The sequence below is a fragment of the Takifugu flavidus genome, chromosome 17 (genome assembly GCF_003711565.1).
Source record: "Takifugu flavidus isolate HTHZ2018 chromosome 17, ASM371156v2, whole genome shotgun sequence".
Taxonomy (NCBI): domain Eukaryota; kingdom Metazoa; phylum Chordata; class Actinopteri; order Tetraodontiformes; family Tetraodontidae; genus Takifugu; species Takifugu flavidus.
In genome coordinates this window covers 2,421,433-2,971,297 of record NC_079536.1, presented here as the reverse complement: position 1 = coordinate 2,971,297, position 549,865 = coordinate 2,421,433, and the positions used below count along the sequence as shown (strand labels likewise).

General features: G+C 48.6%; 38 protein-coding genes and 3 long non-coding RNA genes across 113 annotated transcripts in view; 21 read left to right on the top strand and 20 right to left on the bottom strand.

Moving 5' to 3' along the window:
- acbd5a (acyl-CoA binding domain containing 5a) overlaps positions 1-2,801 on the bottom strand; it is a 4,739-nt gene extending 1,938 nt beyond the window's left edge. The window contains exons 1-9 of one of the 3 annotated variants that reach the window (XM_057013599.1): positions 2,644-2,801; positions 2,254-2,359; positions 1,692-1,812; positions 1,205-1,277; positions 1,011-1,128; positions 891-923; positions 588-743; positions 342-512; positions 4-98 (exon numbers count right to left, since the gene is read on the bottom strand). In XM_057013599.1, the coding sequence (XP_056869579.1) occupies positions 4-98; positions 342-512; positions 588-743; positions 891-923; positions 1,011-1,128; positions 1,205-1,277; positions 1,692-1,812; positions 2,254-2,350 (864 nt within the window). In that variant the 5' untranslated portion in view covers positions 2,351-2,359; positions 2,644-2,801. The remainder of the gene's footprint in view (positions 1-3; positions 99-341; positions 513-587; positions 744-890; positions 924-1,010; positions 1,129-1,204; positions 1,278-1,691; positions 1,813-2,253; positions 2,360-2,643) is intronic. The other 2 variants (XM_057013600.1, XM_057013601.1) reach the window with 2 other exon arrangements.
- Positions 2,802-3,571: 770 nt separating this feature from the next.
- Positions 3,572-24,300, top strand: abi1a (abl-interactor 1a). Of its 16 annotated transcripts, none has more exons than XM_057013583.1 (12): positions 3,572-3,814; positions 9,090-9,257; positions 14,594-14,770; positions 17,129-17,143; positions 17,536-17,636; positions 17,928-18,080; positions 19,547-19,647; positions 20,186-20,299; positions 21,416-21,667; positions 22,170-22,259; positions 23,043-23,228; positions 23,304-24,300. In XM_057013583.1, exons 1-12 carry the CDS (start codon positions 3,698-3,700, stop codon positions 23,477-23,479), a joined length of 1,650 nt encoding a protein of 549 aa, XP_056869563.1. In that variant the 5' UTR covers positions 3,572-3,697; the 3' UTR covers positions 23,480-24,300. The 16 variants fall into 16 exon arrangements, with proteins under 16 accessions (XP_056869563.1, XP_056869562.1, XP_056869565.1 ...); XM_057013582.1 differs by having other exon boundaries at positions 17,533-17,636; XM_057013585.1 differs by lacking the exon at positions 17,129-17,143.
- Positions 24,301-24,336: 36 nt separating this feature from the next.
- On the bottom strand, positions 24,337-27,326 carry pdss1 (prenyl (decaprenyl) diphosphate synthase, subunit 1). The gene is made up of 11 exons (XM_057013602.1): positions 27,144-27,326; positions 26,521-26,588; positions 26,329-26,452; positions 26,129-26,259; positions 25,901-26,042; positions 25,729-25,840; positions 25,528-25,637; positions 25,359-25,439; positions 25,177-25,290; positions 25,035-25,115; positions 24,337-24,962 (listed from the first exon to the last, which is right to left on the bottom strand). Exons 1-11 carry the CDS (start codon positions 27,294-27,296, stop codon positions 24,822-24,824), a joined length of 1,257 nt encoding a protein of 418 aa, XP_056869582.1. The 5' UTR covers positions 27,297-27,326; the 3' UTR covers positions 24,337-24,821.
- A 169-nt stretch (positions 27,327-27,495) lies between these two features.
- Positions 27,496-31,284, top strand: LOC130514167 (protein adenylyltransferase SelO-like). 3 transcript variants are annotated; one of them, XM_057013580.1, is made up of 19 exons: positions 27,496-28,063; positions 28,155-28,273; positions 28,342-28,470; positions 28,552-28,616; positions 28,679-28,735; positions 28,818-28,916; positions 28,993-29,060; positions 29,126-29,213; positions 29,277-29,346; positions 29,425-29,497; positions 29,570-29,653; positions 29,717-29,846; positions 29,929-29,973; positions 30,048-30,129; positions 30,187-30,279; positions 30,345-30,421; positions 30,488-30,531; positions 30,612-30,691; positions 30,772-31,284. In XM_057013580.1, the coding sequence occupies exons 1-19, from the start codon at positions 27,856-27,858 to the stop codon at positions 30,892-30,894; spliced, it is 1,734 nt and encodes a 577-aa protein (XP_056869560.1). In that variant the 5' UTR covers positions 27,496-27,855; the 3' UTR covers positions 30,895-31,284. The 3 variants fall into 3 exon arrangements, 2 of the variants coding, with proteins under 2 accessions (XP_056869560.1, XP_056869559.1); XR_008946942.1 differs by having other exon boundaries at positions 30,048-30,279; positions 30,492-30,531; positions 30,772-30,833; XM_057013579.1 differs by having other exon boundaries at positions 30,048-30,279.
- apbb1ip (amyloid beta (A4) precursor protein-binding, family B, member 1 interacting protein) lies at positions 31,243-40,702 on the bottom strand. Of its 3 annotated transcripts, XM_057013578.1 has the most exons (15): positions 40,558-40,702; positions 40,186-40,355; positions 37,894-37,953; positions 37,518-37,605; positions 36,906-37,168; positions 36,316-36,393; positions 35,654-35,813; positions 34,926-35,047; positions 34,321-34,395; positions 34,108-34,251; positions 33,887-33,997; positions 33,027-33,125; positions 32,826-32,949; positions 32,701-32,753; positions 31,243-32,636 (listed from the first exon to the last, which is right to left on the bottom strand). In XM_057013578.1, exons 3-15 carry the CDS (start codon positions 37,951-37,953, stop codon positions 32,016-32,018), a joined length of 1,998 nt encoding a protein of 665 aa, XP_056869558.1. In that variant the 5' UTR covers positions 40,186-40,355; positions 40,558-40,702; the 3' UTR covers positions 31,243-32,015. The 3 variants fall into 3 exon arrangements, with proteins under 3 accessions (XP_056869558.1, XP_056869557.1, XP_056869556.1); XM_057013577.1 differs by having other exon boundaries at positions 40,186-40,648; XM_057013576.1 differs by lacking the exons at positions 40,186-40,355; positions 40,558-40,702 and adding an exon at positions 40,019-40,097.
- Positions 37,079-39,347, top strand: LOC130514172 (uncharacterized). Its single transcript, XR_008946943.1, has 2 exons — positions 37,079-37,784; positions 38,921-39,347. It is a non-coding gene; the product is annotated as an uncharacterized LOC130514172 (long non-coding RNA).
- A 12-nt stretch (positions 40,703-40,714) lies between the features above and the next one.
- nell3 (NELL (neural EGFL like) family member 3) lies at positions 40,715-45,289 on the top strand. Of its 2 annotated transcripts, XM_057013568.1 has the most exons (5): positions 40,715-41,369; positions 41,453-42,007; positions 42,148-42,707; positions 42,809-42,875; positions 42,961-45,289. In XM_057013568.1, exons 2-5 carry the CDS (start codon positions 41,482-41,484, stop codon positions 44,490-44,492), a joined length of 2,685 nt encoding a protein of 894 aa, XP_056869548.1. In that variant the 5' UTR covers positions 40,715-41,369; positions 41,453-41,481; the 3' UTR covers positions 44,493-45,289. The 2 variants fall into 2 exon arrangements, with proteins under 2 accessions (XP_056869548.1, XP_056869549.1); XM_057013569.1 differs by lacking the exon at positions 40,715-41,369 and having other exon boundaries at positions 41,431-42,007.
- Positions 45,290-49,305: 4,016 nt separating this feature from the next.
- On the bottom strand, positions 49,306-60,219 carry gad2 (glutamate decarboxylase 2). The gene is given in 17 exon segments (XM_057013244.1): positions 49,306-52,404; positions 53,236-53,325; positions 53,983-54,090; positions 54,532-54,681; positions 54,772-54,850; positions 54,935-54,999; positions 55,628-55,744; positions 55,825-55,879; positions 56,328-56,407; positions 56,567-56,682; positions 57,170-57,282; positions 57,724-57,814; positions 58,427-58,660; positions 59,190-59,264; positions 59,267-59,335; positions 59,426-59,488; positions 59,646-60,219. Coding segments are annotated over 17 exon segments (1,755 nt in total). The 5' UTR covers positions 59,722-60,219; the 3' UTR covers positions 49,306-52,230.
- Positions 60,220-60,838: 619 nt separating this feature from the next.
- myo3a (myosin IIIA) lies at positions 60,839-84,454 on the bottom strand. Of its 11 annotated transcripts, XM_057012873.1 has the most exons (37): positions 79,186-80,363; positions 78,903-79,086; positions 78,378-78,512; positions 74,995-75,099; positions 74,810-74,909; positions 73,400-73,476; positions 72,340-72,485; positions 71,393-71,458; positions 71,164-71,319; positions 70,869-70,910; positions 70,502-70,598; positions 70,238-70,354; positions 69,980-70,168; positions 69,710-69,912; positions 69,524-69,622; positions 69,336-69,450; positions 69,006-69,132; positions 68,721-68,931; positions 68,503-68,650; positions 67,832-67,985; positions 67,664-67,752; positions 67,458-67,587; positions 67,306-67,382; positions 67,143-67,184; positions 66,401-66,481; positions 66,099-66,304; positions 65,912-66,023; positions 65,673-65,835; positions 65,521-65,607; positions 65,337-65,460; positions 64,243-65,275; positions 64,010-64,163; positions 63,067-63,158; positions 62,678-62,718; positions 61,444-61,665; positions 61,194-61,330; positions 60,839-61,124 (listed from the first exon to the last, which is right to left on the bottom strand). In XM_057012873.1, coding segments are annotated over exons 1-36 (5,241 nt in total). In that variant the 5' UTR covers positions 79,188-80,363; the 3' UTR covers positions 60,839-61,124; positions 61,194-61,215. The 11 variants fall into 11 exon arrangements, with proteins under 11 accessions (XP_056868853.1, XP_056868847.1, XP_056868852.1 ...); XM_057012867.1 differs by lacking the exon at positions 79,186-80,363 and adding exons at positions 84,010-84,226; positions 84,315-84,447 and having other exon boundaries at positions 60,839-61,665; XM_057012872.1 differs by having other exon boundaries at positions 60,839-61,330; positions 79,186-80,362.
- Positions 84,455-86,696: 2,242 nt separating this feature from the next.
- On the bottom strand, positions 86,697-89,553 carry LOC130513805 (coiled-coil domain-containing protein 106-like). Its single transcript, XM_057012877.1, has 5 exons — positions 89,369-89,553; positions 88,445-88,658; positions 88,166-88,369; positions 87,508-87,714; positions 86,697-87,298 (listed from the first exon to the last, which is right to left on the bottom strand). The coding sequence occupies exons 2-5, from the start codon at positions 88,650-88,652 to the stop codon at positions 86,919-86,921; spliced, it is 999 nt and encodes a 332-aa protein (XP_056868857.1). The 5' UTR covers positions 88,653-88,658; positions 89,369-89,553; the 3' UTR covers positions 86,697-86,918.
- A 440-nt stretch (positions 89,554-89,993) lies between these two features.
- On the bottom strand, positions 89,994-94,136 carry anxa13 (annexin A13). Of its 2 annotated transcripts, none has more exons than XM_057012880.1 (11): positions 93,851-94,136; positions 93,089-93,164; positions 92,913-93,007; positions 92,673-92,840; positions 92,560-92,593; positions 91,835-91,914; positions 91,689-91,757; positions 91,524-91,625; positions 91,300-91,375; positions 91,112-91,224; positions 89,994-90,916 (listed from the first exon to the last, which is right to left on the bottom strand). In XM_057012880.1, exons 1-11 carry the CDS (start codon positions 93,863-93,865, stop codon positions 90,797-90,799), a joined length of 948 nt encoding a protein of 315 aa, XP_056868860.1. In that variant the 5' UTR covers positions 93,866-94,136; the 3' UTR covers positions 89,994-90,796. The 2 variants fall into 2 exon arrangements, with proteins under 2 accessions (XP_056868860.1, XP_056868859.1); XM_057012879.1 differs by having other exon boundaries at positions 92,673-92,843; positions 93,851-94,128.
- Positions 94,137-98,547: 4,411 nt separating this feature from the next.
- Positions 98,548-127,565, bottom strand: gpr158a (G protein-coupled receptor 158a). Of its 2 annotated transcripts, XM_057013847.1 has the most exons (12): positions 126,420-127,565; positions 122,445-122,550; positions 116,516-116,618; positions 114,573-114,784; positions 113,611-113,679; positions 107,418-107,527; positions 106,580-106,818; positions 105,462-105,600; positions 103,824-103,929; positions 103,491-103,637; positions 103,329-103,412; positions 98,548-102,967 (listed from the first exon to the last, which is right to left on the bottom strand). In XM_057013847.1, the coding sequence occupies exons 1-12, from the start codon at positions 127,274-127,276 to the stop codon at positions 101,141-101,143; spliced, it is 3,999 nt and encodes a 1,332-aa protein (XP_056869827.1). In that variant the 5' UTR covers positions 127,277-127,565; the 3' UTR covers positions 98,548-101,140. The 2 variants fall into 2 exon arrangements, with proteins under 2 accessions (XP_056869827.1, XP_056869828.1); XM_057013848.1 differs by lacking the exon at positions 103,329-103,412.
- Positions 127,294-131,357, top strand: LOC130514315 (uncharacterized). The gene is made up of 2 exons (XR_008946976.1): positions 127,294-127,430; positions 127,620-131,357. It is a non-coding gene; the product is annotated as an uncharacterized LOC130514315 (long non-coding RNA).
- Positions 131,353-134,421, bottom strand: LOC130514313 (threonine synthase-like 1). Its single transcript, XM_057013849.1, has 3 exons — positions 134,295-134,421; positions 132,440-133,824; positions 131,353-132,343 (listed from the first exon to the last, which is right to left on the bottom strand). The coding sequence occupies exons 2-3, from the start codon at positions 133,811-133,813 to the stop codon at positions 131,549-131,551; spliced, it is 2,169 nt and encodes a 722-aa protein (XP_056869829.1). The 5' UTR covers positions 133,814-133,824; positions 134,295-134,421; the 3' UTR covers positions 131,353-131,548.
- Positions 134,422-134,590: 169 nt separating this feature from the next.
- enkur (enkurin, TRPC channel interacting protein) lies at positions 134,591-136,192 on the top strand. The gene is made up of 5 exons (XM_057013850.1): positions 134,591-134,801; positions 135,058-135,203; positions 135,278-135,501; positions 135,587-135,733; positions 135,837-136,192. The coding sequence occupies exons 1-5, from the start codon at positions 134,722-134,724 to the stop codon at positions 136,005-136,007; spliced, it is 768 nt and encodes a 255-aa protein (XP_056869830.1). The 5' UTR covers positions 134,591-134,721; the 3' UTR covers positions 136,008-136,192.
- Positions 136,193-136,673: 481 nt separating this feature from the next.
- On the top strand, positions 136,674-137,681 carry LOC130514244 (enkurin-like). The gene is made up of 5 exons (XM_057013732.1): positions 136,674-136,690; positions 136,751-136,893; positions 136,958-137,187; positions 137,283-137,423; positions 137,517-137,681. Exons 1-5 carry the CDS (start codon positions 136,674-136,676, stop codon positions 137,679-137,681), a joined length of 696 nt encoding a protein of 231 aa, XP_056869712.1.
- Positions 137,682-138,212: 531 nt separating this feature from the next.
- On the top strand, positions 138,213-142,184 carry LOC130514310 (phosphoribosyltransferase domain-containing protein 1-like). The gene is made up of 10 exons (XM_057013845.1): positions 138,213-138,359; positions 138,495-138,567; positions 138,686-138,792; positions 138,858-139,038; positions 139,795-139,860; positions 139,942-139,959; positions 140,129-140,211; positions 140,348-140,394; positions 140,518-140,594; positions 141,868-142,184. The coding sequence occupies exons 2-10, from the start codon at positions 138,535-138,537 to the stop codon at positions 141,913-141,915; spliced, it is 660 nt and encodes a 219-aa protein (XP_056869825.1). The 5' UTR covers positions 138,213-138,359; positions 138,495-138,534; the 3' UTR covers positions 141,916-142,184.
- A 2,606-nt stretch (positions 142,185-144,790) lies between these two features.
- Positions 144,791-183,194, top strand: LOC130514308 (rho GTPase-activating protein 21-like). Of its 5 annotated transcripts, XM_057013843.1 has the most exons (26): positions 144,791-145,196; positions 145,705-145,940; positions 164,646-164,834; positions 165,779-165,800; positions 169,815-169,907; positions 170,563-170,641; positions 170,891-170,945; positions 171,841-171,864; positions 172,714-174,664; positions 175,282-175,428; positions 175,509-175,611; positions 175,705-175,741; positions 176,024-176,140; positions 176,256-176,555; positions 176,722-176,786; positions 176,863-177,008; positions 177,084-177,226; positions 177,314-177,472; positions 177,593-177,671; positions 177,783-177,856; positions 178,102-178,191; positions 178,281-178,406; positions 178,491-178,532; positions 178,617-178,722; positions 180,490-180,521; positions 180,605-183,194. In XM_057013843.1, the coding sequence occupies exons 2-26, from the start codon at positions 145,863-145,865 to the stop codon at positions 182,234-182,236; spliced, it is 5,889 nt and encodes a 1,962-aa protein (XP_056869823.1). In that variant the 5' UTR covers positions 144,791-145,196; positions 145,705-145,862; the 3' UTR covers positions 182,237-183,194. The 5 variants fall into 5 exon arrangements, with proteins under 5 accessions (XP_056869823.1, XP_056869824.1, XP_056869822.1 ...); XM_057013844.1 differs by lacking the exons at positions 144,791-145,196; positions 145,705-145,940 and adding an exon at positions 149,669-150,096; XM_057013842.1 differs by lacking the exons at positions 144,791-145,196; positions 145,705-145,940 and adding an exon at positions 161,913-162,474 and having other exon boundaries at positions 175,539-175,611.
- LOC130514311 (uncharacterized) lies at positions 150,344-168,380 on the bottom strand. Its single transcript, XR_008946975.1, has 4 exons — positions 167,948-168,380; positions 164,387-164,501; positions 151,303-151,455; positions 150,344-151,212 (listed from the first exon to the last, which is right to left on the bottom strand). It is a non-coding gene; the product is annotated as an uncharacterized LOC130514311 (long non-coding RNA).
- Positions 183,195-184,079: 885 nt separating the features above from the next.
- apodb (apolipoprotein Db) lies at positions 184,080-185,996 on the top strand. 2 transcript variants are annotated; one of them, XM_057013338.1, is made up of 5 exons: positions 184,080-184,237; positions 184,843-185,010; positions 185,072-185,193; positions 185,452-185,537; positions 185,609-185,996. In XM_057013338.1, exons 2-5 carry the CDS (start codon positions 184,903-184,905, stop codon positions 185,839-185,841), a joined length of 549 nt encoding a protein of 182 aa, XP_056869318.1. In that variant the 5' UTR covers positions 184,080-184,237; positions 184,843-184,902; the 3' UTR covers positions 185,842-185,996. The 2 variants fall into 2 exon arrangements, with proteins under 2 accessions (XP_056869318.1, XP_056869319.1); XM_057013339.1 differs by having other exon boundaries at positions 184,173-184,194.
- Positions 185,997-186,172: 176 nt separating this feature from the next.
- otos (otospiralin) lies at positions 186,173-187,285 on the top strand. Its single transcript, XM_057013340.1, has 4 exons — positions 186,173-186,250; positions 186,345-186,403; positions 186,706-186,729; positions 186,884-187,285. Exons 2-4 carry the CDS (start codon positions 186,349-186,351, stop codon positions 187,069-187,071), a joined length of 267 nt encoding a protein of 88 aa, XP_056869320.1. The 5' UTR covers positions 186,173-186,250; positions 186,345-186,348; the 3' UTR covers positions 187,072-187,285.
- A 186-nt stretch (positions 187,286-187,471) lies between these two features.
- Positions 187,472-189,374, top strand: cops9 (COP9 signalosome subunit 9). Its single transcript, XM_057013341.1, has 3 exons — positions 187,472-187,653; positions 188,027-188,099; positions 189,254-189,374. The coding sequence occupies exons 1-3, from the start codon at positions 187,591-187,593 to the stop codon at positions 189,289-189,291; spliced, it is 174 nt and encodes a 57-aa protein (XP_056869321.1). The 5' UTR covers positions 187,472-187,590; the 3' UTR covers positions 189,292-189,374.
- Positions 189,375-190,880: 1,506 nt separating this feature from the next.
- Positions 190,881-195,816, top strand: and1 (actinodin1). Its single transcript, XM_057013336.1, has 7 exons — positions 190,881-191,020; positions 191,245-191,333; positions 192,861-192,905; positions 193,072-193,217; positions 193,339-193,725; positions 193,816-194,070; positions 194,172-195,816. Exons 2-7 carry the CDS (start codon positions 191,261-191,263, stop codon positions 195,432-195,434), a joined length of 2,169 nt encoding a protein of 722 aa, XP_056869316.1. The 5' UTR covers positions 190,881-191,020; positions 191,245-191,260; the 3' UTR covers positions 195,435-195,816.
- A 7,683-nt stretch (positions 195,817-203,499) lies between these two features.
- On the bottom strand, positions 203,500-215,268 carry tmtopsb (teleost multiple tissue opsin b). 2 transcript variants are annotated; one of them, XM_057012934.1, is made up of 4 exons: positions 214,507-215,268; positions 211,242-211,570; positions 207,240-207,617; positions 203,500-204,595 (listed from the first exon to the last, which is right to left on the bottom strand). In XM_057012934.1, exons 1-4 carry the CDS (start codon positions 214,877-214,879, stop codon positions 204,311-204,313), a joined length of 1,365 nt encoding a protein of 454 aa, XP_056868914.1. In that variant the 5' UTR covers positions 214,880-215,268; the 3' UTR covers positions 203,500-204,310. The 2 variants fall into 2 exon arrangements, with proteins under 2 accessions (XP_056868914.1, XP_056868915.1); XM_057012935.1 differs by having other exon boundaries at positions 207,384-207,617; positions 214,507-215,251.
- A 9,739-nt stretch (positions 215,269-225,007) lies between these two features.
- Positions 225,008-234,348, bottom strand: tnk2a (tyrosine kinase, non-receptor, 2a). The gene is made up of 22 exons (XM_057012933.1): positions 234,128-234,348; positions 233,485-233,640; positions 232,344-232,502; positions 231,878-232,040; positions 231,719-231,789; positions 231,421-231,627; positions 230,642-230,791; positions 230,456-230,551; positions 230,194-230,375; positions 229,994-230,120; positions 229,768-229,914; positions 229,449-229,543; positions 228,995-229,189; positions 228,583-228,674; positions 228,450-228,494; positions 228,136-228,371; positions 227,855-228,064; positions 227,072-227,712; positions 226,864-226,999; positions 226,613-226,708; positions 226,267-226,412; positions 225,008-225,959 (listed from the first exon to the last, which is right to left on the bottom strand). The coding sequence occupies exons 2-22, from the start codon at positions 233,515-233,517 to the stop codon at positions 225,953-225,955; spliced, it is 3,234 nt and encodes a 1,077-aa protein (XP_056868913.1). The 5' UTR covers positions 233,518-233,640; positions 234,128-234,348; the 3' UTR covers positions 225,008-225,952.
- A 476-nt stretch (positions 234,349-234,824) lies between these two features.
- tfr1b (transferrin receptor 1b) lies at positions 234,825-241,257 on the bottom strand. Its single transcript, XM_057013273.1, has 19 exons — positions 241,177-241,257; positions 240,060-240,138; positions 239,778-239,979; positions 239,465-239,687; positions 238,978-239,115; positions 238,813-238,897; positions 238,621-238,743; positions 238,448-238,543; positions 238,228-238,367; positions 237,959-238,128; positions 237,766-237,885; positions 237,584-237,669; positions 237,442-237,505; positions 237,301-237,368; positions 237,154-237,221; positions 236,924-237,014; positions 236,591-236,818; positions 236,360-236,509; positions 234,825-236,163 (listed from the first exon to the last, which is right to left on the bottom strand). The coding sequence occupies exons 2-19, from the start codon at positions 240,090-240,092 to the stop codon at positions 235,960-235,962; spliced, it is 2,289 nt and encodes a 762-aa protein (XP_056869253.1). The 5' UTR covers positions 240,093-240,138; positions 241,177-241,257; the 3' UTR covers positions 234,825-235,959.
- A 1,830-nt stretch (positions 241,258-243,087) lies between these two features.
- sh3kbp1 (SH3-domain kinase binding protein 1) lies at positions 243,088-259,256 on the top strand. Of its 2 annotated transcripts, XM_057013510.1 has the most exons (19): positions 243,089-243,323; positions 246,336-246,493; positions 249,203-249,317; positions 250,040-250,146; positions 250,378-250,519; positions 250,591-250,670; positions 251,788-251,877; positions 254,663-254,732; positions 254,844-254,938; positions 255,012-255,107; positions 255,184-255,235; positions 255,333-255,404; positions 256,148-256,283; positions 256,366-256,436; positions 256,534-256,640; positions 256,748-256,879; positions 257,125-257,333; positions 257,416-257,479; positions 257,569-259,256. In XM_057013510.1, the coding sequence occupies exons 1-19, from the start codon at positions 243,320-243,322 to the stop codon at positions 257,605-257,607; spliced, it is 1,839 nt and encodes a 612-aa protein (XP_056869490.1). In that variant the 5' UTR covers positions 243,089-243,319; the 3' UTR covers positions 257,608-259,256. The 2 variants fall into 2 exon arrangements, with proteins under 2 accessions (XP_056869491.1, XP_056869490.1); XM_057013511.1 differs by lacking the exon at positions 255,333-255,404 and having other exon boundaries at positions 243,088-243,323.
- Positions 259,257-259,609: 353 nt separating this feature from the next.
- map3k15 (mitogen-activated protein kinase kinase kinase 15) lies at positions 259,610-272,233 on the top strand. The gene is made up of 29 exons (XM_057013504.1): positions 259,610-260,961; positions 261,618-261,757; positions 261,949-261,972; positions 263,143-263,336; positions 263,487-263,655; positions 263,730-263,836; positions 263,907-264,077; positions 264,199-264,311; positions 264,532-264,691; positions 264,869-265,019; positions 265,101-265,208; positions 265,332-265,381; positions 265,461-265,556; positions 265,681-265,768; positions 265,857-265,990; positions 266,072-266,199; positions 266,387-266,517; positions 267,073-267,178; positions 267,971-268,128; positions 268,196-268,379; positions 268,594-268,765; positions 269,467-269,641; positions 269,906-270,091; positions 270,203-270,308; positions 270,427-270,664; positions 270,761-270,873; positions 270,946-271,052; positions 271,124-271,200; positions 271,280-272,233. Exons 1-29 carry the CDS (start codon positions 260,529-260,531, stop codon positions 271,365-271,367), a joined length of 4,107 nt encoding a protein of 1,368 aa, XP_056869484.1. The 5' UTR covers positions 259,610-260,528; the 3' UTR covers positions 271,368-272,233.
- Positions 272,234-272,317: 84 nt separating this feature from the next.
- LOC130514135 (toll-like receptor 13) lies at positions 272,318-277,794 on the bottom strand. Its single transcript, XM_057013508.1, has 4 exons — positions 276,342-277,794; positions 273,685-276,236; positions 273,400-273,517; positions 272,318-273,311 (listed from the first exon to the last, which is right to left on the bottom strand). The coding sequence occupies exons 2-4, from the start codon at positions 276,176-276,178 to the stop codon at positions 273,071-273,073; spliced, it is 2,853 nt and encodes a 950-aa protein (XP_056869488.1). The 5' UTR covers positions 276,179-276,236; positions 276,342-277,794; the 3' UTR covers positions 272,318-273,070.
- Positions 277,795-278,100: 306 nt separating this feature from the next.
- cnksr2a (connector enhancer of kinase suppressor of Ras 2a) lies at positions 278,101-309,576 on the top strand. Of its 3 annotated transcripts, none has more exons than XM_057013506.1 (24): positions 278,101-278,531; positions 284,420-284,583; positions 284,982-285,184; positions 287,458-287,545; positions 287,917-287,958; positions 289,272-289,391; positions 290,315-290,374; positions 290,601-290,669; positions 291,406-291,552; positions 292,129-292,241; positions 292,339-292,493; positions 292,823-292,912; positions 293,727-293,941; positions 295,566-295,617; positions 296,421-296,596; positions 296,807-296,880; positions 296,992-297,063; positions 297,490-297,557; positions 297,704-297,801; positions 297,957-298,103; positions 298,177-298,318; positions 298,474-298,698; positions 299,628-299,815; positions 300,947-302,434. In XM_057013506.1, the coding sequence occupies exons 1-24, from the start codon at positions 278,468-278,470 to the stop codon at positions 301,142-301,144; spliced, it is 2,970 nt and encodes a 989-aa protein (XP_056869486.1). In that variant the 5' UTR covers positions 278,101-278,467; the 3' UTR covers positions 301,145-302,434. The 3 variants fall into 3 exon arrangements, with proteins under 3 accessions (XP_056869486.1, XP_056869487.1, XP_056869485.1); XM_057013507.1 differs by lacking the exon at positions 300,947-302,434 and adding an exon at positions 309,430-309,576 and having other exon boundaries at positions 278,102-278,531; positions 297,885-298,103; XM_057013505.1 differs by having other exon boundaries at positions 278,103-278,531; positions 297,885-298,103.
- LOC130514137 (kelch-like protein 34) lies at positions 302,692-305,814 on the bottom strand. The gene is given in 2 exon segments (XM_057013512.1): positions 302,692-303,758; positions 303,761-305,814. Coding segments are annotated over 2 exon segments (1,791 nt in total). The 5' UTR covers positions 305,370-305,814; the 3' UTR covers positions 302,692-303,576.
- smpx (small muscle protein X-linked) lies at positions 307,431-313,607 on the bottom strand. 2 transcript variants are annotated; one of them, XM_057013515.1, is made up of 5 exons: positions 313,493-313,607; positions 311,398-311,458; positions 309,392-309,478; positions 309,140-309,296; positions 307,431-307,842 (listed from the first exon to the last, which is right to left on the bottom strand). In XM_057013515.1, the coding sequence occupies exons 1-4, from the start codon at positions 313,597-313,599 to the stop codon at positions 309,147-309,149; spliced, it is 405 nt and encodes a 134-aa protein (XP_056869495.1). In that variant the 5' UTR covers positions 313,600-313,607; the 3' UTR covers positions 307,431-307,842; positions 309,140-309,146. The 2 variants fall into 2 exon arrangements, with proteins under 2 accessions (XP_056869495.1, XP_056869496.1); XM_057013516.1 differs by lacking the exon at positions 313,493-313,607 and adding an exon at positions 312,878-313,067.
- A 713-nt stretch (positions 313,608-314,320) lies between these two features.
- mbtps2 (membrane-bound transcription factor peptidase, site 2) lies at positions 314,321-320,313 on the top strand. 2 transcript variants are annotated; one of them, XM_057013513.1, is made up of 11 exons: positions 314,321-314,626; positions 315,016-315,164; positions 315,292-315,430; positions 315,657-315,760; positions 315,995-316,122; positions 317,413-317,531; positions 317,836-318,016; positions 318,673-318,779; positions 318,969-319,233; positions 319,324-319,399; positions 319,492-320,313. In XM_057013513.1, the coding sequence occupies exons 1-11, from the start codon at positions 314,552-314,554 to the stop codon at positions 319,712-319,714; spliced, it is 1,566 nt and encodes a 521-aa protein (XP_056869493.1). In that variant the 5' UTR covers positions 314,321-314,551; the 3' UTR covers positions 319,715-320,313. The 2 variants fall into 2 exon arrangements, with proteins under 2 accessions (XP_056869493.1, XP_056869494.1); XM_057013514.1 differs by having other exon boundaries at positions 314,322-314,626; positions 319,035-319,233.
- Positions 320,314-322,006: 1,693 nt separating this feature from the next.
- Positions 322,007-330,983, top strand: phex (phosphate regulating endopeptidase homolog, X-linked). Its single transcript, XM_057013220.1, has 22 exons — positions 322,007-322,369; positions 324,056-324,112; positions 324,188-324,349; positions 324,824-324,907; positions 325,041-325,267; positions 325,379-325,447; positions 325,879-325,995; positions 326,106-326,189; positions 326,574-326,716; positions 327,023-327,116; positions 327,460-327,588; positions 327,668-327,769; positions 327,953-328,030; positions 328,156-328,259; positions 328,336-328,394; positions 328,474-328,528; positions 328,746-328,813; positions 328,889-329,019; positions 329,166-329,231; positions 329,470-329,574; positions 329,672-329,748; positions 329,997-330,983. The coding sequence occupies exons 1-22, from the start codon at positions 322,246-322,248 to the stop codon at positions 330,097-330,099; spliced, it is 2,238 nt and encodes a 745-aa protein (XP_056869200.1). The 5' UTR covers positions 322,007-322,245; the 3' UTR covers positions 330,100-330,983.
- An 82-nt stretch (positions 330,984-331,065) lies between these two features.
- Positions 331,066-341,839, top strand: ptchd1 (patched domain containing 1). Its single transcript, XM_057013219.1, has 5 exons — positions 331,066-334,619; positions 334,755-335,310; positions 336,738-337,443; positions 339,607-340,292; positions 340,565-341,839. Exons 2-5 carry the CDS (start codon positions 334,897-334,899, stop codon positions 341,621-341,623), a joined length of 2,865 nt encoding a protein of 954 aa, XP_056869199.1. The 5' UTR covers positions 331,066-334,619; positions 334,755-334,896; the 3' UTR covers positions 341,624-341,839.
- Positions 341,840-343,815: 1,976 nt separating this feature from the next.
- On the top strand, positions 343,816-353,633 carry adgrg2a (adhesion G protein-coupled receptor G2a). 2 transcript variants are annotated; one of them, XM_057013409.1, is made up of 34 exons: positions 343,816-343,951; positions 344,652-344,743; positions 345,212-345,531; positions 345,612-345,870; positions 345,944-346,054; positions 346,156-346,203; positions 346,295-346,368; positions 346,581-346,655; positions 346,741-346,778; positions 346,848-346,987; positions 347,240-347,351; positions 347,429-347,487; positions 347,560-347,604; positions 347,717-347,784; positions 347,855-347,892; positions 347,969-348,002; positions 348,080-348,114; positions 348,209-348,336; positions 348,420-348,534; positions 348,623-350,205; positions 350,279-350,391; positions 350,487-350,623; positions 350,698-350,854; positions 350,922-351,077; positions 351,160-351,282; positions 351,350-351,395; positions 351,468-351,571; positions 351,649-351,773; positions 351,840-352,108; positions 352,181-352,280; positions 352,353-352,639; positions 352,743-352,844; positions 353,093-353,206; positions 353,268-353,633. In XM_057013409.1, exons 1-34 carry the CDS (start codon positions 343,908-343,910, stop codon positions 353,363-353,365), a joined length of 5,349 nt encoding a protein of 1,782 aa, XP_056869389.1. In that variant the 5' UTR covers positions 343,816-343,907; the 3' UTR covers positions 353,366-353,633. The 2 variants fall into 2 exon arrangements, with proteins under 2 accessions (XP_056869389.1, XP_056869388.1); XM_057013408.1 differs by having other exon boundaries at positions 347,557-347,604.
- A 21,182-nt stretch (positions 353,634-374,815) lies between these two features.
- LOC130513765 (dipeptidyl aminopeptidase-like protein 6) lies at positions 374,816-478,070 on the top strand. Of its 5 annotated transcripts, XM_057012780.1 has the most exons (27): positions 374,816-375,008; positions 375,085-375,154; positions 455,101-455,215; positions 459,705-459,803; positions 465,215-465,309; positions 465,691-465,765; positions 466,664-466,716; positions 467,346-467,427; positions 469,297-469,417; positions 472,325-472,479; positions 472,556-472,653; positions 472,749-472,872; positions 472,945-472,983; positions 473,054-473,161; positions 473,241-473,332; positions 473,411-473,458; positions 473,532-473,650; positions 473,722-473,793; positions 474,060-474,167; positions 474,246-474,315; positions 474,390-474,584; positions 474,680-474,734; positions 474,933-475,032; positions 475,407-475,465; positions 475,546-475,618; positions 475,714-475,787; positions 476,218-478,070. In XM_057012780.1, the coding sequence occupies exons 2-27, from the start codon at positions 375,098-375,100 to the stop codon at positions 476,365-476,367; spliced, it is 2,436 nt and encodes an 811-aa protein (XP_056868760.1). In that variant the 5' UTR covers positions 374,816-375,008; positions 375,085-375,097; the 3' UTR covers positions 476,368-478,070. The 5 variants fall into 5 exon arrangements, with proteins under 5 accessions (XP_056868760.1, XP_056868761.1, XP_056868762.1 ...); XM_057012781.1 differs by lacking the exons at positions 374,816-375,008; positions 375,085-375,154 and adding an exon at positions 387,733-387,995; XM_057012782.1 differs by lacking the exons at positions 374,816-375,008; positions 375,085-375,154 and adding an exon at positions 402,304-402,640.
- A 73-nt stretch (positions 478,071-478,143) lies between these two features.
- ggh (gamma-glutamyl hydrolase (conjugase, folylpolygammaglutamyl hydrolase)) lies at positions 478,144-480,823 on the bottom strand. The gene is made up of 9 exons (XM_057012783.1): positions 480,659-480,823; positions 480,412-480,517; positions 480,293-480,343; positions 479,612-479,696; positions 479,405-479,543; positions 479,030-479,136; positions 478,749-478,839; positions 478,551-478,685; positions 478,144-478,466 (listed from the first exon to the last, which is right to left on the bottom strand). The coding sequence occupies exons 1-9, from the start codon at positions 480,750-480,752 to the stop codon at positions 478,348-478,350; spliced, it is 927 nt and encodes a 308-aa protein (XP_056868763.1). The 5' UTR covers positions 480,753-480,823; the 3' UTR covers positions 478,144-478,347.
- Positions 480,824-481,492: 669 nt separating this feature from the next.
- LOC130513767 (apolipoprotein D-like) lies at positions 481,493-482,959 on the bottom strand. Its single transcript, XM_057012784.1, has 5 exons — positions 482,807-482,959; positions 482,634-482,738; positions 482,437-482,558; positions 481,902-481,990; positions 481,493-481,823 (listed from the first exon to the last, which is right to left on the bottom strand). Exons 1-5 carry the CDS (start codon positions 482,819-482,821, stop codon positions 481,588-481,590), a joined length of 567 nt encoding a protein of 188 aa, XP_056868764.1. The 5' UTR covers positions 482,822-482,959; the 3' UTR covers positions 481,493-481,587.
- Positions 482,960-483,121: 162 nt separating this feature from the next.
- Positions 483,122-534,358, bottom strand: LOC130513651 (collagen alpha-1(XVIII) chain-like). Of its 20 annotated transcripts, none has more exons than XM_057012520.1 (47): positions 534,222-534,358; positions 519,389-519,503; positions 517,471-518,998; positions 515,371-515,507; positions 495,397-495,644; positions 495,147-495,317; positions 494,905-495,036; positions 492,790-492,864; positions 492,203-492,295; positions 491,628-491,766; positions 491,444-491,493; positions 491,070-491,204; positions 490,948-490,974; positions 490,779-490,841; positions 490,615-490,692; positions 490,435-490,482; positions 490,227-490,352; positions 490,024-490,074; positions 489,537-489,590; positions 489,169-489,204; positions 488,965-489,090; positions 488,778-488,828; positions 488,660-488,695; positions 488,463-488,498; positions 488,192-488,254; positions 488,023-488,058; positions 487,865-487,948; positions 487,659-487,769; positions 487,503-487,583; positions 487,394-487,429; positions 487,252-487,305; positions 487,100-487,156; positions 486,961-487,011; positions 486,817-486,858; positions 486,363-486,446; positions 486,234-486,261; positions 486,089-486,157; positions 485,971-486,002; positions 485,795-485,893; positions 485,571-485,715; positions 485,438-485,511; positions 485,232-485,360; positions 485,106-485,153; positions 484,945-485,007; positions 484,631-484,828; positions 484,443-484,558; positions 483,122-484,369 (listed from the first exon to the last, which is right to left on the bottom strand). In XM_057012520.1, the coding sequence occupies exons 4-47, from the start codon at positions 515,483-515,485 to the stop codon at positions 484,168-484,170; spliced, it is 3,792 nt and encodes a 1,263-aa protein (XP_056868500.1). In that variant the 5' UTR covers positions 515,486-515,507; positions 517,471-518,998; positions 519,389-519,503; positions 534,222-534,358; the 3' UTR covers positions 483,122-484,167. The 20 variants fall into 20 exon arrangements, with proteins under 20 accessions (XP_056868500.1, XP_056868502.1, XP_056868503.1 ...); XM_057012522.1 differs by having other exon boundaries at positions 517,471-517,712; XM_057012523.1 differs by having other exon boundaries at positions 517,471-517,695.
- Positions 534,359-534,588: 230 nt separating this feature from the next.
- LOC130513652 (enhancer of polycomb homolog 1-like) lies at positions 534,589-548,431 on the bottom strand. 4 transcript variants are annotated; one of them, XM_057012532.1, is made up of 15 exons: positions 548,161-548,431; positions 547,369-547,475; positions 542,501-542,660; positions 542,074-542,219; positions 541,763-541,969; positions 541,531-541,679; positions 540,906-541,059; positions 539,935-540,093; positions 539,666-539,755; positions 539,372-539,520; positions 538,882-539,300; positions 536,972-537,123; positions 536,740-536,881; positions 536,213-536,624; positions 534,589-536,103 (listed from the first exon to the last, which is right to left on the bottom strand). In XM_057012532.1, the coding sequence occupies exons 3-15, from the start codon at positions 542,598-542,600 to the stop codon at positions 536,031-536,033; spliced, it is 2,352 nt and encodes a 783-aa protein (XP_056868512.1). In that variant the 5' UTR covers positions 542,601-542,660; positions 547,369-547,475; positions 548,161-548,431; the 3' UTR covers positions 534,589-536,030. The 4 variants fall into 4 exon arrangements, with proteins under 4 accessions (XP_056868512.1, XP_056868513.1, XP_056868510.1 ...); XM_057012533.1 differs by lacking the exon at positions 547,369-547,475 and having other exon boundaries at positions 548,161-548,427; XM_057012530.1 differs by lacking the exons at positions 547,369-547,475; positions 548,161-548,431 and adding an exon at positions 546,186-546,792.
- Positions 548,432-549,865: the final 1,434 nt, after the last annotated feature.

Here is a 549,865-nt window from a genome sequence, read left to right as displayed (position 1 = left end):
CACCTCCTCTTGGCCGAACTGGTCCACAGAATCACAGTAGACTTCACTATCGGAGTCACTGGCGAGCTGACTGGGACTGGACACGTTGGCACTGGGATCTGGTATCAGCAGGAGGGAAGGAGGGAACTAAACTGAGTGTCCAGATGTGACCCAAACACCTGACATGGGCCCATAATCTGCTGTAACTACGCTGTAATTAACAGAACCGGCCTAAACTTGGTTTATGTTCCTGCAGAGTCTCCACTTCCATTAAAAGTGTCCCACCGGGAGCTGAGTTGAGGTCGGAGTCGGAATCTGCCGCAGCTTATGGGATTAGCGGGTCACATGGCGCGCTGGCTCACCTGCGTGGTGCCCGTTGGACAGAGGCTTCCCGTCCTGGGAGTCCTCGCTGTTCAGGCTGGACCTGGAATGACCCCCGTTGCTCAGGTGGGGGTCGCCGTTGGCCACTTTTCCGTTCGACAGGGGCGTCCTGTGCTTCCTGGTCGGATCCTTCTTCTTTGGCTGAGAAGACGCTGCAACAGAAACCAACCAGAGGTCAAAGCCGGGACCGGTGATCAGAGATCCTCACAAGCCGTCCGTCTCCTCACCTTTCCTGGTCGTTTCCTCCTCCTCTTCATCGTCCTCCTCACTTTCCCTCCCTTCCTTTGACTTGAGCGCGGCGGGGCCACTCTCCAGGCTCCCGTTCATCTCCATGCTTCTGATGATGCTCTTTGTCACTGCTGAGTTCACCGTTGTGCTGAATCCTGCAAGAAAAACAAGTTCATCAAACACTAAAAACATATTGTTAAAAAAAAATTAAAAAGACTACGGGAACTGACGACCTGCTACAAGGAGCTAACTGCGTCTAAACTACGTCACCAGATAAACTGGGAGCGCGCTGGGGTACTTGCCTTCCAGTTGCCTAGCAAACTTTGTCAAACGGGCTGAGCGTTGGACAGGAAGCAGATCGTGAAAGGTTAAGTTCCGCGTTCACCGTCTGGCAGCACAAGCCAAAAAGGGCAAAGACGTACCTGCGCTCAGGTCCGACACCTGCGAGATCTTCTTCTTCTCGTCCACCAGCTCGTAGAAGGGGCCGATGGCGCGCAGGAACTTCTCCACCTCGATGGTCATCGGCATGCCCTCCAGGATCTGTGCAGCAAAAACACACACACGTGACGGCCTAATCCAAAATCCAAACAGGCTGGTTAAATAACCAACAACACACCAGTTTAATTTCATTAACGTAGGAGACCATGGCTTCTTCCTTAGACATATTTCCCAAAGAATTCCAGGCACCCCTGACAAAAGAAATAACAGGATTTTAGCATGAAACAGCGTTCCAGTTCCAGACTCGGTTCATTTGGGGTCGACATGTTCTTTGTCACTCGTCTTAATTCTCCTTTTCACTCCTGCAGTTACTACTAAGAAATTTGCTCTAAGTGCATCAGAACAAGAGAGGGAAAGCAGGGCAGCGCTGCAGGTGGGGGGGGGGGGGGTCACATTCCAAATCCACAGATTGTCTTACATAACCTGAGACCGCTCCAAAGCACCGTGTTGAGCAACACATGCAAATATTGTTTCAGTGTTTGTGATTCAAACGACCTTAAAAGTGGCATGATTGGTCAACCCCCCCCCCCCCCCCCAGAGTTCTCTGTGTGATGATATAAACTTAGAAACATAGCGTTTGATTGTGTTTCTAAGCTTCTTTTTACCATTTTGCTCTGCCAACTGCGTCCCAGAAGCCAGGTCTGGGGATGTTGCAGGCTCCAATCGTGGCTTGTTTGTAGTAACTGTAGAACTTGAGCATCATGTCATTGGATGGCTGAAACGAACCTGGAGAAAATACATATTTAACGATGACGTCTGCACTTTTTAAGCACACGAGTAAGACCATTTATAAAGGATACGGCTGTTTTACTACGGAGAGGCTAAAGGATGAGTTTTATTGAGAGACAGACGCTAAAATGTCATGTTTTAGTGAGTTAGTTAGTTGTAGTGGGTTAATAGTGGCGTTGTAAAGGCTCACAATCATGGTTTGATGATTTTATTTAACTGTGAGGATTTTTTACCCCGTTATAATAGCGCGGTCCGGTGTAATTAATAGTTTATTAAGGTTTCCTTGAGGCGCAGCCTGCTAACAGGAAGACACAGCGCAGGTACGCTGCACGCTAAGTGGATTACTTTAAATCTCCCCAGATCCAGACCGTACCGGGCCGGGCCGGGGGGCTAAACTGGTGCCGAAGCTGGTGGCAGCAGCCGGCGGGGGCCACTCACCGTTTGGGGGCAAACTCTTGATGACTTTGACGGCGGCGTCAAACCTCAGCTCGGCCAGGCGGCTCTCATCCTCCACCGGGACACACTCCACCTCCATTGCGCCGAGCTGCAGCCGGACCCACAGACAGCACACACATGAGACACGGGGGCAAAAGCCTCGCCCGAGGCCGCGGCGATAAACAGCATCGGAGCTAATGTTCCACCACAACAACACTCCTGCGTGACTTGTCAGCCGCTGTAGCTACACTTCAGGTTGGCCACCAGTAGGAGGTTGACACGGGGGGTTTATTTGGGGACACTTGTCTATTGCGCGACAGTAAAGCTAGGCTAGGATGGGGTATATAGTGGTGCAAATCCTAAACGGATCAGCTAAAAGGCGACGACACTCACCGTCAAAATCGGGGACCGATCTGTTTGTCAGCGGACGACCTGTGTGGTATTTCGCCCAGTCGCCATGAACGAAATAAAGCGAAGCAGAGGTGCACCCTGGGAGATGTGGTTTACCGACTGGGTCTGCCTTTCCTACAAACGGCTCAATCCTCTGCAGTTGTGACTGAATGTTAGTTCAAAAGCGAGCAAAAAAGTTATCTTGACTTTCCATTAAATGTTGCCAGCTAAAATGGAATAAAGTTACGTTGATATATACCAAGATTACTGTCAATGGTAGGGTCAGATGTCGACACTATTGACAAAGTAGGGTAACACTACAAGTACCATCATGCTCAGAGTCTTAAATTGAAAAGGAGATATGTCTTCAAGAAAATGTATTAAGAGATCCCACTTAGTCTTATATTTCAGGAACCCAACTTCTTCATTAAATAACCTTTCTTTCTTTCTTAAAGACATATGTTAAAAAAGATCAAGTTCTAAATTTTAGGTGTCTGCAGTTTATCTCTCTTTCTTTCGATCTATGTATATATAGGAAGCAATAAAACAACTGTTATAGATGCAGCTATTCATATTGCATTTATTTGCGCAAAGCAAGCAATATTTAAAAGTGTACATGTGAATGCATCATATGAAAGAGAATACATATGAAGATAAACAGATTTTTAAATAAAGATAATGGAAAATCTCTCTTATTTATCTCTGAAAATGTCATAGTTTGTACATCTTCCTATCTTGAACCTGTAACTAAATATATAATGTATATTTGAGCAAAATCGGGATTGTCTGAAGTTGCAAACACGCAATTTTTTGTTCGACAAAATTATTATTGTTCTCATGAATGCGGCTGCTTATGAGCTTTTTGGGCTGCGCTTAAAACCATTTTTGGTTGCGAGTGAGCGCTCTGCGAACACATACACGATCTTTGGGCGAACGTGACGTCGCGCGACGGCAGGCAGGAATCCCACGGTTTTTTTTTTTCTCTCGATCTGGGCTGGTGGATGTTTGAGCCAAAGAGAAGGCAGAGAGAAGGGTCGCTCTGCGGGGAGATGTAAAGATGGCAGAGCTACAAATGTTGTTAGAGGAAGAGATTCCGGCCGGCAAGAGAGCGCTTGTGGAGAGTTACCAAAACCTGACCAGGGTAGCGGACTACTGCGAGAACAATTATGTCCAGGTAAGAAGGGTTAGCCGCCCCGCCGCGCTGCGTTCAGGCTCCTTTTTTGTGCCGGATTGAATGGATGTTGGGACAGGAAATGTGGATAAAGGAACCGAGCGCGGCTGTGGAATAAACATCTCCGCCCTAAACTCGGTGTGCAGCAACACTGTGAACAGGGCTTCTACCACCGCGGGACATTTAGGCAGCTTTTCACCTTTATTCCGCTTCCACGGAGGGTGTGTCTACTTTTTAATATTACGCTGGGTCGGTTCGAAACTGCTGCTGCTCGCTCCGGGTGTCGTTGCAGCCTCCCCCTCAACAACTTTTTCGCCGCTGAGAATGCTTTAGCTCGATCAGAAATTCTATTTAACACACCCGAAAGGAAACTTTTGGGAGCTTTAGTTGAAACGCACCGCGCTGAAGATATAAGTCAATTATGTTCCAAGTCATTAAACGCACCATTTATTAGCAGAAAAGCAGTTTAGGTCCCCGCTGGGACGTTCTGGGTCATTACTGGGGATGTAAAGTGTCTGCATTATAGATCTGCTGATAAAGCAGATGTTGTAATGCCGGTGGATGCTCACACATTCCCCCCCAATCATTTAACCTCACATTCATTTGCTGTATGTGCGTGGAAGATGTGAAATCATTCAGCCAAAGAAGCAGATGGAAGAGCGTAAAGTCATGTGTAGTTGCTCCATAAAGTCCTGAGTGGACGTCTTCTTGTTGACTGAGCTTGTTTTCACCTTTACGAGGCTTAACTTCTGTTTTCCATTGAGGTTTCCAGGTGGTAAAGTGGCTGGTTTGGCAGTAAGTCTGCAAACCTTGCGTTATCTCTAAGATGGTGACCCAGCTCCTGCAGGGTGGGAAACAGCCGGAGCCTCCGAGAAACAGACTGACAGATAGAAAAACCCTGAGAAAAGAGGCATTTTTCCCCAGCCAGAAGACAGCCCACCATATCTGCCGCGGAGGGTGTGTCTTCTCCAGCTGGACTCCCACAGGACTTCCTGTAATTTTGCCTTTCACGTCCTCGGGTGTTCTGGAATTCTGAGGTTCTGGAGCGGCCGGGCCATCGATGGCATGGTGGTTCAGATCAGGTGGAATTTATGGGGTTTTCCCCTGTTGTGGACGCTGTTTACGCCGGCCGTCCAGCATCAGACAGACTGATTTCCCTCGATGAGATAATGCTAAGATGTAACGTCTGCTAAATTGGGATTTTCAGGGTTTTCCTGGCTCGGAATGAGTCTTCGAAAGGATTACTCACAAAGTTTTCTTAGTCCTTCCCTTGGATTTTTTTTTTTGTCCTTGATGATTTAACTTGTCCTGCTGATGTCCAGTTCCTCATTTAACTTCTCCCTTTACTATTTTAACCCTCAAATTTGGTCCGACTTCTCGGATCCGGTTTTTTTTTCCTAGTTTCATTTAACTTTTCTGTCATTTTGCCCTTTTTTGCCCTTTTCAAAGTATTGCAAAACTCGCCACGGTTCGTTTCGCTAACGCGGTCCAGTGCGAACCGTCGTTCGTCGTTCACACATCGAGGCGTATCTCCACATCAGAAACGACCACAAATGTTGGCGCTGAGGGCGTAGGTGGAGGGACCACGCTGCGCTAAAACTCCCAAATTACTAGCTGCCGCATTCCCACGTGCTTTTCCTGATCCCCAAAAGCATAAATCTCAAGTGCGTGTGGAAAAGGAGCGAGTCCTCTCCAGCGAATCCCCTCAATGTTGTCGGTGACAGACGAGTCAAGCAGCTATTTTCATCAATTTGCCCAAAACGGGATGTAAAATGTACAAAAAAAAAAGAGTCCCCAGCAGATTAGCCTTTGATGCCTTCTCGTGTCCATAATGACGGAAATGTGGCGTGTTTGGCTCCAGGAATAGCATCATTAGGGACTCGGAGCCTCTGCGGAGACTCGGGCTTAATGAGATCTAAAGTGTGAGACGCTCCAGTTGTCGTTTTCACACAGGGAAGGGTGACGTTCACGCACCGCCCTGCACAACTGAAGGGTCTCGAACCCTCTGGAAGGTTTGCTTCTGGATTTGCATCACTCTGGAAGCGTCAGGCTGCCGGTGCACATTCCCACAAAAGTGCACGCCGCCGAGCTCGTGCCGACGTGCCTCGGCTTGACTCTCCGCTCCGCCCTCGCGTCAGCATTCCCATCTTAAAGGATTCGGCGGATGGTTGGGGAGCCGACGGGGCTGGAGCAGATGGTGAAACCGGACAGATCACCGCTTCCTCCTGGCTGGATGGTGTCGCTCACCCAGGGTGTGTTTAACCACGTGTGCGCACGTTTCCTCTCTGTTCCACTGAAACCGAAGGCTTCGGAGGCTGGGAATGCCTTCTCTCCCTGACAGGAAGTGGTCAGAAAAGTCAGGTGAAGGTCACATAAGGCGTGTGACCTCATGCATATGTAAAATGGGGTGTGTGTTTTTAAAGCAAGGACAAATGCAAAGCAGCCACCTGGAAATGTTAGCCGGACCTGCTGAAGGACGCCAGGGGCATTAATAATGAGGCAACACTGTAATTAACAAAGTTAATTGAACAAAAAGTTAACACTGTGATAGGCAGGTCTGACCCTGCCATGTTGATCATTAATCCGCTGGTCAAAAAAACCTAACACTCTAATTATTTCATCTGAAGTGGTGCAGAGTAAGTTTAGCTGGAGGTTCTTACTCACAGGAAGCTAACGCAGGTATTCTGACAGCATTGAAAGAGGAAGTCGCAGGAAGGAGCTCGGAGGGGGTCCAGTTTGAGGTGTTAAAGCCAACCCCCAAAACGAAACCGTTAGTGCGAATCGATCTAAAAAGCTGGTTGGTATGAAAAGGAAACAGCCCTGTTGTCACAAAGGTTGTTAATGCTGGCAGCGGGTTAGCCGTGTTAGCGTTAGCTGTCCCAGGAGGACCAGAGGTTCTCTTCTGGACAGCAGCAGGAAGCAGTATTGTTCTTTGGTCTAACGAAGTTCTTACGTGTGCTTGTATTTCCTGTCTTCCTCCACTGGTACTGGTAGGTCACTCTGGAATGGTACTGAAGTATAGAACCAGACTTTCTCCCTGTTGCCGAGTCACTGCGAAAAGGTCATTTAGTTCCCTTTGTTGTTCTTCACTGACGGGCTGAAGGAATTTTTAATTGTGTTGGAAAGTCCTTCAAGGTCAGACAGACCTTCTGGCCCCCAGTCAGCCTCCATCTGCCCCGAGGAGACCTGGATTCACACATGAAGGGTTCAGACTTTGCTTTTGGAGAGATTAAAGGTGATTCGGCAGCTTTGCCTCGTTCATTCTTTGTTTTTTAAATCGTTTCATTTACAGGCGCTCTGTTTTTGTTAGCAGAATGACAATAAAACAACCGACTATGTAGAAATTTGATGATTTATAGGGTTGTGAGGAATCTTCAGACCTTCCACTTGGCTTTTTAAATAGTTACTCTGCTTTAATGATCAAAGAACTCCATCATTAGTGCACATAAAAGCACACTACTGTAAGTTCTTGGCTAGATCCTGTTAGAGAAGAGGCTCAGCAGTCCCGTTAGCCTTCAAACATGAGGCGGATTACGCCGGACTGTCCAGGTGGGTTTCCGTTCGGGCCGCTGCTCCCTGACACTCCAGAGTTCACCAGCAGCCCTCCAAGGTTCGTGGACGTGTGACATGTTGGAATTCCAAACATTCCAGCAGGTTGTGTTTATTTTCTTTGCCGCCGGAGCTTTTCCCCCCCTCCCAGAGCGTAAATGTGCTCCTCGGCCCTCTGGATCCCCGGAGACGCTGCGTTGTTGTCGGGTTACGACAAACGGGAGGGAAGTTCACGATGACGAAGGGTCGATCTTCCTGTGAATCCTCTCGGGGAGTCGGGAGGATCCTCTTTTTGTCTCTTTCCAGGCTTCTGGGTGGAGGGGGGGGCATGAGCTGGAGCTTTCCTCCTGACCACAGCGTGAGGGTTGCCTCCGCTCTTCCTCTGAGCCTCCAACATCGCCAGACTCCCGCTGTCATCGAGCGTTTGATTCTGGGGGCTCGCGGACCCTCCCAGCTACACACACTCTTCTGAACGTGCTGACAGCCTGTATGTGGCTGCCTGGATCCTTTACGGCTTCCTTCAGTCATTACTCATCCCAGAAATATGAGCTGAAGTGGCCCCAGGAGCTCCAAAGCTCCCTGTTTGTCCCCCCTCCTCCTCTTCGGTGCTGTTATTTACCTTCTGGGGCTTCGTGCAGCTCACATCTGTCACAAAACCATCCCATAAGGTGCTATTTTGCGTCCACGTGCTCACTTTTTGTTGCGTTTGTCGCAGTTTTGACCTTCTGCGACTGTATCAGTTCCCGCGCACAGTTTGGCCTCACTATCGAGCTCTTGTCCCAGCAAGAACCTTGAACATTTGGCTGCTTATCTCTCGCTCCTTTTAACGGCCTTACAGCTGTTGCTTCATCCCCCCCCACGCCGCACACTGACGACCTTCTGGTCGGAGCCCTCTGGAGGAATCTCTCCTCCTTCCCCGGGCTCTTCTCTCCGACCGCAGCTGCTGCTCTGATCCTCCGAAAGAAACGGCGCTAACGCTCTCGCCTCCTGGCCCGGGTGGAGCTAACGGAGGGAGGCGGCCCCCCAGGTCAGCAGCCTCTAGCCCTGGGACTGCTGCTGGATGACTGAAGTGCTGCTGCGGGGGATCCGTCGCCCAACAGGCGTCGGCAATGTGTCGGCCCATAATCACTAGTCGTCGTCACCCCCCCATCCCCAAACACACAGTGGCAAACCTGTTATCAGCGCCCAGGGTTCCCCCCCCCCAGGCTGGCGGATTCGGGACTGCTTGGGAGGACTGGCAGACATCAAACGGGCCGGGTCGGTCTGCAGCCTGTTGGGTGTGTGAGCTCGTCATTACTGCCGTTTGTCTGGTTTTGCCACTTTTAATCTCGTCCTAACTGTCGGGTTGTTTTTCCTTGGAAAGGCGGGGGAGGAATGCATCATGGGTAATGTAGGGAAGGAGCTTCCTAGGAACAACTTGTGAGGGGCAGAAGAGCTTTTATAACGTTATAACGTGTAACGCTCTGTAAACAAAAGCTCTTTACTGCAGCGGTGACCCGAAACAAACTTTATCTTTTATTTTATTTGTTTATAACTACAAGGCGGACGGATTCTCTAAGTCATGTTTTAAGTTTATAAAAAGTATTGTTATGAGCCAGCAGTGTTTTGAGCTGACATTCACAAAATCCAGTACAAATATCCACTGAGGACCCGGTTCCAAGCCCTGGTCTGTTGACGGGAGTGCAGTGGGACACTGACAGTAACCGGGCCTCCGTCTTTCCCCCCCCAGGCTCAGGACAAGAGGGCGGCACTGGAGGAGACCAAGGCCTACACCACCCAGTCCCTGGCCAGTGTGGCCTACCAGATCAACGCCTTAGCCAACAACGTGCTGCAGCTGCTGGACATCCAGGCCTCGCAGCTGCGGCGCATGGAGTCCTCCATCAACCACATCTCCCAGGTTAGACACACACACACACACGCACACTGTACAGCTGCTACCCCACATTTACCACTTCTCTTTTCACGTTCACACAGATTTTCTCATTTGTAAATGGATCAGGGCCCAGTAGTTCCCTTTTGGTTTAACTGCTCGACCACATCATGGAAATGAATCTTTTTTTTTTTGTTTTAAATGTTGCAACCTTGTAAATGAAGGTTTTCACCCTCCTGGAATGTTTCCAAGGCCACCTAACACACCTCTGGTGACGAGGGATGCTGGGTTCATCTTTGTGTTTTGTCAGGTTTTTTCTTTTTTGCTGCGTTCTCTTCTGACGGAGGTTGATGGAAAATTCCTCTCGGGTAAACCGAAGGTCAGATTGTTCAGTCTGGCGACGCGAGGCTGGTGGCGTTGGGATGGAGGGACGGCGGGAGGAGACGGTACACTGATTACGGCAAAAAAGAAGAATCAAACTCCTCCAGGTCTTAGATTCAACATCCTGACAGACGGCATTTAGCCAAGGCCGCGGTCACGAAGACATCGCAGTCGGCTGCGGTCACCATGACAACCCAGAGTCTGAAAACCTATAGAAGATGAGGAGAATTTAATACTCTTCTCAAATTGTCATATTTAATACTTGTTTTCGAGTCCCTTTTGAGTGCTCCTGCCTCTGGGAAACAGGTCATGGACAGGTTGGTCCTCTGATTGTGTTTCATATGAAGCATCTGTGATATTAAAACCTCACCATCTTCCAGGTGAATCCAGTCAAACCTTGAGCAGGTGGAACCCTAACAACAGGCTGGAGAACCTGGACTGTTCACTTTTTGCCCGTTTTTACAGTGTTATTGAGAGGAGAGGACTTTGCCTCAGTGTAAACACGTTCTATCCCCCCGTTCGCGGCTGCTCTTTGCTCTCTCTTGTCTTCTTCATGGGAAATTCCGCCGTCTCTATTTATCCCCCCTCCTGAGTCCTTTGCGTTGCCACGGTGAAGATAAACTTAAGGTCAGCTGATGGTTGGTGAAGTTCCCCATCACTTTCAGACTTCTCTTTACCAGCTACAGGGAAACCGAACCCAGATTTGCAGCAGTTTGTGTGGATTTTTCCTTCTTTTATTAACTGTGCAGAAGTTGCCCTTTAAAGACGCCGCCACACACGCCATCTCTGGGCGTGAGATAACCAGGGCTTCCTGCAGCTGGACGCTGATAAAAGAAGGTCGTACTGCAACAAATGTGACCCATTTAGTGCCGGAAACATCCATGAAATCATCCCAGCAGTTTCTGTTTCTGTCCCCAGCTTTCCTCCCCATCCATAAGCAGCTCTGGGACGCGTCGCTCCTCCATTTAAACATCAGCCAGTTCGGTCAGACGCTGCCTGGCGTCAGCGCTCCTCTCCCGCTGGTTTTCCACACAATCTGGGGGTTCGGGCTGTGGTCAGGGTGTGTCGCCTTGAGGCTGCCGGGGATCTGGCGCATCCTTAAATAGCAGACTTTTGTATGACGGAGCAATCTCATATTTACACACGCTCGCCGTCGGGACTGGGGTTACGCAACTGTTGCACACAGATCCAACAAAATGCTGCACTTTTTTATTAAACAGCGGTGATGTTCTGAAATGTGCAGGGCGTCATGTGGTGCACGTAAAGCGCTGCAACGCAGCCGCGAGGAAGCGTTATGCAACACCAGAGCAAATCTCCAGACGGACGCGTTCCGCTTTTGTTTGGCCGCCGTAGCTTCTGAGCGTTTGCACAAAGGACGCGCGCAGCGTTAAACCATATTGAAACCAGCGCAGTTGAAAGCTAGCGCCAAAGAAAATGCAAGGACGGGTGGATACTAAGGTTCAGGCGAGCACGTTTGTGTCGCCAGATCTGACCCCGATAGCGGCTGCTGCGTCGCCGGGCTTCTGAATTGTGGAAGAGAGTCGCTCGCTGGGCTTCCACCTTGTGTGGGGTGTGAAGTGGGTGCTAAGAGGCTGCAGACAGGAGGCTCTTTGTCTGTCTGGCTGAACAACATGTCTCACACACCCCAGCAGAGAGGGAGGAAGTGAGTGTGGCTCTCACTTTTCATCTGCCAAAAAAGTGTGTGAAAGTCTTTTCTAAATCAGGACATAATAGAGATAAGAATCTGATTGGCTGGCGAGTCCAGGCCTCGTTTCATGTGCTGCCGGATCTACTTTTTCTCACCCCGGCAGAAACGGGCGTCCGCGCCTCCTCCAAAAAGCTTCTTCGTCTTCCACAAATCAGCAGATCTGAAATGAGACGGAACCATGACTGAGGATGAACACGCTGGCGTTGGCCGTGCACGTGGTCCCTTTCCCCGGCCGTCACAGCAGCAACGTGCAACAGTTGGTTCAAGCGCGTGGTTTCGACAGGAGCTGCTGTTATTCCCACACCTGGTCACATGACTCGGCGCCGCTCCTGTCCAGAGCGCCATTAGGTGTCTTCTCGGCGCGACGCCCGTTGATTCATCCGGTTCATTTTCATTCCTGACATCATTCCTCGGCTGTGTGGTTGCACGAGCGTGTTTGCAGTGCTGTGATGAGCACACACACACACACACACACACACACACACACACACACTCAGAGTAGGGTCATGCCTGCTGCAGCAGTGGCTTTTTGACCTCCCCTCGAGGAAGAATGGCGTCCATCCAAACAGGAAATGGCGGCTTGTCGTCCTCTCTGTGTGTCTGTGGGAGATCCTTGTGTTTCCTGCTTCTCTACTTCTGTCTTATTTGTTCAGTATCGTTCCATTTTCCCTCTGTCTTTGCTTAATTTCATGCGTTTCACTCTGGAATTGAAATGAGGCAGATATCAGAAGTTCTGACCCTCGCTGGTCTTTATTATATACGACAGATGTGGCTGCAGATGTGGATTTTATTCAGCGAGTCTGATGAAGCCGCTGGTTTTCTCACTGGAATCATCTCCTTCAGTCGTCCTGAACCTGAGGAGTGTGGATATTATGGGATTGTTTTTAATCCCACAGAAGGTTTTCCAGTGTCTGGAGTGCAGCAAAGATGAGATGATCTCAGCTCAGATCCAAGAGCGCCACACATGATGACACATATGATGACATAGTTCAGCAGTGTCGCGCTCGTCTGGTCCGGTTAGCCACACGTGCACGCTGGTATGTTGGGCGTGTTCGTCCGCTGGCAGGACTTACTCCGGGTTTTTGCTCGCCGGAGTAAAGGCACTGCGGATTATTTTGTTTGTGCTTATCGAGCGTTTTTAACCTTCCCCAGTTGCTCCGCGGGAGTGACGCCAGCTTCATCAGGCACGTTTCAGTTCTCATTTTACCCTCTTCAGTCTCGGAAAATCCTGTTTAGCTTCAAAAACCCCACAGCGACGCGTTTATGCTGATGTTTGTGAATGTTGCAATCAGCGATAAGCCCCGCCTCCTCCCATTATGGCCTCCCTCCGGCCAAAATAAAACCCAGAAAGTGCTCCATAAATACTTCTGCCATAGCAGCCGATGGACCGAAAAGGTTTATTTTTAGATCGGTTAAGTCATAATCTGTGAACCAATGCTGTAAAAACAGAAACATCATGTCAAGAGTGTTTGGACTTCATGGCAACCAGTCCGCTGACTCACTGGTGTCCCAGTATGAGACGAACTCAGACATTCCAAAGTGAGTGAGATGTGATTCTTACCCGCCCCCCACCGTCTTAATGCAGCCTGCTGGCAGAAGTCAAGATTTAGATTCTCAAACTAATCTCAGAGATGGGTTTGGTGCTGTGGAGTTGGATTGATGGTCCAGTTTAAGATAATGGGACCAATGAGGAGGACGGCAGCAAGATGCAAAATCCCTAAAGCCTGTAACCGGTGGATTAGCCAGAAAGGCCGGAACCAAACCCTCTGTTGCTGCAGTCACATAAAAAAAAGGGGCTTTAGAAGTTACAGACGCCTCAGTGGTGACGGAACAATACAGATGAGATGAGCTAGCAAGAGCCTGGCTGAGCAGCACCGCCTCTGTCTCCAAATGTTGGGAAGGAACGGAGCGGGTCAGACTCTAAACACCAGAATCTTCCTCTCTGCTCAGATCTGTGTGTGTGTGTGTGTGTGTGTGTGTGTGTGTCAGGACTGTTTAATGATCTTAGAGCGCCGGCCATCGGATTAGAGGAACGCTCTCAGCGGGGGTGTAGCTGCCTGAAGGTTTTGGGCTCCAGTGTTCTGCCCGTTGGTCAGCACCTCCGTAACCTGCGCGAGCTATTAGTTCTTCTCTTGAGGAGGAGATGAGGTCCTGCTCCTCACTTCGCCTCCCATCACGCCGCCGCTGACCGACGTCGTTCGAACACCCCATCACTGCTTTTGTTGGACCGTTTTACCGCCTGTCTGGGATGGCGGCGGAGTCCTCCCTCAGTCAGGCTGAGAGGGCAAATGGACGCTGAAAGGGGCCGATTGGACCGTGGCCCACTTGTTTCTAGGCCACCGTAATCTATGACATCATCGCCACTTATGAAATTAAGACCTTATCTCGGAGCTGCACAGGGGAGCTCGTATTTGGTGCCGCGGAATACGGCAGGTTCTTTTAAACATTAACAGTCTGTCCTGTTCTGGCGGCTCAGATCGACGGCTTAATGCGAACAGACGCAACACGGAACAGAAGGGATTGGTTCTCTTCGTGGGGGAGAATTTATGTCCAAGAAACTTTGAAATATTGATTCTGTTTTTGGTGTTGCGAACGTTCCCCCTGTTACGCGTCACAAGCTAATTCCGTAGCGCTCGTTATCATCCAGAACTGTCCGATGGGGTTGGTCCCCTTCTGTGTTTTCCATCCATCAAGTCTTGCCGTGCCACACAAAGAGACCGAACTTGGTCCGGTTGCACATCACAGTGGAATAAAGGGGGTTCTTTGTTAGCGCTGGTCACTGATTTGTGAGGACCCTTGTTTTGACTGGACCACCCTCAGCAGCGTTTGATCGCTGCAGCAGCTGTTGGAGTGGCGACATCCTGGTGATAGCCGGCCAGCTAATATGCTAGTAGCAGTGTCCACTATGCTGATGTATAAAAGGTTAATAGGAGTAGTTGATGCTAGCCTAGTAGCGGTCGCTTCTGTGCTTATTTTAGAAAGCTTTTTTTTAAAGCTTCCTGTTTCTTTTTTCATTTCCAGTCTGAAACCCTCACGCTTCCAGTTCACCTAATGTTTATAGTCCCACCACGATCGATTTTATTAGTGCGGATCGGCTGTAAAATGATTATGATGTCTGATGAAAAGCGCAGCCGCATGATTTAATCAAACCCTGTTAAGCTGCTTTATGACGCGTTCATCCCCTCCCGGCGGTCCCGGCGGTCCCGAGCCTCCGCCGCGCGTTTCCACCGGATCGATGGCTCACGACGCCTCACGACGCCTCCTTCTCTTCCAGACCGTGGACATCCATAAAGAGAAGGTGGCCAGGAGGGAGATCGGGATCCTGACCACCAACAAGAGCACGCTGAGGACCCATAAGATCATCGCTCCGCCCAACATGGAGCGTCCCGTCAGGTACATCAGGAAGCCCATCGACTACAACGTGCTGGACGACGTCGGCCACGGAGTCAAGGTGATCATTTTGGGTGTTTCTCTGCGTTCCACAGAAACGGGCGGCGCCGTCCTCTCCCCACGCTCGGCGAGGTCTAGTTCGCCTCCCTTCCCCCTCCTCTCTTTCTTGCCAGAGGTTTTCCCGTCTCCCTCTTCTTTTCTCCCTCCAAGACTTTTGTGCTGATTCCCTTTCATCTTCAGAACCCCCCCCCCCCCCCCCCCCCCGGACCCTACAGGAATATGTCTGTGTGGGTCGGTGGCAACGGGTTGGGGGTGGAGCTGAACAAAAAAAAAAAAGTGGTTACATCACGCAGCTTCCGGAAAGCCGCCCCAGTCTTGGAGTGGGAATGAGGAGTTTTTTAAATGTATCTTTTTACAGGCACTCGGGCCCGTTCGGCTGCTTAATCTCGTTTGCTGGTTATTCTGATCTTTTGCAGAGGGACGCGGGGGTGGGGGGGGGGGGGCGTCAAATTAGATTCAGAGTTCATTTTCCCATCAAGGAGGGGCGGATTTCCTCTTGATGAACTCCCCCAAGTAAAAACATGGCGGATCCAAGCGCGGCGCGCTCCATTAGGGCTCGCTTTAGAGGTCACTGGGTCGCCCTGATAGTGGCGGTAATGACATCATTTCCTGCTGGCCACAGGCCCCATCGAGCGCTCGCTGCCGCACCAATCAGCCAATCAATTTCAGCTCTCAGACAGATTGGATTAGACACCCGGCGTTATCAGCCTGGATCGTCACTCTCCGTTTACAGTGAGAATTACGCCGGAGACATGGATACAGGATGCTGCTAGCTTCGCCTTTGGCGTCTCAACCCCCCCCCCCCCCCCCCCCCCCCACACACACACACACACACACACACACACACACACACTTTTCTCTGTGACATAATTGATCTGCCCTGAGCAGCATAGACGGCCGTTTAAATGAATTTTATGGCAAATTTGTGAGGAAACTCGCATTTTCAACTCTTCCTCGTCTGTGAATTAGCGGCTAACTGCAGCTAGCTGCTTTAAATTGCTGGGATTTCATGACATCATCAGTAAAGAAACCTTTACAGAAACTTTAATGTTTGCAGAGCTTCAGACATTTATTTTAAGAACACTGCTTTCTGCTCTTTTCTCCCTGTTTGAATCAATACTGCATTTGGGAATTCACTGATGGGAAGACACACACACACATATACACACATTCTTCTGATCTACTACAGCAGATCACAGCCCAGTCAGTGGATCAATGCTCGACATCGAAGCCTCATATTCATGGATTATTATTATTTATGGATGATTTAGAGAGGGGAATCGATAGATTACGGGTATTAGATTCCTCCTGTCGACCCGGCCTCGTTGTTGCTTTCACACAATGTTCCCTTCAGACACCAAGTGGAGACGTTTTTAAATCGATTCTGGATTCAACACATCCGAGGCGAGGTTAAATTTTAAAAAGAGAGAGATTACGAAGTTCATCCAGGGAGTAATCTCATATAAGTAATTTAATTCTCATAACGGTCTGATCGGGATGTTCCCGCTCTGATGTGTTTTAGCTTTAACGAGATTTATCTTTTTGTGTCTAATCCAGTCAGCGGGGAGTCAGAATCTCGTTCGGAGTTCGATCTTCGTCGGTGACGGTGGCGCAGCGCTATTAGCGTTAGCTTTAGTGACGCTAAAAGAGTGTCCACTGAAGCACTGCCGTGGACGGCACGTCTTCTTCCGCCGCCAGACGTGTTCCCCGGCGACGCTGGACTAATCTTTGAGCTGACAGGCGCGTCTAAGACTGATGGATCGCGCTGCCCCACATTTTCACCCCACCGCTCGACGTGCTAAGCCATTTTTTTGGACCTGATGACACCCTTAAGCTGAACCTGTCTGCCCGTAATTTAATTTGGACCTTGCCCAAGCTGCGACGGTGCGGTTTATGGTGGATAGAGGAATGTAGCCTAGATTGTGGAGTGAATTCCCACCATTTCCAGCAGCGCTGAAGGTCAGAACTGACCCCTGTTGTGTTTTTGTCCTGCTAAGGCCACTGGGGAAGCTGCATTATAGATGAGCCACTTGACTCTGCAGATGTCAGACCTCGCCGCTCCGGAGCTCCCCGGATACCAGCGAACACGCTATTATTTTTTTAAAACACTGGCAGTAATGTGATCACCTGGAACTGTTTCCTCTCCTATGTGCAGCCAACACACTGAACAAGTCTCCGGGCTGCCGCCGTGCAAAGGTCTTTAGATTACGCAATAGCCGCGTGTTTCTGGGCGCGGTTCCGGGTGTCGCTTGAATATCGACCCGCTGTAAATGACATGATTTCGTCTTTGCCGCGCGAGCCTGTACTTTGCCTTTTACTGACTCTCCTGTGTTGTTTTTCTCCCCTTTGCCCACATAAGTGGCTAAAAGCCAAGGTAAGCCTGCCGCATCACATGACCCCTCTCAACGTAATCAATTATTGACAGATGTGTCCAACTTTCACTCACCCCCCCATACGTGTAGTGTGTCATTTTCCATATCTTCCCTGTTAGCAGACTTGTCCGCATAGCCTCGAACACTTAGACAACTGTGTCACATCTGTTGTGTCATTTCACTTCCTGTCATGTCGTCCATAAATGTCCTGTACGTCATTAGAAACCGCTATAGGCTTCCCAGACCAATATTTCATACAATTAAGCAATTTTGTTGGCCCAGTCTGGTGGTCAGGGCAGAAAGGTGGATTCTGGGCGGCCTATAGCGTCTGTTTGTGTAGCGTTTTGTCGTTCTTCTGCAGGGATCTGATGGTTCTTTTTCCCAACCACAGCAGCACGGGAACAATCAGGCGATCCGAGCCGGAACGCTGTCCAGGACCAACCCGCCGACGCAGAAGCCACCGAGTCCTCCCATGTCAGGACGCGGCACGCTGGGGTGAGACGAAGGGGCGCGTCGCATTCGCGTAGCTTTACCGTGCAGCGCGACATAAAACAACACCGCTAACACGCCCCAGGACGCCGTCTCCAGCGAGGCCAGCAAAAAGCAACGATGGTGAAAATGGAACTGACGTCTGGGAGCGTTTATCTGCTCATGCGGGGCAGATCTGGCGTCTAACGAGCCCGCATTAATTCCACGTGTGAATCCAGCTGAGTAAACTGAAACTGTGATTTACGCCGCTCCGCTGAACGCAGCCCGGTCTTGTCTCTCCAACCTCTGCCGCTGCAGACGCAACACGCACTTCAAGACCCTGGAGCCGGTGAAGCCGCCCACGGTGCCCAACGACTACATGACGAGCCCCGCCCGGCTGGGCAGCCAGCACGGGCAGCAGCACAGCCCCGGGCGCACGGCGTCGCTCAACCAGAGGCAGCGAACACACAGGTACACCTGCTGGTGCTCACACCTCCAGGCTGCTCAAACGCTACCGTAACGTTTCCAGGCAACCTGTTTTACCCACCCCACCCCCCCTTCTTTGTTCCATCTTGTTTGACTCGGCATTTATTCTACAGCTTGAGGGTCAATATATGTGTAATAACTAGTGAAACTAAACCTAACTTTAATATTCAAGCACACTTTGTGGATTGGAAATAAAAAAAGGAAATCTGAAAAAGGCTGAAACATGTTAAATATTTAATACTTAATTAATTCTACCCTCTCCCGCCCGCCTGGAACGCAGCACCCAGTTTTAATCACGTCAGCTTCACGTCTGTTTGTAACAGAACTGCTCATCTCCAGTCTGTGTTGGGTGTTGAAGGTCTGTCCCAGGATGTGCCTGGCTCTATATACGGTAGAGAATAAACAAGCCCAAGCAGCTTCATAAGCTAAAAAAGCTTCTTCTAATAACTGCAAAGCCTGTAAATATTTAATTCCTGCCTGTTCCTTCAGGCTCTCTGTCTTTTGTCGACCGTGTCGCCACATCCGAACAGATCCGTGCTTTAACTTGGACCCGCTAACACGCTCACACCGTCTTCAGCTTTAGCTGCTGTTGCTTTAGCATCAATATGGGATCGTTCGTATCTAAAGCCAGCTCAGTTAGAGAGGTGAGGGACAGATTCTCAGTTTGGGTTACAAAATCAGACAGATTTTAATTTTCATGAAACAAAGTGGGTCAGAATTAAGTTAACTTTTCCTATTTCCATGAACGTAGCTCGGGGCTACTTTTTGAGCTTCTGTTTTTTTTTTAACTTTTTGTCCTTTTATAAGCTTAGCTGTTTTCCAAAGTGCTGACTGAGGCTGAATAAATGAGCTTTTTCATTCCGCACCGAGCAGGTTGAAACAGAGAGGGATGGAGAAGAGATAAATGGGGTTAGCGAAGGAACAGGCAAGTTTTATCGGGATTAGAATGGATAAATCGAGGCGCACACGGACGGGGGAGGGAGGCTCGGGGTCGACTTCAAACAAAACAGGGATGACATGATGTTGTTTGGCCTCTGAGGCCAGCGACAGCCCCCAGCGGGTCGACCCCTGCTGTGCCTGGCGTGGCCCAGGGGCTCCGCTGACACCAATCTGAGAGGTGAAGAACTGGGGAATCACTTTCCCGGCGAAGGGGAGGAGGCCGAGGGAGAGGATCAGTTGGAAAGCAGGCATGAAAGGGAGAAAGGAGGAGGGTGAGCGACGGGACTGGCAGAGGATCAAGGCCAACCAGGGAGGGAGAGCGAGGGAGGGGGGTCAGACGAGGGTTGAGACAGCTCTCGGTAGTTTCATTACTGCCTTTAACCTGACAAAAGTACGACTTTTAAACCCGGGAACCCCGGAACATGAATATCAGCGTGACATAATCACATGGTGTCTCCTGCCGTTCGGGTCTGAACAGTTTAAAGTGACGCCCGTCTCTCTCTCTCTCTCAGTGGCAGCAGCGGGGGGAGCAGCAGCAGGGAGAACAGCGGCAGCAGCGGGATTGGCATTCCCATCGCCGTGCCGACACCATCCATCCCCAACGCTGGCGCAGGTGAGCACCAGGCCATATTTCCACACGTCTGCCTTTAAAACAGGACATTCTAACGTACGACGCGTCCACGCCGGCGTTCAGCCTCGCCGGAGGTGTAAATATCTGATGGAAAGACGTCGCTACACGAGCTTATGTTTACCAGACGGGGATTATGGAGCCCATTGTGTCCTAAGCACAGCTGATTCTCTGTCCTCCTGTGTAAATAGGCCAGGCTGGAGCAGCAAAGCATGTATCTCTGCACACAGTAGTAGGACACAACACACACACACACACACACACACACACACACACACACCACTCAGACGGCTCTATTTAAGTTCTGGAGCTAAAGAAACATTCAGGTTTTGTCGCACCTCGGTGTCAGCAGCTCAGTGCTGCGACTACTGTACCGTACTGTGCTTGTCACTATGGAAACGCCCAGTTTATGCTCCCACCACGCAGCATCGCTCCTCACACACCCTCTAAAAGGGGTCTTGAGTGGAGTGGTGATGTAATGGGGAGGTTGTTCAGCAGTCACTAATGTAGACGCTCCTTTCAGTCCCATTCATGCCCGCTCCTCCGGGGGCTCCCCCACCTCCTCCTCCTCCTCCTCCTCCTCCTCCTCCTATGGATGGGTTTGTTCCACCTCCTCCTCCACTACCATCGTCTCTAGGTGAGCCCGTACAGCCGCTGCGGCCGCTCCGACGCTTCGTGGTGGAAATTCACCAATGGGAACGTGGGTCAGAGTCTGTTGGCACGGAAGGCAAGAGGGTTGTTCCTGTCGCCATGACGGCATCACAGCCAAAAAGTTGTGCATATTTGCTTTAAGTTTAATCCAAAGAGAAGCACAAATGTGGAAAAACCTAATGTGACGTCGATCCTTTTGCTGGAAGTGCGAACAGGCCTAATCTGTCCTGGAGCTTTGACAGGTCCTATACTGGAAGGTTGGTGGTGGGACTCGCGTCTCTTCTCTTTCAGAATGATCTGATCTGTGGATAAAGACATTATCATTTACAGCCTGATTCGCATGTGTTACTTCCTGTGAATTATTCTCTTAATATTGCACAACTTGAAGCTTCTACAGTTGCTGAGAAATGGAAAATTTCAGCCATTTTGTAAGAATCAAAATGTTGATTTAAGACTTTTTTTTACCCAAAATTTTTAAATAACTCAAGGATTTACATGCAGTCCCCACAAAGATAGAAAGGCCAGCCCAGTTTATCCCGACAGACCACAGGAAGATACGGTCACATGTTCCAAGGCTCCGCCCACCCTGGCCTGTGACAGGAAATAGTTTTCCTCTTATCTTCCTCGGCGTTTACTCATCCACACATAGCATCTGTGAACAAATAGTCGCGTGTGCTTTAATTTTCCTGTTTTTCACAGGCTTGTTTGGGTTTTTTTTTTTTTTTTTTTTTTTAGCCTTTTTGTTCCAAAATAACAGAAAAAGAGCCGTTTTCCCCCATTTGTTCTGCTGAAACAGGAAGGGCGACTGTGTTCCCTGGCTCTCCTCCCTCTGCTAAATAAATCAGTTCTAATTCGTCCTCACATGCAGGATTTATTGAGATGACCTTTCTGGGAGTGGTTCAACTCTCCGTCGTGAATCTACAGCCTGTTTGACTTCCTCAGCTCGCCCGCTTCCTATTTTAATTTACTGTCTGTGCACACGTGGCGCTAATCACTTTTTAAGAGCTTGCTGCATCTGTTACGACCTCGCTCATTCATGTTCCGGGCGCTTTCCTCCCTTCTCTCTCCTTCCTTCCTCCCTCTCTTCTCCGGGTGCTTCTAGTGGTGGCCCCCGGGCCCGGTCCAGGCCCCGCCCCAATGTCCCAGTTTGGAACCATCTCGCGGCAGATTTCGCGGCACAACCCCTCCAACTCCTCGGTGTCTATGGTCTCGGCCACAGGCACCTACCGCCGGGCGCCGTCGGTCACCTCGCAGTCGTCCATCCATCAGCAGCATCAGCAGCAGCAGCAGCAGCAGCAGCAGCAGCAGCAGCCTCATGTTAACGGCGGCGCCCCCGTGTATGGTCAGAACTCAAGTAAGGTCCTCCTGCCTCCATTCAACCATCCTCAGACTAGATCAGACTCACCTTTGGAGACGTTCTGCTCTGAAGGTTGAGATTAACGCACCTTTGGGCGAAACAGCGCCTCCCCGTGGCCGTTATCAGCCCCGTCAGAGCCGTGATTGACGGAAACCACGCATAATCCGGGGTTTATCCTCTGGCCTCTAGTGATCCTCGGAATACCACGTGAACTCTGATCACACTCCCGGATGTCAGCGGACGTCTGTGCAGCTGCAGACAGCTGAATGAATTAATCTGCTGGTTTTTGCTGCAGTCCGACCATTTTATTCCTCTTTCAAAGATTCAAATCTGTGGAATCTAAACGGGCTTCTGCTGACCAGCAGATTAATTAGCGAACATCCAGCTGCGCAACACTTGTAACTGCTCTGTTGGGGTTCTGTGACTCCGTCTCTATGTTACCGGCCACTGACGGGCTTTGTTTCTCTGCTGCTCTCTCTCTCCGCCCGCCGGCTCTCAGTGTCCGCCGCTCCTCCTCCTCCTCCCCCAATGCCCCAGCTGACTCCACAGATACCTCTGACTGGCTTTGTGGCCAGAATGCAGGAGAGCAGTAAGTGAAGAAGCAGAACCAGCATGCATTGTTCTCCTTCATTCCCTTCTCTAATGTTGAGACAGTAGCTTCCTGTTCCGTCCTGGAGAGATTAAACCCGTTTAGTGCAGAGATTGGGTTTTTGCATCATCTCGGGGGGGGGGGGGGGTTTGGGAGGTGACTGTCGTCGCAGCACTGCAGAGTTAAGGTGAAAAATGATGTTTAAAGGTGAATCAAGGTCTGTCTGCTGCCCCCTGCTGGTTCGAAACTTAAGGTAAGTGTTTGAGGCCTCGCATGAATGCAACTTTATGTTCTGTGGCCATTGTGCTTGTATTTATGGGAAAGGACCAGTTCGATGAACGCCCCCCAGTTTATGATGCTGTCAAAGTCAAATAATTGGATTAGCATAAATCACCACTTTAAAGTTTTAGCTTGTTTCTGCATAACTTCTGAGCTTTGGTAGTGAAACAAGTTCCACACACTCTCCTGCATGTCTTTTATCCATTTGAGGGGGTTAATAATACACACGATCAATGATTTCAGTCTTTACAGACGACCATTGGTTATCAGCCATGGTCATGTGATCATTACTTGGCACATTTGCATTTTTCTGCATATAAATTTACCAGTTTTAGTCTATAATTGTTTAATGTCTGTTGACTCATTCACAATGGTGATGAAATAATTGATCATTTGATGCATTGTTACGCCCCCCGATCAATAATCACCCTGCATGACTCCTCCGCCCGCCTTTGATCTCTCCTTTGATGTTTCCAGGTTTCTCACTCCCTGCCTGTTCTATAGTTGCAGACAGCCCAGCTCCTCCCCCTCCTCCACCGCCAGAAGAAATCCCCATGTTCGACGAGTCTCCTCCCCCGCCGCCGCCGCCTCCCGTCGATTACGAGGAAGAGGACGGCGCCGTGGTGCAGTACAACGACCCTTACGCGGACGGAGACCCGCAGTGGGCGCCGACCAACTACATCGAGAAAGGTTTGTTTGACGTCCCTCCGGAGGGAAAAAACCGACCATTAGTTGGCCGCCGCCCTCAAACGTCTCCGTGTTTAGTGGTGGCCATCTACGACTACGCCAAGGACAAGGACGACGAGCTGAGCTTCATGGAGGGGGCCATCATCTACGTGGTCAAGAAGAACGACGACGGCTGGTTCGAGGGCGTCTGCAACGGCGTCACCGGGCTGTTCCCCGGCAACTACGTGGAGAGCATCATGCACTACGCCGACTGAGGGGAGCTCGCAGTGACAGTACGGTCTATTTATTCGGTCATGTCGTAACGCCTCCCCGGGAGCGTTGGCCGCGGCGTACCGTTGCCATGACGACCTTCTCAAAGTTTAAAAAAAAAAAAGTCTTTAGTTTATTCTGGTGTCGTTGGGGTGGATGGGAACAGTTGCGGAACGCGTGTGTGTGTTGCTGAGAAGGATACGACATTAGCGACACACACACAAAAACATTACTAGATAAAAATGTTAATATCATGTTTAAAAATCAATCATTTGATGTGTTTGTCCTTTCCAGCCAGGTTTCTTTTCCTCCCTCCTTGATTCAATAAGGAAAAACTCTGGTCGGCCTGTTCGTTTTTACATTTTTATATCACGCCGACTGAAGCATGCAAAATTAGTAATGGCTGTGGAACTTTATCGCCTTCCATGTTTGTAAATGCCTGAAGTTTCAATTCCAATCTGCAAGTTTGGCTTTTTTAAAATGTTCTTCCCACTCTAAAAATCAAGTCACGTCACTGTTGCGTTAAGGGAATGCTAACCCATAATTAACTAACTGCAGTACCTCCAGTGGCCGCCAGGCTGCAACTTTAGGTCTCGCTCAGGACTTGTTTTGTTTCGTTGGCCCTCAAACACATCAAACAAGCTAGTTTTTAAACTTTTTGGACCATTTGCGGCTAATTCCTTTGATATTATGCTTCAGTATTTTATAGTAAAAATTGTTCCGGCTCGATTTCACGTCTTCCTGTCCGCCCTTCATTTGTACATATGTGTTGATTGAAAAAAAAAATATGTACAGTCTTTTATAATAAACAATTCTATGTACAACAGGCAGGTGTGGTTGCTTCAGAGAAAGGAGACGTGCATTAAATTAGAAAAACAAATAGCAGGTTTATTAAACATGATGTTAAGGCTTTGGTTGGTACAAAGCACAGATCCTGCAACTGTCAAATCAAAGACGAGTCTGACGCGTGGACGGATCACGAAGCAGCAAACACACACACACACACACACACAGACGACGGTCTCTGTTCTGCTGGAGTCGCAGGTCGTTGCGACGCCGCCGCGGCTCGGAGCTAGCGCATGATGGCTCTGGAGTCTGCGGAGGCGGTCGCGGTTACAGTACGATTTTGTTGAGTCAGCCATGTGAATAATCCCCCCCCCCCCAAAATGATGAGTTGCCCTGAAACCTGCCCGAGTTTCTTCCACCTCATGTTATTTACATCTCAGTGTCGAGAGCCGTGAACCTTCGGAGGGGGGAGACCCCGAGTGTTTGATCGCGCGATCTTCCCGTCCTCGGAGGCCTCTCCCTGTCCGACCTGCGCGGTTGCCGCGGCGCCCAGCCGGAGCCTCACTTGTCTCTGGCGAGCACCATCTCGGTGAGCCTGATGAGGGCGTCCCTCTCCGCCGACGGCCTCAGCAGGCTGATGTGCCGGATGGCTTCTTGGCAGTAGCGTTGGGCCAGGTAGTTGGTCTGTTCCACGCCGTCGCTCTGCAACAGGAAGTGGAATGTAACCCGGAGGGTCCGGCTGCAAACGGCCCGCCGCGTTCCCATTGGTCGTACCTGGAGGACGTACTCCCAGGCCCGGTCGACGTCTCCTTTGGAGCTGAACCGCCTCATGATCATGGCGTGGAGCTCGGGAAACTGCAAAGGCAGAGAGCTTCAGGAACAGAGCTCGTCTGACGGATGGAGATTGGAGTCTCACCTGTTGGCAGGCAAAAAGGACCGGCCCGGTGGCCAAGCCCAGCCTGAGGTCGGCGGCCGAGGGCTTCCCCAGCTGACTGGCTCCTGAGGTGAAGTCCAGGACGTCGTCCACCAACTGCAGGAAGATGAACGCTGGATCACTGCAGCACCTGCAGCACAGGTGCGATGTGACGAGTGCACTACCTGAAAGGCGATGCCCACGTTCTTTCCATACTGGAAGGCTATTTCCTGGACTTCCGGGTCAGAGTTCACCAGAATGGAGACCTTGGATGGAAGAAGAGGTCAGCACAAACACCAGCGCAGACCGTCCTCCTCCAGCGGGCTCAATGGTCTGGAGAAGGAACGTACATACTGCTTTGCAACTGTTGGCGATGAGGCTCGCCGTCTTCTTGAAGGTTTTCTCCAGGTAGTGTTTGAAGCGCTCGTTCTCGTTCTCCTTGGATCCCAGCTGCATGAATTCCCCTGAAAGCACAACACAGACGGCTGGAAGCACAAGTCCCGGCGGTCCCCCCCCCCCCCCCCCCGACCGTGGTGGCGGCTGAGAGCACGGTACCTCGCACCAGGTCCTCGATCACCTGCGACAGCACCTTCACCACCGTGATGTTGCCGATCCGAGCCAAGGCCATGGAGGCGGCGGACAGGATGAAGTCTCCAGCCAGGATGGCCTGAAAGACGGAAGATTATCCCGCGGGTCCTTCTCAGGGGAACAGGAAGTGTTCACGCACCTTCTTTTCACCCCAAATTTCGTTGATGGTCGTCTTTCCCCTGCGCCTGTCCGACCCGTCTATGACGTCATCGTGCACCAGGCTGGCGGTGTGGATCATCTCTGAGATCATGGCGATGGCGCGCTGCCCGGGCAGCAAGTCGCTGCGGAGGTCAAAGGTCATTTGCTTGGGGATCATCAAAAGGTGTGCCGGTTTTTTCATAAAAGGTCATTTTGGGGCCAGATTTACCCAGATCTGTTGCTGTGGATGTTGAGCGCCCGGGCCATCAGGACCACTATCATGGGTCGGATGGCTTTGCCCTTCCCATCAAAGTAGTAGTCACACAGGAACTTTAACTCCTCCTTGGAGACGAACAGCTCCTGTCAGAGACACAGGGAATAAACTACCAAACTACCATGTAAGGGGGTGACAGGGGCCTGAAGACGCACCTTTCTGATGTCATCATAAAGGCTTTTTAAGTCCTTCTGGGCCAATGTGAAGGGGTCCTTCAGCTTTGCATCGCTGTGCAGGTTCCTGCAGCTGTAGCACCGAGGTGAGGAGCCCAAAAACTGCCTGCTTAGAAAACACAAACACTGCTCAGCAAGCTAATTATGCAGACATTTAGAGCATTTCTGTCTCACCTGAAGAATAACGTAGTCGGGATTGAACCTTTTGGCTTTATCGGCGTCGACAGCTTGGCTTGCCGACCCTGAAAACACGTTTATCTCTTTAGAAAGTGTAGAAAGAGACAATTTTATTCTACCATTTACACTGGTCAGCTTGAATACTGCTTTACACCTTTCTTATTTAATGTTTGAGTACAAGTCAGCACCTCAATTTCATTTTAAAACAAAAGGTAAGGAAACAGCACAATGTGTTACTGATTAAACGGTTATTAAATTGTGGTGACACTCAGCACAGAACGACTCAATAAAAAATGAATGGGTTTTAAAGGTCAACTGGAGTAGTTAGATTTAAAATGGACAGCGAATAAACTGTGGGCAGATCTTGTTTTATTTCCCCAGTAATCTGACCCGGTCTTGACCTTAAAGCCTGCTGAGCTCTCCACAGGCAACCGCGCCTGAAATAACTCCCGAGCAATTATTATGAATTAAAAAACAGAAACCTGGAAGGCAAGTGTGAGCAGTACACGCGTAAAGCAGAGGAGGTAATAAACCAGCGTGCAGCAGCAGGCTCGCCGGTGCTGTTTGACCTTCCAGAGTTTGACAGGACTTCCTGTCCCGTCTACACCCGGAAAACTCACCTCACTGTGCGACCAAGATCTCCGAGACGTCCGCCCCAAGCAGGACGCCGAGGCGGACGAAGGTCTGCTAAAGCACCACGCCGTTTCAAATAAACTCGTACAGGTAAAGCTCGTACCCGAACGCCGGCACTGCCCCCACCACGGAACCGCCATATTCCCCCGGAACGTGCATCAAGTCAGGTTATATATTAGAACGGAACCGGAAATGAAGAAAGCCGTCGCCTGATGATGACGTGGAGCGAGAAAGCTGAGAGCGTTATAAATTTAATCTAAACTATATATTTTTATTTATAGCATTTCCTGTTACTATAAGACCCGCTGTTACCCGACGTTTAAATTTATAAAATTTAATACAGTTTATCGGACCAGTGTATACGATATTAAACGGCAATATTGGTGCTAACAGCTGGGTGCTAACAGGGAGCTCCTGTTTAGCCTGGAGATGCTAACAAATAAAGCCAGCTGGAGCCAAAGTGTCGTTTTCAATTTGTCACTTGTGTTTAAATATTCATTTAAATATTCATTTTATTAGTTAATTAACGCTTGTTACAAGTTGCCAAAAAGGTTTTTCGACCAATGAATTAAAGGCAAATTTATGTTTGTAAAGACGAATCCTTTATTAAACCTGCAGACTGGAAATTAAAGTTACTGCTCTACACACACAATATACATGCAAAACACATGAGCATGTGTTGTTGCAGCTGTCGCCTGTATGGAAATGTGCAGTTTGCAGACAGTTGCACTGATCGCTGCAGTGGCAGCGGCCAGTTTCGCACCAGTATGTCCACAGTTCTGTCCCAGTGTTGACCAGAACTGTCAGGGAACAACGTCAGACTATGTAAGATCGAGGTCGGAAACAAGTGTTTCACCCCTCATTCAGGACCTGGACCAATTTCAAGTGTCCTCCAAGAAGCTCATGGGTACAAGTGATTGTCTTGTTTACATATAATCTGTATATTTACAGAATATATTGTCCATAAGCAACACTAAGTCTACTTTCTCCTCATGCAGAAGCGTTTCCCATTGACCCGGTTGACGGCAACTTTGTTCGCACGGTTAAAAACTGCGTTTTCTCCAGATCCTTGCCGACCCCCCTCAAAGGTCCACTGAGACTGGCGGCAGTTTCCACGGTGATGTGATGTCATAAACCTCCCGCCTTTATTTTCAACAGCGGGCCTCATGTCAGTTGTTTCATCAGGATGTCATCGAAGGCATCCTGAACTTGGACGTGGCGGCGGCTCGCTCAGAGGAGTTCCTGCGTTACGCTAGCGGCGGCGCTCTGATGGTGGGATCTGAGCCGCTCGCCCACAGATACGGAGGTCATCAGGTCAGCTCAGGGGTCAATTAGAGGTCATTTGGTGCAGGTTTTGTGCACCAGAGTAGTTAATGTGCGGTCTTCCTGTCTCAGTTTGGGTATTGGGCGGGGCAGCTGGGTGATGGACGAGCACACACTCTGGGCCAGTTCACTAACCGGTGAGGAGGCTGATCTGTGTTTTTAAGCCACATCAACATCTAAAACTCTGAATCCATCAAAGGAACGGTGAAGTTTGGGAACTACAGCTGAAAGGATCCGGGAAAACTCCATATTCAAGGTTTGACTCGTGTTCCTTTGTCCGGGAACATCCTCCCCCCCCCCCCTTCTCACTCGCTCTTTTCTGAAAACGCCGCGCGCAGGTCCGGAGACGGTCGCGCCGTCGTCCGCTCGTCCGTGAGGGAGTTCCTGTGCAGCGAGGCCATGCACTTCCTGGGCGTTCCCACCAGCAGGGCGGCGAGGTCGGACCCTGGAAGGACTTGATTGGTGGCTGGGATGATGCGCCTGTCTCACCTCTTTTCCTGCCGACTGTTTCAGTCTGATCGTGAGCGACGAGCCGGTGTTGAGGGACCAGTTCTACGATGGAAACGTGAAGGCGGAGAGAGGCGAGCCCATTTCCTCCTTCATCGGGGCGACGCTTCATTTTTAACGTTTATTGGTCTGTTTCCAGGAGCTGTTGTGCTCCGGGTCGCCCGCTCCTGGTTTCGAATCGGATCCCTGGAAATTCTGTCTGAAAGTGGCGAGTTTGGCCTCCTGAGGTGAGTCCGATCGCGCCGCGTTCCATCGCTTGGCTTCCTGTCGCTGATGGTTTCTGATTGCAGAGAGCTGATGGACTTTGTGATCGATGAGCATTTTCCTTCCATCAGCTCGGACGACCCAGATAAGTATTTGGTAGTCGAAGTTATTTCGGGATATTTCAGCGTTGTCTGATTAAAGGCTGTTCACTGAGACCCGTTTGGGTTGTTTTAGGTGTTTTACTCCACGGTGGTGAATGAAACGGCTCATCTGATCGCCCGCTGGACGTCGGTCGGCTTCGCTCACGGTGCCCTTTCACCCCTCCGACTGTCTGATTTTTCCTTTCCCGACATCTTCTGACGTTTCCTCCTCACGCCAGGCGTCTGCAACACGGACAACTTCAGCCTCCTCTCCGTCACCATCGACTACGGGCCGTTCGGCTTCGTGGAGTCCTACGATCCCAGTGCGTGTTTGACTAAACTTCCTGCCGCCCGCCCGATGTCACGCTGACGCCCGCACGTTGCAGGTTTCGTCCCCAACGCCTCCGACGACGAGGGCCGATACAGCATCGGCGCCCAGGCCGGCGTCGGACACTTCAACCTGGGGAAGCTGCTGGCGGCGCTCCGGCCCGTCTTGACGGGAGAGCAGCAGGAAGAGTGAGCGGAGCAGCAGCCTCCATCAGAGCGGAGGTCCACGGTACCTGTCAGGGTCTCTGAACCTGATGCTCCTCTTCCTCAGGGCCCAGAGCGTCTTGAACGGCTACGCCGACGTTTACCAGCGGAGGTAAACGTGAACGTTCGCACGGAAAAGGTGAGGAACGATGTCTGAGCACGAGCGGTTTGATTCTTGGTCTTCAGGATCCTCCAGCTGTTCAGAGCCAAACTGGGCCTTCTGGGCGAAGAAGAGGACGACGGCTTCCTCATCGCCCTCCTGCTGAAGGTAAGACCGGCGTCTCGGCCTCCTCTTGTTCGGTCTGATCGGCGCTGGTGTCTGCAGCTGATGGAGGACACGCGCTCCGACTTCACCTTGACCTTCAGGCAGCTGAGCGAAGCTTCGGCCGAGCAGCTTCACGGCCAAAACTTCACGCAGGTGAGGCCAGATGTGACCTCTGGCGGCGGTCTCGGCTGCTGACTCTGATTCTGGTTCTCTAACAGATGTGGGCTCTTGAAGGCCTGTCGTCCCACCAGCTCTTCCCTGATTGGCTGGGCCTGTACCTGCCGCGGCTCCGCAGGTAAAACGTCCGTAAAACCTTTGATAATCTGCGGGATTACAGGCGTGAACGTGTGTCTGTGCTCAGGCAGCAGCGCGATGACGATTCAGGTCGCCGGAACAGGATGAAACGTGAGCAGCTGAATCAATAATCCAACACTTCCTGGTTGGTGTCGTTGGCTATTTATATTTTTTATATTTATATTATTCAGGTGTGAACCCGCGATACGTGCTGAGGAACTGGATGGCTGAGTCCGCTGTGCGGAAGGCCGAGAGGAATGATTTCTCTGAGGTGTGTGCGCGTGTTCGTGTGCGTGTTCCCGTTCTTCGGCCGCAGCAGACCCAACTGTCTTACCTCTTTCCCCCCACCAGGTGGCGCTCTTGCACCGCACGCTCTCCTCGCCGTTCGTTACACAAGAGGCCGCAGAGGAGGCGGGTTATGCAGCAAAACCTCCAGCCTGGGCTCGGGGGTTAAAGGTCAGCTGCTCCTCCTGAGCGGCCCACGGAGACCAAAGAGATCAAAGCATGAATAGAATTTATTCCGCGTTTGTGATCTGTGGCTTAATTGTGGACAATTATATCAAGATAATCTGATGATTGTTCATCATTTTAATAATAAAACTGCTTTAAAAAAGTCGTGTCTTCCTCTGAGCTGAATCCAGTGTTTTTATACGTGTGAGTGTTTTAGGATAATATGAGGGGCGGATTCAAGAAGAAACCAGGAAAACTGCGTGTCAAAAATGAGGATCAGACTGCGGCGATCGGCGCTCGACTCGATGTCATCGATGAATCTGCGTTCCCGGCTTTTCTGCAGCCGTTTTGCTCAAAAATGACACAAAAACATGTTTGTTTGTTTTTTTATTTAAAATAAACATTTAAATGACACATTTAAATTGATCTCAATCAAAGTAAGTTTATTTACCGTTAGCATTTTTTTACATTTAATTTCTTGTATGTTTTTTAAAGAAATTAAAATAATTATAATAATAAAATAAGTTCCATTCTTCAAATGCGGATGTGAGTCCAGATACTTTAAAAAGCAGGAAATTATTCCGTAGTGGAGTAAATTTACTACTTTTGGGATTAATAATCAGATACCTCAGTGGTTTTACACACGGGAGGCGTTTTCATAATGTCCTCACTGACATTTAACCTTTGAATTCATTCAATCAATCAAATCAATCTTTATTTATGTAGCAACTTTTACAATTAAAATTGTTTCTAGGCACTTTCCAGAATCCCAGGGCCTGACCCCAGACAAGCAACAGTGGCAGGAAAAACTCCCCTTTAACAGGAAGAAACCTGGAGCAGGACCAGGCTCATGTAGGGGGACCCTCCTGCTGATGGGGGGGGGGGAAGACTAGGTAGAACATAGAAATACGGGTGGGTCAGTGGGGTCGGAGGTCAGTGTTCAGCTTGTGGGGGCGGCGATGCCTGTAGATGAATACAGAAGGAGGGGGGCAGAAAAACTACACAAGAAATAACATCACGAGAACATTCAAGAAAAGAAAGTGGAGCATCCCTGCAGAGGATCCCCGGTCCAGTTTTATTATCGCCTCATTTAGAAGGTTGAAGCTGAACAAAGTCTCAAATCTCCGGATTGGATCCGAGTCCCTTCACGAATGATCTGCTCGCTTTTTGTTCATGGCCATCATGAGTTCTGACATGAAGTCTCCTCCTCCCGCTCCTCCTCCCGCTCCTCCTCCACTCCCGTGCAGCGCTGGTGTAGTCCTCTTTGGGGGAGCGGGAGGCCTCTTCCTCACGGAGCCGGACGCCGTTGGAGCCGGTCTGGGGGACGCCGCCGCCGCAGCAGGTGGCGGCGGAGGAGGTGGAGGAGGAGGAGGAGGAGCCCCGGCCCCTGTCGAGATCATGGACGCAGGTGGAGGCGGGAGCAGCAGCTCCGGGTCGGGTGGAGGCGGCGGCAGAGGCTGGCTGGTGTCCGAGAAACCCAGCAGAGGAGGCGGCGGAGGGAAGGCGCTCATGCCTGGAGGGGGGGGGGGCAGGGAGTCGAAGCTGGGAGGTGGAGGCGGGAGGAAGTCCGGCGGGTCCTCTGAGGCGTCGTCGTGGGGCGGGGCCAGAGGTGGCGGCGGCAGGTGGTCCCCGGGAGCCTGGCGGTGCCCAGCGGAGGGTTTCGGGGAACGTTTGGCCATCAGGGGGGGAGGTGGAGGAGGGAACGCCGGGTCAGGAGGTGGAGGGGGAAGGACGTCCATCGGAGGAGGAGGAGGAGGAAGAACATCCTAGAAGGAACGATCAGGCATCAGCAGCGGGATTATGGGAAATGTAGGACGCGATGATATTTACCTGTGGAGCGGCTCCTGGTGGAGGTTTGGGAACGTGACCGTTGGCCGGACTCGCTGTGAAAAGAAAAAGGGCGTGAGGAGCCGGTGCCGGCGCGTCTGGGACGCCTCGCGGCGGCGAACCTTTACCTTTGATGGTCGTTGGCGGCGTGGGCGGGTCGTCGCTGGACGGCTTGCTGCAGTTGGTCCACGCCGAGGTGACGGCCGCCTTCCTCAGGGATGTCTGGTAGTTTTGATGCAGCGCGGTGCCGTACTGGAAGAGAGGCCACTGGGCCTGTGACTCTCGCTTCCTCCGTTAAAGGCGTTAAAAGAGCGGCGGCGTTTAATCACCTTAGCGATCCGTATCCCGGCAACCCAGAGGTTCATGGTCCAGGCGTCGTCGCAGCACAGGTATTTGATGTACTGAGACTCCTTTTGGATCTGAGGATGCTGAAGAAACAGATAAGGTGGAGTCAGAAACAGGCCACGCCCACAGCCGCAGGACTCCTCCCCTCTGGCGGGGCTGCAGTCCCACTGTTCGCCGCTAGGGTGCAGCAGCGAGGCAGCGTCCAAACACATAATGCGTTTGTTTAAATGCGCAGCTGCTGGTTTATTGATGTTTTTAAAAATATAACCGACTATGATCACAGAAGGTTGATATTTGTTTCTCTAACTCTAATCTGCTGATTCGACGGCTTCTCGGGTGAGACAGGGAGAAACAAAAAAACCCTCGAACTGATCGCAACCACCCAAGTCTTCATTTCCACATCGTCAGCGTCTCTCCACAGGCCTTAAATTTAACAACTGATTTGGGGAACTGTTTCGTCTCCTTTTTCCACTTTCGATTGAAAAAATGAGTTTTTTCACTTCCTCATCACAAATGAAAGGTGCTGCCAGATGGACAAAATCGGATTTTCACGTATAAACACAACATATTCCCCATATTTTTACACATCTAATGTCACAAACAGGTAAATGTTGAGGCGGGGCCCCCTCCGTGAGGGCACCAACATGCTTGTATGGAAGCCCAGGAGGGACAAACAGGTTTGAATATGAACTTCAACACCTCGGAACCGTGAGAACAAACCAATAAAACCTTATTTAACTCCCGCAGTTCGTTTTCCCACCACTAGATGTCAACCCGCTTGGCTAGCGATTTAAATTCCAGGTTCCAACGGTGGAAAAAAGAACCAGCGATGACGTGAACTCACCTTCAGGACGAAGCAGAAGTCCGTGGGGGCCTTGTATTTGCTCCTGAAGTCTTTGCCGTAGTAAACGTTTAAGTTGTCGAACTGTACGAAGCAGATGAGGTCACGGGACGACTGCGGGGACAGGGAAGGGGACATTAAAGCTAACGGTAGCGCGCAGCTAGCAGGGCGGGCTCCCAAAGCCCCTGAGTGATGTTGCTGCTGGTGGAAGACGTTTAGTGGACCTTGGTCTTCCCTTTGGGGACGTAATAAAGGCCGGAGGCCCTCAGCTGGAAGAGACGCTGCTTCCAGGACTTCTTCCCGTCCTCCCTGAGGTGGAGCACCGCCTCCAGGTCGGGGACGATGATGGACGTCCCGCAGAAGTTCTCCTGAGTGGGGACGGAGGAGTGAGGAAGCGCGACGTTAGCGAGAAGTTCAACGGTTTCCGCTTCTCTTACCTTTATCAGTATTTCTTTGTCTTTGTCCTTGATGGCTTGGAGAGTTTTCTGGTCCTTCTTCCACAGATAAAAGTTCTGCAGAGGATAAAATAAAGGATCTAGATTCATGTGTGACTGGTTGTTATATGACACATGTTATCATCTAGCTGCCTGTAGCACAGATGCTAATTTGTTTTGACGCCATCGATAATGTCCTGCTATGATTGTTAACACTAACAGTTTAGCAAATTTTGGCTAACGCAGGCTCCGTCCTGTTATCGAGTCTTTTTTTATTTGCATTAGCCAAAAGCGCTAATTAGCCTCAGAAATGATGACAAACTGCTAGCCGGGATGTAGCTGAGCCATCGGGGACGGCAGCTGTGGATTAGCTCGAAGCTAACTGTGCTGCAGTGCGTCAAATGGCAAAATTTATGTTAAATATTGCTTGTTTTCTTAGCTAGTTGCCATTTTAGCGCTAACGGCTAACGCAGGCCATCAGGATCTCTTCACACGGACGTTAACTTTCGTCCCGTCTCATCGCTCAGCTGTGAAACGATCCAGATGTTGCCGGGGGGGGGGGCTGATGGTGGGGGGGGGGCTATGTGAGCATGTCAGAGGGGGCAAACCTGGGGGTTTTTGAAGACCTCGTTTTTCTCTGGACGCTCCTGAAAGAAAACCTTGTTCTGGCTGTCTCTGGTCCAGGCTAACAGCGGCTCCACCAGGTTCTCGTGGTCCTCAAACGTGCGTTCTGGGCGGGAGAACCGCAGCAAGTTTTAATTAATAATTATTTAATTGTGTTATGTATTGTCAGTGTGACGGTCGCTGCTAAACGTGTGTGTGTGTGTGTGTGTGTGAGAGGGGGATTGTTGACAGGGATGGAAAATCTGACCTCTGTGGTGCGTTTGGGTGACAAAAATACCTCATTTAATCTGTCAAACCACCCACACACACACACACACACGCGCTCACCAGTCAGATATGAGCTTTTAATAGCCTCAATGTGTCAGACGCACCACCGCGTTAACGATAAAAATAAAGTATTTAATGGATCACGATTCATGACGGAGCCTTGGAGCGAGAACTGTCCGACACAGCAGCTTAAGCCCGCGCGTGTGTGTGTGTGTGTGTGTGTGTGTGTGTGTGTGTGTGTGTGTGTGTGTGTGTGTGTGTGTGTGTGTGTTCTTCCTGTCTCAGGCTGCTAAGGAAAACAGCTGCTCCTCACAGGCTGAACCGCCATGCTACCGCTACGTTAGCATTAGCCCACAGTGAAGGAGAACCAGCGGGTTCCTTCTTCTCCTGCGGTTTTTCCCGTCCTCATCCCGGTCCGGAGCGGCTCGGTTCTGCCGGGACTCACCGAGCTGCAGCTCGGCGTTGGTCTCGCACAGGCTCCAGTCCACGTTGCAGTCGCAGTGGGTCTTCTCGAACAGGTTGTCCAGGACGTCCCGGACGCTCTGCCTCTCGTCCACCATCAGCGTCTTGGAGCTGCCGTCGTTCAGCAGCACCTTCACCACCAGCTGTGGGGGAGATTAGCATGGAAGCGCTAACAACGTGACGCTAACGTGGACTTCTGTCTGCGTCTGGAGGTTCTGGACCGACGCTTGTGGGTCCGGAGGCACCCGAGGGCCCCGTTTCCTCCGGAAGTGAGACGTTTAGCGATGTTCGGATTGTTCGGCTAACACTAGGAGGTGACACGTCGGCGGTTCTTTGCCAGCCCGACTGTTTCCACATGCGCCTGTGAATGTGTGAAATTTTAAGGCCTTTAGCGGTTTTAAGCGGAAAAACCACCAACTGCAGCCTCCCCCGCCCCCCCCACATGCCCAGCTGTTGTGGGTATGTGGGGGGGGCGGGTTCCTGAGCCTTCCGGTTCCCCTCAGATGACATAAAACTGAGATAATTTAAAGAAACGAGGAAGGTTTTTAATTTTAACGCATGCTAGCTGCTAGCTTCCGGTTTCTGTTGTCACCTCCAGCGCTGAGAAAGTGTCCACGCCCAACGCACGCCGTCGGCTTAGCTCACCTTCTTCACCTTAGCTTCTTTTAGCTTCTCGAGCGCTAGCTTGATTTTGTCGGCTTTCATCTGCGCTTCGATTTCCTCCTTGAAGGATAGAAAAAGAAAAAGGATTTTATTAGTTCTCCGATGTCGCTGGACTGACGCCTCGCGCCAGATCGCTAACGTAGCGTTAGCAATTTCCTCTGTTAAAGGTCGATCACAGGTCAAACTGCACCGAGTTTCGCTAATGACGTGTTTTCATAGCTGGATTGTCGATGGTCACACTTTCATATGAGAACTTTGCACGTTTTTTCGAGCGTTTTTAATAAAGTCGTGCAGCTCGGCGTACGAGAGCTGCTAAAGCAATAAGTTAGCGCCCTCTTAGCTTCCCCTCCTGAACCCGTTTCTCTGCACAGGTTTGATCTGTTCCAGAACCCTCCGAGGTGTTATCGGAGAACCTTTACCCGTTTCCACGGAGACAGACCAGACTGGGAACCGGCGATGCTTTGATGTTCTTTTAGCGTAAAACTGCCTTTGAAGGATCAAAGCAGAGAACTTTTAACCCTCGAACTCTCACTTCAGTTCTAAAAGTGGCTACGGTCGCTAATTCTGCTCACCATCGAGGGTTTAGCCGACTGAGGGGGCGGAGGCGGGAGCGGCGAGGTGGCAGAGGACGCCGGACTGCTAGCGCCGCTAATGGTGCTGGAGGAGGATGTGGAAACGGCGCCGCGGCTCTTGGGCGGCAGGTGCGGCTGTGGCGGCGGCGGCACCTTCAGGTCCTCGATCTCAGCCGCCAGTTTCTGCTCTGTGGCGTTGAGGTCGGCCACCAGGTCGGCCATGAGGGCGTCCAGGTCGTTGTCCTCCAGCTCCTGCAGAGACTCTGAAAGAGGCGTTAAACACAGCACGTCGGCGTCACTTTAATCTTTAACGGTCACACAAATCCACCGATGCTAACAAGCTAAACACATACAACAAATGCCTTTGTCAGCACACGGTTAGCATTGGCGTGGTCATCCAAAATCTAACCGCCAATGGTGCTACGATTAGCCACATCAGCTATTTGTTTAGTGGTTGTTGTTTTTTTTAGCTAATATTAGCTTGAACCAACAGACTGGACCCTTTTGAGGCAGTGTAACGTGAGTGTTGCGAAACTGTAGCACTTTAGCAACATGCATCGCGCAAGGAGTCAACGCCCAGCGCCACATGACGTTTCCACACAAGCTAGTCACCATTCAGGTCGGGGAAGCCGATGGAGAAGCTGACTTCTTCGCTGGTGCTGGGGGGGGCGTCGGGAGGGGCCATTTCCTGATCCAGACTCTGCAGGGAGAAACGAGCGTGTTGGTGAGATTAGCCGCGGCGGCGCTGGAGACTAATCTGCAACACATTCTGCAACAAAGCTCGACCTTCAACAGCACCGGCTAAATACCCACAATGCCCCATCTGTGTGGTTAGCACCCCCCCACCGGGACGCCTGCGTGCCGTCCAAAACCACCGTTGTCAGTATTACAGGTTCATTCTAACTCCAATTCTGGTTAAATGTGTGGAATTCAATGTTTTTATGCTAGGTGTGTTAGCTAGGTGTGTTAGCTAGGTGTGTTAGCTAACCTTGGTCAGAAGGTCCATCTCCCCCAGCATCTCGCTGAACATGGCGTCGATGTCGTCCATCTGCGTGACGCAACATCAGAACAATCAGATTCAATGACTTCATCACATGACAAAAACAAGATATACACACACACACACAAAGCTAACATGCTAGCATGTACAGAAGTTAGCTGACGGCCTTCGGTTCAAAAACAAATCTGTTTAATTTCCTTTGAGTACCGTTTCCTGATTTATTTCAGCTTGCGGCTTTAGCTAACGGTGTGGTGAGAAAAGCATTAGCGTTAGCGCTTAGCCCTAGTTTCTTTGCCTTCCAGGCATGAATACTTTCCCAGAACTTGTTGTCTCTTGTTGAACTCACATGTCAAACCGGTAGTTTGACATTTCTGCATGCTCTTTCAGCCTTAGGCGTAAAAACATGCATCTGGACGGTAAAATGCTACAGCTGCTAAATATTCCAAAGCTAAAGAAGCCGATTGGAATATATTTCCGCTATTTATGGACACATGCCGTCGCTCTGCTCAATAATGCTCCTCACTTCAGTTCTGTTTATCTCGGCGTTCATGAGACGTTGGCTGGGGGCGTCACTGACTAACGGATGCTAACGCTGAGGCCGTCACCTCTGAGTAATGGAACACATGTGACAGATGTGTCACGGCTGTGGAACACTACGCTAACACATCTGTAGACCACAAAAAGATCATTTTAGGCTAAACGTCTCAAACAAAGGCTTTATCTACTAGCTCTCCACTAGTTGCTTGTTAGCCTGCTAATGCTAATTGTGCCAGTTTGGTGCAGCTAGTTTTAAAATTTGGATTTGCTGAGCAGACATGAGCTACGGCTAACATTAGAAGTTAGCGTACTCAGGGCCGTTAACCTGATGGCTGCACACTTTCGCCTGAGTTTTTATTCAACTTTCTTCACGTCACGTCGCTCTGGACAACAGGGACTGTTATTATGGGATGGATTGGGATCGGACAAATCTCTCTGGCTTTGATCTGATGAACAGCCCTTGATGTTCTTTTTTCAGCTTTGCAGAAGTTCATCTGGTTCTCCTCCACAGGAAGTGCTGCACTTCCTGCCTCTCGGTGTTTCGAAATCTTGAAGGAAATGATGCTAACCCGCTAACGTACCGTCGCTCCTCCTGACTGACGTGATGAAATTGTGCCTCAGAGGAGTCACCGAAGAAAAAACCTTAATAACATGACATGCTAACACTGTGGGGACGGCATGCTAACACTACTTGAACAAATATATAGTTATATTTATGTTTATTTAGTAGTCCAGCACTTGTATGTTAGCATTAGCACTATAAAAATTGAAATGAACAGGTCCAGAAGGGTCTTGAAGACTAGAAACACTTTCTTCTTTACAACAACCAATTAGCCTTTTGTTGTTCATGCTTGGTCAGCACTTCCCTTTAAGATTAAATTGGTTTTGCCTTTAATATTACAAAATACTCGTTCTTGTTGGTTTAAATGTGCAAATCTGGATATGCTGGAAGGTTCCTAGTGTATTTGCTAAGCTAACTGTCTCCAGGCTAACGATCGCGCTGTATTTTGTGTACTGATCTTTGAAAACATCGCAGCTTTAGCGTTAGCTGCCTGTTTTTTGGTCTGGGCTGTTGCCAAATCGTTGATGTGGAAACTTTGGAAATAGTTACACTTGAAAAACTGTTAGCATTGAAACGAACCCTGCAAACAAATCGTCTTTTCCCCGGAACCTCCTGTTAAAAATTCTGTTATGATCCATAAATTTTATCTCCTCATAAAGGCGCCGCAGTATCGGCGGGGATAGAAAAAAGAAGCAAAAGTCCAACATTCGCTCGCCCGAGCTAATCCAGAAGCTTCTCTGGAGAAAACGAAACCCAGATTTGATCAGAAAAACCTCAAATCAGTTCTGGACTCAATCCTAAATCGGAAACCGGAATCGACCCGACAGAACCGCTAGTTTTCCACAATCAGCGCCCAGAAAAAAACAATAATCAACAATAATCGTCAAATTTCCTTTGATTTCTTTGACGTCACATCAAAGCCCAATCAAAGCCCGCCTGAGCTGAGACTGTTGTGCAACTGTCAAAGTCAGAAAAGGAACTAGAAATAGTTCCACCGGGTCGTAAACCACCAACCTTCATCAACCTTTGGCTAACGGCCGCTCTGTTAGCATAAATTAGCTTCGTTGAAGCAAATCTGATTAAGAAAAACCCCTCGCGGAGACTTCTGTGGACAGTTTTCTGTCCCAGCCAGGGACCGTCGAGGACCACGGGTGTTGCTCAAAGCTCAAGATCCGACTCACCTTGTGGGAAGTTCTGTTTGGGCTCCCTCAGCTGGACATGGGTTCCACCCCAGAAGGTTCTCCAGAGGTTCTCCAGGCAGAGAACGTGTGAGCATCTGCTGACGCTGCCCTGCTCAACGCGGAAGTTCAGGTCCAGACCTGTCGCTGAATTCCTGCGAAACACTTCGACACTTTCACAACCCCACACACACACACACACACACACACACACACACACACACGCCTCCTTATCTGCAACAGGGAACTGGTGGACCTGCTCTTTAGAAACATTTGAAGGACTCAAAGATCCTGAAAGTGTCCGAGTCAGCAGAAGAAATGTTGGTGTGTGTGCGTGTGTGTGTGTGTGTGTGTGTGTGTGTGTTAATAATTCACCTGATTTACTGCAGGAGCGGCCAAAAGGAAATAAAGATAAAGAACCTCTGGGGGACAAAACTGTCCACTTCTCTCACAGGAACTAAATTAGCATCAATTGAGGAAGTCCCGCACCCCCCCACACACACACACACACACAGCCCCCCCCCATAACATCAGGTCAGGTGTTCCAGGTGAGCAGCGAGGGAAACGTTCGCCCCTGTGGGCGGAGTCAGCTGGAGGACGTGGAAGCAGTGAGCGTTCCTGGATGCTAACCATGCTAAAGACCTAGCAGAGAGCTGGAGGCCTGAAGGCCGGTGCTGTAGCGCCCTCTGCTGAGCTGCACCTGCAGAACACCTGAGCCTGGTGGGCGGAGCCACACCTGTTCAAAAGGAGATCCAAGAATCCGAGACTCGAGTCTGATAAAAAAAAAACCAGGAATAAAGACCCGGATCCCACTTCTGCCACCTGCCTGCCCTCTCGCGGATGGATCGATAAAAAAATAGACCTCAGCCGAGCTGCAGACGGGAGAAAACCGGGAAAACCAGCTCGGCATTCCTGACCTCCCGCCACCAGCCTTCCACAAAGGTTTGACCTTTGAACCCGGGCGCAACGTGTTGACAAGGACCCGGACCAGCAGCTGTCTCAACATTCCGGGTGGCAGGAAGCAAGAGAAGCGTTTGTGGGGGGGGGGGGGCGGTGAAGGGTTAAGCTGAAACCCGACGCTAATGAAGTCTCAGGAATTCCTCATCCCGACGCGGTGCGGGGCTCAGAGAGCAGCAGCGTCTCGCGCTCTGGAGCCTCACTGACGGTCGGGAAGCCCAGAGCTGAAGGTGGGCAAGTTCTCCCGGGGGGGTGGGGGGGGGGGGGGTTCATCCAGGGAACAGTTCTAACGCGCCTCTCTCTTCTTTTGTAGCGACACAGCGAGGGAAGTCTGACCGCACCATGGTTCCACCCGCCGCGGCCCTGTTGCTGCTGCTGTCCTGGGGGGTCCAGACGAGCGGGGGCCCCGGGGCGGCCCGACCGCCGCGGCGCTCCGGCGCCGCCGCGCACGTCGTTGCCAGCCAGCATCCAGCAGAGACGCACGCGTCTCTCCAGCTGTTCCGCGGGCGGCACGGCGACGCGGAGGGCGGCGGCGGCGCGCGGCTGAGAGCGCACGAGGCGCCACCTGCGGCGTGCGCGGATGTGGACTGCGGCGCGTCTCCGAAGCCCGGCAACGGCACGCGGGAGTGCAGAGGGATCGAGTGCAGGCTCCCCGCGAGGATGAGAGCCAAGCACCGCGGCAGGGCGTGTGCGGGAGAGGAGTGCGTGGCCGAAGCGGAGCTCCGCGTCGCCTCCTCCCCGCGTCCTCCCGCACATCTGGCCGACAGAGCCGCGCAGTTTCTGGGAGATTTCCCGGATCTGGAATATCCGCCGCCGGAACTGGGAGCAGCGCCCCTGGGGGTCCAGCTGACGTGTGACATCAAACCAGGTGAATTCCGCTTTGATCTTTGGGCATCCGTGGTTCCGGGCGTGGACACGATGGTCCAGAACCAGAGGAACCGGGCTCAAACCCTTTGATGCTTTGATGTTCCCTCTTTGGTCTTCAACTCTCTGCGATTTCCCTCCCAGGAGAGAACGAAGTGCCCTCAGAAGACGCCCTCATCCTGCACCTGCAGCTGGCGAAGGGTCAGGAGACGCTGGTGGAGGCCCTGCGGGCCCAGCAGGTGGTCCTCCGGGACCTGCAGCAGAAGCTGGCGGAGCAGCAGGGGGCGCTGCTGTCCCAGCAGAGCGCCATCCTGGAGCAGCAGCGCGGCATGTACGAGCAGATGGAGGTGGTCCAGGCCCAGTGCGGCCTCCTCTCCGACGCCTTCAAACAGGTGTCCTTCCGGGACCTGCAGGGGGAGCTGCAGAGCTACTTCCAGAGCCACCTGGCGGGTCAGCAGAACCAGGCCCGCGGCCACCCGCAGAGGCCCGACACCTCCCACAGAGCCGGCGCGGCTCCCGAAGCCACGGATGCCATCGGAGAGGCTCACTTCCCCCAGCCTCTGCTTGGCTGCGCCGCCCCCTGTGGCCAGGAGGAGTACTGCAACGCCGCGAGGGCGCCGCCGCGGTGCGACAGGTGCACCGCGTGTCCGCCGGGCTTCTTCCTGATCTCACAGTGCTCCGCCACGGCAGACAGGATGTGCCAGGTATCACTCGGCTCGCCGCGTCCCTCCAGCGCGCTCGCGTCATGCTAATCTCGCGTCATGCTAATCTCGCGTCATGCTAATCGCGTCTCCCCGTCTCCCAGGACAGGGACGAGTGTCTCGAGCTCCCGAGGATTTGCGGAGAGCGGGTGAAATGCCTCAACACTCCGGGTACGTCCGACACATTCCCGCCCGCCTCGGAGAGGGCGGCCGGAAGTTCGCCGCCATCTTTGGTGTCTCTGTTGTCTCGTCTCAGGGGGCTTCAGGTGTCTCGGGGTGTCGGAGAGGGAGGCGCCGACGGGCTTCTGTGGCCGCGACTACTTCTACAACCGGGAGCTCCAGGAGTGCCAGGCCTGTTCGGACTGTGACGGCGAGCCCGTGTCCGCTCCCTGCACGCCGACCGGCGACGCCGTTTGCGCGGCGCCCTCAGAGACCCGCCTCTCTCGGGCCTGGGCCGCCCACGTCGCGGTTCCCCCCGCCAGGACCTCCGGCGCGCACATCTTCCCGGGGCTCCAGATGGACATTCAGGGGGCGGGGCCCCGCGACCTGCTGTCCGTCGAGGCGGGTCGCCTGGCGTTCCGGCAGCACGGCCTCGTGTGGCTGGATCAGAACTTCGCGGTCCGGCACAGCTGCAGGAACTTCCTCCAGGTGGGTTTGAGGCTCGACGGGAGCCAGGAGGACGAGGGCCGGGACCTCAGCGGCGTCCGCATCGAGCAGCCGGACGGGAAGTTCTTCCAGGGCGCCAGCGTCAGCGCCTGCGTGGAGGTGGAGCCAGACCAGGCCGTGGCGCTGGTGCTGAGGAGTCCGAACCAACACTGCAACCAAAGCACGGACCTTCAGGTCCCCGACGTGGCCGCGCCGAGCTTCAGCCTCCTCTGGCTGTCGCACGACACCGGCGCCGTCGCCATGACGGCGCAGATGACCCTGCTGACGCACTACCAGACCAGCTACCGCCCGACGTTCCGCACCACCGCCGTGTCGGACCCGTACATGGTCGCGCTCACCCACGACAACCGCGGCGTGCGCTTCACCGAGAGCGGCGTGGTCCGGTTCGTGCTCCAACAGGCGCTGTTCGCCATGGGCCACGCCTGCGTGCGCGAGGGCTTCTCCCTCAGCGCCTACGCCGCCCACAACGGTACCGGCCGGGAGGTGGCCCAGGCCTTCAAGGCGGGCGTCCACTACAGGGACACGTCCATCACCCTCTCCGGAACCGCCGGCGTGTCGGGAGGGGACGCGCTCAGCTTCGAAATCACGTCGCCGGCCCAGTGCAACGTCCGGTACTTCGGGGACAGCACCGGTATCAGCACGCTGAGCCTGATCTGGATCCCCGCGGCTCTGTCCTCCTCCCTGACCGCTACCGTGTCCAAGACCGGACTGCCGTTCGGAGCGGTCCGGAATAAACCGCTGCTGTTCCAGCAGGCGGGCCCGGACGCCCCGCAGGTCCACCTGGCCCGGCCCGGGGAGTCAAACGGCCAGAAGGATTTTGTATTCCGGGAAAAGGGGACAACGAACGTGGCCCTGAACCTGAAGCTGATCCACTCCTGCAGCGTGCTGAAGCTAACGCTGCAGCGGGTCGGGGGTCAGGGCCAGCACGCCGGACCCCTGGCCCAGCAGGTGTCCGGCTCCATGCCCGAGGGCGGCCTGTGGGCCAGTATCGGACTGAGGGCCTCGTTCGAGGTCCAGAACGGCACCACCGTGTTTGTGACTCTGGACTGCCTCCGTGGACGCGTCAACCAGATCACCCAGGAGGGCGGCACCAACATCTCCATCCTCTGGGTCGCGGCATGATCAAAGGAAAATTTTTTTTTTTTAAACGTCCATATTTGGGCGGCAGGAAGACGCGACCAAATCAGAGAGTAATCTATTACAGTTCCACATGTACAAATACTCCAAGTACTGCAGCGTTTGAAGTACTTCGGCTGGTTGAGCAGCGACCAATTCTTGATGTGTGTGTGCGTGTGTGTGTGTGTGTGTGTGGTGTGTGTGTGTGTGTGTGTGTGCATGGTGCTTTTATGTGTGTGTACACAGACATTAGCATATCCACTTTAGCATATGTGTATAATTCATATATGTATATGTATATTTCCTTTTCCTGGATGTATGTTTACTGTAATAAACCTTATTTTATTATTATTTTCAGGTGTGTTAAAGCAGCAGTTTGACGTTTTGGGATGAATGTTTATTATGGGATAGCTGACACCACCCTCGGCTAGTTAGCTTAGCTGAAACAGCTAGCTGAGCCTTGAAATCCGTCTCTCCAGTCACATGACTGAGTTCCCAGCATGGCACTTCATACTGCAGCGATGCTAAGCTAACAGCTAACTGTGAGGGAAACGTGCATCTTCCAAAGTGTCGGTTTCCAAGAATCGGGAACCACCTGCACAATTTTGTGGTTGTGTGAGATATTTATTTGCCTTTTTTTAACACAAGTACGTTGCATTAATATTATGGGATGCGTCCGTCCCTCAGACTGTTGTTACGTTAGCCTGAACCGTGACTGTTGAAGAGCTGCTCATCCGCCCTAATTTCCTCAATTAGGGTCAATTAAAGGTTTTTGGGATCTGGCAGCAGAAGCACAACAGAAATTCGCTGCTTTTCTTCTCACCTCGTTACGTTTTGGGCTCGAAGCGTTAGCATGGAGCTAACGACAAGTAAAATTCATATCGATTTCCGGCCGTTTGTGACATTTATTGCCTCGTCGGATGAGCTCGTCCTTATCTGGAACAGATGCTTCCAGTGTTGCAGGGATTTCCCCAGCAGGAGCCTTTAATCCGGAGAGTTTAATCTGCTACGACGTCATTTTTGAGGTTGTTTTGCTTTGATTCAGGGTTGGAAAGCAAAATGCTAATTTCGTCTCGGCACGATGAGAAAGAGCAGCAAAGGCGCCAAAACTGAAGTCATAATTCCAGGAAAACTGGAAAACCTGAACCGTACGTCCATCTGAACCCTTCTGGTAAACGTCGTAAACATTCTTTAACCTGTTTTAGCGTAGCGTAGCATAACAATCAGCAAGGGAGTGAGGACGCAGAGGAAAAATGTGTGGTTGTGAGAGTCAATCAAACTGGCGGGATTAGAACCAGCTGTTCCAGTAGAAGCTCCAGATGCCTGAAGCTCCTCGAACGCAGCGGCTCTTATTTGATCTCCACTGTCAGACACATCAAAACCAAACATCAAAGCGGGAAAGACGGGAAAGCGCGATCCATTTTTCTTTTTTGCCGAGGATCGGATGACGGCGCGAGGAACCGCAGAAACATTTCCATTTGTGGTAAATTACCGATGCCGGTGGGACTCCTGGCTCTGCCGCGTGTGCACGTGGAAACGCATCAATCAGGAAGGACGCAAGAGTGCTCTTGCACGCTAGCTAATGCTAACTCTGCTAGCTGGATCATGAGCTAAACTGGACTTCGGGGAAATGTTTGAGGGCTTTTTCTGGGATTTTGCTTTGAATTAGCAATAAACATGCTAAAATCCAGGAGCTGCCAGGCCCACACCAACAGTTCGTGTGTGTGTGTGTGTGGGGGGGGGTAAATGTGTCATGTGTATTCACATTAGCCCTCCTACCTTCTAATTTTATTCTGGGGGTTGAAGGTGAAACCAAACGGAGGGATCCACTTCTTCTTCTTCTGGAGGAGGAGAAACAAACTCGAGGTTTTTAGCGTCAGCAGGAAGTCAGACTGTGGTTGAGCTGCTGAGGTTCTTTCGGTGGGAACCTCATTTAGCTCCCACTTCTGCTTCTGCCCCCTGAAAAGGACCTTTCAGCGGCCACAGGCCCGTGTTTGTTCCTCCTCCGTCCATCTGCGAGCGTGTTTTTCTCGTCATTAGAGCGTTCGCTGATGCATGAGCGAGCGCACACAAACACGGGCTGTCTGAAAGGCACGGTTCTGGTACCGGGCTTCTACGGGTTAGGACTATAGCTGACCTCAGCAGGCCCGTCCAGAACCTCCCAAAAATCACACACACACACACACACACATGGAGTGGGGGGGGGGGGGGATCAGTCTATCTGGGTATGGACAGGACGGGAAGCCGTGTCTCCATAAAGATGCCATTTAAAGGGCTAATGGTTTCATCTGTGTGTGTGTGTGTGTGTGTGTGTGTGTGTGTGTGTGTGTGTGTGTGTGTGTGTGTTGGAGGATCCTCTGGTGTATATTTAAATGCTCTTTCACTCATATCAACTCCCTGCTGCTTGGGGGGTTAATTGGTTTCTCCCTGAATACATCCATACAAATGAGTCTGTGTGTGTGTGTGTGTGTGTGTGTGTGTGTGTGTGTGTGTGTGTGTGTGTGTGTGTTTATGTAGTAGAACACATGCTGATGTGGTGTTCCAGGTGCACCGGAAGGTCAGCGAAGCTAATGAGAAACGAGCCTCGGTGGTGCGACTGCGTCTTCACCTCAGGTTGTTTTTGGGGAACAACAGGAACCAAAACTGTCGCCGCCTCAGGGGGGTCCAGAGGAGCCCTCGCTGGTCTGGGGTCCAGAGGAGCCCTCGCTGGTCTGGGAGTCCAGAGGAGCCCTCGCTGGTCTGGGGTCCAGAGGAGCCCTCGTTGGTCTGGGGTCCAGAGGAGCCCCGAGGAGCCCTCGCTGGTCTGGGGTCCAGAGGAGCCCTCGCTGATCTGGGGTCCAGAGGAGCCCTCGCTGGTCTGGGGTCCAGAGGAGCCCTCGTTGGTCTGGGGTCCAGAGGAGCCCCGAGGAGCCCTCGCTGGTCTGGGGTCCAGAGGAGCCCTCGCTGGTCTGGGGTCCAGAGGAGCCCTCGCTGGTCTGGACGCCATTATTGGATCCTGAAGTCAGAGGGGAAACTTCCCCACCTGCAAGGCCTGTTGAAATGATGCTCGTCTCCGTCGACCTTTCTTGACCTTTGTTGACCTCTTGTTGACCTCTTGTTGACCTCTTGTTGACCTCTGCCTGTTTCTCCAGCGTGAACTCAAAGAAGCCTCCCAACTGTGGGCAGAATCGAAGACATTTAACATGTTTTACCATCATTTCTCGCTGCTGTCGGGGTCGTTCTAACGGTTTAAAGTATTTTGGGACAAATGAGGCCAATTTAAACGAGTTCTGCCAACGGTAATAAAACCAGTTTAAGTAGATTTGGAAGGGAAACCAGTTGTTTGCCAGCTGCCAGCAATCTTCAAAAGAGGAAACAAAATCAGCCGATTTGGCTCCGTATGAAAGACGAATCCAGACATTTTTATCTTTTCATGGCAAATTTAAAAAAATGTCTTTACGTCCAAAGAGCGAAACATGAAACCTTTTTAAATCCACCACATGGTGAAAACTTTACGGGATAATTACAGAAAAGACTCAAAAAACAATGGTAAGAGTTACATTTACAGGTTCACGTTGTTTTCCCCCTCAAATTTAACAAATTTAGAGGTTTTTTCTTGCTAATCCAACATTGTTGCATCGACAAACAAACCTAAACTACAAATTTTACATTTAAACAGTCAATTTAAATCCAATAATTCTAAAGTTCAGGATGGAATCAGTCTCGTAAACGGCAAATGTTCGTTGCTGCTACTCACATCTGCTAAACCTTAGCTAAAAAATGTAATGGCCGACTAACATGTGTAACTACTTGCTAACATCTGCCATAATAATGCTTCTTCAGATGTGTTGACAGATGTTTTTTGGACTCTTTAGTCAGTTAAAAGTAGAGTTTAAGGTTTGTTTACAGCTTGTCACTATTGGCTGTTTTAATCTGTTTAGCTAATTGGACGGCTAAAGATTGACGGCTGGAACTTCTGGTGTCACCCAAGCATTCGCTAATGCAACGCTAGTCGACAGCCGCCAACATCTGGCTCAGGTTAGCAAGCACACGCCCCCGTGGTGGAGGACGGACTTCAGCGGTTCTCCTGCCTCCGAGTCGGAGCGTCTCTCTTTGATTTCATCTATTGTTCTGCTCATAAATCACGGCTAAAGTCGCTTCTCGATACTTTCAAATTTACAGCACTTTTTTTCTGCCAACCAATCGCGTGCAGCCCTTCGTGTCCTCCACGAGGTCGGGTCATCCGGAGGTGACATTTGACGTAGCAACGTGGCGGCGCATCATCAAGGTTGAGGTTGAACCTGAACTAGCGGGTCAGAACACCCACCTTCCTGCTATCCTGGTCGGGGATGATTGTTGGGCAGCAGTGCCACCTAGAGACGCTGTTAGCAACCTGTTGGTGATGCTGACATTAAAGACATTAAATAACTAACGTTTGTTTACAGGGAAGATTCGAGTGGGGAAAACCTCTTTATTCCTCCCCAAACGTTACAGTGCAGATCCGTACATGTGGTTCCAGTGAGCTACAGGTGAAAATAATTGTGTGATTTCATGCACGCCAATAAACAAGCTTTGAAAAATCATGTGGAAATACAGAAGAGAAAAGATAAGTCATATTAGCCGCCAGCGCTAACGGAACATGCGGCCAAAGTTGCAAAGTTGCTTGTTTCCACCTTTTATCCGATTCCTGACTTTCGGCCCAAACAAGGATCTTTCCGTGAAAAGGGACGATGCTCGACCCCTGAAAGCACCACTCGTTCCTCTTCACGAGTGCTCGCTTTACGTAACATTTGTTGTTCACCTGCAGCGTTTTGAGGAAAAGAAGAGGCCCAGAAAGCTCTGTCCTTTATCATGTTTATTTCTATTTTTCCCAACATTAACATATAGTTCAGGACAAACGAATGTCGGAGAGAAGCAAACACAGCATCTTGCAGAATATATGATTTAAAAGTGACATATTGAGCTAAAATTACCGGCACTCTGAGCACCTTGAATATTCCCCTTTTTAATCAATCCATTAATTTTTTATTATTATTATTATTATTATTCGGAGTAAATCCCGTTTACGAACAATCGGACAACCAGGTTGCACGTCTACAGCTGACAAGGGACTTCAGGGCAAAGCAACATTTTGGCAGAACAACAGCGGGTAGCCGAGGAACCCAGAGGAGGAGAAGCACGTGGACGAACCGTCACTGCTACCAGAGGACACCAAGCGAAAGAGAAAGGGAGGAAAACGGTCGGAATACGAGCACGGAGCAGCGAAGAGCGTTCAGAGACATGCTGAGGGACTATACGCAGATATAAGAGGCTACAGTCAGAGCGGCGACAGTCTTCGAGCAGAAGAGAAAGACAGGATAGAGATCGATCAAGCGGTGGGAGGAATACGATGCTAGGCGGGGGTTAGCATGCTTGCGGCACAGAGAAACCTTACAGGAAGCCCAAGACACAGCGATTACACGTAAAGGCCGGAGCGACAGTGCACTATTCTACAGGCTAAGCGGTATAATCAGACACTAAGGCTAATTACAGGAGCTACACAGACCGTATATACTATATAGAGAGATAAATAGGTTTATAGGAGACAGTTAACGAGCTGGAAAGGCAAGGCAACGCATGCACGTGCAAAGAAGCAAATCTAGCAGCAGCAGCAGCAACAGCGAGAGACAACAGAACTTCTGGGTTTCCACGGCTACCCAAGTTGCTGTGATCAGTCCGAGCAAGAGGGAGCAACTTGGTGTGGGCGGGGCTACATATATACATACATATATATATGTACAAACATGGATACACGTGCGCTACGAACCCGGAAAGACCCCTGATTCACGAACATTTGAAGACATCAACCTAAAGAAGCATCGACGTCGTGGGTTCACGCTAAAGTGCACGGCCTCCGCGCCGGGAGGGAAGCTAGACGACAGCAGGAAAAACAACACGCCACGAACACGCTAAAGTACGCACGCCGTCGAGTCACACCTGCGCACGAGGAAAGTGCTTCGGAGGAGGGACGGCTTTGCATAAATCGTCGGTCCGTCTCTTTAAAGCCAGCGTCTGGAACAGCAACGTCACGCGTCTCACAAGCGCACGAAAAAAACGAAACAACAAATCTCATATTGACAGGAGGAAAATACATATAATCTACATTAAAGATAGAGAAAATATGATTAAGTTTACCTCACAAATAGTCTCTGGTTATACGTCTTATATACATTTATGTATTCACAACGATATGTACTCGGGACATCTCGAAGAACTATTTACACTACGGTCAAAAGTGATTGTACGCTAACAAACTACGAGGAGCTAATTGTGCTTTTCTAAGTCATTCTAATAAGAATGCTACAGGACCTCCATATGTTGAACCAGGGTTAGCGTTAGCACGTCTTATATTTACTTACTCTTTACTGCGTAACAGGAAAATTTGATTATCCTTCACTATCGTACACTCGTGGTTTAATGGTAGTTAGGACCCACGCTAAAATATTGCTTGTGAATGAATAGCAAAATCTCAGGTATGACGCTAGGGACGGGGGTCACCCCACCCTAGCACGAGTTGATCTTAGTGCAACGATGTCAAGTATAACAGTTAATCTGGTGACCTTGAACATGAACAATTGCCCCGTTCCCGTAAATAAATGCTTCTTTCCCGGAACTGTGGTGTTTTCCCAGAATTCTATCTCCCCCCTCCCCTCAGATCAAGGGATAAAATCCAGTTTATTCTAATTTGGTCCAGGGCGTCGCTCCGTAGCAGCCCCAATCTGCCGAATGACCGCCGAAGGCGGAGCCTCCCTCGTCTCCGGCGAGTTCCGGAGAGAAAACGCACGAAGCAGAAGTTGTTAAAACGGCAAAAAAAACGTTAGCGCCCGTTGATTGTTCGTCGCTGGAGTACAAACAAATGCTCGCTACGCGCAGTCGTGTAGGGCAACCGTAACTGAGGCTTTGATCTTCAAAATAACAAGGCTCTGCTTTGATCTCCTGTTTCAGAAAAAATAGAATTCTGGATAAAAACGACAGGTTTTCCTGCTTTTTCCCCCCAACAAAATCGGACACCTGGACGCTCGCTATGTTTCCGGATTAAATAATTTGCGTTAACGAAACAGAGTAGCACGGTGAGCTGCTGACCAGGCTAACGCAGCCTGAGGTGACACACGATGGACCAAGACGCCGCCATAAATGCTAATCGATGTTGCTGAAGTGTTAATTGTAGGGAAATCGTTACTCTGCCCCACTTCCGCCCGTATTGCGATTTTCGTCGCGGCCGGGGTCCCTGTACCCGACCTGAAGGCAGTTGTTTAAGCTGAGGTAAAGTGAAGTGCTTTTTCATTACGTTCCAAAAATGTAAAGCGACAACGGAACACGACCACGTTTGGCACTTAACGACACAGTCTGCGAACAAAAGTCACTGAAAAAAAGAAAAAAAAAAACAAAAAGAAGAAGAAGGTTATCCTTGTCGACCTATTGCACAAGCATTTCAGTTCACGAAAAAGTACGAGTAAAGATACGTCACTTAAACTACTCTGGGGTCGACGACACCATAGGAGAGGCAGACAAAAGCACTTTTACAGACCAGGTCGGCCCACGGCAAAGCTACAACACGCTAAATATGGATATATCGCTAGTTTTTTTCCTCAAATATACTCTTAAGTAGATGAGTTTTCAGGAAGGAACGAGAAAACAAAGCGGGAATTGTGTTACCGGTACATTCACCACAAACAATTCATCCGTCAAGGAAGGGAAGTAATGGCGGATCAGAGGGGATCCGGCCTTATAGGTCTTGGCCCAGTCGCTCGATCTCCTCGATTAGAAAGTCGATGTCCTCGAAGGTGGCGGCTGGGTTGGAGATCACCATGCGGAAAAAGTTGACCTTGTCCCCCTGGGGTTGATAGCTGACCATGGTCGTCCCGTACTCCATCATCCTGGCTTTGATCACCGGCGCCACCTGGAAGCAGAACACTTACGTAACCCGGGATACAACAAACGCGAACGCAGAGGAAAACTAGCCTGGCGAATCGTTTAGCCTTCCTACGACAGAAGCAAAAATATCTCAGGCCGAACAGTTGGTGAGGCAACAGTGTGGGAGAAGTGCTTCTCTTACTCTTTTAAAATGGTTGTTTTATGCAAATATCGTAATATTTTTGTTTTTATGAATAACGCAATATATAACCTCGCCACTAAGTGGCGCACTTACTGGTTTTTTATTCTATTTCCGGTAGATTCTGAGGTGAACGTGTCAGAACTTCCCGAGTGATTGGTCATTTTAGAAGAAAGAAGCATGCTAATTTATGCTAGCACTAACCTTTTCATAGAATATATAGTTGTATTATAGCCAACCAGAAGTGGGGAAGAAGAAAAGTCCTCTTTCCCTCCCAGTAAATCTCTTACAGGTGTCCAGTTTATCACAACCTTGGTATCCGTACTGGGACTAATTGCCAGGTTTCCAACACACCAGTCCAACAATTTTCCAGTCATTGGGAGGAAATTGAGGGAAGTTCCGTTGGCAGTTTTTCCCTCCATGTGCTAACGGCACATGACCTCACCGAGCCGAACTATTGTTGGATGTTTATTTAAAACTTTGATACAAAAGGAGCATTTCTGTTTCAACGGATTTTCCCCAGGACACGCGGCTAACTGTTAGCCGTGACTGTCGATGGGCAGGCTCCAACGCCAGAGCCGTGACGCTGGCTAACTTGTGGCCTTGACCGTTGTTTCATCTTATTCGTGCTTTTTATCGTGAGCCTGAAAGGCGTCATGGTAGACGGATAAAGCTCACCTTGTGCAGCCGTTTCTTCCTCTCCTCTTTGTCCTCCATGTAACGGATCCCAGGAGGGAGGTACCAGAAGCACACGTTGGTGTGTTGAGGCTACGCGAAAATGGGCCGACAGCGAGAAAGAAAAACAGGTTAAAACTCTAAATGTAAAAGGTAACATTTGCTATGACTCTGGCAGCCAATCACAGGAAGCACGCTAATATTTCTTCATCCTGTTAGCCACATGCTATGCAGCCGGTAGCTGTAGTGTATTCGCTCTGGGGTAGTTGTAAATGGCTTCCAGTGAAGTGGCCACCTGGGATGATGCCCCCCCCCCCGCTTTGTCCTCCCTGTCACCCTCAGGTTATGGTGCTCTTAGCTTTTATGCGCCTCAGTAGGGAAACAAAACGTCCTGAAGCATTAGCCAGCTTTCAGTCGGAGCGACTCCGGGTGTCCGAGCACTCCTTTTGAAGGAGCGTTTTTAGCTTAATAACCCCTCCGCGCCTGAGTGTGTTTGGGCCGCTTCCGCTCCGCTCGGTTGGGGATATTGCAGACGCTGTTCTATTCATATGCATATGAGCAATTACAGGCCGTTACGCCATTTATTAAAGATAATAGCGGCACATTATACTGGCAGCTAGAGGTAAAAATGGCATTCATGGCACACAAAGCGGAGTCACGCCGCGCGCCAATCAAATCTCTGTAATCACAAAGAAGCAGAAGGCAAAGGAAGTGGAGTGGCCCAATGCGGCCACAGAAATTAGCACTTACCTTCCCATTAAAGACCATTTCGTAGCCTTCCCGGTCTTTGATCTTGTTGTAGAGGTACTCTGACAGCTCCAGGCATTTATCGATCTGAGCCTCGAACCCGATAGTGCCCTGCGAAAAACAAAATAAAACAAGCTAATCAGCATCACGAGCCGTGGGAACAAAGCCAAACGGCTGCATCTATTGGATAAACCTTGATAAAGTGCCCACGTGGGAACAAAGAAAACAGTAGGCTGTCTCCCATAGGGGGGCAATCTTCTTCAGTCAAAATCATGATAAAGGGCACTTTAGTCTGCTAGGGTCGATGGGTTGATATCTATCGTTATACCCTGATTTCACCACAATAAAGCGCCTTTCCAGAGGATCATCCCCGATAAAGTGCCCACGTAGCAACATTGTGCCTCCCCACTGTGCAGAATGGAATAAAGTGCCCCGACAGGACAAAGAGTGCCATAGATTGACGTGTGTGGACTTGCTGTGCCCTGATTTCCCCTCGATAAAGGGCCGTTCCTCGATAAAGTGCCCCCCTGTGGTCCTCCTAAGGGCCCTCACCTTTGCTCGCCACATGAGCCACAGCTTGAAGATGTCCACGTGGCGTCCGCACTGCAGCGCCTTGTCCCCGGTGTCGTAGGACAGGTCGTAGTGCTTGTCCTGCTGGAAGAGGTAGCAGGCGTGCATCTGGTTGCAGTTCTGCATCAGGCCCTGCAGGGAGAGACCCAGACCGGTTCAGACCGGTTCAGGAGGGACACGAGGAAACGGCAACGCCGTCGGCGTGCGGCGAGGCTGCAGTACCTCCTCTCTGACCAGCAGGGCGGAGCACTGCAGGGGTACCGACATCATCTTGTGCGGGTTCCAGGTGACCGAGTTTGCCCTGAAGGCGACACAAAACACGCCTGATTGATTTAAAAGCTTCCATTTCAGACATCCGCCTCTTTTTTGGGACACCAAATCTTGCCTTTCAACTCCGTCCAGCTTCCACCTATGTTTCCTGGACATGAGGAGGCTGCCCCCCCAGGCGCCCTATGGGGACACACACGAGAACCACATGCTCAACCGTTCAGGGGATTAAAAAGAGCACTTTGTTTTCATAAAAACAGGTTTTCCTTCACAGGAAATGGGGGCTGTTAGACCTTTCCCAGATTCCATGAATCACATGGAACAAACACACGGATTCACGATCCTGGTGACCTTTCCGGGTTGGTTCGAGGCGATGTTCCCATTCCGAATATATCAGCATCGTGTGTATGCGCGGAAGGATCCGGAATACTGTTGGTAAGCACTGATAAAATTCCGCCTCTTCCCGCCTCTCGGCAGCTGAGGGATGATGGATGAGGCCGTTTATGCCTCTAAGTTGAGGTTTTCCCCTGATGGGACTAAATCACCTTGGTTAATAGAGTTCCTTCAGCAGGAGCGGCCGTGATGGCCAAGTCGGGGCGGCGGGATGATTTACGGCCTCTGCTCCAGTTTTTCTAACGCCGCTGTTAGACGGCGAATGGTCGCCTCCTATCTGGGTCAGCTGGGCGCCGTCAGAGGCGAGACGCACCTAATAGATCCGTCAAACTCAGCGGCGAGCTCGGCGTTCCCAACAATCCCTCCGCGACAAAGCCTTCACGTACTGACGGGTTTAACGGCGGCAGCTCGCACTCACGTCCACGTGCATCCAGACGCCGTACTTCCTGCAGATGTCAGAAATGGCGATGAGGGGGTCGAAGGCTCCGTACACCGTCGTCCCGGCGGTGGCGCTCACGAAGAACGGAACAAACCCCTTAAAAGTGTGGAGAGCAAACATCAACCATAGGTGAAGGTGCTTAAGCCCCGCCCCCTGGCCCGTTTAGGCCACCGCACCTTCTGCTTGGCCTCCAGGATCCTCCTCTCGAGGTCGGCGGGGATCAACTTCCCGCTGCAGAGACACAGAGAATTTTCCTTTGTACAATTATTCACGAAGAGAGACGTCACATTTAAAAAATATAAAAAAAAATCACCGAGATCAAAACATCTCGTTGGTTTAAAATGAGTGAAAAAAGATGAAAAAGAAAGAAATCTGCATTTTTAATCCAAAAACAACAAAAACATCTTAGATTAACGTGAACAAAGAGCATGTGTGTGCACTTTAAATTCATTAAATATACATATATGTGTGTGTGTGTGTGTGTGTGTGTGTCATAACATTTTATTTTGAAAAGCTCACATCCCCGCAGGTACCAAATTGATTCTTTTCATTTGGACTCTTTAATATTTTCTTTTAACCAGCTTTTACCAATAATTTACACACTATTGACAAATAAAATGACTGATATTTTACATTCATTTCTATTTCTATAATATATTTGTGAATATAAATATGACACCTTTCGTCTGCTTTGATGCAGATGACGCTCTCAGTCCCGATGCCCAGAGCTGCGGCGCCTTTTTTAATCGAAAAATGACTCTGAAATACAAAAAAACCCACAAACAACATTGAATTGTGTCGCATATTCGACCACGGACGGGAAAAAAAATCAGCTTCACAACGTCGGCTTCTCAAATATCACAAAAAATGTGTCAAACAAACTAAAATCTGAGAATTCTTTATGCGGACGACGCTCACGTGTTCAGACGTGAAGGCCGCCAGCCGGGGCACGGATGACATTCCCTTCTCCTTCACTTCAGGGAACATCTTGAAGCGGGCCAGCAGCATGGCGTACATGTTGGAAATAGCACCGCCTGGAGGAGAGACGGGGTAGTGCAGCATCACCGCGCAACAGAACCAGCTCGTCACCATTCAAGACTTCAACTAAAAGTCCCATTTAAGTCTAATTTAATCAGATCAGCAACATTAAACTAACGACATGATTGGAAACCAAACATGACTGTTAGCATCAAAGCTAACTTCCAAAAAAAATGACTGAAGGAGATGGAACGTGCACACTGAGTCTGTTGTTATTACTGCCAGTTATTAACGCTTTACTAAAATCAAACATTTTTATTTTTCTGTTGAATCAGTTCATTCTGCTCCCTGACAGCCAATCGGGGGAGAGAAAATCATTAGGAATGACTGATTTTATGCTAATTAAAGAGAATTCCATTTATTTCATCAAAATGCAAATCGATACATGAGAGATAAACACACACACACACTCGCACACACACACACACACACACACACAGGCAGCTCCATCTGCAGTGGTTTAGGATGGGGGGGGCAACATACCAGGAGAGAAAATTCCATCTCCACGTCCGTCCTGCCAGCCAATAATGTCCCTCATCTTCTTCAGCGTGACGTACTCCAGCAGCACAAAGACGGGCGCCACCTCATACGTGAACCTGCGTCACACAGGAAAAGGTGTGTGTGTGTGGGGGGGGTGGGGGGGGGGGGGGATCACAAGGTCACATCAGACAAACTGTGAGTAAATCCATCATTTGACAAAACCTGAGGTCAAAAAACAGAATCTTTTATTCTGAAAGGATTTTTTTCCGACGTCATCGATAATCAATAAAATCCATTTCTCCTCCGGCAGCTCGTCCAATCAGCTTGCGGAGGTTTATCAGCGCAAACACACGACCAAAATTAGCATCAGATTAGCGGGGACCTAATGTTAGGTCTACCCCCCTCCCCCACTGGGATCAGGGGTGGGAGGGGGGGGGGGCAGAGATGGGGGGTAATTTGTGTTGATAGAGAGGAAAAGCTGCTATCAGCACGAGCAGGCGCCAGAGGTGGGACGAGCCGCCATCGTCGTGGCGACGGCGGCGAGGCCTCATACTCACATGTTGGTGTTGGCGGTGGAGGTCAGCCAATCAGCTGCCAGCCCGACCATGTCTAATCCTGTGGAGAGCTGATTGAAGTACCTGGGGTGGGCTGGGGGGGGTACAAACCAGAGACTTCAGCAAAAATAAGAGTGTGTGTGTGCGTGTGTGTGTGTGTGTGTGTGTATGTGTGTGAGGGAGGGAGGTGGGGGGGTGCATTTATCTGGAATGAGAAAGTAAATAAGAAATCGTGCCGTTTCCAGGATTAAAAGAACCGATTTTACGTTTTATTCCCGAATTTTGAGGGGGAAAAATAGAATTTTTAACTGTAAATTTTAACGTTTTTGCAATAAATGTTCTTTATTCATTCTGTAAATGTGTATATTTTTTCCCCGCGTGTCCTCGGTCGCCCTGGATGATGGATGTGGGCTCTAAATCCAGATTATTAGCCTATTATCTCCTCCAGATTTACCGCGTCACTGCATTTATCGCTCCGATGAACAAGAGGAGGAACTATTTTTTATCCAACCGTCATTTGTTTGGTCCGGGGGGGTGTAAGGTGGGGGGGGTCCTTTGTTTGGTTCTTTATTTCCAGTGATCGATATAAGACAAAAAAGTATTTATTTAATGTAACAATAAAATGTGTTTCTGACAAAGCGACGCAGTCAGTTTTTAAACGGATTAGCGATCGATCGAAATCGGACTACATCAATCCGGTTCCTACCTGTCTTGATGGCGTATTTGAGGGTGGCGCGGCAGCTGATCAGGATGTCGTCCAAGGTTGCGGGTTCGTCCTGCAGCTCCCAGTTGTTCATCTGCAGCAGCTGGTTCGGGTAATGGAAATCGATCACCTTCGTTTCCCGATCGAAAGATTCGACGATGTAGGCCAGTAAAATATCCACCACCTCCTGCAGGAAGGTCATGGTTTTGGTGTCGCCGTCGCTGGCAGGTAACAGATCTACAAAAAGGGAGAAATTTTAGAAATATCCTCCCTCTTTTCCAGCTTTCGGGAGAACGAGGACGCAGCGTTGGGCCTTTAAAACTCGCTTAAATGCGAATTTAGGGTTTTATTCCTGAGATTCAGGCCTGGAGATTTAAAAAATGATATAAAATACAATTTAAAAAAAGGGCCTCCATTTTTATTTGGGGGGTTTCTGATTTTCTGCGACGCCTCCGCCACAGATTGTGCTGAAGGTGACCTCGACTCAAAGAGAACGGGGCAGGAAAATCCTCCCAAAATCGAATTCACACCGATTTCTATCAAACGGCCTGCGTTTGCAATGGCCTTTAATAAAAAGAAACGTGTTAAAATATCAATTAAGGAGGTAAATATCCCTCCTGAAATACATCTAATTATCGTTCTTATATTTTTATTAGATTTCCCGGAGCCTCTTTGCTGAATTCCGTCGTGCGTAAAAGCGCGATAATCTGCGGGATTCGAGGCCGTTCGTTAATCTGCGCGTGAAAAGCCGCCACGGTGCCGGTACCTGTTGAGTAGAGGTCAGAGAAGCCCACGGCCGCTTTGGTGCAGTTGCAGGATTTGTTGCAGCCGCAGGTGCCGCGGCTTCTCCCGGGGGCGGCAGTTTGGCGGCCGGATCGGCCGATTTCTCCGCATCGCCGACGTTGAGCAGCGCTGCGGGGGTCAGATAAGCGGCACCTGTCACGCACGTGAGTGTGACAACGACCGACATGATTTTGCCTGACAAACCGCGAAGCGACGTACCACATAATTTCGACCCGAGTCCTCCGGGGAATTTCTGGGCCGCTGCCTGGCACCAAGCCCGTGCTGGGGGGTAAAAAAAAAAGCAAATCAGGCTTCAGGTTCAAGTTTGAGACACATAAAACAAAGATTTGGATAAAATTCCTGAATCCGAGAGCCGCAGCGGGCCGGTTCTGCTCCGAGACAATGCTGGAATGAACGCAGACAGAGAAGAGCCACTCACGGGTGCTGGGGCTCTGACTCCCGGCGTTGGCCCCCGCGTTATCTCCCCCAAGAGACCAAAAACCGTGAGATGCCATTATTGTCGGAGGTTAGGAGCTGAGGCGGACGCGCAGACCGACGGAGCCCATCCACAGGCGGCGACCCCGCGGCTGGAGAGGCGCTGGATCCGGGCAGACGCGTCCGGCTGCCGCGCGTCCGTCAGAGGGAACGAATCCTAAAAAATAACGGGCATGGAGGGGGACTGGAAGCGCAAAGAGCGTCCACGCTGCGCCCGCTCAGGTGCACAAGACATACGCGCAGCGCGTGCTCACCCCGCAGAAACCCGCATGCACTCCGCCGATTCCGCTCAGGCGCAAAGACGCGCAAGTTCAGGTGCGCAGAAGCGCAACATGAAAAGAAAAAAAAAAAAAGAGAAATGTGCAGCCAAATTTACGTCACTGCGCGCGTTCCATCACGAATCACTTCAGGTCATCACGAGCCGCCTCGTGCGTCGTGACTCCATACATCCACGGCACTTTGGTCCCCCCCCTCCTCCCGCGCGCTCAGCTCCACATGTCCCGCATGCAAACATGTGACTGCGGGATCCGTTTTCCTCCAGATCCCGCGCGCCTCCCCCGGCGGGGGCGGAGGGGGGAAGGGGGGTGCGCGTGCGCCTCCCCCTCTGCGCATCACCTCCGGGGTTTGTCACCTCGAGTACTTGATTACTCGTTACTCGTCACTGGTGTAAAACACTGGGCCCGTTTGATGCAGGGCCGCAGTTGGGCCCCTGAAGGATGGGGGGGTGAGTGTGTGTGTGAGTGTGTGTGTGTGTGTGTGTGTGGGGGGGCTACATCAGCAAAATCTAGAGGTTCATTCCAACGGACAAAGACATATAAACATTTATTAAAAGCAGTAAAAAAAAAACCGAATTGATGTTTAATTTAGGTAACATAATTGGTTGTTGATAATCCGACCCGCTGTTGGGCCCTGAAGGCACCAGAACCGAGTCCGAGAGCATCTGTCACGATTCTCCAACTGGGCGGCTGAAAATGAGTGATTGGAAGAGATGGAGCCCTCTGGCTAAGCATGCTAACAACAGCCATGTGCAGCCTCGGGGGACTTTTTGCTCTTTTTGCCCGCGTCGTCTGTTTCAATATGTTTAATTTAGTTTGGATCATGAACGCAGCACCAGAGAACGAGTACGGGGACGATAAGTAAAACGTCACATTTAGGCTTTAATGATGTTGGAACAGGGATGCAAACAGGCTAAACAGGCTACAGCAAAACACAATCAAGACAAAAGAGTCAAAAAAGATACGTTTTAAAAAAAAAAAAAAGGTGAATCCAAGTTCCTTTAATTCAAACTCTCCCCGTTAATCCCTAAAATGAGGCAGAAAAGTCGGTAAAAACGGCAACGTCTACTTTACAAAGATAAATAAAGCTTCAGTTTACAGGGACTTTGCTGGGGAGTCCGATTTCTTCTGGGTCCAGGTGGGTCCAGGTGGGTCCAGGCGGTCCAGGTGGGTCCAGGTGGGTCCAGGTGGGTCCAGGTGGGTCCAGGCGGGTCCAGGTGGGTCCAGGCGGGTCCCGGCTCAGTACCGTTTGATGAGCTTCGTCCTCTGGGAGGTCTTCCTCAGCAGGTGCCTGAAGTCGTACGGGTTCTCCTTCGTCTGGCTGTCGGCGGACAGCGTCCTGGGGAGGGGCCGCCTGTCGGATCAGGAAGAGGGACAAACGTGAACCCGCCGCTGTCTCGTCCTCCAGGTGAAACAGGAAGTGACCTCAGCAGACGTGGACTGGCTGACTGGTCGTGTTGGACCTGCCTGTTGTCGCCGTCGGTTCTGCGGGACTCTGGTTCGGAGGCGGCCCCCTCTCTGACCTGCCCCCCCGCCGACCTCTGGCCCACCGACTGCTTCCTGTCGGGGGCGCGGCCCTCCCTGGACGTGCCGTCCGGCGTCGGCGCCTTTGTGGCGATGCAGGGTTCCGAGCGGCTGCTGGTCACTTGCTGGTAGTACTGGTCGTCCACGTCCAGCAGCTTCCCTGGGCTGACGGTGACAAACAGACAGGACCCGCTCAGATAGGTGTCCAAATACCGCCTGAAGTGACCATTTTAGAGAATATGAAAAGCTAAACGTGCGAATTAAAAAGAAAAGACTCCCCTTTTGGCTCCGCCCACCCACCACCTGACCTCCATACAGTGGGAGATTCACACTTTCCACACGTTGATCGATACGTCGCACATTATTAACACAACACAGATGACCTCTATTGGAAATCGCTGGCTGCAGGCAGCTCTCTGGGGCTCCATCCCCGACCAGTAAACATTTCCAGTTTACAGAATTTGACCTTCTGGGACCGGTTAGCCTGACCACGGAGCTCTCTCCCGCTTTATTTTAATAACTTTAGAACTTAGCTGAGCTAATGTGAAGCTCATTTATGAGCTACATTGTTCCTCTTTGCTAAAATCATGCGACTTATCGAGCTTCCATCCACAGGAGCGTGCACTACTGTACCCGTCCACCAGGGGGCGACCAAGAGCACTTAGCGTTATCTCTCACGCGCGTCCTCAGAGTTTCTACCCTCCTTTGAGGCCGCCGTTAGCTGGAGATGCCATCTTTCCCTCTGACCTTCTCATCCTTAATGGCGCATGTAAGCTGCGCCCGACTGTCGGCGGCTTTATTTATCACCGTACCCCCCCCCCCCCCATGTTCAGCGCCGTTTGCGTCTCTTCACCGTCACGATAAAGAACCTCGCCGCCGTCCGCTCTATCTTCACCTCTGCGTGCTGGGCGGTAGCGCTACATTTAAAACACATACTTGTGTGTGTGATCTCAAGGTCCGTTTGCCCAGCGCAAGACTTTTAGCATCTTAGCATTTAGCGACCATGACCGGAATGACAGATGAGGCTAATGGGAAGTCAGTTCACCGACTCCCGGCCCAGTCCCCCCTCCCTTGGGTACGTGTCATTACTCTGGAGCCGCTGCGCTGAGCGAGCAGCCAGCGAGCCCTCGCGGCATTAGCGTTAGCTAGTTAAAATGAGGCGGGAATAAGAGCTTACCCTGCTTTCCTGGGCTTGCGTTTATCATCTTGGACAGATCTCTGGGGGGAGAGACGAGGACTGATTACACATCGGTGTCTAACCTGAAGGAAAAACAGTTCCAGAAAAGTATCTTCCACCACCAGGTGTGTCAGCGTCTGCACAAAGCTAAAAGTAGCATGGCTGTAGCATTCCTACAGCTGTGTTACAAATGCTAAACATGTACAGGCAGGTGGATCCTGTTAGCCTTTAGCTTGAAGCATTGCTACAGACTTCCAAGCTGGAAACAAAGTGCTGCAAAAGGAGCTATTTTCCAGCGTGCTACATATAATCGCGCAGACGCGCCACAGAAACGGCTAAAAACGGCGCGGGAGGAGCTGCAGAGCTCTGCGTGGTGAAGCAGGACTCACGTGAATCAGGTTGTAGTAGGTGGACTCCTCGGGGGTGTCGAGGGTCTTTGGCTGCTGGCTCCTGCGGGGGGTCCTCGCCTGCCTCTGCTCCGCTGTGGAGCCACAAAAAACATTTTACTTCCCACATTTGAAGCTAACGTGCGCTAAAACACCGCCACTCTGGCCGGAGGGGCTGCCGCCCTTTGACCTCTGACCTCACGGAGCCGCCCTCTCTGCTGATGCCAGTTTAACCCTGAGGCCTCTGGCAGCTTTGAATCTCCCGAAGGTGATTACGAGCAACATTAGCGCGAGACCCGCTAACTTTCATTTGTCCCTTCAATATCACGTTACAGGTGTGTCACATTACGACGACCTTTGCTGATTAATCGCTGCTCGTGTGCGGAGGAAACATCCATCACGTGCAGAAGCGCCGCAGCTAAAGAGGGAGGAAGTGTGTGATATTATTGAGCAACCAGCTAAAGGTCGCTCGGAAAACCTTTTATTAGCACCTGCTGTAATTGTCGGCAACGCTAGCTCATAAAATGCGATTAACATTCGGCGACCTTTCGAGGGAACGCCGGCGCCACTGACGCTGATCCGCTTTTATCGTGTTTGTCACAAACGATTTCGGGGATCGCGCGGAGGAAATTTTACGAGCCCAAGGTGGGACGGTTTCCAGGGAACTGTAATTTCAGCGCCGCGCTAGCTGCTCGAGGTCGCGCGGATGCTCGCCCGCGCCGCCTCAGGCGGCGAAGAACACGCTGGAAAGGGCAAACATGGCCGCTCTGCTCCGCAGGCTAATGCAAACGCTTCTGCTCTGCATCTGAAACACAGATTTTTAGCTTTAGCGTTAGCATCCGTGGCTAAGGGTTGGATGAAGACTTGTGAGGAAGACACAAATTAGTTTGCTTTGATCTTTAGGGAAAGTGGGCGGTGGCCTGACCGAGCGGCTCTGTGATCTGACCTGCTTTGCTTTGATCTTTGACCTGGGGGGCGAAGCCGTTGACGCTCTTCCCCCTCACAAACATGCCGCGGTCCTCTGGGTTGGACCGATGCGCCTGGATGATGTCGTTGAGTTTCTGCTGCAGGGCCACAAAGTCCTCAGAAGATCTGGAGACCTGCAGAGGACAGAAGAGGAGCTGCAGCCCAGGACGGGGGGGGGTTCCTCGGAGCCGGACTGTGGTGGGGAGGACCAACCTGTTTGGAGAAGTTCTCCAGCTGCTCCGCCTGCATCTGTGCTGCTTCCTTGCTGGCCTTCAGGTTCTTCCTGTCCTTGTAGCCCCTGAAGTTACTCTGGATCTTCACCGCCGCCTGTTCCTCCTCCAGCTTCTCAGCATCTGCATCGTCTCTGCGTTCCAGAACCACATCCTCCAGCTCCACGGGGTGCTCCTCCGGCTCCTCCAGCTCCTCCGGCTCCTCCTGCTCCTCCGGCTCCTCTCTTGCCTTCTCCTTCGTCGCTCTCTCCTCCTTCAGCTTGCGTCTCTCTCGATGTCCTCTGAAGTTGCTCTGGAGGACAGTGGCAGCCTTCTCTTCATCCGGCCCTGCCGGAGCGTCCTCCCGCTGTAGCTCGGCCTCCTTCTCCTGCGTCTCCATCTTCCTCTTGGGGATCTTTCCTTCCTCCTCCAGCCGTTTGCGCTCCTTGTGTCCTCTGAAGTTGCTCTGGAGCACCACAGCTGCCTTGGCCTCCTCCAGGTTCTCCAGCGTGATCTCCTCCACAGCAACGCCGCCTCCCTCCTCTGGGGGGCGCTGTGCTCTCCGGGCTGGGATCTTGCCCTCCTCTTGCAGCCTCCTCCTCTCTTTGTGACCTCTGAAGTTGCTCTGGAGGACGGTGGCAGCTTTGGTTTCTTCCTCCACGCCGACGAACCCCCCATCGGCTGCTTCTTCCACCATTTCCACCGGCTCTTCGTCCTCCGGCACCTGCGTGTGATCGCTGTCCTCGTCCTCGTCGGCCTCGTACGTGCTCTCCTCCTCCTCCTCGTTCTCCGCCGTCTTCCGCCGTCCGTCCTGGCCGCCGGTCGTCTCCTCGCCCCCCGGCGGCAGCTGGAACTGGCTCTTCTTCCTCTCCTGGAACTTCTTCCTCTCTTTGAAGCCTCTGTAGTTGCTCTGAAGAACCACGGCGGCCTTGGTTTCCTCATCCTCCTCAGCAGCTTTGGCACCTTCTTCTTCTCTGGTGATCTCCTTCTCTCTCAGAGCTTCTTCTTCTTCTTCTTCCCGTCTTTGTTTTGCTTCCCTGGAACAAACAGACACGTTTTCTCCTGGAAACACTGAATGCACCGCTCGGGTTCTTCTACCTCCTCCTCTTGAAGCTCCTGCGCTCCCTGTGACCTCTGTAGCGGGCCTGGATTTTGGTTGCAGCTCGGTTCTTCTCCTCCATCAGTTCCTTGTACTTCCTTCTTGCCAGGTAGCTCCTGCAAACTGAAGAGGATCAGAGGTCAGAGGAGGTGTGACGGGCCCGGCCAGGATCTCTGCTCTCACCGGCCTGAAGCTGGACCACGGAGGCCTCCAACTTGGCTTTGATCTTGTCGTCGGCCACCTTCTTCCGGGCTCTGTGGCCTCTGTAAACTGCAACATAAAGCTTGGAGTCAAAAGTTCTGGCTCCAACGTGGACCGAGCTTCAGTTCACACACCCGACTGCAGCACCAGAGCGCTGTGTTCCCGCTCCGATAGCGTCCGGCGGTACCGCCGGGCCCCCAGCCAGCCTCTGATGTACGCCTGGAGCAGCACCACCCTCTGGGTGGCCTGCTGCACCATCAGGTTCAGCTGCTCCACGTGGTAGTACTTGAGGAACACCTGAACCAAAGGAAAGTCGGCGGTAAGATCGATGCTGGAAGGCCACCAGGGCGATGCTCCACGCGGTTCCGCTCACTTTGGTCTTCCCCATGGCCCAGTTCTCCAGCTTCGCCTTCTCCAGTATGGCCGTGCAGGTTTGCCGAGTCCCCGCTGGCTCCTTGTGAGCCGGAAAGGCCAGGATGTAGTACCTGCAACAGCCGTGCAACTCAGTGATGGATCACGCCAAGCGAGCTCCTGCGGGCGCGTGGCGCCGGAGCGCTGACCTCTTGATGAAGTTGGCGTAGAGGATGCGGTGGGAGTAGCCCTGCCTCCTGATCTTGGCCGTCTCCAGGACGCCGGTGTAGCGCAGCTGGACCAGAACCTTCTCCCGGTCGAACTTGTTGGCCTGGCGGTCGTTGTTGGGTTTGATGCAGCGGACGAAGTGCGGCTGCCCGGCGACCATCTTGGACAGCAGGTCCATGAGCGAGAACTGAAACGAGTGCGTGTGAAGGTCGGCGGGCGGAACAACGGGAGCATCAAAGCAACTCGGCCGCCGCTTTGATGACGGACACATGAAAGAACTCACCCGGAAGTACGAGGCCACCGTCTGCGTCCGCATGTTGGTGGTCTCCCGAGGGTGGGAAGGGGTTTCTCCGGGCTCGCCGGGCTGAAATAAACCAAACGCCACTGGTGGAAATAACCACTACGAAAGGTGCGTTTCTATGGCAACGTGTCGATACGACGTTAGCAGGGTTAGCGGAACGAGAGAGGCAGGAGCTGCAGCAACACGTGTTCGCCACGTCAATCCGACCTTGTTTCTGCGTGTTTAATCGCCGTTTGCATTTGTACCGTGTCGCACGTGGAGCGTGCACGTGTGTATGGGCGCGAGCTTTACCTCCAGAGAAGAAGACGCATGACACGGATGAACGGGAGAAAAAAAAGAGAAGGAGGCACACGGCGCTAACGCAGCTTAGCAGCTTACAGCGCCGTCAGCCTGTTAGCGGCGTTTCAAACGCGCCGAGTCCTTTGATCGGCGACATCAGCGGATGAAAGGAAACGTCAAACGCGGCTCAATTTAGCGCTGCTAGCGCTGATCTCGCTCCGCTGAGCGGCGCCGCCCGGAGCAACCTTTGAAACGACTTTACCGGCGTCTTCTTTGCCTTTCCTGACGCCAACTTGGGACAGAGTTGGGACTTGGGAACGGTTTTCGATGCTAAAGAAATTAGCAGGAGGCAACGTTGCTGTCTGGGTTTGGCTGCATGTGGAGCTAAGCTAGGCTAGGCCAGGCTAGGCTAGGCTAGCAGACGGGAGGGAAATGTGGTGATTACCTCACTGAAAGCATAAGAACTGTACAAGTTTTGGACTCCCATCTTTAACCCCGAGGAAAGCAGAGAAGAAGAAAGCAGATGTGAAAAAACAGGTCGGCTGTGACTGGGATCAGGATAAAACCGTAGTGGGCGGAGCCGTGGGCGGAGCTGTGGGCGGAGCTACCTTGGCGAAGGTGATGGTGCGTGTCGGTGTCCGTGGAATGCTGTTCATGCCTTTACCCCTGGTGTGGGCGAGGTTGCCTGTGGCACAAAGCGTAGCCTCAGTTAGCGCTAAGAGCGGATGCTAACTAGCGTGGCTAGCTGGCGGCTGCTCACCTGTCTTGGTGAGCGGGTGAGTGACCAGTTTGTGGATCAGCTCGTTTTCTGACGAGCGCAGCAGCAGGATGATGTCAGCCGGCAGCGTGTCCCTGTTCTTGGACAGGAAGCCGGCGGCATTATAGAGGACCTGCGGGTTCAGGACAGTCTGGGGTCAACGAGGGGGGGGCAGAGGTCACGACCTGCACGCCGCTGCCAGCAGATACCTTCCCGGCGTAGTGGTGAATCCCAAAGCCCAGGTCGACTCTCTTCGGCCTCCAGAAGGATTTGGTCTTGAGATTGTCTTCGAATTTCTCTACAACAGAAGAAGACGGACGCCTGAACGCTAACGGATCCTTTCGAGGCCGCCGCGGCGGCGAGCCAGCGACACCCACCTACGAGGGTCTGGTCGGTGGCCTGGGGGAAGCGGCTCTCCTCGTCCAGCAGAGACAGCATCCCCATGGGCTTCTGCAGGAACAGGTCCAGCAGGGGCCGGTTGTCCTCGTACTCGATCATCCGGGCGTCCACGTCCTCGTTCAGGTACTCATCCTGCACAGGAGGTCCGAGATGCTGAAAGGTCTGGGAGAGGTGTTACCCCTCCGCACCAGTAGGGGGCGGATATCACGTAAAGGCTCCACAGCGCCCCCCAGAGGGCAGATGGAGCCACAGAGTTCTATTCTGGGAGGACGGAGGGACAAAACCGGCAGTAGCATCGAGTGGACGAGCTGGATAACAGCACCAGCTAACGTGCTAACCACCCCCCCCCCTCCCCCCGAGAGTGAGATTAAGTAAAAACATCTACCGCTCATAATGGGCCCCGTTTTAGATGATTTACAGCGTCTCTTTACGACTGGGAGCAAATCGTTTAACATTAGCAACCAATTCTCCGCTGCCCTTGGAGGGGGGGGGGGGGGGGGGTCACAACCCCCCATAAATAAAGACAGCAGCATATTTTAGCCTCGCCGTCCTGCTGCAGGCGCGCTGACAAACGAGGGTGCGTTATCGCTGTTGGGATGGAAATGAGGGCGGAGCAAGGCGAGCTAACGCGCTAACGTGCTAGCGTCACCTGCTCCCAGGCGAAAATGTGCTGGTTGAAGTAAAACTGGATCTGCTCGTTGGCGATGTTGATGCACAGCTGCTCGAAGGAGTTCCTCTTGAAGTTCTCGAAGCCGAAAATATCCAGGATGCCGATGTTGGAGCCCTTGTCGTCCTCTCTGGGGGAGGGAGGAGAGGAAAGAGGTTCAGCTTCCTGCCCCATGACATCACTTCCTGTCTGGGTCTCACCCGAGGTGCCCGTCCGGTCGCAGCAGCGCGTTGATGCGGTTGACGATCCAGCTGAAGAGGCGTCCGTACAGCGCCTTGCTCATGGCGTCCCTCACCTCCGCCGCCTTCTCCACCGTGTTGGACCTGACGATGGTCTCCCCCCTCGCCACCACGCAGTGGGAGGTCAAGGCCTCCTGGAGCTCATCCGAGCGGATGCACAGCAGCGACGCCACTGGCGGAGCGCAGAAGGCAGCGGAGTTAGCGTCGCGCGTTGGTGGCGCGCGACCTGGCGTGCGCCGGCCTCACCGTTTTCCAGGACGGACACGTTGACGATGTTGCTCTTGTCCGTCTGGTGCTCCGAGGCCACCGGAGAGAACTCCACGTCGCCGGCGTTGAGGATGGCCGCCAGCGTGCTGTAAACGCTGCCCAGCTCCTGCGGCGACAGGTGACAGCGTCGCTAGCTGGTCATGCTAACTAGCATAAGCCGTGTTTATCCAGCAGCATTTGAATTCGGCGACACCGAGACCCCTAATAGAGTCTTCCGGCGCGGCGAGCACGCTAACAGTCGATAACGGAGACGGTGCGCTAATGTCGATGCGGCGCCGTGATCCCGCCCCCCCCCCGATGAGCTCGTACCTCCAGGGAGAATCCGATAACCTTGAAGCACTGCTCCACCGCGTTGAAGTGCTCCCTGTAGGACGCGTTGTTCACCATGTCGGGCCCCGGTTTGACGTGCTCGTTACACAGATACCTGAATCGGAAAAAGACGGGAATCAGGAGCGGGAGCGGGAACGCCGCTGTGGGCGGAGCGGGGGCGGACCTACTTGGGCGCTCTGCTGTCGGAGAGCTTGTAGTGGGCGAGCTTCTTCCTGTCGGCCAGGCCGGCGTAAACGTAGTAGAAGATGTGGAAGTTCCTCTCGCCTCTGTGGGAAGCATCGACCTGATCACGGGATGGATCGGAGCAGCAAACACGTAAAATGAGCGACGGGAAGGGGGGGGGGGGCGTTTACGCTGCCTGGTGGATGACTCGGGACTTCTCCAGCAGGTACTCGGAGATCTTGGCTCCGACCACGGTTCCCCCGCAGGTGAACTTCATCTCCAGGTATTTTCCGAAGCGGCTGGAGTTGTCGTTGATGACGGTGCACGCGTTCCCGAAGGCCTCCACCAGGTTGTTGACCAGCAGGATCTTCTCCTGGAGGCTCCGGTTGTTGGCCTGAAGGACGGAATTCCGTGGGAAATCGGATTGACGGGAGTCCCGGTGCGGTTTATCCGTGACTCACCTTCCCTAGGAGGGTCAGCTGCTGCACCAACAGGTGAGCGCTCTCCGTTTTTCCCGCTCCGCTTTCGCCGCTGATCACGACGCACTGGTCGGCGTTGTACGACACCATGGACTGGTACGCCACGTCGGCCACGGCAAAGATGTGCGGCGGGTTAGCCGTCCGCTTGGCGCCGATGTACAGCTTGGAATGCTGGGAAAAGATGGCGTGTGAGTCAGGCGGGACGCACCGACGGGCCCGGGAATGTGCACGACCACGGACCTGGGGGGCGTAGATCTCCATGGCGTGGAACGGGTTGACCGCGATGAGAATGTCGCCCACGTACGTGTAGATTTGGTCCCTGCTGTAGCGACTCTGGAGCTGCTCCGTCACCTTGTTCTGGAATAACGGCCGGGAAGAGTGGCGCTAAATTAGCAGCTGACGTGCGCGTTAGCCTCCGTCGTTGGGACGAGCTCACGGACGTTAGCATGGACTCAGCTAATGCTAAAGCTAGTTCACGTGTCTTGTGGCCCCCCCCACCCGTACCTCGTCTAGCACCTCGAGGGCGGCGAGGTCGTCCGCGTCTTCCTCCTCCGGCTGCATCATCACGCAGCTTCCTCTCTTGGTGTGGATGCGCTCATGCCTGACGTTAGCAAGACACAGACCCAAGTTCTGATTCCCAACCACGACCTGTTGCCTGTTACAAGCTGCTTCTTCTTCCAGACTAAGTGGCGGTTTCTGGGAGCGTGGGAGAACCAGGCGGGAGCAAAACTCCGGTCGTCCACATCTAAAAACAGCCCATGTATCCAGCTGGAAATACATGTGTGAACGTAGCTACGCCAGACGCTCCGCGCCGGCTAAAAACAGGAGCTAATTATGGTCTACGGGCTCTGAGGCCGGGGTCAGTCGTTACCTTCCGTCACTGTCTGTGCTCCTGTCTGTCTTTCCGTGGTGGCTTGAATGACAGAAACAGGATTAACACTTCCAACACGTGGGAGGGACGCTAGCGTGGCGTTAGCTGATGTTTATGTGGCGTGTAAAACAACCAACAGGAAGAACAGCTGGAAACAAGAAGGTGCTAGCATAGCATTTACAGGAGGATGGTTCGGTGTGGGCGGGGCTTGGCTGGAGCCGCCGCCCCAGGCTGGACGACCCAGCAATGGTTGTTCCTGTCACCGTAGCTCATGTAGCACACGCTAACGTGGTACCTGGTCTTCTCAATGGCTCCCATCTGCTGGTTGAGGTCAATGAGCTCGATCAGCTGCTTCTGCAGGATTTTCTCCCTGCCGACGGAGCGTCTGATGAAGTGGTGCAGCAGCAGGTCCAGAACGTTGGGCCGCAGCTCGAAGTCCTTGATCAGACACCTGCGGGGAGCCGCTGCTGAGCGCCGCGCTGAAAACAGCCGTGAAGGTTTCGGGCCCAGCGGCACCGACTCACCTGCAGATGAAGTCGTTGAAGGCGTCCGACCAGAGCTCGGGCTGGTGGAGGGTGGGCGGGGGGTTCCTGTCGGGGGGAGAAATGGGACCGATAAGCAGGGAGATAAGAGGAGACTCGGGGAGGAGGGAAATCCAGACCATTAATCACTGCAGACGTCCAGAGGTGTTTCTGGGGGGGGGGGTCAGAAATGTGGAACCTGAGCTTCAGAAAAACGCCGTCAAAGCTTCAACAGCTGAGTTGATTTCTTGTAATTCCTCTTTCGGCATCGTGGTCGTTCCTGGCAGCTGCTAATGCCGTTTACAAGCTAGCTGACAGTGATAAACTCAGCTAATTGGTGGGGGGGGGGGGGGATGCGTCTTGTTTTTATCTCAACACACAACCTGCATCTAATGCTAATGCGCCGATGGATGGAGTGTTTGGGCTCCTTTTTTCCATCAAGGAGACGTCTGGGAACACAACAAACAAACAAAGCCCTTCGCTAATAGCAAAGTAACACAATCCAAGCTAGTTCCAAGCTAATGCTACAAAGCTCAACATTTTGAAGTCGATTGAAGGAACAAATTAGCTTGTTTCCTGAATCACATGAGCTGTAAATGCCCCCCCCCCCCCCCCGTCATATTCTGGCTGCTTTAAATGGCTAAAATGCTTTAGGAGGCTAAAAGAAAAAGGTTTGAGTGGATCCGTTAGCTGAGGAAGAACCTGCAGTGGTGGAGGGACACAAGTGTGAAGACAGCCTGAAGCTCTGGCTGCAGCAGTCAGACAGATTCTGAGGGAGCTGCGTGATGAGCACGACCCCCCCACGCAGAGACAACACACACACACACACACACACACACACACACACACACACACTTTTACAAACAATTACTTTCACCTTCAGCTGACAGTCCTGAGGAAGGGCTGCTGAAGAGGAAAGAATGTCGCGGGTACGAGGGAGGGGGGCTCACCGAGGTATTTTGAAAAGGGCTCTCATGGGATGGAGGTCGGACAGGGGGGGGTCTCCGTCGCCCAGCTCGATGGCGGTGATGCCCAACGACCAGACGTCGCAGCGCGCGTCATAGGTGGAGTCCAGCTGCTGCTCGCACGCGATGACCTGGCGGAGAGGGGGGGGGGAGGGGGGGGGTGTGTGTTTGGGGGGCTAACTTTAGCAATTAGCAAGAAACCGCACAGTATTTACAGATGAAAGGAGAAAAGTGACACATCAAAGGTTCGAATGTCAGACGTCAGCGTGACTCTTTTAACGTTAAACCTGAAGCCAGCAGAAACGGCTAAAAAGATCCAGCAGAAGCGGCTAAAAAGATCCAGTAGAAGCAGCTAAAAAGATCCAGTAGAAACGGCTAAAAGATCCAGTAGAAACGGCTAAAAGATCCAGTAGAAACGGCTAAAAAGATCCAGTAGAAACGGCTAAAAGATCCAGTAGAAACGGCTAAAAGATCCAGTAGAAACGGCTAAGAGATCCAGTAGAAACGGCTAAAAAGATCCAGCAGAAACGGCTAAAAAGATCCAGCAGAAACGGCTAAAAAGATCCAGTAGAAACGGCTAAAAAGATCCAGCAGAAACGGCTAAAAGATCCAGCAGAAACGGCTAAAAAGATCCAGTAGAAACGGCTAAAAAGATCCAGCAGAAACGGCTAAAAAGATCCAGCAGAAACAGCTAAAAAGACGAGCTAATCGAGAAAACAAGAGAATAAAAAACTCACCTGAGCGCTAAAACAGCAGAAAACAGCTAAAAGGCTTGAAAATGTCAACAACTGAATAAATCAAATCTGAAGTGAATCTTGTCCGTCCGCAGATCTCCTGATCTGATCTGAGACGTCCGGACCGGATCTCCTGATGACCTCATGCAAATGGGATTAAATGTTGGTCCAGATATTCTAATCCGGTCGGCCAACATGCAAACCTCATGTAAAAAGAGAGAAATCTGCAGGTGCTACAGCTAGCTAGCTTAGCCTAGCAGGGATTCATCCCTGGGTTGTTGCTAGTGGGGGGGTCACAGGGGTGCCGGTACCTCGGGGGCCATCCAGAAGGGGGTTCCTACAGAGGTGTTCCTCCTCAGGCGGGTGTTGGTCAGCTGGGCAGAGACTCCTGGGGGGGGGGGGAGAACGTTAGCACGTTAGCTTCCATCTCCAACAACTTTTACTGTCAGCGGGTGAAACTGGAAACCGGAGCGATGAAGGTTTAGAGCGGAGCACATCGTGCATCCTCCTGATAAGGCTGTCGCTATGGCAACGGGGGGGGGGGGGGGGGGGGGGGGCAAGACTCACAGTTGTTTTTACACCTCGTGTTCTGGGTTCAGGACCCGCAGATGTTTGGGGGGTAAAAACACTGACGTGGGCCAGGCTGTGGCTCCGCTCTGGTCTGGACAGATCAGCGGTAGAGCCCCCCCCAGTCTGGGCCAGAGCCGCAGAGCCCGAACCATCACATATGCTCACATTAGCCGCTAGCTTAGCGCTATGAGCTCCAGCGGCTCTGTGTTCACGCGAGCTTCCTCAGAGCTCCATTAAAGCTCTCAGGCCCATTTCGGCCCGGATGAGCTGGAGCCTGGTGGTCCTCGCATGAGAACCGCTAATGCTGCTAATGCTGCTAATGCTAATTACAATATTCATGAAAGAGGCGACATATTTGGTGATGAGTCACCGCGGGGGCTTTATCTCAGCCTAGCGTAGCGTGCACGGTGGGCCACTAGAGCCAGTGTGACGGAGGGTCCACGTCACAGCGCCGCCGTGGCGGGAGAGCGAGACTCTTTGTTTCTGGATGTGACCCAGATACCGAAGTGGCTGTTCCAGCCGTCCGTGATGGTTCTGGGGGAGGTTTTGTCCCACCTGCTGCGACATTTAACTGCATTTTTGGGATATTTTGCCCAAAAAATGGCAGAAAAACGCCCTGAATCCACCTTTGGAGTGGCTGAAAGGTTCTTTTAGAACCCCTTCAGCTCCAACATGAACAATCGGGTCAAACCTGCCGTGTTCCATCCGACAGCCAATAATTATTAAATCCACTAAAATGCTGCCCAGCGGCTGAACCAGTGAACCCAGTGAGAGGAAAAGCTTTTAACAGACACCCACAATTAGCAAACGAATGCAAATTAGCACACTCCAAGTGAGTGTGTGTGTGTGTGTGAGTGTGTGTGTGTGAGTGTGTGTGTGTCCTCCTACACACGTCGCTCCCTCATTTGTTTAAGGAAAACGCCGAAGCAAATCAGAGACGAGGCGATTGTCCTCCGCTGCCCTGAGCAACAGAGACGCCGCCGCCGCCGCCGCTAACAAGCTCGCTCCAGAGGGGGACTCGCCCCGCCCATTTATCAACGGAGCGTCGGATGTCCCACAATGCATTTCTCAGCCAGCGCCAGGGAGGGCGGGAGGCGTGCACTTCAGCGTCCTCACGTCTGTAGCGTAATTAGCATGTTAGCTTGTCGTACCGAAGTCCACCAGTTTGACGCCTCCCTGCGTGGTCAGCAGGATGTTGTTGCCCTTCACGTCGCGGTGGATGGTCTTGTTGGCGTGCAGGTGCTGGAGGCCCTGACGGGACACAGATCGAAACCACGGTTACCGGGCAGGAGGAGGCCCCCCCTCGCCCCCCCACGCGGCTCCTCGCCGGGCTCACCATGAGGGCCTCGTGGAGGATGTAGGCGACGATGGCCTCGTCCATCCTGTCGCCCCGCCTCAGCAGGCCTTTGGCCAGATCCGTCACCGAGCCGCCGTTGCACAGCTGAGGAGACAGGAAGGAAGGAAAGGATGAGAGGGAGGAAGGACAGAAAGATGCTCCCTTGTTCCCTTAATTCTGCCCTTCTTATCTTTCTGGGGCAGCTTGGGGGGGCGGAATCCACGGGTGGGTTCTATTTAATCTACGCCGCGATGACTCAGCAGGATTAATATGAAGTGCACGGCGTTTGTTTGGGCGTGCACGGCGTTTGTTTGGGCGTGCACGGCGTTTGTTTGGGCGTGCACGGCCGAGAATTGAGTGAACAAAGATGAGAATCAGCGTCCCGCCCCCACAGGAGAATGTTTACGTGCCTTTTTCTGCTCGTGCGCTGCGTCGCTGCCGATATGGAAGCCGTCAATAGCAACTGCCCCCCCCCGAAAATGACAGAAAATCACCCGGTAGGTTGCCGTGGCAACAGTAATAACCCTCAATTTGGGCTTTTCTTTGGGAGATGCCAGAGGTCTGCAGCAAAGATAAAAGCGCCCATTATGCTAGCGCAGGCAGATAGCGAAGCTAAATTGTAGATTTGACGTGCAAACACGTAAACACGGACTTTCACATCAAACCAGCGAAATGCTGCGCGCTAACGCTCCCCGCTAGCTTGTTTTTATTGGGCTCTTTGAAATTGAAAAGATCTTTTCTTCAAGAGTATTTTGGTAAGACGGGAAAACCGTTTTCCCTCCTCATCAGTCTCCCGTATAATCAGCCTGATTGAGCGCGCTCATTAGCATACGCTAGCTAATAAGGCTGTTTCATTCGTCCGACGGTGTCTCCTCTCTTCGCGTCTCACTTTGAAGCGTTTCTCGTCTCCTTGTTTCCGTCTCTGTCTCGGCGTGCGTCCACATGGACGTCTGGTCCGACGTTGTAGCTTTGTAGCTAAGCATTAGCGCTCGCACTTTAGCCGCCACGGCGGTCAGCTCAGTCTGGTGGCGTTTCGACTGTAAAACGGCTTAAATTTAGAACATGTGCCATCAAAGGTTCTGCTCAGGTTGTGGCTGTTTGTCCAAAGAGGATAAAAGCCTGAATATTGAGCAGCATGTTCTCCATTACAAAGGTCATGTGATCGTTCAGTCATGCTAATGAAGGCGTCGGATCAAAGAAGGATGAAAGAGTTGTGAAGATGAAACAAGCTGCCGTTTCCCCCCGAAGCTCAAACACAAAGATGGCGTCCTCGGCCGCGCCCCCGGAGCTGGATTCAACCGGCGGTTTGTGTGACCAGTTGGACGGTCGCCACGGGCCTCAGCGCTGGCGGTGTCTGCTTACCGGCGCCGTTTATCCTCACAGCTCGCCACCAAACGCCATTTTACACCTCATTGTTATTAATGAAGGATCAGGACGACCAGTCAGGGAGAAAGTGTCTTTGATGCGTCGCGTCTTTGAACTGGCGTCACGTTAGCCTCATAAAAATAAGAGATCGAAATCAGAGGACGTCCTCAGGTGACCTGCGCACCCCACGGAAAAGGATTCTTTGACTAGAATTTGCAGCGTCACGCTGCTTTGATGTCACACTGCCTTGATGTCACATTGCTTTGATGTCACACTGCCTTGATGTCACACTGTTTTGATGCCACGCTGCTTTGATGTCACGCTGCTTTTATGTCACACTGCTTTTATGTCACACTCCTTTGACGTCTGCTGATGCAGCTATCGCCGCGGTGCCGACGTGCACCGATCAGAGAGCGGGTTAGGGTTAATGAGCGGCGTGCACGGCGCCCGAGGGTGAGGGAAGGTCACGTGACCGCTCGCTCCTGTGACCTCACAGTTAAATGTTTATTATGAATTCGGCCTAAATGTTTCCTCCCGTGTGGCGTTTTAGCATCAATCCACCTGAACCCCTGCGACACGTGAACTCTGACATCGTACGTGCTCGTGCTCGTGCGCTACACGTGCACGCTGGCTGCGAGGGGGAAGCTGTCACAGCGTAAACGGACTTCCTGTTTGAGAGCTTTTAAGGGCCGCAGATGAAAATGCTCCTGAATCAGGTTTTGATTCCCAATTATGAATGAAAGCGGCTCCGCCGGGTCCATCTTTGGTCTGTCTTTGTGTTCTGAGAGCGGAATCAGACCGAGGGACATAAAAGCTCCCTCATCTCTGCCCACAACCGCCGGCCTGAAGCAGAGCGCTGCGGAGGCGGAGCTAAAAGCTGCGAGGGGCCGACAAAAGTGAGGGGAAGCAATTTGGAGAAATTCTGCTGGTAATGAGCGACAGCTGCTGATGGTGGAGGGGAAAAAGGAGGAGGGGCGGTAACCATGGTAACCAGCGACATCAGCACACACACACACACACGCCGCCAGGCTGTGATTTCAGCCTCAGGATCACGCGGCAGGTTTGGCCTGCTGGCAAACAGGAAGTGGACAGGAAGTTGTTCACCTGTTCTCTGGGCTGCAGGTGACCCTGAGGGGTCGCGCAGGGCTCCTGAGGAGGAGCGGCGGCCATGAGGAACACAGGTTAACGAGGCTGATGTTGAGCGTCCATCAAAGAACCGTCGAAAAACATCAACGCTTCTGGCAATTTGGACTCATTTTCATCAATTATATGTCCGAAGTTTGACACAGGTTACGGTTTCCTTTGATCTTTGACAGTTGTTGCCAAGCGATAGAGATGACAGCCAAGGGGTGCAATGCATCCTGGGTAACCCAGGTGCCTCCCCTTTGTAAGGAGAGCAAAGCATTAATGGGCTCTTTGATCTACAAAGCGTTTCACATGAGAACACCGTTAACTTTAGCAAAACACAAAGGAAAGGAATGAAATCAAACACAAGTGAAAGAAGAGTATCACTGAAAACTACTGCGGTCCCTGAAGGCAACACGAAGCCCCTCAGATAAACATTCGCGCCGCTTTTCTTTCTTATCGCCGTTTCAGAGACGATCGAAGGATGAAGCGGAACCCCTCAAACGCTCGCCGTTGGCTCGGAGGTTGACCTCTATTACACGTCTGTCTGTGGCCTGACATTTCCCTTGATGACACGTGAGAGGAGGCGGAGCCGAGCGGCCGCCGCCGCAGGAAGTCTTTACCTTTACTAAGAAACCAGGAGAAAACCCTCCGCCCAGCCGGGTGTCATGTGACCGCCCTTTTACCGCCATGGTACTGACCCAGACTCCCTGCGGTGGCTTAAGCAGTTACGTAATCTCGGGCCAGATTTGGCGCCCGCGGCACCCTGGCGAGACGCGGCGCGTAAATCAGACGTTAATCCGCAGCTCTGCTCCATCTGGACTACATGTGAGGCGGCGGGCCGCGAACACAAAACCGCAGAGGTCCCGTTGGGCCACGGCGGGCTCGCTCACCTCCAGCGCCAGCCACAACTGGTCCCCGCACTTCACGTCCTTCTTGTAGAACATCCCGTAGAACTTGACCACGTTGGCGTGGTCGGAGAGAGCTTTCAGGATGTTGTACTCCGCCTCGATCTCCTCATCGATGTCCTGGAAAACGGCACCAGAGGGTCAGGGTCGCAGCGCTGCTGCCTTCGCTAAGCTATGCTAACTGCATTTTAACGTTAAACACTGTCGTAACGTGAAGATCTGCCTCGTTCCCACGCTAACAGATGCAACATCGTGCAGCTCTGCCAGATCAGCGATTAGCGTCCTGCCTGCTCTCCAGGAAATAGAGGAACTCCTCCAAATGTCCCCAGCTCTTCTAGCATCTATCAGCTAGCATGTAGGCTACAGTTAAGGCTACAGGATTCCTGGGTTTCCAGTTGGATCTTGGTCGGTTGATTGAGTCCAGCAAAAGCTAACGTTACAACCCTGCTAACGCTACACTACGATACATAGAGGGCCTGATTAGCTGCTAATGCTAACGGCTGGACTCACGTGGATGGGATCCAGTATCTTCACGGCAGCTTTGCTTCCGTCGCTTTTGTTCAGCACCTTGTAGACTTTTCCGTAGGTCCCTTTCCCGATGGTCTCGATGATTTCCCAGGTGTCAGTGGGATCCGGAAAGTTGTCAAAGACAATCGATTTCCCCGATTGTGGAAACATCTTCAGGAGAGTTCTCCTGGGAGAGGGAATGAAAGGCTCATTTCAACCAAAGATTTCAACAGTTTGTCGCCTCGGATTCACAAAAAATGCAGAATTCCAATTATTCGGTACTCACATCGTCCCCCAAATAAAAGCCGAGACATGTTTGAAAGAGTTAATCACCCATTTCTGTGCAAAAAGGTTAGCATGTAGGCAGAGGTAGGCTGGGCTGGCCTGGCTCGACTGCGGGTGTTAACCCCAGAGGAGGAGCTAGCGTTGGCTAATCTCACCAGCTAGTCCCTCTGCACCGGGCCTTCCATTGGAGCACGCTAAGTGCTAAGTAGTGGAAGGCGCTGTGGGATTAGCGGGAATTAGCCGCCGCTGCGGCGTGAGCCTTTCCACATATAGACGCCCATTCATGCTCAAAGGAAAGCTGGTTAGAGGGCCAGAGCGGTTAGCGACCGCAGCATTAGCTGTGATTTTGGGGATCGGGTGACGTCCGTCATTGTTGATGTGGGACAACTAGACACCCGCGCGTGTTTCCACACGGCGCTCGTGTTGGTCAGGCGTGCGGCGGCAAAGACGCCCTCAATAATGCATCGCTGACCCTCCGCGAGCTGCGACACTGGAGACGGCGAGGACGGGACCACACACAAACTTTATCATTGAATTTCAGGGTGAAGGTTGGAGTCGGTCCCCACAAAGATAGCAGCACCAAGCTGGGTGTGTTTTCTGACCATGTGCGCTCCAGATTTGCGGCTAATTGTCAGCTAGCTGTCTGTTGTGATTAGGAAGTAAAGATTAACGAAGTATGAGATTAATGATTTCAAAATAAAAGGTGACACCTGCAGGGAATAATCCGAGGTCGAGTGGGCGGATGATCCCGGATGATCCGATTCACCGCTAACGAGCGTCAATAAAAAGGTGATATTCCGTTCCTTTGATTCCGCTCAGCTCTGCGTAACGATCCCAGGCTCACTCACCTGTTCAGTAATGGCCGACCACAGCGTTGCCACGCAACAGCCGCGCCATCGCCCCCTTGTGGTGCCCTCTGCCTGCGTTTGGAGCTTTACCTCCTTCAGCAGGGTTTAGTTAGCCAACCAATCATCATTAACCCAGAGAACCACATCAGAAACACCCAGAAAGCGTCAACGATCCTCTTCCAAATGTCAACAAAACAGCAAATAAACCATTTCTGTTCAAATCAAGCGATCGTTAGGATAGTTACGGACCTTGGATGGACGAAGAGGAGGCAGAAACCACAGACCTGAACACAACCAGAGGAGAGACGGACTCCCGGACACTCCCCGAGTTTGCAAATGAGGAATCCAAATGAAGCTAAATCAAGCGGAAACACAGAGGATGACCCTTTAAAGGATACGTACAGTCGCCTGGTGCTAGCATCAGCTGCCGGGTCCTAGCTTGTCCGTCCACCTGCCTGAAACATGAAGGATCCACCGTGCGCACCAGCGTTATCAGGACTCTTGTAATTAGTTTAAGCAATTACACATAGCATAAAGACGTGCAGCAGCCTGCACCTGATAACTCTGCTAGTGCCATAAATTAGCCCAGAGAAGACGAGCTAACAACAGGTGAGCGCACGAGGAGTCAGGTGTAACTGGCCGTGACTGTACTGGAGCCCTTCCAGCATCATTTAGCGGTGTCCCATTACGCCAGAGAGAGTAGACGGTAATGTAGCTTAGCTGAACATCCACTCTCATGTCTTGTTTGTCTTACAAGTACAAACCATCACGACCAGCACAATTTAACCCACAAAAACACTATTTTCACTAATTGGATAGAAACACAAAACTGTTCCTGAGCTAAAGTTTTAATAGGACAAGCTAAAACCAGTTATAGTGGCTCTTTTTTCCACTAGCATAATATGCTAATGCCAAGTAAAGCGCATACAACCACGCGGCTACAGTGGTTAGCAGTGCTAACGACGCGTCATGTAGGCTAACTTCTCTCTAAACGACCTTGCTGAGAGGAAGTGAGCTTTGGAAATGACTGATTGTCAGAAGCTAATTGTTTAGCTGCACTCGACAGGTCTGGAATTTGGTTATTTTGTATTGAAGAGGGGAGAAAAATCATTTATTATGTGTTCATTCAGCAGCGGAGACACGCAATCATTGATCCATCCAGTGAATCAACACTTTAATAAAACCTGAATTGAGCCTAGCAGCCATCACAGATCAAGGTGGACTCGAGCCGCTGCCCCCCCAGGAAGATTTATGAGACAGATTTACAGGTGAGTCCACCTGGCCTTTAGATCAACCCTCCCCAACGAGCCGGGTCCAGATCAGCTCCTCATTTTTGGAGGAACTGGGAACAACATTGTCTCTGTCAATCACAGAGGCGACCTCTGTCCCTCCCCCACCTCCCCTCCCCTCCCTCCGTCTGGGACGGGGGATCCCCCCCCCGGTGATCATCGTGCATCCTCCAGACTTGGGGTTACCGAGACAAACGACCTCATTTCCTGCTCCGCTGCTTTAGAAATGGCTCCTGAAAGCGGAGCCAAGACGTGCTGATGCACCATAACGGGGGCGAGATTACCAGAGGTCCAGACGCCCCCCCAAACAATGACAACAGCAAAATAATGGAAGATGAATTAATTAACGATGCATTTCGGGGGTAACCACAGCGACAGCGTCAAAGACAGCCCTGAGGCTAAAGAACAAAGAAGCGGCTAGCACATGCTAACGTGGCAGAGAGATGTTAAATTCAAATCCTTTTGGGTCTTGTGAGAACTTCTGGCTAAATAATCCATCTTTACAGGATTCAAACACTCTATGAAATGTTGGATAAGACCCCCCCCCCCCCCCCCCCCCACACACACACACACACGCACACACAGGCACCCAAATGTGTCGTGTGTTATATAAGCAGTTAATAGGCTTGATTTTCTGACAGGTAACCTACATTCAACTCGGCAGCATTTTCACACGCTTTAGCGGCTTTAGCATCAAATCGTCCTCTGACTGACGCGCCACGTGTCCCGTGTTATAAAACACGCTAAAGAGCCTTCGGGAAGGAGCCAGTAGGCACCGTTAAAGCATATTTTTAATGGAAAAAAACAACCCAAACAGGTTTATATTCCACAGAGAAAATCAAAAATTAGCTGCCTTGATGCTAACAGTGTGTAAAATATTAATATACTCACCCAAATTGACCATTTAAACTTGTGAAACCAGCAGATTTACAGAAGAACACGTCCTGTCTGTGGTCGGACGTGACTTCGGACGGATTCACGTGTGTAACGTGTTCGCAGGTTCACTGCAGGAGCGGCGGGAAGGTCACACGGCCCAACCGCAGCATTTCTGACTCAAACAGGAAATATTCAGGACAAAGTAGAGCTCAGACTCTAAATTTTATGCCGAGTTCATCAAAAAAACCAACACCAACATCACGGAGGGGGACCCGCATCACTATTATTAAGCAAAATCTATTCATCACGATCAAAACCAGGAGTTTGTATGAGATTTTTAACAAAGATGGAACTTAAAGGCCTTTATGGGAGAAAAGTTCTACTCGTGACACTAATCGTCTTTCAGAAATTAACGACTTTCCGATTGATTCTGTTCGTATCGTTATTTGGACTCTGGAATCCACGTTAAAACACATCAAAACCCTTTTCCAGGGTCTAAACGTGAGTTTTGCTACTGTGGGTTTGAAGCACAGGCGGCAGTTCATGAGTGCTGATCGACTGATTGATAATAGCATTGATTAGCTCGGCCGCTCTCTCTTTACATGGAGGATCAATATCTATACAGTGGCGCCATCGACCACGGGCCGACGCGTCCGTCGCTGGGTTAAACCCGGCCTGCGTGACTTCAACCAGGATAAATCGGTGTTTTGATTCCCTTCCTGAGGCCCTGAGTCACACCTAATCAAGCTAGCTGGGCAGCGCCGCCATTTTAGCCATGCTCAATCTGTATGAAACACTATCGGACACAATCGGGGGGGAACCGGAGCTGCTCTCACAGCCTGTCATGCAGATCCGTCGGCCATTGTGGACCCGGGCCGACGGGCTGATCCAGGATTGGCCGCCATTGTGGCGGATCGGTGAGCCGTGACCTGAGCAGCTGTGGTTTATGGCCAATCATGAGCCACTTAATGGAGCGTTGGGACGGTGCGGTTGATAGAAAGATCATTAATGGGGCAACCTTTGTTGCCGTCAACCTGATAATGTGGCTCTTTCCAAATGTTTCCTACCGTTTATGACGGGTTTTTTACTGAAAGTAGAAACCGTTTCATTGATTTAAGCAGCTGAGAACCTCAAAAAAAGATGCTAAAACCAATAAGGAACTTGTTTAGCAATAATTAGCATCCGCTAAAACACTGACTCATCCTCCTCCTCCGCAGGCAGGTTGTGCAACGTCCACCCTTCATCTATTATTGTGCATATTTTAGCACAACACACTTGAGCTAATGAGACAGGAAGCGGTTTATTTACTGGAGGAAGTGGCCATCTGGGTTGTTAAAGGCTTCCGTTCCAGGAACTCAAAACTCGGCTGTCAGAAACACGTTGCTTTCCGCTGACGCTAACACTAACACCGTTTTTCCAACGGAAATATTCTTTTAAGCTCGTCTTTGGGGGGGAAATAGGCAAAAAAACATGAGTATCCAATAATTAATGATAAAGCTCAAGCTATTGCAATATTAGCTCATTTGGATGATGTGTAAGAGGAAAATAGCTCACTACCGCCCCTAAAGGGAATAACTGGTACTACACACAGATGGTTGGTTAATTCCAGTGAAGATTGGACTAACAGACACAATCAAACGAACGTTTAGTCCCCGGAGGGACTCAAGATTCACCACCAGGGGCAAACCCGCCACCTCTGGGTCACCAGAACATGTGTGGGGGTTAAAAGGAACCGGGGAAGTGTGTAATAAAGCTGTTATTAACATGAGAGGAGCCGGAGACGCATGAGGGGGCTCCTTCATCTCCCCTCACCTTCAAATCCTTTTCTTCTTCTGTCCTGAAGATGTCCGGCCTGTCCGACGTCACTGGGAAACTAACCAATGGGATTGGAGGATGAGCCGGGATGAAAGTGTCCTTCCACGTCACACGGAAGATCTCAGTGTCTGGATGATGATGATGATGATGACGATGATGATGATGACGATGATGATGACGACGATGATGATGATGATGATGCGTTCCTGGACGACTGCCACCCACAAAAACACGCCAGACAAGGATAAAGTCAAGATTTATAGAAACACAAGTGTTTGATGTGTTCTCCTCCCATGATGCACCTCTCCACGACACCTGGGGGGCACAGATCAAAGTGACCCTGACCCCGTACATGGAGGTCGCGCCAGCTTCCTGTCTGGTGGTCTCAGCATCTCTGCAGCCATCCCGTCAGTTCTGCCGCACTCAGCCGCCTCCTGGGCGCGTGGCGGCTGAGTGCGGCCATCTTGTTTCTGAGGAATCAACCCCCCCCCCACCCCACCCGCCCCTCTGGGCTGAACCGTGAGCGCCGTGGTGCGACGCCCCCTCCAGACGCCTCAGCCGAAAACACGCCAATGGGCGAGTCTTTGTCTGGACGTGCTCAGAGGTGGGGACTAGGTCTGTCGTAGAGGACGTTTGCTGGATTCCCCCAGAATAAATTAGCCCCCCACCCCTCTAGTAAGTTCTTATCAGCGGTGGCCAGATGGGGGGGGGCGCCAGCGATACCTTGGGACGTGTTGTGTGGAACAGAAAGGCTGTCAGTGTTAAGAGGGTCCTCAGATTAGCACGGTCGCTTAAATGCTAGCAGAAGCTACGCTAATGACAGTTTATTAGGTGAGAAAACCCCTTTTTCTACATTAAATGTATCGTTTGGCCGTATTTATTCGGGTGTCTTGTACTGAAAACACCAGCCTGTCACAGACTCCGCCCCTTTAGCCCCCCCACCTCGACATGACCACAGGGGTATATACCCACAATGCACCACCTAATACCTCTCCGTCGCCGCTTTGACCCAATTTTTTGACTGCGAGCTCGGTTATTTTAAGGTTTCATTAGCAAGTACGAACATGTGACTGTAGCTCGGGGAAAGCCGCCGCTAACATTAAATGACCCTGTGAGGCCACCGTACATGGACAGGAAGGTGAAAATATCACATTTTCAGATTCAGGTTTAGCTTCATCAAAGCTAAAGCAGCCCTTAGCATCTGCACAAAAAGCTACAGCTGTGCTAATAAAAGCCAACATCCTGTAATAATCTAAAAAAAGCTCCCTTGACTCTGTCCGAGCTCCACTCTGAGGCCGACGTCCTTTAACGAGCTCTTTAACGAGCATTATTAGCACAGGTCTTTCACAGGCTGCTGGTGGAACAACAAAACGTTACTCAAACCCACTTAAACTCACCAGCCAAACACATTTTACTCGCACCATTAACGGCCTGATTGGTGGTTATTACCAGTCAGCCTGCGTGAGAACGTCCAGATGCTCTTTTTGTCAAGGTCAGGATCAAATCTGGATGGGGGGGGGGGGGGTGACGCGGCACCTGCAAGCAGACACAAAATGGAGTCTCAGCTGGATGCACACAGCAGTGAGTGAAGAGGCCGGGGGAGGAGAGGACGCTCCAGGCTCCATTAGGCCCACGTCCCAGCTCCATCTTCAGCTTTGAGCACCATCACCCGCAGCCATTAGCCCTTCAATCACCGGTTCCGCTCTGGAGTGTTAGCACATTCAGGCTAAATTTGGTCGCCTTCAGGAACAAGTGGAGGAACGGCGTCCAGATGCCAGGAAAGGTCCGAGGTTCAAAATCACGAAGCCTCACGAAGTGTTAGCCAGCAGTGCTAACAGCAGCAGCCCTTTTCAGACGCTCATCGTTCGTTTCTCACTTTGTAACACAGTTAAAATGTGATCTCATCAGAATTCAATTAAATGTATAAGGTGCTACTTAAGCCCCGCCCACCACTGGAGCTTTCCCCCTCTGTCAGGTGGAGTTGGTGTTTGAAGTGGGTGTAAATTCCCTGGATGAAAGAGACAAATTGCAGGAGAAGCTGCTAATGAATGAAAACATCATTTAGAGACGCAGCCGCTGAAGGGGAATGGCGTGACTGTAGCCCCCCCTGGTGGCCAAAGATCTCGCTGAAAAGGAATAAAGCATATCCTCCGTATTTTAATGTTGCTTTGATGCGTCACCTTTGATTTCAGGGATTACAGAGAACGTGACCTCTAAACGTGTGAAGGTGCCGAGCGGAAGCGGCCTTTGTTGATGAGAATCGCCCCCCCTCACCCCCCCACCTCACCCCCCCAACCTCACGGACCAGCGTGCATTTGTCCCCTCTGGCTGCTCAGAAGAACACGGGGGAAAAAAAGCACCTGCATTCAGTTCAGATGAGATGGAGGATGAAGACGAGACGGAGGAAGATAATGAGGACCGACTGAATGAGTTCAGGGGGGGCTGAGAGTGGGGGAGGGGCTGGGAAGAATGGGAAGTGAAAGTGAAAGATAAGCAGGAAGTCTAGGGGGGAATAACCAGCATGGGGGGGGGGCAGCCCCTGATCTGGTTCTGCACCAGTTGTTTGGCTGGGAAGGAGAGGACGGGAAGGGATTCCCAACGATCCCAACACTGGTCTGGAGAAGAGGAGCCCCGTTCGGCTCAGGTGGGGGCTTCAGGCCTGATTAACTGGAACATGCTAACAGTTAGCTTCAATCCAGTCGGATTTAATTTTCAATGACAAGCAAATGCTGAAGAAATAAATTACAAGTGAACGAGTCCATGATGACAAAGTCACATGTGGATGGAGACGTGCCGCCCCCTCACGCTACCAGGTGTGTGCTGCCCTCTGGTGGACATACAGAGGTACTGCTCTTCCGTGACAGCTGCACCTTTTTTCCCCACATCTCCATGCAAATGTATCATCATCAACCTATCAATATGCTCTCTGTGGCGCCCCCTATCTGGTGCATCTGAGAGTGCACCCCCCTGGGCCTTTTCCCCGAGATTGGCAGCAGCTCGCCGTTCGCCTTCATCTGGTCGATTTTCTGGGACAAGTCAGAGTCACTGTCGATGACCATGGTGCAGCGCTGGGCGTAGTTGACCAGCGTCTCCTCCCCCTGGCGAAACCTCCCCACCAGGTGGACAAAGTCCACGCCGGCCAGGTGCAGCTCGGCGATGGAGGCCGTGTTGGCGATGGTGTTCCGGTCGATCCCGAGGTGGCGAAAGGCTTCGCTCATGTTCTTCTTCTTGACGAAAGCCGTGAGGACTTGTTTGTAGCGGTGGATGACGTACTGGACGCCGGTAGCTGGAAGGATCGATAACCAGATAGAGAGGTAATCAACGACTGCTAATCATGCTAGCAGGGGGGGCGGCCATTTTGGCTCGCCTGTGACCAGAAACATCATTCGGCGCCGCGGGAATCAGACGGTTGGTGAGCCACGCGCCCATTCGGCCTCCGACCGAAGGCGTTCCTGTGGAGGAGGAGCGGTAAAGCGACCAAAGAGCGACGGCTACCTCTCTTCCTGCTGTAGTCCTTCGTCTTCTTCGATCGCTTCTTCTCTTTGTGGTGCTTCTTCCTCCGGTGTTCGCTGGAGGCGGCCGAAGCCTCCGACGAGTCCGAGGCCTCGGAGCCGCTCGGGCTGCCGTCGGATGAGCTGCAGGACGCTCGCTCTCTTTTCCGTGATTTGCCGTCGGAGTGCTGCCCCTTGCTGGGCTTCGGAGCTGCGGCGAAGCAAAGGTCAAAGGTTATGGTTGGTGGGGAATCAAGCGTGCACTCAGGAAGCTGAAGGAGGATCCAGAGACCAGAACAGGCATGGGCAAACTACGGCCCGGGGGCCACACGCGGCCCGTTAAACGTTTTAATCCGGCCCGCCAAACTTGAAAAATTAAATGAATAAACCTTGTTAATGTTATATTTTCACTGCAATTCTGGTGTTTTCCCACTAGAAAAAAGACAGTCAGGAGGAGAGTGATGGTGATATCCTGAAGGATAACAGAACTTTCAGTGCTTTAAAAGAAATGGTTATTAATTTTTTTTAAAAAGGCACATTTTATTCATTTGATTTTAAGTGTTCTAAGACTCATTCCAAAGTCAGATATTTTGTTGTAATGCTTGTGGCCCACGAATCAAAATGTTTGCCCACCCCTGGACCAGAACCTTTCAGACACAGACCTTCAGCGGGTGGTGCGAAAGCCTGCATGGACCGGCTGCTGGTCAGGTTCTCGACCTGCGTCCTGAGGAACTTGCGGTCCTGCATCAGGTCCTCCACCTGCTTCTCCAGCGCAGCGATGCGCTCCTGCTTGCTCTCCAGCATGCACTGCAGCTTGGTGATGGTCAGCAGCACCCTCGGCGGGAGGCCGTCCACGTGCGAGGCAGCTGCGGGGGGGGGGGGAGAAGAGCCAGACTGCCGTCACAGCTCGGAGCCCGTCTGAAAACGGCCTCCGCTCTTACCAGACATGGCGCTGCTGGGGGTGTTGTCCTGGACGGCGTCGGCCGAGGTGCCCGTCTGACAGCTCTCCCACTTGATGATGCGGAGGTCGTCCTGCTCCTGCTTCAGCCAGGACGGGGAGGCGAGCCGCTCTTTGCACCTGACCGAGCTGGAGTCGATCTCCATGCAGGGGGAGAAGCCCGACGGGTCCGGATGCCACACGGACGACATCGCCGTCTGAAACATGAGTTTTGGAATACCAACGGGTCGTTTCTGCAGCTCTGCAGACGGTTGCAGCCGTTTATGGGACCATGAATGAACTCGTCTGTGTGGCGTTCGCTACTTTTGCCTTCGCAGACAATAGACAATAAATCGTGTTCTGAACACTGATGAAACCTTCATTTTACTTCTACACAGGATTCAGTTTTGTTGGTGTTAATACAGGGATTTTATCCTAAACTTTCTGTAATACTCGTTTCTAACAGGCCAGTTCTGGAGAAAGAGATTTCTGCAGGTGGAAAACCAGTAATTCATCACAGTTCTGACTCCACGTTGCCATGGTGATGGAGATTAACATGTGTCAGCAGCAGCATCCCAACACCGGTGCTGCAGTGTCTAACCTGCCTGCAAGACTTTACACAAGATGTTTACATGTACATTTGCGCTCTATACAGTAAAACTACGGTGGCCCGCGAGCTAATATGACCGCGTTCATGTGCCACAAAACCCTCCCGTAAAGTATTAAATTGAATTTAAAAAGAGGGGGAACAAACGCTTTATCACATAACGCAGATTTTAAAGAATACATAAAACCCAAAGGTGGCATGTGTAGATGCACAATAGTCCGGCAGTTTCTCCCTGCAGCAGTTTTAATTAGCTACCAAGATGGATGCTAATGACTATAATTAACAGTAAAGAGGGAGACAAAAACACGCAGGAAAACGTACCTTTAGAAGAGTTCAGTAGGCGGAAACGGTGTCGAAAACGTCTCGGTGTTGCTGTAGGTAGTCGTTGAAATGTCACCTCGTTTGAAATTCACAATTTTATTGAAAATATAAAGAGAAAAGAGAAGAGAAAAGAGACGCTGCGACGATCATGTCTGAGAGGGGCGGGGCCACGGCAGATAGCGCGGCCTTCAGGTACCTGATGGAAAATCAGCTCTATTTTGGAGCATCATACTCAATTGATTATCTAGTTCTTTTCTTGATCCTTGATATTTATAATTGATACACTTAATACAACTTTAGGTGATATTTTAATGTCATATTTTAGATTTGATATCATTCAGTTTTGTACCGTGAAATTTTAATGGGATTTATGTCCGACAGATCGTAAACGCATCAAAACAAATAGCAAGGGGGCGTGTCCCCGATGGCAAGGCGCTAAAAATTCAGTTTGCGACCATCGTAGCTGCTAATTAATTTAAAAAACAGTAATCAAAGTTAATCGTATTAAGTTTGCGTTTTACAGCAAAGTATGTTTTGCTCAGTCTGTATGTTGTGACATAACTTGCAAATCAAAACAAATTTCTGTGAAATACAGTTTTACAACCAATAAGTAAAACTGCCAAAATGGTGTTAAAAGAAGTTTTATTTGGAGGTTGCTAACAGTCTTTGGCTAATGAAGCCAACACTGACATCCAGGGTGACATAACTACATCCCAAACACTGTAATGGCTGATTAAGTTAGTGGTCATTTTAAAGTGTATCAGCTGCCTTGTGGAGACGTTAAAACAGTTTTCCCACATGACATTTGACCTACAGCAGCTAAAACTGAAAATGAAACAATGCTATATGGAAACAATCTATCCTGCTAATCATAAATAAAAATACGTTGGGTAAGCTGAGGTGGGATTCATCAAGGTTTGTCAGTGTCAAAAATATAGCACAGTGAGGTTTCAAGCTTACTTTAGATTAAATAAACTTCCTATTTATGTCACATTGTATAGCCTTCATAATTCATGCTAACATTCCTTCATTTCCCACTTTAATTTCTTCATGAAACCATCCCGCTGTACGGAATGGTGATGTCTGTGTAAGGCGTGAAACACAAATCTGTATTGTAGCAGCAGAAAATCAAACACAGGCGGACTTTTTTTAGCGCGCGACAGTGTTGCATGTGGGTCACCAGATTGGTAGAGTTAACAAATCTGGGCTAAATCTGGACCAAAAGTGATTCAGTGCTAATAAATTTGACAGAAGTGAGGACTCAGAGGCACAAGGATGTCAGGATTTGGTTGTTATAGTTTAGAGAAAGTTTAAAAAGATCCAGATTGGCAGGCTCGGACGCGAGGCCTGAATCCTAGCATACTGACCAGTGTTAGTTTGTTATTAAAGAACAATAAAAGGATCGGATAAAAGATTTTCCGTCCACTTTTAGTGGCAGATGGCTAAAAGGAGGCGTTTAAAGTCGCCGCTGCACTCGTCCTTCAGCGCGTCCTTCAGAGACACGTCGTACTTCTCCAGATACATCTCCTTAATGGTCTCCAGGTCATACTGTTGGCAGAAAAATGCATTTCTGAGAGGTTAAAGTGGCCGCTGCAGCTTATCTCTGGTCTATGTTACCAAAGGCTAGCCGCTTCCTACTGCCCACATGTACAATTAGCAGCAGATATCAAGACTAACAAATGCCATTAACGTCTGTCATGAGTCAGCACGATGATTTAACTATATATTTCTCTCTTCCGTTACCTCAGAGCGACAAACAATGATGCGAATTAGGGTGTCCTCATCGGTGCCTGCGCCTTTCATCGCGTCGTGCAGACGCCTGGCGAAGTAGAGCTGAGGGTTCTTAGCGACTCTCACTGCGGGACAGACGGACTTTCAGTCTTTTCTCACGAATTTGGGTTTTTTTGAAGAACAGGGGCGTTTTAACTGACCCAGAGCGATGTAGCATTTTTTCAGCGTCCCGGAGGTTTCGTTCTCGATGGCGTCCAGGATTTCCGTTCCAGAGAGCTTAAGAGGGAAAAGGGACGAATCAGGATTTCCAGAGCCATAAATAATCTTTAAATTCTTCATTGGGTATATGATAAAAATACATAATTTCCCCTTTTTTGCACAGGATAAAATCTGGTTATATAGCTAGCTAGAATCTAAAACTGACCTGCTCGTAGATTTTGAAAGTGGCCTGAAGTTGGAGGTAATTCCTGGATGCCAAGATGTAGCTGAACGTAGACTCGTCCGTCCCAAACCTGTCCTCGCCAGCCTGCCAGGAATGGTCAGGTGATTAACGGCCAACTAGCTGCTTTTTTAAGCAAGCAAACATTACCTCAAACAAGCTAGTTGCGTCCTGTTCGGCCAGACCCTCGTCCACCTCATAGCTCTCGTCCCTGTTTCCCTGGTGGAAGAAGACTTTTCTATGTTAACGAGTTGAATGGCAGCCGTGTTAGCTCATCGTTCAGAGTGAAAACGAACCTGCAACAGAGCCATTAGCAGGTTTCTCACATCCCCGCTTGTGTCTCCTTCAATATCAGCGTCAAGGTCACGTTCGTGTACTGAGAAAGAAACGCAAAAGAAACACAAATCCTAAAAATTAGGCCTCGTTCAACGTTAATAATTTGTACCGTTCAACCAAATTAGCGTGTTAGATTTGCTAAACTTGCTAAAACAGCCTGACATTAAAAGATTCAGGTCTCAAAGTTATTTAATTCAAGTCAGAGTCAAGCTACACAGTATTCAAGCCGAATGTTACATTAGCAACAGGTTAGCATGCTCCAGGAAGATTAGCTAGCCTTATAATAATGGAATAAAGCAACAATAATGCACCAACTGAGTCAATTTAGCTAGCTACAGGCTGCTAATTTGGGCTGTCTAATTTAATCAGCAGTCATGGAATGTGCTGTTAGCAACACAACGAAACCCAGCTGACACAGCTAAGCAGGCAAACAACTGACAACAGACCGTTTTAATCTAAATCCCATCACTCACAAATGTAATCGTTAACATGTTGGGGGGAGAAAAACCTACCCGGGCTAAAAATAAACATGTTGGCAAAGATAATAGGAGGCCAACGTCAAAATAAAGTGTGACTAATTAGCCAGCTGAGGAAGAAGGAAGAGCATTGTTAGCTGTTCTGAATGAGTCACTCTTTTCCATTTCCTTTACTGATTCACACAAAAATGACATATTTAGCATCTTACCTTGGAAATAGCATTCTTTGAACAGAGCGATATCCTGTCGGGGAAAGCGGTTCCAACATTAGCCTGTTTACGTCAAACAGAAAACTGGTAAACGTGACAAAGGCGCCACTGACGTTATTGGTTGCAGTACAGAGGATCTCCACCAGGACGTCCTCGTCGGTGCCCGCCCCCTTCATGGCCTTCCTCAGCTCCTTCACGGCGTAGATGACGGGCGGGTCCAGCATGGCGAGGATCGCCTTCTCGAAGTTCCCCGACAGTTCCTTCTTTAACACGTCCACCAGCTCCTGTCACAAAAATACGATTGAAACCCGCGGAAACCTTCCGATTTTAATGCTAGCGCGAAAGGCTCTTACATCGTCGTACTTGTCGTAGTAGGCCTGCTTGATCTCCTGCCGCTGAAATGAGCTGCGGTCCGCCAGGATGTCGATGATGGCCTGCTCGTCGGTCCCTGAATTAAAAACAAGTTACATGTATCCGAGTAAATTTACGAAAACTCAAAATGGCGATTTTTTTTGAGGAGGAAACTCACCTAATCCTTTGCAGGCTTTGCGAATCGCCTTGATGTCAGCCATGACATCAAAGCCTTCATAAGGGACGATTGTTGGCTGAAAACATAAAAAGAAACAATTTTTGGGGGGGATATTTGCTGCAGGAAGCAGCACAGCCGACCCAAACCCAACATCTTTGACATGAGAAATTCGAATAATCAAGCAAAATCGATTCAAATACCGAACCGATTCAAATACCGTTGAGGGGAGAAAACCTGGCAGTTTTTGAGGAATTCTGGAAACTTGCGTGCGTGCGTGTGTGTGTGTGTGTGTGTGGGGGGGGGAGCTCACGGTGGAAAAACGGATCTGAGCCCCAATAAATCAACTTTGCTGGGAAATAAATTTGTCTTTGATGAAGTTTCCGACAAAGCACTGGACCAACAAATTTACGTGAGCAAATCTAGTCACATACGGGGGGGGGGGGGGGGGTAACGGCCGCCTCCCCCCATTTCAACGGAGCCGCATGAATTCCCGTAAAGAGGGGAGGGAGGGGGGGGGGTGTCCCACTGCGGCGCTTCTTTTACCGAAAAATATCAAAATCACGCAACTGATGTGCGCAGATTTGGTGATTACAAGTCCAGAAACGCACCGATGGAGCAGAAATCTGAGGTTTCATCAGGTCGATCCACCGTCCGACACGCAACAGTGATGGGGGGGCGGGGGGGCGGCGCACGATGGTTCCGATGTGCGTCAATTTCGAGACCAAAACGCCGCAAACCACGCCGGGGCGTGACGTCACTCACCTGGCAGTTGCCCATGTTCGGCTCCGAGGTTCTGCTGCTGAGGCGGGAGGAGGATTTTCCACAGATCCGAGTTCCGAGGAGCAAACTGCGGCCCTGGTTGACAGAGAGAGGCGGGTGACGTCACGACTGGCCCGTTAACCGTTTACGCGATGGTCGCGTGAGACTGGGGCGCACGCGCCGAATCAGTGCAGCTGCTCGGACTTTGATCCACGACGGAGCCCAAATGAGTCGGTTAAACAGGCCAAATGACACGTTTAACAGGCGTGAAATCTGTGAAGGGACGCAAGCCACGCATATCTGATGCGATGTGCGTGTTCACCGCATATTTATGAGGCAAAATAACACGTTTAATATCTGCGAGTGACCAAACAATCGGCAGGGGGCGCCACTGACTCGCCAACGTAACTGCGGTGCTTTTATTTTGAAATCGAGAAGCCACTAGTACAAAATAATTTAATATGCATCTTGCATCAGAGAGGAAAATGAGTTAAGATTTTAAAATTGCTGCAGGCTGAGCTCAATATTGTTGGGTTTGTCTCCCCCCCAATTGCACTGCGCTTTAAACACGGAGATTAGCGCTTCGAAATAGCATGTTTAGATGCTCAGAGACGTGCAATTAAACTGCTGTCGTGTGTAATTACCCCGAGAGTCACAAACATTTCGGACAAAGCGAGTTAATCACACACTGATGCTGTTTTTAGCATGAAATGTTATAGTTGGTGTCAGTTAATGTTGAGATGTATCGTAAAGCTTCCGATAACTACCGTGAACGTGAAGCCGTTAGCTCAGTCTAGCCTAGCATGTTGTTTATTGGAACACTGGATCACTTTACAGATGTCTTAAACAATTGCCAAAAACATTTTAAAGGAAAATGAACATTTTCACATTTTAAAAAAAAAAAAAATCACAGACAGTATATCAGACTCTATCTCCCCTCCCCTGGTGGTAGGTTCCAGTATGCACCACAATCCCTCCCAATCGTTAGCAGGCCATAGCAAGCCTAAGACTGCTTGAGTTATTTTTATTTTGGTAGACTTATGAGGGGGTTCCTGTTGAGGCCCGGGAACAAAAGAGAGCATTCAGAGACTCCAGCCAGTGAGTCGACCAACTGGTCCCAGTCGTTGATGTGGTGTTGAAACATTTACCAACAGCTCCATCTAGTGGCCAAAGGTGCTCACTACAATGCATCCCTGCGCGTGAACCGGGAGGTTTTTATTTTCACTTTCGGAACAAGCAAATCAATCGTGGACGATCTGATGGGCGAGTGGAGGTCAAAGGTTACAATTACCTCACATCACGTTCTTTTTTTAAACATGATGGGAACAAATTTGGTACTCAAAGCGGGAGCTCAAAGGTCAAAGTCAAGGTCAGTTTTGCTTCCAAGGGAAAGAAGCCGCATTGTGCCGCATGCTGTGGAAACATTTCTGTGATCCAGACGATCTGGTCCTGTCAGACAGACCAGCAGTCGCTCATTTAGCCCACTCACATCAAGTCGTAGTACGAGGCTGACTCACGCTCACGGCTTCCTGAGTGGTGGAGTGTGTGTTACTGTCCTGATGACACATTTCCCCAGCAAAGTGAGGACATTATGAGTGGGTCCCGTCCACAGGAGCTAAGACTGGGGTTAGAGGTCATGGTAAAGAGCTGGGGGGGTGTATTACATTACTGGGACCTCGCAAAGATTGAGGCGGTGACCTTTGACCTAATACAATCTCATCGTTCTAGCATGAACATCGTGGAGGCACATCCTGATTCTCCCTTTTCCAGGAGCGATGAGTGAACGAGTTACTATCCAGCACCGACACCTGGATCCCTGAGTAGCGGCGGCGGCGGCGGCGGCAGCGGAGCCCATTCACCTTCGGCAAATGGCCGTAATTGGATGATTATGAGCGATACATAAAGGAGAAGTCGGAGTGAGCACTCGCACGGGCTCCATTCAGACGTGCACGGCAGTGACTCACTCACCTGGACGTCAAAACGGAGAGAGGGCGCAGAAGAAGAGCTGAACGGGGATAATAGGACTGGGTCTGCCTGGGAGCCGTTCTGCTCCCGCTAATGTCGTCACGTTCAACCCGCCACAAGGAGACCTTCAGAAAGCTCCCACAGAACACGCCGTCGCTACAGACGCCACGTTAAACGTGCGAACGCTGCGCTATCGGGATGGAATCAAGCTGTCTCCACCCGCCAGAGGACCCTCCACCGTCTCAGGAGGGAGCGAAACACGAGATTTTAGCCAATACACGACTCAGGAAGTCCGATCAATCTGACCTTCCCCTGATGTCACGGGATACTTCCTTTAGGGTACGCCTCACTCACACATGCCACCACAGACGCAGCTGACACACACACACACACACACACACACACACACACACACACACACACACACACACACACAGGGATTGTTGACAGGAACACACAGGAAAGCCGTGACTGTTCGTGTCACCCTGAGGTGGCAGCAGGGTTCCCTGACTGGAGGAGGTGCCACCATCTGGGGGGGGTGGTCCAGTTTTTTTTTGTCCACAGACGCCACACAGATCCAATCTGACGTTGAGAGTTCAAATAATTGTAATCAAACGGCTGTAAAATGAGGTAAAACGGCGCCCTTACGGGGGTTATACGACCTGGCCCGGCAGCTCGGGTGTAATTTGGCTCGTAAATATGTGATGAGCTCCGGTTGTGGCGGAGGATCCCACTGATTAATGAAGTCTCGGGTTTCAGGAAGACTGATAACGACATCGATTACCGATGTCTTCGAGGGTTGTTCATCTCCTAAAACACTATAAATCTGGACGGGACCGGGCCAGAGTCGTCCTTCACAGCCTCAGAGAGCGGGCGCACATCTGCACCTCTCATCCGTGCACCTGAGCTCCAGCACGAGAGCAGCTCGTGTGTGGATCATCTGGCTGTGGAGGAGGAGGAGGAGGAGGAGGTGGGGGAGGAGGAGGAGGTGGGGGAGGAGTGAGTCATCGATTCACATCACCGGGGGCTCCGCTAATGATGCAGCCATGGACGAGGCTGTGAGAGCTGCATGTGGGAGTCTGGGCCCGAGAGCCGGCCCTGGAGGATGGGGAGCACCGCCCCGTGGGAGAGCGGCTGCCTCCAGGGGCGGCCGGCTGGGTCTCATCCACTCCGGCCCCCCAGCCCCAGTCTCAGGGTCCAGTTTAACCCACTATGAGAGAAACCACCAGTGATGTGAAATGAAGAACCAACCGAAATGCTGAACGTTCACAGACTCCAGGAGCTCCAGGAGGGGAAGGTCCAGGTGAGTGTTCGTGGCTCTCGGAGGAGGTTTACCACCTTCTTTCACTGACAAAAGAAGATATTCTGTGAGATTTCTCAGGCGCTTTGATTCCAAAAGTCTTCAATTCAATAAAACCCTTTTAATACAGCATCTGTTAATATCAAGAAAGTCGGAGCCCCGAACAAGCGAGAGCAGCAGGAGAAACTCTGACCTGGGAGAAACCCTGAGCAGGACCAGGCGTTAGTTGGTGGCATTGGTCTCCATTATTTCCTCCTCCATCTGCTGAGAAAACCAGCCGTGATCATGTGCAACAAACCATGAGGTACACCTGTACACCCCCCACTGACAACAGTTCACCGTGACCCTGAAGGCGTCTTCAGGCCCCTCCCACCTCTCTGTCCCTGCACCGGAGACAAAAATGACTCAGCGGCAGTGCCTCTCATCTCCTCCTCCTCCTCTTCCTCCCGCTTCACATCATGTTCGCCGTCCCAGGTTTGAAATGATCCTGCGCTGCTCCGTAGGAAGCGTCCAAAATCAGGCGCACGGCGACAGCCGCGACCGTCCACCAGAAGCTCGGGCGGGGGATGGACAAGTTTGGCAACCGCCTTGTTGTGGTATTACAGATGTGACAAGAGGGCCGATTTTGCTGGAGGAACCACAACCAGACACCAAATATGAGCTTTTTTTTTAAACAGCTAACATGCAACGTTCACGTCCGCAACAGTTTGCAACTTAAGATGAGGTCAGGAAGGAGACCACCCAAGGACTGCTGGTCCTAGAGACACGGACGTGTTCGCTCTAAAATCCCCAAATCGCTATAAAACAGCCTTTTTCCCAGGATTCCCTGGTCTTCTCCGTCCTCCTGTACCTAGCTGCTAGCACAGATCGCTCCTCAGGTACAGTAGCCGTTGCTCCTCTGCTGCCGGTCTATTTTAGCTCCTCGCCGGCACCGTATTGATCTCCAATTTATCGAAAAAGGCTCAGAGTGCTCTTGTAACCAAGAATCGTTGCTAACGCGTTTGCCTCAGACGCCGCTCCTCCGCCGGCCTCGCTGCCACGCTCGAAAGAGAGCGAATCTGTATTGACTCAGCTCCGACAACCAACAATTCCACGTTTAGCCTTTTGTTTTTCAGGAGTCTGGAGGCAACATCTGTCTTGATTTTTGTCCAGCAGCGTTAAAAGCAAGAGTCGCTAGGCCGTGCTCGGGGCAGAGCAGCCGCGGGGCTTTTAGCGGCGCCTCCCACAGCGTGTCCACGTGTAATATAAGCATACAAACCTGATTACTAAGCACCAATGCATCATGGGACTGCCTCACGCCGAATTCCCGGAATGATCAGGGATGCAGAAGCGGAAAACGGAGGGAAAATGGTCGCCGCTTCAAGGTCGCGGGCGAGCGCGCCGACGGTCTGAGAAGCGTTTTGGAAGCAGGTGGAAGAAAAGAGCGAGCGCCAGCTTTGTTTTCATATAAATATTTATTGCAGAGGAGGTATCTTTTATATACATGCTATCACAATATTACACAATATAAATCTACCAAATATTCCAATATATGCCGATGCTATAAGCTTGTCAGAGAGCAATAGTCATAACAAGCACATAATACAGTGGATTAGGGACGGGATCACTCACTATACAACTTGTAACAGTCCATAAAAGATCAATATTTTTATCTTTTTTTCTTCTATCAAGGGCAGTGAAACATTGGTCCTACTTTTTTTTTTTTTTCTTGAATTCATGCAGAAGCCACGAGATTTACGACGTTACAGCATCGAGTAGGAGTAAAAGCAACAGCAGTGGTTGTATTTGCCATTGGATGAAAGAGAGAGAGAGAGAGAGAGAGGGAGGGAGGGAGAGAGACCCCGGGTTTGAATGGAAGCCGAGAGAACAAAGACCTGACCCTTGGATGAAGAGCTACGGGACACCGTCTAGATGGGACAACAACAATGGTTTTGACACCTCGTGAGGCCCAGACTGTCACTGATGGTACAGCTGAAATACCATGGAAACACACACACACACACACACACGTTAACACACGGAGGGACGCTACAGCTGGCGAACAGCAGCCGGATGGGGGATGTGATATATTCTGCCGTATATTGGTGAGATATTGCGTTCAGCTATAAGTGTATAAGTGTAATCTTCTGTGATCTTTACTTTGTGCTCCGACTACTGGACCTCAAACACACACAGTCGACATTAGCGGCAAAAAAAAAAGAATGAATAATCGAATCTAAAAAAAAAACAGGGGCTTGCGTTAAACTGCACGGGTCGTCATCCAGGGTAGTAAAATCGAGCGTGGCAGTGATTCACAGGAGGCAGGAGAGGGACAACGTGCAGCTGTTGGCGGAGGAGGAAACATCCCACAAACGTGTCATAAACACCGGCGCCGTCGTGAAGAGTCAGTGATGTCGCACATGGTTGGTGGAGACTGGGCGGCTGGGGTCGGACAGGAAGTAAGAGGATCTCTTTGATTAGCTTACTAATCAGGATAGCTAAAAATACGCGCGGAAATACGCAAATTATGTCTTGTTTTTGGATCTGTGCTGTTGCCCAATGAGCAGCCGACCTGAAGACACATGCAAAGCTTTATTAGCATGTCAGTAGCGTTCCCCTGGTAAGTTTCTGCATTAGCAGAGCGCGTGACGGACGCTCGCTAATTTAAAGTTAGCGGATGCTTTTCTGATGATTGAGCTCAAAGTCGAGGACTCAGACGCATATTCAGACATTTTGATACAAAACACTTAACAAATGAAAACCTTCAAAGGGTTTAATAGGTTATGGATTGGTAACCACGTCGCTAAGGCTAATTCTAAAACGATCAGCTTGAGTAACCCACAGGACATTTGCCTATATTAGCATCGGGAGGAGGGACGTGGGGCAAACATGCGTTATTACTGATGGATTCTCAGCACAGGAACAACCACACTCATCTGAAACAACGGTTAGCCTGATGTAAGGGCCGTGTCCGCCAAGAGAAGCTAAGATGTCTGGGGATTATAGTTAGCTAACGCAAGCCCAAAAGAATACATGCGGAAATTTTAAAAAAAACCAAAGCTGGTGCAAAGTTCTTCAAATATTTTCTACTTTTTACAGTGTATAGGAGCTTTTTTTTGGACATCCCCGTTAATGCTGCTCTCACATGTTTACGACCCCAAATGAGTGCTTGAACATATTAAATCAGGAAAAGAAGAGCCTCTAGTATATATTAAAGTAAACAAACGGGAAAGGCCCGCCTCCTCCGACCTCTGACCTCGCATGCTATATAGTCACGGTTCTGAAGACGAAGCCACGCGCTTCACTCCACAACGATAAAGACAATTCTAGGTATTAGGCACATATAGTACATCTCGGCGTTCCGCTCTGCCGAGAACTACAATTAAACAGATCTGGACCAAAAAGGGTGCATCAAGTTTGGTCGGGGAGATACCTCCTGTGACATCATGCTGTAAGGTTGGAAAGAGGATTAAATGGATGGGAAGGAGGGCATTTTCTTCATTTATGGAGCTGACTAAAGTGCTAGAAACAGACTTCCTGGTTTAGTCCTTCCCTGCGTGTCAAGAGTCGGCCTAAAGGAATATAGTGCCGCCTCAAGGCTACCAGATCTTTTTTCCTGTTCTTTGGCTTCTCCTCGCGCTTTTCCTCCTTCCCTTATCGGAATTTCACAAGCTCCTCCGTTGAGGGTGACGTTAACTAAGGAAAAGGAACAAGAACGGGAATACAGGATGGGATGTCTGCAGGTTTTCAGCAAAGGCTGAAGCAAAAAGTTGCATAATTGGTCAGATCTCAGGATTTTCCTGCTATAATCCGGAATGCTCGTCACCACCTTGTTTGTGGGGTTTTTTTTTTTTTTGTACATTTTGATTTTTCTGTATTTTCAAAAGAGTAAAAGAGGGAACAGAACCTCAGAAAGGAAGGCAACTTGTGGAACTGGATCAGCTTTTTCTTCCGGGTCACCGCACTGATATTCAAAGGTAATCTCTAAGATTTCCGACTGAAACGCGACACGTCGATGTCTCTGCCGACGGCTCCGTTTCAGCTCAGCGTCATGCCTTCTTGCTCGATGTGCTGTCCTCAAAGTCCCAAGGACAAACGTCTGCCTTTTTGGCGGCGCCGGGGACCCCGCTGGCAGGGTTTGGATCGCTCTGCTTCCCCACTTTGTCCTTTTTATCTGGCGTCTCCTGGAAGTCCCAGGGGCACACGTCCACCGGCTTTGCTTTGGCTGCTCCCACGTTGGCGCTTCTTCTTTTTTCCACCACGAGCATTTCCTGATCGCTCTCCACATCCCACGGGCACACCTCCGCCAGTTTCTGTTGGCACTTCTCCTTAGGTTTACTCTTGTCCTTTGCCTTTGTTCTACTCTTCTCCTCCTCTGCCTCTTTCGGTTTCTCTTTCTCAGCTGTTCTTGAAGGGGACTCCTTCTTTTTTGAGGGAGCTTCCTTAGCTTTGGAGGCCTGAGAGGGACTTGGTGTCCTCTGTCCAGAGTTTGGAGACACGGTGGTGTTGTCATATTCCCAGGGACACACATCAGCTCTTGCAGGTTGGAGCTGCAGGGACCCTCCTGGTCTGGACGGGTCCGTAAGGACGCTCCGAGCTTTTGCCTCCACAGGAGAGGTACCTTTTCTCTGCTCTACCGTCTTCTGAGGTTCTTGAAAGTCCCACGGACACACCTCTACGCGGCTGGTTTTAAAGGTGTCTGTGGCAGGTTGAGGTTGCTGGGTCGTGGTGGGTCTGCTCGCCTGGATGAGGGTCTGTTGCTTTGAGGGATCCGCTTGACTGCCTTGACTTTTGTTCTCGTCTTCCCACGGACACACTTCAGCTCGCGCAGCGGCCGTCTTCTGGGCTTCGGCTGAATGGCGCCCGATAGATGGAGACTGATCGGAACCTTTCTGTTTGTGCTGCTGAGCTTTGCTTCCTTTGGTGCTACCTCCATGGACTGTGGTGGTTTCTTTTGGTGCTATGGACACGTGCTTTTGGACCTTGTTTTCAGATGGAGTTGGGAGATCCTCCACTTCCCAAGGACAAACCTCTGAGAGATCGTAAAGGTCCTTTCCCTTGACCAGATCGGAGCAGGTTGGCTGGTTGCCAGTCGCCAGCTGTTTCACCATCCTGCCCTTCGTCATGTTCTGTTTACCCTCAACCACCTGGCTAACAAGCGTCTTGGGCGGGGCTTCATAATCAGGTTCTACGCTGGCTCTGGGGTCTTTGCTCTTTGGCTGGCTCTTCTTGTTACTATCTTCTGAGCTTTGGGCTTTTGCTGTCAAACCTAAAGTCTTCTCTTTGGCACTAGCAATGACGCTGAGGGACTTCTGCAGCATGGACGCTCTGCCATGGATCGGTTTCTTGTCCGCAGAGAGGTTATGTGCGCTGGCCGACTTGCAGACCAAAGGAACCGACTCTGTGGACTCGCTCGGAGCACTTATGTTCTCGCTGGATTTCTTCACCACTTTCTTGCCCATGAGTGTGTCTAAGAGGGAGCCCTCGGCAGTGGCCACCTCCATCTTGTCCGTCGCTGAGCTGTCGGAGTCTTCGCGCTGGTCCCGGACGTGATCGTAGCTGCTGTGGGACTTCTTGAGCGAGAACACCTTGCTCTTCAGCGTCTCCTCCTTTGCGGGTTTGCCTGCGTGCGTTGGATCGAATGGGTTCTTCTTCAGGGCGCAGATGCTGTTACGGTTGCTGGCGTGTTCCCCGGCCTCCTTGTCCTCGCGGCTACATTGCCGATGCACCGACTCTGGGATCTCAGTAATGCGCCTCATCAGCGAGCGACCCAAACCCTTTTTGGAGCTGCGTTTCTTGGGGAGATGAGGGTTGTTTGCCAGCATCTTCTTCCTCTTGTAAACCTCCAGCTGGGAGTAGAGCTTCTTCAGCTCCTCCTGTACACAACAGTTGCAGAGTGATCAGTTCGGGAATACAGATAACCTCAACTCGAACCAAGAAACGACAACAAAAGAAGCCGACAGTCTACTGCACAGAGAACATGCAGTACCAATCCATCACACGCCACTACAGATGCCTGCACTAATGATAGATCATGCTTGCTGAAAATAAAAGACAGGACAGTCTCTTGAGCGTAAATGTTAGGTCTGAAACAGCCTCTAAGCTCTGGAGTCCAATTTGTTCCTGCGATTACAGTCGTAAAGCTTCCACTCGTGGTTCACCCCTCCAAAAAAGACCCAAATCTTTCAGTAGAGAGACTTCTTCAGCTCTAACAGACAAACAGAAATCTCTGCTCACGTTGGTACGTTTTTCCCAAAGGCTGTTGCAAGACCTTACGCCACAGCCATTACTAGAACTGAGGTGGCCCATTTCGTCAGGGGTCTGCAATAAAAAACTGCCACGGCTCAGTATCGTCGGAGGATTTGAAAGGATTTCAAGGAGAGTTAAAACGCCACGCACCCGGATGTCCTCGGGGTCCAGGCTGTGCTCGCTCCACGCCGACGTGATGCTGCTGTTGAGGTAGGACCCGGAGCGTCCCATGTCCAGCTCGTCCTCATAGGCCTCGGAGGCAATATCGTCTCGCATTTGGGTGCCGGCAAAGAGGAACTGGTGAAGATCCACAAACAAGGTTCGTCACGTCTTCAGCGTGAAGTATCTGACCTCGTGTGTAGCTTTGTTGGCTTTGTGCGCATAAAACCATGGGTGGACTCCAGACTAAGGCTAAAATCTTCCAGCTTAGGCTAAAATCAGATTAATCCTGATGGCAGAGGCACGTGAAGCTGTGACGTTTACCTTCGGGATGAGCAGCAGCCCCAACGTGACTGTAACTGTCAAGTGTGTGTGGGTGAAGAACAGCAGCAGCATCCAGTCAGGATGGAGCTCCTGGACCAAAGTGAACCTGTCAGAAGGGAGCACAGAGGTGAGAAATCAGGTTTTTCTAGGTTCCTTAGCGCTCTGAGAAGGCTTTGAGCAGAAGTTTCTGACTTATTTCTTGACTTTAGGACCTTTCTAGGAAGCTGAATTGCTAATTTCCTTAAATGCAAACATCTTGAACGTCTTCACAAGGGCAGTGCAGAAAACCCCCGGATGCTCCCTCCGTAAACCTTTTGGATTCACGTGGGGAGCCGCGTATGTGATGCTGAGCGGCCACGCCGCCTGTCCTGGCGTCGGCTCCACACCATCCCATTAATGTTCCACTTGGCTGATCTTTCATACCAGCAAGGAAGCAAGATATTACTCATTACTGCAAATGGACTCACAATGAAGCGGTTGACCTTGATCTGGTCACCAGATTTGTCCTATTTATACAACAGGCGGTAACACACTGGGCCGACTGCGGAGCCGCAGTTAGCAAGAAATGAGATCATTACTGGCAGAAACAATAGGATGGCCAGAAGCGGCTCCGGGCTTTTATGTGAAACGAGCTAACGGGCTTTTCAGCGGAGTGAGACCTTGTGTGAGTGAAGTAAATGAAGGTATTTTCTGTCGGATGCTAATTTCATCCGCTAGAACGTCGCTATTCAGGAAAAAAGCCATCTAACGGGATCATTACACGGCTGAAGTTGGTAGACAGCTAATTACGGAACAGTTACTGCGGTAATCGCTAACAGGCACGAACAAAGGTCCACCATATAAAAGGTCCCGGAGCTTTGAAGTCCACCCTCGTTCACGTCTTCTACGCAGACGAGGATTTAATAATGGCGCCGTTCTCAACCTTCTGTCTTCGCTCACGCCTCCACCTCCAGCTATCGCTTCGCTCCTTTTTCTTCTCGGCTTCCAGCTCACACCTGGATAAAATCCGAGAGGCGGCTTTAACTGGCCGCCGTGGGATCAGGCTCGGAGGGCAAAACCAATGGACGTCAGATGTCGCTAACAAGCCCCGGCGCACTCTGCCGTCTCCAGTGGCAGCTGGTCAGAGACGACACCCGGGACTCCACTAAATTATGACAGATGTTTCTCTCAAAAATGGTCATTTTCTACGAATGTTGCCTGGAATTGGTGAAGATTTTTGCAACGGTGAATCTTAAACGATGGCCAGAATATTGCCGCAGATGCCTCGGACTGTTGGCTCCGTCTAGACGGAACAATAAATCACAATGACGCGCTTCATTAGTGAATAATGTGATGGAGCGGAGCTCTCAATTACACAGATCCCGGGCCACGAACCGCGGCGGCGGCTGAAACATCTCATTTATAAAAAGCTGGGAGCAGAGCGAGAGAGACAATTCCTCCACAACATTACAAACAGCTTGTTTTAGTTTTAAAGTCTGTTTTCAAGCACAAATCCACAAAGTAACGTTTAAATTCTGACACATCCAGGGGGCGCCATGATCACATTCCTGAACCGCCTCCTCTCACCAATGTGAATGTCAGTAGCGTGAACACTGATGTTGAGGGAGGGGCTTCTACGTGAAGGGGCGGGGCTTTTACCTGATGATGTAGAAGATGGCCGACAGGACCAGTTCGTTGTGAACGGCGATGGCCATGTATCGAGGTTCGTGGAACGCCGACGGCACCGTGCGCACGGCGTAACACAGGTACACGGACCACAGCAGGAAGAGGAACTCGGCTGTGGAGAGACGAGGATGAACTGTTAGAACTTGGAGCTAGCAGCTGTTGCTAGCAGCTGTTGCTAGCAGCTGCTAGCGGCTGATGAAGTCTCTAGACATGGGCCAAATCCCTGAACAGCACCATGGCAGCCACATGTAGCGTCTCCAAGGCAGCGAACGCCAGAGTGACAAACACGCCGGGAGGCCGCAGGCGAGTCACATTAACACCAAGGAATCAACCAGCCACTCGGGGCAAAGCTGCACCTTTAGGAGCTTTTGTATCAGGATGTTCAGCAGGTGGAAAACAAAGATTCTTCCCTCTCCTGGTTCTGGAAGTGGTTCACGTGAAATATTGGTCCATGCAGATTGACAGAAACGTCATTTGGATGCTGGAGCTGCAGATTTGTTCTGCCAAACATCTCCTGGTTTGTCTCCAACACTTCCCCCAGAAAGAGTCCTAATGAGCCCCCCCCCCCCCCCCCGGCTGAGTGTTTCCAGGTACATTTCTCCAAATTAATGAGATTTACAGCATCTGGGTGTGCTCCTCATCCATCAGCAGGATGTGACATCACGGCTGCGGCTATATTTACCCGGGGAAGAAGCCTGCCGTCAGCCTACGGTAGCGGTGCGTAAGCGCCCAGCAGGGGGGCCATCTGTTTTCTGAGAAGGGACCGTGTTTTTGCCTCTCATGGAGCCTGAGTCAGCAGATGTAAAACAGCATTTGGCGTCCTGAACGCGTGATGCCGAACCCCTCCCAGCGGCTTTCATTTCTCCTCCGTGCAACGCCGCCGAGCATCAGAGAGCCAAGCGGAGATTAACGCCGACGTTCAGGAGGGTTGCCAAATGCAGATGGAGGCAGAGAGCCTCCCCCATCCTTCACCTTCCTCACTCCCTCTGAACTCCACCGCGCCTGACAAATTACTTCTTGATTTCACGCCAGGGGTACCTCGCACAACTCACTTCCCAGGCTGGCGCGGGGGCCGCAGAGGCGGTTCTTACCGACGGCCATCATGTAGTCCCAGCGGTCCAGCAGGCACATGCTGAACTGCAGCCCGTCCGGCGTGTAGCCCACGTCGATGAGAGCCGACTTCCTGTCGGGGTGCTCGCAGACGGCCGACGTCCAGGCCACCAGGAACCAGCAGACAATCAGCAGGATGATGCCCAGGAGACGCAGGACTCGCCAGCTGGTCATGTAGGGGATCCTCTGGGCCGTGCGGGACAGGAAGACCTTCAGGACCCTGTGGGGGCAGCGGGGAATGGATCACTCTTAAACATCCATCTCCTCTGTGATCTGAGGCTAACGCCACTCTGTTGGCCCCGCCCCCAAAACCCTTTCATCGTTGTTGTAAGTCCACAGACATGAACGACGGCTGTGAGGGATCCACCTCCGCTATTCTTAGGCTCTGCCCTTCACGCGCATTGATGAAGTGTCCGCCGCGTCGCACTCTAATGAGCCCCCCTCCCCCCCCCCCATCAAAAATTGATCAGCGCTCCACGCCGACTGGACTCCGGACACATCCGCCGCGCCAGCTTCTTCATTAGGCCTTTTTGACAGCCTTGGTGGAGAAAAAAGACCCTCCGATGAGCGGCTTCTTTAAACACCCCTGTCTCATTAGACGACCCCCCCCCGATCTCATTTGTCTTCATGTCTTCAGGTTTAAATTCATGACTGAGTTACAGATGGAGAAAATCCCCCCATCACACACACACACACACACACACACACACACACACATACAGGCCTTTGACTTTTACAGGGGTATAGATGTAATCGGTGCATTCCCGGCGTTCCGGGGGACAGATGACGGATGTTTATGGGGTCCGTTTTGTGTCGCACCTGTAGAGTTTCAGCGTCAGCGTCCCGTAGACGGTTGCGAAGCCCAGCAGTCTCACCCATCGCAGCAGGATGCAGCGGAAAACGCTCGGCTGGAAGTATAAAATTCCCACCTGCAAGAGAGAAATACGAGAGATCACTAAAACAGTCCGCGCAACAAGCCACACGAGCGAAGACTCGGCTTCCTGGTCAAAGTCCAGGAGGGCTTCTTGGTCCAATTCCGAATCGCCTATACATCGAAAAGTAGCTCCACCCCTACCCCCTACCCCCCCCCCCCCCATGGAAACTACTGCAGGAGCCCCGCCCATAAAAAAATAATTCCAGCCTAGACGCACATCAGCAAAACTTTGGGGTTAAACCAGCGAGGGACGTGGTGGGACGTAGCCCCTGACACAAGATGGTGGCCGTCCAAACAACATAGCAAACCTCTCTGATGGTTCTCCAAAAACAAAACAAGTGCCAAACGCACGGAAAGGGAACAAACATGTGAGCCTGCGTAATTATCTGTCAGCTGCAGATGTGCAGAGATTTCCCCTGTGGGATTGTTAATGTTAATCGGATTAGCACAGGCGTTATTACGTTCCCTCAGGCGGCGCGGGAGACGCAGGCATGTGGAGGTTTCTGCTCGCTAGGTTCGAGTCAGTCGAGGGACACCCAGGACCCCCGTGGGGGGTCATCAGGAGGCGCACGGGTCACTGGCAGCATCAGACTCAGCCATCAGTGAGGTAACAGAGAACACCGATAAAACACGGCGATGTCGTTTTAGACGGAGCGGACGCAGAGGAGCAGACTGACGTACGCTCGGTCCGCCGGGACGGAAAAGGGCAGCAGGAAAACGAGACAAAACGCAGCGCGGCACAACGTGACTGCCCTCCCAACACACAAGCTAGCAGCCGGATCTCGGACACGTGCCGGTCGGAGGCTACGTCTGTAATGAGGCAAGAAGGTGTTGCGTTGCCCCCCCAGGGAGGAGGAGGTGGGGGGGAGGGGGGTAACCACTACCTCCAGTTGAATCAAGGTTTAAAAAAAACACGCAAGCTCAAATACAGCAAAGATAGTTAGCAATGAGAAGACCATTGCTAACAAAATTCTGTAAAGGTACGTTGGTTTTTTCTTTGTTTGAAATGTGTCTTTGTTCTGCATGAGAACAAAGCTGACACAGAAAAAGAAGATCCAGACCAAAGCACAAAGCTTGGTCATTTATTTAGTTTTAGGTTTAAGAGTAAATTTGAGCTTTTCCAAGAGTCAGATGACAAAAATGTGTGTGAATATTCTGCAAACTGTAAAATGAACCGCCTGTCTGCTCCAGGTCATCTGATAAGACCCACCTGAAAGGTTAAATCCAACCAGCACTCTCATTTTCTGGCAAGAATAAGCATTCCTATTCTATTGCCGTCACCCTCTGATGACAGGGCACAAAGCATAGATGAACAACAAAAGCATTTCCCATTAGTGTTCTTACTGGGAGGAGACTGGCCTTGAACCTCTGGCAGGTTTCTCTTAAAACCAGTAAGATCAGATTCTGCCCTCCTTTTGAAACCTGCAATAAATAATCAATGCTAAGTGCTGGGAAGCTAAGATTCAGCGTCGTGGGAGAGGAAGGAGATCAGATGTTATTCCCGAATGTGTGTGTGTGTGTGTGTGTGTGTGTGTGTGTGTCCAGTGTACGTATCTAATGGACATCAATATAGAGGAGACAGTTATTAACGCACTTACTACTCTTTAGCGTCTCTCCCTGTTAGCCTCAGTTCTTCAGGCTTCTTGAAATGCTGAGTAAGCGCCGCTAACATCCCACAGCACTTTTTAAAAAAATTTGTTTTGCATTCTTTAACGATCTCTGCTTAAGTTTCTACGACGTGTGTGTGGAGCAAATTAGCTGAGAAGCAAACCTGAGCTGTCAAAGACACAAAAAAAAGTTTCTGGAAGTAACTAGAAAGCTCGTTATCTAACAAATACCCCTGAAGCGAACTGACTTTCGGTTAGATTTCAAGAAAGTGGAACTTTTCTTAGCTTGGGGGGGGGGGGGGACTTGTTATATTGGGTCTGTGATTGTGCTGGGATTTTTCTGGTCCTGACCTTTGCCTGCACTTTTCTGACTTTTCTACGATAAATCACCGAGCTGCTACAGTTCTGCCTCTGGTGTCTCTGTTTCCGTCCAACCCGTTGCCCTTGTGACATTAAAGGCGCAATTTGAAAACTATGACCAGAAGGTCAAAAATAAAAGGGGGGCAGCTGCTCACAAAGGGACCACCAGCTGATGCGCCCTGTTGTTCTCTACTGGATTCACACCACATTTATGCAAAGGCAGTTTATGAATGCAACCAGAATCGGCAAGAAATTCATTTTCACCGCTACTTGTTAGCATATGAAGTAAAGACAAATTATATAAATCCCCGCTGTTACCTAGGCTACCAAAGCGCAACTTGGCCTTTAGCTTAGCTAGCCTTCCAGAGATCAAACTGTGCCCCTCACAAGAATTCGAACTTTTTAAAACATTTCTGGTGCGGTTTCAAATCTCACGTTGCCGTTGACACATTTGCATTATTCCACCGCATCAGCAAGGCACCATCGGTGGGAACCCTCGAGGATCCACACAAATGGATTTTACTAAGCAACTCTGAGGTTAAACAGAACTTTTCTTGAAAGCAGTGTTCTTGAGTGAGAAAATAAATTCGCATCTCAGTCGTACATATACTTGGCGAGTCGGTCGATGAGACCGGGTATTTGTTTAAGCTTACCGAGACCTCAGAATAACCCTTTAACTGGGATATGCTGTGGGTTAGTCCATGAAACAGACTCCTCTAGTGTTAACTAGCATCTAAATTCCTAAACAATGGCACTCTAAGGTCCCCTAAGACTCCACGTGTGCCCACAACCACAATATGACTCCCGACTGGATGCATCAAACAATTTTGTGCTAGACCGCTTCGGATAATTAGCTCCTCCATCCAACGAGGAAAACAGAGCAAAATACCACTTTAAAAACAAAGTGGGAGGATTCTTTAATTAGACTAATACGGTCGGCGACAAAAGCAGCACTGTGTAATTAACTCACGATGTCTAAACAATAAAAATGCAAATGGTGGCGAGCACGCTGAGGCGGAAGCTCCGGGGATTGATCAGCGTTCCCGTGAAGGTCAGAGTCCTGTAGGGTATCGATCAGAGAGGACGTCAGACTTTCCTTCAACGAAGACAAATCAGCTGACAGGCAGCAAAAATACCGTCTGGCAACATTTTCCATCAGTAGATGTTCCCAATATTAAAGGATGAAACCTAAAAAAGATCATCTTCAAGATCTGAAGTGACGATTTTGGCCACTTGGTGGCAGTAAAACGAGTTTTAAACGAAACAATTTTGTGCTCTTTTTCATTTATTTTTTATCAAAATTATACAAGCATTGCTCAGTAACATTGTTTCAACCTTATTTTAGCTACCTCTGTTTGCTCTTCTGTTGGCTAATTTAGCGCTATTGTCAAAATGTCGAATTTATGCTAAAGAAAACACCTTCTCGCTTGAGTTTTGCATTTCCGTTGAATCACCTAGCTTAGAATTCTGCAAACATTTGCTAATAAATCCAGTTTTAGAATTGAAAAAAGACCCCGTCAGCACATCAGACCGTTTTATTGTGATGCTTGTAATTTTAAAATGCTCTGAACGCTGAATTATCGCCACAGTTGGCGGCGACGGTTTTAAGAGCGACTCCATGCTAATGAGCACTAAGTTAAATTAAAAAGACCAAATCATATTTCAGCGATGTGACATCAACACATCCCATAAACAGTCGTGGCAGCTGTAGCTAAAATATTAGCCTCTTGCTATCCCGCCTTTCTTCAGCTTCCTGCTAACAGAGATTGAATTCTGTGTATCCACATCAGCAGAGAACGGGATGGATCTTTTTTCTTCTCATCAACAGAACTCAGTGACAGAGCGGGGGGAGGAGTGGGGGAGGCGTGATGGTGTTGTAATATCAATGGATCCGTTTTTATATGAAAACTGACACTTCCCGCAAGGCGGGTAGGCTAGCTTTCTGGAGGGACGTAATGGTTCTCTCCCCTGCTGCCACTCCCAGAGGTGAGCCGGGTGTAAATTACATCCAGCCTGGCCTCTGCACCATCAAGACCAGACTAGCTGCTTCTTGTCTCCCACAATTCCCTTTGCTCCTCATCACCACTTTAGATCCTGGGACATGTTCCAAGAAGAAGAACCCAAAAAAACTGGCAGAAGAGTGAAATATCACGTCGTAGAGGACAGACAGACGACCAGCATGGACGCTGAGGCTCTTTTCAGCAGTGCAACTGGGTGAAATGGGAGGTCTGGAAATGCAAACAGCCGCCCTCTTGATTCGCTTAAGTCCGATTTGAAGTGTCGGAGAAGCTCGGATGGAAGGCAGAGCAGAGTAAGAGAGAGACGCCGAGGCTCCGGTAATTAGCCTCGTGTTGCTCCGCCCACAAACTGCAGAGCAACTAATGGCAGCTAATGATGACCGGATTGAAGACAAGGAGCTCCTGGTTGCCGATACGAGCGGCAAAAAGCGAATTCTCAAAGTGTTGGCGGCATTATAAACAGGAAGTGAGGCGATTCTAAGTTCTCCTGGACACATTCCTACATCTCCGTCGGAATCGTGCCGACCTCAAAGTGTTGGCAGGAAGGAGAAGAAGAGGAAGTCAAGACAGAGAGACAGAAGGAGATCATCAAACAACACATTTTCTCCAAGAGTCTCCCGACCCTCCAGAAGATTCCTTCATTTGGTTTTTCTGGTTGCTACGGCAACGCGCATGTTGGTGTCTGCCGCATACGAAATTAGCTCTGGTGTTGTCCTACATCCGTAAGGCTTCAACAACTGGGACAATAGCAGGCGACTGGGACCCAGTTACATATTTCAATGACACCGACAACCAGAGGGGGCAGCAGCGCCACGACCCAACGCTCCTTACAGGAGGAGACGAGCGGGGGTGGGGTCAGTGCCTTAATCTGAGACCCCCCAGCAGAGAGTCCGACACCCAGCGAGCTAATCCGGGATCATATCGTGAATCACACAGGCGTGTCCTCTCATCTCAGGAGCCAGACAGAAATAGATCCCCTTAATTTCGCATCTTCACACCCCCCCACCCACCCCCTTTCATTTCAACCGGGGGAACGGAGGAGTTATTCTACGTGTTCCTCGGGGAGCCACAAAGGAGGAGGAGATGTTTAACAGGAGCAGAAATACTGAAAACAGAGGAGGCGGATGAATATTTGCATTCTATATTTAGACGGAGGTGATGCGTCTCACCCTTCTGGGACGGTGGGTGGGGTTGGGGGGGGGCGTCAACAGGGAGATCAATGGAGCAGAACCGTGCAGAGAGATGATGTTTTAATATGATCAGGACAAGACAATCAGAGTCCAACTTTAGAAACACTCATCTCTGCAGCCGACAAGTTAACTTCCCTCTTCGACACGGGTCTATTTTTAGCTGCTTCCAGGACGATCATCTCCAGTTCATCCAGACTCCCCGTGCGCTCTCACTGTGCACGTTTCAAACGTTATTACTTTCCCGGACCTCAGCGCGGCAAATTGGATTGATTAGCCGGCTCTAAATCAGTCGCCTTTAATTACATTTGCTCCGTGTTGCTCGGCTAAGCATATAGCTGCATGCGATTGTGAGTAAATTGCAATTAGCCGATGCCCCACATGGTCGAGTGGAGGATATAAAGGCAGACTTGTGTGAATTGATGATGCGTTGGTGTGAGTCTGGTCATCCCGAAGCAATAATGAGCTATCCCAGGAGCCCAAACCAAGGACGTTATACAACTGATGCCAGATGAGACTGGTTTATGACTGAGTTACACGGCTCAACGTTGTTGTTCATGCTAGCTTACAGAGGATTGCAAAAAATAAAAAATAAAAAGGTAAAAGCGTTTTGATTCAAATGCCCAACTTTTAGCAATGTTGGGATGTTTGTCCTTGCAAACAGTGTGGGTCCGCAACGAGGGGGTCGGTGGGCCGGAAGCGGCCCGCGGGCCGGCAGTTTGAGACCAGCAGCTCAGATGACGGAGTGAAGGTCAGGCTGAATGTCGACCTTCTGGAAAGGAGGAAACTGCTGTTTTCAGCTCAGAGGTGCAAAGTAGAAGAATTAAGGGCAAACACCTCCAGGAGTTCGAAAATGTGCACACACACACACACACACACACACACACACGGTTGTTTTCCACTTACCGGGAAGTAGAGAAGCAGAGCTCCACACAGAATTGCCTCCAGCAAGACCAGCCCAGATGCTCTGATACTCTGTCAGGAAGAAACCCCAAAGAAAAATGTTGTTCTTTTACACCATTTCTACACACGTTTGTATAATTGTGACACTTTTCTGTCCCTCTAACGTCTAGTTTCCAGCATGAAAAAGGTCTCCTTATGCCCCCCCAGTTTGACTTCTGTCCCTGAAATATCAGGATCAAAACTGTTGCAGTGATGTTTTTCATCTAGAAGATGGACACAAGGCCATTTTTAAATGACGCTAATGTTTCTGGAGGCTAAAAAAGCCACAATAGATGGTCTGAAAGGGGAAGAGGAGCTTTCTTATTTGAAACATGAAAGCAGCGGCGCCCCAGGGACCTTTTAGAGCATCTCGGGAGCTTCGCAAGCACCTCTTGTGTCGGACATTTCAACACTTTTCTCACTGATGCTGGGGGGGAGGGGGGTGCGTTATAAGAGGAGAAAGCATGTTTGATGCTGTGAAAACACAACATTTTTAATGACCATAAAGTCCGTGCAGAGCTGTGAAAGTAGCGAAAGACCTTAAAGTCGTTCTGGTGAGATTAACGGGGATTACATAAATGAGGATTACATCATTACGACAAAGCCCCCGAGGATCCACAAGTTTCATCTTCATCCAGAGGAGTGAGCTGGGCTCAGCTCAGAAGAGATGTAAGAAGAAGAGTAGCAAGAACAAGAACACACTGCAGGTCCGCGATGCTGAATCAGATGACGTGTCTGACCTCTTTGATGCCACTTCAAACACGCCGCCTTTCCAGCTTTGATGGCCACTGCCGGTCAGGAAGCACCCAGATGGTCGCGCGAGGCGAAACACCTTAAAATCTTTGACCTTCTGGCAGATTTGGACTCTTGACCTGAGCGATCGGCGCGTTTTCTTATTGCTAACTGACGTCGGCGGCTGCTCGTACCTTGTTCCTGCGAAAGTGGTAGACGAGGACCATGCTGAGGAGGATGGCGAGCAGGCAGAGGCACTGGAAGGACAGAACAGCCAGGCGGAGAGCGCCATCCTCCTGCGCCACGCAGGGGGTGTCGTCCTTGCAGTAGGCACAGCCCTGCTGACAGGGCAGGCAGTCGCTGGAAGACCCCTCGTCAGCGTTTGGGCCACTTTCTGCAGCTGTTCCTTATTTTCAGGAGGAAAAAACAACAGGAGAAAGAACAAAGTCCTCATTTCTGTGTGTTTTCGTTTGGAAAGAGGTTGGCGAATGCTAAATTGGAACTAGCTTACTCTCACTATTATGAACCAAATGGATAAATTCGTCTAGCTGCTGGACTCTTATTCAACCAATAACAGCAAGGCTAGAAGGTTGAACTTGTTAGCTTAGCCTAATGCATAAAGTAGTCAAAAAAAACCTCAGCATGTTTCCAAAATTCAGGCAATAAATGTGAGAACGTGTCAGCTCAGAATGGTCAGTAACTGTCAGTAATGTAATGCTAATGTGCTACATTTCTAACCAAAAAACCAAACAAACAACTGGATCGCTCTCGCTAGTTCAGCTGTAAAATAATAATCGTTAACGTCTTCTAGAAGGTCTTTTTGGAACGATCGCAGTTTTCTCCCTCGGCTGAATCGGGAATCAAAGCATCTGGAAACTGAACTTGTGTGACAGAAGGACGTGTGTCTGCGTGCGTCCTTCCTCGACCTCACGAGGATTCATCGACGCCTCGCTCTGTCCGTCATTCAGGAAAAGAGGCTTCACGCAAATAAAGGACAACGTCAGAGTTTCGGCGTTGGCCTGAGGAGTTTGGTCGCAGACGGAAACTCTCTGCGCGTTAAAATCCCTGCATGGTAAAATCAGGTAAAACCCAAGAAGCTAGCAGCTGGTGCAAAAGCCCCGGGAATACGAGCGTATGGGCGGACAGATAAAGAACGGCGAGCTGGAGCGGCGGTTGGTGAAAACAGCCATTGTCTCAGAGATTTGCAGGGATTTTCCCTTTAAAAAGAAGCTGGCTATGACTCCGCACATCAGTGATCCCTTCAAAAGAAGCACTTATCTCTGCACCAGTGAGTCACCTCCTCCAGCTCCGGATGGTCCGATCCCCGCCCGCCGCCTGGCGCCGGGGGTCATGGTGAATTTGTGAAGAGGATGGAGGCTTACTGGGAGACAAAGGGGAACGAGCCGTGCTCTCTTTCTGTGTCGGAGACGTCCCCTCGTGGATTAACGGGCTTGTTATCGGCGTACGCGTAAACATGCTAACGAGGAGAAACAGTTAAACCGAGAGCAGTAATGGGGGCGGCAGGTGGACTGGGAGGAAACAGAAGTGAAAGAGAAGCAAAATGAAGGTATTAGAGTGATGGAGGCCCGGTGAGGTCCGCTGGGGTTCTGGGGCAGCAGAAGCCATTTTTAATTAACACCGTCGACAGAAATAAAGCAGGAAAAGTCGCCACCGTCAGGAAGATATTTCCTTCCAACCTGATTAGCCTCCCCAGGTGCTGCAGCTCCTCGACAGGGCGCTAACATGTTTGCTTTTTCATTACCAGAAAGTGACGATGTAATTTAGCGTGATGGAGAACGCCGACCGGCCTAAATCCTGGAGATCGGCTGCTAAAGCTATTCCGAGTTTCAGCAACAACCTTCCATCTCCCCTTCAGAATGATTTACACTGTGCTAAATGAGGTTAGCATTAGCCTGAGATACATGATAATGAAGGTGTAGGTGTGGTTGTAGCTACCGTTAAAGGAAGTGACTTTACTTCCTTCCTATGAGTGGGAGGAGTTTCAGCAAAGATAGGGGCAGAAGAAAACCTCCTGCCAGATCCTGTCTTGAGTCGATGAGCGCTAACTGCTGTGATTATAGCTACCTTTAAGGGACAAGTGTGAGCTTTTCTAAGCTAAACACACGGCGACACTTACTCGCGAAGCTGTTGACGGCGAGTCTGCTGGGGTGGTAGAACCCTGTCTTGCAGTGGCAGCTGTACTTGTCCAGAACGAACCCGTGACCGTGGATGGGCAGACACTGAGGACAGAGCAGAGGAGAACGTGGGCACGGATGAAACAGTTGGAACCAGAGCGGCAGCTGGAGCGGAGGGTGAGCCGGGGTCCGCGGGTGAGCCGCGCTCGCACGAGCCTCACCAGGCAATTATTAGCGATGAACTCTCGAGTGCTGTCGAGTTCCTCAAACAAATTGCTGTGAAGAGACGGGCGAGCATTCAAAGTGGCGCTAAATTACCGCTGTAGAGGAAGAACCTTTATTTACGCTTCACATTACCAAAACAGCACTTTTAAAGTGCACGTATACCCCGTTCTATACTCGCCTTCCGCACCATGTGGAGGGGTTTCTGTCAGCTTCCCTTCATCAATCACCAGGCGAGCAGTTTCCTGCTAGCTTTACCGCCAGACAAGTTGTTTATTGATTGTTTGGTTTGTGTCATCAAAGGTCAACCGGACAACGTCCAATACTAATTAGCCAGGAGGGTTATCTTCGTCTAGCCGGGCCGGACACAGAGATCGACCAGCTTCACTCACAGAGTCCGACAGAATCATTTATTTGGGCCGCAGTTCGGCTAGCTGGAGTCTGAAACACTGCAGCTTTAATACTGAGGGGCAGAGTCAGGGACCTGAGCTCCTGTGTTTGTCGTCCTCAGGACAGGTGGAGCATGCTGCAGATACTGCCTGTCACTGCTCATCTGTCCACACACACACACACACACACACACACGACCTGAGACAGGTGCATGTGCATCAGGAAGAGCCAGAAATAGCTCCGCTGGTGCGTCCCACTCCTGCCAGCTCTGCAGACTGGGCACAGATGTGGAGGGTGTTGGGCGGTGGAGCAGCCACACACACACACACACACACACACACACACTAGCTGCTGTGGTCCTTTGTTCTGAGTTATTCCTATATTCAGTGGATAAACCAGCATTATACCGCATCAAGCAGCAGCAACGTTCACATTTTCTGACACTATTTCACATTTCCAAGCAGCAAATTAAGGTCGTTAACTCATTTTAGCTGCCAAATCTGGATATTAACGCTTTTTCTCCGACATTTGAATCGTCGTCACGTAATTTTGTCGGTAAGTTCTGAGGGTCATCAACAAAAAAAATGGCCAAATCGTCGCGCTCCCATCAAGCTAACCCCATGCCAGGCTCTCTTATCGCCTCACACTGACCATATTCAGAGGCTTCATCAATAAAACAACAAACGGCGGCTCCAGCGGCGACCTGCTTTATGACACAAGCTATTAATTCTATGTGATGATGATATGTTGATAGCGGATATCTCATCCTGCCAGCAATCACATTAACGTGAACTGATCGTTAATTAGGCCCGTGTGATTGAGCCTAATGTGTTTCAGACGAGCTCTGACATCCCCAGAAATAGACGTTCGCCCGGCGAGACCTTGAGAAGCGAACCGACGCTGCGTTTCCCGCGCAGATATGCGTTAGCAACACCTACAGCTCGGTGTGCGTGCGTGCGTGTGTGTGTGTGTGCGGGATCTGCTGACGATCCCACGCCAGCTGCTTAAGATGCCGATCACTCAAACTCCGCCGTGCTAATTGTGCGAGCTGCTTTTATTTATTTATTTTATTTTATTTCAGTGCGTCACGCTGACAGCTCCCGCGTATTTACCCAAAAAAAAGAAAGAAGCGGAGCTGCAGGAGTCAAAAATAGACCGAACGCAGACTCTGTCGCTGCCTTCGTGTCCGCTGCGACGCTGCTCGTGTCGTCGTGACAGCGGTCCAAGCTGCCTCGGCGCCATCTGAGGTGAAACGTGGAGCAGTTCTGACCCGGTCGGCGTCAGAAGGCCCACGTCAGGCCCAAATGGGAGGATTCTAAGCTCCGGTTCCTCCCTCAGTCCGGGCAGAGGTGGACCGGAGCAGGAGCTCTGTCCACGGGGAGGATCTTCGTCAGTAAGAGCCCACATCGGGTCCTGACCACGGCCGAAGGCGCATCTGGCGCCAAAGACCACGTTCTAAACCGAGCCGTCGGTCAGTGACATTTGCTCAAGTGCTTCAGTCACCCGTAACCATGCCAACGAGTGACACAAGCACCAGCCAAGTTGCTGCGACCGTCCAAACCCGCTCCGTGGGTTCCGTCACTTCGTTTTTCCTCCGTCACCTTTTTATGACATCATCGAACTGGGAATTAGAGCAGGAAAAAAAACAAAAGCTCCGGGATGCACTAATTGATGTCGAGGCCAGGCGTGCTCCACCTGAGCAGGAAACCAGGAAGTGGCGATTCTGCGGGCTAATTAGGACCACTTCCTGCCTTTGAAAGGAGCCCACGCTCGTCTGGTGCGGCGCTGCGTCCAGCCAGGGACTAATAGGCCTCTGTAGGTCGTAATGATCACACGGAGTTCAACACACACCTCGAGGAAAGCTCATCATCCAGTAATTACAGAGCGGAGCCACAGAACGGAGCCGAGCAGGAGATTTACTCGGAACTTCACATTGGACGGATTTGTTGATCTGCAGAATTTTGCCGTCGCTGCAGACAAAAGAGCATCTGCAGTCGCCGGGAGGCTGCGTGTGCACGGAGGGACGCGCAGGACGAGCGCAGCCAGGCCTTTAAATGAGGTCAACTAGCCCGAGTTAGCTGCAGCGGCGCTGCCGGGACACCTGGGGCTCCGATCTGGGCGCAGTCCAAAGACCAAAGCCCGGAAAGCGGCGAGATAAACACGGCGGCCTTCAGGGAGCTAAACGCTGCCACGAGGCCGAGGCGTGTTCAGACACGACCGCTGCTCTCGTAATCACAGTCGCGGCCGACATTTATACTCTGTGTTCTTGTTCACAAGACGGAACCCGCAGACGGGCGCCGAGACGCCGTCGGGCTTGATGTGCTTTGTTCTTTCTTGCTTAGAAGTGAAGACTAAAGAGTCCGAAGCGTCTTTGATTCCTGCCTTTTGAACGTTTCTCTCCATTACAACGGCCGGCCGTGCGTATACGCTAACGGTGTCTCAGGCCCCGCTCGCCCTCGGGTCACATGACCACGCAAAACCAGCCTTTTTGATCCCAAAATGGAGAGGATGCGGAGAAGGTCCGAGCTTGACCGGGTCTATTCGGAGGCGCTCCGAGGCTCGGGGCAGGCTGGGATTACGTAAGCGTCTTCATCAGACCTAAGCTGAAGTGACGGAGGGTTATTTTAAAACCCAGCTACTGTCACTTTATCTTTTTGTCAGCGCCTCCCTCCTCCTCCGCCTATTCCCGTCCTCTGTGAGCATAAGGCTGCGCTCGCTTCACATCTGATCTCAGGCGTCCCCAGACAACTCCTCCGCCGTCCTCCCTGGACCCAGTGTTTGCTTTAGCGGGCTGAGCAGAACTGATGTAAGACGGAGCCTGGAGACCAGCGACGCTCAAAGTTTGGGAATTCGGCAGCGTTAGCCAAAATGAAACGGGACAGTCATCAAACATCGTCACTAGCAACGAGCTAGCTTGAACGCTGGTTGAGACGCACTCTTGGCTCTTAAATCCGTCCAGTTTCATTTACTGGCGGCAACAAAATGTCCTGGAAGTCGCAACTGCTCAAAAATATTCCAATATTTTGGATTCTGGCTCCGACCGCGACAGAACTGAACGTTCCATTTTCGTATCTTGAAAAGTTTTCTCTCTCTTGTAAACTGCGTCTGGCGTGTAAAGACTCCGTCCGGTCCCATCAGAACCACTTGACCAGTGTCCAGGTGATGAAAGGCTGAATTTGAATCTGCACTTTTGATGACCGAGCACAACTTTTGCTGAGGTCATTGTAAGTTGGCTATTAGCTTCATGAAAAAGGGAGGAATTAAGCTAACTGGGACGCTCAGACCCACTCCTCTCAGCCTGGGTGGACGGGCCAAGACCTCCACATGGGTCCTACCACGAAGCTGAAAAACAATGTCCGTAAAAACAGCTGCAGAATGTTGCCGTTAGCTTGCTAACGTCGCGCCAACGGGCCGTCAAAAGAACTGCTACAAACCAAAAGACAAAAAGAGAGCCTCACAAAAACGTCCTCCTTTAGGAATTTCTTTGTTTTTAACGGCTCAACAGTGAAACAGGCTGGAGGACGTGATTGTGGCGTCCTGTCGCGACGGCATCGGCCCCTAAAACGGGCCGTAAACAAGCTACAAGACCTCGTCGCCGAGACAGTGGAACAAGCTAACGGGCAGCTGTGAGGACAGATTACTGCTGGAGACACAATAAGACGTAAATCACGCAGAAACTTGTTTTATTTCCCTGACCAGCCTCATCTGACCAGCTTATTTTAGCATCCTCACCTCCCAGGACGTGTTTATAACAGCTCCGCTGCAAAAAAACGAGAAAAAAAGGCAGAGCGGCGAGAAAAGCAGAGCGAGGCAGAAGGTGAGAAATGGAGGGCGGCGGCAGTTGTTCGACACGGACGCGTTTATTTATTCAGTGGCGGATGAATCGGCGTGCGATGGAGACGATAGCTGACGGTGGCAGGACGACCAAGGTCGGAATCATCTGCGGAATCATCCACGTTCCAAAGGAGGCAGAATTAAAGCGCACGGGGGGCCGAGGACATCAAAGCATCAAAAGGCTTTTAGTGTTTGGACGTTGTTTTATTCATCGGTCTCCTCCGTCCAGGCTGGAGACGTCCTTCCGGTTGCGTCCCGCTGCGTCCTCCTCCGGTTGATTACAACATTCCTGGTCCCGATTCCGGTGCCCCGGAGCAGCAGCGTCCGGCTTTGTTTATGACCGTTGTGACCTTTCGCGCCGCAGGACCTCCATCACCACCTGGTTGTGTTTAGGGTTGGAGGAGCCCAGAATGTCCTTCCACCTGCTTCCGCGGGACAGCGAGGCGCTCCGGAGGTTGAGGTGAGGTGTCCTGGATCCACCTCGGGGGCACAGCAGACAACAGACGCCTGGACGTGGAGGAGCAGGAGGTTCCACTCTGAGCACGGCAGCTATCGCTATGCTAGCTGAGGCTGGGCAAGAGGCACCTCGGTGCCTTGAAATCTCGAATCCTCTCCCAGAACAGCCGGTCCACCCGTTCCTTCAGAACCCTTTGGGGAACTAAAGGTCCTCTGACAAATATCCTCAGCGATGTGAGCAGAACAACAGCTACAAACTGCATCGAATGTTTACAAAAATAAACCGTTAAGCCTTTTTTCAACAATGAGGCAAAGAAAAGGCTCTTCACCGCGTCTGAGAACTAAAATTACTGAGTTTTTTTTCCCTCCGAATGGCCCCAAAGAAACCAATTAAGCCACAAACTGCTGAGTAAAACCAACACAATAAAAAAAAAAAGAAACAGCAACGGACCAAAATGAATCCCTGGCTGTAAATATGGGGCATCCCTATCAATTTGGCTTTATCACATTAGCGCCCGCGTGGACTCGGCGCCACAGTCGGGCTTCCTGTTGTAGCGGCAGAGCTGTGGGGCTGCTGCTTCAGCTGTCGTTTACCTGCTTTGTTAGCAGTAACAGATACCAGCGTAGCGCCTCTGGTTCTGGCCGAAATCCCCGTCATCCACTGGCTAACGGGCACGCGTGAAGCTAACGAGCTCTGGCGTCGGCTCCGTGCCGTGTGACAGCCGAAAAATCTATAGAACAATGTTTTCCTCACTCCGGGGTCGACGGTCCCAGAAGGTGGAAATGCAAAGACAAAGGCGTTAATTATTCATGGCGGCGCACTGCCATCCATCACATCACGAACCTCCACAGTCACTCAGGACCCAGGCTAGCTGCTAGCTAGACAGCAGCGACTTGTGAAGGAACAAAACGATGGGATGAAAGAATAATGAGGGCAGAGCAGCGCTGTTCCGAACAGTCCAAACAAAACGATCAGCATCAGCTAAGCGTTTTAGCATCTCAGGTCGCGGCTTAGATGTTGCTACTCACCTCCATCGTGGTCGTGTTGCACCGGTGAGTTCCTCCGAACCAGCCGTCAGAGGAGCACTGGTCGATGTCCACATCCTGGAGGCTAATGTCCACACGCACCACGCCGCTGCAGGACAGGAGGACAGTGTCACCGAGAGGGAAACCGCACCACGACACAGTTTGGGGTCAATTCATTGTGAAACCGAACACGGCTGATCCATAATCAGGCAGCGCTGTGGTAGAACTGGTGGACAAAGTGGTCCCAAATGACTGGTTGGACCAACTATTAGCATCGTTAGCGATGAATCGTCTTTTTTTTTTGTTTTAACAGTTGAAAACGGGGGATCATGTAGAGTGCAGTGACCCAAGCCAGAGGGAGTTTCTGGCCAGGGCGCCTCCCGAGACGCCCCCTGGAGAATCGTGCCAGGCTGACCCAGCACCCCGGGGGAAGGGGCAGAAGATTCATCTGCTGCCCGGAGCTCAGTCTGACGTATCGATCGCAGCAAAATGCTCAGCAAAGGCGAGGATCCGTGTTTGCTGGGAGGGTCCGGGCAGGAGGATTTACACTTATTTAGCTCCCCGAAGCTCCGCGACCTGGAAGACTCTGAAGGTCACTCCTGCTCATCTCTCAGAACCGCCAACTGGCTCCTCCGTAATCTGCTAAATAAAGTCGGGCAGAACGGCCCCGACCGACGCAGACTCCCACCGTTTGATGGGAGCTAATAATAAACTCGTGAATCATCTGTTTAATCAGGCGGAGCTGAAATTCAGGTGATTTTATTCTGTTGGAGGAGCGAAAAACAGTCTCAGATACAAGCAAACGTTAGCTGCGAGTTCACCTCTTAACCCCTGACCCCCCGACCCCCCTCCCCCCTGAGGGTGTGCATTTGCCTCGTCAGCACAACTATTGAAGTCGCTCAGCTTTGATGATGCTGCGTGTATAAGAATAAAAAGCCACCGCTGCGCCTGGCGTCCTGGTGGCCACCGCCGCGCCTCTGGCGGGATTATCTCGGAGGGCAGGAGATAGCTGTTCTTAGCGGGCCGAAAGGCCGGACAGGAGAGTCCCGCCAGGCTACGGCCTTTCTAGCTAATGTTAGCCTCAGCATTTTAAAGTTAGCTGGGGAGAGAGTTGCTTTTAGGCCGCCATAATCGTGATATGGTTTGTTAGCAGGTTTCGATAATATTTTGAATAGTTTGAAAGGTTTATATTAACAGTAGGATTGCTAATGGGAGTTACACTTTAAGCTAACACACTGTAGAGCTAAAGGTTAGCTGAATCAGCTAGCCACCACCAAGCAACTTCTTCCAAGTTTCTGATTAGCTGTTAGGGCAAAGCATAGGCAAACGCTATTTGTCATTTAACAAAGATTTAGAAGCTTGTTAGCTACAACTGTTAGCTACAGGGTCTAAAACCTTATAACAAACTAATTTATTGGCACTACTACAAATTTAGCAGCACACCGATTATTCGGGTGCAGCTAGCACAAATAGCTCAGCGTTCTTTATTGTCTATTTCATATAAATAGCTTGTAATCCCATGACCTCGCGGGCAAATTCAGCCTCATCTGTGGGACAGGAACACATCTGTGTCCCTTCAGTGGTCAGAGTTCAGGAACGATGGCGCGGAACAATGAGGAAGAGCGGCGGCCGTCCTGGGGAAGGCGCCTCCTCCGTGATGGAAAGGCATTAAGCTGCCAGGACGAGCAGAAGCTAAAGTGAGCGCGGCTCGCGGGCATCGACGATGCTTTGTCTTCAGCTGGGGTCGGTTTTATTGAGTTCTGTCACAAGTCCTCAGAAAGAGCGCCGGCGGCCGAGCGGCTGTTGCCGAAAACAAATAAAGAAATCTGTTTTTATGAGAGCTTCTGCCCTCCTTGACACCCCTGTCATGAAACGCACCCCCCGAAGACCAAACGCCCTCTCGCAAAAGCCCGATAAATGTGAGCTGCTGACAGTTGAGAGGATATTAGCTGAATTCATTTGAGACGTTGAGCCAGTTCTCGGCTAATTTCATCCGGGAATGCTGGCAGCCGGAGCTTCTGTTGACATTTAAGGGCTGCAGAGCTAGCCTTCCTAGCCCCAGGAATGGTGGGGATTCCTTCCCAGCTCTTCCTGGACAGCATCCATATAAGCAGATGTTGCCCCTCCCCCCAAGTACGGGGCCTCTCAGACGCTAGCTGCTTGTGGGAAAAACGAGGCGTTTAGCCAAGTGTAAACGAGGATGTTTTTGCTCAAATTAGGACCAGTTTAGCCTTCGGAGAAGCATGTCGTCATAGATGGTTTGAACTGGTCTCCCTTGAACGTTGTGTGTGTTAACATACGGTAGCAATGCAGCATCGGTGGATATCACGGTGACACTTCTGGGAACGGAAGTCTGTATGCTAAAAAACTAGCACAGAGACGTAGCATTAGATTCCGAATGAGAGGCGGGTTAGCCGTCACCGCCTGGGGTGTTCTCCAAACATTCGTGGGAGGTTGGTGGCTAGGTCCTGTTGCCTGGAGACGTAGGGAACGACTACGCAGGTCGCGTACACTCTGTAACTAACGATCGTTAACTAGCAACGCGTAGCCATTTTCAACAGGACGCCAGAGTTCTTCCCCGCGGTAGGAAGCGAGTGCACCTTTAAAAGGCAACGAAGACGGCCCGTGCAGGGTTGTTGTTCTACAACTTTCATTATTAATTCATCGTAGTATCGATTGTGTGTTCGTCTGGAGGGGAAACGGAGGAGAGCTGATGTCTGAGGCGGCCAGATCATCTCCTGCTCTCCTGTTTCTTATCTGGCCGGCTGCTGAGGACCAGGCAGGGAGAGGGCGGAGCTCCCGCTACTGCCAGGACTGTTGCGCCGCCTCAAAATGTAGCTATTCAGAAGCTAGCTTAAGCATTCCACGAATCGAATAAAGAAGAAAAGGCGAAACGGTGCTCAGATTCGTCAAATCGTCACACAAGCTGCAGCTAGCATGCAGCTTTTGAAGCTAACTTCCAATCTAAAATAGTTCATTATCCCGAAGTGAGAGCGGAATATAAACCTACTAAAGTACCGAAAGATTCCGCACGAAAAATCAACTGGATGCAAAGCTAATACCCACCCAGGTATAAGCATACCTCCAAGGCTATACTGAGGATAATATGATACTTTACGATGTTGTAACGATGCATTTTAGGGCACAAATGAAAAGTTGTGTTTTATCTGCCACCGCATTGACCCGATGTCTTTGCTTCAATTGTGGGATTGTGGTAAAAGTTCAGCATTTTGCGGATTATGTCGAGTTTCCGTCAAGGCCAAAGTCAGCCGATTCTGGAATTCAGATGTTTCTTCCCAGAATTCCAAAAATTCGACACAAATGCGACTGAGAAGCTACTTCGGTCTGTGGGGACACGAAACAATAGCAAACAGCCATGCTGGTCACACCTTGGGATGGGGTAAAAATAGCCGAGCCCCCCCCCAACCCCCCCCCCCCCCCCCCCCCCCATCTGGGAGGAACAACGTGCGTGTGAAATCACTGGTTTCTCACTCTTCCTCCGTCTGTCCCAACTCCAGCGAATCGATTAAAGATTAATCGGAACACACATGAAACCCCCGTTTGGGATTCAATATTTATTTGGGGGGGGGGGTGTTGCTGGTGGGGTTCAGTAGGAGGGGGGCAAATATTCAGACATTTGTGGGTGAGAACAGTTTGGAAAATAAGCGCGGCGCTGCAGTCAGAGGTTTCCACCAGTTTCATCCAGAGTTATTTTTAGCATCCCACCTCCTTTTCGTACTGGAGACGAGGCCTCTGCTGGGGGAGCTGTGGTTTGTCGGGGGGGTTGGGGGATGGGGGGGGTTGCACACGATTAGTTCAGGTGGTACCTGAACACACGCAACATCTGGAGCTTCAGGAAGGAAGTGAGGGTCCCAGAATTCCTACAGATCCATTACATCTGGTGGAATTCTGGGATGTTCTGGGATGGAGGGGAGGGGGGGGCACCAAGATAAGATAGTTTGACGTGAGCCTGCCTACCTGAATACGGGAGCCAGGTCTTTCTTCAGGCCATAGAAAGCAGCCGATAAGGTCAAAAGCCATCGCGGGACGAAATTCCCGTTGTGACACTCCAGGTAGGGAGCAGACCACCTCACGTGTGACCTGTCTGGGATGAAGCTCTCCCCCCTTTTCACAGAATTCTCAGCTGATCTCAGATCCTGGCTTAGCACCCTTTTACGGAAGCCGGGCATCTTCTTCGCGTCCTTGACGTCGTGGTACCAGCCGGTGTCGGCGGTGCGGTTGTGGAGTCGGTGGGCCACGCTGGAGAGGTCCTGCAGGACGATCTCCCCTCCGGCCCTGGTCGCCTGGAGCAGCACCGCGGGCCCCTCCGCGGACGCATCCGCCCCAAAAGTGACGACAGCCCGGTGGATCTTTGAATCTCCCTCCAAGATGCTCCGGACCAGAGCGTGGTACCACTCGATGTCGCGCCTCAGACTCTGCTCTCTGGACCTGTTGGCTTGCAGGATCATGTTGAGGAAGTTGGTGGCGTGCAGCAGCGCGTCCAGCGCGCCGCTCATGGAGCGGTGCGGGACGGCGTGTGACCTTCCCCGCAGAGAGGTGAGCTCGTACCTTCCCGAGCAGTTGGCGTGCTGTAAGGTGGTCGAGTCCCCGCTGTGGAGGAAAGCCGCGACCACTTTGGGGAGACGCTCCTCCAGTTTCTGCGGCAGCTCCGCCGTCACCGCGGGCGGATGGTGAAGCCGCCGCCGCTGCGCCTGAGCGCGATCCGCCGCCTCGCGCGTCCCCTCTCCCCGATGCGCCGAGCGTTCCGGGTATCTGAGGTTGGATCCGATCACCAGCCCCACTTGCAGCAGGAGCGACAGCCGGAAAACAGCCATACTCCCCCCCCGGAAAGCGTCCACGGATGTGCGGGGGGGATCGAACTGCGGTGTCGATGGGCGGAAAACGGAGCGGAAAGGCGCCGCTAAAGCATCGCTGCACCTCCGGCTGGAGGTTGCGGTGAGATTCACGCCTCTGATGCAGAAGAATGAGGTGAGGTGGGGAGGGGGGGACACGGAAGGAACCCCCCTGCTACCCGCGCTAAATCTATCTTACAGATGCTTCATGCAGCTTGTTGATACTGAGCGTTCGCCCGCATCCTCTCCTCTCATCCCTCTCTCCCTCCCTCTCTCTCATCCCTCTCTCCCTCTCCCCCCCTCCCTCTCTCTCTTCTCCGTAAAGGAAGAGGCTAATTTATTCCAATTTTAAGATGTCGGGGGAGCTTCTCACAAACGCATATCGCCCTCAAACGCAGCGTGCAGGAGTGTCGAGCCCACCTTCAGCGCGTCATCCAGGTCTCCAGGACCCCCCCTCAACCCCCCCATCCCAGGGTTGCTGTTTCTATCAGTCACCTCGCAGAGACACACCGAGAGGTTGGACATCCTGAAGCTCCTGGAGACCCGAGGTCCGGAGAGAAGATGCTCTCCGCCGTCACGCTGCGGTGAGCCTGAGGCTTCTCCTCGGGTGAGGAAGACAGGCGTGTCGGAGGGTGACACATCTGGGAGCCAGACTGGTTCTCCACAGACTTTCAGGAGGCTCTGGACACACATCTGAATATGCCGGAAAGTCCTGGTTAGAACTTTGGTCCGAAGACTCCTGTGTTTGGGTTCTGCTGTCAGTGGATCCCAAAAACGGTTAAAATTCCGGGATTCTCAAGGAACTGCTGCTCCAGTCAGGCAGAAGCACCTGTTTTCTGCTGTGGAAGATCTCCGTCTCATCAGAACGTGGACCCATCATGTGACGGGAGCGGCTCAGAACGCGCTAGCTTTGGAGCTAAAACGAAAACAGACGATTAACACGAAACGAACCGTTCAACCTTCCGCAGATGTGCCGCGGGGCACCTTCAGAGCTGGAACGCTGCTTCCAGACGACCCATGAACACTGAAGCTAAATACAAAGAAAGATTAAAAGTGCCTGGGCTTTGATGATAAACAGGCTGCGGTCCTGGACATCACTCAGAGGGTCCTCCTCTCTGGTTCTGGTGAAGACCCGGGTCACACAGCTAATTCCAGCCTCGGGTAAGCTAGGGAGACCGAAGGAAGGTCACACAACCCCCCTGAGGAACCTCGGGAGCGCCACATTCAGATCATTTCTTTATTGTTCACCATTCTGACGCCGCAGAAGCTAACAGCCGTCCCGGTGATGGTCGGCTGCTGCTCTCCTCTCCTCTCCTGTCCGATCTGTCACTTTGATAAACAAGCTCTCGCTGTCCCGGACTCGGCCCGCAGTCAGGAAATCACTCACTGTGCGACAGTCGCTGATCACTCCTCACCTCGGGCGGGAAATCACTGGGAAGGTGGCGGCACGGGCGGGAGGCACGAGGGATGAAGGGGAAGCCATCTGTGGCGCCGCTGTCGTTCGGAGGAGCTGTGAGGACTGGGAGAAGAGGCTGTGACGGCGAGTGATGGGCGTAAATAAAAACGCTCCGTTGTTGTTGTGGTCGAGCAACTGGCCTCACCCCTCACATAAACAGCCTCAAAGGCAACCACGTTTAGGTGTTTTAACTACTCCTTTTCGACAGCAAACTGTAAAAACTGAAGCCGGTTACCGTGGCGACATGTATACGTTTCTATGGGGTGCAAGAACTCGGCTGTGTCGAAACATTAAGTTGTTCCGTGGCGACAAACGCGGTCAATCACGATCCTTGAATCTGTATCACCTGCATTAGCATCTCTCTGCTACCAGTTAGCATCTGTTGAGGCAACAAGCTCACAGCTAGCATATAGGGACAACTGACATTTCGACATAATGCTCTTCGATTTTAACTCTTTTTTAAAAAAAATTGTTTATTCTCAAACGGTATCTAAATGTTCAGATTAGCATACCAAGGCCTCTCCGCTAATTATGTCAGCATTCGCTCCCAGAATGCAGAGCTAATGATAGCATCAACAGGTGCTTGCCACCAAAAGATGCTGCTGGATGGAGCTCATTAGCATTTTGATGCAAACCCAGGGTCGGCTAATGAACAGGTATGCCAATCTAGCTTTTTTGCTCCCGCTGAAGGTGAAGCAGCCGCGTGAAGGTTCCTGAGAGACACAGAGATTCCATTTAACTGACGCTTCCATCAGGCTTCTGGTGACGCTGCCAAATTCTTCCCCTCTGCGGGATGAAGGCAGGAGAATCCATTTCTCACTCGTGGAATGAGAAATCAATGACCCCGGGATGGGCCCGCGTGAAACAAGATATGAGCTTTGTCTCGGAGGACCTGGCTGGGCTCGTGCTGACAGCTAACTGCTAGGGGTCAGCTTCTGCCGGGGGGCCGGCCGGTCTGGGAGGTATGAAACTGACCCTCCTCAAGTATATGCTAGAAGATGAGCTTCAAACATATTCTGGACGCCTGTGGGCTCATTTTAGGCCTAACGTTAGCCTGCTACAAGTAAGCTAGCAGTGTTGGTTTAGCAATGGCAGCGTTGAAATGACTGGAGGTTTCAGTTGCGTAACTCAGCGTCCAATTAGAATAAGATCCTGGTGCACGTGCTCGCCCGTTCTGGAAGAAGAGCCGGAGGCCGTTTTCCAAATTAGGTTCAATTTTTATGTCAGAAACTTTGATCAGTATTTTATTGTTCATAGCTTTTGTCAAAACAGCCAGCATGTTCTGCCTCATAACCTGATTTGCTAATCAAACTCTAGCCAACAACTCAGTGTTCAGCTCCCCCCCCCCCGGGCCTTAAATTCTCAAACGGGCTTTTGTGGACTCACATTAGCCGAGCCGGAGATGCCGCTGCCAAGAGTTTAACCCGGGGCTTTGCAGCGGCGGGCCAGTGTCGTACCTCCACTTCAGAAACACTTGCTCGGCGCCAGCACTTTCAATTCTACGTCCGGGATTGACAAGAAGGGTTTGGTCCTAGGGGGGGGTGGGGGGGTTTCTTTAAATAAAAGCAGATCCACTTCAGAATCCTTTGATTTCCTGCACAGTCAAAGAGAGAAAGGCTTCCATTATACCGTAGGTGCACATTAAGGGGATGGAAACCGCTACCTGCAATTATCCCGGCGCACTGAGCCGTGGACCGCTATAGGAGGCAGCAACAGCTGGCTCTCTCTCCCTCCACCACACACACACACACACCACACACACACACACACACACCTGCACATTACCCATCACCCCCCTTTATACGCTCACACGCCCGTTCCTCACATTCACCTGCCAAGCAGCTTGATTAATAAGGCCAATGCTTGCAGCAAACTGCAGGCACAGCAGGGAGGAAGAGGAAAAATAACAAGCAGAGCGGCGCTACAAAGGAGGCTACAGTAACATGACCATTTGTTATGTAACATCCACGCACGGCAGCGGCGTTCTGTCGTCCTTTACTGTGAATGTTGTCAGAGGAGCGAGCGTAGCAGCATCGTCAACGTCAACAGCAAAGAGAGACAGGCTGTGGTTCACCTCCTCCCCTCGTTATCCTGATACCACCAGAGAGCAGCAATTAATTCTGCCCGGAGCATCCTCCTAGCTGGAACTATTTTATATTTTATAAATGCAGTTCTGGTGCTTTGAGTGATCCGGATCAGAGAGAATCATGACAAAGTGGAGCCGAATCCAAGTCTTCTCACCAAACTTGCTGCCATGTGCAGATCTGGAACTTGTCTCCTCAGATACCGGGATTATGTCTCCCCCTACAGGCCAAGAGCGTAATTACATCGCTGCTGATAGGCGTGACAGAAATGCAGATTAAATGCAATTGCTCACGCGCGCACGCAATTAATCATGCTTAATTAGCAGCACAGTGTGTGAAGTTACACGTAACCTCCCACAGCTGATGCTTCCATGGAGCTCATAATAGAAATCTTTTTCATTGAAGGAAAATGATTTTAAAACCAATAAGGCTCAGATTTAGATTGTTTTCCAGAGGCTAAATTGTCCTTTTAAGGCTGAATAACTGTGACTGTCATACAACATAATAAAATCATATGATCACATGTTTCTTTGTGTTTATTATTCGGATGCCAAATGTCTTGGTGTCCAAAGGGAAACACGAGAAGCAAAATCATGATTGGAATTCAAATTCAAGGGATCAATGGACCACGTCGTCAGGAAATTTGTCTTCTAGTCATGACGAACAGCTAACAAAGGCTGCTGGAAGCCGAGCAGGTCCCGAAAGACTCCAGAACTACAGAACCTTCATGAAGGAGTCCAGGATCATGCTGTCCACCTCCTCCACCAGCGCTCTGTAGTCGGGCGGACACACAGCGTGTCCCGTCCTGCTGTCCAGACCCGTCAGCTCTCTGTGCATCTGCGGTCCCGACGCCACCGAGCCCAGAGTCCTCAGCTGTTCCACGGGATCTTCCGGAACACTTCCGATCCCTAAAGCTTCACACACCGCGGGGGCAAACTTCCCGTAGTGAGCCGTGGAGCAGAGCACCACCAGGCACGAGCCGTCCTGCAACCGGTCGGCCACGACGTTGGCCACCGCCGTGTGGGTGTCCAGGACGTAGCCCGTCTGCGCGTGGACCTTCTGGAGGGCGGCCAAGCAGTCTTCCTCAGAGCACCAGCCAGCAAGCACTTCCTGCTGGATGGAGCGGAGGAGGGGCTGAGGGACACTGAAGTGCCGCTGAGCGTCCAGCCGTGCGAACAGCCGCTCCACGAGGCGCCCGTCCCGCTCAGACGCGTGGTAGAGAAACCTCTCAAGGTTGGAGGACTTCAGGATGTCGATAGCCGGGGAGCGGGAGGGCAGCAGGGGGCGCCCGCGGAGGTCGTACTCACCTGTGTTGATAAAATCCGCAACCACGCGGTTGTGGTTGGAGGCGCAGATGACTTTTCGTATGGGAACGCCCATTTTTTTGGCGTACACGGCGGACAGAGCGTTACCAAAGTTCCCAGTGGGGACGCAAACATCTACGGGCTCCCCGAAGCCGATGACGCCGTCTCTGGCGAGGTCCAGGTAGGAGGAGGAGTGGAACACCACCTGGCGGAGAGCAAACAAAGCTCCTTCAGCGTTTCAAGAACAATCATTGAGCTTCTTTTTTATCCCGATCGCGACTTTTAGGCGGAGTCAGATCACCTGTGGCAGCAGCCGGGCCCAGTTGATGGAGTTGGCAGTGCTGAGGACGGTGCCGTACTCCACGGCCAGGTGTCCGGTCAGGCCGCACTCGCCAAACATCCTCTTGATGCTCCTCTGACAGAAGTCGAAGTCTGAGCGGACGCCGACGGCCCTGGCGTTGCCCCCCCTGTAGCTCGTCATCTGAAGCTTCTGGACCTCGCTCACCCCTCCTTCGGGGAAAAACACCAGCACGCCGATCCGGCTTCCATCGGCGTCGCCCAGCTTTCCGAAGCCACTCAGAACGGCGCTCCCGGTGTCGCCAGAGGTGGCTACTAGGATGAGGTAGTTGCACATTGGTGGGAGGCAGTAGGCGAAGAGCTGGGGCATCAGCTGCAGGGCGAAGTCTTTGAAGGAGGCGGTGGGACCATGAAAGAGTTCCTGGACATACTGGTTGTGAAGGAGGTGTTTCACAGGCGCCACAGCTGCACTGGAGAAGTTTGACCCGTACGCTTTGAATACCATTGTTCTGAGATCCCCGGCCGGGACATCCAGGGGGTGGATGCACCTTTCCAGTAGAACTAAGGCTCGTTCAGGGTACGACATCTCAGCCAGTCTCTGCCATTCCTGAGCAGAAAGAGCCGGCAACCCATTTTGGGGAACGTAGAGGCCTCCATCTGTGGCCAAACCCTCCACCACCACATCGCTGAAGAACGTCTTCTTACTAGCTGATTCCATTTCTCCACGTCTGGTTGACACAAAGGTCTCCGTGTCGTGTTTCTGATATCTCTCCAGAGCTTTTAGCACCTTCTCGGCCACTTCTTCTATGGTTTCCCCTCTTCCACACAGCACGCGAACATCCAGCCATTTCTCATAAAACTGTTTTCTGTATCCCAGAATGTCCCTCATTGACACTCCGGCCTCCTGGCCAACGATCCGGTTCACCTTCATCCTCTCAAGTCGCGCCAGGATGTCTTCGCTGTCCACGTCCAGGTAGACGACCACTCCGGACTCTTTGACGTGTTGCATGGCCGCAGTGTGAAGAGGGTTGGAGCCAGTCAGGGAAACAACACAACCAGAGGCGGAGAAGCTGCACAAAGCCTGCCCTTCTTCCTCCAGGAAACGCTGTCCACCAACTGCTGCCAGCTTTGCAGCCACGGGCATCTTCCATGTCGGCTCCAAGACGTCGTCATCAACATCAACGACAGTCAGACCCAGTCGGTGGGCCACTATCTTTCCCACTGTGGTCTTCCCCGCTCCAGGAGGACCCATGAGCAGGATGTTCTTGTCTCCTAGCAGAGAGGTTTGGGTGGAAATCCATAATTTTGATGTTGAAAAGGGACTCCGGAAGCATCTGAGGGAATGAACTGCCCACCGAAATGACCTCAGTGAAGCCATTGACCCACAGCCTGAGAAAATACACAAAGTAATTCAGAAAATTATTGCAAATACATCCGATACTGATGACGTCACGATGCAAAATGACGCACAATCACATAACATTGAATATAAGGTGGAAAAATCATTGTCTCTAGTTTATATGCTCTTTTTATAACATGATATATACGTGAAAGCTATACGTAACAGCATTTTAATAAAACTACAGGGTATTTTTGGTGCGCATTAAGGTATCTTAGACCTTTTGTGTGCATAGTTTAGTCATTTTATCAAATACCTCCGTACAAGTCCAGTATGTATATCACCTTATGCGTTATATCAAAAGCACTTTGTTAAATTTGACTCTGAAAACTGCTGAAAAAAGTCACCGTAAATTAGCCATTTCCTCACCTCGCACAAATGTAAAACCACAGTCAACAATACTTTACAGACACGTTATTAACTAAAGAGATGTATTATAATATAGTCTAATAACACGCACCTGGAAGAGTTAATCCATGTATAAAGTTGTGTTTGGTTTGTTTAACGGTGCAAAGTCCGGTTGCTTTTCTCTCACACGCGACTCAGCTTCCGGCAACAAAAGCGCCTCCTACGGCGAGCTCGGAGGTACAAACTTTATTCTTCTTTCGTGTTTTGCGTATTTATAAAGTACAAAATTTATCAAATTTGGTCCGAGCTTTCACTCACCCAATTACGTTGTAAGACAAACGATTTAAAAAGCGCACAAATCATACAGAATTTCAAAGATAAGATGTGATTTTTCAGGTACCGAATTCCACGTTGCCTAGCAACCAGTCGAACTTGCGTTTTCCAAACAAAACTGTCCAACAGTTTTTCCAAAGTGGCGCATTGACCAGCTCGTATCCGCTATTTTTTTCGGTGAACCAATTGAGACTTTAGTCTCTTAAATGTCCGGAATTATTCATCCACCAGAAAGCGTCTACAATCTTCTTCCAAGGGAGGAAGATGATCCTCACAAACCACCACGGTAATGTTTTTAAGGAGGCTGAAATTCACTTAAAACCCTCCAAGAAACATTTTCTGTTCTAGCTAAGCTATATTTAAGCTAAAGCAAAATTCAGACTGCCTATAATCAAAGAAAAAAACACCTTTCTTTGCACCTATGAAGATGACTTGGGCATTGAAATAAAAACCGAGGAGTTACATGTGGATGTTAGGTTCAGGCTTATATAAAGGCATAGAAAAAGTAGGATTTTCTTTTTTCTGATGTGCCACACCTGCAGATATGTCTCCAAGTTCAGACCAGCTGTTCTTATTGAGACAAAGACGAAGAAACATTCCATGAGGACCATGGGCCCAGCAGCGGTGGAGGCGCCGTCCCCTCACAACTACCTCAAGAGTCACTCAAAAGAGTCTAAATCAGCTGAAAGTGAGTCTATCCGAGCACTCAAAGATGTTTCAGCCTCCGTTTCTGTTATTTAGCCGTTACTATCCTTCTTTTAGAGGCAGAATATTCAAAGGAGGCCCGTCACAGCTGCACTCAGAAGAAGCCCCCCGTCCCTGCCAGGACAGACGTCCCACCTGTGGTCTTTCACACGGGGAAAAACTTTATTAAGACAGTTAAAATTGTACCAATGAAGCCAAAGCCTGCAGCCTGTATAGATATCAAGGGCTACAAGCAGGTCCTTGAGGATTCAGGACTTGTTCCCAAGTACACAAAGAAAAAGGTTTTTCTTTTTCAAATGAAGTACAGTATGTCTTTTTTTTTAAAAATTCTGTGGTGCTTAATAAATGGATGGTTTCTGTCTGCAGGATTATGGAGAGGTGCCTAAATACCTTCAGCAGCGCAGCCAGGAGCAGCAGAGAGCTCAGGAGGACTTTGAGAACTTTGTGAAAGACCATAGAGAGCAGGCAGCCCTGACCAACCTGTCGGAGGAAAGGCGGCAGGCTGTCCTGGAGGTATCCCACGACCGCGAAATGAGTGATACAGCCTGATTTCTCAGTTTTAAAAACCTAAATATCAGATGTCAGTCCAACAAGGATGTCCTGTGTTTGTGTCCAGGGTCTGAAGAAGACCTGGGATCAGCTGCACCATGAGTACCAGTGCCTCCCGCTGGTCACAGAGACCATGTCTCAGAAATCCCACAGACAGCAGCTGGAAACCAAGATGACGCAGGTGGAAAATGACATTAAACTCATCCAGAGGTTCAAAACCATCTACGTGCCCAAGTAGTCGGACCGTCATGAACTGTGGCCCACTGTTCCTGTTCTCCCCACTTTTTTGTGATGTAATATCTCCATTTAAAATATGAAAATGTAATCAGTTTACTCTGTAATGTCTCACAGAATCAGGTGCAACACGTTACTGAGTTTAGCTTGTTTTTGCCTCACTTCCACCATTAAATCGTTATTTGTTGATGTCGGTGTGTTTTTCCTCAACAGTAACAACATGACAGCTACACAAAAGGCCATTTTATGCTACACGTGTTGGTGTATCACGCAAATCTAAACAGTTCATGAATTTAAGAGGTCAAAGGCATAAAAAAAGGAATAATCTGCTAAACAACTGAGCTCTATATCTTCTTATTGTTGTTCAAGTTTCCAGCTTTGTGCAATCAAAGCCTGAATCGGACATCAAAGCCAGAAGTCAGATTAAAGTGAGCACTAATATCTGTTGTAAGGTTACCTCGGCGAATAGCTTTATTTAGCGAGGAAAATCTTTTAGAAAATGTCGAGAGAAATGTTGTGTCACCTTGGACAAGTGGAAGGTGTCCTTCTGTACCAGAAAGACCCCCGGAGCTCAAAACTGTAATGTCAGAAACACTTGTGGCACATACAAACTGATGCTTTGATGTTTTGGGGGTAAATCTGGGCGGGTTCGGGTTCGGGTGGAACAACAATGATAATCGAACAAGCGTAATTTACAAAACTGACTCCACACTGATGTTCTGACGTCTCCCATTCTGTCTCCTGAAGATACACTCCCAAGTACAGAGAGGACTACGTTCGAGAGACAACGTCCCAAAAAGAGCCCATGAGGTCCATCGGACCGTTAAAAGTACCCAGATCGTCCCCAAAAAACTACCTGAAAAAGCAAAGGAAACAGCCAAAAGCTCCACGTAAACAGACTAACTGGAGCAAGGTGCTGCTGTGTTTGATCTGTTCTGGCTTGTTTACCTCCAGTTCTTCTTCCAGAGGGGGAACGTCACGTCTGCGATGAGAGGAAGCCCCTTATTCCCGACAGCAAAAACAAACTGCAACTCCTTCGCAAAAAAATCGACTACGTGACGACGGCTATAGCCGAGCAGCGCTGCACCGACAGGTCGAGACCTCAAGCCATTGCCGATTCCCACAAGGGACACAAGTATTTTCCCGAGAATTCCGGACTTTTCCCACAACACGTGCATAAAAAGGTTGTTATTCTCTATTTATGGTGTTTGACCCCCGAATATCTTGTCACGCTTTCCCAGGAAACGCTGCAGGTGAACATATAGTGTGATGTTTGCAGGACTATGGAAAAGTGCCCGCGTACCTACGACAGCGTGCAAGCGAAGAGCGAAACAAACTGGAGGGCGACTGCATCCAGCTGCACGAACAGAAGGAACACGCGATTAGGAAGAGGCTGCAGAACCAGAGCGACGCCCTGCTGGTAGGGGAAAAAGGAGCGCTGCTGCTAGCACACAGGAGGCACCTCATCGGGTTCATTTGGACACTGACCAGTTTCCCGATGTGTCTCCCACAGGGGTTGAGAAGAGTTTGGTATCAGATCGCCAGTGAGACCAGCCGCATCCCGCTGAGCATGGAGAGCAGTTTGATTAGGTCCTACAAGCAACGCCTGGAAGACAAGCTTCTTTGGGTGGAAAACAGCTTTAAGTGTGCTCAGAAATGTCTGGAGAAAATGAGCTAACGGTTCTGGCACACTTGGCCATGATGGTACGAGACTACGTCAACAGCTGGCACCCAAGGTCGCGACCCCGAGCGGTCACGTATCCATCCACCACCAGCTGCCTGTGAATGAATGCATTTATTTTTGTGTCTTGGTGTCACAACGATGGTGAAATACCCACCAGTTCGTTATTGAGCGTCCACCATGTTTTAAGTTCCTCTTCATGTGCTCACTGTGCAGTGTTGTTACGCAATAAAGACGTTCCGTTCATGGTCGCCACTGTCAACATCATTCCTGCCTTTTGTCTTGATCTGCTGTCTCTTTTATTGAAACGTTATTTTAAATAATATGATGGAAAAGAGCAGCAGAAGTCTCATTAATGCTGCTAAATCCAGGGATGTGTGTTCTCTTGTTTTTATCTCCTCTTTAAATAAATTTGGTGCGTTTCAAAATCGATTCCCGTCCAATTGAAAGTGTGCCGTCGCTCAGCATCTTGTGACGCAGCCACGGGCCAGCAGAGCATCACATGCCGCTGATTATCTGTGTAATTCTCTTAAACAGTGCTGCATTCTCCCCGAACGAGCCAGGCGTGATCGCATGTGGCTGGCTGGGACTACTCTGCGTTTTCCTTTGGTTTTCCTTTGGGATTCTCCCTTTTTTGTGGAATATTCACGGAGAGGAAGGCGCCCCAACGGGAGGTAAACATGAGATCAAGCGGGTTTGTTGGACATGATGCTGGAAATCCTCCACTTCCTGTCCATTTTTTGTATTCCCTCTCTTCAGTAATCAGATGTAATCCTGCCTGTTAACTAGGATAATGTGTTTCCATTGAAGGTACTAGTCTGTCCTACTGGATCTGGTGATAGGAGCACCAATGGAGAACAGGGGCATGAAAAGAGGAATTGTGGTATGTACAACAAAGGTCAGCTGTTCAATGAATGATGTTAAACGAGGCAGGCAAGTGTCCCAGTTCATGGTCCAGAACCTTTTGTTGAACCATTCTCTAACCAGCAGCGTGTCTGTAGATCGAAGACGACTGGCCGGGACACAGTCCGGACCTGTTCACCTACCCTGAGCACTACCAAGAGGACATAGAGTGTGTCTACATCCCAAACGGAGTCATCATGAACAGGTACCGTTGGTCACCCATGGCCAACATCAGCTTGAAACGGATCAGTCAAGATGAGATCTCTCCAGGATTGAGCGCCTGGCCCGTTACGTCCTGGACGACTTCACTGAGAACATCATGGTCCTGTGCGTTCTGAAAGGGGGCTACAAATTCTGCGCCGACTTGGTGGAGTTCATCAAAATCCTCGGCCGCAACTCCAACACGTACCTGGAGACCCGGGTGGAGTTCATCCGCCTGAAGAGCTACGTGGTAGGTGGACAGAAGACTTCTGACTTCCAAATCAAAACTCTATTCTTGTTTTAGATGGAAAAACCTTCAGATAAATTCGAGACGCAACATTAGTGCCGCTGCAGTAGCTGCTTTGACCGCTAGGTGTCACCGTTCTTCATGTTTAGTGAACCCAGGGTTCAGATGACGGAAACTCGAGGCTGCTGCCGCCAACTGCAACATCTTATGACACCGTCTAACACCTGGAACATATAAGCTCGGGAATTAACGGTAGAGATGACGCAGTAATGACGTCACTCTGCTTTTGTCACCTCATTCACTTATTGTTTTTTTTTAAGTGGCTTTGGAGGGTTGAAAATTGTGCCTAGATCAACACACATGGACACATTTGTCCCCTGAGCTCCTCTGAGAGAGGACTTACAATTTTTATGTATTCATTTACCCCAGAAGAGGTCACGTTAGGACGGAGGTGACGATATTTTACAGACCTGTGGCCAGTGAATAAAACTAACAAACAGGCTTGTAGCTTTTCTGTGGCTGCAGCTGAGGACAGTTTGACTGCGTGAGAGACAAGTCAATCTCACAGGTCATGATGGCGTCATGTGACCTGCCCCCAGGGTGAGGGTTTAGTCCATGTCGTTGCTCATCCAGGGAGGCATCTGTAGCGGCATGAGTGGAGCTTCAACGCCGCTGCCTGTCCACCGGTTGTGGACAATATTTCACATTTACAATATGGTCACAGGTTTGTGGTCATGGTTTCTATTTGTGTCCCCCCAGAACGACCAGTCGACAGAGGAGCTGCACTTCATAGGAAGCCGAGATCTGTCTTTCCTGCGTGGAAAGGTGTGTTTAAACGCAGTTCCTGCTTTGTTCTTAGTAAAAGTGATGTTTAACTGGTGTCTTCTTTCCTCCCTCACGTTACAGAGCGTGCTCATCGTGGAGGTGAGTCTTCGAGAGCTTCCACATTGATTCTTTTATGATTCAGACATGTCCTTTGAAATCATCAGGCCCTTTGATGCTTTGATGTGCCGTGGTTGTTGATCACCTTGTAAGATTTATCAGTCAGGCGGCATCAGAATGACGTGTTGGCGCGCTCTTCTCTTCCCATCAGGCCATGGTAGACACAGGAAAGACCATGAAGGCCCTCCTGAAGCACGTGGAGACCTTTGAACCCAAGATGGTCAAGGTTGCTGGGTGAGCTGACCTTGCGGTTTTCAGTTTTCCGCAGCAGGAACATCGAGCTGAGTCTGTTGCTGGTGGTCTGAAGCTGCTTCTGTTCACACCTTTTATCCAACAATCAAGTTCAATCTTTTCCCGTTTCTGGTTGCAGTCTGTTGGTGAAAAGGGTCCCCACTATGACTGAAGGCCTCACGGACTGTAAGTAGGAAAAGGAGCTTCCATGTCCTCTTTCCTGCAGTGTGAAGGGCACGTTTCAACCTTCAGAATCGGTTGTTCTTGAAGTGTTCGAGAAATTTTGTGTTTCTGTGCTTCTTCCTGCAGACGTTGGATTTGAAATCCCCAACCGCTTTGTGGTGGGCTACGCTCTGGACTACAACGAGTACTTCCGTGACCTGAACGTGAGTACTGATGCGTGACCTTCAGAAGAGATGGGAGGGAGATGGGGGGGGGGGGGGTTAACCTGAACTCCCTCCAGGTCTCCTCCCAACATGGGCTTTTTAATGAAAGTGTGGATCCAGTCAGCTGTAAAAGTCTGAGGGATAAGAATCTCTTCCTGATCTGTGAATTCCTCTCGTGCCATAGACTTTTACGGATTATTTCCAGTATTAAGATAAATACTGTAGATGGACCCGACGGGAACGTAAACTTTACATCCCCTCGCGGTGACTTTTTCTGGAATTTGTAGGCGCACTCTAGTTAACCCAGGAGTTGGAATTTGGAGCTGGAAATGATGGCAAACCTGAGCTGATTGATTGTGTCACAGGTCCGAAAAGTTCTCAAGAGCCTTTTAAATCATAGTTAATGATAAAATGTGCTCGTTTCTGTTAGCATGTTAACATAGAGGGCATGTTCCAGCTGCAGAGACGGGGCAGAGGACAGACGAGGTGGAGTAATAACAGAGCTGTTCTATACTGGACAGTTGTGAACGTATGGGGGTAAAAAACTGGAATTACTCATTTCTGAGTAAACACTGAAACCAAAAAGCGTATCAACAAAATTGACGACACTTGCAAATTTACAGTAAATCAGTTCTTGGCATGTTTAGCTAAGAATTTATAATGGATGCTCCTCTTCCCTTGTATTTTTTTAAGCATGCTAAATTAAAAAAAAAAAAAAAAAGTAAATCAGAAAAGAATCTCTGGCATGTTTCATCTGAGGCTATTTTTTAAATTTACTCGTGAGTCCGGGCTGACTGGAGCAGATCTGTTGTCTTAATTTGTTTGAAGCAGCAGGACAACATCACACAAATGTTCTCTGGCCTCAAACTTACCTCTGACTCACGGACACGCTAAGCTTTGGCTAACTCCCCTTTCTCAGCTCCGTGTAGCGTATAGCGTGTTTGAGGGGGGTGGTATCCATTAGGAAAGAGGGGACCGATGGAATGTGGAGGTTAGGAACTCATTATCAGGCAGAGTTAAAGCTTCCCGTCTTATCTGCTCTTATCCCGCTGAAGAAATATGAATGGAACCTCAAACGTCCGAAACCTAGATTAATGTCATATCTGCAGATTACCTTCCTGCCTTTCACATGAATGCAGGCTGGACTTTTTCATGCTGCACGTGATGGTCTGAGAGCTGCGACCTGCCTGAGGAGAAGCTTTGGCCACCGCTGAATCGTAGCTACGCTAACATAGCGGCTACTCATTTTCCTGTCTCCCACTTTGTCTCCCAGCACATCTGCGTCATCAGCGGGACGGGAAAGATGAAGTACAAGATTTGAGAAGAATGGAGGGGATGGAGGGAGAGAAACAGAGTTGTGAAGATGCTGGTGACAGATGGAGGGAACATACGCTAGCGTGGAATCCGGCGCTGACTCCTGGAGAACACACAGAGGGTACAGAAGGCCCAGGCTCGGTTTGGTTCCTGGGCCTGAATCAGAACTTCATGGAGATGATACGACAAATCTGGACTTTAATCAACAACACATGGACATTCAAATGCATCTCGCCCTTGTTTGTGGAGGAAATACGCTCATCTTTTTTCTTTAAACACTGTTGTCGTGTCAGTGCTTTGAACTGCACACATGCTCACAATACACGCACACTTCTTGGATGCACTTTTAGCGATGCGGGGGTGACCGAGGCAATTACGCGTGTCGACAAACAGACCAGAACACGCTTCACTTGCACCTAGAGGTGGGGGAAGGGGTGTTATTGAGAGGCTACGCGCTTTTGGTTCTCAACCACCTGAAACTCCAAACAGCCATCACACATGATTGGAATGCAGATGATTTTATGACTGTGTGTGACTGTTTAAGCATGTTGAGCATCAAAAAGGGGGCCTGTGTTTTATAGATTATGTATAAAAACTATACTGTGTGGCGTTCTGAACTTGTTTCTAAGGTAAGGTCCCCCTCCTGCTGTGAAGTTACGCAACCTGATAAATGAGTTTCTCTTTGGATAATACGAGTGACTGCCAACAAAAGAGGGAGGTTTGACCACTTCGTTCCCATGTTGGGCTTTCAAAAACCTCCTCAGGTTTCACGGTCAGCGGCAGTAAACAACACCACGGATTGTCAGGTCGTGGCGGGCGAAATTTCGGGTTTTATTGGTCGTCCTTGACCCCCGTTGCATAGGGGAGGGAAAATGAGGGAGGGAAAAGAAACTCAGCAAATTTCACAGCCTTTTTTGTGGAGGCGGTTGGTGCAACTTCACAAAGAACCCCTTTGTACCTCTGTCTCCTTATCATAAAGCATCAGCGCCTAGCCGTGGTGGTTTACTTACCCCGGTGCTAATACCCCCCGCACTTCCCTGAGAACCTGGGGGCCATTGTCCTTCACCTCGATGCCAGGTTTGGTCAAAGTGAAATGGGACAAAAAGCCTCACTGGTTTCACATTCTGGAGCTTTTGTAGAGTTCAGTCGGGGAAACAGAGGACGGAGCCGAGCACAGAATGAGACTACAGGTAAACGGCGCCCGGGACAAAAGGAACAAAACGGGAATTGTCCGTTTGAATGACCACACATGCATTAGACATATGACGCCGGTGGGTAGGGACAGATTTCATTTCACGTTACAGGAACAAACAGATGGGTTAGCGCTGAAAGCTGCTTCGCTGAGCTGATTTTTAAAAGGAGAACATTTCTTTTTCTTATTGCACAAAAGGCCACAGCTAAAAATGCCAAGCTAGCCTTGCGGAATAAGATGTTTTACACCAGCCTTTATGTAACTATCGACGTAATTTAAGTAAGCGATGCCATTTTTAGCTAAGTCACGCATCAGTATTGGCCCACAAGTAGCAGCGCGACCTTCTCTTGAATGTCGACACAAATTTAGCAGTTAAAATTCCCTCCTTGTGTCCAGTCAAGAACTAAACATTTGTAGATTTACTGATGCATCTTAGCGCACAAATAGAAAGAACATCCTCCCCAGCGTCCCTTGTGTTCCAGTTTGGGCTTGCCAGAGGCCTCGGTGCATTGACTGCTGCTGGCGTGCATCCACATCATCAAACTTGCTGCCAAGGGTGTGACTGTCATCCTTTAGAACTCCCAACCCAGCTACAAATCATGCTGTATTAAAAGCACACTGCAGACCTATTTCCACCTGTCCTGTAATCTCAGCCTTGCTGTGCTCTGAACTAGTGCTTCACGTGATGTTCTAATCCAGCCAAACATTTTGCCGCCACCGGGAGAGAGCCCTTAATCTCTTTTCTGAAGAACGCCGGAGTCACTTTGCAGCTGCACACATTTTTAGATGATTCCGCACACCCCCGAGAATCCAACGTTGTGGTCGGATGGGAATGCAGAACACTCCCACAATGTCAGCGAAAGCAAGGGAATTTGCATTAATATCTTTTGACTAACACAAACCTGGTGTTTTTACAGAATGCTGAGTGCTTCTTAACACTTTAGGTTTTCCATTGTGTGCACACGGGTGCACCGGCTCTTCAGACAATAGCTGCCCTCCGCAGCCAGGGAAACCCTCGCCACAGTTTGGGTCAAAAGAGTTCTATTGTCCTGTTTTCTATTGTGCTGCCAGAGTGGCCTGCAAACAGAACACTATCTGCCTTTGTCTTTGTGAGGATCAGCTGGGCAGACTTTATTTTCATGGTTCAAGAAATGCCCAAATTGTCACCATAGCAAAGTTAGGGCGGCTGCAGCTACAGCAGGAACATTTGCGCCTACATTTTTAACTTTTAAACATGGGATATGCGGGCATAGGTCCATCAACTCACAGATGAATGAAATAAACCACCTATCAGTGTGAGCTTTACTGACACAGACAGGAAAAAACGTTCTGAATGCTGGTTATCGCAGTTATCTTTAATTACACTTTGCTGTCAGGCTTTCGTATTAAAGTCCAATTGCTGTAAGAGCAGAACAGATGTTTAAATGAGAATAAAATGTAGTTTAATCAGAGGATGATGTCGAATTGAACAGACTGTAAACATGGGGGACCGTTACCGTTCGGAGGCTGTTTTCAGCCAGCGACCAGAATGGACCAGCTTGGAGTCTTTATTGGAATCGTTATGTAACAGCGGCTCCAATTGGCCCGCTTCGAAATTCCAAATTTAAACTGGACATTTGATTGGGCGACGCCCACTGAGGGAGGCGGTCGGGTGGGCGGGGCTTCGGCTGAGTGGCGAGAGCAGTCAATCTACATACAGATTGTCGCGCGGCCAACCGGGATCACGTAGGAGTGCGTCTGACTTTTTTTTGTCTCTGTTTTGGCCGCTTTCACGTCGAAATAAGTCCCGCAAATGACAGGAAATGAATGAACACCAGCGGCTGATTTTTCCTGGCGCCTTCCCGACGGAGAGATGCTCGCTGAAGGGCGTTTACCGGGTTTTTTCCGCCGTGTTTTCCCTAACAGGTAGTGAGCCTCGGCGGTCAGCGGACGGAGCCCCGAAAGCAGACTGAAAATCCCGCTTTTTAATCTCCTGACAGCCGCTTTTAACCCATCTTTGGATCGACGGAGGCTTTTAATTACCACCGAAGCCCCTCGGAAGCATGGGCAATCTGTTTACTCGGTCATTTTGGAGGATTTTTCGCGTTTTGTGACAGGTGGGCTGTTCACGTTTATAACCCAGCAACAACCTGTCGTTAGCTAACGTGGTATTACAGCAGCGAGGGGGGGGTTTCTTCTCCAAAAGATCAGGAATGTCCAACAAATATAGCCTTTTTAATGTCAGCAATGATAGCATTTTATCCAGGGTGTTGATTTAGCTTCATGCTGCAGAGCATGATGATTATGATTGTGCAGCATCCCTGTTTGCATCTTAGATTTTTATTTATTCCTGCATATATTCATATGATCATATTAGCATTGATCACCCTTCTGTCCACCTGCTATTACTCCTTATTAGCCAGTTTCTATGAATAGAAACCCATGATTGGATTTTAACAAACATTTTAGTGCGAGAATCGTCACTTAATTGTGTCCCTTTACACGTTCTGGAGGTATTTCAGAGATGTTTTGGTGCTTCCAACCAGGTGAGGGCAGTTGTGGATGTCCTCCACCAATCAGGACATGTTGATGGAACCTGACTAACATGTGCACGTTTCTGTTTAGATTTCAACCCTGTTGAACATGAAGAAGGAGGACGGCGTGGATTAGGATCTTTTTTTCTACCCCCCCCCCCCCTTTTTTTTTTGATTGTTATCAATTGGTCCCGCTCCCCTCGATGCGGTCTCTGAAAGGCTCCTTCCTCCTCCGCGGACTGAAATGAAATGATGGCAGGACGTTGTAGCGAGTCGCCGCTGGCCAACGAGGAGAGTAAACACAGAGGCGTAGCTCCATCTCCAGAGGTAGGACCGCCAGGCCACGCGGTTTTATTACTCACGTATCGCATGCAAACCTCATCAAGGTCTTCCCACCTTTGGGGAGCTGCAGCTGTCAGAGGTTAGCGAAGCTTCACATGGCACATCTGCCAGAGTTCAGGGTGACCAAGTTCATGTTTTCCTCCGCTGACAACTCTTTAAGCGCACAGAGACAGTTTTATTCCGCTAATCTTACTGGCTCTTTGTGGCTCTGCATGCCAGACTCATAGATGGCACATTGTGGAGGTCATCCTTTTCCTCTTACGGTAGCTTCTGCTGTTACATCACCGTAATCACGACCATCGGCGCCGGCCAATGCTCGCCGTGCGTCCTAATGGCATCGCAGTGGTTGCATGTTTTGAATTAATCCGCCATCAGAAAATGGCAACGCACAAATCGGGAGTGTTTACGTGCGCGCGGCTTTAATCCTCTTAGGGCGGCGTGTCGGAAGTAGCCGCGGATGGACGACACAAATCAGGAATGAGGAGCAGCGGCAAACTAACGCAGCCGGGGGGAGAAAGACGGAGCTCGAACACGTAATCTAGCTTCCGAATCTTGGAGCGTTTTGTGTGGAGTAGCCTTGTAAACTGTATAATCTCACAGGAGCGGTAGTTTTCCAACTCCTCTGTTCCCTTTGAAGTGTCATTACAGTGTGGTTTTGCTCACGTCCGTTTCTACTTAACGCTTCCCGTTAACATCGCTCACATCTCCGTCTTAAATACGAGGCTGGTTACAACCCCGCAGCTGCCGAGCAGAAGCCTCAGAAATCCGGTAGCGTTTATTCTTTTATTTCAGCTGTTTTAGCAGCTTGAGAAGGGACCCGCAGCTTCTCAGATATGGATTTGCATCATCCGAGGGGCTCCGTCAGAGGGTTAACAAGCACGCCGCCCTCCGAGTTGACCTTTGATCCTAGGGTTTGTTCAGATCCTGCTGCAGTGATGCAACTGTCAATCACCGAGAGGAGGGATGATCGCGACTGGACCTTGTTTGTAGGTGCATCGGGTCATCGACTTGCTCCAGAGGTGCCTTTTCACCCGAGGAACAGACAAGTTTAGCAGCCTCGTCCTCAGGTGTGACTCACCTGTGAGTCAGTGTCACTGTTCACCAGTGGCTCCTTTCCTCCTCCAATAAACACTGAGCTGTCCCCCCTCTGCTTCCGATGAGTTGGACTTCCCCCCCTCTCCTCTGCTAATGAGGGAGAGCCCACCCACCTACCCTAGAGCACCGCGGCCATGGCAGCAGAGCGGGGGTACCAGCTGCCTCGGTCATTACGGGGGAAACACCCCACGTGTGCAGCGTCTGCTGCTCTCTCTCTCTTGGCCTCATTCACAGTTTCTCCCTCACTTGACCTGCTGTCGCTCTCCTCCTGAAGGCTGCGTTCTGGAGCAGCTGAGGCCGGGCAGGTCCGGTCCATCACGCAGCACACCCACATCATAAAGAAGCCCAGTAGCGAAGCTTATATTGATTCTAACCTTTGCTGGTGCTGGTTTGAGTGAGGCGTCGCTCTAAATATAGCTCCTCCCACCTCCACAGACCCCTGCTCCCCCCCCCCAGCCCCTCCTGTCCGCATGCTTGTCTTTCACTCGCCCTTTATTCCCGCGTGTTTTTCAGCGATGCTATATTTAACTCATGGAAAGATGAATGTCGTGTGCACTGGTGGTGGTGGAATCACGCACCCCCCCAATGGCGGGACCATCAGTGAATAGATGTATGGTTTGGGGAGTTAAAATTCTTCAAGTTCAGCGTGTAAAGGGAGGCATCCGCGCGTTTATCAGGGTTAAACCCCGAGCCAGGACAGCAGCAACGTGATTTTAATTTGCATACATTTGCAAACCAAATGGGATTCGTGCGTGCGGACGGTCTCCAAATACGACACTGACCTGGACGTGACCTAGCTTCAGGCGGAGCACACCCAACAACGCAGAAGGTTTGTGAGGAATCAGCGGGAGCGCCGTCGCCCAAGGCTTCCGCCCTCAGTACGGGAGGAGGGAGGACGGGAGACGGTGGTGAGGAGGAGGCGTTTGGGGGTTGGGTTTGGGCTGCAGACAGCCAGGAGAAAACTAGCTTAATGCTCAATGAAGCCGAGATGAGATCCATTACACATGCCCAAGGCATCTCCGTCAAAACACTCGCAGCCTATCTCGTGCTATCTTTGGCTCTGAGACATGACACACAGCTAATGCTAGTCAGGTCTTTATCTGCATAGCCAATTTCTCAAGGCAGGTTTCATCGTCTTTAGCAAATTGTCTCGTGTACAAGGAGATAATGGATGTCTGATTGGGATGTCTGGCCTGCAGCCACTATCTACACTATTATTATTATTATTACCTGTGATCGATACTCATCCCGCTGCTTTAATTTAGTTACCAGAATAAATGATCTGTTTTTGTGATGAGTACATATCTGTGAAATGATACTTAAAATCCGAACACTGCTCCACTGGCTGGTTGTGCCCACAGAGCACCAGCAGATCCATAAAGGAGGATTGATTGGGTTAGTTTGGCTTCGGTGTGCCCGTGGGACACGTGCTTTTATCTTATGTTGGGAGATGTTCTCATTTCCTAAAAGTGTATCATCCGGACTGTTGTTTAATGTGAATTTATGGCTAATCCTCACATAAAGACCCATTATTTGACAGGTTTAACTGTTTTTAGGCTGTTATGATAAGGTTTTTTTTATTGTTTGGGACCGTCGTCCTGCTTTTGGGTAATTTGTTCCCGTCGCCTGGTCCAGATATTATGGTCATTACGGATCTTAGAAGGCTCCCTTGCATTAATCGCATTAACTCCTTAAGCATTTGTTCTCTGGACTGTTTGATGGCAGAATCGGCCCTTAATGTGTTCCATTTAATCTAGAGGCTTCTTGGAACTCACCTTGTTTTTAAAACATTGTTTTGGGGGTTAGACTGTTTAAGTAGTTATGGGGGACGAACAAATGAGAGAAGTGAGTTCTCACCTCTCCAGCAGGTTTATTTGGAGCGTTGTGGACCTCAGGGTCAGTGAGTGTGGTCTCTGGGACTTGACTGACCTTTCTGACCAGACTGTGTGCCTAACCTCCTGACCCCCACATCATTAAGTCTGGGAATCATTTAAAGAAAGCTTTTTCAGGTAAAAGAACAAAATCAGACCTGCTGCAGATTGCCTAAGCCGACATCTTTACACTGATACACTGTTTTAGAGTGTCTAATTGGATACACACAGTCATTACGTAATACTGACAGCGGCTGGTGCGCGGGATGGCGTGACGCCCGTGTGTATTGAGCTTTAGCTTAGCCTTCATCACCTGGCTCTAAATGTATGCAGGCAGGTCATGTGATCCCCTCAGCCAGTGTGTAGCTCACACAAACAACATCTACCTGTGTAATCACCAGGTTTGTCACAGGGGTGTGCTGTTTCCAGATGGCTACATCCTCTAGAGGTTCCCTTGTCTGGGAAAAAAAGGGAGAAAGGCTGGAGTTAAGGAGCAAAGCTTATTAAAAATGAATGCTTTTAACCCCACTTTAGGCTGCAGTTTACCCCCGAGTGAGCTCAGAACATTGTGGTGATGAGGCTGCAGAGGACGTAAGGAACAGTTTCTGGACTGCAGCTCTCTCTTTTGTTTCGCTCTGTCACCCTAACGCCTCCTGAGGTTTATGAGTCCCAACATTTGAGCGGGGACGGACACGTCTGTCCCTCACTGCAGCCCGATGGCGCAATAACTCGGTGTCAGACTGCCTCAGCCTGGAGCTGCTGCACAGGCAGGCGCAGCCTCGCCGCCACACATCCCGCAGACGCCGGCTGCCTCCGCCGCCCCTTATCCGTCCGCTCTGCTCCACTTTTGCTGCGTCATCCTCCAACGACTGCTGACTGCTGCGTCCTGGGTTCGTGAAGAGCTTTTGAGCGTTACTGCTGCCTCTGGTGCGATGGTCGCAGTACGTAGGACGCCTGCCAGGTATGCAGATGGGGATGCAGACTTTCCCTGCTGCTGACGTTCCCCCGCACCCTCCTCTCTGCCTTGGGGCAGCGTCGCAGCACGCCGCTGCCCGCCCTGGACGCACGGGTCTGAGGTTTTACCAGTGCAGGGAGCCATGGCTCATCTTCTTGACTGCATGGTTAGCAACAACTGGAGTCTGCTGTGTGAGCTGTACTGTGCGTGGGACAATCAGGTCAGTTTGTGCACGCCTTGTTTTACTGACCCCCCTCTCAACCGTTTCAGCTTCCTGTCTGACCCCCAGCACCGGCATCCCTGACATGTCACGTATTAATAGCTTGCTGTGGTTCAGTGCCGCAGCGGGGGAACTGGAGATTCTGGAGTGCACGGCACGCTGACCTCTGGATGTCCCGAACAGAATCTCCGGGTGACTAAATGTGCTTTCCTAAAAAGTATTTCTGACAAGTGAAATCAGCCCCAGTTCCAGTTAGCTTTCTCTGAGATTTGTTGCCAAGGCAAAGCGGCTTAAATTAGACACAAGAGGAGCAGCTTTTCGGGAGGCGGATCAAAGTTCCCTGTCAGATCAAGGTCTGGCACTGGAAGATGATCAGTTTTTAATGGAATGTTTTAAACACATTTTCCATTCACGCCATGGGTGGAAGCCCCTGCTGTCATACAACGCTCTTTGTGGTGCTAATTTTGAATGTGTCCATTTGTCTCCGTACGCGCAGGGGTCAGCGTGAAACCCTCCACATCTCCTCTCTTTGGAGATGGACACAGAAAATCCATTGTTTGCTGTATTTTACCCCCTCTCTTTTCTTCATTTTGCCAGTGGAATGCTTGTTGTGAGGAATAAAGAAGCCCGGCCGTGTTAAGCTACTCTCTGGTATGCCCCTTCGCCTAATTCAATTTTAGCAGCGCTGAAAATGGTTTGCCTCTCCAGCTGAACTGATGGGTCTCTGTTTCCAGAGAGCCTCGACTGTCCGGGCTGCTGAAAACGGCCTTTGTGCTCCAGTAGCTCAGCACAGAGGTCTCATGAAATATTTACAGGCCAACACCTGGCGTGAGCCTCGGAGGGGAGAAGCAGGGAGCCGACAACACGCATGAGCTCAGTCTTCCACACTGGAGTTCCTTTTTTTCCTCCTTGTACCTCGGGTGATGTCTCCACATGTCTCTCATGACTAATTACTGTAGTAGGATTCTAGGTTCATCACCTACAGGGGGACAAAGCTGAGCCTGGTGTTGAATCTGTCCGAGTGTCTCCAGACTGTCTCACGTTTGTCCAACGCGTCACTTTAACGCGGGTTTAAAGTAAACTGTGTGTGTCCGCCTGCACCCTGTCACCAGTAACCTGGATTAATAATTCATAGATTAGGAAAGCAATTATGTAAGGCTTTGCAGGCCTCTCAGTGGGGGACCCTGGGGATTTTAATTGGCCCACCTGCTCTCTGTCTCCAGAGGCTTGAGTGTACGTCCTCTCTCCGTCTCTCCTCCGTCTGGGGAGATCTCCCCATCGCGACACTTTGGTTGACATCTCCGTCCTGGTGGACCTCACCTGGGATGCACAGCAGACCTCGACGCCATCTTCAGTGTTCTGGGAGACCAAGACGAGAGTGCAAATAAGAAATTTACCCTAAAATCCCTGGAATTTTGAAGCTCTGAGCATCCGCCCATTCTTGTCTGGGCTCTCTTTCTCCGTCTGTCTGTTCTTTCTTTTTTCTTACTCTTCTTCCTTCTCCATTTCTCCATTGTGGTGAGGAATTCCAGGCTTTCTTGCCCACACAATCACCCCCATTAGCATATGAAAGCTGCCCAAAGGCACGAAAAAGGGAGGGAAGCAGACTCATTGAGCGGACTCTGGAGCTTTTCCCCAAAAATCCTTTGACCTCCCACCTAATTCACTTTCTCGAGCTTTTATTTTGAAATCACCCTCTTCCTTCCTATGCTGCTGAAGTGTTATTACCACTGCAGAGCTCATCATTTCTGAACATGTTTCTGGATCTGGTAATGTTTTATCAGGAAGTTTGGAACAGCACGGAATACCCCCTGCAGTGCACGTTGATTTTTACACACCGTGACATCGGCACCACTGGGCATGTGTGGAGAGTAAAAGTGCTGTACTCAGCATTTTGGCCCAGTTTTTGGTGAACAGAATGCTGATTCACCTCCTACCGCCACACAGCCGCGATAATGCAAAAGCGGCTTGGAAGAAAATGCAGCTCTCTTTGGTGCATTGCAGACAGGAGTGGGCGGAGCCTGTGCACGTGTGTGTGTGTGTGTGTGTGTGTGTGTGTGTGTGGAGTGTATCCTGCCACCGCAGCGGTGTATTTTCTGCTGTTAGGGTTTCAGGTTGAATATAAGCCCGCAGTGGGAGGAATTGCGGCGCTACGGCGACGGTTTCTCCCGCTGGTGTGTGTGTTACCTCGCGGTTTAGAAGCCAGCGCCGTCACACGCTGCATCTGAACTCGGTCAACCTAGTGGGAGCAGTTACGTCATGCTGACAGCGAGAGGGTGGAGCAGGAGGGGAATAAATAATCCCTCTGCAGAGCCTTGACAGAGAATCTATAGAGCACTGATGTGTGTCGGTCACCCTCCCTATGCTGCCTTTCCTCTGCCGGGCTGATCAATCAATGCTCTAATGTCATTCTTCTGTCCTTCAGGCTCTCTCGCTGCATTATTTTTCGGTCTTCGAGGGTTTCAGGGCTGCGGTAATGATGCCTCCTGCACTGTCCCGTGTCCATCAGGGTGCAGATGCTGCTTTTGTTCCGACAGAACTGCACCGAATTAGTATTCCGCGCACCTCCCGCACCTGAGGTCTTCTGACCGAGCTGCTATTTCTCTAATCAGCGGTGATGAATTGAAGACAGAAGCGGTCTGACAGCGTCGCGGGGCAGGTCACTGGGGGGGTGGCATCAAATTTGCCCGTTTGGCAGAACTGCGCAGCTCACGCCTGCCATGGGAATTCGATTGAGTCCTTATTGTCCGTCTTTATAACACAAATGACATCCATCTGTTTCTGCCTGACTTTTTTTAAGGAGCCTGTGCGTGCATGCCAGAGAGAACGGCTCACTAGCAGGCTGTTTACTGTGGGGATGAAGAATGTAGTGGACACTCCCTCTCTATTGTCAGGCCCGGCGTGATTAGAAAGCCGGCTGATAAATGAGGAAAATAGTAAAATGACTGCTGTGAAAGCACACAAAACAAAGCTTGACACCCTGAAGTTGGGGCTTTTCTTTTTTCTTTTTTAAGGCTCAGAGAAGACGCAGTTAGAGTGGAGAATGACAGGAGATGGAGGGGAAGAAGAGGAGATGGGGAGAATGAGGGTTTTATCATTTCCAGCTGGTCCCGGGTGCGGTCTTAATGGCCTGGAGACCTGCTGTGTTCAGCTCTGCTCAGTCTCTGACCCTTCTGCCAAATGCTGCTCTGTGTTTTTCTGTCTGTAGATGGTCAGTGATATAGTTGTGCTATTGTGTAATACAGCTATTGCACATTAAAATATTTAGATTTGAGGCGATTCTGTGCAGTCGCGGGGCTGCGGGACGCACGTCAGCTGCTGTGGGAGCGGAGCTGGCGTGGTTACAGCTCAGTGTTGGTGCAGGGCTTCTCTTCAAGTCATAAATCCGATCGGACTCGTTTTCTTGGCTCTCAGTTGACTTGTTTTGTTCTCTCAGGGTCCAGCCGGGCAACTGTCACCACCGTCTATTTCTGGAGACACGCTGCCGATAATTCTGCGCGATGAGGAAAAGGAAATGACTTTGCTTAATGTCAATGTTCCCGACGGCCTTCAGTGCAGGTTTTGGTACTTTTCAGACGTGTGGTTTTTCCCTCTTCTCTTCTGTTCATTATTCAATTAAGCTGTAAAACACATGTTAAGCTCAACATTAACCGCACTGAGGATTCCCCGTTGGGACGAGCACTCAGATCAGCCCTGGGCTCTTGTAACACGCTCCATGAGTAGCGACTAGACTGCGGACCTGGTTTCCATTTGGACCGCCAGTGGATGGGGATGATGCCGCACAACTGGGGCAAGGATGGATGGATATTAGCGTGAGTGATTTCAGCGTAAGTCGGGCCGTTTTTGCACGTTAGCACGGGTGCTGTGGTGGAAATGTGCGGGGGTAAAGAGATTCAGCTGCAGAGATGCTTCCATCCAGTCATCCCAGCGGTCCCAGAGGGAGCATCCATCAGTCCAGTCCAGAGCTTTTTCCCTGTCACATTTGATTGATTGCACCAGTGGACATGTGGCTACATGCACACAGGCCGTGCAATACCCACACATGTCAGCATGTGGAGTGTATATATCAGTATGTAGAGCTTCACACACCTCCCAGACACGCTTATTCTGGGCCGTCCCGCGGTCTCGACATTCCTCTGGCCGCGTCTCACCGACGGGCCCAACTGCTTTTAATCAGCTGGGTCACGAGGCGCACCAGATGGGCCTCAGCGCTGGGTGGGACCGCCGCGGACGTGTTTGGAGGAGGAGGGGCGGGTGGCCATCTCGTAATAGTCAACATATTTGCCCCCCCCCTCCCACGCCGTATTGCGTCACCCTCCTGGGAGACCGTTGCTGGACGGCTGGAGCTGCACTGGCCCTGCCGTGGCCGGGCGCATGCATTTTCCAGTGTTTCACTAGCTAACATTTTCCATCATCGCTCCGCACACGCTGGGTGTTTTGAAAAGAGCACTGTGTGATTTTGGACGGCGTCCGTGCTGGGTGTGCTTTTCCAGTTGGAGCAACGATGGTCCACATTTCACTTCTGTATTTTCCTACACTCACTCGGAGCGGGAGTGTGACCAGGACAACAATAATCTGAACAAAGATGTCAGAAACTCTGTTGGCAGGTGTAATATTGGGTTGTAGTAGCTGGTATTCCCATAAAAACACACAGTAACTCAACCCCCCCCCCCCCCCGCTGTTGTTTAACGACCACAATAGCTGCTCTTTGTCAGCTTGTCACTGAACAGTCGTTTGCCTTGAGTTCCATCTGCTTTAACAGTGTTTACGACTGTTACCTGGATACTGTACTACTAATCTCTCCTTTCCTCTCTCACTGTCTCCTCACGTTACACGGGCCGATGTGGTTCTCAGCGCCGGCCTGGGGGCTCCTCACACCCGGGTCAAGGTCACAGCACACGCTCGCTGCAGGAAATGGCTGGGATAGTTTACCTTCTGGATTCTCTTCCCACTATAGATGGAGGACTGTTGCAGCCGGCGCTCCTAAATGAAACACCGTGAGCTGGCGAGAGTTTTGTGAAGGAAATGTGATGAAATCTGGTTCGGGATGATGCCCGAGTGGATTTACGGGCCGACAAATGACCTGACTTCATCAAAACAGGCGTTTAATTGCTCCCTGGGCCTCACCATTGTCATAGCGACCATAATTCTCCGTCAGTCGTCGTTGTAGTCCAGTGTCATTAACACATCTGACACTTTCAACACCTCGGGACGACGGACCGGTGATGTCATTCCGTCGGCTCAATCCTCTTAGACACACAGCATATTTAATAGTTTGAGTCAAAGAATTAACGTCAGTGAGTTTCGGGCGAACAGCTGGCGTCACTGGAGACTCCATTCAGCAATCCGAGGATACGGTGACACTATTCCTGCCAGGCCGCCTCTCAGTGGGATTGGCTAAATAATGTTTGCTCAGTTTAGCAGCTGATCTCAGCTCTCCTAAACGGATTAAAGCATTTGCACCTGTAAGGTAGAGGTTGGATGTCCATTGACTGTTGCGCTCCAAAATAGATCCCTTTGATCCTCACCCAGTTGTCGCTGACGTGTGCAGAATCGGCTGAGGTGCGTTTGTGAGCTTTGTTTGTCACCGTGGACGCAGCTTCAGACCGTTAAGGATGCATTATTTTAGTGAATAAGCGGCTGCATATATTGAGGCAAATTAAGGTCACCCTTTTCCAGTTGACCTGTTACATCGCAGAGCGAGAAAGTGATGAACAAGCTACGTATTAGCAGTCAGAGAGCTGAAGGTGAGCCAGCACAGAGCCACCTTTGTCTGGTCCACACAGGTGTCCACTGTCCTCTTTGTCTCCTGTTGAAATCATCCACTCTTCTGCCAAGAGATCAAAACAGATCTTATGCGTAATCAGTTGCTCCAGCTCAGCCCTGCCACCATGGCTAACAACTCCTGCACACACACACACACACACACACACACACTGACACACACTCCTGTCTCCCCACCCACCACGAGCAGGCGACAGTTAGTTGGGTTTGCTGGTGAAGCCATCTGGCCCTCAATCTGGGCTCCCAGCTCCACCAGCAGCCCTTGGTGGAACACTTAAGCTTCTACTTGCGCCACCTCTCAGCGTCGAGTCCCAGTTTTGCTTTTATTGCGAGATAAAGACCTTTTACAGTCCCCACAGGTAATTGTCCAGGCTCTGTCCTCTGCCTCTGGGTCTTCAGTTTGTTTGTCGTTGGTTGTAATCGTGTCTTTGGGACTCATATTGTGTTTATTCTGCATTACCTTTAAAGACTGCACACAGTTTTATTTTTAATGGCTGTAGTAAAGTAAAGACAAATTAAATATCCTTCTCTGATCCTCGCAGAGAATCAAAATATTTAGCTTGCTGATTTAAGAAATCTTGTCTCCGGGACCGCTGAGGTAATTATTCCTAATGTGAGATGTCTGCATCTGGAGATGGATGTCTTGTGTTGAGTGTAATGAGCTTTAGCTGGTGCGCTTGAAGACAAATGATCAACATGGAGATTTGAAACATGTGCTCGCAGACAGAGGAAATCAGAGGATATCGCCTGCCTGCTTTGGCTTTTCTGTCCCTGACATGTAAGGAATTGTCTATCCTTGAAAACATTTGTGGCTCGTCAGCTTCGCCGCTCCTTCTTGAATAGAAAACTGTAAATTCTTCTCAATAAAACTCATTATGCCAGCATAAATACTCTCCATCCCTCCTCTTCCTGCAAATAACGGCTGCAGAGTGGCTCTTTCCTCGACTCATCTGGACAAGGTTGACATTACATAATTGGTTTTGTTGGGCAGGCACACAGGAAACATTCTCAGGACAAGCAGGTACTGTTGTAGCTGCGACCGGCCGTTATAGGTGCAGCAGTGGAAGAATGCTTTAAACCGGTTGGATGTTGGTTTAACGGGCTCTCCAGAACAAAAAATCCAATTTTTGGAGTTTTCCATCACGGCTTCTTGTTTCAAGGCATCAGGATTTGTGCGGCTGTGGCGCTTTTCCCCACCAAGTGACGCTCGCGCTCAGCTAAAAGACGGCATTCTTCTCCTCCCAGCTAATACCAGACGTTACTCTTTGGTCACACCTTCCCCACCAGGCACAGATCCCATGTCTGTGTGTGAGTCTGCAGAAGGTTGCACGAACCCTCTCACCCCATCGCCGTCCTGGACGCCCTTCACAGCAGCTCCTACCCGGAGCAGTGAAGTTGGGACTATTTAAAACCTTTTCTCAGCGGAAGACGACCTTCCTGGTCCGTGTTTCTGCCTCTTTCTTCCCTGATTCCCACCTGGGAAGCACCAGCTGACATAAAAACTTGACCGAGTTGATGAGGTTTTGCTCAGCTGAGGTCACAAACGTGGACTGAACCCCCGCTGATGTGAGAGCAGAGAGGAAGAATGCGGAGGCTAAAACCGCAGCACTGCGCGCACACGGAGGAAAGCACCTTCGTTTCCCCGTCGGATGCCGGGGGCCGTGCTCTCACATTCTCTCCGTTGTGATTTACAGCCCCGGAGTGTTTCATCCGTGTGTGTTTCAGTGAGAGGGAGCACCTCTCTTCACCACTGATATCAGATATTATCCCACTGTACCATCAGCAGCAGCCTGGTCCTGCTCAAGGTTTCTCCCTGATAAAGGGAGGCTCTTGTTTCCTGCTTGTTTGGGGGTCAGGCGAAGAGTAGAAATATAAATAAAGTCATACTGAATTGAGATTATTCCCGCTTTATCGTACAGGAGGAGCTTCTGATAGTGGCAGAAGACGTTTTTGGCCGCGCACGTGCGTAACGGGCGGCACACGTGACGAAGGTAAACACGGGATCACCGCGCATACCGGACCAGTTCACAGGGAGATGAATATTTCATCCTCCATTTCGCGGGTCGGGATATTTTTAGAACCAAGAAGCATCTCTCCAGTCGGGGCTGAATTTCAAATGTCGCTCGTGAATATTTCACCTGTGCACCAGAATAACTGGGACTGATGTGGACGTGGTTGCTGCTCTCCCTTGATTTGTCTTGGAAACACACATGCTAACACCTTTTACTGGTCAGTACACGTTTCTCCAGGGTCTCTTTACAGTTTAACGCATCTCCTGTTGAGCTCCGGTGTTAAGGAGCATCTGTATCCGTACTCTTCAGGAATGCTTCTGGAATGACGAGCGTTCGGCGGTCCAAACTGGAACCTCAGCTAAGGAAACACTGAGATCAGCTTACGCCAGAGCTATACGGGCTCCTTCTGGAAACACGGGTTTGTTATACAGTCTCAAAGGGAGCCTTTCAGATAGCTGGAAAACCTGAGCTGGTTTGGATTCAGGGCGGACCCAGTAGCCGAGATGTCCTCCTCCTGCTTTTTAATAGCCGAGTTTCTTGAATCAGGTGTTTGTCTCCCCACCTGATTGATGAGATGTTCTGGATAGTTTCCACACAGGGGCGGTTTATGGTGTTGGGTGGGTCATGGAGGGAATCTCAGGATGAATCCTGTTACACTTGGCTCTTTTTCCAGCCTCTCGGTCCACTCGATGTTCTTGCGTTAGATCTGACCCACTAATAAACGGTGTCACAGGTTGGCCCCCGTAATAGCTGTCAGCCGGTATCATTTTATCATCCGGTGAGGCTGCACCCGGGGACAGCGGGCTGGGCCTGGATCCGGAGGTGCACCTCCTCCGGAATGTAAATCCATTTTTCAGGAAAGCAGACCGCCACCGTCCGCATTCCCAGTTCACTTCCTGCTGCTGGAGGAGCAGTTATAGATTTTGATGTGATTAGTCTGCGTAAATGTTTGGAAGCGGCTGCATTTAAGAATCCAATTTATGCCACAAATTAGGGAATAGAAGTTCTGACACAAACACGGCGGCGTGTGCGCCAGTGCGAGGCTTTAACTGGTTTAAATGGGCCCTCCAGTGCAGGGCCGGGGAGCGCGGCTCTGTACATGCAGCTTGAGCTCATCAGAAACATATTTGCTCCTTTTTTCTCTGTCTGACAGCAGCTGCTGGAGTGAATGAGCTGGCTCCTGAATGCTTGAATGGCAGAGGCGTTTGTCTGGAAGCATCAAGGGACTTCTGGAGACAATCGTCCAGATCGAGCAGCACTCCTTCACAGGAGCTCCCATGCAACCCCCCCCCCCCACCCGGGCTCCAAGGCTTTTGTGGTCCCGCTTCTTACTTGGACGACTCTCCACTTCACCGCTTCTCTCTGCTGTAGTGGCCAGATCCATCGTGAAGGAAATCCCCCCCGTTTTTTTTCTCTCTGGAACCTCTGCGTCCTGCGTTTCTTCCTCCGCTCCGGACACATGGTCTCCATAGCAAATGCTGGATCTTGTTGTAGCGATACTCCGGCTCATGACACCATCACGGGCATGAATCACAGCTGGTAGCCGGAGGTAGTTTCATCAAATGCGAGCTTTTAATTTGGCGGGGTGCCGAGTTCCTCCTCACAACAAAGGCATGCATGAGAAAAAGCCCGTTGCCCTTACTGCCTCCTCCATTCTTCATTTGAAAGCTGAGCTACAGTCTGATGTACCTGACGGTCGGCGACTTCAAGCTCCTCAGCTTCAGTATCTGCCAGGTCCTGGCCGTAGTCGGCCGTGACTGTGGGATTCGGTACCGCCCCCAGGATGAAGAAGTCCTTTATGGGTGTGCGGTGATGTGGGTGCTCAGAGGGCCGGTCTGTCCCGGGCCCTCATTAGCCGGGCCTTTGTTACAGTAAGCCATACCTCGCGGAGCCCAGATGCAGCAGGTCCAGATTAGATCTCTCAACCACCGGGAGTCCTGAAAAGCCAGCCCTAATCCCCTCCAAGACGTTCTCTTTTCTCCTGCCACACACAGACGCAGATACGTAAACTTGGTCACACATGAGCGTCGGGCGTGGACTTCAACCTTACTCATTGTAGTTGTCAGAGCCCCGTTGGTGCCCCGTGTCTTTAATCCCCCTCCAGAGGTCCCGTCAGCTGCTCACAGACCACGGGCCCTTTATTTCCTTTGTTACTCAAATCAGATCCGCAGATAATCATCTCAGAAATGTCCGACTGGCAGGTCGGAGGGGATTAAAATGAAGACGGCGTCATGAAATAACCTGGTTTTCATTGCGTTCTGCTCTCCGGCGATGTAAACATCTGAAATGAGTTTCCCAACTCGCCGAGGAGAACTCTGGCTGTCAGCGCTGGGATTTCATGGATGTTTGTAAGGTGATAAAACAGCAGCTTTTTACCTTTTAAACACTGTTTATGTTCCCTCGACCTGGACGCGGTGACCCACCACATTTAATTTCAGCTCAAAACAAGCTTTTGTCTATAAAAGAAATTCTTCATTTCTTCATACTGGTCTTGATTTCACCACAGCTGCAGCCTGGTTGTTGTGTTTGGCTCCCAGGATAATGTTGCGTTAAACCACATGGACGTTTGCAGGATTATCAACGGGGAAGGATGACGTTCCCGGACCTCAGCGAAATGCTTTATTCCTCGTTCACGGAGCAGCGGCAGAATTTCACAAGCCTATATTAAGATGTGGGAGAGCGCCTCGTCAATTAGTCTTCTGTTGGTGATAATTGAGCTTCCTGTTTTTCCCGGTGGGTCAACGTTGCTCCTAATCTGAGCCTGCCACACTTATCGAAATCTTCCTCTGCTGGAAGAAGGTCGGCAGCGTTTATCGTGAGCCAGTGGCGGGATGTCAGGAATATTTCAATCTCTTTGGGTGTACCAGGCATGAAAACTGAGGATCCCAATTGGAATTCTGTGGATTTTGGTTGGATATGGAGCGTTAGGGTTAGAATTGAAATCCAATGAAGTGCTGGCTGCGTCTCCTGGTTAAGTTGGAGCGAATCCACCTCCTCTGTGGTTTTTCCGATGCCCTCCGCACAGACAAGACACAAGCCTTGAAACGGGGGAACACCCTGGACCAACAGCAGGCATTGTTTTCTGCTGCGTTGCCACAACAACGGCATAATATTTTCAAGGCCATACATCTCTCTCCCCCCCCCCCCCCCCCCCTTTTCCCTTGAAACAAATCCACTTTTCAACAAAAAGGAATTCCATTCAGGCATCTTTTTTCCTATAATCATGTGTTTTAGATTTAGAAGGAATTAAGAAACAATATACGAGGCGGTCTGGGAGCCGCTGTCTGTAAATGAGAGTCAAGGTGATACATGTTGCTGGGAACAATGGAAACCCCGTCATATATACTGTATATTTCTGCGATCCATAATGTGGGGTTTTGACATTCTTTTGTGACTTGATCCTTGTTTTGGCTCCCACAAGTCAAATGTCTCAGCTGGATGTTTGGCCACGTCTATTTCTGCCGCGTGTTCCGTACAGAAATGCCACAATGGCTATATTGAGCCCAGCGAATGTGGTAACGAGGCGCCCGGAACAAAATGCTGAAGGGGAACATTCCGCAGCGAAGTTCCTGATGTTGTTTTCACGGTCACTGCTGCCCTGCTTGGCAAACACTTCCCAGAATCAAAATGGACTCATAGCGTTACCGACGCTCCAGGGGGGCCTGGAATTACCTGGAACTCGGCTTGAGTTTAAATGCTGGATGCAGGATGCACCCCCAGGCTCGTTTAGGCCGGATACCGGATCAAGACCGGCGTGTCACAAAACTGACAAAAATGACTGATGTCGTCTCTGGAGTTCAAGGATGAGGAAAAGTCCGATTATTCCCAATCACATACATGGAATAGAAGAAGAAAACGCATCCCCTCTCCTCCGTTGTCATCATTTATTAATCAGCCTTCACACGTGGGTCGGCCAGCGTGCACGTGTTGCGGAGCTTTGAAACATTTAAGAGAGGCGAGCGGGGAGCCGGAGAGCGCTGTGGACTGTGTGTGTGCTCTCTTCAGAGGGACGTGTGTGTGTTGAGTGGGTGGGTGCCTCAGTCAGAGCTCTGGCTCTGCACTGCTCTCTTCTTGGCTGAGTGGAAACATCATGTGTCTGTGGGACGCCCAGAGGAACAGCCCTGTTTCTCCACACTGAGGCCAAATTAGACGGTTAGACACAGCGAGGGAGGAGGAACGTGCAACATGAGCTCCGGCTGAAGCTTTAACTTTTGCAGTTTGTGGATATTTTTCTGCCGTTTGGTTCCACCACCTGGGATCTGGCTATGCCATGCTAGCCCAGAGGAACGGGCTCCCTCCAGGCTGTAAGCCAGTTCCTCTGCAGGATCGCCCAGATCTTCCTGATGTGGATAAGACCACCCCAGGTTGCTGCTCCTTCTCTCCGTCCCCGTCCTCTGGAGGCTGTCCCTGGGCTCGGCTGGCCGGGGTGGACGGGTGCCTGTCGGAGCCGTACTGTCTTTGGTTCCAGTTTTTGGCCAGAGCTTACTGGGGAGAGGTAGAGCTGGGGCTCGCCAGTCCCAATCACAGCGTGTCCTGGGCTCGGTTCAAGGACGCCTCCAGGAAGAACTGCGTCAGATTCCGGGTAAGATGGTGGACATAATGGAGAAAGCATTTTAGAGAGGATGAGGGGTTGAAGCTGCACCACTTTGTGTTACTGTCTGGGGAATTTTTGTGTGCGTCATCCTGCAGGTAATCCTGCATCTTTGGGCTTTGGCTCTTTCTTTTGCCACACTGAAGTATCCCTGTTCTGTTTTCATGAACTTCTCCAGCAGAGTCAGAATCCAAAACTGGGCCTTGAACTCCCATTTTTCCAACTGTATAGTGACTAATGTTGACATGTGGCGTGAGAGGGAGCGGAGCCTCGAAAGCAAAACCGAGAACAAGGTGGATTCATGTGGTCACACAATTTGGGAATGACTCACAAACCTAAAAAACCAGAACCGAGCCTGTGAATAATGCCTCATCTCATATCCATAAAGGAGCAGACATGCAAATGCAGCATCCTGCAGGCCAGTGGCACCATATGGCAGCACCCAAATCAAACCCAGTGTACTCATAATAGAGGCTGTTTTGATGAACAGACTGCATGCATAATGGAGCAGCCTTTATCAAGAGATTGGAGGTATTGTTTTGCATTTCTTTATGAGCAGTTAAAACAAACAGCTGAGTGTTTGCGCACCAGTTCCCAACTCTGTGGCTTCCTTCCAGCGCCACGTCACGTGTGTGTTGGTGGTGGATTTGACCGGTTGGGTCACGATGCCCACGCCCGATGGCCGAGACCTCTACATCTGCTCCCAGAGAGGTGGAGCAGGGGAGTGTGGCTGGAGATGTCAGGGAGGACGGTCTTTTGTTGTGGATCCTTCGCATGTTTTCGCTGGGGGAGAGAGCCGGGCTGAGGCTTGACAGGCTCTCGCCGCCTTGAATCGCTCCGTGGGTGTCAGCAATAACCACGAAATCACAGTCTGCGGCACAGCGGTTCATCTCCGTCGCCGATGATTGACGGGACAGAAACCTCGCAGTGTTGCTGTGCGATCGTGGAATACGTCGCGGAGTCGTTTTGATTGAGACTTGTTTACGTATTTTCTAAATAGGCTTCTCAGGAAGAATATTTTCATGAGAATCCAGCAGAACCAGGGGCGTTTAATATTCTGCAGGACATGCCACACGGTAAAAACCTGTTTATGGTTGTTTCTATCCAGCGCCAGTCCCAGCAGATGAGCCTGTCATTATACAACCACGCCAGATTCCCTCAGAAATCCTTAAATGTGCAACAACAAAAGCCATATGGTGGCTGCGTGGAGCCCTGGGCGGCGTAAACACAGCCGACATGACAACCGCGATTGTGTCGACAGATATGATCGCTGGCATGGGCAATGTGGGAGTTTTACTGTTTCTTATTACAACAAAATGATTCCGCATCGTAATTGATAGGATCTGGTGTTTGCATCGGGTGCTACTTGATGCTACTCGTAGCCGTCATCTGCTGTCTGAACCAGAGCTGCAGATTTAGTCCACGAAGACCGAGAAGGCATCGTGTTTTTGGAATTTTCACCATCACGATTCACGATGAGAGACGTCCTAGATGCGCCACCAGGGGGCGACACTGAGGCGTACATGTTTGCTGTTATAGAATATGTAAATATCGGGTGTTTATCTGAACTTGTCAGTGTCAGGTCTGTTTTTACAGGTTACATTATGTATTTATCTAGCAGGTTCTAATTTCTACCACTTCTGGAGACCAGAGCCTTTATTTTAGCTTCCCCCAATCGTGTCTTATAATTCGCCACCTATGTGACCTATAACAACCAGGACAAAGCCCCATCTGGGGATTTCCCCTGTATTTTTAGATCCAGATGATTTATACGGTCTTTCCCGGGCCTTGGACCACATTTCAGTTTGTTCCAGCTAAACCTCCTGTATTTACACAATTACAGGGGTGGAGGGACGGTCTCGTGCGGTTCTCAGCAGTGAACACATGGAAAGTTCAGCTTTACCTTTTGCTGCGTGGTAATTGTTTTCACGACCACATTCGGTGTCTTTGTCGGGGTGGTGGTGAATCATCGAGTTTCTCCAGGACCGCCCAAAGGCTTTTTAGGAGGTGATGATGATCTAAGGGCAAAGAAAGTGAAAAATCAGGTGTTTTCACTGCTTAGGCCTCATGTAGCGCGTCGTTTTAACCAGAAGAAAGATGAAGATGGCTGGAACAAGCATCTGTGTATCACCAGTAACGTCCTGTTTGTCCACCTCTTTCAGGCGAAGCAGAAGGATGGACGCGACCAGAGCGAGACGGCGGCCACGGCCTCCCCCGGCCCAGAGGAGGAGCCCTTTTCCTGGCCGGGACCCAAGACGCTGCGCCTGCGCCGAACCTCGCAGGGCTTCGGCTTCACGCTGCGGCACTTTATCGTCTACCCTCCGGAGTCTGCCGTGCACAACTCCCTGAAGGTGAGGGGACGCCGTCCTTTATGCGGTCGACTGAAACTTTAAACGGGCCGTTTTGGGTGGATGAGGGAAAGCCTCTCTGGCCTCCATCATCCCACTTGGGGCGCCTGCCAGCCGTCCTCTGGATAACACCAGCACCGATCTGCCCTTTGGTCCTAATCCCCATGTTACAGAACATCCGGCTCCGATAGGACACATGCTAACAGACCGAGGGGCTTTGGGCAAATGCGACGCCTTTAGCGGGGCAACCTGCCGGCGTTTCCCGTCGCCTCTCTGAGCTTATCGTAATCTCCAGACTATAAGTTTTTCTAAGCGATAATTCAGGATAAGTTGCGTTTACTTTCCTCTGAAGTGTATTTTGACAACCTCCTCATTGTGCACAGAAGGATTTCCTCCAAAGTCAGCGCGATGTTTAATGTTTATAGCCTTTGGCTTGTGTTACGTGTGTTTAAAGAGGAGCTGTGGCACGAACGTTAGGGTCTGTGGACCGTCCCAGAGGCCCTCCTGGGTATCACATCACTGCTCCAGCGCAGCCGGCTCGACTGAATTTAAAGCCGTGAAGGTTTTTGCTAACATGATATTGACATACATGTGGCCGTTCAGCCATTCTCTTCGACCAGTCCTCCCATGATATAACCCAAACCAGCAAGGGCGCGCATCCACCAGAAAAATCCCCCTTCATCACATTTTATTGTAATTACTCTGAGAGTCTTAGGTTGGACGCATTGATTAATTGCAGTTTGAGGATGATGGGTTTAGCGTGAAGATCGTCTTAAAGAAAGCCGTGCGAGGGCAGCGGGTCTTAGAGGAGACCCGCAGGACGCGTGGGTGGCTGATTAAAGTGGCAGAGAGTGGAATTTATCTCCGCTCAGAGCAAAATCAAAGTGGATCTGTGTGTGATTTCTGTGCAAGCGGCGTCAACATTTGCTTCTCTTTTCTCTCCATAGGATGAAGAGAACGGCAGCCGAGGTGAGTCTCGCCACGGAAAACTGGCTGTTTTACTAAGGTGGCTTTAATGCAGGACCTCAGGTGTTCATATAGGAATTCCCAGAAAGCCATTAACCCTCAGCTCCTCTTCACTAGCTCCTGTTAATATGCAGCAGATTAGGATTGGCAGGTGCTTTATTGAGACGTATTCAGAGACCACACCCACATTGTGTCAGTTCATTAGTCTGAATTTGGTTGCTAAGGTCAGTGTAACTCAACCTTTTGTAGCATGAAGGCCGTTTATACCGTTTAATCTTCCATAAATAAATGCCAACGAACATCAGACAGTTGTGTACTTGAACTGTCTGCTCAGATATGGAACAACAGTGCAGCTGTCCAGAAATAATCCAGCACGTTTTGTTTCAACAAATACCCCCATTGCGTGTTTTCCTGCGTCGTAACCAAAGAGATTCAGCTTTTATCTGAGTTTATGTGTTTGGTTGAGTCTCATAACATTGCTGGGATGAACACCAAGGTTCTTCTGCCATGTAATAAAATGGGTGGTGGGGGAGACGATGATTCCTCCCACGTTTGTTTGCCTTGTAATGATCCCGAAACTCTGAGCAGGTGTGATTCACCGAATGATTATGCAGTTTGTGGACGTTGAAATTGAAGAATCTGGGGTCAGAGCAGCTTTCTGGTAATTCAGGATCCCGTAACTCTTGATGGGAAATTGAGGGATTCTTGTACGCGTCCGCCGTTTAACCCCTCCACATCCTGTCATTCAAAACACCCGGCACATGCGGGGCCCTGCTGCGGCGGGGGGAAACCCCGCGGGGGCTGCATGTGGGCCCACATTCTTCCACATTACATGAATTTGACGGGCGCCTAAAGGAGGAATTAACTTCCGACCGACCTGTGAGCATCAGAGCCGAAGCGTCGCGTGAAATCCATCCCAAAACTCAGTAAATAAGGTCGGTGAGCGGAACGCTGTCGCAGATGTTGCCTCCCAGCAGCTCAGCAGTAGTGATGACACCGACCTTCAGCTGGTGGAGGGAATACTGGAATTTAAGGAATTTCAGTGCAGAGCCACAGCTGGAGAGGGAAAAGCCACATATACCAGTAAAGTAGCGATTCGAATGGCAGTTTCACAGCTAAATGAACCATTACGACGGGATTTTGCTCATCATATCGCATGTTGGCAACATGAGCAAGCGTCTACGTGTTGGTATCGATCCATACATTCAGCCTCCCGGCGTGCGGAGCCGCTTCTTGGCAGTGGGAAGTGACCCCGACCACGCCGCTAGGCCTTCATGTCTTAATTCTGCGACTGAAAGTCTCACATCTTCGTCAGCCTCCTGTCAGCTGGAGGACCACATGGCTGGTTCCTCTTCCAGATGTTTCTTACAGCTGATTATTGCTTCTATCTGACGCTGTTGGAGACGCCGAGACTCGGACTGATAACGCCTCCCGTCGCCGCTATGTTCCCAAAGATCCGCGCTGCCTTTCCAGCCGAGCCCGCCGCGTTATTTGCTTGACCGCGGCCCAGGGTGCGACGAGACGTCGGTGTTTGGAGGGAAAACGGGGAACCGCATGTTGACGATGTGGGCGGCGACACACTCGGCGCTGCAGATAAACGCTGATATACTGCCTGTTTGTGCAGAGTGGAAACTGAGGAATGGCGTGTGTGTCGGCTTCGGATCTGTTTATTTCCTTTCACAGCGGTTGTCTACATACCAAGCGGCTGTTATCCCAAATCTTCCTCTCTATCTCACATCCTCTCCTCTTCCCTCCCTCCTCGTCCCTTCCTGTATGTCCCCGTCTCTTCGGCTGTGTGTTTTAGCCAGTTTTTGAAGGGTGAAATCTAAATGTTTTGTTCTGTGTTTATGCAGAGAGGGGGAAAAAAGACTAAAAAAACTCCACCTGTTCCAATATTTGTGTTTCCTTCATTCTGAAAAACGTTTCCCAGCAGATATCGGCCCGATCCCCCCACTTTTTCTCAGGTTTTGGTTTGTTCCCACAAAGACTGGGAATGTAAAGCAGCACACGTAATTCCCCAGTATTCTCCAGTGGGTCTTTAAATGCCCCACCTTCTTCAACAAAGCTCAATCCAAACTGCAGCTTTCGGTCCTCTTTCGTCTTTCTTTTCCTAATACTGTAACAGAACTATTAGAGTGTCTGTTGTGTACCTTAAACTCAGTCGGTTTTAGGATCACGTTGATCCATAACGACCCGGAAAAGATGCAGATAAATCCTCCCATCAGCAGACGACTGCCGTTGGTTCCACAGGTTCGGGCCTCTTGACGGGTTGTTTGGCTTGTTTTACAGCACAGAAAAGAAAACAGTGGCCACAGAGGGGAAAAAGTTGATTCAGAGTACTGTCAGCGCGTATCATCTTTCCCCTGGGTGGGTTTTGGAATTTGGAATTCGTAGAAGAAAAAAAAGAAAAATGGAAAACATACCGCGACCTTCCTCTAAATGGAAAAACTGCAGCTGTTGGTGTGTGACTGCGTCGTGATGGGATCCGTGTCGGCTCACCTGCCTTTAGCAAAACCAGCTCGTCGGCGCAGAGAACGCATCTTTGCATCTTTGCATCTTTGCTTCATCCCGGGTGTCGTTGCACCACCTGCTGCGTTGGGAAAATTAAAAAAAACATTGTTATCTCTTGTTTTGGGTGGCTCAAGTCTTATTAATGGTAAATAAAGATGTCTAAAATACTTGTCCCTAATCTGCAGCATTCCTTTAATAAAATAAATAAACCAGCTTTGTAACAGGCTGAACTTCACACACATGGTGGAATATTCATGAGGCTTCACCGTGCACGTGTGTGTGAAGCAATCTGTTTCTCCTGGAGGGGAGAACCAAAGATAGAATGGCAGCATTTAGGGTCAGAACTTCTTGATCTTCAGTCAAGGAATCGAGTCAGAATGAAGCACACAGTCTGAATATTGTGTAAACGCATAAACGTATCGTGACCTGAGATTTCCCACAGCACATCCTCCTTCCTGCCTGTTAGCACAACTCGTACAACACATCTGGCTGCATGTTGAAGTCTTCCTTCTTGTGTGTGAGAGTGTAGACACACGATAAAGCACAGTGCTGCTGGGGCCGTGCCAGGGAGTGGGCAATGGGCCCGGCCCTCTGAAGAATAACATTATCTAACCCCAAACAGCAGGGGAAAAGAGGACTGGCTAACATAACCAGGCCCAGCTGTGCAGCCGGGGACCACTGCCAGGACCAGGGCCTGGTAGACTGGATCAAACAGAGCTGAATAAAACTGTAGTGGAATTTAAAGCGAAAAAAATCACACCTCCAGTTTCTGAAATATCTGTAATATTTGAGCAGAACCCGCACTATGGGTCTGTTTCAGAGATAACTGGCACATTAGCCGTGTATTTAAAGCCTCCGTGCGGCTGCCATGGTGATGAATGTCACCGTTCTACTGCCCACAACCGTAGGGGGTCCAACTGAGTGATTTTGAGTGTGTATTCCATTAATCCGCGCCGTAGTTTATGTTGCGGTTCATCTGATGGGAGCATTTAAAAATATCCAAAGCTTTCAGATTTCCGCAACTAATCCCGCTGATCCAGCTGCAGTGCGCGGAAACTTCCAGAATCCAATTTGTGACAGGGCTGGCGCTCAGATATTGGCGCGGGATTGGGAATGTGCCCAGCAGAGAGTGGATGACGGTGCACGTAAACGCATCGTGCTGTTGGGACTGTTCCTGATGGGGAGGCGCTTTGTGTGCTGCGCTGCCCCCTGCTGGAGCAAAGGCGAGCCTACAACTGCTGTCCACGTCCCAGTTCTCAAACTGGAATGGTTTCGATGGCGACATGTGGGACAGACGCTCCAGAGAAATGTATGGATGAAGTGAAGGGTGCCTCATGGGAACAGCGTGCAGCGCTCTGGTGCACACGACGCCACGTGACATCCCAAACCCCCCCACGACGGCCAATAAGGCTCACCAGTTTAATTACAGCTTAATTATTGAGGAATAACTGCGTTCCTCTCACTGTATGACCGATGGCCTTGCTGTGCTCGCCTCATCTCTACCAGGGCGACCGAGGAACCGCCTGGAGCCAATGGACACCATTTTTGTCAAGCAAGTGAAGGAGGGGGGCCCTGCCCACAGAGCTGGACTCTGCACAGGTACACACACACACACACACACACACATCTGACTCATATCTGACCTCAAAGCACTGTGTGATGCCGAGATTTCTTCATTCTTCACGTCCGTACTGTAGCGTAATCCCTCCTCTTGTAACCTGCCAGGCAAAACAGATCCCAGTTTCAAAATAACAGATGCTCTTTGTGGGAGGCTGATCAAAGTGTCGTACGCACACTGTTATTCCAAACGTTCTCTCTTTTTATCTTAAGAAAAGTGAAACTGCTTTTTTTTTTTTTTTTAATGTAATTTTGGGAGGCGTTGACGGCCGTTAAACTGGTCGGATTTATCTCATCACCCTCCTCTCCGGAGGTAAGGAAGTGCCCCATTTTCCCACAATTATCCCGTTTCTCCCTTTCCTGTGAGATGTCCATCTCCTCGGAGCTTGAATGGAGACGGACCCTCGGGGTTGAGTAAACACACATCGGCCTTCTCCGTTTGATCTGTGCGCCTGTTTATGCAGGATGGAGCTGCTTGATCCGAAGCGTGCGTAGGCACGTTTGGGAAATGAAGAGTTGCGGATTGCAAAAGTGGCGTGTTTGATCTGGTGCTCGTTAGACCAGCACTTTCACTTTCATGAATGCGGCCTGCGGGACTGTGAATGAGTGGTCTTATTTGTGCCCTTTGACCCCCCAGGGGATCGGATAGTGAAGGTGAATGGAGAGAGCATCATTGGGAAGACTTACTCCCAAGTGATCGCTTTGATCCAGAACAGGTAAATCTGTGGGAAATCCTTTCGTTCTGTTTTATGTTCGTCTTTGTTCATATAAAAAACATCTCCAACGAGCCCCAACAACTTCATGACATCATCAAGCCCTTCTGCTCTGGTTTTCACATTGTTTTGTCACGTCAAAGTGTGTATTGTGCGTTTAATTGTCGTGTTAGATACCTGAGAGATACGATGGCGCTGTTTTCTCTCTCCCTTTCTCACATTCACTCTGATGCTCTCTCGTCCCTCTGCCAGCGACGCCTCGCTGGAACTCTGCGTGATGCCAAAGGATGAGGACATTTTGCAGCTGGTAAGCATTTAATAATCAGCCAAACGGAGTTTATGTTGGGTCAAAGAGGAAATCAGCAGAAATCATTTGAATTTGTAAACATAAATAACTTCAAATTACTTTGTTTTGTGCCTTATATAATACTTGTTCTTGGTCAACAATGCCAGCATTCTTTACATTTATAAAACCCGTAACGAAGCGCGTCTGTATCTTGAAGAAAGAGACGGGATAATCATTGAGTAAATAGTCCATTTATTTTCTCTGGGAATGTGTGTGTTGGTCCGAATTTTCAGATTGTTTTCTGTGGACTTGGGTTGGGTAACCACAATAATCTCATGCGTGAGAAGACTCAGATTAGACTTTCCCATCACCTGCTTATCCCACCAGTGTATTTCTTAATCATTAGCAGCGATATACGTCTCATGGACCCTCTGCCAACATCTGCTCATCACACGGATGCGCTCAGTGATGCAAGTGGGTTATAGCAAACATTCAAACCACGTCATCAGGCCAGTCAACACAAGTTTCCTGACTCTGCCAGCAGGAATCCTGTGTAGAACTGAGTCAGCTAAACGCATCAATGAGGTCATTGAGATAAGGTTAAATTTAGATTTTAGATGAAACTACTTTACCTGTTCCAGTATGACAGCGAAGGCTGGGTGGGGGGTGGGGGGTGGGGGGTGGGGGGGTTGGGGGTACGGCAGCGAGCAGGTAACAGTGTCAGAGGAAAGTTATGCCAAAAACAATTCATTGTTAAGATGGAAAAACAGCTGAGTCAGCTCCATTCTCAACCCTCTCCTGTGCTCAGTGAGTCAGTCGCGTCACCTGTCTGAAGCTTTCAGCTCTTATTTCTCACGTTTTACTCTTTCTCCTCCCTTTGTCCTCTGCTTGCCCTTCTCTAACCCGTGGACTGCAGTTTTCCAGGGATATCACTGCTCTGGTAAGAAGGGAAACTGAGCTAACTAACCTCTTTCTTCCCCTCATCCACAACTTTTTTCTCCTATTTTTACAATAGTGGAATGTCTCATCCTGTGGGGAATATTATTCATTTTAGGAGCCTTCTCATTGAGGTTTGGGGCAGATATTTACTGTACAGAGGTGTAAAACTCCAGATAAACCTGGAGCACTGACCTGGAAAATCCAGCCCTCTGACTTCTTATGTGGGCAGTTCGCTGTTCGGGAAATGAGTTTGGCAAATCCAGAGGGAGGAACCAGGCAGCAGCGTCGCTGCAGCCGAAACCCGACACCTCAGGTAGAGCCATCGATTGAAGCCCGATACACTCTCTCTTTCTCAAGAGCTCGCAGTGTGGGGGGGCAGATAGGGCACTTTTTAGGAGAGAGCTCCTTCACTGGGGGGAGAACGGACTGATACCGATGGAGACAGTTGTTTCTCCTGGCAAGAGTAGGAGCGTAGAACCATGGTTGCCGAAGTAGGGATCGGCGCCAACACCAGGCCCCTCTTCACCTTCTGTTATCCCAGGAGACACGCCACAGTAGCAAAGATGGGTGACCCGGCTTTACGTCTCCGGGCTGGGCTGGTTTCGGACCAGAAGAGCCTCTGTCATCCTGGCACTGCGGAATGTTGTAACCTTGTAAGAGCGATAGTGGACAACTGAAATGGTGTTGTCACGCTTGTTGGTCCTGCGTGGTCAGAGAGGCCATCGGTTAATTCATCATCTCGTTATATCGGGGGGAGGGGGGGGTTGTAATTTTCTCTTTTTTTATTCCGAGCTCTTTCGGTCCAAACCTCCCAGCCACCAAAGTGAAGTAACGCTCTAATTTCTTGCAGGCGTATTCCCAGGATGCATACCTCAAAGGAAATGAGGCGTACAGCGGAAATGCCCAGAACATCCCGGAACCCCCTCCCATCTGCTACCCTCGGATAGAAGTTAAGGCCGCTGGAATGGCGCAGATGTCGGAGTCTGGGGCAGTCGGCGAGATGCTTCCGGCATCAGCTCAGGGACCAGGAAGGCAAGGTGGAGCCGCGGAAAAGAGTTACCGGGTGGAAATCCCGGTTCCTCCGTCTCCGACAGCCTCTCAGCAGACCCTCAAGTCTCAGGGTGCTGTGTGTGTCTGCAGTGAGAATTCCAGGACAGCACCCGTGTCTATGGATCCCGTTGAGAGGGGGCCCCGTGTGGCCCGGGCTGGACCCAGCCACAGAACAGAGGAAAACCGGTACAGCCCTCCAGCAGCCTCGGTTAAATCCAAACCATTTATTCCCTCGGTACCCGGTGGCGCCCAGTTGCAGCACCCGTCCTCTCATCCCACAGAAAGCCCTGTCTTCTACCCATCCTCCAGCCTACGGACTGGGTCCATCTTCTCTGACAGGTTATCCTCACCTGTACGATCCAGTATCAACCCCGCCTCTCCAGACGCCTTCTCCAATGATTTGAACCACTACTCACCCTCTCCCCCCTCCACCTCTCAACACCAGAACATCGACTGGAAAAACTACACCACCTATAAAGACTACATAGACGCTAAGAGGCTGCACACGTACGGCTGCCGCACCATCCAGGAGCGCCTGGACAGCTTACGTGCCGCCAGCAGCTCCAGCTCTGCGTATTCCCAGCAACGCACGCCCCCCCCTCCCAGCAGCAGCCCGAGAGGAGCGCCGGAATCTCAGGTCAAACGGAGAAGCACCTCCACGGATCGCGGGGTGGAAACAAGCGGCCGCAGCACTGCGAGGGCACCTTTACGTAGCGCCTCCCAGGAGAGGCTCTGGGGCGGGACCGAGAGGACGGTACCGGTTAGGAACTGGCCTCGCAGTGCGTCTGAGGACGCGCTGCCTTTTTCCAGCCCCGTTGGATTCGCCAAACCAAGAGCACGGTCCTGTGACTACCTGGGGAAGCAGCCTGGGGAAGCAGGCGTAGCGTCTGGGGGAGATAGGGCAGGATTTGAGGACAGACTGCGGCTCTTCCGGGGGGAGGAAGCCAGAGTTCCCAGGCAGGGGGCGACTGTGACAGCTTTACCGTACCTTAACAGGAATCTCCCTGGGAAAGAGGAAGAAGGCCAGGGAAGTGTTTTACCTTACTCGCCCGTAGCTGCTCCTGTGTTTACTAAAGGTAAAACTGATTCCAGGACGGACTGTGTCATTTTGAGACCATCGCGTCTCCCCGTCAAAAACTCCATCTCAGACCCTTCGACCATCTTATCTACCGTTAAAACCACAGAACCTCTTAAAGACCAAAGAGCAAATATCATCGGCAACCACATCAGCTACCCTTCCCCTCTGCACCTGCAGCTCCGAGGCAGGGCAGACAGTTTGAAGATGGAGAGTCGGGCCGAGGTCGGTTTGACAGCCAGGTCGTCCTCCTGCTCCGGTCCGTCCTCTAAACTGCCCATGCAGAGACACTCGGAAGGCGTGGCTGCTCTTTCTTCTTTTGGGTCCACCGCCATTAATGGAGACGTCAACCAAAAGCCAACGCCCGGCGCCCCTGCGCGGGCCAACGGTGGGCGTTTTCAGGGTGTCGAAGGACCAGACGCCACCATTGTCGTCCTAAGACGGGATAAAAACTATGGACCTCCCCTCGTGCGCCCTCCGCCCTACGCTCTGGCTCTTGACGTCGGCCAGAAGGACACGACTCCCAAATCGCCCCCTCTGGTGAAGGCTGGCTCTCTAGATGGAGCCATGTGCTGGATGTCAGACAGCTGTAGGGAGAGGCACCACAGAAGGCTCGGGGACACGCGCCACAAGTCCAAACATCTGGACGACTCCCTGGATTCAATCCCCTTCATCGGTAAGCCTTTTGTCATTTAATATTTAAATACATGACCTAAATCAACCCTCAGCATCTGAGTAGCGCTGCCTCAGGTAGAACAACCCCCCCCCACTCTGCTCCAGGACTTGTTTCACATGTCCTCCAGTGTTGTCCAGCCAGAACCTCGTCCTATTGGACTGTGACATAACCAGGCAGATGAGAAGATTCCTGCAGAGTTGAGCTCCTTTTGGATCCTCAGCACATTTCCAGTAAACAGTAAATGGAGCAACTGTTGCAGATCAGGCGTCACGGCTGCAACGATTGGTAGAAGAATGTTGTTAATAACGCACATGATGTCACGTTCCGCTTGCTTTGCATCATCGAGGGGGGAAAAAAGATGATGTTTTTTGGGCTCGTCACCCTGCTGAAAATTCCCGTCAGGTGTAGTCACGCCTTCCTGTCTGTCATGATGCAACGTTTACCACAATGAGCCGCCCCGTCGGCACCTTTATAAAAGGCACAGCAACATTTCCTGATCAACAGAAGCAGCTTCGTCCTCAGATCTCCAGGATTTATAACAATGGGAAGATACAACTGCTTCGTTTTTCCATTGCAACTTCCAAAAATCCATGAAGATATTTCTGTTTTCACCGCAGACGAACCCTCCAGCCCCAGCGTGGACCTGGACAGCAGTCCCATCCCAGCCTCTGCAGTCATATCTGGAGCTCCCACCGTCACCACCATCCCTCCCAGCCCCACGTCTCCATCCTCCCTCATTCGACGCCAGCTGTCGCACGACCACGGTATTTGCATCGAATCTTGGACTGCACGGCTCAGTGTGCTTTATAACAGCTCCAAATAATATGCAACCCTCTCTTAATAGACTCTCTCCGTCTCACAATTATTGAGTCAGATTCTGGTACCAAAACAGAGAGGTCCAAGTCGTACGATGAAGGCCTAGATAACTACCGGGAGGAGGGCAGAGGGTAAGTTCAAAAAGCAAAAATTAACAGCTTTTCTTGTTTTGAAGGATCTTTATCAGAGCGACTTTTGCCGATTCACCTTTCTCCTCTATTTAGGAGGTCTTTAATACCAGGGCTGAAGAGTCTCCGGAAGGTGAGGCCACGTTTACACAACGGTCACGCTCAGCTCAGCTCAGTCAGGGTACATTTTAACGACAGTTCCGATGCTCGTCATCTTCATTCGTCACCACATTTATCCTCTGGATTTGAACTCTGTCACAAAGCCTTTGCTGTCTTGTTTCACCTGTGCCTCATTATCAGCTCATTTGACACCCACGAGATAAAACCCGCAGATCCATTATGTAAAGCGGGGACGGCCGTAAATGTTCATTCAAATGGTGTACGACTACCTGGTGTTAACGGCCTTGTCCTTCAGGTCGACAGGTCATCAGAGGACTCGGGCTCCAGGGGCGACTCGTCCTCCGACGTCTTCTGCGACGCCACGAAAGAGGGGCCGTTGCAGTTTAAGCAGCTGAGCGCAGACAAGAACAAGGTGAGGAAGGGCGACAGCAGGCGGCACAGAACCCGCCCAGAAGGTCCCATGAGGTGCACAGGTGACTTCAACTCCCTGTGTTTCGCCTTTGTCTTCTCACGGATGACGTCTGCAGCGGGTCGGCGGGGGAATGCGCCCCTGGAAACAGATGTACGCCGTGCTGCGAGGTCACTACCTCTGCCTGTACAAAGACAGGAGGGAGGGGCACGCGCACGCCAACTGCCAGACGGTGGAGGAGCCGCTGCCCATCAGCATCAGGTCCTGTCTGATCGACATCTCGTACAGCGACACCAAACGCAAGAACGTGCTGCGGCTGACCACCTCGGACTGCGAGTACCTGTTCCAGGCTGAGGACCGCGAGGACATGCTGGCCTGGATCAGGGTCATCCAGGAGAACGGCAACCTGGACGAGGAGGTGATTATTAGCCCGCCGTCGTTTAAGCCAGAAATTTAAGCCCACCTCCGTCTTCTGTGGACCCGACCGTGCACATCATCCATAGCCTTGCATGTGTCCGCTGCTCCAGGAGGTGTGAGGCGTTAACCATCATCTTTCCTCTTCTTTTCCTTTCTGCTTTCTTTAGAATGCGGCCTTCACCAGCCATGACCTCATCAGCAGGAAGATCAGAGAGTACAAAACCTTGACCAGGTTAGCCGAGGACGCGCCCCGACGGGAAGGATGCGCAAGGCTTTGTTTTAATTGTCCCATTTGTGGTGTCATCCAGCCCGACAAGCAGCAAGACGGAACCGTCGCCCAAATCTTCCCGTCAGTCGCTGAGCATCAAACACACACTGCTGGGGGGCAAAGGAGAGCCCAAAGCCCCAAGTCCACACTCCAAACCTGAGCAGGACAGGAAGAGCTTGCACAAAGGTAGGAGAATGGACTGCTCCTAATCGCCAGGAGAATGGTGATGTTGCTAATATCCGCTAATGTGCCGCCTTCTAGATGACACCAGCCCCCCCAAAGACAAAGGAACGTGGAGGAAAGGCATCCCGGGACTGATGAGGAAGCCGTTCGAGAAGAAGCCGTCGCCTGGAGTCACGTTCGGAGTGAGGCTGGACGACTGTCCTCCGGCACAGAACAACAAGGTCTGAAGCCAACCTTCCTCATTTCTGTTAAATCATTCAATGGGATTTTGGAGATTATCTATTTTTTTTTTTTAAATTTGATTTCAGTTTGTGCCTCTGATCGTGGAAGTCTGCTGTAACCTGGTGGAGGAGCGGGGGCTGGAGTACACGGGCATCTACAGAGTCCCTGGAAACAACGCTGCCATCTCCAACATGCAGGAGGAGCTCAACAACAAGGGCATGAACGATATCGACCCCCGCGATGACGTGAGTCCCCGTATTGATCCTGCTGCCTCATTTCAACTCTCCTTGGCGCCTCCGGTGGCTGTCAGGGCTGCAGCAACTTGATAGGAGGGTTATTTACACTTTTCTCTGGCATCCTTACAGAAATGGAGAGACCTCAATGTCATCAGCAGCTTACTGAAGTCTTTCTTCAGGAAACTTCCAGAGCCGTTGTTCACCAACGGTCGGTGCCTTTTTTTTGTTTCACTCTACACGCCATCTAGTGGTTGGAGCTGAGATCTACAGCCTGTGATTACAGAAGCACTTTCCCTCATATTTAACTGTTATCCTGCAGATAAGTATGCAGATTTTATAGAAGCCAACAGAACCGAGGACCCGGTGGAGAGACTCAAAGTGCTGAAGAGGCTGGTGAGTGGCTTCCAAAACATAAACATAAACACAAAACACACCCAGCTGTTGTGTGGCAACCAAAGATGCCGGGGGATGACCTCACCAGCTAACAAGCTGCGTGGTAAACTTTCACATCTGCGGCACAAAGTAAAAATGGTGCTGAGTGGGGAACGCAGCCCACATGTTGTCTTTGCTGTTGTTGAGGAAACGTGTTTTGGTTTAGTTGTGTGTTGGCTGATGGACTTATCCAAACATCCTTTCAGCTCCACGAGCTGCCAGCGCATCATTACGAGACTCTCAAGTTCCTCTCAGCTCATCTGAAAACTGTGGCTGAAAACTCGGAGAAGAACAAGGTCTGGAACTCACAACCTCCGCAGGAGTCACTGGAAGGCTTTAAGCTCTTTTAAAAATATAGATGCAAAAACCTTTTTTTTCCTCTCAGATGGAGCCGAGAAACCTGGCGATCGTGTTCGGTCCCACGCTGGTGCGCACCACAGACGACAACATGACCCACATGGTGACACACATGCCGGACCAGTACAGGATAGTGGAGACGCTGATCCAGAATGTAAGCAGCAGGTCTTCAGTTGCTGCCGAGTCAGCGTCCTGACGACCACAGCCACTGAATTTTGTCTTTTTTTCCCCCCTCCAGTACGACTGGTTTTTCACAGAAGAGGGGAACGGAGAACCTGTGGTGGGTCCGGCTCCGGATCATTTGCTTGAGTTAACTGACTAAAACCGTCTCTGACTGTTTGTGTCGACCCTCTGGTCCCACCAGACCGTGTCCCGGGAAGAGAGCGCCGTGGAGTCCCAGCCCGTGCCCAACATCGATCACCTGTTGACCAACATCGGCCGTACGGGGACGTCGCAGGGTGAAGTGTCAGGTAACGCCGGGTGCTGCAGCGCTTTGAGCCCCCTTCGCTGTGATTGGTTGGCCAACTCCCGACTAGTGTTGCTGCTTTTCCTTTCGTTTTTGGTGGCTCTTGGCAGCAGATTTTTAAAAAATCTAACAAATCTACAACGGCATAGCAGAGCTCGTCTAGTGTGCATGAGGTTCTCTAAGGGGAAAATATAAAATTCGTAAAGTGAGCAAACATCATCTAATAGAACGACCTTGAAGGAGTTAAATGTGTAAATCTGATTATTGTTAGACTGCGATTAAATCCCAGTTTAGCTTTAATTTCCTGTTTAAATGCCGATGTGGGTTTCAGGGAACAATTTTATTGCATCCCTGGGCTTAGAAATGATGCAATAAATTGTAGCTGCTTCTACATTTGCTTTAAGAGTCCCCCCCCCCCTCAGGATTAACAGACGTAAATGTCCTTTTCTTTCTTTTACAACCCTTTTCTGTTTTTCCCTTCGCTGCCCCCCCCCTGTAATCTGCCTGCTGTTGCACTAATACGTTCTTTCCACGACAGTAGATGTTTTTTTACAGCGCCGGGCGACCTCTGATTCCTCTGTCTCTAGTGAGGCTCTGTCGGGTGTCCTAAAGGCTTTCCCAGCATTCACACATACTGATCTTGACACAGGCCAAGTGGGAGGAGTCTATCGGACCGTGCTGGCACTGATGGACTCTATAATGTCTGTGATGGACAGCTGGAACTGTAGGAAGAAGGAGGATTGTTGCCCGCAGTGTAGCTGCCTAGTCTGCAGGAACCCACAGTTGTTTTAAAGCCAAAGAGAAGCGCGTGAAAAGCAAACGAGAGAACGCGCGTGGGGGAAATGGGAGGCGGAGCGGCTGCACGGTACTGTACGACGCCCGCTTGGAGGTTTGTCAGAGCATACCTGTCAGAGGCTGGCGCTGCTTATTGAAAGGCTCTCCGCTGTCTCTCCTCACTGTCTCACAAGCTTCCTCTGCAGGAGAGACGGCATGGTATGGTTTCTATGTCACCAGTCAGTGTGCACCTGCGTATTGTGCCATCACCTGTGCCGTAGGGGGTGTATAGGGGGGCTCGGCTATGCCACACACACAAATTTTAGCCCGGAACACCGGAGGGTAGTTGTGATTACAGAGCAGGTGAGGACCGACTCCAGGTTTTCCTTGCCGACGCTCTTTTTCTCACGCAGTGTCGTCTCGTTCCATATAGCTAGCCCCTCTGTGACCCCCGTCACTTCTCTCTTTTGATTTTTTTTTTGTTATTTTTCCTCTCCATACTTGCGTCTTCATCGTTCCACTGTTGCACCTCATGTCGCTTCGTCGTGTCACATCCAAAACATGTCATGTTTTATTCCAGAGTGAGGTTGGGCCTGATTTTCTAAAAATTCAGTAAAAAAATGAAGCACCTCAATTGATCGGCACAGCCGAAAGTGCCCAACCTTCTGATTCATGGATGACCGCATCTCCATCCCTTCTGGTCCGACCACATCGACTCACCATCTGTTGCATGGTCCACTCTCCTGTTCCTGTCTTGTTGCCGTGGTTGCACTCCGAACGGGTCGCACGGACGCGTTGTTCGGCTGTGGAGGTTGGAGAAAGAACGTCGGAGCTGAGTGTAAAGTAGAGCTCGTCCGTCTGTGAAGCATGGCCTGTTGTCTGCTCGCTGTTCCTCACCCTTCACTTCATGGTCCTCCTCTCCTGGTTCTCTTCTCACCTCATTGTCCCACCGTGTGGTAAAGCTACCCTCTAATGTCCTCCTCTCTTTTCCCCACAGATTCACCCACTAGCGACTCTGCTAAATCAAAGGCGAGTGTTTGATTGTGTCGTCCCTTTTGCCACCTGTCGGCTCTGTTGATGCTTATTTTTGGAACCTCTGGTCTCGTCTGCAGGGTTCCTGGGGTTCGGCGAAGGATCCGTGCACCCGAGACCTCCTGGTCTCCTCCATATTTGCGGCAGCCAGCCGCAAGAGAAGGAAGTCGAAGGAGAAACCGCAGCCCAGCAGCTCGGACGACGATCTGGACTCTGTGTTCCTCAAGAAGGAGATCCCAGGTCAGAAGGCCAACGCCCACCACCTCCTCCAGACAGAAGCTCAGAGTCGGCTCGGTCCCAAAACGACACTGCCGGCACGAGCTGAAGAGAGGAAGGAGAATGGAAAAACCGTGGAACTCGCTCCTAAAGCCAAGAGAGAACATCGAAAGTCCATTTTCCTGAAGGGCACGACACCGCCCAGACACCCTTCGCCTTGCCCCTCCCCAAATATCTACCAGTCGGTCCCTCAGGGGAAGTCCTCCTCCTCAGATCCACCGTCTCAGTTTGACGAGAACACGTCCGATCTGGGGACCATGAGCTCTGGAGCGTCGGTGCCGCGCTCAAGACCCAAAAAGTGGAGCGCAGGAATGTCCGCTGACCTCCCTGCTGGAGCGGTCCCGGGCTCAGGGGGATCTGCCGGGGCAGAAGTGAGCTCCATCACCTCCGACTACTCCACCACCTCCTCCATCACATTCTTGACGGGGGCGGAGTCCGGCGCGCTCAGCCCAGAGCTGCACGGCGGGGAGGAGGCGGACGACGAACGCAGCGAGCTCATTAGCGAGGGACGGCCCATGGAGACGGACAGCGAAAGCGACTTCCCGGTTTTCGCCCCCGACGGCGGAAACAGCCATTCCACCCCTCGTTCGGGGCAGAGCCTGGAGAAGAGCGAACTACGAGGAGAAGCGCAGGGGGGCACCGCCGGGAAGCTGGAAGCCCGGCGCCTTTTCCCGACGCAGAGGATGATCGAGTGCGACACCCTCTCCAGACGGTGGTCCCTGAGACAGAAAACAGACAGCGAATCCTCGGTGGAGGGTCTGACCGGGGGCAGAGAGGGCAACGAGGCCAAGGAGTCCTCCACGCGGCTGTCCCGGGTCCTGGGGGTTATCAAGAAGGGGCGGCCCGCGAGCAGCGTGAGCTCGTCCCCGCGCAGCGAGCCCGAGCGTCACGACGCAGCCTGGCACCTTAAGATCACCGAGCGGCTCAAATTCAGGCTCCGCACGTCCGCCGATGACATGTTCACCCAGAAGAATCGGACTCCGGACGCTCGCGGGAAGAAGAAAAGCATCCGGCGGAGGCACACGATGGGGGGCCAGCGGGACTTTGCGGAGTTGGCGATCATCAACGACTGGCGGGAGCAGGGCGGCGTGGACCAGGCAGCCGAGCTGTCGGCGCTGGACCGCCTCAAGCCCCGGTGTTCCTCCCAGGACTTCTCCATCCGGGACTGGATCTCCAGGGACCGCTGCAGGGACTCGGTCTCCAGCGTAGAGGTGGCGCCCAGAGCCGTTCCCGAGGACGACCATCAAGAGAACCAGGACGCCACAGCGGAGGGACCACGGAGTCCTGCGCCCCCCAACACGCAGCCGCTACCGGGGGAACACGTCAATGGCGGCGGACTGCAGAGTAAAAACAAAGGCAACCTCGGGGTCGACCCTCATCCGCACAAACTGTCCGGGGCACAAGTGGTCCGCTCCAGGTTTTACCAGTATCTGTGAAACGTCTCCTCCTGCACGTCTGGCGGACGAATGAAAGCATAAAACGTACGAATGGTTACTGCACAATATTTTTTCTACAAATATAATAAATGTATCTACTGTAAATACTGTGTATAGACCCCCTTTTCTTCCAAAATAAGACCGACGAGACGTTCGTGTGTGAAGGGAAGCGGAACAGACGGAGGAGTGAGCGGTCGGTGATGAAAGCAGGAGGAACCTGAGCGCGTCCGCTCTTCCTCTGATGAAGAATGTATCGCTCTTTCTTGGACTTTAAAAACACGTGTGAGTTTGTGTCGCCTGTACTTGAAGTCTGCGGATGTATGGGATGGCTGCTTTCTGCGCTGGGTGCTGTGGGAATGTTTGTTTTCATGGTACTGTACATCGACAACAGCCAGATATTAGCTTGACTGACTGGAGGATCAATAAAGTTTTATCCAAAAAAAAAAAGGACTGAAAACTAATGAAATGCTGATGCGATGTTTGCGACGATTGGTACAGTAGGTTTTATTTCCCAGATTTCTCCTGTTTTATTCCAAAAAGTGAGTTTATATGTTTTTATCTGAAGAACTGAAAAGTGCCTCTGTATTTTTTTTGTTTTTCTACAGTTGTCAAAGGAGAAATTTTATAACCGTTTTTAGGAGATGACCTCATATCCATTCCAGGAGTTGCGTTTTTGTGGGGGGGGGGGGGGTTCCGTTTCAAGTCCAATATTGGAACAGTTTCACAGAATTCGTTGTTTATGTTCGTCACTTTTACTCCCACTTTCTTTTCCTCCCTCTGTGATTTTTCAAGTGCAGTAAAATGGTCACGGCTCCTTTAACTGGGAGAAAATACACAACAAAGTTCTCTGAACCTGCACAAGACGATGTTGACAGTGACAGTGAACGTCTGACCTGTGTAAAAACACGGGTGAAAAGCCCTCAAACACTGGAAATAAAGCATCTTTATTAGAACCTCCTGCCTTTGTCTTTCCCTCATTGTTTTTTTCCCGCACAATTCACTCTAGTATTTAAGATTAAAATGTCTAAATACATCATTTTGATGAAGTCAGGGTCTTGTTTAATGTCATGTCTCGATGGAACAGGCCACGATTCATTTGACTCATAGATTTGTAAGTGCTGTGTATTAATATAAAGAAATACAATATTAGACAATGAGTACGTTAACTTGCTCAACATCAGACGGTCAACAAAGTGAAATTAATTAGCGAATATCTAAAATTAACTGAGCAAAGACACAAAAAAATAAAAATGACCTAATCATAAGATTTTTTAAAAACTGATAAATCTTTACTGTCCTTTGCAAAGCCATGCTTCCAAGATGTGGGCGGGGCCTGCACGTAGGCTCCTCCCTATTATTATATCCTGTTTTGTCGCCATCTAGCGTTCATATTATGAAACTGACAGTATAATGGCTCGGACTGCGCCACATCTGGCGATTAAAGAATAAAGATTATGCTTCAAAAATAAACACTGATCACAGCGATTTGAGTCCCACAGTGTAGAAATTTAACGCAATTTTTTTTTTTACATGAATGATTTGTTGCGCAACAACTCTCAAACTGAGCACCTTTGGCTATGGCGCCATCCAGTGGTCAAATATCGACACTGACTTTTTTCAATTAATCACAAAACCAATTATTTTTAGGTGGAGTTCTAACCCGTGTTCTACGACACGCAAAATAAAGTTATCGTCGACGGTTTAAGATGTAAGAGAAACACTTAAAACAGAACGGAATGGCCTTAAAGGTAAAAACACGACTACAAATGTGGTGGAACAATGATGAATGCGTGAGTTTTCTCGATGAACTGACCTGACAGCGCCCGCATTGTCACGACCTGGGAATGTGCGCGTGATTGCAATTCGGATAACGAGCCTTCTCGTGCCGCGGTTGTGACGTAACCGCCCGTGGCAGTCAGTCTGAGGAGCGCGAGACGGAGGACCAGCAGCTGCGGCAGGTGAGCGCGCGACGTACCGGGGCCTGGCGTCTTAACACCTGAGGTAAGAGAAATGGATTATGGGAAAATGAACCAAAGAGGCAAACTTTTATGGCACTTTTACGGCGATTATAAAGGAAGAACTGATTTTATTTGGAAACAGGTGTATCTCAGGGTCACCTGCATGTACTAAATTCCACTACAAACAAACAAACAGACGCATCGGCCAGACAGCACAAACAATCGCAATTTAATCAACGTCGCGGGAAAAGAGTAAAAACTAGAAACGAATGTAGTTAGGCAACACTGAGTGGTTACGTATATTGTGTTACAAAACCAGAACAACAGGTGTGGCAACACGTGAAGGGACACAAAACAGGTGAGGTTCTCAGCTCCCCATAACAGCAACAGGAGCGCGTTCCCGTCTGGGGACGGTGGTGAGAGCTGCGTGTTCATGGTTACCATCCGGGATAAACACGTAGGCTAATTCAGGAGGAGCAGCCGGGCAACCACTGACTGGCAACAGACATCCCATAAAGGGGATCATTGTGAGACATTCTTTTAGGGATGCTCGGGATGATCGCACCAGTTTTCATACGGAAGTTGTCATCACGTACAGACGCTACGGCCTTTTGCTAACGCTAACGTGCTGCCGCCGCTGTCCTGCAGGCATTTGACTTTCGAAGGGATCTTTTGTCGTCTCCACTGGTTCCTCCTCCCGAAGGAGCAATGGCCGCCCTCTACCTTCTCCTGGTTCTCCCCCTGGTGTCGGCTCAGACCTACCACTGGGGTCCCTGTCCAACCCCGAAGATCCAGCCCGGCTTCAACCTCGAGAAGGTAGATTCCGATGAAGCCTGAGCGGGTCTTCGTGATACTGACGATGCCGTCTCGTGAACAGTACCTGGGCAGGTGGTACGAGATCGCCAAGCTCCCCACCTCGTTTGCGCGAGGAAAGTGCATCGAGGCTAACTACTCCCTAAGGAAGGACGGAACCATCCGAGTGCTGAACTCTCAGTTCTAGTGAGTAAACAATGATCTCTTCTATTGTCACGTCACTAAAATGTCACAGCAAAGATAATTCGTGGCTAGCTAACGTCGTACTGAAGATAACGATGGAAGATCGCAAGATAGGATTCATCGTGGCAGGCGTTAAGCAGCGTGGGCCTTTGTGAATCTGCCATCCGACACTTTTGTGTAGCCAAAGGTGTCGTCGGGAACGTACAGCGACCGGAATATCGACTTTTGGCCGTTCTTATAAAGCTGCGCTGTCTCTCTCAGTAAAGACAAGATCAGATACGCCGAAGGGACGGCGGTGGTTCCGGACGCCAGAGAATCTGCCAAGCTCGGCGTCAGCTTCTCCTACTGTAAGTAGGACGTCTCCTTCTATGTGTTCTGTGCATCTACTGCTCCTATATTGGGTCTCCCCCGCCCCCAGTTACCCCCTACAGCCCCTACTGGGTTCTGACCACTGACTACACCAACGTGGCCGTCGTCTACTCCTGCACCGACATCATCCGCCTCTTCCACGTGGAGTTCGCCTGGATCCTCGGGCGGTCGCGGTTCCTGCCGGCGGAGACCGTGTATTACGCCAAAGAGCTGCTGACAGGAGAGGGAATCGACCTGTACAGGATGAAGGCCACGGACCAGACGGGCTGCAAGGATGACTAGGGCCTCACGGAGAAGACGGCAGAGTCCATCTTTTTATAGTTCCTCACATATAAACCCCCTTTTGTTGCGAAGAGGTGTGCGTATATTGAAGCTGTACTCGCCGGGTCGTTCTTTTGTCATGTATTTATCGGGTTAATAAAGTTTTGACTTTGAAATAGTGGTCAGTATTTTCTGTCCATAGCCTGGAGGTGCGCCCCCTAGTGGCGATGCCATGTAGCGCACATGTGGTTCGACAAAGCGTGCACGGGTTAAGTTTAGTCACCACTCCTGCAAACTCAGCCTAAAGGAGGTGTGTGTGTGTGTGGGGGGGGGGGGGGGGAAGTGTGTGCTGGGGTCCGTCCTCCTCCGAGTCCCTCAGACTTCAGTCGACCAACAGAACAGAAGCGACGCTGTGCGGAAACGTTCGCAGGTGAACCGTCGGCGGGTTTTTATTGTTATTTATTCGCTCACGAACTGATTCTTTTCTTCGCTTGTTGATGTGCGGTGGTGTTTTTGCCCCTCAGGAAGATGAAGCTGTTGCTGGTGCTCGGTGCCGTCCTCTGTCTCTGCGCCTGTCTGAGCGGTGAGTGACTCTTCTCCCGACGTCGGTCAAAACTTCAGGATTTGACACGATGAAGCTGAATAAAACCATGATTCTGAGGTGGCTGTGCTGCGTCTGTTGACTGCACGAGCACAAAGATGACAGTGTGTGTGTGAGTGTGTGTGTGTGTGTGTGTGTGTGTGTGTGAATATTTAAGGAAGGAGCAGGTATTCTGCACTCCTCTGAGAAAACGCTCAGCTCCCCACATGTGAATCCCGCCTTTGTACTGTAGAAATCTGGGAATGCTCTGGAATGTGAATTTCTCTCTCTCTCTCTCCTCACAGAGGCCAGAGTCATTCCAGAAGGAGGTACTGCTCACATTTACCACCAAACACTCATATCTGACCAACTCACAACCCAGCATATTACATGTTAATAGCATGTTTAATGAATGGGTTTGTTCCTTTTTCTTATTGTAATAGTAACAAAAGCAGAAACGGTCTGTCTCTACTTGTCTTGTAGTACCTTATGATGAGCCTCCAGCAGTTCCCTACTGGCCCTACTCCACCTCTGACTTCTGGAACTACATTGAATACTTCAGGTCCATCGGCGCCTACAACCACATCAATGAGCTGGCCCGAGCCTTCTACGCCCACCAGCACCTCGGAGACACGCTGGGATACGAGACCAACGAGGGGCACGAACACTGAGCCTCGGGGAACATGAAGAAGAACGCTGGAATAGAAGGAAGACGCGGAGATCAAGGAGGGAGCATTTGTTATTATGACTAAAAAATATATTACATTACAATAATTAGAGTGAATGTAGACCAGCTTATAGTGCAGAAAAGTAGCATGCCAGCTTAAATGTTGTAACCCTTTTTAATATCTTTGGTCACATAAATAAGTTTTAAAAAAGGTCAAATGTGTAATGATTTAAGGTCTCATTTAAGTTATCAAGAGTTGATTTTCAATTAAAATAACAAAACATGTCTGACGTCAACCAAAAGGTAGACATTAAAATGATCGTAGTAACACAATTTCACGTTCGAAAGTGTAAAGTCACGTTTTTAAAAGCGGACCAAATGTCTCCAGCTTGTCGGAGTAGCCGAGCCCATTTCAGTGTTGCACGCTGGCACTCTAAATATATCCGGCGTGAAAAGAAACTGACAGGGCTGAGAACAACAATAGAAACATCCTCTGTTAAAGTCAAGCGATTTAAAGTTAATAATGAAACCAGCGGTGGATGAGATGTTCCCCGAAGGCGCCGGACCGTATGTGGATCTGGATGAGGTGGGTTCGGAGCGAAATACTAACTTTAATCATTCAGAACAAACGCTAATGCTAGCTAAATAAGTTTCGTCCAGGGTCAACTTGGTCAAGTTGCTAAATCAACGTTCAACCTCTGTCGGGTTTAAGATGATGTATTTTTAAGAACCATTCGTAACTACAGCTCTCTTCTTTAATCACGCATCCTGCCAGATGAATAACCTCTTTGTGGTATTTCGCTAAATCTTAAAATGCGAACATGATTTTAAGGTGGGTGCATTTATTCGAAGCTAAATTTGAGTTGCCCTTCAACCTCCTATTGCTGTTTAATCGAATTGTTTTGAAACGCCAGTGAAGGGTAATCCCACTAAAGTGTCTGCACCACCGTGTGTCGCAGGCAGGGGGCAGCAGCGGGCTGCTGATGGACCTGGCAGCCAATGAAAAAGCGGTCCACTCTGACTTCTTCAACGGTAAACAACAGCCTGATCCACTCTACACCCTCCAACAACTGCAGCCAGTTCATGTTACAGTCAAACTATAATCATATACACCGATGCAAAGTAACAATATCCCCTCATCGGCCTTTATCATTCAAAATGAAACCATTCACAATAGATTCTATGCACCTTTGGACTTAACTGTGTATTAAATCAATTAGTTTATTCAGATAACCAGTGAGATTTAATGACAGATACATGGGGCTAAAACTCTTGGCTGTACCAACACCCAAAGTGTGAATGAAATCACCCTTAACAGCCGAGATGTGTGGAGAAATAATGCACACGTTCTCTCTCCCTTACAAACGAGCTAATCTGTTTTCTGTCTGGCAGCATCAACTGTGGGCAAAAACAGTTTTTTGCAGTGGCACATGACCTAGAAAGAAAAGAGCTGATTGTTAAAAGGGGGGGGAGAAGAGTGGAGAGGAGGATGGTAAAGTAGGTTTATAGCTGCTGTCAGACTGAAACCCAGCGGGGAACCTCGCCAGTTAGCTGCTTTAAACACACACACACGCCCACACACACACACACACGCACAGGCCCTCTTGGCTGGCGTACAGCACCTCATACCTTTGGCTGCTCCCCGAGAGCCCTTCACGTTAATGAACATACCGCTCTACTTTAAGGTCACTGTTATTCTCACATACAGCACAACTGACCCGAATGGGTTTCGCTGTCGCCATGTTCCCGTGTACGACGCTAATGGGACTCCGTGACAACCTGCCGTCGCTTGTACTGAAATCCAGACGGGTGCGATCGGCTCTTTGATTCCTTTGACCTCTAATATGTCTCAGATGGTTCCTTCACCCTTCGGTTGTTTGGTGTTGCGGTGTTATGGGTAACCAGGGGAGATAAACTGTCTCCTGTTAGCGATTCATTAGCATGTTTGGGCAGATTATTACTAATTGTTTTTGATTGGACCATTCATCCACAGTGGGAGTTTCTGGGAGCCAAAACAAGTGCAAATGTGCTTAAATGATCATTTAAAAGTGCGAAAACAGTTTTCGATGGTGGTTAACTCTTTTAGTGGGGTCTCTGGATGTTTTTTATGGTAGAATATGCAAATAAAGTACTCTGAAATCCACATTATAACCCTTCTGCCTTGGTTTTTTGCTCTCTACCTGCAGATTTCGAGGATTTGTTCGATGACGACGACCTGCAGTGACGACAGTCTGTTTATAAGAGAAATGAAAATTGTGTTTTAATGTTATATTGTACTGAAATAAAGGTTTGTTTTTACAAAGAAAATGACCGTCAGGATGAACCAGGTGTCTGCAGATTCTGAGAATCCCTCACATTCCAGCTGTGGAGAAAATTAGGACTGAGGTTTTGCCGCTGTCGTGTTCGAATCTGCTCCTGTCCCGGATTGCAGGTTTGCGAGCTCCGCGAAACACCTGTTGGCAAATGTTAATTACATACGAGATACATCACTAACACGAGCCCAGTGAGGACGCGATGGGACCTGACCACAGCTGAAAAATGTGGAAATGGTAAAAAAAATAATAATTACAGAGCAAATGAAGCATTTTATTCAGGCGGCAGCTGTAAAAAGGAGGAGGAGGCATCAGGGAAAATGAGCACTTTCAGGCTCTTTGGTGACACAGAGTCAAAAAAGTACTTTTAACACCCTTAAAGCTGAAGTGCAACTTTTTCCAACTGTCACTTGTTTGTGTCAGTTTAATTTCTTCGCACCCCGACAGCGAACAGCGAGCATCGCCCCTCCAACGCTGGCCCAGGTGATCCGTTGCAAACGGAACCGTAAAGTCCCGGGAAAGCAAAACGCATCAAGACAAACAGAAGAATATTCAGCACTTGGATTCACTTGTGGCCCGAACGATGAAACATTTATACTAAAAACGCCAATTAAGTCCTCCCCTGCGGAGGAATTTCATAAGACCGCTGTGTCATAAAGGAAAATCACAGGTCAGATGTGCTGATGCGGCATCTCCCACTCACACACACACACACACACACACACACACTGAGCATGTGCGTCCTGCAACATGCCCAAGCACAGTTAAAGTGAGGAGGAAACTGTAGATTAACAAATTCTTCATGTGCAGAGCAGCTGTTTGAGCGTGTGGTGGGTGGGGGTGTCTGAGGGTGGGTGGGGGTGTCTGAGGGTGGGTGGTTTAGCCCTGTGAAAGTTGCCTATGTGGCACCTCTTCATTGTTTCCTGATGTTTTCTTGGTTGCTGTTTGAATCCGCTACTGCAGAGGCTCATGTCAAGTTAATGTATTTGTAAATGGACCTGATTTTTAATCTCCACAGGAAGATCAAGCGTTTTAATAAACGTCCCCGTGCTGCTCCGTCTTCAGAAAACGCTGCTTTTGTGTGTCGGTGGAGTAAAAAGACGAAGGAGGAGAAAAGTGTCGACAGTTTCAATTAGCGAGTTCGTCGACAGTTTTACGTGACCGACGAGCAGAGTTTGAAATGTTTATTCTGACGGTGGCGATTGGACGCTTGTTGGCGCGGCACTTTAGGGCGGGGCAAGGGATCAAAGGGATCAAAGGAACGGTGGGGCGAAAAGAGGCAAAGGCAAATAAGTCTAAAACCCAAAACTAAAGAAAGTCCCAGTTGAGTTTGTCTGGGGGGGGGCACGAGGTAAACTGATGATTACTGGTAGGACACCCCCATCCAACCAGCCCCGCTGACTCCAGCCCTTAATTACAGCTCTTCTGATTGGCTCAGACTCTGGGGACTCGACCACTCAGGTGTCTTGTTAGGGGCGGACCCCCCCCCCCCCTCAGACAGGCCCTGTTTGTGTTTCTGCAGGGCTGTTAATGAACGCCTGTCGCACGTTTAAAACCCACACCCGATCCCCCCGGCAGGAACAGTCAGTCAGAACGGCAGCAGGGACTGGGCTCTCATCTGGATCTGCACACGGAGAACAGGTAAGAGGAGGGCCTGCATCCGCACTCCAGGGGCTTCCCGGGCTTCCAGGTTCAGGAACACCTGGTCGTGTCGGAGGGTCGGCGTCGGCTCGGCCGGGGTCCTCGCAGGGACGTGTTCGAGGCCTCCGGATCAGAGTTCAACCCACGGGGTTCATTTCAGCAGCTTCTCGTGTGTGACTGGAAAACTAACGTGACTTTCTGACGTTTTTATTTTTTCGGAACAGAAAAGGAGCTGAAACCATGGCTGCGAGGAGGAGGACGAGTTTCGCCGGTGTGGTCGTGACGGCGGTAGTGGTAATGATGCTATTGCCTGGTGAGTCCAGTAATGAGCGTCTCAGCCTTGAAATTATGAAACATTCACTGGTTAATCCCCAGTTAAACATCGCGCCCAGCAGCTGTTTAAACGTACGAGCTGGAATATAAATGCAGCAGAAGTAAAAAAGAAAAATACCTGCCCCAAAAAACCAGCCTAAACTCCTGCAGCATCACCAACAATACGCGGGAGTGTTTGTGCGTGCGCCTCAGGTTGATGTAAAGGGATTTAACGATATTTCGAAGTCTATATTATTTCTCCGGTAATTCCAAAATGAACCGATCGCGGAGAAAAAGAATCAGCATCCAAACCCTCAAAAATCTCCGAGTCCACCTCCGAACTTGAGTTACGAGGTTTCTTAATGTGGAATTAGAATTCCAGTACGAAGTTTCTGTCCCTTGTAATGCCTGGGCCTCGTTGCCGTGACAACACACGGTTGTACATTCCGTTTTCTTTCGAAATATTTAAGAAATCTTAAAAACAAATAAATAAATCACTGCTACGGTGACCAGGAGAACAACTACAGTCAAACGTCTCTAAGCATTGCGTGATGGGTAAAATCGTTAAAAAAGTGGGCGTGGCCTAACGTCCTTCGATCATTTCTGCTTCTGTAAGAAATTAGTACCTGTCAGCATCTCCCCCTCCTCCTGTACAGCGGGATGTTTCCAGATGTGCCCGCCAGCTTCTTTTAGAGGCTCATAAAAACAGCAGAGCGGATACAGAGACGGTATCATTTAGCCCACCCTCCTCCTCCTCCTCCTCCTCCTCCTCATCACTCCATCACCTCAGGTTACCTTCATTTCTGTCTGATTTATCTGCTCGTTCGTGCCTGTGACCACACGTCACGTCAGTCTCCTGTCCTGATAAGCTTTGATGGCTTAATAAGGACGGCGCAGTGTTGTTTTTCCTTCTCCTGGTCACACTCCTGCCGACCCTTGAGAATCCCCTCTGGATTCCTCCCTTTTAAACCCGTCATCTGTTTCTCCTCTTCTCATCTCCTGTAAGGCTTTAACACCCTTTCCCCGCAGAGATGAAAGGCGGCGGGAGTCGGGGTCACGCAGCGCCCAAATATGTGTACGTATTAGTGTTCACGGCGCTCTGAGGGCGCAGCGTGAGGCTTGGCGTTATGGGCTGGCCAATAAAATCTACAAAGCACTTCAAACGGGTAACTAGCCCCAGTTTGACTAAATGAGCCATACGTTCCTATAAGGAAGCTTCAAGGTCATGGTTTCAAACATTGTACTGATGCGTTCTGATATGGTAAATTAAAGATTACATGAATGTCTTTAATGACGGGCAGGTGATGCTAAACAACTAGCAACGTGGCCAATATCAACGGAAAACAAAACGGGGTTTTCCAGGAATGTCAAGGTCTTTATTGTTGTAGCCCGATGATAGACGCCCATATTTAGGCATCCTTTTGCAAGAATGCACCAGGAGCTACCGGGAACAGGCTAAAATGTGTTTGAAAAGGTCAAAAATCAGGCGGCTGATTATGATGGCATTTTTCCTTTTCTTCATTCTCAGCATTCTTGTCCGCTGGACCAATTAGCCAGAAGAAAAAAAGAGACGGTAAGTGTGATTTCCATCCAAGCACCGCATTAGTGTAGCAATTAGCAAAACTACAGCCTATCTTGCAAGCAGGGAATGACTTTTTCCTTTATCAATGGGAAAAGGTCGTTGTGACATCACCAAGTTTACCTTTGTTAGTAGTGACATTTCTGTTTTTGGCCTGAAGCTGGTGAAAGCATCCGTGAGAGGTCAGCGGTGGCAGAGTCCCACAGAAGGCTGATCCGGAACCGCAGGAATATCAGCTGGTACAAGCAGCACTCTGACTTCTGGGCATGGTACAAGTACTTTACCGACAATGGCAACCAGGAGGCGGTAAGTAGGAACAAGGAACAAACCTCAAACTAGCTGTGCAGTAGAAACCCAGGAGGTGGAGCTATGGAACTAAGATCCCGCCCACAGTAATTTTATCTGGTTAAACCAACTTAACTTCCAGGTTGAAGAGATGGACCGCATCTACCTGGCCTACCTCCAGAACAAGAACCGCGTCGAAGCACGTCGCTCCTACAAGGCGTACTTGCGCCACCTGGGGGACATCTACAAGTCTTGTGCCGATTCAGAAGACCCCAATTGTGTTGCTTCCCAAACCAACAGGCCCAAAAACAAGCCAGAGCCCCCTAAGCCTGCGCCAGTAAAAACCTGTGACCCCACTAAAGATGCCTACTGTCTGTATGCTGCTTTGGTCCAAGGCAAGAGCCCATACTTGCCCTTAGTTCTCCCAGCTGCCGCAACTGCCCCTGCTCCAGCACCAGTAAAAAAGGCCCCTGCCCCTCAATCTGGGTACTACTACTATTCTCCATCCTTGGTGCCTTTCCTGTCAAAGGTATGCTTTAACCCTAACCTGTAACCTTATCCTTGACTTGTACGCAACTAACTCTGAAAGTGACCAAGAACTGTGTTTTATGTTCTCCAGGAGCAGAAGGCTGAGCTGCTGCGCATCTGTGCTTCTGATGACGTGGAGTGCCTGCAGTATCATCTGAGAGCTGCTTATGGGTATAAATCATCTGCCGGATCACTGCCTTCCTACGCCCACCTCGGATGTGACCCAAAGAAAGACCCTGACTGTAAACCCCAATTGGTCCAGAAAGCCCCCTCTGGTTTGTACCTGCAGTATCCCAACTGTGATCCAATCCGGGACCCAATGTGTGCCTACGCTGCCTCCCTCGTGGTATGCTTTATCAAAAATCACTTTTGCCGCTATTTAACAGAATTAGTTTTAATGCAAATGTGCGTTATTCATGATTTTATGTTTCTTATGTGTTCCTTCAGGCACAGCGTGCCCCCAACCCCCCTGCCCAAGCTGGCCCCGGATCCTGCAACCCTCTTTTTGAGGATGGCTGTAACCCCCTCACTGCTACCAAATTTGCCACTCCCCCAGAAGCTTACAAAAACAAGGAAAGTGATGAGGCTGCCGCCCTTCGCGTTGCCCCTCCAGCAGGGGAGCAGCACAATGACCCCTATGCCATGTTTAGAGATGCTTATGCTAATGCAAACAGGATAGCTGATCCCTACGCTATGTACCGCCAGACTAGCGTTCCAGATTCTCCAACTAATGACCCGTACGCTATGTACCGCCAGGCTAGTGCACAAGATTCTCCAGCTAATGACCCCTATGCCATGTACCGCCAGGCTAGTACTCCAGATTCTGCTTCAGCTAATGACCCCTACGCCATGTATCGCCAGGTCATTTCCGCAGCTTCTCCTAATGTCAATGATCCCTACGCCATGTACCGTCAGGCTAGTGTTCCAGATTCTTCTTCAACTAATGACCCCTATTCCATGTACCGCCAGGCTAGTGCCCCGGCTTCTCCCCCAGCAAATGACCCATATGCCATCTTGCGTCGATTCATGGCTCATGCTCAGGTGAATGACCCTTATGCTCCACGTATGGAGGGAACTCCAGAGTCCAACCCCAACGATCCTTTCTCTGCAATCCGCGAAGCAGCAGGTACCTTGCATCGCCAGCGTCCTTCCACCCCGTGGCAGCAAAACCCCTTCTCCAGTTATGAAGAACCCGCACAGGAGGCGCGCCATCCTCTGGGTCCTCCAGGTAAAACCAAGGAAGGCTATGACTGCTTCATTGGTTATGATCGCGAGTGCTTCCCTGTGAAGCCCACTGAGCCACGTTCTGGAGCTCATCGCCGCATTCCCTACCCTGCTGAAGCCTATGAGCCACACCTGAATGCTGATGGCACCCGCAATGGAGTCCGGGAGCCTAACAACCCCCACTGCGACCCCGAGTATGACCCAGATTGCCGCCTGCGCCGCTATGAGCCTGAACAGGCCAAAGCCAACCTTAAGCCTGAGCATCACACTGAAGAGGACCATCGCCAGGGAGCAGCTGAAAGGCCAGAACAACAAGAGCAGGACCAGTATGAGGCGGAACCCTACCAGAGTGGCCAGGAAGAACCTCACATGTCCTACCAGCCACAAGGTATGCCAACCCTTCAGGACATCCTAAGGCGTTATGGTGACCAATTCCCCGAGCAAGAGGAGCACAGATCTTATGCAGATGACTATCGCAAGAAATAAAACACAAATCCATGGAGATGGACAATAATACAGTCACATGCGTTTCTCTATCTTCCCCTGGTTGCCTTGAGCAGCACACTGTCCATCCTTTCTGGACCAGATGTGGGACATAAGTCTATGGACCCAATAAGCAAATATATGCACAAACATCTGCACACTACTTGAGGCTGCAGCAGCCGCGCGTGTCCCAGCCGTGTTTTCACCTTTTGCTTTTGCCTTGTTGCTTTGGCTTACCGCTCTCCCCCGAAGCCACTCAAATGTTTGCCGACTCTCAGCTTTGCTTCCACACGTCTCAAGATTTGTTTAAAGATTTGTTGCTTTTTGTCAGTGATGGATTATGCCATGTTATTTTTTATGTGCTAATAAAACGCTCTCAAAGGCCGCTTTTGAATTTCATTGACTTATAGGAATCGATAAGGAAAACGTGCTAAAATCAAAGGCAAGGAAAAGGTTTGGGATTGTGCCTAGTTGTTGAGTCTTGCCAACCCTCTTGTACATGCTATCGTTACTATAAAAGTGTGCAAACATACATAATTCCAAAGATTCATCCATCTCCCCTAGACACACATTTGCCTCAGGAGGGTAGACAGGACCATTAATGGAACTGTGTTGCACAAAAAACAAGTTTAACTGAAGAAGTGTTTTTTTGACCCTCTCCTTTAACCTCTCCTGACCCCTTTGCTGTGCTGGTTCTCTTTGCCAAAAACACACAGCGCGAGTGATGGTCAGGGTGAGTGGAGGCTGAACATTATCGATCGACAGGAGAAACCCTTCAGATGTCCTGAGGGGAGCTCGCAATTCAGACGGTTAGAGGAAAACCTCAACCGACAGTTTAAGCACCTCAACTGTAAATCGGTCTGTTCATGCGATTACAGAAAAAGAAGTTAAATTCACGTCTGCATTAATTAAATCCATCAGACTTGGTACCGAAATGCCAGAGAGTTTAGAGATAACAGAAATTAAAAATGTCAAATCTGACAAATGATGACCTTATAAATGAAAAGACTTTGAAACAAACGGATTTCTTGGAACATTAATTGCCTATTCTGTAAACCATGACGACTTTTATCATTTCTTGTCAGTAAATAACCAAACAGTCTTAAAAGTGAATGAGTGCTACCTGGAAGTCGCCTCAGTAACGCGGAATGAATGTGGGATTTTAACGAGTGGGGGCACAAACTAACACCCCAGCATTGTGTTTTTAGGAATGAAAGTGCCTCGGAATGATTAAAGTAAATTAGGTCACTGTGCGTTCTTCAGCTTTGCTTCCCATCAGTGTCTCTTTAATCTGATATTCGTTCTGTAACGGCCTTTATCGCATCAGCTTGCTGATAACATCATAAAAGGCATGAATATCTGAGGTCACCGCCGGCAAATAAAAGCTCCCAACGGCCGATGCTGAAGTGCAACTTCCACTTTATGGTAATGTACTGAATGTTGGCCAAGTTTAGTATCACAGTTTTAGTTACAAAATATTGATTATTAGTATCTAACCTGAAGCAACATACTTTCCAAGTTATCTTTAATTGTGCATATAATATCAACAGTACAATTACACTGTAAAAATACAGAATCTCTCTCTCTCGCTCTCCCATAATCTGACACTAAACCGCAATTTATAATTAAAGAAAGTAAACATATCAAGTCAAATCTCTGGAATTCTACTAACAATCTGAGGCTTAAGGAGCTGAAAATACAGATTTTAATGTGTTGATTCAACAGTGCGCCTCCCTTTTAATGGTTTAACTCCATTTGCTGTAAACCAACATGTTCTAGTTCATCAAGTCAATAAGCCACAATTTCAGGGGGAATTGGTTAGACAAACATGCTCATTACACTCGTTCTAAATGTTAAAATGTTTTAGCCAAATTAATTCAGCAAGAGACTCGCAGCATGTGAGGAAAACCCACCAACAGGCGGGAAAAAAATCAACAAAAAGCTTATATAGCCCCATATTTTGCATCACACATCTAAGTGCCGTTAATCTCAGCTGTCAGTTTTACCCCCAGGCACCACACACACACACACACACACACACACACACACACACACACACACACACACACACACACACACACACACACAGCTGTTTTCTGCTGATAAATGATTCACATGTACCCCTATGTATATTTGTAAAGAATGCACATAAATGAATTCAAAGGCAGAAACAGGGTTTATCAAAAATCCCCTAATAAAAGTCAGTTTTAAGACATTCTTATGGATACTAAACACAACAATGAGCCTGACTCTGCAGTTAAACATCACTGCTCTCCCTCATGACTGAAACATGCTGTACTGAACTAGATAAAAGGCCCAAACTGGAACCAAAACACCAACCATGCAGCGTTGCCTCAAAACAAAAGCTGGATCTTATCCATGTTAAGTGCCAGCAATTTAGGTTAAAAGGTGGTTGCGTAAAAATGGAGTGAAAAGTAACAATTATGCTAGTTTAAGAACAAGTGCTTGCAGAATTCACCAGAGGTTTCAGTCACCTTGTGCTCAGACCTGTAAAACAGGTAGATGGTGACACGGTACCATATTTGTGCTGCCAAATAAAAGAACGGGCTGTGCGGCTTGATTTACAGATATACCGCAGCGCAGGCCAAAACTAACCTATGAGTGAACTTTTACTCCCACCTCTCTGGAATGTTGATCCATTTGTATATTCCCGGACTTGTTTTACAACACTGTCGGTGCTACGTTTGTGGGCATGAGAGGCAGCCGCGGATGTTATCCCTACAGAGAGAGGTTGAAGGAAGCCTGTGTCAGCATTTTTCTCAGGCAGATTTACAGACTCCAGACCTGCACGATTAGACAGCAGAGGAGTCCACATATGAAGGGATACAAGTTACCTCCATGATTCACTAGTCACCTTTTTTGAGCCAGATATCTTTGTTCTTGGTCAATGACACTGAAGATTTGTACAGTCCAACTGGCCTTCCTGTTTATTTTTGTCATTAATATCAGTAGTATCTCACAGGGTGAAAAACACTGCAATTCCATGAAACTATGAAACTTAAGATGTGTAAAAAGTTATATTTTACCGAGTTTCATTTCCTGGAGTTAATTATTACAAAAAATTGGCCGCATTGGAAACCTCAAATGAATTAATTATCAACCAAACAATTGGAAAGCCATCTAAAACCTCTCCAGGAAACTGAGATTAGCGAATGCTAAATGAAGCACAAATTCATAACACAAACGACCTGACCGCAGTTTTTTCGTCACTGCAGACAAATGTAGGAATCCATCTGGGGAAGCGGTGGCAAACAGACGGCCACGTTCTTGGAGAAAAGTTCTTTTGCTAGACAAAACGGCTCTCGGGACTTTCAGGATTCAAAGATTTAAAGTCAGGATAAGGAAGGTAACAACAGACAACTGAACAGATTACCAAGATAATTCCCCGCAAAAGGTCACGGATGACATTTCCAGCCCCGATATCTCTGTCTCCACCTCCTATTCAAAATAAGGAACACTGAGAACACATGAACTGAAGTTCTCCTCAGCATATTTTTGAGAAAACAGATGAGAAAACAAGTGAGCCCCTGCGGAGGTGGACGCCAGATTGAGACACGCCAGCAGGCTTTACTGTACCAAATCGCCTCTTCCAGCACGACTACTCCGATCACTCCTCACACTGGGATCAGCTGGCGACACCCAACAAGGGGGGGGGGGGGGGGGGGGGAAGGACCTTTCACCATCTTAAAAAATAAAGTAGCTACATTACTCTGCTGAAGCAACGCTCCGGATTGATGTTGTTTGAAATGTGGCACGTACGGGATCTAAACTGAAGAGATATTAAGGGTCATCAAGAGTACCATTAATATTACTTAAGTGTTCCAGGTTCCCTTATCCAGTAAACAGCAAATATCCTATCTGTAAAGAATGTGAACAAGGCTCATGACGTGCTGCATTGGAGAACGACAAGCTCTTTGTGGCTCTGGATGACGCATATAGCTGTCCAGATCTTGCTGTGGAGGCAATGACATATTCCAGAGTTGGATCGTTGAAGAGGTTCCATGTACGGGTGACGAAGACTGGAGAGCGAAGGCCGAATAAAAAGTTCTGCACAAACCAGACAAGTAATGCCACTTGTGAAACCCCAGAAAAAAAACTGTTAATCCCTCTCTTAATCCAGTCCCGTTCCATGTTTCTGGAGGGCCCACGGAGGGAAGCATGGCGCGGTTGCCATGCTTACGCTGGGTTCGTGGCAACCTTGGCGTGATCGATGCCCCTTGTCTTCCACTGTCGTCTTGGCAATGCTGTGGTGTTTATCTTGCCACCCTTTTAGGGAGCACCTAATACATCATCCAGCCACTCTAAATGTGCTCGTCCCTCGCTAAGAGCACGTCTGTTTAAAAGGAAAAAAACAGTTAATATTTAAACACTGTCTGGCATGTGTTCGCCTTCCCCGGTTTTTAATCCAGTTTGGAGGCAATTGTTTTCCAAGGTTCAAAGAAGTCGTGATTGGCAATTCAACACCTTTTGCAAGGTCTGGTAGACAAGCCCTCGCTACTGAATATTTGGCTGGACTGGGAGCCTATTAGTCTATCTCTAAACATAAAAACAACAATGAAACACAAATAATTCAGTTTTACCTTGAAGAACCACATTCCGGAACTGCCCACGAAGGAAACAAAAATGAATCAAAACTTCAAGATTTAGATTCATTTCACATTAGAGCATTCCGACCTTGATTTTACATATCTTGTTGGCAGGAAGCCAGTCACTGCCACTCAGCAGCTGTGACAGGGAGACTGGTCAGGGAGACTGGTCAGAGTTGATGAGGGCGTTTGATCCAGAGTGCTCCTGTCCTCACACTGGGCTGACGGTTCTCCTTCCAACAATATAATCGCCTCTAACTCACAACCAAGACAACACAGGAGTGTTTGAGAGACAACTAGGTGACCGGAACCCCATTAACATCGCTGGAGAGACATTAAAATGTGTCTCATGGGGAAAGTGGAGTACTTTCGACAAATCCAGATGCATGAAGCTTGTGGCACCACAACAGTTGCTGAATGTGCTTCAGTAAAGGTCTGAATACTAAAATCAATGAAATATTTTATTTTCTCGTTCGAAATTATTTTAAAAAGATTTTGAATTACTGTTCTAACCTCATCATTCGAGGGAATTTAGAGGACACTGATGATGATTAGAACTTGATAAATGTAGGAAAAAGTAAAAACCTTCTGACTTTAGTGAATCTACAAAAGAGCAAAGACAGGCAGAGACAAAAGATTGCTGCAAAGACTAATACCCCACTTTCCATGGCCACTTCAGTCACAATCAGCCCCTCACAGGAGTTGCAATGAAACATCTGAAAAGATTAAACCAAATCTAAAGCAATCTTGAATTTCTGCTCAGACATCTCAGTCAAACGTGCAACTGATGAACTTCATCAAAGTGATGGAACCGAAAAACTTATTGGAAAAGGCTGATGTGATGACATTGGAGTAAAAGCATCGCACAACAAGCGTGCAATGTGTTAGTATCCCCACCTGTGGAAGGTCAACTCAAGCATAGGTTACATGAGGTAATGAGAGAGAGGGGAAAAAGGAAAGCCTTCCATGATTCACTGCCCTTTCTACTGTTGCATGCAGGGAGGACATGCATTAGCTAGGTGTTAGGGTGTTTGGCATTTTGAGAGACTCACAAAGGAGGGAATGCGAACACTGTTGGGTCTAATGAGGCATCCAGTGGATGAACCTTTGAGCCCAGATGCTGCCAACCATGGTATCTTTTTAAAATCCAAAACCTACATTTGATGTGCATGGATGCAGGTGGGAAAATAAATCACTGGCAAAATATTTACTGTACAAAGGTAAATGAATAGGTTGTGTTGCTTATCTAGTAATAATTGACTGACAGTTCAGTGGACTGAAAGCCTGCAAAGCCTGTGTGTGTTGCATGGTTACACTGGCAGCAATGTTTGTCATCTACTTAAATAAACGCCCTCATTGAAGTGTCAAAGGTCATCTTGTATTCAATGGGTGCATAGTCGCTAACGTGATCTATACTTTCTTTGCAATACACCACATTCATCACTTTCTTTACACACTTTTATTCTTCATAATCGTTGCTACCTGTGAGAGTTTGTACAGATCAATTTTCTGTCCTTCAAAACACAAACCATAATTTAATTGTAGGTTCTTCTCAGTCCACGGAGCAGCTTATGGATTTTCAATTGGCAGCGAACAATTGTGATCCCAGGCGGTGGTAACGATTTTACGTGACTAATGTTACCTTGTCAAAAATGACGCTACTAGCTGCAATCATGCCTTTGCATGCTAGGTACCCACTTTATGGTGTTGAGGCATTGTTTAACATGTGCGATAGCAAAACTAGCAAACAGATTTGTTTGTTTTCAAAAATGCAGTGATTTAGTGGTGACTCACTTTTTTCCAATATTGCTCCCATTAAGAGTAACTTAACTGGATAGATGACAGGAGGATTAGTCTGGCGAGGATAGGGACCCTGCAAATTAGCTCATTCATCTTTTCTGAATAACCTACACATGTTGTGTAATTGCCATGATAAACCTAATACCTCAACAAGGGCTTTATCTCCTTTAGTAACAATAAATACCAACTGAGCGGCTGTGTCCTTGTTTAATGTGCAGCTGAATCTAAAATGTGTTAAAAATTGGTCAATTCTGTATTTATAAACATAAACACTCATAAAATATTCCAAAAAATAGAGCTCTTGTTAACAAGGAGCAATGTTCTTCGCAATCAGTCCGAGCCACCTTCCATGGTGCATTAGGCCTTTCCAGTAAATGGATCTACTGCTGGATGTGTTGAGGTGGTGGTAAATCCATCTTTACTGCCCTTGATTACATGATCATTGTCTGTGTAAAATAACACCATTGCCAGTTCACTGCTCACTGTTTATAGCTGCATCCTTGAAGGAGGGACTCATGCACACATTTAAACACACACACACAACTTCAAGGACATTAATTTAGTGAAAGACTGTTGAGAAAAGAAGATCTGGCCTACTTGCCTATCCATCCATTACACAATTCATGTTTATGCTAATGTTTTGAGGAACACTCCGTATTGTTTTGTCTGGTTTACTATGACAAATGTTGCACAAGTTCGGTTCCCTGGCTGGTTAAAAATAGAAAGAAGCTTAGCAGGCAAAGAACATGTAGATCTCCACTCATAACTGTAAGTACAGAGACATAAATGGAATGAAGGTTTTCCTGAACCTGTCATGCAACAATACTCATTATATTGTAATGCAAGCTTAACAGCTTAATACTTTAAATGATAACATGCCTTATTTGTTAGCTGCAGAGTATGTGACTGACATGCAATGTTGACATTTGTTGTACTGCTGTGTTGGTCTTTAAATAGAGAAATTATCTGGAAATGACAGAAAGTAAAGTACATGAGGTCCCATTACGATTTCGGACTTTGCTGGAGTTACAGCATTTGACGAAAATGCATCAGCAGTGTTTGCTTAAGTTTTTCATTTGCCTTTCCAACATCTGCCTTAGGCTATTATCAAATTATGAAACTTGTTAACATCTGCCACAGCTGTAGTGTCTAACAGCTAACGGACTCTGCTGCATCGTGTTCAGTCTTAGGGCAACTAACATCTGTTGTAATTTGCAAGCAACCGTTTGGGTTTTTTTGCTGTTTTGTAGGCCACCAATTGGAGAGGATCCCATTCACGATTTAAAAAATCACGCTGCTTCTACAGCGGGAAGAAAACCTATATGTAAAATCCTTCAGTGGCCATATTGACATTCGCATCCATATGTAGGTGTACATACCTGTTTCAGGTCCCCGTTCATTAATAATTCATAGTTGTCAGTTGTCATTTTCCGACATGCCAATTGCAGTTTGTTTCTCATTGGGATGAATACTGTAATTTAGAAACCTAATCTGCTTCCCTGCCTTTTAATAATGCCTGCTTTAATAATTCATGCTTTAATCAACGCATTTGAATATTGCTAAGAGGGAAAGGAGTGGGGTGGGGGGGTGCTCCAATTTCTGCCAGATGACACAGACGCATATTTTAAGTTAATTACATACAAAGGATTGAGACTGACAAATCAGTTTGCGACATGATTTAATTTGTTTTACGTAAGAAATGGAAATACAATTAGGAGACAACACAAAATCACTCACCAAAGTAAAAGCTGCGTCTTGAGAAACATCACGTCCACACAGCGGAATCTCTAAATGACACTTAAACTGTGACAATGCCCCTTTACTGGTTTCCATTACAGCCAAGTCTGTACCACAAAGTCTTAATAAAGACATGACAAAATCCTCCTCCGTTCTAAATTGCATAAAGCTGTTCAATGAATCTTTAATACTCTGTATCAACTCCTGAAATATCAGGCATGGAAATGAGGTCAGGAAAAAAAAGGCTTATTCCCCTTTTTCAGATGAATAATCATCACAAAATAGAGTAATCCTGCTAACAGTAGCTACACACTTGAACTTACAAAATACTGCATTGCCCTGCATACACCTCTGATTAAAATAATAAAAAAGGATCTTTACCAAATACCCACAAAAAATTCTTTACGGAAAAAGAGAAGCCAGACTCAATTCTCTGATTAAAGACTGCTGTTGCATAAGTCGCATAACGAGGCATTCACATCCTATTTATGCGTTTGCAAAGGTTAACCACGAAGCTCTGCGTTGAGCTTAACTGTGAAGGCTGAGTTTCCGGTGGGTCGGATGGTGGTGCCTTCTCCCAATCCCAGTTTGCCGGCTTCCCGGAGCAACGATGATTAAAACTTCCCAGCTTGTGTTTCAGCCTCCCACCGAGAGCTTGTTCCTAAAACCACGAGGAGGATTTGTTTCCTAATTTGAGACCCACGCCACGCTCCTTCTCTATCCTGTAAACATTTCTTACTCCCTGTAGTGCGCCACCAGGATCAGTTTGGGTTTGGAGCGGTTGGCGGCGGGGCTCTTGGCAGCAGCAGCCCCGCCGTTGGATGGCGTGCTGTGGCTGCCTTTGAGCGAGGACTCATGGATGGAGTTTGGTGTGGGGCGGGCGGAGGACGGCGCCAGGGCTGACCCCTTCTGCTGCTGGTCTTGGCGGAGGGCACGGAGCGAAATCCGGGTAAATGTCCTAACGGTGGAGTCTCTCTTGGGGGTGGAGCAGTTTAGGAATGCCCTGAAACACCTGTAGAACTACACACAAAGGTTTAGGTCGTAACAGTGCACTCGGTCAAAAACCTTTTAATATATTAATTCCTGTGAACTAGTAAGATATTTGTATAAACACTGGCATAGACCCCCCCCCCAGGAGTGCTAGAATAGTGCACAGGGAGTACTAGAAGATGGCAGTATTAACGGGGGAAGTAGCAGAAGTGTGGCATGACAGACAAACGTATCTTTTACAGTAGCAGCAGCGCTCATATCCGTCTTCCCTCCTGTGTTGGGACTCCAGCTGGCAGCGTGCCCCCCCTGGATAAACGTAGTGTACTTAGTATACTCTTTGATCACACACGTATACTTTAAGTCTACTACATTTCTCCAGGGTGCGACAGATCAGGCAGGAATGCTGCGTGACACCGTTTGCGGCGCTTTCTTCCAGAGATACCGCAGCGCCCGGTTGACAATTCATCATAATAACAGCCAATTAATTTTTCTGCTACCCCCGAGGAAATGACGCAGCTTTGAAATCCAGCACGCCGTTTTAAATCTTCTGGTGCCCGAAATCCACCCCCACCCCCTGTTAATCTAGTGTGGGGCTGTGCTGCATTAGCAAATCCACAGCGAAACCAAAGAGGATCGACGTGTGAAGGAGAAGGAAAGAGGAAAGGAGGTAGAGGAGGTCGAGTTGACCTCACCAGGGATTATGAGTAAAAAGATTCATATCTTCAGGCTCCGGAGTGGCCCGATCCTCACCTGTCTTTGTGGCTTTAAGGAAAACAGACACTGATAATGTGATGAAGAGGGGGCTGTACCTCCGGGAGATTACATAATAAAGGCCAGATAGATAGATTAGGAGCTACAGTTAGCACTTTCACATGACCTTTCCTGCAAGCGAACCATAAGAGGAGCGTCTGGGTGGAGGTAATTGTCAGTTTCTGTTAACAAATGAAGTCACATTGTGCAATAAAGGATTATTAGAGATGGAATTAAAGCAGAGAGAGTAAATAAAAACTAGAATTCAATAAAAAAGTTCCCATTAGAGTTTAGGCGGATTGGAGAAAGGTCAAAAACGGATTACTAAAGGTCCTTCCCAGCTTTGGGGGTCCCACAGTGTGATCTTAGGGGGATTACGAGGCGATTAAGAGGAGAGAAGGTGCAGCACAACATGCTCTGGTTGTTTTTCCTGTGGATTACCGCGTGGCTCTGCAGCTCCAGACCTTTGAACGTAAAAGAGAGGAAGGCATCAATTCGCTCGGCTTCACTGAGGTCGCGGGACTGCAGCGTTTCTGCCGACCTCCATTCTGACGACAACTTCGGTTCCTTGATTCAACTGCAAACTTCAGGACTCCGTGATCCTACCAGAACTATACATTTCTACTATACATTTGGACCAGGCAGAAATGCGGGATAGGCACAAGGCTGAAGTTTTAGCACCTGTTGCAGAGCGTAAGCCCACCTGGAATCTCCTCTCTCAGACGTGAAGAGCCACAATGGAGACAATTTCCCCCAAGCCTCTTTCAGAACCTTCATTTTCTCCCAGTGCAGGAGGGAGGCGTTCCTGTCTGACCTCTGATGTCAAACACAGCTTTCTTTTCTTTCCCTTTCTTGTCCTCATTTCGCGTCTGCGGCACGAATCTGAGCAGCGCTTTAAGTCTTCAACTCGCCTCAACACAGTGCTGACATCATTATGGGCTGGGAGGAACTGAAGACTGAAAGCGCCACGCAGCTGGACCTCCTCCACAATCATCTGCGACCCCCCCAGAGTTCAATTACGGCCCAATCACGGCGGGCGCGCGAGGAGTCAGCCGTCTAATGCGGGAGATGTGACAACGGGTTGGAGATAAAACGAGGCGGAGGCAGATAAAAGAGCACAGGTGCGTGATGGGAAAAGGTCACGGCCGCGCTGACACCAACATCACATGCAAATCGAAAATCAAAGCTTCCCTTAAACCTGTCAGATTAAAAAGAACCTTCTTCCTAAACTCTCCCATCGTCGCCTTTCGCTTCTTTCACCTTTACGCCGCTTTCATCTCCATATGATCCCATTAATCTAACTTTATCATTCATACTCACTTTCGCCCTTTTCTTCCGCTGCTTCTTCCCACCTAAATGATCTGCGTTCTTTTCTATCCACCTTTCTGTTCCCCCTTTTCTTTCTCTGTGCCACCCTCTTCCAGCATTCCATCGCTGGCTTCATTCTGTCGCGCGCAAACATGCAGAGAAGAGCTTTCACTGTTTAATCCCAAATTTGTTCTATTTCAGGGGAAATTAAGCAAATCGTTGGTTGTGAAACGCTCAGGATGAGACATCTGGCGTCTTTGCTCCTTTTCAAACTCGCTCTTCCAAATCTGCTGATAGAAAACTTTATTGACAGAATGTTTCCTAGCGTTAAAGTTTGGATGACGGTAGCTGGATTATTAATAGCTGCGTCGGGGGGAGTGTCTGTTCCACGTGAGAGTGCAAATGAGAACCAGGCTCTGGGTGAGAAGCTCAGCCCTGAGCGTCCAATTAACAGCCCAGGGCGTTTGATGAGGAGGAGCTGAGGGAAAGAAAGTTAAAACCACATCTCAAATATTGTGTGATTATTTGGTGTTCTGGTAGTGGCAGAGATGCCGGAACACCTTCAGAGCACTGCCAACGTACCGTTGAGCAAGGCACCAACCCCACAAATACTCACATAGGGCCCTGCGAAGAGCTGCCGAGTCATCCAGGGGTGGACGAGGCCTTCGCCCACATGTGCACCCTCCCATAAAGCGGTGCAGAAAACGTAAAAAAAGACTTCACAGACAAACAAACGTAAATGACGCAACACCTGTCTCACCTGTTTGTTCATGAATATGTAAATAAAAGGGTTGATAACGGTGGAGAACTTGGCCAGAAGAGACGGTGTGATGGTCGCCTCTGGGGTCAGAAGGTTAGGGGGGCCGAAGGTGGCCAGCAGGGCCGTCACGCCGTACGGCAGCCAGCAGATGAGGTAGCACACCACCATCGCAACCACCATCACCAGCACGCGGTGCTCTCTGCGGCGGGTCACCGTTGAGCTCACCCTGCGGACCTGGAGAAGAAGGAGCAAGTCTTATATTTAACTTCTACACTTATCAATGATTTCTTTAGGTTCCACAAAAGAAGCATGCTAGCACTCACCGAGGGGACCCGCATCATTGTTTACCGTTTTTGAACACCGTTTTGATGGCTGTAAGCCTCAAAAAAGTTTATTAAAAAGGTCCTCAAGGTGGCATGGACTGTCGTCATGTGACCGTTTCCATGACAGCTGTTTCTAAAATAGGCCACAATCCTTAAATGCATCCTTTAAAGACCGATGGAAATCAAAACCACAACTTTGAGCAAATCTATAGCGAGGACACCTCCGCTTCTCCTCGCTCCAGACGTCAGCAGAATTCCATTCATGGAAAACTGTCTAATAGTCCCTAAATTCTGTCACTTTCCTGTCTTCCCCCAGCACCCGCCCCCTTCTTCCATGCTTTTCCTTGCGAAAGAGGAGTTTTCCTCTTTCACTCAGGGCATCTCAGGCATCAAAACAGACTGTGTTGTGGAGCGAAGAGAAAAATGGATTACACACATCTGGGGACCAGAGTGCCGACTCTGAAGTCTGCAACAGCAAAAACAGTCAGCCAGGCCAGGCATAATCCATCCATCACAGACAAACAAGCGACAAAACCTGATTAATTTAGCTTCATTTAGATCTGAAGTTTTCATACTGCATCTGCAACTCTGCAAAATGAAGCTTATGGGAGAAAGTCTGCAAAAACGTCCAGGTGATTGAGCGGCACACCTGAGAAGAGATGTGCTGTCAGAACATCCCGACAATTAGGAGAAGCCAAACACGGAATGTGTCATTTATCAATTTAATTGCTTCTCTTCCTGCAGGGAAACACGTTTTATTTAATTTCACCCATTAAGATAGGTAGATAACCCTCGTGACCTGACTACCAATCACATTTCTCTTTACTTTTGCCTCATTTTTTCTCCTGAAAATTCAGGTCCATAAACGCGTGAAAATGTAAAGATAAAATAGGCGTCCTGCTGCTCTACACTGTTAACCCGAGCCAGTGTTGCCAGTGTAGACACACAAAAGAGATTTCATCGTTTTCTGGGAATGAGCGCGTGTGTGTATGTGTGTGTGGGGTTGTGTGCGCCCTGCGGGGGATTATGTTCCTTTAACACAACCTTACAGTCATCTCAAAGACAACAGATGCACAGATAAAACCCTGAAACACACAACGCAACTCTCCAGACCACAGAGGAAACGTCACCCTCCCCAATGCTGATCTCATCTGCTGTGACCACTAATTCACGCAAAACTAACTGAAACTAATTAGGATTCTTATCACCTTATTGACTTCACTTATCTGTGCAACTGTTATTTTCACTCTACGCAAAGAGGAAGGTTGGGTTGCGCAGGTGCTCTCAATTTGGCACCTGTAGCCGCGAGCTAGCCAAACGCTTCGCTAAACTAAAACTAATATGTGAGACGAAGACAGACACATGTCTGCCTCAAGGCTCCAAAACAACTCTGGAAATAATCACAAACAGCTTCCCTAAACGTCCTTCGTTCTCGTTAGAGAGGCAGAGCCTCTGGTAACTCGGCGCTCCTTCTCTCGTTGCCGTTGCCAGGGGTAAACTCTGCGCGTTGCTGGTTGTTTTTAATGTTCTCATCAGGCCGGGCTGCAGCTCTCCCCCATGCTGAACAGAAAACAACCTTCCAGACCAATCAGGCCTGCCTGGTGTTATCTCAGCCTGACAGTCTTGGAATGTTCTACCCTTTTTAAGCGCTTCACCATTCTGACGGACCAACTCCTGATGGCAAGCTTCGAGTTTGGCTGCTGTGCAGCTCTGTTTATCAGCTGTGAAATGTACGCCGCCATGCTAAATGAGGTGCACGGCACCTGAAGGCTGAGGTCTTCTTCAGCCTCTCTGTGATGGAACCACGACAATCATCTCTTTTGCAGATAGAATTAATATCTACAGAACATCTTATATCAGCTCTTAGCTTAACAATCAGGACGCTTTATACACATGTCAGTTATTATTTAATCTTATCTTTGTTGTCCAAAAACACAATTATGGTCTGGTTTATTTGTAGCCTGTAAATCACACAGGAGGTAGCCTGATAACGTCGCAACAAAGGTGACATGTGCTGCAACATGAGGGCCCTCTGAGGATTTCCCTGAAGTACGAAATGCACCCACCTGAACGAACGCCGCACTTGTCCTTGCAACCTCGAGAACGCGCGCATGCCTTCCCACCTACACATTTCCATTCCATTTCATTTCATGAAACCCGTGGCTACACATCAAGCTAAATGCATGCGATGCTACTTGTAAAAAATCTTTCACTTTTCGGAGCACGTGTGTGTCGTTGTTGTGACAAATTTAGCTCTGAAAAGCACAACCAGGTCTTACAGGTGAACCAAAAAATAAATATTTGGCCGATCCCTTTATTTAGTCCTGCTTCTCCTCCTTCACCCAGACGGATCTATACTGTTGAACATCATCGTTATCAGCTTTTCGATCTTGCACTGGTGGAAAACAGGATGCTGAGACCTCTCACTCCATCTAGACCGCTTTAGTTTAATTATTTATAATTAAGTGTCATCCAAAGAGAGACACAGTTTCTCTCTGTTGGGGAACAAGAAATCATCGTGTTGGTGAGTTATTTCTTTGTCACTGTGGGACATTTCAGCTCTGCAGTGATGGAAGTCATTCCAAATTAGCACTCCTCACCGAGTCCGACATGAATTTTGAGCTTCATAATTGATTTTCTTCTCGTGAGACGTCTCACAGCAGGTGAACGCAACACACATTTTCTCCCTTAATGCAGGAAAAAAAAAACCTGCTAAATGTTGGCATCTCTGAGGGTTTCAGCCTCGTGCTAGCATAGCTCAAATCTGCAGGTCCAGCTGTTGCAGCACCGCTAAAGATCTCAGGGACAGTGTTGAACGCTGTGGCAAAGAGGGCGAAATGGTCGATAACTGTTACATAAGAGTGTTTATGATGCCTCATCATCCCGTTAAGAGAAGAAAACAACTACAAAAGAACAGCGAAGAGCGGCAGCACCAGCTCAGAGCACGTGTACCTCATTTCAACCGTTTACAGGCTGAAGACACCCACCGAAGCAATTACAATCTGTCCGGAGAATTGGATTTTTTTCCCCCCTTTCTACCCGACTTTCATGGCAGTCCATTTAGTTTAGTTGGGAAACCAACAAGAACAAGAGGTCAGCACCCACCAGAAGGCTTCGTAAACAACGCTGGGTTCCTGCTTCCATCACGATCCTGGACACGCCATTTAAAGTCCAGTTTCATCAGTGTTTTGAGTCTGACTCACTGGCACAAACCAGTCGCTTCCAAGAATTCCCTGCACAGTGCTGGGATGTTTTCCAGACATCGTACTGTATTCCCGCCTGTACTTAGAGTGAATCTGAAAGACTCAAACCCGGCGTCATTCGGACCCTGAAGCGACCACGAATGGGACCATCCCACTTGTTAAGGTCTTACCAGCAACTGCGTGTTTTCCGAAGAGATGCCCCCATTCTCCATTTCGTTATGTCCAGCATTTTTTTCCCTCACTATGCAGCCGTGGCAACGGGTTCAAAAGGAAAGGCCAGCATCCCGGGCCCGGCGTTCAGGCCCGGCTGAGCCGCTGGTGGCACAACTCACCTGTCTGATGGTGTGCAGCAGTTTGCCGTAGGAGTAGAGGATGACGAAGAACGGCAGCAGCAGGCAGAACGTGAACAGGCAGACGATGTAGGAGATGTTGTTGGGCGTCTGGGTCCTCCAGTCCACCGAGCAGGTGGTGCCGGGGCCCTCTGGGCCATACCTGCTCCAGCCCAGTAGCGGCGGCACGGTCCAGGCCAGCGAGTAGAACCAGGAGAAGCAGATCCCTCCCAGCACTGGCCGGTAGTCTCTGTTGCTGGCTATGGTGGACGACACCATGGTGCAGTAACGCTCGTAGGACAGGACGGCGAGGGAAATCAGGGAGACGATGCCTGCGGTTGCCAAGGGAGCCACAGTAAGACATTGGTGATTTACATCACAGTCAATAATAACAAGCTAAGCTAATTATTGGACAGGGACGCCATGTTGTCGGGGACAAACATGCACAGAAGTATTCAGGTTGTTAAATCAGAGCGAATCCCCTCTGGTCCAGTGGCACTTCACCTTTATCAAACAAGCTTTGATGAGAGACAATCACGGCCACTCGGGGGAGCTAACAGAGGCCTCCCATTAGCCAAGGCAGCAGACCCGCGGCTGGAAGACTCTTAAGATTGACAAAAGCGTTGAAAACATGGATTTAGATCACCAGAGTGTGAGGAGATCACGCCACGTGACATCCTGGCGGCGGAGGATCTTTCACCTCTAAAAGTGTGATGCCAGACACAAACGGGTGGTATCCTCAGGATGGCCTGGTTTTTGGCTGCTAGTCCATCTACCAGGTTTTGGGCTGTGACCTGTCAAGGTCTCACATCCCTGAAGGTTCCACGTGTTCAGTAATGACGGTCGACCCCACATTTGAACCTCTACGGCTCAAAATTCAATACCTTCGACAGGTCTTCCGTCGCTGGAAAACCTGATTGATTCAATTCATTGTTGGGGTTTAGCTGTCGAGCAGGTTTAATGGTTTTCTCATTTTTCTTCACCAAGTTCCAAAGAGACCAGATTTATGGAGACTTGAACGAGTCAATAGCCGAGGCTGAAATCAGCGCCGGAGTTCATTCAATAGCTGCTCCTCTGGCGACCTTTCGGCCCTCCTTCCTGTCACATTATTTTCCTCCGTGTTCCCGTTTGTCCTCCTTTCAATCTGTATTTACTTTCCTCCTTCATCTTTTTCCTCTTTCTTTCCACAACCTTCTGCAAAGGACAATTAATGTCTCTCGCACAAATCTCGACATCTGAAAATCGGGTTAACGCGCGCTAGCTGTGCGTAATCAGGTTAACGTGATTCCGCTGTGGTGCAATGATGGATGCCCGGGGATTAGCCAAACCAGATTCTCACTGCCAGATTTGTCCTTTATCCTGGCAGCAATAATCACATCAGAGAATGCCGGTAATGTTCTGAAGCTCGTCAAATGATGCTCCCGCTGGGCTTAAGTTGTCTGGGCACAATTAGCGCTTCTATGTGATGGCAGGAAGGCACAACAAAAAACACGCAAACGCTCACGTGCTGCGAAGACAGACAGGAGGTGTTAGATGTCCTCCAACCTCGATACCCTCGAAATAAAGGCAAGAACCCGCAATTTCACCTAAGCTAGCATCTCGTCCCCGGGCAGAACCGGTTTCTCGTTCGGTTTAATAACTTGTTTTTCTTCCCTTGAATTATCCAACCTGTTGTTTTACTCACAGATCAGCAGCTTATCAATCATGGAGGAGTTACGTGCACGATTGATGCTGCAATTTTGGGCCCTAAGAACGCCAGAAAGTGACCCCGGAGGCTCGACATGCAGGGTTGGAGGAGTTAGCGGTTGTTGCTTATTTACTTTGACTTCTGACGGGCGCAGCTGAAAAACACGCTGAAAGATTCATCACAGAGTTCTAGGTTACAGACAAATTCCGAGCAACAAATAAATTCTGCATGTCTCATTGCAAGAGGAGACTTTTTGAAACGCGCACCATCAGATCAGTCATGGTTGTCCAGCAATTTTGGCACATTTAAGAGGGGCTTCCACTCCATCTTTGGTCTATCGAACATCCTCAGACTGGATGTCTCAAGGCTCAAAAACTTAACGTCCTCCAGCCGCTGTTAGCGCTCCGTTTCTAGGATTTTTGTTTGGGCTTTTGACCTTTAAAGGACCATAGACAGTCAAACTGCGCACAATTCTGAGGTTACAGCAACGTTATCTGAGGAAGATGCCAGTGAAGGAGGTTTTCATGAGTTTCGCCCTCGGGTATTTAACAATGCTGCTGCATCAAAACCTGCAGACTGGAACATTCCAGGAAAAATGCTAGAAAAAGGGCTTTGAAGAGAAACCTGCTCATTTAGAGAACCACATTTACGAGGAGCTTGGTGCGATAAATGAGGCAAATGTTCGACTGCAACTTCAAACCTGCACTGAGAAAAGCGGGAGCAGAGAGGAGAGATTTAAAAGGAGCAACACTCGAGGCAGAGGGAACAAAGCAGGGATTCCTCCTCCAGATGGTGCGAGACAAATGACAAAGAAGCGTCCATTCACCTCAGCCTTCTTCGCTCCACTGGCCAGAAAATTATTATCCTGGTTTTGGAGCAGAGAGGAGACTTTAATTAAACGGTCAAGGTGATTACAGCGAATCTGACAGCTCACATGCTCAAAACTGCTGTTTGTTAGGACCTCGTGTCATGTGCGCGAGTTCATGTTCCAAACAGGACCTCTGGGAACCCTCAGAGGATCAGCTTCATTACGCAACGCCCTCAGATCTCGCGCTTCCTTCGGGAAGCGAAACCTGACCTTTGACACTTAATGACACCATCGATTTGGAGCTCTTGCTGCTGATTACGCAACTTCGGATGTAAGAAAAGGTTTCTTGGCATCGCACCTGAAGGCAGCTCAACAGCCCAGAAAGTCCCGGAAGGTCTCTCGTCGTGTCTGAGGTGATGACTTATCTCGTTAGATAGAGAAAACTTCCCTGAAGAGATAATTCAGGCTAATTAGGAGAGGATGGGCTTTGTTTTCTTAATACAATAATACATACATAATCAGATGAGCAATTTGTGATCTGAGGGCAAAAAAGGGGGTATAAACGATAAACTGGAATATAATAAGGTTTTCCGTCACTTTTAACCTGATAAAATATCAGTTTTTATGAACGGGAGTGACATCGCGTCATATTTCCGAATTTTAAATCAGCCTCTGGGATCACTAGATCTGACCTTCAAAGCAAAGGAAACCCACTCCAGCCCTCCCAGTAACTTCTATCAAACTCCGTGGAAGTGAAAAAAGCAGCCGCTCACCTAAACAGGCGTTGACGAAGCCGTACCAAACGCACCCGGCGCGTCCGATCAGCCACCGCCCCTGCGTGCTGGCCGCGAAGCTGAACGGGGTTCCCAGCACGCTGACCAGCAGGTCACTGGCCGAGATGCTGACCAGCATGAGGTTCATGGGCGTGCGCAGCGCCCGGTACCGACAAAACAGCGCCAGCACCAGGAAGTTGCTGAGGAACCCAACGGTGCCGATGAAGCCCAGACACACCGCCACCACCAGGTGTCCCCTCTGGCTCAGGGTCGGCGTGGCGAGCGAGCCGGACGCCTGCGCGTACGCGTCGTTCGCGGCTGTGCCTTCGCCGGGACAGTGCGCGCAACTCAGGCTCACGTTGCAAACGATCATAACGGGCTGGATGGAGAGGAGGAGGGCTGCGCTGGCCGTCGGGTCTCGGTCCTGCACATTCTACCCATCTGGAGAGGTGAGGGGCGGCGTGGAAGCGCACGCACTGTTGCTCCGTGCGTGTAGAGGCTGCTGGCGGAGAGCTGAGAATGTGGTCAGTCAGAGAGAGTTGGCCTGACACCGGGTGCGGGGGGGCTCCTGTGATGGAGAACCTCTCCTCGGCTGTGCGCTCCGCGCCCGGAGAGGTGCGCTCCTTTTGTCGCCGTCTGCGCCTTTTAATAACGCGCTGCATGGGGGAGAGGAACGCTCCACGGGCGGTGCTGGGCACGCGTGCGCGCACAAGGGCGCGTGTGTGCGCTTAATCTAAAACTTCTCTGCGGGAGTGAATACACCTGGACTTAAAAATAAGCCTTCACTAATGCGCGCCAGTCATTAAGATCTGTGACCAACGCAATCACCACTTTGGGTGTTTCAGACGCGCCAGCATCGGAAATGGGTTCAATAAAGCAGCTAAAATGTTTCCTGCAGTAAAGTTCACAGCGCAGCCTGTAAAGAGAAGCCCTGTCAGGAGTTTCATCATCATAGTCCGATTCTTGATCAAGCTATAATCGATTAATAGTAAAGTTCACAGCGCAGCCTGTAAAGAGAAGCCCTGTCAGGAGTTTCATCATCATAGTCCGATTCTTGATCAAGCTATAATCGATTAATAGTAAAGTTCACAGCGCAGCCTGTAAAGAGAAGCCCTGTCAGGAGTTTTATCATCATAGTCCGATTCTTGATCAAGCTATAATCGATTAATAGTAAAGTTCACAGCGCAGCCTGTAAAGAGAAGCCCTGTCAGGAGTTTCATCATCATAGTCCGATTCTTGATCAACCTATAATCGATTAATAGTAAAGTTCACAGCGCAGCCTGTAAAGAGAAACCCTGTCAGGAGTTTTATCATCATAGTCCGATTCTTGATCCAGCTTTAATCGATTATTTCAAGCAATTTAATTACTGATTACCATGAATATGTCACGCTGTTTAAGTCAAAGTGAGAGTTCTTGGAAACACACGCACAACTTGCCTTATTTCATCATTTTTTTTCCTTTCACTGCTGTGATTTGAAGACAATACCAGCTGATGGGAAGTAAAGCATCGGATGACTTCAGCTGGCGTCCTCAGCATGGAGCCTGGGAGGTTTTTGTCAGAATTAATGAAAGAATGAAGGACGAGACAGAAGGACAGACTCCACACGCCAAACACTGTCGCGTGAAAGTGATGACTGGGCTGAATTCCCTGAATAAGCGAGGCCGCGGCTGCAACAAAAAGCTGGAGTCATTATGAGCAAACACGCAGCTGCTGTTTTTCTAAAATATGCAGCTTTTGTTCCAGAAGGGAAAAAAGAATTTCGTTGAAATGCAGTGAAGTGTAGGTGAACGTAAAGCCGATAACTCCTACATCTCATTCTTTCTGTGCTTTCAGGACGTAGAGAAACTTCCTGTCTGATGTGGAAGACTTGGTAACGCGTCGCCTCGGCCTCCGTGTCAAGAACCAGGCAGCGGCGGGATGAAGTCGGCACTGCTTAGACCAGGGGTGGGCAAACATTTTGATTCGTGGGCCACAATGGGTTCTAACATTTGACAAAGGGGCCGGACCAGGAGCAGATGGATGGATGGAGTGCTTTGGTAACCTCACCTCATTGGAGAAAAAATACACATCTTGGGATATGGAGAAAACATGTGCTTTAATTTCAAATGAAAATGAAGAGAAGCATTACAACAAAATATATGACTTTGGAATGAGTCTTAAAACACTTAAAATCAAATGAATAAAATGTGCCTTTTAAAAAAAAATTAATAACCATTTCTATTTTAAAGCACTGAAAGTTCTGTTATCCTTCAAGATATCACCATCACTCTCCTCCTGACTGTCTTTTTTCTAGTGGGAAAACACCAGAATTGCAGTGAAAATATAACATTAACAAGGTTTATTCATTTAATTTTTCAAGTTTGGCGGGCCGGATTAAAACGTTTAACGGGCCGCGTGTGGCCCCCGGGCCGTAGTTTGCCCATGCCTGGCTTAGACTCTGCCACAAGTGTCCTCGGCAGGAGGCCAGTGATGCTTCTCGCCGTCGCTCTCATCAGACTTTACATTGAAAGTGCAGCTGGTCGTTATACTGGGATCTTTGTGCACCAGTCACCTGTTAAATGGGTGAGGTTTCCGGCTGGTTTTGCCATTTCTGCTTCTGGATGCGCGAAGTAAAGGCCAAACTGCGACGCCGTTGTCTCACCTGTAGCATCGGTCAGTCAGTGTAAAGCGCCAGCAACAGCTAGCCAATCAAAGCGTTAGCTCACTTACAGCCAGAGTATTTATCTAATCTTATTTACTGATACGTGCTAGCTCCCACCAGCCTAGCAACCAACAACCAGCTAGCTTAGAAACACCACCTACTGGCCGCCAGCAGGAATTTCCGTGACGAGATACAGTGGGGAAAAGATGTACTTGATCCACCGCTGTTTTAGCAGCAGAAAATCTCATTGTATGAATTTTGAATGCTTGATTTGTATTTTACTTCACAAAATAGGTATTTGATCACCGACCAACCAGCAAGACCCCTGTGTCTGTCTGTCAGTCCAACCTCTCCAGCACAGGCAAGACCAAAAAAACATCCAAGGACACCAGGGACAAGATTTTCAACCTGGACAGTGCTGGGATGGACTACGGGACAATAGGCAAGCCTGTCGGTGCAGTCAATGACCTGAAGGGAGCTGGTCTCAAAGGCAGCACCAAAATAAGGCTTTTTTGGGTGTAGCAGTGTGTGGAAACTGTCTCTCTCTCACACAAGTGCACCTACGAAGGAAATTACGGACCGTTGATCCTTTGTAAGTGGGAAAACCTGCAAAATCACTTATTTTATCCACTGAATAAAAATCCTCCCCCAGATATTATTAAATGTGTTCTTATGCCGTCAAAGGGAGGCGTCCAGGGAGTCGCGAGCTAAAGTCAAAGAGAAGCAATGACTTTGTTTTTGATCTGAACGAGATAAAAGTGCTTGTGAAGTCAAAATGGCACAACAGCAAGTTTTTAATGATGGGGGGGGGGGGTCTGTCAAGGAGTTGCTTTAGCGAAAACTCATCCATCGCTCCTCTGGTGGAATTCCGAGCCTGTCGTAGACCTCACAGGCTTGAATTTCACAGAAAACGCTCCCCCAGTCGACTGGCATGATGACATTCTGCACATTCCAAAAAGGAAAACTGCTCCTGACGCTTTTGCTGCAGCAAACGTAATCAGCAGAAATCAACATCAAAGGATGCAACTGTTGCCCGTGGACGCAATAAAAGCAGCTGCAACTGGACAATAGACCAGGAAATTGTGATCATTCACGTTTGAGCTGTTCTAGATACTTTCACGGTCATCAGAGCTTCCCACATATTCACTATTTGACACTGAAGGCTCCTCAGAGAAAGTTCAAAGGTTCCTTTAACTGTGCTTTCATCTCTCCAGGCACCAAAGACCCTTAAGAACAGTTGTGGAACATCCTTGAAAAACTTCACAAATGTTTCCTGGCTGCTTAAAAAATAACTTAGTCTTCTTTGTAGAGCAGTTTTTTTTATTCTCTGTCATCACCTGACAGAGAAATCGTCGCTAATTCGCTAACAGAATTGCTGCGCAGCCATTTATTTTTCCCAATTGATTTGCTCTACCACAACGACAGCGTGTCTGGGTGAGAGATGATGAACCTGACGGACTGATGTTGTCGTGTGTCCATTTAATTTGAAGCCTCCCGCCGCCGCGTCGATACCACGTTGTCCACGGCCGCTGAAAAATCTATGGACGACGATGCGGCGGCGCCAGCGTGCTCCGTGGGAGAAAATCCACATCCACTGTGATCTGATTATTTACAGAGCCGAAAGCAGCATCAACTGCGCCGTCCGTGGCACCGCAACGTCCCTGTGAAGCCGCGTTTGTGTTTCAATGACGGCGGATTAGCATCGTCGTGTTAGCTCGTTGGCGGTGAGAAGACCCCGCCCCTTCAGGAAGCGCGTGCATATCCCGGTGCACATGAACCTGATGTTCTTCTGCCAGAAAATCTGAATTAAAATCGTTCTTGCTGGTGGTGGCAGCGTAGGGAAGGACGTGCGTCAGCCCCCCCCTCAGTGCTGTACATCCTGGTCATTAATGGGCTGCTAGAGGGGTTCGCCATGTTTTCTTTCCTCCGTTTGTGAGTTCCTTTGTGTGGCCGTTCCTTCCGGGACATTTTATTCTGTCCATCCTGTAACTCCTGATCCATGCTAAAGTGAGTGGGAATGAACGTTAGCGCCGGTGCTTCGGATGTACGTCGCTTGTCTTGTTAGGTTACTGAGATGATGCACTTTTTGACAGCTCGAACAGAAACAGGGCCACATGTGGTTCATTACCACGGTAACCGGACTTGCCATCTATGGCCGTGAAAACTAATCTGCAGAAAACTCGTCAATAAGTTCAAGGAAGCAAAAGAGGGAAGAAAAACAACTTTAGATAGGAACGCGAGGTGGTGCCACACAGATTCCCGCCCTTTCACACGTGCACAGTAACCCTGCTGGAGTCCGAGGTGCTAACTCCACATTAGCCTCATGTGTGAATGCGGCAGGAAACCTTCAGAAAGACGTTATGACTAATAAACCCGAGCAAAAGTAATGTGGTTTCTGTGATGTAATGAGAGAAATCAGGCTTTAAATGCAGATTATGCCCAGATTCACTGAGCCGCTTTATTCCACTTTGATTTTACCTTTCAAAGTCCGCGCCTCCCCTGACAAATGAAAGATTTATCAAAAGAAATGAGTTCATTTACTGAGGTGTGGGGTTTAAAAGTGTTCTTAAAGCCTTTGCATGTCTATATGATTGAAATAAGTCATTCTTAATTTACATTTTCGAAGGTCATGTCAAACTTTACGCCCATTAAAATTGCACCTTTTCATATAAATGTATCATTTAAATAGCTGCAATCGTTGCTGCAGGAATAAAGTCAACGTTGCTTGCTTTACTGTTAGCTTCCTCAACTCAATTCAACCCTTTTCTCTCTGAAACTGATTTAAATAAAGTCACATTGTCACCGTGACGCCCTGCAGACGCCACTTTTCCCACCTGATTAGACGACGTGGCCATCGATCAGATTTGTGGCTCTTTGATTGACAGAGAATCGATCGCATTTTCCGCGCTTGAACTTGTGTGAATACAGCAGAGTTTTTAGGATTTGAGACGTCAGCTTGGCCTCGACTGAGCCGGCGTTTATCTCCCAAAGTTGCCCTAAAATCGCAGAAACGGGACGACGCATGGAGATGAGGCTGGAAGGCGGCGGGCGCGGACAGATCGCGGCTGGCATCTCGAGGTCAAGCGCGGACGTGGAAATTCATTTAACCGGATCTCCTGAATCACTTATCAAACATTAACTCAATGTCAAACCTTCGGGAGATGAGGGTTCTGGTTCTGACTTGGAAGTCAAGGTCTCAGGAGGGGGAGGCGGCGGCAGCGGGTCTTCAGCGGAGGCGGCATCTTGCTTTTCCTCACAGGGTCATCCGGGTTTGATTGGCATCTCCGGGACTCGCCGAGGCTTCACCTCCCTTCAAATCAAGCTGGACCGAACGTGCGTGCGGACGAGACCCGGATGGGATCGACGCTCTGCCGCAGATGTTCCCTCCATCTGCTCATCGCGATGCGGTGGCTTCGGGCGAGGCGTCCTCTTAAAAAATGTCAGCCCAGTGACACGAGTTGAAGTGCGGGGGAATTAAAAATACTTCCTGCCTCCAGGTGTTGAAGTGTGTTTGAGCTGGGAGGGGAAGGCCATGACGTCACCACCGAGGCCACAACAGAGAGCGGATTCATTAGCATTTCCAGTGCTAACAATGCTAAATCCCATGGGGGTCAGGTGACCACAAGTAGGCTCAGCAGTGAATGAAACCCTGAGTGATGAGTGTTTTCTCAAAAATGGAGCGAAATCAGCTTCTGGCCGTTGGAAAGTGTTTCCACGAGCCTCATGGCTGGATTTTGTTCGTCAAAAACCTTCATGGTGCAATTAGCCATCATTTGATCCGATACGCTGCGGGCCGACGCTAAAGATCTCATGTTTATTTTCACATGAAAGAGACATGACATTTAGCTCTCTAATGGGAAAAAGAACCACGGCGTTCAGTAGGCGCCCGCTTACGGTGCCGATCCTGCGGAACCTTATCAAGCCAACCCAGAATCAAGCCGAGGACGACCAAAGACACCTTTCATCAAAGCCATCAAAGGGGGAATGCTTTTGATTTTCCATGTGGATGAAGTTCTTGCTGGCAGGCCAATAAAATGATAAGAGCAAAGTAAACAGGACCAGGGAGAGCAGGAAATGAACCCCTGTCTTCCATCACACGGCTATTTTCTTTGACTGGGTAAGTTTTCCTTAAAAGAGACGAGCGAAATGGAGATGAAGCGCAGATGAAGGGCGGACGCGTCTGCAGTCCTTTCTCGCTGTCCCTCTGTCCTCTGGCCGAGACGGGAACGGCATCAGTATCTATTTGTCCACATCATTACCCACGTCCAGCACCGACGCTTCCAGCTGACCTTTGACCTCTCCCCTCCATCTACACGAACTTGCTGGGCACGCTGACGTCTTTTCAAAGACGGAACGACGCGTCCAGCACGCTAAACTGTGGAAAAGTCACGCGAACATGAGAGTTTCAACCTCACAGAGTTGCCAACACCATCAGCACCACCGAAACAGGCAATTAAATTTAATTAGGGGTGAAAAGCTGCGTCAGAGTTCCTCGCGTTGAGCTCCAAACGTCAACATGAGTTTGACTTCCTGCCTCCTCATCGTGAGCGTTGCTGATATGGAGATCTTGTCCAAACACCTTGACAAAAACTTTGTGAGCACATGCTGATGGAAGTGCTCCGTCTTCAGCTGCTCTGGCTGAGCCTCATTCAGGCTGCTGTGAATCCTCGGCTGAATGGGTTTTCTGAAACACTTTGGCGAGCGGACGCGTCGCCTTTTCTATCACTTTCGCGCGTCACGTGTTCATGGCATTTCACCTTTGAACGCCTTGGCATGCTTTGATGAAGAGGAGGACGAGGAGGAGGACGAGGAGGAGGAGGAGATGTTCACAGTCAGAGTCTTCGTGTGGTCCAACAAAAAGCCATCGTGGCCTTGAAAAGCTCCTCAATGCTCCGCGCGGCGTGTTGACGTCAATCGCTGTAATTGTGGTTCTGCCGTCTCCGTCGTGTATCGACAGAGTCTTTGACTAAAACACCTGCGTCTCAACAAAAGCACCATCTACGATAAAATGTTATTTGTGTTTCGCTGGCCCATTCCGCTACGCAGGGCCGTGAAAAGTGCTGTAAGTGTGAGAGCGTCTGCAGAACAGGCTCCAATCATCATTTCTTTTCATGGATTTTCTAATTTGCACTCTCCGCACGCATCATTATACCTCTGTCATCCAGAGATCAATCCGCTGAAACCTGATTTAGAAGCTCTCCGATTAGAGGAACTCGGAGTTCCCGCCCAGGAAAGATGATAACCTTGGGATTCGTTGTTTGGTCTGAGTGGAGCAAAATTTCCTTTCGATTCTTTTTGTATTTCAAGAACCAGTGTCAAAGATTTTCGTAATACATACAGCTTAATCGCTGTAGGGAAGCAACGGAAGCCACAAAAATGTGACGGGAAATAACCCGAATTTGAGAGAAGCATGAAGAAATGACTGAGGATCTTTCACCTGTGTCCAGGCTTCATGGTTAACCTTCAGAGTCAGCTGTGTCGGACCCGGTTGGTGTCTTCTGGTGCCTTTTCTTAAAGAAATAGAGCAAATTATTAGACAATCGAGTGATCCCAAATTAACCGATTCCAGGTAACGTTGATGTTTACAGGGAAAGGACACAATCAATGACCATCGCTGTGTTAGTGTTGAATAAATTCTCAAACCATCCCAGATATGTGCGCAAGCTCCGGATAAATATCGAGCCAGTTGTCCCGTTCACTGGTCCATAAATTATTCACCTAGCATATTCAACGCCCGGAATTCGTGCCACCCGAGACCGGAGCCGCAGAAGCCTCCGTCTCTTCCATCATTCACTGGCGACCCTCTGAGGCCTCGGTGACTCGGCACCTCGTTGTCTTTCAGACGTCGGCCCCTCAAGTCCACTCATTAGAGAGCCAAGTCAGGCGTGGCTGCCAGTTGGCGTTTGCTTGGTTTTGGCGGGAGCACAAAAACACCCCCGGCGCTCTCGGCCCCAGCCGTCGGACCTCTGAGCAACGGCCCAAACCTGGAATCTCACGGTCATAGGCCCTGTTTTGTGCCCCCGAACCATGAGATTCGAGCGTAATGGTGGACCAACTGGAATCAATGCGATGGACACAACATTTCGCTGATAGAAGCCAGATGGGTGGAAAGAATCAAAACATTCAAGAGTCCAAAGGAAGTGATGCGTAAAGCTCTGAGACTTGACAAATTTACTGTCTGGGGTGCAAACAGTTGGTGTTTTGAGACGGATCTATCACACAGGTGTAGGAGGGTCTTTGGACAGACCACACCCACCACCAGGCCCCGCCCACTTGAGTTGTCAGACTCCGCCCATGACAGCCTGAAGAGCAGTTTATTTATTCTCATTGATCATTTCCTTCATTTAAATACTTGGAAATGTTAAATTCCAACCCTAAACCATCACATGAGGAAATGTTCTTAAGTTTGAGACTCGGTGCTGATGGGTCATGTGGTTACCTGACAGACGCATCGCCGATCTGTGCGTCTCACTGTGATAGAATAATCTGCACTCTGTTTCTTATCTCTACTCCATGTGTCCCAGAATATTTTCTATTAAAAATCTATTATTATTATTCCAGCCCCTCCCAATTTAGTCTCCTGGGATCCAGTTAATGGGCAACTGTTGGGGAACAATCATGGACCCTGGAATCCTGATAAGGAGCCAACATTTCAATATGTCGTCCATCAAATCCCACACAGCGATCTCATCAGCGGAGAAGATGGGCTTTCCTTTGACACGAGGAGGAAATTACGCACCCCGCATCCCCACAGGTGCACCGTCAACGTTCGGAATAACGGTGGACTTCCTTTGTACCGCTCAAGGTCTGGCAGGAGATTGAGAATCAAACACGAAAGGACTCGTTTCTGGAAATGACTCCTCTTGCAAACAGAGAGAGCTTTTAGTCAATTTTCCAATTAATGCAGCTCTAAAACTGACAAACATGACTCGGCGGCCGTGTGACGGCTCTTCCATGCGGAACAGCAGCAGCTGCTCCCGATAACTGCATCGTATATGAGTACAGGGAGCTAAGGAACCTGAGTATTATGGAGCTAAGGAACCTGAGTATTATGGAGCAAAGGATCCTGAGTATTATGGAGCAAAGGAACCTGAGTATTATGGAGCTAAGGAACCTGAGTATTATGGAGCTGATATATTTTAGGTATGATACGACCTATAGCAGGAAAATCAGCCAAAGGCCTTTCACAGCAAAGTGTGTGTGTGTGCGTGCGTGTGTGTGTGCGTGTGTTTGTGTGTGTGTTGCGTCATCGGTGAAGGTGACAGAGTGCTTAATGCTGTAACGGATAAGTGCACAGTGAGAGTCCGGGGAGGACCGCTGCCGAACCGCACTGTCCGGGGATCACACTGAGCAAGAGGACCACAATGCACCGCGCTGGCGATCAATCTTTCAGCGTGTGTGTGTGTGTGTGTGTGTGTGTGTGTGTGTGTGTGTGTGTGTGTGTGCGTGTGTGCGTGCAAGGTAAAGATGGGGGAGGGGGCACGTGGTCATGGCAGGTCAATACAGGTTTCCCATTGAGACGTGGTCAGATAAGTAGGGGAAGGCTGGGTTTAAGTTTAGTGCTATCGATCTGCAGAATCGCGGGGGGGGGGGGGGGGGGGGGGGGGACGTGATCAGAGGACGTGAGACACAAGCCTTCCATTAGAGGCAGCGTTTGCGGACGTGCACGAGTCTGTGGCTCGGGTGGACGTTTGGCGACTGGAAGCACAGTTCAACTGGACACGACGGAGGGACTCTTTCCATGGAGCCCATCGGATTAAGTTGTTAGTTACCGTGGCAACGGTAAAAATGAAATGAGAGGCTGCTATAATCTGGCGAGACTTGTTGGTTATTTGCGGTTATGAAAGAAAACCAGCAGTCAAATGGGTTTAAATTTATTATAAAACCATTAATAGGATGTTCTTGAATTACAGAATTATGTCTCTCACACACACACACACACACACACACACACACACACACACACACACACACACACACACTTCTTTAGTTTCCGTACCACAAGTGCAGGATTCAGTCTCTCTCTGCCTTTAATCTGACTTATTCCGGAGATTTTCCCCCACATTTGGGACCTAAACTCCGAATTTTCGCCCCCCCCACCCACAATCTCCCTCTGATCTCCTCACATGTTTCAAACACACCCGTCCAGGTTTAGAACTGACCTGCAGAGGTGCTGCATGATCGAGCAAATCCCAGCTTCACAACCTGCCACCACACTTCTGATCGATACACGCGCGCGCACATGCACACTCACGCTGAGCTCCAACAGCTGTTTGATTATCATGCAGCAGTTAATTCCACAGAACATTCATGATTAGTTGATAACGACAGCAACACCCTGTATAGATCCCGTGGTTGATTCTCACTCCTATTGCTTTGACAGTAAGAAGATGCCGGGGAAAAAAAATAAAAACAAAACACAGACAATGCATAAAAACGTACATATTTTATCCTCTGACCAGCAGTTAATGACGACACGCTAAAGTGCGGAATGATGATACATCATTTTCATTTGAACGACGACATCGGCGTCCCTGATTCTGACGAAAGCGAGCGTAAAACGTCCGACACCTCGAAAAAGAAGCCCGCCAGCTGACACGTGGACATGCTTTTAAAAATAAATACAGCGGCCATTCAAGTAAATGTTGTGACTTATTCAGTGGTAACGAGCATCTGCCTGGACGACACATGTAGCAGCACAAGTTCATCACAGCGCCTCGTTGTGTCTGGAGCCCCAGAACGATGAGTCACGTCTGATCAGGGTTCAGTGTCTTGCTGCTGTCACTTCCTGTGAGGGACTCCTTCACTTCCTGTGAGGGCACATTAAAGAGCTGTTGTCACTTGTCAAAGGTTGTTTTGTTATCACTGTAAATATGTCGAGAGGGCTGAATCGGAACTGTCGATTTTAAAACAAGGTTCTGTCGGGCGCCCCGGCCAAATTTAATTCAAAACCACTAAAACTATCAGGCCCTCTGATGGACACCTACTGCACTGAGAGGCCGAGGCTGCAGATGCTCAAAATGATCCTCTCCTCGCATCTCCTGTCATTTTTTCCCTCTGCTCTCTATTCCTCTCTCCTTTTCCTCTCACATTTCCTCCCCTCTCCTCAAACTTCACCTGTTTAATTGTGCTGCCACGGTGCCGTGGGATCCCGCACTGTCCAGTACGACCGTACTGGACTCCTCCAGGTTCCAGTTGCAGCGCTGCAGCAGTTCCTCACACTCGCTTCGTGACCTCAGACCCAAACTAAACAGCTGTTCCACCTGAGAGAAAGGAAGCCGAATCACTTTCACGCGTTTAAAACCACCAATTTCTTAATGAATCTGCGATTCCTGCAGGACAAAAGCAGAAACGTCCGCTGCACTTGGAAGATCAAAGCGACAGTCTTGACCTTGTGCACGTGTTGGCGTGCACCGAGGCTCGCTGCGCTCTTCAAGGTTAATGCATGCAGCGGTGCAGATACCTTCAAATGATTTACAGCCTGAGGAACGCTCCAGCTGTGGGTCTGCAGAGCCGCCCGACACTCCTCCAGCGTGACCCCGTGCACTGCTCTTTGGACCTGTCAATCAAACGTGAACATGATGAATGGAGGACCTAAAAGAGCCGATCTGTTTTTATGCAAAGTCGACTTTTCTGCCGTTGCCTTCAGAATCTGTCGGCGGGCACGAAATGAGCTGAATAAAATCAGGATGGGACACAAACCGCCTGCTGTACCTGTGCGATATTCAGCTCCTGTTGCATGCTGGGAGCGGCGGAGCACCCGTTGTTGTTGTTGTAGGAGGAGTTTGGTTTGGCTCCGCTAGGCTGCTGCATTATGGGTTTAACCGCTGCCATATTAGCTGCTCCATACCTGATGGAAAAAACCCAGGCGACAGTGACTGGTCGGCATGAGAACGTGAGAACTTAGGCGTCAGTAGCTCACCTTTCCAGCAATGGCGGGCGATCAGGCAGAGGTTGGGGAGTGGAGTTCTGAGGGCTGTCGATCAGAGAGAAGCGGCCACGCCCCTCGCGGTAGGGGAGGGGCTCTAATAACGAGCTGGACGAGTAGGAGGAGGTGTGAGCTGTGACTTGTAGGGACTGCGATGAGACCCGAGGAGGGCAGGATGAGGCTGGACACACCAGAGGACCGAGGAGTCCATACACGCGCCGTGGGGAGACGGTGGCCGGAGGCGGGGGCAGGGCTATGGGGGAGGAGGAGGGCTGGGGCACCAGAGGCAGTGGGGAAGAGGAGCGGGAGCCGGGCTGAGAGAAGGTGTGGTCCCTGGGTGGGATCTGAGGAGGCGTGTCTTCCTGCTCACCCAGGAGGCCTGAGCTGGAGCGAGCCTGGAAGCTGGTGCTCCGGCTGGAGAGGCTGTTTTTGGAGGGGCGCAGCGGGGGGGCGGGGCTACGAGGGGGCAGCACCGGCCTCTCCTCAAAGCAGGCGTTGACAGAGGAGGTGGAGGAAGGTGACGGTGGAGGCAGGTAGATCTGTCGATGGGGTTCCAGAGGAATCAGAGTCATGGGGAGAGGAGAGGAAGGGAGGGAGCGGCCTGTTGCCATGGGAACCTGCAGCTTCACCATCACCTAAACCAAATATTGGACAGTGGAGGCAATATTTAATTTGCTTGGATGCATTTATATTCAACACTACAACAGTTTAAAGGTGGTTTCCAACCAGGCCACTTTAGAGACACTGAAGATGGAAGCCGCGGGCATAATTCCCCACCTCACGCTGGAGTTCCTGGAAGAGGTCGGCTGATTGCGATTCGTTTCGACACGCTGTGATGGCGCCAGCTGTGGACACGCTTTCCTCTGCCTCTGTCAGAGCCCTGTAAATAGAGCGCACCTCCAGGTCCTCCGACTGGTCCTCGAGCTCTGCGCTGACTTCATCGTACGCTGGCTGTGGGAGGGGCCAGTCCAGGATTGATGGCATATCCTGACAGGACCGTCCAGATGGCAAATTTAGATGACTGGGTGGAAATATTGGACTATGCGTTTGCACTGTACCTTCAGGGTGTCCTGGTCTGCCTGCTGGGACTCGCTGAGCGGCGACGGCGTGTTTGAACTAAAGCTGTCGTCGGTGAAGTCGATAAGCGACACCTCGCTCTTTGCCGAGCGCACGCCGAAGCCCTCCCACGGCCTGAGCTTCAGCCCCAGGGACACTCCCAGCCGCTTCATCCCCGAAGATGTGCCCGCGTCATCGTCATCGTCGTAGTCGTCCATCACAGAGTCGTAGAAGGGCTCTGACGCGCCAGGAAAGACACACAGATGTGGGCAAAGCTCCATGTTTTTAGACACCACAGAAGAAGAGGAAGACTCACTCTTCAGCAGGACGGCAGGGAGCGGAGGGCGAGGCGGCGCTTGTTCTGATAACGAGAGGTTTACATTTAGGATTTACGGACCATTTACGTTTTAGCGAGATACAGAAGAAAAATAAAGAAATTCCAACTTTACTCTTGGCTCGGTTGGGGAGTTTGGTCGGCCTGGCGATGCCTGAATCCATTCCAAGCACATCGGGGGGGTCCATGGGATTCCCTAAATACAGACTGAACGGAGCAAGTTGGAAGTTTGGGAAAAGTCATGTCACCTGGGGCTCAATAAGAGAAGATAAAGTGAAAATAGGGAGAAATGTAATTTCATTGCATGATTATACATTTGAAGCGTTCAGGAATGGGGCTGAATCCGAGCTGAACACTGAACTTATTCACCAGCATTCTTCATTTAACTTGATTATTCAATTATCCAGATGGCAGCAGCTATAAATGATGCTGTGCTGCCCCCCAGCGGCCACGGGTGGAACAATTGCTGAGGTGAGCTACAGCGACAGAAGAAACTTGAAATAAATCCGGCCATTTCCCAAATTAACCTGTCGATGTGATCTGCGTGTCCCCAGCTCCGGTGAGGGTCTGTGTCTCCGTGTCCAGTGTGGATGAAGGAGTGTTTGAGCGGTCTGCTGATGTCCTGCGCGGACAGACCGGCCACGGACGTCACCACGTGACGAGGAAACTGCCCGACTCGCAGCGTCCCCCTGTTCTGACCCCGCCACCAGTAATGTTCCGCCCTGAAAGAACACGTTCGAATCACTTAAATAACACGTTTTCCTGAAGTCTTCTGGCACACTCGGGATTCAACAGCCTGTGAATCGCGTCACATTATCTTACGTGGCTCATTAAGCCAATCACAGGTCGCCTTTATACGACTGTAATAAGCTGCAACAGGACAGTAATTACAGTAATTACCCAGAATCCCAGAATCACGGGTGATGCAGCCGCTCACCAGCAACAGAAACAGAGCGGAATTATTTAGCGTCCCCCACTGACCTGCCCTCGATGATGGTGATGACATCGTTCATCTTAATCTGCAGCTTGTCTTCCTCCTCGAAGTCCTGCAGGGCTCTCATGTCTGTGGGCATCGTCTGCAGGACACACACACACACACAGACACACACACACAGGTAGTGAGTTATTACTGTCATTAGCTGGGTTATAAAGACAAACAGGAGAAAACTGCTAATGCTGATAAATTTGTTTTTACTTATTTCCTCTGCTAGAATCCAATTAATCTGTCTGATGAACCCAATTTGGCCCCTTTAGATTTGAACGAAATATGAGTGTGATCGCCGTGGCTCCCCCGTGCTACCTCCAGCAGGAAGTCCTTGAGGGCGATGAACGTCGGCCGGTCTTCGGGTTTGGGACTCCAGCACTGCAGCATGACGTTGTAGATGTCCTGAGGACAGTCCTCCGGTTTGCACAGCCGCTCGGCCTCCACGTCCACCTTGTGGAGGATCTGCAAAGACACAAAGTTGAGGAACATTCCGAAGAACCCGGTGATTTAGATCCTGCTAGAGGAATTGTTCGTGCCGGACCTGGCTCCCATTAAGGCCCAGCCAAGGGTCCTGCCCGTGGGTGAACATCTCCCACAGAGTGACCCCGAACATCCAGGTATCGGAGGCGTGAGAGAAGGTACGAGACTTCAGAGACTCTGGCGCACACCTGGAGGACAAGTTGTTAGTAAAGAAACACCACGACTGTTTGAGGTGCCGATTAAAAGCGACAGCCATCTCACCAGGGGAAAGGGATTTTGTGTCCCTCCTCCATGATGTACTGGTCCGTGTGTGTCGGTAGCGCCCTCATCAGGCCGAAGTCCCCGATCTTCACCGTCTCGTTGGTGGACAGCAAAACATTGCGTGCAGCCAGGTCCCTGTGAAGGAAGCGCTTCTGCTCCAGGTAGGCCATCCCACACGCCACCTGTACGAGCGCTAAGCCTCAGAAATCTGCTTTTTTACCTCCTGTTTGATTAAAAAGAAAACACACACAGAAAAACAGACCTGCACAGCGTAGTTACACAACGAGGAGATGAGGATGTGACCCTGACGCTTCCTCAGACGGTCCAACAGGGAACCCAGAGGGGCCAGCTCAACCACCTGCATCCAGTAAGGACAAGTTTAGATGGGACTATGGGAGAAGGACAACACGCGCGTGTGTGTTTGTGTGTGTGTGTGTTGGTGTTTTACCATCTTCATCGGCTGTGTGAGGACGATGCCGTGCAGACGGATCAGGTTCTGGTGGTTCAGCGAATGCATAGCGTTCACCTCTCGGATGAAATCATCCAGACCGTCCGAGTCCAACACGTTAGCCTTTAGACACTTCACCGCCACAGTTAGCTAGACGGAGAGGAGGTGAGACAAACAGGGAGAAAACGTGATCTGCAACGATAAAGCAGCTTCTATTTCAAATCAAACTGACACACTTACGACAATACAGAATTGTCTTAGCCAGTAATTACAGCCATGGCCCACAAGTTAGCAAATGTTGATTGGCTGAAGTACAGGTTAGCTACCTCTGATGGCCATACAAGGTTTCCACGAGCAGTGGTAGATGTTAGCTAGTAGCAGCAGACGTCAGTAAACTGCTGCATGTACAGTATTTAGCTCCTCTGGATGATAGCTGGTGACAGAAACACTGTGGCAAACATTAGCTTGTATTGTCGGAACGTAAATGTAAATTCAGCACTATAGAGCGCATCTGACTATAAGCTGCGGATTTAATGTTTAAATTAAATGTTTAATTACTACACAAGGCAGTAGCAAGAAGATAAAATGAGTAAAATGAGATAACCATACCACGAGTGCCATAACACAGCAGTTACAGTAACGCGGTGTCTTGCTCTTGCGCTGCTTGAGCGCCCTCTAGTGGCCGATTGGTCTTAACTATCCATTCAAACTGAGGAAGTCTCAAAAATCTATAAATAAGCCGCATCGCTCTACAAGCTCAGCGTTATTCCCAGACTCACCACGCTACCACTCGGTGACGTCCACTCTCCTCTCCGGACGACCCCAAACGTTCCATCTCCCAAACGCTCGAACAGCTGCAGCTCAGACTCTTTAATCAGGCAGGTTAGCGAGGCGCCCGACTCGCTGCTGGCTGCCACCGCGCTCGCCGTCGCCCCCTGTGGGAGGGCTTGCTGCGGGTCGGCGTCAGACCGTTTCACGGGAAACACCTACGGGACGGAGAAGATGACGGCCAGTTAAATCAAATGTGGAAAACAGGACTTGTGCTGCTGCCATTGGCTGATTTGGTAAAAGCTGCACCTTGCTCATCCAGGATTTCCGTTTATAGAGCGCTCTTCTCCTCTTGATGGCCTCCCACAGTCTCCTCTGACCTGAGCCGACACAATCACACCTGTCAGAGAAGCTACGCCCACCGTCAGGAAGCAAAGCCCGTGAGGAACTCGAGCGCGGCGCTGTCACCTGGGCGGCCCATGCCGATCTTCTCCAGGTCTTCGTTCTTGACGTAGTCGAAGTGGGAGAGCCGCGTGACGTTGAGCTCGTCGCGTATCCGCAGGAAGTAGTGCTGCAGCTGCACGTCTGTGAGCAGCTCCAGCAGCCACTCGGTGCCCTCTTCACACTGCATCTGCACACACACACACACACACACACACACACACACACACACACACGCACACACGCACATTATCTCCTGCTCGTTTTTTCTTAAAATCACTTTCTTATTAAAACACCGCCACCTAGTGGACAGCCAATGTAAAAGCACAAGCTGCAGGTATAGTTGTGTGTGCAAACAGGAAAAAACATATATAATTTCACGAAAGATGCCAATAAATCATCCATCAACTCGCAAACACACGCACACACGCGCTTCCACGCCTGTACTGACACACAGGAAAAGGTTACGTTGGACCACAAATTCACATTTTACCATTCCTCCTCTGACATCTCCTCTCCTCCTGTCTCTCGCCTCCTCCTCCTCCTCCTCCTCCCCCACCTCCTCTCCTCTGCTGTAGGCGAGGCGTTGGTACACGTAGCTCTCCCCCATAACTACAGCGGCTCGTCGCGTCCTCTTTTTCTCGCCCTCTCTCTGCGGAGAAGGTGTGAGCTATGAGTCCCGTTTGCTGTCCCCCCTCTGTGACCTTCACTCCCCCCCCAATCCTTAAACGCACGTTGGGAGGTATCTGCTCGGCTATCCTAAATCTAGCGAGTCACTCCCTCCATCTGTCCTCCCTGCTGACTCACAGCATCACACAGCGTCCGACACCTCCGTCCTCCCTTCTCTCTCTCCCCCCATCCTCTCTCGCTCTCTCTCTTTTTTTTCTGATGTTAAATAATTCAGCAGCACAAAGCAGAGAGGGGAGGAGGGAGGAGAATGTGGACACAGAGAGGGACGCTAATGCAAAAGCAGATGGATGAACGAACGGACGAGAAGAGCAGAGGACACTTTTTAAACATCCTCTAATATCAGGACTGACCACTAGGTGGCACTTCACGATATTTTCAGCATATTTTCGATCCGAAAAAGGGGAATTTTGCAGATCTTTTGGGACACAATGCTGCGCGGAGCCTCTACTGGGCACCGATGGCGAAACGTAACAGAAAAATTGATCTGGTTTTGTCTCGAGTCATGTGAATGCCAATAATAACACACGTCTGTGCCTTCCATATTTAGAAATATTTGCACGATGTTGCTCTTTATGCACATGGCTGCTAAACATGTCTGCACCACAGGAAGGAGTTGTGAGAGAAGACTGTGCAGTGTATTTATTCGCACACTTTGTGTGCGTGGTGTCTGCAGAGCCTTCATCTCTGTGGTTTTCTTCAAGGGCAACGCTCGATGCTAAATATAGCGTCGGCACAGACATCGGGACTGGCAGCTTTGTTCACAGATGATGAAGATGAGGGTTGGACGGCAGCGCTACTGATTTAACAGCCGAGCAATTACAGACATCTCACAGCAAAAGTGCGCTGGGACACTGTCCGTTATTCTGTGGACTCTGAAGAGGAGGCGGTGGCTTTTGCATTAGCATCCTGGAAACCACACTGATTAGTAACGTGATGTCTTTTACTTCAGTCATTGTCGCGGGCGCCTCCTCCAACATGCGCACAAGGCAGCTCGCCTCCTCTCACCCTGGGGAGCTCTTCTGCTGGATTCAGGCCTCGAAAGCTGTGGCCAGGAGGGACTGGAGACCCTGGAGGTCACCATGAGCGAAGAGACCCTGCATCTAGATTATAAAAAAGAGAAAAGCTAAGCTAAGTCTCCAACTATACATTGCAAAAGTCATGACGGTCCTTTGAGAATCATATTAAAGTGTATGAGACGTCATATTGGATCTTATGACTGATTGATTAGATACCATTATTAATACATTTCCTGCAAACAATATAACCATATCTCGCAAATATATCTGTTTTTTAACGATCAGGAGCCAATTTGGGGGGAAACAATCCGAAGTCCGTGAACGCAGCAGCAGATGGAGCGGTCTGCGGGGATCACGTGGTTTGTGATGAGCACAGAATCGATTTTAATTGATCAAGCTGCCGCTTCGGTCAAAGCTGATTAGCTCCCGTCGTCTCCCTGGATGCGTGTCAGTAAACATCTTACCGTCGGCTTCACGCGTGGTGGCAAAAACCGAGGTTTATTTAGGTTGAATAATTCCATTTAACGTTAGCGCAAAACGCCAAGATACGGAGCTTCGAGAAAGCACCGACCTGTGAAGATGGGTGATTAGCGGGAGACCGCTGCCTTCCTCCGGGCGGTCTAACTGCTGCTGACGGCCGTGGAATCGAAGTGCCTTTTACCCTCTGCCGGTTAAATCCGTACCTTATTGTTTTATCCTTGTACCGTTAATTCCGGGAGTCTCTTCACTGCGCCCGCCGCGATTTATGAGCGTCACTGTGCCTCACCTCACGCGCAGCAAACTGTGACATCCACTTCCGGTTGGGAGCTGAGCCTTCAGAGTAAAAGCACAGACAATCGTGTGAACCGGCCAGGCTTCCGGTTCCAAAAGAAAATCAAAAAATGTAAGAATTCTTTAATTTTTTTTTGTTGCTTCGTGTGTTTGTCATTGTTTTGCTTTCGTAGTGAATATTATGAATATTTTCTGCCTTCTTTTCTTCATTTATAACTTTTTAATTTTCATTTTGAAAAGTGATTGGCGTCGTGTATGTCTTCAGAAATAAAATATTCCAGTTATCAAAGCAGCAACTGAATGCATATATTTTACACATTAAATGATCCACAGTGAAAGTTTGTGTTGTAAATTACCCGTGTGAACAGATTATACTTAGACTGACGTCTAAAATATTTCTGTTGAATAAGATTAGCATTTAATGAGAAGTCTAGAAGTTGGCAAGAGTACTTGATTTTTATCTTAATCCAACAAAAAAAAAAAAGAGATTGTCCAAATGCAACAAGCCAAACCTGTTTATTAAAGTTTCCACATACATCTCAATTAACAGGTTCTAACAAGGAAATTGGTTCCACACAGCTAGTAGAATAATCAAACCACCCAACCCAGACAAAGAAACCTCATATAATGGCTGAAAGTGAGCACATACTGAAAACATGAGAGGACTGTATTTTGAGGGGAGATAAGGGGACATTTAAGTATACTATTGTGATAAATATACATTTGTTTTAGCGTGCCCGACTTGAATTCAATGGAAAAAAGGTAAATTGTATCTGCAACGTCTTTAAACTTGAATCAAAACGGTAGCAAATCACGACTAAAAGGTGCTAAAGAGTAACATGCGAGAGATCTGTATGCAAATAAAAGCAGACACACCCATAAAACAACAGTACAAGACCAAACAAAGAAATAAGTATAAAACTGTGGGAAACACTGTCCCCGATAGGTTGCTCCACCCTTAAAGTGAAATATGAGAGTCACTGCTCTCGATAAATACACGTAAACATATACCGGTAGGCAAAAACTACCATCACTGTTCTTCATTATGGAAGGCACTGCTCCCGATAATGGGTTTTAATTATGGAAGACACTGCTCCCGATAATATATCATCAAAATAAGCTGCTCTGACAGAGATTGTGCAACATAAAAATCACAATTTATGGACTTAGTTGCTGCTGAGGTGCAGAGAAATTGTCCAAATTTTTGTCAGCAAGATTTGAGGAGTCATTTATGTAGCAGATGCTGCCGCGAGATCCGACAGTATAACCGTCATAATTATGGAAGGCACTGCTCCCGATAACATCACATAAAAAATACTTTATAGTGGGCACTGCCACCGATAAATAAGTATAAATAAGGACTAATGCTTCATTGGCTTTCAGGTTACAGCAAAACTACAGTGAGGCAGAAGTATCACTTGATTTCAAGCATTTTGGATTTTTTTTTTTTTTTACTTTGGATCTTTGTGGGATTAACCCCCCCCCCCCCCCCCCCCCAAAAAAAACAAGTCTGTGTTTAAAGGGTAAAAGCTAGAGCTCAAGCGCTTATATTGAAGTCTTCCTCCGCTATTTAGCAATTGTTATATTAATGAGAAACAGAGGAACGAACATACATCTACTTCCCTTTGTTCCCTAATTGATATCCCAGATGTTTCCCATCATGGCGTTGGCACAACCCTGCAGGTTCCAGGTAGCCAGGGCAAGCTGGACACGGAGATCCTCCATGTCAGTGGACTTGGCGATGGACGCCAGAGTGTGGGGGCCTCGGCCGAACAGGAGGTGACGGAAGGGCGTCTCATTGGGCGACACGTAGGGAGAGAGGAGGGTGGACTCAACCTAGGAAGAAAAAAGAGTGTCTTAAATCCAAAAAGGACAAGATGCGGTTAAAGTATTAGGTGGAGTCCCACAGGGGTCAATTCTGGGTCCTAAGTTTCTCTCACTTACTCTTGCCTCAGAGTCATTAAAAAGGCAAATCATGTGACTGACTGCCTTTGTTTCACAACAATGCCAAAAGTCCCAGTGTTCTCCTTACGCTCATGATCCTGTCGTTGAGGATGCGGCACGCCTCCTGGTCAGTTAGATCAGTGTTGCCGATGGCCGTCTTGATGCCTGACGTGGCTCTCTGGAAACTGCCTCTCGCTTGGTTCAGCCAGTTAGGACTCACATCCTTCAACTGACCAGACTGCAGAAGACGAAATACAATTGTTTACACGTCTGCCAACTCTCATTCTAGTGACAGACACACTCACACACACACACACACCATGGAGAGTTGCATGAGGCGTTTGTAGACTTGGGCCACAGCGTTGGTGAGAACTGAGCCATACCGAGTCGTGTCCAGTCTCAGCAGGTGGTCGTGAACTAACCGGAGAGCCATCTGCCCGGCGACTTGAGCTGCCGCCACAGTCATTTCACTGGTTTTTTGGGTGGTTTGGTAATTCAGGTGATCCTTGTTGTCAAGGTCGGTGCCGTAGTACAAATAAGAATCAGTCTGTAGAGGAAAACCCGTTTAGTGTGACCATCACTTAATCAAAAATCCAGCAGAATCTTAAACTGTGATCATTTAATTCCTATTTTTTTTGCCATTGCTGCGCACATTTCGGGAGATGAAGTGGAAAGAGATGGAAGGAATGCCAGCGAACGCCAGGAATGGGTAGGCGGAGTCATCCACCGTCATTGGCTTCATTCTGTAAACATATAAAAGGTTTATTCTCCAGGATGAAGGTAAACAAATACCCCATCAAAATATTAGAAATCTGGAAAAGGAAGATTCTAATAAACTAAAAAGGAAATTAGCACAACAGTACAGTAAATTTATTGGCTTACACAGCAGCCTCCCAGTTATTTTTCCCCATCATACTGTGCAAGGATCCAGAGCCAAAAGGGTCCTGCACCTGTGGAAGTAGGACCAACACTTAAATAACGTCGATGTTTGCAGCAGAACTAATCCAGCTATGAGAAGGCTGCCTTTACCTCTTTCATAGTGCCCTCAAGGAGACTGTAGAGCAGTGGACTCGCCGAGGCCACGAAGCTCCCACGACCTTGTGAAGAAGGGGGGGATTGATTCAAAATGCTCCAGTACAGAGATAATTTGCAGCTATGAGTGATACTGACCAAGGACGACTCCGTCCAAGCTGATGTAGGTGAAGACGCTCTTATCGATGGAGGACATGTAACCCTAAAAAACAAGGAGAGCATTTGCAGAGCAGCACGGGTCGATGTGAGCATCCGCTGAAAACAAACATGCAAAACTGACCTCCAACCACTCGGTGGCGCCAACGCTTCCATACTCTCCGGCACTCCAGCTTGCAAAGACTATACTCCTCCTGGGCTTGAACCCATCTGATAATAGTGTGTGAAATGGCAAAAACCTCATCATCATCTATTAGTTACTCAGGTAAAATTACAGTCTGAACTCTGACATGACGCATTTGTTACCTTCATCCACCATTTTCCGAACGGCCTTGGCCAGTTCCACCAGTACTGTGGTGCCAACTGTGGCTTTGGTGTAGCCTTCACCCCAGGCATCCCTCTGGGCTCCCAGAACCACATAACGATCTGCAGATCGAAAATCGCCCATTTAGACAAAGTAATCAATGTTACGACTTTGGATCACAAAGATGAACTGTACCAGGATCAGTAAATCCTTTGATGACGCCAAAGACATTGTGGATCTTCTTGTTGACCAGGATGTTGTTTACCTCCACAGTAATGTTCTCCTGACCTCCCAGCCTGTAAGTTATGGCGGGCAAGCCCCCTTTAAAATTACTGCTGGCAGCTGGTTCAGGACCACTAATATTCCTAAAAAAGAAGGGAAGAGGATTCATGGAAAATCTGGGAGTGTTTTTGTTTTCAACAGTTCACATAATTCCTTCAGGAGGTTAAATAACGTGGTCTTACTGTAGAAGGGTTATGGCATCTTTGGCGGTGATGGTCTGTGCTGGGATCTTTGGGAGGCCAGATGACTTAGTTGGGGGGAACTGGGTATGGTTGAAAGAGGGGAATCCAGGTGTGTAAGGGTCCCCTGAACCCAGATGCACCTGAATTAATACGTGGACAGAGTCAACGCATATTAAGAGTGTTATAGAAACAGATCGAACACTGTCTTGCATACACCTACATGTCCATAGAGAGGAGTGTCATGGCGATAACTGTGCTGTTCAGGGTCGGGGTAGATCAGGACAGCAGAGGCTCCCTTAGCGGCAGCATTATCAACCTGGAATCATTCATTTACAGAAACGTGACATCATTTCTATTCCTTAATGTGAGAAATTAAATTCAATTAACACCAACCTGCTCTGCAAAAGAGATCTTCCCTGCTCGCAGCAGCACCACGCTGCCTTCCACTCCAATGTTGTTCTTCTGAAGAACTTCTAGATCCTCCTTACGACCGTAGTTGCCATAAACCAGCTTCCCCTGTGAACGGCAGCGGGAGTCAGACAGGCTCAACCATCCAAAGAAAGAGAAGAGTAACTGTTATATTACTTGGGCAGTTCCTGGAAAGCTGTAGGCCAGGTAACCTTCAGGTTTGAAGACAGATGAACCAAAATAGACACTGTTGGGAAGTTCGCTGCAAATGAAGGACAAATGCGAGCTTTAAAAAAAATGTTTTGCCAGCAGTAGCGTCGGGAGGTTAGCGTGACATCAAACCTGTTTGGCATTTGTAGCTGAACATAGTGGACGTCAGTCCAAGGATCCATTCTCTGCATCTTGAACTCATTAACAATGCGCTCCCCTAGATTCTCATCCTCCTCACTTCCTGCTGCATGTCTGGGCAGGTTGAAGTCACTGCAGACAAGTGATTTTAAGTGATTTCATCCGAGATCAATGACAATCCACATCTGTCCACAAGTGAATCACAAGCTCTCAGAAACGACACAAGAGTTACAATAACGTCACGACAAACACGAGGGGTGATGAGTTCTGAAGACAGGAGTTTTCAATTTACTCGAATTCACAATCTAAAAAAGGTACTGATGACTTTAGAACTCTGTACTGTAATACCACATCAGTCCAGTAGGTGGCGGCTGGGTGCTGACTATGCCAGATTATAGTCTTCAAAAAGGTTGAAAATATAGAGATGTGGGGAAAAAATACAACAACTTCCCGATAGACAGGCTGGTGTTGTTGAAAGTACCTTAGTGTGGTTTTGAAGGATTGACTGGTGAGTTTCTGCTTCAGTAGTTGGGTGATGTCCTTCCACTGCAGCTCGGTTTCTTCTGGAGCAGCAGGAGCAGCAGCAGCTGTAACAGGAGCTGAAGTCACCTGTGTCTGACTTCCTGTCACCACCTTAGCTTGAGGTTCACATCTCACTGGCTCTCCCTGATGTTTATTTTGGCTGGCGTACGCAATCATGTAGCCTGGACACAACAGTCAGGTGTGTATGTACAGTATGCAGGTAGTAAATTGCAGGTTTACACATACAACAATCGTTACATTGATAATCCTACCGATGCCAAATATCAGCAGCATTCCCAGGACATAGAAACACAAATTACGCCAGTGTTGCCGGGGCGCGGCGGGCCGAAAGCTCGGAGACCCGTCCACCTGATCGTCAGGCTCGCCGGAATCGTCAGACAGTTTGATTTCCGCGTGTCCTTCTCCATCTTCTGTGGAATGCAAGGTAAACCTGCTGTACTGCTTGTTCTTAATCTGCAGGAAGAGAGATAAAGTGTTGAAACTATGAGCGCAACATGTTTCCGTTCAAACAGCTTAACAGTTTCAACACTCACCACGCGGTTGAAGGCAGACCTGAGGCGATCCATGGAGGACAGGTTAATGATGATGGCCTTGAAAGCAGAATATGAGGCTCTGTATGATGAAATAAGTCAAAAAATAAAGAAAAAGAACTGAAAATGTGTCGGGCTATAAGTAAGTTCATGCAAGTTTCTCTGTGAACAGACTGAAAATTCCACAAATGTTCCAACTCCAGTAAAAAAAGTGCCAGCAGAAGCTTGGATATAATCTGTCACACAAAGCACACTGCCTGGAAAAAGCATCACAGTTCAAAGAATTTCAAATAGCATGTGATGGGTGAATCACTACTCCCTCCTGCATACCGGATGTTAAATACCGCTAAAAATAAGGGCACCATGATGACTGCAATTCTGTGGAAGTGTTTTTGTGCCATAAAAGAGGCAGATGTGCCCTTATGGTTTATGCACAGCTAAATAAGGCCAAAAACACCAAAGAAAAACCCCATACAAATTCAGAATCTGTACTGTGACCTTCATCTTGCTCTACGGTTTTAGTAACACGTGCGATAGACTGCTCTGCCATGCCAATGTGCTAAATACGGACCCAGCTGCACTTTCAGGAAGGCTTTTGTTTGAGCTTTAAGCAACAAAATCTTCACTTCCTGCACCGATGGCACAATCTTAACGAAACAAGAGGGCATTCATTTCAGGTGAAGGTGACGCAACACTTCCCACACAAAGGAGAAGATATTCATACTAAAGATTTCATATATATAAGCAGGCCAAGATCCTGTGGGACTTCCAGACTGATGAGGAGGTGAGAGAATGTGGGGTGTGAAGGCCACAGTGGTCCCAGTAGTGATGGGGACACGGTGGGCAGTAACCCCCAAGCTGAGTAGATGCTCCAACAGATACCAGGAACAACATCAGAGATCTAAAACCCATGAACTACATTCTGTTGAGTTTTTAAAATGTACATTTGATGATTATTCGAACTATATTCTCATTAAAAGGAATATTAAGGAGACAATGATTTTTTTCCTTCGCCTTCGTCTCCAAACATAGAAAAACATAAACAACCCAAAGAAGCGGGAAATAAACATGGAATAAATGAATGAATGTAATAAACGCCTTTTGATATCAGCCGACTCACCTTTCGGGCGCCCTGATAACGTGTTCTATGATCTTCCGTGTCCTTACCAGTTTTATTTCCGCCTACGTCATCACGCAGGCCCACACGTTCTCCATTTGGCGCGCGTGAACGCCCTGTGGGCGGAGACTAACCAGCCATGGGTAAAACACATATTTGCACTTTCCTGAAATAATTTGTCTCTTTGGAGAGTGACATACTGTTAAACATCATATATAGTGCATATATTCAATACATTTTTACGTGCACATTTGTACAATACGTGCATATTATAATAGGCAAAGTATATACGAGTATAACGTATTCCGGCAGTCGTGCAATATTGGAACTGTACCACATGGCGTCGCTGTAACGCCGTGTGTTTCAAACCCAGTTTATTCAGCAGCACTATATTGCTCATATGGGAGAACATTACTTTCATTACCTGCCAGAAGACGTTGTTCTCTACAGTTTCTTGACACTTGAAAGTGACGTGTATTTGAGTTTGACACCCATGAACCTGGGAGTTTGTTGTGGCATCAAGGCTGCAGGCAACAACTTGGCATCAGGATCTTTCCGCCAACCTTGAGATCACCTCTGATAAATCTGAACTGTGACGAGCCAGAAGCAAATGGCGGTTCGAGCTGAACTATGGGCTGATTGTGTTTAATTATTCAGGCGAACTTTATTGGAGGTGTCAACCTGTTGCTCAGCAGAGCATGTTTCTGTAGGAGTTGCACCATAAAAACCACACTTGAAACTCTAATTCACGAAGTAAATGTGTATTTTTTGCTGCAGTCATTTGAAAAAACAAGTTTGTTCTCTGCCATTCAGTGACTCCAGGACAGGTGTTTCATTCTTGCAGTTTAGATTCTAAAAACACTGGTAGCCAAAGCACAACTTTACTATAAATTCCCATGGTTGGTGTTTTATTAAGGAATGGAACTAAACGTTTTAATCCCTGAACATCCATCATTCCCTTTCCTGGATATAATTCCTAAACTGTGCAGATTATCATCACCCTCACATCAGCAGCTCTTCGCTGAGTGACAAATCTGCATTCCTCACTTCCTTCCCTCTGCTATCACTCCATCATTATTCTGCTGCTGCCAGCAAATTCATTCTTCCGTGCACATAATGCGATCCGCAGGGGATAACGGTACTGCAGGGCTCACCCGGGAGCGGGTGGCGGATGGGCGTTTGAAGCCGCCTCTGTAAAGTGAAATGTTAATATTTTGCTCCAGGCAGGAATCAATTAGAGTGATTATGCAGCTGACGGTTAAATACCAGCCGATTTGAATCCAACACAGATGAGAGGCTGCAAGATTGTGGCTGCACAGGTGCTGGGATTGGCCCTGCAACGATGCTACATTCACTGACAATCGGGAATAATAAGATTCTGGGCAATAAACAACCAAACAAACAAACAAAACTCCAAAACAGAAGAGCTAATCAACAACATTATGGAAAGGATATCTTGATAAGGAACAATTATGTGAAATATTCACCGTGGGCTTCAGCATTTTTGCTAAATAAATAGCCTAAATAAAGCTGGATGTGATGGCAATAAATTATTATAAATACTTCGTAAAATACATCTTGTGTTCGGAGCTGTAGTACATTTATTTTACTCACAGCTTCTGTTTGAATTACTTTTTTATTTGATTACAGTGTGGCACAGATGATAATTTTATCATCAGTATTTATCTAATTCACAGTTGCTTTTCCTGTTTGAACTCTTGTCACAGTTGCAAAAAATCCAAATCGGATGATAAGGTAATTATTTGAGATTTCAAACTTGAGATTTTAGGTCTGCTGGCCTCCCATCACGCACGGGTGTCGCGAAACGCGTCAATCGCTGACGAGAACGCAAAGCCAGGTTTTCCAGAATGCAAGCGAACGCATCACGAGAGAGAGAGCGACAGAGGGAGGGAGAGAGAGAGGAGAGGGAGAATTGTTCCTCCTCTGTCGTGTCATCGAGAGAAAAAAGAGGAAGGAATATGGTTTCAGCTGACGCTCCTCCTGTTTCTGTAGCGGATCTGTGAGAGCGAGCAGGAGGCTGGAGCTCGGTACCGTAGTACCCCCGTCTATCTACCTGAACCGACGACCACCTTCCTCCGCCACCGACCAGCCTGCAGGAGCGCCACCAGCACACCGGGACACATAAATGGGTGAGAGGCGACGCTTTAGTTTGGTTTTATTCTTCTGATTTTGGACAATGACCTGAAATATCCCCAGGGGCGCCTCTGCGCATCTGGATGGGCCGGAATAAACGCCCGTTCCAGATGCGCGCTGGGGCTCATGCGCTTTCTTTCGCCCTCCTCCCCGCCTCATCTCCTCTGACACAGCCGAGCTGTTTTGGCAGGAACCCCCCTTTTGCGTTTCACGGCGCTTCCTCTTCAGCTGTGCGTGGGTATGCGGTGCGGCCGTGCGCGGATGCGAGTTCAGAAACAGGCAGCGCGTCACATTGATGAGTTGCAGATGTTGACACGTTTACAGTCACTCCGGATATCTTTGCGTTGCACCGTGAATCATCTGTTCCAGCACAAATCTGTGATTTGATTCACATTTACTCCCCGAGATGCCTTCAGCTGCTCCTCCCTATATTTTCTCCCTGTTATAATGTGGATCGTGTCCCAGAACTCCGTCCCACTGGACCGAGCAGCATCTGCTGGACCCAAACAGACTAATTATTAATTCATAGATGGAGTCCTGGTGAAGTTCCTGAAGTTCCAGTGAATTTTCTGGCGACCTAGTGAAGTTTCTGGAGTTCCAGTCAAGTTTCCTGGGGGCCCAGTGAAGGTTGTGGGCTCCCAGTAAAGTGTCTTAAACTTTTGCGTGCCCCCAAGCTATTGTGACCCCAGTGACCTCCGAGGGAAACACACGTTTCCCATTTTCGGTGTATTTGGAGCCAGACCGACCCTGTTCTGGAGCTCCGCGCTGACTCCTGTACCATTTCATGGCAGCTGCAACCATATTGTGTTGGACAAACGCGACGTTTCCCTGCGGTTTTCAGGAAGGACCAGGCGTCACATGTGACCCCCCAGTCTGCCCAAAAGGAAACCACATGTTTAATTTCGATCTGTCCAGACAAAGACTCAACTTTTTTTTTTAGAAAGCAGCCACCAGGAACCGAAAGACTTTCTCCGTCTGCTCTGCTGCGAGCCTTCACCACTGGGAAACCAGAAATGAGACGCCTGCTTTTGTCTCCTCCCTGGGAGAATCATCAGGATTTTCCCAAAGTCTGCGAGAGAGTTGCGATCCACTCGGAGTGGATGTTTTGGGCCGGCAGCTGTTTCTGACATCATCGGCGGCGGCACCGAAACCTCTCTGCAGCGAAAAACGCAGTTCTGCCGTGGTTTTTAGCAGCCTCTCCTTATCTAAACTGAGCACAGCTGTTCACAGGATGCTCGGTTCCTGTGTGTGTGTGTGTGTGTGTGTGTGATCATTTCATTGCAAACTACTGGGCTAATATTTGACACAACAAACATTTGTTTAGTTCCTGATATTGACATGTTATGTCAATGCATCAGAACGACCTTTTCAGTGACAGAATGCTCGTGTCCTCTGGGCTTTAGGTCGTGTTTACATGCAGAGGGATGTGACACGAGCGCGTCGTCCCTCGCTGAAGCATCCTGGAGCTGTTGAGCAACGTTAGCACAGAAGGTCGCTGAGATGCTAATCGACGCGATGAAATGTTGCTTGTGTGCCCTTGCAGACACAATCGGGTGGATTCGAGTGATTTATATCCTGTAATTTGGGGACTTTGATGCTTATCGATACATTTCTGCCTGTTTAAGATCAACAACTTGTTCCTCAAGTTGCGATAATCGCCTTATCGACAAAGATGAGACGGATGTTTTCTTTTAGCACTTCTCGATCTGTTCCACGGCCCAGTTTCCTCTCTTCCCCCGCATCTTCACACCAGAGTTCCCCTCGGGTGACGCGCCTTGGTCCCGTCCTCCTCCTCCTCCTCCTCCTCCTCCTCCTCCTCCTCCTCCTCCTCCTCCTCACCAGTGCATGTGCTGCTGGTCAGGATGGGAGGATGTGTTCAAGCCTTTTTACACACTTTATGGTCTGCTTCTTGCCCAGAAACTTCACCACCAGCACCAGCCTGTGTTTCTGCCACTGTCTCATCTTCACCCCCCCCACTACCACCCAACCCCTCCTACTGCACCAGTCTGGGTCTTGGGTCAATGTCGACCGCTCTCGCTGCTGACTGAATGTGTGCTGATCCGTTAGCATGTTTGGTGTCTGTGTGCACGGATGGTTTTGGGGAGGAAGCCACTGTGTCTGAGTCATAACTACCCCTGGTGTTTCCATGGTTACCCCACCCACCAGTTATGCCCCCCCGCCCCCTTCCCACGTCCCTTTTCAGCTTCACGCACAGTTTAGACAAGGATCAGGCCTCAACTAACGTGTGTGTTTAGGATTAGTGCAACCTGGTATGTGACAGTTTTACATATATGATTAGGCGCTCGGGCCGTCAGGAGGTCTGCGTGTGCACCAAAGTTCAATGAAGCTGCCAGTGGTGGAAATATGGTTTGGTGCTGTTGCCAAACATTGATTGCTGTTAAAAAAACGTCTCCTCTTCCCTCATGTTTGCTCCACTTCTTCTTCTGTGGTTGTTCTCTCCTGCCGCCGCTCAGTCAGCCGTCAGGTTGCAGTTTGCTAATACGCACAGCTAGCTAAAACACTTGACGGTCTATGGTCAAAGTGAACCAGCGTCGACTCTCCTGGTAAATCCACAAACCCCTTAACGAATCATGACCTCTTCTCCGCTTCACGAGCCGCACGCTGCCGTTGCTCTTTCTTCATGTGTTTTTGTGAAACAGGAAGTGCATTGGTAAATTGGTATGGTGCAGCCTTGACCCTAACCCTAGAGTGATGCGTCTGAAAATGGCTTCCTGTTCAAGAGTAAGGCTCCAGGCAGCCTGTCAGTGATTGTGAGCTGCCTGTAATTAGCTTTCCTAGCGCAGCTGCAACAAGCAGTCATTTACATTGTGCCAGTTTTAGCAATAAGAACAAATTAAATTGAGGAACCAAAACACAACAAAGACAAATGATGCATTGGCTGCTCTGTGTGTGTTTGTGTGTTTAACATATAGCAGTGGTGCACAACCGGGGCCAGTAAACTGTCTGGATCTAAAATGACGTGTTTTCTGCTTACTCCCCCCCCACAGTGGAGGCCGTGGTGGAGTTCGACTATGAGGCTCAACAGGACGACGAGCTGAGCCTGACGGTGGGGGACATCATCGTGAACATACGGCGGGATGACGGAGGATGGTGGGAGGGTGAACTGGGCGGGCGCAGGGGGTTCTTCCCCGACAACTTTGTCAGGGTGAGTAATCAAAACCTGTCAGCAGCCCTCCTACAGGACAGCAAACTTTGGGAATTTTTAAAGCGGTCTGCATGCTCTGGCCGAAGTGGGCGGGGCCACGCCGAATGTAAATGCTTGTCTGTGTTATGTTCGCGCGTACAGGTGAGATGTCACCTGTTGCCGCCCAATTCTAAGTGCGCAGACTCCCAAGTCTGCCACCTGTTTTATCAAGTATGCATCAGAGGGGACTGAGGTCAGCGACCTTTCCCACAATGCATTTCACCTCTGACGGCAGCAACATTGGAGGAAAGTACAGAGCCCAGAATTTCACAAGTGTACTGAGTATTGAGAATTTTCTTCGGATATTCTGGTTTCCTCCCGCAACCATAAAAACGGGTCGATTGGCGCGAGCGTCCGAGTTAAAAGGGCGGTCCAAAACCACGATGGATGTCCTGAAACCACTTCAGTAGCTGCTTGTTCCGTCATTAAAGCTTGTGTTTGTAGCTGGGACAAGAGGAACTGTTTTATTCACTGGATTATGAGGAGGAAGTTAAACTGAGGCACAGATCAAGGACCGCAGAGGACGGCGTGCACGTTGTGACACCGCTGAATGCGTCCGTCTGTTGGTTGGATGCGTATCCCGGCTTTATTTGTGCTGACTGAATATCAGAGCTCTCATTCACCGTCAGCCAGCCGAACAATGGGGATGTGAAGCCTTACTGACACTGTGTGTGCGTGTGTGTGAGTGTGTGTGAGTGTGTGTGAGTGTGAGTGTGAGTGTGTGTGTGTGTGTGTGTGTGTGTGTGTGTGTCACAAAGAGAGAAGCCTGTGAGTAATTCAGTAATACCAGGCTGGTCTGTCACAAGACTGAAGTTATGGGAATCAGCAATGCTAAGCTTAACAATGCTGGTGTGTGTGTGTGTGTGTGTGTGTGTGTGTGGTGTGTGTGTGTGTGTGTGTGTGTGTGTGTGTGTGTGTGTGTGTGTGTGTGTGTGTGTGTGTGTGTGTTGCGGCTGCCATGAATTGAAAGTCATGGTTTTTTCCCGGGTGTTTTTGGTGTTGAACGACGGGGGATGACAACATTCCAATTCTAGGATTTGCTTGACTTCTCAGACATCATGAGACTGCTGAGTGTTGCTCCGAGGGCCAAACGTCATTCCTCTCAAAGCCTTGTTGCTTTGAACTAGGAAATTGGTTAGCTCAGCTTATTTTTTTCTTACATATTCAATATAAAGATGCTGACACCTTTGCTAGATAAGTGTTTAAGAAGCTAACACTTAGCGTTTGTGATGCTTTCCGTTGATGGTGACAAGCTCGAAATAACTGAGTCGCATATTTTTTAATTTCCTCTTTCTGGTTTGTTTCTGTGTTTACACCAACACTAGCTCCTTCTGCCCTGATGAAAATAACATTTTCCTTCTGTTTCTGCTTGTTCGGGGGTCAGGGTTATGGTTTTGGTCTGACCAGCGGCTGTGCAATAATAGCAAGGTTCCTTTAAAGCTTTTCTTGTCTTCCTTTTCAATATTTTTAGGCTAATCTGCTAACGTACCCTTCATGTTAGCATTTAGGCTAGGTTAGCACCGCGAGGAAAGGTCAGAGGTCTGCAGAGATGCAACAAAAACAACATTTAGCACGGAAGCAGGGCAGCGTGTCGGCCGTCCTGGCCGTCACGCCGCGAGCACGTTGCAGATGCTTCCTGTACGAATGTGATGAATCATGTCGTCTTCCTCTCTTTTCAACTGTGTTTCCTCTAAATCCTGGGTTACCTCCGCATCCTTGATGGGATGGGCGTGCAAAAAAAAGGCCTCCAAGAACCAGGGGGGGCTCTCTCCCGGTGATCTGTTTTGCACAAACTTGCAGTCGTTACACACGGATATGTTAATTATTTAAAACGGAGCGGCCTTGAGCGATAACAGCTGGAATGTACCACAAGCTTCCCCTCAAGCATAAAGCTATTAAACATCAACTCTGCTTCACCACTCATGAAAAAAACAAGCCGCCGTGGGTGTTGCTGCTGTTTCAACGATGGGCCTTTTTTTTGTTGTTTCCAGTCAGAGGGTCTGTGTGAATGTGTGAATGCACCAGCGTGCATTTGCACACACGGTTGCAGCATCTGCACTCAGAATCAATTTTTACCGGCTCTGCAGCGTTAGCCCGGCAGCACACTCCAGTCCGCCCATCGGATTTCACCGAACGAAACACATTCGTCAGTCTCGCTCGTGTTTCCGTCCCATGATGTTTGTTTTCTCCGGCCTGGACACCTCAGTGAGCGGCGGTCGCCACAGGCCACGGAACCGCTCCACCGTGGACGGAGAGGAAAGCTGCTCACCGCCGTCCGCTCCTCCCATTGAAAGCGTCCGGCCGTCTCTCTGGATTTCCGCCCGTCCGTCTTGTTTTTTTTTTCTTAAATTCTTGCGTGTGAATTTAACTGAGAGTTGGAGAAACGTTGCGGGGGAAGAGTCTCGGTGAAGGTCACCTTGGAGACTGCAGCATCTCCACGGATACAAAGATAAAAACAACCTGACAGAACATGTCAGCATCATGTGTGCTGGTTCTTTCTTATTAATAAGCGGTTTGATCCACTTTGGTCCTCTTCTGTTCCCCTCAAAGATGCTTCCAACCGCATAAAACGGACTAAAACAGTGCTAAAGTTTCCTCTGATGACCCTCCCCTGACTCCTCCCTCGGACGTCTTGTCTAACTCTCCTCATTTTCTCCTCTGCCTCTGTAGGAGATAAAGAAAGACGCAAAGAGGGATGGCGGCCAGGCTGGCGTGATCAAGTTGGACCTCGCCAACGGGAGGGCCAGCCCCGTCTCTGAATCCAGCGTCCGACCCGGCAAGAAAGGTGCCGCGCTCGCCCTCGTGCTCGCTTAGCTTCATATACACTGGTTTAGGAAGTGTTCCGCATCAATCCTATTAGAGGGACCAGGGATTTGGGTTAAGCATTCCTCGCCGTTGTGGCATGTAAACAACCCAGCGTACGCACGGGGAGCGGCGGTGGAGCGCCGAGGTTGGTCGTTGAAAACCAGCCTGGAGAACGTGTGACTCCAAACTCAGATATCGACAAATGCCCTCTGGAAAAGAAAGGTTAATCCCAAAATAAGCAAGCGAAACAAACAAACAACGTCCTTCCCTTTGTTGATGTTTTGAAGAAAATAAAATACTCGCGTGGATTTCCTGTTCTGCTTCAGTAAATTCGACGTCTTCCACATTTTCTGAAGGACTCCAGGACTTTTTCACCCCTCTGAGGTCGACGCTTGTAGAACTTAATGTGACGAGTTGCGCCATCTTTTGAGCAAAAGGAGGAAGTGCGGTGTCACGCCACAGCTGGCGAGGAATGAGTCATGAGGAAGCTAATGAGGGGAACCGCAAAGCTGAAGCTTTTGTTGGGAGTCGGCGCTATTGTCCTCTGTCGGGAAATGTCAAAGGTCAAACGCTGTTGGCTGGGAGGGGTTTAATAACGGCCGAACACCTGCTCGCCCGCTGTTAACGCTGGATTATTGTCACGTGTGTGTGAGCCAATAGCTCAGATGAAAATGTGTGTGTGTGTGTGTGTGTGTGTTGCAGGGGAGCAGATCCGTAAGCGGAGGTGCAAAGCGGCCTTCAGCTACCTGCCTCAGCACGAGGACGAGCTGGAGTTGAAAGCGGGCGATGTCATCGAGATTCTGGCAGAGGTGAGACCCAGCACACAAAAACGGTCCTCACCAGATGTTTGGGAAAAAAGAGCTTCTTAGTGGGAATATCTGGAGGAGGAAAAGGGAAAAGGGGTCCCAGGATTAATGATACGCAACAGATAATATGAGTTGATTATAAATCGGGAGTTGCAACGTTGAAAATGAGGATTTTCGGTCTCTGTGTAGAATTTGTTCGGTAAAAATGCCTGATGGTTTCTGTTCCTGTGTCAGGTGGAGGAGGGCTGGTGGGAAGGACTCCTCAATGGGAAAACGGGCATGTTTCCCTCCAATTTCACCAAAGAGATCGTGACAGAGTCGGATACGCCCGCCGACACGCCTGGCTCGCAAGAGGAGCTGCGCAGCGGCCGCACGAGTGAGCCGATGGGATGATGGGATGGGCGCCGCTGTGCTAAAGGAAGGATGTTTAAACGTTTGTGTTCGCAGGTAAGGACAGTCCAGGGAGTGAAAGCGACGGAGGGGACAGTCGATCGGACACGGGCTCAGTAGAGATCCAGCCCAAGAAGGTAATAAGATCTCTCTGGGGAGAGGTCCTCTCTACATGGTTCAAAAGCCAAAAAAAGGGAACCGAGTCTTGAAAAACAGGAAGTGAGTCAGGATGCCTGATTCCACAACTTTGGTTAAACAGCTGAGAGAGCCCCTCAGATCTGCTCACAACCAGAGTAGAGCCTGGCTGAGGCCACCTTGGAGTAATGGGGCGAAATCTCAGCTCACTGGGGGAGAAGCTGGACTTGACCACGGAGCCAATCTGAGTCGATCCGGTCCGCCTAAAGTTCGGTCAGACAACCGCAGGTTATTGTTCCCCCGGTGCTGGCAGATGTCAGGGATGAGGAAACCGCTCCCCTCAGGAGTCAAATCGAATCTTACGCGTTCCAAGAGATGAAGCAACGATGTACCTTTCCGAGGAAACTGGTCTGTCAGCGCCAAGCAGACCTTCAGCTTCAGCAGATGCTACGTTTCCGCTAAGGGTCGGCAGGCCTCTACGTGGACACAGGCACAGGCTCCAGTAGAGGAACGTCGGGATACTAGAGAGTAGTGGGGAGTAGAGCCATTTCTGACCTCTATACCAAGACTGAGGTCGAAGATTAAAGCAGTGTTTGGCGATTGGCGATATTTGTCGCAACAACTTGCAAAAACAATCCAAATATCGACAGGGTTTGCACTGACCAACACGCACTGGCGCCATCTTGTAACGCTGCTAATTGGTTTGGGTTCAGGTGCTTTGACTCTTTAACTTGGGGGCCCAGAAAGGGCAAGTCAGCCTATTTCAAGCGAGAGCTTTGAGCTATACCGAGGAGAATGGGCACAAACCTAGACAGCCTTTCATTTCCATATTGTCATTATGGAGGGGAGTGTGCATCAATATGACCGAGCTAATGTGCCAACTCTTGGAAGAATGCTAATAGCTTAGATGAATGCTAATGGCTTAGATTAATGCTATTAGCTTATATGAATGTGTCAACTGTATACGACAGCCCAAGATGCAAGAGGAGGATGTCAGACTGGTGCATTATATGGCGTTTGCTATCTATTCTGTAGTCCACCAACAGAGGGCGACACGTTGGTCCAATTATATTTACGTTTTCTTTTATTTTACCTTCTGTGTCGTCACGTGTCCTGTAGATCCGAGGATTTGGGTTTGGTGACATCTTTAAAGATCAGCCCATCAAGCTCAGACCACGCTCAATGGACGTGGAACCGGACGGAGACAAGGTGTGTCTCTCTCACACACACACACACACACACACACACATACAGTACACATCACATTGTTAGGGTGAGAGAAGGAAGTCGCCATCTTGGCCCCTCCCCTTCCTGGGTTTCAAGTTTGCAACACAGGAAGCGGCATTAATGATACGCACACCCACCCACCCACACATGCAGACACTGCAGGGATTTGACAAGCTAAGCAGAAGTGAGAGCTCTGCAGGGCGGGCAGCGGGGAGACGGGAGGTCGTCCAGTTTTCACAGACGTTCACTTATTCAAACACGACGCCTCTGCAGCAGCCGCCGCGCCGTCTGTCTGTGATTAAGCGCCACGGTGGGTCAATTTCTCCCTTTTCCTCTCCTTTCTCACCTTTTTGATTGTGAAATTCTCAGCTTCTGCCACATTTGGACCAAAAGCTCTCCCTCAACTCGAACTTGTTTTTTTTAGACTTTTTCTCAAGAGTTTCTGTATTTTTGTGTCTCACCTGGCTGAAACAGATTAATGATACATTTGTCCGCTTTACTAAAGATTACTAGTTGGTTTATGATACAGGTCGATCATTTAAACTGACTTTATTCCCAGACTAAGAGCTCAGAGTTGACAGTAATAACAGCTTTTATCTTAATTACTGTGATTTAACGGTCCTATATGTGAAGCGAGGTGATGTAAAGGATTTCAAAGGCCTGGGGTGTGTGTGTGTGTGTGTGTGTGTGTGTGTGTGCGTGCGTGTGTGAGCGCAGCCTGAGGAGTGTGTGGGGTTGTTCTGGAGGATGTTTGTCAGCCTGTCCCGCTGAGTGCCAGGCTGTGATGTTGTTTTAAACGCCAAGAAGAGTCACTAATGAGGCTCCGGAGGAGACGACAACGCGGAGTCTCCGTCCGGGGGAAACAGGAGGACGCTGACTCATGCGTGGCTCCGTCCACGTCATATCTGAACGGGACAATCCGCCGCCTGTCGCTTTTGTGGCGCAGATGAAAAGGCAGCGCTGGAAAGGTTGTTGCGACAGTATAGAGGCGAAGTTGATCCCTGGTGGAGGACCTGCATAGCGACGGCTGAATTTAGCCAGTTCACATTGAGAAAATGGGTGAAAATGGGTTGTTTTTTTTTACTTAACTGGTGAATTTTCCAATTTGCCAGTACGATCCCATTTATTTTATTTACCCCAAAAGGTTTTCAGCCCTTTAACAGCAACAGCGTCCTGTTAAAGCCCTCTGGTTTGAGTTAAATGGCCATTTAAACCCTTCAGCTGCAACGGACTGAAAAATCCGCCTCGGATTCAGTTAAACTGGGCAAAGATTTTAATTTCCTCACGGAGGGCTGCGCTCAATAAACGAAGGAAAGAGCTGAGTAGATGTTTGTTGGTCATATGAACGTTGAAGAGGAACGCGTTGAGGATAAACGATATTATGATGAAACTCTGATTTGGGGGCTCGGGGGGAGTCTGGGAAGGTCCACATTCTCTGACACGGATCCTAAGGTTCACATGGATTCAGGCAGATGGTGGACGGCAGATGGAGAACCGGTCCAATAGACCGATGATACACACTTGACGGAGTTACTATGGCAACGTGGCCTTAACTGCGCAGATACACTTGGCAGTGAGTGATCTTATGCTGCCATGTATTTGAACAGAACTTCTTGGTGATGATTCATCTCCAGGTTCATTAACTTTGACCTTGTTTTGGAGGTTGTTGATATATTTGGTCCCTGGATGCTGTAGAGAATAAGTAAAATGGATTTACTCTTGTCTCTACCTCCCGATGGGTGGATCTGCTTTTCCTGGAAATGCAGGTTCTTCCAAGAGAGTATCGATAAAATGTTGCAGGAATTTTTCCGTATTGTTTCCCAGCGATTGTTGGACAGTTTAACACCTCAGAGACGTTGTCATGAAGTCGCCACATGGGTCTCATTAGAGAGGGCAGGAGAAACGGGGGAGGGTGTGGGGAGATGAGTGAAGACGGGCGGGGGTTCACGTGTCGGAGCGAACAGTGGCGTGTGTGTGTTTGGGACAAGCCGGTTCTTGTACATGTGAGGGTTTTCCTGCGGAAGACTCACTCTGGTTCCACAAACACCATCAGGAGATCTATTCCAGCCAGAAAACAAGGCTCCTTTAACGGCCTGCGCAGAACACACACCTTCATGCTGACACACATGTGCGCACACACACACTTACACACACACACACAACCTCATATTACTGGTTTTGTGGGGACTCTCACAAATATAATACATAACCCAGCTCCTTAACCTAGCACTAACATCCCAAAATAACCCCCAACCCAAACTTACACCCAGTTGCAACTTCTACATTAAAACTATGATTCAACCCTCAACCGGTCTTTAAATTTGGAGACAATGGGTCCCACTTTGCTAGTAGAATGAGCATTGTGGTTGTCAATATGTAGCAAATACAAGGACACACACGTGCGACTTTGTGGGTTTAGTGCAAAATCCAATTTCGTCCTCGCTAATTATCGAGATGGAGGCGCTGTGGGACTGTTCAGTACACTGGAGAGAAGTGATTATTTCTATCCTTTTGTTTTTTTCTTCCCGGCCATGTGTCCTCGTTTTTATCCATTTCATTTGGGAAAATATTATAATTACCCTCGACCTTTCCTGTTCTAGCCATGATAGCCTTAGCAAGACTTTGCGTGTCTCTTCATTTCCAAATTATAGCAAAATGACCAAACACTGATATTGTTACCAAAGTCATCTTAATAAGGAGATTGATTAAGTAATTATGCTAATGATGTTAGCCGATTCGACATCAATGTGCCTCCTTCTCCCTACAGGCCAGTGAAGGGAAAACATCAAGTGTTGCCCCAGAAACAATGAAGACTGATCCTGACAGCAAAGCTAAAGGTGAGCTTTTTAAAATTAAGTTGTCAAATTTTTAATATGTTATTTATAGGTTAGGATTTAAGATCCGCGACCGTGTTGAGGTTAAGTCTCTTTGTTGATGTTAATTAACAGGACGGGAACAGTGTAAAGTCCTGTTTCCATACGAAGCACAAAACGAAGACGAGCTGTCCATTAAAGAGGGCGAAATCATCAACATCATCACCAAGGTCAGCGCGCCCTAACCCTATTTAGCATTTCTGGGTTGGTTAGCGGTTTAACGGGGGTGACCTGTTGCTGCAGGAATGCGCTGACGCGGGCTGGTGGATGGGTGAGATCGGGGGAAGGCAAGGCGTCTTTCCAGACAATTTTGTGAAGCTGCTAGAAGTGGAGAAAGAGGTGAAAATTAAAAAAAAAAAAGGCCAACAAAAAAACCAAAATATGTTCCCCATTTCAATGGGTTTTGTGTTTCCAGAGACCAAAGAAACCTCCTCCCCCCAGTGCACCTTCAACCAAACCAACCCCAGGTACTGTAACACCTCGCCGCTTCGGTTTGGTTTGTTTTTTTGTTTTTCACCAGCAGTAGGGAGGAAAAAAGCAGAACTTTTAAATTCTGACCTGTAGAGAAAAAGCTGGAGGCCAAGAAGGTTCCTCCAGAGAGACCTGAACATCTGCCACAAAGAGAGCAGGACCGAGGTAGAGTCTGGAAACCTCCGACCTACTTAGCAGCTACGCTAACACTGCTTTGTCTGATGAACAGACCAGCTAACCAGCATGATGAACGCCGTCTTCTCTTCGCTTGTTTTCAAAACCACACAATATTCAGAGCACACCCCTCAGAAATGGTACTTCAGCATAGATTGAGAAGGAAAATATTGACTGAAGTAAACGTTTCATAATATAGATACATGGCGGAGGGTTTTTGGTTCAAGTCCCAGTGTGGCTAAAACATGAGAGGTGTTTTGGTAGCAGGGGGAGGTGCCAGGACACCCTCGGGGCACTGCTGAGGTACCATTGAGCAAGGCAATGAACCCCCAAATGCTCACATAGGGCCCTGCCATGAGCTGGCAACTCATCCAGGGTGTGTGTCCTGCCTTCGCCCATATGTAGCTGGGATAGGCTCCAACACCCTCCCTGTGAGGAATATAGCGGTTAAGAAAAAAAGGCTATTATAGATTATTGCATCACATTCTCACGACATTAAAACCTGAGGTTAATGTTAAAATGAGACAAAACACACACATGCTGATCTGCTTCACTGTCTGTGGCATTTCTAACCCTCCATTTCCTTCATTACTTCCTGTTTTGCTTCTACTGGCAGCCCTGAGCGACACGCTGGCCTTTGCCTCAGCTTGGTTCCCCTCTGTACCCTCTCGTTCATCCGGATCCCACGTGTGTAATCTTTCTTTTTATTCCCCTCGTTGTCTGTTTGAATGTAGGTGACGAAGTGAAGGTTGGAGACATCCCCAAGCCTTCCCTTCCATCTATCCTTCCCAAGAAACCCCTCCCCCCAAAGTCAAGCTCTTCCACTTCCTCCCATCCCCCGCGGCGTCCTGAGAGACCGCCCTCACTAGCGTCAGTACACAGACAAACGCACAGAAAACTCCAAAAGGTTGTGTCCACAAGGCTAATGTTGTTGTGTGGTTTACCTGCTCAGCTGTGAGAGTCCCAAGTCTGAGGGCAGGGCCTCCACACCAGACCCTGCCCCTGACAGGTCGCAGGACACTGGTGAGTTTGACCCCTGAGACTGGGACGCGGCGACACGGAGAACACGCCGTGTCTGTAAATGTGTGGCGCTCCTGATCGTATTTTTGCATTCCTTCAGACGTGGACCTGGACGCAGTGGTATCGTCGACAGAGAGGCTGAGTCATCCAACGGCGTCACGGCCACGGGTCACAGACCGCCGTCCGCGCTCGCAGATCATCACACCAGTGAGTTCATCTCACCCATTTTCTGCCATAATTCATGAAATAATAGCAATAGGCTCCTGTGAAAGGTCTCGGGTCAGACCTAAGCACCTGTTCTGTGTCTCTCGCAGTCCTCTCTGTCTAGTATCGATCTGGACTCCTCAGTGGAGGAGAGGAGGGAGAAGGACAGAGCCAAGGAGGTCCCCGAGTCCAGTTCTAGATCTATTGACACCTCCCTGAGAAAAGGAGTTCCCACTATCTCTGTACGACCATCGCTGCACTTTTTGTAACGTCCAGAAGAGGGCGCCAGACACCATATTTTCCACATTTCTGAACGCTGATTAATTCTGCTCCTCGCTCCTGCTCAACACTTGAGAAAAGAAAATGATTCTAAATCAGACTCTTAAGAAGTATATGACCAAGAGAACTTTCAAGAAACAGGAAAACATGTGGATCTGATCTGTCTTCAGTTTGAGTAAACGTCATATAAGTAGTTTTCTGCCCTCAGGTACCCAACAAAGCACAGCTGCCCGCCAAACCTTCTGTCCTGTCCCCGCCAAACACCGGCCACCGCCCGGCCTCCCCGTCTTCCTCCTCAGGTCTGACGCCATCCCCTGAGATGCGGCACTCACCTCTGACTCCCACAATGCTTGAAGAACTCAAGAACCAGCTGAGAGACCTGAGAGCCTCGGTGGAGCTGCTGAAGAGCCAGCACAGGTGCGTCACGAAGAACAAACCAACCCGACGGCGGGCCGAGCGAGAACGGCGCCGCTGACGTGGTCGTGTTTGTGTATTTTAGGCAAGAAGTCAGGCAGTTGTCCAACGCGCTGGATGAAGAGAAGAAGATACGCATTAGTTTACAGGTGAGTGCCGTAGGTTTGTTCACCACGCTCATTTCACCTTTGTGGAACCGGGGAAACTTAAAATCTCAATATTAATGTGTCTCTGACAGATGGAAGTAGAGCACATAAAGAAAAGCCTGATGAAATGATCAAGTCGTCTTTAACGCCGCCTCAGAAGCCAACATTTGAATACATACACTGTTGGCCCGAGAACACTTTGAGCCAAAACAAACTTTGTGCCAAATGATCGTCACGATGGACATCAGCACCGTGGAATCTCTCTCCTCTCCCTCACGCCGCCTTATCCTGTGTTCACTTCTTTTCAACAACGCGTCTCTGTTCAGTTCACTGCTGTCTGTGTCGAAATCTGGCCGTGCCACTGGTACTGAATGGAGCCCTGGCCGCTGCAGGAACCTCACCGGTACTTTCAGAGTGTGCAGGGAAGGAGAACTTTGTATGGCAGTTGTCTCCGGCGAGCGCTGCACTGTTCTGTGTCCTCTCCGTGGCCTTTGCTTCTTTCTTGTGTGTGAATGCGTTCTCGTTTTGCTATCCTTATAGGGACTCTTCCGTTGAACCATCAAATTAGGGACTTTTTGGAAACATGACTTTCTTGTTCTGATATCATCAGCCGAAAAGCTTACGGTTAGAATAAGTCACAGTATTGGTGAGCTTGATGTTTCTATTGTATTCTGCAGGCAGGTTATCATGAAGCATCGGCCATTAGCAGCTCTGGGATTTGGCAGAAATCCCTTATTCTTTTCAATTTTCTATAATTAATTTGTTGTCAAATATTCCCCAGAGGGTGGTCAGAATTAAAGTAATGGCCAATATATCACGTACGCTGGTGATACTTTAGGTGCTTTTAGGTGCTGTTTTTATTGGCGGTAATTCAACAGTTCAAGAAATGATTTGCCTTATTGGTGACACATAATGTAAAAGTGCTAATAGCAGCTAATGAGTTTGGAATTATGGAATGATCAGACACAGCTAGCGTGTGACCTTCCCAAGGCTAACAAGTTTGGAATTTTAAGACTTGCATCCACCAACCAAAAAAGTTTATCGTACAACCAAAAAACACATTTTTGAGTGTTGGTGAAACAGTTTTGTTTTATTTATCAAGTAGTGGGATTTCACTTGGTCATCTTTAAGAGATTAAATGAGTACAGCACAGGCAGGAGACCAGGGAAGATCTATTTCTGATGACATCTTGACAAAATTCTGATAATATTTGATTGAAAATTTTAAAAAAGTTTGCAGGAACAATAGATGTCGCTGCATGCTCGTATATATCTATGATATTTTCCAAGTGGAGTGATTGTCTGTGGACATAATCTTTGTTTTTAGCCTTTCTTTGCACTTTTAGCTCCACAACAACACCTTCAAGAAACATCTGTGCTGGTTACGAAGCAGGCCATGAAAATGGAAAAGCCAGAACTCCACGTCCAGCTGATGATTCTGGTGCTCTTTTCACAGAGGGTCAAAGGGTAACGCTGAGAGCAGGGTTTGAGGAATGTAGGTGAGATGATGGACCTGTGTGCGCTTGTGTGTGGATGCAGATGTGTGTGAATTCAAGTGCGACTGTTTGCCTCCCTTCCTCATATGTGCACAAATCTATGGCAACCCGTCACTGTGGCCTTCCTGTTCTTGAGTCGAGATCTTTTCTTTTTCTTCTGATGGTGAAAAAACTGCTACAACTGAGGCCACAAGTTCTTTTCTTGACTTGGTCCTTTCTCTCCAGGATAGTGATAAATATATATACTTTTATATTTCAGTGGAATAAAGATGCTGTTATATACCACGTGTGCATTTTCTTCTTCTTAAAGAAAATCCTTTTACAACTTGCTTTTGTTGAACAATAAAAGGGACAAAATGCTTGCTTAAAATTGATAATAGCATTCTTAAAAACATGGTTCGAGGGATAAACACATTCTGTGAAACCACCTTTTTTCATGAAGTACCAGTGTAGGCTTTGCAATATTGTAATTCTTTTTAGTTAAAAATTAACCACGGCTACTTAAGTCAATGAATGAGTTATTATTTTATGACATAATAGCAGCACAAACTAACCCCCACCCCCTTCACTGTCCTTCCTCACCCTCCCTATTTGCAAAATGACACAACAATGAGCATCATAATGTGTGAGGCAAAGATATCAGCGACAACAAACATACACACAATGATTGTTCTTCATAAAAGTTTTGATATTACAGTGTAAATCTTTATGGCCACAATTTATTTAGTGGGAGATAGCTACCTAAACTTTTCTGGGGACCACCAGAGGGCGCTATAGGGTTCGTAAAATTGGAGGGAAGATGAGGGCATAGTAGCATATGATTGTAGATGATTATAGCAAGAAATAGTGAACAAAAATGTAAAGACAAGTTAGCGCTTCTTTACAAATTTTATTTTCCTATCTTTGGATTTGCAATGGACGTCCTGGCTAGAAGCAAGTGCTGTTTGAAGGCCTTGGTAATTGAGTAGAGCATGATGTTTTTAGGAGCATTAGTTTTATATTAGTATTATAGTGTTTAGATTTGGACAAATCTGACATGTTGACAGAGAACATAGACAACAGTCGCACCCGTGGTGGGTTTTACTACATGCTGAGATCGTGGGTAAAATCTGCTCTGGTTTTATTTACAGATGAGTGTAACTGAGAATAACTTGGCTGCTGTGGAGAGAAGAGCAGGATGATAAATTTAGATGGAGATACCATTTCAGATGGGACAAAATCCAGATTGTATATTAAACAGGAAGCAGTGACTGAATGAAGGACACAACAGAAAAGCTTCAATTATTGAAAAAGAGTCCAAATAATGCTTGATAAATGTCATATTTCTAAATAGGTTTCAGGTCGCCGCTAATTACTTGGTGACAAACTCGGAAAACTGACGATGTTTCTCACTGTTTTGAAGATAAAGACGTTAACCACAGATGAATATAGAGCTTCCGGAGAACTCTGGGACAGTTCCCTCTCTCTCGGCCCGTGCGCCTCCGGTGGATCTGGTCCGATCCAGTCTAGCTGAATCGGGCTTCTTGGTGCGCGATAATGCGCAGGTGATGAGAGTTAATGAGGCGGAGATGGGGGGACAAATCCAGCGACGACAGATGGGCAACAAGTGAGCGTGAGGAGGCCGCGGCGGAGGAACAGCGAAGGGAGTCGGCCGAACCCGGAGATAAGCAGAGAGACTTCCGCGGAATGGACGCGGGACAGAGCGCGCAGGTCGCCGACATGGGAGCAGAGCACTCCGCCGGGCCATGCGCGGTGGAGCGGGAGAGGTGCGAGGTGTCCAGCCCCAGCCCTCCGACCAAGCAGCGGTCCCTGCGGGTGGTGTACGTCCTGAACGACGGGCTGAAGTCGGTGATGGCCAGCAGCCCGGAGTCGGGAGCTCTGCAGTGCCTGCAGCGAGCTTGCGACGCGGAGAGCGCGCTGTTGACCACGGTCACCTTCGGACGGCTGGACTTCGGAGAAACATCGGTGCTGGACAGTTTCTACGATGCAGGTGTGTGTCAGCGTAATAATCCGGTGGTTTTACTCACTTTACGGTCTAAATTGTAATACTAAATCAGTCAGGGACTCATTAATTCTTTTAAAGGGGTTTCAACATATGGGAAGTGCGGGCGAGGCACTTTTACGCAACCCGAGTTGAATGTGAAACCCAAGAATAATAACATTGACACTGACGGTGTGCTGTCGTGTTAAACTGGCATGAAGTACGTTTGACGCCCACCTGTGTTGTATTATTGACCGTTTCTAGCGGGATCTGTCTGATATGACTGAATAAATCGCAGCAGCAGGGCTGGAATTTACACCCCACAGGTGAATGTCGAGAGGAGGAAGTGATTGTTCAACTTGCCTTCAAGACAAAGACTTTGGAAATCTACCTGTCCCTAATCTGAACTGGAGGAAACAATGATTTAGAACATCTGCAGCTGAGGAGAACATTAAAATCCTCTTGTTTCTTTTTGCCACAGTGCTGCAGGTCTCAGGTATTTGGCCTGTTGTTGCATGTTGCTGCTGTAACATGTTTAGATATGTCAGCCTGTTTTCCTCCTCCACACAGCCTGGTACCTCCCACAGGGTTCTGCTGCAGGTCTGGCCGGTCATAGATTCGTTTGTGGTGTTTTGTTGTCATCGGGCCCCATGTTTTCCTTTCAGACATCGCCGTTGTCGACATGAGCGACGTGTTCCGGCAGCCGTCCCTGTTTTACCACCTGGGGGTGAGGGAGAGCTTTGACATGGCCAACAACGTCATTCTGTACCATGACACTGACCCTGACACTGCTCAGTCACTGAAGGTATGCACACGTGCTTATTCTTTCACACCTCCTCCTTTAGAGGCCAGTGTGTGTGTGTGTGTGTGTGTGTGTGTGTGTGTGTGTGTTATACGGCCTCCTCTGCCGAGACTATCAGCAAATAGTAATGCAGTAGACAACATGCAAATGAATTTTCTTTGTTTTCAAAATACTTTTTTTCTCCATTCTTGCAGGATATGGTGGCACAGAAAAACACAGTAAGTTCTGTGTGTGTGTGTGTGTGTGTGTGTGTGTGTGTTTTACAGTGATGTTGGTCCACACCGGTCTATTTTTAGGATAATGTTATTGACAGCTTTGTTTTGTCCTTTCACACACGTGTACCCTCCCCCCCCACACACACACACGCGCGCGCGCGTGCACCTATGTTTTTAAAGGACTAATAGGGGACTCTCAGCTCAACAATAAACTGTTATACAATAACTCAACAATAACTGTTAATTCTCAACAATAACTGTTAAATTTGATTACTTTTTATATTTTGAGGGATCAAATGCACTAATAAATAAATAAACCGACTGGCGGCTAGTGTCTTTTCCTCACATTTCTATGTGGTTTTATATCCTAATTCCCATAAAGTAACACCTTACAAGTGGGATGTAGCTTTTTTGGGAATGATGTGAGTGTCACATAATGAACCCAGAGATGCGACAGAAAGTTTGTCCCTGGTTAAACTGCCCAAATCATGGATGGACGTTTCCTGAACCAGTCCTCTGAAGTCATTTTAAGTGACTGATTTCTATGATCTGACCATCATGGTGTGTTTCTGGAGAAGGCTGCTCGCTCTACAGCTGTAGGGTTTCCATGGATGCATTTGCCCCCCGAGTACAGAGGATCTGGACTGCGCAACAAAGTAGGTATCAGGCAGCACTCTGGCTTTTTGCAAGAGTTTCTAACATACTCCTAGCAAAGGAGGAGAAGCTAATGGTCACCAACCTCATGGTTTGCGTCGTTGATCATGGCGTTTACCCTAACAGCATGTCTCTAAACTAAACACTGGACCTGCATTAACCAGGCTGTGAAGGATGGGTCTACAGAACAATACGCCCTCACAATTCTGATTGACAGAACTGCCACTGAGAAACCTCCCTTTCCAGCAGCATCAAACAACACTGAGGACTATTAAAATGAAGATGCATGACCAGGAGCATTTTGATGGCTTGTTTATGGTGTCATAAATAGAAGCAGCAGTGTGTGTGTTAACTCTCCGGGGGTAAAGACCAGCCACAGGAGCCTTATAAGCTGTGCTTTCCGCGCATGACGTCCCGATCTATAATCCTGCTCTCACCGCCCATGTTCCTCATGATGTTTCCCCCATGATGGCCTTCATTTGCTGTTTGTCTGAGATAAGCACATCTGTTCCCCCCCAGGCCTCCAGTGGTAACTACTACTTCATCCCCTACATCGTCACCCCAAACCACGAGTACACGTGCTGCGAGAGTGATGCCCAGCGCAGGGCCAGTGAATACATGCAGCCAAACTGGGACAACCTGCTGGCACCGCTCTGCGTCCCGCTGACAGATCGTTTCACCAGCCTGCTGAAGGACATCCATGTCACTTCCTGGTGGGGCACACAGATACATCAGTGATCTAAGAACCTCTAATTGTCCCCCAAAGGGGGAATCTACGGGGGGGAAAAGATGTTCATTTTTGTTGTCAGATCCACAAGTATTTCCAGCCTAGAGTCTTGTTGTGTGTGAAACATATTTTGCAGTGCTTCCTATAAAGACACATTGCTAAATGACATCAGAAAGGCCAGAGAGAAATATCAGGGGGAGGAGCTCGCGAAGGAGCTTTCCCGAATCAAACTACGCATCGACAACACGGAGGTTCTGACCCAGGATATTGTCATGAACCTGCTGTTCTCATACAGAGACATACAGGTACATGAAGGCAACATGTGTGTGAATACTGTTGAAAGTGGAAGAGAAAACCATCTACCTCCTGTGACAATCAGGACTACGACGCAATGGTGAAACTGGTCCAGACTCTGGAGATGCTCCCGACTTGTGATCTGGCCACTCAGCCCATGATCCAGTTCCACTTCGCCTTTGCCCTCAACAGGTAGAATCTTTTTCAGTATTTCTATGAGCGTCGTTGGCGAAGTTTCCTTTAAATCCCCATGTTTGTGCAGGAGGAACAGTCCCGGAGACAGGGAGCAGGCCCTCGGAGTGATGCTGCAGGTGTTGCAGTCGTGTGAACATCCAGCCCCGGACATGTTCTGCCTCTGCGGGCGCATTTACAAAGACATCTTCCTGGACTCAGACTGCAAAGACACCAAAAACAGGGACAATGCCATTCACTGGTGAGAGCACACGCACAGCTTTAATGGATTTCCCTGTTTTCTTTTTCTTTTTGCACTTTGCACTAGATGTTGTGAAGGAAACATAATTGCTCAATTTAGTCCGGCATTTATCATCCTGCAGGTACAGAAAGGGATTCGAGCTGCAGCCAACTCTTTACTCTGGCATCAACCTCACTGTCCTCCTCATAGTTGCTGGTCAACAGTTTGAGAACTCCATGGAATTGAGGAAAATTGGTACGAATCTAATCCTTGTACTGGTATTTACTTACTTTTGTTGATTGCCGAGATGTCCACAGTGCTGAAAAACCTTGAAACAGTCCCCAATGATGTCACAGAATCATGTTCATGTTTCCTTTCTCTCAGATTTATAATAGGTTTGTTACAAAATGGTGGGAAAAAATGAAATTTAGTCTAACCACCCAAACATTCTCCTCATTTATATCTGATGTTTCAGGTGTGAGACTGAATAGTCTTCTGGGCCGTAAAGGGTCCCTGGAGAAAATGAATAATTACTGGGACGTGGGCCAGTTCTTCACTGTTAGCATGCTAGCCAATGATGTCCCCAAAGCTACCCAAGCTGCCGAGAAACTCTTTAAACTCAAACCCCCCCTCTGGTAAGCATGTATACTATGAACAGCTTTTAATCAACAACTGCCATTGTTTCATTCCCTGTTGGACAAACGAGCGTCTTTATGGGTTTGGTGGTATTTGCTACTTCTCGTGGTTGAAACAGCTAAAATCTCTTTGCAACATTGGAGTTAGTTCCTAATGTGTGTGTGTATTTCCTTCAGGTACCTTCGGTCTGTTGTGCAGAATCTGCAGTTGATTCAGAGGTTTAAAAAACAGATAGTGGACCATTCCCCCCAGCGGGAGAGGCTTAACTTCTGGATGGACATTATCGTAGAGGCCACGCAGGGGACCACCAACCGCCTGCGTTTTCCAGTACAAACAGCCCCAAACACTTGAGAAACCTAATCTGGTTTTCTGAAGCGCTCCAGACTGGTCTCTCTTTTACTCTTCCAGGTGTTGATACTTGAGCCAACGAAGGTTTACCAGCCTTCCTATGTGTCCATCAACAATGAGGCTGAAGAGAAGAACGTCTCCATCTGGCATGTTTCTCCAGCTGAGACAGTGAGAATCACACATTTTTTTCCCCCATTAAACCTCTTAAATACGGCGGATAACTTTGAATTTGACTTTTGGCCTGAGTCCTGATCATGTGTGAAGAGATCTTATGTCTGATTTTAACTGTAGAAAGGGATCCACGAGTGGAACTTCACTGCGATGTCGATAAAAGGCATCAGGTATGAGTTTAAATGTGTTTTCCTGTGTGCTGGTTGGAAAATTTATTTATTCCATCTTCTTTGCCGTTTCTGTCTGTAGTATCAGTAAGTTCGACGAGCGCTGCTGCTTCCTCTACGTCCACGACAATTCGGACGACTTCCAGATCTACTTCTCCACGGAGGAACAGTGCGGTCGGTGAGGACACACCTCTAGATGTGTCCGTGTTGGTTTGTGCTCGTGTTATTGTGCGTGCCTCGTGTTTGACCACGAGCGAGTCGACGCAATAACTGGAGCGATAACGGCGAAACATTTCTGCTAGTTTCTGCTCCACAGTGAAAGAGATGATATCTGATGGTACAGGCAATTCTGTGGAGCTGGAGGGCGAAGGAGATGCAGATACGCTGGAGGTCAGGAGGCACAAATATAGTTGCAGGAATGATTTCATAACATTTATCGATTGCCTTATTTTTAGAAAGTGTGTGTTTTTCCTTGCAGTATGAGTATGATACCAATGAGACGGGCGATAGGGTGGTATTAGGGCGGGGTACTTATGGAGTAGTGTATGCAGGGAGAGACCTTAGCAACCAGGTCCGGATCGCCATCAAGGAGATCCCCGAGAGAGACAGCAGGTAAGTCAACCAGGACTCTTTTCTTTATGGACCTGGAATGAGGAATAAACCAGTTTGTCGCTTGCTTTTCCCGGGATTTAGGTACTCGCAACCCCTCCATGAAGAAATCGCTCTCCACAAGTACCTGAAGCACAGGAACATTGTTCAGTATCTGGGATCGGTTTCAGAGAATGGCTACATTAAGATCTTCATGGAGCAAGTGCCAGGAGGTGCGTTTATGTGTCAAAGAATGTGAGATGTTGCAGAAAGCTCCAGTGGAACCTGCGGCTCCGGCAGAGCTCAGACCAGATGGTGGGAGACAGATCAGGGACCGTCGTGACCTCTCAGTCGTCCTTCTAACTGCTTAGGCATCTTCCCATTTCAAGATTTTGGGCACTCCTTCTTTCTTTCCTCCAGGAAGTCTTTCTGCGTTGCTGCGTTCTAAGTGGGGCCCCCTGAAGGAGGCAACCATAATCTTCTACACCAGACAGATCCTGGAGGGACTCCGGTACCTACACGACAACCAGATCGTCCATCGGGACATCAAGGTATTTAGGATGTGGAATTCAGTTTTTCTTTTCCTCAGAAGGTTGAGTATTCAAAAAGGCAATATTGAATTTAACTTGATTTATATGGTGCGTAGGAAGTAGGAAGAGCTCATTTTAACCTTGAGCAGGACCAAGCTCATACTGGAGGATCGTTCTGCTGGCCAGCAGGGTAGGGGAGCTAGAGAGGGGAAGAGGGAAGGAAGGAGAGAAAGCAGAAGAACAAATACCTCATACATGAAAAGATTTGGTTTGTTATCTGGGAGAGGAGGGTCTCAAGCTGAGGGACTCAAAATATGAACATTTTCACCTTAACTGTCAAACTAGAGAGGGCTGGTTCCACATCAGGGGGGCCTGATAACGTAAAGATTCAGGGAACCACAAGCAAAACAGTAATTTGGGTGCAGATATGGTGCCTTCATGCTTCTCCAGATAACAGAAGACAGAAATTTCAGCCCACAAACATATTAACACCAAATGTTCACATAATTTAAAATGGGGTAAAATTCAAACATGTATCTTACATACATATTTTTTCACTTTCTTTGTATCCTTTAGGGTGACAACGTGTTGGTAAATACCTACAGTGGCGTGCTGAAGATCTCAGATTTTGGTACCTCGAAGCGGCTGGCCGGAGTCAACCCCTGCACAGAGACTTTCACCGGTAACTTGTTTTTACCAGATTATAAATTTATCTTCTCTCCAGCTGATTTCCAGTGCACAAAAACATTTTATCTTTATACAGCGCCCCCGACATTTACAATGCTCAATGTATTTTTAGCATGCTAGCAATATAACTGTGAAATAAAAGTTTGCACTGGTAATTATTCCGGCTATACTGCGGCGATAAAAGAATTTTTGTCTAAACAAACGCATCTGCAATGTCACCAGAGGTTGTTCAGGACAAGTGAAGCCATAGAAACGCTGCAAAACTTGGAGTGTAAATGTCAAATGACCCTCAAAATGTCAAGAGCCACAGGCAGCCTCTATGGAAACACTCGCACACACGAGCACGTCTAAATTTCATGCTTATTCATCATCCATCTGGTGTCCTCCAGAAGCCTGTGAGGTGTGTAATTAAATTAGCTAATCAGGCAGGGGCAGAGTGGTGTTTAACTTTCATTAGCAGGTGTGTGTCTGAGCCCTCTCCTGCCTTCTTTTTATTGCACTCTTCTTTGGTCTCAATATTTAAACCACAAGTTAGAGAGCAGATGCCAAATCTGAGCAGACTGGCTGACTGGAGACGACCACAAACCAAAAAAGCTGCACAATATCTGCTGTATCTATGGTTTTCTCTTTGTCCAAATATACAAACACATCCACAAATTATCCAAACAAGTGTCACCAAGGGGCAGGTAACTCAGTCTGCAGGTGGTCGGTTTTGCCTCTGAGCAGTTACTTGTTGATGAAGATTTTCTTGGCACTGATATGACATTTTTATTAATTTTGTCTGCAGGGACTCTGCAGTACATGGCTCCAGAAATCATCGACAAAGGCCCTCGTGGGTACGGGGCCCCGGCAGACATTTGGTCCTTGGGATGCACCATCATAGAAATGGCTACCGGGAAGCCTCCTTTTCATGAGTTGGGAGAACCGCAGGCAGCCATGTTTAAGGTGTGCACCAGTGAGTTGGTATGATTATTTTAAATTGGACGTGGGAGTTGACGCTCTTTTGTTACAGGTGGGGATGTTTAAAATCCACCCAGAAATCCCAGAGTCTTTGTCTCTGGAGGCCAAGTCCTTCATTTTGCGCTGCTTTGAGCCGGACCCTCTGAAAAGAGCCATCGCCACCGACCTCCTCAGAGACACCTTCGTTAGACACAACACTAAAGGCAAGAAGAGCAAGATCGCCTTCAAACCTCCAGGTCAGCACCAACAAACACACGCATAGACGACTCTTGCCTGCCACCTGGTGGTGGGATTATGTACTGGTAAAAAAAATCCTTCCCCGAATTTGTAATGCTTGAATAATACTCCAAATTCAACTTTCTGGATTTTATGAGGAATGGGTCACTGAGGCTGTTGTGTGTTGACCAACGGGATCATTTGTTTTGGCATCTCCGGCCGATATTTCTGTAGACAGCATCATCTCCTTACCGGTGCAGCTGCAGTGCGAGGCCATCGGGAGCAGCAGCAGCGAGCACGGCTCCGTCAGCCCAGACTGCGACTCCAAACAGGACATTTTTTTCCAGAAGAAGAAGAACTCAGGCTCAGAAAACCTGCTTAAGCCCCCCAACTCGAACTACCTGAGGTGAGTGAGGACATCTCAGAGGTTTTTCCACGAGTTCTGGTTGAGCTGTGAACCTCCGCCCATCAGCTACCCCATTCAGTGTCTATGGGTTCCTCCAATATCCTGTCAGAACACCTCAGTAGTTCATCTCAGTCCTTAGAACTCCATTAAGTTCCACCTCAGAACCACAGCAATGGTCAATTACTGATCCCATATGAAATGCCATCCGCCTATACAGTATTTGACCCATTTTTGAGCGTTCCGCGTCTGTTTGCTTTGATGCTAACCATCGTTGCTGGAACGACACGTGGCTTAAGAGAGAACTTTTATCGTGCATCATTACAGCCCTATTATGGATGCTGCTGCGGTATTAAAGTATGTAACCCTGCAGGCGGGTCCTCCTGAGTCAGGACTGATCATGTGAAAAGATCTTCAGGCTGGTGGTTTTATTGTCTTCACAACATGCTCTGCTGCATTTTACAACACCACTGTAATGAGCCTGGTTCATTTTATGAGCCTCAGTTGAGCACACGCACTCACACTCACGCATCTGCATATGTTTGTGCTGAAACGTGCACGCACCTGCACCGCTAACTCATGCCGTCTCCACCCACGGTAGCCAGGAGAGGCTTATATCTGTAAATAAAGGCTGTGGTATGTTACCCAGTGATAAACCAGCCCGACGTTGCTGTGATATCATCCTTGGTGCTTGTTTGTCGCAGTGTTCCAGATGAGGGCTCGGTGTCTGAGGACCGCATTGCCCCCCCTTCTCCTGAGGACAGGGACAGCGGTCTATTTATGCTGAAGAAGGACAGCGAGAGACGGGCCATCCTGTTTAAGGTTCTCAATGAAGACCAGGCTAAGGTCATTTCCAACCTGAGAGAGAACTACATCCAGGTGTGTGTGGTGAAGGTCTTTACCATATATTCACCAAAAAAAACCATGAAATGACTCCCACCCCCACCCGTAAAATACAATCCAAAAAACCCTCCAAAAACGAAATTATTGTTATATTTAACAACCATAAACACATTTCTTAAAATAGAATAACAAATTAAAAAATCAGCAATCCTTTTTCAACCACCAGAGGGTCGAAGTGACCGTATAATCAGTAAGTGTGTGTGTGTGTGTGTGTGTGTGTGTGTGTGTGTGTGTGTGCAGGGCAGCGAGGCTCTTCAGCTCTCAATCGAGCACATCAAGCAGATCATCTGCATCCTGCGAGACTTCATCCATTCCCCGGAGAGGCGTGTCATGGCGGCCACCATCTCCAAGCTGAAGCTGGACCTGGACTTTGACTCCACCTCCATCAACCAGATTCAGCTGGTGCTATTCGGGTTCCAGGACTCGGTCAGAAAACACGCACATGCATGGAAACATTTGCCACGAATGAACTCATACTTCGCTGGTCTTTCAGCTTATTTTTCACATTTGTTTGGTTGGTGTGTGACCTATTTTCAGGTAAACAAAGTCCTGAGAAACCATCACATCAAACCGCACTGGATGTTTGCCATGGATAACATTATTCGGAGAGCTGTTCAGGCCGCTGTCACCATCTTAATACCAGGTGGGCGGGTTCAACTGCTGCATCCTTGTGAACCACTTTAGTCCCATCTAGTGGACAAAAGCAGAAATGCTGTTTATACGCTGTTATTCGCACTTGAGTCAGTCGTTTCTTTCCGCAGAACTACAGACCCACTTCGGTCCATCATCCGAGTGTGAGGGAGCAGAGAAGGAAGACGAGGTGGATGAAGAGGAGGCGGAGTTTGTTCCCGTTTTAGTCCCTCACGCTGACGATTCAGGGACGACGACCGACCACAGCAACACCGCCAGCGTGCTGCAGTGCGCCCACCCTCAGGAGCATCAGCGCTCACATCATCAACTGAACGCACAGCTGGGGAGGCTGAAACAGGAAACCAGCCGGTGCAGATCTCCAAAAACACATCAATATTGAACAAATGAATGAATATATGAATATCTCTATTCTCATCCAGTTTATGCTTGTGCTGCCCCCTGTAGGTTGTTGGAGGAGCTGCTGCAGAAGGAGAAGGAGTACCAACAGGTCCTGAAAACCACGCTGCAGCAGAGAACAAACGACCTGGAGCTGGTCAAAGTCAGACACAGACCTCTGGGTAATAGCTAAAAACATGGAAAAGAGAGATTTCTTTTCATGAGATCACAAATGAATAGAATTTATTTTCCAGACATATCGCCTCCCTCCATCTTCCACATCCCTGCAGACCACGAGCCGGACAAGCAGCTCACCGATTGGCTGAAAGAGCAGGGAGCAGATGCTGACACCATCGATAAGGTTAGCGCCATCAGTGGCTCGTTGAGCTGCCCGTCGTTTTGACTGGATTTAAAGCGGATGCTGTGTTCTAGTTTGTGCTGGAAGACTACAAGCTGTCTGACATCCTGGATGACATCAGCAAAGAGGACCTCCGCTGCCTCCGTCTACGGTACCGACTCCCTCACGAAGGGCCGCTTTAAAAGCAGTGAGAAGTGGACTGAATCCAACTTCTCTTCCTTCCCTTTCAGGGGTGGAGTCCTCTGCCGTATCTGGCGGGCCATTCAGCGGCACCGGGAGAGGGAGCGGACCACTGAATGTGCAGAGGACAGAAATTGACTGGAGTCTGGAGCCGGGTTTGCTGACAGAATCCTAAAACAAGCTAGCAGCTTACAGCTAAATTATAAGTTAAAAATACCATAAGGTCTACAGCAATTAATAGTGCATTTTTATCACCTATCAACCCAAGTGCTTTTGTTCATTTCCCGATCCATCGTGATCAAAATGAACCCACAGTGCATTTTTAACATTACATTTTTACGTGTGAACTGACTGACTCGCCGTAAAAACTTGAGACCAACGCGCGTTTAGTGCAGGCACTACTGTGTGTACTTGTTTGTGTATTTTAATGTGTAGTGCTTGTAAGGATGATATGATGACAGATTATCACTTTCCTCTGTTATTATTTTGTATGATCGCATATCAGGCTCACAATGATTTGAACATTCTGCAAGTGGCATTACTCTAAAACAAGTGTACCTTACTGTAGCAAGTATAATATTGATTTCAAGATTGACCCAAGTCATCCTCTCCTGGGATGTTGCTCCTCTGTGTTTTTTACTGTAGTTTGGCCATGAAAGACTCCAATTCCAACCATCATTGCTCAATGATTTTAGCAGGTGAAAAATAAAAAATATTTTATGTCTACAGACTGGATAATTATTTAAGATTATCCACTATGTCTCCACGAGATGTCACTGATTCTCACATTGGGTCTTCAAACGCCGACTGCCTTAAATTTTGTATTGGAAGCTGCGATGCATTACTTCATGCATGTATAATTTATTTTTAAAAAAATCCTTTGTACTGTTAATTATGTGCCTTTTATGCTGTATCTGTATTTAAATGTGTTTTTACCTCCTGTGGTGCTTCTCTGCGAATCTATATTTCATGTTCCATAATAAACTTCAACATTTTGTTCCACATTTCGCTATTAGTTGTGTGTGTGTGTGGTGTGTGTGTGTGTGTGTGTGGGGGGGGGGGGGTAATCACACAGCCAGGAGACTGACCCCGGTTGCTTCTCTGATTAAGCCCATTTGAAGTTTATTCCAAATATTTCAACCTTTCAGCATCGATCTGCTTGAAAGCCGCTGATGTCATGATCCTGAAGCTGAGAGACTCACCTGAGGAGTCATGGAACAGACATAAACTTTATGGTTAACCAGCAACGATCCACTCCCGTCAGTATCCGCAACATTTGAGGATGTTAATTTCCCTTTATGATGGGTCTTTGGGGAAGTTCAACAAAACAAAAAAAAAGCATCGAGCGTGAAACTCGGAAAAAAAACCCCGAAGCTGAAGCTTGTTCACAGTTTAAAGGTGAACGTGTGTCGTTTCCTCAAACAACTTCAGATTTCGTTGCTCTGGTCTAAACCGATGTTTAGAGTTCATTCGAAAGAGCGAAGGCTGAACCATAAACTCCGTCGTGTTTCCCGCTCAGTTCTGTGATTGTCGCGTCGAAGCCGACTCAAATCTTGAGTCGTGTTAGAGAAACAAGAGTTGCCTCAACTGACTTTATGACGCAGCTGTTTGCATACTAAAAAGCAGAAACTAAATACACCCATTTCCTTCGACGCCTCCACATTGTTAAGTCACAACGAAACCATTCACAATTAATCAACAGTGTGTTACAGTGTGTGTGTGTGTGTGTGTGTGTGTGTGTGGGCATGGATAAAATGAAAATAGAACTGAAATGAAAATATGACCAATGAAAAATCAAAATATATATCATAAAAATACCGTTAACTAGCACGTAAAGGTAGTCACACCTTGTGGCTAATCCCTCTTGCCAGAGGTTTGAGATCGAGCATCTCTTTAGTCAGCAGAGCCTGGCGGAGTTTCTCCCAGAACACCTCGGGGTGCCCTTCAGCTCGAGGCCAGCTCAGGTAGGTCTTGCTCTTCAGCATCTTCTTCATGCGGTAAAATGGAGAGAGCTGCCTGGTGGGAATGTCCTCCAGAAAGATCAGGATCAGCACGTCCTTCTGCTCGTCAAAGAGGCGAAAGCTGGAAAGGAGGTCGTGATTGCTTTTTCATCTGTTTTCAGTCGATGTTCGTGTCAACATCAACTATTGAGACATAAATCTTGCCTCACCTGGCCACCTGAATCTCTCTGGAACACCACTCGCTCTCCAAGTATCTGCGACTGATCACGCAGATGGTCTTCCTGCTACCGTAGATGGCGTCGGTGATGTTTTCTATGATTGGTTTACCTGGAAAAGTGACAAGTCAACACAGAAGGAACCACAATGCTACTGTGGACTGAGGTAAAAGTAAAGCTCATGGATAATTCATGTTCTTCTGCTGCTACAAAGAGGTCTATAAGGATCAAATCTAAAACCTCCTGTAACTTTTATGGCAATGAAAGTCAAATTTGTACCTGGCTCAAAGTCTCGGTGGTGCAGGCACAGGGCCCAGCCCTGCTCCTCCTCCAGTTTGGGCAACAGATTTCTCAAAACCCAGTGCTCGTCGTGGGTGTTGTAGGAAACAAAGGCGTCATACTGATGAGGAGTCTGCTGGTTTTTGCGCTTTTTGTCGGCTAGCAAGGCCAAGAAGAAATAATAGGCGTAGGTCAGCTGCCACCTCAGGAAATGATAGGTGAAGGACATCGCCATGAACAGGAGGATTGTACAAGTGGTAGAGATGAAACAGATGAAGTCCGTGTTCACAGTGCAGGACTGAGTGTCCAGGTCGAGCAGTTTTTTACTTTTGAGCTGTAGTGGGTAGTTGCATTCAAAGCTATACGCGTCAAAAACTTGAGTTTTGTTGTTTTCTTTGACCCACTGCAGGAACCCGGCATTGTCACAGTCACAGGTGAAATTATTGCCCTGAAAGTCCACGTAGACGAGCTCTGGCAGGGACTCCAACACATCTTCACTGATAACTGAAAATACATTCCTTTTTGACTGCAGGAAATTCAGTTTGCCGAGTCTGGCATCTTTTAGGAATTCCAGAGAGCCAAGTCGTGTTCGAGATATGTAGAGACTTCTGACATCTTTAATTGGATGGAATAAAGCTGGAGAGAGATCCTGGAACTCATTAGAACTGATGTCCAGTCTCTGCAAGCGAGGCGTGTATGAGAACGTGTCTACAGGCAGCCATACCAGTTGAGAGTTCCTGCAAGTGAAGTCCAAAAGGTTTGACAAGCCTTTCAAGATGTTGGAAGGCAGCTGAGACCTTCCTCTGCGGCGCTGGGAGGGAATGTACAGAGTTTCCAGAAGGGAGAGGTGGAGAAAGGGCGGATTACGCAATGGTCGACTGTTGTAGTATCTGATGTGGTTGTTGCTCAAATCCAGCCGTCTTAAGTTGATCAGATCATTGAAAACGCCACCAGCTATTTGTTCAGTGTCGATCATGTTTAACTGCAGGTGAATATCGGTGAGATTTTTCAGCCCAAGGAACGAGCCCATTCCAAGCTTTTTGATTTGATTAGAGTGTAGAGACAGGTTCTGGAGGGACCGCAAGCCCCCAAATTCCCCGTGATTAATCGCCACCAATTTATTTGAGTTCAAATGTAGCTGTTTGAGATTTGGTAAGTACATTTTGAAGGCTGTGTTTAACTGAGAGATGCTGTTATTCTGCAATTTTAAAACTTCCAGCTTGGTTACATCCTTGAAAACGCAGCTGGGGAGAGCCGAGATCAAGTTTGCGTTGAGCTTGAGGTGCCGCAGCTTTGTGATATTAGCAAAATCGTCACAGTGGAGGGCGTTGATTTTGTTTTTGCTGAGATCCAGCTTCATGAGGTTCGGCAGGTTCCTCGTAGCCACTGGAACAGATTGAAGTCTGTTGTCACTCAGAGTCAGAACCTTCAATTCTTTCATCGATCTAAAGGCGCCCTCGTCTGTGCTGTTGATTTGATTTCGCTGTAAATCTAAATCTTTCACGTTGGCGCACAAATGAAACACGCTTGAGTTGATGGATCCAAGTTTGTTGTTTTGGAGCTGGAGCGCGGACATTGTTGGGATGGAGCAGGAGATGTTTATCAGCTCTGCGAGGCTGCAGCTCATCTTGTCCATCCTGAGAACCGTCAGAGAGGAGTTGACGCTCGCTAGCAGCGACGTCATGTAACGAAGGCTGAGCCTAAGCTCACTGATGTCAAGGAGAGACACGTTACCAAGGAAAGTCCGCACGTCCCAGGTGACCTGGCGCTTTTTGAAAGTGCCTCTGAGGTTCAGCCAGGTGAGGTTTGGCAGAATGTCCGCGGTTATCCGAAACACTGTGATGGGATTTCTAGACAGGTCCAGAGATTTGAGTTTAAGCGAGGTGTTAGTCAGATGCCCCGACTCAAAAAACCTCATATTGTTTCCCGCCATCGATAGCACACTCAGATTCGGAAGCTGGAAAAGGGGACGAATGTTTTCACACAGCTTGTTATTAGAAATATCCAAAAAGGTCAAGCTTACCAAGGACTTCAGTGCACTCGGTTCGACCATTTTGAGGCGATTTCCAGTAACTCGCAGCTCAGTCAGGTTTTGCAAACCATCAAAAAGACCAGCATCGAGTTTGCCGAGCTTGTTTCGGTTTAGGTTTAACTTTTTGAGGGAACGCAGATTAATAAAGGCTCCTTCATCCACCTGTGAGATGTTGTTGTTTTTTAAGTCTAACACCTCCAAAAGTCGGAATTCTTTGAAATCGGTGGTGCGTATTCTGGAGATCTTGTTTGTAGACAGGTCAAACCCTTTGACTGTTGGGGGAATATCCTGAGGAACATCTTGCAGCTTGACGAAGTTCCCGCTGCATATGGCCACATTGAAGCTGATCTTGCAGGCGTTTTTCAGAGCAAATCCTTTGAGCGGGATGACAAATTGACTGAAGCTCAGAAGAAAAAACGCAGGCGAGAAAAAAAACGTGGATCTTTTTATCCTAGAGCCCATTTTGTGAAAAACTTCATCCAGTCAGCAAAGAACTAAAAAGACGGCAGAACCTGGAAAACTAATAAAAGAATAAAATCAAACACAAAGCTTTTTGTCGTTCAAACTCAGCTTGTTGTTCAAACTCAGCTAAGTTCCCAACTATGAAAATGTGAGAGATACTTACTGGTAGTGAAAAAGTGTCCAGTGAAGGACGCCCTTCCTCTGTCCTCATTGTCCATTGTGAGGAAGTGAGAGTTGTGTGCACATTAGAAAAGCATTTTAAATCAGACACCACAAAGCTCTGAGGTTGAAGAAGACTGGTTTCAAATGTGAGAACTTCTGCTCACTCAACAGCCTTCAGTTTTCTTTCTTTTTAAATCACGGGATTTATGTACACCGTAACCCACGGATACGGTATATAATGGTTGAGTGGTTGCCATCCGCTCAAATAAAACTTTAGGGAACTGAAACCAGAGGTGGCACTTAAACTGTCCGCCTCACTTTCATTGCCTGGTCTCACTTTCATCATTAGCAGTTTTTAACATCGTGGGTCCTTATTTGGTTTCTCTGTTTTTGCCCACAATTTTCAAATAAAGCCCTTTCTCACATCCAAAACCTGTACAATGTATATGGTTACACACACTTACCCACACACACACACACACACACACACACACACACACACACACACATTCATTTGATTTAATGAAATATATTGTATAGTAATGAAGTATCCTGTATTTCTCCAAGAACTGCATTGTATTTAACTAGTTTTGTTTCCAGCTAAAAACACTGCTGTAACCATGATTGATGTAAAGCTACTCTGCACGTAAAAAAATAACCATTTTCAGCTAAATGTAACTTCGATTTTCCTTTTTTAGTGTATTGTGACACACATGACCACTAGGGGGAGACGGTAGCGAAGGTCTTTCAATGTAGAAATAAAAAGAGTCAAAATAGTTCGAAAGACCTATATTGTGTTGTTTACATTAAAAAAGACCCACGGGAATCAAAAACAAAGAAAATGTTGCTCTCAACCTCTTTGCTCACGTGGGGCAGCGTACCTGCACCATTTGCCACCGCAGCAACAACGTTCATGGCCTGCAGGGGTCGCTGTTTGTAGCGTAACAAGAGGAGGCGAAGCTTCATTGGCCCCTGAAAGTGATCATCAGGTCAGACTGCAGGTGCAAATCTGTCCCAACATAACGGATCTAACACTGTAACGGTTCTTAACACAACAGCACAGCGCGACGGATGAATATTTAATAGTTTTGTTGAAATTAATAATGTTCAAAAGAGGCTTTTAGCAGTGCATTAGCTTCATGTCCTTTTGTTCCACTCAAGTGTATATATGATCCATTAGTGTGACAAGAATGATTTTTACAGGAGCTATCACAGGAAGGAACCCATAAACCCGTGCAATGTCCTCCTGAATTCAGCGTTGAGCCAATTTCGTACGAATCTGGCATTTATTTCCAGAAATAACTTAAGTTTTTTAATCTATGGACTTTAAATCCCCTTGCTGCCTCTAATGTACTGAAAACAAGACAGTGAACGCAGCCAAACACTTAAATAACTTTTCCCCCCCCTTTTATCTTCTCAACTGCCGCAGAATTAAGCTGTCTGCAAACGGAAGCGCGCATGGAAGGGTTTGCAAATCGCTTCCAGCATCTTAAGTTTTTTAAGGTTGTTTTTTTGTTTTGTTTTTGCTGATGACAGGAAGTGTGAAGGCAGGTTTGAGCTCATTTCACAGCCTCCTGACGGCATCTTCTCACCATCACCGTCGTGATTCTGTCGCTCCTGAGGGAAACACCGAAATGTGCGCTTGGAACCACCCACGGGCGCGTGCACGTCAGAAAGAGAGAGAGGGAGAGACCGGCTGCGCACACACCTACATTTGACACACGCATCTCTCTGGCACAGTCACGCACACAAGCGCGCGTCCTGGGAGAAGAGCGAGGGAGGGAGGAAAAGGAGACACATGTCAGATCGGATCCAGCAGGGGAATGTACTGGATTCCGCTGCGCACGCACCGGCTGTCCCGCACTGACGGCTGCGCTGCGTTAACGGGACTCGACACCGGGCTGAGGCCGGACCGGGACAGTTGAGAGAGAAAAAAAAAAAACAGAACCCAAAAAACAACAACAACCCAACAAGTCCATACAGGAGTCACCTGGCTGCTGCGCTGAGGAGGGGAAGGGGAGGCCGGAGGGTCGTGGAGCTGTGGCCGACCCGGGGAGCCTCAGTGCGGGCTGCCGGGTTTACCACCACCGCTTACGCACAACGGAGAGTCGGTGCAAAGTTCGCTCGATGGCGCTGGTGATGGAGCCGGTGAGCAAATGGACCACGGGCCAAGTGGTGGACTGGATGAAAGGTAGAAAACACGCGCGCGTGCACGCACGCGTACACACCGTCTCCCCCACGCACACGCTGAATGATTCCGATCGATTCAATTAGGATGTCAGAGGCCGGGAAAACCGATGGAGGCGTGTGTGTGTGTGTGGTGTGTGTGTGTGTGTGTGTGTTTGCGTGCGTGCCCGTGTTTGCGCACGCGCGTATCTGGCACCTGATGATCAGTGGTAGATGATGTCATGTGTGAGTGACAGCAGCCACAAAAGGACAGAAATCAGGAAACTTTTGAGGGGGGGCATCATTAACTTTTTAATTTTGTTTGGGGGGGTTATAACATTTCTTCACTGTCATGAACAACTAATAGGAATCCATCAGAAGAGAGAAATGATTGTTCTATACAGTCATTAAGCTGCATTCAGGGACATGTTTGTAGGTGTGCTGTTGCCAGGGAAACCGTGTGTGATGTGATGGAGTACAGATTTAAGGGTACAGATTTAAGGGTTCGGAGACTATTTTTCCCAATGTATTACTGTGCGATAATTAGCATGTTATAATAGCTCCTTGGAGCGCTGAGTGTGTGGATCCACTCGATGTTTTTAGCTTCCACTTGGAGACAGATGTGCTTGATGCTGCGAAATCCAGAGAAAGGAACATCTTGAAAGTTCTATAGATCTCACAAAAGGAGACGTTATTTTGAAAATAATTGGTTTGGAAGGGAAATGGTGTAACGAGGATTGGCGACAGCGCACAATGAATAAATAGGCAGTACATTCACTTTTGGTGGCGAAGCTTAGCTGAGTTTGGCCATATTTCGCCACTTCGCCACACAGTCAATATGAAGCTATGTCTTGTCATTCCCCACAATCTGGATTCAAAACGTCAATTTTTGATTATTATCAAGTAAGATTTGAGTCATTTTAACTTTTTGTGTCCATAGGGACTCAGTGGTGCCTCATCAGGCGACACGTGGTATTACACATGACAACTGCTTGATTCCGTTAGTTTCTTCACGTGAAACATGTTGATTTCCTCAACGGTCATGAATCTGTGCAGGCTTTGGAAATGTCTCCGTTCCTCTTTGAAAATAATAGGAATTTTGTTGTCATTGGGCCATTTTATCATGATACTCTCATCTGTTGATTTGAGGACAAGGCTTTAAGAAATTTAAAAGAATTGTCTGTAGGAGCCAGAAGAGTGTCAGCAAAACGATTTTTGTTTTCTGGCTGTGGGTTAAATGCTGCAGCCATCAGACAAGAGGTTATCTTCATGCATAATTCAGGAGGCGGTATTGTTATTTCTGCTGCCAGGGGCCTGAATGAACGGTACAAAACAGTTTTCCACGTTAAAAAATGGTTTGTTATCAATGCTGTGATGTGTTTTCCGGCTTCATTGCTGCTGTTTCTGAAACATCTGCATAATTTTAGCCCCTCGGTGCTGCTCGCATCCAACCCGCTGCAGATAATTACAAATATCAAGCCCAGTCGTGCTCACTGCAAAGCCTGATCCATTAGTGTGATTTCTTATCATTTAATTTGGTTTGAATCACCAGCCACATTTCAAATGTGATGCCGATACTGTTGGTGCAGATAAATCTTCCCTTTTGGTCGAGAAATGATGACATTAAACTGATTCAGGCCTAATTTACGGATAGACGGGCTGACGTTTATGAATGGGGTTGTTGGTGTTCTCCACAAAATAAGAAACTATACTGTTTCCAAAAAAGATTCATCATGCTTTAAAATGGCAACGTTTTTTCTGCGAATAAGGCTGTTTTCTTTTAAAATTACCCCTTTAAATAATTCAGCGGCCGAATTTAAATAACGCTCCTCCACTCGAAGCAGCTTCTTCAGCAAAATATATGCATCCCGGGCAGCGTCCATCACCCTTTAAACCTCTCGAACTTTGTCCGTTCTTTCATTTAATAACGAATAGTGATCATTTTCATTTGTTTTATTCATTTTCCCTGAAGATGCATCATCACCGTCGATCCAAAGCTCCAACATCCAGACAAACAGAAAAATGTGCAACGGCTGCTAAAATTAGCAGCAACTGTTGTTCACACGCGTGATTAATGATGAGAGGCAGGTCAGAGGACCTGCTGACGGAGGCAAAGGCTTATTTACATGATGCCCCACGATGCCTCCATCATAGGATGGGTTGGTCACATACATATGGCGTGTGTGTGTGTGTGCGTGTGTGTGTGTGTACATGTGTATGTGTGTATGTGTGGGGGCGGATGGATGGTGAGTTGTTCGTCTCAGACCTTCTGTGCAAAACAGCTGACAGCGACACACACAGAAACACACACACACACACACACACACACACACACATGCTCCAAGACAGAATGCTGCACCCAGGTCCTTTGGACATTTGTGCTTTCAAACGCACAAACAAACACACACACACACGCACACACACACACACACAAACACACACACACACACACACGTGCCATGCCTTAGTGTGGTATTCAGTCCATGCTGGGTCTCTTGGGTGTGTCTGTAGCAACAGGGAAACTTGATATACTTTTTGTACATTTCTCTCCCTCTGTCTGTCTCTGGTGTGTGTGTGTGTGTGTGTGTGTGTGTGTGTGTGTGTGTGTGTGTGTGATCACGCATGTTGCAGGTGTTTGGGGCCAAAAGGTCTGGCCTTTGTTGACTTGGCAACATTGCTGCGCTGCCACGTCTGAGGCTAAAATGAGGCAACATCTTGCCGTGCGCTGCAGGGGATGCTGGGAAGTTCTGTCCCTCATCATATTCTCAAGCAGAAAGTGTGAGATGATTACACCTCATTTGTCTTGCGTGAATTTGATTGCTAGACTAGAAGAGGAAGTGCGACGTTGATGAGTGAGTTGTTCTGAGCGGAATCAGCCACAATGAGAGCCGCAGACTTATGGGTATCATTTCAGAACATTTCTCCCTTCAAGCAGGATCTAGATCGATCAGTAAATCTGTTTGGAATCAGAGGGATCGAATTTAAGTGTTTACATTATAAATGAGCCTAAATATTGAGCATTTAAGTGTGAGAGATTTGGTGAAATCTAGTGGTGAGAATACAGACTGAACAACCCAAATATCTGCCCCTCGACCTCCTCCAGAGAACCTACAGAAGCTGTGTGGAACCAGACTGTATCACCAGTCCACCAGCAGCCTCGGTGTTTCGACCTTTCCCGCATGTGGCCTGTGTTTTTGCTTCTCTTTTAGCTCATCTGCAGCTGACGGCAACAAAACTTTGATTATTACAGAAGCTTCGGAGCGGAACAGATGACTTATCGCCCGGCTGGGAGCGATAGATCTTTTATAAGACTCTTAAACGTCCCAGAAAATGGCTGCAGAATAGTTTCATTACGTGTGTGTGTGTGTGTGTGTGTGTGTGTGTGAGAGAGAGAGAGAGAGAGAGAAAGAGGGTGTTTGTGGGAGTTTGGCCTGCCTGCTGTTGTGAAAAGTGTGCCTCTGTGGGAGTTAAGAGTGTGAGTCACATATGAATCATATTCTTTTTTTCTTCTTCAAACACTGTTTCTGAAACAAATGCATCCATATTACTACGCACAGAATAATAATACACATCAGAATTAGAGATCAAACCCCCGCTGACAGGACAGGTTCTGATTGGTTCAGACTCATGAGCTTTGCAGGGGGGGGGGGGGGCACCCTCTTCACTTGCTCATGCACCTGTTGCGTCACCTGTCGACATGTTGACATTCCTGTCCTACTGAATTATTAAAGAGGCCAGTGTTCCCAGTGACCCTCCAGAATGGACAGATGTTCATGTTTTCAGCAGTCCTAAAATTCGTTGAGCAGTGATCAAAAGATTAAAGGACTTTGTGGTTGCCACGGAGATTTGGCCAAGAAGCTTTTTTTGGGCCGTTTCACCACAAAGTGTTCAATCAAATTGGCACAATTGTCAACTTTTGTATCTGAATCAAGAATGAATCCAAACGTAAAGTCGTGGAAATATTCTTTAGATACAACAGGAAGTCCACAAATTAGCAGGGAAGTACTCCAGAATTTCTTGGTTAGTCCCTTTATTATAACTCCCCTTCTGTCCCCCTTGAGCCTGGTCCTGCTCAAGGTTTCATCCTGTTAAAAGTGTTTCCTGCCACTGTTGCGTGTTGACGCCCCAGGTTTACGTGGAGACATTTGTGATTGCAACAGATTCGGTATAAATAAGTTTGAATGAAGTTAAAAGTTGGTGGATCGGTGCAGAACAGGGAAAAACCTGGAGCGTCCCAGTTTGGTCCTGGTTCTGGCTTTTCTTTCTGCGTGCTTGTTCTCCTCGTGTCTGCGTGGATTTCCACCAGGTACTCGCAATTTCTCTCCACAGGCCAAAAAAGTGTCCATGACGCTGACTGGAGACTTATTATTGGCTGGTCTGTGTCCCATGATGGACTGGGGACCCACCTACGGACCCCTGGACTCCACTGTGGATCAGAAATCCAGACCGTAAACAGGATTAGTGACTCATGATGCTAACATGTTGTTAGCAGGTAAATGTGGTGAGGAACCACCGCGCGCCAGCCGCTAACTCCGATTGTTTAAAAGTCTTTCTGAGTCTGCGTGGGTGCACGTTTTCTCACCGATGTCACCATTTGACTCATCATTTGGGGCTTTCACGCTCTCCTTCAGTGCCAACGATAAGAGGAGCTGATTATCGCTGAACTTTAGCTCCTCGCTGGATTAGCTCCGCTTCTGCCTCACCGGCTCATAGTAACACTCGTGCTTCGCATCTATTAGAAATTAGCTGCTTTTAGCGCTCATTAAGAGACTCGTGTGGAAGAACGGCGCAACAGTCGCATCAGCAAACAGCTGTTTGAGCTCGTTTGAGCAACGAGACAACAGGAGCAGACGTCAAAGCAGTTTCTAAAGCTACTGGAGGGTTTTCCAGTCCAGATTTAGGCTAAATGCTCGGTGGGTAGTTGATGCTAATTGGAATTACCATTTGTCGGGTACACTGAGCAAAGATATTCGACGTCCCTGAACTTTAAAGAGTTTGTGACCTGCGGCTAATGTCAAAGCTACGCGGAGGCCGCACAAAGCCCACCCGAGCATCGTGATGGCTTTATCAAGTTTAGTCTCGCAGCGAGCTCAGATATCGACCCGAGGCGTGCGGAAGATGGCGGAATCTATTTGACCAATTTGCCTCGTAAATAAGATAAAGGTGGCAAAAACGACGCCGCGTCATCGGAATTGATCGCTCGGAAAAGCCCGGCGGAAACGAGGGTCCAGGTTCGATTCCAACGTTGGGTTCTTCAAAGGTGAAAAGAGGAAAATAATGCAGAACTCACAAATGGGATTTGCGTGTGCGTGTGTTTGGGTGTGTTATTAAAGAATTTACACGTAATTAAGCCACCGTGTCGTTGTCGTTTTATTTCCCCCTCTCCTCCTCTGCACCATTCCCCCGTTCTTCTTTCACACCCTTAGTAGCGTGCTTATGATCGATGAGTCCGTTACGAAACAGTGACTTGAAGCTGGGGAAATCAGTCCTCTTTTTTCAGTGTGTGTGTGTGTGTGTGTGCGCGTGCTTGAGCGTGTCCACAGTTAGTTCGTTAAGACGTTGGAAGCTGGATGTGTTCATTGTTTTGGGAGCTGGGACCTGCTTTCCTTTGACTCAGCAAAAGCAAACTCTCTCTCTCTCACTCACTCACCCACTCACCACACACACACACACACACACACACACAGGTCTGTCCCACACACAAAACAAATGCTAAACAATTCAATAGAGTAGAATTCCCTCTGGGGGGGGGGTCCTCTCCTCCGTTAGCCTCTCTGTTTTTATCCCTGTTGGCTTCAGGTATTTTAAGGCCTTTTTATAGAGGAAATAATGTGTCTTAAATAAGTGAAATTTGACTGTAATTGTGGCCCAAACCTTCATGCTAACCGTCCAGCCTGATGTGTGTGTTTCCAGGTCTGGATGACTGTTTGCAGCAGTATGTGTGTGTGTTCGAGCGCGGCGGCGTGTGTGGCGAGAGGCTGCTGAGGATCAGCCACGCAGAGCTGGAGGAGCTGGGGGTCTCTCGGATCGGACACCAGGAGCTCATCCTGGAGGCCGTGGACTTACTCTGCGCTCTGGTGAGTCGAATTTAACTCTTCTCTTTAGTGTCAGGTGAATCCCCCCCCCGGTGTTAGTTGAGATTTATGCTTTTGTTTACTTCGACATGATTTAAGCAGCTATAAATTTAGGAGTTACGCCATTTGACAATAACATCAGAGTTTTGACCTTGTTCTGTAACTCATTATGGAAGACAAACATGTTTACAAGCCAGACACTATTTTGTATTCAGGCTGGAGGCTGGAGACACAATAGAGTGTGTGTGTGTGTGTGTGTGTGTGTGTGCGTTCTACATGCTACACAGTGTGGACCAAAATAAGCATTTCACTCTCAAAATGAGGATTCTTTTTGCTGATTCCTACAACTTAAGCAGGTAGAATGTAGAAATACAAATACATGTGTGTGTGTGTTTTCATAGAATTCCGGTCTCGAAACGGAGAGCGTCAGAACTCTGGCCCACAAACTCGGCGCCTCTGCCAAGAACCTACAGAACTTCATTTCAGGCCGCCGTCGCAGCAGCCAATCAGAGAGCAGGTCCTCTCGGCGGCTCCCCAATGATTTGCTGACTTCTGTGGTTGACCTCATCACGGCCGCCAAGAGCCTGCTCGCCTGGCTGGACAGGTAATGTTTTTGTGATGTTCGAACTTCATCAGAGGCACCACTGAGCCTTTAATGAGTCGTGAATTAGCAATCAAACCAACAAATTAGCTTCATTGTGTCTGGTACAGAGAAGAAGTACTGCAATTTCCCCCAATTAAATGAAACGAACAATGGAAATTTAGCATTTTCTAAGAATAATACATAATTAAAACAGCAACATGTAATTTTGGAAGCACAATATTGATATATTCGTCGTTTATTTACCGCTAAAGCTAGTGCACGCCCTTTTTCTTCATCAAGTTCCCCTCTGTCTTCCCGCCACCGCTGCTTCATGTTTCCACCGCTGACAGCTGACGTGCACGCCACCAAAATCAAAGGTCTCCAAATGCCGGACAGGCGCCCACGTCTGTCCTTGGTCCCTCTTAGATGCTTAAAAGCCACACCCACCGGCTCCCAAACGCCCACAGAAGAAGCCCACGCGCTCGCAGACAAACACGCACCCTTGCAGCAAAACACGCTCTGTGAGCTTGAGCGTCCGCCCACGCACGGCGATGCGACTGTTAACTGGCAAGGCGACATCGAGAAAGAGACGCAGCAGAGCTCCTTTATACTGTGACACCAAACTTGAGGGGAAGAGCTCTTTGGTCGCTCAAAACCCCGGCGAGGCCTTTATTTCACGGAAATTTCCAAAGGGGTGACTAAAATCGAGCCCCTAACATCGTGTAGAGGTTCTGGATTTTCACGCCGGCGCCTCAAAGCCGAGCGATGACTCTTCGCTGAAAGGCTCACGACAGCATCAGATTAGCATAAATCGTGCTAGAGCCGACCCTTCTTCTCTGCCTGATTGCTGGTTATTAGTTCTCTCAGGAATGGAGGAGGACAGTCAGTTCAGCGCCCAGGCAACTGATGTAAGACACTTTCCAGTTTCTCTCTGAAAGGCGAGAAGGGACTCTGTGGAAGAGTCTGCGGACCGCTCAGATTAGCATTTTCATGCCTCCGATAGCCTGATGTCTCCTCAGATACGTATTTCTTTTCAGGTCTGCAAACACTGACACGGGAAGAGAAGCGAAATATCAGCATTTGTGTCATTCAACTCTTTCATGACACCACTGAGAGCGTCCACGATAGTGTCAGTTTCCTGTTAGCTTATAAAAAGAGACATTATTTCTTCACAACCTCAAATATTGCAGGATAAAAGTTGATGCAACGGCTAAAATGAAACCACAGTGTAATGAGTATATACGTCTGTGAAAAACATTCGTTAGCGTGCTAATTACATTTTATGCTCGCTACAAGCTAACAGTTAAGTCACCCTTAGAGATCATTTAAAATGAAGAAAAAGTTTAGAGAACAGAAACTTTTGAATTATTAGAGCAATTGGAAAATCTATTGATAAAATATTATTTTAGACAACATTATTCTCGCTACAGTGTCATTTAACAATGTAAAAAGTAACTGAAAGTAACTTTTGCGACTGAGCAAAATTTCTAAAAATCGGTATCTGGGCACGGTTCCTGCTGGAGTCCTACTGCAGACAGTCTGTGTTGCCTCGGGTCCTGCGTATATTTAGCACCAAGCCTCAGAACTGATGACCTGAATCTCGCTGAGATGCATCGAGCTCCAGAGACTGAGGCCGGATTTTGATCTGGGTCTTCAGCACAACAGAATCAAGTCCTGTCGTGTGGCACCTTAATGTTTATTAGAGCCCCTCTAGTAAGTGCTCTGAGTCCGTTATCACACAGGTGCCCTCAGAACAGGGTGGCCCAGTTACCTGGTTCTCCATTCATCCCTCCACTGGAGCTGTGTCCTCCTTCCTCCTTCAAAATTAATCAAAACTTTGAGTGTCCAGACGTCAGCAGCACTTTTCTCCAGTGATTTGTGCTCCGCTTTCTAAGCTGGTCGTGAAAACACCGTCGACCCCACGACTTTGTTTATCGGGCACCAAATGTGCGTGTTTTGATACCAAAAGTAACATTTGACCATAAATTCCACAGTGGCTGCTGCTGCTGTACCTGTATGGGAGCTTAGAACAGCTAGAACGGTGGCTCATTATGCTCTTGTTCCTAAATCTTGACGTTACTTGTTTCATATTCGACAATAACGCGAAATTGTCCCCCGAAATTCTTCTGCCGCTTCAGTTTTGACGCGCAAATGCGATGAATCCAAAGGCTCTTTCCGATTCAAGTACAGTCTGCGAGCCTGCGATGCTAACAATGCTACTGTCTGTCTCTGCACATTATCTAACGCAGCAGAAGCATTTGAAGATGCTCTGGTGTGTTATCTGTCCCTCCCAGGTCTCCCTTTGCAGCAGTGGCAGACTACTCAGTAACGAGAAATAATGTCATTCAGCTCTGCCTGGAGCTCACCACCATTGTACAGCAGGTGTGTGGAACAGTGTGCGTTGTGTGTGTGTGTGTGTTTTGAAGGCCGATAGCTCATATTCTGCCATAGCTGTCACCTCCCTCCACGAGTAGAGTGTGTGTGGGAGTCACGCAGCAGCCTCAGACTTCTGCGTCTTGGAACAAGACTCCATTTCTGGATATTCATGTCCTCACAGTCTGTCTTTTTTAAGCGTGATGTGTGTATAAATAAATGATAAATGCGGCGTGTTTGCGTGGGCGTGCGGTATCTGCGAGGGTATAGACGATGCAGGTGCTGGGTTCCGTAAAGCGAGGCCCAGACCGTGAGGTGGTTGTGATTTTCTGAGGCAGGATGTTCTGCCCGCGCTACATTAAACTCTGCTTTCCCCACAGGACTGTACGGTGTTTGAGACTGAGAACAAAATCCTCCATGTGGTGAGTCCTGCTTTCTCATCCAGCTGTCGTATATTTGTTCCATGTTCACGGGCGCAGTTTTCTAATTCACGCATTGTGAAACACGTTAAGTAAACAGAGGCTCCAGTTGGTGCTTGAAAAAGAGCCGAGGAGGTTTATTTGATTTACTTGGTTCCATGAGAAGTTCCTGCCAATATGTAATTAGCGTAGCTTAGCACAGAGTTGGAAAGAGGATAGAAACGATCCCGGTTTTGTCCAAACACTCAGAAGCATCCAAGGCCCCTTTCTCAGATGCAATAACTGAGAACAGAGAATATATCTTCTGATATGACATTGAAAACTAGGTTCGTGTGGGATTTTGTCTTTTAGATGTAGAGCTAGCTTTATTGCCCCTTTATTACAGCAGTGGCTTTGACCAAAGGAACCAGTCAATCAGAGACACACTTTAAACTGTCTTCCCAGGCAGCTAATGCTAATGATATAACATTGCTGACTCAATAACAACAATTAAACATGTTTAAAGTTGCTAATGGTGTAAAGTTATGTCATTATATTATCCCTGATTGGCCTCTACTTAGCCTCCTATAGCTTGCTAATAACTAGCTTTATGTTAAGCTAATTTTTCTTTTTCTCAGTACGTGCTGGGGTTGTCCTTGATTTGGTCCAGTTCTGATCCATTTTTCATTTTCTTTTCAAGCTGACGTATTATTTTTTTCCTTTCCTCCACCTTTAATGACACCCCCCCTACCCCCACCCCCACCCCCACCCCCCCCACCCCCTGCGAGTGCATTCCCTCCCATAAAATCTGATGAAGCACTGCAGCTCTATCGTCCAGAAAATGCGCTGTCAGAACCACTCTGGAGCTGGCAAATGATCCCCAAACTGTCGCCACATCCTCTGTTGTTCCTGCAAAGGCTGTTTTATTTGTTGCCGCCGGCAACAGGGCTTAAATTCACCTCCCACCATCTTGATGTGGATGCAGGATAAACAACAGTAAAGAAAGACAGAAAGCGGCTGATTTAAAGACGGGGGAATGTTTGTTTCCCTCCGAGCGCCCCAAAGGTTTGACAAGAGCCATGATGTTATAAGATTGCTTTGTTTTCATTGCCGGCCTCCAACATAATCGATTCTGGTCTCCTGTAATAACATTTAAAGAACAAATTGGTTTGAATTCACAGAACAAAAGATGAAATTCAAGCGTGAATTAGGGAGCACAGAAGGTTTACTCCAGCATGCTGGTGTTTTCCTCCTGCTCCCATCCCCGCGCTCCCACCGGGGCCTGTGTTTCGTAAATGTTCCCTGCGTTATTACTCCCGTATTTCTTCTCTCTGTAGTGCAAAACTCTGTCGGAGGTGTGTGAGCACATCGTTTGTGTGTCATCGGACCCGCTGGTATCTCAGTCGGCCCACCTCGAGCTGGTTCACCTCACTAACATCAAGCCCTCTGAAGGCCTGGTAATGTGTGTGTGTGTGTGTGTGTGTGTGTGTGTGTGTGGGTGTGTTTACTCAGCTTTCATAACTCCTTTGGTTTAGTGTATTTTGTGTATTTATCTGTTTGGTCGGTGCTCTCGCCCTGTTTATCCAAGTTCTGCACTCTCAGGTCCTTCCTCTGCACCATTTGGTGCTACTGTGAGGACCATTTAGACTAAATGACAACATCCCAACAAACAATGGCTGTGTTTGTTCTGGTTGCGTGTTGTCTGTGTCACTGGTAGTTCTGCTGCGGCTTCTTTGCCAGAGCTTGATGACTTAAATACTCCGACTCCCCTCTGACAACCAGGTGATGCAGGATTGTGTCACTGATTCATGTCTCGGCCGGCTGATTTCTCATCATCTCTGTTCCTCCTGACTGACAGACTGATGTTCAGCTTAGGTCCAGATTTTTGGTTTGTCTGGACCTGGATCCAGATGGCTGCTTTCACATTGTAGGTCTTTGTGCAGAATTTAGAAATTTGACCCGTATAAACATGGACGCTATTAAGTCAGTGTTCATGGCCTCATTGTCAAGTTGGTCAGTAGGCACTTATAAAAAGAAATGTGGTTAATAATGGAAGAATGACTGAGGAGAAAGAACCGGCTTAATGGAGAAAAGACTGCTAGTACCTTACAGTGGTGTGTGTGGACCTGGAGGCGGGGCTAGGAGAGGTGGGCGGTCCCACAAGACCCACATTTCAGGAAGTCAGAGCAAACCAAAGCATTACAAGGGAATCTGATTTAGCATTCTGTTATAACCATACAAACTTGTTGAATGTTGTGTTTCTATTGGTTGTCGGTCTCCATAACGATAACGACAGAACTCACCTGTGTGAATACCGTCTGCATGTGCGAATGGACTGAGCGTGTTGTGAACTTCCTCTTTCCATCCATCCATCCATCAGGGGATGTACATCAAGTCAACATATGATGGCCTACACGTCATCACGGGAACGACTGAAGGGGTAAGCCATGCGAGTTATTTCTCCTCGTAGCCACAACGTTCTTGTCTCTAAACTCAGATCTTCAAATTGGATTTCACTGGGATGATCCAGAATTATCTCCCCTTCAACGTTTTTTGGCTGCTGAATTGTTGCTTGCCGGACTAGTTGTTGACACCGACACCAAGAGATCAATAACTGCGGATCAATTCACAGCGCTTCTGCTTCTGTCTGTCTTCTGTGTCTGAAGTCTCCAGCTGACCGCTGTAAGAAGATCCACGCAGGAGATGAAGTCATTCAAGTCAATCACCAGACTGTGGTAGGTCTCATGTTCTGCACGTCAGCGCGTGTGAACACTGGTGCAAAGGAAAGGGAGAAAAAAAGCAGGTAGTGGTCAAAATAGCTTTGATATTTTGTAAAGAGCGTCGTGTCTGCTTTGATCTCATATGGAGTCAAATGAATATGAAGCCTGGAGGGAAGACCAGACCAGAAGAGCCCTCACACAGGCCTGGTAGTTTACCTAAACTCTACCTGACCTGGCTTTAAATTATGTGACTTGAATTTTCCTGGTGACCTTCTGCTTTCTGATGTTTGGTACCTCAACAAGGTAGCCGGAATAATAATTAGCATGATGGGATCCTCCAGTCCTTTCTGCCCCTTGTCTGACATTACGATCAGTCAAGAAGACAAAATAACTCCTCCCAAAGACAAAAGGGCACCAAACAACGGAAGAGTAAAGTTCTGGGGAGTTTATATTAGCTAACCTCGTGCGGCGCAGGCTGTTGTCCTCACGACCTTCCCGTTTCATGGTTTCGGAGCTAAAAACAGAGGAAGACAAGTGACAAGATGCGATTGTTTTCAAATTGAGGGCAGGTTACATCACATGAAAGCTCTATAGATAGATTCACCACCTCCACACCTCACTCAGGAGGCTGAACAAGCCCGATCTAATCACGACGTGGACCGAACTCCGGCTGTGTGAACAGAAACGCAACGCTGAGATTGTGCTGCTCCGCGTCCAGATGATGATGATGATGACATTTTTCCTCTGGCAGGTGGGCTGGCAGTTACGCAACCTGGTGGGCTCGCTGCGGGCCGATAAAGGAGTTGTGTCGCTGACCCTGAAGAAGCGTCCCCAGAGCACGCTCAGCTCTGCCCCGGCGCTGCTGAAGAACATGCGCTGGAAGCCCCTCGCTCTGCAGGTGGGGCCGCCTCTACCTTTTATAGACTTTATTAAAACACGTTGCTGGCCCACATAACTCCCCATGGCATTCCCGCCCTCCCTCTTCCCCCACATAACCACGATGCTAAGGAAGGATGCTAATTAGGTCAGTATCCTGCAGCCCAGCAAGGGTTTGTTTTCCACTTCAAAACAAACTGGGGTTACTGGTAAAAAATCCATTGGAAGCGGCTGAAATCTTATGGTTGATATCAAAAAAGATCCTCTAATGAGGAGTAATTATCCCTACAGTTCTTCAGAAATTAACCTGTAATAATAATTTTAGCCGTATGTGATTCTTTTGTAGAAAATACAACTTTAATTAAAGAAGTGGATAGGAATGATCTTTAAAGGTGTTTTTAGAGTTATCTTTACTTAATCACATGCTACTATTGTAACTATCACCCCCTAGTGGCCTGGAGTGCAACTGTCCTGGCATGAGCTTAAAAAAATCCTTCCAATGTGCGGCAAAAACTACATAAATTGTAGTTAAAACTTGACCTTCAAGTAACTCATGATAACACATTCCTCCATCCATTCCCTATTTTCATGCCTGAAGCCAACCCGAAGCCCAGGTAGCGGTTCAGCCACACCTTCAGGAACCCCCACCAAGAGCTCAGCCCTCCAGGACCTTCACATCCCCCCTCCACCCTCTGTGCCATACACACCCAGGTAAACAAGCGCTTCATTGATGGAAGGATGAAAATGAGTTGAAGAATCACCTTTGACTTTGATGTGCCCATCCTCATCGCCTCTGCTGTTTCCATAGAGATGAGTCTGGAGCCTTGTCTGGAGATGAGGCCTCTCGTAACCATGGCGGCGTCAGCGTCAGTAAGCGTTCTGACTCACCGAACTCCTTCCTGGATCAGGAAACTCGTCGACGAGAAGAGGAGGAGCCTGTATACTGCACCACACCCACATATGGTAACCCGTAACAATCAGTATGTGTGTATGTGTTCTCGTTTATGTCACACATTGAGAACCAGAGTGTTTTATCTTACGTGAGAAGTGAGGACAGGCCTCAATTTAGGGTCATGGTTTTGAAGTTGCAGCTAAAGTTACTGTAAAAATGGAAGTTGTTCCCCAATCTTCTGTATTGGCTGGCTTTTTTTAGATATTGAGGGCTCTATATTGGTGCTCTACGTCACCCCAGCTATGACGCTCCATCCAAGTTGTTGAAGGCTGTTGAGGGCCCAACCTAAGCAGACGCCATGAGGGATCTTCAAAGTTTTTGTATTTGTGTGTATACACAGGCAGGCTGAGGCCCATCTCCATGCCTGTGGAGTGTAACTGGACGGGTGACTATGAAGACCCAGCAAAGCTCAACAGAGATACCCGCAGAGGTGTGTGTGTGTGTGTGTGTGTGTGTGTGTGTGTGTGGTGTGTGTGTGTGTGTGTGCCTCCTGAGATCCTTAGATCGGGTTTTATGTTCCCATCGCTCTTTATTACCAGTAGATCATTACACGATTGTGTGGGATCAATGCGCCTCCATCCTTTTTTCTAATTCTGTAGTTCCAACTCTCATCTGATTACCATCACAGAGACATTCAATAAAGGTGTGTGTGTGTGTGTGTGTATGTGTGTTTGTGTGTTTGGGGGGGGATGGGGAGAACAGGTATACCGAACAGAGAGTGAAAAAATGTAAGACTGGTAGAAAATAGGGGTAAATGAGAGGAGAGGAAGAGGGAGAAACTGAACAAAAATAAATAAATTCCCCCTGACCTCCACCTGAATCCTCTTGCACAGTTGCCATGGCGACAGAAGCTCTTTCTCTGAGTCTCACTTTCCCCTGGCCGCTGCCTAGCAACCAGGAGAGGACATGGGTGGAGAAGACATTGTGAGTCCTGAGTTTCCCTTCCTTGCGCAACAGCGATGAGGAAGTTGGTTCACAACAATGCAAGACGCAACCCCCCCCCCCCCCCCCCAAAAAAAAATATGTGGAAATGAAAAAAAAACCTCCTTGCCAGCAGCTCGCTCCAGTTTGAGCAAGTTTAAGTTTGATTGCTCACAAAAATGTAACGGGATTTATTACAAAGGGTAAATCAGTTAGATGAACATTTAAAACTCAGGCAAAGATTAGAGAAGAGCTCTAAGATGAGAAAAGAATTCTAAAAAGTGTGATTTTTGACATATTGATTTCGGTTGCCAACTCCTCAGAAGCATCTCTGATGCGCTATGCTGCCCTCTCCACCATGGATGACAGGACCACCTCTGATGACTACTCATCCCACACAGCTCGTCCCGGCAAACGGTCCAATAACACGGCCAAACGTGCCAAGAGGCGGAGCCACCACAGTCAAAGTCCCTCCCATTATGTCCTCCAGGCCAATCAGAGAGATTCCCCACCGAGAGACCCCACCCCCATTTATCATGTAAGTCGTTTGCTATCTGAGACACTGCTGGGCTGTTTGAGCGTCTTATTAAATTAGCTGGGGGATAAAATAGCAGGAATGACTTAACATGGGTGTAAAATACAACATTTTCTATTTTTGGTGCGGGTTAAATGAATTCAGTGAATAGCACACTTGATAGTATTTTGATTGTGATTGGCCACGATTGTACATGTAATTCCTTTATCATTTTTATTCGCACATCATTTCAAATTTTGTTCAGCTGCTTCAATCATACAGCTGAGTTAACAGGTTCAAGGTTGATCTCACTGAATACATGTAAAGTTAGTCTATATGCAACTAAAATGCCAGCATATTACTTTTAGTTAAAAAAAATAGTTAGCATGAAGGATTGATCTGAGATTAGATCTGAAGTTGCACAAAGGTTTGAAATAATTGTTTTGATTTGAGAACAAACAGAAACTGGAGCTTTCCCCACTGGTAGAGCTGCAGGAAATGTGACATGATGAACAACTGCTGACTCATGACATCCTGACATCTGTCCGCCTGTGCGCCCGCCTGTGTTTGGCTGCTCTGAGGTCCTGACACGTTTGTCCAGGGGTGACCTTATCCGTAATGACAGCATCTCTTTGTAACTTGAACGTGTTTGCGCCTGAGTTCCACTGTGGCCATCGGTGCTGAGATGGCAGATGGTGCATCAGTGGGTGTGGGCGGGATCATGTCATCTGGCTAGCCGAGCGTACGGCCATGTTTGGCGCCGCTCCAGGCACGCATTTAATATTGTGACGCTGACGCTGCCGTTGTCCGGACTGGCCAGAGGAGGGAGGTCACAGCTTAAACATGCTAGTCAGAACTTCATCATGACAAGCTAGCTTGTGACTTTTGGATAAAAGTGGATAATAAATGCTAATAAGGCTAGCCAAAACAAACATGGGTTGGGACTAGAGCACCAATTGTTTATTAGCCATTAACATTCTTTAAGATCTACCCCAATAAGAGCGGATTTCACTTATTTTTTAATTTGGATACATTTTTAAAAAGTTGCATTTACTTTTATAAACCTTGAAACATGACAAAGATTTTACAAAGCATTCAAAAACGACAGAATTGTACCACAGTCCGGCGACGCTGTGGAGGACAGTGCTAACATGTACAAAAGAAGCTACAACTTTATGAAAATGGTGTCTGTACAACAATGTTTACCCCTCAACCACCACCTGTTGGCAGATCATTCATCTTCACATTAATGGCGGATCACCCACAGATTTACACTACAAAGACTGTCGTCTGCAGCTTCAAAGTAACCTTGAAAACACCTCTGCACACTTGGCCTTTGTGTTTTGCTTGTGGAAACTTTCTGCCAAATCCCCCCGAGATCCGTTCCCCCCCTCACCTGTGTCCCTCCACCCCGGCTGCCACCTTCCTGTTCTATCTTTAGGGGTGTGAGAGCCGCGGAGGTCCTCCACAAGCTCTACTTTTCCACCCTCACGTGTGTGAGAAACAGATAATGAATGTTTCCCTTTGTGCCTGCTGCTCCTGTCATCTTTCATATCCCAGGATTCAGCAGCACACAAAAGGCCGCTGATTCATCCCGACAACCAGCTCACCCCCCCCCCCTTCTTCTTCTTTGTTTTTATCTTTGCAGACGTACCAGCAGTCGTCATCTCTGCAGTCAAAGAGCAGGAAGAAGAATAAAGGTAAGCTGATTGGTTCAGACCGAGCTTCCTTCACGCTCTGTTACCTGAGCGCAGGTGTGCTCAGTGATGCACGGCCATGTTCCGGCAGTCGGACGGAATGTTGCTCTTATTCGTCTCCATGGAAACGAATAATGACTTTTTAAAAACCTTTGTCATAGTTTGAGATCACCTTCATATCCTAAAGCCACAAATGTCCCATAGAGCCGTTTTTCTTCCTCTTGCCGCGATGTTTTTTCTCCATCGTTGTCGCTCTTCTAGCTACCCGATGTCACTTTCTGTCCCTCTGTGACCGAAGCTTTCTTCTCTTCTCGCTGCTCTGATGAGGATCAACATGCTGGAAACTGTCCTTTTCACTCTTTTCACCATCTGCCACTGCGAGAAAAGCTCAGAGAAGCTCAGAAAATCCTCGGCTCCATCTGCACGTTTGTCAGCCGGCGGATCAGCTGGTTTGCAGGACAACAATCAGAGTTTGCAAGATAAAGTGAAAATAACAATCATCTACCAAGCTTAAAATACCAAGATTAAAATTATTTACAGACGTGCGTGAACATTGTCCAGTACAATTTAGATTCGTACAACTTAGCTAGCTTGTCAGCCAACTTCTTTCACTGCTGAATTAGCATTCCAGTATAACTTCAGTGCGCAAGCCAGATGCTAAATATACCAAAACCGCACACTGCGACCCACCGCTCCGACCTGGAACAAACCGAATTCTTAAACGTGAAAGATGCTAGAAATACAGCTAAAAACGTCTTTTTTCCCCCTATCTTCACTGCCTTCGCATTTCTTTCGTGTCGTTGCAGGCCGAGCGTTGGCCTCCCTCAGTCGGAGGCGTGTTTCCTGCAAGGCTCTCGGCAGAGGAGACTGTGAAGGCTGGCTGTGGAGAAAGAGGGATGCCAAGGGTTACTTTTCGCAAAAGTGGAAGAAGTACTGGTTTGTTCTGAAGGATAATTGCCTCTACTGGTACATCAATGAAGAGGCGAGTCGGCCATTTCTGTTATTTAAAATGTCGGTAAATATGGAGCTAGCGTAATAGCATTCCCATCTAAGGGCAATGGTCGTGATGATGCTTTATACATTAATTAGCATGGTAGCTTTACCTTCTTAGCACTGACATTTAGTCACATGATATGCAGTTAATTTTATTTTAATTTTGATCCAAACTCTTCTTTTTCCTCTTCCTGTTCAGGATGAAAAGGCCGAAGGTTTCGTCAGTCTTCCAGAGTTTAAGATCGACCGCGCCAGCGAATGTCGCAAGAAGTAGTAAGTGCACGAGCCTTTTCATATTTGTAGGAGTACTTGTTCGTGCTGGGTTTACGTGCTCTTATGAATAAGTGTTAGCCTGCCATAATAACTCTCTCTGCTTCCCTCTAGCGCCTTTAAAGCATGTCACCCCAAGGTCAAGAGTTTCTATTTTGCAGCAGATGGGGTGGACGACATGAACAGGTAAAAGAGCCTGATGAAAGCTGGTTAGCTGATTTGGTTGATAATTCTTTGATGTGCGTTACAATTAAGTGCAAACCCATCAACAACCACACAGTTCTTATGGTTAGCTTAGCATACATAGTGCAATCAAAGGGCACCAGCTAGCCTGTCCAGTCTTTTTTGTACAGATCAGAGTGTGTTTGGGAACTTGGTGTCAGTTTTCTGATTCCAAGCACACCCATGTAGAATTCAGCTGACTTTTGAGAGGTATTCTAGGAGATGCTGCTGCTGCTGTTTTGACTAGCGGGTTTTGTTGCCTAACAACGCCGCAGCCCTCATTGAGTTTGCATGTTCTTTTTTTTAATATCAGAGGATGTTTTTAATTCCTCTGTTCCCTTTAGCTCTTCCTCATCTTTCTTTGTAACCAACAAGTTTTCTGTCTCTCAGATGGCTGAGTCGTCTCAACATGGCCGCTGTGGGCTACGCCGAGCGGGAGAGGATTCGCCAGGAGCAAGGTCAGGGTTCAGAGTCCAATAGATGCTGCTGGGCACCAAACATTCTAATTAGTGTCTTTCAGTTCCCGAGTAATAAACCCCCCTGTTGCTTAAGCCCAGACAGCTGTTAGACATAGTGTTTAACTGTTGGTTTGTGTTTCCTGCAGATTACTGGAGCGAGAGTGAACATGAGGAGGACACTACCTCCAGCCCCAAACAGGACAGTCCCCCACCTCCATATGACACCTACCCGCGGCCTCCATCTGTGGGTCACACACGCAACCAGTAGCGAAATCACCACTGTCATAAAATAGGTCGAAAACAACCTTCTCCACCCTTTTTTGTTAGATGAGCGCCTACGTGGAAGGTAGAACCACCCGTCTGTCTTCCACAGAGACGTCTCGCTCTCGTTCTTCTCAGGAGGACTTCCTCTGCAGCGACCCCCCAGCTGTGGCCGCTGAGCCGCAGTACCACCCTGGACCAATGATGGGAGGCACCACACACAGCGGGAGGAAACCAGGAGGAAGCAGCAGCAGCGATGTCCAGTACAGATGTGATCCTGTGGAGGTGAGACCTGATTTATGTTTAAAACACTCTTTTTGTTAGCGTAGTTCCAAACATTTGCCTTCTATTGCTTCAGTTCCGCTCCAGTCCTGCGGGGGGCAGCAGCGAGACTGGTTCGCCAGGCCGTTCGTCGTCGTCTCAGAGACGGTCCTGGCAGGACTTGATTGAGACGCCGCTAACTGAGGCCGGGCTTCATTACCTCCAAACTGGACCCTTAGGTGAGGCACAAACGTGAAATAATTCTGTGCAACACTGACGGGGAAAAAGATGCCGCAATGTTTCTTGTTTTCATGGAACCAAATAAGTTTGTTTCGAATGTTCCAGGCGATGATTGACAGAAGTTGCTGTTTTTCTTCTCTCCTCTGACTGACAGAGGACGCCGTCTTTGCTGATCCAAGTACCGGCGGGGGGTCGATGATGGCCGGAGCCGTTTACACCCTCCCCGCGCAGCGCAATGTCCCGTTGCCTGTGGCAATGCAGAGGCTGATCCCTATGGCAACCCAGGGAGGGAAACCCCGCAGTTTCACGCTGCCTCGAGACAGCAACCTACACTCTCTCCTAGCACCTCCCACCAAAGAGGAACAGCAACCACGTAACGGTGAGTTCACCACTGTGGGTGTCGGCAAAGTACAGAGCGCACGACGAAGGGTGTTACACTGATGACGGCCACCTGAGACCAAAAACAAGGTTTGAGAATTTGTCGCTGTCATACTGCAGCAGAAATTTAAAAAAAAAAAAAAGAAAGAGAAAAACGCTCTGAGGCAGATGGATTTCTATTTAAATCATCTGTTTAAATCTCAGAGGGTGACCCATCATGCAATGCTCCGGTGAGGCAAATGAGATAATGGGGCATCAGTAGCCTGTGGAAACAGAACAAACGCTGAAGGGAAACACTGACATGAGAACTCCAAAGACAAGACTGATGAGGAACCTCTGAAGGGGAACGAAGATGCTCTTCACCATCGTTAATAACCTCTCTGGGTTAAGAGACATTGTTAATATATCTAAAATTCATCTGACTGAAGGTTAAAAAACAGGAGTATCTGAATAACCAACCATGGCTCAAACGGACAGTGAAACGTGGAGGGGGCGGAGCTAAACAGTGTGAACGACACAAGGAAGCTGCTCGCCACCTGTTAACTATTAATAAGCTCCTACATTTGGGCAGGAAGGAATTTAAGTATCACTGAAGCACCACAAGCTTGAAGAACCATCTCAGCTTGTGCTGGACGGGGGCTCTGACATCCCTCTCTCCACTCCCACAACAATAAACGATGCAATTTAGAATTTACTGGGCTTCTGCGTTGTGATTAATCATGATTAATCCGCTTCCACGCTATGATTCATCTGAATTTTAATTATTTGACAGCCCTGATTAAAACTCTCGCTGGTTACGTTGGGGAAAATCTGCAGAGAAAGTAGAACCTGGTGTCATTAGAAGTATTGGAAGTATCTGAAACTGTGAGCATGTACCTCCAGATCACCTCCGCTGCCCTCCTTTACTGGTCCCTGTCTTTGTCTGTGAAGGCGGCAGTGAGGGTGCGTCCTTGGGTGACCTGTTCCGGGCGTGCGAGCAGGGCGGGGTGTGTCCCCTCGGCCGTGGCTTGGAGGGCAGAGGTCAGTCGGAATTCCGGCAGTCCTTCCTGCGGCGGGCCGACGACCCTCAGCTCAACGAGCGTCTGCACCGCCTGCGCATCCTGACGTCCACCCTGAAGGTCGGTCCTGAGCTTCGCTGAACCACCTTCTTCATTCACACAAACTCACGTGAAATCCATCAAAATATCTCCTCGTCCCTCCATGTGACTTCCTGTTGCACACGTTGCAGGTTCCTGTTCCACAATAAAAAGCTAAAAAAAAAAAAAAAAACCCACTTTTTTTGACCACAATATGCAGGAAACTGTGGTTTGAACTTGTGATGCTCATTATCACATTCAGAGAACATAAACAAGCTGCCCTGAACACATTAGCCACACAAAATGAATCCCAACCTTTGTAAAGCTGAATAACCACCTCTGTATTTGCTAATGGTTAACGCTAATTATGTGGCTAAATGCTATTTGTATGGTAAAATGAGCATCAGCCTCTCTAAATGCCCAACTGGAGCATTTTAATCACCCTCTGGTGGTAAGCTGCATACTCCTCACTCCAAATGTTATTTTTTGTTGTTTTGATATCACATTAATATGCCAAAACTATCATAGCTAATGGCTAACTTATGGCTTAGCATACTCTTGTCAGTGGTGTGGGATGGTAGCAGTTATATTCCCACACAGCTGACGGTAAATGTTACACATTTGTGCAACTACAGACTCCGTCTTTAAGAATGTTCTGTGACCTTTGAGTTCTGTCCGAGTCTCTGATGGACTCAAACCCAGACATGCTGCTAATGTCCTCTAACGTGCCGGCGTCTGTCCATCTGTCTTGTCCGGTCTGTTCTTGGGTCGTGGGTCTGTTTTCATTTGTCCGTTAACCAAGCGGCCATCTTGTCTTTGACCGGGCGTCTCTGTTTGTTGGGTTTGCATCGTGGTTGCTTCTTCACGTCGAGCGTTAGCCGCTTCGCTACGTATGGCGTGTTTTGCTTTGGCTGCTGCTGGGGCATATGCATGTTTGTCGTTTGGCTCAGGTCAGCTTGGGATGGGAAGGCTGACCCTCACCACTGCTTCGGTTGCCTTGGAAACAACGAAACTCCTTGAACATTTGCAGAAAGGCTGGTCAGAGTTTCACTCGTGTTTGTGTTTCCTCCTAACTGTGTGATCTGCCTCTTGTGTGTTTCAATGTTCAACCAAAGACAAAACAGACATATTTAAAGTGATGGAGCCCCTCCTGTGTTTCTACATCCTCTGTAGGACAGGGAGGGGGAGCTTGCGTTGATTGACAGGCTGCTGGCCAAACCAGAGCTGTCGTCAGCAGAGTTCCAGGAGTGGAAACGAGCCTATCAGGAGCTGTTCTGTCAGGAGCCCGAGCCGACCGCCGAGTCAGACCCCGGCCCGCCCCTCACGCCGTCGCTCTCGCACACGCACTCCTACATCGAGACCCACGTGTGACGGGTGAACATGCCTCCGCGCTCTGACAAAGTTGTTCTCCTGCTCCAGAAAACGGTCAGGAGGGTCACAAGAACACGGCGTCTCGCTTTCAGAGCAAGTGCTGCTGCTCTCAGAGGAGACGCTCGAGTCGATCCGCGAGCTGATTGGCTGTGCCGCTCCGGTTGGCTCAGGGGCAGATGATCAAACTGATTCCTAAGTATTACGTGTTAGCTTTTGTGCTATTTAAACAGCTTGGACTCCAGTTTATTCCGGCTGACGTGGACTCAGATTTCAAAATCACGTTTCATCCTGCTTGTTGTTGCATGTTGACGCCGACTGCAGCGTCTCACTGGGCCCCATCAGGCTTCCTACTGGACACCCACCCCAGTTGTACAGTTACTGTAACAGAGCATTTATCACAGGTCTTTTTGAACAAACCAGTCTTCAGCTAGTTTCGTTGTGCTGGTTTTGGTCAAACTGTGCTGGGCTGGACCTCAAGCATGCTCTCACGGAATTAAACTAAAGGAAGAATCCACCCTGAACAAAGGAAATGCCCTCATGCAACAGGAACCATCCCAAGGTGTGATTACAAAGGATTGCAGTCATAGCAGTACCCCCAAATGACAAATCTCCCCCCTTCGGTGGGTTTTAAAATGTTAAAACTGTAATAATTGAGAAATCCCAGTTTCACCACGTGGAGCTCTTGAAATAGAAATGATAATCATTTTTTTTCCGGGAACAATGAGATTGGGAATAATCTGTTTGAAAAAACTCATAATCAGCCCCTGAAGTCTGACAGAAGATGCTGGATGTTTCACTCCATCTTGGTAAAAGGCGGAAAGGGTGGATTTTTCCTCCAAGTTCTTCACATCCTGCATGCCACAGAGACGATTGGAGGACTTGTTTGCATAAAATCCAGATATACTACGATTCTTATTTATATGATCTGCTTCCAAATGACCTGATCCTCAGAGACGCACAAGAAGAAATGCACAAAACCCTCATTCATGCTGTTCCTCTGCTGCTGCCCGTGGTTGGTTGTGGTAGCATGTCTCTGCTGTAGATAGATACATTATTCTTTTCTTTTTTGTGTGTTTGAGAATCTCTAGATGAGTAGATCTCTCTTTATAGAGTGTAAACTAAGTGTCTCGGATAATCTAACTTCATTTTCTCAAATTATTTTGGACCGGCTGAGTGAAGATTGGTTAAAGGTTAATCTATTAATAAACGATATTTAACGATATTTATTTACGTGATCATTTTGCGTATTCTGTGGAGGGTGGGCCAATAAAGTGTGACTCTTTGGACAAACGTGCCTTTGTGTTTGTTTTTTTACGGATTCCCACATTAAAACAGGGTTTTTACAAGTAATACTGCAACCAGCTACCAGAGGAGTGTTTAAGATGTTGTTGGTTTCCCACACCACCCAGCTTTATTTAGTTCAAAACTAGTTAATTAGCTCCGAGCTAACTCTGCACTCATATTCTCTAAATCAAAGAACTAATTTGTGTCAATGACTTTTGATCTCATGCAAATTATTATCCAATTAAAGACAACATCAAAGATAATTGCTGTGTTCACTTTTAATAATTGCTCAGAATAACTGAAAGGGTCTCGGATTTTCTGTTTTAGCTTCATGGTTCAATTGGAATGTTAAATTCTAAAATGTGGCTAAAGTTAACATTGAGTTTTAACATTTTGTTTTTACATATTTCCACATGCGGTACAAGAAGAAGAATAGTTGAGGATGGCTCAGATGCAGAGATGTATTTGATGTCCTGCATATTCATTCCTGTATGTGTCCGTTTCATCGTCAGTCTAGAGAACAGAGGTCACTGAACAACCTTGTTTCAACATCTGTCTTATTGAAAATATGAATTATTAATCAATAGACAGAACAGTTCGTGTTTCAGCTTCCATCAACCATTCGGCCGCTTTTCTCTTGTTTATATTCCCGATGTCCTCCTCCACCTTCATCCACCTTTTCTCTCTGTTCGTCCTGATAACCTCCCACGCAGCCGTCCTCCCGCTCTTCTTGTTAAATCAGTTTAGCTAGCGTCAGTTTTTCCTCTTGCTGCACAAAATACAGACAATTCTGGCTCTTTTTTTAGTTTGTTTTGTACCTTGAGTTCGCTGCTAACTATATTTTCTGAAGTAGTACAGTATCAGAAGTTGGAAAGGGTATTTTGTAAGAGTTTAGCTTAGCATTTTGACTGGTAAGATCATACACAAGCGTCTTGACTGGAGCTACCCGTGGATGTTGGCTCTAAACGTAAGCGTCAGAGTTGCGTACAGGCTCTGTAAATACTCTTAAATGGGGCTAGCATGACTTAGCCATAGCTTACAAACGCACTGTTGACCCACAACAATACCATGGTTTCACGTGTGCGCTGCTATTTTGACACTACGCGCGGCTATGCCTGACTTTATCTCTCATTAGGAGTATTTGTGTTTTAGTCTGGCAGGGGCAGCAGGGTGCATTCAGTCCCGGTCAGAGGTCTCGGGATCTGACAGATCTCTCTCCAGCAGTCTATTTTTGGGTCGTACTCCAAAACGCTCTTTACTATCACCTCCTGTCCGTCGCTCCATCGTCTCCCTCCGAACACCAGCAGATTCCCCGATGGCATCGACGCCATCCGTAGTTGAAGGAGCCGACGAGGAGGGGTCGTAGCTGGGTCCAGTGGTCCGCCCGCGCGTCGTACCGCTCGATGTTACAAAAAGGTTCGTACATCCCCAGGAGTGCATAGATGTGACCGTTGGCGGCGGCGAGGCGGTGGTGGAACCGGGCGATGGACATGGGTGCCCGCCTCTCCCAGAGTCTCCCTCTGGGGTCCCAGGAGTGGACTTCTTTGCTGCTCTCTCGTTGGTCGTACAGGTTGACGCTGTAGTTCTGTTGGATCCTGTTTCCTGTCAGCCCGCCCGCCACGTAGATGTCGTCGTCCAGGACAGCGGAAGCATGACCGTAAAGCGGACGAGGCATGGCGGCGCCTTTTCTCCACGATGCGGTACGCATGTCGTAGAACTCCACAGAAGCCACAGACGTGTGCGTGTTGGTGTTGGGTCTCGTGCTCTGACCCCCGATGGCGTAGATGACGTCCGCCACCACGCAGCAGGTGAACTGGGCCCGCCGCTCCAGCATGGACTCCAGCTGTTCCCAGCAGTCGAAACGAGGATCGTAGCGCCACACCTGATTGGACGCCGCCGCGGACTTTTTCCCGTCCTCGTCACCATCTTTAAACTCCTCCCCTCCGATCACGAACAGGAACCCCCCCACTGAACACACACAGTGATTTCTCAGTCGCAGCGGAAGACTGGAACTCAAAGTTGAGAACTTCCTGCTTCCTGGGTCGAAAGCCATCATCGTTTGTTCCGGCCAATCAGGACTCGCTCCTCCCCCTACGAGCAAGACGCGCGCAGGTGATACTCTCAGTGTGGTCTGTCTGCTCTGACTGATCGCCTGAGACGGACCCAGCCTGTGGTACTCCAGGGCACGAGTCAGCTGACCCCGAATCAGCGGCGTGGTCATGGCCTTGTGGGCGTGGCCAAGAATGGCAATGTCAGAGGGGGAAATCAGTCCGAACCGCAAGCGACTCAGCAGACTGTTGGATTTCAGCAGTGGGAGGGGCCCGTTCTCATTCAGCCAATCTATAACCACCATGATGAGCTCCGCCTCCTTTACCCCAGGTATCTCATCGGCATCCAGCAACGCCATCAGTGATTGGATATTTAGCCTTAAAAGGTCATCCCGACTTTCCCGGAGCAGCGTCGCCATTTCTAAAGCGATGGTTTGATTGGCAGCGGCAAATGCGTCCGATAGCGCGTGATGCTCTGCCAGGTTAGCATAAGAGCAGCAGTTCTCAGCACATAAACCGTCAGAAATGAAGCGCTCGCATATCGAAACAGCCGGCTCCACCTGCAAGTATCTGGCCGCCTGCAGGACGCTGTGAAGCGTAGGTGGAGATACGCTGAGCCAGCCGGAATACAAGAAGTCCAGGATGGCGTCTAAACCTTCAGGCGTCAGCGCCGGGAGGCTAATGCAGCCTGCAAATCTTTCGGCGGTCGTCTCTCCGAACAGGGCCCAAAAATACTCGCTGGAGCTGGCCAGAAGGGCGCGATGACAGGGGAAGGATATGCCGCCGGCCTCCAGGACGACATCGCACATCAGCCTGAGGGAGCGGAGACGCTGGAAGCCGGAGAGAAGTCCGGTTCGCTGAGAAGAACTGTAGAGGAGAGAGTAGCTATCCATTCAGGAGAAGGTGACAGAGCGGAGATGATTAACAGCAAAAACAAGCTAGGCTGGGAGGGGGGAGGGGGGGGGCAAGAACAAGATAATAAGTTGTTGAAAGACTCCTAAGTCCTCGGAGGTCTCTGAGTCTTGTTTATGTCCTGCTCCGTGTCCAGTGGCTGACATCTGACACCATAATAGGAAGTTATCAACTGACCCCGACCGGCACAATCCCCTGTCCCACCCCCTCCGCCCTGTTGGCCCCTCAAGGTCCATCCCAGACGCTCCCGTCTCTTCCTGCGAGGGTCTGTCTCCGTCTGCTAGCGTCTCCTCTGGACTATCACACACATACATGCATCCAACATGCGCATCATGCCATCCGGAGGAATGCCCCCTCCCTCCCCACACACACACACACACACACACACACACACACACACACACTGATCCTGTCAGGGTTTATGGACCCTATCCCTGAAGATGAACTCATTGGTGAATACAAACCTCCCTGTCTGCGACCCGACATTCCCGGCTGCCACAGCCACCTATCTGCAGCCAGGAATAGCAACACGGCTCCGAATCGAAGCAGAAGGCCCACATCAAACCTCGTTTCCCTGCCAAGTGCTGAGCGATGCTACAAAAGAGGCATTTGACCTTAACCTGACCCTTCAGGTCACCTCAGGTTGATGTCATGTTATTATTTTTACGCGCTGACAGGGTGGAAATAATAGGCGCAGGGTTCGTTTTCAGTATCAGGCTCCGAGTTTGTTTACAGGCAACTGATTAAAGTTCAGCTACTAGCTAAGTGTAGCGCCGCCAGCTGTTTGACGCGCGCGTTTAGCAAAAGCACACACATTATACAAACAGCGCTTTAATGCTGTTACAGGCTCCTGCGGCGGTTTTTCTCTTCTTCTTGGTGGAGAGCTCTCGGTGGAGATGCTGGCTCTCATTCAGGGACGCGTGGGCGTGTGTTTATGGAAAAGTTACTCTCAAAAATAAAGAAGAAGTCGCGCCTTTTTGAAGCGGCTTTAATCCCTCCCACACGGTGTCAAATCCTCCCGTATGTTTGTTAAAACACTCGCACTGTTTTTGGAATAATCCGCCGCGACCCGACAGAGGCTAAACTTAGCGACAGCTGCTCTTCTGCGTTTGTCTGCGCGTGATGGCAACATGTGCCGCGATGATGGATGTGCGATGGCGGGGCTCCGGCCCGGGGCGTCTTCGTCGTGATCAAGTGGTCGGATTTGGAGGTCGACTCCTTCAATTGACCTTTTGATTGGGTATTCACTGGAATGTTAGCATCTCAGATGTCCAAGCCGAGTCACAGAAAAGCCTCCTCGGGCTACATTTTCTGTCTCAGCAAACATTAATTTGCTCTCGTCGGGCTGTTTAATTTTGCCTGAATGGAGAGTTTTTTAATGAGCTCGTGAATGTTGTAACGTTGCGCTCAGTGTTGCGGTCCTGGAGGGAAGTTTCCAATAAATAATTCCTTAAAATTCATTAAAGTACTGAACTTAAAGGATTTGTTTTACTTTCAACCTCTCAATATGCTAAATTTTGGATGCAAATGCACTTTTCCCTCACTGTTGCTGTTTAATATCTTAGTCTGCGGATTACAGAGCCATCAGAGCAAAAGTGCTGAATTTTATATTCTAAATTAAATTTTATTGCCACTAAGATTAAAGATTAAAGTTTTTATAGTACACTAGTTCCGCATTTATTTTTGAAAACCTTTCAAAACTTAAAAATATCAGAATTACATTATCTCAACACTTTAATAAGGGAAGTTGCTAAATTTTGACATAAATGCTAAGATGCTACAAGCTAAATATTCATGGAGTGGGAATTTCCAAGTCATTGACATGTCAAATATGTATTCCATTAAAAAAGTGATGTTTTGATGGAATAATTTAGACATTGGCTGATTAGTTTGGCCAAGTGACATTAACTATGATGCTAATATACTATGAGCTAACGTGCAGATACAGAAAACAGGAACACATATTTAAAATAGCAAATTTGTGGTTCTTTTGAAACAAAACTGAAAACTAATGGAGCATTTCACAGTAAAAACAGGCCACGTTTATCTCAGCAGGTTTTTTTTATTGCAATATAATCCAGAAGAAACCAGTTACCAGTATTAAACCAGTATTAAAACAGCTAAAATGTACACGCCTAAGGAAAATAGGATGGATTTCACTTAAACCTCACAGCCGTCACATCTGTGAGCATCACTGTCCTGTAAATATGTGAGATTTGCTCGTTTTCCATGGAAAATCTCAAAAACACAGTAATAATTGTACCAAATAAATCAGCCGTCATTGAATTTCAGTTCTGAACGTCTTTGTTGTTTTCCAACCAAACGAAATGAAGGCGTTGGTAGTCGTCTGCCGGTGGCCAGGTGTTGTTGCCCAAACCAGGTCGGGATGTGACTGTCGGAGAACAAGTCTGTGTCTTCAGAGATGATCCTTGTCCCTCCTCCGGGTTGGAGATCCTGCAGGAGAAACAACAAAGTGACGGTCAGAGATCGGGTTTTCGCACCGTTGGAGCTACTGACGGGCAGCGGTCGGACAAAAAGATGAGAAAAACAAGCAAAAAGGACCCCACAGATCCATCACGGGCTTCCTCTCCACATTTCTCCCCTCTTGACGCGATCTATTCTTCTCTTTTGAGCTCTGTGATGTTTCTTTTCTCTTTATTTCCATCTGAAATGCTCTGGTTTTAGTCATAGTTCTTCTGGGAGTGGGTGAAGAGGTTAAACGTTGGTGGTCGGGGCCGCAGGGCTGCAGAGCCGTGATGATGCGCTGAAGGGCAGCAGGAAATCGGGGAAAGGTTGGAGGAGAGGGCGCCCCCGGTGGTTGGACCAGAGAATGACACCCAAGATGTCTCAGAAATTCTGTGATCACTGTGTCATGGAAGACTGAGCCATTGAGAGTTAGATCCAGAATGATCCAGAAAAATGCATCTTGAATACTTTGGATTTAGTTCCAGATTTAATGAGGATCATCAGTTAATGCCTGTTATTGAATACCGTGGCACGAGTGGACCGGACGGATGTAATTTTAGCTGCGTTTTGATCACTTTCGCAATGTAAACACACGCCAAACCTACAGAAATAGCTAAAGTGGCATCGTTTTTCCTTCCTCAAAGAAACTTGAGCCATTTTCGCTTCGTCCTCTCTCATTTATCTCCTCCTCAACTCACCCACGTGGCTCAGAAACACACGCTGTTTGGAAATTGTGGTTTCTGGGTCCCGCTGTGAAACTCTGTCCCTCAGTGCAACACACACACACACACACACACTCGTATAGAGTATAAATATAGAACCTGACTCAACCTCTCCATCCCACACTGAGGCTCCAACACGCTGCTTGACCCGCTCGGGGCTCTGCGGGACACAGTGACACCTAGTGGTGAGTTGTGTCAACTGCACACAGCTGCAGGACCCCCCCTTCCGCGCTGTCGCGCGCTTTGTGCAGGTATTTTGGAAGAGACGCGTGTCTTTTCAGAATGATTGCAACATTTTAAGGGAGTTTTATTTTGAAAGATTTCCTCCTGTCTTCCTTCCTCCAGTTTTTCCAGTTTCCTGAGATTTCACTTTGCACTTTGATTTGTTCGCACGATTGTGTTGACTCTGACCTGATCCTCCATCCATCACGTGTTCTGTCCTTGGCTTGAAGTAATGCTTTTTAACAAATTCTCAGATTTGTAGTCATTTTAAATCTTAGGTTCTTATCAACTGAAGTAGCGTAAATGCAGAAATCCAGCGGTGTTAGCACGACTGCCATCACCTTCCCGTTAATCCTTGGTCACCCATCGTAATTCGCTCTTGACGTTCTGTAGCTCTGTGAGGTTGACGGCAGGTCCGGGCAGCTTCACCGCCCCTGGAAGTGCCTTCTTCTCCTCCGGAGTGTGCGCTGCAGCGTCACTCTGGTCCGGCGACTGGGCCTAAAAAGTCCCGATTTTAGAGAAAAACAGAGAAAAACACAATGAAATGCATTTTAGTAAACACGTCCAACGTTGTCGATGAACGAGCTCTTCACCTCCTCTGTGTTTACTGTCTCCTCCCTCCTCTTCGCAGGATGACCCGCTCCTGGACGCAGAGCTCCCATCGGGATGTTCAAATTAGCCTGATGGACAGCGAAGAACGGCCGATGACGTGTTTTCAAATCTTGTGTGTGTGTGTGTGTGTGTGTGTGCGCGCGCGGTGTGTGTGTGTGAATTCTCATTGTTTATTTAAGAAAATCTTGATTCCCAGGTCAAAATCAGAAAAAGGTTTTGAGGGAATCTCTCCATCTCTCTCTCTCTCTCTCTCTCTCTCACACACACACACACACACCACACACACACACACACACACACACTTCTATATGACCCTAACCTGAACCTTATAACCAAGTTTTCACCCTCAGCTATTTAAAGTTGTAAGGACCAGAAAATGTCCTCATATTGCTTATGAAAGTCCTGACAATGCACCCTGTGCTAGAACACACACACACACACACACACACACACCTCTCTCTCTCCACACACACACCACACACACACACACACTTCTATATGACCCTAACCTGAACCTTATAACCAAGTTTTCACCCTCAGCCATTTAAAGTTGTAAGGACCAGAAAAAATGTCCTCATATTGCTTATGAAAGGTCCTTACAATGCACCCTGTGCTAGAACACACACTACACACACACACACACACACACTCTCTCTCACACACAAACACACACACACACACTCAGAGATCAGATGGGTTCCTGCTAACTTGATGTTGTTCTGCCTGCTCAAACCTCTCACATGGATGTACTGTGTTTGCCATTGTACCGTACTGTATTATATATATATGATCATGTACAGATACGTATAGAGGTGTGAGTGTGTGGTGTGTGTGTGTGTGTGTGTGTGGTGTGTGTGGGTGGGTGTGTGTTTGATAGATGCTGGTTTGAAGACCCTAAAATTGGATCAGGTGTAACTGATGTGTGATTGTTTGTGCCGCTTTTTTAAAATCAGTGCAACCAGCATTAGCATTAGCACTTAGCTTCCATTCTTTCAATCATCAGTTCCTCCACTTCCTTCAAGAGATTAAGATAAAGTGTCCTGGATTAAGCTACCATGTTGTCTCAGGGTCAGAGTCGAGTGATTGAGCTATACGACAGCTCAATTAAAACGCCGTCAATCAATGTTTTGCAGCGGCCTCATGGAAGCCCCTCCAGTCGTATAAAGTATTCAATAAAATGTGGATGTAACACATCTCTCATCAGCAGGTTAGCTTAGAACCATTTGTTGCGTCAGATATTGAATCTTGCTGCCTCTTCTAGTTATGCTAAGCTATGCTTGTGATGCGCTGGCAGTGCCTCCACAGGGGAGCGTTCACCTTTAGCTCTCGACATTGATCATGTGACTGTGGTGTTGGAATTTATGTTTTCCCGTATCTCCTCTGACCAGCCTGAACAAAACACTCACGAAACACTTGTTGGGTGAAGGAACACCGCACAAGGACGAGTGTACTCGAACGTTCCTCGCACACAATTCAATTCTGCCGATAGCAGTTTGAGGATAATTGGAAAATTAGCACATCAGCCACAAAGAGCGCTAAAACGAGAGCCTGAAATGGGCCTTTAAGCAGGAACTATGAACTTTTATCCTAAAAAAGTGGGGTTTTACTCACTCATCTGTGCTGCTTGCTAGCATTAATGTTTTCCTTCCAGCCAAATGCAAAGAAAGGAATGAAAAACAGGTTATAAACTGATTTTTAGTCTTTAAAGAGAAGTTTTGATGTCTGAAATTTTTAAGTGAGATCATATTTATATAGAAGAAACTGTTGTTAATGAATGATGCTTTCATGACCCAAGAGGACGTGGGAGAAGCTGCCCAGCATGAGCTCAAAAAGCTGCTCCAGGAGTGGTTCTGGTTCGCTTCCTGAAGCTGCAATCTTGCTAATAAATATTCAGCCTGTGTGTGAATATGCCTGATGTCCAGAGGTTTTTGTGTCACACAGAGGAAACACACACGCCACGCTGCACACAACAGGGACGACCTTTTACCTGAAGGGCCTTTACGTTGGATGAAGGTTTGGACATAATTCCCACCGGTAAGTCCACTGACCTGCAGGAAGACCAGAAGCATTCAGCTCACTGTGTGTGTGTGTGTGTGTGTGTGTGTGTGTGTGTGTGTGTGTGTGTGTGTGTGTGTGTGTGTGTTGTGTGTGTGTGTGTGGTGTGTGTGTGTGTGTGTGTGTGTTGGGGGGACATCGGGGATCGCGAGGTCTTGGATAGCGTTTCAGTTGCTAAGCGACTCGCGCAGACAGAGGAACTGTTCCCTAAATGATTCATGATGGCGGATGAGTGAGTGTGTGAAGCGTCACTTTTGATGCAAGTTTAGCCTGAAACCTTCGTTTAGATGGAACACACACACACACACACACACAAAGGACGTCTAAAATTCCACGGACGGTCACTTTTATGACCTTTTACTGTGTAAATGTTTGCTCGTCAAATGGTGCAGTACCACCAATAACCGGTAGGGGCAAAGTTAAGCAATGTGGCGCAACGCCGAGGAGCATTGGGGTCGTTTCAGGTCAGGTGGTTTAACCTTGTCACAGTGATGATGTTTTGGTAGTCTAAACTCAAAGTTTCGTCATAAACGGCGTCCTCCGGTGTAATCTGGCCTCCAGCTACAGTCGGAGTCTGAAACCAGATCTAGGCAAATCATCTTAAGGTTGCCTGCCAAATCCCATCCAAATTCACATCTGTCGTCTTGAAGTTAGTAAGTAAGATGTGAACATGAGAAATGGAACGTGAAACCAATAAAAGCCGGCGAGGAGAAGCTCTGATGTGCAGCCGTTTATTTTTGATTTTTGTTGAAAGCTGATCCCAGAAGGGCTGCTGCGGCCCACAGGGGCTCAGCAGAATCCGTTTCCAGGGTGCTGTTTGAGCAACAACATTCGACTACAGCGACGGCCTGGACGTGCACGTGCTGTTCCCCGCGCAAGCAGATGATGTTTACGCCACAGACTTTGCATAATTCAAATCCAGAAACATTGAAACCTTTTACATCCCTGGGCGGCTTGAAGAACGTCGACGAATGCTTTCATGTAAATTTGAGAACGTACATCCGCGTGGCGGCAGAATAACCAACTGCACCAGTGCCCCCGTTTACGAAGAACAAGGGGCAGATTCAATTCCGGTAGACAACAACAACAGACGTTAGCGACCTGGCTAACTAACAATCCGCTTCCGACCACCAGGGGCACAACTCATGCTGTGAATTAGTCGTGTGGAGGCTCAGACGTTCCTCGCTCTCGTGGTGCCAGTGGGCCGAGGAGAACCTACTCCTGATAAACAGCATTACGAACCGTGCAGTAGTTCCTCAGGTGTCAGAGGTGAGCGACCTCACCTGTTCTCACCGGTTTAGCTGCTGTTTCACTAGCGCCACGCTAACCTTTTGCTAGCATCTATAAAATCTGCGCAGATATACAGCTATTCCAATACACAATTCCACACAACTAAATGGGACTTGTCCTACCTGTTGACTGAAGCCAGAAATGCACTTTTTGCTGGTTCACTTTCTTTCCATCCCTCACACACTCCTTTCACACACTCATTCCTCTACTCTTCATCCCTTCTTCTGCCTCTCTTCCCCTCTCCCTCTCTCATATCATAAGTGGTAGAAGGATTCCTCTCATATCTGGGATTTGTTCTCACTATAAATAGAAGAGTGATACACTGAAGGGACCTGCTTTCTATCCACACACACACACACACACACACACACACACACACACACACACACAGAGCGACAGAATGAAACAGTTACAAACAGGCGACCTTGTTCATATTTTGTTCGCGAGCTAATTGAGTGACGCCAAACTTCACTGTGTGTGTGTGTGTGTGTGTGTGTGTGTGTGTGACTCTCAGTGTGTGATATTCATGATATTCATTCATATTCACACATGATTTTAGATGCATGAGGTTCCTGCTCTTCAGCAGAACAAAAGAGGAACATCTTCACTAAAAACTGTCCTACAGCACTGCCCTAATTACTTACACACACACACACACACACACACACACACACACACACACACACACACACAGAGCGCTGTAAATGTAGACGTATCCCGTGTGTGTACTGTCTTACCTCCTGCTGTGCGTGGCTGCTCTGTTCTCTCGGAGGTCCTCTCTGGCTACCTGACCTGTTTCCTCCTCCTCTGATTGGTTGGAGGTGAAGGGAAACTCCTCCCCCATCAGACTGCAGCCCATTGCGATTAAAAAGGAATAGCTACATATTTTATTTTATGCAAATACGACACTGCCTCACCTGGCTTTTAAGAGCAGCCAAACCTTCTACACATTGAAATTTACTCAATTGTCAAAGCCTGAAGGTGAATTTATTATGGTAAAAATTACAGTAAGTTTCAATGGTAACCATTCATTTATACATAATTTCCTGGAGAAAATGGCATCAAACAAAATTTCTATATTTCAATGTTTCCCTATTAGATTCAACCTTTTAATGTCTGCTTTACAACCACTAGCCAGTAGATAGACATACTGAGCTGTCTCTGCTTTTTATAGCATACATGCAAGGCTAGCTGTTTCGCTGTTTTCGCTGTTTCGCTTACTTCATTCAATGTTAATTTTTTTAAAATTGCGTCCACTTTATTTAAGCATACAAATATGTGAGTTTAATATGGAAAATGAAAAAGAGAAAAAACTTTCGACTCCAAATCCATTTCTGTCTAACTGAGCTGTGCTAAGATAAAACAGTTGTTTCTGTTGTTTGGCACATTTGAAATGATTGTTAATCTTTGAAAAGAAACTGTTAGATTTATGTGGTTGTCGAGCAACAGTCAGTCTTTTGAGGCAACTTCTTGTCAACATTTCTGAATTCACTTCTGACGCCACCTACCCCTGGACAGCAGGCGGCGCTGTGGCCAACCATCGTTTATTTGTAGACTGTCAGGAAAAACGACGAAGAAGAGAACCCGGATGTTGGTCGATCTGTCTCATTCTGTTATTACCTGTCCCCTGCTTTTAGAACAATTCTGTGTTAAAATCCTTCTTATTCCATATGCTTATTTAAAATGTGAACGTTTAGCGTTTATGCGGTTAGCTGCGTGAGAGTCTGCGGGCGGAAGGGGTGATGGAGACAGTGCTGTTTGTTTCCTTCTGTCTTCCGAGACGCCTCTGATGCGCTATGATCCCTGTACCGCTGCTGGTGTGTGTGATGGCAGCCTGGTGTGCTGTCTACCTGGCCGATACGCTGCTGAGGGTAATAATGTCGCCAAAATATTTATTTATCGACAGTATAAATGTTAGAACAATGATACAGGGGTGCACTTTTTCTCTTGTCCAGTCTAACACACCTTTAGACGCACCGGTGTGGTGCGTTTAATGACACCTCAAAGGGAGCTCCTTTGGAAGTGGGTTTCCTTAAAATGTGATGATTTGAAGATTCATTGGAAATAAACGTGTTTTTTTATATTGTATGAGCACACCATTTAAATGATTACGCAGAATTAAGATATGGATATAGAAAAAAAGCGGTTTTTCAGTAGCCTGGAATTGACCATGGTTGCACTTCCCATCATCCAGTCTAGGTTTTCCGGTGCCTCCATCGCTGGCGCAGCCTTTGACTTGTCTTGTTTTCTTTGTCTGCAGTCGTCACCCACGTATCGGTTCAGTTACGAGTCCTGGTTGGCCAGCCGAGGGCTGATGTTGTCTCCGTTCCACGTGAGATGGCAGACAACAATGTTCAACCGGCTGTTCGCCTACTGCGCTCGCATCAACCCCCGAGCCCTCTACCTGTGGTGAGGCCTTGTTCCATCCACTGGAAACAAGAAATGCTGGCGTTGGAGTTGCATGTCGACGTGTCTGTAAAATGTCAGCTCTGATTTGATTTTAATTCCTGAGGAGATTTCCTCTGACCCGCCGCAGGTTCAACGGCGGTCTGGTGTTCGGCATTGTCGCCATGTTGGGCTCGGTGGTGTTGCTGATCCAGACGCTGCAGCAGACGCTGGCTCAGATGACCACAAACAACCCCAGAATGGGAGCACAGCAGGCGCTGCAGGTGGTGGTACGTACACACGCACTTCACATATGCACAGGAAATTTGTGCAAATTATTGTGGCTCTCTCTTTGCTGAACCAGGTCAAAGGTCAACGGGTGCTAGATAAATGAGAGCATATCTGAATAAAAAGGGATTCAATCCGCGCATGAATCAGACGAGCAGGGCTGACTTTTCACCCTGAGGCGCCCTGTCGCTGTTTTCCTCTCAGCCGCTGTTTGTGTGTCGTCTTCAGGTTCCTGGTGTCAACATCCCCACCAGTCAGCTGGCCTACTTCTTCATCGCCCTGCTGCTCAGTGGAGTCATACATGAACTGGGCCATGCTGTGGCAGCACTAAGGTGAGGCCAGATCACAGCTCCGTCATGCTGTCTGTTACCACGGCGACCAGGCAGCGTGAAGAGCCGCAGCAAGCTGGGCGTAGGAAAGAGCTAAAGCAGCTCGTTAGCGATGGTTTTTGTTGGTTGTTTCACCCTCATCAGCTGTTTTGTATATGATGGCGGCAAAGGCACTTTTGTCAAACTTCTGGTTGAATTTCATCCCATTTTAATCACAGTATTTTCTCCTCCTCACAGGGAGCAAGTTCGGGTGAATGGCTTTGGTATGTTTGTGTTCGTGGTGTATCCCGGTGCGTTCGTGGACCTCTTCACCACGCATCTCAACCTCATATCCCCCACTCAGCAGCTCCGCATCTTCTGTGCCGGTAAGATGCGGATCCATAGTTTTGCCAGCAAATGTAATTACAATCAGATTTTTGAGTGCTTTATTGTCGAGGTCGATTGGAGTTTCAGTTTTAATCAGAAGAGCCGACGGCCGCTTCGCATCAAATTATTCCGCTCTGCAATTAAAAAATTAGATTGTTGGATTGATTCGGCTGAAAGATCAGACATAAACAGAAACGAGGTCTCATCGGGCGCCCGTCGGGAGGCTGTTTAGCGTGGATTATTGTCAAGACAAGGGGCATGGCGCTGTAATTTCACTACAGTGATATCAGTCACGCCACAGATAATTAAGCCCCACTTCACTTGTGATTCTGCTCCTCACTTTTCCTCCAAACAAAAGCTGAACTGTTGATGCAGTCTGCACTTTCTTTTAACCTTGACATGTTTTCCTTTATCCTGCAAAAGAAACTGGAAGTGGATGTTGAAACGCTTAAGTGGTTGAAGTATTGGCCAGCTGTCAGAGTGCGCGAGAGCGCCCAACAGTAACGTGGAACCTGCAAAAAGTCATGTGCTGTGGTGCTCGCGGCCAGTAGGGGGCAGTGTTGAGGCACCGTGAATCGAGCCGTCTGTTGCGTTTCTGTTCTTTAGCTTACAGTGTCAAGAAAATAACCAGAGTGGGACTAAGAGGGAGGGGGAGACACTGTTCTCACCGGGGGGGTGTCATAATGCCATGCTGTGTTTATTTATCTGTGTCTCGCCACACTGGAGCTCGTCCTACACATCATGGTGCTCTCACATAACGTGTCATTTATTCTGAAAGAAAGTCCGGCTGTAAGAAATCATGGAACGTCGGTATCATGTCCTCCAATCGCGTTAAACTGCATTCATAAGGTATATGTCTTTTTTCATGCAGCTGCCGTTGTCGTCTTTTTTCTTTTGTTTGCTGTTTTTGAATCTTTGCTGCGCCTCCGCTTGGAAACATTCCGTGTGTGTGGTTTTGGGAGGCCGTCTGTCGTCTTGCGTAATTGACATGAAGATGGTATAGAAAGTTATTTTTAGCGCAGGGTGGTTACCGCCTCGCCACAACGTCACGCAGCCCAAACATGTGGAAAACATGGAAAACGGTTTTTAATGGAGTCCAGTCCCGGTGGCCTCTCAGGAGCTTCAGATCTGGAGCCTCCTTCATCTCCACCCAGCTCACGTTCCACTCCCGTCACGCCTGATTAACCTTTGATTTTCATAAACAATCGTTAATGTGGATTTATTGACAGAAACAAGTGAAGATGACAAAAAAGAAATCACTCTAACTTTGCTTTTTGTGTTTCTCGTAGGAGTGTGGCACAACTTTGTTCTGTGTGTAGCTGCGTTAGCGTTCCTCTTCCTACTGCCGCTCTTCCTGTTTCCTGTTTACTCCACTGGCTCCGGTGCACTGGTGACAGAGATTGTCCAGGTCGGTGCAGCGTGTTTTTAATCAGTATTTTCCATCTTTCCGGCCTAGAATTCTGAGAAATCTGAGAATTTAATGGCCCGAAACAACTCCTACATGAGTTACTTGTGGTAGAAAACAGCATATTTCCGCAGCTCCGCCTTGTTTACACGCTCATGTTTGTCACACACCGCAAGCAAAATCAACAACAGCATCACATTTGAGATAATTAGCATTCTGTCAGGTGCAGTTAGCTCGCCGCTAGCAGCTAGCAGCTAAGCTCCAGCTGCAAGATGAGAGTAAGAACCTGCCGCTGTGCTCCGAGCAGGGCTCCCCAGCTGATGGCCCCCGGGGCCTCTCTGTAGGAGACATCGTGACGGGGTTGGAGGACTGTCCGGTCAGAGGGGTGGAGGACTGGAGCAGCTGCCTCTTCCACCTCTCCCACACCCCGCAGACTGGATACTGCGTCCCCGTCGCGAGCCTGCAGCCCAGCTGGGCCCACGGACGAGGTGAGCCCCCCCCCCACCGCTCATTTATTTCAGTTCGTGCTTGTCATATTGTGACGTGTATAAAAGAAACCAGGTCAGACCCACAGAGCAACAGCAGGGACTGTGTGAGGTCACAGCTGGCCAATCAGAGATCACGCTGCTTTTCACACTTCAGACTTCACAAGTTAGCTGGTAATAAGACCGTTAGCATGTCTCAGGGCGAAGTAATCAGGATTAATCACAGCTACAGAGGAAAAATTCATTAATTATTCAGTTTAACTTGGCCCAACATGCGCTGGCTGAGTTCTTTAAGGGGGATAGCATTAAAAACATTTTATTGTAAAGTATCGCTGCGCTGCTCTCAACCATGCGTCATAAATAATCGTAAAAAAATCCCAGAAATCAATGAGCTGCCGTCTGTGCAGCCGCGAGAGTTCATCAGTTCAGCCTCCTCCGCTCGCAGTGATGAAGTTATGGCCCCAAATCTTCATTTTATTAGTGGCAGTAAAAGTGCTGAATCAATATTTGAGCCTAAGGAGGAAATGTTACTCCGGGTGACCGATGACCGAGAGGTCCCGCAGCAGCCGGCAGCAATTAAAAGACGACAAACAACCAGTGGATGACATCATCAACACCCCCCCCTCCAATCAGCCAATCACGTCTCTCCTTTCTGGCAGCGTTCAAGCGTCTGGACGGAACGATGGACTGCTGCAGCAACAACAGCCTGACGGATCTCTGCTTCTCCTACATCAAACCACAGAGCAGGAATGACCGGGAGCGAGAGGTGGCACGCTCACACACACACTCACACACACACACGCTCACACACACACGCTCACACACACACACACACGCAGGCTGAACTGCATCGTCATGTGAGAGGTGTTCCAGCCACTTCCTCCGTTCATTCCTCATTTTGTCCTGAGCTATAAATACGACCCGGAACCGTTTTGGCAACTATATTTAATCGCAGCACTCGGGGGAAACACGACCAGAACTAAACGAGAACCTCTCCCTGCTCCTCCCGGCGCCGCCGCAGTACGCCTGCATGCCGGTGCGTAAGATGGTGACGGGGACGCGCGCGTGTCGGACCGACAGCGACTGCACCGTCCACTCCAGCGCGGCGAGCGTTTGCGTCACGCCCTCGCTGGAGAACCAGACGCGCTTCATCCGGGTCACTCACCCGCCCAACACTCACATGCTGTTCGTGGGGTATCCGCCACACCTTCAGTACGCCGGTACGTACCTCCAGGGCGCCGTCCGTCCTCACCTGTGACGTATGTGTTGGGACGCCGAGTTAAGCCCCTCCCTCTTCTGTCTGTCCTCAGTAAGTCTCACCAACTTTGTGCCCCGATTTGGCTTCCTGCACCTGGACCTGCCCATATTTTTGGAGACCTTCTTCAAGTATCCTTCAGACCGTACGTTATGGACGCAGATGAGGTTCTGCAGCGACACTCCATGGCGTGTTTTCTTTAACTGCCCCCCCCTTCTCTCAGATACGTGGTCTCCCTCTCAGGTGCGTTAGCGGTGGTGAACTCGGTGCCGTGTTTCGCCCTCGACGGTCAGTGGATGCTGAACGCCTTATTGGAGGCCACGCTGGCTCACGTGGTGACGGACCGCCAGAAGCGCGAGCTGGTGGGCTTCTTCCTGCTGTTAGGGGGCAGCGCCCTGCTGGCCGCCAACGTGGCTCTGGGCCTGTGGATGGTCACGGCTCGGTAGCCACATCTGGTACCAACCCCCCCCCCCACGAGGACTAAGAACTGTTCTCTCAGGCTGCGTTTGACCATGAAACTGTGAGCAGGCCGCGATGCCAAGCTGTCTGGACGAATTCCCGGAGAACGCGGGATGCTTATTCGGCCTTTCCCGACCCACGGGCACGTACCTGAAACAGCTGACCTCCACCTCGTTGCCATCGGACTCACAAAAGCACACAAGTTAACGCACCAGCCGCAGACAGCCACTGTGATCGAGTCTGGAGTCGATGCTAATCGCCTTACCGCGACTGTCTACACGGTTGATGTCTGGCTTCTTAACGCCGGGCGAAACATTAGACGGCGTTTCCGGGAAAACGGCTGACCCCTCCCCGCCACCACCAAAAAAAGAAGAAGTTTTTATCGCATCACCAAATGCACGTTTTCACGTCACTGTTGGAACATGAAATTAGGTTCTTCATCAGTTTTAAATGTTTGTATCTTGTTCATCCGTTGAAGTGAAGTGTGTCTGTTCCTGGTGCATTGTGGGTAGTGTCAGTTTCATTTTTGTGGCCTTCTGCACATGCTCATGAAATCTGTGGATTAAAGACTTCATCTTGTTGACGATCTCCGGCTTAAAAAATTTCTTCAAGGTTGCAGCAGTTTGCCCCCGCGTTAGCATGTTAGCATTCACCGATGCTAAGGAAAAAAGGTGGACAGCAGAATCCCAAAATGTCCCATCACACGAATGGGGAAACATGATGCTTCGGCCCCAAACCTGCTGAAATCATGTGTCTGCAACACACAGACAGCCTCAGTTCCTCTCTTCTAATTTTATAGCTGACATATTCTTAGAACATTGTCTTAGATGCTAAAACAACAGCAAGCACATCTCCAGACTGCAGTCATTATAGCGTGTGTGTGTGTGTCTGTGTGTGTGTGTGGAGGAGACACATGGTAATTTAAAGGGTGTTTCCTACAGACGTATAAATACTGAACAGCCTCTAGTTTAGCCACAGAGGTGTGTTTACCGCAGCAGCAGACACCTCCATCAGCAGCTTCCAAATAGTTATCCTTTTAACTTCATCATTGAATAATTAGGTGGGATTAGACCCCGGTGCAGCAAACGTGGCTGTGTTATGTGTTTGCGGTCGGATTAGCGCCTCCAAAGGCTGATTTTTCTGGACCAAAATACGATTTGTGCGTCTGGTGCTTATCGTAGGGCCCGATGGCGGTTTGGGGAGGTGGGTTGGCGGTGCTGGGGTAAACAAACATGCAGGAGGGATGACGAGGAGAAGGTGGAGTGGAGGGGTTGGGCTCTTGACTGTTGAGAAAGTGGTTTGAGGAGGGCGATAGAGGTGAGCAGAAGCCAGAATCAGCGCACCTTCAGGAAGTGGGCTAGCAGATATACGTATCGGGAGGTACTTCCTGCTAATATTAGCTTAAAGCACCTCTGATGCTAATGGGAATGTCAGCAGTTGTGCATCTATTAGAACATTTTTACCCTTCTTTAGTCTTAATCCCAGTGAAGCCCGGCGCTCCATCAGGGGACCATAACTACCTCACACTGTAACTACTTAAATTAATGAACCATAGAAAAAAACTGTCAACTGGAACCAAACACGATATCTGCGGATTATCCTCTGGGGACGGACAAAGGTGGTGATCTGCAGCAGAGGAAATATAACATGAGGAGAAAAAAGAAGCAAAACAGGAAGTGAGATTACTGTGGGGAACAATAGTACCGTGGTCCGATTGATGAATGGGTGTCTTCGGAAGAGCAGGAAGTCTCGCCTATATAAGGGCTGCGTGGCCGACGCCCACAAGCCGTAATGAGCACATGTGGCTGTAGTCCTCGCCACGGTGGCGAGGTGGTGGTGGTGGTGGTGGTGGGGTTTAAAGATCAGCCAGGATCTGTCGTCCCAGTGTCCCTACAATCGCCGTTCATACACCCGTCAACGCCATCGCCAGATTAATCCGCTGTAATCAGTCACCGACCCGTCTGAGGCTGTTCTGGTCCGCTGACTGTCTGAGCTGATAAATGTTCCCACTCTGCTGGTTTTTCTCACACACACACACACACACACACACACACACACACACACCACACACACACACACACACACACACACACACACACCACACACACACACACACACACTTGCATTTCCTTGCCCAGATAACATGTTTTTTTGAGTTGATGATGCCATTAAACCATCACCACTGGGACGTCTTGTGTCCTAGATGGAGGGAGGGAGCAGAGGAGGAGTGCTGGGGGGGGGGGTGGATGAGGGAGGGAGGGAGGAACAGAAGAGCCAGGCTGAAGTTGAGAGTTGCTAGTTGGATGAGAGCAGCGGAGGGACTCACTGGGCAAACTGGGAGAAGCCTGAAGGAGCAGGACAGAAGATGCTTCCACAACACTTTTGGATTCCTGCGATGTGATTAAATCTGCCCGATCATCCACCCTCAAGTCCGCCTTGCTTTGGTTTTTTAGGTCACTTTAGCCTTTTTATTTCTTTTTATAAAAAATCTTGCACACGTGCTTGAGACCCGGCAGCCATGGAACTGGAGCATTTAGGAGGCGGTGGGGGGAAACCGGAGAAGAGCAACACTCGCCTCTACAAGATAGCGCTGGCCGTTTGTGCTTGTCTGTGCGCGGTTCTGCTGCTGGCACTTATCGTGGGTAAGTCACACGCACGTGCACATTCAGGAGACACTGGTGTGCCTAAAGGGCCATGTGGAGACTATTTCTGGGAGAGATAAAGTTTCAAAAACACTTAGCATGCATATGGAGAACCTGACCCCTCCAGAAAAAATGGCACTACGAGGTTCAGAATCGGAAAAGACGCGTGTTTATCTGGGTTGTTTACCTTCTTTAAAGGTCAACTATAGTTATGTATTATGTATTATGTACTATGTATTTTTTTTTTGTACAACGTTGGTCACAGTTTTATTTATGTCCCACTTGATCTCTGGTTTTCCACCACAGAATAAGACAAACACGTCAAGGTTGGTTGATAGTGCTCAAAGTCTGTTGGCTTGAGTGGCTGGCGATGGACCGGTGACCTTCTGAGGGTGTATTCCACCTAGCGGATTCTCACTCCTTAGCCTGAAATAGTTAGCTTTGATTAGCTAAAGAGGGTAGATCTTTGTACTAGCTCGTTCCAAAAGCTCAGAACTTAATTTGTTTTGTCTGTACATGGAGGAAGATCCACGACTTTCTTTACTCGAGAGATCTGAGGAGGGTTTTGGGCGTCTGCGTGTGTCAGAGGTTGGTGATGTTATTCAGTAAAACCAGTGTTGTTTTGATGCTACTGGCGTTTAACGTCTACAGGACCACACCCGCCTCCTATGGAAAACCACCTCTGGTCTCGGTTGTCTGGAAGAGGAGTCGCAAAGAAAGCCTTGTTTGTTTGCGACGCCCATGTCACAAAGTAGCGGCTCGTGGCGGCGCCACAGGTGCACCCGGACGTGTGTTCAAACCCTCGGAAGTGTCGTCGTCCCATCGACCTCTCGGGTCAGACGCGACGGCGCAGCTCCGCGGCGCTCCGCTCGCCCCTTCACAATGGGGATTTGGCTGCTAAATCTGTCAGGGCCGGCCACAGACCTGCGGAGCCGCCGCACGCCCCCGGGGCCACATCTGAGGCGAGGTTTCTTCCCGCCCGCGTGAGGCCCGGCAGGCTCTCATTCACCTTCTAGGACAGGAAGTGAACGGGTAAACCTGCGGTCGCCCTGCGAGGAGTATAAACAATGGGTGGCTCTATTCTGTCTCCTTGCGGCGGCCTGATTGCCGTTATTAGAAGCGTGTGATGTAATTACGACAGACAGCCCAGCCGAAGCGGACAGCGTCTATACTTTAGTCCGGGTCTGCTTATAATCTACGCTAGGGTTGCGTAAATAAAGCTGGTGAAACGCTGTAAATGAAGACGAGGCGGCGCTACGTGGCGGTCGCGGGGCCGAGCTGTTTACTCATTGAGTGAAGCGCTCCAGCTGGATCAACTGCACTTTGGACCAATTGGGTCCCGTCCAACAGAAGCCAGATTGTGTCGCCTGCTCGTTCTGATAAAGTTCTGGTTCAGAACCGGGGCCGTCTGCTCCCCCAAGGTGGTGCTTCTGCTGCGCGGACCTCGGTGATCCCGGCGAGGCCGAGGCCGCGCGGTCGGAAGCGTTTTCCCTCGGCTCCCTGCGGTTTGTTGATCTATTGTCTGGTTCCTCTGGTTTCTCCACCCTCTTAACACAAACACATCAGCGGGAATATTGATCCTGCTCCCGAGGCTGTTGGTGGATGTGCTGCGGAATCAATTCAGCTTTGTTTAAATGCACAGAACTTTACATTCTACCAGCTCTCCCCCCTTTTGTCCTGCTCCAGTATCCCAAAAATCCAGCCAGGAGGAGTTCTGCCTGAGCCCCGAATGCATCGAAGCGGGTGAGCATCCGCCGCAGACCGCCGCCGCCAGGTCGTTCCCTCCACTCACTGTGTTTTTATGTCACCTCCTTCCAGCCGGATCCATTCTCAGTAAGATCGACCGGTCCGTTGACCCCTGCGACGACTTCTACACGTTCGCCTGCGGCAGGTGGATTAAAGAGAACCCCATTCCCGAAGATTTTTCCTCCTATGGGATCTACCCTTGGCTGCGACAGGAAGTAGACATCCGCCTCAAAGGTGCGTCGGCCCCCAGACGTCCCCTCACAGGTTGACCTTTATTTCAGCGAATCCCAACATTTCATTGGCTGCATCGGTGTCCTGGGATGAGAGGAAAGCCTTCCAGGACGCCTTTAGCCTCGATCCATCTCACTCGGAGTGTTATAAACCTCTAAAAATATCATGTAATAACATTCCAACTCTTTCAGCACTGCAGCTTAATGCTAATAGTCACATGCACAATCCCCCTCTGTAGTTCATGGATGGCTGTTTGGAACAGCATCGCTACGGCAACCGCCCCCATTGCAGCACTCCTGTAGACAGTGGAGGAGACGCCACCTGACTGGTGCTCTGCAGGGAAAAATCAGAATAAAACATAATTAAAAGGAGTTTAACATGGCCAAGGTCAAAAGAAAGTTTGACTTTAGTTTTCTGAATGTCAGGTGTGCAAAGAAAAGGTGCAGATGAGGGAAAATGTGCTGTTTTCTCTCTTAGAACTGTTAGAAGCTCCTTCAGAACCGTCAGAGCTGGAGGCCGTCAGAAAGGCCAAGACCCTCTACCGCTCCTGCATGAATGAAAGTAAGTTTTAGACATTATTATTCATAATATTTAACACTTTTGCCCCACGTTTGCATGACACTTCATCCAGATTTAGCCGAAAGAGTGAAATCTCAGTATGTGTGGAATAATCCCTCCTTTCCCCCGTTTACAGCCATACTGGAGAAGTTGGACTCCAAGCCGATGCTGAAAACTCTGAAACAGCCCGAGTTCCGCTGGCCGGTTGTGGGGGACGGGCTCGGGGGGGAGTATCAGTGGTCGGCGGGGCAGTGGAGCCTTCTGAAGACGCTGGCAGACATGAGGAACCTCCACAGTAAGAGCGTCCTGATTCGCTTGTACGTGTCCCCGGACAACAAAAACTCCTCCTACTACGTCATCAAGGTCAGGCGTCCTCAGCCAGTGTCCGATATGAGGCGCTGCAGGTTTCTGTAAAGAGTCACGTCGATGCTAAAGCGACCTTTCGCCCCTCTCCGGGGCTCTCTGTCTCTGTAGCTCGATCAGGCTTCCCTGTCTCTACCCTCCAGGGAGGACTACACCACCAACAGCTCCTCTGCCCAGGCGGTGAGCGTCGGTTTCATGTGTCTGCTCATTGACTCGCTGCATAAACTCTCCCACAGGAACCGTTTTTCAGCCTGATTTCAGCCGCTACGAGCATCCGCAGCAAATGTTCTGATGAGATAAAACTTTATTGCACTTCAGAGGCGAAAAATGTCTCCAATAAAATCATAAACTCATTTGGTTTATATCTGTATTTGCTTTTATTGATGTGCCAAATTGGAGTTTTAGCTGAATTGATGGTATGGTGTCATCCGTTCCGTGCTGCTAAGCTACCATGATGCCAATATGGTATGTCTCTAACACAGTGTAGCTCGCTAACAGTAAAGGTCTGAACAGCGTTAAAACTCTTGGGTTAATACTAAAAAAGAACACAAATAATTCTCTCCTAATCTGGGAATTTTCTCCTGCATTCCTCTCTTTCTCTGGCTCTCCAGTATCGCGCCGCCTTGCTGAGTTTGATGGTCGATGTTGCCGTCATGCTGGGCGCTCCGGAGAAAGCGGCACAGGCCCAGATGGAACAAGCTCTGGCTTTTGAGACCAAACTTGCCCATGTAAATACGCCGCATCAGATTAATACGGCATCAATTAACAGGCAATCGGAGCGACTTCATCGCCTCGAAAGCTGCAGTTTAAATATTCAACTCGTGACCTGTGTGTGCAGATTTTGGTTCCGTATGAAAACCGCACCAGTGAGAGCATGTACAACAGATACTCAATCTCTCGCCTGCACCGCCACATACCAGAGGTAAGTCAAACACGCGTGAAGCGCTGCTAGCATCCCATTTTGCTTCGTTATTGATTGATTGATTGATTGGGTTTTAAAATGCAGCGGAGGAACCGGTTGTGCAGCAGAGAGAGGCCGGCTCTTGTTGCAAGGACGTTGTTAGCATGCAGGACGTGCTGAGATGTGCCATTCGTGTACATTAAGTAGTGTTTTAAGCTTGTGCTGAGGATGGGGCCAACGGTCCCAAATGTTTGATTTCAAATTCGAGGGCCAAAAGGGCTAAATACCTCCGAGAGATCTGTACTTTAATTTGTGATTAACTGAAACAACGCGTGACAATCGGCTAAAACAGCTGACATCACAACTCGTAGTTGATGCCGTGTTTCCTCGTTCTTCCATCCGCAGTTCGACTGGCTGGGCTTCATCAAGCGTGTGGTGGAGACCAAAGAGGACAAAAGCCGCTCCATCTCCTCCTCTGAGCACGTCATCGTTCGCGTTCCCCAGTACTTCAAGGACCTTTTCAAACTCATCAACAACACAGACCCCAGGTCCATACACACACACACACACACACGCATTTGTACTTTCATGCATTCCCCGGCCCATTATCCTAAATCATACGAATAAAAACCAAGTCATAGAATCAAGTCTTCCCCCTTAAACACCCATTTGCAGATGTGAGGATTAGTCGAAACTCCCCCACTTTGCTATTAATATCGTTCTGGTATTCATTGTGTAGCAAGAACATGCGGACTGATAAGCACACTGAACCCTGATAGTGACGGGGTAATTGGATTACATGTGGGCATTTAATTAATTGCCCCCTCCTCTCTCTCTCTCTCTCTCTCACTCAGGGTTGTTGCTAACTATGTACAGTGGAGAACAGTTTTCTCCAGGATCACAACGCTCAGCCGTCGTTTCCTCTACAGATACCTGGACTTTGCTCGGGTACCGATCGCACATCGATGCATTTATGCTCATATTAATGGATCTCTGCATTTCCGTGGTTTCGTTCCAGCCGGGTTCTATTTGTCTCTAGCTCTTAGGCTGTTTCAATCTGTTTTTCTCTCTCCGGGTTTCTATAACAGTGATTAAATGGCTATGAACATTATTTAGCATAAAAGGATGTTCTATTTTTGCTTGTCTAAAGAGTCGTCTGGTTGGCTTTAATAACATCCCTGCAGGATGAATTATACTAAAGGGAAACTGTATTTAAAACAAATATCAGTGAATGGATCCAGATGACTGGGTGGAGAACTGAAACTGCATCATCACCGTCTCAAATCACCAGGTAACCACGGGAACTACCTCACTTACGCCACGCTGGGACAAGTGTGTTAATTACGTGGAGAACTCGTTGGCGTACGCCACCGGACGCATTTTTGTCGACAAACACTTCCAGGAGGACAAGAAAATCATGGTGAGCGAGTTGAAGAGGGTCGACCTCAGCTGCGACCTTCAAATTAATTCTGAAGTCTTTTCCGCTGCGGTTGAATCAGATGGAGGAGCTGATCGAGGGCGTTCGCTGGGCGTTCATTGACATTCTGGAGAAGGAGAACGACTGGATGGATCCACCCACGAAGAAGAAAGCAATAGAGAAGGTATGAACTTGTCATGAGCCTTCGTGATTGTCCACACTTTGGCCACTAGGGGGCAGAGGAGTGTTGAGTCACACAAGAACTTGGCTGGAAATCTGGCCGTGCTGTGGACATTCAAACCTGAAGATTTGAACATTTGTAATCATTAAAACCTAAACCAGTTTGGTGAATATTTTTCCTGTTTAGGCTCATGCTGTCCTCGCCAAGGTCGGCTACCCGGAGTTTATCTTGAACGACACCTACCTGAACGAAGATCTAAAGAAGGTTTGTGGAGGTTTTTAGAGGGAATGGAGGGGGGGAGGGGGACATTGAAGCTTATTTGTATTTCTGGATGTTCTTCTTATGTTTGCATTGTTTTGGTGACTCAAACACTTGACTTAACGTTCCAGCTAGTGTTCAGCGAGAAGGACTATTACGGGAACGTGATGCAGACGTTGAAGTTCATCGGTCAGTCCGACCTCGCTGGGCTCCGAAAGACCGTCCCCCGGACTGAGTGAGTGGGTGGGACTAATACTAATAACACAGCGTGTGTGTGTGTGTGTCCTAAAGTCTGTGTGTTTGTGCCACAGGTGGTTCACCAACCCAACAACTGTGAATGCCTTCTACAGCTCCTCCACCAACCAGATTAGTGAGCAACACCTGAACAGAACGCCTGAACTATTCCAGACTGCACATTTACTGTGTTACATCATGATATTGTGCCTTAGGATTCCCTGCTGGAGAACTTCAGAAGCCGTTCTTCTGGGACAAACAGTATCCGAGGTGAAAATAAACCTTTAACCATCGATATCGACAAAATGATGGAAGCTTACCATGTCCAGTACAACAAAAATGCTAGCCTTCTGTTGCTAATATTGGCTGTAGACCCATGCTGTTCTCCTCAGTCAGGATTTTGGGTCATTGACAGTCAGGATTAAACTGCTTTGTTGGCTATTAGAAGCTTAAAACAACTGTCCTAAAATTTGATTCCTGTTTCCAGATCTTTAAGTTATGGAGCCATCGGTGTGATAGTCGGGCACGAGTTGACACATGGCTTTGACAGTAATGGTAAAAACTCCCCGCCTGTGAAAGAAACTCCTGTCACAATCAAATGCGACTTTTCTGATGCTGTTTTCCAAACAGGCCGCAAATACGACAGCAACGGCAACCTGGACCAGTGGTGGAGCAATTCGTCCATCACCGCCTTCAATGAGAAGACCCAATGCATGATCGACCAGTATAATGACTACTTCTGGGAGAAGGCGGGGCTAAACGTAAGAGCAAAGAGACTAATCGAACCTCCTAAGAGCCTAAAAGACAAGAAGAGATGCTAGCTTTTGGCATAATGCTAATAATGACAATACAATGACCTTCAACAATGCTTCAACAGCATATAAATGCTTTCATCATTGTTCCGTAGGTACGTGGCAAGAGGACGCTAGCAGAAAACATTGCTGACAATGGAGGAATAAGAGAGGCTTTTAGGGTAGATATATTTTTGATCGCATACTTAACCAATAATACAGTTTGACGCTGTAAAATGTGTATTTAAGTCGTATCTTTGAGTTGAGGTAACTTTTTTTGACAACATCTATTTACCCGCACCTGCATTTGTGCAGCACTTTTAGTGTTTACTCAATGTTTTTTTCAGTTCAAACTGTTACTTGAAGGCACCTTTTGCATCCTGTCAGGAAGTACTCAGAGAAAACTGTGTTTGTGAGCAGGCGTACAGGCGGTGGGTCGACACGAGCAGAGGTGGAACGGAGGAGCCACAGTTGCCTGGAGTTGGGCTGAACAACAACCAGCTCTTCTTCCTGAGCTACGCACATGTAAGGACCCACACTGGTGAACGGCTGCCCTGTTTTCTTGAGCACCAGCAACTCTTGTTTCTTATTATGTGAGAGTGACTACTAAATGTATTTATAGATTAGATGTAACTCATATAGACCAGAAACAGCTCGAGAACAGATCCAGAGTGGAGCACACAGCCCACCAAAGTTCAGGTGAATACACACAAACACAAACACAAACACACTAAACACATACACACACACATACCCGTCTAGGATATGATTGGGGACTCAAAGCACAGACATGGCTTATGGTCCCATTTTGGCCAACATGAACTAAGCAGAACATTTACCTTAAATTGCATAACTTACAAGAGGGGAATGAAAAAAACATTCTTATCTTATCAACATTCATTCCGATTCCCCCAGTCTGACCTTTAACGACCTTCATCACCCCGCAGGGTCATCGGATCAATGAGCAACTACGAGGAGTTCTGGAAAGCCTTCAGCTGCCCCGAGTCATCAGTTATGAATCGCGGCGCTCAATCGTGCCGGGTGTGGTGACCTGGGAACTGTGACAGACTCGCATACGTTAAGTATACATGATGTGGGGAAAAAATAAACCCTAACACGTCATAGTGGAGTCAAAGCTGGTATTTTACTCTGGCTTTTTTTTTTTTTTTACTCTTAATTCACCAAACCTGTAATTTAACCACTTGAGTTGTTTTCAGGAGTGTATAAAATGTTTTTGTTATATGAGCGCTCTAAGTGTAATTAGATAAAAGCTTAACATTTAGGTTTGTTTTTAGGATAAAAGCACACGCATGAAATTAATTGTAAATTAGATACATTTTTTAAAATATTTTAAGGTGTTTTATCACTTTGAGATCAATATCCATATTTATTATTTAGCAGCGTCGCTCAGCGATCCTGAATATCCTGGATTCTGCCGTCATGTCGGAGCGGTGCACTGTTTGGTTTGAACATTTCTCTTTTCCCACATTTCCCATCTTCCTCGTTGCTACACATCTGTGTAGCTCTCAGTGCTCATAAAGGGAACAATTTTTACGACGTCGCGATCGGAGGTGTTGCTTGCTGGGAGTATATTCCTGCCTGTTTCATCTCCAGCAGAGGTTCTGGACAACAGTATTTTTACTTCACTTCTGAAGAGCGCTATTTTATGAAAGTATTTTAATTTGCCTTGCAGTCACAGTTTGCATATTAACGGTCATATCTTAAATTGATCCATGTCTGAGGATTAGAGTACAAATTTACAATGCAATGATAAACTATTGAAATGATGATTTAAAGATCAATAATCTTTCTTTTGATTTAGTTTCATTCGAATTTGTGCTTTACAATCAGTCGGAGCATCAAATATTGAAGCTACGTGTAAAAAAATAACATTTGTGCCTTTTATGTAAAAAATAAAAGGTTTTATTCCCCCACATTGGATATTTTCTCCTGTTGTTATGCTACCGTGTCTGTTTTTTCTTCCCTGGTTCTAATAAAGTTCTGTAACATTATATAACACTGCTGTGATTGATGAGCCAGGAAATGCATACAAATAGTGGAAGAGGTGAAATGATCGGGAATACATTTCCAATCTCGTTAGTGTTTTTCCCCTCCAGACCTCTGCTTACAGACAAACACACCATATCTTATTCACATTTGTCAGTGGTTCCCATGGCAACTTGCTCTCTATTCTTAAAAGAGCCTCTCAAATCTGTGTGTGTGTGACTGTCAGGCAGGGGGTAACGTTAATGATTTGTATCTGTGGCAACACCAGCAGTGTCTCATCAATGTCGGTAAACGGTCTGTAATGACAGCGCGTGTCGGCGGGATTAGGAGGAGCCGCGATGTCGTTTTGTGGGCGTGACATCATCGGGAAAAAACAAAACAGTGAGCAGGTTGGATTAGGCCACTTAACACCAATGTATCATTATTCACGAACATTTCCAGTCGGTGCCCATAGAATCAGTCTGATTGAATCTTTGGTCACTTATTGCCAATTCAACACATATTACTGGATTGTGATCAATTGGGTCGGATTTAAAGATAAAACAATGTATTTAGTTTTTATAGCAATATAGTACAATATGGACCTGAATCAATTAATCCTGTAAAAGTGCTGGTTGAACATGGTTAATATTATGTTAACATTTTTAAAATGAGATGATAAACTAGGAAAGACAAATTCATTGAAGCCTTTATTGAACTGCTGCAATGTCATAATGGAATGATTAAGTGCTAAGATTACCTGTTATGTGATGTTAAATAATTGATCTGAAACATTGTTGACTTGCAGTGAAAGTTGCTGAATAATGGCGGTGTTATTAGCTCCCTTTTTTGACTTATTGAAATGAACACAGCAAGCATTCAAGCCTTTGAGATTCCCGTCATGTAAAACTGGTCCATTAGTGTCTTTGTTTGGAAGCAAATCCATAGTAACCGCATGAGTGTGACACCATTACCCCATTAAGATTAGCATAGAGCTATAATTTACATTGATCCTGAAGTGAGACAAGGCATTTTTCAGAATAATAATATGGGCTGTCGTAGTGACAGCCATTAGCCTTCTGTTACTGCGGTCAGTTTCTTTGCTCCTCAAATTGAGAGGAAAAAAAAGAAATTTGTTTAGCTTGAGCTTTATTTGTTTTCCTACAGTGTGTTCCCTGTTATCGAGGTAGAATTCAGATGAGAGTAAAAACCTCTCTTGGGCTTGTTTTGCATTTTTGAAGGTGATGATGGGGACAATTTTCAGGAGGTAAAGTTGTTGCTCCTCCGCACGTGCAGTTCAGCTTCCGTCCAGTAGTGGGCGTGGTGAAATGCCTTCAGGGCCTTTCTAGCTCCTCTATTGATGGGGTTTTATAATCGCTCAAATTCAATTTGCCTGTCTGAGAGGTGAAAATGGCTTCTCCCCCATATCACACTGACATTTAGAAAATCAGGTCCCCCCCCCCGCAGTGCTGATGTCATCAGGCCTCCCCTGGTCCCCTTTATGACCTGTGACGCATTCCGTTTATCTCCTCAGCCCGTGTTTCCTGCTGAACGTTCTGTATCCGTCTCCATTTCCAGGCCTGTATCTGTAATCGAATCTCCGGCTCTCCAACAGGCTGCGTAGGCCACTTCGCTCCACTCCTCCTCTGGCGTCCCAACCGACAGCCTTTGTCGTCCATCACGAGACTCCTTGCCCTCTTACATCCTTCCTGCCCGCGTCACTTAACGTCCAAATGACATTTAGAAAACGTCGAGCAGGAAGAAGATGGAGGGACCGAGAGCAGGAAAACAAAGATGGAGAGCAGAAGGAGGCAGAGAAATGTTGGAATAGATCCGGCGACCTGCCAGACCATAATGTGGTCTTCTTAACCAAGGTTTTGCTAGCACATTAGGACCCACAAGAGGATCACCATATATGCCTGCTATAAATGTGGATTGAGGGGTAAATAAATAATAGAGGTGGTGAGAGGGGGCAGAAATGAAAGGATGGACTCTTTATTAATGGATGGCCTCCACCAAACCAGATGAGTGTGTGTGTGTGTGTGTGTGTGTGTGAGAGAGCCCCAGCTCAGTCCATCCTCTCTTCCCATCCATCCATCTTCGTCCCCGCAGATTCCCCGTGACACCCTCCCAGACGCCCCTCCCACCCCAGGTGCAGAAAATAGCCCCTCCATTCATCTCCCACCTCTTCCACACATTTGGATTCCTTATAAATCCTTTAGCGACACTAATTAGTGCACCGCTATCAGGAAACTGCCCCCACCCTCTGCAGTCATTCAATTTCCAGCCCGCTCTTCCTCCTGGGGAGACGCAGTGACAGCCATTCGTTTTGCACTCATCTGTTGCCGGACTACTAATGGGGATTAAAGTATAATTACACTTTAATTGAATTATGGATTAGAACCTGAAGAAGCGCGTGAATACGGACTCAGATACATATTTTTAGTTCATCGGGTCTCCTGCAGATCCGGGACTCACGGGAGTGATTACACTTCCCATGTGGTTTGGGAATACTTTGGAAATGCTTCTTTTTCCATGGGATTGGTGCTAATCCCAGAATTTTTCAATCTGATCTATTCACAACTTGTAATTTCTGACATCAAAGAAAAGATCGAACAGTCTAATCATGGGGTTCAAAGCACAGGGAGTGTGATGTCCTGTTTCTGACTCTGTGTGTGTGTGTGTGTGTGTGTGTGTGAGTGTGAGAGAGAGAGAATGTGAAGCACCTTTGTACAAGTAGCAGATTGGTAGTCAGCAGGTGTGTGTCTCCGTGTGAATATGTGATCACCCCTGTATGTCTATGTGCGGGTTTTTTTTTTATTAAGGGGAGGGGGATGGGTGGCATCACTATTGCCATGGGAACCCAGGTCTTGTAAAATCAAAAAAGTGTGGTTACCATGGCGACTTGGCACACAACAGTTAAAGATCTTTCACGCATCTGCAGTGAGGCTGACACACACGCTAAAATGTGTGTGTGTGTGTGTGTGTGTGTGTGTGTGTGTTTGTTTAATGAAAGGGCTGAATGGCAGAAAATATGATCTAATCAAACTTTTCCAAATCACATATTTACATTTTACCGAAGTTTGTATTCTGCACCTTCACTGCGTCATGTAGTCCATAAAAAGTGACACATAAACCACATGTAAACACACAAAAGTAAATGCAATAATCTCCCACAGATTAAATCAATATCGTTAATCCACAATTGGGTGCGTTTGATTCTTTGCGGCGGAACGAAGAGGGGCGGGGTTATGAGTGCGTTGCGAGAAAGAGAGAGAGAGAGAATAATGGACCTGTCTCCCCTCTGAGGGGCTCAGTCGCTGCTGGGAGAGCAGCCCAATGGAGGATGTGCGGGGTGGGCCGTTCGAGCACCGGGGGATGATGAGAGGAGACTGACGACAGGAAGACTTCTGCCGCAGAGCAAACGCAGATCATCCCGCGTTGGTCCGACACATCATGCGGCTCCTCCACAGCCCACCCACCCGGCGTGCCGTGCGCTGATGCAGGGTGGAGCTGGACGCACATCTCGGTCTGCTCTCAGATGAACTTCGTCATCACCGGGTCGCCCCCCTCCCCATGTTTAGGTATGCGCCGCCGGGCTTCGCTTTTGATGTGTGCAACCTGTAGAGAACCTTTCTTCTGGTTCTGCCGAGGCAGAGCACAGACATCTTGCTCTTGAAAACTGTTTTTTACATGCATGTATATTTTGACCATTCCAGCGGATGATCAAACCCCGCGGGGAACGCGGAGCACCTGACTGGAGCCGCGTCGGATTATCGCCGCCGGTGACCTCCTGCTCCGGGGACAAACCTCCTCAATACCGAGGGCGTCGGATCCCACTGATGCGCCCGGAAGCTCCCGATGCTCGGCGGCGCTCGGGGGTTTTCCGGTCGGTGGGAGAGTCTCGAACCGCGGCCGCGCGCTAGGATGCTGCGCCAGGTGTTGCACGCGGGCCTGAGGACCTCCTTCCACGCGCTGGGGCGGTTCGTGGCGAGCCATCCGGTGTTCTTCGCTTCGGCGCCCGTCCTCCTCTCCATCCTCCTGGGGGCCAGTTTCAGCCGGTACCGCGTCGAGGAGGACGTGGAGAGCCTGCTCGCCCCCAAGCACAGCCTGGCTAAGATCGAAGGGAACCTGGTGGAGAGCCTGTTCCCCGTCAACCGCTCCAAACACGCGCTCTACTCCGACCTGCAGACACCCGGCCGCTACGGCCGCGTCATCATCACCGCCCGGAAGGGGAGCGTGCTGGACCCGGTTCACCTGGACACCATACTCACGGTATATGATACAACTTTTTGCTTGGTCACCAAACATTTTAATTCATTAAACCCAACAAAGTTTGACTAACGGACTCGGTTTGTGACCCGACCATTTATGTTGAAGCAGCACTACAAACACATTGTCCAATAACAGTAGCCATAACAGCTCCGGAGCCATTTGGGTTCTTCTTGTAGCGGCTGTGAACATCTGACCTTTTAAATCAGAGGTGCACCCTCTACAAAACCAGACCGCCTCACATCTGCAACCTCCAGCTTTACAGTCAGATCATGAGGAGCACGCGGGCGAGGATAAAGGTCAGGCCAGAACACACATTATGCAGCCTTGTCTTCTTCTTCTCTCATAATGATTGATAGTCATTGAGAAGAAGAAGTCATCCTGGCAAGCTCCGGGCTGATAAAGCAGAGTGTTTTAATTACAAAGTGGTGTAAAGGACCTTTGAAAAATGGATTTTTGAAATCAGGAATGCTCTCCAGACAACAGGGAAGTTTGTGGGTACCTCATACCTTACAGATCAGAGAATTCCATCACATCTGTGGCTTCCTACACCTCAAAGGCTCTGAGACGCCTGTCATTTAACATCCTCTCACACATACACTCTGCAGAACAACAGTGAGAGAACCTTAGAGCTCACAACTCCACCTGGAACAGCAGTTCTTTGTCCGCCTGATGTCTTTGATCGGCAAAGGAACAGGCAAGTTTTCCTCGTTCAGAGGGACCAGGCTTTCTTTTGTTGCTAGAAATAGCTTGACGGGAGGTCTGATAGTTGGAGAATGAAGAGTGGGAACCTGCACCAGTTGCACAAGATCCAGGTGATAATGCTGTTCTGCCTGGAATGTGGGTCTGAACCACCACTGATGTTTTCCTTAACGTCTCCTGCTGAGACTGGCTTCAATTACGCTACTCGCTGGGCTAAGAGGCGCTCAAAGCTGTGGCACCATGCCGGGAAGCAGCCAGGCTGGATGGTGAGCATCATCGTTCCGTTGCTTAGGAAAGGATGATGGTCGCATTTAGTGAAAAAAACAACATCTCCTGACCAGTTACACCCTCAGAAATTGTTTATAGACTATAGTGGACTTGGCTGGTTGCTATCGTATCAAGAAAACAGATGTGACATTGGCAAACGGCAACAGTGGATTTAAGGGCCACGCTCTGCGACAGCTTGGGTTGTGTCCACTGTGGCGTGTACTGGCATCAGGGCTGTTGCTTGGTAACCAGCAGTCTGGATGTTGGTGCTGCTGTTGTGTCAGGAAAAAAAAAAAGGTGCAACTCTACCCTGGGTCTGTGTTCCTCTGAAGTTAGTCCAGGGCCCTGTTTGAACTCTTAATGTAGATTTTAAGCTTCTTCATCAACCAGACGTGCCGTTACTTTTGGAGGTCATCAGCACCAGCTTATTTCTTCTTCTCCATCGTTCTCTCGTTGCACAGCTCCACTCTCAAATCTACCAAATGCAGGTGACGGTTCCGACCTCCGCCTTCAACTACTCCTTCTCCTACCTCTGTCTCCACGATGAAAAAAATGCCTGCATCATCGACGACATCATCCGCGCCATGGAGGAGATACAATCGGCCCGCAGCACCAATGGTTCGGTGCCGGTCCTGCATTACCCAATCACGCAACTGGCGGACGGGCGGCAGGCGTACATTGGCCACCAGCTGGGCGGCGTGCAGGGCTGGGGTCCCGGGGGGTCGGTGCACGGTCCACGTGCCGGAGCCAGGGGGGAAGGGGTCCGTTCGGCTCGGGCTCTGCAGCTCACCTACTACCTCCAAGCCCGTGGTGACCTGATGGACCGCGTGGCCAGCCAATGGGAAAAGGCCTTCTGCGCGGAGCTGGAGAACTTTGCTGCGTTGCACCCTAAGCTGGGGTTGTACCCTTCCACCTCCTCCTCCCTGAAGACGGACTTCCAGTTCTCCTCCGTGCTGGCCCGCCGCCCCCTTCTGGCCAGTTTGGGGTTGTGCGGCGTTCTGGCCGTCCTGTGTTGCTCCATGAGGGACTGTGTGAGGTCCAAACCCTGGCTGGGGCTGCTGGCTCTGCTGTCAGTCACCCTCTCTGGTCTCACTGCTGCTGGGATACTGAACCTGACTGGGGCCACCTACAACTCCACGTACCTGGGCATCCCCTTCGTTATGCTCGGTAGGTTTGACTTTTATCATTAATGCTGAATATTCAACTGCTGAAGAGGTAGAACGGAGGACTTATTAATGTATTTTGTGATAAATTTCAAAAGATTTGACACTAAGATTAATTGATGTTTTTTTTCCATATCCAGTGGATGATTGACATAATATAAGAAATAATCTGAAACATTCAGATGGACAGATAACCAGAACAGTTCTGTGGCGGAATATTTATTTCATGGCTGGAGGAGCCTTGAGAGGGCTGGAGAACTATCAGAGAAATCTGATTACAGTACTGATTTATACTGTACTTACTGCTTATTAAATATATCATTTATATTTTTAAAGTTGTAGTTGGAGCCACACAGTCAAAAACACCCCCCTGAAAGAGCCAAAGTTTATTAGAATCAAAGCTTTTATCCTCAATGATATTACCCTAGACGTAATGAAGCTTCTGGACGTTAGCCCGTGGCTAAAGGCCGCTTCGAAGGACACGATGCTAATCAAACCCCATGGGATTCTACCTGCCATCTAACTGGCCCATAGGAACATTTACATTAGCGAGAGTTTGCAGACATACATCATCACATTTTGCAGCACTGACATGGACATTGTGGGCGTTGAGGAGTGTTTAACACACGTGCAGCGGGAACCAGACCATCTGCCGCCTCATTGGTCGGCCTGTCAACTGGTGCGGGATGTTTTTGTGACGGAGGACAATTGCTTGGTACTCAGTAAATTAGCCTGCTAATATCGTCTGCTTTTTGAAGGACGCCGAGTAATCAGCTAATACCTGCAGTTCCTTTTTGAGGCTAATATCAACGATGAAGCTCAGTTTTTCTCAGGTTCTGCTGTGACTTACTGGTCCTAAATAGTGGCAGAAGTCTCAATTTTTATGAAGCGGAGATATATATCGAAGCTAAGTGAGGGCAGCAGCGTTGCTTCATACCTACTGCAGAACACACCTGTCAGGGAGAAGGGAAAGTGTATTTTATATGAAATGTTGGGGTTTGGGCGCTATGGCTGAGGTCCTGCCAATCTGGAGAGGAGATTAGAACCTGGATGAGAGGTAATTATCTTAGAACAAGGATGCTGCAGCGTGTAGGAAGACCGGTGGGTCTAAAACACCACTGAAAAGAAGGAAAATTAGGCAAATATGTGGTGGGCACGCAGGAGAAATGGTGGGAGGATGTGTGAAAAGGGAAATATGTGGCTGCAGAGCAAGGAAACAGTAGGACGAATATTCCGATTTTTCTTTTGAGAAAACAAAGGCAAATATTAGAGAGGAGCCAGACTGACTGTGAAAAAAAGGTGTCTGTAGGGCAGGAACTCTCCACCATTTTAACTCAAATATGGTTTCAACACATTCTTTGGATTTGTTTTCCACTCAAGCCCTTTTTTTTCCGAAGTGTCCAATTGATACAGCAGCCTTGATATAAAGGGACAGAAGTCATTCTTATTCTGCAGGTTTGAGCTCTTCATCTTCATTCATTTGACTCAAGATCAAAGTTCTGGGCAGGTGTTGTCTTTTAGCTCTCTCTCTCACACACACACACACACACACACACACACACACACACACACACACACACACACACTCAGATAATGGCAGATCAGCGCCCACGCCTGAAGTATCGGTACATTCTGCCTTTGCTGAGGTGTTGAGCATTTACCACAATGAGGTCACTGAATAAAGGGGGGGGACGCTTGTCACCGGGGACTCGCTGGTGCCATGGTAACCACTGAACAGGACAGCATTAAAAACCTGCTGCACATATATTTACTCTACATAGACCTCTGGATTGTACTGAATATATGAGGTAGGCGACGAGCAGCTCTAACATGTCAATCAAGAATGTTTTTACTTTTGAAGAAGAGTAAAATTGTCTTGCAGCCACATCAGGGTTGAGGGGAATATGACTGTTACGCCACAGTTCTAATAAGGCTCAAACTAAACCTCGATAACCTCAATTAGCAGGTCAAAGCTGAAAGCACTCTTTGGGGAGATTTATCCTTTTCTGTGTTAGCTGTTATCTCCTCTTTTATCCTCTCATTTGTTCAGCCGGTTGTTATCCAGGAAGCAACAGGAGCTTTTTCACATTGTCATGTAGTGGTATTTCTGGGGGAGAGTCCGTCCTTCCGTCCACAGTTTGTTGTTCACTTTTCTCCTCTCCGCCAGGTCACGGGCTCTTCGGTTCCTTCGAGATGCTGTCGTCATGGAGGCGGACCCGCGAGGACCAGCACGTGAAGGAACGCGTGGCCAGCGTGTTTGAGGACGTGATGCTGCGTTTCTCCGGCTCCACCTTGATCCACCTGATGACGCTGGGCCTGGCTGCGTCGCCTCTCACCAACATGGAGGCCGTCCGGCTCTTCTGCCGCACCGCCGCCTTGGCTGTGACCATCAGCTACATTTACATGCTCTCCTTCTATGGTTCCTGCCTGGTCTTCACCGGATACTTGGAGACGGGTTATAGGCACGGCTGCTTCTGCCGCCGCGTCCCCAAACCGGACCGACTGGACTCCAAACCTGCCTGGTACAGGTGTCTAATGTACACCCGCTACCAGGAGGAGACTCAGAACCACCAACCACCTGGTGTTGGCCACGGCAGCGTACCCATCACCAACCTCACTCACACACACACGACCCACCACCCCGCAGCTCTGGGACACAGCTGCCCGGCTGCTAACTCCACACACCCACAGCCGCACTCCTCTGGGGGAGACCCTCACCCTCAGGACTCCCACCTCCTTCTGGGGTGTGTGCGGCACTGCTTCGGAGACTGGATCACCAACACTTACGTCAAACCCTTCGTCGTGCTTCTCTATCTGGTCTACATCTCTTTCGGACTGATGGGCTTCCTCCAGGTGATGCAAAAAACTATCTTTAAATGGCTTCAAAGACAAACAAGTCTCACAAATGTTGAATAGTTTTATTACTGAATAAAAAAAACAGGTCAGTGGGGATTTGTTTTCCTCTCACTTATCGGTAACAAAACTGAAACCAAAGTGCCTTGACTGCCCCCTGGTGGTAGCCTACTGTGAATCACGACGCCGTAGCTCCTCAGATATTTGTTAGTTACTTTTAGGTCATAAACACATTTTCAAATCGGTGAATAATTTGTTTTTGCTGCCAACAGGTCACCCAGGGTTCAGACCCTAGTGCACTGGTTGCCATGGATACAGCAACAGTGCTGTACACGCGTGCCCAGCAGCGTTACTTCAGCTCCTACTCCCCTGTTATAGGATTTTACATCTACGAGAGCGCCCCCTACTGGAACGACTCGGTGCAGCAGGACCTTCTGGAATACTCGAAAGGCTTCCAGCGGATCAGCTGGCTCGAGGCCTACCTCAACTACCTGTCAGACCGCAACCAGTCCACCAGCCAGCCGCGGGAAAACTTCACCCGGACTCTTCGCCAGGCTTTCCTCCGCGAGCCGCAGTTCGCCCACTTTGCCGACGACATCATCTTCGCCGAGCGCGGCCAGGGCGAGGAGCCCGAATTGGCGGCGTCCAGGATCTTCCTGGTGGCCAAGACGACGGAGAACAAGCGCGAGGAGATGTCGGTGCTGCTGGACACTTTACGGCGCCTCTCCCTGACCTCCCGCGTCCGCTTCCTTATCTTCAACCCTTCCTTCGTTTACCTGGACCGCTACGCGGCGGCGGTCAGCTCCCCGCTCAGACACTCCCTGTTGGCGGTGCTCTTCCTGCTGGGTCTGTCATCGCTGGCCATCGTGGAGCCGCTGGTCTCCGTGTGGCTGGGCCTGACCCTGCTCTCGGTCCAGTTCGGCGTGCTGGGCTTCATGACGCTGTGGGGCGTGGAGCTGGACTGCATGTCGGTGTTGTGTCTGATCTCGGCCTTGGGGCACTCTGCGGACTGCAGCGGCCCCCTCCTCTGCGGCTTCGCCTCCGGCCGGGGCGACAGCCGGACTCGCTGGGTGAGGGTGGCGCTGGAGAGACACGGCGTTCCCTCCCTGCAGACGCTCCTCTGCTACAGCGTGGCTTTGGTGCCTGTCGGCTCAGTGCGCTCGAACCTGACGCACACACTGTTCCGCTGCCTCACGCTCACCGCCGGCTGCTCTGCCTTGCACACGCTCGCTTTTTTGCCCACCCTCCTCACCTTCCTGCCCCCCTCCAAGACGCGGGGACCCCGCAGGAGGGGGAGGGTCAGAGACAGGCGGTGGAGTGTGTGGAGATGAACGACAGCAACACGCGGGTGGTTGACCAGATCACCACCGTCTGACATCTGATGTGACCTTGTCAACTCTTCCCTTTGATCTTACGGCGGCGTTTGGCTACTGCTACTTGTCCATCATATCAAATTGCACAAACACACGAGGCAATCATCTGTATGACTTGAGTATTTCTATTTTAATGCTGGCCGAATAAAGACAAAACCACAAACAGCTGCTAAACTTTTGTGTGTCATGTGTCCTGACATTTCCAATCTCTTTGCTGGGCTGGGTTCATCCGACCTTTGTGGAATTGAACCTGGAAAAGTCACCGTTTATGCAAATGTGGCTAATTTGCTAACACAATTAAGTCCTGTCTCCTACTTGAGGTTTCTGCCTGTTAAAAGGAGAGTTTTGCTGCTTCCTTTAGGGTCCAAAGACAATCTCGGCTGTTAAAATCCCCAGATTTGATCTGGAAACGGTGCGATCCTCTGAGCCACTTTCTCTCCCATCTCTGAATCCATTTGAATGGAAGCGTTTCTCCGCCCGTGAAAAGAGGAGAGAAAGAACCTGCTGCTTGTCTTCAGCCGCTGATTTAGCCCTGGTGTGTGTGTGGGAGTATCTTCTCTATTTAATCCATGCTACCCTGACACTTTAATCAAGGAGGTACAACAGTCCTAAGACTACAGCGTGATCTCTGAGCTCCACACCTCCAACGTGAATGCTGCTGGCTGCACTTGCTGGAGGCTACATCATCTTTTATATTTATATTGAACCCAGGTGGAGGCCTGAATACACATCTTTATAATGCTCGCCGAGGTCTGTTTTGATGTTACATCACTTCCAGTCATAGAAAACATCTTTGGTATCCCATCATATATTGTTAACTGTATAATTTTTATGCTCTAAAAGGCCTTCTGGTTGCTGTTGCTAAATAATTGAACTTGCTTGGACAGAATATTGATATAGTTTGTCACAGGAAATAAAAGGACACCTTTTTTTTCCCAGTGACTGTTGATCCAGGACCCAACACGCCACCTTTTCCCCTCTGGTCTCCCTATTTTCTTCTCAGTTTATGGAGACAGACCATTATCCTCTATACTCTGGTTGTAAAATAGGGTGTATTGATTTTAGCGAGTGGGGGAAGAGAAGAAAATGAGGCTGTTTTCAAATTGCTGAAGAAGCTGGTAGGAATCTCAAAATGGCTGCAAGAGCTTTTGGATCAAATTCAGCCTTTAAATGTTAGTCAGACTGATTCTGTCTGTCTGAATTTACCTCCCAACAATCAAAGAGTAAATTATTGGTTGGTATTGGTGACCCCTTCACAGCCCCCACCCAGATTCTCCTCCATGGTGAGGTTTCTGTAAAAATATGTTGTTTTTTCTCTACAGAGAGGAGATTCCTTTTCTGGTTTCATCAAACTGATGCTGAAAGTGTGGATGAAGACGGGCTGTAGGCCGACCTGGGCCCCGTTTTTGTGGGTGACACTGGATCTCCTGCAGAGGAAAACCCACTTCTGGTCTTTAGCGCCCTCTTCTGGTCTGGACTCACCAGCCAGGACGCCTCCTCCTCACACACGAATGTTTAAGTCCACAAGATTGGACACATCTAAGCCCGAGGCCTTTTTCTCTGGACTCATTTTGTATCTGACATCAAAAGCAGGTCCGCATTCTGAGAACCTGCTTTTCTGTGCACTTGCGTGTGCATGTGTGTGTTTCAAGCTGCTCCCAGATCTGGAGCCTACGCGCACACATAATACTCTGTCCAGGAACTGTCTGGTGGTGCATCCTGTACCACCAGCTGCTGCCCTGCAGTCAAACTGTTGTTACGTACAAGCAGAGATACAATAGACAGATGCTGTAACCTGGAGGACACATTGGATCCATTCAAGAATGATCGGGCTTGTTTATCAGACTATTGTTGTTAAACTGTGTGTGTGTGTGTGTGTGTGTGTGTGTGTGTGTGTGTGTGTGTGTGTGTGGTGTGTGTGTGTGTGTGTGTGTGTGTGATTGTTTTGTCTGCTGTCTCTCCCCTCAGGTGAGACTCGTGGTCGCATTTCAGAATTTCTGATTTCCTGAACGCACCACGCCCCTCGGATGCTCAGACTCAAGCATGTGAGCCTGCAGACGCTGCTGTGGCACTGGAGGCAGGTGGATCCTGGTGGAGGAAAGGGGGGCAAGTGAGGACACGGGAGGAGGAGGAGGAGAGGAGGAGGAGGAGGAGGAGGAGGAGGAAGGACAAACGCCGCGGTGGGACAGCAGACGCTGAAGTTGGCCCCAGAGTCAGGACACCATGTGATCAGACTCCAGGAATGTTAAAAACTTTACATCTGCAGACGCTTCTGAAAAGCTTCAGGTAAGAGCTTCAGTTTGGACAGTGACTGAATAACAGGGAGGGTGTGGTGAATATTCACAGTATGTGTATCACGGTGGGGAATTTCCGTTTTTGATGACTTATCTCGAGGGTCTGACTGGTCAGAGGGATGGATTAGTTCTGTCGGTGTTTCGGACCGAAACTTTAAAAGTCTCAAAACAAGCCTGCGAACTCTGCAGGAGGATGCTTTGGATCCCAGCATCGCCCAAAGTGTGGAAAAGGAAGGTGAAAACTAGGTTTTGTTGCTCGTTACCTGGATCACGGGGACCACCTTTACCTGAGGATCCGGCGCTGCGTGCGGACAAAACTCACCCTTTTAGATAAACGTTCGCCTCCAAGTCGTCACAAATATCAGGATTTTGGATTCTTTTATTGTATGGTGATGCGCGACTCTGACTGCAGAGGTGTGGATGCAGTGATGCCCGTGTAACCTAATCTGCCGTGCACGCCCCTGCCCTGCAGCCAATCCGCCTGTGTGAACAAAGCAGCGGATAAAGTTCGATTCTCTTCTGAAAAGAGACTTTCCGTGTAACCCCACCACCGAAACAGTGATACAGTCTGCACCCCCCAACGGGAAATCAGTTTGCACGCGAAGGGTGTGTGTGTGTACGAATATTCTCGTTTTAATGCAAATGGGGATGTATCAATGTCCCATTCCAACATGTCACTTCTCTCTTTGAAGGAGGATGTTTGTTCTTTGTTGTGGGCAGAGATGGAAGCATCATTTACTTCCTGTTACTTTGTTTTGGCTGCTGACGGCTGTCCCACGCACAGGTAAATCAGAGAGAAACAACGCAACAGGTCAACTTCTGCATCAAGAAAAGTCCCGATTACCTCTGATTGAAACTGGATTATTCCGCAAAGCTTGACCGGGCTAAACGTCGCCAAATAGTAACAATTGGAATGATAGTATTAAGGATATTAATCATTTAAATTTAAAGTTTTAGTTTTGTCTATCCGATATCTCACTTTTACACAGTTGCTAATTCTAGAGCTAAATTCCTGACCAGTGTTGTCCGTGCAAATTTTTGTTGTTATTAATTTTATAAATGTTTTAAGCTAAAGTGAAGATTCAGTGGATAAAATTAAAATCGAGTCCTCAAGGTTGGTGTAGTAATATGTGCCTGCCATTCCATGTATGACCACTGGAGGCAGAAGTGCTGTTTCCAGTGAAATGCTAATATTTCAGTTATACTGCTTGATGTTTGAAGTGTTATTTTCTTTTGTTAAATTCCAATGCAGGTCTTGGACATTTCCTGGGAGACACTAAAGCCGTGTTGAACGGCTGTGAGGACCACTGGTCACTGCAGGCCTCCATGCCGGTTCTGTTTCAGATCACCGTGTGTGTGGACGTCCGTGTGCTCACCCCCGGACCCTGGGTGGCCTTCTCTTACAGCTCGGTCCACACGCCCACACCGGAGCTCGGTCTGGAGGGGGATCAGCAGGCTCTGTACTGGTGGTTGCTGAGGGTCCGGCACACGTTTCCTCTCCAGCTGTCCCTGACAAACTGGCACAGGGTGTGTCTGAGGCGGGACGTTCTGCGCAACCTGTTTAGCCTGGAGGTCGGATTCTGAAAAAGAATTCCAACGTGATCTTTAGTTTGCTGCTGGTGCTGAATCTGCACCATGTTTGAACCTCTCAGGTTGACGGGAAAACCGTGTCGGAGCGGACCGCCGTCGCTCAGGCCATCCCCGCCTCCGGCTCCCTGCGGCTGGGCTGTCGGCCCTGGGAACGTGCGCCGGGATCGGTGCCGGGAGAAGTAGAGCTGTACCTGTTCCGCATGTGGGCAGACCTGAGCAGTCACGGCCCGTGTGAGGACGGCTCCCTGGTTGGCTGGAGCGCTCGGTACTGGGGCCTGACCAGCGCCAGAGCTGAGCGGAGAGACCCCAACCTTCAGTGTGGTGAGACACACGGGTGTTCTGTTCTCACAGAAACGTTCAGGAAGCTTCTAAACACGGATGTTCACTGTTTCAGCATCTCCAGCTGTAGCTGGACAGATGTTTGTGCCCAGAAGCGGTGGGAATCAGGCTAATTTCACCACGACTCCTGCAGCGACATCTACCAGTCACATGACCACTCAGACAGGTGAGCGACTGATGATTCAGTCATATTTGTTGTGGCTGTTGTTGACATCAGAAAACAAAGCAAACAGCAAAAGGTCACGTTTGTTTCCTCTGTGGTTTCAGGCTCCTCGTTAGTGACCTGTGCCTTCCAGCAACTGTGCTCCAGCAGAGGTCACCAATACCCCCCCCCCCCCGACCTTCTGACTCTGACATGAGGACGTTTGTCGTCTCACTTCTTTCCTTCTTTGTGTGTTTGCGGCAGATGCGTATTTCTGGGCCGTCCTGAGAGTGGAGGCTGTCGGAGGAGACATGGCTGAAGGAGATGTTCAAAACCTGGTGAGAGCCAAAGACCTGGGATCTAATAGAACCATTCCCACTCACAAAATTTCACTTTCAGGTCACATTTCTGAATTAAATTTGCTTCAACCGATCTGATGAAAATAGTCTTTGGGGTTCTTTTGGGTGCAAACACTTCCAAACTAAAGCTGAGACTTGAAAGGGGCAGAGTTGAGGTCTCAGACGTCTCCTCGGCCTCCCTTGTCACTCAGGTTTCAGACATCTTCAGCTGCCAGAATCGTGAAGGATTCACAGACTTCTGTGAGGATGACAGAAACCAGCTGCAGGTCAGCCTGTCATGAAAGGAAATCCCTTTTCACCGTGTCCACCATAAAACAGCAACATGCTTTCTTTGCTCCCTTCTTCCTGCAGGTGGTACAGGTGACCTGCAGGGACAAACAGGCTATCAGGTAACAATCAAGCGCCTGACTGGAGGTTTTATCCCCTGATAAACGGTGACGTTCGTGTTGCGTTTCCAGGAACACAACCTGCGATCTGCTGCTGCAGCTCAGCCATGCTCGGCCAGCGTGTGAGCTGCATCTAGCTGCGGTCTCGGCTCTGCACAACAGCGGAGAGAGACGGATCCGAGTCCGGATCCAAGGAGAGGTGGAGAGAGTCGGTGAGGCGAAAGAAACACTCCTGCTGCTTTAAAGCCTGAACTATTCTTCGTTTCAGCCCAGAAGTTATACAGTAAAACATGAAAACCCCCTTAAAATTCATTTAAAATGTGAGTTAATTAATGTTTTTAATGTCATTCACAAACATGGAGCACCACAAAATATCAAGTCTGAAGTGAGATTATTTTACAGTAACATTTATTTAGTATTTTATAAATGATTATCATAAGTTTTTCTTTCTTTCTATGCGCCAGGCCGAGACCTTTGTAAGCCCGCAGCGCCCTCCAGTGGCCGCTTTGTGCGCTGCACATCCGGGTCCTCCCTGGATGAGCTGTGTCAGGCCAAAAAGGCGCATAAACTCACATGGTAAACCGCTATTTTCCCGCAGTTATTGCATTTTCCCTGCACCAACGTGCTGTTTAATTGCTTCTCTTCCTCCACAGCTCTGTCATAGAACCCGACTCTGCTCCGGTTCCTCAGAACCGCGGGAAGCCCTGCAGTGGTGAGTTCCATCCTCAGAGGTGGTTTTGCTGAGCACATGGTTTTCTGATCTAACTTGTCTGCACTCCAGCAGGAACTCCTCGTTTTTGTGACTGCAGCACTTTTTGCAATTCTACACGTGAGTGGAGACAAGCTGCTGTTTTTTATCGTGAAGAGATTGATCGACGTCAGTAAAAGGCGCCTTAAACTGAACCCTGGCGGATGTTTTTCTGCTGTTTGCTCATTTTCAGGCCAGTTCTTCGCTGTAAAAATCGACGTCAACCGCGCGTTTGTCGATACCGCCTTCCTGCAAAATTTGGTCGGTTAAAGTTTATTGTTTAAGGTGTTTTTGTGTTTGCGGCAGCTGACGTTAGAACTTTTCCCAACAGTTATCAGCACGAAATGTTGCCGGGATGTGTCCGATGGGGTGAGCGTTCGCAGTCCGAATATTTAATATTCATGGAAATACCCAGAAAATGAATATTTTTATCTTTTGTTTACAGTTCGGTATGTCAGGATATATCAAACCACTACAAGGTGAAAAAAAAAAAAAAGACGGCGAATTAACTAAAACTGGATGAAAATAAACTGATGTTTTTATTTTTGTCTTCCAGGGAGTTTATCTGGAGTGTCGGGGGATGCCGCAAAGGTGGGCAGTGTGGTCTGGTTTGGATTGGGAATGTTAAACATTCCCTTTAACTGACTGGAAAACAGGAAAAACCCGTCCTGAACCTGGTTTGCAGGTTGCCCGGCTGCACCGTGATGCTGGAAATGCGGCGTCCCGTCAACATTTGTACCCTCGATGAAATGCTGCAACAACTCATCCACAGGAACGCCGGAATAACGATCACGCAGCCCGCGAGGCGCATGGGTCAGCCTGCAGGGTCCAGTTTTCCTATCATTTGTCCTCATGTGGACGCTGACAAAGGTTTTTGCTGGATCTTGCGTCCTCAGTGGTGTGCGGTCCTCCGGGTTTGTCCCTTCGCAGTCTGCTGACGTCCAACCTGACCTGGGCTAGCGGCACGCAGATGTCGGACATTTGTCAACCAGGAAACAGGCTGTTGCGCTGGTAAATGTGTAAAACATTCCTGTTTAATGTTAATTTAATCTCCTTTAGTGCAGTTAGCCAGAAAAATCACCCGTCTTTTCCTTTATAGTGACAAAAATGAGAAGATTGGTGTTCTTCTGACTGACAGCTGCCGTCCTACATCCCAGCAGAGCTCAATCCAGTCGTTAGCACTGGCCACCAACAACCTGGCCCCTGTTGCCATGACAACTTGGCCTCACACAGCAGTAACACTCAAAATAGTTAGCAGCAGCCCCTCTGAGGCAGCACAGCCTGTGGTTCAGACTGTCCCTGAAAGGACATCGCACAACACAAGCAGCACGCTGACTGGACGTGCACAGGCCGGAGCAGCAATGTCGCGCCCTGTCAGCTTGTCTTCACTGATCCCTGTAATTGCTGATATCGATTCAACCGTTGACACGACGACGGTGGCTCCAGAATTCGTGCTGAACACCGTAACAACAGCCGCTGTTTTTAATTACACAAATCTGAACAATGTAACTACACCCACACCTTTTCCAGATGGTACAGAAGTCCCCAACGTAGACATTGTTTCCCCCAACAACATAACAGAGTACAACATAACAACAATTAGCAGCCAACAGGAACAACTTAATGGTGTGATCACAATGACCAACACAACAGCTAATGTGTTGATGACGACAGCTGCTCACACTCATACCAGAAAGGGTTCTTTAACTACGGTCACATCTCCTAGCAACCTTGTGTATTCCAATGCAACTACAACCACAGAAGCCTACGAAACAGAGAACAGTTTTACTGTAGACGACGACAGGAACCATCACAATCACACAAATTCAAGTCCTTATGCAGCAGAGTTCCGTACAACCGCAGTCACACTGCCCAGCAACAGCGCAACCACAGAGTCCGCTTCCAGTGTAAATACAGGGGGGAATGATGGGAACCCAGATAATGGTCCAGTTACCAGAAGCATAAATACATCCTCTAATCACACCACAACATCTTACGATACGACACGATACAACATAACAGACAGCTTAAAGGCAGACAATAACCTAACTGGCACATTTCCACCTAATTTTGATACAACTGATGCCAAAACCACGACGTATGATGGCCACAATACAGCAGTGAACAGTGTAGCCACAGCTAACGGTTACACAACAGTCTCAAAGACTTACACAACAGAATTCACTGACACTACGAGTGGTACTGCGACAGGTAATGCAACAACAGACACCTTTATGCCTGATTACACCAATGTGAATGACAGAACGACAGTTTCTGCCCCGAACACGAACGCAACGACTGTATCTCCAAATGAAACGGTCAGTTTAACTGCAACAGCCTTCGGGGAACGTGTGAGCAACACAACCGCCATCACCGGATACTCAGCCCAGCCAACCGTCCCTCGACTGAACACCGTCGCAACACCGGCGACTCGCAGCGTTACACCGTCCAACCATATTTACGCAACCACCAACACTGGTCCCAGCGTTGCCGGACGTTCCACCGCTAACGTTAGCCAAACAACAACCAAAGCTCCAGCTGTCATTTCATCAGCAACAGCGGGAAATGCTATTGTTGGACACATAGCGACAGACACTTCAAACAGGAGTGGTCCACCTTCAGCCCCCACAACAACCACACTTCCATTAGCTTCTCCAACTGTCTTCAGCACAGCGAAACCAGGTATGTAAAGTTTAAAGCTATTAAATCTGCTCACAATGTCAATAAATGGAGAGGATCTCAATATCGTGTCAAGAAACACCCCAAAGAACCACTGGAGCGACCACCAAAAGCATCAGAGCGCAGGAGGAACAAGCTAGCAAGCTGCTGGATCAAACCCGAGACGTGTCTCAGCTCAACTCATCTCAGGTAATCCTACCTGCTAACACATGCTAAGACGAAGAGCTAAATTAGCCTTGAGATGTAGGAATGGGCGGATCACCTGGACCTGACCCTTGTTCCAGGTTTCACAGTTGGCAGAGCAGCTGGGGAAACTTCTGGACGGACCCACGGTGTCCCAGGGTGTGGGTCAAATGGCCCTAAACATCATCAGCAACCTGATGGACGGAGACTCTCGGGCGCTCTCTGCATCAGCCAACAGGTACAACAAAAACATCAACACATAAATGTCGTTGTGTTCCTGAAGCTCCCGCCTCTGCTGCCCCCTGCTGGCAGGTTGATTCGTGCCGTCGAAGATCTGGGAGTGAAGCTGGTTGTCACCGGCGACAGTGAGGTGGTCTCGTCTAACTCGCTGGTTCTGGCCGTGAAGAAGGTCGACGGGACCAAGTTTCCGCCGACATCTGTGGACATTTACGGGACGAACAGCATCCAGGTAACCCAGGGCGACATGAGCCTCCCATACAAACCGCTTCTGATGTGTCGAGATGTTCTGTGTCCAGTTCAGGGGTCTGAACCGGTCCAGGTCAGAGAGGCTAGGATCTGCTCTGGGGTCTGTGTTCTTGCCCCCCTCCCTTGGCTCAGGTCTCGCCCGGGAGAAGCAGCAGCAGGCCAGCAGGGTCCAGTTCTGCTTCTACACCAAACCGTCCCTCTTCCTGGTGTGTCCACCATCAGATCCAGATCCAGGTCCAGTCCTCGCTCCTCTGCGGCTCTTTCATTTATCCCCCCCTTCATTCGCAGGACGCAGCCTTGAGCAACCAAACTCTGGTGGGTCCAGTTCTGGGCTCCAGTGTGGCCAATCTATCAATAAGCAACCTGACTGAGAATATTGAGTTCACGATCCGAAACATCAACCCGGCCCAGGTGAGTTGTTTCGTTCCAGAACTTCGCCGGGTTGGTTTTAAAAATAACACGCTGCCTTCGTTCCCAGTCCCCCCAGGTGGCCTCCTGTGTCTTCTGGGATTTCTCTCTGAATGGTGAGCTGCAGAACAGGGTCAGTTAAGAGCCAAAATGGCGGCATTCATCCACGTTCTTGCCTTTTTTTTGAGGTGGAGGAGGCGGCTGGAGCTCAGCTGGGTGCTTCCTGGTCAACGCCACGCCGGACTACACCACCTGCAGCTGCGACCACCTCACGTCTTTCGCCATCCTGCTGGTTGGTGTCTGCGCCCGCGTGTCAATAGCAACACTGATACAGACGCTGACAATGGCGTGTGTTCCTCTACTGGACAGGACCTGTCCAGGCAGGGCCTCCCTGACCACCAGCAGGCACGACCCCTCACCTTCATCACCTACATCGGCTGCGGAATCTCGGCTGTGTTTCTGGCTGCCACGCTGCTGTCGTATCTTTCGTTCGAGTAAGATTCAAATTGCAACTGCAGCTTCATCTAGAGCCAAAAGCCTGACAGAAGGTTCTTGTCCAGGAAACTTCTGAGGGACATCCCAGCTAAGATCCTGGTCCAGCTCTGCGTGTCGCTCCTCCTCCTCAACCTGCTCTTCCTCCTGGACGGATGGCTGGCGCAGTACCCATCCAGCGGGCTGTGCATCAGCACCGCCTTCTTCCTGCACTACTTCCTGCTGACCTCGTTCACCTGGGCGGGGCTTGAGGCCCTGCACATGTACCTGAGCGTGGTCCAGGTCTTCCTGCCCTACCTCAGCAGATACATGCTGAAAGTCTCCCTGATTGGTTGGGGTGAGGAACTCTCCCGAATCCCTGAAACGCTGCAGGATTGCACTTCTGGCCTAAAAATCCCGATCTTCGCAGGCCTTCCTCTTCTCGTGGTTATCGTCACCATATCGGTGGACAAAGACAACTATGGTCTGGTCCCGTATTCCAAACATTCAGATGGAACTTCTGATAAATTGTGAGTTTTCTCCTCTAAAGAATTGAAACGGGCCGTGTAAAAACCTAATGGGACTCCTCTGTCCTCCTGTAGCTGCTGGCTGCGTAACGACGTGGCCTTCTACGTGGGCGTGGTGGCCTACTTCCTCCTGGTCTTTGCTCTCTGCCTGCTCGTCTTCATCATGGTCATGGTGCAGCTGGCCCGCATCAAGAGGCAGAACCCCCACAACCAGTCCCCCAGCAGGGGAGCGCTGACAGACGTGCGCAGCATCACCGGCCTGGTCATCCTGCTCGGCCTCACCTGGGGGTTCGCCCTGTTTTCCTGGGGGCCCCTCGTCCTGCCCTTCACTTATCTCTTCTCCATCTTCAACAGTCTGCAAGGTGCACCACACCCTTTTTTAATCCTCCTACATCGTAGAGAGGAGCACAGTCGTTAATCCACCACGGTTTCTCCTAAATCGAGTCAGCTGTTCCTCCTCTTTAGGCTTCCTGGTCTTTGTCTTCCACTGTGCTGCGAAGGAAAACGTGCGCCGTCAGTGGAGGACTCACCTCTGCTGTGGGAGGCTGCGCTTGGTCGAGAACTCAGGTGAGGATCTGAACGCGTCCCGATGGCTGCGGGGCAGATTCGGGTTTGGTTCCCTCGTCGGTCATGTTGACAACTGCTGGGATTGGGTCACCCTAGCAGGGGTTTGCCTTCAATTGGGGAAACCAGGACCCCCACTGGGATGACCCTGAGGCCCCCTCACAGTTAGACCTGTCATGTGACTTGTCCTTGATGGGCCTCAGGTTCTGGTCCAACACTCTCGAAAACATCATGCGCCCATTTTTTTGTAGAATGGAGTCGAACGGCCACTCGGAGTAACCGGACCACTCCCGTCGCCTCCTTGTGGGCTCCGCATTTCCCATCACGGAGCTCCTCCGTCATCAGCGACGGCACCAGTAACGGCGGTACGTTCGCAGCTTCCTTCCGTGTGTCGTCTCCATTTTTCATTCGTTGGGTTGGTCGTAGGTTCCGTGTTCGCGGACAGCGGAATATCTGACTGCTGCAGCAACGACGTCATCCTCAACGAGATCCACAGGAACCTGCCGCCTTGGCGGGAGGCCTAGAACCTGCGGCGTGGCCGCTTACCGCCGCAGCGCTAATTAAATTCAGTATTTGGGGAGCTTTTGAGGCTTAATGATGGTCGAGATGGATTATTAATATTGATTAGAGGGCGTTCTCTTTTTGACTCTGACATAAAATATCCAAAACATATGTAAATGAATCAGGTGATTTTAGCAGTAGCCATGTTTCCGAGTGGGATTAGAGTGTGCGCATCATTTTTTATGTCCTCTTTTGTTCAGCAGTATAAAATAAAAATGTATTTTCATTGGAGGTCTGGTTTGATTTTCACGCGTCATGTCACACACCGTCCACTAGGTGTCAGCAGAGCACACGTTTGTAAAAGGCTGCATGAATAAATGGGCCGATACAGGCTTGCTGTTCTAACCACACCGCCAATAACTCATCAGTCAGCGTGAAAGACGCATTTCCTCCCAGATGTAATTAATTTCAAAGATCATTTTGGGTGCAGATGTGCCCCGTGTGTATCTTCGTCTCTGCCAGGCTGGAAGTCTGGGGACGGGTAAAGACGTGCCCGTGCATGTTTAAATAGTCAATTTTAATGTTGTGTCATTCTTAAACGGAGGTTTCAGGACTAATCCAGTTTGTGGGAAGCACCCCCTGCTGTGACGTGACACATCTGACATTTGTGCTCGAGCCTCCATTACTGCCGGTCATCAATATTTAATCCAGGTCAAATGAGAGGTCTGTCTCTTCCCAGGGGGGGTTGCTGCAGCAGCTTAACTCCCACACCTGCATTTTCATGCGGGTCACACCAGCACGCCATTTCAGGCGTGCAGGCCTGTGAAGAAACGTGGTTCAAAGCTTCTAAAAATATCATTAATCTTCCTTTTTTCGGAATAATCCAGGTCGTTGATGACACTCTGGTCTGCAGTGGCGTTTTATTCAGTGATGAAGAGAATGAGTGATAATGTCCACATCAGCAGGAATGAAGGCCCCTCAGGGACCTCTCTGATCAATGAACCATCCCTCTTAATCAAATGTTGATTGAAGGGATCCGTCGATTCAGCACATTCTGTCCTTTCTCTTTGGCACGCCGGGCGTTTAAAGTTGTGTTTAGGGCATTATTGTCCTCCAGGGCTTTAAACTGAGGTGAAACTTGTGTAAACATGGGTTTAAAATGTATTTAGTGGTTGTTTCCTGTCAAACAGACTATTCAGAGTGTCTCTAAAAAGCTGCACAGTTCGGTTCCTCCAATCAAGCTAACGAGACTGTCTTTGCCCAAAAGTGAGCTTAACTGTGTCGTCTTTTTAAAAGTCTTTTGTAATATATATATATATATAATCTGACTTCCTGCTCCCCCTAATGTGTCTCACCTGTGTTCGTCCAATGAGCTTCCCCCTCTGGGGCCTCATGCTCTCAGTGTTTGTCCACTTGTCTCCTGTTTGTTTCCTGCACTCATCATGTCCTTGTAAGTTCTTATCTTCTATTTGCTCGATTCGTGTTTTTATCGGATCTGCTTGCGTGTCAGCTCTAAAACGCTCCTCGGTCTTTTAGCAAGATGGTGCTGAAAATAGTGGTTTGAAGTTTGGATAAATGGAGGAAACCCTATTAGAGAAATCCTGTCAATCATCAGGCGCTTTTGTAACGACTGAGGTAGCAGAAGAACGTGGTTCTTTATTTGAGTGGAAAGGTAGCATCATTTCTTCTAGGGTTGGGGCAGAAAGAAGCATCCTTCATGTGTGGCAGTTTCCTTAGGGGGGCATTCCAACACCAGGGGTCACCTGGGCATTACCATGAGCTTTGGACTGGCCTGAAGGAACTGGGAAAGTTCCCTGTCTGGACCTTTCCTCCAGTCTGATGATAAAAAAAGAGCTCGACATACTAGCTCCTCCTCTTCTACCCATTTTTTTTGCGTGGCACTGACATTAACATCCCATAATTGCCAAAAGCCTCAAGAACACGTCTAGCAGGAGAGAGGAGATGAGATGAATGAAGACGTGGTGCAGAAACCCAGACCGTCGAGCACCATCTTGTTTTGGAGCTAACCTGCACTTCTGTTGCAACCTTCTCCCAAATGAAAAGGTCATTTTAAGTCAAACTCAAGGATTTGGAGCGCAAAAATGACATTTAAAACGGAGGAAATGACCCCCAGCTCACCTGAGAAGCCCTCGGGAACGTCCAAAAGTTCCTGATTAAACAGCCAGGATGCTTCTAATTAAGGACCTGCCGTTTTTAGAGCTAAAGGAGGCATTTTCACTCCGAAAAAAAGCTCTTTGACTTTGATTAAAATTGTCCCACAAGCCAGCGTCCCAAGGTGATCCCAAAATTCTGTAGAAGCACATAATAAGCTGAAGTTTCTGCCCAGCAGCAAATGCACTTTGGCTGATTCATTCCCATATTTAATATTTTTGAGCAGACATATGGTACCTGAAGGGGGCACCATGGGAAAATTAACCCATTTATTCAGGCATAATTGCACAATTCCGAAATGTCCCAGTCCATTTTCAAAGTTGATTAAAAGCAGCGCAGCGCTAACTTTTCTGATTTATCGCGGAAGAGCAGGAACTGCCGACAGAAGCGTCGATCAAAATGAAAATAAGGCTAAATCCCACCATCAAAGCTGCTGACGGAGATGCGATCAATAAAAGGGTTTGAAGTTGTGGAACGCCTGGGAAGATCAGCTGCGGTGGATATGGAACCGCGGGTGGGACGGTAGCGCTCCGATGCCTCCGACAACCGTGAAGTTCAAGCTTAACCCCCGCAAAAATAGCTCGAGTAAATAAAAGCTGCTCAAAAATCACTCTTCCAGGATACAGTCGCTCTATCGGTCCGTGAAAGCCTCGGCTGCAGGGGAGGCTTTAGTAAATGGACTCCTCTGCACTCCCTTTGCTGTAAATATAGCCCCCCAATTTGATGAGTTTGCTACGTCTGTTAGCAGCTGATGGCTTCTATTTTTAAAAAAGTGAAGAGGGTCAGATGAGGGCGGGTGTCCAGTGTGTCCCACATCTGTCAGCAGACATTAAAGTGCCTCCTGGGACGCCATTTTTTTCTGTATACAGTGATTTTGTTACCATCTTGCTAGCGATCACGCTAGCGGTCAGCTGGATGCTCAACGATTCTCTGTCGTCAGGCCCGACGTCCCCTTTACTGTTGTTTGTTTGGGGCTGCGGAGTTTAACCTGACTGGCATAAAGGCGGAGTAGGTGCATGTCAAAGGAAATGATTTACTCTCCCAAACAGAATAACATCATCTGCATATCGCGGTCCCAGCAAATCTCGTCCTTTCCCGCTCATCTTTTTAAATGGAAAACACCAAAGTCTAATCTGTGTTTCAGCCGTTTGGCTCCTTAACGAGACCCCTGAGAGCCCAGCAGGCAGACGCGGAGTGCAGATGAGACGGTATTCCAGTTCCTCCCAGCGCGCCTTTCGCCCAAACGCCACCTTACAGAAGTCTTTGTTTTAGGCTAAATGTCAGATAGATTTGTGCCTTTTTGTGTTTTAGGACGGTTCTAATTAGACGAGAATCAGCACGATATGAGGGACAAAAGTAAGCCTGGATAAAAGCCACACCTGACCTGAGAACTCTGTATCGCTGCTGAAGGCTCTAATGAATACAAGATTAGCCGGAGCTCCACTGATGAAGTGAAACTTCTCCGCTCTCTGCAGCTGATTAAAATACTCCTCCACTAATTTGTTAAACACACAGCGACTCCTTGTCTGTCTTTACCCTGGCAGTTATACCGAGGTGTCATTATGAGCGCCAGGAAATTGGGATCTTTGGATTATTTTTTTGTTCCAAGCTGGTGCAGCGTTAGAGCAGAAAGTTCTTCATCACACCGAGATGTCGCAATTTCGAAACGACGCCAGTCGGAACTCTCATCCGCAGATGTCCGAACAACCGTTTCCCGTTCAAAGATCAGCTCGATCAGGTATAATTGGACGCTCTTATCTGTTTAGTCCATGAACACATTGGCTGTGGGAAATCCGAAAATAAATCCAAACTTGTCCGAAGCCATATTTCTCAGTCCCTCTGAGTATCTGTGGCCGCCTCACCAGTCTTCATTCTACATAGAGAAGTCCGGTGCTTCGGGGTGAGCCTCCAATACGCTGACTTCAAACCCACCAGAGCCTCATTAGAGCTGGAACTCGGGTTTCCCTCCTGAGTCCAGAGTCAGAAGCTTTCATTCCAGTCTGGGCCAGAGAAGTGCGGAGCACAGCGGTGCAGCGAGGCCGTCCATTAGCTTGTTTCAGCTCGTTTTCATAGGAGACCCGAGGCCATCAGAGGTCAGCGCCGCCCCCCCCCCCACTCCTCCATCTCATGCTGTCTCAGGAGCCTTTACCTCCGGGCTGCCGCACTTGTTACGCAACCTGTTCTGACTGTGTTTCACCAGAAAATCCGGCGCTAAGGGATGCTAACAGGGCGTACAAAGAGGAACCCATCGGTTATATAACCTGGAACATTCCTAAAAAAACACTGGTGCTCTGGACATTTGGATGCTTTTCCCCCGACGTGAAATGAGGCCAGAAGCTGTAATTCCCTCTTTAATGGCTGATTATTGTAGCTTTTCCAGGGTTCATTAGCATCTCATTGTCATTAATGTAAAGACTTAAGGTGCCTATTTCACTCACATCTGCTCAACTAAAGAAGCGTCACTCTTAAATGGGAATACAGTCAATCAAGGTTTACAGCACAAATAATTGTTCAAAATGTTGTGCTCACTTTCTTGCCCCCAAGGTCACATGACTTCGAAGCAGTTGAATGTTGTAAATATACATTAGCATAAATGAGCACTGGTGGTGTTCTGGAATAATCAATAACACTGAGCATGTTATTAATCGCCTCGCTCAAAGAAAACATGAATAGTCTGGTCGTCTCATTACCTTGTTGCCTGCGGAGCCTCGTTCACTTTCCTCCCAGTGGGAGTTTGAGTTTGATGGTGCTAAAATGGTCCTTGTTCAGATTCCATTTCTCTGAAGCGACCTGTCTGTGACGCTAATCTTTTTAGCTTTAGCCTGAAATCTGTTGATTCGCCACCATCTGTTCTTCAACCGTAGTCAGCCACGTGTTCAATAGCAACGGCTCAAACGTGATCAGTGGTCGTCCTGGTGGTTCTTTGAAGTTCAAAGCCCGTCCGGAGTGGTTCTGATTTGGCGTGAGGTTGCCGCCCGAGATCCAACAGACCCGCGTCGTCTTTCGTCACAGATCGAATTAGATCTGGGTGAAATGCTTAAAGGGAGCGTTCAAACGGTCTGTCTGACTTTGTTCTGTGAAACACGCGACACCAGTCACCTTCTGCTTTATCTCTTTAAGTATTCTGCTGCTCAGAAGGTTATTCTGTCGCTGGTGAAATAACCGCCAGCTCCTCAGAATGGCAGAAGTGTTCATTCATTTCCCCCGAACACACTAAAGGCTTCGACACATTAGCTTCTCTGAAGGCGCTTTTTACGCTAATTACCTTTTAATGAAGGCTAAGTGCGTTAATCCGGCAGAATTTGCCATTGGCTGTAATTCCATTCTGCTGTGCGAAACAGCCAAATCGGTTCTTTTTCCGTTTTCATCCGGTTGGTCCTGGAGGCGACGGCGGTGGCGTCTTCCCAGGTTCACCCGGATCCCGTGCGGGACGGTTCCAGTCGTGGTTCTTTTCATCACCACGAGATTTTTAAAATCAGTTCAGAACCTGGTTTTGGGGGGAAATGGCTGAGATGAACCATTATTTCCTCCCAAACGCAGAAGTTAATTAAACTGGATGATTTTAGGTCAACTTCCTGTCTGAGTGCGACAGGCTGGGATCGTGTAACCCCCCCACCCCCCCCTCCCCTCCACTGACGTCCAGCTGTCTCAGTCCTTCACCAGCTTTTATCACCTGTCTTCACGTTTCTCTTTTTTTGGCACTCTTTGAAATGGTGTCTTCTTAAATATTCAGACACTCTTTTATTTGGGGGGGGGGGGGGGGGTGACGGCTGCGGAGGGTGTGTGGACACCGGTCTGATCCTCTGAAGGTGAACCCTGAGTGATCAAACCCAGAGAGAGGCTGATGAGGCTGATCAGAGGACACGGCGGGACTGACGGATTCTTTCATTATTCAGTTAAAGGTGTCTTTGTTCCTCTCGGCTTTGTTGGACCATCTGTTTGTTCACCAACACAGTTTTGCTGCTCATTTCCGCAGTTTTGGTTTATAATTATTCTGCTTTTACCTGCTGGACAACAAAGAAGAATCACTTCATCTCCTGTGGATTTCTTTCAGACTACATACGTCTGCCAATAATTCTGTTTCCCTTTTTTATACTTTTGGTTTTACATTTCACGCTCTTAAAGACTATTCTGGAGAACAAAGATTGGACGAACGTGCACGCCATCGCGCACACACGCAGGTCCATGTCTGTGGATGTTAAAATATGGATGTTTGGCCTTTGGTCTGCGATGGATGGAGCGATCCTGAATAAGACATGAGCTGTTGGCTGCTTTTAGCATCTTACCCTATATTTGATATTGGCTATAATCGAATTGTCCGTCTTCAGGAGTACACGGGCAGCATCAGTAAAGTTCTCCCATTTGTTTATGTTTAGGTCTTAAATAATGTGAAAGATTTCCTGTCCAACTGGACCTCGGAGCGACATCCCAGAGAAGATCCTAGCTGCTGTTAAGGAATTGTGTGCTTCTTAATTCATGAGCAACTTCCCTCTGGCTCCTCTGATGCCAATGGTGAAAATCTTGTAGGTGCTTATTGGATTCCAGGCTTGCTGAGTCAGCGAAGGATCTGTATGGACCAGAAGAAGATGGCAGCAAAAGGGTTTTTCCCCTTCTGAGCCTTTATTTCCTGGTTCCTCTGAAGGATACTCGGGTTCTGCAGAGCTGGGGTGGGTCATATCCTCCCTTGGTCTCTTCTCCAGGTGCTTGCTTTGATTGTAGTTGGGTCCTGGGTCGGGTCAGAGAACCTTCTGGCTCTGCAGCGTAGCGTTGATACAGATGCTACTGAGCCGTTTGCTGTTCTCTTGCTTCTGCTTGGGAACTAAACCCTGAGATTCCTGAAGGAAAGTTCATTTTCAAAGACAGCACTAATGCCATAAATGGAGATCCACCCCCGGACTCTACCAACCATCTAGCGTGGAGCTTGTGGAGTTTGTGGGAAATGTTTTCAAGACGCTAATTTTGTATCTTTTTATTCAGAAGTGAATGACTGCCCAACCTTTAAAATCCCAAACCACAGTGCTTCAATCAACATTCGCTGATTCCTGTGGCTTGTTAGCGCCGGCTAATCAAAGAAACGTAGCCCTTGAGATCAAAGCAACAGTCAGTCAAGTTATTGCCATTTCAGGACACAGGGGCACGATGTTCCAAAGTTCAGGGTTACCCTCAGTAGCCATTCAGCATCTCTTGAAGCTCCGCGAGAATCTGCTTCTGCCCTCACTGCGGTAGTTCGCTAACCGTGAAATCACTTAATTATGGAAGCTTCATACAGGAGGTTGGGATGATAAATTACCAGCCTACGGGGTCACTGCCGGGTTTATCGCGCTCCGTTTCACTCAATTTCAAATCCAAGAATCGATCGGACCCTCTGCAGAGACAAATTGATCAACAAACACAGAAGCAACAACGGAAGTCGGTGTTTTTACGAAAGATCGCAGCTGGAAAACATTAGCTTTGTTTAATTGAGCGGTACGATAAAGTGTTCTGCTGCTCTGGAGTTGAGAGTAAATCCAGCACAGTGTAATATTTACCGCTGTAATGTGTTAGCGGGGTTTATCTGTAGCAACAGATATTTTGAACAACTTTAGCAGAGTTCAGTTCTGTTTAGCATTATTGTCCTCAGTCACTATGAATGAGCTTCCTTGATTAGTCTTTGTTCCCACCCGATTGTGATGATTTTTGATGATCTTGTGTATAATCCATTTCCGAAGTGGGCGAGTTGAATTTTCATGAGATTCTTCTCCCTTCCCGAGTGATCCCTTGATTCTGATTTTGTGCCATCAGTCATTTCTTATTAATGCTTATGGAGAAGGCGAAGAGACGCCGGCGGGCTCCAAAGAGGCCCGGTGGAGTTAGGCGCCGAACAGCTGATCAGTTTGGATCAAAAGTCGACCCGATTAAGGTGGTTTGACTGAACAAATAACAAACGGGTCAAATGTTAGAAGCAAATTAGCATGACTTTTATTCCCCCAAACGGTGAATTGTTTAATTCATATCATTTCTGGTCAAAGTGCAGGAGCTAATGTCACGCTAGCGGTTACTTCAAGCCTCCAGATTTCAGAGGTGATGGGAGGAATTTTAATGTGGTGATCTGTGTGTTTTTATCTGGATTCCTCTCAGCAGAACGCATCTCTCTGCAGGCCTCCATCTATGTGTTTATGTGATAAAGATGCCTTTCAGTCGTTGGATCTCACCTGGGAGCAGCTTTTGTCGGTGATGTGCGCTAACCATGAGTCAGCCGCCTCTCCAGCTGCAGGTTATAGCTTTAGCCGAGGTCAGCCCACGCTTTTATCTGGAGCGCCTTCGTCCATGATTGCCTGGACGGACACAAATGCTTCCTTTTGTGGTTCAAATTACACACAGCTGTTCCCATATGTCCTGTTTTCACCAGGAGTGGGTCTGAAAAATGGATCTTCTGTAAATACTGATTCAAAACAAGCCTGTAACGCACTCAGGGGTCGTCCGGGTCAGGAGCAGCGTGGGTAAGATGCCGCCTGTGAATTTAACCTTTAGCATCTTCATGTACGCAGCAGTAATACGCCGATGCGGGCACTTTATCTGCAGCATAAATTAATTTACGGGCTCTGTTGCTATCACCGACCCGGACACTTGCTCCGAGGAAGCGTTCAATACGTCTGAGTAAACCAAAGCTCGGCAGCGAGCTGTGAACTTTGGCTCAAAATTAGATTGGGGAAAAACCTCAGCTCTGCTGGAGACGCTAAAGAAGCTGATGCCACCAGCTGTAACACATCGGTGTAAAGTTTTTAAACTCCGCCCAGAGCAGCAACCAGATGTAATCTGGGTAATGCTCAGCGGGGAGGCAGTAAAACGGAAGTTTCGCTGGCAAAAGACCCAAAACCGCCAGTCGGTGACGACGAGGGACCCCATCCGTTGAGATTTATTTACAAAAACCAATGCCAGTGGTGGAAAAGAGTGTTTTTAGCAGCTAGAGCTGTAGAATGATTCAATCCATCCTGAAAATAGGCTCCACCGTGTCTGCGCTGATAGCCGTAATCGGACTTTTCCGCCCACAGTCGGCGAGCGTCGCACCGGCTTCCAGAATTGAAATCGAGTCCTGTCGTGTGTTGGATAAATATAAACCAGGAGCTTCAACAACTTTCTCTCAAGTGTAAATTCACTGTCTCCAGGCAGCACAGAGCAGCTCGGAGGCGCCGCACGGCTCCCCGTGCTGCTCTCTGATTATTTGTACCCGTAGGACTGTGGCTCTGATACGACTTTAAAAAAAAAAACAACGACTCCTTTTTTCCATTGTTGCATCTGTTTCCTCTGCGGAGGAAGGAGACGTTAGCTGGAGCGAGGGGATTGGCACAATTTGATTTGCACACGCAACAGAGCCCGTGTTTCCTGCAACGCCGCGGCTCCACGCTGCAACATGGCGCCGACGGTGAGGGTGCAACAATTAGGGCGTTGTCTTCATGCAGAACGGCTTGGAGAACCTCACAGATGTTTATTGCCAATGCCGGTTGATGAAAGGTCTGTTCTGTGTGACACCGAAAGAAGCCCGGAACAGCTTTGATGTGTGCAGAACGGCATCAACATCAAAGGAACCATATGACAATAAAGCCTGGAATCTTGGCTCTGGCTCTAGGAGAGTTTTGTGTTTGTCTCTGCATCGATTCAGAGCGGCGTGAGGTCTTCCAATCTAATTCTAATATGAACAATATAGCTGCAGGCACAGTTTAATGTGCCCGTGAGGAGGTTTGTGGCCAGCAGGTTAATGGCCACAAAGATGCAGACACGCTTAATGCGAACTCGGTTTCCTTGGCCGGCCCGGAAACGCGTGCGGACCAAATCCATGGTTATTTGATCAATTCTCCTCCTTTGAGGTCTGAGTGCTCTCCTATCTCAAGTGCTCTTCCCTGGAAACTTCAGATGTGGCTCCATGACGTCGACCTTTGAAGGATTTGTTTCTTTGCTCTCGACCCGTTCGGGAAGGTTCGGTCATGAACATGTTTAACAGTCCGTATTGAGATTAGCTGACCTCTCCTCTCAATATCTGAAGCTGCCGTCATCTGAGTGAGCTTCAGGCTCAGCGGAGAATGAATTCCAAATGAGCCTGATTGGCTTCACGCAGGCGTCTGAACAGACGACGCACGTCCATGAATGTGTCTTCAGAGGAAACTGAGCTGAAATCACTTCCCCCGTGTCTGTTCATCGCCCCACACGTCCGGTGATAAAACCTCACATTTAGGCCGTCGCAGTTTTTGTTGCTAAGCAGAAACGGAAGAATTTCGCCAAGCAAACCAAAGAATCTGACGTTCAGTCTTTCCCCTGGGTGATATTTACACTTCAAACGGATCTGATATCGGGGGGGGGGGGGGTCACACCCCGGACATGTTGGTGCACAGGAACAAGGTCAGAAATCTGTTTTAGGATCGTGATGTCATCAAAGCCGAGCCAACCTCCATCACACCCTGAAGGCAAGGTTCTGGCGTTCCCTCGGCGAGCCTATTAGCAGTCAGCGCCACGTCTCGGGGGGCGTTCCGACTCCCAGAAGAGTCGTTACCACAAAAGAAAATGAAGATCGCCGTTATTCACCTTGGAACCTCAGTAAGAGAGGAGCATCAGTAAGATTGACAGATGTTCACTCGAACGCCAACATGTACGCAACAGAGGTGAATCGTTAGCTTATTAATGCTAATGAGCTTAGCTTTGTGGTGCGTCTGAATCCATGCCACCCGTTGGTATCTGAAATGAAAAGCACGGGAATCCCAAAGTGCAGCATCCAGGATGGAATCATGCCGCTGTGGCTTTTCCCCTCCATGCGGTGCTAAATCTTTGATGCCGAGTCGCTCTGAGAGCAGGTCCTTGACATTATCCTGTTGCTCACTTTAAAGTCCTGATGAAATGTCAAACTGGGAGAAGCAACAATTCCCCTAAAACCAGTAACCTTTCGGCTGGCGAACCTCCTCCCGGCCGCGGTTTGGTCACACAGCGAAAAGCTGACACATTTTCCTGACATTTATGGAGAAATATCAGGTGGGATTTGTGTTGTCGTTGCTTTCACATGTTACAGAACTTGTGAAGGTCCAACCAGGCGTCCTCGTGAGCTCATTATTCTGGTCCCAGTACGACTGTATTTCTGAGAGCATGGTGAACTGGAAGGGGCTTTTAAAGGCCATAGAAAGAAAAATCATCTGTTCTGCTCAGGATCCATCTGATATTTGCTCAGTCTGGGTAAATAAATAAGATCTGAGGGTTTACACCTCGGACTCCTGCAGATCTGAGTTTTAATATCAAAGCTTTGCGGAGCTGTGCTGCACCTTCGCTTTACAAAGGATTCACGGCTGAGCTCAAAATCCCGCCGACGTTTTTCTGCTGTGGGAATTTCATGTCTTAAAAATCAAATGAAAATAAATCGGAGTGCCTGCATTAGCGTAGCGACAAACAAACCCCCGGTCATTAAAGGGCCTGATGGAAGGTTTCTCCATGTTCTACACAGAGCCTCAGACTGAGACTACAGGAGCTTTACTGGCATCCAGATGTGCGTTGGCATTGTTCCCTGTCAGATCCATATCATCGATTGGTCCTGCACTGATGAACGGATCGATGGATCCCAGGTGGACTAATTAGGGCTGGCTTTATAATCGCATCAGTACCGACGGCTCCTCATTCACAGGCTGTCACAGACACTCCGTCACGCTCTGCATCGGCCCCACAAGGTCCCCTTCAGAACTCCGGGGCAGCTGGGGCGGGATGACATGTTCTGTTTTTCTGTTTCAGGTTTTCCACATTTTGTTCCTTTTCCCCCTCTCCCCCATGACAAAGACGGTCCAGATGTAGGTGATGGGATTAAGATAAAGAGCTCCTCTGTTATCACTTTTAAGCCTTCGCCGGTCCCGGAACGAGTTTTTGTCAATGAAATTGCAGTTTGTTGTTTAGCCGTGACGTATCGGACTGGGAGCAGAGTTAGCGTGTCTCCTATAAAATATGCAGTTTTTTTGTCTGCCATGGAAGGAACCCACGCAGCCCCCATGAATATATTCCATTTGATATTCTCTGAGCTGCTCTATCTTGATCCTCTGCCTGCTTCCCCGTGCCATGAATATATTACAAAGGACACAAAGGAAAATTATTTTATTTGCGAGGGTAAAAAAACAGAACTCAGTGGAGGATAAGAAAGGCTGCGGAAGGCCACCGTATTATCAAAAGGTACTTTTCCTAAGTATTTTTGAGAAATAAAGGGAAAGTAGGACACTTTTATCAGTGCGTCCCAAGGCTGGCACCTGTGACAGTGCTTAGCATGCGCTATCAAACCTCTGGTACGAAGAATTCTGGGACAAAACAGCGTTTGTGTGCCGCCGATGCCCAGAAGGAGAAGGTATCATCTTTGATCGCGCGTCCACGAGGTATCCGTGTAAACAGTTTATGGAAGCTTCTGCATTTCAATTCCGAGGCACCTCTCATACGGAGGAAAAACACATTACAGAAAGAGAGTTGAATGCATTCCGGCCCACAGCTGCGCGGTAATCCCATCAAAATGAGGGTGACGGGATGTTTTCACACTGATGGAGACCGTGTGACCTGAAGCTGTGCGACGCCGGAGCTCGGAGCGCCGAGGAAGCGCCGAGGCCTTTTCAGAGTCAGAGTTCAGAGCTGCAATGCTGGATATTTCTCTGAAGATCAGAGGACATGTTGTCATGGAATGAAAGCAGAAATTCCACTCGGAAGGATTTTAGGATCTTATGGAGCAAACTAGAAATTGGAGCAGAACAAATGACCTGATGGTTGGTGACTAGTCCAGGGTATGGAGGACATCTCCGGTAAGAGGTGTGATGATGTTCTCCTGGAGGAGCTGAAGGAGGTTAGCTGGGAAGGAAATGCTGTGGGATTCCCTGCTGGAATTACTGCCACGGTGACCCGGATAAGTGGAGGAAAACGGGATAATATCCAAACGTTTGGACTTGACACATATTTCTTTTCAACTTCAACGTTCGTAACAGGAAATTCTTTGGTAATTTGCGTCTCAACTGTTCGACCAGAGACTGGGAAGTTGAGCAGGAGAGTTGGGGAGCTGAGAAGACCCATGATTTCCATTCACTTGAAGCGGCCACCGGCTGAGGGAAACTGTATTCCCTGGTCGTTCCCGCTCTCGTTTGCGCGTGTTGGCAGCAGGAAACAGGAAACGTTGTCAGATTAATAAAGAAAAATGTTTCTGTTTGACATCTCGCATATCCTCCCTCGTTCTCTCTGTTATATTAGCACACGAGGCCCCAGAGATGCATATTCCGGATCATTACTATGATTTGCCGGCAAAGCGGTTACCACGGTAACAACTGAGGTAGCTACCGCGTATTCAAGAGTGAAACCTCTTTTTGTCGGGGATTCTTGGAGATCAACGCTTCAGCTCAGGTCACGTCAGTGTCATGGTTTAATTCCTCATCACCAGATCTATCACAACGCCGTTGTGAGGAACAACGCGCCCCGTTTCCAACCATGTTCTAATTATACCCGTCAGCTTCTGTCACTCACATAATTGGCGTCATTTAAACGAAGCGTTACCCAAGTTTCCTCGTGCGAGCGGAGCAATGTTTTATTCCTTCAAGTCAGACGCTAAAGCTCCGTGCAGCCGCCATCAAAGGCTCTCCCGCCACGTCGGCGCCTGTGAACGCTGCAGGAAACGCATCATCAGACAAGAACAGCGTCTCTTTACACGCTGTGGTTAAAAGTAAAGTAAAGCGAGTCGCGTCCCTTCAAGCTGCGAGCTTTGCTTTTGAAGCGGGGCTGTTAGTTTCTCAAATGATTGAATCCTGTATTCTCCTTCTTTCCTCTTGTTTTAACCCGTTAGTGGTGGCAAAAGGTCATTTTAACAGCTCTGGCGGGATTTCTGGATCTCTCGGACGTGCTCCCATCAGCTCGCCAGCTGCAGCAGGGCGAAGCGGCGAGTCTAAACGCCTGGGTGATGTGCAAAATGGCCGAGCCAAAAGTCGGAGTCATGTGTTGTTTGATGTGTGAGGCGTACTCCTGTACTCCTTCCAAACATCCCCCATCATCAACAACAACGGGCCTCCGCTGCACATGCATCCAAACCACAGCTAATCCCTCCATAGAAATGAGATTGTAACTTCCTACACGCTGTTTCTAACAGGGTGTGTGTGTGTGTGTGTGTGTGTGTGGGGGGGGGGGGTTCAAAAATACATCCAGGTTTTCCAGCAGGAAATTTAAACACGAGCGTTGACTTTAATGTAAACCGACAGAGCCGAAACGCGGCTGCAGGTTTTTGCTCGGTGGCCAATGGATCTCTGCGCCATATCGGGCTCCGGATTAGAGAGAAGCACCCACGGGGATCAAACCGTGCCACTCCCCCATCCGGGTCCAGGAATTTCTGGCAATCGCAGCGCGTTACGGAGAGAAGCGGAAATGCCAGCCAGTCTTTCAGCCACAATTAAACCACGTTGGAGAGGAAATGGACGTGCGGCAGGATCCACGTGAGGCCCAATTACCGAGCGCAGGTTGGGAGATGGACCTAAACTGAAGCCGCGGCGGGCGTTCGGTTATTAATGACGCGCGTTAGAGGTGGAAGACTTGCAGTTTTCGTTCCCTTTGTCTCCCCGTGCAGGGACGGCGGCGGCCTGACAGCTCGTCTGGCGCCACGTTGTCTGTTGGAGCGCAGCACGAGTGCGAGAACAATCGGCGGAGTTGCAGCCTGCCCCTGCTGCGCCATCGTGACGGCGTCTCCGCTTCTGTCATGACAGGTTATTGTGAAGAAGTCGCAGTCGCACAACGGGGGGCATCACACCGGCAGAGCCCCCCCCCTTATACGCCCGTTCTCTTGGCCAATCCCAAACCTCTGTTGTGTATTTTTACTGAATATTTACTTTCCGTCTTCCGGCTAAGGTGGGAATCGCTCTGTCCTCTTTTCTGAGGCTTGTGTTCATTTCCACTCCGCTTTGAGGCCTTTAAGGAGAGAAGAATCCATTTCCCGCAATTGTTGGACGTTGTTGCGATTTCAGCGTCCGTGTGATGATGAAATTAAACTTGAGATCTTTCTCACGTCTCAAGTTCCCCACGGACCCTCCTGGCAGTTGGCGCGTCTGGAATTTGTCTGACCTCATCATGGACTATTCAACTCGCTGATTCTGCCTGTCTTTAAACCCAAGGGCGCCTCTTATATCACATATAGTGAGCAAGTCCTGCACCTAAATGGGATTCTTTTTACAGTTCTCTCCCATCAAAGTCTGAGTTCTCAGTGCTCCAGTCATCTTCTATTTTTTGCACCTCCTGATTGGACGGCGTGGACCCTGAACCAAAGTGGGTGGGGCTTAACCAGGATCTGGGCGAGACTTAAATGTGTGGTTTTTTACAGAATATATGCATAAATATACAGTGTATATATACCTTGAATATTTTCCTCATTTGCAGGCGTGCTGCGTCCCTGATAACATGCAGTAATCTCATTTTGCTGCTACCGACCAAATAGGATTGTGTCCGCACACGTTTCCCTACGGAGCTGTTTTCCTTTAAAGAACAGAAAAATCCCTCCAGACAAAATGAGACTGGCTGTTTATGTCACCTCCAGTTGCCTCTGTTATTGCCCTGACTGCAGGAGAAATGTCCCCCGACTTGGATCAGCTCCGTCAGGGCCGAATACCAACATGCAGCTTTTCCCTCCTTGTTTTTATCTGGAGGCCTGATGTTGGTCTGAGGACACAAAATAAGCTTTTGTGGTATCTTTGGTGCTGGAGTAGCGCCTGTGTGACTTCAGATGACCCTTCACACCCGCTCAAACGAAGCAGACTACCCGAAGGTCAGACCCCGGTCCAATTAAGGTGGCCCAAACAGCAGACTCTTGTTCATCTGTAACAATGGAGATGCATCCAGCACTACTTTTAATGCTCATGAACTATATTAATCCCCAGACTGTTGCTCTGCTCATAACAATGCTGTCGTTGTTATTTATATACTCGCTAAGACTCAAAGGAAAGGATCACTGATGTGCTCACGTGACGCTTCATTTCTCTAAATGTTGTCACGATCCAGCTCTTTACCTGCTAATCTTGTCATTAAAATGTGTAATTAATAAGAGCCTTAATTCCGTTTTAATTACCGCTTTGATCTTTCATCTCCATGGAAACAACAACGTAATCTGTTTTTAAAAGCAGATCATTAGCCATGATGAGCGAGGTGTCGATTAAAGGCGACTGAGTAAAGTGTACGCACCTGGAAAGCAAAGAGGAAACTTTTAAAGCAAGTGTGAGGGTGGCTGTCCGCTCATCTCCCCACCAATAATAATTGGTGGCAATAATTGGCAATAATTGGCCAGATGTGCGTTAGCACCGGGATTTTGCCCAGCAGCTGCTTAATCTCTACATCTATCGGATGACCTTTTCCTCCTCAGCCCTCATTTCAAAGTCAAAAACTCCCGACTTCGCACACACAACCCCTCAGCAGGGGGTCCTGCGCATCGTTTGTGGTTCCCACTGAGCTGTTTTTAATTAGCAACAATTATTTTTTAAATTACGGCCTCCGTGTGTGAGGACGGCTAATAACTCCAGACTCGGAAGGGGGGGGGGGGGGGGGGGGGGTTAATCCCACTGCGGGCTCTCATTCCCAGTTGACGACGAGCTCTGTTGTCAGAAGACTAAACGACAACTAAACTGAAGACCTGTGAGAATAAAACCGGTAAACAGGCGCTTGAGGTAAAACCTGAATAATCAGGGTGGAATTTTGAAACTCCAACTTCAGCAGCATTTAAAAGAAGGCGAACTTTTTATTATAAATTCTTGCACATTTCCAATGACACCTGTTTTTTCTGCAGCTCGGCGAGCGGCCTCCTCCTCCACACGCCTCCGTAAGAAGCCGTTGATCCGTTTAGAGACGATGGTAAATATGCAGCGAGTGGCGTTTAGGGCGTAATTGAATCAACCCGGTGGGGCTGTGCTGTCACGCGAATGCTGCGTTGAAGACCTTGAATCCATCACCTACCTTCCATCTGCTTCCTCTCACAGGCAGGGAACACAGACTGCTGTGCTGGGAGACGGAACACACACAGAACTGGGCCAGCAGGACTGGTTTGAATTTCAAAGTTACAGATTCAGATTTAGCACCGCGTGCAACGACGTGGCGCTATTTAAGAGACAGATATTTACGTCTGCCTTTGGCTTTTAACCACCAGTAATCCGCCTGGTGCCGTTTTGGGATCCAACAGGTGATTTTTCAATAATTATTCTTCATATAAAAGCTTTTACTGGCACATAAATCACATTTGAATCAGATAAGTTAAGCTATAAACTACAGCTGCAGGCATGGTAACAAATATTTGGGCATTAAATTGCATGCGGCTGAAATTAAAGGACCTTAATGTCAGGCGGAACTACAGTTTACCATGAAAATTCAGCCAAATGTAGCTGCAATTAATATTAATATGACCGGTTTCATGGTGCGAGGTACAGAGGTTTCATCATCGGATCCAAAAGCTTCCGCTAATATGAGTTGAAGGATGAAAATGCTGCCTCTAATTAGCTGACAAATGGCAGCGTTGATGTTTAAAAATGCCAACTCATCACTTTGAACAATACAAGCCAGCCGCGTCTGATGGTTTTAATAACTCATCTGTTATTGCGCTGGAGAGGCAGGAGAAGCATCTTTAATAAGCTTTGGATGCTATCTGGGAGGAAAAGTGGAGCCTCCAAAATGAGATTCTGCCCAGTGAACATTGCTGTGCATAAATCCATTATCGGGTTACTGCGACACCCAACACAGCCGCCGCCATTATCATTCACCGAGCACATTTGGAGTGTCAACACAAACATCTGAGGACCCACAGCGCGGGTTATCAAGTGAAAATAAGCTGTTTATTCAGACACCTGAACGACGCCGGCGAAATGAATTTTACATCCTGGCATTTAAAACTTTTCTGGAAGTTAATATTTGCAGCTGGAGAGACCGGAGGGGTAATAACGCTGCTGGGTGCTGCGCGTTTCTGAACGCAGCCTCACTTTTGATCTCCTAATTTAGATGTTTTTTTTCTGCTTGTATCACTTCAGGAGGTCGCTCCAGACCTAAAACTTAGTTTATGATGAGAGATAAATTACAGAGGAGGAGGAGGAGGAGGAGGAGGAGGTGTGTTTACTTTTAAAATGAAGTGTTATTAGGGTATCAGTAAATAGCCTCTTGACCTTTCAACCTTGGCATGAGACCTGAGTTGATTGATCTCCAGATATCAGGTTTTGAGCAACGGGTGGCAGATTTTTGCAACAACAGTTTGAAAGACCCGAAGTTGGGATGTGGTCCTTTAGAACAGGGGTCCAGAACCAGGGAGACACCCTCTGTCAATGAGAATCCAAAGCCTGGTTGGACAGAAAACCTGGCTGGTTTGATGACCCTGAGGGTCCGTGGGAGGAGCCATAGGAGTCTCTGTCTGCCCTCTGGACCTGCCAGCACTAACCTGTGTGTGTGTGTGTGTGGTGTGTGTGTGTGTGTGTGTGTGTGTGTGTGTGGGGGGGGGGGGGGGGGGGGGGGGGGGGGGGGGTTGTTATGATGCTGGTGGCCAACGTGACTGTGATGGAGGCTCCAGTTCACTGTGCTGAAAATGGAAGCAGCTCGAAAACGGCCATAAGTCAGCATCTGTCAAACGGAGCATAAACACGCCGTTAACGCAGCACAGCTCCGCGCTGCAGACGCTTCTGTTTTGTTTCCTTGGTTGCAGATGAGCGGCGCCCTCCCTCCCTCCCTCCTGAGGCCATCTATAGGTCAGAGGTCAGCCTCGCTCCGCCTCGACGACGTCCACGTACCGGACCTCCGGACCTGCTGACAGATCCTGTCGACGTGGTCGTTTAAAGAGAAGAGCGACACAAATGGACCTCTGACATGAAAGAAGCGGGTTCAAGCCCGTCCGTCAGCAGGCGCGGATCTTTAACTCATGAAATATATACATGAAATATATACGCAACGTTTCAGTGAGCTGCTGTTTTGTAAAAGCAAACTCCTTCAAAGCAGACTCGCTCTTTTCCCACATAAATACATGCTTACAAATACATGCTCCTCTCCTCTCTCCTCTCCTCTCCTCTCCTCTCTCCTCCTCTCCTCTCCTCTCCTCTCCTCTCCTCTCCTCTACCCCTCTCGTCTCCTCTTCATTCTATCCTCTACCTGTCCTCTCCTCTCCTCTCCTCTCTCTCTCCTCTCCTCTCCTCTCCCTCTCCCTCTCCCTCTCCTCTCCTCTCCTCTCCTCTACCCTCTCCTCTCCTCTCCTCCTCCTCTCCTCTCCTCTCCTCTCCTCCTCTCCTCTCCTCTCCTCTCCTCTCCTCTCTCCTCTCCTCTCCTCTCCTCTCCTCTCCTCTCCTCTCCTCTCCTCTCCTCTCCTCTTTCCCCTCCTCCTCCTTCTCCTCTCCTCTACCCCTCTCCTCTCCTCTCCTCTCCTACCTATCCTATCCTCTACCTGTCCTCCCTCTTCTCCTCTCTCTTTACCCAGCCGGCCATCAGCAGGAGGGTCCCCCTACATGAGCCTGGTCCTGCTCAAGGTTTCTTCCTGTTAAAGGGGAGTTTTTCCTTGCCACTGTTGCTTGTCTGGGGTCAGGCCCTGGGATTCTGGAAAGCGCCTTGAAACAATTTTGATTGTATAAGACGCTATATAAATAAAGATTGATTTGATTTGATTTGATTTTATATATATATATGTATATATTTCTCCACTATACTAACAGCTGTTACTGATGAGGCAGCGCTAAGCTAGGTCGGATTAGCAAATGCGGGTTTACTTGTTTAAATCAAGCTAAATGCAAATAAAACAAGTGTTCACGTCATAATTTTACCAAATTAGCCAAAAATAATTCCATGATCATGATTGATTTTTTTTTTTTTTTACATTTTATAGAAAATATTCACCACATAGCCTTAAATTAACACGATGTAAGATCCTTGTATTATTCATATATTCATGTTTGGTCCCACTTCTGCCTCTGTTGGTGTTGGAAGCGTTCCCTCCTTCCTCACTGTGCTTCCGTTTGATTGAAAGAGGATTTAGGGAACCTGAAGGAAATTACTTAAAGGTCAGAAATACATTTAACCTTTCGTGTCATCGCTGCTGTATCGATCTCCTGGACTGGAGCCACACGATTAATGTGATGCTGCCTGTGGAAATACCGCACATCTTCTGATCCTACGGCCGGAAAGACGTCGCTGGGATGATGTGACAGCTGACAGACGAGGAATTGAATGTGAGACAAATATGAGACAATAAAACTCAAATATCTTTCTGTAAATGTGCATTTTAGAATCTCATTTCCATACAGGATTAGAGAAAACTATGTTTAAATGAATTACGCAATGTATGATAGATGAAGATTGTGAGGAATAAAGAGCTTAGGTTTCCGCACGTGTAAATACTCTGGGTGGGTTTACAGACGCTCACACGTCGATTATAGTTTCTATGTGGATCAAAACAGCCCAAGAGAATGTTGCGTATTCGATGCAAAGTGTTTTAAACGTGCCCAATATTGAGGTTGTCGGTCACAATTGACCTTTATTGCTCGTGAATTTGAGCATGTGGAAATGTGCCACAAAACACACGTTAATGGAAATGCTCTTCCAACGAGCGTTCCAAACATTTTATGTCTCATTGTTGACAAGCAAATTATAGTTTGGACAAAAAAAGGACAGAAAATGGACGTTTTCGAGCTCCTCTGTCCGGTTGGTAAACGTGTGAATCCGACCCTCGTTCTCGCCGCTGTGATTCCAGTTGTTTCCTCCATGACTGACGGCCGACTCAGCTCAGCTTCCCTCCACCCAATTTTCACACTTCAGTGGAAACTGGGCCTCCTAACATCTGTTTGTCACGCTGTAATTTCAACGGAACAAATTTGCCCCCGGGGTGTCGAGATGATGAGAGAAGTGGCCACAAACGATCCGTCCCATGTGATTACTGTGTGTGTTGTTCATTAGGCTTGGATCAGACAGAGGTCAGAGGTCAAAAATGAGCCCCATAAAAGCAAAGGGCAATTTGATGTGGTATGAAAGGAGAAGTGAGGGTCGAATGTTGGTGGAATTTCTGTCAAAACGCAGCAAAGCCTTTAAAGAAGACGAAACCAGTTCTGGTTCCATTGATGTTGCTCGTTAATCACCTGGAGATGCAGCACGTGGGAAACAAACGCTTTCTGACACAAAAACGCAAGCAGCCTTTTCTTACTGGAGTCCACGATTGGACCGAGGAAGAAAAGAAGGTTAAGTTCGGACCTGTGTGGAGCTGAACCACTGTGGAAAGTACTCGGTTACATTCCGTCACCGTCCTCCGTCACGCCTGCTGCTTCTGCGCTTGCGCAATTGGTGCGCAGAAACGCCGAGCTCGGTGCGCGTGAGCGGGTGAGTGCGGGGAGTCCTCGAAGTGCATGAACGGAGCGAAGCCTGAGACGTCGAACCCGCACCCCCGAGCTGCCGAGTCAGAAAAGTTCTGATCGGGTGAGACTGGACTACTGCTGGACGACGAAACGAATCTTTGCGCGCAAGACCAAGAGCGCGTGAGCGGCCACGAGCGTGTTCCAGGTAACTCAGCGCTGCGCTGTTCCCCGCGTGTGTTCTCCCGATTGGCTGCGGCTCAAACTTTGTTGCTTTCCCGCAGATCATTTCCGGCCATGAACCAAACGGCCGGAGCCACAAACGCGTACCGCAGATGTTCCAAAGGAGGGAAGGTAAGAGACGAGCTGCCGCGCGTTACTGGTGCCGCTGGTGGAGCCGGCGCGCTCACGGAGAAGTGTTGGCACGGCTTGGAGGTGAAGCGAAATGTTGGCGCAGAGTTTGGAAGGCAGAAGTTGTGTTTTTACGCAGAGAATGTTGCGTAAAAACGCATTTTTGTCACAGACCATCCAAAACTCGCCCTGGTGGATATCAGCACGGTCTTTAGGATCATGACAGACTCTGCTTCCGTGTCTGTGACCCGCACTGTCAGCTGTGGATCTGCAGAAAATCGATGAGGAGCAGAGGAAGGGATGGTTGTTGTGGGGGGAGTGACGCGTCGGCGCGGCACATCTGCCAGCAGCTTCGGTTTGATGGAAGAGGTTCTGGGCGCTGTTTGTCACCTGCAGCCGTGTGACCCGGGGATCATCCACGGCTGCTCGGTCCGCGTTTACAATGATGGATTTCCTCAGCCGCAACATAGTTGAGGTTGATGCGCATCGATTGCCGAGGCGCTCAGGAATGGACGTGTTGAGCGGCTGTGAGGGTCCACAGGAGCGGACTGAACAAGGCTGAGCCGCGTTAATCACAACCCAAACACACAGGGACACGTTGTTCAGGGTTCGTTGGTCTGGTTCGGCTTCCAGTGGCTCTGGAGTGGTTGGTTGCTTTAGAATTGGCATGTTTGGTGACTCCTGCAGCTCTCCTGCGACATGTGACCACTTATGACACGCGGTCATCGACGTGCCACACCAGGAAATCCACTTTTGAGCAGAGATTCGTGCAGTTCTGGCGTTGAGTTCGGCAGACTGTCCTCTCAAAAGGGCTTTTAAGACCTTCGAAATACAGGTTATGGTAGCATTTTTTAACATTTAACTCAAACGAAATGGTAGCATTTATTGAGAAAACATGTCTTAAAACTACTAACAGACAACACTAAAAGGGATAAATGGTGAAAATGTGTTATATAGATGATAACTGGCTGAAGTAGTTGCATCAGGTAGAAGGCAAATGGCTAAAATACGTCTCTAAAAGTGACAGATGCAATAGGCTAATCAAGTTAGCCCAAAGGTTATAGAAAACGAATCAGTTTGTCCTGATTCCCAGAGCAGGTTTTCAATATTCACTGAAAAAGCTGAGCCAGAACACTTCTGTGGCTGCTGGTCCTACTGGTTCTGCTGGCGCTGTTGTCTGTGCTTTGATGTGCCCTCGGGCCCCTTTGTTCTAATTCTGTTGTCTTTTATCTCTGTAAATATCAGATGATGGAGAAAATAGATGGGCTCTCATCTCTTCTCCAGACACCAGTCTGTCCTGTGGCCACTGAGAGGCTGGTTTTATTCTCTATACTGGCTGTTTCTCTTAAAAGCTTTGATGATTCCTCTCTGCGGAGTTTCTATTTCCAGACAGGTTGTCAGTCGACTGCAGAGACGATTTGAAGTGCACGCATTAATGACAGCCCGATTATGTCCGCCTGTGTTCTGCAGGCCTCCCGACAGGATAAGCCTCTCACAGTCATGGTCATCAACTCCTGACAGGCCTCCACACCTGGAAACAAAACGCACAGCTTTGCTGAGATTATTTACGGATCGTGAGGAATATTTTTGTTTTAAAGCTGTCACGGCGATCTAGCTGTAGCTGCATGTTCTGCTGATTAAATTATTTTATGCAAAGTTGTGCTGCGTTCTCGTAGGAAATGATGTGGTTTGATGTCAAAAGGTACCTCAGATGAGATTATAACCACATTTTTCAGCTTCAGACGGTTCCTAAAAAGTTAAACGTTTTGTGTCCTGTATTATTGTGGGTGTGAGTTGTACATATTTTGCCCAGATGATCATTTTTCCCCACTCTTTTTGTTTTGTCATGTGAATGTCTCATTTAATGAGGTATCTACAAATCCACATTGAGCTCTGAACCTCCTCCTAACGTGACCACGATGACTGGACAGTGTTTGACCACTAGAGGGCGCTGTGGTATTAGAATATACACCCTGCGTCTCGGAAACCGATTAAATCCGCATTTTCTTCAAATAAACCTTCTTTTTTATGAAGTATTGTTCGTCTTTACCTCTTCCGACGACCCAGTGTCCATCATTCCGGATCATTTAGATCATGGGTTGTTTTTAAATTGTCCACTAATGGAAGTGACTCTCGTGTATTCTCCTCAGTTCCCCTTGTTTTCACATCCTTTTTGGATTCCTGCCGCTGCGTCTCTTCCGCCTGTGTCCCGACAGGATGCTGTGATTGTCTCGCCTCTTGATAATCCTGAGGTGTGTGTGTGTGTGTGTGTGTGTGTGGTGTGTGTGTGTGTGTGAGTGTGTGTGTGTGTGTGTGTGTGTGCCAAATCGTAATTAGCCTCCTTCCATTTCACCATCATTTGCAACTTTGCTGATCTCCACACCCGCCAAGCACCCCCTCCCCAGCAGCACCTCTCCCCCCACTTCCTGTGATTATTAGTCCCATAATGAGAACATGAAAGTTTAATTCCTGTGAGTGTGTTGAGGTGGAGAAAAGTAAAATCTAGGCTGGAATCGAGCGTCTTCTGCAGTGAAATGAGGAAACTGTCATTTCCTAATATTGCATCTCTGTCCTGACGTAACCGGATTTCGTCTGGAGCTGATTTGTTTGTCCCACGGATCGCTGCAGAGGACCAGCCGAACATGAACAGCCAGGAGAGCCCGAACCCTCCGAGGGCTGAGCGCCGCTAAAGGTGTTTGGATTGAGGTTGGACTTTTAATCACCACAGTTTAGTTAAAAAAAACCTCTTGGGGACGAACGTCAACGGGAGCGTTGCAAGTATTGATCCCGGCGCTCATTACACTCAGTCCTGTTGTGTTGGGTTATCGCTTGGTTCCAGTCGATGGAAGTGATCATTGATCGGGGTTATGGCAGCCGTATTCACATCTCAATCACTTCAGAGTGAACTATTCAGGGCCATTAGCATCGGTTATCTTTATGTCTTGTCCTGACGACATCGTAGATCTAAACAGTAAACCGGATAATTCCTCATTTGGCCACAACATTTATGTCCGTCCCATCCAACAATTCTCAACCGACCTCTTATATTCTGTCTTTTCTGTCCATTGCTCTGCACTACATTGTAGTCTATGTCCTGTCCTGTCCTGTCCTGTCCTAAAACCAAAATGACCACCAAGCGGTGATGCTAGAGAGCAAAATGTGAGTTCTTATATGAAATTAGCAAAATTATAAGTAAAATTTGACCCCCCCCCCCTAAAATCTTTCCTGTGACCCTCTAAAAGGGGTCTCTGATTCACTTTAGGGCCGCGCCCCACCAGTTGAGAACCACAAATTTAAGGCGCCCTCCATTCCAAGCATTTAGATACAAATGGCACTGATTTATTGTTCAGCTGCTGTATTGAGGAGCAGCTTTGTTGAGTTACTTCTTAACCCTGAAAATGTAATAAAATGCTGCGAGGGCTCATTTATCACCGTTTGATCCCAAAGGCTTTAGAAATGGACAACATTAGCATGAGAATGATAGTGGGAATTAGCAGAATTGGAGACATTACCGCCATCTTTTTTATGACGGGGATCTTATACGAGACCGTAAATAGACAATAAGAAACAACAAAGCAAACACAACAGCGTGTACAGTACGCTGTTGTGACACCAGAATCGATGCAAATAATGTGCAACCCACCCCCCACCTAGCTGTAAAACTTGTAAATTCAATTACATTTGCAGCCACGTCGGAGGGCTCGTGCTGCCCGTCAGCTATGAATAATGCAACACGCAATATAAAGAAACATCAGCAGGTGAAGTGTTTATTCATCCCTGTGTGTTTCTGCTAATTCTGCTGTGTTGGTGGTTTTTCTGCGTGTGCGAGATGAATCATTAGGCTGCGCACAGGAAATCCTGGAGGAAGCCGGAGCGTTATTACTCTGTTGTTGCTGTGCAGCCTTAAGGGGGGAAGAAAAAGCATGAAAACACAACACGGTGGCCATGCGCGCACACGTGCGCGCGGTTCAGGCTTCTCTACAGCGACGGCTCACACGTGTAGTCGCGTTTTGCCGGGAATGATTGACACCGCGGGGACGGGGACCGCGTGAGTCGCCGAAACCTCTGTGGCCCATTGAGCGAGCGGTGGGCTCGGTAAAATGCAGGGGGGGGGGGGGGTCTTGACAGCCCATCTGATGGGGTGTCACAAGCAGTCAACAAGGTCCTGAGGGACAAACGGTGCCACTTACAGTCGCCTCTGCTGTGGGAGAGGGACACTTGAGGCCTGTCTGAAACACATCCCAGATGCGTCTCCATAAATAAACATACAACTGGCCGGGACCCCCGCCACCACTGACTTTAAGTATGTTCAAAACAACAACATTTTTTCCCCCTCTTTTTGAATCAATAAACTGTGGTTGTTTTTACAAAGCAGTACACATCTCACCCAGCAGAGGGCGCTGAGGTAAAATTCCGTTAACGTAAATTAGAAGCATAAGTCGGGTTCCGTTCTGTTGCATCAGACCTTCTCAAGTCCTGCGGCACCACTGGTATCAGCGTGTTTACCTGCACAAAACTACCCGATTAGACCATTTTGTCCCGTCATCCCGACGGCTTTATCGCTGAGATGGATCCTTCTCCACCAGGTGGCGATAAACTACCAGCTAAGTCATTATTAAATATTTTGGGCCAACGACCAAACAATTAATTGATCTTTGTCCCATGAAGTACTGAGTAAATGGAAGGTTTTTTCCAGTTTTGTCTCTAAAGAAGAAGAAGAGCCACTTCCTGTTTCTCCCTCTTTATCCTCGTCTTCCACGCATGACCTCATGTTCTGAGCGACGTCGAGGATCGAGATCGGGAGATCACAAACCGTAGCTGTGACTCCATCAATCGGAAGCATGAGAACAACAAATTCTTCCACAAGTTTCACTTTTCCACAAAAGCGACTTTAATATTCCGCGAACGGACACGAGCCTTTAATAATTCTAATCCACAAAGCCTCAGAGATGAGTGACGCTGAGATTCCGATTGTTCTCTGTGGTGTAAAATGTGTAATTTTCTTTGTTCAACACGTCAACCTGCTAACCGCTAATGAGAGAATCAACTCCATGTTTTATTCATGGGCGTTTGCCGTTTATGTGACGCGCTAAAGTAAAGCTGAACGTCATAATTGAAGCTAGTGCCTCTCTAGCGCCCCCTGGCGACACTTTGCGAGGTTCCCATCACCCGTCGACCCAGAGGAGGCCAGGAAAGGGGGTCTGCTTGGCCCTTTTTGCCCAAAACAACCAGTTTTGGGGCCTGAACTCGGCACCGCTGCTCCATCCGTTTAGCAGCATTTTATCTAAAATATTATTATAATATTATAGTTCCGCTGGTGCGCGTTTGAAACTGTATTTATTTGGAAGCTTGATAGTTCACCAGGGGTGGTATTGGACAGATAGCAGAGCTGCTGTCAAAGTCAGTGTAGCGACTGTAAATGTGCGCTTCTTTTGGAACAGTAGCATCAACATCCGGGGCGGCTGGACCGCAGCCACACGGACCGAGCGTGGGCACATTTAACTTTTTAATGTGGAGGCTTGGAGTTGGCGGGCGGCCCTGCTCCCCGTCAAGCTGCTGGGACGCGCCGCTGGAGCCTATTAAACAAACCCTGAGCCTCTCCGGCGCTCGCAAAAGGTGCCGGACGAGAGTCGGAACCTGCTGGTTCGGTCCGGCTGCACAGACCTCGGCTCATCTCCCCTTTGAAGTTTTTAAGTTACTGTTTAAAACTCGCATTTGATGAGTCTGCGCGTGACTTTTATGGCTCAAAATTCTTAAAAGTGGACTTTAAAAACCTCGTCCCTGTCAGATGGATCCCCGAGTTCCTACTTGGGGAATATTAAAGCCTCAGAAATCCTTCTTTATATCCGTCTCCTGATCCGAAGCTCCCGAAGACTTTACGCCGTCTCCCGGCGGCTCGTGCGTGCGTCCTTGCAGGTCAGACTAGTTAATTAGAGCTACTTCATTTGCTTTCAAGCGAAGGTGCACCAGCTTTGTACCAGCTTTGAATGTGATCCGGGAATTTAGAAACACTCCCCGGTTCCAAGGTGTGTTCAGAGTTCCGCTGGTTCTCTCCTCATTATTCCTTTTTTTCCTGAGATGGGGGCCATTAGCGGCGCCGTCTGGAACATAAAAAGCTCCTAATGGAGTCAAACTAAAGAGGCTCAATACTTATTTACGCTTCACATCGATGAATTCGATGGATTTAATCAACCGTTTTAGAATAAAGGCGCCAAACCGCCGCGCCTGTGTGTTGTATTAGTTTCAGTTCTGATTCACATCACGCCTCTTCGTGACTTGAATTTAAACCCTTCAGGTAACAGCTGCCCCGGGGTCGCCGCCGCCGTGGCGTGCGGGCTCCAGCGACGGCGCTCCGTTGCCCGACCCTGACTTTTACATATTGTTCTGCGAGCGGCGTCCTTGTCTCTGCAGCCTTTATTGGAATGTATGACACGGCCCGGTTTCATATAACTGCTGGGTACCATTTTATTGACTTATGCCGGGGGGGGGGGGGGGGGCCTTCATCTGTCCCGAGTCCCTGGCAGTTAGGAAGAAATGATTTGTTGTGTTGGGTCCCTCCGTGTTCTACAATGCCCTAAAACAACTCGCCGCCCCTCTTGACAGTGAACACTTGCCGCTGGAACATAAACAACCATTTTATTGTGCCTCCGTCCGCGAGCTTCAGCGCCGACGCTCCGTAAATCATCCCCGGACGGCGCACAGGCCCAGATCCAGCGTGCGGTGCCAAAGCATCTCTGGGCACCAGATGGGTCGTTTGCTTCGCAGGTCCGTCCTGATACGACCGGGGCGTTGACCTCGCCTTCCTGTTTGTGTTGGTTTTATTTAGTGGGCTCCAGAGGGGGCGCGTTTCTAAAATGGGACCGGGGAGGAAGTAGGACAGCTGATGCAGGTGTCGTGTCAGAAAGCGCCTGCTCAGCGCCTCCGTCCTGCAGCCTAACCTGCTTTTCAGGCGCTGCTGAAGCTGCGGCAGTTCACCGGTCTGACGTCTCTTTAGCCACGAAGCTAACACAAAACATATTAGCATTAGTGATGGCTAAAGTTGTAAGATTTAGTGGCATCTGGAGGTCAGATCATCCTTTAGATGTGAATGCAGATGTATGAGAGTCAGAGAAAACAATCAACATCACAGTCAATCTAACTTTTGTGACATTGCAATTTTTAAAAGATACTATATATTAAAACAGGATGGCTGTGGATGTTTTTAGCCATCCATCAGTCTGATTTTTAGCCGCCAGGCAGGCTAAAACGGCACAAACGGCAGGTTAAGCTGTAAATTTGGGGCTTGCTGCAGTGCTGCGTGGAGGACGACTCTGGTCTGAGGGATGTCTGCAGTCATCTGTCATACAGCTGCATATTTTGTGCACAATTGCTTCCCTTACATGCACCATATAGATCCCATTTTATTGGGTTATTTACCAGACATTTTTCCAATTTTCCTGATGTGTAGATGCCATCCAAGGGTGTGGAATGTGACACTTATGCACGTGCTGGCGAGATTATACCCGACTGATTGATGGTGGTGCTGTTGCCCCAGAAACCACCTTGGGTGATGCGATATGAATTTCCAGTTATCAGACACTAAAGCGTATTTCTGCAGTCAATCTTCCCCAATGGGCGTTCGCAGGAGATATCTGGTGTCCGCGGGTCCCAGCTGTAATGAAAGACAGCCGTTCCCAGTGGCGTCTCTGAACGCAGCTCATTTTAAAAGCAGGAGAAATGACAAAGGGTGCGACAGACTGGGGGTTCTTCTGCCGTCGCTCATTATTCACAGTGCAAAAACTTGTAAGATGGAAGCACGCCGCATCTAGATGATAAGAGAAGGGGTGTTTTATCAGCCTCATAATGTGTGTGTGTGTGGGGGGGGCGTTGAGACCAGAGCTGGGAATGTTGGACATCAATCCTTCAGGTTCGTAAAAACCTGTTGGAACCATCGCTCAGGCTGTCCGCTTGCTACCGATGCTAGGTTGCTATTCATCGCATGGTTTCAACACCTCGGGCTTGGCGTCACGTGCATCCACGTGCACGCCAACTGAAGCAGTTTGCCACCGCCCACCTGCCCAGACTTTGCAGTAAGTTGCCTGACGGGGTCGGTGAGTTCGGGGGTGTCGCAGCGCCGCCCCAAAGCGCGACGGAATCCTGGCGCTTCACGGTATCAGATGTGCAGCGTTGCAGGAAGGCGTGAAATTCATCAGAGTAAAAAACTCCCGCCCCATCGGCATGATGGATATACGTGGAGCGCTCGGCCACGTGCGTGCGCCGGCGCCATCCGTCACCCTTAATGGTTGTTAACATCACCGGGCAATAAATTCTGATCGATTTACATTCCGTCAGACAGCGGAGGGAGGCGCCCACGTTAATGTATGTACGAAAATGAGATTCTAATGGGCCCACTGGGAAAGGATACACTGGGAGAAATGACAAAATATCTTCCTCTCCCTCTTTGCGATCATTGAAAATCTCAATAATTAATTATTGATCAACGATGCGCAGTCATGGATGAAAGAGGCAGCAGGTAGCAAACTAAGAAGTGGTTTGCTAGCTAGCTAGCTGGCTCATAAGGCTAAAGAGGGTCTTCAGCTAGACTCAAAGTTTCTATTTATCTAATTACGAAAGGCCAGATGTTGCGTTTTTTGCTATTTACATGCTATCATATATCAACTTGTAATGCTCACCAACTCCCCGTGAGCTGATCTTAAACAGGGGGAGATGAAAACCAGTCCTTCATGAATTCCCAGTTTGATGTGGGGATTGTGCGGTGGCAGCTGCAGCGCTGTGGAAGCCCCTCATCTGTCTCCGAGCAGGTTAAAGTGATGAAACTGATCCAAGTTCCTGACAAACGCCTGCTGTTCACAGCAACTGTTCCATTAATATGCAGACGTGCTTGCGCGATCAGTCATGGTGCAGAGGGACGCCGGAGCACCCCTAAGTTGGAAAATAATTACACTAACTTTTCCATCCTGCCATCTGCTCCCGAGAAGGAACTTTAACTTTGCTGGGTGTGTTGGATTTGGTTTGCTTGCGGAAGAAAGGATTTAGCTGATGTGGGTGATTCTCAGCAGCGGGACGTTTGAACCGCAGCTGCTCCTCTCCAGATTAGTCTGTGATTTTTCTCATCCTGGACGCGGCAGTGATACCGCTAATGGACCTCCTTGTGTCGAAGATCAAGATTAATGCCTGGACGCCGCATTCTTCTCTGCTCATGAATTCATTAGTGATGCTAACGATCTGTTGCTCTGACAGGCTGGGTTGGGAAGGTCAGCAGAAAGCTCTTATAAAGATTATGGAGCCGCCCTCCCTGTAGCTTCTGAGTGGAATTTATAGACAAACCTGATGCTAATGAGCGGCTAGCAGGCTGGAACTGTTGCTTGTGCTTCTGTGTTAGCAGCGAACAGGAGGAAACTGTATGTTTACACCAAAGAAAGCTGCTTCTGCGGGAGTTTTAGCCTCCAGAGCTGCAGCTTCAGCTTTCTGCAGATCCCATTTCATTTGACTTTGATTCTGTTTACCGCAATGATTCGTGTTCTGTTGGGAGGCATCCAGCGTCTCTGGCTGTCATTAGAACAGCAGAACAACAGTGGCAACGATATCATAGCATCAGCTAATTAAGTTGATAATGAAACCATTGATTTTCCCCGAGAAAGTCCGGGTCGGCTTTATTGTGCTGGAACAAAAGCTCCTTCTCATTTCACCGAGGAACCGGGCCAGTTCCGCCTGGATCCGGGCGTTGTTTTAATTACTTTTTCCTCCCGACTCGTATGGGGACGCTCGGTCCCAAAAGCCTCACAGAAATACTCCATAACACACGTGTCATAGTGCAAACGGGCTTTTGTTACACAAACATGTGTCATTTCGAGCTTTAGGAAGTCAATTTTTTAAACCTTCTCATTTAAAATCCAGGTTGTGTGCATGAAAAGCTGTTCCTGTGACTGCATCTCGACTATCTGCTTTGATGTTCTGCCAGGGTAAAATCAAAGCAGATGCAAAAAACATTAAAGACGCAGGATGCGTCCGTGATCCGCGTGCTAACGTTTGAGACCACGTTTCAAAGAGGCAATTAGTTGTTTTCGATCTTCTCCGTCATCACATTCAAACCAGAATTTAGGCTGAGTCAGGGACGAGAAAAAGCCCGGGTCGTATTTATCCGCCCTCCGGACACGCGTAATTAAAAGGTGAGAATCTGAGCGGAGAGTCGCCGAGTTTAACGATGCGCGAAATGCTAAATGCGTGAAATGACACGTGAAATTAGCTGTAAAGTGGAACCATATTCAAATGTCGACTGTAAGGCTTCGCTCGCTACAGGTGAGCCAACTGTTGTCAAGAAAGACCCTTTATGGGGGGGGGGGGGGGTGTTGTGATTTGTGTTAGCCATCAGAAGCCATATCGGCGTCCTGGAGATCCGGCTACACAAGCCGGACTTCTAATCTTCTGGTTATTGGCGCCTGTGCTTGATGTCCTCTGCCGGCGGTTTATTGTGATTCTTGCCAGCTTTGGCGGCTCTGGACTCTCCCGCAGCTTTACAGCCGCTCGGTTCCGGCTCGGCCCTGGCCGGCGCCTGAACATCAGGCAGCCCCCGCCGGCACCTGCTCGGCCGGCGTTGTCGGTACAGATGTCCTTGGCGCGCACGCCTGCGTATGTGATGAGTTTCCACGCGGCTCGGAGTGCCTGGTGGGGGGGATAAACAGCACGGCGAACGCGATATTGGATCCACGGTACCGGCAGGCGTGCCGGGTCACCTGGAGGTTGTGAGTCATGTTTGATTCATGAACCGTGGCTCTGTCGGGAGGGTCGTACATGTTCAGAATGCGAGGTGCCGAGCGAGCCGGTGATTGTGAGACGCGATGAAAAATAATTAGAAAAATACAAAAGAGATGCTTGAAGTGTTGAAAAGAACTCGATTGCGAGGCGTCCTCTTCAGTCAAGGTCAACGTGCGCTTCTTTGTCGATGATTTAGCTTTTTACAGAGCCGTGCTAAGAGCCTTATAATGCTGCTAAATGCCATCAAGTTAATGAGAGAGGAGGAAACTGGCGCATATGCTACAGCTTTAGCATCTCTGTGCAGCTTTTCACATCTTAGCTGAGTAACAATGACGCTGGAGTCCACGGATGTGCATCGGGAGGCGACTATTCCATCATTATTCTCACTAAATTGCCGATGAGGAAGAAACAGGAATCGCAGGATGAGGAACGAGCCCCTGCCAGGGCTAGCTTCCCCCTCCCCAGCAGCTAAGAAGCTAATTACAGTGATTTTCTACAGCACGGCTCAGTCGGTTCTATTCAGATTGGCTCGGCTCCACCACACGTCTTTGGTATCAGGCATTCGTCTGAGTCCAAATTCCTCAAGACGAGATTCTACTTTATTTCCCGAGAGAACATCTTTAAACCTCTGACAGATGAGGCTTAGAGAACTTTGAAGAAGGTCGGTAAAACACGGCGCAGCCAACTTCCTGTCCTGCCTCAGCAGTCCAGCTGGAGCCTGGTATCCCCGCTAGCTTCAGTGGCCTCCTTCGCAGTAATTAATGGCTGCACATTACAAACACCCTTTTTTTTTCCTGCTTGGAGATGTGCTGTGTGTTGTGCTGTGTTGTGCTGTGGGGGGGGGGGGGGGGGGGGGGACGTATCCTGGACCCGCGGCTGCCTGCCTCTGTTCGCTGCGCATCCTCGACCTTTTCCAGCCGAACAGCAAACACAGTGGGCAAATTCTTCCGACTGATATCGATTCATGAAGCTCACCGGAGAGCATGAAAACTCGTGGGGCCCGGTCTTCAGTGGGTGCTAAAAATAGTAAATGGAGATTTACACCAGACATGCTGGTGGAAAGATTCATAGCGATTCTCTTGTAGCTCTTAAAGACACAAACAGCTGTCAGTAAGGCCTGGGTTGGACTGGTGTTCGCTAACCGGTGGTTTAGCTCAAGGATACTAACATTAGCCACTAGTTAACATCTCTTAAACTCAGTAATGTTGCACCTCCACTAGTGGAACTGGGTTTTCCCAACAACTTAGATGTAACAAATGCAGTAGCTCCATAATTTACCAATGTTGCTAGCTAAATTTGGCTAAACTGGTTTTTAAAGTAATTTAGGATGAGGTACTGTGGATACTGTTTGGTTTTTTGGTATTTTTGAATTTCTACATTCATTATAAATCACTAGGAAATCTAAAAACAAAACACTTTTCCCCACTTTTAAACAGCGTCTTTCGATTCAAATGAGCAATTGTCATTACACACGTGCCCGATAGGTGGCGCCTAAGGGAAGGAACGACACCCGGGGCTCGTCGTTGTCCCCCTAAATTGCGTTTTTACAACAAATTAACAGGAAAAGGACCCATAACGTGGAGTTCTGAGGTCGGATTTCCGTCGCCACCCACACTTTAATATCAGCGAAAATGTCACAAACGCCCCCCCCCCCCTTCCCCTCCGTGCGTCACGAGCAGTGAGCGTGATATTTTAAAAGCAGGAGTTTTGACATTTCCCTCCAGTAAACCCGACTCCTCCACTCTGGGAAACAGCGGCAACTTTGCCCCCCTCCGCTCTTTAATCCCTCCCTCCCCGCTGATTTTTTTTGCGTGTGAGGGGAAAATAACGCACGTCTACAGGGGCGCGTCCACCTTGTTTCTCCTGCTTCTAATCAATAGTCTACGCTGGGTTGTAAGCCCACCCACTTACGAGCTGACTCGCCGCCTGGAGGACTGACTGGCTGCGAAGTGGCGGGTCGGCGGAGCAGACAGCAGCGGTCCAAAACTCCCCCAGGTTGAAGCGCTCGGTGGCGGATCGGGAGGAAAGAGGGGTTAAAATGAAGGAAAAGAGCCTGATCGAGACGGCCAAAATGCAGGGAAACGTTCTGGTAAGGTGGCTTCTCCTCTTTGCCGTGTGACGCCGTGAATTGATGCGCTGGTGAAAGGAAGCGTCGCGTTCCGCGCGTTCTGACGCACGCCTGCTGTTCTGCAGCTGTTCGGACGCGCGGAGCTGATTTCCGACCGCTCACGCCCTTCTCTGTCCCCCCCTCCCGCTGCGGGCAGGGCTGCAGGAGTTGGAAAGTTGGAAGGTTTTGGTTCTGGGGGGACCCTCAGGGTCCCGCGATTTTTTTTTCTCCCCCCTGCGCAAAGCCGTGAGGTGGCTGTCATCACCCCGGCTGGGGGGGGGGGGGGTTCTGTGGCAGTGGAGGGGGGACCAAGCCCCGTGAGACTCCCTCAGATATTAGGGGTCAGTAACTGGACCTTCAGAGGCGTTTGGCTTCCAGCTTTTCATAAAAGTGGAATATTAAGGCTGGTGCATCGTGGGCGACTCAGGCCAACTTTAACTGTTACTTTGCTGCATTTTTCTGCCCCCCCCCCCATCCTCCTGCTTTATTTATAGCTGGCTAAGCCGTGCTCTTGCAACCCCCCAGGCCGGTTTTTGGAAGATGTGGGACACAGCTGCGTGGAGTCTGTCCTTTCTAAATGTTTCCTCTGCCGAAGGCTCCCCGCGGCGCCTCGCCGTTCCGGGGGCGTGAACCGGCTGTTTACCGCCTCTATTCCGCCGCCATGAAACGTAAACAAAGATGTTTATCCTCGGTGTTCAGGAGGAAAGTGGCCGCGTCTGATCCAGCAGGTCAGTTTACACCAGAAAAGGATCCAGTGAGGATGACGGGAGTCATCGGAATCTGGTGGCTGTTTATGGACGCCACAGACGGATTTCTGCCATCCATTATCCAATAATCGCATCCCAAACGCCGCCCTTGTTAGCCAGTCTGTCTTCCCTGGATCCGGGTTATTGTTTTTAATCTTACCCTCGTGCTTTTCTTTTTCCCGCCCGTTTCTGTCCGTTCCCTGATTTACTGGCTCACTCGCACCTTTTCCCGCCCCTTGGATGTCATTTTGTAAACAGGAAGCGGGGATGGAAGCAGACACGGCCCTCGGGCGTGAGCTCACAGATCCGTCGCACCCCTCGCTATAAGCGCCGGCTCGTGGACCCGTTTGTCTCGGTTGGAAGTCGGTTCTAAATCCAACGCGGCGTGATTTCTCAGCGCCAAACGAAGCGGGTTGGACGCTGCTGGGGATCCTGTCTGCAGCTGATACAGGTAGCAGATGAAAAATGTGGTGCCTCCAACATCCCCGGGGTGCAGAAAATCGCTGCTAACCAGGTCTGCACGGGGGGGGGGGCAGCTGAGATGTTGCCATACAATACACACACGTTTCCCGCACCCGCTCGGCCGCAGTGCATCATGGGAAGGATTGCGTGTCGTCAGTCAGCGAATGCAGAGCGCGAGGCTGCTCCTTGGGCCTAATTGCGCTCCGACGCCCTTCGCGGGCCCGAACAGCAGCGCCGCCTTGATTTGTGTCTCCGGATGGAAATGAGATTTATCTCTGCCAAAACAGAGGGGCTCTAAAGACCACCCGGAGGGGCCCCATTCCTCACCATTATTGCATTTTCTGACTGTTTCGGAGTTTTTTTCCCACTTTGAGCCGATGTTGGCGCTCCTCCAGCCAGGGCGAGTCTTCTCTCATGGAGGCGCCAACGTTTCCGATCACTTCGTTCTGTGTTTTTCAGCCTCTTTCGCAGCGACTTTCGCCTCCTCCATCAATCACGGGCGCCTTTGGCTCGCAAATCTTTCTCCTGCTCCTGTTTACAACCTCCCGAGCCGCTGAATCAATTTCAAGTTCAATTTAAAGCTTAAAAGATTTGGAAAAGTGTCAACATTATTTTATTTGTCAATTGGATCCCCCCCCCCATATGAATAATGCCTTTCCAAAGCCATTTCCAGCTGATCATCTTGAGGGTGTTTCTGCCAGACGACCATAAGCTGATGGTTGAACAGCGTCGCCTTTATCCAACGCCGGCGCGCGTTTTTCCCCGCCCACACCTGGCGGCAGATGTGTTGAGCGTTTACGCTGCCAGGACAGGCGTCCCACAGCTGTCTGGTGTGCCTGCAGGCCGGGGGGCCACGGTAAATCAGGACCCCCCCCCCCCCCACCTTGATTTGTGCGCCGCCGTCGTGGATGCAGGCTGAATCGTTGCTGTCGTATCGACGCGGCCCCGCTCCTCGCAGGCTCGTTTCCACATAAAGATAAAGTGGAATCCCGGCGTGCACGCTGCTTTATTGACGGCTGTATCCCCCCCCACCCCCACCCCGTTATGAGTGCACTTGTTACACCGCCTGACGGAGAGCGAGGCAGCGCGACAGCCCCGGTACCGCTGTTGCATCCGCAGCATTTCGGTTGCGTTAGCCGATATCTGGCATCATAATAGCAGCAGCGATTAATCACCCTTATTGCTTAATTGATCGGTAAAGCGTCGGGGAGTAGCCGGAAACAACAGTTGTAAACGCGATGCGTAAATTCTACAATAATAAAACGCGCTAACAGCTAGCTCGACTTGGTTGATGAATGACCGAGTATCCAGCCATAAATTAACAGTGTTTGTCGTCCGATTGTTCTCGGGCTGCCTCTCTGGAAACAGTTTAGCCAAATTAGCATGCGAGATTGGACACTTATTTTGATGTATATGCGCGTGGACGTGACCTGGGAGCTCGTGTGGGATATTTATGTGGGAGATTGTGGTTTGATTTTTGCAGAATCAGACCCAGACCGCCGAGGTTGATTTATCGTGACCTTTACGTGGGCCGCAGTCCTTCAGCCGCGCCAGCTCGCAGCGGCAGCATTTCATTAGGCACGCTGGAATCCATCACGCTGAATGTTTCACCTCTCGGCTACATTTGTTTGTGGAGCTGTCGAGCGAGGCTGGCAGATGGTTCCAGCGTTTAACTTTTTGCTGCAGAGGAGCCGCAACTGCTTAGCCGCATTTACATTTTCCTCGCCATGTAGCGTAGCCTGCAATAAAGAGGCTCATTTTGGCTCCGGCCTGTTTTAAAGAAATATTTTTGTATCGATTTAGTGCCTCTCAGATCTTCCCTGGTTTTCTCCTGGTTTTCTCCTTTCAAAGCTTTGCCTCAACCAGCCTGACCAGGAGCATTTTATTAAATCTTGTTGCGTCCTCTCGGATTCCATCTGAATATTAATTCATGGTGACATTAAAACTTCCGGCGGCGCGCCCCTCTCATCTTCCTCACACCTCCTTGCTTCCCAAGCTGGTTTAAAATGACTCCTGCCGCCTTTGAGCTGCCGCACACGTGGGAGCGTCTCGCGTTAAACCGTTGAGATATTACCACGGACACACACGCAGACGCACACACAGACACACACACTTCATATGCACGCGCCGTGTCTGCCGTCTGGTTCCGATGCCCCCTCTCTGCGGCCCTCGGCAATCAATCAGCACTCGGCCCGGCTGCATCATGCCGAGTGCTCGGGCTCCATAATGAGCGTACAGTAGCTGGATATTTCCTCCGTCCCTGCATTGTTTGTGCGTGGAGACCCCCGCGCCACTTAAGGCCTGATTGCTGCAATGTTCCCCTTTTATGAGGAGAGGCGGTAATTGGACTCTTTCAAACGGTCATGTTGATTTCTGTCCCCCCTGTTTTATGTTGTTCATTCTGAAACTGAGACGTCTCTGTGGGCTTCGGGTTCCCTCCACCGAGCAGGTAAAAGCGTTGCTATTCAAAGGAGCCTGTTAGCAGCAACAGCTCTTTCAATGTCATTTTTCTTTCTTGCATTTGGCTCTGACATAAACTGCGGAATCAGTTTCACTCGTGGCGTCCCCCAAGGGTGCGTTCAATGACTCCTCTCCTTCTCGCTGCAACTTAAAATAAAACCCACATTTGCTCTGCTCTTGACCCGACAATGACGGTAAAGTTTCTGATTTACTCGGGGGGGGGTAAACGGACGGCGTTGTTTGCTGCTGGTGCCGATGCTCCACTTTAGCATCAGCCTATGAACCAACAAATCTGAGACGTTCTTCACGTTTCTGTTTCTCATCTCGTCTTCATCAGCGCTTTAACCCTTTCGGGGTCACAGGATGAGTTGTCAGCTCATTGCAGGGCCCTATATGAGCATTTGTGGGTTCAGCACCTTGCTCAAGGGTACCTCAGCAGTGTTCTGAAGGTGTTTTGGCACCTGCTCCCACAACACCTTCCAGGTTTTGTCTGCACTGGGTCTCAAACCGAGAACCCTCCCACCTTCTCAGCCCAGACTGATCTACCAACGCCCGTTTTCTACTTTTTCCAGACAAAATCCACCAGCTGTTTTGACCTAATTCTGCAGTCATGAGAAATTCATTTTCTACATCTTCACGTCTCAAACATCTGCTCTTTGCAACAGGATGTTTTTTTTTTTTTTTGAGAGCCTCTTTTTCTTCCCAGGAGGGCCGTCCCGTGTTTGTGCTCGGCATTAATGATGATTTCCCTCGGTAGCTCTCGTTAGGACTCTGACATGATAAGCTGCCCTCCGCCACTTACTCATGGCATCGAGCGTAATTGCGTTTCACAGGCGGCGTGTGCGCGGAATGTGCAAACCGACCACTCAGTTGGCCACTCTCACTCCATCACGCTCATCGGTGTGTCCGCGCACGCACGCTTCACATGTTTCCATGGATTTATGCTGCCTTTCTCGCTGTTCCGGTGTTGGGATGAAGCTTAGCGTGAGGTGAGGGATGGAGAGCAGATGGGCAGAAGGCAAAAGCCCACACTGCCAAATTCTCAGAGAGTCTTCCCCGGACAGGTTTCTTCCTCTCACAGTCGATCCGACTCATTAGCACCGATCTGCTTGTTTGATGCTTCTGTTGCTCCTGGTCAGTCGGCGCCTTTGTTCATCTTGTTGCATCGGCCGCTTCAGCTTCGGAAACCTGCGACGGGGCTGAAGGCCAAGCTGAACCTGACATGTTAATGTGGTTTGCTAAGTCTGTTGCTAAGCATTAGCGTGCTCGGTTGATTGGGTTTGTTTATAATGTTCCGGACACCCTGGTTCTAATCCCGTTACTACACATTCATAGGTAGAGATTCTCCAGTCCCGCCTACTGGAAGTAATGCTAATGTGGTTGAAGACAGAGTAGATGGAAACGATGGGATATTAACAAATTTAGTTGCCCCGTTGACTCTAAAGTGACGTAATGGAACCAAAAGGGAACACAAATAAAATGTTTCGAACTTTATCTCATTTTTGCTTGAACCAAATTAAAACAGTCCTACTTTATTACTAACATATTTGGTTGTTCATGTCTCTATTGTAAATTTGTTACAGCTTTTTAAATGCTAACAGGAAACTCGCCTATCTCTGGAGGGCTCTTGATCAACCTCTTAGACTCTTTCCTCTCCATCTTTTGCCATCAGGTCGTAGATGATTAATTTGTGCTCTTTCGGTTCCTGGCACAGGAAGTAGCGGTGCTTGCCAGCGAGAATTCTGGGTAATACTGTACAGTTCTAACAGGGTCTCCATGCAGCAGAGAGTAGCTGTTTTCATGACCATACTGGGAATTCAATTAGCCTTTTTAAAAAAAATTATTTCCCAGCTACACGCTCTGAAGCTCATCCGTCCCATAAATAAGCGGCTTCTGTTACGAGCGTGACATCGGGGAAACATCTGGCCTTCCCGCTCGGCGCTGCCTGTCACGGCGGAGGTGCCGACGGCGGCTCCCCGGCTACGGCGGTCGTCTAATGAGATCATTAAAGCTAGCCAGACATAAAATGAAAACAGCACCTGTTGTGGAGGACTGCGTGTGTTCCCTGAACATCAGAGTCCGGATCGCAAGAATTCACTCGATGCTAAATTAACTTCTGTCTGGCGCTGCCTCGTGTGGCTGGTATTAATTACAATCCTGAATCGAGGGGATTCATTTAAATTAATTGGGGTGCCCGGATGCCGTCTCGGACCGCCGTTTTCATTGTTGAGGTTGTGTGCGAGTCGCCGTCATTTCAATGTTTTTTTCCTCCCCTAATTTGCAGTTCTGTCCCGATTGACCAAGGGGACCTCCAGGCAGATGCATTTCCTTGAGGGTCGTTGTGGACACCCCCCCCTTCCCCTCTCTGCTGCCGAGGCTTTAAAGGGCTGAGGTTATCGAATCTCCGCCGCAGTGTGGATGTGACCATTTGCTCCGCAAAGCCTGCCTATTTGCATTTCAGGAAGTACTCCCACCAAAGACATCCATAATGTCCCTCCCTCCGCATTATGCATGTGGTCACGCGGGGGAAGGTTGGCTGAAGGGCGAGTGGCTCTCCAGCCACCTGAAACCTCCATAAAGGCCAGCCTACCTGTTCACACGTCGTCGGTGTTCGAGCGTTTAAAATGCTCCAGTTCTGCTGTTGAGCCTCGCCTCAAACTGATCCGCTGGTTCTTTACGGTGCAGTCAGTCACCAGGATCTGCCTCCCGCTCGCTGAGGCTGAACTGATGCGTCGCAGGCGAGTCCGAGTCTCATTTGCGCTCCCCCACCGACCCGGCAGATGCTCGTTGGCAGGTATCCACCTCAGCAGCTCAGCCCTGGGCTCCGGTGACGGAGCAGCACACGCTCGTCCACCGATGTGTCCGGCAACATCTATACAACAATGTTTGGTACCTTCGTACAAGTGTCGGGAGGGGGTTCTGGGTCCTGGGAACAGCTGGCGGCGTCCGAGCGTGTCGGCCTTGTGTGTTCCAGCCGTCAGCGTGCATCTTTGGTGGCCTGAAAAGAAGCTCCTCCCTCTGATTCGAGCAACTTTAAGCAGCAACTTTTTGCGTTCCTGCTGCGCTGAGACACCCGCCTGCACTCTCTGCACCCCCCCCATCCCTGAGAATTTATCGATTTTAAGTTTGTCCCGAAATAACGGTGCAGGGTGTTTCTGTGTCTTGAACGCGTGTCGCGCTTGCTCTTGATCTGGCGATTACAAACCACGGCGGTGTTTTTTGTCGCTGCGTATTGATTGGGAGGGAAATACCTGAGAGTCTGACACCGGTAATTTGTCACACGGGCACAGTCGGTGCAGCCCTCCAGGTCCGATTCATCACGTTGCATTGACCCGTCTGGGGCGCTTCCTCGCCATCAGTTATGAAGGTCCTGCTTGAGGAGATGATCATAAATGGGTGGGAGATGTTTAGAGCTCTTCTGGAGCTACATTTTCAGCTGTAGCATCACTTTGACACCCCCCAGTCGTCACCGTTTACCCCCGACAAACGGCTCTTTCAGTAGCTTTCGCACGGCGTACGACCGCCACCTCAGAGCCAGCGAGATTTTACTTTTTACCCGAGAACAGGCGTGGAGCGGCATCCGGTGCCGATTGACAGATTGGGGTCGTAAAGAGGAGTTGCCGACTCGCCGGCTGTCAGGTGAGAGCGTGTCTCTGAAGCCCCCCCCTCCCCCTCCCCCTAGAGCCATCAGAAAGGTCAACTCCCCTCTTAATCAAACATCAGGAAAGGCTGTTCCCCGCTGTCAGCTGGACGCCGCCGCTCGCTAACCTGCCAGGCTTAAAGTTCACACCCATCCGCTCCCCAGCAGTTGCCCCCCGGCCCCGGAGCCACGTCCATTCTGCTCTCATAAAGCTGTCGGGAGGGACGTTTGATGAGTCTGACATGAGCTCGTCTCCGTAACGTTATAGGAGCGCAGAGCTTTTGTTTTAATGGCTTTCAGCAGAAGCGCTTTATTAATGGGCTGTCGCTGCGGATTAAAGGCGTGTTGTCAAAAATCTCAATAAATATTAGGCCTGACTGTGCGAAGCCTTTCCAATTACTGATTTTTGTATTTTGAGCAGCGGCTGAGAGCTTTCCTCCATTCATCTCATCATTAATCCTGAAACCATTGACCTTCTAAAGTTTATTGCTCCCACCGAATCCAGGCCCAGACTGTAGATCATTCAGTGGGAAGTTAAGGTACGTCCAGGTGGATCGCTCATTAAAGGACCAGAATATTCCAGATTAATAAAACTGCTGCCGGAGAAACCTCGAGAAATAGACTCCAATCTAACTTCATGAGGGAAAACTGAGCCGAAGTTGTGGAGCAGCGAGGTGGCGAGCCTCGTAAATGGTTCAATCTCATCAAATCGGGATAATTATGCCCAGTAGTTGGGTCGTTTTGTGCATTTCATAAATGGCCTTTCTGATTCTATTTGTTATAATGACTTAAATCTATACTTTTTTTGTCTCGCTTGTGATTAAATCGTGCGTTTTTGGCCACCCGCGCGTGTTTTTGGATGTAAAATCACCTGGTTGATTCTCTAATCCCGTCAACACGCATTTTTCTTTCAAATTAAATACAAAGCAGTTTAGTTTTTAAATAAAGGAGCCTCTTTGAAAATCAAACCTGAAAAGCCTTCAGGATTTAGCCGGGCAGCCTTGACTGAACATGGGGAACTCATTACTCATTTATCTCCCCACACGTCCTCCTTTGCTGGAGCAAACCTCCTCAAAGAGGTTTTTGAAAACCAGTCCACTCCCGTTTCCAGGACGGAGCGCCGCCTTCATCTATAAAGCCTCGGCCTGCAGAGAGAGATGCATTACCGGGAGCGCTAATCAAGTTTGGTGTGGCTCATTGGTCCTCTGTGAGCTGAGGAACGCTCAAGAACCACTATTTTCTGAAAGCAAATTGGTCGCAGGGATGATGGCGCACTAATGATTGTTTCTAATGTAAAGCTTAATGTAGTGGTGATCAAAGCCTGCCTCTAGAATTTCAATTGTGGGAGAAGGAGAGGTGGAGGAGAACAAAATTGCTTCTCAAAAAGTTTACAAAAAGTAATCAGGAGTAAAAAGTTAAAAATGCTCACACGTGTGGAATATTTTTGCGGAATATAAGTAATGACGAAGCAATAAGACTAAAAGCTGCATTTGCTCCTGTACTTAATCTCTGATATCAAAATGAATAGTTAATGCTAATATGGCTGGATTAAATTATCAAGAAGGAAAGCTCCGTGCTAATCCGATTCTCAACTAACCGTGATTCTGAGGAAAAAGACGACCTCATAAAATCAACCACTAATTAAAAGATAATCCTCACCTGAAGAGCGCCGGGCTGGATTATCCTTCCTCCGGGCTGTTTTTCCTCCTAATGTGTCAAAGCTGAGGAGGCTGAAGGCTGGAGGAGGAGGAACGCTTGATCAGGCGCGTTGACTCAGATGGCTTTAATAAATGTGGTCTGAGGTGTCTCTGGTGGAGGAGTCGACAGCATTTATCGTTGTTTCTTCCCTCGTTAGCTTGAAAAGAGCGCAGCTCTACGCGCTGTCAGGGGAGCCTGCGGGGAGGATTCCCGCAGCCCGATCGTCGCCCGCGCAAATAACCGGGAGCAGAGGGAGCTTCTCCGACGTGGCTTCATATCTGCTAATAAAAGGTTTGCTGCTGGAGAAGAAACAGGAACCACGCTAACCTCTACAGGGACAACCTTAGCGAGAACATGGCAAACGATATCAAATAATCATACGCTTCTATGGCGCGGCGGAGCCGCAAATAGCTTGTCAGAAGTGTGAACAGAGGAGCTGCCCTTTATTGCCTTTTTCGGCGGCGTGATGGTGCCTTCGAGTCTCCCCGCTGCTTCACAATAAACGAGGAGCTGCTTGCGGACCCAGACCACGTTTACCTTTGAGGCCTGCGTGACTGAAATGCCCCGCTCATCTGGCGGCGGTACGTCTGTCTCAATATCCCCACCCTGCTCATGGCGCTGTGCACACGGAGGGGGGAGGCGGAGCGGCGCAGGAGACCGAGCTGTTGTTGTGTTTGTGTACCTTGTTGCACCCCGCCACCCCCCACCTGCTCATCTCTGGGGAAGAGGGTGGAAGATGAAACGGGGGTGTGAGGACACAGGTGGTCGAGGAAGCGGATTGTTGACAGGCCGGGACGCGCACCCTCTGACTGCTCACACACACACACACACAAACACACACTCACACCGGTCTTGTACCTGTCAGAGCAGCTGTGGTCGACCTCTCCCAGGTTCACCGGTATCTCTCCATCCGTCGCCACGGCGATGCTGGGTATCGCTCCCGCACGGCGCCCACTCCGCCAGCAGTCGTCGTCGTCTGGGAGGCTCACCGCTCGGGTCTTAACTTGTTTAACGTGGGGTCGGTTTTGGCAAAGAAGCGCAGCTAATCCGATTTGAGGAGAAACCGATACCTTTGTTTTATCGGAAAACTGCTCGCAAATCGGCCTTGGCTCGTCTTCCAACGCAGCTAAATATAAACGATGACTCAGCGCATCGATTTTAAGAATATTCAGATTATGGATCAGGCGGTGTTGGCTGTAACAAAGTTAGGAGGATCACTTTTCTTATATCTGCAAGGATTAATCGCACAAATTTCCACACCTCCCTTGTCGCCCCCTGGTGGACAATCATGCCTCTGCTCGTTAAAGTTAGCGTTACAGTTAAAGAAGTTTTGGGGGATTGTTCCTCGAGCTGGAAGTTCCCTTTACTCGACTTCCATTTCTCAGATTTGTAGCTCTGCGTGCAGGCGGGACAGTTATTGTCCCCCCCCCCCCCCCCGAAAGGTTCCAGGGTTTATGATAAGAGGTCATGGTTCCAGAATGAAATTACGGCCGCGAGCGGCAGACGTGGCGGTCGCGCTCCAGTCGAGGAATGAGGAAGCGGGAGGAGAGAAGCGCATGAATCTGTATGAAGTCCTCGAGCGCATCGTCATCGGGCTCTTACGTCTGTCGCCGTGGCGACCTCCCCCGCCTGATGGGTGGCGGGTGTCATCTGTCAGATGCAGCTGGATTGATCCTGGTTCTGGATCACAGTCAGGCGGAGGATCGACCTCGGACTCTGTCGTCAGAGACGAGAGTATTTACGAGAGCACTAAAGTCCTGAAAGCACCTCGGCGCCACAGAAAGTAGAAGTTCCTCTCTCCGGTTTTACTCCTGACAAGCTGAGGCTAATGGAGGAGGTTCCGGGGATTAATCCCCCCCGCGTTCGGCTTCAAATGGCCCCTCGGCTGAGTGAGCGCTCCGGTTGTTTGTTGTGTCGGTGAATTACTTTGTCGTTCTTCAGCCTCAAGTCGGCTAAAAGGCAATTAATCAAATCGGGCATCAATCCCGGCAAAGAGGGATGGTGGCGTCGGGTGAGGCGTCGAGTTAATCTCTCACTTTTTAAATGTTTCTGACTCGATTAGTGCCGTTTTAAAAAGGGAGGCTCAAGTGCTTCCACACCAGAAGAGCTCAAACGTGTCCGTTTATCGACTGTGGCTCCACCTACTGGCCGTTTTCAGCCCGGGCTCGAGCCGTATGGTCGTTCTCTCCAGTCTGCTTCCCAGTCCACCCAGTGAACCAGACGTTCATCTGTATCACGTCAATATTTGGAACACAGCCGCTTTTCGCTCCCTTCCAAAAGCCCTAGCGTTTATCGGCCTCCACGTCTCCCAGATCAGGCCAGAAATGGATTTTCTTCTGTTTTCTTTTACCCATAATTCCTCTCACTGGACTCCGGTGGCTCTTTTGATCGAAGTGCTTTTTTCCTCACATTGCGTTTGGAGTTGTCAGTCATTGTCCTCCGTGCATTGCCACGTTCCCAGGACGCGCCTCTAAAATGCGCCTCTAAAATGTCTGTGCGCTAATTGAGATGAGTCATGGGGGGGGGGGGGGGGGAGGGGGACTTGGAGCAATATCAAAACTTGCATCTTTTATTCAGGAGCTGCAGCAGGAATTCAGACGGGATCATCTCATCTCTTCTCCCCACCGTGGCTCTACGTATAGACCTGGCGCTGGAGTTTGATAGTCCTATTAATAACAATTGAAATAATATATACCAGCCGTGGCTGCTTTAGACGGCGGTTTTATGATGAGCAATGGGGTAATTTGGAGCCGACGCATCGGCACTAATGGAAACGGCACAGAATCGTCCGAACATCACAGTAACAACTGTGGATGTAAATTCCATTTAGAGGCCAAATTGAATTAGCTGCGCCGCTCACTAATCCAAAATTCTGAAAGTGATTCTGTCTATGTTGTTGCTTCCCGTTTCTCCACCAAATTAAATCTGCCCCTCGGACCGTTCTGCCCTCTTCTCTCCTCTTTCGTGGCCGATTTTCCTGGCGGCTCATCCAGGCTTCGCCCCCCCTCCCCACATTCTGAAATTATCCTCAGTGGCTCTGAGGAACCACTTTGGACTTTTCTTCCATTTTGTGCCTTCGCTCTGCGCTGGTGAACCGGGGGAATTGATAAGTTGGTGCTCAGCAATGGAATAAATGGGAGCTGAGGGCTGAAGCCCGGTCCTTATCCAGATATTAGCGAGCAGCCCAGAAATGGAATCAGACTCGTTGGCGATCCTCTAAAACACAAGTGTGACTCTGATTTTTCCGATTTTTCCTGTTTTGTTTGTTTAAAAAAATGAATCGGGTTCATCTCACGGTCAGATATTTTGTGTGTGTGTGTGTGTGTGTGTGTGTGTGTGTGTTGGAACATGGAAGGTGTTATTTGAAAGGTCAGAAATGCGCTGTCAGCACCGGAACCAGGGCTCTTTGAGCCAGATGGACCTGCTGAGTTGGTGCAGTGAGATTTTTCCCCATCCCCACTTTTAAACGTGGAAAAGCCTCTTTTGTTCACTGCATCTGCTGTTTCACGGTTTTTCCTGTCTGATTTAGCTCAGTTTATGTCATCTGACTGCTATTTTTAGAGTTGCTTGTGTTTTCTGCTGTTGCCGCTGTTGTTCAGAACTCCGCGGAGCTTGATTAATTACACAATAAAAAGCCCCCCAGTAATTGAGAGTACATTTTTATCCTTTTCCTTTTTCCCGGAATTTTATTGCAAATGGTCTGTTTGAAGCATCTGTTCACAGAAACTTAATTAACCAAGTTCTGTGATGTGAACCACGTTCAATTTTGCATGAAACTCATCCCAGCGAAATGCAGTTTTTATATTAATATTATTCTTCCCCCGTCTTTTGTTGCCCGGCTGTGTTTCAGCCTGGTTAACAGGCCTACTGCTCACACACACTCTGGTTTTACCCTTCTTATGAGCCCCAGCTCAGTTGGGGGTCGTTGCTGCCACCTACAGTATAGTTAGCACATGCTAACGTTAATGAAGACGGCGTGAGTGCATTTAATGCAGAAATGAATAATAAAGATGAAGTGTGCACTGGTGGGTCTGATGTGCGTTCCCTCACGTGCAAGCTCTTTTTGCTTTTTCTAGGACAGAATAGTGGATATTTGATCAAACCTCAGACAGACGTTCCATGAGGCACGGCCGGTTGTGTCCTCGCTAAAATGAAGCAGGAGGCCGGATCGTGTCAGTCAAAGCGGCTGCAACCACTTCTTATCCTCCATCTTCTTAATTTCCAAGCTAAGCTAGCATTTATCCACTTCTCATGATGTAGCACATCCGTTCTCCAAACTTCATCTGTTTGATCAGTCCTCAGCCCCCCAAACTTGGTGAAGAATGAAGCTAAATGCTAGCTGTAATTAGCACCTAGTGGCCAGGTGTCCATTGTGTTCCCACCGGAATGATCCAACTTCTGACGCAGGAACGGGGGTGAAGCAAACGTGCTAGCTGTTTCCTTCCCCGTCCACGTTCCTCTCACACCTGCAAATTAAACCTCCCCCAAAGTTTTTGCCCTTCAGTCCGCCTCATTTACCCCTGGAGCCTTGCAGCAGCGGCTTCATTACTTTGGCTCTGACTGCGTTGTGTCCGTCACTGCCGCATAAATGCCGGTGTGCCCTCTGCTGTGCCCGGGATCAATCTCCTGGAGCGCTGCAGGTCATTTACAAGACGTGATTCATGGCGCAAATATATCACCAACGGCTTTATGGAGGCCCATCGCGGGGACTGATTAAACCGAAGAGCGGCTCCGTGGTTGGCACCAGACCCCCGACTCACCTGAGGACCTGCAGGACTCTAAACTGCACCCGCAGTGATGTTCGCCACTGTTGCTTTGCGTTTCATCCGTCCTCCCCTCCATCTTCTCCTTCTTTGCCCACCTGGCAGCCCTCTACCGAACCCCCCACACACCCGCACACACTCCTGCCTCGCTAAAGCAGGCAATAAAGATGTAAAGAATGGTGTTTGGCTGCCATTCCCAGCAGATGCCTCTCCCATGAACAGCCTGACAGATTACAGTTAAACCTCCCAATTTAGTTCAGGTGATGCACCCGCCAAAAGAAAAAAAAACATCCAGCCAAGCTTCCAGCGGGAAAAGAGGGGAGGGGGGAAGGTAAGGGTAAGAAAGGGAATGAGTCGGGGGAGGGGGAGATTATCGCAAACACACTGCCCGTCTGCAGCTACTACAAGTGGGAGTTGGAGAAGACGACTTGTCTCGGGGAGACTGATAAACCCCGGCGAGGGAGCGTAGTCAATGAGGAAGATCGAGAGGCTGTGGAAAGTCAAAGACGGCTCGTCGGAGAGGAGTCGGGAGATCGAGGGGTGCAGAGGGGAGAGAGAGGCAGCCAGAGCGAGCGGACACGCTTTCCCGGAGAGCCCCCGTTCTGCCAAGTGGATCCCGACACATCACCTCAAATCCTCCTTGCGCTGTGATTGATCCGCGAGTGTTCGGGAGGGGGGACGCTCAGGTGCTCCAGGTCTCCCACTAATCCAGCCTCTTCAGGTGAAGCCTCAGTTGAGCACTTGTCCCGAGGACTTGACTGAGGATCACACAGTGTTTCGGAGGAGCTTTCCGCCGTCGGCTCGGACATGTCGATGCTAATTGCCACCCAGCACTTCCACACCACCGCCTCCAAAATGGTAAGCCAAGCCGTCCGTTCCTCTTATTGGCCCCCGGGTGCTTCGGGAAACAGGTATTCAGCCTCTCATTGTGTCGGTTTGGCTGGTTCCTGCTCCGTCCGTGTGATTGACGCGGATTCGGTGAGCGCGGGAGCAGCGGCGGGAATCTGGAGTGTTAAATTCTCCGGGAACAATGACAGGGCGGCTGTTCCTCTGGTGGGTCAGTGCCGCCTCTGGGGCTCATCTTCATAACTCAGCGAGCACCTCTCAAGGCTGCCGTCCCAAGGTCGGACAGTAAATCCGAGCTGTCTCCTTAAATCAGCCTCCCTTTGCTCTCCTCTTTATCCGCTTGTTTACTTCTTCAGCCCGTCTGGTTTGAACCCTCCCAAAGTTCTGTCAGCAGCAGCACCGGCCGAGAGGCTCCGGCTTTTATCCTCCGTGGCTTTTTAGCGGCGAATTTAACGTTATTTGGAGGAGAAAAATAGGAGGATTTGGAGTAAAAAGCTGGAGGTTGAGCTAATTTGCCGGACCCATTCAGTGCCTGCAACAGCGAAATGCCTGCTGGCGCTTCCTTTCATAATGTGGCTCCGGCGCAATTAAGGCGGCGCAATTAAGTGTGAATAATGTACAAGATTAAAGCGAAGCGGCCATTAAATTCACCTCCTTGTGACGTTTCCTTCGCTCTGGTCAGATAGCGCTGACTCGCTCCGTGTTGCTCAGGAGAGCAGCTGAATTTAATGAGCAGGAAATGTCGGGTGAGTACGGAAAAGTCGCGCTGCCATGTTGGAACGCCGTCCCCTTTGAGGTGAGGTCGGCGGCGGATGCGGACCCCAGCCGACCCGTGATTTGCTGTTCATTGGGTCAATCTGGTCCCGCGGTGGCATCTGGAGACGCAATCCCTCGGGTCAAAGGTCGTGTCATATTCAAATCAGGGTTATTCCATCCTGTTGGAGCAGGTTTCCATGGAGAACCAGAGCAGTGCTGCCTCCTCCTCCTCCTCGTCCTCCGGGTCAGCTGCGCCGCTGCATCTCCTCCACGATCTCTCCCGGTACACGTGGGGTCCAGGAGTCTGACACGATCGGTCGCTTTGATACCCGCAGATCAGGTCATCTGCAGCAAGCAGTCGCAGAGATTAGATGTTCCAGATTTAAGGGAAGCGGCGTTCCCGGTCCCCTGGAATCTCCCCGGCAGCGTCCCGGCACGTCACCGTGTCTCATTTCCCAGAATTTCCAGTTACTGTTGCATTGACATGTTTTCTGCCAGAATCTTTTCTTCAAAAGGAAACTACATCCTTCTTGGCTTCTGTTTTTAAAGGGGGGGGGGCATGTCCCAAAAAGCAGGAGTTTGACTTTCTCCGAATTGAAATGTGAATGAAGGATTTGTTTTTGTCTCAGGCAGCTTCTGGATTAAATCAATAAATGTTTTAAAACCACAACATTTCCATTTTTATTTGAGGTTGTTTTTTTGTCATTCCTCCAATAGACCCCCCCCCCCCCCGCAGCCTGGAGTTCTGCGGCCAGTTGACTTGGACTGGCTTCAAAACCCTGTCTGGAATTCTGAAACAGATTAAAAAGCCATCAGATAATAACGGCATATTCTTGGATAACAAAGGCGGTCTGCCGTCATCGATGCTGTATTTGTGCACGCGCAAACGCACGCAGGTTCGGTGGCTCCACGCTGAACTTTTCCATGATCCGACTCTGGACAGGTCTCTCATCTTTGGTCTGGAATTGCTGCCATATATCTGAGCCCATATTTTAACTGTATTTTCCATGAAAACCTCCAGGATAAAAATACCTGGGAGGAAAATGGCCGCTCAGCTTTGCTAACGCACTGCAGAATATTGTGAAATTCAAGGTCAGTGAGGAAATCCCTGTATTTGGGATGAAAACCCCTCGCGTGGATCCTCCGGCAGGATGGAAGATTCCAGGGGGCTGTGTTGGGAATGATTGTAACAAGCTGGAGGCTGTTTTCAGATCAGAAAACCCCCCTGAGCAGAGACGCTGAAGGCTAACAGCTACACGCTAACACCCAGAATACACGGACATGATAATGAGCTGTCTGCATTTACACTGGGATAACTGGGATAACTGGGATCACTCCTGTATTTCCATTTAAAACCAGCAGACTTTGTGTGTCTGGACTCAGATCTACGTTACATATGTTGAACAACATTCGTATCCGAGGAGATTTCTGCTCGGGCCGATGGAAGAAACGGTGCAGGAGAGCGACCCGCGTCTGTGTCCGGGCCTCTCCTGTAAAAATGACCTCCGTGCCGCCACCGCCGCCGTTACGCCTGCTCAAAACTCCGATCCCTCCCTCTCCTTCCCCCATCACTCCCCCTGCTCGCTCTGTCCGTCTGAATTTCCCGGGGACTTCATCTCACCCATTCCAAATTGGATTAGAACTCAATTTGCCGCGCCTGGTGTCACTTCACGCTTCGGAACTCAACACTTGATATACAGACGCGACGGAAAACTGCAGAATGAGCAGAATTTTATTTGTCAGAGATGATTCTGTGCCTCGGGCTGTTTGTCATTCCTGGGATTCGTTTCCCTTCCCGATGCTCCGACTGAGAGCAAATGGGCAGATGGAGGTGTCGATCCAACGATCAGTGCCGCGGTGTGTGTGTGTGTGTGTGTGTGTGTGTGTGTGAGGGGGGTTGTGGTTTCTGACGCAAACTGACAGCACCTATTAATTTTGGCCGTTTCATTTTTTTGTCTGAGCGTGTCGAGCTTCAGCCTCTTTAATCTCAGGCTGCCATTCGGGATCTGCGAGTGGGAATACGGAGGAAGCTTTTTAACTGCCTTTGGAGCAGACGACACGCTCTCAGGGACCAGAACCTGATGTTTACTTTGATTTATTCCAGACATCTATTCAGTCTCTAGAGGAGGCTGAAGGATAAACCCGCAACTAGAGTCTGAAACTAAACAATTTTATTCCGTTGACTTTTCATTTACTCTTTTTAATAAGCTAAAAATACATCTGAACATCCAAGTTGAACCCATTTATTCTATTCTGGTCTAGTTTGAGAGTTCTTGCAGCCTGCTGAATCTGGAAGAACTTTTTTTTTTCTCATCCGAGAACTGTCGTGTGATTGGTCAGAAATTTGGAGTGGGCGTGGTTAGTGCCGGTGTGGAGATTATAAGGTGAGAAAAGCAAAGAAAGCGACCTCATTTCTCGGTTCTTGAGGAGCACCTCCAGCTGAGCTGTTGTTGTTAGCATTGTTAGCTAAAACCTGCCGATGACGTTGGTTAATAAACGCGCTCATTTGCAGCGCAACGTTGCAGCGTCTCCACAGATGAACCTCAGTCCCCTAAAAACCCTCATTAGCCGCCGATGTTTTAATCGCGCGATATTTTTCCCCAGAGGGCTCCTAGTTTTCGTAACGTTCATCTTATTGTACACAGAGGCAAATGTATAAACTCGCTGAAGGTGCAAATTGGCTTCTGTCTCCATGAAGCAGCTGCTCAGCGAGGCCCAAATATCTCAGGTAATGATCTGATTTATCGTTGTGCTGCGAAGGCTCCGGGGTTTTAATGTTCTCGGCGGCTGGATCAGAGTAAATCTGACTGAGTTCATTTGTTTGCTCTCTGCGCTCAGAGGTGGAGAGACGATGCCGTCGCCGCCAAGGTCAGAAAATCGTCTGAAACCAAGCGAAACCATCACGCCACTCTACGACTCCTCCGGTTTTGCTAACTTTGAGATTGAGCTTTACTCAGTTGTTAACGTGATATTGATCGAATAAAGTCGTGAGCACCGACGTTTTAGGAAACTTCTCGATTCCTCGCCTCGCCCCAGGTGTAGTCACACCGTCGTTTCATGTTCGTGTTCCTCAGGGCCCGCCAGGATGATCGACTGCCCCCCCTTAAACTTCGGCTCCTGGAGAGGTGACGGGGCAACGAGGAACCTGACAAACTTCGTCTGTCACCTCGCCGTGTCCGCCTCCCCCACACGACCTGCGTTTTATGATGGAGGAAAGGATTTAGAGCTGCTGTTCCCCCCCCCACCACCCACGCTCTAAAGCTGCAGCTCCAGCGCTGCGGTGTGAAATGAGAAACTGTCCTTCATAAGTCACGGAGATCTGGGGAATGATGACGGGAATACTGTATGAAGCGGCCGTGTTTCCGGGCTCTTCCAACTGTCTCCACTAGATGGCGTCGTGTGCGATTTTGGATTGTTTGCAGTCTTCGGCTCACCTGAAACCTTTGAGCAACAACGGATCATCACTGCTGTGGATTCTGGATCCTAATTAATGCAAATGAAGCTCATTTTTGTCTTTGTTCTGGCTCAGTTCTGCCCTCTGCTGGCCAGTTCCAGGGCTGATCTGTTCTGGTGTTCCTCTGATGATTAACTTTTCCCTGTGACGCCTTAAAAATAATCCTATTTCTCATAAATCCATGCGATAAAGGACGATAACGCTCCAGGAAGCGGATGTTCCAGTATCCAGAGCTCTGCATCTGTAGTGATCTGAACTCCCTCCAGTAGGACAGATCTTCCCATCAGCCTGTTTGTCTCCTTAATCGCATCACCGCAGAGCCTGAAAATGAAATTTGCTCCCTGGCTGCTGTGCCAGAGAGTCTGGAATGGCCTCAGAAAACCCATGGCAGCATTTCTTTTCCTCTTCTAAAACCTTTCCCAAAGAAAATCAGCCCTAAAATATTTGGCACCTTGTGAGTTTACCTACATGTTGAGGGTAGGAAATTCTGTTTTTCTTGCTAATTACCAGTAAACCTGGAGACTGGAGGTTTCTTTTAAAGTAGGATGGGAGGTGGAGGCTGCTTTTGAGCTTCCTCCAGAGCATCTGTGCCTGTTCTGGGCTGAGGCGAGTGTGCGTTTGAGGTAGCAGTGTGTGTGTGTGTGTGGTGTGTGTGTGTGTGTGTGTGTGTGGTGGTGGTGGGGTTTCCTGTGAGGCTAAACTAAATCAGGTTATAAAACCTGGTCTGCTGCGTATGAAATGACTCTTCCGGTGCCGAGCCTGCAAATAAAGTTGACAGATGTCGTGCCAGCGCTGCGGCGCTTGTGTCTCCGCCATCCGTGTCTGCACCCCCCGAAGCGAAGGCACCGACTAAAACCCTGCGGGATCCTTCGCTGTGTCCTCATGTGACTCGCCGAAGGATCCTGGAAAAGGTCACCCCACCATTTTGGGTTCCTATAGAAACGCTTTACAGCCATTAGGGACGTATTTATTGTTTTCTCTCCGTCTTAAGGCTGCAGAAAGGAAACATTTCTCCTTTTTGGTGAACATTTGGAGGTGAAAGGAGGCGTCCTTCATCTGCCATAATAAAAAAAATATTTTGCGTAATTAATAATTAAAACAGTCATACCAAGTTCTGAATTAAAAGCACGCACATTTTGATATTATTTATAGCCCGAAATATTTAATTATTCATAAAAATGTTTTTTAAAAACCTGTATCTATGATAAATATGCTGAGTATTTCATCCACCTGGTGGCGCTGTTGCTCTCCGCATGACACTTTCCCGGACCCAGAAACGGAGGCAAAGATCAGGAACTGTACCGGGGATTCTTAATCTCCCTCCATCTGCAAAGTCATGACAACTTTGGGACTTTAGTCCGTGAACGTCGCAGCTCCTGGGTGCTTCGGAGGCTGAAGCCCCGTGAGCGTGTCCGTGCGTCCATTACCGGACAGTTCCTGTCCTCCTGCAGCGGAGGGAAGAGCGGCGGCGGAGCAGAGGACGGGACGCTGCTCTGGATGTGTCCGGATCTGGTCTCGCTTGTCGCCAGCGTACAAACGTGACGTGAATCCTTGAAGAGGACGTTCGAATCGTCGTCCACTTTTCAACAACCCGTTAGCAAACAACTAAAACAATTAAAACACGCCGACATGGCGTCATTGTATCAGCGGTTCTCCGGGAAGATCAACACCGGCAGCTCCTTCCCGGTCCCTCCGGAGGCGAGCCGGCTCCTCGGCCAGGCGGAGCAGCCGGCGGAGCCCCAGCGACCCGGACTCCTGCATCCGCACAGCCGGCGCTGCGAGGACGAGGATGTAAGCCGCTGCTCTCTTTCATTAACGCGCACCACTGAAAACGTCAGCGTCAAACTTCTCATGTTTAGCGGCAAAGTTGTCAAACTTCTGCGTCGCTGCATCCGTGATTTGACCCGTCTGTCACGAAATGTTGCGCGAGTTGTCAGCAAGCCTCATTTATTTGCTCCTAATATTGATTAGGCGCTTCAGATGAGTGATTGTGAAGGGGCCCCCTCTGGTCGCGGTAGCGGCGCGGCGCGGCGCGGCGCGGCGCACCGCGCGCGGCGAGAGGTCAGCGAGGCCGCGTCGCTGTCCGTGGTGCTGAAACGCGACGGAAATCGTAATGTCAGGAACCAAGTATGCCGTTTCAAGATGTTCTATGGTGTAAAATAGCTTTAACACAGTAAGGACTGTTTTTAGTAATGAAATATTTATACAAACACTGATGAGGGTCCCTCGCCATAAATACTAGAGTGTCGTACTGTCATGTTTATGGAAAAAGAGACTGAAATATCATCAACAACAGAGGTTAACATTTCTTATCCGCTTTACTCTGTCACTTTTACCGTCGTCGGCATCAGAATGCAAAGCTAGCGGTCCACAGGCTGTTGAATTTCCCCAGCTCCTTGCCGTCGTGCGTCCATAAAGACAAGCACAAACATATTAATAAAGTGGGGCATGAACACACCGAGCGCATAAAAAGTCATAAAACCACATAAAATATTAAGGAGTGTTCTATGAGTGGAGCGTGCGCCTGTTCGTTATTTGTTGCCAAGTGTGTTTTCTTAACATTCTCTTGGAGTTTTTAGGTTTAAATTATCCATAGCGCAGCTATTGCTAGCAGCACTCCCTCCCATAAGGGTGTGCAGAAGGTAAAACCTGGCCGAAGCCTTCTCAAATCAATACCGATGTTCAGATATATATATTCGGCACGTTTGCCGACCTTGCAGCAGTAAAGGATTCCGATCGAGGCGTGTGTGGCAGTGATTGGAGGAAGCACACAAATGTTGCCTCCTACTATTGAGTATGTAACGATTTTTTTGTATCGTCTTTTTGCTTTTTGCTGGGGTTTTTTTGGTCCAAACTCTGCCTTGTAACCTCAGTGTGACCTTTACGAACGAGTTTATCGGCGCTCGTGTTTGTTTCATGTTTCATGGATGAGACTCGGAGCCTGCTCATGCTACAGCCGCGCTTGCTACGTGCTACATGCTATGTGTGCCAACGCAAAGCTTTTCTCTAATGTAATGCGCTAGCGCGGAGGTAGCTCGGTCTGTTGGGAACTGGGCTGAGAAGGGGAGGGTTTGAGCCTCAGTGTAGACAAAACATGGAAGGCGTTCCGGTACTAGGGGAAGGTGCCAGAACAGAGCACTGCCGAGGTGCCCTTGAGCAAAGTACCAAACCCATAAATGCTCATAAGGACCCGCGATGAGCCGGTGACTCATCCAGGAGTGGATTCTGCCTTCGCCCATGGTGTACCCTCCCCGTGACCCTGAAAGAGGATAAAGTGGTTAAGAAGACAAGAAGCAATGAGCTAATATGGAACTCTTTATTCTGTAGGGGGTCTCCAGGGCTGCTCAAGCACCCAAAATTCCAAATTCCAACCCACGACTCTCTAGTTCCAAGGCCATGGTGCTAAATCCCATGTTTTAAATGATGGGCTACGTGGCTACGCGCTGATCTGTGTTCTTGGGCTTTGTCTCTCCCATCAGCCAGAGGGGACAGGAGGATAAATGGTGTGTGTAATATGTGCAGCGCAGCATGAATCCTCTTCTAATATGTAATAATAATGATATTCAGCGTGTGACAGTAACGGCTGATGATAAATTCCCCCGTCTGGCTGTTTGTCTCCCCACACATGCGGAATCTGAGCGTCCCTATTTCCTCATCTTTCCGTTCCTCAGTTGTGGAGATGTGATCGCGCGGCATCAATCAGGGCTTGAATTACAACGTTGTTGCGTCAGATCGCTCACTCAAGCTCCCAATCTTAGAATAAGTTAACTGATGGGCGCTCCTTTCGCACGCGCCGTCTCCTGATAGAGGAATTAGCCTCCGATGCATTTAAAACGCGTCATTATCGCCTCTGTTTGGAACGGGCCCGCCTGACTCTCCGTCGCCGGCTAAATCCGTCTCTGTCAATATGTTAGATAATGATCTTAGCCGTAAATCCTCTCTGATGATCATTCCCAGCTAGTGGAACAAGTCATTATTATCTGATCAAACACGATTACTTTTTCTCTCCGTCTGTGAGCCGATCTTATCTCATCACAGAACGGGGGAACTTTTTTTTCCCCCCTTTCTCTTTGTGAAGAAAACCAAAGTAGCATATCGCAAAATTTCAGAGTTTGAACTAAATGTCTGATGGTTTCTTCCATCCAGCTGCTGCTCTTTGCACCCCCCTCCCCCACTTCCCACCAGGCTGTACTTTTTCCCCCCAAGGACTCCATTTTTAAAGCGAACACATTTGCTCCTCGTTAATTAGGTATCCTCTCCGATGGCATTTAGGAGGATGAAAAGCAGCAGTGGAAACGGCGCCTCTCTCCCACCATCAAAGCCGCCGTCCCTGCGGTGTGATTGGGAGTTCCTCCACAGACCCCATTACAAGAGCAAACATCTCTGTTTGGTCTGTCGGACGGCCATAATGAGACTCAGGAGATATCAGAGGTTCGGAGCTCTTCCACACGGCGAGCTGCTTTATCTGATGTGTCGCGCTAATTCTCACTTGTGCTGCGGTCTGAGGACTCTGTCTGCAGTTTGCAAGTTGGCGTCGGGGGGGCACAACTTAATGCACGCATTTTTTTAGCCTTATCTCTCTCTTGTGAGACACACACGCGAGCCCAGGAGGATGTTTCCAGAGCTCCAGAATGTTCCGTTATGAAGCTGTCTGGTATCTGATTTTGCTTTTATTGCGACGCAAATAAGAAAGGGATGAGGAAAGGAAAAGAAAAACCCGACATTTAGTTCACTGCCTGATGTTTTGGCATTATTTTTCCCCGTTGGTTGGAGAGATTATTGGGGGGGGGGCAGCGCTTTTAAAGGACAGATAAAGAAAAGAAGAAACCTTAGCCGATAATCTGTTTTCATGGTTTTCTCCCCAGATAAACTAATCTTTGGTGTCTCCTGCACGTGAGGATTATGGCCTCGGTGTCATTAGAACCCGGCACAGGTCAAAGGTCGCTGCGATGTCGGGTGCTGATACATTTGAGCTTGGTGTTCCCGCTGCCAGCAAGCGTCAGATTTCTGGGGCGTCGTTGTCTCTCTGCCTCCGTGTTGTTTAGCTGCTTTACATCAGACACCCCAATGCTTCTCTGAGCGCCGCCTGGAGGTAAACGCTAGAGTTTATGGCAGCCCATTAATGTTAGCGGCGGCCTGGCGTGCGCCTCTGCCGCACAACTCTTCAACTTGGCAATTTAATTTGGGTTCCGGCGCGAAGCAGCGAGACCTCAGGTGTTCCCGCGGAGAGTGTGTGGAGCCGTTTTTATCCTCTTTAACACTTCCACTGGTGCTTCTCTAATGAAGTAGTCTATGTAAGCAGCCGCTATCAGTTTACAATAATGAAGTGCTTGTCTAATGCTATCTGACGACAGAAACCATGTCATGTCGGCCACGTTTCCTCTTAATTTGCCTTGATTAGCAAATCGGAGGTGATTGATCAATAATGGCACTCCAGCGCTGCAGCCGGCGGCTCCGGGTCAGGGTGGACGCCGGAGCTGCCACAGCGCCGACAGTCTTCCGCCTCTTCGACCAGCGCTTCTGCTTCCTCATTAATTTTTCCGTTATCAAGAAATCCTCCGGCGCGCGGCGTTGATCAAAGCTGACGTGCTCGCACAGGCGCCGCTTTCCCTGGTGATGAATTATGCAGCCAGCCGGGTGTAAAACGGCAATATGTTGGGTTTTTTTGTATCGCCGGGAGGCTCCCCGCTAACTAAATAACCTAGAATAAAGCCGGAGAGGGGAGGGAAGTCACATGATCAAACGAGGCAATACTAGACTCCCCACCACCCTCTGCTGGTGGGCTCAGGTATTGATCATTAGCTCACTTTTAGCATTAGCTAAGCACCGAATGGGACCTTTCTGTTATTACGGTGTGTCAACAGGAAGGGCACTTCATCGCAATTTATGCATGGGACAGGTCTGTTAATGGGCACTCTTTACTCTAAAAGGCCCCCGAGGAGGCACTTGATCAAATGGTTGAAAAGAGGCGCATTTATGGCGGGGGGGGGGAGGATGTGATTTGGCTGGAATCAGAACCCACAGCTCGTGTCCTCATTTTCAGGCGCATCTGAGAACGGCTTTCTTTCCGTTTTATCTGCCGCTTCTTCATCCCGTCCGTGGTTACGGGCAGAGGAAGAGGAGGGCGGCAGCAGGAGAGGCAGGGTTTGGTTTTTTTCCAAAGAAAATGAAAATATCATCGATCCTGCGCTCGTTCCTGCTCGGTGGAAGGTTATCGATGGCTGTGATCGAGGCCGTGCATCGACACCGCGCTGGCGGGACGCGTGCCGCTCTGCAGCTGCTGCCCCCCCCCCCCCCCCCCGCGCCGCCGCTGCTGCGGTTCTGGCAGCTCGCTGATGATAACAGATGGTGGGTATTAATAACTTCATCTCAGCGTAAAATGAATTCATATCCGGCTTCTTCACGAGCCGTTTTCGCCGTCAGAGAGGCGGCAGCTGATGAGGAGGAGGCTAAACTGCTCCTCTGCTGGGGTTTAAGCACCCCCCCCCCCCCTTTCTAATCCTGCTTTCTGTCACGTGCACACAATGTGCCCAAAGAACACGTGTGAACATTAGGAGAGTGCTGCCTTTCAGTTTCACGGGTCAGGGAACCGAAGCTGTTTTGCGTATTATTTATGACTGGAGGCTGTGTTTAAAGGTGAGGATAAGAAAATAAGCGAAGGTGGTAAAATGTGGGATTTACATTTGGCCTGACAGCTGGACTCGCATGGCTACGCATGATTGTGGTGCAGCGGCGTTGATGACTGCAGGACGTGCAGGTCCTGGTCCCTTTTGAAATGCTTGTGGATGCACAAGTCTGAGCTGCCCGAAATGCCCCAAAAGTGATCAAACAAGGTCCTAAAATGAAGCCGCAATCCTGCAAAGGCAGAGCGTCACTGTCGTTCCTGGGCTCGGTTGAAGTACCTCAGTGGCGCCACTAGAGGCTCTCCTGCAGCTGTCTGAGACGGAGCCTCACCTCCAGCTTCCACCTCGGCGGCCTCGAGCTGATGGTCCTGCACGCGGAGTCACACAGAGCGAGGTGCAATCGATGACGCGGAGATGAAGGATGGCGAGGGGAGCTCTCGGAGGCAGAGGGACGGACCAGATAAATCGTGCTGTAAAGGCAAAAGAGGCCGCCAGAGACTTGATCGCAACCAGAGGCTGTTAATTGAAAAGTGTGTTCCATGACAAAAGATGAATCAGGTGTTTGAGAGCCTTTGAAGGGAGGATGTGACCTGCCGGCTCGGACGGGAGAGACCTGAGGAAGTCTTTACGTCACATTATACGGCTCATTTACAGTCGGATTTGTCGGAATTTTCAGTCATCCGAAAGTCTAAACTACGAACCACAAAAGAGGACAAGCCAGTCACAGGATACAGTCTGCAGCTGCACCACTAGATGTCGCTAAGTCCTGGATTCAACGCCACAGAAGAGGATCTGGCATGTTGTGATTGGTTGAAGCAGCACCAATATTTCAGTGATGGTGAAGGAAACAGATCCTGGCACAGCACTTCACAATAGCCAACATTGGACGGTTGGTTAGCTTTAGCTTAGCCGCTCCTCACCACCAGCTGGATCAACCGCAGCTTCGTTCCACATGTTTAAGGAATAACTTATGCTTCTTGTTGTCAATCATGAGCGCTGTCAGCACCCACCTGGGTTGGACTTTATGATGCTGTCCATCATAATCCTGTCAGCTTTCTGACCTACCGGGTGGACGCGCTTTATCCTGGGATCCCACTTTCCTTTGAGAAGGCGTCGTCGACCTGGTCGGACAGAAATCCCGGCTTGGTTGCATCTTTCTCGGACTGGATTTGGGCACCCGGGCTCATTATGATCCGTTTAACTGCTCTCAGGCAGGTGTTGATGGTTTTAGAGTACGGCAGGATGTGTCTTTCTGAGAGTAAATGGCACCGAAAAGTAGCTCATCCTGGTTTTAAGGTCACCCCTCGTTATGACTCCAAAACGAGCTCCCGTCTCAGCCGGGGACGAAAGCACAAAACTCGACCACGACGCTGAGCTTTTCCTGCCTGTTTTTCTTCCTGCTCTGTGCTGTTTGATAACAACTAGATTTAGCAATTATGGATGACAAACATCTTAATCAGGCTAATCTGCCTCTGCTAATTAGCTCTTTGTGTTTCCCCACATGCGGGAAAACTCGCCGCCTGCTCGGACACTCGTTTTTCCGCTCGAGCTCAGAAATCCATCAGCGGCCCTCTGACAGATTGAGTTTTGGTCGGTGTACATTTGTCTTCCGAGTCATTACTGCGTCCGGGTTGCTTCCGCAGCTCATCACAAACTGGAATTGCCTTTTCTTTGTTCCGCGCTGACCCGTTGAGAGTTCTGGCAGACATCCGCCGCCCCGATCATCGCCACCTTTTTCTTCTCTCGTCTTATTTGACCCGGTGTCCCGCCGAATGTTGGTGGACTTACTCGAGCGTAACATTGCATCCGCAGCCTCGTCTCTGGTCCCGGGCGCAGGGTGTGGGGGGGGGGGGGGGGGTCTCATGAACCCTGGCCAACATGTCGTCGTTCTGCAAATGAAATCAGCAGCGTTGCGTTGGGGGTCTCCGCCGCTCTCCTCCAGGGACCCGTTGGGATTCGGCTCTCGCTTTTCTCCTGTTTCAATCAGGGAGCTAAAATCAATGTTGCTGTGCTAACCTCCTTTTTTTTTTAAACTTAAAATAAACTCATGTGTCCCTGCGCTCCTCGTCTACTGCTGCGTTTCTATTTCTCCTCCCGATTCATCACAAAAGAGGAAGCAGGTCAAAGGTCAGTCTCAGGTCAGGACCAGCTCTTTGTTTTCCAAGCTAACGGAGCGGGAGCTTTATATGCAAGGTGACATGTAGGGGAAGACAGTATATACCTGGAAGAATCTGTGAAACACACACACACACACACACACACACACACACACACACACACACACACACACACACAGCAGCAGCACGTTTGTATCACATTCATATTTTCTCTTGACATGGATCAAGATCATATCAATATTTGATTCCCACCTGTGTTTCATCTCTCTGGATGCTCTCCACCTTTCAACCAGGCATTAATAAAACCGCCTCATGACACCCTCCCCCGCCTGCACATCCAGAACCTGAACCACCATCAGGAACCCCCCCGACTGCCTGCCTCCATCATACAACCTCGGCGCTTTTTAAAAAATGTCTTTTAAATCCATACGGCCATTACAGGACGTTGGGAGGCTGCGACTGGGCCCTCAAACGCACCTCCCTCTGAGCGTGAGGAATTACTCTCAGATATGAACCGAAGGGAGTTGGAGGGGGGTGGGAATCGTTCATTTCTGTTTCAGAATATTGCCTTTTCTTTCTCCGGCCACGGAGGAGCCTGTGCTGAGAGCAGAGCTGTGTGTAGAAGGCAAAAAAAAAAGAACTTTATTTGAACAATAGAAACGGAAAGTAATTTGATAGAATGCTTGACAGTGAAATGAGTTTATTTTGTCACTCCTGGATGCTGTTTGTGAGTGAATGCCGAGAAACGAGAGCGATTTCGATGTGTGTTTATCGACGGCTGGATGTGAATGCAGCAGAGGGGCTGTGATCTCAACACGTCGCACTTTCCCTTCCCCCTCCGCTGGACTGCAGAACATTGTTTTTCTCTCCTATTTATTTATTACCTTACGGACTTTTCACAAGCAAACATGACAAAGAAGTGAATTTATTATTAATGTGTTGTTGATCTGAGTGTATCCAGGTAAACATTTTTATTTTTTAATTTTGTCAATTTTACTTATTATGATGATTCTCAACGCGAGTAAAACCTTTGCCAAATAATAAAAGCTGAAAAATCCCCCTTTTGTGGAGCAGATTTTGCCTTCTGAATGAACAATGTTCTCGTGTTTTTGCCACCAAATGTCCTTTCCTCTCGTAAATGGGGCTTTTGTAGCTCGGTAAAATGGTCGTCCATGAGGAGGAACCCATAAACATGCTGATGCCCAACTCCCCGCTCCTGTGTTTGTCTGTGGTGTTTTGGCTTCATCGCCACCTTTGGTGTAAACTGAGGTGAAGCACAGACCATAATTTAGTGGGGTGATGTAGCGGCGGTGGTCGTTCACAGCTCAGCCCAAGCTGAGGTCAGGGGTCCCTGGAGCCCCGACCTGTCTGAACCACAGGAAATAAGGGACTCTTCCACTTCCTTCCTCTTTTATTTTGGCGGGGCAGGAGGTGCTGTCGCTCCTTTAAGGTGGCGCCTGAGTCTCAGAGTCTGTCAGAAACACCCATCCTCTCCCCTCCATCACAGCAGTTTCCACTTCCCGAGGGCCCCCAAGCTGAGCGATGGCTGGACTCTCTCCTCCTCCCCCCCAGTGTGGTACTCCCTTCCCATTCCTCACCCCCTCTGCTCCTCTTACAGTAGATCCTCTTTGCTCTCTCGCTAAGCCCCTTTCTTGATTCCTCCACTCGCTCTCTCTGGTCAACCCGATAGCCTCCAGCTTCTCCCTCTTTGTGCTTTATAGTTTCTTTTTTTCTCCTCATTTTTGGCTCCATCTGATCCATTAGTATTCCATTTCAGGGGCTGTCGGCCGGAATTCAGCCGGCACGGTTAGCTGTCCGGCGGAGGCCTTGATGGGGTTGCAACAGTGGTCGGACACACACCGGCTGAATCATACACACTCCCGATAAATGATGTCTAGTATATGTTGAGGAATGGAGGCCGGGGGGTTCTATAGGGGCTTTAGTGGCGTTGTTGATGCCCGTTTGTGCAGATTCTTGGTCTTGAGTGCAAGAATTGAACTTTTGACACTGGTATTGATCATTTAATGTTGTTTTGGTTTTTTTTAACCTACATTAATGCATCATTGTGTAGTAAATCGTGATGTAATGGCTGCAGAATAATGGTCCCATCAACATTCAGCCCGGTTCACTCAGCAAAAGCAGACGGAACATCTCGAAGGGCTCATTTATTGGCCCGTTTTTCTGCAATCATGACCGGAGTTCATGTTGACAACTTGCTTTAAAGTCTCCAATTGTTTGAATATTTTACTATCGCTGTTTTATCGTTTTTGCTCCAGAACAACCTCGCAGCAAATAAGGACTTTTGGCGAGGAGCTAATCCAGCAATGTTAACAGGTTCTCGGAGATTTAAATCACCATACAGTTCCTCCTGCAACACACATTATTGGCCAATCCTGGTTTTAAATGCAGATAACATGTCAACATTCATGGTCAAAGCCTCAGGGTTTCCACATCAGGCTGATTGAGCTGAATGCTGACCAGGCTCTGCTGCTTTAAATCTATAATGACGCTCCGAATGCAGCTTGGGGGAAGTTTCGCTGATATTCCTGGTGCAAAAACTCCACCGTCAGTGTTTACAGATGTTGGTGTATAAAGGGCACATTTAGAAATGCCCTTATGCCTGTGGGCATCTCAACGTGGCCATTAAATGTGTATTTTTCATACTTAATTGGCTCCGCCGCTGCGTAAAAAACCCTGATGCGGCTGAAAACATTGTTTCTCATCTGCTGCGATTCACAAATGACTTTAGAAACTAATTATTGCCTCAATCCGACTGGAACCGGAGAACCGAGGTGCATGTAAAGGCGTTAGTCCGCCCGATACCGGAGTCCTTATCCGACGAAGACACCCCGATATAAATGTGATGGGAAAATTCTTTGTCGTGTAGTAGTTCAGCTACAACACATGTGTGTGTGCTACACAGCCACCACGCCGGCGTACGACTGCACAAATACAACTGTCGGACTCACCGTGACCATGAAAGGCAGCGTGGGTGTAAAACTTGTACAATACGGAACACCAGCAATACGTAGGAGCAGAACAAACATGTACCATGATCCATCTTCCTGTGGCTGGAAATGCTGCTCCGCCGCCTGACCTAATGGATCCACCACCTGGACCTGTGACAAGGGTGCATATCGCCACCTAGTGTTTAGGAGGAGGACTCGTTACCCTCAGTTATTCGACTGGGACAGGGAAAGAACTCCGACGTGATGCTAAAGTGCGATTGGGAGCAGAGCTCCATTAAGCCGTGCATGGAAACATTCAGATTGAAGCCGATATACTCGTGATGAATAATTAAATCGCCTGATTGTCAAGCTCAGCCAGTCAGCACCTCTGTAGATGGTGCAAAGGCGCTAACCCGCCGGTTCTTTTCCCACCCCCCCGCCGCCTGGTCTCTGCGGGTTACCTGACACACCTGCCCCGCTGCCGCTCCACCGGCCCATTTAAAGGCTTCAGCACTGATTGTTCCTGCGTCTCACGCAGAGAGATTGGATTACATCTCATCACCCCGCGCGTCTCCTCCTGTATCTCCGAGCCCGCTCGCTCATTAGCGTAAGCCCTTTAATCACATTCCGAGCAGATAAGGGCGCGACCCGTGGGGTGGGGATGATGTTTATGAGGACTCTCCTGGTTCTCAGGGAAGGTAGAGTCGAGGAGCTCCATTAGGGCCCGTTAATGTGGAGACGCAGGGACGGCCGCGTGTTTTTGTTTGCGCGCGATTGCTCGGAAATGGCGTAATGGCTCTGGGTGTGGCGGCTGCCTCTTAAATGGGAAAGGCTGGAACGCCGTCGTAGCAGAGCGTGTCTGGTCATCGCCAGGACGAGCAAGCTGGCGGCCCTCATCAGACTTCCAGAGGCTTTCAGTATGATGTTTGATCATCCGCTGGGCGAGCCGCTGGGCCCGTACAGGAAACGCTCCAGGGTGGAATCAGCCAAGAGGTTCTGGAGGGTGAGTTAGATTTCCAGTGAAGGAAGTGGCTTCCGTGTGTGTGTGTGGTGTGTGTGTGTGTGTGTGTGAGGAGCTGCGTGTGAAGTGAAAATGATCTGGCTGTTTCATATGCAGGGAATAACTTGAGTGGATATGCGACACGGCGAGACTCCGGAAACATCTCGAGAGACGTTTATGGAGGCTGCTGGAAAACCTCCCAAACCCTCGAACTATTTTGGAGCTTCACATAAAATGAAAACTTTGACCTTGGATCCCGGATTAATGTAGGAATCATTTGAAAAGGAGGTTTTTTTCATTGTACTTGCGAGGTTACGCTGTTCCAGTATAGGCTCCACTGGTATCACTGGAAAGGAATAATTATTCCCGTCCATTTGCTAAATTATGCACATTTAAAAAAAAAAAGAAATCCAATTTAAAGGCTTCATTATCTAAAGTCTCTTCCTGTCTTGCTGATACGACGTTCCGGCATCCCTCTGATGAGCCTGTAACTCCTGGTTCCCTCTGGAACTCCTGAGATCAGGTTGCACTCTCGGAGAAACCAAAGTTTGTCCGTGGCTTTAAAGGTTATCCCAGGAGAGGTGTGAACTTAATGAAACCGCTGTGCTGTCAGGCGGCGGCACCAAACTGCTGCTAGGGTGTTTGGAGCACCCAGAGTCAATACCTCGTTCCCCGTGGACGCTCGCTTTAAAAGGGTAAAGACAGACTCTTTCTGCAGAGTCCAGCTCTGAATGCAGATGAACGCGGCCTCTGCTGCTCTCCTGGCGGCCAATCACATCTGGAGCTCAATCAAGGGCGTGTCTTCACCCCCACCCTCTCCTCAGCTTGGGTTTCTTCCCGTCTGGGCGACAGCAATCCCGTCGGGTTCACTTCTATCTGTCATCATGCGAGCGCAGGTTAAACTCTCGCCGTCTCATGGCGGCGACCCTTCGTCCCCACTGCTGAAGCGGCGGCGTGGAGCGCTCCACCCCACTTGATCCCACTCTGCCGGGTGTCAATCAGGACAGGTCTTCACGGGCGTTAGCGCTCGCACTTTAGCGTTGTCACGGTCTGAAAAGTGAGCTTGTTGAAACAGGGAGGCTACAGATCAGAGGGCGACCGAGGAAGGTCTGCGACGTGCATTTGAGAAGTGCATTCCACCGTTTGTTGGTGGAGAAATGTTGATGAAGAGGATGAAGGCTCGAGGATGAAGGGCTGGACTCTGCCACCTCACGTCTTGATGATGTACAGAACAAACATATAAAGGGACAATAATGTTTTTGCGGATCGATATATTGTTTTATTTTAAGCTAACTTTCATTTTCATCGCCCTATAGTTTTCGGTATCTGATATGTTAGCATGTTGCTAAATGCTATGTCTTTATGTGTTGAGAGTGCACCTGGGTGTTATCATAAATGTCATAGATTTGATCAATAAATGAAGCAGACATGCTAGGTTTGTGCTAGCGTTGACAGGTTCGGCTGTGAGTGAGCGCTTTCATTTGGTTTTGAGAAGATGAAAAATACCCAAACGTTCTGGATAGCTTTCATTGGTGGGTTTGGTTAATGGTGATTCTTTACCATTCAAGGCAGATGATCGTATTTCCTCCAGGGTTTCTGCTTTTCCTTCACATTCAAATGGACTTTAGCCATCTAGAGAACCTTCCAGGAGATTGTTGGTCTGTCATCAGCTGCCATCACTGTTTCATCTTCTGCTTATATTAGCAGCCAGTGAACATGAGCATTTCCTTCTCCATCCAAGCTAACTCGCTCACTTTGCAACAAAACTGGGAGGCACTTTCCAGATCTTCATAATCCAGCACCCATCGCCATTGCTTCCTCGAGGTGAACTCTCGACATTCTGCCCACGTGTCCTTTGAGCCTCGAACACTTCTATGTGCCCAACGAGTCCTGATGTGTTGGGAAATGGGCGTGTGCACCGAGCAGCAGCGAGCAGATCCGGATGAAAAATGCAGGCCAAAGTGACCACGGTGGCTGGTTGGAAATTCTATTTTGATTTGTAGTGAAGAAATATGACGGGACTTTGTGGTGAAATATTGGTGGGGAAGTACTGGAGCCAGCAGAGGCCGTAGCTGCATTTGTCTGGTGAAATATTGGTTATAAACATGGAATCAAAGAAGGATTTGCTCTCGTGTGAAAGATTACAAGCTGGCCGAGCTCAAATTACACAACACATCGGCGAGCACTCCTGCAGAAAAATACAGATTTTCTTTTCCCCGTGTCTTTCCCGCTATCGTTCTCCCCAGGCGTGTGCATTTTATGCACGGCTGCGCTCTGTAGCGGCGTGCCGCACAGTCTGAATACACCTTGTCTAGTCTGGTTTCACCCCCCAAACACACACTCCATGCTTCTTTTCCTCTGACTGCCTCACTTTATTTTACCCCCCCCATCTTTCATTGCAGCTGTGAAGCCGACAGGAGTGTATTACTGTTGTGTGTGTGTGTGTGTTTGTGTGTGTGATTGCTGGAAATTGGCAACAATTTCACTTTCTTCACTTCTTCTTTTGCCACAGCGGGGAACAAGCTAATGGCGCTACAAACGACTTTGGAGCGTGTCACTGGCTTCTCATAAGTTTTTTAAATAACACCCCTGCAGCAATTAGTCAAAGTGCTGCTCGTTGGAGTCAGCAGAACGTGAACAGCCGTTTATTTGGAGAACTGATGAATCGTTAAATGGAGCACTTATGACATCAGGCAGGTAGTGTGTTCAACAAAAGTGTTATAATTTAAAGCAAATTACAGCCTACGGCGCTACACTGTAAGGAAGCTGAAAAAAAGTACGCTAGCTTAATATGAAAGACGACGGCAGTTCGCGTTTTAGTCATGAGTGAATTCAGAGAAACTTCCGGACTTTAACTTCTGCATCCCGGCACGCTGGGCTGTGTCGTGTCTCACAATCCAAATATCTGGTTGTGTTGCTTTGGATCTGTCTGGGTTGTGTTTGATCTGAGCTGATCTGGTTGTGTTGCTTTGGATCTGTCTGGGTTGTGTTTGATCTGAGCTGATCTGGTTGTGTTGCTTTGGATCTGTCTGGGTTGTGTTTGATCTGAGCTGATCTGGTTGTGTTGCTTTGGATCTGTCTGGGTTGTGTTTGATCTGAGCTGATCTGGTTGTGTTGTGCTGCATCCGGTTGTGTGGTTTGGTGAAGTTTGGTAGTTTCAGGGGTGCAACCATTGATTTTAATTCAGTTTATCTTGGAAAAAGTTACAATTGACACCGAAATACAATTAAATGAAGCAACTCAAGAAAATCTGGGAGAAATCTCGTAAATTCAGGATATAAAGTTGGAAAGTATCGACTAAAAAAATCTCACACTTTGCAGCAACTGAAAGACTTCAGACAAAATGAGGTGATGTCACGTTTCATAACGAGAGCAGCTGATGAATGCGCGCTCTTATCTAATGAATCAAGAATCAAAAGGATCATTAGGCGCAACAATAATGATTAATTATGTTTCAATTCTGGAGGACCGTGTTTCCATTTGCAGTATTCTACCCCCGCGTCACATGACTCGGCTACGCTTGGTTATTTCGTGCTCAACAATCATCCATCACGCTGTTAGCTGCGACGGTTTTCGGCTGTTGTCGGTTCTGGCGTTTGGTGCTGGAGGCCGTAATTCAGCTGCGGACTGGATGTCCAACGGGTCTCATAACCCATCTGACGGGTCTGATGCCTCTGGGAGGGGGGCGTGGCCCTTTCTTTCCCCATTCCCTTCTACTTTTCCAGGTTGTTGTTCTCTCAGTTGGCTCCATTTTAATGGCTGGATGACCACAAATCTGCACCAGTTTGTGAGAATAAGCAAAGAAGAACATCTCCTGATCTCCCAGCGTGGTGGGAACCACACGCTAACGCCGCTGCCGGGATTTGACAGTGATATTGCGGCGTAACTTGTTTGCCGAGATGGATGCCAGGGTGAAGAATCTTTTATTATTCATGAGCAGGAGGCTCTGGACACTGCAGAGATATTCATTAGAGGGCAACTCCCTCAGCCTTTTAGCGAAGCGGACACCAGGAAGTCAGCAGGATCTTCTCCGTGTTTCTGTGGGAGTATATGAATATATCAGTCATCAAGAATGGGCCATTTTCCCTCTTCTGGGCTGTTTCCTTATCAAAGTTGAGATGCTGCGTGTGTGCGCGCTCAAATTCTGCATTGTTAGCAACAAGCTAGCAGAAGCTAGTATAGATGTAGTGTGGAGCTCAGCATTTCTCATATACTCGGGCACGGTTCCTCTGACATCCCTACTTGGCAATAAAAGTGTCTCGTTTTGCTCCTGGAAGGCTCTTAATTGTTTGTCTTGCTTGTTTCTCATTACTGTTCCACTTTTGCTTTACTTTACCTTTAATTAAATGGAAAAAAAAGCCACCAACTTCAGTGATGCTGTTTAAGGACTGACAGAAACAAGCAGATATTCAAACCGCAAATTGATTCCTTTTTGGTTTTTTTGTAATTACAGAAGCGAGCAGTAACGAGCATTTATGGAGAGCGCAACATGTTCCAGGTGACTGTGAATAAAATGAGAACGTTCTTGAAAAAGACGGAGGTTTGTGAGCTTCGTATGGGCGCCAAGGCTGCTGCGGCGTGGCGCTTCCCCCGTATACAAATAGGCTCCTTTGAACGCTGCACAAAGCGTGTGCGGCTTCGCTCGGAGAGCTCGGAACGCTCGGGATCAGAACCGGATCGTTTCAGGGCCGCTGCTCCCTCCCGATCGGGCTGAGGTCTTCAGATTTAGCTGCGTTAACATTAGCTGCGCCCCCTCCAGGTTGGTTTGGTGCCGCTCTGAAACGGTTTGACCCGCCGCCGCTTTGCATCGTTGGCCCGACACGCCAGCAACTACTCATGTCGGGATCACACATTCCTGCGCGGATGGTTTGCACGACTAAGCTGCTGCGGTTTTAATGCCACATTTGTTCACTTTCGCCCTCTGTTGCTCGAGGATCAGAGCCGCCTGACATCAAAGTTCGGCGGCAGCCTCGGCAGGTCCTCGTGTTCATCTCGGTGCTGCTGATGTCGGCGCTGCAGAGCGGAGGGCGTGCAGATGGAAGCTCCGCAGGGAGTCGGTGTCGGACCAGTCTGAGAGCTTCGTTACCTCCCGTCTGCCTCCGCGCTCGCTGGATCCCAACATCAAATGGAAAATACTCAACATTTGTTCTCCGTCGGCCTCAGAAGTGCTTTTATAGAGACGTCTGACGCTGCCTCCCGCTTCTGTTTCCAGTTGGACCATTTAGACCAGCGGAGGCCAAATCGCACCTTTTAGTCTTGAAACTAAATCGATTTTATTTGCGATTTTTTTTTTTTGCAGCAGCATTTTTTGAGGCCCGAGACCAATGACTCGGACGTGTTGGTGCGCCACCTGTGTCCCAGTTTAGGTGGCCAACATCCCAGTCGTCCTCCGTGACCTGAAGCGTTTGTGCCTCCTGCTCTGCTGTCTCCCTTTCTTCCCTCCGTAATGGTGTTATTCTTGTTCATCTGCTGCAGGGGTCATAAATCCAGCTCGTGAAAGCCCATTTCCTGGCCGATGCATTTAGATAACAGAAAAGCAAAGGAAATTGTGTTTTACAGTGATTTTAGTTTGTTATTGACTGGTTTCCCCCCCTAATACCGTGGGGAGGAAGAGTAAGTATAATCATCACTGTGAGCTTTTAGATGAGGCCTTTTTTTTTTTTATTGCCGCGAAGCTGCAACAGCTCAACAACTTTGTTTATCTGCGGGCGGCGCTCTGCTCGAGAAACGCTCGCAGCGCAAATATGGGAAGAAAATTTGAAGTTTGTGCACAGTCTGAGAGGCAACATGCACACTCACCTGCTGGTAAAAACGAGCAGAGTCGCACAAATTATGGGGGGAAGTGCCTGAAGCAGAAGGAGAGTTCTGTGGTTCTGCCTCCACTTTTCTTTCTGTATTTTTCTTTCTCTATACATTTATTTTTTTTCCCCAGTCACACAGTCAATAGGAGAATAGTCTGGAAGGACTGTTAGCATGAATGCTACGGCAGATAAAAGCAGTGTCGTAACATAAGGACCTTGGGAAGAATAGCTGCTGCATATTGAGGCATCCCGATAAACAAACCAAACAAAATGTTTAATAATTCTGTTGATTCAGGGTCATGTCACCCAAATATTCAGATTCCCATGACAACCACAGCTCCTCGCCTGCAACGCGCCTGTTGGGTGATTTGCTAAAGCAGATTTGAGTGCAGATTCCATCCAGTTTTGACTGAAAACACACCTGTGGTTTGGAGCAAAATCGAACCAGGCGGACCGCCGACGCGCCCGAATTCCGAGTGCCCACGTTTCCAAAAACACAGTTTGGATCAAATCAGTTACCGATCAGATTGATTGATGATTCAGGGTGCAGCTTTCTGTGTTTCCTCGACTGGTCGGCAGGGGGCGCTGTGCGCAAGCTGAGCACTGAATCTGGGTCACACGTAATGAGTGAAGCGATGTTTCGGGGTGTAACCCCAGTGTGGTGCTAAAAACCCCATCGCTGCTATTGAACCCTCGTAGCGCCCCTGAATCACGAAGGCTCATCCTGGATGTGGTTTATTAAGGCCGTGAAGCTTAATTTCCTCGGAGGTCGTCTCTGAGCGCCCAGATCTGATAACATCAGCACAACACAAACAGCTTTCATCAGAGTTGGTTTCACGCGAGGGGAGAGCAGAAATCCCCCGCTCACCTGGCTGCGCCCAGTCGGGGCCCGTTGAGAGACGTGCCTTCCGGGGTCTTAATAAACACGTTCTCTGTGGAACATTTTAATCAGGATCTGCTTTTAAACCCAGGCCTGACGTGTTGCGGGACCTCGGGACCTGCTGCTGCTCCGTCCACAGCAGGACGGAGCAGCAGCAGATTAGCAGCAGCATCAGCGAAGGCCGGAGGCTGTAAAAGCCCTGTGATGAAACTGAGGCGAGGCGATAAGGCGTTGACCTCAGACTCACCGAGAGCTGCTGATCCTGAACGTTGCCGCGGCGATAACAGGGTCCCGGCTTCATTGTCGATCGTTTTGGCCACAAATGGAGCAGGGGGGGTGGGGGGGTGTCTCATTTTCTTGTTGTTTCAACAGAATTCAGAACCAGGCGATGGGATCTCGGCTCGATCTCCATCTGTTGTCAGATTCTTGCACCTGAAGCAGCTAAAGGGTTATTTTTTATCTCCTCTCTGTACTGCAGAGTGAACGCGAAGCATCGGATGTCATGTGAGGAATAATCGACTCTCCCTCTCTGATCCTCTCACCGCGCTCTGATACCAGAGCGACGCGCCCCGAGCCTTCCAACGCCGCCATTATGCTCCCACTGTGGCCCCGGTGGCTGCTAATTATTGCTCTGCTGCTGTAGCTCTGAATCTGCGTGATGGAGAGGGGTCAGATAGCGAGAGCGCCGCCGACTCCCCGTATCGACCGTGTGTGGAGTCGCTACGCTTGCAAAAGCTTTTTTATTGCAATATAACAGCTGCCTGCCAGTGGGTTTTTCTGTAGGACGTAAAAGCCACCAGAAATCAATAGCTGAGTGAGATTTTCCTCCTCTTATTTTGAAAAGACGGAGGTATTTTTGGCGGGTAAATGGAAAAGTGGCCTTAAATGTGCGTGAGCGCAAAGACGAAAACCTCTGATTTCAGCTTTTCTTTTCCTCGGAATCGTCGTCTTTACGGGGCCTCCACCCGGCCTTTCGAACGCTCTCCGTCCACCTGCCCGTCCTTCGGCGGCGCCGTGTTTCGGCGGCGATTTCCGCCGGTCCCACCACCGAAGCAGAACTCGTCACCGTCAGATTTAAACACGCGGCTGTTTTGACTGCAGCAGCTCGGCGTGAAGCGAAGGAGTCACGCAGGTCCTCTTTGTTCCTGTGATCAACCGACCATGCACTGTTTTGATTTCCCCTCTGATTTGACAGACCCCCCCAACACACACACACACACACACACACACACACACACACCTGCTGACATGAGCCCAGCGTTGTTGTAGCTGCCGTTCTCACATTTGTGGCAGGTTTGTCTCATTTATAACAAGTGAAGCCGCCAGACTGGCCAGAAAGTCTTTAAATTCCTAATCTGTTTGCATTTATTTGGCTCCAGACGGGTTGTGATGCTTTTACACTTAAAGTCTAACATCATAAAATCAACCTTCTTCTCTCAGGGGAACCAGATTTATTCCAGAAGATGAAAATAACACTCTGTATTCAAAGAATCAGGTTTGAACACTCTGACCGGGGCAGGTACAATAGCAGCAGCATTGATTTTCCATGCAGCCACCATTTTCTTTTGTTTTCCTTCTGCTTCTCTGACAAATGTGGCTCATTAGACTCACTTCCTGTTTCTCCAAGTGGTGTTTTTGAGCCGTGTCTTGTATTCATCTGTCTTGTTTTGCATTAAAAAGCTGAATCTCGCGTTCAACAAAGGACCGACGAGGCTGCCAGTCGTGAATCACATTTCGGGTTTCATCATCACCAGCGGGCCTGATGTTTTCTTTAACTCGCGTCTGTCCGTCGGTTTTTTACGGTCGAGCCGTATCAGTTCACGCCCGTGTAGAACTGTCACGGCAGCGCTAAAAAAGGACCTCAAACGTGACGCTACGGTTGCGTCGCTCTCTTCCTATTAGTGAGAACGTTGCCGTGATCCATGCGACAGGCTTCAAACGTTGAGCCGAAGATCTGCGGTTGCCATGGCGCGGCGTTTCACTCCGATACAACGAAAAAAGCGTCCATTTGATGATGTTTATATCTCTCTCAGGTCCACTTTGTGCAGTCTCCAAAGCCGAACCAGTCACAGGAAGTCCGTCTTCCCTGCTCCTTCCATCGTTCCTCCTCACGGTTGGATTCTCTGTCCTCCGCTCCTCTGCCTGCCAGGCTCGATAGCCGTCCCAGAGCGCGTTTGCTCTCCAGTTCCTCACGTTCCTCACGGCCGGACTGAAATCTGTTTGCTGCGGAACAACGGAAGGTCAAGCCATCCGCCCCAGGCGCTCGCGCCAACACCGTGTTTGATAGAAGGCCGAGCAGAGCCGCTCAGTTCTCCTCTGCTACGAACAAAGCAGATCATTATGTTAAATTTTACCCAAAAGCTATACAGCAATTAACCACCAGAGCGGAGGAGCCGGCGAGGTTGAAGTTACATCTCCAAGTTGATCTTTGATTTTTTTTAAAAAAAATTTTTTACCAATTGCATCAAAGTTTCAGCCGCTCCTCCAAGTCGGTCTCTTTTTTCTATGGCGGTCTTTAAAAGCGCTGGATGTGAAGATCCGGACAAACAGCACGGACCCGGTGGCTTTTTACCAGATTGTGCGATCGCCTTTCCAACTTCCTGTTTGGAAATACTCGGGGGGTCTTTTTCCGAATGCGTTCCTCAAATATATCTGAAATGTTCTCTGGGCTTCTGTGCTGTTGACGTCGCCACTTTTCAGTGCAGAAAATGATTTTGTGCCTTTGAATTCACTCCCACTCGCCAAGCTTTATTGAAATCCGCCGCGGAACTCTCTGACATTGAATCAGAAAAGCTTGATAAAATGGACGAATTTTGATAACAAAATCCCAGCTGTGGGTCATTTAGTTCCTCTTTGTCCGAGCCCGCCCTCCGTACCCATTTGCTTATCTCCTGTCTTATGAGACGAGAACTTTTAATGAGTTATTTTATTGCCGTCTTCCAGGAAGTATCCCCCTGCTGGCAATCTCACCTTTAATATTTTAAGTCCTTCTAATACAAAAGAATACTCGGTGGGTATCGGCCACGTTCGTCGTACTTTCGCTTCTATAATTACCTCTTAAATCAGCTTGAGATGGAGGCAGATTCGTCGCTCTTTGAAAGCAGACAAAGACGATGACTTCTCAGTTAAATGAAGATCGGTTTGGTCTCCAGCCTTCAGGGCCCAGAGAAACATTTAAGTTAAAGTCAAATAGAGAGAAGTTTGATTGGCTCTCCTGGGGCTAATCTAAAGCAGATGATGGCCCACCTCCAGAGAGGCCTGGCAGACTGGTTATAGTGGGACAGAGAAGCTAAATAGGCCAGTTAGGTTGGGATGCAGAGGCTGCAGTAAACAGATACAGTGCTGAATAAACTGGTCGTACTGGGATGTTACACGCCAGCACCCACTCCTCCACTGAGTCCACAGAGCTCAGCGTCCATGTGGGTGCTGCCACGCTCCGCCGGTGAACCCCAAAGGCAGAGCCGGCGCAGGATAGAAGTCTGGGCAGTGACAAATCCACAACAGATTTTTTTTTTTTTTCTGGAGTGAAACCACTGTGGAGGCCAGAGGAATGAGGAGGGAGACCCGGTACGATGAAAGGACGCTCGGCCCGCTGTGACAAATCTCCTGCCGGCTTATGATTTATCACGGTCTGAGGCGTGAGGCAGCAATACATCCTGAAACTCCAGCCCGGCCATTGTAGTCGCCAGTATTGCACCAAAAAGGATGTGCTCCTTTCCTCCCGCTGTTTTCGCGTATTACTTTCTTTATTTGAGCCATAAATTCTTCACACTGTACTTTAGAGCCCGGAAGGAGAAGCAAAACAGTTGTCGCTTTGGCCTGTGAGCTACTTTGGTGAAATCGAGCTTCATCTTAATGCCGCCATAAAATAAAGGAGGTGCTTAGACCGTCTCCAGTCACGGGCCTTTTCCTCATTCGGGCAAAAGAGCAAAACTGCTGAACGGCACAGTTTTGTTGCTTACTGTGTATTGAATGTGCTTTAATGGAGCACTCTGCCACGGCGGCACGGCGGCCGCATTAATTAGGAGGCAGCTCGTGTGCTTCCTGGTAGCATTTGAACATTTGGGTCTTTATAAACTGCATGTGGTTCTGACCAGAGAAGCCTGTTCGCCACTCAAATGAGTATATGCCCCCTCATCAGCCCTGGTTATCTGTGGTTGGAGGTGATATCAGAGGGGGGAGTCATTTAACAGATGTTTGCTCCATCTCGCTCAGTTTATCTCCATCTCCTGACCTTCCAGATGTTGCGTGAAGCTGGCGGCCTGCGGATCTGTCTCTGTTCTGATGAGATTAAAAGGAAAGTTTTTGTAACTGGGAGGCACCACACGTCCTAAACCAATTTGTGATATCTGGATAGCCAAGAGCTCTGACCTGGCTTCCAAACTCTTCAGATGTCAGGGCCAAGACGGATTCCCAGAGACTCCGGGAGAAAGAGAGCTGAGGATTCCGTCCAGTGCCCAGTTCCTGAATGCATGTTGTCTGATGTTTATTGGAGAATTCAAACTGAAACGTTCTTTTTTTTTTAACTCCCTCAAACGCCACCTAGTGGCCAACTGTTGGGCAAAAAGATGCTTAAATCTTTGATAAAAGACGCTCTAAGATTCTACTTCTGTACTGAGACATGTTGCCGTTAGCGCCGCCCAATTTCGCTCCCAAATCCACCTCTGCCAACACCGCCATGCATTCATTCCGATGCTAACCCACGCTAAATTATTATATATATGTATATTATCATATAATTATGAGCTGCGTGAAAATTGACGGGGACAAGTTGAGCGGTCTCTGATGGCGTGAAAGGAGGCCTGGATGCATCGAGCAGCGGTGGTCGGAGCGGGCGTTAAATGCGTCTCTGTGTTGTGACGTTTGAGGATCGTTGGTGAGAAAATTGAAGTAAACAGAATTAGACAATGTGAAATCTACCATTTTTTCCAAGCTCTTGGCTTCAGCTTCATTAATCCTGTCAGCCTTTTGACAAGAAAACAGCAAAATAAGGTGCTATTAAGAATCTGTCAGATAATAATAATTACAGCCGCATAAAGACGGTTGATGCCTGTTTCTCCCACCCCCGCGGCTGCGTGTTGTTCTCCAGCTCGCGTCTGTAGGAGTGAGATGCACCACTGGAGCCGTCCACTCACCGGTGCCCAAACCCATTTCTGCACGTCGAGGCTGTGATGGTGAGAGCTTTCCTCTCCGCCTGCTGTTGACATGTGCTGCTTTAGCAATGGGGCTGCAGAAGAGCGAGCATGTGTCAGTGGTGCTGTTTTAGGGGTGAGAGATGCATATAAAAAGACGCATCGACTATACTTCAGTCTTTTGTTTAAGAGGAATCATTATTTTTAATAGAAAAGCTTTTTGCAGTGTTTGTAAAACCCCCCAAACGCCTCTAAACAGTCCTTAGAAGCCCGGTTTTAAGCACAAATCGGCTGCTGTTGTCATGGCATTGAAGCTTTCTTAAAAACGATGTGCCCAACGTGTCGCCTGCTACCGACACATCATTAGGATTTATTAGCACTGGGAAATAAAACAGACCTTTAAAGGGAAATCAAGGTCTGAAACAGCACTTTAGTTCCTGCACAGTGATTTGACACGCTTTCCTCTCCAGCCCCCAACCAGTAGGTGGCGATATCACTGCGGTTACACCAATGATAAAAACCATTTTTTATTTTTCGTGACTGCTCCCTCCGTCCTCTGGTGGATAATATAGATCTATGTTTTGCAGCACCCAGGATCAGGCATCATACAAAGCGCTGCCCGTTCCTCACATTAGATTATTTGTGTATAGCTACTCAAGATGGTGTTACAGGAAGGCCCACGTGGTTTCTGGCCTCCAGCAGGGTGGACATACGGCACACGGCGTCCATGCTAATAAGAAAAAATAAACTGGAAACTCGCCGAGCATCGCTCACCGGCTGCCGTGCGTGGTCGCGGAGTCTGCTAACATTTCACGGCTGAGTGGTGTGAAGGCTGATGAGTCACACCTGGCATGAAGTGCTATATGCTGCCGGGAGGAGAAACCGCATCCCGACGCGTCCCGTCTGTGTCAGAATGACGAGTGCAGAGCTGCATTTATGTGAGGACCTCACATCGAGTGCACAGCTTGGAGACGGGCAGCGGGAGGAAGAGATGGAAAAGCAATTACTTTTTTTTTTTTTTACTTTCTCTGTATCTCGATGCGTTCTGTCATGTGTCAGAAAAACAAGAGCTGGAAAATGAAAATGGAAGCAGTCCTGCGCTGCGCCACCCCTCCAGCTGAGAGAATCTCAGAACTTTGCTCTTTTCCACCGGCGGAGCAATCACGTCTCCACCCGTGACCTCGTTCCCTCAGCAGAACTGTGGCTTGAACTTCCTGGTGAGATCCGTTCCCATCAGAATTTACATAGACTTTCCTTTGGGTTCCCTTTTCTCCATAAATGGGCGAATTGGGTCTGATACTCGTCCACAAAAAATTCCTCTTTATTCATTTCTTGATTCCTGTTTGTTCATTTCCTCTTTTAGGTCTTTTGGGGGGTATTTTAAATAGAACAGCATCTATCGAATACTTGAGTAATCAGATATTCGACTGAAAATTCCTTCGATTAATTGAGTATTCGGTTCGGATTTGAGCTGATGACAAAGCGGACCCTTCAGCGAGGGAGGGGGGTGGATTGAGGGAGGGAGGAAGGGAGGGTGGGTGGGCATGACTACTTTGATGTCTTTGAGGCTCCAGTAGAATAAATCCCCAGCCATATATCCAAGTAAGATCTCTGTGTGGACTGGACGCATTCGGGTTTTCTTGAATATGTTAAGCCTTCAGTTCTAAACTCTGGAACTAGAACTGCAGGAGCCTTCTGGAGAGAAGGCGAAACATATTCCAGAAAACCCGAACGCGTCCAGTCGACATTATAACCTGGATGATTGAGAATTTATACAAACAACAGGGGATTTTGACACATTTGCCTGCGCAAAGGACGTGTGGTCACCCTACATGAGAAGATATCATCATTATTGCTACTTTCCCTCAAATCTTTCATCTATCTTCTAACTTCACTTCTTCCTCTGTTTGTATGGGTGCCCCTGTGAAGTACTGTGCTTTGAGCTTTACATTTAATTAAACGATTACTCAAAGCTGAGGAAATACCGTAACTCTTTATTTGTATTTGACGTAACCCCCTAGGTTTAAAAGGATGCACTTGAGGAACAGCCAGATAGTCTCGGTACTCGTAGGCTAAAGTGGGAACACCCCTTTAACGACAGCGTTTATATTTATCTGCACAATCATCGCCCATGCGGCCAACATTTTGTTCCCACTAATTACAGAAGTATAATCAGTGCCAAAATAATGCATCAGTGTATGTGTTTTAATATAATCGGACATCCTGATAATTTAGAAGTTTTAATTAGACCAAAAGCACTTTGTGATGATTGCGCTAGCTCCGAGCTCGGCATTAAGAGGACAGCAAGAGTGACTGGATGCTCCATCTGTTCGAGCGGGTTGCCAGTTCATTCTCAGACTTTCTGGGAGCTCGTTTACAAACGGAGCCTCCTCGCGGATCGTCCATCACTGCCGCCTGTTTGTTTGTCAGCACTGGACGCGAGTTTCGGCGCGTGACCACGGCGAGGGGTTCTCAGATGACCCCGGGGTGTCGTCACCAGCTGATGGGGCTTTGGCTGAAGTGGCCATCGTTCTCCCGGAGCTGACCCTTTCTGTCCTCCTCCTCGTGGGGAACACAGGCAGAGCTGCTGGGAGACGTTGGAGCACTGAGATTCTACTAATGACTCATGAGGACCTCATTTCCGACCCTTGACCCCAACCACTGCTCCGTCAGGCAACGTCGTCTCGCCTTGCATCGGCGGAATCGACCTTTCCGCTAATTACGTGATGCTAACTAGCAGAAGAAACTCTCTCCTGCACCTCTGTTAACTGGAGCTCTCGGTGCAGATCGATCGTGTCCAAAAACTCCTCATTGGAATCTGCCGGCGATACCCAGAGAGGTGAGCGGTTTTGTATTCTGCCGGGTTCCTCTCTGTGTCTCACTCTGTAATTGGCTGCACTTTGGCACCCGTGGAGATGTTCACTAATTAGAAGCATCAGCATGAATAAATGTAACCAAACAAAGGACCAATAAAGACGCATCACAGGCAACACAGAAGCAAAGGAAGAATATGCTATTCGCTCTAGGTTGTTTGAGGGTTTTCCTTTTTTTCCGCTCTCTGTTTTGAAGGACGAGCCTTTTTGCTCCGCTGGTCACATGAAGCAATGCCTCAGTCGTCCATGTGGGATTCCAGAGTAATTGCCTTCTCCGAGCTTCCACCTTATTTTAATTAAGCGCGCAGCACATCCACTTATAAACCAGCAACGAGAATCAACCTGGAGACTGCGGCATTAATTAACGACGTTACCTACCTCTCAGAGCAAATCTAAAGTTCCTCCCAGCTGGTCTGAATGGTGGAATTAAAAAAGCCAACCTGGTGAAAGGAGAGAGTCCAGCCTGAGAGGTCTGGTTACCGCAGCAGCTGTACGGGAAACACATCATCCATAAACAGATTATCATCACAATGATTTTTAAAAAGTTACCCCATCAATCATGATGTGGGAGCCTTTTTTTGTTTTGATGCAATGGTTTGGAATTTTGCTGCTGTTTTGGAAAGGGCTCTAAAATCTGATCGGTCCTCTACTTCAGTACATTTTTAGAGTCAGCCGACGTCTAACTTGTCCTCTAGGTGGCGACACCTGTCGCAGAACAGGAATATACAGACTCACTTCTGAAGATAAAGACAGGATTTTTTTTTATGATATTTTGGGTAAACGAGAAAGATGGTAGAAGAGATGGATGGATGGATACATTAGTCATCTGTGTACCCCCCACCCCCTCCCTTCCACGCACGCACGCACGCACGCACATCGTCTGGTTTCGAGACGCGGGGCGCTCCCTCTCTCTCGTTCTGCTCTCTCCTCCTCTTCCTCTGTTCACTCCAATCCCTCCTCCCTTCTCCCACCCCGAACACTCCAGCCCGCCGCCGCTTGCTATTTGGCACCTTGGCTGCGCGCCGCCGTGCACGGACGCTCCTGCTCCTCCGCGCTTTTGTGCCGCACCGGCGCGTCTCTCGTTGATCCGCCTCATTCGTGCCTTCTGCCGGGGAAGCCACACTTTCTCCCAGCAGGAGGGGGAACCATGACCACGGCGAAGGAAGGCAGCGCGGCGGCGAAGGCGGCTCATCAGCAGGAACAGGTACGTCCGCGGTGCTGATATTAACCCGCGATCGCGCTAATTCGGGGTCTGATTGCGGCGCTGCGGTGACTTTTTCCCACCTCTCTGTGTTCAGATGAGGTGCTCGCTCGGCAGCGCTGAGTCCCAGCATCACGACCGGATGATTTAACATCTCCGTGCTCCGGGGTGATGATTGCCGTCATTACGCAGCGAGCTTTATTATTCACGGGGTTTGCGCGCACGGAGACAGCGGGCAGTTTGTTCTGCGGCTTCACCTTGTGTGGAGGGCAGAGGATCGCCTCAGCAACTTCTCCCGGCTGAGCATCTGTGAAAAGGCTCAGATCAACAGTTTGGCTCCGTGCTTTTGCTGCCGGTGTCTGATAAACCAGCTGACCCCGGAACCCGCAGACGCTGTTGCGTGTCGGTGGTGCAGTCCCTGATCATGACCCACCTCTGAGGTCCAGGCAGCAGAAACCTTTCTTTAAACACATCCTGGTCTGAAAATAGAGCCCCAATTGTTTCAGTGCATCGAGATCTAAGTTGGTTGACATTTTTATGGTGGTAAATATTAGCAATAACGTGAGCATCAGTAGATCGCCTGTGTGTCTTTTAATTAAATGACTCCTTCATTTGTAATGTACCCAGAGGGGCTGTTTTTGTGGTCTAGCACACTGATTTTAGCCTTTCTGTCTGATTCAGACAATGATTATCACCAGAAATGTGTGCGTTTGCTGCTCACTGGCGACCACAGATGTGTCAACATCAGCCCTCCATCCGCACACTTCATTAGAAAAATGACTGAATAGGTGAGAGGGGCACTTCGCCTCTGTTGGGATCCACCTGCAGACACTCACTCATGCCTCTGTCCAGAGGCAAGGCACTCTTCTTCTCCTGGGCCGGACGGTGTCCCCCAGGGATCCACTCCTTTCATATGCTCACTTTAGGAAACATCATTAGAAAATCCAATAGTTTGATCCATTTTTATGCAGATGACTCCCAACATCCCACTTAAATCTGTAAAGTCTGCGCAGCCTTTTCTAGACTGAGGAAATTAAAACCTGCAAACGACTTCCTTCACTTCAATGAAGACAAACCTGAAGTCGTCGATGTCTTTATTCCGTCCCTGAAAACCTCGGCCCCTTTGCCCCTTTTGGGAAACCCCATGCAATAAACAAATCTCATCTTTTTAAAAGACCGTTTTGTTTTTTTTTAACCGAGAATAACTGCCAAGCTCAAGTCCGTTCTATCCGACAAGGACATGGAAAAGCCACCCGCTTGTCGCTCCCTTTACTTTGGTCTCCCTCTGGATCTGGTGGCACATCAGTTGGTCCAAAATGCAGCAGCTAGCTGCTTACCAAGGACAAAAAGCCAACCAGGTGACCGCTTCCTTTTACCGGCTTTCAGTCCAGTTTAGGTTTCATTTCAAGATCCTGTTCAAGGTTTTTAAAGCTGTTCACAACCTGGCCCCCAGCTACAGAGCTGATATCAGTCATCTCAAGGTAGCTCTGAGGTCTCTTAGATCCCATTGCCAAGGTCTCCTTTGTGTCTCACCCCCGTTTTTAGCCGTTCTCTACATTTCTCAACGCTGCTCTTCCCAACATTTTATTGGTCTGACCCTGTTTCAGTTGTAATTAATTGTCTCTTGATGTCATAAAAATGATTGACTTTTAAACTATTCCGGTTATTTTCTGCCTGTTTAATTAATCCTGGATGTCAACCAATTAGCTTTTGTCCTGCCGTGGCACTCCCCAGTAGACAGGTTTCTGAAACATCAGGGTGGCAGCTTTGGTCTTTTCAGTATCGATTTGCTTTCCAGATGCCAAATTTGTCTTTTAATTGGCTTAAAAATCCACTGAGGAGAAGCCATAATTGCATTTCTAACCATTGAAAATTCTGGCTGCTTTGTTTATAATGTTAATCGTGTCTCTATAAGCCGACATTTTCTGGGATTGTTGTGTGTGCTGATGACATCCCGCTATTCTAAATGGCGGCTGTCAGCCGAACGTTCTGGCCTGTGAAGCTCCATCAGAGAGAAGAATTGCTTCTGACGCATTAGCTTATAAAATCAGAGCCGTGACGCAGACATGTGCGAGAGCACGCCTGACGGCCTCGCACACCGGCCACCGCGTACCTGGGATACGTGAGGTCCTGCCGCGGCCTCCTGATTGATGATCCTCTGGCAGAGCGTCTGGTCTAGGGTGGGAGGACACAAATAGGGGGCAGCTCACCAGAGATAGCAAACAGCAGCGGCGGCAGCTCGCTGATAATCAGCTAGTCACAGCTCCGAGGTTCTCGCCACTAACCCTCATTACTGCGCTGGGGTGGAGGCTCTGGTGGTGTGACAGGTCAGCCCTGAGTGAGGGCCTGTAATTTAGTCACACAGCCCAGCGACCTCAGCGCCATTTGCAGGGGAAAGAAGAGAATCTCTTATTACGACACGCTGATCTTTGACTAATTAGCAAAGGTTGCTCCGCCGGCCTGTTTGTGCTCCCATTATCCTCGGCCTCGCCCCCTAAAACACACATCAGCTTTTGAATCCACGTCATAAAAGCAGCACTTCGTTAGACCTCCAAAGTCGTTATGGCCGGTTTTGTTTTTGACCGCTTGAATGTCTCAGCGAAGGAGACACGTTTAAGGTGATTGAAGCGAGATAATGTCGGAGAAAAAAGGCTAGCTTTAGCTAAGCACAGTAAAGTCATGTCATTAGTTGACAGTCCTCCTGGATTTTGCTCTTCTTCTGGGTTTCTCTCTCCTGCTAGCTGCAGTCGCCGCTCATTCGCTTATCGTCATGGAGAGGCTGTCGTGTCTGCTAGCCTTCAGTCGCATCTTCACACATAATATTGAGCCGCCGCCGCTGTTGTGGGTCTGCTGTGGAAGTCGGGATCGGGCGCATGAATATGTAGTCTGACTGTGACTCGCTGCAATTTAACACAAATGCCTGGTTGAAAGCCAGAGCTGTTATTCGGTTCCTCTCCCAGCATTTCTGGGGAAAACTGAATATTTATGTTCTGGGAGCAGTTTAACCGTGTCACCTTACATTAGAAACCAGCATCAGAATTCCTGTCTGAGCCATTTGGAGGAGCGTTAAAGCGAGATCGCCGTACCTGACATTCAACGGGGGAGACTCCAGCCTCTGGCCCAATAATCGTCCTTATTGCTACTTTTTCACATTCACTGAAGCTCTCTGGCTCCAGGAGCCGTCGTGAGGAGGAGCCGTGTCTGGTGAGAGATGAGCTGAAAGCCACACCGGTACCTTATGGGATGTTATATTTGTCTCGTAGAAAAAGCTATTGCTGTCCAATGTTCCAAAGGTTTAATGAGGTTTAAGATTATAGTTGATAAAGTCATGTTTTCTATTCGTTGTTGAGGGTAGTATTACCCAGGTGTTGCTCCTGAACTTGAAGCCCTCCACATGCTAACGGCTAAACTGTTATTTGTAGGCAGAAAGACGGTCACGCATTACAGTCATGTTGGACTCACTCACTGGCTCACACCTGCAGAAAAAGCAGAAGGGATGCAGAGAAAGTGGAGTCTGAACTAATGCAGACGACTCCGGACCAGTGTTGCTGTGGTTTGTGTGGTTTTAATTAGCCGTGGTGTGTCTAATTCACCTCTCTGTGGTGGAGCTGCTGCCTCGGTGGGCTGCTGATGAATAGCTAAAGTCGTGAGTGAAGTACTTAAACAGATGTTAATTAAAGGAGCAAAGTGCACATAAAGAACGGTGGGATGTAAAGAAATCAGCCCTGTGGTGCCAACGATGTTTATTTGTTGGTATTGTTCATTGAACCTTTCTTTAGAGGCTCTCAGAGGCAGGTGCCTTCATCCTCTCAATATCTAATTTGTTCAGTTCATTTTGTGCAGTTTGCAGACTTATTTGAGGCATTTTACCATGTAGTTTGTGCTTTGACGTCACAAAATCTTCTCGTTAGATTTATCGTGGCAGTTAGCATGTCGCTAGCTCATCCATATTCTCGATATTCTTAAAGCTAAATCAAAGTTGAAAAAATAACAACCGAGTCCCCCTGTTTCCTCAGTACCCCTGAATGATTGGGGGGTGACAAAGATTGATTTGCAAGAGGATTAGACGCCCCTCTTGTTTGGTGAATGTTTATGCAGAGTGTGAACAGTCCAGCCACGTTGCTGTGGTCTAAAGAAGAGATTAGAGGTGGTCGCCAGTCGAATCATCCTGATTGCTGGGCCGATCTAAATGCTTTGCCTGAAATTGCTTGCAATGCTCAGGAGCAGGTTGCTCTAATTTGTCAATAAATATTCAGGGTTTTGGAGCAATGGTCAAACTAAATGTCAACACAGCCCTCCATCTTGCTAATTGCCGGCGCCGACATCACCTTTGGGTTTGTAATCTCCTCATTTACGAAAAGGTCAACATTGTTCTCACCGGTGACTTTATTCTTATTTGGTTTTAAATGCAAATTTCAAATATTCAGATGGGACGCTCCAGTAGTGATATCCGTAGTGGTTCCTGGTCCAGTTTTGTGCTCGTTTGGCGGGAGTCTCGTATGAGCAAAATTACAGCCTTAAATTCTCTTTTCAAAGAATTTCAGCCATGAAGACTGAAGGCATCACTTCTCTGATGGTTTAAGGCCTCGGCCGGCTTCATTAATGGAAGCTGGAACATGGAGGGGTGCACTATTAATGGTTTGTTCCAGTTTAGCGTTCCCAGGAAACGCGGGCTCTTCCGCTCAGTAATGTGCTAATATAGTTTGGTTATTACAGCGGCAGCCTGTGATGTGTGTCACATGTGTCTGTGACATATTTCCCGTATTTGAAGTCTCCGTGTTTGAATCCTCGCCTGCGTCTGCCTGTGTTTATCGGCGCCTCGCCTCCGTCCATTCCCAGCTTTGTTTTCTGGCCTTATCGACTGGCTGTAATTAGGGGCCCGGAGCTGTGGAGCGGGAAGGCGATCAGGAGCTGCCGTGTTCCACCAAGTCTCTAATTGAAACATTGAGCATTGCCAGCAAACCAGCCTCCACACCCCAATTCCTCCCCCTCCTCTAGGGGCCGCAGCACCCTCATGCTAGTGACAAACATTCAGAAGAGCTAGTGCGAGTCGCAAACCATCAGCAGGTAATTGCCAGGAGACTCGGATGCTGCTGCTGCAGCTTCATCGGACAGGCTGCAGTGGCGGCGGCGGCGAGGCGGGGGCTGTTTGTGCGGGCGCAGCGGCTCAAAGTGATACATGGAACGTCATTAGCTTTGTCTTATTTAAACTCCTGCTTCAGCTCTGCTCTCAACGCTGGCATGGGCTGTTAAAATCCCATCCTCCTGGAGATTTATCTGAAGCAAACGGACCAATAACTTCCCCCTCGCGCGGCTTATCGACGCTGAATTGCTCCATGTGGCGTCATATGGAGCCGCTCGGCGTCCAGGCAGGAGGCAGAGGCTCGGCCCGAATCTTGGCGGCTGTCCTGGCACCGGCAGTGAGGAATGAGCTCACTTTTTAAAGGGGCCGGAGCAGTCGCTCAACCAGTTTTCCTGCTGACATTTACTGCCTGTAGCATTATTGTTATGGCTGCAATCATTTCCAGAGCTACAGAAAACCAGTCGGCATCCCAGGGGTGGAGATTTGCATATGGACAACTGCATCGTGACAAATAGAGGAGGGTTGCAGAGGGCTGAAAGAGTTAGAGATGCAGATGATTTCTATTTTTATGATCATCCAGAGCTGCTCTGTTGGAGTCGAAGATAACGAGTGAAGAAGGGAAAAGGGCCCTAACTGGTTCCCATTAGACCAGTTCACACATGCTTTAAGGATGGATTTTTTGGATTTGAAGGGTTCTGGACAACCTGGAACAAATTGGCTCCACTCAACAACCTCAGGTGGCCGTGACATGCTGGTTAAACTGTGCCACCCCCTTTTTTCCCCTCGAGGGCCCCCCTCAGGGACAAGCTAAATCTCGCCTTTATCACGTTTTCCCACCAGGAGTCGAGGCTTCGTCCCTCCGTGATGGCTTCCCGGTCCACTCCTGCGTCTCGTAAATCCGAACCAAAAAACATGAAGCGGCCTGGGTGGGAGGAACAGTCGACGAGTCAACCGCCTGCTGATTGTTGGCGCTCGCAACGTCGGCTATTAAGCGTCAGTGATGTTTAGCGCACGCGTCTGGCGCACCGACTCTCGTGACATTTACTGGGCACGCTCCAACTGCCTGGTTTCCATGGAGATGCAGCTGTGCGCAAACAAAAAAAAAGCCCCATTTGGTAAATCAAAACTGACAACAGGGGTTCATGGCGCGGTGGCGGCGGTGGGGTAATAATAAATCAATAATTGTGCCACCGTCTTGTTTATGCTGTCCCGTTGTTAACGAGCAGCTAAATTGAATCAGATGCTCGGCTAATGTGCGTCTCATTCTGGGAAATGAGCATACAGCCGCGTTTTCAGCGCGTCCCGGCTAACGAGCGCTCGACTTTGTTTGAGCATCAAACGCCGCGGGAGGCCTGATTGGGCCCTTTGATTCCGCCTTTGTTCTGCTGATACAGAGACGTGGCACATCGGCACTTGGGTGGAATTGGGATTCAACGCGGGGTGCTAATTACTCGCGACATGTTAGTCCCGCACGCAGGCGATAATGGGCTCTCATCATCTGGAGATGGCGCCTTCACAGGACACGCCAGGTTAAGAACTGGAGAATCTTCGGAACAGATGAACTCTCTTTGACATAAATATCAACATGAACACAAGCAGAATCTATTTTTATCCACGTGCTAAAAGCCGACGTCAAAGAACTGAGTCTTCAGCATGAACGCTTCTTTGTTCTTTATCGTTTCAGAGATTATAAACCCACGCAGGCCCGGGGTTCACACTCCGGAGGTTATTATCTTATTCCACTCATCCTCAGCATGTTGTCAATTTCCGATGGATTATGTGCTCTTCGCCTTCTTGCTCTTGTGGAATAGGGATTCCTCCTGTAGTGTTGGGATACGGCGCGTTGCCAGCTGTGGCTCAGGTGTTTAGAGCGGCCCTTTGCTGATTGAAGGTCAGCAACATGAAGTGTTCTTGAATCGGGTTCTGAACGCAGCTGCTGCATCTCCAGGGCTCGAGTGCGCATCGGCAGTTATTTGTAGTCGGTTACGCTGCACGTCAGCATCTCGCCTCATCTGAAACAACAGCAGCGACCACCTGACCGAGCGGCTTTTGTAGCCGCCCTGGTGGCCACTCTGGGTAACTGCAGCATCTGGAAGGCTGCCGTGTGGAGGGTTTAGCGACATCTAGTGGAGGAACAGGCGGCTCACATAGGCCTTGTTAGGTCAGTAAAATTAGTGAATTTTAGAAATAATCCACAAGATTGTTTCATTTCTAATTGTGTGTTTAAACGCCGGCAGCGAAGGCTGTGTGGGAGCTGTGGGGATGTGTGATAAACGCTTTCCTCTTGTGTGTGTTGCACCCGAGAACCTGGATGTGCGGCGCAGCAGGACGCTGCCAATCTGAGCAGTCTGAAGAGCTCCTGAAGTGTGAAACTCTGATTGAAGGAACCACCTCCAGCAGCTCTGCAGCTCCTCTTTGTCTTATCAGGGTCGCTCGTTTTCTCCTGGAAACCTGGAGCCCACATCGAAATCTGCCTGCAGAGGCCAGTTTTGTCCTCTGTGCTGGTCCTTGTCCTTGTCCTTGACCTTGTATTCAGATTAAATTCAGCAGGGATATGAAAGTGCTGTTTGTACTGGACACAATGTGCACAAAGGTCGCATTTCTCCTCTTTTTTTTACCCTGAACGCTGCCAGAAAATGAAGCAAAAGACCCCAGAATAACTCTTTTTACTCTCAATTCAAAACTGAGAGTAAAAATTGTTTTATTGCTCAGTTTCTCCTCCTTCCTTATTTGGATTTAATGGCGGTTCGGCTCGTTGGTACCTTGATGAAAACAGTGGAAATGTTTTTTTGTCGGGTTTACTGGTCGCACGTGCCCGAGTAGAGTTACTCAGATTTACTTCGTCTGGGCCTCCGACGTCCTCTCAGGAGTCGTGAACTGCTTGAATCTTGGTGAGAAATCGAATGCGGGAGAGCGGAAAAGACACTTTTGTTTGTTGTGTTCGTCCCAGGCTTAAACGCTTACTTGGTGTCCAGCGATGTCGTGCAATTTTCATATCTTTCATATCTGTTCGTGCTCCAGCTCAGTGAAGAGCTTCTGCTCTGGAGGGGCTGTGTAGCAGGAACGCTGGGAAAACATCGTGTTCTCACACCCTTTAGAACATCTTCAACGTGACAGATGGTGGCGGAAGGATCACCTCTCTTTATTATTCAGCCAACATTCAGTGTCCTTCATCTTCTTGTTGGACTGTAATTTTCTTTCTTCACTCTCTCCTGTTCCAGCTTCATTTAAACCTACAGCATTTACAGTGACGGTGGAGAGCTGCGACGTTCCAACTGTGAAAATGTTATTTTTAAAGAAAAACCCTGGAAAGGCTCATTTTGTTCCAGATCCATCATTAAAGGGGTATTAAAAACATGTTTTCTCTGAGCTGTGAACTAAACCATATGGCCCTCTTGAGCAGAAATACTGGTTCTAATATCGACGCTGGCGTGAAATCAATGAGCTGTGATGGATTAAAAATATCACCAGAGCCAAGATCCCCAAAAAAGTGAGGCTAATCGGGGTTAACGGCTCCCTGGACTACAGCTTTATCGTCTGCCTTCATCCACCTGCACTAAAGGCAGCGTACAGCCGCTAATAACTAATGTGATGCTAGCATTCGCTCTCAAGGATCCTGCAATAAGCTCGAAAATCAAATATTTCTGACACGTTAGGGTTGAAATCCATGCCGATCTTTTGGTTAAAATCCCACAGAGATCCGGGGAAGACGGATAACTGGCCGATTTTTCTTGAGTTTTCCTTCATTTTGTCCAGAGAAGCAATTCTTCTTCCCCTCTCTGAAATGAAACAATACCATAAAAGCTTTATAGAGTCCATTATAACCTTATCAGTCTTCCCAGCGTCGCTGGAGTTAAGCCACCGATGTGGCGAGCCGGCCGTGATAAGCCCGGGTCACTCTGTTACCGCCTGGAGATTCTTCCTGGACAATAATGGTGCCTGAGATACCCGGCAGGTGTCTGAATAAACCCTCTAATAGAGCAATTATTCTCAAACAAAAGGTCACCTCAGGCGTGACGACAGGCCCGGAAATCAATAAAGATCCCAATTACCGGCGAAGCACCGGGCCAATATTTGGTGACCGGCTACCAGCCGTCCAGAAGATGATCAGATTTCAGGTCGGCTTCATTCCTTCGGTCCAGCCGTGAGAGAGCTGGAGTTACCAAAAGTCATCTGTTACCTTCTTTCTTCTCATCGACTCCTGAAGTTTCTTCATTGATGCATTTGCATAAAAATTCCATTTTGGACATTAAAGCCATTTTTGGGATTTTTGGAGATTCAGTCAAGTTAATTCCAGTCTACTGGAAGCTAACTGGTGCTAACTGCGAACTCTTAACGTAGCTTTCAACAGTAATGGAGTATTTAAAGGATCAGCGACCTTTCCTGAAAACAAGTTCTGTGATGAGACTCCAGAAAACGTCCAGCAAACCTGCAAATTTGTTCCGGGAAGTTTGTTTCCACTCAGAAACATTGAGTCCTTCATCCGCTTACTTCTCCTCTCCTGTATTTGAACCATCCTGTTCCAGAACAGGCAGTGAAATCAGCCGTTCTTTCCTTCCTGTTGCAGCTGCAGCATTGATTTGGAATCGCTGCCGCCTGCCTGCTTCAACGGGATTAGACTTTAGCGTGAGCCTGTTCGCTAGAGGTCAAGCTAATTACGTGCTGGGCCGTCAGAGGAGACGCGGTACCATCGTGTCCAAGGACGCGTCAGGGTGTTGGACAGTAATGGCAACTGGCAGCGCTCGTTGCCTCGAGAAATTTCCCGCTTTAATTTTGACACCATTTGTCCTGCAGACCACAAACAACCTTCAGCCAAACAACAGGAAGTGCTTCATTATCGCAACGGTTCCAGCGCAGCATGGTCGCCTTCTCCTCCGAGTCCATCTGTAAGAGTCCAACGGCGTCGTTAACTCAGACAGCAGGTCTGACAAGGGTTTTAGCGGAACGGTTAAGGCCATTTCCAGGTCGCTATGGTAACGGCTGGGCCCTGAGGGTGGTGTCACGCCTGTATTGGGGTTTATTGCACAGACATTAAATTATATTTGCCGCTGTGTTGCCGGTTTTAACCCGTCATTCCGACTTTAATTCATTTGCATTTGTGCGAGGCGCGAGCTTAAACTTGTCGCTTTGATTAAATGTAAAAGCCGAGACGCTAAACAATAAAGGATGAGAAATAAAAAAAGCGGCTTGAAACCACAAACGTGAGGCTGCTGCCTTTGTTTTACTCCAGCTTGTTTAATAAATGATAGACGAGAATAAGGAAGGAGCTTGTAACAGTCTGTTTTGCTCCTCTGGAGAAGATACGATGTTCATAAGATGTTTAAAACCATTTCTTTTTGATTAATATACGACACAGGAAGCTTCTTGTGGATCGTCTGAGATCCAGAAGAGCAGCAGATAGTCTAAAGATTATTTCACATCAAGTAAAAAAGAAAAACGAGCGTGAAAAGATTAAACTTGAATCAATATTACTGCGAGTCTTTCTGTTTAATCTCCTTTTTAGATTAAATAGTCAGTCTGATCTTCAAGGTTTCGGATTCTTATTTCCTTGAGTCGCCTCGAGTGTTGGGTTTTTACATAAATAAGAAAGTAAAGATAATAATTGAATGTATTTGCTTTATTTTGAGGGGTCTTTTGTCCCATTTTCCTTTTTGATCACGTTTTTATGGACTAAGTTGAAACAATTACGTGGCTGGAACTGAACAAATGTGTGATATACAACGTTTCTTCACGTTTGTATTAAATTTAATGACATTATTGTTGCCAATAAGCTGCAAATTCATTTTAAAAAAATCCAGAGCTGCTCTCCTTGTTTAAGATGAGTTATGCTAATGGCCTGTAGCATTGAACGCGGTGTTCAGCAGTGAGCGTGCTATCGATGCTATCTCCGTGCTGAATTATTGATGAAAGAGTTCTAAGAAATCTTTTCGCTGCTGAGCATCTGGTGCTGAGGCTGCACGCTCGGCTCTTCCCGGCTGACGGGAACATGATCGGTGTCAGGAAACGCCGAGGAACAGGCGTTTATATCTGAAGATCTGAGGCTCTAAAGCGCTGATGCTAATGCTAATGCTCACCTTTAGCGTCAGCCTGACACTCGCAGGAGGCGCAGCTTCGACCGCCCAAAGGTGATCCGAGACCAGATCACCTCCTCTGGGCTTGTTCCGGGTTGTGTTTATTTGTGTGTTGCATCATGGGTAATCTCATTAGCTCCGGCTTACTGAGCGTGTCCATCAGAGCCGCCGGCGTCCTCCGGCTCTGTTTTAGTCCACCCGATGATCAGCAGGGATCCACGTCTCCTTTAGTTGTTTGACTTTGATGAGGGAAGCGTGTGACCCCGCCGGGACCCGCGCTCGCTCCGGCTGTGATCCGTCATGTGACGAGGCCACCTGATTAAGAACCGTCCGTTCTTGGCCCTTTTCTATCGGTGACCCCAGGCGGCTCAAGGTTCCGCTCGCGGTTTATTCCTGTTGCGCTGCGTCTAGATGTTTCAGGCTTTGGCTTCCCTTGAGAAGTTTTGAGCTCTGAACTCTGGAAAACATTCTCCTGCAGCTCCGAACGGGAAACTTTGTGTTAAGAATCCTGCTCTGAACCGGAACCATCGGGTCTGGAGGCAGAACTGGTGATGTTAGAAGGTTATCTTTAATTTTCTCTAATTCAGGGCCCGGTTTGACATTTAATTCCAGACGGTGAGCTGGCTTTAATTAACCATCAACAAAACCTGAATGCCACGCGTTAACGCCGCTCCGCGTCAAAACGGTGTCGGAGCTGTTAAATGAAGTTTAGCGCAGCAAATGCTTATTATAAAGGTTTTGGAAGTCAACGTAATAAAAAGACGATTAAAGTTCATCCTTTTTTAGTTATCTAAACAGCGTTTAAGCAGATAAATCCAATGTAACCGCGGAGGGTCGTTACCATTATCACATGTTGAAGCAGCAAAAAAGGCCCTAACCTTGTTTTCTACTCATTTTTCTTTCTGTTCTGTTTTTCTCCCCTAATAAAACCCACAATGACCCCTCCACCGTTGGCATCCCCGACCTCTTGTGATGGCAAACGCAGCCTGCTCCTCCTGCTTTTTATTGCAAACGTGGTACGTTAACCTGACCTGCCCGTTTCCCTCTGACTGCGTTAGCGCTCCAGCAGTCGCGTTCCGTTCGTGAAAATGCTCCAGATCAGTGTTGGAGAATGTGAAACCGGGTCAGGGTCTCGGATCAACCGTACCGATGGTCGATGAAGTTTGTGAGGAGACGTCTTTGACATAATAGAACCCGAACGACCTTGCTGCTGTTTGCGCGCTGCTAATCGCTAACCGGATCATTAGGGCTGGAGGAGCTCGTTAGCGGGCTGGTGATTAATTTTTATTTTGTTGGTGTTTTCAAGGCAGCAGACATTAATTACGACGATAGAACCGCGTCGTCCCGCGGCCTTCCTGTGTCACCCTTTAGGACGAGAACCTGTGTGGTTTAAATAATGTAGAAGCGACAGGAAATCAAAAAGCCCAGCTGGTCTCACGGCTTCGCTGCCTGGGATGGAAATGGCGTTTTCCCTATATAGACCTGAAGTGCACGCGGGTCCTGCTGGTGCATTAAACACGCAGCTGCATGTGGAAGCGTGTTGTTGAACCGATAACGGAATAAAAGCAGCGTTTCCTGATCTGATAAATCATTCAGAGGCGGCGCGCTCTCCCAGCTGAGCGGCGGGAACGCTCGGGCCGCGGCGCGAGCAACAGGTAGCCGGAGTGAGGCCGAGCAGTGATTTTTCTGTTTCACCGCATAGAGGGTTACCATGGAGATGCCACGAGAGAGCGGGAAAACAAAGTAGCTGGAGTTGATGGAAATGGCGCCGCTGCGGCTCCGACCCCGGGCCGGCAAACGTGCAGTTTTCCAAATCGATTCCAAGCGGCGTTGGCGGTACACAGGAAGCGTGACGGTGCGCTCACTGTCCCGACACACCCATGTGACCTTTGTGCCTCTATAACTAGACTGAATATTCCGATTTAAGTGTGATTTTTTTTGGAAAGTCTGAACATCAAATGGAGGTGATGACTGCCCCCCCCTTCCCCCCTCTGATATTATTGTGTGTTATTGCAGATTACTGGTGGAAAAAGAAGCCTGACCGCTCTTAACAATCGGGCATCTCTCATGCTGAGAGCTCTTCAGGCAAATGTTACGGCCCTGATGAGAGGCTGGAAGTCTTTTCTTTCGACACGAGTTTCATATTTTGTCAGCGGAGGAGATAAAATAGCGGCAGGGCCAGAATACATTAGCCTTTGTAAACACCAACAGGAGCAGCAGCGTCTCTTTATTAGACCCTGTGCCTGGAAGCAGTGACTTGTGGGGCGGTTCATTTCCAGGAAGCCGGCGCGTCTGCCAGCACATATTGTTTCTATGATGGCAATTTATTTATCTGGAGTGGCACGACGAGTGTGCGCTATGGAACGGAGGTTGATGGATACGAGCAGCAGGACAGACACTTTTCAATTCTTCGTGTTGCTGAGAGACGCGGGCGCTCGCTGGCGCGGCGGCAGAGAATACAAATAATTCTGGGAGGCTGCCGAGAGACATGCTCCGCTCTGCAGTGAGATCTCCCAGCCTCCTCTCTTCCCACCTCCCTTCAGTTGTCTGCATTCACCGCGACTCGCCTCCTCCCGGCGGCTCGGTTAACCTCGTAGTCTGTAGCTGCTGGAAAGTTTCCAATGTAAAACAATGTTTGACCTTGAGCAGAAAATCAGCACCTCAGAAAATTGTCAGTGTCACCAGATTTAAAGTGTGTGTGTGTGTCTGTGTGTGTGTGTGTGTAAGCCTACTTTGTCTGGTTTAGTCTGCTCCACCACAACAGTCCTCGTTCAGCTCAACTCAGGTCTGCTAGCTTCCGCTAACAGGTGGTTTCTCTGCAGCTAGCCGCCATGGCAACATTGCAGGATCCATGTGACCCGACTCGCACCATACGAGCCACGACAGCGTGAACAAGTTTGTTTTTTTAGGTCCGTTACTCCAAAATGTCGGTGCGAATTCCCATCTTTCCGCTTTACTGCTGGAGCCCACATTTGTAGCCTGAGCAGAACCATGGCAACCTTAGCGTCATGGCGCGAGTCGGGCTGTGAACTTCTGCTTCGAGACCTTTGCAAAAATGAGCCAGACGCTTAAATTATGGTTTTTATAGGCTCATTAATAGTGGAATAAATGGTGCAAACTGATTTACTGTGTGACCTCATGCAGCGGTGACACATTTGGGAGGATGATGCCTTGATTTCATGCACGTCTACTCTCAAAATAGCATCCTTCTCTTTCCACGCGTCACTTTCTTCTTCTATCATTTGCAGCCTTCGCAGGAGCCTCCGTGTTTCGCGGTTGCCATTTGCTGCACCGATGTTGGCATGGCGCCGTGCTCTGAGGTGGCGCCCCGCACGCTACCATTTCAGCAAGATGGTGCACCTGTGAGGTCACGTTAGGTCGGACAATCACAGAGTCGCGACGCCGTTTAGAGCCCAAAAACCCAGTTGAAGCCCAACGGAGGCTCTCTCGCACACTCATCACGCCCCCCAGGGGGCTCGGCTTCAGTCACTCCACCGGAATATTCTGGAGTATTTCCTGTAAAATGACATCTGCCATTAAAGCGGCGCTCAGAGAAGCGAGCGGCGACCAGGCGGCAGCTCGTAAAAGTGAATCTCCGGCTCTTCTAGCAGCGTTTATCCGCAGCTGTGTCCTCGCCGTGCTCTCCTCGTTAAGTCCCCTGATTGGAGCAGCGGCGGCGGCGGCGGCGGTGACAGATGTGAGGACGCTTCCAAGGGAGAAATGATGAAATGAAAGGAAACTTTCTCCGCCTGGGCTTTTGTGAAAGTGAAAATAGCAACGTCTGTCTTCTTAATGACAATCAAATGTATTAATGTAGCCTATTTGATGAAGCCTTTATTAGCAATTGTTGCGTCTCCATGGATACTCAGCTGAGACTCAGCCTTCACATTGTGAATTGATATTGATATTATCATTAACTGTCAAAACGAAGCCTTTGTGAACCTGAGCAGCAACTAATAAGAATCCAGTTGCACACGAGGCTTAAATCCGGATATATGAATTTCATCCTATAGAGGTGTCCTCGCAGCTCTGCGGCGCCGCCTCATCCTCCCAACACAATTGTTGTATTTTCCAGAGATGCGATTTAGCCCGAACTCCGCAGAGGGAGAGGTCAGGCGGCGATGGCGGCCTGAGCATCCCTGTAATGAAGCGGAGAAGATTCGCTCTCAAGGCAAACAAAGCAGGCCGAAGCGTCGGCAAACACGGATGTTCAGACGGGCTTCCAAGGCGAGCTCCTATTTTATTCCGAACGGCTTTTGGAACCACTTAAACAACAGAGAGGATTTGGATCCCAGTTTAATCTGCTCGTATTTCTGCGGGAAAAAAGTAGAAAGACGCGGAGGTTCAAATCCTCACAGCATTCCGAGCTTCCGCCGCCTCAGCGAGGGTTAATGCCGAGGCCTTTATACGCTATTTTTATGTTAAATCTTTCCCTCTTTTGTCTAAGAAGGCAGATTGGCTCGGTTCCGATGCAGCGGATCCTCAAGACTGTTAAATGTAAAAATGTCTGCTTGTTGTGCAAAGTGAGGGCAAAAAAGCTGAGAGAATGGAAATTTTTGCCAGTTTTTTTCTTCTTTTCTTACATTTTTGAAGCCAAAACCTGATTATTATTACTATCAGCTTCCACAATTGTTCCCTGGAGCAGCGATGATAAAAGGGGACCGGTCAGTCCAGACTCCGTGTGCTCTTTTCTCCCTTTAGAATATCCGTGCTAGCAAGCGCGACCATGTCGTTAGCCATTGTAGCTCCTCTCCTGGTTGAGGTTTTTAAGAGTAAACTTGGATTCTTCACTTCTCTGTGATGAACGTCTTCACATCAACTCTCCCCTTATTGAGACGCCCGTGCCAGACCCGAGGTCGCCAGTTTGAATCACACGGTCACCGACGGTGTTTTAGTTAGCACCACGCCACAGCAGTATCGATAGTAGCGTGATTGTGTTTTGCAGTTAAAGCAGACACACCTGGATGAAGAAATTCGGAATCAATGTCAGCAAAGCCCCGAAGCTCTTGCCGGGGTCCCGCTAATGTTCCAGGCGGAACCTCGTAAATCCGGCATTTACATTCTGCGGCTCATCCCGTGGAACGCTCTTGTCAAAATGGCACATTTTGCTTTCAGACTCGAGTGGCTCTTCCATCATTCCTGCCTCCACGCCGCCTCGTCGTAATTCCGTTGAAAGTTAAAGTCGCACTTTTGCGTCAACAATTTCTGCAGCTGTGGGAAACCGAGGGAAGAGAAGAAGCCCCGAGGGGATGTGGGGGCGGGAAACTTCCCTTAACAGGGAGAAACCTGGAGCAGGACCAGGCTCATGTGTTGTGAATCAATATTAATAAGTTTAATTTCTTCAATATCAAGTTTTCTTGTTTGTTTTTTAGATTTATGACATCAAGTGACGAGTCCTTGCACCGCTGGTGCAAACATATCGCTCTGAGCTCCGGGGCCGATTTAGTATCAGCTAATTAATCTATTATCTTCAGAATAGTGAGTCCTCGGAAAGAATTTGCGGCAGAATCCGATCAAAATAATTGCCCGCTTGAGAATTCTGACTTTACGTGAGCAGCCTGCCGAGATCTCCGTCGGCTGTCAGGAAAGAAAATCTGTCCTCTGACTTTCTGGTGGTTATTTTTGTGGATGGAAAAGAAATAAAGAATGTGAGAAAAGCGTAGCTTTCGGTGTCCTCTTGGCTTAATTATCGGCGGTGAGCAGAGCGGTGGGCTGGTGCTGCCCTGGGTTCAGGCTGCAGGCTGACGGCTGCGGGTCGCCGCGGTCAACAAACTGCTGCCTTCCTGCGTCTACGGTGGACAAATATAGTTTAAATTGTGTGTATTTTTAATGCCATCCTTCCTATAAAACCACCAGGACACTTCCTGGTGGGTCTTCTTAATCTTTTGGGAAGCTCCAGATGTTTTTGACTCTATCAAGAAGTCATTTCCAGACTGTACTCTGTGATCCCGTACGTGTCACGCAGCGATGGCGTTCGCCGGTCACAGGAAGTGAGGAACCGATACCCCAACAGGCAGTTCTTGGCCCTGTTCTGGTTCCTTCTCTTCTCTCTTCGTATTGTCAGGTTTGGATAATGAGTCACCGGATGAGAGACTCGAGGTCGTCAGCCTCGTCTGCGGCTCGGGGCCCAATCAGTCGTTGCCTCCATTATTCAGCGCCATCTTATTATTAGCGTTGGACCACAGGAAGACGCTGCGGAGATAAAGTTTTAATGGTGAGCTCCCCACACAGGACCAATAAGTCATGTGTGTTCAGTCACTTTGGGGTTCTGAGGAGGCGTCGGGACCAAAAAGCTGACTCATACAGGTGTTGAACAAAATTTGGTCTGATTTTGGAGCTCAGTCTGTGTTTTTTAGAGGCCTTTCAAAACTTGGACTCAAACTGCTCACGTTATCTTCAGAGGTGCACACTCCTTAATCTGGATCTCTAGGGTCCCTCTCCTGGATCTGATCAGTTAGTGGTCATGGGAACCTGTGCCAGGAAAAGCTCACTTTGACTAGGAAGAAACCTTGATTAGGACCAGGTTCATATGACCTCCTGCTGATGGGAGGAGGAGGAGGTGGCAGAGAACAAATGAGTAAAATGTGGATTGGGGTCTTTTGAGTTGAGATTTTACTGCATCTGAAAAGTTCTTATCTCTGCTGGCTGGCGGTAAATGTGAACCTCTGTCTTCCAGCAAAGGTCAGTGAAGTCTGATGAGCTTCGCCTCCTGCTGTGAGGAGAAAGCAAAGATAAACTTTCACCTGAACTCCTGCGGTTTCTCTGTGTGGCATTTGGAGACTTCACTGGACAACCCGAGATAAAGGGAACCGGCGTTCATTGAAGCCTGCAGCGAAGGAGGAGAAGTTTACATTTTTAAATGTGCTCACACATCAACGGAGTCAGCGACCCAATGATCGGCCTTGACTGAGGGTTTGCTTCTCAGCTCGCTGGGTTTGGTTCACTCGCTCGTGCTGAATGTGACGCCGTTGTAACGGTTCCTGTGGGGTTTTGAAGACCTGGAACTCCAGCTGATGGTGGATCTATGAGACGACCCCTGAACTCAAACAGCTGAGCACTTCTTTATATTTATAGATCTCCAAATCAGATCACCCAGCCGTGGTGGCAGTAACAACAGCAGCTCCGAGCTGAAAGTAGGAGGAGCCCATGTGCTCCTGCATTATTTAGCTCCCCAAACAGCTGGACCGCATCCAAATGAATAATTAATGAAATTCCCAGATCCTCTTGATTAAAATGCATGAAGACACATTATTGCGAAGCAATTTTCAGCGTCCAAGTTAAACTAATTCCAGCTGACGGGTTGTGCGTCAGTTCTTCTGGCGATGGAAAGTTCAGACGCCCCGAGAACTTCGGAGCGTCATGAACATCTGGACCAATGAGAGAGGCTAATGAGCAAGTCTGGTAAATACCACAATTACTCTTATCTGCTGGCTAATGGTGTCTGCTGCGACTTTCGATTAAGGTGGGAATGAGGTCAGCGGAGGCCTCGGCGCCATACTTCAGCCTTTCAGTGTCGTTAAAACCTCGGCGTGTGTTCATTAACGGCGCAGCCACGGCTCCCCGGAGCGCCTCCTCCGCCTCTCTGCTTTTGTCCATTAGGAACCGATTAGGAACTTATTAATCCACGTCGAGCGCTTCCGAATTCCCCCCTTAAATAGAACGCTGACACTCTTCTTGCGGGTCACATCGGAGGACTTGTGATAACAGAAAACGCAGAGACGCTTCCGGCTCCTCTTCCGTCATTATTGGAGAACAGGTCGGGATGAGGATGCAGCACATGTCGCAGTTTAATTTTCCGTCCACCGAGGAGAGGATGATGCGTTTATCTCTCAACTGGAGGCACATCTGGAGTGGGAGCTGTCTCGCCTCGTCACTGTAATATTCTTTGAAAACACACTGGCGTCCTCACGCCGCTGAGCCGAGACACCTGCTGCACGTCGCCATGTGTCAGACCACCCCCCCCCTTTCCCCCCTGCATGTTATTTGATTTGGGAATAAGGAGGACGCCTACAGCTGCGTCCCCACCATTGTCCCCCCCCCCCCCCCCTCCCCGTGTTGCGTTTGGCTTCCAACGATATTAAAGTGCAATAATTCCACCTGCCTCTGGATGTGTTGCCTGGATTAAAGGAGGAAAAAGCTCCGGGTCGGGACTGGCGTTCCGGGTCCCGGAGCTGCACGTCTGACGAGCCGTCGTCAAGCGTGCGGTGCGGCAGCGTGGCACGCCGTCCATTCTTATCTGTCACATTCGTTTGGGGTGATAGCCATTGATGCCTGGCTCATTAAGGATTCTCCTCCCTCCTCCTCCTTTTGGCAGGTCTCCTTGAGGCAGCGGCTCTGACTCGTGTTTGCCCTTGACTGACGCCCTTGCTGCCGGTTTTCCTGCCGCTTATACAAGCTGTGATTTTCCTTTATTTAACATCCTGCGGAGCCTTCTCCCCTCCTGTCCTCTCGTCCTGGCGGCGCTTGATTTATTTACAGTATTTTTACTGTTTTTATTATTGCTGACCACGTCTCTCGTTCTCTGTCTGTGCAGGAGCTGGTGGGCAGCAACCCTCCGCAGAGGAACTGGAAGGGAATAGCGATCGCCCTCCTTGTCATTCTGGTCATCTGCTCGCTGATCGTCACCTCCGTCATCCTGTTGACTCCAGGTACACAGCGCGGGTCCCGGGCCCGGCACCACAGGCTTTTAACATGCAAACCCACCATCGGGGTCGTAATCAATCTGCCCAACGAGACAAAGCTAACCTCGATTTACAGTGTTGGAAAAGTAGACAGAAATTACTTATTCTTTGTGTTTGACTTTGGTAAACATTAGAAATGTTGTAAATTTACTCGTGAATTCTTAAATGAATTACAGTGATACATATAGATACACCTCATATGGATCCGGTGTTGGGGAACGTTCAATTTCCTTTCATAAATGCCTAAATAAATGCTTGAATAAAAGCGAAGTTGTTTTCACATAGATGTGCTTATACTGAAAATAAATAAAATTAAGTAAAATTATAGATACTTGTCATGTATTTTACAACACATTTAATAACAAATGTGAAAATTGTCCTGGAAGTTTAGAGTGATGTAACCTTGCAAAGACACACACGCACACACGCACACACAAACACTATCCCGTTTGATCTAAAGTCACCTTCGGCTTTCTTGTTTGAAAATGATCAGTAAATTTTCATCAATATACCATCTGTTTATATCCGTCTCAGAGCTCCTGGATGGACTTTCATGCTCTGCCAGAGACCAAATCAGTCGATGAAAGTGCAGTTTGTGTTCACCAAGGACGCTCTGTTGGTTTGGAACTTAATAGACTTCATAGCTGCAAATCTTCACTTCATCAGGGAGCAGGAACAGAAAGAGAGCCCTTCGTGTTTCTATAATTGTCCTTGCGGTACATCTACAAGGTCCCTTTGTCCCTCTGTTCCCTGCTCCTGTCCTCAGTGGAGGCTTTGTGAGGAAAATCTGGTCTTTAAAGAAGTCAAGGAGAGCTTCAGAATATTTGACTTGGTGTCATTGTCACGCTTTCTGCACTGGCAATCCTGCTCATACCCCACATCTACCAGCAGGGGCGCTGCACTGGAGCTCAATACCGACACCTCCTGCATGTCAGATTTTTCTGCTTTTCGTTAATGATTATTAAACGGTTCCATCGCCTCTATACTTCAGTCTCCAGAAGCTTCTTGTGCAGTGCTGCTTTAAGAGCGTGGAGGAGGTAGCGGGGGATTCAGTATAGAGTTGTGGGGGGGGGGGGGGTCACAGGAGGGCAACAGGACCGCTATCTACTGTGGAAGAACAGGAGCAGCACTGCCAGAGCTCTACAAATGACCTCCAGCAGTTTCTGCCTGTCAAAAATAGACTCCAGGAGGAAGGACTGAGCTCCCTGACTGAGGCAGGTGCCCACAATCCAGCCCCGAAAAAGTTCGACTTCCACCCTGCAGGATCTGGGACCTGATTCAAATGTTTTTATGGAGCTGCATGTTTGCTGGCAGGCTTTAACAGGTTCATGATTTTCTATAATCCTGTGGGACCTGGGAGGTGTCAGAGCAACAGGAACACCAGTTCAGAGCCGAGCGTGGTGGCAGGTGTCGGATCAGCGAGGCCGAACGCGCCCTGTCGCCTCCTCTTGTTCCTGTCCTGGTGCGTTTGTTACAGAATCCGATGAAGCGGACATTTTTAATGCGGCCTCCCAACGAGGCACGCTGGCGGAATCGGGCACAGGCAGCCGGTGTCCCGTCCTGTTTCCACTCGCCGTGTTCCAGTCCAGAGGAGCACCAGCTCAGATGTAGACCTCTACCCTAATTAAAGAAATCGTCCAAAAACCAAATAAAAAGTCCGATATGTTGATGTTGATTTTAAAAGTGCAAATTGCTTTGAAAAGGCTCACAATCAAAAATGAAATAGAGATATTTGATTCATAGAGTATTGTAATGTTTATGTCAATATAACGCCTTGAAAAATCCGCTTCTTACACCTAAACTTTATTCCTCCAGGAAAGGTTCAAAGTCTTTAACTATAATTAGGATTCATACATTTTATCCGGTTTAAGTGTCCAGAGTCTCTCATGTTAGAGTCCTAATGTCAACTTAAGTCAGAATTCATAAAATAAATGTTCATTTGGTTTTAACCCTCCTTTTTTTCACTCTTTCTATCTAATTATGTCGGTCTGCTCCAGAGTGGGCGGAGCTTGGAGGCTCTTTTTTTTGTCTCCTCTCGAAGGACAAACCTGTGAGATTAAACCTAAACGGACGATTATAATAAAAATAATGTGCTCTCGCTCTTGTGACAGAAACGTTAATGTTATGTGCGCGGAGCGCAACCTCGACGTGATTAGATCGGCTCCTCTTTTGTAGTCGGCTCTGAAGACGTGCTGTATTTGACTCGCACCGAGGCCCTCAAATCATCTCTAAATTGCCCGGTTCAGCGTTCACTCAGAGCTCGAATAGTGAAGAGACGGAGCCACATTAACATATAAAACTGCTCCGCTCAGCCCCGCCTACGGGGGCCAACCGTCCTCTTCTGGCACCTTCTTCTTCTTTAAACTTTATCTGCGCTCCTGTGATTTGTCGCGTCTGAGTCCTAAAAGTGTTTTTCACCTTTTCAGAGCCGCTGCTGTGTGTTTACGTGATGCAAAGCTTCAGCTTGGGCTCCTGCTAGCTTCCAGAGTCGCGCTCGCAGCTCACAGCAGATGCCTTGAGAGGCGTTTTTGATTCCGCCCGTGATGAATCAGTGGCTCTGAAGATGAGTCGGAGTCCTTCCATCTGTCAGGAAGTAACAGGCTCGCTCCGATGCACCGGACATCATTGCCGCTAATTCGTGCTGTTCTTTTTAATAACAAGTCTACGAACCTGCTGATGCTGCTGCGCTGGAAACGGTATAAAATAAACAAATATGTATCGATAAATGTCCGGGTTAGGGAAGCAGGATGGGCTTCCAGGAGGACACAGAGTGATCTGGAACCACCCTCAAGGATGGGATGGGCTTCTCAGGGGAGGTTTTACTGCAGCCGGCCACCAGGGGGTAAAGGTCGCTTCTTTGACAGATGTTGTCCAAAGGACATCTGGCGGGGGGCATGGCCACTTTCATTGAAATAAACTTTCATCATCTGAATGTCCAACAACCGTTTCAAAGCATTTTGGTCCCAATTCATCTTTCTAAAGTTCATCAAAGAGCAATTTGCCAATAATTAAAGCTCTTTGTGCCCGAATTCATCATCTGAACTAAAGAGCAGAAACAAAACCAGTGTGCTTTTAAAGAGGAGCCCATTTCCCCGCCGGGAGGTAATTGCAGTGTGTCGTGTTTGTGTTTCGTGCGAGAGCACTTTGGGCTTTTTCTGTCGATAAAACAGCCTGTTTCTCGGGTCACGGTCACCTCTCCACCTTCAGTTTTTAATAGAACCTCAGAGATTTTAAGAGCTGTTGCTCTCAGCATCAGACCTTCTGAAAACACTCATTCATTTTTTATGTACCAGCTCTTCTCCCTTTAAAAAAGGACGTGAACGCGACCGATATCACATACATCCGGTCTTAATTAAAGTCTTGCTTGTTGTAGTCTTAATAACAGCTTACCAACTTACTTTCTGACCGATTTACTCATTGACTCCTCAATCTCTTTGTAACTTCTGACTCTTTGATGTACTCCCAGCACTAATAACAAATGATTTATCGACGTCACTGATTTAGTTACGCCTTTATTTACTAGTTTTTGAATCTGCTGTAGGTGCTCTGCTGACTGTCTAGAATTGATGATCGATCTTTGGCGGCCATTTTGAAGCGCTTCAGCTAATTCTTCGATCTGCTTTTGGCTGAAGGATTTCTCGGCAGGTTCGCAGCATCTTCGCAGGTGCTCACCAGCACCTGAACGCATCATCATCATCATGTTGAGCGTGCGTTTTCTCGGGTTCCCTCTGAATTGATCTCAGGCTGAAGCAGGTTGAGGCTGAAAGTGCTCGGCTGGCTTCTTCCTTTATACAAAATCAGTTGCGTTTCTTTGGGTTTTTGTCTCGCAGCAGGTCATTCGCACCTAATGGACCTACAAAAAAAAAAGAAACTCAACCCCAAAAGGGCTTATTATTCTGGTTTTCAATAGACACTCTGCAGCAGGCAGCCCGCTGCCACTTAGCCTTTATGGATCTGTTAAAAAAGAACAAAAAAAAGCCCAAAAGAAGGATTTTTCTTTCTTTTCTGATTCTTTTTTTCTTTTACCGCCTGGCTTTTGCAGATTAATGTTGCTGTCAGAATCCAGACCTGTTAAAGCTGCTGGTTGAGTGTTACCTTTGTACTTCAACTCAGCGTTTAGCCAGATTATGGCGTAGCCGTGCGCAGCGATCCCACAGACATCTCTAACTGTAAAAATAAACAGCAGCATTAGTTCTGTCGCTTCCTTCCTTGTCAGTTTCACAAGTTTTACATCGCATCACCAGAGATTGCTGCCAAAGATGGGTTCATTTTTAAGACGCAAACGGGTGTTTTGATGCATCGCCTGACAAAAGGCGGAGCTTGGAGCTCGACGCGACCAAAGTCCATCCGCAGTTTAGATGACTGATTGTTTTCTTCTTCACCGCGGGCTTTTCTTAAAGGTGTCTTTTCACAGAAGAGATTCGGTCTTTCACTCAACCCCGTTTCTCTCCTGCAGGTGAGGACAACCGACTGGCTCTGAAAGGCAAGGTGACCGTGGGTGACCTCTTCAGGAAGGACTTCAAGGTTCATGACCCCAACGCCAAATGGATAAGCAGTAAGGGATTATTATGAATAGTAATATTTTTAGAAGCACGTTTTCAGAGTAGATTCAGATCAGATCCAGATGGTGGTGATGACCTTACTGGCGCCCCCTGCTGCCCGCTAGAATAATTCCTACAACAGAAGTATTTCAGGTTCAGCAGCTTGTTCGTTATTTGCTTTAAAGATGTTCGGTAAGGTAACGAAAGTTGGAATAACGACTTTGACGTCATTGCCACAGTTGCCACATCCCACGCGCCCCAGTTGATAGCTAATTACGTGTAACCGATTTTTCTGTGATGAACGATGGGCTGGGGTTCCTGCCGCCGCGGCGATTCATCACCAACAGTCGGAAAAGCTTGTTTTTTAGCGAGTGTGACGGCGTAAACAGCAGCAGCCCTTCAGGGAGCTGCGTTAAGAGGAGCGTTACATGTGTTCTATCTGGAGGCGTCCTGGTTGATCACAGCTCGCAGCTGTGGGGGAGCTGTGCGGCTAAAGGATTAATGGGATGGATTTAGTCGTCTCGTCTGCCTGACAAAGCCGTCTCCTCCGATTGCGCCATCTGTAATGCCACCAAACCCTTCCCCTCTGTCATTGATCCTAATTAGAATGCTGGGAAGTTGCGTTAACGGAACCGCCGTTCCGCTTTATTCCTGCCAATCTGCTGTTGCTCACGTGTGTTTGCGGATGACGTGTCTCCCGCCGCCGCCTCGAACCGCTCAGATCGATCACACTCGAGTGAACAAGGCAAAATGGACACATCTGGAAGTTGACATCTGTTCTCAGATGGCAATTATTGACGCATTTTCAGTGGTGGAAGAGAGGATGAAGCACGCAGGATTGATTATTAATCCAGCTGCTGCAGAATTCTGTGAAAAGCCATTTGGAGGCTTAAGGTTATATAAAGGATTTTTACTTTCAAACTTGGTTTATTTAGTTTTCCCTTCCCCTTCAAGCCTCTGGAGGCCGTTTATGACGAGGTTATTAATCTAATTAATTTCAAAGGATGAACGTTGCCATAACGACGACAAAAATAAATGGGCAAATCATCCAATTTGTTCTTGCCGTCACATTTGATCGATGCAAAAAGATCCATCTGCTCCCATCTCATGCCCGTTTTTTTCCTGCCGTTCATTCTAACATTGTTCTGCCGCCGCCAAGGTGAAGCGGCCCTGCGGGACGTGGCGCTCTGCGCTGGCTGCTTTCCATTTTAATGGCCGCGTTTCCTCTTGTTTGCAGCTCTGGGACGCCTCTTGTCTCGCCCGTGTTTGTTAAACACGCTGGGGAGGGGGCGGAGGGGGGTGGGGGGGGGGGTCGTTTGTAAAGTGGTCAGCCAGCCGGGAATACCTAAAACTGTTATCGCCGTGACTTTGAGCGGGACTTCTGTGATTGAGATAAGAGCGAAGCGGCAATGTTTGCTTTGTCATTGTGTGCACCGTGCATGTCGGGACATTACCTCCTTCCTTAATGGTCGGTGGCGTCTCATTTCTGATGGTTACACGGGGCTGAAGATTAGCCAGTTGTCTCATTGAGTTTTCATAGCGCCGCTCCTGGCGCAGCATGAGTAATGGCGTGATGCCGTTTGTTAATGGAGTTGTGCGGTGGGTCTTTTTCTTACAGATGAGAAATGCCCTTGCTGTTATTATCTACTGTTTGCTCGTTGTCACACGCAATCACCTCCCGTAATATTGTAGCGGGCAGCAGGTTGCAGGCGCGTCCTCCTGAGATGTCCCGCGTTCGTTGGGAGCAGCATTAAAGCTTAATTAACAAGGCTGTTCTGGCACACACTCGCAGTTTTCTTTCCAACCTCTGAAAGTGATTGAACTGGTTTTTGACAGACACGAGCTGTCAGTGTCGCGACGCTAATACGCAGAGTAATGCGGTAAAAACAAGCCTCCGAGGAAGAGCGGAGCCCGGAATCGCGGATTTGCTTCATGCAGCCTCGTCGCTCGTTAGCTGCCAACATCTGAGGACTCCGGTGCCAACTTTGATGGCGCGGGAAAACAGGAAGCTCCTACTTCAGCCATGTTTTGTTGATTAATTTATGTTGCTCCTTGCTAACTCCAAAGGTTAAAAAAAAACAACTTCAAGCAGGATCAAACATTGTATCAATTCCTTTAGCTTTTCTCCATTGAAGTCTTCTGTCCTCTGAGGCACAAAGCAACGAAACCCCCCCTCCCTGTTTTGGGCTGAGCCAGCTTGGGCAACAACGCTCAAAGATCAGTTCAACGTGCGCTCAGTAGTGAGGTCCCAATCGTGGGCTGCCTCTCGAGTGCACTCCTCCTGGAGTGATGAAAGATTCAATTATTAGATCAGTTGGAGTTCAGTTGCTAATGCTAATGAGCTGGAGTGTGGAGACCAAGTGAGGGGGGGTTGAAGAGCTGGTGGCTCCCATGTCAAAGCAATAAGAACCACAACTTAAGTATTCACAAGAGTGTACGGAGAGGATGGAGGCTTTTCACAACACTTCCCTGCATCTCACGGACGTTAATGAGTCGGTTTTCAGCCGAGAGGTTCTGAGCATCTTCACCAGCGCCTTCAGCTCAAGGTTGGGGTTGCGAAGCAGACTCTCCTTTATAAAAGAACAGTCATATCCCTGACGTTCCAGCTCATCTATAAGTGCTGCAGCCACCATGTTCTGCTCAAGATCTCTGCTGTGCATTATCAGCTGCTGCTGGAGACCAAATCAGAGGGAAAAAAGCAATTTTTTTAAGGGCATTTTTGGATGGATGCCATCAGTAATCATGTATAATTCTGGTTTGTTTGAATGAACATCATGTTGCTCAGCAACTGTGATTACCGGTGCGCTGTCACTCTGCCCGGTGTTTTCATTCCTGTCTGCTGTTGCCGACTCTTTCAGGTTTGGCAGGACCATGGATGACCTCCAGCAGGGCAGAATTCATAAAAGATTCAAGGCAAAAACCCCTCAACAACACAGGCCTTTGTGCTAGCAAACAAACGCTGCAGACAACGTGAGAAGGTCTGCACGGACTTGTTGGTGGCTCCGGTGCTGCGTGATAAAATATACAAAGGCAGTTAAGCTAATTAACAAATAAACCCACGACATTAAAATCAAACTTTCCGGGTCCTCTGCTGTCTGGTTTGCAGGCAGAACGAGCAGATCCCATCTTGGAGCTCCTCATCATTCATCAGTAGATGTTTTAAACGTCCACAACTTATCAAATTATTTAGTTAGTTTACTTAGCTAGTGGAACAGATCGTCTTCCGTGGAAGAGGCAGTGACCAGATTCTGAAGAGCCTCCCTCAGCACCAGTAATGGGCTGGTGCTGAGGGAGGCTCCCGATGGACACGGCGCCGCTGCAGCCGGGCGAGTTTAGATTCCTTCTTCAGACCTTTGCGTTGTTTTCTGTTATGTGTTTGTCAGCTCGCCGGCTTATTAAGTTGTCAGAAAATAAAAGTGGTGTCCAGCAGAAACGTTCTGGCAGATATTCTGAAGAACTCCCTGAAGAATGGAACAAGAATGAGAATGATTAGATGTATAAGGGGCTGATTTTTAATTAAAACCCAAATTGGATTTTTAATGAACCTATAATTCACAGCATATCTGAGCCGATGCCGTATCGCAGCACCGACGCTTTTATTCGACCACAGACAGGCGCCATAAATCTATCAGCCTTAGGTCACTTTATCACAGCAGTCGTCATCCGAAGCCACCGACATCAACCTCTGTGCGTAAATCGCCAAAAAAACTCCAGAATTTAACAAATTAAATTCTCGCCTCTTCCCTGTGGCCCTGCCTCTCATTAGTAGCCCCACCTCCCAGCAGTGCCCCGCCTCTTCCTGTTGCTCCGCCTCTCATTAGTAACCCCGCCTCCCAGCAGTGCCCCTCCTCTTCCCGTTGCTCCGCCTCTCATTAGTAGCCCCACCTCCCAGCAGTGCCCCGCCTCTTCCTGTTGCTCCGCCTCTCATTAGTAGCCCCACCTCCACATGACACAGCAAATCCAGTCTAACCTTCAATGACTCTGTTTTAAGTCACCTGTTTAAATCAGGCTTAAAATAAGGGTTCTCCAGATCTACTCAACCAGTGAGAACAGGGGCTGTTGAGGACCCTCCTGGAGCATTTTAAACCCTCTCTCTGAAATATCTGAGATCAGCCGTACAGGGTCGTTTCACTTCGAGTCTAGTGGAGTCAATTTTTCTTCAAAGAAAATGGTGCTTTCAGCTCTGTTCTGACATTTTAATAAAGCTGCCGTGCTGCACGTGTGGGAGTCTTTGTGGGAGCTTCAATGAAGCTCATCGTAATATTGGAAGTGTGAGGGCTTCTTTGGAAGGAAGATTACAGCCAAGCAACTGCTGATCCAGAGATCTGGTGATGATTGTCGTCAGTCTCCGTTTTAGACAGTGCATCAGGGCTCAGCGCCACATCCTGAACTCTACGGTCTGATTGATAGAGCTGCTAAATTGAACCGGAAATGGAGGAGAAAGCAGAACATTCACTGGTCTGGCATCAGCAGGAGCCTCAGCCAAAACCCTCGTTGGAGGAATAAAAACGCCTCCTCGAGTTCAGCTTCAGCAAACCAAATCCCAGAGAATTGATCCGCACAAACTGGATCCACATTTCAGTGGATCAGGATATCCCTGGTGAGGGCCGGGTCAGGCTGGGACCCAGGGCCGGACCCTGCATTAATAAAGCTTCCTTCAGAAAGAAGGTGGAGAACACGGCAGGAAACAGCCGCGGGCGACTGCGCAGACGGTGAAGGTAATGGTCAGAGGGGCAGGAGGGGCGCTGCAGAGGAAGGCCGAGAGGCTTTGAATGGACCGAAAACAAAGAGACGGAGAGGTGAAAGGCGGATGATGAGGACCTCAGCAGGAGGGCTTAGAAAGGCCCAGGTCTGGGAGCTCGTAGGGCGTGTGGATAATAGAGAGGAGGATCAGTGATTCTGCAGGAGAAGCATGAAATGGGTTCCTCTGAGTCAGTCTCCTCAGCTTGGGACTATTTTTAACTCCGACAGTCGAACATCAGTTGATCAGACTAAAATAAAGGGCTGAGGTGGAACTAAAGCAGACCAATCTCTGGGTTCCCATTACCTCGCCGGCTCGCTAACTGCTTGCGCGCCTGCGCTAACGCGGCAGGACAAAGCAGCGTGGATGGATTGAAGGTGAAGGGGGCAGTTGTTGCATTAAATGTCTCCCTCCCCGATAAAAAGCCTGACGGATGAGCGGCCGTGCCAGCTCTCAGGCATGTGTCAGATAATGGCTGCCTTGAGCCTTTTTCCTCTCCTGGCAGCGGATCAGTTTTCCTGGAAGGATGGTCGCGCTCCCCGTGGCATCCAGGTCAGAGGACTTCAGCAAGAGATGTTTTTATTTAGAGGATTAAAGTCTGTGCATTCGACGATAAATCCAGACGAAGGAGCAGAAAAGGAGGCGCGTGGAACCGCGGGGTCTCACCTCTCCGTCTCCCCGCAGGTCACGAGCTGCTGTACCGCAGCCGCGGCGGCGATGTCATCAAGTACAACGTGGAAACGGAAGAAAAGTCCATCTTGGTGCACAACAAGAAGTTCGTAAGTGCTTCCTCTCTCAGTTCTGTTTAACGTTCCCACAGGAGCGGAGAGCTGGCTGCGTCTGGCCGGGAATTAAATTAAAACTTTTCCTCCACTGTCAGCAAATCAAAAGCACCCAAAGCGGTTCCATTATTACGGCGCGGCGTGAGCTGCATCGCTAAAGCCCGAGATGGACGCGCGGCGTCAGAGCCGTGGCGGCTGGAGGTGTCGACGCATCAGGCGTCAGGCACCAACGCAGAGATTAATGCAACTCCCATTCCAGGAGCCGAGCAATCCGTCAAACTCGGTCGTTTAAGGAGCGGCGTGATGAAAACCACCACGCATGGTTAAAGGACTCATCTTTTTGGGTCCCCTTCCCTCACGTTTGCCTTTGCTTTGCAGGAAATGTACAAAGCCAGCAAGTACGAGGTGTCTCCCGACATGAAGCATGTGCTGTTGGCCTACAACGTCGCTCCGGTGAGCTTCTCATTTGTGTGCTTGTTTTTTGAATTAAAGAGCTGACAGCCAGATTTGTCAGCTGTTTCGCTGGGCGGGAGGTGCAGAGGGGAGGAAAATGAGGGAGGGTGGGAGGAGAAAGTAATCATGGCAGGTTGGGACGGCCTGTCGCACACCGCTGCCCGCAAGAAATGGCGTTGGGGGGGCGGCAGAGCAGCGAGAGCGCAGAGGGAGATGGCGAAACGCAAAGGTTGCCTCCGCGCCGCGCAGGCTAGCAGAGAGCGGCGGAAGAAATGGTACTAGTTCAAAATTTAGCATTACATCAGCTCTGCCGGCGGCCCAAACGCATCAACGCATCGGAAGTCGATATATTAGACGGAATTGTTCGCTAATGCGTGCGCCGCTGAGTTGCCAGCGAGGGCTCGTCTGCGCTGTTTGTGTTTGAATGTTGCGTTTTTGTCTGACGTACTGAAAATATATCACCAGCTCCGTGGATGTCGGCGGCACCGCGCGACGCGTGTTTGCATTTGGCGTTACCCCCTGAGCTAAAGTGCTGCCGCTCCTCCAACACGCCATCCTACGCGGCTAACGCACACACATCATGAAGTTAGCATTTTGATTAGCTACCGCGTGTGTATGTCGGAACTTGCCCACGCTGAATAATCAGCTTTCATTTGTGAAACAGGAGCTCTGATTGGACTCACGTCGTCGCACTGGCCTTGATGCACGTGTAGCGTGAATGAAAGCGGTCCCAGCGCTGAGCTCTGAGGCATCCCTCGCTTTCAGAGTTGCGTTTCCGTAGTTTTCTGCCGCACCGACGTCACGTTAAGGGCTGAAAGTGTTGGTTCCCAAAGAACCTCATCAAACTAGGTCGCTTCACATGCAGGGTGATGTATTGTGGCCTGTTCTTTTCTTCCAGGTGTACCAGTATTCCTACACAGCTTTTTACATCATCTGCAGCCTGGAGACGCCGTAAGTAGGCAACGCGGCCGCTCGCTAATATCTCACTTGACCCGGCTGCCTGCTGCAGCTCATTTCCACTTTGTGGGGAGTCACAGATGTGAATGTGCCCCTGGCATCGTCCGTGAACATCACATGGTATTTCAGTCATTTCCACCTCTGAATGGCAGCGGAGGCTCACACCTGTATTTACTTCAGAACTGATGAAAGGAGAGGTATTTGCATGGTAACATGGCGTTAAAGTACCAATTAGAAGTGGGTGCTTTCAACCGTTGTTCAGGCAGTTGCTGCTCTTTTGTCCTTTACTGATGAGCAGTTCAAATACCTGCAGAATGAAAGGATTTCTTTAAAAAGCATGAACCTGAAAGCCAAGGCTGAAAGTATGGGCATAAATGTCCAACCGTGCAGCACTTTCAGCTCACTCCCATCCCATCTACAGCCTCGTCGCCTCGGTTCCAGCCTCTGTTCAAACCTGTATCAGTGCTGCCACCCAGTGGTAGCACGTCATCTGCCGAGGACCTCATTCATCCTCGGCCCCCGCGAGATGGGGGCTCCAGTTCTGCAGCCTGCACTTTCTGCTTCTGTCTCAGAACGCTGACTCTGTCCTTCCTGCCCCCCCCCCTCCCCCTCCCCCACCACAGGGAGACGTGGAACCTGAACCCGCCAGAGGTGCGAAACGCTCAGCTGCAGTACGCCGGCTGGGGACCGCAGGGTCAGCAACTGGTAAGACTTCAGCCGCTTTCCTGGTGAACTTGAGACTGAAAATGATAACGTTGCAATGGCAAAACATCATTATCTTCCTCTTCAAGACTGGTTAGAGAGGGTCAGGGAGGATAAATGGGCTGTTATTACTGGACAGAGAGGCTAGCGTGCACTAGTGACGACGTTGACACTTGAAGACATTAGCGTTAGCCTTCACGGAGCTTTCCTGGGCTCGAGGCCCAGTTGCTAAAGGAGTCTGTGAGCTGATGCAGGATTTCCTGTTGGGATTTTAGTCTCCAATGTTAGCTCAACCGACGGGGGCTTTTCTTTTTCTACGATCAGCCACAACTTTTGAGGTTTTTACTTTTGAGGAATTGCTGCCGATGTTGTGGTTTGACGGTCCGGAATGAGCAGGATTACAGTCAACGTTCATCCTAACGATTCTCAAACAAACTCGCAAATTTCAAAAGTGTTGTTTGTCAGATAAAGAGTGGAGTCATTTTTCCTCCCTTCATCATCCCACGGCGGAACTTGTCGGAGCATTAATGAGCTTTACTCCGGTCGCGGCGCTGACACTCTGAAAGTGATAACATCCTGCAGCACAATGCTATTAATTACCTGTTATCTCGTCAGCGGATTAATTAACACACTCGCTGCGTTTAGCCTCCAGTTTCTCCACATTGGGGGAAAATTTCAGTGCCGCCGCTCGTGTTAGATTGCTGCCTAGCGACAGCTGCTTTCCCCGAGGCGCCGCATGCTCCTCTCATCTCAGGGGTGGAGGTTAAAATGAAAAAAGAACCCAACAAAACCCCCCCACAACAACCCATATTTCATATTTAGACACCTGATCTGCATAAATCAGCCCACCTGTTATCCCGTTTCCAAATGCAGCGTGCACGTAATTAAATCCCTTTCTCTGTCCTACAGAGAACCTGCACACATGCCCTTATTTACACTCCCAAACCCATCTGTCCTGCCACATGTTAAGCTAGTTGTTGGGCTCCAAACCCGTCTAATTGGTGACACGAGCAACAGCTCAGTCTGCTTGAGCGTGACTCTGCACAAACGAGTGAATCCAGAGGGTTCAGGCTAACCTTCCCTGGGGGGCCGAGGCGTTTCCACAGAGACAGAACTTTAGTGCTCGGTGGGACGGGAGCGTGCACGTTACTGCAGCTGGCGGCTGAAGTCAACTGGTTCTCTGTTCAAATCTTGAAATTCCCTTCCGCCCTTCCGGATCCACGGTTGGGGGAGCGCGCTCGCTCCCAGCAGAGAACGGGGTCAGGTCTCCTCTCCGCGCCGTGGCCTAGATTAGCTTCTATACAGGGACGCCATCCGCACCAACGGGCCTCCGAACTGCGGTTCTTCAGATGAATGTGACGTATTTGTGTTGCCTGGAGGAGAGACCTTTCCTCTCCAAAGGTGCGCCCCAACAGTCAAGTTAGCATGTCGGCGCCATCTGCGGAGACTGTTTCCTGCCTCCAGTTGAAGTTTATAGCTGAATCTATTTTACAGAATCGGCAACAAAGTGGGAGCTGCGGGTGATAATCCCTGCGATGTGGAACAAACCGTTTCCGTAATAGCCCGAGATCGCCCTCTGCATGGCATTAGCGGCGTAACATTTTAGAACCCCCAGCCCCGAGAGCCGCCCCTCCTGCCGTTCTCTCCGTGGGTGCTGCAGCTCTATTATTCCCTGTAATGAAAGAGCTGACCTTCAGTTATCTCCAAAAGCCCTGCAGGTCTCCAAAGGACGGCATCAAAGTCACATTTTTGTCCCCGGGGTTTGGAGTCTTATCATAAATTAGGAGAACTTCTTTCCTGGGTGTGAATCCTTTGACCTGCCAGCAGGTGTGATCATCTGAACAGAAGAGATTTACTCCTCTCTCCTTGTAGATCTTCATTTTTGAAAACAACATCTACTATCGCTCGACGGTGGAGAGCCGGTCCATACGTCTGGTGTCCACCGGCAAAGAGGGCAGCATCTTCAACGGGCTCAGCGATTGGCTGTATGAAGGTAAGAGCGACCCATTGACGGGTGACATTAGCATTGCAGCCATGCTAATAAAACACATTCAAACACGGATATCATTTTACACTTGTGCTTTTCATCGCCGAGCCAAGGAAGCGTCGCCCACCCATTGAACAGGAGCCTTTTTTTGATTAAAGATTCAAAGGTTGCCAGAAAAAAATATATCAAGTTGAAGTTCATCGCCTGAAGTTGATGAAAGCCGAGAGTTCATGCGAGCACTTGACGCGCTGAGGGCCGTCGGTAATACACACCGTAGGTGCTGCTGGGATTATTTCATTAGCCTGACAAAATAGGCTCTTCTGTCTGTGCACGTCCCTGATGGAAAACCTGAACTGCTTTCCCTCCCTTTATCTTGCTCCTCAATCTCATTTCTCTCACTCTGCAGCTAAACGTGTATTAGCGAGTAATGGCACGAGACAGGCGGCGCTCCCCCGCGTCTACAAGAGCGTTCGAATTGTAGCTCTTGATTTCCTGCAGGTAAATTGAAAAGGGAAAGTCTGCCAATTAGCTCACCACGGCGCCTTGAAACACCAGCGCACGTTCTACGCGGGGCTGATTTGCATTAATTCGGCGCTCTCGTGGATGATTCAGATGTCACCGCGGTCTCCAAGCGCCACCAATCACAGACTCGCCTGCCTCGCAGGCAGCAGCAGGCAGGTTAGCATTGAGCTAATATGTTTATATCTGCCGCGCAGGTGCCGTCTCTGCTCCAGCGGAACAGCGTTTTAATCAGGGGGCAAAGCAGATGGAGACGCGGGGAGAGAAGACAAGCTGTTTATCCTCCACGCGGCGATAAATGAAGGTTGAACGAGCGCCAGCGAGCCGGTTTCTGAGGATGGGGGAGCTGCAGAGAGGTTATCTGGTTACAACCAGACTACAGCTGCATCGTGGTTCCTCTGCAGAAATGCTGGATTTAATTAACAGGCACATCCTCACGTTATCCAGACTGGCAGCGGAGGCTGCTCCTCAAGAGAAATATCCAATCTCAGCCATTTAAACATTAATCAGGGCGTTATTGCAGCATCTGACCCCCCGACTCAGATTTACGAGCTGCTAAAGGCTTCATAATTTACACTGCAACATTTATTAAGCAGATAAATCCGAGCCAGTGATGCGGCGGCAGCGGCGGCTTCAGAAGGTTGGGACGTGCCAGATGGATCACGTTACCCTGCTGTCTTTGTTGACGACGTCTCGGAGCTTTAAAGGAAGTCAAATTCTCTTAATTGCTCTTTGAAATCCGAACGCATCTGCCGAGAAAGTGCTTGAACGGAGTTGTTGTGACGCGGCTGCCGTTTTCTACCCATCCTCTATGTTTTTCGCAGCATCCCATAACGGTCGGTGCAGGTTATGGGGGATTAATTACAGGCAAATCAAAGAACATCAAAGCAAACTGCCGCAAAAGTGGGAGGGACCCGCCTCTATTCTGGTCTTGCATCAGACACAGATCCCCTCCTGCACCCTCGGCCCCCCGTCAGTGATGAGACCCACCTGTGAGGAAGACCTCACCCCGCTGACCCCGTCACCACGGAACCCTCCGCGGACTCTAAACGGTTTTTGCGGCGACCTCGTGGACGCGCTCCAAACCAGCTGGCGGCGCTTGAGAACAACAAGCGGAACGTCGGTGCTCCTCGAGCACCAGTTCCACTGCTGACGACTGGAGGTCAGGCCAGGATAACGGCGTGCGCTGTGATTGGATGCCGAGGGGGTGAAACGTTGGCGAGTAATCTGGCTCAGACTGCAGATTTTAATCCCTGGGTTGAAACAGTGGCGCAGCCAGAGCATGATGGTCCTGGGAGCCTCCGGAGAGCCTCCGCTCTTCTGTCATCCCCCTGATTACGGAGGCCGCGCTGATTCCGATGACAGCGGAACAGCCCAGGGAAACCGGTGTTTATTAGTCTGCTGCGTCAAGATAAAAAACAGGCGTTTGCCCTCGTAGATGTTTGGCAAGATGATTGCTTACATCGAGAGGCTGGTTTGTACAGTGGCGTCTGTTTATCGCACCGTTGGTGGGCTGAGCCGGCGGGATGTTGGCTCACCACCGTCAACACAGGAAGATATGACGGTGCACGAGGATGTGTTGGGGAGGTGGTTGGTGGAATCAAGGATGAGTTCTGGGAGCCTTGATGACTTGGAAGATGTCAGGTTCTCTACTGGGTTCTGACTGTTCTAGAAGCTGTGGATGAGGTTCCAGTGATGCTCAATGTGTGTGGTTCTATTCCCTGTCCTGGCACCTCAGGTGTGTGTTGGAAGTGATGGTATTTATAGCGGCAGGTGCTTCTGTTTGAGGTGGGTGGGGATGTGGAATGTCAGCCAAGCAGGCTGGGAATGAGCCAGACAACAACTATTGATCTACTTTCACTTGATTGCATGTTTTACAATGAATCTGTACGTAAACACAAGGTATCATGTGTTAGTATAAGTAAACCAGTTGTGATCAGATTAAAGCTGTTTTGGGTGTTTGTTTTATTCTGCGCTGGTGCTGTGTGGCACTGCTGCCCCCTGCTGGAGGCTTTTAGAATCTGGGCATTGGCTTCCCTCTGGTTGATGTTGGGGTGGTGGGGGTGGCGGCCCTGGGTGGGCTGCTGGTTCATGGTGGGTCTTGGCCTTGCTTGGGTGCACCTTGGTGATCTGGGAGCACCTGAGCTTTGTCCATGTCTGGGACTTGAACCAGCAACCCACTGCGTCTCCCAACACACTGCGCTACTGCTGCCCACCATCCTACAGTTGGAGTTGCTATTTACCCTTGAAATCAATGGCTGAGCCAGCAGTGCTGATGTCCCCCACCAGGGGCAGTGCAGGCTCCTGCCCTGTGCCTGGTTCCTGGGGAACTTCCTCCTGGGAAGTTGTGTTTGAAGCCAGTCAAGTGACCTGACCTGACTTTTGCTGTTCCAGAGGAAATTTTCCACTCCCATATCGCCCACTGGTGGTCCCCCGATGGAGCCAGGTTAGCGTACGCCACCATCAACGACACGCTGGTGCCCAAGATGGAGCTGCCCATGTTCACGGGCTCGCTGTACCCCATGGGGAAGGAGTACCACTACCCGAAAGTAGGAAGAACTTAACACATGAGTGCTGACAAGCCGGATTTGTTGCTTTAATCTTTTGTTTTGGGGGAACATCCAGGCTGGAGAGGAGAACCCAGTCATTACTCTGTACGTGGAGAACCTGAACGGGCCGCTCCACACCATCGAGATGAGGAGACCTGACGATCCCAGGATCGGGTGAGACTCAGGAATCAAAGTGCCCCACCTCCTTTAGTCAAGTATGGTCCTGGAACTGGACAGAATTCCTTGTATCACTTTCTTTCCCCCCTCAGCGAGTACTATGTGACGATGGTGAAATGGGCCACCAGCACCAAACTGGCCGTCAACTGGTTGAACCGAGCGCAGAACATCTCCATACTGACTCTGTGTGAGGCCACGACTGGGGTCTGCACCAAGGTGGGTGTGTGTCTGTGTGTTTGTGTGTCCCGTTGTCACACGAGACCTGAACACTGAAGCTTGTGTGTGCAGAAACACGAGGATGAAAGTGAAGGATGGCTCCACCGACAGGTGAGGCCGCCACGCTAGCACGTTAGCATGGTACCAAGCTTCTGGGACTTAACACTTCTTCTAACGACAGAATGAGAAGCCTCTGTTCTCCAAAGATGGCCTGAAGCTCTTCTTCACGCGTGCCATCCCACAAGGAGGCAGGGGGAAGTTCTTCCACATCTCCATGTCCATCTCCCAGGTACAACAAGCTCCCACGTTCTTCCGATTAACGCACAATCTGTTGTGATCTTGGAAATGTTTTCACCCTCTCGCCCAAGCCGAACACCAGCACGGACACGCTGCAGTCCATCACGTCAGGGGACTGGGACGTCACGCAGGTCCTGGCCTATAATGAGGACAGCCAGCTGATGTGAGACGACACAGGACAACTGTGAAATCTTCTCCTGCCTCTCTCTGACGTAACTCATGAGCGCTTCTCTCTGCGTAGATATTTCCTGAGCACAGAGGACGGTCCAAAGCGGAGACATTTGTACAGGTAATGTCTTTTTCTCCAGCTGACATCAGGACATTTCCTCCAAGCTTAAACTGTCCCTCCCCCGCCGCCGCAGCGCCGACACCTTTGGGTCTTTCAACCGCCGCTGCCTGTCCTGCGCTCTGTCCGACAGCTGCGGCTACGTCAGCGGCTCCTTCAGCCACAACATGAGCTACTTCCTGCTCAGCTGCAAAGGTCTGGAAACTGGAATCTGTTCAAAACGCTGACGTGCGGTGGTACAGAACTCTTTCCTTTTCCTCCTTCAGGTCCAGATATCCCATTTGTAGCCATCTACAAAACCCAGAGGGACGCAGAAAGTGAGACAAAAGACGGGGAGAGTGAGTGTCCGTATCTCCAAGACCGTGTTGTGTTCAATGACCTTGTGCCGCAGCGGCGGAGACGTCCTTGGCTTTCAGTGGCACTGCAGAACCACCACCTGTGCAGTGGGACGGAGTCCAGTAATCACATTACTGCTGACAATGATGTCCTCGTTAAATTATGCCCGTCCCAACAGCCACATCAGCATACAGCCATTTGATCGCTACATCGGTTTATGCTTCCACCGAGGCCGTGTCCTTGCCCTGATACGCACATTCATCCCCAGGTGTCTCAGAAGTCCATAAACTGGAGAACAACGAGAACCTGAGGCTGACCCTGGAGGCTTTGCAGATGCCCACGGTGGAGTATAAAGAGATCAACATGGACGACTACAGTAGGCATCAGGGAAAAATCAGAAATGAGCCTTTTCTTCATCGGTACGTCGACTAAGCAAGTTCTGTCTGTGTTCCAGCCTTGTCCATGCAGATCCTCAAACCCGCGTCCTTCACCGGGACGGCCCACTATCCTCTGCTGCTGCTCGTGTACGTAGGAACGTATGAGGACACGCGCGCTCGCCGGAGTGCATTTACCAGCATTGTGTTGTGCCTGTGTGCAGCGATGGGACCCCTGGTGGTCAGGTGGTGACGGAGCAGTTTCACATGGACTGGGCCACGGTGCTGGCGAGCAGCTTCGGCGCCGTGGTGGTGCGCTGCGACGGGCGGGGGAGCGGTTTCCAGGGTACCAACCTGCTGCATCGCATCCAGAAGAGGCTGGGCGTCTTTGAGGAGCAGGACCAGAAGGATGCACTCAGGTGTGTCACGCTTCACCCTTGTCGCTCTAAATTTAAGGGTACAAAAAGGTTTAAGAGGTTTCTAACTAACTGGAGCCTCCATTTGTCTTCTGCAGTTTTATTTTGAAAGAGCCTTACATTGACAAAAGCAGGGTTGGCGCCTTTGGGAAGGTAAGAATCGTCACAAATGTCTCCAGCTTGGCAAATTCAAAAAGAACGCGTGTACCAAGAATATCCAGCAGATGGCAGCATTTCGCTCATTGAATATGCTCGTTAACTCATCAGAAAATTAAACTTTGGTCTAAATCTAATTAGCTGTGGAACCTGTGACCACCATCCGAATCTCAAATGCTGTTTGTCCTGTCTCAGGAGTACGGCGGCTACCTGACCAGCCTGCTGGTCAGCGGCGAAGAGTCTCCGGTCAAGTGCGGCGCCATCCTCTCGCCCATCACCGATTTTGAATTATATGGTAATTTCTGTTCTTTGCTTTTGGAATAATTCAGAAGCGACACCTTCGCCTTCACACAGCTGTGGTGATTCTAGTCCTGATGGAGAAAAGGTTCTATCGTGACAGTTCCAGACGAGTCCCAGCTCGACTCGGCTAGCGTCTGGAGGGCGTTCGCCGGCAGGAACGGGCTGGGTGTCTGTCACATTTTGACTAATTTTACACCAACTATGTTTCATTTCTCGTGCTCTGCTGCTGGCGCCGATGTAGGTGTTTAGAATTGCAGATGAGGGAAATGCAGATGGATGAATATATTTGAATATGAAGTAGGACAAAGTGGAAACACCAGAGAACGGGACAGAAATGACAACTCTGTGACTTTGCTCTTTCCTCCGCAGCCTCTGCGTTTTCAGAACGGTATCTGGGACTGCCCAAGCCGGACCCCAGGGCCTACACGGTGAGATCAGCTCTGCCACCTTCACGCTTGTGTTCCGACCACCTCCCAAGCTTATTCCTTACCGTCTTCTTGCTCCCCAGATGGCCAATCTCGCACACAGAGCATCTCAGTTTATGGACAAGAAGTTCCTCATTATTCATCCAACAGCAGACGGTGTGACACTTTTTTTTTGCCTCCTCTGAAACAAACAGAAATAATAATAATAAAGGACGTTGTCAGTGACGTGTTGTCTCGTTATGTCGTCCCAGAGAAAGTTCATTTCCAGCACACAGCCAAATTTATCAGCCAGCTCATCAACGAAAAGGCCAACTACACCTTACAGGTGGGTGAACTGTGCCCCCTCCTTCAGCTGTAATTACAAATAATCCAATTAGTCTCTGCCTGGTCGAGTCCCTCCTCCAACCTTTGGGGGCTTTGTGATCCCAGCGGGATCCTGCAGCAGGCGCAGGATTAGCCCCTCTCTAAGCCTTCATTCATCTTAATGAGATTATGAGACTCTCCTTTGGCGTTGTAATCCAATTAAGACGGCAGCAGAATGTTGGCTGACGGATGTGCACGCGTTCATGAACCTGACGGCTCCCGTTTGACCAGGGTTCGGGTCGGGCTGGTACAATCATGCCTGGCATTTACTCACCAGTTTACAGATGGATCCAGACTCAGCTAACCGATGAATCCCGGGGTTACCGGTTCCTTTGTTTACAAAGAGGGGTTCAGGACCAGGATGCGACTCACCGACGTCTTTTTCTCCTTAGATCTACCCAGATGAAAGCCACTTCCTGCACAGCGAAGCCACGCGGCAGCACCTCAGCCAGTCCCTGGTGAACTTCTTTGAGGAGTGCTTCAGGCTACCAGAGATGGCGTTCGAAGGCGTGCTGGAGGAGGAGGGGGAAGAAGAGGGTTAGCTTGGCCTCCTGACCCGTACATGCTCAGCAAGCTTTCCCAGTCTTACCTTTAACTCCATCATGGTCCTTTTTCCTGAGCACAACACCAACAGTCCTCATCTCTGCCCCGTTTTCCCATCCTCTAATGTTCATTTGGTCTCCCGGCATCCGCATGCTGAAGCCGAGACTGCCTTTCCGGCTGAGGACAGATCTACTCACCTCCACCCTCGGCCCCAAAGGCCCTGACCACCCGATGTCTGGAATACGGTTTTAATAGGTCTCCTCTGCAGAGCAGAACGGACCTGCTCCTAAAATGCTCCAGAGAAAAGATCCGCTCTCTGGCAAACTCTGAAGCTGCGAAGGAAAAGGAACCCCTCAGAGGATACAGCCTGCTGGGATCTGTACATTCCTGAAGAACAAGGGGCTCAGCGCGGAACGCTGGATTTTCCCTGACGGTGTCTGAGGCGGTGTGGATACCAAGAACTGTTACCTATTTTTAAAAGTTGTGGAGAACTTTCATGTTGGACTGTGGTTGTGTCTGTTGTTCTTACAGTCCGTATAATAGCACACAAACTTTCATTCCGCGATGATATTCCGACATCTATGTTAGTTCCATCCCACCGCTTCATTTTCCTGTGTTTGAATCGCATAAACAGAAGAGGGGGGGTTTACAGAACAGATTTCCTAACATTTATTCAAGGATGATCCAGATTTATCCAAGCGTTCTCTTGTTTTAATCACTGTGCCTTACTTTGTTGGAAAAGTTCCTGCTGCGGCATTTATTAGAACAAGACTAAACTCATCCGTTTGCTATCGTACGGGAATAATCACAAGAGATGGAGCTGATTTTCAACAAGCTAAGATTAGCTGTGAAGCTAAATTGGCCCGTAACAATGAACCTTTCCACCAGTTACACTTTTGAGGAACTATTGAGGGGGGAAAAATAGAAACTGGTTGGGAATCTGCACTGTGTACATGCTTTGAGCACGGATTTCCCCGAGAGCTCGTCGTTATGCCACTGCTGTGTTTATGCTAAGCTAGCTCCCCACCCCAAGAACATGACAGCGGGCTCTTGTAAAAACTTCACAGGAAAATAAACTGGCAGCTTTTTGTTCAAGCTAAAAAAAGAGAATTATTAAAAGCTGTAACAGAAACTTGCCCTCAGACGGCACCTGCGTTTGCTGAAGCGTGAAGAAGAAATTTAGAGTCTGTTGCTGGAAAAAAAAGTCTCTCGTACCAACTGTACTGAACAGAATCAGATCTGGAGGCACATTTGTTTTCTTTTTTGCATTTTTCCGATTGCATGTTAGCAGGTTAGTTGCCGCGCCGTCCACCAGAGAACCACATGGTAATTTTTGACATATTGAATGTTTCTTACTGGACTGCATTACGTACATTTCCAGTAGTGTTGTGATTGAGATCCCAGTCTCGTCAGCTTGATGTGTAAATGTTATACAAATATCATTTTATTCTAGAGGAAAAGAAAAACAAAAAAAAAGGAAAATGACTATTATTGGGTGTTATTTGTGCATAAAGCATTTTGGAAGTCACATTTGACTCTTTTGGGTTGCTGTCCGTGTTAATCCTGGCGGCCACGTTGAGCTCTCCTGCCAGTGGTTGAGGACATTTTCAAGATGCTCAACTTTGTATTCCAAAGCATTGACGGAGATGATTCTCAGACTGTGGCATGAAGGTTAATGTTAGAATAAAGAAAATAGATATTTTATCAGCCTTCGGTCTTTTGTTTTGGTGGACTGGTTTGACTGTCGGCTCAGGAACGACCATCTTTCAACCATCTTCGCTGAATAGAAGCATCAAGTTTAATAAAGATTTCAAAACTTTCTCAGAATGCAATGATTAGGATACATAGCTGGTGAGCGGGATACTCAATAAATTAATTTTTTAGTCACATTTCATTGATTGGATCAGATAAAATCAAGCGGAACCATCACTCAGTAGGATGAAGGTAAAAAGCTAAACAAGCTCAGGCTGCAGATCCAATCAGAAGTAGTAGATCTGCACAAAGGTGCTGTTTGGAGCGCTGTAAACAGGACTGTAGTTGTAAATCAGCGCCTTTTGCTCTTCAGCCTCGGACTGAAAGCGATGTTTGTTCTTCCTGGCTGCGAGGACACAAATGAGCGCAACACGCAGGTCAGGAGGCGGTCGAGCCCGTCACGCTGCTACCAAAGGAGGCTTTTTCCTACCTTCGCTAACGAAGAACTCAGCCATGTAGAAGGTGGTCCTGACGGCCGACGGCGAGTGTGGAACGTAAGCCTTCAAAAACTCAAAGGGATTCTTCTCTGGATGCCACTGCGTCCCGTAAATGGGGTAACTGTAGGCTGCCGAGAGTTGGATTAGAGCAGCTCCAAATGAGCAGCAATGGTAAGTTACAGTAGACCTACCTTCTATTGTTGACACAAACTCCAGAGTTCCGTCCGAGTTTGTGGACAGAACTTTGTAGAACTTCTTCAGCTCCACGTTTGAGTTGTAAGACTAAAAGAACCACAGAAAAATGACAGCAAAGACACGGTTAATCTGAATTCCTACACATTTCTGTCTCCTTTTTACCTTCGACTTATAAATGTTGCAAAAAAAGGATGCGTTTCTTTCAAAATATGGAAACAGTGGGGAAATTTGGGCTTATGTGGAGTCTAACATAGCAACTAAATAGAAAGTAACATACCGACATGGCCAAACTCCATTTGTGAGCGTTTGCCGTCAGAGACTCGGAAGCCAGATCGCTCATCAGATCTGCTGGGAAGCCTTTGAACATCCTGCTTCCTTTGGCATCTGAAATCAATCCATAATAATCCTTTCTAAACCATCCGTTAAACACAGAAGCTAGAATTCTTTTCTGGCTATTGAGAACAATTTAACAACAGAGTTTAAAAAAAAAAAAAAAAAAAAAAGCAACCCAGTTTTGACAGTTTCATACCAAATCTCATCCTCTCATAGGATAATCTTTTTAATCCTCTTTAGAAATGTAACATGACAAATCGCGCTGAAATAGAGCAAAAATGAGTGCGTTTATGAGACATCTACAAATGGGGGTCCATACCATCGGTGAAGTTCAGCGGTAACGCCACGTCTCTCATGTTGTTCCTGGTGAGAACCAGCTTTCCCAGAGTCAAATAAGTCAGCTCCTCAAAGCCCAGACAGGTGCCCCACACAGGAAAATAGTCTCCTCTGTCATTGGCCTGAACACAAACACACACTTTACTCTAATCCAACAGGCGCACTGCACACTAAGGTTCTCTTATTTTACCTCAATAGCCAGGTCATAGAAGATTTTGGCAGACCTGGCATACAAAGACGTCACCAGGTTGCTTCCGCCTCCTGGGAAGAGGATTCTGGGAATGACACAGAGGCGGTTACGACACGAACGCCGATGCGGCTCATTCAAACAGCGGCAGGTTGGTGACGGAGTCGTGCTGGGTCACATCCCATCAGATTCTACTCGTTGGGATCCATCCTGACAGGCAGAGCAGGAAACTAAATCATTTCCTTTTGGCCACGGGGGATGTTCTCTATCAGGTTTGCTCGTTTCCATGATTTGTGAGAGCTTGCTAACAAATCGTGATTATTTAAGCGACATGATGATTCTACGACCGAAAGTCGTCGTCTTCTCGTCCTTTATCCGTCTGCTCTTTAACATGATTAATCATCGTGAATCAATGCAGTGTTTTGTAATCACCAACGTTCAAACCTCTGCTTAAATTTGCCCTAAATGTCAGCTTTTATTTGATCACTTTCTTTTAAGCAATATTGGAAAGATATTTACAGATATTTCCTTTTCTGTCTCAACTGGACATTTACTGTAAAGGAGTGTTTAAATTAATATTTAAACAGATTTTACTGTCCAGTCACATTAATGTGGGATCGTTTCCCCCCAAAATCACTTTTACCAGCTCTTTTTGTGTCGCCGAGTGTGTAAATCTTTATTTACCCATTGATGGAGTTGAACAGAGCCTTATATTCCTCCTCTGTCTGGTTGACCCTGCAGAAATAAAGGTTAAAGCCCAAAGTTGGCAGCTTTGACATTGAAATATGGCTCCAAAAGCTCACATGACGGGTACAACTCTGGCTCCCGCCGACTCCAGGGTCTTCACATACGAAGCAGCGATATAAGAGATATAAGGACTCGGAGAACGAACCTCCTGAGCCAAAATACCTGAAATTAGAAAAATATGTTGAGGAATATGAGGGATAAAGCCGCAGCTGGTGCGCCGCTAGCTGCCTCCCAACGGCGAAGTTTGACGGAAAGTTAGTTGCCGAGGCGTAGCTTTAAAAAATTAAATTAAATTAAACTTACCAATAATCGGTCTGTCATTGCTTTCATCCACAATTGGAAAAGCAGCGGAATAAATGGTTAAAGACCAAATGGAAAAGAGCAGAAACGCAAACATTTTGCACCACGCACATCAAACTGAAGCTGCTGCAGCGCGAGACCAGCGCGACTCGGAACGGAAATTGCAACAAACCAGTTCCGGTGGGTTGTTTCAAAATTAAAGCTTCACGGTTTTAAGCTAACCCTAATCATGCAAATACTGTAGGACACTGCAGAATGGGTTTAATTTCAGAAAAATTGGTTTATTAGCAGCACAAAACCAAAATATTTCAAGCTCTCATAACCTACTGGAAACATCTGTGGCCATTTCATTAGACAACCAGGAACAGAGACAGTCTGAAAAGGAAATATTACAAACCTGTCGAATTGTTAAATTTAACCACCGCTTTTTTTATTTTTTGACATTATAACTAATCATAACAGTGACTTAAAATTATCTAAAATTCAAATTACAACAAATTTGCTGAATGGATGCTGGTGCATTATTTTGTTGTTATTTATTTTGTCATAACTCTTAGTCTTAATTTGTAAATATACTAAAACTAAGACTTTGCTATCTTTCACACACATTTCACACATATATTCCTAAAAAGCTCTTGATAGTAAAGCAAACATTAATGCATTTTATTTTCTTTGCATTGAAATGGTTTTGATGAATAATTTAGACTAGATTACAACAGGGATTTAGATGTAAATATGCTTCGCAGCAGAACACAACACTTTCTAGAATGGATCTTTTTATAGTCACTCTGCAGGTGTGTCTCATTGTCCTGGGGGGACAATAACAGTTGACTGGAATAAAGGATTCAAGATTTACTTTATTCATCCCCGAAAGGAAATTGAATAATGTGTTATTTGTTCTGAAATATTTGGTTTCATTTCCATTTTGGTCATCAAATAAAACCATCACATCCGCTTTGATTGGTGACAGTGAGCTTGTTCACATTCACGCCAGCAGCTTCCAGCTTCCTGTGTAACTGGGCGAGCGTGTCTTCGCTCAACGCCCGTGTGCGGGCCAAGATCCAGGCAAAATCCACGTGGAAAAGGCCGAAGTAGTCGAAGCAAGAGTAGACCAGAGAGTAGGACTGGTAGTCCGAGGACAGAACCCAGTAAGGAGAATCTGGCACGCCTTTTATGGAGGGATAAAGACTCGTTTATGATGCTGTGCGTCATCGTAATGTTGGCTGAGCGTGTTAAATTTGATCACCTGTAACGAAGCTGACCTCCAGAATCGCAGGTTGGGAGGAGTTTTTAACTTTGGCGACACCGTTGATGGAGTTTATCCTCCCGTTGGGTCTTTACAAAGAAAAAGACTCATTGATAAAAGTAGCGTTGCTTCCGTATCCTACTCAATATAAAGTTGGGAAAAGCCACGTTTTCAAATGACTGCAATAGAGGAAGAGTCAATAGGTGGAATCTCTGCTGATGTTTTAGAATCGATTAGGGACTAAACGTCACCTTTGACCTCACAGATCCAACTGGCCCATTGAGCAAGAACGCAACCGCGAAGTTTAAAACATGTCCCTTCAGCTGATCCACAAGATAATATCGTCATAAAGTGATCTGCAGGAATCCACAGCGATACAATTCAGATTGAACTTGATCGAACTGAACAACTAAAACTGGAGCTTTTACTTAAATTATAGAGCAAATCGTGTGAAATATCACATTGCAGCTTGTTAGGCTGCTTGTTCTGGAGAACCTGAGTAAATGGACTTAATTACGTTGTGTCTGGTTCTTACAGCAGCTCTGCATTGTGAACGTGGACCGTCCCATCACTGAGAAGACTGTATGTGGCCTGGATGCATTTTCCCCTTTCAAACATGGCTGGGAGCTTCTCGATTTCATACCAGGTGCCCATGTACTAGAAAATAAGCAGATGCCTGTCAATGGCATGAGATGTTTGAGCAGAAAACCACCTGAAGAGTCATTTCTTTACCTTCGTGATGTTAAAATCTACTTGGACTGGAGACTGAGGGCAGCTGCCAGGATGGAAAGACTGAGCATTCAGTCCTGCAGCAGCCGCCAGGATCCAAAACAGCACCTTCGTACCAAAGTTAGCACGAGTAAAACAACCAGATTTTTAACATTGTCAGGAGAGCAAACCAGTACCTGGAGATCCTCCATGTCGGCGTGGCCCAAACACCCCACAGCTTGTGCTGTAACGTGCTAAAGCTAATTCTCTATATTGACTTTTCTGCACGGTGCAAAACAAGAACGCAGCTCAGCTCATAAAACAGACCTTTGGAAGGTAGAATGTTTGAGGAGCCATGTGCAGCCTTTAACCTTCGGGATAAAAACTAGCTGGGAACGGGGGAAAAGTGTTCCAGGTCATAGACCGGAGATTACAGGTGGATTTTTATGGGGGGGGGGGGGGGGTTGCTTTTTGTCCTGCCGTGGTGCCACAGACGAAGCAAAGAAGCGAAATCATTGTTATGAAAAGAGAAATTTTATTTAACAAAGCACCAATATTTATACAAAAAGACATTCTCTCACTTTCTCCGTGGATTTTCTTTCAGTCTTTATTTTTTTGTTTTCGATCGTGTTTTTCGGACTCTGGTTTTGGCCGCTGTGGGATTTGCTTTACAAAAGTACAAAAGCGGAGGCAAAAAGAGAGAACAACCAGTCAGATTTGACAAACAACACGATAAGTTAAATTCAGTCGTCTGATTTCATGTTATGTGCTGTGACGGTATAAATAAATCGAGTTTAAATTAAATATCCTGTTGTGAGTTAGAGCTGCTAACAGGTGAGATCGCGAGGATGAAAACAAAAGAACCAAACGAAGGAAAAGGTGGAACCAGAAGATCTTGTTTCAGATGAAGTACAGTGCATTTAAACGTGACTTTGGTGGCAGAAATCTGAAATGTTTTAAGAGTCTCGAGGACGACCTGTAAACAAAAGTAGTAGCTTTTCCATCACAAAAGTCTGAAAATCTATCAAGAGTAGAAATTGGCTACATTTCAGGGTGGGTCTCTTCAGCGCCGATGTTTCTACTTTCAGAGGAAAACTAGAAAAATAACGTCATAACACGGCTGTAGAGCGGGCGAGCGTCTCCTCTGGAGGCGCTACGTGTAGCATCTTAGCAGGAATACAAGCTAGCCGCATTAGCGTCACTGTTGTTAAAACTCCGCCTCTTTATGTGCCAACAGCTTCTTTAAAGTGAAATATCTGTTTTAACCTGTGAAATCTGTATGACAATAATGACAGGAAACAAAGTCCAGATCCACAGCGTCGCTTTCACGTTAGCTTACTTTTCTGGTCAATATCTTGGTTTTTCTAAGCACCAATCGTCTGGCCTCGGGAAGAACAGTGATGTCAGGAGACGAGAATAAGAACAACAGGATCCAATGCGCTCCTGAAAACACTACACGTAGCACCGGGGATGTTTCTAGGAAAGCCGCTCTTCCGCCGTGCGCTGAACATTTAAGGTGGCTGTGGAGGGTTCTGTAGTGGAGTGGTACTGAGGAGGTTCAAAGGTTCTTGTGGGTCTCTATACAGAGAACAATGTACTGGTTAGAACAGCTGCGCATCTGCTGGCCGAGGAGCAGGCCGCCGGCCAGGCTGGACGACTGGCCCACCACGGACACGTGGTCCGTTCGCCACGTCTCGCAGTGTTTGTCCATCACTCGCGTCCCTGTGCTGGTGGACCCGTGCCAGATGCTCTTCTGGGGCCTGAAGAAGGGAGGAGGAAAGGTGTCAAGTGGGGAAAAGACAAAAATAAAGCTCAAGTGTACGAATCGCTGACCAGAAGGGGTCTGCTAAAACATCCCGGCCATCAAAGGAGTAGATGGGTACCCTGGGGCTGATTGGCCCACCGTTGCCGTTAAATATGGACCGCCAGTTCCGGAACATCACGTCTCCCTAAGAAAGAAAACTACGGTTGGGTACCGGGAGGAAAAAGCTTTGAGTGGGCAGCAACAGTAGACCGCTCACCCTGAGATTGGTTATCGGAAAAGTTTCCCGAAATCCCGGATAGACCACGTGGACCAGGTCCTGCCTGTGGGAGGAGACGAAGGCGCGGTAGTTGGGCGGCAGCCCCATGGCCTTGGCCTGCTCGTAACACAAGCGGTCGGCCACGTCCAGCCCCATCATGTCGCCCGAGTGGGGCTGGTTCAGCGCCACCAGGTTGAGCTGCGGGCCAGAAGAAGGAGGAGAAGCTCGGTAAGAACCACTCAGCTGCTCCTCAGCGCCTCTGAAACCCACGTCCACATTTTGTCCTGCAGTTCTTTTCAAATCAGTCCACTCACGCGCTGAGAAGCTGAAGGGATTCGCTCCATCGTGTCTCCTCTTATCTGATAAGCAACCTGAGGCTAAAATGAGAGGAGGAATTGATTAATAATGAATCCACTGGGCAGCATTTCCAAAGGGAACATATTTAAGGAGGAGTGGGAATCTCAGCAGCAATGACCTCGTCTTGTGGAATGATGTTGCTGGAGACGTGGATCAGATCCCCGAGCTGCGCGACAGCACACGTTAGCATGTGGAGGTTTAAGCTATGCATCTACAAACCGGGTTCGCTGCTCTGACATAGTACCTGGACCTCCTTCCATCCCTGCGAGACCTTCAGGTACAGACTTCCTGTTCCTGTGACATACGACAGCGTTCCCTCGGGGTCCCTGGAGGATTGCTGCATCATGGTCTCCCGGGATGAAAATGTCCTGAACTGAGGGACAAACATGGAAAAACAGTGACTCTCCTGAATCGGGCTCCACACCGTGAACAGTAGAGAGCTTCACTTACAGCTGCTCCATTACCCGGAGGTCCAGGAGGTCCGGTGGGTCCAGGGGGGCCGGGGGGACCAGCAATGGTTAAAGCTGTCAACAGAAATAAGTTAGTACCTTTAGTGTGCTAAGGAAATATTGATGAAAAGTACCTGAACCATATCTGGAAGGAGGTCCTGGAGGCCCCGGTGGTCCAGGAGGGCCAACTGGTCCTGTTTTGCCAAAGCCTGGTGAGCCTGGTGAACCTGGCATCCCAGGTGGTCCCTGTGGACCCAACACTGATTCTCCTTTGGGTCCCTAAATGAGTCAGCAACAAGCTGATGATTAGTTATTCTACCAAAACAAGAGGATGGGAGTTTTATCCATGGAAACGCACCACAAGTCCTGGTCTTCCAGGGGTCCCCGCTCGTCCTGGTAACCCTGCCTCCCCCTTGTCTCCCTTCTGTCCTTTGAAGCCCTGCTCTCCCCTCGACCCCTGAGACACAGAAGAGCCACGTCAGGCATGGGAATCCTCACGCTTCTTTTAAACAGCACCAACAGTCTGGAACTTACCCAGCCTGACCTGGGATCAACTCCCTGCGAAACTAAAACACACAGGAACATTTTTTAATCACTGTTTTTTTTTAAAATTTCTTTTTTTCCCCAATATTTAACCTGAAATCTGACTCACGTCTTTCTGCCGGCGTCCCAGGAGGACCGTGATCCCCCTTTTCCCCTTTGGGTCCAGGCTGACAGGTGCCTTGGACCAAACATTTTATGATATTTATTAAGTGCATTTGATAGCTACACTTTATAAAAATGATGCCCCAACTCACCATAAACAATAGTCCCATTGGGATTTAGCTGAAATAAATAAAACCCCACAAAATTAGAATATTTCCAAATCTAAATTTAAAAAAGAAAGGATCAGAATGGATGTCGTTAATCAACATGCACGGCGCTACCTCGTTCTTGTCGCAATGAACCTTCACCTTTCCAGCCTCGACATGCAGCAAGCAGGTGTATTTGGGATTCATTCGGCAACAGTTCTGAGTGAGAAGAAGTTAGTCGATGCCAGAGTCACACACACGTGCACACGTGCACACGTGCACCCGTCACCCACACAGAGAGGAAAAGTCTCACGTGATCAAGAGCTGGAGGACTTCATTCATCCACCTGCTCCGTTACTAAAGCAGGGCGAGGTGAGCGAGGTTATGCTGGATGTTCATGTGGCGTCATCGTCGCTAATTTACCTCAGTCGGCCATTTTGGCGTCAGATATTTAGAAAACAGCCACATGAACCGCAGATGAAAGTGTCAGGGGGGGATTTTCGGGTTAGAGTCGCATGATTAGACAAACGTGCACGCACGCATGCATGTGGAAACGCGTGTTTTATCGTCGGTACCGGTGGAACCTTACAGCCATTTTGCAGTGAGGCCTGGGCGGGACGGGGAAGACTGTCTTCAGAGGGTAGAGGAGGAGAGTCAGCACAGGGATGACCAATGCACCTGGTAACTGTGTGTGTGTGTGTGTGTGCGTGTGTGCGTGTGTGTGACAGCTTACTCCTTTGGGGCAGTTGAACATTCCCGGGCGTCCCGGTGGTCCTGGAGGTCCCTAAACAAAAGCAGGAAACAGAGAAATAAAACCAGTTTTGCTCACAATCACATTCTAAAACTAAAAAAACCTAAGAACTAAGGCGGACCGGCGGGCCTCCAGAGTTTCCTTTCTCTCCTTTTGGTCCCATCAGGCCCGGTCGACCCTGCGCAGAAACACCGGAATTGTGGGAGTTCATCTGCTTCATTTCAGCTCATAAACCTAATGATAATGAACGTTCGGTGCGTTTGTGCTGCTTACGGATCGTCCAGGAAAGCCTAATTCTCCTTTGGGTCCCGCTGGTCCCACTGGTCCCTTTAAAGGAAAAAAAAAACGGACTTTTAGAGATGCACTGAGAGGATTTCCATCAAAGTGAGATGAGAGGATTCCTGATGATCCTCACCTGAATTCCAGGAGTTCCAGGCAGACCGGCATCACCCTGCAAACAGAATATTCCACTCTTCAAAATCCATATTCTACCCAAATTAGACCCCAAGAACCAAAACAATAACCTTGTGTCCTCTTGGTCCGGTGGGGCCCGTGATGACGGTGCCATCTTCTGAAAGCAAGTGTCCCGGCTCTCCCTTTTCACCCTGGGTGGAAAACACGGTGATCTCCTCCGTACCTCAGCAGGGTCGCACAGAGAATCTTCTTCTAATCACACTCACTTTCAGTCCTGGAGGCCCTTGAACTCCTCGTATCCCCATGTCACCCTTTGGGCCCTGAGCTTCAAAAACCCCTGAGAAATTGAAGGCTCCTGCTGTGTCATTGAGGAGAAGCTGGACGAGAAGAGGAGTGACGTCAGAATAATCGAGCCCGATCGGGAAGTCACCGGTCCACCATTTTTAGTTGGAGAGTCGATTTCACTGCTTACTTCCTGGAGGTTGATAATGGCACCTGGAGGTCCAGGGGGTCCTGGTGGACCATGTACACTGAGTCCATCTCTTCCTGCTTCACCCTGGAAAACAAGTTGGATGAGTTGCATTAAGGCCACCCCCACTGGTGCACGCCGCAGATCCGTAACAGCGTTACCTTTGGTCCTGGTTCACCTTTGACCCCCATCGGACCCTGTGGACAACAAACCTCCGTGTTAGTTTAACTCTTTGTCTCATGAGAGCTTGAAAAAGTAAAAGGAAAAAATCTCAATCCTGTTACTCCAGTCATTTAGTATGACGTCTCGAATGATTTGAGCTGAACTGACCTCTTTGCCCTTCAGGCCCTCCTGTCCTGGAAGTCCAGGTGACCCTGCGACGCCTGGCTCCCCCTACAGGCCACACAGAGAAACAACAGTCAGCCTGACCTCGGACAGATGGGTCAACAGCACAGCTGGAAAGACAACTTTACAAGACGCTTTGTCTCATTTTTGTTTTGTCACAGACTGGACTGAAAAGGCAAAACACAGAGCAATTAACAACTTAATGAAGGACACAGGGATTAAAGAGCCCGTCTGGCCCGGGTCGATATGACCTCACCTTTAGACCTGGCTGTCCTGGGACTCCATCATTACCCTGTCAGGAAGAAAGAAAAAATATGTGTTACCTGTACAGTAATTATGGTCTAGAATTATATTTTTTTATTACTTTTACTTCACAATTGCTAATGATGCCCATGGAAAAATGTACATGTTAATGGTTATTTCCTCCATCACACCAACAGTGGTGAATCTCACCTTTGGCCCTTTCAGTCCAGGTAATCCTGGAGGGCCCTGTAGGCCAACACAAACACGTCTGAGGTCAGAAAACAGCGGCTGCAATAAAAAGGTGACAGAACTGATGTCTCACTTTTACCTGAGGGCCTCTGGAGACCCCAAACTCATTCATCCCGGATCCTTCCAGATCCTAAACTCAACACAAGGACAGATTTTCTACGTGTAAGTTTCATGACTCAGCAGGATCTGTTATCTTATCTCACTACCAGGTCCAGTCCTCAAGCAAACTCTTACATAACAATCACAGTATTAAACTACACCAGTACCTCCATGTCCATCACAAAGGCCCTTCCAGAAGGAACTGGGGGCCCTGGAGGGCCAGGGGGACCTCTTGGACCAGGCTGGCCATCAGGACCCTGTAGTCCTGGAATCCCTGGAGGACCTTGATCCCCCTATAAGATATCGCATATACGCCTATCAGGTTAATGTTACAACAGGAGTGTGTTCAGATGTGTGAACAGGATTCTTACCTTTGGTCCAGGCTGCCCTGTCAGACCAGGCTCCCCCTGTAAAATATCAATATATTAACCAGCGCCGGGTTCTGGTTCACGTTTGAAGGCAGAGCTTCTGTCGAGAGGCGGTTTGTTTACACCGGAGCCTCTCGGCTTTATTAGTCCGTGGGGTCACCTCATTTAAAGCCTGTCTCCTCGCATTAGCTGGTTATTTAACGCGGCTGTAATTGTTTTTGATAATGGAGCACTAAGAGTCTTCCTCAGGGGAAATCAGGGCGAGCTCACAGGAGTGGCCGCAGAAAAGTAGGAGGCAGCTGCACAGAAGAGGAAAGGAACTCTTACGCATAGCCCGGCGGGTTAATGCATGGCTACAACAACGGCCTCACCTTGTCACCTTTGTCTCCAGCGGGCCCCGGCTCTCCATCCTTCCCATCAACTCCCTGCAAGGGTTAAAAAGACATTTAACCCACTGTGCCTCCACAGTTCACCACCTAAGGGGCGACTGTATCCCAGTATGGACAGTTCCAGGTAATCAGATTACTCCTGCGAGTGAGGAGGAAAACTGGAGAAGAGAAGATGGCGTCCATGTGCGAGCAGCCAATGTTCATCCGTGAGTATTTCATCCGCACCGTTAGTAAAAGCGTCATGTTCTATGAGAAAAGACACATTAACCCCAACAGGCTGCAGCTTGGACCATGTTCTGGAGCAGGAACAGCACACGTGACCCGAGTCTTTTAAGAAGACGGTCTCAGGATTCATGATGATGCATAAGAGTAGAGCAGAAGTTGTTGAATGAACATGGCTTTTTAAAATAAAGTTGGGGGAATACTGTCTTTTAGGCCCCTTCAGCCTGATGGGACCACTTGTTAATACCTGACCAGACCCTGACCAAGAACCAGAACCACTAAACCACTCTTCAATCACCTGGAAACAGAGGTGGCGTCAGAACACTCTCATTTCCACGAAAAACAAAAAGAAAAGAGATTAAATGTGAGAATTGTGATTGAGATTGATAAGAAGTCCCGATCAGAACAAAGGCGGGGCTAGAAGATCCGCTGGAGCATGGCGACACTTACGGGCAGCCCCGGTTCACCCTTCTCTCCATCCTCCCCATCTTTCCCGGGTGCTCCAGGAAGGATCACCTCTGAAGATTCTCCCGGAGGCCCTGGTGGACCCGGGGGGCCACGAGGCCCCGGAGCCCCCTGGTGAAACAAGACCACAAGAAACCCGTTTGTAGGAGAAACAAGTATTTCAGAGGTTTACTTTAAAACGAGCTCAACCTACCCTGATGATCTCATCGTCAGTGTCAAAGTCGTCGAACCCGGACCCCTCCTAATAAAAACACACCAGTCACTCGCTGGAATCAAACTATACGACACCGTTGATGCAGATGCTAAAGTTTAAACTGGTCTGAGAGATAGCAGGATATGGAACAAAGAGGAGCCTTTTAAACAGGAAACCCACCGACGGGGAGGACTTGCTGGGTTGACCAGGAAGACCAGGAGGACCAGGTGGACCTGGCAACCCAAAACCAGGATCACCCTGAGGAACCGCCGGAAAAAATTATAATCATTATCCTTAGAATTGAACACTAATAACAAATAACCATCGTCAAAACGGTCTACTACCTTTTCACCTTTAGGACCAGGCTCTCCCATGAGTCCTGGGAGTCCCGGAAGACCAGTGGGTCCCTGTAAAGAACAAACATAAATCTGGCTGATAGAAGATTTTACACAGAAACTGTAAGAAAGTCAAGAGAAGAGTCGGGCAGGATCGAGCCAGTAAAGCTCAACGTACCGGGAGACCATCTTCACCTTTGGTCCCCTGCAGCAAAAACAGTAAACAAAAACAACTTTTAAAATTCAAGCGCTTTGTGGACCAAAAGATTTAGAAACCCCAAAACATCAGGTTAAGCTCACCGGCTGCCCGTCTTTTCCTGGAGCTCCAGGTTGGCCTGGATGTACCTCTGGACCCCCTGGCCCTTCCTCAGGTCCGCTCCCAGCGGGTCCTGGGGGGCCCGGCTCACCTGGCTCTCCTTTCTGTCCTGGAGACAGCTGCAGGGGCCGAATATTAAAGAGACACAGAAGGAATATAATTTACATAAAAACAAAACTTTTAACCGTTGCAGTTGTCATGGTTACTGTGCGTGCAGTTACTTTTGAGTACTTCAAAATGGAGGATACAAATCCTGATGAGCTGTTTGTGCTTTAACAACTGTAAATTGTGAACTGAAAAGCTCACAGTTCCATGCATGACAATATTTCACACTTTTTCAAAAAGCTTCTTTACTTACCGTGTCTTCTTCAGAAGCTGAAGCATCTGTCTGGTAAGATGTTTCAGGAACTAAAACCAAAGAGAGAACGTTTCAGAGGACGCTGCTTTTCCTTTACTGCCACCCAGCGGTTGGTCTGAGAATTACACCAGCGGAGAAGCAGCGACTCTGATCCAGAATCAGTTTAATATGTGTGTTTATTTACCTGTAACGGTGGTCGAGTCCATTTCCTGCCCAGATGTCTCCTGTAAATCTTCATCATCTGTTTCAAGGTAACCTGGGGACAATTCAGTGGGCGGAGCCTGGACCGGGGCGCTATAGGTGGGGTCCAGCTCTGGGAGGGGCTGAATAAAAATCATAGAAGATTTCTTTCTAATTAAAAAATAAATAAAAATGAACTCACCTGGAACATATAAAACCTGAAAAGCCTTTTTACATCTCAGACAGAAAAAAACCAATCACAGCATTGGGGCCACTTCAGATCAACCAGTAAAATCATGTGTGTCGGCGTAAACGCGAACGCATGTTCAGCAGGTAATTGGGTCGTCTGTGGGTGGATATCCGAGTAAAAGTTAAAGAAGCTAATCTGCTGGTCTCACTGTGCCTCTCTGCTGCCTCGCTGCATTCTTGTTTGCCTCCTCCTGCGGGCTGGCAGCAGAGCAGCACATATCTCCCTGTTCCAGGCTCTACCAGGACAGGAGCTGTTTTCTCTGGTCCAATTTCAGGACAGCTGACTGGGAAGCAGAGCGCGCATCAGAGTGTGTATGTGTGTGTACACACCACGGTGTACACTATCTTCTCCACAAACTTCTTCACTTCCCCCACTCCTTCCATGTCCTCGTACGTGCTGTCACCACTTCCGTACCCGGATGCCTGCAGGGGTAATTGAGCAGGAGAGAAGAAGATGGATTCAAGATTGAATTGTTTCTATATAATGTCTTTGCTCATGATCATCTTTAGGGGTTCCATAGATTCTCAGAGTGTGACCCCAGGGTAGACTAAGTTCAGATGGGCGACCCTCAAGATTATGATGGACACACTGCAGGTGTCTTGTTAAAGCTTTACAGAGCTGTGAAAATGATCATTGGTGGAAGAAACAACAGAGACTTGTAACTGGAATCCTGTAACACTTAGTTTAGAATATTAAATTAATATTAAATACATAAAGTACATTTTTGTATTTTATTTTCGAACGCCACGACATGTAATGCGGTGTTTGTCCGCTAGAGGGAGGGGCAGTTCAAAAATTGTGGCTGTGATTCCTGAGGGGGCTTTCACATTATATGGAGATTTAAATTTGTAACAGGCAGCTTATGGGCCACAGCTAACATTACTTCTGACATATTGAGAGTTGTGATGTGTCTCACATAAGGATCATCCTCCTCACACTGGTCATCTGGGGCCGTGGGATCTGACTTCAGCACCAGCTGCTGGATGGAACCCTGCATGAAAATGGGGAGAACACCGAGTTAACCCTGCGTGGTAATCTAGGTCAGATAGGCATCGATTTCCAACAGACAAAGCACACATGCACATTCGGAGTAAAACGGCCTTCTTTGGGGTTGTTTGGTGCTCAACGAGGAAGAGTTATTAATGTAATGCTCCACGCTGGCATCGTGACGGTTCAATGTTTATGCTGGCGACAGAGCAGTGCGACAGTAAACAGATGTTTACATCAAATCCTTGTGTATTTATACTGGGTAAAACGAACCTGCCTGGTCTCATGCTGCTGAACATTGACTGATGACCACCAGATCATAATTCTCTCATTCAACAGCAACCTATAACTTTCAGTTTGTTATTGCCTTGATGGGAATGTGGTCGTGCGCAGGTCAAACTGACGCTGAAGTCAGGCCTGGCGCGATAAAAACCTGTTTGTAATGAGGCGGCGTGCAGGCGGCGAACTTCAACAGTGGTGAAGGGGTGAGAGGTATAGAAAAACAAAAGGAATGAAATCAGAGACACGTGTCTTTACAATAAACTGCAACTGCAACATGACACAAATGTTTCCACATCTCCCAAACTTTCCAGGATGTTATATTCATGACCTGAATGTAAACACCGGTGACTCAAGCCCTCACACAAAAATACGCACGCCATGCACGCGTGGACACACGCCATCAAAGAGTCATTGAAAAAAAAAAAAGTTTTAGCAGCTTCAGTGAAGTTTATCTTGCAACGGAGGCCACGGGAACAGATCTCATGCAGGCGATTGAGGGAGAGAAGGAATTCTGGGGGGAGGGGTTAAAAAACAAATATTTTCAGATTGTGGAGCCGTCTGATGGCGTACAGACACTCGCAGGGGGCGTGTCTGAGTGAAACGGTTGAAAATGAATGAACAAGAGAGCAGAGGAGGATATTTTGGGGGTGGTTTCCTGCCAGGGGGTGTGCTGCAGAGCTACTGGTGCCCTGCCTGTTCCTGCTCCGATGGAAGAGGAACGAACTTCCTGTTGTCAAGTTCCTTAGCATCTCGATCTTTGCAGCAGCAGAAGGGGAACGCTTGGTTTTTCCTGGCTCAGCGAGGACCTCTGGGGGATGTCCTGAGCTGTTTAGGTTGGAGGATACGGGTCAGCTGATTGTGCAGAGCAGAACCAGCCGCTCTCATCGTTGGGAGGCTGCTTCTACGCAGCAAAAGCCCCAGAATCCTCTTCCAGAATAGAGATTTTCTACTGTCCACTTTGTCTTTGTAAATCCATTTACTTTCTTCCCGAGACTTGTCTCTGTTTTATTGGCCTTCAATAGCTGAGCGGAAATACTGAGAAGCAGGAAGCAAAGACCTCTGCCTGTTTAAAGGCACTTCAATTTAATTGGTATTTCTGTTGCCACACGGCTCTGGCAGGATGTCCAAGACCCGAGGGACAAATGTTATTTAAGCTTGATTAAAAAAAAGTACTTTGAATTAAGTTTTAAAGTTGCAATAACATGGGCGGTTAAGACCACTAAACTAAAGCATCGGGGGCAAAATGTTGAGGTCACTTTGAAAAGAATGGAAAGAAGTGGAGACCAGTGCAGAGGAGGGCGGCTGTTCAGCTTTTATTGAGCTCGACTCCTCACAACGCTTTGGATAACTGGGATTTGATGATGATGAGAAGCAAAGTGCCGGTCCACGTCCTGCAGTTTAGATTCTGCTCGTCCTTTGGCAAGAAATGGCGTCGGCTGCTCTCTCAGTCACAGGAAGATAACAGAGATCAGCTGCTTCCCCCCAAAAATCCCAATCCCATCCAGCGGGTCATTTACGAGCCTTCAGAGGAGAGAGAGCTGCTCACAAGCACATGTGCTCATTCATCCCTCCTCTCCCGTCTTGTCGTAAAACTGCCAGCAAATACGGTTGCTCCCGTCTCAAACAGGCAAAAGTCCAAAGGCCACGTTTGTTAGCACGTGACAGCAGGAATGAGACATTTCAGCGGATGCAAATCCGGACGAGCTAAAACTGGAAAGCGTGATGTCATCAGGAAGACAAGAATAGGCAACATCCAGCTTACCACAAACTTGGTCAGACCCGTGCCCCCGGCATTCCCGACAAAGATTCCTGAGCCGGCCTCAAAGGTCAGAGGTCGCGGGCTCCTGTTGAAGGCTACTCGGTGGTATTCCTCACAGTCCATGTAGAGTCGCACCTGAGTGACAACAAGCCACAAAACCACTTCAGCTTCCAGAGTCGCCAAAGACCGGGAGACGCGAGGACGGCTGGAGAATCGTGGACGTGTCTCGCCTGATGTCCACCCACCTCTGCCCCCTGCACAGTCAGGGTGAACCTCGCCCATCTTCCCGTCAGGTCTCCCATTTTGAAGGAGGCCGCCTCCTGGGTCCTGCCTCTGGTTGCTTGGTCGGTGTAGTACAACACGACTCTCTGGGAACCGTCCTCGACCTCTGACAGCGCCACACCCAAGTGTACAATCTGGAAAAGGAGAAATATAGAAGCATGTTAGCTCCCTTCACTAGCATGGCTGTTAAACTTGTTAAAACCAAAACTCCACCTTTTGATAAGCATCTGTAATTGCAAACAGCACGCCTCCGCGGTGGGTGGTTGGTTTAGCAGTGACGGTGACGGCAAAGTCGTAGTAAAACGGGTCGGGGATGAAGGACTTTGCGAGGCGGCCCACGTTGGCGTCCGGGCCGAAGCTGTAGGCCGGGTAACCCTCGAATCCAGTGACGAAGGAGACTGAGGGAGGAAGCGGGACGCCGATCAGCTCTGTCAGGTCCAGGGCCCCCAGCGGTCCGTTTTCTGTGTGCAAACAAACAAATGGGATTTTTAGCTCAATTTCCCAGCAAGGCTTAAAGTGAAACCTCCTCCGTGCTCTACTTTAGGAGTCCCACGTGATCTTGTGCTGGTAACCTTCCCTCTGAACACAGACCAAAGGCTCTCCTCCTCTGCCCTACACAGACAAAGCCACCCTGAATGCAGCGGACCATGAGGCCTCTTCTCTCCCACTTTGTGTCAACGACACTCAGACTCATTACACACCTGGTTCTCCTCCTCCTGTGGAACAATCGCCTGTTCTTTCAGAGGTTACTGGAGCAGGGTACAGCGTGTGGGCATCTGGAAGGCATTAGGTTAGACTAACACATGCATGCTGTGCCCCGGCAGCTCCTGTAAATCAGGCTCACCACGTGCCGCTCGTGTCTGTGTGTGTGTGTGTGTGTGTGGGGGGGGGCTGCTCATGGGTAGAGAGACACACTTTCCCTGGAGCGTTAATTGGATTGAAACTCCTGCCCACAGTGGCAATTAAAAATAACAATGAGTGCAATCTACACCGTCCAACTCTACAGTAGCTGAGCTGCGGCGCTCGGAGCGACGTGGGCTCAGATACCTGAGTAATTCTGCCCAGACGGGAGAAAAACACTGTCGTTATTTGACAGGCGATTTGGCTTCGGGGGCTGTCGTCACGTGTGCTCTCAGGCCGATTGGAATGCCAACCAGCCTGTCTGTGTGCTGTCAGCTGAAATCTTGATGTGGTTGCTTTAACTGGCCATTAACATACGCCACATCTGTCAGAACGTGCCAACACGAAGCCCCTTAAATTAAGTAAAAACACCAACGGACATGAGCCACTTAACCACCGCAAATTACAACCATGATATTCCCCAAGAGCAGCACAGTTCAGGTTGGTAGTTTAGCATTTACCAACATTTCCACCCTTCAATACTATTATTATTATTGTTAAATAGCTGAAATCAACACGCCGAATAGACATTAGCGCCTTGTAATAATGACATTAGTAAAGGAGCCCTCTTTCAGTCCCCGGTCCTTTAGATCATCAGCAGCAGCATCTTTCACCCCCACCGCTGCTGTCTGGACTGCACGCGGGAGTCGTCTCGCTCCCGCCACCCATCAATCACGCCGTCCAAACGCCGCAGACTCACTGACAGGACATCGCTTTCACACGGGTCGTTTCCTCGTCCCTGCTGCTTTGGGTTTCAGATAAACCGCTGTCGAACAAGTGCTTGGCTTTCATTTCATTAGCATTGTTGAAATATTCACGTGTGCTAGAGCGCCCAGTTGTTCTGAGCGCATCAGCCCTCAGGCATTCCTTCTGCGTCGCTGACACGGGGGAATCCAAGGAAGCTAAATGAAGCTCCGAGATGGCAACGCACTCCCTGACCCATTTCTGGTTCCAGAGAACCCCGGGATTAAAAATGCGGACCGGCCGATCCTCCAGTATCTTCTCCTGCCAAAGTGTAAATCTTTGTGCTCAGTGACATCACTGCAGATGTTCTTCCACTCCATCTGGGCCCGGCCAACGAGAGCCCCACCGAACTGGGCTTTGGCTCCGCTCCTCCCGCATCCCAGATTTGTAACTAAACAGCTGATCGTGTTTAAGCGCTGGCTGTCGTACCGTTTTTTTCTCGTCTTGAGAGCGCAGCTAATAAGGCCGAGACAGCCCAGCGAAAGACGACTGTGAGAACCTGGTGAGTAATTTGGGTCAGGGTGTGACTTCTCGGTGTAATGGGCCCTGGCCGAGCGTCAGGAGGACCCGGACCAGGCCAACGGAGGCGGTCGGCGCCCTCCAGCAATATTACGCAGTGTAGTTATTACAGCGTTTATAAATGAAGCACATTTTTTCAAGCACTACGGACAAGATGAAGTCAGCGAAGCGTTTCTCCAGCAGGACGTGCATCCGCCGCCCTGAACCGACCGTGCGTGCGTCGGCCTTGCGTGACATTACTTCAAAGCTGCAAATGCCAGAAGTGGATGTTCAACTCCCTCAAAGCAAAGGAAATGGGTCTCCTCCCACCTCTGAGTTCTGCATAACCACCAAATCAGTCGAGTGTCAGGGCCGATGTAGCGAAACATTCTTTCCTGTTCCCGCAGTCGTCCCACGCACGCGTGCAGATTGTGCCGTGTTGGTGTGAGGGTGTGAGCCTGTTTACGGGACGCCCAGTGTTTGCATGACTGCAGACCAGCAACAGTCCCTCAGCCGGAGCTTCTCCTAACTGGGTCAGCGTGCTTTGGCTCAATGTTTGGATGCAGACCGTCTGAAGCGACACGCTAAATTCCCAAACAACAAAGACATCCAAAAGCGTGCCGAGTTTAAGGGGAAACAGGCGAAGATATCATCTACAGTCAGACACGCGGCCTCTCCGGAACTGAACGGAACACGGCAGCCGACTGCCAGCAGATCAGCCATCCTCTTGATTTATGCTGCTGCTAGCTTTCCTGCGTCTCCCAGCAGAGCATCGAGTGAGGAGGAGATGCAGGAGACAGGCAGGTACAGCGGGACAGGTGGACAGGGTGTCCGGGAGCAGCACTGCACCCATGTCCAGGTTTCTGCCCCAAACAGCCTCCACAACGGTGGTGTGAAGACCTGAAGTCCGATCATCCTGCGATCCAGTTTTTCTACCTCAAAGTTGAGTACGATCCTGACTCGGGTCCCTAATGGGTTAAAGATCTGGGATCCCCCCGAAGCTCCGTACAGTATATTATGATCAAGAATGACATCGTGTAACCAGTAAAGAATTTCCACTGGAATATTTCATTCAGCGAGAGCTGTGATTTAAGGCCGTTGAGCGCGGGGGGGGGGGGGGGGGGCTACTCCGGCTCTTATTCTGCCAACTCCTTTACTGTTTAAACAGGGGGAAAAAATGGTGCTGGAGGTCTTTCAGACCTGAGACTGTCAACAGTTCTGGATTTGGGTTTTAATTTGACCCGTTTTGGCTGCAGAGGTTGTTGCAGATGATCATTTCCTCATGGTCATCCATCCTTCTTTCACCAGAATGAGCATTTTTCTGCGCTCCAACACCAACTGTAGCTTTTTCTGTGTGTGTGATGTGATCAAAGCGTGTTGTGATTGATATGATACGAGTCACATGATCGAGAGCAGCGCAGCAAACTGCAAATCTTCAATCCTGATGCCAAGTTTTCAATATATTAGAACTTTGGGAACACCTGCTCTATGTTTGGACCTGAAGAAGAAAAAGCTTCAAATTAGACAGTGATGATGGACAGTCTGGGTTTACATGAACGTCTCCCATCTCCAGCGTCTCCACTTTCATTATGCTGTCATGTGTGGCACCTTCTCTCGAACAGATGCTAACATTTTGAACAACGCTAACTAGAATTTAACAAGAAAGACTTTATATAATTTGGCTTTAAGTCACTGGTTTGGTGAGGGGGAGGTTAAGATAACAAATGAGTTCAAACTTTGTCGTCTCGGCAGGGATTTCCTCTCTGTTCTCCTCTATTCCACTTCAGACTAATTTGTCCTCATTATTTTCTTAAAGTAATGAAAGCAAGAGCCCTCAGACGCTCTCATTCATCACCTCATGGCGCTTGACTGACAGAGCAGCGGTGACGTCAACCACGGGATTTGTGGCCAGGAGCCGGACTTTCCGAGTAAATTGCTGAGACCACACAGCCGGTGTGTTTAACTGGAGAACACACACAAGCATCCGTGTGATCAGCTGAGGCTACAGGCCTCCCGTTTAGCACAAAGCAGCTCTGTTAGCATTACGCTAATGTGCCAAGTGAGCGCAGTGATTAAGAGAAGAGCAAACGTGGGGGCTAAAGGTTCTGGCTGTGATCAAAGCCTTGGGGGGGTGAATGAGTAGTGATAAAAGACCCTTTGTGCTTCTCTAGATGTTCCACAGCACAGTTTCAGTGTATATTTGTATTAGCTTGCAACAATTGGCACAATATTGGTGCCTACAGCTCAGAATAGAGATTAGCCAGCTCGCACTGTCGCGCCAGGTCAATATAACAGCGAATAACATCGCGTTACAAATGATTCCAATCATTTCCTAGTTGAGTTGAATCTGTTTTTCCTTTGTATTTCCTGTTGTCAACTCTTAAATGAAACAAGATGGAGGGGGGTCCCTCAACCCCAGAGCTGGTACTGAAGTCCGGGTTTGACGTGTGCTGTGTTGATTCCTGCTGCCTTTATTGGTGGAGTCTCCTGCTTCTTGGAAGCAATCACGAGGCATCCAGATTTTTTCCAGAATTAAATAAAATGCATTTGAGCAGGGAGATTAAGGTTTAGACAAGCAACAGCTATATGTTGAGACCCGTAAGGTTTCTCATGAAATAAAGAAGCCTCATTTTAAAGTGATCTTTATCCAGTTTATGCACAGTAGATTCCTCACTGCTCTGAACTCTGTTCAGCTGGTGATTCACAGTATCTGACCTGGAGGGTGAAGGACGTTGACTTCCTGTCCCCCCTGCTTTCAGCATTTCCAAAACCCGTCCTTAGAGTTTAGAGTCACGCAGAATGGCACAGCTGGAACAGACCCAGTCGTGGAAACTATATTACAAGCTGCATAATCCTGCTCATACTCTAGCTTTAGCCTCTAGTTGGTTGTTATATTGTTATGTTTGGAAATGCAAAGATGTGGAGGTGCCTCTGCAGCAAGTTACAGGGAGCAGCTTTAACCTACAGGACGGGTTCAAAAGACTCTTGTTCTCATCCCGGAGGAGCACGAGTTAAGGTAACAGTATTTTCCTGCAGCAGCCTTTCAAAAAGCTTTGCGAAGCATTTTTCTCCATTTCTTTTCTTTCAGAATTTCAGCATCTAGTGCAGAGAGTCCGTTCCAAAAGCACCAATGAGGGAATTTTCCATGATAGAGTCAATATGAGATAGCCTTCCAACATCTGACCACGCTTATCGGAGCTAAGCGCTTTGAAAACAAACAGCACTAATTTAAACAGCTAATTAGCCTCCACCAGACTGGCCAGGAGAGTTTTGGGGGGAATTTCCTGCTCAAAGTCTGAGCTCAAACCATTTGGAACCTTTTCAATTAAGAGAATTGAGCTTCAGGCTTCAGAAAAGCTGACTTTCAGTGTAGAATTCAGTGTAGAAAATGTTGAAACTACTGTATCTGCAATAATTTACCATTAAAATGACACATTTTATCCATGAAAGATTTAACTTTAACCTGAAGTGACCTCATTTAATCGTTTATATGGCTATCAACCCCTCAGAGGACTATTTCAGTGCTGATTATGGTGGGGCTGTAGTTAAATAGAAGAATGCAGTTAACCTTTTGGCTAAAGGGAAAAGAAGTAGAAATCCTAAAATGTTTGTAGGGGAATTCCACAGTAGTCACAGCAATAGAAATACTGCAGGGATTAAGTGCTGACCTTAGCACAGAGCTAATGTAAAATGTTACAGTCTGTAAGAGATGATGTAAAATAAAGGGTTTTAAAAGGCACGGGGGTGATTTAATCTGCCTGTGATAAACAGCATAGTTTAAGGCAGGTCACCAGTACTGACGCCAGGGGCAGTGATGGACGCGTCAAGCAAGAATCAAAGTATCCCACAGAATCTGATGTAACAGACAACCGGAGACCCAAGGCCCTTGATAGCCAGACGGAAGCAGCTCCGGATCCCGTTCAAGCCAATGCTGAGCGTAATCTTGTGCTGGGTGGTGTCGTTTTCAAGTCTTGGAAGCAACAGGCAATGTTTTATTGTGGTTTGGAACCGTAATTCTGGAAGATGAAGGCATAAAAGGAGAGGAACCAAGGGATGATCACTCACGTTCTCTTGCAGGCCTTTTCTGGCCATTTCAGAAAAGACAGCCTGGATTTACTGTAGATGACAACCAAGTGGGGTTTTTAACGATGCGCTCCACATGGCTAAAACCTCAACAAGGATAAAGGTCTCTGGGTGTCTCATACTTTGCACGTCCACACACAACAGTAGTGTGACAGGTAACGTGAGGTCTGGGCCTGGGAAAAAACTGGAGTGGGGGGGTGCTGAGCAGCAGGCGGAGTGCATTCTTGCGTTCGATCCAAGATCCATCTTGGCGAGCAGGGCTTAGTGTCTCTCTGAGAGGCAGACAGGCTTCTCCGAGGCTGGTGGTCCACATGATGTACACGTTCCATCACCAAGGAGAAGCTGCACAGATTTGTTTTCTTTCTTTTCTGTCCCAGCAGAGATCCATTTGCGGTTTTAATAAGTTGTATTTCAGTCAATGCAGCCACGGGCCGCCCCATTCTGACTTTAGAGGGCTAGAATGGCGACGCTGCTGTAGGCTTAGCGTGGGGTTAAAGGTCCCGGGGTGACTTCAGCAGAGCGTGGAAGAGGAGCACATAATGATTTCCTAATGACAACAGTGCAACTGAGGGCTGAGGGAATAAAGAAAGGTCACAGCAGGGCAGGACAGAAAAAGCTTTTACACCCCGGCATGATTTATGTCCATGAAGTTCAAACAGGACTTCTTCTCTCCACTAAGTCCTGAAACTCAAACTCTCAAGTGCAGCTAGCTCCTAAACAGCTTGTTTTACCTCTCAACTCCAGTTTCCACCAACCACTTGGCTAATTCCTTTGGAAAATTTAAAAGCTGTTTGGAGATTTGTTCTTTGAAATGGGAGTGTTTTTCTCTGAAGTGTGCCCATATAAATCCAGACCCGCTCAAGGCTCGGGTCACTGGTGAGGTTCCCGTTTCTCTACACAAGCTGGCAGCTCCAAGGCTGCAGGAGGCCAAGAGCCAAATAGTTTAGTGAGACAGGTCAGAGGAGCAAAATATTCCTATTGTCTGTCAGACGCTCCGACTGCAGCTGCCTGCTTGTCCTCTGATCTTATCGTGTGCCTTAATACCAGCCTCCGGTTTGGCAGATTCAGCTAGAGGACCTGGAATATTTGTCTTTTTTCTCTCCTGTAGGTGGTTCAAACCTTCATCTTATGTTCTGTTAGCTGAGACGGCTAACTGCAAAGGTTCTGATTAATTCCACCGGCCCAGGTTTTATACAGGTTCAGGTCATCAAATAAAAGGCAGATGACTCTTTCCTGGGATTCCAAGAGGACTAAAGTCACTCAAGAAACAGAGAAGTAACATTTCAGACCGTGTAGGTTTTTATCAGCTGGTTAAAAGTAAAGACCCAGCAATTAAAGAAAAAAAGTCGCTCCACCGGGGTCAGATGTCACGCGGCTCCGTGACCACAAGCTGTGTTTAACCAGCTGGACAAATTACACTCTGACCAAACTGGGAATGATGGGCTTCGCATAAAACTAGGGTCCGTTCGTGGCAGACCGCGACCAAAACCTGAAACTAAAGGATGAAAGCCCTTTCCACACAGAGGGTGGGAAGATAAATCGGCGGGATTGAGTGAAATTACACGTAAATGGTCAACGACTGAAGAGAGACAACGAAGAGTCACTGAAAAATTCAGTGGACAAAAACATGCAAGAAAGAAACGCAAAACTGCTGAATGTGCAAATAAAAAGACGGACCAGGAAACAGAGACACTGATGTGCTTGTAGGTGTTAAAGCGTGATGACCTTTTCACCTTCACGCACGCCGCTGCCTAATGCTCCTCTCCTGCTTTTCCACTCACCAACGCAGAGACGCTGCTGCAGGGAGAAGGTTTGGTGTGTTTATATCGCATAGGAGATATTTGTGTAGCTTATCCAAACTGTTCTTACAAAAAAAAGGAGGGAGGACTGAGTAATACCATCTGCTTTGGCTCCTGACTGCAGTTTGGAGCATCGGCCCCGGGCCAACCTACTGGAGTTCGGTCCGGTCACGGACTCCAGTGTGACTTTATTTCACGGAGCCGACTGAATATCACCCTTCAAGAGTTTTAACTGGCCTGACTGACCCAGTAGGGACTAACTGGGACTCAGTCAGGGCGTAAATCTGAAGTTAAAAAGATGGGTGAACGTATCCTGTATGACATTCAGCTTGATTTGACATGAAACGCACGTTGGTAATGGACAACGTTGCTATCGCTTGGGTTCACCTTTGAAACTGAGCCTACAAAACGGTCCATTAGATGCTAATTTGAATTAAACTGTACTCCTGTCACCCTGGAGAGGAAGTGACTCCTCAATCTTGACCCTGGAGTCTGACTGCGACCGAGAGCCTTCAGCTGCTGTTAGCATCACCCGTCGGGCCAAAAGCAGGTCAAGCTCATCGTCTTGTTCGTCCAACTGGACGTTCCTCTTCTCTGCTTTGTCTCAAGTGCTTTGAATAGTTTGGCAACACAAAAGACCAGTTTCTAAAGTGGTTCAAATTCATAGGTGTCCCTTGTTTGAGATGCTCACGGGACTGTAATGGAGCTGAATTTGAGGGTGGTCCTCTAACCTGGCGAGTTAAGAAAAGACTGCAGACAGTTCCCATGTGCAGGGAGTGTGAGGGAGTAGAGGAAGTGGTGGGAACAGCTCTGCTCAAGAGAATGGGGACAGAGTGGGGAAGCGAAACACACAGAGCTACTGTACATCCAGGTGGTTACATCAAGGCTTCTGGTGCTGACTGGATTACGGTAACGGCCCGTGCTGGAAGCCATCCCAGCAGTCAATATCTGACAGGAAGGAATGCACCCTGAGGTGACTGATGCTGATCGGGCTGAAAAACCTGCAGTCCAACGTTGTACGACTGCAGGCACATGTGTGCAAGAGTTCGAACATGGGTGTCAGTCTTTCCAGATAGAGACGCTGACCTCTCTCCTTGCTAACAGAGGACATAGCACGTAGCTGTTAGCCTCCATAAAAACCCTCAACAAGTACCTGCTGGCACCCAGCAGGCTCTTTTTATTCCAACTGTACTGATAATAAAATGCGCAGCATCCTAAAGGTCAACTCCTTCCAGCCATGTGTTGTTCTAATATCTCATTAAAAAAAATCACCAACAAGTGTTTATCGCCAACTCCTCATTATATGGATTTTTATTCTGGAAAGATGCTCGAGTTTACATATGGTTCTTTATGAGAGGCAGGCTCATCCCCACAGGTTCTGAGAGGATTGGGCCCATAGCTCTGGTTTATGGACACATTTTTATCATCTTTTCCATTGCTGAGATACTGAGATATAAACATTTATGACCGAAGTCCCCCGAACGAAGGGGCGTGTTGGGACAGACAATGGAAACAGAAAGCACGGACCATTCTGTTGCACCAAAAACATTGGACAGGATGCAAATTCATAGCTCAAAATGTGGGTCTGATAAAACTGGATTCGAAGTTAAGAACTCTGATGTAAAAGACGTCTCAATCCTGAGCTTTTAAAATTAAGATCCTAGTAAATGTAATAACAGCGGCTGTTAACACAGATAAAACTGCGGTCCGTAACCTACTGTCGACCCCGTGACCCTGACACACACGCGACCTTTGAGGATCAGAGGTCAGGGTTTATACCAGCTGAGGTTCTAAGAATAATCCTGCCGATAATTCTACCTCTCACCCTCTAGGTGACATCATTTTTGGAAAGGAGAGTGGAAGGTCTGAAGGAAACGAACAGACGGTGGAAGAAACTTCATGGGTGAGCAGTAAGGTTGCCATGAAATACACATTTTATGAGTAAGATGAGGAAAAAGCAACAGCCAAAATGCTGCTAAGCAACATTAAAGCCAGGTCCAATTAACGACGGAGCCTTCTCGTTATTTCCAGAGACTCTGCCTAATCAAATATGTCAAATTAGGCTCCGCTAGCATCTCCAACTCATGACTGTTAAGCTTCATGCTTCCAAACCACAAGAGCTTTGTTGCATCCCTCCAGATGACATCTCCATTCAGATGGGGGACCAACAAACAGGGGAGGTTTCTCTCTGGCCCGCCAACGACCAGTTGTAAGACTTCCTCCAGCTGACCGTGCTCGGCGGCGCTGCTACAACCTCTGGCAACGCCTTTGCTGCTCCGCAGGTGCTGATTTCACTGGAACAATCACCCTGAGTCTGTCCAGCAGAGCAACAGAGGGAAAGAAAACAGGGAGACATGGCTTCTGCCGACGCTGCAGCTTTCGCGCTCCCTCACGTAACCAAAGCAAAGTTCCCAGTTTACAGGGATGAAACTGGGACAGAGTTGAGGTTACGTATTTGCTGCCAGAGGACGAGTAAACACATCCAGTTAGAAATCATGTTGCTGCCTCGGCCGCAGAGTCGGGACTGACTCAGCTGATAACGTCCCCGTGGGGGTTTAGAATGGGAAAAACAAGACTGTTTAAATTAAAAACAGAGTATGAAGGCGCATCTGGACGGTTCTGCCTCTCCATTTTTACGGTTGGAGCGCGATGAGACCACCGGGCGCAGGTTTCCTTACGCCCCCACAAAGACCACCAGCTTGTTTTAACCTATTCGCCACAGCTGAGCTGGATTTAAAGTCAATTCTTGAAAAGCTGGTTTGGAAAACATTCTGCTGCTGATAGCTAAAGTGTATCTAAAGTATGCATCAAAATAATAAACTAGCTCAAATACTGCTGGAGTTTAATGACATAAGGTGTCTCTTCACCTCCTCACAGGACAGAATTCCCCAAAAGGTTTATATCAGTCAGCCTCTAAGTACGAGATTCTTGCGTTTGCAGCAGTATTTTATCCTTTTAAGTGTTTCATATTCATTGAGAGCAGTAAAAAAAATAAAAAAGCTCAGGCCTGAAATCAAATCCAGCTTTGGCACTGATGAGACAAGAAACACCCCCCCGGGGCTGTTTGGATCAATGACTCGTTCCAGATCTCATGACCATCTTAATACTTTTTATGTAGACCATCAAGTTTATGGATGACTATGGATATCGGAAATTATAACTTGATATTCCGAGAAATAACCAGAATTGAGCTCAATTGAGATAAATCGGATTAACGATAATCCCTCAGACCGTGCACCAGTCCGTGCACCAGAGAGTGAGTAAACAGACTCGTTTATTAGAGAATCCTGACATTTCAGGACTAACTACGGTATCCATCAGGATACATCCTGAGGCAAAAGCATTTTTGTGCAAGAGGAGCAGAAAAAATGACCGTGTTGTAATTTTTCATGGAAAATTTGAGGTGCAGGTGCTGAACTCTGCTTGGACTGAAGGAAACACCAGTTTATCACCACCAAGGGTTCCGTTTTGGATTTTGGGGCACAGCGGAGCAGATGTGAGTTTGGCACCCCATTCTGGATCTGGAACATGGTTGATCCCAGTTAACCCGCTCAGTGTGGGTGAGTTTACCTGGGGGCTCCTAGCGTGTTTTTCTTATTTTTTTTTAACAAACTAATGTTGTCTGATGTGAAAGCAGATTATTTCTCCCACATGAACAATGTAACCAAGAGCAGAAACGCCGCTAATAGCAACAGCAAAACAAACCAAAGTGGGAAACCAGGTTGTGATGTCATATTGGAGTTAAAATTACAAAATAACCCAAAGCAAACCAGGACTAGACACCAAAGCAGAGAACACAGAAAGCAGCGGATTGAGTTGTGGTGGGAATCTTCAGGAAGTGGCTTGACAACGTGTTCAAATGCAGCACAGCTGCTGCCCAGATGAACACACAAAGATGTAGACACACACCACAAGACGGTCCTCAACAGTGCCACTAATCTAACCAGCCCAGTGGGAAACCATCTGGGCCTTCACCACAGATGCAGCTGATATTTATGTCAACCGCTACCTCAAGCTGCGTGCACACCGAGCTTATGTTGTGCTGCAGGCTTTAGACGTTAAAGTCTTTGCTGATGATGAGGAACCTGAGACAAGTGATTCATCTCTAGAAGGTTCAAGGTTGATCTTCAAGAAACCCTGAAAAACAAGTCGATATCTTCATGGTGGTCCTGCAGCCATTTCCAATCACAAATGCCACAGTCACAGAGGCTAGATGGCGCCGAGGTTTCTGTAAATCAAAGTTGGACGAGTCCAGCAAACCTTTATCAGGTTTCGTCAGCTGCGTTTACGCTGTTGTGATGCTTCAAAAACAGGAGGTGGAGATCAGAACACAGTTTGTCCAGCCAGGCTTTAGAGCCTGGAAAAGATAATCATCCATGTTGTTTCAGAGCCATTTTAGTGAACCAGAAGCTTAAATAAAATGTTATCTTGGGTTTTTCGCGGGTGAGAGCTAAAACATTCTTATCTCCCATCTTTAATAACAACCAGCTTCAAAGACAAAGTCAGGAAAGGGTGATTAAGTAGTGGGAAAGCCTGTATAAATCCATTAATGCTTCCGCATCCCTGTCAAACGACGCACACACAAGGACAAACACACAGCAGAAATGTGCTAATTTTGTCTGAGGTGGGGCACGTTAAGGACTCGGCGGTGGGTTTGATCTGGACTCTGTGACCTCGGGAGGAGACCCACAATCCTCTCTGCTCTGACGCTCCATCCTGTCCAAACCGTTACAGCTTCCACCTTTTAAACGATGCCAGGAATTCACCCACCACCCAGTCAAGCTATTTGAAATTTGAATTTCTGATCCTCTGACGACTATTTAACTCCCTGCGCAGACTTTTTTTTTTTTCATTTTACTCCACTGAGTAAAACAAGCAGGCTTAACATCCGCGGCCATGATTACAGCGGTCTTCAGCGGAATTTTCTTTTCATCGTGCGTCACTTTTGCAGTTTTCCTCACTGAAATTTAGCCAGGCTGTAAATCGCTACATTAATGGCAGCACAAAACCGGTGATAAAAGCTTCTTTAACGACAGCCTTCGTGCCATCCCGAATGCTCCTATATTCTATAATACTTTGATTTAAATTGATATTACGTGTTTGGGCATCAAAATGTTAAAACTTGAGATGCATTTTAAGACTTCGAACCAAAACAATAAAACTCCGTAAAGGATTAAAAAATTAAGGTATTAAATCCGCCCAAGAAACAAAAGCGGACCACATCAAAGAAAGTGGGTTTTCGCACACAGCTTTGATTTCAGTGAGTGAACGTTGTCAACTTTGTTCACTAAATGGAAACAGATTTGGATTTTATTTAAAAAAGGCGATCCATTAAGATTTGAGTAGAAATGAATGACAATCTCTGTGAGTGTTAAACACATCCTGTCCTGTCCTGCTTTCATCCTTTAAAAAACAAACGTGTCACCCTAAACATCACCTGTGGTCACATTAATTCAAACAGGACAAAACAGGAGCTTCTTTTGTCCCAGCTGCAGATCACTTCCTGTTTATGCTAAAGGAAAACAGGAAGACGGCTTTTATTAGGTTTAGATTCCGGTAATAAAGCACCTGGATCTCAGCACAACAACATTAAACTTTGCTCAGAGCTCTGACAGGCGACGCCACTTCCACATTTGCATCTCCAAAAAAATGGAAACAACTCGTGTGCCAAGAATACGCAGAATATCCCTCGTAAACGACTCCAGCTGTGCTTTAATAGCATCTCTCAACACTTCAAGAACCCTTCACACGATCCATTGATGGATGCACCTCGAGCAGCCTGGTGCAGCAAAGCAGGCTGCTAAAAACCCAGTTTGTTGCTATTAAACTGGACTTCTCGCTCCCCAACTTCTCAGATTCCTGCCACACCCAGTGAATTAAAAAGTTTCTATTTAATTGAGCAGTCAGTACATTATCTGCCCGTTTCTGTCCATCTCTTCAGGGAGGATGTCAGCAGGAAATATTTTCATTCCTGCTCACCGCTCCAGATATCAGCATGTGTTGAAGCTCCAAACAGTTGCATCACCATAGGATGGAAACATCTGCAGAAGTGGCACTGGCGAGCAGCAGCCCGCGTGGTCAAGAACACATCTGGCCACTTTTAAACCCAAGTGAAGTCATACTGTTCAGATAATTGGTGACAGACTTTATACTCGCGGATCCTCGGGACAAATATCCATGGAAAGGTGTTTTTCAAAACAAACCACTTCAATTTGAACCAGCCTGACAGAACTGACCCACTTAGAGGGAAGCGGGTTTCCTGTTTGTCACACTTCTCGAGACCACAGGTGGATTCCCGCTGCCATATGTGGAAAGCGGACCAGCATTTTAAATCGAGCCGGGACGTTCCTCCCTCCTTTTCATGCCCGTTCAGGAAATCGTTGTTGGATAAAGAGTCCCACCAGGCAGGAGATCACCTCACTCCCTCCTGATTTATTTGGTAAATATGGAACAAGAGAAGGTGAATGGGAGCAAATTTTAGGGTTTCATACATTATCATTCCTCAGAATCTGTTTTCTTTTGCCTACTTGGACGAAATCCCTATTCTGTGTTAACTGAAGAATTCCTCGGAAGGCTGCTGATGTAAGACTTCCGCAAATCAGAGGCAGTTTTTCAGCTGAGCAGCAGCTTCGCAGCACAGTTCCAAAAACATCCAACTGCAAAGGGCCCGATTCCTTCAGAGCTCGCGATCACATGATCCCGCTGACCCATTTAATTCAGATGGGAATGAGGAACGAGTGAAATGCGTGCACGTGTCAAACGCTGGAGGTGCTAGAAAGCATCGCAATCATCAAAGCCACCAATCAGAGCGCCAGCCAAGTCGTTTGATTCATTACTGCTAATCGTTTTGTCATCATCCCCAAGTTCCCAGTGTGATCTTCCAGAGCGTGATTGATTGTGCATTGTGTGCACGTGCAGATTATTTCTCCCACACGAACAATGTAACCAAGAACAGAAACGCCATCAGATGAGAGCAAGCGGCATGTTGACATGTGTGTTCTATCTTTTGCTGACGTGGTAGAGGGAGATTTACAAGTGTGTCACCCGTGCGTGTTCATGTCACACTGAGCTCATCATCAACGTGTGTGTTTTGATAAAATGTTCTTTATCCATTAAAAAGAAAAAAAGACAGTTGGCTTTCTAAGTGTGCGAGAGGATCCATTTGCCTTGACAGAATGTCTCCTTGCTGGGCTTTTTCTGAGCTACAGCGGTGCGATGCCCTATAATAGAGACGCGTCTGACAAAAGCAACGTGAAACATTAGCTTTTCCCTCCACATTTGTGACTGTTGCCGTCTGGAAATATCTGTCCCTGGTTCTGTCCGTCCGTCTGCAGGAGTGAGCCAGCATGTGCATTCATCTCCTCAGCCAAGTCAAGCCCCGCCCACTTCCTCGCACTCGCGCTCTCGCTGTCAACTTCTGCAATATATCAAACCTCCTTCCCAAAGCATAAATTCGCACACAACACAGTTCTGGCTGCAAGCAAACAAAGTGCGTTTTATTCCCAAATGTCACATTTGACAAGTAAATTCCATGAGGCCACACTAGCTAAAGAGACCCTGTAATTATTTGACCCGGGGCAAAACAATGCAGCTTTTGTGGCATGGAGCACCATGCAGTGGTGACAGGTCAGCATATCTACTGTACACACACACACACACACACACACATGCACAAAGATTAAATGTCAGGATTCCAACAGGGTGACAAAAACCGTCCATCTCAAAAATGATCTTCTCCATCAGGGACCTTCCAAGGCCCACCAGGGGCAGCATGACATCATCACCAGTGCAGCGCTTTGACTACCTGTCACTCAAAGGGTATGAACTGATGTTTGCCCCCCCCCCAAAAAAAAGCAATGGAAAACAAAGACTTGAGCACTAATTGGGAACATGTTTGAATGTCCGGCTTGATCCATTCATCTCGGAGAAAATCTAGTCTAAAGCTGTGAAAACAATCTGGGGCCTCAAAGAAACAGCTGAGACATAATTGAAACCATCATCCAGCACAGAAGCCTGCAGGTGATCCCCCTCAAGCCCCCTGATGTCAACAGGTTTTTATGAAAGCAGAGGATTCCAGTTCAGGTAATGAAGACTTTTACAACCTGAACCTGAATAGCTTCAAGAAACAAAATATAGTTTAGGCAATTTTTATGAATATTAAAGTACGCTTCCACACAGTTCATGTTAACATCCATGCAGCGCGTGAGTGTGGCCATTTAAGCATCACTCTCCAAGAATGCAACATAGTGTTTCCAGGGCAACAGAACAAAGTTTCAGCAGCTGTATCCTGAGCGTGAAACAGAAGGGAAGAAGGCACCTACCGTCCTGCAGCTGATAGGCAGAAAAAGGATGGCAGCAAAACTGGAGGACTGGTAGAAATAATCCAAAGAACCAGGGAGGAATGCTGCATGAACAACAAAGTGGAAAGTTGGGAAGTTAAACTATTTCCTCACACAAATGAATCAAAAAGTGCCTTTGATTTACCGTAAATTCATCTTCAGTGATGGCAAGTCTAGATCCAAACTAAAGTTGTCCTGTTCATGAGTGAGAGAGAGCGATGGAGCCAACTCTGCCTCACTCACTCGTTCCACTCTAAAAAGGCTGCTGCTCTTCTCAATCTCCTCCCTCTCTTGCTCTCTTATACTCTCTCTCCCTGGGTCCCGGTCAAACAAAGACAGCTTCAGTGCCTCAGACTCGAGGGGCCCTGGCTGAAGGTGAAACCTGACTCCTCCTGTCTCCGTGTGGACCACGGCCTTCTAATCTAGCCCTCCCCTCAGACATCACAACTCCAAATACAAATTAGCACACTCCAGTTAAATCCTCCTTCCCCCCGTTCCTCATCACCGGTGTGGGTTCTCTAACTTTGCCAGAACTTTTCTGAGCACTCCGACCTTGACCCATGGAAGGAGATGCTTCTGAGCTGCTGCATCCAGTCCACGAGCAGAAAATACCAGATTTTTGGGAGACATCTTCAAAAATCTATGCTAGCAGCATTGGTTCTAGCCAGATTGGAAGAGCTGGCCCCCTCCCCTAGGTCCTCCACGTCTGAATAGGAAGAAGGCAGCAGGGATGTAAACTTGGGAAACCTGCCGATGTGCTTTACCGGCCAAAACAGCGAGGACATTGCTCTTTTAAATGAATGAGATGGCCACAGGCCTCGTTTGTGCAATAAAAAGAAAAATTACTGTCTCTCTTAAGGGTTTTCCGCCACTAAGACAAACATTTGTCCTCTAATTTATATGAGAATCAATCATGGTTGCAGCACTTTCCTGGGCTTCCAATTACTCAAGCAGGTCGTCCAGCTGGAGGATCTGCAGATGTCCAGGACAAAGTAGGACATTTATCTCCATTTGTTCCCAGGATCTCCACCCCTTTGGACAAATACTAAATTCCCAATTGGAAGAATTGTGGAGTAAACCTGATTCTGAACATTTAATCAAGAACAAAAGGAAATCCTGTACTTGTAGTGACATTCATATAAACAGCGCCTTCGGGGGGTCTATTGGGAAGATGCCAAGACTGAATCATCTGCCACGATGTCTGGACCTCAAGAGGAACAAGCACCAGTTTAGCAGGAAGACTGATAAAGACGTGTTTGGACCTGATGTCTGGCAGCTTAGACTGATAACGCGCCTGCGCGAGATGCCGTTCAGGAGGCGCTAACGCTGATAAGACGTCCTCGCGTCAGTGACCTCGTGGGTCTGACCAGCGGTGTTGCCAGCTGACATTCCACCATCAAATTCCGGCACCTTCACGGTCCACATTCCAGCATTTTTTTTCTAATTTTAAGAATAGTAGCCAACTAACAAGAGAAGCATGGCTCCCAGTAATGCGTGTTGACTCTGGCATTCCTAATCATCCACGCAGGTTTGAAAGGGGGACACCCCCCCTCAACGGCTGAGGGACTGCAGGTGTCCGACTCAGACGTTCTTTCGGGTCAGTGTCTTGAGTCGAGGGAGGTGATGGAGCTGTAAACAGGCTGCTCACCTGAGGCCTTCATTTAGAGCTCCATGCTGTTCCCTTCATTGATTTTACACAGATTTCACCACATTGGTCAAGTTTCTTACATGGCTGGTGTCACCTTCCATCCATTAAGGGGAACCCAAGCCAGATACAGGAATAGCATTGAGGAGCATTTCAGGGCCACTGTGTTGCTGAGCTGCTCCTACAACTTAAGCTACGTTTGAAATTCCAAAACAGCAGGAGGAGATGTGAAGATTCCACGTGAGGGAAACATGTCTGATGTCATAAGAGCTGCTTCTAGACTGAAAAGACTCTTCTGTGTGACACATGAGGAGGAAAAGAGCAAAAGACTGTCTCTTGGCAAAGAAAACACAAGTGAAGCGGAGGGGCTTCAGCTTGTGGGTGGCTGCAGTTTTAAAGTGCTCTATTCTGTGTCCACGGAATGAGTCAGTAAAATAGCACATTGTCATCACCCTGAGACCAGACCCAGCTTCCCCAACTGGCATGAGACACAATAATGACCCAGGTTCCTGTGCCAGCCGGGCGTGTTGAGGGAATTTCCATGTTGTGGAGCTGAACGGTTTGTTGCTGTGTTAGACTCAGATGTTCAGAAGAATTAATAGCTTGTTGCTGGGAATGAAAGAAGTTCAAAAATGACACAAAAATCATGTTCATTGAGAGCATTCTCAATCAAATTCTCCTTTTTTGAGTTCTCCTGTCAACAGTAGAGACAGAAAATAGTCTCTGCACCACGATCTTATTTTGAGAAAGAACCTGGTGTCTGTTTTTCTTCCCTCTCTCCTCCTTTTCTTGGCTTTTCACTTCACACGCTCTCTCTGAGTGACACGAACTGGCAGATTTGGGAGTAGAGCTCCGCAGCTTTATGAGGCTTCATCACAAAGCCGGGGGCGGGTTCGGAGGGTCGAAGTTCAAGCCAAAACTCTTGGGGAGGGATGCTGGTGGTGCATGTGTGCGTCCCAGCTCCCACAGAAAATATCCATGCCTTTTGGTGTGTGTGTGTCTGTTTTTAGGAGCTGAAATCCAAACAAAAAGCAGCAGCCAGGCTACTGAAAACACGGCGGCAGCCCACCATTCAGGCCCAGATTGATTGGCAGGGACATGAGCTACCAGGTCAGGATCTTTTGAAACAGGGAAAGTTGAGCTTTAAATAACTGTGTTTGGCCAGTGAATAGCAGATGAAACAAGCACAATTGTTCCTCGTCTTTGTGGTTTCACATACAAAACCAGAAACACATTTAATGACCTCTGACCTTCCTGGACCTCAGGCCCAGATCATCAACCCACCAAAATACTTGGGGGTCAGACCCAAACATGCTTTAAAAGTGGTCAATAAAATGTTATAATCCATTCTAAAATGGACATGCAGCCAGTGAAGGGAGGCCTGATAAAACCTGGGGGTGTGAGAGGGGCTCTTGGGAAATTCTAGTAATATACAGTAAAACGTTCTGGGCCATCAGCGCAGCCATCACATTAGTTTTTCCCCTGCAGTTCAAGTTTTCCAGCGGAACTTCTAGTTAAAAAATATGGAAAAAGTTGCTGAGAAACTAACTGCGCTCACATATTTCTTTACCTGTGTCGACGGCCTACAAGAAAACAGAACCCGTGTTGTCAGGTGGGATTTTGAATCCCATTCATCTTCTAGCCGACTGCGCCAGAATGGAGGTTTCCAGGTGGAATCCTATTCAATCTGACCCTTCAGCAGGATTACGACCAGCATGTTAGCCCGTGTGATGACACAATTGTGTGCTTGAGTGAAAGTCCATTATATTTAATCCTCCCACTGTGTGCAATTTAACAGAACAAATGTATGGACTCAGCAGACGGGCAAGGGTTCAGTAGCAGCAGCAGCCAGGCATTGTTCATTCATCAGGCGCTCCTGCTCCGAGCGGGGGAAAAAAGATTGGAAAAAGAATTCCTGATCATGGTGGGTGTTTCATTTTGTGGAGTGCGGGGATATTTATCCTGCACGCTGCAGAAGGAGGAACGTAAATGGACCTTCTCTGCTTGTGAATGAAGCAGCAGCAACAGCTTTATGGACGTGGGCTGCAACACTTTGGTTTACATTTATCTCTTTCGGCCTCCAAAGAAATTCTTCCCGACATTTATGGGATGTTTGCCTGAAGCGTGGGATGTCGATATCGTTTTACAGAGGATTTGAGCGACTGTGAGGGAGGCCCACCTTTTGTTTGTCTGGGATCAAACTCAGATGTGCAGGTGATCGTGGGTGAGCTGCAGATGGTTCCAATGAGCAGCAGGAGATTAGGAGCATTCCTCCTCTGCCTGCTTCTCCCCATCCTCCGCTGCACATTTAATCTTCTGGAAAAAGAAATTAAAAACAGTGTAAATTTAAGATGGAAAAATTTGCAGAGCGATGTGGAATAAGATTGAGATTCATTTAAATGGAAAATGGAACTTGCACAGGGATTAGCACATTAGGATAGTTCCAAAATCAGATTGCTGGTGTCTGTTTACACTTGCCAAATAATAGTATATATATGCATGATTGTATATAATAGTTGTATAATATAATTGTTAGAAACAGAGCAGTTTACACAGATAACAGCGGGTTTCCTTTGACAGCATTTACATCTCAAGAATATCTTCTTCAATCTGGAATGTAAGGGTGCATTTAACTTTTATAAAAAAAAACAAAACAAAAATAAAACCCTACAGTGTGAGCATGCACGACCAAGACGAGGCCCTTTAAGATAAAGCAATGCCAAAAAATGGGACGTTACCCTTTCAAACGGTCCCCGTTTGTGTATAAATATGTCGGTGTGTGTGTGTGTACAGGTGTTGCCAGCCTTTATCCATTCTGCTAATGCCGAAGTGAAAACAGGGCTGGTAAACAGAGATGTGGCGGAGGCACGAGGGGAATATTTTCCCTGGAACCTTCCTGCATGCAGTCATCTCTCTGCCAACATATTCCACATTTCCCTCCATAAAGCCGCGACTGTTCAAGCATCTCTGAGCATCATCACCTCCCCGGGTGGGAGAGCTTTCACGAAAAATACCGCTTTTGGAATTCAGCTGTGATTTTTTTTTTTTAATCAACACTTCTGTTCCTGTGACTTTCCGAAGGAGTTATTAATAGGGAAACATGACGATCGGGAGGATTTGTGACAACACGTGACACATTTCAATGAGTGCGATGCCAACGGGGCCGTGCAGCGGTGAGATTAGGTTTATCTCCAGAGCCGCCCTTGCAGAAACAATTTCGGCAATGTCCAAGAATAGACAGACAATTTGTTTTTGCATTTTAGACGATATCCAAAAGAAAACATCGCCACTGTTATCGCAGTCGGACGAATGCTTCAAGGAAAAAAGACTCCATGAAACGTGCGTTAGGGGCCAGTCTGGTGGTATTTGCCATCTCCTTGTGCTCTTATTGGAGGTGAATAAGAGCGTAAACAACTGGTTGGGAACAGTTACAATGCCAGAAAAGTGCATTTGGCAGCAGTGGCAGCGCTTTCTATTGAAAAGTGGAGGGTTGCTGACAACCTCCATCCCCTTCAGTAAGATGTCTGTTCATCTCAGTTATCTGGCTGATTTCAAATAGCTGCTTCTGGTTGGTCCTGGATATCATCTGAGCCTATAACGTTAGCACGAGCAGCAGCTTATCATCAGCAACATGCAAACAAGCGCAGGATTCAAATATCGACTGAGCTGCTTTAAGTCAGAAAAATAAATAAATTGGAGAGCAACTCTGGTGCTGATTATTGAGAAGGCATCTGCAAGCCAGACAACACTTTCGTGACAGTTTCCGGACTTCTAAAGAACGTCTCCAGGCCAATTCCTTTTAAAATCTGTTAGTATGGAATAAAAGGATCTGATTAAGGTCATTTAAGTTGGTTTTGCTGCCAAAAGATTTTAATGGAGCGCACACAATTTGTCTCAGATTGTCAGTTAAGATGAGTTGAAACTGAAGGCTGGCGAGTGCTCGTACATTAATGCGCACTGCCTCACATTGACCCTGAAATTTTGTTCTGCAAGCAATTATTAAATGACAACGTCGTCTTCTTCACCCAACGATAGCCTAGCTGCACATCTGTTAGCCCTAATAAAACCAGCAAATAAGCAAAAGCAAAAAGGCTGATAGATTCTTTGTTCTGCGTCTACAAATCATCCACAATCTTTGAACGCCATTCAGCTCACTGTCATCACTATTTGACACCTCATTTTCCCCACGTCGCTCCTCAAGGACATGCCTGAGTGCATATGGTGCTTTATTATGGTAAAGTCTGAGGGGTAAGAGCATGATGAAAGGCTAAGCACTCACCTTTCAGCGCAGGTCGCCAGCCTGACGGAGTGAGCGCGCTCCGTCCCAAAAGCCACACAGCTGACGTCAGGTGTCGAGGCCTCAACTTTGGGAGCCAATTAAAATTGATGACTGCGTCAGACAAAGGAGTCTTTTCCAAAAGGGTCACCGGAGGGTCGCGGCTTTCATCGCAGCAGCCGACCGTTTCTCAGACTTCTAATCTTCTCAGTCTGCGCTGGCATAATTCTAAGCAACAGGTGATTCTTTAAACACATATTGTACATTCATTAACTATGAATATCTGTTGACAAAGACATATACGTCACCACCATTATGGATTAACCACCACAGCCCCTTTAATAGGTGTGTGAAGTGCCATAAACCACCAAAGCCGACAGTTGAGATTATCTGAAGATTATGCGTGACTCCCAAACCTGCAGCAGTTGCAGGAAAGGTTCCCTTTGAACAGGAAGAAATCTTGAGCAGGACCAGGCTCATATGGAAGCACCCTTACAGCAAGTCCTTAAAGAACATTACAAATTCACAGCCAGTGGAGACCTGAAGAAATGAGAGGTCAGTGAAGCGACTACAGGTGCAGGCGGCGTCATCACCTCCTCTTCAGGATGTGTGCAGCAACACGACGGCACTGGTGACTCGATTCTGCAGTATTCACTCCCCGGTCCACTCTAGCAGCACCACGACAACATTTTTAACCCTCCCTGTGTTTGCAATGACAATAATGTGGGTAAAGCTGGAATATTGGCCTGGCCTCAGCACCTGATCTATCAGGGACAAACGAGCTCATTTCCTCAGAACCTCGTGGGTGTTGGAACAAAGCGATGCTTTGACAATCACGGTCACGGCTGCACTTTAGATTATAAAATGATCGGAGACTCTAACACGGAGCCCAGTCCAGCAATGACCTGGGTTTGAATGTTTAAATTCCCTGAAACGTGCTTGTCCTACAGTAATTACCACCCCCTCCATGAGGGAATTATGAGCCTGATGTAGAATTTCTGTAAAACGTCACCACGCCTGACTGGTTCCCTCTCACAGGCCAGTTATTTTTCCCCGCGTCCTCCCTTCTTCTGTTCCAGTTCAACGTTACCTTTTCTTTCCCTGACGACCGACACATCACCGACAGCTACTTTCAATTTCCATTACACACATGTGCAAAGGCTTACGCAGCCTAGACGACGCAAGCAACGGGGAAATAATGAGTTCTGCTGTGGATGCACTCAGGTTTAGTTGCTAAGCTCTGATTTGTGACAGCGCACCCGTGGGAATACGGAGGCCAATTAAAAGTCGACATTTTATTAACCCGACAATGTGGGAGTTTGCTTCTGATGGTTGAGTTTGTTTGTTGTGGTGTGCAGCTGTTGTTGACTCAGTCTTGGCTGTATTTGTGCTTTCACCTTCACCTGCTGAGCTGTTGTGTGTGGACTCCAGAAACATTTGCACTGATGTTTCCACATCCCGTCAGTGGGCCCCCGACACACTGAGCATATTAACACCTCTCCCGTTTATTCAAGCACCGGCTGCTTTCAGTCTGGGAAAAAAAACATTCGTTTCATTCCGAAGCTTTGGATGTTATCGTGGGCGGGGCAATCGGTGGTGGCCAATTAGCTAAAGCGCGTTAACAAGACGTATCGTCGGCATTTTGAAGCTCGTCATTTATCTCTCTGATTAGTTCTGATTCGATCCCTCTTTGCTGATAATCCATCGTCAGTTTTCATCTGGTTATCTGGCTTCAGTTGACACTTTGAGACCAGCTGCCAAAATCCCTGATGTTCCAAGGTTGGCGAGTTTGGGACTCAACTGGCTGCATATTTAACAATTTCCACAACGTTATACAAGTATTTCCATGTTTGGTTTCTTGGGCTTGGCCCCAGTTTTCTCAGAGGGTGAACACCGCATGAATTATTGTCCACTTCTTTACCTTCTGGCTTGTAACGGGAGGGGAGCTCAGTCCGCTCAGGTCTGAAGCAGATTTTTCACCACGGGGAGCCTCGATTCTCCGGCGTTGATCAAACGCTGCCCTGTGGTTGCCGCTCCTTGAGGTGGACACACATGGGGCTCATTAGGAATTCATGCACAGTTGCTTTGTGAGCTGCTCCTGTACAGTAGCAACAAAAACCACACATGAACTGATCACCGCAGCTACCTGCAGGTGGTTCCCAGTGATCCAGACTTTCCACTGTTTTAACAATAACACAGTCATTAATGTCCTGCATCCTATCTTATCTCTCCCAACAGATAGTAACAGGTAGTACCACAGTGGCTGTGTCACTGAACACATCCTGGTTTGTGCGCATTTGATGGGAAAATATGAGTAGGGGGGTGTCTGATGTAGTATCTACATTATTACAAGGGATTACATCAGCTGTTATCTCTATATGAGACAGAAGTTTAACATGTCATCCACTACTGCATACGGCATAAAACAGCAGATGAGGAGGAAAACTATAAAGAAGGGAAAATTAGAGTCATTTATGAGCCACGTTCTGTGAAGAATAATGTAGATACGTTTCGTTTTTAGTTGTAAATTAGTTGGCGGGGTCAGAAATAATATGATTTGAACAGTTATGTTGAGATTTCTAAGAAGTGACTGTGCCAAAGATTGTAATTCTGATTTTGCCTGTTCCCAGAGTTAATCCACCACCGGGGGCTGCATTTGATCCTTTATTCACAGGATTACCCATGATGCCCTGCTTTCCCAGCATATAATCCATTCCTCCAGGGACTCCTACCTACTGCTGGAAAGTGTTTCATTGTCTCCAAAAGTTGGAGACATTTACCCTCTGTGTGCTGTCTGCAGTAGCATTTTAGGCAATAAATCCATACGTAGCGAAGAGCTTAGTCATGATCTTGCTTCAGATGGAATACTTGGCACAGACATTTGAGGGAACTACCACAACCACAAAATTCTTCAGGGATATTAAAATAAGACCAATATACGAGGAAACAAGTGGTTCTAGCATGCAATAAACTCACTGCTGGTCATCCTAAAGTCGGGATTCGCCTCTCCTGCTCAGCTCAGCCGCTCCACAGAACAAACTTTACAGACAGAAATTCCTGCGATCTGTAGGACATCTGAAGTGTCCTGTGAAACCCTGGAGCTCTTCCAGGCTAAAGCGTTCCGCTGGGATAAACAGAGATTGAGCATCTCCTCTGCACCGTCTCAATGATGGAGACGTCAACAGATTTGACATCACTGGATAGAGAATTGTTGCAGAGCTCCGGAGAAGCGCATACGTGTCGGTGAGCATCGACACAAAAGCTGCGAGGGAGCAGTGTTCCCTCAGCAGGGTGTTAAGGACTTTAGGAAGCTGCCACCGTGAACTAACACACTCCCTGCTGGGAAGCACCGCAAACACACCTCTGTGCAAAGCCTGTGATGGTGGTGGCATACAGATGTAACCCAGACCACAGCTGGATGGCAGAGCACACATCCGGCACATCAGCACCACGTCGGTGTGTTTTACCCGCTTTGATGTCCAGAGATGATGAGGGAAAAGAAAAGAGGGAGCAGAGCCGTTAAAGTTGAGTGTGGTGGGTATTAGGCTCAGCGGGGGGGGGGGGTCTGTCGTGGTACGCCTGCATGTGCCACTTGTGTGAACTGAGTTGGGGAAATAATAAACTACAACAAACTCCAGATGAGAGTTTTTGTGATGCTGCAATGATTAGAGGAATCAAGGAAGGGATCCATCCCATTTATACGCTCACATGCGAGTAACAAATGTCCAATTGCACCATAAATATATGCTCAGAGAGCTGAATATAAGGGCTGCAATATCTGCTGTCATGCAGAGGTTTTATTAAAGGAGAATGATCCGTTCCAGGAAGCTGTGCTCTGATGACCGCCTCATTATCAGGTCCCCTGCTTTCCTGCAGCACTTTTCCATAACTCAAAAGGAAACAGCAACAGGACATCCAGCTGTTGCAGCAGTTACAGGTGGTCCCTTCATTATTCCAGGGGTGGAAAAACCACACGTGCAAGTTTTGATATAACAATGCAGTGGAGAAAAAACAAAACTCCATAACTGCTGATAACCTGCTATTATTTCTGATCTTACTCGCGTGTTAAAATACAAGACGGACACACGAAATGGTTTGTCTTTTCCTCCCATTCTTGCTAGGTAATTATCAGAATTAATAGTGCGCGTAAACATGCCTTTTATTTGTGATAGAGTCTACATAATTTACATAACATAATTTTCAGCAACGTGTTTGGAATCTCTGGGGTGCAGTACCAGTGCCAACCACACGGGTGCCGCTCGGCACGAAGACCATCCATTATCGTTATGTTTAGTGTTGTATAATGTCACCACAGCCTTTTATAGAGATGTTTCAGTGCTCTACAAACATCACTGTGTGTGTGTGTGTGTGTGTGTGTGTGTGTGTGTGTGTGTGTGTGTGTGTGTGTGTGTGACCATGTCGCAGCCTTTTTATTCATTCGGTTTGTCCTTGTTTACTCTATCAGCAGCTCCATCAGAGGCCAACAAACACTAGATTATGTTTGCAGGGCTGAGGAAATGCGGAGCGGTCACAAAGAACAGCGAGAAAACCTTTGTTCAGCACATTTTAAGGTGGCTGTAAACTCTGTTAGATAACACGGTTCTGTGGCCAAACCCAGTAAACACCATTTTTAATTATTCTGTTCAGAGAACGCTTACAAAGTGTGCCACACCAAACTGAACTGGACTCTAGTTCTGGAGTATTTAATGGCCCAGATGTGGCAGCACACGCAGCTACACATGTGCACATACAAGAGAAGGGGTGTAATTGCTTCCACAGACTCCTTTTGATCAATGGACCAGAAAATCCAAGAAAAATAATTCAGAAAACTTATTTATAGCTGTTTTCCTCATCATCTTCACCTTGTAGACACGTGTGCCGGACTAATTCATAGCTGCACTTCAAAATGAATCAAGTTGAAGTGGAGCGAGCGTCGCAGGCCTTTAAAGGGGAGGAATCCTTCTCAAGACCGTCCGTGGCTGGCTGCCTTTCAGACGGCTCGTTGAAGAGGAGGACTCGTGCATTGGATGTGACCGGCCATCACAAACACATCAGAACCTGATCCAGTCAGAGAAAATCTCCCGGGTTTAACCCCTCGGGACGATCTCCTCCTCCCGGGATGAATCGGGAGACATTTTGAAAGTGCTCTGAGCCGTGTGCTTCAGCAGATATCACTTACAGCTGATGAATGCTCCCTCTATCTTCTGAAACCTCCGCACGAACCCCGACAACCTTTCCCACAGGGATTACCATAGCCGTGCGTCTGTGTCTGTGGCTGCAGGGGGGGAAAGGACGAGACGTTTGGCGTGTCACCGAGATACGAGAGAAATGGAAGAGGGAGGGAGGATGTTAGAGCAGTTAGCAGTGGCATCAGAGGAAACATAATGGAAGGAGAGAGGAGCACTTACGGTACCTCCAAGGCCTCATTTCACCGATACGCCCTTTTAGGTGCCAAATTTTGACCTTGCGTGAACTGAACGCACAAAATAAAACCACAGGAGTGAAACTCTGTATCGTGATCACTTTGTTATTCCACCTTTATGAGGTTTTTCCTTCATTTCTCTCACTTCTCTATGATTCCCACTCGATCGGTCTGAACCAGAGCCACACCTGGCGCCCACATTAGGACGGCCCGTCTGCCACCTCCTCCGACTTACGATCCAAATCGCTTGAAGTCGCGTTGCAGTCACTTTGAGTTCAAACCAAGCCTGTCAAGGGGCCCCCGGGGGCTCGCTCTGGCTTAGGATGTGCTCTGGTTACAGGGAAGTGTTGGTGACCTCCATCCGTCAACGGTGAAGCGGACGCCCGATGACATCGTCAGCAAGTCGCCCACACTGCAGTTCCTGGATTATAGGAGGGAAACATGACTGATGGGGAAAAACAAGCTCAAAAACTACAGAACGGTCCCGGCGCCACAGCCAAGAACCTCGGCGCCTGATTTTAAGACCAGAGTTTGACAAGTTCATATTTTCTGCTAAGTGTAACTACATCAATCAGTCCCGACTCGTCAGGAAGAGAGACGCTTCAAACACAAATAAATCCTTGAAGAAAGCCTTTGAGCTTCACATAGAAGGAAGGAAAAAGATTTCCATGGAAATTGTTCTTGAGGCAAAGTGACAACTTTAATATTTTAGTCAAAGATACGCTGGGAAATGTGTTTTGAGAGGTTTTGGCTTTATCAGTGACACATGTGACATGTGCAACGCTTTCCAAGTGGCTCAAATGAATAACTGCTGCTATTTCTTTTATTTGTTCCTCATTTTAATTGTTTTTTTTCCCCCATTTAAAATATAATTTGCACCATAAGTCGGTAAAAGTGCCGACAGACAGCGCATCTGCAGCGACCTACAACTGTGCACCTATGCTGAGGCTGCACAAACGGCCCATTTACAGCGAGGATCGGCGGAGAGGAGCCCGGCTGAGCGACGTCCTCCCAGCCCTCCAGGCCAGGATCCCCATACACTCGTGTTTCCTCTCAATGCTGCTCCTGTACATCAGGGGAGGCCTCTGTTGGCACCGAGACCCTCCACAAATCAAAAGCATATTTGACTTTTGGGTTATTTTTGTGGAGGGTGGATCTGCGGCTTATCAAAAACAGCAAAAGAACACAGCAAAATAAATAAAAGACTGTTCGTAGAAACACTGCTGGAGAGAATTCTGACAACTAGAAACATACATATCACTGCTAATCTCACAGAGAAAACAACTATTGCAGTGATAATTGCACTAAATTTGCTTCATTCCTCAACAGAAAAAAAAAGAGCTGAAAATGTATCATTTCGAGCTGAAATTGGAAGTTAATCTGAATTCACTTCTAAAGGTCACTGGAGGACAAGGTCGCTCTGAGCTCTCTGATGTTTTATCCAAAAAGATTGAAATGAAGTTCCCTCTCCTCCGTCCTTCCGTTCAGCCAGAGCAGCTGTGAAAGCTCCAAAATTATGAGGTCGCATAAAAATACCTCCATTGAATCTTTTGAATTCCAGATGAAGGACGCACTAAAAAGCTGCCCAAGGAATAAAGAATTCAGAGGTCACACTTTCTGCATTCCCCTCAGAAAATAGGCTAAAGGTAAGTAAGACTGGGTCCGTACACAAAGCAGAACAAAGTTTTCACTTCTGTTGCCTGGATTTTGCGACGCACTAAGAAAATTCCCATTTATTAAAGCTTGCCCAAGGGCGTGGTGTCCTCACTCCCCAGCAGATTCAGCTCTTATCAGTGTGTGAGAAACTTGGTATGGAGACGCATCCTTGCACTTAAACTGAACCTCAGCCGTCTTCGCATGAGTCATGTTGGCACGGTAACGCTCTAAAACACGAACTACCAGATAGCATTCTGAAGAATCAGATCAAACATGAACACCACAGCGTCCCTTGGAATTCAGTTCTGACATAATTAGCAGTGATAAACGAGTCCTCTCTGGCGATTGTGAGTCAGACAACACCAAAGAGAACGCTGGTGGGAAACAAAACCCCTTTTTTTCTCCTTAAAATCACAGGAAGGTCGCTGCCTTTGTTTAGAGGGGTTTTCCACTGTTGCTATGATACAGACACACATTACAAATGAGTCCAGTCTGAAGTGCTGACTGACCGGAGGTGGACGTCTGGCTTCACATCTTGGACACGTTTCTACAAATTCTGTGTCTTTGCGGGACATTTTTATTTTGTCTCTGGCACCCACATGAAGCTGCACCCTCATCTCCCAGTTTGTAGTGACGCAACAGCTTTTACGACCACAAAATTACCGTAGCAGGCTCAGAATATAAAAACTTGTTTTGGACTTGAAGATCCCAAACGTTTCTCCCGATGACGAATTGTAAGGATAAACTTAACTCAAACTCTGTGAGACTAAAATGGCAGGTTTCACGATTTCTGTCAATCAAGCAGACCTTGCAAAGGACCAGAGGTGGGAATTGGAGGCAATCCAACCTGACTGGGCTGTTCCATCACGTCAAGAGTCTGTTTGGTCTGAACGCTTTCCCATTTGGTAGACTTTGTCATCCTGTCATTTCGATCTTTACGTCCTTCCTTCCTAAGGTTTTGGTGACTTCCTGTGTGAGAACACTTGTCTCCTTCCTGTTCTGCTGATGCTATTCACCTGGACTGTTGTGAATCACCAGGGGAGGCTGGACAGAAGTTAGGGACAGAAGTTTCCACCTGCTGTGGCTGCGCTGTGTCTCTATTCATCTACATCTGCTGCAGAGATGATCATTTTTACAAGGAACTCTGTGGGTCACATAGAGCCATACAAATTAACTCTTGAGAACAGAATTTATCTGAAAAAACATCTCTGAAACCAGTTCAAACTGAAAAAGGAAATGGAAACAGATGTGTGCTGGGAGATGTGGGTTAAGTGTCCTTGGGTGCTGATCAATGCTCTGTGAGGTCAGTGTTACCCTGACAATACTCATCTGGTGTTGGTCATCAGTAACAAAGCCAGCGTGAGAAAGAACGGTAAGACATACCTAAGGAATAATGGCTCATTTTCATTCCTAAATGCATGGAAATGTAGCCACTGGCTCACAGATTGAAATGGGAAATTCTGGTATAAATGACAATGACTCACATTACATTAAAATGAACCCATAATATCCAGAAAATCAAATGTGTTAAACTAGAGCATCACAGAGGTTTATAGACAGCTGAAAAAAACCTTTTCGACCTTTCAGCAGCTGCTGAACCTTTCGTTAGATTTGGGTGCAATATCCAATATCGCCGCAAGAGGGCAGCATAGTTCTGGATATATGTATATATATGTACCAGGACAAACATGCAGAGTAACAGAACTGTGTCTCATTGACCACGGGGGTTTCAAGTGGAAACGCTCTCCACCATTTTATAGAGGTAGGGGATTCTTTTGCAAATCAATAAAAACAACTGGCATCAATCCTCACCCATCTGTAAATGTCCTCTGCCTGCCAGACTGTTCACATGGCACTGATCTTCTGCACATCAGCCATTCCCACGCCCCAACATGTGCTAATAAATCCCCCCCAACATTTCCACAGCTGAAGGATGGGGGTAAACAGCCTAGGAGACACACAGATGAGTCACCGCCTGGTGAGAAGACAGAGAAAAAGCTTCGGTTGCAGAGATGGAACATCACGGGAATGGATAAATGGAGGAGATGGAGAGACTGAGAGGATGATGGAGAGCTGGGCTGATGAGATGAGTTATCCGATAAACTGGTGATGAATGCAAGTGTAGGGGGGAGAAGGAAGGGGGTGATGAGTCAGAACGAGAAGAAGAATGGACGAAGAGACCAAGGAAGACAGTTTGATGAAGCAACCTGAGATTGATGGAAAGTCACAGAGAGAAATCCAGTTAGTTGAGGTTGTAATCTGTGAAACTGCATCTCCCTCTACTGGCTGTAAACAGAGATCCAAAACAAAAGAGGGACCAAGGAGCCTGAGCAGCTTCCCTAGAAAGCACCATCACATGAAAATACATGTTTCAACTAAAGACTTAAAAGCTGTTGTGCCACATAACCTTTGAAATAAAGAAAATTAAATTGTTACGACGCTCCAGGGCATAAAAGCAACATGTACATCTATGTATAGGTATATATTTCAGTATAGGTTAAATAATTAAGGATCAGTATGCAGGACTAATAATCCATGGGGTTTCATTTTTCATTATTATATTATATATATATTCATATTCTTGTTTTTACAAGAGACAGATTTTGAAGGTCTTAAATGACTAAAACATTTTCAAGTTACTTTCAATTTAACTATTAAAGAAACATTAAAAAGACCCTGATTTAATTTTCTTCCTGTGGCTGAACTCTGAGTGCATCCCCATCTTTGGCCACATGGTGACGCTACAACTCCGCCATTAAACACGGGAAAAATAAATTATAATGTAATAATATAATGTAAAAGAACAAGACATTTAAAACTCTGATCTGTAAACAGCTGCAAACATTTCTTTTTTACTCAGACTAAACGTGTTTTTTAAACGGAAATGTACATGAGTTGACTGTGACTCACAGGCATGAATGGCAACGCTCAAAGGTCACCAGAGTTCAGCCTCAGGCTTGTTGAGCGGAGGCCTCCCATTGGTCCTCAGTGCCTGATTAGCCTTAATGCAGAGAGCATACGGTGGCCCAAGATTAACGTTAAGCGGTTGTGAACACCGCATTCATCCTGAGATTAGAACATTTATAAAGACACATTTGCTGTTAGGTTGTTAATTAGCGAGACCCTCTTCTGCAAAAAAAAATTCATCTAAATTGTCCGTTGCGTTAGTGTTTTCCCCTTTATCCTCAGGTCTGTTAATGTACCCCAGCTAACTCTCATATAGCATGAGCTAAATCATTTTAATCCCCCTGCAATTCAGTACTTCAATCATTTTATAAATATAGCATTTAAAGCCAATGCAGATGCAATTAATGTCTATATTTATATGTGGATGTTTATTAACTCCTATCAATAATACAAAGTGATTCGGTTACGCTTCAGTTAGTGACAGATTAAAGGTCTTAATTAGCAAGCGTAAGCGACGGAGTCGGATTATATTCCCGTTAGTTCCAGTCTAAACGCAGGCTCCCGTACTGGATCCACAGGGACAGATTTAAACGCAGCGTTTCTTTTTGCCGGGAGGAGGAACTGGCGAGTTCCCCCCCAGAAAACCTCCTCAACCTTTACAAGAAACTGGCCTTAAACCAGCTTCTGCAGGGAGAGGCCATCGCACCTCAGTGGGAAGCGGATTTGAAAGGCAGAAGCTTTCGGGACTTGATGTCAGATTTTCTTTAATTAGTTAATTGTTGTTATTGCAGCGCAGAGAATGAGTGCAGCTGAATTATATGTCACGCTGAGACCGAAGCTGCAAACTATTGAGATGTAGAACAAAGACGAGAGGCTCTACAGCGCTGAATAGGAAGTTGAATGAATAGGATTTGGAGGGGTGACTAATCGAACAGGGGATTAGGCGAGCATGTGTGTGTGTGTGTGTGTGCTTTACACCAGCTGGTAGCATCTTCCTTCTCATTAACAGGGGGATGTGTGTGTTTGCATGGTGCTAGCTGGTGCTATACAGAGACCAAGTTCCAAAATCCCAAATGTGGAATGAGCGGCATAAAAAGGCGAGATTTTAAACTAAAATGTGGCAGCAACACAAAAGCAAAGAACGTATAAGTTTAAGCCCGGGGCCAATATATATTTACACTGTATGATCAATCAGAAAGCTGACATTTTAAAGCTGGAGAGGCAGCTAAATGGGATCAATGTTCTGACTGTTAGGGACAGAACGCCGTTAGCGGCGGCGGCGGCGGCGAAGGCTCTGCTGGCGACCTTGGCGCTCCAGCCCACGCTCGCCTCGGTGACAAAGCCAGTTCCCGTCATTTTAGGCTAATTCACATTTTCAGATTTCTGAACAACCTTTTCAAAGTAGCACAAAGAGGAAAGAGCGGCGAGTGGGCGCCGTTCAGGACGCAGGTCGCGCTAATACGGGAGATGTGCCGAACGATGTGGGCGCGAGCGAAAAAGAGATTCACACCCTTCGAATCATTAGCGGGTTTTAAAAGGGCGCCGAGCCCGGGCGGTGCGGCACAAACCAGTCACAAAACTGGGAAAAATGGCAACGTAACCATCAACATCGCATGAAAAGTCCTGCTCTTGGAGCTAAATACGAAAAGCAATGTGCTAAAAACATAATCAAAGGACTAATTAGGCCCATCAGGGGGGAGGCAGCGCCTCAGCTTGTCATTGATTGACCACTGACTGCGGGAGTCGCCCTTGTGGCAAATTGCTTTTGAGAAATTCGGATTCTGCCTCCCCACATTGATTTTGGAGCGACAATGGGGGCATTCGACAGCAAAACTGAGGTTTGAGCTGCCACCAGAATGGGGAGCAGGGAAGGAGGCGTTCCACTGAAGCGCTCACAGCTGGAATCGTACAAGGTCACATTTTGTTGTGCAATATGAGCACAGAGGTCAGGAGAGGATGGGGTGGGGGCAGTGGGGTGGGGGTGGGGTGTGGGGGGGGTGACTACAACAAATTAAAAGCCGCTGCTGTTTCTGAAAGCATGTGCTCATGAATGAAACAGTGAGCGCGCTAGCAGGAATGCTAAATGCTGCTGTAACTACTACAGCCTGATGGCCGTCGGAGGAGCCGCGGCTCCACGACCCGACGCCGCCGGGCCACGGTCTTCACAAGAGACGCTTCCTGGGTGGTCGGTGACCCGCTCCATAACGTGTCAACAGCAAATTAGCAGCGACGCTTTGAGAGAATAGAATTATTCAGTGAAGCAGGTCGTCTGGTTCAGCTTATCTGGCGGCTTTGTGCGCGTAAAGAGGAAATAACCTTTGTGGTCCAACGCACGCACCCTCCTACACATGTATGCACGCAGCTATGCAACCGACCCCCCCCCCCCTCCCCTTGAATTACCCATGCACGGACCTTAAGAGGGGCTCTGTTGCCGGGTAATGAAGAGGAAGGAGGTGGTGAGGCAGGTGCTGCTGCCTGGGAACAGTGGGGCACTTGTGGCTCTTCCGAGTGTCTCTCCACACTCCTCCATCTTTCTGCTCGGCCTCTCCACATTCACTTCATGTCGCAGGCTTCCCCCTACCCTCCCCCCTCCCCCTCCCCCTCCCCCTCCCCCCCCCCCCCCACCCCAGCATCCTCAACTCGTCGCCTCCACCCGCAACAACCGCGCCGAACGCATCCGAACTCTGCTCTGCCAAAAGTGCCACATCGCCATGGAAACGCACAAACCTTTTTGCCCCTCCCTCGGAGACGCCGACACGTCGCCATCGGCGAATCGATGCGCGATCCATTACGTGCAGCGAGAAAGTCTGCTGAATATAATTGATATTTAAATGCTGACCTTCAGCTCTGCAAACAAACAAGGCCTGATAACGGCGGACAAGCCGTCGTTAAAGCTATTTACGGCTCCGGGAGAGCGTCGGAGGTGGGGGTCATCGTATTCAACCTCTGCTGGCTCGCAACGCATAACCGGTGGAAAGCGGAGGTGATCGGGAGTTTAATGGATGGATCAAAATGGCAGATTCCCGAGGCCGCGCTGCGTCCGCTTAACCCGGGGGGAACTCCAGACTGTCGGCCAGCTCGTTCGCTCCACGCTCTTGGCTCTGGAATTCAGGCCCCGCGTCAGAGTTTAGGGACGAGTCATCAGCGGGAAGGTCGTTTGCCACGAACGGCTGACGGCAACTGGCGCGTCACGTCGGCGAAAGACCGTCTGGACGACCCCGACGTTAACCTGAACTGTGTAGGAAGAGGCCGCCGTCACTCTCGGCATCACGAATCCCCTCCTCCCTCTCTCCCTCCTCACCAGTGACCAGCCGCAATCTATTTCTCATTCTCTTCTCATTGTTGACACGCCGTCATTGCGGGACCTTGCTGCCATAGCAACAAAATCCAGGCAGACGTTTTTCCATTTTTTTATTTTTTTTTCAAATCCGAGGCTCCGCCTCCTTCGCCGTCCCCGGAGGAATGATTGAAAGGTCACTTCGCTCGCCGCCGTGTCTGACAGCACACAAATTGCCTTTTCTAAAACTCCAGTGGGAGCAGCTCTCACCAGATTCCAACACGTCTACGTACCCTAAAAACCCAACTCGCCTTCAGATCATTATTCATTTGTTGATATTTACCAACACTTCCAAAGTCACTCTTTCACCAAAGTGGCTGCAAGTTTCCATCCACACCTGGAATCGTAACCCTCAGCCGAACATCTCTGCATATTTGATGGCGACAGCCCTCCAAGCCACCAATGCTGAATTTCAATTATCAGGCTCCCCTGTTGCCCATAACAACAAACTGATAGTGTGGAAGCTTGTTAAAAAAAAACACCACTCTGCCTCCTGCTTTTCAAGCAGCTGTGGATGGAACACCATCCTGGGAGCACTGAGAGAAGGTTCTCCGGGCGCCAACATGGTCGATAAGGACGTTTCAACTCAGGCAGGTGGCCAGCACGGCAGGATGGAAGAGCTGGGAATGGGGAAAACCAAAGAGAGGGGGAGGGAGGGGTCCTCGCTGAATCGATGATGTCACGCTTTCCTTATCACAGACTCAATGTGACCCCCCGCCAGATTGCTCCATTGTTGTTCTTCGGGAGGTCGGAGGAATGCGGAGGAACGGGAATGTGGGTTTGATTCCTGTGTGGAACGCAGGGGTCCCTCGCTACAGTACGTAAGGTCAAAGGGTCGAAGGGAGGTCAGCAAGGTGCAACTGATCACAACAGCCACGGAAAGTGGAAGCGGCTGGTATTGCAACTCGGCAGGTTGCGTTCGAGCGCGGGGACCGCCGACACACACGGCGGAGGTCGAAGGAAGCGGATTCTTCCAAATACAAAGCTTTGTAAACGTATCCAAGATGGACGCTGAATCCAACACTAATCCAGATAATAATCCATGGAACAACAAACCAGGTGGGCGGTGGGAGCTCAGTCTGCTGGTGCCAGAACACCTGCGGAGCGCTGCTGAGGGGCCCTTGAGCAAGGTACCGAACCCGTAATTGCTCATACGGGGCGATGAAGCGGCGACTCATTCAGGAGTGGACCCTGCCTTCGCCCATTGTGTAGAAGAAGGTGAAACAATAAGATTCACAGTATTCCCTTAAGATACTGCTGAAGATCCTCCAAATATCCGTCACTTGTTAACAATCACAGGCTCCTCAAAGTTCCCATTCCAGTTTGAGACAGGGTGGATTTCCTTGTTCTCAGAACGGTTTTACCTGCTAGCGGCAGCCTTATTACTGGCACTCCAGCCCAAACACGGAAACCAGAATTGTGCCTGAGGGGTAATATTAGCATGTTGCCTCTGCAATTATATAGAGGGGCTAATGCAGACTTCAGGAGAGTTGAATGGTGCAGTGATTGTGGCCCTTTGTGTGCCGCTGGCTGGGGGGCGCAGGGAAGGGTGGGGAGTAATTTATGGTAGCTTTTTTTTCTGCTGAACACTGGAGGAAAAAAAATAGAAATTGACTTTTAATTTCTGTCCGCGACCTTTGCGGCATCAGAAATGCCACAGTATTTCTACATAGAGTTTCTTCATTTAGTCAAGCAGGTGAGGTGGGGAAGGCGAGATGAAACACAAGGCACGAGAGGGCGAGGGACAAACGAGGGACGTGTTAATTGATGACTGGAGGTAATGAAGCAATAAACTGGCTGCAAAGAGGTCATCGTTCATGTAGCCAACATAACATAAGGGCAGACATATCACTACACAGTAATTCTGCCGCGTCTCGGATTTGACCGGTTTAAACGGGTTAATATGTACCCAAAGTCGTTAGCTGGGTCGGATCTTAACAGTGTGGACCATTCTGTTGCAAATGCCGCTGACTGTCCTTGTTGGGAACTTTTCTGGGTTGATATTAGCTAACACGGATGAAGAAACTAAAGACATAAAAGCCGAACTCTGTCACTTGAGTTGTCAGGGTGGATCCCTAGGGACAGTGTCCTGTAGCAGGCCCACACTCAAACTTGTTAAAATGACATGTTAAATCTGCGTTGTGTGTCATTTCCTGCTCTGGATCACTTGGGACCAGGAGTCCCCTTTCGTAGAAAGAGGCCACTGCCGCCACCTGAGCTGCGAGGACCAGACTCACACCTGCTGTCTGAGACTGCGAGGAAGGCAGAAAGCATGAGCAGCCTCAACAAGCCTGACCAATCAACGTGCTTTCCAACCCTCTCCGCGATATCCGATCCAGCAGTGGCCAACAGCTGCACCGGGGTTTCGGCACCATGATGTCGCAATCTGGGGTATCTGTTCTAACAGTAATACCCCAGAGGGTCATTTTGCATGCAAAACATTTGCAAATTTCCATAAAATCAGTTGTCTGCACTAATGAGGGAGTGTGTTAAGATTACGGATTGTGTACCACGACAGTTTTTGCTCGAGCTCTCTTCAGCGGCATTAATAATCTACAATTAAATCTGACAGCTCTCTGTTGGGGTAATAACATCTACACAGCTCCGCTGGCGTCTGATGGCTTGGTTCATCGTGCCGGAGGCATGTTGGGCGCCGCCGTCCTGCTGTGCAGTGGATAAATGAACACGCTGAGAATAGTTGTTCTCACTGTCTGCCTCTTTCTTGGCTGGCATCTTCACACTGACACGAAAACTCCAGGAAATAACCAGACCCTGCCAAGTCAATACTCCTACGCAAACCCTGAAAATGGTCTTTTTCTCTCCTGTTTTTTTTTTTTATGGGAATGTTATCATGCTAATAAATGAAAAATCAATTTTTTAAAAAGTAGGGTTATTTCCCCACCCTATCAGATACTACAACACTTGCTCGTCAACCATCTTATCACAATGTGGGCAGAAACATGAAAAGTGAAACTTGGGAAAATAGAATTTGATGTAAATCTGAATCTTAAGTTTATGCAGTCAGGGGCCTTGAAGGTTAATTTTCAACCACTGTAGAGCGGTTAAAAGATAACTTTTCAACACTTCCTCCGGGCTAAAAAGTAACGTGTTGTCTTGGGGACATGTTAAAGCTTAACACGTTTACTTGGTTCTAACTTTGCTTCTGTGACTCTTATAAAAAGTATTTAAAATAAATAAATAAATAAATAATATATCGCGGCTCTGTGGCTGATATAACCATACATTTATACGTTTCCATTCTTTATTATTTAAGCTACGTAGGCCCGTGAAGCCGAGGTATTAGTTTGTTTCAGGTGTTAAATATTCTCCTATCGTAAACATCCGGTTTAGGCGCTGTGTGTGTGTGTGTGTGTGTGTGCGTGCGCGCGTGTGTGAACTGTACATCCAAACCTTGAGCCATTATCTCCTCACCTGACAGGTGTTCCGTGGGTTCTGGAACTTTGCCGAACTCAGGAGTCATTTAAAACCCAAATAGCTTTCAGCATCGCCTTCCGGGTTCGTTATTAGCATTAGCATCAGCGATCGTTAATCCAGTCCCACCAATTCCGCGATCCAGCCCGGGTTTTCTGTCCTACCAGCTCGCACCTGGCATCCCAGCCGGTTCTTCTACGACAGCAGAGCCCTGTTGGAAAGAAATCCCGGCTGGATTAAGGCCATGTAGGACTGGGTTGACGACCCCTTTCAGCTCATTAAGACTCTTAAAACTAATAAGCTAATATTTTACCATGAATCTTCTCACATATTGAAAACACGGACACATTAAACACAGCCGAGCCGGTCACATTTAATGCCCTGGGCTTTATTGTCTGTTTTAGTGAGAGCTCGTCACATTTTTTTCTTTTCTTTTCAGCCTCCAGGGGGGACAAGTAAACCTCAAGGATATATCCTGCCATTGGACTGGGCGTTCAGATTCTGACAAAGACGAGAAGCACTACTAAGTAATGCTGCCTTTGTGCCTAACTCTTCACAGAAGAAAGTACAATTAATTCCCCAAAGGAAGGCACCCAATACTTGTGGTTTTTGGCCTTGCAGCCATCTGCAGATTCTTTCTCAAAGAAATAAAATAAAAAAAAAAATTAAAAAAATTAGAGAACCAAGGGGTCAATACCCCCAACCCCCTTATCCCCTCATTAGCGCTCTTAAAAAAATAAAATGGAATGATGAAACACATACAGCAAAGACTGCCCTTTCACCTCCCTTATCACCTATGCACAAGTAAAGAGGAAAAAACAGAAGAAACGGATACAATCAGGTTTACCACAAGAAAAGAAAATACAAAAATAACTGAATTTCTGCTTTGTACAAAAAATGTGATAAAACAAATATAAAAGAGAGGGGAGCGACTGGTTGCATGAAAACAAAGGAACCTCCCCCCACCCCTCGAAAATACAAAAGCAGCATCGATATTTATCAAAATCATAGAACATCACAAAATATATAGTGCTTTAATCAGAAGCAGCACAGGCTTCTGGGGACAGACTTCATCCCTGTTTTGTTACTTGTGTTTTGGAACAATGATGTTGGGGAGTTCCCAGGAAGAGGAGCTCCTCCCCCACCCCCACGAACCGACCCCCTCTTCCACCTTCTGGGTGTAACGTCACCGCTGATGATCACATGATCCATAAAAAGAAGCACAGGGACCCAAAATAAACATAGGTGGGGTGGTTTGGGGCCTGCTGTGTGCTCACGATATACAAAATTACCCAGGAGTCCGTAGCTACCTAACATTTACTACAGCACAGGAACCAACAAAGGTACAGTGTACAAATAAAAAAAATAATAATAAAAAAACAAAAATAAACTGTAAACACCGCACAATAAATAGATAAAAACAGCAGGCTCCGCACCATGCATGTGTGATAAAACTCTTTTCTATACAACTCCCGCATCTCACTCGCCACAAGTTACTTGGCTTCAGTTTTTTTTCTTTTCCTTTGTCTCCCAAGTGCAAAACATCACAAATGGACAATTCTGTATTCAAGTAATATATATACAAGGGCTGTTACAAATATGTAGTTAATGTACAGATACTGATTTGCCATATTTATAATTTACAGATATATCTTTTATGTTACGATATTAAAAAGATTTTTTTTTTTTTTTAAAAAAGGATGAGAGATGAGAATCGTCGTTCTGTCAAGAGTTCTGCTGTTCCTTTCGTGTTCTCGATGCTACATCGCACAGCACCTGGAGAGCGGCCCCCTCCCCGTCTCTGTGCCACTACGTCACCTCCATGGCCACTGTGTTGTCTGCTATACTGTTGAGCGCTGGCTTGTCTTCGTCGCGGTTATCTCTGCGGGGTCGGAGAGGACATCAGTTTTAAACCGAGTCTCATCAGTCTTTAAATAGCCGATAGAAATCTTCCGGCTTAGCTTAAAATCCATGCTATCAGGAATCCTCACCTGGAACCCAGGTCCACACTTGAGGCTCCGGAGACTTTGGGCATCTGGAGGTTGGCGGTAGCGGACAGCTTTAAGGCAGAGGATGGCACGTTGCCGAGGGTGCGAGGGATGTGGCGTCCGGCCAGGCTGGTGGCCGTGGGCACGCTCAGGCAGATGTTGTTTCCAATGAGGACCTGAGTGCTGGAGGAAGTGGAGTTGTTGGTGGTGCCACATCCCAGGATTCCCAGCGCCGCTGCCGAGTGAGCGCTGGGTGTGGAGGAGAGCGAAGAGGGCACGACAGTTGCAGGCGAAGGGGAGGTGGAGTTGGGGGAAGGCTGGAGGAAGGCCGGGACCGCAGAGGTGGTGGTGTGTGTCGTCTGATTGACCTGGTGAAGGTTGGTGGTGGTGGGCAGGTGATGGCCTTTATAAGCACCTGAGGGGATTAAAGATTTCCTCTCAATTAAACCTGTTTAAATATGCAACATTTAAATGAGCTGCGTATAATCACAGAGCTGGAAGCCATTAATGGTCTAATAAAACCCACTGACCGGCACCTGTCAGGACCCCGTTCAGTCCACTGGTTACCACCAGGTCCTCTTTGGACTTGAAGGCCAGCAACTGGTCTGTGGTGACGAGGGCTGAAGCAGCAAACTGTGCGCTGGCCTGGTCCAACGTCTTGGACACAAGCGCCTGGACACAAAACAAAAAAATAAATGCTGTCTCTTTTCATGATGTATCAGTTTTTACAGCCAACTCAGGTGTTGCCTCATCAATACTAACCTGTGTGGTGGTGGGGGTGTTGTTGGTGGTGGTTGGGATGGTGGTCTTGATGGTTGTTGTGGGATTGTTGGCTTGGAACTGACTCTGCTCCAGCTGTTTCTGCATGAGGACCAACTGCTCCTGGTGCTGCTGGTACTGCTCCGCGGTGAGCACTGGACAAAAGGAGAGCAGGTAAAAATGGAGCAAATGCATATTAGCAACAGAGGTATCTATTCACCTCTAAAAGTTGATTTATACCATTTGTCAAATGATAAAACAATGATTTGTGAACTCAATGAAAAACCTAAAGTAATAAAACCACCAGCAGTCAATTAAAGCTTCAGTAACAAGCACACAATTTTGCTCCATCCATCTCTTCTGGAATGTCGGTAGACGGAAAGACAGTTCAACGAACAGATGAGGCTTTAAAACCCGACCAAACACGACCGTCAATCATCTGGAGAGTTTATATCCGCTGGACTTGTGATAGCGGCAGCCCTAATCTAGTCTGAGGCCAGTATTAAATACATTTTAACGATTATCTCACTTCTACACAGCTAAATCACCTATTCATACCAAACTCTTCCTAACTGCTGATAAATGCTTTTGCACTATTAAAACGCTTTGATATCAACAAAGTTGCTGTAATCTACCTGCAACCAGATTTCAGGCAAAACAAAAAGCAACCTTCATCACGTGTCATACATCCCATAAAGAGCAACAAACTCTGGTGATGTTGAGCCTGTTGATTAGGGTTCGGCGCTGAATTTGTTCAGCATTGAGAGACAGCAAAGTCAGTTAATTACTTGTGTGTGGGACGTTGCTGGACTCAACACTTGTGTTTGGTGAACTGGGATATTTTCTGCCTTGTGTTTTTTTTAGAACCATTGTGCACGTAAATACACATATACTGAAACTGCAGCAACATAAAACAATCACCTGTACAATTGGTTGTTGATGCAAATAGTTAATCAGCCAACGCGTGGCTGCAACTGAATACATTCAGGCAGGTGGACGTGGTCAAGACACCTCACTGAAGTCCCAGCCAAGCATCGGAATGGGGAAGGAAGGGGAGTTAAGTGACTTTGGTTGTTGGTGCCAGGCGGCACTAGTGGGTTGTTCACACAAGACCATCTCTAGGGTTTATGGAGAAAGATATGCAGGTATCCAGAGAATGGGCAGACCGGTTCAAATGATCCAAAGAGGACATGAAGTCAAGTAACCACTGGTTCCAACCAAGGAATGCAGAATAGCATCCGTGAAAGCGGAACGCGTCCAACCTTGACGAAGACGGGCTACACTAGCATTAAACTGTCAGCCCAGTGAGGAAAGTGAGGCTACAATTCACACAGGCTCACCCACATCGGACAATAGAAGACAGGATGAATGTTGCCTGGGACAAGTCTCAATTTCAGCTGCAACACTCAGATGCTAAGGTCACAGTTTGGAGAAAACAACGAGAACTCCTGGATCCAACCTGTCATGTATCATAATGTTGTGGGAGGAACTTTCTTGGCACACGTTAGAACAAACTGAGCATAGTTCAAATGGAGCGGCGTCCTTGAGCATTGCTGCTGAGCATGTCCTTCCCTTTATGAAGACGCTGTAACCATCTTCTGATGGGTACTTCTAGCAGGATAATACAATCTCACAAAGCTCTGTTCTCAAACTGGCTTCTGGAAGATGACAATGAGTTCACTGAACTCCCATGACCTCCGCAGTTACCTGACAAATCTGCAGCACCTGCGTGATGCCATCAATGTCAATATGGACCAGAACCTCTGAGGAATGTTTCCAACACGGCGCACCTAATAAAGTGGCCAGTGAGACTCAAACTAATCACTGAAAATTTCAGTCTGCAAAAACTGCCCAAGCAAGACAGAACTGACGTTCAATCTGAAGGAACAATGAAAGGGAATCCGTTGACTCACCGTGGACAGGGGTGGGGGCTGGGCCAGTGCGAGTCGACGTGTTTGTGCCTCCAGACGAGGTCTGGTGTAGTCCTGACACGGTTCGGCTAAAATCCCTAAATCCTCTGAGAGACAAGCCACCTTCACCAAACGGGTGATGCGATAGCGTTCGTGGTCTGAAGTGCCTCCAGCGGCAAGATTTAATGTTCAAAAGAATCTGGCTGAAGTCCAAAGGTGGCTTTGAAGGTGGTGACCGGGGCGATAAGGGCGAATGGTTTGAACACGTGGTTGGGTCCGAGGTATTGGTTTCTGAGGTACTGGTGTTGGGGCCATGGAGCACAGCGCTTGGCGTCGGCGAGGATAGTGGTGCAGGCGCCAGGTCAGAGTTTAGGCCCTGACAGATGCTGTGCACGTCTGCGTGTGCTCTGTCCAGCAAGATCCTGAAACAGCAGCAAATGTTGTGACCATAAAGTCTCGGGTGACCTACACTAACCAGATAGAGTGAGCCCACCTGCCCCCTCTGCCCACGCGGCGCCGGGCCAAGCCTATGCAACGTCGTGGTACATTCAGGGATGTCAGGCAGTACCGGAATCGCACGTCACCGAGTCCGCCAGCTGACGGCGCCATCCATGGCCAGTTGCCACTCTGGTCTTGGCGAGACTGAGGATGAAGAAGTGTAGACATTAAAAAACAAAGCGGAAGGACGCTGTGTGACAACAGAGCGCAAGACAGTAACAGCAAGAACATCCAGCCTGCTGCTGGCACTATAAATAGAAACAGCAGAGGGTCACAGGAGGGCACTTACAGCGTAGTACTGACAGCCAGCCTTTCTCCTGAAAGCATAGCAGCCATCTGGGTCATTCTCCTCCTCTGTCTCTGAAGAACCTGAATGAATCTATAAAATTATGAAATTGCATTAGCTAATGAAAATCACTGGAGTCCACATCAAACACCCGATACAACCAGTATATTATAGCCGATCATGATATTGGCTGGGAGCGTGCAGTCACCAAAATCAAATTCAATTATTAAAAAGAAGGGAAAGAAACGCCAATTTAATGCTAACTAAATTACCTGGGAGAGAGGCTCTTCATCCGAGCTTGGAAAGTCATACTGATTGAGGTCCTTGAGACTGAAAATAGAGGGACCTGAGTGCTGAGGTGCTGACAGTGGGGGAATTTTGGGTTTCTTTTCATATTTCCGTTTTGTTCGTATTGCTTCCGTCTTCTCTGGCTGTGAATGAGGTAGGACAAACAAAAGTCATGTTTACACTGCAGTCTGCATCCGACATGCATTCCAACAAGCAAAGCTACGACTCTGTTGGTGAGCTGTGTGGAGGCTCCGTCTGTGTAACAACAGTGCGCAGGAAGCATTGATATGCAGATGGAGGCGCGTGCCAGATGGCCACAACCCCCTCCTCCTCAATCCAACCCGTGCCACTACTAACCCCTCCATCCCCAGTGTGCTGACCCCTCCCTGCCTGAACAGACTCCAACTCTACCGGGATTAGTCAGATCCTATTCCGTCGTTAGACATGGCAGACAAAGCAGAGTCAGGGGCTCTGTTGAGAAGACTCAATATAAGTAGAGAAGGTTAGGTCATGGGTGCGAGGCAGGCGGGGGGGGAGTGGGTGGAAAAATGGAGAATAATTGTCTGTTCAGGCGCGGAGGGGGCAACAATAATGAAGCATTCGGGACCTTCATTAAAAGCATAAAATGTTATTTTCTAACAAGCGATTTACAATGAAATACCCGCATCAACTGATACAGAGGTGAGCCCCCCCCATTAAAAAAAACCCATAAACCCACACAGAATCCCTGTTAACGAATCAAAATCTAATTTGTACTAGCGTGCAATATGAAATAAATAAATAATGCATTATGTGGTTTCTTTCACCGGCCGTTACTGTCAGAATTGACTCAGGCGAAGGACAAATGTCGGGTCAATAAACGTTTCTGAATAGTTGTGCAGACGTTCAAATTCAACACCCACAAAACTGTTGCTGGAGTTATTGGAAGGACGTGAGCCACAGAGCAGAGACTTACTTTTTTGTAGTCCTTAAAATCCAAATGGTCCTGGTGTCTGTACTGGTTGCTGTTGGACAGGGGAATGATGGGGAAGGTGTAGACGGGTTTCACCAGCGCTCGCTGTGCGAGTGCTTCTGCGATCACCTCACTGCCGTAGTCTGGCATTGCATTCCTGGTGGGAAAGAGGCAGACGCTGATGACCAGGTGTCAATTCCTATCATTTAAACTGAATTCACAAATCAGATGCCGGTGACAACACTGCTCATTCAAAGTTTATGCCATCCTCTTGTAAAAGCAAATATTTTCACTCAAAGCCTGCACCAATTGACTCAACCTTTACACTGAGGCTCCAGCCTGGGTCACTCTATAACAGCATAAATGGAGATGCAATCTACTGGGAATAGAAAAGCCCAGAGTGGGAAGCAGTAGTGAGCGAACACAGGAGGAAACCAAACTGGGCTAACAAGAGGAAATTGAAATGCCACTCCAAATCAAATGTATTTTGACGCAAAGGGTCCACTTTAAGCTAAGAATGACAGCTCCTTCCAGAGAAAATTCATTCCATTCTGATTTCATGTTTAAATTGACTGTCCAAGTCATGACGTAGCGTGACCAGAAAGGGCGAACCAACACCCTTTCTTACCTCTTCTCTACGATCTCTAGTGTGAGATGGAGCAGCTCCCTCTTGCTCTTCTCCCTCCTCTTGATCATCTCCAGGATGGTGACAGCTCGGCTAAGGTCTCTGCGTAGCTTCAGCATCTTCTCATATGACACCTCGTCATTCTTTCGATTCTGAAAGTAGAAAGTGGCAAGTCAGACAAGCCGAGACGTTTCAGAAAGAGCATCCAAGAGTTTCTCAAGCAGCAGACGCTTACCTTCCTCGTCTGCATCTTCTCTGTCCGTCGACAGAAGGCCACATAGGGGTCGCTGGTGCTTGAGCCATCCCTTTTTTCCTGTTTGACAACTGGGATGAGGAGGCTACTTTTGCAGATTTTCCTTTTGCGGCTCCAGTAATCAAATACTTCCTTGATCAGCTCATCATCCTCCTTCAGGAGCAGCTTGGCCTCCTGGAGACTAACGAGCTGTGAAGAAAAGAAATTACCCCCCCCATTAGAATAAAAATAACTTGCTTTGCTTCTTTTCCACCATACAGGCAATACAGGTGTGTGTAAGCTGGTGCAAATACCTGTTTTCCGCTGCCTTTCTCCAGCCGGTCTATCATTTCTTCAAACTGCAGTGCTGTGATTTCCATTTTCTTCTTCAGCTTATTCACAAACGTCTCGTCCTCTGAATTCAAGTCGTAGTCTGGCAGTTCTGTATCCAGACTGAAAGCTGTGAGATGTAGAACACAGTTAGAGAACCATTCAAATGCACCATCAGGACCAGGAGTGCACATAGAATAGCCATCATGAGCTGTGCATGCACTAAAAATGAAGGTAGTATGGATAAAGTCAACACTTCACACAATATTGGTATTTGCTCTGAAAACCATCTGAACCCACCCATTCATTCACACACGGAGCCTTAAAAATGGCACCAAAACATCTCAGAGTGCAAGCAGAGCACTTACACAGCTGTAAGGATAATCCTGCAGCAAGCAACTGGCTACTTACGCTGTATGTGAATAAGCTGCTTTGGCATCTTGAACTCCCCGGGGTAGAGCGACTCGTAGTACGTGATGTTGCTCTCCGCTTCAGGGACAGGAATAACCATGTTTTCCCTCTTCTCGCCATATACCTGCTGTGCCGAGATGGCCCGCTGGAGATGGTGCTCCTAAAAGAGACAGAGTTTTATGAGAAACTGGCTGCAGCATCCCGTGGACATGTTTTTTCAAACATTCTCTTTATTTTCATGCATAAATAAAATTAAATGGAAAGTAACCGGAGGGAAATAAGTACTAATAATGAATAAAAGCAACTGATATTGCAGGCTGTGTGTACATCTGATGGATTTTAGTACACACTATAGGACTATAATATTGTAAACCTGAAGAAAAGCTATTGTTTGTATCAAATTTGTCATATTCTTTTTTAGAAGAGTATAACAGAATACATCCTCTAAATTGCAGTTTATTACAAAAGCATGCTCGGTCTTCAGTGCTGCTCTCAGTGCAACAGATGGCCAATCCAATCCAACTCACCCAGGCAAGTATTTCAGCATGGCTCCCACTCAGTTTACACATTTAACACTGCCACAAATTCTCGTGAAATGCAAAAATATGGGTCAGTGGTTGAAAAACAAATGCATCAATGGTGGCAGTAACATGTCAGGGGCTGATTGCAGAACTAAAAAAAAAACCCAGCACATCCTCGGCAAAGTTGTGTGGGAGTTTTTCATGTTCGTCCCCGCGCAGACGAGCAGAACCACTTCAGAGCTGCGAACTGGCATAAAAGAACACAGCATGTGTCCAAATCTGAACCATCTGCCCCAGTAAGCTGGACCACTGTGGTATATCCTCTCTAAGACCAGTCCGAAAGCACAGACCAACCTGCACTGGCAGCTGATTATTGTAACCAAGTGAGTTGGAATTGCTCCGTTCTGACCACCAGGCAACGTGTTCAACCTGGATATAAAACAAGCCTTTGCTTGTTCACCACGCGTATATGTATCTTGCAGAAAGCAGTAAAATCAGGAAAATTTCTACCGAGAACTCAGGAGGAAAGTACTTTTAGAATTGTTTGACAGTATTAAAAAAAACTCAAGCACGGGAAGAACGTCACCGCTGTCAAAACATCAAGTGTCTCGTTGGATCTCTTGATGTCTGCTCCGAATGCCGTGAGATCTAAAGACGTGAAGCATTACAGACTAGGAATGGAGCAGAATTCTGCCGCCTGTGTCCAACGCTGACTGGCACGTTGACTCGTGAAAAATCAGAGAATTAAAGGATGTGGCCAGAATATAGAGGGAGGATGGCAGAAAATCTGCCTCCGTCGCCGCTGCCTCCAGCTCTCTACAGCAGATGTGGAAGCAACTCGTTGGAGATTTTCTAGAAAATACAGATAAAATGTTCTTCAGGCCCTCATCTAGAAAAGAAACACCCCTGCACAAGAAAGTCTGAGATGGTACACCTCAAACTATGGGAACCAAGAAACAAGCCTATTACACGACGTCGTGCACGGCCCCGTCTGTCACCCACAACGAGCACATCAGCTTGGATAATGCCAGCAGGCAACACACCCCATGATCTCCTGATCTCTAGCAGCTGTGATCCACAAATACTACTCACAGCCTGGGATTCCCCCTGTGGTACAGCTGATTGGGATGAAGAGCTTTGGAAAAAAAAAAAAAAAGGAAATGGGTGGAAAACAGTCTTATTGTGGGAGAAACTACTTTTAATGAGGAATATTCAAAACATTGCTGAAATAGTGGATGTTTGGAGTTCACCATCTTTAACAAACCATGTTAGATGACAATAAACTTGGACTTCAACCCTAAAACCTGAAAGAATTATTTCTCAGCAATCTATAATGGGAACATAAAGACATCACAATTATAAACAGGCAGTGATTTTTTTAATTATACAACCATTCACCCTAGAAATGGTTTGTTAGTGGCCAACTACAACCACTTTTTGACCATTTAAAATGTTCTAGGACTGGAAGCTTCACTCTGAAGACAAATGAAAGAAAGGTGGGAAAAAAATCTATTTACAACATCTCACATTCCTTTTATTAAATGTTCCCTCGCGAACTATGAGTCAAGTGAAAGTTGCCACAGCAACAACCTTGCAGCCTTCAAAAGGTGTTCCTCTTTCATGTAGCTGTGATGGATGCATTAAAACATGCAATGAAAAACTGGCAGCGAAGCCCAGAATATTGAATGAATTCACATGTTAACGTGAGGTTCAAACTGCACTGACTGTATTTCTCTAGAGATTACTGTGATTGCACTAGTCTAACATTGCGTGAACCCTTCAAATTCAAGTTCACATTCATTTACACTCGTTTTCTGTCCAAACCACGTCGCCAAATTGAGCCTGAACGCAGAAGCAGTTACCAGTACACGGCTGTCTTCTTTTGCTTTTACAGAAATGTGAATTGAAAGCTGCAAAATTGCTATTACGTTTTAAGAGTTGTGTGAGGAACTGAGACAGAAACATAGATACAAGAGTCCTCTTTCTGGGTTTTCTTTTCACAAACCCCACAGGATGACACTTCGGGCAGCATGTGGCCACACGGATGAAAACTGCAGCCATTCATTGTTGCTGGAGCGGATGTGGGTCAGGGAGCTACGCCAGGCACAGCCTTGTAGTAAAACTGTCCTCTTTATCTCTCCGAGCACTTGGTTATGTAATTCTGCTGTGTGGATGCGTACAGTTGGTGGGGGCTGCCAGGATTTTTGCTGACTTTGTGGCGAGTGCCTTTAGCTTTGTTTTGATCGTGTCGGTTTGTCTCTGTGACTCTTTAACTGAAGACGGTTTCAACACCGTAATGAGACACAAATTAAGAGAGGCAAAGCGCCGCTTCCTCTGTGAGGTGGTAACCGTAACCAACGAACGTGGAGAAACAAATAAATTGTGATTTGAGCAGAAAAAAGCTTCCAGCAGCAAGTATCTTCCAATGAGACTACAAATGCGTCTAATTAGATGGTTCAGGTTTAATTGCCCATATTTTAGACATCTATTAAGAAAATAGATATCTGGTAAAACACAGAGCAAAAATGATTAATGATGGAGGTAGGGCATTACAAAGGCGACATTTAGACAATAATCAAACGTTGACAGCAAATGTGTAGTCTTGCAAGAAAACATCAGCTTTTTTTTTTTTACAATACTTTTTAGCAAACACGATGAAAGCCGGCTCCTCTTAATGGAGGAGAATGCGGTGCATGTGTGTAGCTTTTATTTCCCTCCCGGCGTGTGCAGCGTGCGGAGCACATGGCGGAACCGGAGCTGTCAACAAGCAACACTAGCGGCGAGGGGCGCCGTGTCTCCCCCTGGCGGCGGCTCGCGGGTACTGCGCGGCGCATGAGGCCTTCGCCAGAGAGAAAAGTCAACAAAATGGTGGAGCGCATAAAAGTCACGTGACTTCTTTGTGCTTTCGACCGCGTCCTGAGCCAAATTTGATGGACACAACCCGCTTTACGAACAAAACCCCAAACCACGGAGACTTTACAGCGACATCAGCGGTCGAATGTTACCGCAATATTCGATCTCCACCGAGATCCGTCGTCTGCGCGAATGAGCAGACATGGCGGCCATTTTGCACAAGCTTGCGCAGGCAACTTAGCGGCGCTACCCGCTAAGAAAACACAGCCGAAACGATCCACCGAAATCGGTCACCAATGAAAAAAACATACCGATTCCTCCTCTTTCTCCATCCCAGTCGGCATCTGTGGCACTGCTCGGTTGATCGAGGCATATTCATGCAGGTCAGGCAAATCCTCGCAGCGGAAGACGGGCAGAGGCTTACTAGCATCCAGCGCCCGCGCCCGAAACGACAATTTACTCATTTTTATATTAAAAGCGGCAGCATAAATCTATTCGATCTGCTAGGGATAACAGCAGTTCTGCCCCGAGATCTCATGGATGAAACTGTACAGTAGGAGTCAGCCGGTCGATTGAGGGTACGCCTAGGTCCGTAGCAGGGCGAACAGAGCCGGGCGGGCCCCGGGTCTCAGTCGCTCTATCTCGGTATCTCAATTGCTAGGCTCCGCTGTTCCTCCCCGGTTCAATACGCCATGGCCAACATGGCGGACATTACAAACTCATGCAGCTCTCGGCTCACTCCAAGCGGCCCAACCCCCTCGATCAAACAAACAGCCATTCCCACGCAGCTTCGCACGCGTGCGCGCTTCCGAGGCCCGTGGGGTACGAGAAAAGGAAGGGAGGGCGGAAAAAGTGCAGCGATGGAGGGGGCTGGATGCGGCTGGAGGGACGCGATGCCTCCAGGGTCGGGATGCTCTCACCCCCCCGAGATGCTGCGGCCGTGGTGCAAATGATTTCAACTGAAGACAAGAACTAGCGGGGCCATTTTGGGACAAAGACCACATGGAAACTTGGCGGGTTTCAACCCGAACACAAACGTTCGGAGTTGAGATGGAGACACGCGTTTTACACAAATGTAGCCATAAATAATATGCACACAATATTGTGTTATTGTCATCACTGCTGCTGTTGCCGAACCTCAAATTAAAGTGCAAATATCGCCACCATGTGGAGGTCAAATTACGACAATAATAAAGGTCTCCAATCAATCCAAATTATCTTCATATCAAAAACTGTTAAGTAAGTTGGATCTGACATTGTTTTGAACACTATGCAACTAACTGAACGCCTTTTAAAGTAAATGCAAATAAATATCACCTGCACGTAACCCAATATATGCTAAAATATTAATGGTGAGGCTCTGCAATAGCAACTGGATGGGAACCATTTCATAAGAAACACTGAAATACACAGGCACTGATATTGCCAATAAATTATTGATCATGTCTAAATCGCAAGGAAAAGATTTAAAAAAAAAAAAAAAAAAGATTTAACCTGCAGTGATGAGAGAATTCCTCAAGACACAGATGTCTGCAGACTGAGATCCTCATTATTATCCATTTGGAAGCCATACACTGACATTTGTAGTCCATAATGGAGATCTGTGAAGCAGACATAGAATATCCAGACAATCAGAATATATCCACTAGTAATCTCATTTATTTAGAAGGAAAACATGGATAATATTAATTTCTTCGCAACAACGTGACAGCATATTTGACCATCTTTTGTGCCAGATTTTGGTTGGTAATCGTTCCAGATGTTCCGAACAGCGTACAAAGGATAAAAAAAACCCCACATCTGCAGCACATCCAAGCTCGTTAGCTCTCAAATACCGAAGGGGCTTCTGTTGGGTGCAAGTTTTGTAGCAACAAAGTGCCCGTTTCTGCAAACCCATATAAGGAAAGAATATAAAGGGTAACAGACAGAACCACGAAGACTTCGCTCGAATTAACAAATGGAGGCGCCTTCATCAAAAGTATGGACTCCCGTGAAACCGAGCCCAACAATGATTTAAATCGGTTTACTCTTTGTCTGGAGCCCAAACATCAACTACAGCTGTGCCTGCACAGCGACACCGAGGCTAGCTCAGGCTAACGCTAGCTTAGCTAAGCTAAACTGGCCCTGCGCCATTTACCAGCCAGCTAACCCTTTGCGAACAGACGGTCCGCGGTTTCACCTCCCCTCATCAACGGCCAGCTTCTCCGCACTCGACAGGCGCCACTGTCGAAACCCCCGCACAGAGAACGCGGAGGAAAATTAGCACAAGAGGGATTTGGAAGTTACCTGTTGTGAGGAAAGCCACAAGGGAGGATGATGGCAGCGCTTGGGTTTGTCATGCTAACGCTAACTTAGCAGCCCTCGGGATTCCTCTGAGGAAAAGAGGAAAAAAAACGTTTGGAATTATTCTGTCGCCAAAAGTGCGTCCGACCCACAGAGACGCGTCGCTGGGAAGCAGAGCTCGGCGGGACAGATACAGGTCGTCGGCACGGATCTTACACAAAGTTCGCCGGTGATAGTTCGACAGAAAAGATCCAAAGTGACCACCGAACCACTTTGGAGGCGAATTGTGATTGGAGGGTGACTGCCACCAATCACCTGTGGAGAGCCCTGAGGAGCACGCGCTCACTGCCCCCTCCACCACCGAGGATCACAACAACAACAACAACAATAATAACAGGAATAATAACAGGAATAACAACAACAACAGGAATAATAACAACTGTAATAATAACAGGAACAACAACAACAGGAATAATAACAACTGTAATAATAACAGGAATAACAACAATAGTAATAGTAATCATAATAACAACAATAATAGCAGTAATAATAACAACAACAATAATAGCAGTAACAACAACAACAACAATAATGATAACAATAACTTATAATAATAATAATAATTTATAATAATAATAATTTGACAATAAACTGGAGTGGTCCACAAACACCGATGCTGTCTACAGGAAGGCCATGAGCAGACTCTACTTCCTCAGGAGACTCAGGTCCTTCAGTGTTTGCAGCAGGATGCTCCACATGTTCTACCAGTCTGTCATGGCTAGCACCATCTTCTTTGCTGTGGTGTGCTGGGGAGCAGGCATTAAAGCTAAGGATGCCAACTTAACAAACTCATTAAAAAGGCAGGGTCTGGGGCAGGATGGTGTTGAAACTGCGGACAATCATGGACAGTCCCTCCCACCCCCTCCATAACACAGTGGACAAACTGAGAAGCAGCTTCAGCAGCAGACTCCTGCAGCCTCGCTGCTCGAAGGAACGGTACAGGAAGTCCTTCCTGCCGTCTGCCATCAAACTGTATAATTCATCCCTCTCTGTCAGAGCTGAGCTCTCTTGACCAGACTTATGCATCAGCTCAGGTCCAAACCATTCAATAACAATAATTGTTTAATGTTTATGTTGTAATTTTATTTCTATTTTATTCTATATTTTATATATGCTTATGCTTATAACGTTCTAATCTTATTTGTATTTATTTATTCTATTTCTATTTCCAATCCATTTTTAGGCTGCTACTACAATTCAATTTTCCTACAGGCATGAATAAAGTACATCTTGAATCTTGAATAATAATAACAAAAATAATAATAAATAACGTTGCCGACGTGAACAGCAGCAACAACACTACTAATAATGCAACGCTAGCCAACTCAAAGAAATAATTACGTGATTAAAACTCAAAATAATTTGGAATTTGTAATAAAATGTGCTCATGAGAGAGAACCCCAGATTAAAGGAAATAATGTGAGCCATCTGAAATTCGATTGTAGCGGTTTCTGGGCCCGGCATATTCTTTCTAAAGATCTTATCTTAAAATATCTCTCTTCATAGATAAATCAAAACAAGATTAGTCATCGCTGCTTTAAGATCTCTCAATACAGAGATGAATCTTTAAGAGTGTCCTATGCACCACAAAAGTGCATTTTATTGAAGCAGCAACGGCACACCTTCCATAATAAATGCTGACTGTACC

Bases quoted from the DNA above. Each gene is read 5' to 3' on its own strand.
- ggh (XM_057012783.1), bottom strand. From the start codon at position 480,752: ATGTTTGCGTTTCTGCTCTTTTCCATTTGGTCTTTAACCATTTATTCC. The intron at 478,840-479,029 runs GTATGTTACTTT...TGGTTCTTTTAG, and splicing joins AATGGAGTTTGGCCATGTCG to TCTTACAACTCAAACGTGGA. The intron at 478,686-478,748 runs GTAGGTCTACTG...AACTCTCGGCAG, and splicing joins GTTTGTGTCAACAATAGAAG to CCTACAGTTACCCCATTTAC.
- otos (XM_057013340.1), top strand. From the start codon at position 186,349: ATGAAGCTGTTGCTGGTGCTCGGTGCCGTCCTCTGTCTCTGCGCCTGT. The intron at 186,404-186,705 runs GTGAGTGACTCT...CTCTCCTCACAG, and splicing joins TCTCTGCGCCTGTCTGAGCG to AGGCCAGAGTCATTCCAGAA. The intron at 186,730-186,883 runs GTACTGCTCACA...CTTGTCTTGTAG, and splicing joins CAGAGTCATTCCAGAAGGAG to TACCTTATGATGAGCCTCCA.
- sh3kbp1 (XM_057013510.1), top strand. The intron at 255,405-256,147 runs GTAGAGTCTGGA...GTTTGAATGTAG, and splicing joins ACAAAGAGAGCAGGACCGAG to GTGACGAAGTGAAGGTTGGA. The intron at 257,480-257,568 runs GTGAGTGCCGTA...TGTCTCTGACAG, and splicing joins AGATACGCATTAGTTTACAG to ATGGAAGTAGAGCACATAAA.
- ptchd1 (XM_057013219.1), top strand. From the start codon at position 334,897: ATGCTCGGCGGCGCTCGGGGGTTTTCCGGTCGGTGGGAGAGTCTCGAA. The intron at 337,444-339,606 runs GTAGGTTTGACT...CCTCTCCGCCAG, and splicing joins CATCCCCTTCGTTATGCTCG to GTCACGGGCTCTTCGGTTCC. The intron at 340,293-340,564 runs GTGATGCAAAAA...TGCTGCCAACAG, and splicing joins GACTGATGGGCTTCCTCCAG to GTCACCCAGGGTTCAGACCC.
- LOC130513767 (XM_057012784.1), bottom strand. The intron at 482,559-482,633 runs GTAAAGAAATGA...CTTATTTTCTAG, and splicing joins TAGATTTTAACATCACGAAG to TACATGGGCACCTGGTATGA. The intron at 481,991-482,436 runs GTAAGAACCAGA...TTCTTTGTAAAG, and splicing joins GTTCACAATGCAGAGCTGCT to ACCCAACGGGAGGATAAACT.
- smpx (XM_057013515.1), bottom strand. From the start codon at position 313,599: ATGGGGGAGGAGTTTCCCTTCACCTCCAACCAATCAGAGGAGGAGGAA. The intron at 309,479-311,397 runs GTAAAAGGTCGT...GCTGTCCATCAG, and splicing joins CCAACGTAAAGGCCCTTCAG to GCTAATTTGAACATCCCGAT. The intron at 309,297-309,391 runs GTGAAGAGCTCG...GGGACTTTTTAG, and splicing joins AGACAGTAAACACAGAGGAG to GCCCAGTCGCCGGACCAGAG.
- LOC130514244 (XM_057013732.1), top strand. The intron at 136,894-136,957 runs GTAAACAGACTA...GTTTACCTCCAG, and splicing joins GAAACAGCCAAAAGCTCCAC to TTCTTCTTCCAGAGGGGGAA. The intron at 137,424-137,516 runs GTAGGGGAAAAA...TGTCTCCCACAG, and splicing joins ACCAGAGCGACGCCCTGCTG to GGGTTGAGAAGAGTTTGGTA.
- map3k15 (XM_057013504.1), top strand. From the start codon at position 260,529: ATGAGGCGGAGATGGGGGGACAAATCCAGCGACGACAGATGGGCAACA. The intron at 261,973-263,142 runs GTAAGTTCTGTG...GTTCCCCCCCAG, and splicing joins TGGTGGCACAGAAAAACACA to GCCTCCAGTGGTAACTACTA. The intron at 271,053-271,123 runs GTTAGCGCCATC...GCTGTGTTCTAG, and splicing joins ATGCTGACACCATCGATAAG to TTTGTGCTGGAAGACTACAA.
- abi1a (XM_057013582.1), top strand. From the start codon at position 3,698: ATGGCAGAGCTACAAATGTTGTTAGAGGAAGAGATTCCGGCCGGCAAG. The intron at 9,258-14,593 runs GTTAGACACACA...CTTCTCTTCCAG, and splicing joins CCATCAACCACATCTCCCAG to ACCGTGGACATCCATAAAGA. The intron at 17,637-17,927 runs GTGAGACGAAGG...CTGCCGCTGCAG, and splicing joins TCAGGACGCGGCACGCTGGG to ACGCAACACGCACTTCAAGA.
- LOC130514313 (XM_057013849.1), bottom strand. From the start codon at position 133,813: ATGGCTTCACTGAGGTCATTTCGGTGGGCAGTTCATTCCCTCAGATGC. The intron at 132,344-132,439 runs GTGATCTGACTC...GCTCTCCGCCAG, and splicing joins GGGCCCGGCTGCTGCCACAG to GTGGTGTTCCACTCCTCCTC.
- LOC130514135 (XM_057013508.1), bottom strand. From the start codon at position 276,178: ATGGGCTCTAGGATAAAAAGATCCACGTTTTTTTTCTCGCCTGCGTTT. The intron at 273,518-273,684 runs GTACAAATTTGA...TCACTTTTCCAG, and splicing joins CCACCGAGACTTTGAGCCAG to GTAAACCAATCATAGAAAAC. The intron at 273,312-273,399 runs GTGAGGCAAGAT...CCTCCTTTCCAG, and splicing joins AGAGAGATTCAGGTGGCCAG to CTTTCGCCTCTTTGACGAGC.
- and1 (XM_057013336.1), top strand. From the start codon at position 191,261: ATGGCTGCGAGGAGGAGGACGAGTTTCGCCGGTGTGGTCGTGACGGCG. The intron at 192,906-193,071 runs GTAAGTGTGATT...TTTGGCCTGAAG, and splicing joins CCAGAAGAAAAAAAGAGACG to CTGGTGAAAGCATCCGTGAG. The intron at 193,726-193,815 runs GTATGCTTTAAC...TATGTTCTCCAG, and splicing joins TGGTGCCTTTCCTGTCAAAG to GAGCAGAAGGCTGAGCTGCT.
- pdss1 (XM_057013602.1), bottom strand. From the start codon at position 27,296: ATGGCGGTTCCGTGGTGGGGGCAGTGCCGGCGTTCGGGTACGAGCTTT. The intron at 25,440-25,527 runs GTATGTACGTTC...CTTCCATCCAAG, and splicing joins TCGCCAACAGTTGCAAAGCA to GTCTCCATTCTGGTGAACTC. The intron at 25,116-25,176 runs GTGAGACTCCAA...CTGCCTTTGCAG, and splicing joins TCCTTTTTGCCTGCCAACAG to TTTCCCGAGCTCCACGCCAT.
- adgrg2a (XM_057013408.1), top strand. From the start codon at position 343,908: ATGTTAAAAACTTTACATCTGCAGACGCTTCTGAAAAGCTTCAG. The intron at 346,779-346,847 runs GTAACAATCAAG...TTGCGTTTCCAG, and splicing joins AGGGACAAACAGGCTATCAG to GAACACAACCTGCGATCTGC. The intron at 352,109-352,180 runs GTGAGGAACTCT...CGATCTTCGCAG, and splicing joins AGTCTCCCTGATTGGTTGGG to GCCTTCCTCTTCTCGTGGTT.
- gpr158a (XM_057013847.1), bottom strand. From the start codon at position 127,276: ATGGCTGTTTTCCGGCTGTCGCTCCTGCTGCAAGTGGGGCTGGTGATC. The intron at 114,785-116,515 runs GTAAGTGTCGCC...CCTGAAAATAAG, and splicing joins CGCCGTCAACAGCTTCGCGA to GAACAGCTGCAGAAAGTGGC. The intron at 103,638-103,823 runs GTAAACGTCACA...GATCTTCACCAG, and splicing joins GGCTGCTGCTCATCCCGAAG to TTCCTCTTTGCCGGCACCCA.
- nell3 (XM_057013568.1), top strand. From the start codon at position 41,482: ATGGTTCCACCCGCCGCGGCCCTGTTGCTGCTGCTGTCCTGGGGGGTC. The intron at 42,008-42,147 runs GTGAATTCCGCT...TTTCCCTCCCAG, and splicing joins GACGTGTGACATCAAACCAG to GAGAGAACGAAGTGCCCTCA. The intron at 42,708-42,808 runs GTATCACTCGGC...CCCGTCTCCCAG, and splicing joins CGGCAGACAGGATGTGCCAG to GACAGGGACGAGTGTCTCGA.
- mbtps2 (XM_057013513.1), top strand. From the start codon at position 314,552: ATGATCCCTGTACCGCTGCTGGTGTGTGTGATGGCAGCCTGGTGTGCT. The intron at 315,761-315,994 runs GTGAGGCCAGAT...TCCTCCTCACAG, and splicing joins CATGCTGTGGCAGCACTAAG to GGAGCAAGTTCGGGTGAATG. The intron at 318,017-318,672 runs GTGAGCCCCCCC...CCTTTCTGGCAG, and splicing joins CAGCTGGGCCCACGGACGAG to CGTTCAAGCGTCTGGACGGA.
- LOC130514308 (XM_057013840.1), top strand. From the start codon at position 162,163: ATGCTAGCCCAGAGGAACGGGCTCCCTCCAGGCTGTAAGCCAGTTCCT. The intron at 174,665-175,281 runs GTAAGCCTTTTG...TTTTCACCGCAG, and splicing joins GGATTCAATCCCCTTCATCG to ACGAACCCTCCAGCCCCAGC. The intron at 177,857-178,101 runs GTGAGTGGCTTC...ACATCCTTTCAG, and splicing joins TCAAAGTGCTGAAGAGGCTG to CTCCACGAGCTGCCAGCGCA.
- LOC130514310 (XM_057013845.1), top strand. From the start codon at position 138,535: ATGGAGAACAGGGGCATGAAAAGAGGAATTGTG. The intron at 140,395-140,517 runs GTAAGTAGGAAA...TTCTTCCTGCAG, and splicing joins GACTGAAGGCCTCACGGACT to ACGTTGGATTTGAAATCCCC. The intron at 140,595-141,867 runs GTGAGTACTGAT...TTTGTCTCCCAG, and splicing joins AGTACTTCCGTGACCTGAAC to CACATCTGCGTCATCAGCGG.
- LOC130513652 (XM_057012530.1), bottom strand. From the start codon at position 546,338: ATGAGTAAATTGTCGTTTCGGGCGCGGGCGCTGGATGCTAGTAAGCCT. The intron at 542,661-546,185 runs GTATGTTTTTTT...TGTCTCTTTTAG, and splicing joins TGGAGAAAGAGGAGGAATCG to GAGCACCATCTCCAGCGGGC. The intron at 536,625-536,739 runs GTCAGTGGGTTT...TAATCCCCTCAG, and splicing joins CGGGGTCCTGACAGGTGCCG to GTGCTTATAAAGGCCATCAC.
- tnk2a (XM_057012933.1), bottom strand. From the start codon at position 233,517: ATGTTGGAGGAGGCGCCCGCGACAATGACTGAA. The intron at 231,628-231,718 runs GTGCAGCTTTTA...TCCGTCCCGTAG, and splicing joins GGAAATCCTGGATGAGCAAG to GTGTTTCCCGTGAAACGGTC. The intron at 228,675-228,994 runs GTTAATTTGGGA...TGCTCCGTTCAG, and splicing joins CACGCAGATCACATCGACAG to TCTGTATTTAGGGAATCCCA.
- tfr1b (XM_057013273.1), bottom strand. From the start codon at position 240,092: ATGGATCGCCTCAGGTCTGCCTTCAACCGCGTG. The intron at 238,368-238,447 runs GTAGGTGTATGC...GTATTAATTCAG, and splicing joins ACACTCCTCTCTATGGACAT to GTGCATCTGGGTTCAGGGGA. The intron at 237,886-237,958 runs GTACAGTTCATC...TTCGATCTGCAG, and splicing joins CAAAGGATTTACTGATCCTG to ATCGTTATGTGGTTCTGGGA.
- tmtopsb (XM_057012934.1), bottom strand. From the start codon at position 214,879: ATGATCGTTTGCAACGTGAGCCTGAGTTGCGCGCACTGTCCCGGCGAA. The intron at 211,571-214,506 runs GTGAGCGGCTGC...TGGCAACCGCAG, and splicing joins CTTCGTCAACGCCTGTTTAG to GCATCGTCTCCCTGATTTCC. The intron at 204,596-207,239 runs GTGAGTATTTGT...CTTTGTGTGTAG, and splicing joins AGCTCTTCGCAGGGCCCTAT to TTCTACAGGTGTTTCAGGGC.
- cnksr2a (XM_057013505.1), top strand. From the start codon at position 278,468: ATGGCGCTGGTGATGGAGCCGGTGAGCAAATGGACCACGGGCCAAGTG. The intron at 290,375-290,600 runs GTAAGCCATGCG...CTGTGTCTGAAG, and splicing joins TCACGGGAACGACTGAAGGG to TCTCCAGCTGACCGCTGTAA. The intron at 297,064-297,489 runs GTAAAAGAGCCT...TCTGTCTCTCAG, and splicing joins GGGGTGGACGACATGAACAG to ATGGCTGAGTCGTCTCAACA.
- enkur (XM_057013850.1), top strand. From the start codon at position 134,722: ATGTCCGGAATTATTCATCCACCAGAAAGCGTCTACAATCTTCTTCCA. The intron at 134,802-135,057 runs GTAATGTTTTTA...CCACACCTGCAG, and splicing joins GATCCTCACAAACCACCACG to ATATGTCTCCAAGTTCAGAC. The intron at 135,502-135,586 runs GTTTTTCTTTTT...TTCTGTCTGCAG, and splicing joins CCAAGTACACAAAGAAAAAG to GATTATGGAGAGGTGCCTAA.
- LOC130513651 (XM_057012508.1), bottom strand. From the start codon at position 522,720: ATGGTAATCCCTGTGGGAAAGGTTGTCGGGGTTCGTGCGGAGGTTTCA. The intron at 490,693-490,778 runs GTAGTAGACCGT...GCGGTTCCTCAG, and splicing joins CTGGTCCTAAAGGTGAAAAG to GGTGATCCTGGTTTTGGGTT. The intron at 487,949-488,022 runs GTAACGCTGTTA...CTTGTTTTCCAG, and splicing joins AAGGTGAACCAGGACCAAAG to GGTGAAGCAGGAAGAGATGG.
- phex (XM_057013220.1), top strand. From the start codon at position 322,246: ATGGAACTGGAGCATTTAGGAGGCGGTGGGGGGAAACCGGAGAAGAGC. The intron at 322,370-324,055 runs GTAAGTCACACG...GTCCTGCTCCAG, and splicing joins GCTGCTGGCACTTATCGTGG to TATCCCAAAAATCCAGCCAG. The intron at 326,190-326,573 runs GTAAGTCAAACA...TTCCATCCGCAG, and splicing joins TGCACCGCCACATACCAGAG to TTCGACTGGCTGGGCTTCAT.
- LOC130513765 (XM_057012779.1), top strand. From the start codon at position 408,468: ATGGCGTCATTGTATCAGCGGTTCTCCGGGAAGATCAACACCGGCAGC. The intron at 475,033-475,406 runs GTAATTTCTGTT...TTTCCTCCGCAG, and splicing joins CACCGATTTTGAATTATATG to CCTCTGCGTTTTCAGAACGG. The intron at 475,619-475,713 runs GTGTGACACTTT...ATGTCGTCCCAG, and splicing joins TATTCATCCAACAGCAGACG to AGAAAGTTCATTTCCAGCAC.
- myo3a (XM_057012865.1), bottom strand. The intron at 70,169-70,237 runs GTCCGTGGTCGT...ATCTTTTCCCAG, and splicing joins TGGAGATCTACGCCCCCCAG to CATTCCAAGCTGTACATCGG. The intron at 62,719-63,066 runs GTGAGTCCTGCT...CTCTCCCCCCAG, and splicing joins CCTACTACAACCTGATTCAC to AGATCTGTCCAAGATGATAA.
- apbb1ip (XM_057013576.1), bottom strand. The intron at 35,048-35,653 runs GTGAGTCCCGGC...TCTCCCGCCCAG, and splicing joins CAACGCCGAGCTGCAGCTCG to AACGCACGTTTGAGGACCAC. The intron at 32,950-33,026 runs GTGATTAAACGC...CCTCTCTTCCAG, and splicing joins CCGGGATACGGATCGCTAAG to TACGGCACCGCGCTGCATCA.
- cops9 (XM_057013341.1), top strand. From the start codon at position 187,591: ATGAAACCAGCGGTGGATGAGATGTTCCCCGAAGGCGCCGGACCGTAT. The intron at 187,654-188,026 runs GTGGGTTCGGAG...CGTGTGTCGCAG, and splicing joins CGTATGTGGATCTGGATGAG to GCAGGGGGCAGCAGCGGGCT. The intron at 188,100-189,253 runs GTAAACAACAGC...CTCTACCTGCAG, and splicing joins CCACTCTGACTTCTTCAACG to ATTTCGAGGATTTGTTCGAT.
- apodb (XM_057013338.1), top strand. From the start codon at position 184,903: ATGGCCGCCCTCTACCTTCTCCTGGTTCTCCCCCTGGTGTCGGCTCAG. The intron at 185,011-185,071 runs GTAGATTCCGAT...TCTCGTGAACAG, and splicing joins CCGGCTTCAACCTCGAGAAG to TACCTGGGCAGGTGGTACGA. The intron at 185,194-185,451 runs GTGAGTAAACAA...TGTCTCTCTCAG, and splicing joins GTGCTGAACTCTCAGTTCTA to TAAAGACAAGATCAGATACG.
- anxa13 (XM_057012879.1), bottom strand. The intron at 91,915-92,559 runs GTAAGATGCTAA...TTTCTTTCTCAG, and splicing joins CAAAGAATGCTATTTCCAAG to TACACGAACGTGACCTTGAC. The intron at 91,376-91,523 runs GTCAGTTTTAGA...TTCCCTCTTAAG, and splicing joins CTTTCAAAATCTACGAGCAG to CTCTCTGGAACGGAAATCCT.
- LOC130513805 (XM_057012877.1), bottom strand. From the start codon at position 88,652: ATGTCGTCCGTGTGGCATCCGGACCCGTCGGGCTTCTCCCCCTGCATG. The intron at 88,370-88,444 runs GTAAGAGCGGAG...CCCCCCCCGCAG, and splicing joins CCCCAGCAGCGCCATGTCTG to CTGCCTCGCACGTGGACGGC. The intron at 87,299-87,507 runs GTAGCCGTCGCT...CGATCCTTCCAG, and splicing joins GGACTACAGCAGGAAGAGAG to CTACCGGCGTCCAGTACGTC.
- LOC130514167 (XM_057013579.1), top strand. From the start codon at position 27,856: ATGGAAATGTGCAGTTTGCAGACAGTTGCACTGATCGCTGCAGTGGCA. The intron at 28,064-28,154 runs GTACAAGTGATT...CTCCTCATGCAG, and splicing joins GTCCTCCAAGAAGCTCATGG to AAGCGTTTCCCATTGACCCG. The intron at 28,471-28,551 runs GTCAGCTCAGGG...TTCCTGTCTCAG, and splicing joins ACAGATACGGAGGTCATCAG to TTTGGGTATTGGGCGGGGCA.